This window comes from Bufo bufo, chromosome 4 (genome assembly GCF_905171765.1).
Source record: "Bufo bufo chromosome 4, aBufBuf1.1, whole genome shotgun sequence".
NCBI lineage: Eukaryota > Metazoa > Chordata > Amphibia > Anura > Bufonidae > Bufo > Bufo bufo.
Window position 1 is genome coordinate 491427396 of NC_053392.1, and position 500326 is coordinate 491927721.

At 44.6% G+C, this 500326-nt stretch overlaps 2 protein-coding genes and 1 long non-coding RNA gene across 12 annotated transcripts in view; 1 reads left to right on the forward strand and 2 right to left on the reverse strand.

Annotated features, from left to right (window-relative positions):
• The window catches only part of LOC120997326, a 16393-nt gene extending 6791 nt beyond the window's left edge, over nt 1-9602 (reverse strand). The window contains exon 1 of the long non-coding RNA XR_005778151.1: nt 9487-9602. This is a non-coding gene — a long non-coding RNA (uncharacterized LOC120997326). The remainder of the gene's footprint in view (nt 1-9486) is intronic.
• A 4899-nt stretch (nt 9603-14501) lies between these two features.
• Nucleotides 14502-326962, reverse strand: BIRC6 (baculoviral IAP repeat containing 6). 10 transcript variants are annotated; one of them, XM_040429564.1, is made up of 74 exons: nt 326487-326962; nt 272455-272636; nt 270241-270378; nt 268125-268318; nt 267090-267201; nt 266916-266998; nt 264218-264440; nt 263963-264126; nt 256221-256279; nt 254037-255431; nt 248073-248222; nt 247039-247264; nt 243320-243480; nt 241808-241939; nt 241302-241433; nt 240977-241155; nt 240747-240877; nt 226643-226804; nt 224385-224516; nt 222839-222936; nt 221430-221577; nt 221130-221263; nt 201225-201371; nt 200413-200555; nt 194288-194599; nt 193643-193742; nt 192758-192972; nt 191941-192149; nt 191494-191840; nt 190942-191161; nt 190353-190486; nt 186664-186801; nt 181229-181356; nt 180932-181063; nt 175225-175440; nt 170307-170490; nt 167808-167966; nt 167200-167333; nt 164654-164810; nt 163701-163817; nt 162749-162903; nt 161757-161883; nt 160670-160780; nt 154144-154277; nt 153725-153852; nt 151451-152013; nt 150500-150675; nt 150277-150373; nt 147425-147619; nt 146810-147010; nt 146437-146716; nt 145045-145301; nt 144851-144959; nt 144435-144656; nt 143004-143784; nt 140141-140284; nt 132059-132188; nt 119348-119479; nt 109707-109874; nt 109410-109601; nt 101454-101650; nt 100080-100380; nt 99226-99443; nt 96774-96938; nt 80774-80939; nt 52567-52777; nt 40879-41024; nt 40085-40195; nt 37798-38015; nt 35260-35421; nt 32653-32730; nt 29629-29817; nt 15485-15619; nt 14502-15136 (listed from the first exon to the last, which is right to left on the reverse strand). In XM_040429564.1, exons 1-74 carry the CDS (start codon nt 326893-326895, stop codon nt 14957-14959), a joined length of 14715 nt encoding a protein of 4904 aa, XP_040285498.1. In that variant the 5' UTR covers nt 326896-326962; the 3' UTR covers nt 14502-14956. The 10 variants fall into 10 exon arrangements, 9 of the variants coding, with proteins under 9 accessions (XP_040285498.1, XP_040285497.1, XP_040285491.1 ...); XM_040429563.1 differs by having other exon boundaries at nt 194288-194602; XM_040429557.1 differs by having other exon boundaries at nt 200368-200555.
• A 127344-nt stretch (nt 326963-454306) lies between these two features.
• Nucleotides 454307-487134, forward strand: YIPF4 (Yip1 domain family member 4). Its single transcript, XM_040429566.1, has 6 exons — nt 454307-454585; nt 461677-461830; nt 464134-464305; nt 471362-471439; nt 481040-481153; nt 485804-487134. The coding sequence occupies exons 1-6, from the start codon at nt 454504-454506 to the stop codon at nt 485939-485941; spliced, it is 738 nt and encodes a 245-aa protein (XP_040285500.1). The 5' UTR covers nt 454307-454503; the 3' UTR covers nt 485942-487134.
• The last annotated feature ends 13192 nt before the right edge of the window (nt 487135-500326 follow it).

Consider the following 500326-nt stretch of genomic DNA (forward strand, 5'->3'; position numbering starts at 1 on the left):
TTTACAACAGCTTTGAGGGCCGCAGGTTGGCCATCCCTGTTCTAGAACATTCAGAACTGAAGTGCAGATTTCAGCTATTTTCCTGTATGGTGTCAGGTTCACAACTAGAAAATAATAACATGCTCCTCTATAAGCCCCCATTAAGGAACAGCTCTCTTGTGACTAGACATCTCGCTGTGATGACAGACATAAAGCGGACGTTGGTATATAGAATTATGCAGGTTTATATTAGTAACATGCTTCATTCAGTATAGCAATGCTGTGAGTGCATGCTATATCTACAGGAGGATGAAAGAGGACACAGCTAATGCACTTTTCAATAAGGCATTTAGTCATCAGGAATGTGTTCAGTGCATGTATTTCTACTGATTAAGCTAATTCCTTCTACCTCACAAATATCTAATTTATTCACAGTTCAGCCATCGCAGGTAAATTGTACTAGCAGAAGGATTTTGTAAGAACATAATGATAAAAGACAATGCTGCCATTGCCTAAGCTATACGTATGGCCAAAAGTATGTGGACACCTGACTAAAACACCTACAGTGCCTTACAAAAGTATTCACCCCCTTGACTTTTTTCGTATTTTGGTGCCTCACAACCTGGAATTAACATGGATTATTTGAGGATTTGATAATTTAATTTACAGAACATGCCCACAACTTTGAAGATGTTTGTTTTTTTGTTTATTGTGACGCAAACAACAAATAGGACAAAATAACAGAACAAGTCAATGTGCATAACTATTCAACCCCCTAAACTCAATACTTTGTAGAGCCACCTTTTGCAGCAATCACAGCTCCAAGTCGCTTTGAATAAGTCTCTATGAGCTTGCCACATCTTACCACTGGGATTTTTGCTCATTCCTCCTTGCAAAACTGCTGCAGCTCCTTCAAGTTAGATGGTTTGTGCTTGTGAACAGCAATCTTTAAGTCTGACCACAGATTTTCTATTGGATTGAGATCCGGGCTTTGACTAGGCCATTCCAACACATTTACATGTTTCCCCTTAAACCACTCAAGTGTTGCTTTAGCCGTGTGTTTGGGCTCATTGTCCTGCTGGAAGGTGAACCTCCGTCCTAGCCTCAAATCACGCACAGAGTGGTACAGGTTTTGCTCAAGAATATCCCTGTATTTAGCACCATCCATCTTTTCCTCAACTCTGACCAGTTTCCCAGTTCAAACTGCTGAAAAACATCCCCACAGCATGATGCTGCCACCACCATGTTTTACTGTGGGGATGTTGTTCTTTGGGTGATGTGATGTGTTGGGTTTGCGCCAGACATAGCGTTTTCTTTGATGGCCGAAAAGTTACATTTTAGCCTCATCAGACCAGAGCACCTTCCTCCATACATTATGGGAGTCTCCCACATGCCTTCTCGCAAACTCACAACGTGCCTTTTTGTTTTCTGCTGAAAGTAATGGCTTTCTTCTGGACACTCTGCCATAAAGCCTCTGTGAAGCGTATGGCTTATTGTCATCCTATGTACAGATACTCCAGTCTCTGCTGTGGAACTCTGCAGGTCCTCCAGGGTTACCTTAAGTCTCTGTGCTGCCTCTCTGATTAATGCCCTCCTTGCCCGGTCCCTGAGTTTTGGTGGGCAGCCGTCTCTTGGCAGGTTTGCAGTTGTGCCATGTTCTTTCCATTTGTTTATGATAGATTTGATGGTGCTCCTCGCGATCATCAAAGATTTGGATTTTTTTTATAACCTAACCCTGACTTGCACTTCTCAACAACATTGTTCCTTACTTGTTTGGAGAGTTCCTTGGTCTTCGTGGCAGTGTTTGGTTAGTGATGCCTCTTGCTTAGGTGTTGCAGCCTCTGGGACCTTTCAAAAAAAGGAGATTTTTTGTGAAACTCACCTGTAAAATCTTTTTCTCGTCTTTTCCATTGGGGGACACAGACCATGGGTATAGCTTAGGCCATTACTAGGAGGAGACACTATGCAAATAAGAAAGAACAGCTCCTCCTCCACTGGCTATACCCCCATGCTCCAACAGGAGGACCTCAGTGCGTGCAAAAGCAGTAGGAGACCAAAAACAAAATAGTAACAAAGAAAAACCGAACCGAGGAACACCGCCATCGGGCCGTTAACCATAAGGTCCCAATAGAATAGAACCAACCCCTCCTGCAACAGACAAAAATGGGTGGGAGCTGTGTCCCCCAATGGAAAAGACGAGAAAAAGATTTTACAGGCGAGTTTCACCAAAAATCTCCTTTTCTCGCCCATTCCATTTGGGGACACAGACCATGGGACGTCCTAGAGCAGTCCATGGGGTGGGAAGACCAGCACCACCAGAGGGAAAACGTCCAACGGTTAAACAGGAACCACAGCCTGGAATACCTTGCGCCCTAGGGCAGCATCAGCCGATGCCAGAGAGTGCAGCTGGTAGAACTTTGTAAAGGTATGTAAGGACGACCAGGTGGCCGCCTTACAAAGCTGTGATGTAGAGGCTTGATTGCGCCTAGCCCAGGAGGCCGCCACCGCCCTGGTGGAGTGCGCGGTAACCCCTGCTGGGGGAACCCTACCCCGGGATCGATAGGCCATGGCAATAGTCGACCGAATCCACCGAGCCACAGTGACCTTGGAGGCCGCCAGACCCTTACGAGGCCCCTCGGGAACCACAAAAAGGGAGTCCGAGCGGCCAAATGGGGCAGTAACCGACAGGTACACCCGCAAAGCACGGACAACATCCAGAGAATGGAGAGCACGCTCCTTGGGGTTCGCCGGAGCGGGGCAAAAGGATGGCAGGACTATGTCCTCATTAAGGTGGAAGGCAGAGACCACCTTGGGCAAAAAAGAAGGGACTGGGCGCAGTACCACCTTATCCCTGTGGAAGACCAAAAAGGGCTCCTTAGAGGAGAGGGCAGCCAGCTAAGATACCCTCCTGATAGAGGTGATGGCCACCAAAAAGACCACCTTCCAAGTGAGAAGACTCAGGGAAATGTCCCTCAGAGGCTCAAAAGGAGCCGCCTGGAGAGAAGACAGAACCAGGTTCAGATCCCAGGAAGGCAGAGGAGGGACATACGGAGGGACCGAATGTGCCACCCCCTGCAGGAAGGTCCTCACCGGACCCAGCAGAGCCAGGGAGCGCTGAAAGAAAATGGCCAGAGCGGAGACCTGACCCTTCAGAGAGCTCAGGGACATTCCCATCTCAAGACCCGACTGGAGAAAGGAGAGGACCACCAAAACGGAGAAATGAAGGGGAAAAGCACCTATCTTCTCGCAAAAGGCAAGAAAGGCCTTCCAGGTACGATAGTATATCCGGGAGGAAGCTAGTTTCCTGGCTTTGATCATGGTCTTCACGACAGAGTCCAAGAAGCCCCTCTTCTTCAAGATGGTGGTCTCAACAGCCACGCCGTTAAACGAAGCGGCTGTAAATTCTGGTGGAAGAGAGGTCCTTGAGACAGCAGGTCCTCCCTGAGAGGAAGAGACCACGGAACATCCGCCAGCATCCAAGTGACTTCCCAGAACCAGGCGCGGCGAGGCCAATCGGGCGCGATGAGGATGGTCAGGATTCCTTCTGCCGCGACTCTGCGAAGAACCTTTGGGAGTAGAGGCAGTGGTGGGAAGACATAGAGGAGCGCAAAGTGCTGCCACGGAGACACCAGAGCGTCCACCCCGTACACCTCCGGATCCCGAGCTCGGGCCAGGAAAGTGGGAACCTTGTTGTTGAGCCTGGACGCCATCAAGTCCACGTCCGGGCGGCCCCAATGGCGACAGATGTCTTCGAATACGTCCGGATGCAGAGACCACTCTCCCGGATCCACCCTGTTGCGGCTGAGAAAGTCTGCTGTCCAGTTTTCGATCCCTGGGATGTACACTGCAGACAATATTGGAACGTGAGCCTCCGCCCACTGGAGGATCCTCTTCACCTCCTGCATCACCGGCCGGCTGCGGGTTCTGCCCTGATGATTGATGTAGGCCACGGCTGTGGCATTGTCCGACTGGATCCTTACTGGGACACCCGCTAGGAGGGGGGTCCAATGAGACAGAGAAAGGAAAATTGCTCTGAGCTCCAGTATGTTGATCGGAAGGCGGGCTTCCACCTCTGACCACACCCCCTGAACCGTCCGAGCCCGGAGAATGCCGTCCCAACCTAGGAGACTGGCATCGGTGGTGACGACTGTCCAAGAGATTGGGAGGAAGGATTTTCCCGAAGTCAGATTCTGAGGGGACAGCCACCACGGAAGATCCATGCGAACCCGAGGAGGAAGGCGGATCCAAGAGTCCAGACCCCTCGATGTCCTGTCCCAGAGGGACAGGATCGCCTGCTGCAGAGGCCACGTGTGAAACTGGGCAAAGGGGACTGCCTCAAAGGAGGCCACCATAGGCCCCAGAACCTGCATGCACTCCCGGATGTAGAGACACGGGGAGTGCAGAAGGCGAGACACCGACTCCCGAATCCGTGAAAACTTGCCGGGCTGCAGTAGTGTCCATAATCATTCCCAGGAAGGTCACCCTCTGGGAAGGTTGGAGAGAGGACTTCGGGAAGTTGATTAGCCAGCCGGACTGTTGCAGAGTCTGAACAGTGATCCTGACGCTGTCCTCAGCCTGGAGATGAGATGGAGCCTTTATCAGTATGTCGTCCAGGTAGGGCAGCAGAGATATGCCTCTGGTACGGAGTAGCGCCATGAGCGGCGCCAAGATTTCTGTGAATACCCGCGGGGCTGTCGCCAGCCCAAAGGGAAGGGCGACAAACTGATAATGACGGTCGCCAATGGCGAAGCGCAGGAATCTGTGGTGAGATTCTGCGATAGGGACATGCAGATAGGCGTCCCGGATGTCCACTGACGCGAGGAACTCCCCTGGAAGAAGAGAAGCAATAACGGAGCGGATGGATTCCATCCGGAACCTCCACACCCGCAGTGACTTGTTTAATAGCTTCAGGTCTAGGACCGGACGCACTGATCCCCTCCTTCTTTGGCACTACAAAGAGATTTGAATAGAACCCTGCCCCCTGTTCCTCCAGAGGAACTGGCACAACTACTCCCCAGACCAGAAGGGAAGAAACCGCTTGTAAACGGGCTGAGGCTCGGGCTGGATCCCCCGTAACACGAGAAGGAAAGAAACGTTCCGGAGATCTGGAAACAAATTCTATCTTGTAACCGGAAGTTACAATTTCCAGGGCCCAGGAGTCTTGAACGTGAGCTCTCCAGACTTGTTGAAAGGAGAGCAGACGGTGGGGGCGCCCATTCAGGCTGAGGACTGCTTGGGAGCCGCGGGTCAGGCTGAACTCCCCTGGAATTGTGCCCGCGGGCGCCAGGAAGGTTGAGGCTTAAAGGAAGGCTTCTTTCTGGAGTCCTGAGAGCCGCCGGAGGAGGGGGCTGTCGCAGACCTGGAGGAGGAGAAGCGCCGAAAGGACTGGTTTCTAGAGCCAGAGGGGCGGGCTCTGAAAGCGCGCTTGGATCTAGACTGGGGCAGGTGTGTACTCTTGCCCCCCGTAGCGTCAGAGATAATCTCATCCAGCTTAGCACCAAAGAGCCTGGAGCCCGTAAAGGGGAGGTTAGTGAGGGAGCGCTTGGAGGAAGCGTCGGCGTCCCAGACCTTCAACCAGACCTCCCTGCGCTGCGTGACCGAGAGGGCCGAAATCCGCGCAGAGAGTGCTGGCGTCCAATGAGGCCTCACAGAGGAATGTTGTCGCCTGGGACATCTGGAGGACGAAGTTCAGGGTGTCCGCAGATGCATCCTGCTCCGCGAGGTCCTGATGATGGCATTGCAACCACACCGAAAGCGCCCTGGCTACCCAGGCCGAGGCTAATGCGGGCCGCAGACCTGTGCCCACCAGAGTGAAGGTGGCTTTGGAAAGAGAGTCCAAACGCCTGTCAACGGAGTCCTGTAGGGAGGACCCGTCCAGGACAGGTATTGCCGTATTTTTAGTTAATCTGGCCACCGGCGGGTCGACCTTATGAGAAGACCACTGCTGCACATTATCTGCCGGGAAAGGATAAAGAGTATCCATGCCCCTTGTGGCAGAAAAACGGTGATTAGGGCGCTCCCAAGCCTTTGAAAGGACCTTGGCGAACTCGCCATGAATGGGGAATGTGACTGTCTCCGGTTTTCTGGAGTGGAAAAGAGGAAATTCCTGGCTACTAGCAGAAGGAGGTTCCCCCTGGATGTCAAAGGTGTCACGGACCGCCGTGACCAAGTCTGCCACCATGGTGGAGAGCTTAGGCGAGGGTTCTGGCTCCGTGTCCTCATCCGAGCCGGACCTTTCCCCTTCAGACCTGTAGTCCCTGTGAGGGGGAGAGGCTGAACACGCTTCCAGGCGAAGCAGAGTCATCCGAGGAGGGATGCTGCTGCGTGCGCTGCCTCTTAATGGTCGAGCAGCGTCTGTGGGGGGCACCGTGAGGTGGAGCGGTGCTAGCCACAGGATCCGTGGCCGCCATGTGTTCCATAAAGGCCATGGCCGCGCGCGAGACTTGGGCCAAGTCCGCGGCTGCCCTAGATATGGCAGAGGCCCAGGGGGGATCCGCGGGCTCCGAAGGGGCGGTGGAGGGACTGGGCTGGATTGGAGGAGGGGGATGATCCTTTCCTGAGGCAAGGCAAGAGTCACAGGATCCAGTAACCGATAGTGGCAGGCGGCATACCTTACAGGATCCCAGAGGGACCTGATTAGCCACCTTAGATTTTTTGGGGGGCCCAGGTTTAGGCATGATGGCGACTATCCCAGAGTCAGGGTCTCCAAGCTTTGCAGAACGCTACAGTCCTGTCAGGAGCTGGAGGAGCAGCCAAGCCAGAGCAGATGCGATAGGCTCCGCCCCCAGTCACGTCACAGATCGCGAAACCGCACGCGGGAAATATAAAATAAAGGCAGACCCCGGCTCTGAAAATGGCATCCACCGCCGTGAATGAAGGGGTTAAAAAGCCCTCTGCGCAAACGGGAAAAGGCGCAGCAGCAAGGCGCTGCGAATAATCACAGCCCCAAAAAGGAATCCCTCCTCACTCTCAATCCAGCAGCCACCCTGATCCACAGGTGAGCCCTAAAGCACCGCGTCACACAGCTAGTACGGGGGAGGGGGAGATTGCAGGAGAGCCGATGTACTTATCTGAGTCCTGCAGTCTTCACCCTCTGTTCCGGACCAGCGGGGTCAACTCTTCAGTCATCTGGCACAAGGAGTGGCAGTGCACTGGATAGAGGGCAGGAATAGGTGACCCTGGATCTGGTAGGCCACCGAAGCTGCAGGTCGAGCCCGGTTCCACTTATCTTCTGGGGGGAAGGGGAGGTAGCCAGGGACGTCCATTCGACCCCGGTGTTTGCTCAACTGAGAGACCAGGGATGCCATGCGACCCTGCGTCCTCTTTGAGAAAAAAACAGACATGAGAAGAGAAAAATTACAGGGACAACCCTGCAGGAGCAGGAGTGTCACCTCCTTATCCGACACTAAGCTAAAACTGAGGTCCTCCTGTTGGAGCATGGGGGTATAGCCAGTGGAGGAGGAGCGGTTCTTTCTTATTTGCATAGTGTCTCCTCCTAGTAATGGCCTAAGCCATACCCATGGTCTGTGTCCCCCAATGGAATGGGCGAGAAAAAGTGTGTATATGTAATGACAGATCATGTGACACTTAGATTACACACAGGTGGACATCATTTAACTAATTATGTGACTTATGAAGCTAATTGGTTGCTCCAGAGAATTTTATGGGCTTCCTAACAAAGGGGGTGAATACATACGCACATGCCAATTTTCAGTTTTCTATATCTAAACAATTTTTTTATTTATATATTTTTCTCATTTCACTAACTTAGACTATTGTGTTCTGATACATCACATAAAATTCAGATTAACAAAACATTGAACTTGAGGCTGTAATGTACCAAAATACGAAAAAAGTCAAGGGGGGGGGGGGGGGGGGTGAATACTTTTGCTAGGCACTGTATATGGAGATCACAATCCAAACCATGGGGGTTAATATGGAATTGGTCGCTCTTTTGCAGCTATAACAACCTTTACTCTTCTGGAAAGACTGTCCACTAGACTTTGAAGTTTGTAGAAATTTGTGGACATTCAGCAAAGAGCATTTGTGAGTTGGATGAGACGTTCTAGCTTGCAACATTCCAGTCCATCCCAGATGTGAGTGGGTTGAGATCATGGTTCTTGCGTTAGGCCACTTTACCTCCTTCACATCTCAACTCATTTATTTGGGTTGAAGTTGTAGCTGTAACGGGGCCCTTTAGGAAATAAGTCATATTCTTAATTTTTTTTTTTTAGCGTAGGCGCTATGCATTTTGGAAGGTGGAGTTCTCCTAGCGTTCATCAATTTCTGATAGGTTCATTAGACCACTGCTTGAGAGTCCAGTGGGGTCATACCTGTAGCAATTGTAGCCAATATGTGGCGATGCATTTGGAAATCTTAGGTTCGTATTCAACCATGGATACAGATTTCATGAAGCTCCAAATACACAGTTCTTGTGCTCATATGATTACCAGAAGCAGTCAGGAACCAGAGGGATGCACATAAATCATAGGGCACCAAATTAAAATGTACTATCCTCCTACCTCCCCAAATGAATGTCCATTAATGGGGCTTAGTTGAATCTGGGCTTTCTTGACACACAGGGGGCAATTTATCATGAGGCCAATATTTGAAGTCAATTTTGAGTCTGTGTTGGCGTAGTTTACCCCAAATTTATCAAATGGTGCATCTTTAAACCTAACACTTTTGTGTAGAAATGCTACTTCAGTATTCCCCTACTGGAGTGAGTTTATGACTTCTGAAAAAATATCAATGATAAACCTTTAGTGAAACTTATTCATAGTTAACCACACCCACTTTTTAACATTTAAGTGAGTTGTATAAAAATGCAAAAAGGTCACTTTTTTTTTGCAAATGAGCCCCAAAATATTGTGAATTTTTGAAATCAGAATTCTAGACTGCAGGGCTTGATAAATTCCCCTATAGTTTTTTTGTGGCCTTTCTTTGGCCACAATGAAGGCATCCTATGTTTGGGGGAAACACTAACTCAAAAGTGAAGAAAAAAACAACAACTATAAAATGCAATGTTTGCAGTGTATTTTATATTTACCGATTTAAGCTAATATTTGGCTGCTATTATTTTTGAAAAAAGTAAGGCACAAAATGTGCTAAGCCACCATCATATATGCAGCCTCCCCAAACAACTGATCGGTGGACCACCACTGATCTGATATTGATGATCTATCCTAAGAATAGATCATCAATATCAGAATCTTGGAAAACCCCCTTAAGAAAAACAGGTTTCCACTGAATGCATGTCCTTGACTGGAAAAGGGGAATTTTATATATATTTCTATAAAAGACATTATCCATATGCACATACAATAATAAAAAGTATAAACCGCTAAATTTATTCTAATGTTTGATTTAAAGGGGTTGCCTCACTTCAGCAAATGGCATTATATAAAGCTAATACACAGCACTTACTAATGTTTTGTGATTGTCCATATTGCCTCTTTTGCTGGCTTGATTCATTTTTCCGTCACATTATACACTGCTCGTTACAACCACCCTGTAATCCTTCAGTGGTGGCCGTACATGCACACTATAGGAAAAAGTGCCAGCTTGTGCACACTCCTGAGGTCCCAGCCGGTGCAGTTTTCTATAGTGTGCAAGTGTGGCCACCACTGCTAGATTGCAGGGTGGTCCTAACTTTTTCTACATGTTAAAGGGATTGTCTCACTGCAGCAAATTGCATTTAAGGCCTCATGCACACGTCCGTATCCAAATCTTCAGATTCATAAAATACAGATACCTTCCTTGTGCATTCCAATTTTCTCTCACTCACATTAATGTTCTCGTCCACAAAAGAGACCAGAATAGGAAATGTTCTATGGAATAGGAAAAACTGATTCGCAAAAAATAAGGGTGTGCATTGCCCCACAGGAATTAATGGGTCAGCCTGCTGTCTGCAAAAAATGCAGCTAGTACACGGATGAAAAATCTGGTCATGTGAATGAGGCCTCAAAGTGAATTTCTATAAATACTGTTTTCCTATTAGTAAACTCATTTTTTATGTAAGGGGAGAAGATCATTAGATCAGGATGCGTCTCATAAAAATTCAGGAGCGCACTGGTGAGACGTCCGTCTGTTCCATAAACCAAGACCATTTGAATTAATACAGGATTTCTCCTTGTACATTTGCTGTAGGGTGAATATGAATGAAAGAAATGGCTCTCAAGCAATGTTAAAGAGGTCACTAGAAATGATGCATGCTAACAAAACAGTAAGGGGCAGCCTAGTGCAGCTGACAGGTTACGTCAACCACGGAGAAACTAACAAACGGAAGAAGTTTATCAGGATCCTCTGAAGTGATATATTTTTTTTTAATCCCGGGCATATATTGCATGGCAATTGATTTCACGTAATGTATTAAGACAAGAATTTTCTGTCAGCTCCACTGACTGTTTTAGTAGAAACTTGCTTTTCCCATCAAAGTACAATGCTGGGCAGTCTTTTCTTAGAACTGTGTTGTGCTGTTCCTCTGGTAATATTCCTGGAAATGTATAACTAAACATAACCATTCCCCTTGTCAGTAGGGCGTGTCCCTACATAGTCTGACAATGTCCGCTCTCACCGGACAGTGCCAGACTGTAGGCTAACATTCAGTTTTCAATTTATTCATACATTTTCAAAAGGAATAAGATGAACAGCACCAGAGTAATCTACCCAAAGTCTATAACAGTAATGAAAAAAATTTGGTAATATGTACAAAATAAGCTGCTTGTTCTTTACATCTGTTTAGTCCTATAGTCTCATGTACACCTTTGGGGGCAATTTTTTTTATTATTGCATTATACTTATTTTGAGCTAAAAGTGTTTTAAATTGGTCTTTATTAACAATATGGAATCCTCTATTCTGTACAGAGCTGACATGCTCTACTAGCTGCCTGTGGATTTTCTGTATTTTCCGTCATCTGAGGAGCAGACAGACTCCTTATCTCTGCTCTCTGACATTATAAACATTCATTAAAGCTCAATCCATATCTTACTGATAAGAATGTAGCTTAAATAAGTGTTTATGACCTATCAGTAGTTTACAAATAAGGGTAATGAAAGTACTAGTCAGTGTCAGAAAAACAGTTAACCCTTTGTGACTGAACAGCTCAATATTTTTAATAAAGTCTAATTGAAAATATGATTTTTAGCCAAAAATAAGTTAAATGCAATCATAAAAAAAAAAAAAAATTGGACTCCAAAAAGGTGTACATAGCCTTTAAGTAGTTAAATTCAGATTTCAACACTGCTTTTAGGAAACTTCTAGTTCGGATAAGACATCTGCAGTCCCAGAGGCTCTATTTTATGTTGCCATTGCTGAACTATCTGCAATCACTTGTCCTGAAGGTCACCACAAATGAAAGTGGATTTGCAAGAGTAAATGAATAAGAAAACACGAGATCCATGTTAAAAATACTCTACGGTGACACTTCTTTAAGTTGGCAGTTCAGTGTTGTCATAGGTTCTTTTCTTTGGTCTTTGGACAGCACTAGATTAGCTGTCATGAGGTCCAGTGTCCCTATGATAACACTGAGCTGCCAGCACAGGAACAAGAAACAGTGTTAGGACTTATTCACACTTCAGTGTTCGGTCAGTGATTTCTATTAGTTATTCTGAGCCAAAACCAGATACAGCTCTAAACACAGAACAGGTGTAAATCTTTCCATTATATCTTACAGTATGTCTGTGGAGACTCCAATTCTGGTTTTGGCTAACAATCACTAATGGAAATTACTGACCAAACACTGAAGTGTGAAAAAGGATTTACCAGCTTTCTGTGAGAACATCCTATTTGCCTGTATAGTCATAAGCTTGCAAATTTTAAGAATCTATTATGAGAAATTCGCTTTTCTTAAAAGACAAAAAGACAGTGCCACAGCCTCTTTATGTTGATAGATGTGAATAAAACATTAAGGCACTCGCAGTGCGTGTCAGTGAGAGGTCCCATTCCAGCCTGTGCTCCTCTGACAGGATACTGATTTATAATACTGTGTAAGGGCTCATGCACACAAACGTATTTTCTTTCCATGTCCGTCCAGTTTTTTTTGCGGACCGTATGCCGAACCATTCACTTCAATGGGTCCGCAAACCCCCCCCCAAAAAACGGAAGTTACTCCGTGTGCATTCCGTTTCTGTATGTCCGTATTTCCGTTCCGCGAAAAAAATAGAACATGTCCTATTATTGTCCGAATTATGGACAAGGATAGTACAGTTATATGAAGGGCCAGCTGTTCCGCAAAATCATCCGTATTTTTTGCGGACCACAAAATACACACGGTCATGTACATGAGCCCTAACCCCGAGAGACCTGAAATCTATTGAGTTAGGATACTTTCACATTAGCGGCAGGGGAGTCCAGCAGGCTGTTTCGACGGGTGAACAACCTGTCGGATCCATCCTGCCGCTAGTTCACGTGTGCCCCCCGGACTGCCGCTCTGTCCCCACTGACTATAATGGGAGTGGGGGCAGAGTTCCAGCGGCGGCACGGCAGCGCACAGTGAGAGGCAGCCGGGCTAAATGTAGTGCATGCACTTTTAGTCCGGCTGCATCTCGCCGTCGGAACTCCGCCGCCTTGCTCCCCTTTTATAGCCAATGGGGACGGTGCAGCAGTCCAGGGGCACACGTGAACTAGCGGCAGGAGGGATCTGACAGGCTGTTCAAACTAGCCTTACACTGACAGCATAATGTTAGTGTAATTCAGTAGATTCCAGGACTCTCAGGGTTACATAGCATTATAAATCAGTACAATGCTGTGGGATCTTGTAAGAGGAGCACAGGCCAGAACGGGGCCTCTTACCTGTGTGTGTCTAGCCTAAAGGCGGTTTCACACAAGGGAATCCACTGCAAGAATCATGCTCCGTGTGTGAGCATGATCCTCCGTTCTGGTCTTACAGGAGCGCACAGCATTATAAAGATTTAGAATGCTATATGACTCTGCTTGACCTTACGTCTATAGGATAATACTGACAGCTTTATGTCACTATGATCCTGTGTCAAGAAGAGGCATATAGTCCACAATGGAGGATCACGCTCGCATTCCTGCAATGGACTTGCTCATGTGAAAGAGCACCAAGGCCGCTTTTAGATGAGCGGGTGTCACATTGCGGACTCTCAGCTTAGCACCCCCCCCTGAACTTCCAGCACTGCCGGGGTCGCATAGCATTATACCGATTTATGATGCTATGTAACCCTTAGAGGTTTGGAATGTATAGTATAACACTGACAGCATTCTACATTTTTCGAACCAGCACCTGGATCTGAATACTTTTGTAAATGCATGTAATAAAAAATGTAATATAGCCAGTGAGCTACTCAATCAAATGTATTTGTATAGCGCCACCTGATGTTTGTTCTTTTCCTTATTTTTTGACCATCTCACTGAGGTCGCACATGCTTAATATAAATCGTTAACTGCCACCAGCCAAATGTTATGTTAGAAGCTGTGGCCGTTACAGGGAGAGACCTGCAGCAGAAAGGACTCACCCCCTGAGCTACCAGGCTCAAGATAATCTAGCAGAACAATTGGATCAGTGAATGGGGAGATCTCTGGATCCATGTGAGGTACAGGGCTGGTTCTAGCTTTGTTAGAAAGGTATTATCGCTGTTTTTAAACATATTGCACATGGATGTCATCCTTGTGCTGTCTGTTTTTCTCAAACTCATTTAAATGAATGTATCAGATTTGTTGTAAAAATTTGAACCAGATAGTGCATGCTAGGAATTTCTCTGTGCAGAAAATCGCTCATCTGAACTAGTGTATTGGACATAATTGGTCAATGTTGTCTGCGTGCTGTCCTGAGTGTAGAACGTTTCAATGAACCCTTATACCTTCAATCAAGACTCGGGAAACTAATCATAGAATAAGTTATGCACGGCTGCCCTCCATTCATTCTTATTGGAATACCGAAAATAGCCAAACTTGCTTGCACGGTGCGCTCTCCCATTTTTTTCTATTGGAGTCCGAAAATAGAAACTCCAATAGAAATTAATGGAGAGCACTTTCAGGGGCCTGTTTTAGAGACGGGTCTCAGAGGTAGGACCAGCACCTATCTGACTTGCATGGTATATCGTGGAATTATGCATCGAAGTCCCAGGTGAAAAACCCATTTAAAGATTCATGAATTTGCTTTCATATTATGTAATACGACTGTCTACGGTGTATGCTCCTATGTCCCTGATCACAAGCTAACTGCAAATAAGTACTATATTACTCAAACCTACAACCGCAAAACCAGTGATGTGTCATGTCCACCGGGTGACACATTCCAACACAAATTAAAACAATGGATGAATTTAGAATTGAGCAGCAACTGAAGGTAAAACCATGTCCATTTATTTAATGTGCATCAAATGAAACAGACTGTGATAAATTCAGTCTAACAAGAGCATATCTCCAGTTCAAGGGTCTCTTCCGTTGTAGATTAATTCTTAAAAAAAAAAAAAAAAAGAAACATGTACCAGTAATTCACTTATAAGGTAGCGGGTCTGTTTAAAGTTTATTGAAGAATGCAGGAGTTTTTTGTAGAAATCAAAAAATGAGAATGAAGGTATGGCCAAAACCTATCAAATTCAGTGAAAATTTGCAGTCTTTAAATAGTTGTAGTAATAAGAATGACCAATATATATTCTTTGTTACACCGCCCTCAATCTATTGGTAAAAAAAACAAAAGAAAAAAACAAAAACAAAAAACATTCAGTAAACATTCTTTCGTAAGGAACATTTCCCTTATTTCAGTGATTTCACCATTTTCCATTTGCTAAACATACCAATCAGTGGTTCTCACAATTGAAAAATAAAAGCACAAAAAAAGTTTACACTCTTTTACAGGTAAAAGATCATCTTGAATTAATCTGTATAACCTTAAGGGCATAGAATAGTCTTAGCTTCATTAACTATTACATAATTAGCTTCTTACATACAAATATGGACATATTTGGCTGTGCTTCAAAGCCTGTGTGTAAAAGTCCATGCCAAAGCTGCTCAGAATTTGAAGTCACCAGGGATGTCTTTACTGCTGCTGGGTTTGACCTGTTCGTGCAGTGAAGCCTCCTCGCAGCTTGCTGTGGCAAGGCATTTTTCTGTAGACTCATCAGCGTCTGGGTCCAAGCCTTCGGGGCACTGGAGCTTTAAGAGCTCTTCTCGGAGCTGAGCCGTATGCCGCTGTACACAAAGCACAAGGAAAAGTATGGTCAGCATGTCATTGTAATAAATTGTCTCCAGAGCCACAAAGCAGGGAAGTCACTGTGAAGGCAAAATTTGCTCTACGGTGCTCCAGGGACCTCCTGGCATCGACAGGTGATAGGACGTGCTGATCATGCAAGTGGAGATTCTAGGAATGACTTACACAACTCCTACATGTAAATTCACTTGAACAGCTACAAGTCTGAAGGGTTTTGCATCTGGTTGCTCAATGTAACAGACATTGATACTTACTCCAGTCCGATGGATATCCCCTATACTTCTGACATAGATATCAATGAGCTAGTGCCATTGCTTCAAACAACTTACCTTTAATGCTGCTGCATGGTGGGACATGGTCCTGCCGACACGTTTGTCACTGCTGAACTGCTGAATGTCTACTATCCAGTCTTCACACTGGGCCATGATTTCTGCTCGCTTCAAGTAAAAGTGTTTATGAATCACCTGCAACGTGGAAGAAAATACTATTAGTTCTATCTGATCACACCGTACCAAAACCTGTCAACCGATCCAACATTTCCAGCAAAGACAACGTCAAGATTAGGCTACTTTCACACTACCGTTCGGGGCTCCGCTTGTGAGCTCCGTTTGAAGGGGCTCACAAGCGGCACCGAACGCATCCGTACTGCCCTAATGCATTCGGAGTGGACGCGGATCCGCTCAGAATGTATCAGTCTGGCAGCGTTCAGCCTCGGCTCCGCTCAGCAAGCGGACACCTGAACGCTGCTTGCAGCGTTCGGGTGTCCGCCTGGCCGTGCGGAGGCAAACGGATCCGTCCAGACTTACAATGTAAGTCAATGGGGACGGACCCGTTTGAATTTGACACTATATGGCTAAATTTTCAAACGGATCCGTCCTCCATTGACTTTCAATGTAAAGTCTGGACGGATCCGTCTGAAGCTACTTTCAGACTTAGAATTATTTCTACAATATAATGCAGACGGATCCGTTCTGAACGCTAGTGTGAAAGTAGCCTTAATTATTGTCTTTCCGTAAAGGCCAAAGTCCAATCCCACCACACGTGGGATCCCCCTAAAAGTCCAGTACATGCAGTATAAACGGATGAGCTTCTAACAAATCACTGAGATACCTAGGTAAAACAACCATCACTTATTGGGTATACCTGCAGGATAAATGCCATTATCACTACACCTACCAGAAAAATGCCAATCCCTCGCACTCCTGAATGTATAATAAAGAAACCATAGGGACACTGTCTATCATTTCCTCTTTAGGAGCTCACAATAAAATGGGAATAGTCTGAGCAGTCGGCAGTCACAACCTTATCGTCTCGTTTCGCCACCGGAGTACCAATTAAAGCTGTAGGATACTTGTTTACGGAAAGAACAGACTCTCGGCTCTTCACCCTTGACACAAACTGACGGTTCAAAGTGAAACCATGACACAAATGCTGCTATAATTAATGGCATACGGCTTCATTTTACGAGAAGGATAAGGGAAGAGATAAAAATGAAAATCTATTCCACTGGAAAGTGTCTCTGGCAGGAAGGCTGAAGATGGTGTCACAAAAACCATCCCATTAACCTGGGACATTGAAAAACACTGCAACCTCTGCTCCGACACACAACAGGAACATGACTGGAATGTAAAAACTATTGAGCGAGAGGAAGGGAAACCATCTGCATCCCCAATGGCTGGAGATCATGTGTGCTGTTTCTTCTTCTTGCACCTGTATTAGGCATGTCACTTCTGCTCAGGAACATATGGAAATGTACTCTCTGTTGTCAGCACCATGCTATGGATGCAGTGCAACAGCTACATATATCTCACTACCTCCAGGTGTAAAGGAGGCACTCTTTTCTATCCTTTACATTTTTGTAAAATCTGGAGTTCTTCTTAAAAGAAATTCCAGGTTCATACAAGTTCTCACAACAAAATGTAGTTATTATAGGGAACCTGTCATGTTGAATATGGCGTCTAAGCAGCACGTTGTAGAGCTGAGCTGATATATATATATATATATATATATATATATTTGTAGGAAAAGATTCAGTAAAACTTGTATGTCATTTATTTAAATTCCTGCTCATTCTGGGCTTTGAAGTCAAGGAAGCGGTCCTATCAGTGACTGACAGCCTCCCCTCTATGTCTGTGTATACCGACAGCTGTCAATCACTGACCGGGCCACCTCCTTGACTTCACAGCCCAGAAGGGGCAGAAAATGAAATCAATGAATTACAAGTTACACTGGATCTTTTCCCACAGAACTATATACCAATCTGCTCAGCTTTCCCTGCTGCCTACAGATTATTTTGCAATTTCATGGTGACAAGTTCCTTTTAAATAGGACTATTTTACGTAACCAGTTTTTGATATGCCCTGTTAGGGCGTCTGGAAGTAATGTGGTAACCCTTCACTACAAAGAGTGGAGAGCCTTGCAAAGCATAGCTCTCCCTGTTTTACATAGATAGTCCATTGTGTGCAATGCATTGTATTTCCCATGCAGAAATGAAAGAGGAGACAAAGAGGATTCCACCAGCTATCTAGATAGCAGAAGATGGGGCACTTTAGAAGAGAGGAATAGCCACTGGCTTAGAGTCACTGTACTTTCACACAATTTAATAGAGAGTGGTGTAACTAGCACTTTTCTAAATCACTTCATTTACAAAATCTGCCTGCATCCATCAGAAAAAAAGCTGTATAGTCATGGCCACTAGGGGTCTCACTTCCACCTAATTTGCAGTCCACTAGCAGCAAAGACGGCTCACAGGAAATGGGGGTATATCAGAACTAGCTGAAATCCTGAGCCGGATAAAAGAACTGCTTCTACACTGCTTATAGGAGCCTCCTGTGTGTCTGTAAGGCCCCATTCAGATGTCCGCAAAAGGGTCCGCACCCGTTCCGCAATTTTGCAGAACGGGTGCGGACCCATTCATTCTCTATGGGCCCGGACGTGAAGCGGAAAGCACACTATGTGCTCTCTGCTTCCGCATTTGCGGAGCGCAGCCCCGAACTTCCGGTCCACAGCTCCGCAAAAGATAGAACATGTCCTATTCTTGTCCGCAGCTGCGGACAAGAATAGGCATTTCTATAGGGGGTGCCGGCCGGGTGTTTTGCAAATCCGCAATTTGCGGGTCCGCAACACACCATGGACGTGTGAATGGACCCCAAGTGTGATTTCCCCCTCCTAATCTGTTCTTTGAGCGGTGGAGCCGAAAACAAAATATAGTGGGAAGTAACGTAAAGGACGTGACAGCAGTACAATGCTGGCAGATTTCACATAAGGGATACAACACCAGCCCCCCCCCCCCCCCCCCCCCCCCCCCAACCTTTCTAAGTGAAATGCATCCAGCTGTGCAGCTGAGGAGGGGAATAAGTATGGCTGAAAAAGAAATTAGGGAGGCCCAAAAAATACCTGTTCCCTTACAGTTATGATTGTACAAAGAAGGACAGCCATTATGCAAATTACTGAAAACTCATGTACGCTTTAAGTATTGGGAAGAATTGAGAATTTGGGAAACTGAAAGGTTAAGAGTCCAGTACGCCAATTACCAGCCTAATTAAGGATGTTCCAGCATCCAACTTGTTTCTGGTGTGATCTCCCATGAAGTACACCAGAGGTCATCTCTTGCTGCCACAAAGGACTTAATACTGTTTCAAGTGCTCGTTGATCTGACAGACCTGTAAATATCAGAGAAATAAACCTAGACATGTTCTCTCCTTGGCTGTATGTACTAATAAAACAGAAAGGCATGTCTGAATGTAATGCTGAGTAGTGACCCTTATAATTATTCTAGACATAAATCAGCAGAGAGACTACTTATTTTTAGATCCCTGGAATAAATGTGTGCCCTTTTCAAAGTCAGACCTGACAAGAGAAGTAAAATAGAAGGGTTATGTGATTGCGGGAAGCAGGATAAAGGGAATGAGTAAATATCTGTGACCTCAGCCTCATCTTGTCTGTAGAGAAAGCCATAAGACTTGGCGCACTCTGCGGGAAAGAAAGAATTTACTGCTCATCATGGCCTAAATGGACTGTTGCCTTAGTATTGTGTATTAATGCAGTGCATGCGTACCCTTGAGATGACCAGGCATGTCACAATTCTAGATCTGTATTTAGAATATAGATCACAGTAGGAATCTATGTTATGGGAAACGTATGTGATTTGATGTGGTAGAGCAGTGCAGACAGAAATCAGTTTCTAAGGGGATTTCCTATGGGAACAGGAATCTAATTTTCCAATCTCAGGAACAAGTAGACAGATGCTCGACGGGGCCAAATTCATAAGAAGCCAATTCATCATCCTATACTAGCACAGGAGAACATGCCCATAAACTTTATACAGATGTTGTCCTTTATATGAAATCCTTGGCGTGTCTCTTAGCACCTACATTCCTCCATATAATATGCACTATAGGCCTGCTTGCCTAGATAGTCTACCACATGTCTAAAAAGACATCAGTTATTTACTTTTATTATACAGCAATTAACCCACCTGTAAGAAATATGCCAAGAATCGGCCAGAAGAAAACCGCTGCGCTTGTGGATTTTGGGGTCTCCAATTTTTTAAGACTTTTTTCAGGCAGAATTTCTGCAGAGGCCTTAATGTGCTAAAACATAACACCCCTGGAAACTACACTTTTCAAGAAATTAATATAAAGCTGCATTGAGCATTTTGATTACACGGGAGTTTCATAGAAATTATTAGAATTGGAGCACAAAAATAAAGAATTACATTAACAAATATATGTAGTTTTAGCTAAAAATTTTTTAAGGGTTAACAGGTGAAAAGGCACCCTAAAATTGTCACCCAATATCTTCTGAGTATGGCAATACCCCATATGCGGTTATAACCTGCTGAATGGGCTCATGACGAGGCTCAGAGGGGTAGGAGCTCCATTTAGCTTTGGAAATGCAGATTTTACTGGAATGGGTTTGGGAGCCATGTTAAACAGCCCTAAGGTACAAGTCCAGTGGAAACCACAAGAAATAACCCCATTTTTTTTCAAACCCCAAGGAATTCAGCTAGTGGTGTAGTGATGGTTTTCACAGCGATAGTGGCGAAAAAAGATAGGAAGGCGCTCATAGGGTAATAGGTTCAATTATAGATATGTGATATATGAAATCAGGACATCGAAAATTATGCTCACCTTCTGGTGTTGTGCATACGTAGGCACAACACTCGTGAGGACAAGGGGTCGGTGCAGCCGGTATCTTCTCAGTCCTCGTCGGTGGAGTAGCCTAAGCTCCAGAGGAATGATATATATTGCAAACAGAAAAAGATTGATGGTGCACCAATTGATACCTTCTGGCGCAAAAACACGACCTGTCGGGTCCGTGCTGGGGCTTGCTGGGCCCTGATGGTTTTCACAGCACAGGTGTTTCTTAGAATACAAGCTGTAGTTTTATTTATATCATTTTGGGGTACATTTGGCATTGTGATCCCCTTTTTATTTTTTCAGAGTGGAGGTGAGAAAAAATTGCAATTCTGTCAGTATTTTTTCTTTTTATGGAGTTTAAAATGTAGTATGATTTGCTAACTTTATTTTGCGGGTTGATATAATTATGGTGATAGTAAATCTTTTACTACTTTTTTTTAATCATAAAATCACTTTCTTTCTAATAAAAAATCTGTTATATTTTGCATTGCCATATACCACCATCCATAACATTTTTATTTTTCTGTCACTGTAGCTATGTGGACGCTGTTCTTTTGCGAAAAGGGCTGTAGTTTTTATTGTTACCATTTTGGGATACATATGACTTTTTGAATGCATTTAACTTTATTTTTTGGGAGGTCAGGTTGGCAAAACATGCAAATCTGTCAGTGCTTTTGATTTTGATTTTTTATGGGGTTCACACTGCAGTATGATAACTTTATTCTGTAGGTTGATACAAATATGGTGATACCAAATGTATATCGTATTAATTCATGTTTTACTACTTTTGCATCATAAAATTACTTTATTAAAAATCTTTTTGTTTGCATCACCATATAGAAGACTAACTTTTTATTTTGCTGTCACTATAGCTGTGTGCATTTTTTGGGAGGTGACAAAATCTGCGATTTCATCATGGTTTTCTACAGCATTCACAGCTTGGGATAAATAATGCAATCCTTTTATAGATCAGGTCATTACGGACACTGCAATACCAAATATGTGGAGTTTATTTTTTTCTTTCCATTTTTTAACCAATTATAAATATGTGGATACAGTATAAAGCTATCTATTGCAGAGTACTGAACTGTCAGTTTTAGGGTCCATTCACACGTCCGTAGTGTATTGCGGATCCGCAATTAACCCAGCCGGCAGCCCCATAGAAAGGCCTATTCTTGTCCCCAATTGCGGACAAGAATAGGACATGTTCTATTTTTTTCCGGAGCTGTGGACTGGAAGATCGGGGTCGCGCTCCGGAAATGTGGATGTGGAGAGCACATAGTGTGCTCTCCGCATCCATTCCGTCCCTATAGAGCATGAATGGGTCCGCACCCATTCCGCAAAATTGCGGAACGGATGCGGACCCATTTGCGGACGTGTGAATGAAGCCTTTTACTGAAACAGCCTACCAGACCCTGCCTCTGGGATCCTATGATCTCATCGCAGAGGGCCCGATGGAGTAGAGAGAGAGCGCTCTTCCTCTGTAAACCCCTTACATGGCTATAGACAACAGCATCTATGGGGTTAAACCGCTGGGATCAACGCTAGAACTCACGGCCGTTGCAGCAGGCAGTCATTTGTATGTTACAGCCGATACCCGCTGCTGATGCAGGCTGCTCAGTTCCTGAACCTCTGCCATGAATGAACAGGATGGTGCAGGAACACAATACTTCCTATGCTGTATTTTTTTTACGGCATGGTGCCATTGTGGAGTTAAAGGGGTTTTCCGGAGCATATAGACTCCTTGTGCCAACAGGCCTCAAATGATTCTGGGAATGAAGTCATTATAGAGTGGGTTCCATCTAAATGGTGTCACCTTGACATGGTGGATGGGCACAAATTAAAATATAATTGCCAAGTACCTCATATTCTTGTATGTAGTGTCTATAGCATTAGAAAATTTACAACCTATATATTCAACGTTTGCAGAGTGCAGATGAATTTTGGTTTTATTGTTCTGAATGGTGACTGCCTAAAAAGAGCATCAGCACACGTCCACCTATCACACCGACAGCCCACTGACGTCACTCCTGTGATGGTGCTGCAGAAAAACTGAACAGCTCCCTCTAATAATAAAGCTGATCAAAGACTGAGGATCAGAGGAGCAAGGCATCCTATGATCAGCTTAATCCTGGGAGGCCCTTCTACAAAATCGTCCACAGCAAGGAACGGCTTTAAAGTTGTGCGCATTTATCAAATAATCCTGAAGTACAATATTAACCCTTTCTACACACAGTATGAAGAAAAAAAAAAACACTAAAAAACTAATAAGATCTCTCCATTGGCTGACTTGATAAGGGTAAGATCATATCAATCCTGACCAGTCTCCAGATTCAGGAACACATTGTATTATTTGCTAAGGATCCTCTTCATTAGATTTTATTGGCAGTGATTAGGATGTAATTATGTATCAGGTTCACCCCACTGCTCTGAACTATTTTCCGCTAATTGTTATGCTAGTGATAAGTCATTCTCGCTCTCCATTATAGAGAAATATGCAAGCCACTAATAAGTTCAGCAGAAATTACTCCAATTAGCCAACATTTATGTTGGCGGATTATAAATCAGTCCTCATTCTTTTCCCCCTCTTTGACAAGCGGCGTGAAGTGAGAAAGTTACTATTTTCCCCTGGCTGGTCATACTGTGTCTAACAAGTTTAACGTCCCATTTTATTTTTGAACCAGGGCCGCAATATTTCATATTTCAATTTTCTTGGTTGAGCTCTTTCTTGGAAGAGGGGCAAGAAGTTATCAATTATACCTCAAGGAAGATATAAACCCGGGAATCCTGACACTCGCGCACCTTTACACTCAATTAGACATGTGAAATTGCCCTGGAAAATTTATTGCTAGTGTCAAACTAACTTTGGTCGCAGCATAATTACTAACATTTACCATAGGCAGAGCACATAAATAAAAACACAGCCCCGTTATCTTAATTAGAATCGGGAGATAAAAGAATATGCAGTGCAGCAGCTGGGGCATGCCCCTCATGCAACAAATCTTATGTTCCCTACCACATTTACATATCAGTTACCAACAAATCCAGATTGTGGAGCGGGCTGCAAAACATTCAGATAAGTGCGTGAAGCAGCACAAAGCAGACTTCTTTTCTCATATTCATCTACATTACAGCTAGTCTCACACATGCTCTAAAGAATCCGGGAGAGGAACAGCCTGCCAGAGTTCTCCAGGTACGGCTGTTCACCACCCATTGACTATAAAGGGAACCAGTGGGGATCTGGTTTCCAGCCGAATCCCAGCATGTATGCCAGGGAGCGGCCTGATCCCATTATAGTCTATACCGCAGCGGTCCCCAACCGCCGTGCCGCGGCCCAGGACCTGGAAGATTGTTTGCCGAGCCGCAGAGAGGAGACGCCAGGCGCATGCACGCCCGACGCACACAACAGAGTGGCCAGAGTCAGTGGAGAAGGAGGGAGGGAATCCCTCCCTCCCATAACGCGGCCGCCGCAGAGCCCAATAAAATGAACAGGCTCTGCCGCTGCCACCAATGAATATTTGGCTAATATTAAAGTAGGAGGAGGGACAGGGAAGGGTTTACCGCTGCGCTGCCTCAGCTAGAGTGCTCCGTGAACGGCAGCAGCGACAGCCTCCTCCTGAGTCTTGTGTTCTCCAGTCCCCAGCCATTAGTGCTCTGAAAAGCAGCCGGAGCAGGTACCCGGCCCACACCCTGCAAGATTATTAGCCTGCCTCAAAATAAAGGCAGGCAAAAAACATGCATCAGGCAGCCAGCAAGATTTGGGGTTAATGTGACTCATTAACCGCAATGTTGCCAGTAGCTATAATTTGAGAAGATGGGGTCACCTATTACTAATCTGAGGTAGATGGTGCTATTACATTAGTACCCCCATATACCTCACATTAAAAGTAAGTGGCCCCCAAGCACCTCATCAAATAATGGGCAACATTGGGTTAACCATTAATGTGAGGTACACATGAGGAGGTTACTTACTATTAATGTGAGGCACATGCAGGTCCAAATTGATAAAACAATGTGCCTCATATTAACTGCAAGTTACTCCAGCATGTACCGGATGCCATTAACCCAATCGTTATATAGTGTTATATATTTTAATATGCACCTTGTGTTTTGTTATACGCGTGAATCAGTCCGCTCCGACCAGCACCCCCTTAAGCCCCGCCCGCCCCCCGAACCCCTCCACCCTACCCGGTCCCTGGGAAAATTGTCCTGCATGAAACTGGTCCTTGGTGCAAAAAAGGTTGGGGACCACTGGTCTATAGAGTCCGGTGGGCACATGGCACTATGGCTATGCTGGATCTGGAGGACTCTGGCAGGATGTTGTCTGCCGGATTGCTGTGCGCATTATGTAAACTGGGTTTCCATGCACAGATTTACGGCCGAGCTTATAGACGACAACTTGGTCGGAGCTGGCCGTTTACACACGCAGGTAGAACCAATTCCCATTTACCCAATCTGTTATGATCGGCTCGTAAATGAAACTGTTCTGCTCCATATAACGGATCCATTTAGACACTAACCTATTGCGATTGGCAAACCACTTTTTACATGTCAGATCAGTTTCCTGGCAGACTAAACAGATCAAATGGTGACTTTACACACACCAAGTTAGAATAATATTGGTCTGACTGGAGATAGATATATAGATATAGGCACCCATAAGCAGGACAATTGACACATTAACGTTGGCGCACAACCTGCTGCTTGGGGGCCACATAAGGACCAACGCCATTTTGTGTGACCTGCATCTGGACATAGCAAAGCCTATCTGGCTGCCCACATGTACGGTAGTTTCCATGTCAGAGAGATGAGGAGCGGCACACACACACAAGAGCAGGGATAAGCCAATGCCAATAGTCCACCATGCAACTACTCTAGGTCCTCCATACATCAGGAAAATGGGATCTCAGTTGCTGTTTGGTACCCCAGAAAATGAGTATATAATTTAGTGGTGGCTTTCTATGGATCTAGTTCTCTCCACTGTATGGAAGTTGTGAAACTCTAGGCTTTGAGATAACAGGGACAGCCAGATGCTTGCATGGCCTCCTCCTTTCCAACTAGTGGTAGTCCTGGAAGTGAAACCTACATATATGAGATATTTATGTAACATTTTTCATATACCATAAATGTCTGATAATGTGCCTTTAAAGGCTATGGACATTCTGGGGTCTTTTTTTATTTATTATTATTATTATTATTATTATTATTGCAGTCTACTCATTTTGGGCCCAATTGTTTTTTAATTTGTCCTCTTTACAGATTGTTTAGAGTTTATCTTCCACAGCTTTCAGTGCATTTGCAGACAAGCAGGTTCTCTGCCTCACACTGAATAAGAGAACTGCTCTGTTGGCTCAATCTGTAGCCCTTATCTGTACTTTAAAAATGTAGTTTCATAAGAATTTAGCTTAGAGATGATTGTTTGGGATGTGTCAGGAGTTCAGAAATAAGGGCTACAGATCGAGTTGACAGTAGTTAGTTGGTGGATTCAGTATGACTCAAGAGAGCCTGCTAGTCTGCAGAACCACAGAAACTGTGCATCTACTCTAAAATGTTTTTAAGCCCAAAAAGAGTATACAAAAACACAGAAAATGAACTCCAAAAAGGTGTCCATAACTTTTTAAACGGTTGTTTTACATTTTCAATTACTCGCCATCTCCGGAAGTCCCATATAGAATTAAGTGTCAGGGCACATGTTCAACCTGCCACTCCATCGGGATGGGGGAAACAGGACCCCCGTTTTCAGGATCGGTGGGGGTCCCAACAGTTGGAACCCATACCAATCAGTTAGCTATCCCCTATCCTTTGGATAAGGGATAACTTGAAAACTTAGCACAACCCTTAAGTCTTATTGAGGTCCTTAGGATTGGTGCAAAGATTGTGCATACCTGACCTGTGTATGTGGCCTCCGGACTCTACCCCAACAACTTGTAAAAGTAGGAATTTCCAATGTACCGGTACTTACCGTATTTTTCGCTTTATAAGACGCACTCCCCCCCCCCCCCCCAATAGTGGGGGGAAAATGGCAGTGCGTCTTATAAAGCGAACACTGCCATGTTTACTTTGCTGACGCTGATACATCGCAAGCCGCAATGTATCAGAGGGGTGGGAGGAGGGGACGGAGGCTGGCAACACTCGCGGCGGGGCCCGATGCAGTCACTGTACTGTAATACATCGGACCCTGCTCACGGTAATTATCCCATGTAAAGTCTATAATCTTCAAGCAGTGTCTCTGCTTTAAACTAGGGCAATCCTCTGTAGTGCAACTCACTATGAAAGCGGCAGGCAGAGCGGCAGCGTAACCTCGCGATTCTCACTCATTCATGGGAAGGAAGTGGGAGGAGCATTAATGAGTGAGAATCGCGAGGTTACGCTGCCGCTCTGCCTGCCGCTTTCATAGTGAGTTGCACTACAGAGGATTGCCCTAGTTTAAAGCAGAGACACTGCTTGAAGATTATAGACTTTACATATGAAAACGGCTTCATTACACTCTGCTTTCTTCTATACCAGTACTCACTATGAAAGCAGCGGTCCTGCCGGCGCGTGACGTCACTCACTCGGTCATGCTCCTCCCACTTCATTAATGAAGCTGGCAGGAGCGTGACTGACTGAGTGAGTGACGTCACGTGCTGGCCGGACTGCTGCTTTTATAGTGAGTACTGGTATAGAAGAAAGCAGAGCCATTAAAAGATTTTACATATAAAGTCTACTGTGTGCCCTGTGGTGTAATGGGGGTCACTATTCACACAGGGACAATATACTGTGACACATGATACTGTGACCAGCATAAGATCATCTTATGCTGGTCACAGTATCATATGTGTCACAGTATATTGTCCCTGTGTGAATAGTGACCCCCATTACATAAGATGCTATATATGATGCTACATCCCCCGTAGTAGTGCGTCACCCAAAGGTCCCCCATAACAGTGCGTCACCCACAGGTCCCCCCATAACCGTGCGTCACCCACAGGTCCCCCCATAACAGTGCGTCACCCACAGGTCCCCCCATAACAGTGCGTCACCCCCAGGTCCCCCCATAACAGTGCGTCACCCACAGGTCCCCCCATAACAGTGCGTCACCCACAGACCACCATTAGTTCAAAACCCCTCCAAAAGCACACCATTAGTTCAAAACCCCTCCAAAAGCACACCTTTTGGTTCAAAATTTTTTTTTCTTATTTTCCTCCTCAAAAATCTAGGTGCGTCTTATCATCAGGTGCATCTTATAAAGCGAAAAATACGGTATATAGTGCCAACAGAGTCTGTAGCGCTATACAAAGATCATCAGTCCATTCACATCATTCCCTGTTCTCAATCCAGCTTGCCAGGGAAATTTAGTTGCACCCAGGTCCTTGTGCCAGAGGGGGACCAAAGGCCCATCTGCCACATAAGACATCAGTATCATAAATTGCATATGGCAGCCTGTCACAGATTTTGAATGGAGTCCAGGAGCTTCAATGTAACGCAGGAGAAAACAAAACCATCTGAAGAACCACACAACCTTCCTCCAGACATTGCCCTCCGTGGGAATTTCTATTTCTAAATAGCTCATAAGGCAATCCCCTAATACAATCCTTAAACGGGCTCCAAACCGGAGGAAAACAATTAGCCTTTGTGATTTACTCTTTATTCGCCATCACATTCCTATAACCTGCGCACGCCTTAACTACAATGCGGTAAAGACATATATTGTAATTCAAATAAACTGTATTTCTGGATCCGAATCATCACTCTTTCGTCATTAGGAAAAGTCATTTTGCAGATCATTGTCTTTGAGTGCACACCGGTGCATATAAAGATGTCAGCTAAGGAACTCAAGTAGACGATAAAATGTCACTGCATGTAGTAAAAGAGAAAAGAACAGCGTTCCTTTCATTCGGAATATATGAATTTTCACAAAAAACCCGACAAATTTATTTGTGAAATAAAATTGTTATCCAACAGTCAAAGAATATTTCCTTTGGGAAATGTAGTGTAATTTAATGTCTGACTCGTGAAGCCTATGGTTCTGCGTTCAGCAAGATGTATTCCCATCAAATCCAGTTCACAGAGGCAGGCAGCTGGAGAGACAAGCACTTTGTAAAAGTCATTATCTGCTCGCAGTGAGCAATTGCCTTACCACCAGGCTATATCCATCTGGATTTATCTCACTCCTCCACCTTTCTAAGGGAGCGGCCGGGTGTCAGCCGCACTTGTACAAGTTATTAAGACAATCGGCAGTACAGATGGCAACAAAACAGAGTGACTCGACTGCGCTGGCCTCCTCACTCCTCATTTACATGCTGACAACAGACACAGGGCGGCATTACAAGACACTACTTTGTAATCTTTTCAGCGCATCCACACCTCATTATCCGCTAAGTGCTACTGGCTCAAATGTTCTCCTGCCGCCTCTACCACCATGAAACTACTCCGGGGAGTCAATTGCGCTGCAGAGCCTTGGGGCTATATGGGATTCGGTTCTGCTAATTCAGTCCTGATTGCGTTAACCTTTAAGGTCATGTAATACTGCAGAAGTCTATTTTTAAAGCACATTACCGCAATGCCCATTTTGTGGGTCCATAATCAGGAATCCAGGCTAAAATGGCAACAGTTTTTAAAGAATGTGTACGCTGCTTCAGGGGCCCACCTGAATGACGCACCCACAGTCCATTCATAGTTTCATATGCTAAAGCTGGCCATACAACATAGATACCCATATTCCGACGTCCTCTTATACATGCGTGCTGGGAGTGCTCAATGGGGAGAGGAAAAGCTACATTCACACTACCTTTAACAATGGACACACTGCTTTTCATGGCGATTTTGCATCCACGCGTGCATCCATTTTCTGGCTGTATCCAGTTTTAACGGCCATTAAAAACTGATGAATTTCATTGTTTTTTTTTTTTTTTTTAAACATCTCAACCCTCACAGTGCCCCCACAGTATACATAATGCTCCCCATAGTGCCCCTGGACATCACATGGACCACCCCCCCCATAGCACCCGCCAGTATGAATAATGGCCCCCATAGTGCACCCTAGCATGAATAATTGCCTCCATAGTGCCCCCCCACGTGAATAATGGCCCCCATGGTGAATAATTTCCCCCATAGTGCCTCCCAGTATAAAGTGCCCCCTAGAATTATTAATGCCCTCCAGTATAGAAAATGCCCCCATTAGTGGCTAGTACTAATAATGTTCCCATTGTCAGCAGCAGATCAGAACAGTTTTTAATGCTGAACTGAGCAGTCATGTATGTGAGGGGATCGGAAAGAGTGTTGGACATTCAGGTATCTCACGTATGGCCAGCCTTAATGACAACTAGGTACATGAGCCATTGGAAAGTTACCTCTTTAAAACATGGTGAAGGATTCCTAATTTGTTCTAGCATGGCCCACTTGACTGTGGCCTGTCGGATATTCCCATCATATTCTCTGGAGCTCTGTGTGCCACTTGGTGTTCCTCTTGATCTCTCATATCCTGGCTCATTAAAATATGGTTCAGATACAAGGATGAGGGACTGGACAGACACCAATACCTGCAAAACAAGGAAAGATCAGCTTTTACTGCAATAGTAGCAGATGGACACATGGAGGACAGTGCCATACCAAGAGAATGGGAAAGATACAAAGACACAGACTTAAAGGGAACCTGTCATGTGGATATCTGATTATAATCTAACTAATTATATACAATCACTAACTACTAAAAAGTACCTTAGATGTATTCACTTACTGGTGTGACAGATGGTTACCTCATAATATACACACAAAGATGCCGCATGCTAATGAGCTGGTTGGAGTCCAGCGTGATGTCAGTGAGTCCAGCGTATATTTAATTCAGAGCTATAGCCACTCCCCTGCCCACCTGCTGCTGATTCATATGGAAAATAACTGTCAATCAGCAGCAGGTGGGCGGGGAGAGTCAGGAGCTCATGAATATTCATGACTCATCATTATCAGCTGGAGCTTTTCAATACAAGATGTTGGCAGATTGACTGGGTCAATTAAAGAAAGTGACCCAGCATTTTGCTAAGAGAATCAGTCACTTATTTATGTTGCCCTTAGTTAGGACACCATAAAACTGGTGACAGGTTCCCTTTAACATTTTAAAAATCTTATGTGCATGAATATTTTTTTAATTTTTCATGGGGGACACTTGAAATTATCTACTGTCTCATCCATCACAGCTTACGTCAGCTCACCTATGACAGCAATAGGTCTGGGGAAAGGTGGCAGGTCTTCCACTGCTCTCTAGCTCGAAGGGTGTTAAAACGCGTGACAATTGCTTTGCCTGACCAACATCTGCGCTTTCCCTTTACGCTATTGAGATAGGTCATAGCATCTCAATAGAGGGGGAAAACTCTTCAGTTTTGTTCCCATTCATTGTAAATGGGGACAAAACTGAACAGAACGGAATGCACCCCGTTCTGTTTCATTGAGTTCCCATGATGCGCACACAAGCGCTGCAAGCAGTGTGTTTGAGTGCGTCCTGGGATGTGGAGCAAGACGGATCAATCATGACTCATAATGGTCCGTAAGTCAATTGACTTACAATGGTTTTAGAGACGGATCCGTCTTGGCTATTTTAGAGATAACACAACCGGATCCATTCATAACGGATGCAGGCGGTTGTATTATCATGACGGATCCAGCAAAAACACAGATGTGAAAGTAGCCTTAATAAAGTCCTGGCTCCTGCTGACAGTTCAGATGGAAGACGAGCACTTTGACCATGATGCACGGAGATGTCATTATCTCTATATCTCAATACAAATACTATCAAATAATAACAATGGATGCCTCACGAGACTTGTATAGAAGGGTTTCTCCTTTTCAGACGGCAGATAAATCCTGACGAGGCGACAGCAGGAATATCCCCAACTGCCTGATTTGCAGGGGACTAAGCAGACTGAAATTATGAGGTAGCGACTACTTCTCCAGCATGTTACACAAGAGTGTTGTTTCAAGGGAAACTAGAGTTTAGTGGTCCTTTAAACAGCACTGCAGACACCATCGCTGCCTGCTTAGACATGCCGGCAGAAATATGGATTACCTATCCAGTGGGCATGTAAAAAGTATGGGAATGCAATTCTAAGGCTACTTTCACACTCGGATTTGGTGCGGATCCGTCATGGATCTGCACAGACGGATCCGTTCAGATAATACTTCATTCAGAATGTATCCGTTTGTATTATCTTTAACATGGCCAAGACGGACTCGTCTTGAGCACCATTAAAAGTCAATGGAGGATGGATCAGTTTTCTATTGTGCCAGATTGTGTTATAGAAAACGGATCCGTCCCCATTGACTTACATTGTGTGTCAGGACGGATCCGTTTGGCTCAGTTTCGTCAGACGGGAACCAAAACGCTGCAAGCAGCGTTTTGGTGTCCGCCTCCAAAGCGGAATGGAGACTGAACGGAGGCAAACTGATGCATTCTGAGCGGATCCTTTTCCATTCAGAATGCATTAGGGCAAAGCTGATCCGTTTTGGAGCGATTGTGAGAGCCCTGAACGGATCTCACAAACGGAAAGCCAAAACACCAGTGTGAAAGTAGCCTTACCCTGGTTTAACAAAGGATTCCATACTGGAATAAGACAGCTAAAACCATAAGCTCTTAGCCCAGACTGCTTGGGGAAGAGTATAAGTCATCGTTATGAGCAGATTGCTGGATAGACAGCTGTAGGTTCCAGCATGATAGACATAAAGTGCTATTAAGGTGAGGGAAGAGCAATCGCTGACAAATTATGCTTTTGGGCCCAATTTCTTCTGCAGTGTAAAGCACTTCCACATTATAATTGATCACATTTATACTTTGTCTGTGTCCTGTTGGCTTTCACTTAGTCAGTGCCTAACTAAAAAATGTAAAAAAAAAATTGAGAAATATACAAAAAATATGTTATGTGATGCTCTTTAAGAATCCACAGTAACATGGATGCTTACTATGTAAGTAAAAATAATGCCTAATATGCTGGAAAAAAGTCCCTACCCCAACGCTTCTGATCCCTCTAGTTTACAGGCTACATGACGATGTGACAGCTAGAGATGGCACCAGCCCGGAGGCGATACTGAAGTACGGCTATGTGCATCACCGCAGCATTCCTGATATACTGGAATGGAGATTTTACGTTTTACGTATTCACTTGGCTCAATTGGTCCTGCAGGTAGTTCTAATGATGTGCTGCTACATGATCGCGATAGCTAATCCCAGCAGCTCAGAGCAGTGTCATGTAGGTGAACCATTGGCTGCCACACTGACATAACCTGACTTCACATCATCATTTACAGTTTGTAGGGATCAGGGACTGACAGCGTGGTGAGGGCACCAAATAGGAGAGTTACTGAAATCAAAATCTAAAAAATAACAATACCTGCAAAAAACTCGATGTCTGTGGATTCCATTTCTCCTCTGGTCTCCCATGCCAAGTATTAAGTATGCTTAAACAAACCTGAGGGGTAAAAATGTATGAACATTAGTTTAACACAAGCATCAAGAAGCAAGCCTGTCTGTTCTCATTTTACATAAGGATCACCTTTAATTTATATACCGTACTTTTTGCCTTATACGGAGCACTTTTCAGTGCGTCTTATAGTGCGAATACTAATGAAGCGCTCAATAGTACAGGGGGACTGGGAAGAGGTGAATGCAGCGCTCTGCGGGCACGTATCTGATGTAGGCCACAAATGTGGTGTGAACAGCGCCAAAATGTAATTAGTACACTCAGGGAGCATTCACACAACTATATCCATTTTGTGGTCCACAAACAGCGGATCCACAAAACGTGAATGCTGGCCACGCGAATGCAGCACTTTCCGCGGACCCTATTATTCTTTTATACTTTACGGCACGGCCAGCACACACGTGACATCCGTGTGCTGTCCACATTTTTGCATCCATGTAGAAATCAATGGATCCACCTGCGATCCGCAAAAAATGTGGATCGGACACATACCGAAACTACAGTTCTGTGAATGCTCCCTGAGGGTGGGTTCACATATAGGTTTTTGTGGCAGTTTTTTGACCCAGAAGTGAATCCGGCAGGACGGCGAGTTCTTTCCTGTACCCTGACAGGTCTGTTATAGTAGCTACTTTCATTCCCTTGTAATAATTCTTCATCCTTTCTCAGGACTCTTTGCAGTGCCATTCCTCTATTATTTCTAGTAGAAGTTATGAATGAAATGCTAGCAGTCTGCAGTAAAGGTACAGATGGGTGTTACCAGTTAGGGGTGTGGGTCTCTACACAGTCTGACACAGGCAGCACTGTAGACTATGCAGGGACATCCCACAAATGGTAACACCCACCTAGGCCTTTATTGCAGGCAATTCATCCATACAATTATAGTAGGAATAATAGATGAATTGCACAACTTACAGTCATAAGAATCGATGCTCAAGAATTATTACATGGGGAATGCAAGTAGTTACTAAGGCCACATGCATATCCTAGATGTTACTATTCTTGTCCGCAATATGGATAACTGTTAGATTAGCAGCTGCAATAGCCTTTCTTAGCGTGCTGGAGCTGACAAAGAATGGATATAATAAACTGCAATAGCAGCAAGATTTCCAAGGAATCTATCCCTGGATAGCTGTCACCTGAACATTAACCGCCTTGCCAGCTCGATTTTTAATTGGTTTGTTAAACACTTGAAGGCCTGCTGTTATGGAGAGGCCTCGGCAATGCCGCTGCTCCCTATGGCTCGGCGCAGTTGAGGCATTTCTAAATATAGCAGAACAATGCATTTACAGTCAAAAGGTTCAACAGAAAGCCTATAGTCAGCAAGCGGGCTGCAGGTGCTATATCTGAACGGCTCAACCTAGATATATGAAGAGAATACGTGGAAAATACCAAGTTACACATCATTAGGAAACCCGGGTGCGTGTGGGGGGGGGGGGGGCAAGGCTGGCGGTGTGCGAAGAGAAGATTTCTTACAAAACAGAGCAGAGTCACTCTCCGGTCTGCAGTGCAATGACCCTAATGAGGCATGTCACAGCGTTACGGTTTTATTATGTAATAATAGCGCCGCTACACTTCTGCCATAGATGAGCCAACAACATGGATACGGTCCAATATGCTAATAGAAAGTTATCGAAAGACACTCACTACCATAGTGTCATATAATGATTTTATAGCACAGGATTACTCGGATTCAATTGCGGCTCAAAGCATTACAGTAAAGATGGCGACTGTATGAATAGTGCACTGATCTCCTCATAAACAAGACCGCCTCTGAAGAGCAACAAATAGATAATAAGACAAGTCCTTTAAAGGAGTCATCAGGCCAACAAAATAAAAATAAAAGCAGCAAATGTTACAAGATAACAATACTCACCTCTCCCAATTCCTCTCCGTTCCAGCAGAGAACCTCGAGGGATCCGCCCAGTCTTTGTTTACAAGCAGCTGGCACATGACTGCTGAAGCCAATTAGTGGTTTCAGTGGACACTTAAGGGGTCATTTATCAAACTAGTGTAAAGTAGTACCGGCTTAGTTGCCCATACCAACCAGATTTCACGTTTCATTTTCCAAAGGAGCTGTGAAGAATGAAAGGTGGAATCTGATTGGTTGCTATGGGCAACTGAGCCAGTTGTACTTTACACCAGTTTGATAAATGACCCCATTAATGGTCTACTGGCATCCCTCCCCATTATGTAAGTGGTATGGCACGCCGACAGCTGAGGCCAGTGACTGGCTGCTTGTAAACTGTGGGGACCTTGGAGCACCTGCGCTGGATGAGCCTGGAAATGGAAGGGTTTATTTTTTTCCCTTTTTTAATATCATCTGCCTTGGGTTTTTATTTATATTTTTCAAAAGTCAGATTACCCCATTTTTATGGAGAACAAATGCCACCTATTTCATGACTGTGCAGCTCCAATGAACCCCATTTTTGGAACAAGTTACTTTGTAATGTAAGACACTCCTAAATATAATGAGTGAAAGTCTTTATAACACTTTCCAAAATGAAGAGGGCCTTGTACCTTTCCATCATTGTAAAGGTTTGGATTAAACCTAACACTGTGTCCTCCCGTCGTCTCCAAATTCACAAGAGGAGGTGAATTTGGGTAATCTTGAGGAAAGTAGACATCAAATTCAAAACACCCATTTGCATATGGGGTGTCTGCTGGTCCTGTTATTAAAACCTGTGGAAAAGAAACATTACAGGGAAGGCATGAGTCAATGCTGCTTTTCACATGCTATAGGGATTTTTCACACACAGGTTTTTAAAGGCCTTTTTCTGGTGGCTTTTTTTTGCAGTAAAAATAGCCACTGAAGTAGGTATGGGAAATATGAAATGCGGGAAACACAAGCATTTTGTTGCGACTGATGTTTTTATAAATTAGGTGGCATATTTTTCTGCCTGGCTTCTTTTCAATGCAGCATGCTGGAGCTCTTGTCGTTTTTTCATGTCTTTTGACATCACTTTCTCTATAGGGGAAAAACACCATAAAGAAAACGCTAGAGCCAAGATGCACAGTTTACAAAAACCACCAGAAAAAAGTGGCGAAGACAGTAGGTGCCCGTTATTCTGGTGCTTTTTTTAGTGCTGAACACCGGTGCCAAATTCATGTGTGGAGGGACGCATAGGCTGTTGTCCAGTTATGTTAAATTGTCATAAGACTGCATTGACATGGCCATGTGCAGTCCATGTGACGTCCACATTTCCCGGACTGACCGCGCCGTAGTGATCTATGATGCGGTTGAGTTCCAGCCCAACTGTGGGTCTATTGCTTCATACTCAAATTATACTGTGATTAAAAGGATTGTCTCACTTCAGCAAATGGCATTCATCATGTAGAGTAAGCCGGCCTACGGGCACTTCTGGCCACCAGAGAGGCCGGTGCTTCTTCCTATACTGTGCAAGCACCGCCACCTCTGCTGGATTACAGGATGGTCGTAACCTCTGGGTATGAGCAGTGTATAATATGATGGAAAATGAATGAAGCCAGCAAAGGAGGCAATATGGACAATCACAATACAAGTGCCTAGTATTAACTTTCTCTACGTGATAAATGCCATTTGCTGAAGTGAGACAACCCTTTTAAAAGGACAGTAGACCCACAGATGGGCTGAAACTCACCACAGATCAATATGAGCTGGGGCTGGCCCAGGAAATGTGGCCGTCACACTGTGAATGCCGACCAATAAGAAAATGAAAGCAACTTTCTAATCTACTTTGTGTTTAAATTTCCTATTTACGAAATCTTTGCGCCCTGTTTTCACACACAATACGGTTATGTTACTGAGAAACTAAACTCCCCAGCATGAGAAGGATCGCTCCAGAGACAAAGGGGAAGCAGTGGAGATACAGTAAGAGGCATGTGTGGCCTTCCATATGGTCAGGGAAGGTAATCACCTCTTAAGCGTATGAGACTTCACAAAAGTAGGGGAGAAACACCAGTAGAATGGTAACTTGACTGGTTTAGAGACTGGCTTACAGAGGCATTTTCACTACAGACACTACAATAGTAAGGGACTCATTTTACTGAATGTAAACCATCAGCACAAAATTTCTAAAAAGAGTCGGAAAACCCTTTTCAAGTGTCCCCTCTGGCATACTCTTCCACCCAATCCAGAATTGGCATGGAGAGACAACCACATGCCAGATGGTACAGTTGCCTTGGCATCTGTATGACACCCAGTGAGTATCATGTAAGGGTTCTATTCTAAGTATTAGGACGCAAGCAAGGAATTCACCCGGGGAATCATAGTTCCAAGAGGGACACTAACAGGGTCAATTCAGGATTCTGAGGGCCCAACCATCTGATGACTAGAAGAAAGAAGCAGAGAGAACAGAAGGGGAACTGGTAAAACATTGCTGCTTCTTTGTCATAGTGACCTGCAAGGATCATAAAAGCCTAAGCAGTACGTTAAAGGGGTTGTCCCGTGAAAAATATTCAACAGTTTTCAAACCAACACCTGTATCTGAATTCTTTTATAATAGGATGTAATACAAATTTGGTATAACCACTGAATTATTCAATAAAATGTATCTGTATAGTGCCACCTGCTGTTTTTTTTTCTTCTTTGTCCTGCTCACTGAGAAGGCCGCACATGCTCAGTTTCATCTTTCACCTGCCTCCTGAGCTGTGATAGGGAAAGCATGGACACGCCCCTGAGCAGCCAGCTTGATATAAATCTAGCAGAGCAATGAGTGGGGAGATCTCTGGATCCATGTGAGGTACAGGGCTGGTTCTAGCTTTGTTAGAAAGGGATTGTCATGTACTGTATGGTGTATCTGATTTTCCTTTTTTACATTAGTCATGGGATAACCCCTCTAACTATGAAGCACAGACGATGCACATTCTGGAAGCACATTTATCTATCTACAATGTCATGGATTTGACTATTACATGTGTCATAGTTGCAAGTTGCACACCGAATGCAAAGCAAGGTAACCAGAGGATGTAACACGGCACTGCAGTCACGATCCTTTGGGATACCAGAAGCATCTAGGTTACAGTATTCATGCTATAACAACCTTAACATTTTTTATTCATTCACGGGGAATACATTACCTTCATGATGTCTAGCCGTTCCTCATCACATCGGACAAAGACGCTGGATGAGGATGACAGGGGTAACGATGTAGAAAGGGTCACTGCCTCCTGGGCCAGGCGTCTGGCTCGTGCTGCACTGTTTGCATCACTCGCGTTTTTCACCTGAGACATGTAGTGGTAATTCACTTTAAACATCAGCTTTCCGTCATCGTCTTCAGACACCATCTCAAAGGTATCTGAAAGAGAACGGACACAAACCAAAAGATGCAATGACCAACCTCTGAAATGTCTAATGGACTGACGAGCTGCCACCTAAGACAAGAAACTGAACAGTGATATAATGCTCTTCAGCTGAATTGCCCATGCCCTATATATGTCACACTACATCCATAGCCAGTTATATTAGCTGTTCTTAATGCATCACATAAAGCTTCCAAATAACCACGTATGTTTGTACGAGAATTCAATTCATGCAAACTACAATGATTAGTGACAGAAGTTGCCAAAACAGTGGACTATAATGTGACCTCATTCTGTCCATTAGCGGACATCCTGAAACATCTGCTTTTGAAGTGCAGTGTTAGAAAAGAGCCAGCAAGACGCTGTGTAATTGGGTCACACCACGATGTTTCCTTTGTTAGAGGATCTCCAAAGAAGCGGGTCAGCCTATGCATTCCCATTGTTGGAGAATCTCTAGGGACGTAGATGGTGGAAAAAAGAGCTATCATTTCTTTGCGAGTTTGATAGATGATAGAAGAGAGGAGTAACCAACAACTCGCCTCTAAAATGTATGACTGTTTTATACTATACAAAGAGAACATGAAATGGAAGGCTGCTGTGGGCATATGACTGCTGAAGCCAGTCACTGGCTGCAGCAGAGCATGTGACCATGCCTATGCTGCACCAGATGTCAACACTGCGGGGACCAGAACATGGAGCCACAGGTACTAGCGCGGAGGACCAGACGGCGGAAAGCAGGTAGGTATGAATATTCTGGCACTCGACAAAACGCCATTATTCCTGGAGATCCCCTTTAAGGCAAATGTTGGCAAGTTTGGTTGTAAATATAGTTTCAATATTTTCATGTAAAAAGGAATTTTAGAGTGAATTCACAGACAGGTTTGTAATTGTGTTTTTTTGTGCACACAGTCTATGGGAAATATAAAAAAGAGAATACACAACCGTTTTTTTTTTTTTTCTACTGGTGTTTCTTAGTTTGGGTCTATGATATTTTTGAAAAAGTAACATGTTGAAGTTTTTGTTCATTTTTTTTCCGGCATTTTGACATCTCCATATGAGAAAAATGGCAGAAAAAAAACGATTCACACAGCTGTTTAAAAAAAAAAAAAAAGAAGACATAAAAAGCACAAGTTGTATGCTAAAGAAAAAAAAAACAACAAAAACAAACATGGGTAGTTTTCTATGGCTGTTTTAGTGAAAAAACTCCAGAACAAAATCATGTGTGTAGGGACCGTGAATACTGCCTCCTCCGCCTAGTGACAATGATGGCTCTCTCAGCAAACAAACCAAGAGGAAATGCTGTCAAAGCTGTGGGTGGGGGCAGCAGGGGGCACAGGCTCAGCCATTAATGAAGAGTGAGGTACATGTATGTTATGTGCATGGGGCTAGCTGTACACCCAGAATCCCCATAGGAGCTCAGCTATGACCTACAGCATGGCTAAAACCTGCCAGGGTTGGAGAAAACGCTGACCATGGAATTTTAACCCCTTAGTTAGACAGGGGATTGGTGACTACGGCATCTAAGTGGCTAGAAACCACAGGCCTAACAAGGGTCTAACGGCCTGACATGCCTGTACAACTATTAGGCATGGTCTAATAGATTCTCTTTTAGTTTTCTATTCATCGTAATCACAATGACCAGTGGAAAATGGTAAAACAGAATTTACACTGCACAGGGAACAGCAGAAAACTCTTGTGAAATTGCATTTTTTCATTCTTAACAAAAGTTTATAATAAATTCAATAGGCTGTAAGTACACCAAAAGGGTGCCAATGAAAAACAGCCCTCATAACTATGTTGATGGAAAAATAATAAAGTTATTGCTTCTGGAGTGCAACCATGAAATAAAACATTTAAAAGAAAAGTGATTGGTCCTTATGCCCAAAACTTATGCCTTAGATAGGCAGTATAGAGACCTGAAAAGGAACCTATCCCCTATAACTATGCTGCCCTCAGGGGTCAATCACTACACTATGCCAACCTCAGAGATGGCAGCAGACACACAAATAACTCAACCAATATGGCCACTTATACAGATCATCTGTGGGACTAGTCATTTTCTTACCAAACTGAAGTTTTTTCATAACAGCAACATATTTCTCTTCCAAGGACCGTAAGACTGAGAAAGGTTTTGATTTCACAGAGACCTTTTTGGAGAATTCGGCCATCTTCTTTTCTGAAAGATACAAATGAAAACGGATCACATTACTATCCAATAGTATGCAGCAAAGTTCCATGTCTCTGCATTACCATTAGGTTTCATTATTTGCATATACAACTAAGGGTACTTTCACACTTGCGTTGATGGATTCGGAAATCCGTATGCAAACTGATAGCATTTGTTTCCGGATCCGGCTGACAAAATGCATTGAAACACCGGAGCCGTCTCTCCGGTGTCATCCGGAAAAACGGATCTGGTATTTATTTTTATCTCATTTTTAGAAGTCTGCGCATATCGTGAAACCGGATCCGATTTTCCAGAACACTTGGTACCGGATCAGGCATTAATACATTTCAATGGAAATGAATGCCGTATCCGGCATTCCAACAAGTGTTCCGGAGTTTTGGCCAGAGAAAATACTGCAGCATGTTGCGGTATTTTCTGTGGCCAAATACCGTAACAGTGACTGAACTGAAGACCTGATGCATACTGAACGGAATGCTTTCCATTCAGAATGCATTAGGATAAAACTGAAGCTTTTTTTTTTTCCGGTATTGAGCCCCTGTGACGGAACTCAATACCGGAAAACTTTAACGCAAGTGTGAAAGTACCCTAAATCTAGTGAAAATAACAAAAGGCTAAACCTAGATCTTTGGAATCAAATAATTGACAAGCCTCTGTCCTGTGACCGCTCTTACCTTGATTTGCTTGGCGGAGGCTGGTGGTGGCGGCATACACTATCTCAGCTGTTCTCTGAATGTCTGGCACTAACAACGTTAGTCCTTCTGGCTCAGGATCAGATGCATCTGGTTTCACTCCAGCTTTGGCCTTATCTTTCTTGGACCTGTGAGTTTTTGGGTAAGATAGAAAACAATAGATGACATCCCAGCTCTAGTAACACATGGCAGCATTTATGGTGGGAAAGGAGGGCAGCACCAGACCATTAACGAAAGCTAGATTTCCTAATTCACTCTGGAAAACGCACTAATCCCACCATCTTACTCTTGCGTAGGCTAAAACGTTGTATCTTTTTTTTCCTAATGGCAGATGATTGAATAATTTGTCAGATGTCAAATATCCACTGGCACCACTGCCGCAGTGTGGTACTGTGGAAAAGTATGAAAATTTAAATAAGTGCCTCTGAGCCCACTAACAGCCTCTCGAAGAGCTGACCAGAGAGTATGGCAATAACCGGCCACATTTCAAGACCCCCGGGTGGCATTTCAGTGGTTGCAACTACACTCTAGCTTAACTTTGATGTTAAAGGGTCATCAGAGTCATCCCTGTACAGCACATGCCCGCAAGACTTCAGTGCCAGGCGTGAGTACGTCTTCACTGCAGGGCCCTATCAGTCACTGGTAGAGGTGCAGTGTGAAGGGCAGTATGCGGAGCCTCTGGGAGCAACACGGTGCAATAGCATTGCCCTAATTGCTCCTAGGGATCATTTGCATATTATAAAACATCCATTTTCTCAAGAATGCGGGCACCAAGGAAGAAGGGACCAAGACCACGATGTTCAAGTGCACATTGCGACTTAGCTGATGACAGAACCCCTTTAAAGTGTTGCCACTGGCTGGGGCGATGGGCTGATCAATTTTCCATTTCCATCTCCATATGCAAACACTGTTTTTGCCAGATATTCAAGTGGCTGAGGTGGAAGCTTCACACAGTGGGCTTTCAGAGGAATGGATGCTCAAAGACAGCTCATAACACTGACATAATGCTGTCGGTGTTATACAAGACATTCCAGAACTCAATAATAAAACAAATCAATATAATGCTATGCGACCCTGTCCGTAGGACGCGCTTCCGCAGACGCACGCTGCGAGTTTAATGTGTTGAACTTGCTCACGTGAAAGCGGCCTATGTCTGAGCAAATGCGCGTTCAGGTTGAAAGATGCCCGATAATCGTCAGAACATCTCCCTGTGTGATCAGGGATGTGCTACCGATCATCTGTAGAAGAGAATGAGGGAGGAATGACCGCAGTAGCAATTGTTCCTTTCGTTCAAAATTTGCATCGACCTGTGTAAACAGCCTGAAGATTGGGCAGTGTAATACCACCACAATATAGACTCCAATGGTAGTGTGAACAGAGCCGTAGAGTGTTCAGGGACTGCTGACAGCGCCTCTGATGGTAGTGTGACCGCAGCCTTAGATTACACTGGTACAGCCTATTTCAGGGACTAAAGTGCCAGAAAAATACAAAGAATGTGAAATGCTGAAATTAAATTGCTGGTTTAGGAAACGCAGAGTTATCATCTCTTCAAATCTTTGGGGTAGACGAGGAAGTCACAAATCACATCAGCATTCCGTTTTCAAATCACATAAGCAGATAAATTCACTTGCCGTATGATTAGGTGTTGAACCCACGGGGACGACACAGGCAAGGTGTACGGCTGTTTCCGTGCTACCGACAATAAATCAAATTACCCGATTCCTTCGCAATCAGCTTTCCTTGTTTCCCTGCATTCAGCACATTATCGGTTTGCTGATATACGAGACTTTTGAGGCATTTTCTTAGAAATCACAGAAACTAACAAACTACTGCACAAGAAGTGCTCTTAGGCAAGGTAGATGGAAGCAAACAATAGTAATGTCAGCTTTACACAAGCTGGTGCTCTTGCTGATCAATAGCACGTGCATGTTAATTGCACTATGCGGTCTTTACGAGCCATAACAGCAAAATCTGTAGCCTGACATTTCGCTGTCCAATTTGGCATCAGTCATCATGAGGCGGTTTGAGAAAACACGCCGCAGTATAGCCTCCCGTGACAAAGAGAACAACTTGGCAAAAGAGCTTTCTGGAGTAGGAATAAAAACAAATCTGATCGGGGATTAGACTAAATGAGTTAATTGGGTAACGTGCCACTTTCTGTTGGCACAGCACTTTTCTTTACAAATACGTTCCACAGACTTTCATGCCAGCACGCACTTTTTCCAGCCCCTTTCTTTGTAAGCAGATAGCTGGTGCAGCAGAAAGTAGCTTACATCTGTCTCTCGAGATCAGACAAGAATTATATTTTGCCTTGGGATTGAAAAAACAAAAAAAACTAAGTTTTTGTTTACATTACAAAAAAACCAAAACTTAAAAAAGCCCATTTCTCTGCGCTAAAGCTCCCTTACTTGGCCCAGTGAAAACCGTTCTCTGTATATAGCAGAAAAGTTATCATCTTCAAGCCTTTACAATGGGGCTCGGGTGTGATCCTTCACAACAAGCAGAAACCACAGAAAAGATGCATTTTCTCATTTTCGTTTCCATCTGCAGCGGTATCCAGGCTTCAGATTACAATCCTCTGCTTTTCAAGTGTTCCTTTACTTTTTGACTATTGTTTTCCAAGTTCTTTCTAGGACATGCTTACGAACTATTTTAAAAGGCATACTCTCCTACCCAATCCGACACTGAAGGAGGAGAGGCGCAACAATGAATGTCATGCACAAGTCAAACTAATTAATGGGACCCACGTACAATGCTCATTGGTGTCAGACTTATTGCAGCAACTGTGCCACCCAGTTGTCTCCAAGTCCAATGTCAGATCAGGAGACTATATCTGTACAACTCTTGTAACATGTACCCTCCAAATATACTTGAACTTTCAAAAAAGGTTTGCATAAGGAATGTGCTTCATTGTACAATCATAACTGTGAAGGAACTGTTACGTTTGGGCCTCCCTAATGTTTTCTTCAGCCATATTATTCCCTGTTGCAGCTGCAGAGCTAGATGCATTTCTCACACAAGCAGGGGCATCTCCCTTCTGCCAGCACTGTACTGCTGTAACAGCCTTTCCTTTACTTCCCACTGTTTGTTGTCAGTTCTAGAGCTCACATAACAGATAAGAAGGGCTAAATCACACAGACACAGAGGAAGCTCCTGTGATGTTCAGAAGCAGGTGTAGAAGCAGTTATTTTATCAGGCTCAGGATCTCAGCTTTCTGCATCTTCTGTGTCTCTGTTACCAGGGACGGATCTTGCCTGACAAAAGGCAGTGGACTGCAACTTAGGTGGAAGCGAGACCCCTAGTGGACTATATGGCTTTTTTCAATTGGATGCAGGCAGAGTTTTCAGATGAAGTGATTTACAAATATGCTAGTTACACCATTCTCTATTAAATGAAATTATTTGAAAGTACAGTGACTTTCAGTGCTAATCACTAACCAAACACCATAGCAGGTTTGACATTTGATCTTCCAGTCCAAGTATGTATGTCCATGTCTCATCATTCTAAAGCTTTTTTTTAGGCTAGCATCATCAAAAGAGGTTCTCTCTTTCCTTCTAGCCAAAAGAAAAATCTAACTGATTAAATCAGATGCATATCATATCCAACCATATGCAAAGGGGTTGTCAACAGTCACACAAAATAACTATTACTTGTAGTGGATTGTGGCCATAAGTGACGGGACTGGAAGTGCTCATGGAACCAGTGCACTAAGAAGTTTCAACTGATACTTAACCTTTTTGGGTTGTTGTCTAATTAGGTCTAGTCAGTTCTTACCATCACCACTCTTGATCCAACTGGCTTTCACCAATCCCTAACCTATCAGGCTGGTCAATTTCAGTCTAGAGACTGTTACTCGTGAATATTACCCAATTATTCTTTCATTTACTTTTGAATTTCCAAACTTAAAGAGCATCAATTGGCCTGATCATCCTTAGTAAACCGGGTATACTACCTGGCAGTGGCGATCATACTGAGTGAAAAGACCACTGTCTTGCAGCAATCGGTTGTGTCGTTCTGGAGAAATCAATACTTTTTTTTTTCTAATGAGGTGTTTGGAGCACCAAGTGGCAGACCTAGCCCCTCCTAGCACCAATTTACCTCTGTCTTTCTGCCAGGGCCAGGCATCCTCACGGTTCTGATGCCTGCCCTGAAATCTCATACATCCACTGGTGAGATTTCAATTGACACATGCTAGATTTTAAGGCCCGGCAACAGAACAGTGAGGATGCCTGGCCATGTATATCAGTGGGAAAGAATGAGTGGCCAAGGCAGAGGTGAATTGGTGCGCCAAAGGGCTAGGCTTGCCCCTTGGTGCTCAAAACACAATATTAACATAAAACAAAAAGTAATGATTTATCCAAAACGATGCAATGGACTGCTGCTAAACAGGGGTCGTTGCATTCAGCATGATCAACCTAGTCCTAGGCAGTATGGTTTTTACTAGGGTTGATCACGCTCTCTAAATAAATAACCGTAAGCATTGGTGTCATGGAGAGAATTACACATGTTTGAATACCAGCAGTCACTATTGGAAACCGTCTGTATTTTCTCATGATTAAAAAAATAAAGTTAAAACCTTCTTACATGTTCTGCAGTCATTGTAAAACTACTGCAATGTATCAGGCAGCAGTGAAGGGCCAAGAAGAGGCTAATAATTTAATCTGTTAATTTATCTAGTAGCAAACACCGACATCCGTGCCTCTTACACACAGCTACGTAAATTATAGATGCAGTCCCATAAAAATGAATATTTGCAACCTAGATATATAAACCCCCTCAAACTGGAGACCTGTCAGCATAACTATGTGCCTAACATAAGTGCTTTACCTGACTGCACATTTACAGAGAACATTCATTGGCCATATGGTTTCCTAAGGACTACAGGATATGAACATTTCTTTGGAGCCAACACAGACTACCATTTTTCGTATAAAGTCATCGTCATAAGATACAAGTCTGAATTGCTTTAAAACTCTTTTACTCACATTTCTAGAGGACTTTCTTTCCTTTCTGTAAGTGGGCAACAGCTCATTAAGCACCTGCATTTCCCAGGATGCATTGCAATTAACCACCTCCTGACCGCCTAACGCAGGATCGCGTTCCGGAGGTGGCAGCCCTGCGCACAGTCACGCATATATGCGTCATCTCGCGAGACGCGAGATTTCCTGTGAACGCGCGCACACAGGCGCGCGCGCTCACAGGAACGGAAGGTAAGAGAGTGGATCTCCAGCCTGCCAGCGGCGATCGTTTGCTGGCAGGCTGGAGATGTGATTTTTTTAACCCCTAACAGGTATATTAGACGCTGTTTTGATAACAGCGTCTAATATACCTGCTACCTGGTCCTCTGGTGGTCCCCTTTGTTTGGATCGACCACCAGAGGACACAGGTAGCTCAGTAATATGTTGCACCAAGCACCACTACACTACACTCCCCCCCCTGTCACTTATTAACCCCTTATTCACCCTTGATCACCCCTGATCACCCCATATAGACTCCCTGATCACCCCCCTGTCAAGCTCCATTCAGATGTCCGCATGATTTTTAAGGATCCACTGATAGATGGATCGGATCCGCAAAACGCATACGGACGTCTGAATGGAGCCTTACAGGGGCGTGATCAATGACTGTGGTGATCACCCCATATAGACTCCCTGATCACCCCCGTCATCGATTACCCCCCTGTCATTGATCACCCCCCTGTAAAGCTCCATTCAGACGTCCGCATGATTTTTACGGATCCACTGATAGATGGATCGGATCCGCAAAACGCATACGGATGTCTGAATGGAGCCTTACAGGGGCGTGATCAATGACTGTGGTGATCACCCCATATAGACTCCCTGATCACCCCCGTCATCGATTACCCCCCTGTCATTGATCACCCCCCTGTAAAGCTCCATTCAGACGTCCGCATGATTTTTACGGATCCACTGATAGATGGATCGGATCCGCAAAACGCATACGGATGTCTGAATGGAGCCTTACAGGGGCGTGATCAATGACTGTGGTGATCACCCCATATAGACTCCCTGATCACCCCCCTGTAAAGCTCCATTCAGATGTCCGCATGATTTTTACGGATCCACTGATAGATGGATCGGATCCGCAAAACACATACAGGCGTCTCCCTGGAGCCTTCCGGGGGGGTGATCACCCCATATAAACTCCCTGATCACCCCCCTGTCATTGATCACCCCCCCTGTCAGGCTGCATTCAGATGTCCGTATGATTTTTACGGATCCACGGATACATGGATCGGATCCGCAAAACACATACGGACATCTGAATGGAGCCTTATAGGGGGGTGATCAATGACAGGGGGGTGATCACCCGCCTGTCATTGATCACCCCCCTGTCATTGATCACCCCTCTGTAAGGCTCCATTCAGACATTTTTTTGGCCCAAGTTAGCGGAAATTATTATTTATTTCTTACAAAGTCTCATATTCCACTAACTTGTGTCAAAAAATTTAATCTCACATGAACTCACCATACCCCTCACGGAATCCAAATGCGTAAAATTTTTTAGACATTTATATTCCAGGCTTCTTCTCACGCTTTAGGGCCCCTAGAATGCCAGGGCAGTATAAATACCCCATATGTGACCCCATTTCGGAAAGAAGACACCCCCAGGTATTCCGTGAGGGGCATATTGAGTCCATGAAAGATTGAAATTTTTGTGCCAAGTTAGCGGAAAGGGAGACTTTGTGAGAAAAAAATAAATAAAATCAATTTCCGCTAACTTGTGCCAAAAAAAATAAATTTCTATGAACTTGCCATGCCCCTCATTGAATACCTTGGGGTGTCTTCTTTCCAAAATGGGGTCACATGTGGGATATTTATACTGCCCTGGCATTTTAGGGGCCCCAAAGCGTGAGAAGAAGTCTGGGATCCAAATGTCTAAAAATGCCCTCCTAAAAGGAATGTGGGCCCCTTTGCCCACCTAGGCCACACATGTGGTATCGCCGTATTCAGGAGAAGTTGTGGAATGTGTTTTGGGGTGTCATTTTACATACATATACCCATGCTGGGTGAGATAAATATCTTGGTCAAAAGACAACTTTTCCCATTTTTTTATACAAAGTTGGCATTTGACCAAGATATTTATCTCACCCAGCATGGGTATATGTAAAATGACATCCCAAAACACATTCCCCAACTTCTCCTGAATACGGAGATACCACATGTGTGACACTTTTTTGCAGCCTAGGTGGGCAAAGGGGCCCATATTCCAAAGAGCACCTTTCGGATTTCACTGGCCATTTTTTACAGAATTTGATTTCAAACTCCTTACCACACATTTGGGCCCCTAGAATGCCAGGGCAGTATAACTACCCCACAAGTGACCCCATTTTGGAAAGAAGACACCCCAAGGTATTCGCTGATGGGCATAGTGAGTTCATAGACCTTTTTATTTTTTTTTACAAGTTAGTGGAATATGAGACTTTGTAAGAAAAAAAAAAAAAAATCATCATTTTCCGCTAATTTGTGACAAAAAATAAAAAGTTCTATGAACTCACTATACCCATCAGCGAATACCTTAGGGTGTCTACTTTCCGAAATGGGGTTATTTGTGGGGTGTTTGTACTGTCTGGCCATTGTAGAACCTCAGGAAACATGACAGGTGCTCAGAAAGTCAGAGCTGCTTCAAAAAGCGGAAATTCACATTTTTGTACCATAGTTTGTAAACGCTATAACTTTTACCCAAACCATTTTTTTTTTACCCAAACATTTTTTTTTTGTCAAAGACATGTAGAACAATAAATTTAGAGCAAAATTTATATATGGATCTCGTTTTTTTTGCAAAATTTTACAACAAAGTGAAAAATGTCATTTTTTTGCAAAAAAATCGTTAAATTTCGATTAATAACAAAAAAAGTAAAAATGTCAGCAGCAATGAAATACCACCAAATGAAAGCTCTATTAGTGAGAAGAAAAGGAGGTAAAATTCATTTGGGTGGTAAGTTGCATGACCGAGCAATAAACGGTGAAAGTAGTGTAGGTCAGAAGTGTAAAAAGTGGCCTGGACTTTCAGGGTGTTTAAGCACTGGGGGCTGAGGTGGTTAAAAAGGACCTGTCACCACAAAATGCAGCACAATCTGCAGGCAGCATGATATAGAGCAGGAGGAGCTGAGCAGCATTCAATAACACGTGTCATTTATACATCTCTGCTTTTTCTGAGCTTAGTTGTACATGGGGAGGTGTTAATAGTAATTGATGACATTTTCTGTCTAAGTGAATATACAGAGATAACTGCACACAGGTGCGTCCCAGAGGAGGGACATACTGTATATATTAAAAACTGTTAACAGGGATTATCCAGGATTATAATATTGATTACCTACCCTTGATAGGTCATCAGTACCAAATCGGTGTGGGTCTGACACCCCCCCCCCCTTTCCCCGCCAATCAACTGGTTAACCCTTTAAGGACTCTGCCCTATTTCACCTTAAGGACTTGGCCATTTTTTTCAAATCTGACCAGTGTCACTTTAAGTGGTGATAACTTTAAAACACTGACTTATCCAGGCCATTCTGAGATTGTTATTTCGTCACATATTGTACTTCATGACACTGGTAAAATGAAGTAAAAAAAATTCATTTTTATTTATAAAAAAATACCAAATTTACCAAATATTTGTAAAAAATTGCAAATTCCAAGTTTCAACTTCTCTACTTCTATAATACATAGTAATACCTACAAAAATAGTTATTACTTTACATTCCCCATATGTCTACTTTATGTTTGGATCAATTTGGGAATGATATTTTATTTTTGTGGGATGTTACAAGGCTTAGAAGTTTAGAAGAAAATCTTGAAATTTTTCAGAAATTTTTTCAAAAACCCACTTTTTAGGGACCAGTTCAGGTCTGAAGTCACTTTGTGAGGCTTACATAATAGAAACCACCCAAAAATGATTTTACAAAACGTAGTTAACCCTTTAGGTGTTCCACAAGAGTTAATGGCAAATGGTGCTAAAATTTCAGAATTTAGATTTTTGGGCAAATTTTCCATTTTAATCCATTTTTTTCCAGTAACAAAGCAAGGGTTAGCAGCCAAACAAAATGCTATATTTATTGCCCCAATTCTGTAGTTTGCAGAAACACCCCATATGTGGCCGTAAACTACTATACAGGCACACAGTAGGGCGTAGAGGGAAAGGTGCGCCGTATGGTTTTTGGCAGATTTTGCTGGACTGTTTTATTTACACCATGTCCCATTTGAAGCCCCCCTGATGCACCCCTAGAGTAGAAACTCCAAAAAAGTGACCCCATTTTAGAAAACTACGGGATAAGGTGGGCAGTATTGTTGGTACTAGTTTAGGGTACATATGATTTTTGGTTGCCCTAGATTACACTTTTTGTGAGGCAAGGTAACAAGAAATAGCTGTTTTGGCGCCGTTTTTATTAGTTTTTATTTTCAACATTCATCTGACAGGTTAGATCATGTAATATTTTTTATAGAGCAGGTTGTCAAGGACGCGGCGATACCTAATATGTATACTATTTTTTTTATTTATGTAAGTTTTACACAATGATTTTATTTTTGAAACAAAATAAATCATGTTTTAGTGTCTCCATAGTCAGAGCCATAGTTTTTTCAGTTTTTGGGCAAATATCTTGGGTAGGGTATGATTTTTGCAGGATGAGGTGACTGTTTTATTGGTACTATTTTGGCGTACATACGACTTTTTTGATCACTTTTTATTACCTTTTTTGGGAAGTAAGGTGGGCAAAATTTCAATTTCATCATTTTTTTTTATGGTGTTCACCGTGCGGGTAAAGTAACATGACCGTTTTATAGATCAGGTCGTTACGAACGTGGTGATATCAAACATGTGTAGGGAATTTTATTTTTTTATTTTTTAATCAGTGATAAATGTGATTTTTACTTTTTTTTCACTTTTTTTTTTTTGACCCAGATTCACTTGCTTCTTGAAGATCCAGTGGGTCTGATGTCTGTATAATACAGTACACTGTAGTGTACTGTACTGTATTTTCACTTTACAAAGTCTGATTAGACTTCTGCCTTTAGCTGAAATCTAATCAGCACCATGGACAGCCTGACGCCTGTGAGGGCGTCCGGTTGCCATGGTACCCATCACTCGCTGCCACAGCAGAGCACTGGGTGATGGGGAGGTAGGGGGGGCCCCCTCCCTCTCCCATCAGGTGCTGAAAAGGCACAGCAGCCCCCGATGGGAGAGGGAGGGAGCTCCCTCCCTCAACCTTTTCCATACAGCGGTCCCTACGGACCGCGGCATGGAAGGGGTTAAACGCATGGCATCTGTGCCAGCACAGATGTCAGGAGTTTCAAGCAATGTGCTGACACTCTGCAAACCGCACAGCCTTCTCTTCAACCAGCTGATTGGTGGGGGAACCAGGTGTTGGACCCCCTCTGATCTGATACTGATGACTTAGGCCTCCTGCACACGGCCGTTTTTTTTCCCCTGCTTACTGGCCGTTTTTTGCATTCCGTATACGGTACCATTCATTTCAATGGTTCCGCAAAAAAAACGGAATGTACTCCGTATGCATTCCGTTTCCGTATTTCCGTTCCAACATAGAACATGTCCTATTATTGCCCGCAAATCATGTTCCGTGGCTCCATTCAAGTCAATGGGTCCGCAAAAAAAACGGAACACATACGGAAATGCATCCGTATGTCTTCCGTTTCCTTTCTGTTTTTTGCTGAACCATCTATTGAAAATGTTATGCCCAGCCCAATTTTATCAATGTAATTACTGTATATGCCATACGGAAAAACGGAACGGAAAAACAGAACAGAAACACAACAGAAACAAAAAACGGAACAACGGATCCGTGAAAAACGGACCGCAAAAACACTGAAAAATCCATACGGTCGTGTGCAATAGGCCTTATCCTGAGGATAGGTCATCAATATTAAAACCCTGGAAAACACCTTTAACGATAGGAAATGCCATAAGGCTAAATTCATGCACAGCAAAAGTATAAGGTATTTTCTTCCTGTTCCTATGCAACCATATGTCATACATCTGCAACGTATATTCCGTACGAAACATCTCCAAACATGTGATGTAACCTAGAGCAAATTAGGAGACCTGGTAATTACAAAGCAAAGTATGCCACTTAAAATTCTTACCTACAAAACATTCACCAGTTTTAAAAGGAGCATTTACCCTCATACCTAGTAGGTGGAGTACCAAAAATGAAGCAAAAAATAACGGCTCATGCACGCGAACGTATTTACTTTCTGTCCGTTCCTTCTTTTTTTTTAACCGACCACATGCGGAATTGATTTTAATGGGTCCGCAAGAAAAAAGGGAAGTTACTCCGTGTGCATTCCGTTTCCGTGTGTCCGTTTCGCAAAATCATAGAACATGTCCTATTATTGTCTGCATTACGGACAAGGATAGGACTGTTCTATTAGGGGCCAGCTGTTCCGTTCTGCAAAATACGGAATGCACATGGACGTCACCCGTATTTTTTGCGGGCAGCAAAATACATACGGTTGTGTGCATCAGGCCTAAACCTGCGACAGAAAAACTGACAGAAAAAGAGCTGGAGGCTCCATGTACAGCACTGGACAGGAGAATTATGGAGTATAATGTCTGGTCTTGTAGGAATAAGCCCTTGGAATATCCTGAAACCAGATTAGTTGACTGCAGTGTACAACTGCAAGGAAGCCTTACCTTAATCTGTTAGTATAGGTGTCAACACAGGTCTTCATTTTTGCCAGCAAAGTCCCCACCGATGTTTGTGACTCGGACTGTTCCTCCTCTTCTTCTCCATTAACACCAGGAAGAGGAAGGAGTAAAGGTACCAGTGCAACACATGAAGCAATGGCTCGGAGCAGCTCCAGCAAGGCTCGGTACAGGGGCACATGTCTGGCCATGTCCAACACTGAAAAGACAGAATAGATTGAAGATACATTTTAGTAGTAATCTAAAAGATCAAACAAAAAAAAAACAGAAATGAGCTCTGCCTCTACGACTCCTTAGAAAGAGGACTTGACACAGCATTGCTTACAGTTTACATGGGGGAATCTGTAAGACACACTGACATAAGGGGTCATGGACGTGCAAAAGGTTTATTTTACAAGGGGCACAAAACCCTAATATATAAAGTTTATAAGCATAAACATTATTAAAAGGGATTGTCCAAAATGTATCCATTACGTGCTGGCCAGGTGATAGGTGACCCACACTGATCACAACAGGTACATTACGTGTGAATAGAGTGGTGGTCGAGCATGTGCACTTCCGCTCCATTCAAAGTCTATGGAACTGCTGAAGGTAGTCATAACGTTGGAATGGAGCAGCAGTGTACATGCTTGACTGCCACTCCATTCAAACAGGGACATGGGATCCTCGTTCTCGTGATCACTGGGGGTTCCTGCATGCAGGCTCCTGACACCTATTCTGTGAACACGTGACAAGTTGTCATCCTGAGATATCCCCCTTTAAAAGACCAATTCTGTGTATGTAAACATTTCTGGAGGCTCTCAGGAAGTCCATGAGAGGTGATCCTGAACTCAGGAACACTACAGTCAGCCCATCCCCAGGCTGAAAGGGCAACAAAAAGTGTAATGTACTGCACAACAAATGGACAGAAGACGGACTTTGGCTTTACTGAGACACGGTTGCGAACAGAACTCACAGAATTATAGTCGGTGGAGATGCGAAGTTCACAATACTTAAAGAGTCCTATACTGTAGAAAAAAGGTTTGGTGCACATTCACACATCCCACAAAAATTGCAACAATTCAACCCATGCTTGACAAAGGATGCCATACGGACGTCATCAGTTTTTTTGCAGATGTGCAATTTGCGGACTGCAAGACTCAAACGTTCGTGTGCATGTAGGCTTAAGGCTATGTTCACACGGTCAGGATTTGAGGAGGATTTAGGAATGGTTTCTGCACCTAAATAGTCAACTTAAATAAAACTCACAAGTTCTGTGTGGCAGATTTTAGCATTTGTACCGTGCTCATTGTTAGATTTTGCAGCGGATAGTGATAATGCTTCTTCCGTAATACAATCCTTAGGCTTCTCACACAAATGATACGGATTGGCTCAGGATGCGTTCTGTGAAACTCGCACCATTTCACAAGCAAGTTCAGTTAGTCTTGTCTGCGATTGCGTTCAGTGTTTTCCACGCGGGTGCAATCCACTTGGATGCATTTTTCTCGCACGTGAAAAACCTTAAGATTTACAAACATCTCCTAGCAACCATCAGTGAAAAACTCATTGAATCCGGGTGCAATGCATTTTTCACTAAGGCCCCATTCACTTCAATTGGGTCAGGGCTGCGTGAAAAACGCAGAATATAGAACAGGCTGCGATTCTCACACAATGCAGAACTGATGCGTGAAAAAAATGTGCACAGACCAATTAAAATGAATGGGTCAGGATTCAGTGCGGGTGTTACGTGTTCAAGTCACGCATTGCACCCACGCGGGAAAACTCGCTTGTGTGAAAGAGGCCTGGACCATTTACCACCTTACACAGTTAGGCTAGGTCCACACGACTACATTTAGTTGCACCAATGTCGCACGACAATTTTTATAATGATAGTCTATGGTGTCGCACTGCGACCTGTGACATGCTGCGACAAGACAGTCACAAAAAATCCATTCGAAATGGATTTTTCTGCGACTGTCGCGGCATGTCGCAGTGCGACACCATAAACTATCATTATAAATATATTTGTGCGACATCAATGTCGCGCGACACATGTTGTAGTGTAGTTGTGTCCTATGTGTCGCGCGACGTGTAGACCTAGCCTTAAAGAAGAGCTGTCACACCTCCCAACAGGTCTGTTTTTACTAAATAATTGTATACCCCATAACAATTGAGGAGCATCTTTTCTTAAAACTCTACATTGTTCTGTTCCTTTGTTATGCCTCCTAGAAATGTATACATAAACTGACAACTGGGAGTTACCAGTAGGGGTCGTGTCCATGCACACAGTATAATTAGAGGCGACATTGCCAGACTGTGCAGGGAAACTCCTTTCAAAAGGCGAATCGTTACAGCCAGTTATCTATAGATCATAAAAGATTTGTAGGAGTAATAACAGTGGAACTGCACAACAAAACAAAAAAAAGCTCCGGAATGGTTACTGCATGGGGAATACGGGTAGTTACTAAAGCTGACATGTCAGGAGAGGTGACAGGCCCTTTAACTATCCAGATAACAGCAGTTCTTCCTGTGACTGCCCTACATGCCAAGAGTAACCCCTGCCATGGTCTTTTGTCAATACCAGTCATTGCTGCCGTCAGTAATGGGGTTGGTAATTGCTAGCAGTTTGAAGTCTCCACCTAGATAGGACCCTGTGTCAGCTGCTTTTTCCATTTGCCTCAAGCACCACAAATTACAAGTGGATACAGACAAGGAAGAAGCGGTATGTGCAGCGCGCGGTATGATTTTATTACATGCTGTTAAATGGTACACAGGCAATCAATACCACCTACATAGGTTGCTGTCATGGTACTGTAAAGGATATTTATTTAGTCACCCCGAGAGCTCCTCTACGTTCTCATACCAGTACAGAAACATTACATGCATATTGATCTAAATTACTAGATATCAGGTAGACTAAAGATGTACCGTATATATATTACACACGCAAACTATAAATAAAAACTGTAAAAATACTAAAGTTCACATTAAATTACCACTGGAAATCTATAGCAATGTCTGTTCTTTAATAACATTTTTTGGTTACACCAAAATCGCCAGCTGTCTTGAACATTTTACTATAAAGCATTTCAATAATTTCTGCAAGGCCTCATGCACACAACCGTATGTATTTTGCAGTCAGCAAAGTGCGGATCCGCAAAATACGGGTAACATCCGTGTTGCATCTTTACTTTTTGTGGACCCATTGACTTTTTGTGGCCAAGTATAGGACATGTTCTCTTTGCGGAACGGACATATGAATACGGAAAGCACGTAGGTCTGCATCCGTATTTTGCGGATATGCGATTTTTGCATGAGGCCTAATCCCATCAATCCTCAGCCATAAAGAAAACAGATTTTTGAATTCGAAAACCGGGATCAGCAAACTTCGGCACTCCAGCTGCTGTGAAACTACAACTCCCAGAATGCAAACATGCTCGGCTGTTCTAACTCCCACAGAAGTGAAAGAAGCTTTCTGGGAGTTGTCGTTTCTGAACAGCTGGAGTACCGGAGGTTGCTGGTTCCTGTTCTAAAAGCAATTTTTCCCAAGAAATAAAATAAGTACACCTTTTAAATAAGGCTACTTTCACACTGGCGTTTTTTGGCTTTCCGTTTCGGAGATCCGTTCAGGGCTCTCCCAAGCGGTCCAAAACGATTTGCATTCTAAATGGAAAAAGTCCGCTCAGAATGCATCAGTTTGGCTCCGTTCAGCTCTGGAGGCGGACACCAAAACGCTGCCTGCAGCGTTTTTCTGTCCGTAAAGTGGTTTGGAGCAAGACGGATCCGTCCCCATTGACTTACATTGTGTGTCAGGACGGATGCGTTTTCTCTGACACAATCTAGAAAACGGATCTGTCCCCCATTGACTTTCAATGGTGTTTAAGACGGATCCATCATGGCTATAGAAGGCATAATACAACTGGATCCGTTCATGACGGATGCATGTGGTTGTATTATGGTAACGGAAGCGTTTTTGCAGATCCATGACATACTCAAAAAACGCTAGCGTGAAAGTAGCCTTACCTACTCAACAGAAAGTATAGCTTGCTAAAGCCAAAACCCACTCAATAGTAGGTGGTGATCAAAGTGAATGACTTGCACTGTCTCATCCATTGGTTGATTAGGATGCGCCTCTCTCTTTTCTAATACGCAATACTTACCCATCCTGACCAACCCACGTCCACCTGGCTCAGGTGGACGCACATGTTCAGTTCTTTCCTTCATCCGCCACCAGCTATATATTCTGTTTGGGGCGGTGACCGTTACACGGAGAGATCTGCGGCTAAAATGAGACACCCCTGGAGCTGCGGCAGGGAGAAGAAAGGGCAGCCTGAAGAGAATCTAGCAGAAACATTGGAGCAATGAATGTGGAGATCTCCGGATCCATGTGAGGTACAGGGCTGGTTCTAGCTTTGTTAGAAAGGGATTGTCATGTAGTATATAATGTCTATTTTCATTTCTTTTGGCATCTGTTATGGCACCACCCCTTTAACTATAGATGCTGAACTACGAAGATGGCAGCACTTTACTTCTGACCCTTAAAGCTCCTCCTCCTAAAACGGTTTTGGATTTAACAAAAAAAAAAAAAAAGCAAACCTAATGGGCTGTTAAATAGATAATATTGAGCGGCACTAACTCCTTTTTTCCAAATCATTTAACAATCTGAATACAGCTTAATTGAATGAGGATGACGATCCGGCTACAAAGGGGAATGCGCAGCACATTGTGCATTAATACTGGTGATGCTGGGTAAAAAGGCACCGGGTATTTTAAAGGGATCAAACCATTTCAGCTTTGTATTCTACATGACTACTCCTTGACAATCCAGTCTTCTCTTCCAGGCTGGCAGCCGCTGGTATCATCCCAGAGTTAAGAAACTCATTAAGATCCCGAGTTGTGTAATAAGGCGGCTCAGCGGGGCCACTTGCGTGAGTAACACAAAGGTATAGCAGCTACAGTAGACTGTAAAACCACAGGCTAGCAGCACAGTACAATACAAAGCCTTCTCATTCCTAATTAAAAGCCTTTTAAACTTTGCACAGTAGCTATAGACACATAAAATGGATCAGGTAGTCCATCTCCTGAAGGGCTCGGCTTTTCCTCCCACCATTGCTGAATAATTCAGCGCTGCAGGCTTTCCCAGCGCTCATCGCTGTACCTTTCCAAACATATGAATGTGGTTGTGCGCGCTTCTGGCCATCATGTCACTTCTACGCGCTTTATGCTCTGCTGCATTTTAAACTCATAAGTCATGACTCGTCGTCACAGGCATTTGCCGAAGTGTGTCTAAACCATCCATGATTGTGGCTCCCAGGGGCTCAGTTAATGTCTAGTGGCAGCCACATAGGGTTTAAAAATTACAGGAGCGCTAACAAAAACTCAATGCATCACAGCCCAAAAATAAAACCTTTACCTGAAGACAGACGCACCACTGGACATCTACATCTTGTGTTCAAAGGGTAACAAGACGCAGCAAGAGCCAAGGAGGCAAGGCTAGGGTCACATCTGTGTTCGGTAAATCCGGTAGTCTGTTCTGGCAGAGGGACCACCGGATCCTCTTTCACTATAATGGGATCAAATCGGGTTTTCGGCTTGCATGGAAACATGACACATCCCATTATAGAGCAATGGGATCTGGCAGGTCCCGGTGGTGTCCGGCTATGTCAGATATAGTAATTCTGGTAGTTTGTTCCTCTGTCTTTCCAGAACGTACCGATGTAACATGGTTAGCACTCCTTTTTTCTGAGATTTCTGAGTTTGGTTATCTAATCTAAGCAAACACCTTCAATTACTTTTCAATGGCTTTTGTCTGCAATTGTCACACCCCTGGTCCCTGATCGCCCAGTAATGTCTCTCACTGCCCCCCACAGCCCCGAGTAGTGTTTACCACTGCCCCCAATAATGTCCCCAGTAGTGCACCCCACTAGTGCCCTGCATAGCCCCCAGTAGTGTCCCCCACTGCCTCCAGTAGTGTCCCCCACAGTAATGTCCCAAGGAGTGTCCCCCACTGCCCCAGTAATGTCCCCTGTAGTGCCTTCCACAGGCCCTTGCAATGTCCCCGACTGCCCACAGTCTTCATGTAATGGGGCCCAGCATTTTCACTGTACTTAATGCCGGGCCCCGTCAGACCGCTCATCTCACCTGCAAGATATGCACTTCTCCAGTCTCTAGGCCTCCAGCATAAGGCCCCGGCGCTGCCACACTAAAACTAGTCACAAATTAAGCAGGTGGGCGGAGCCTGACTAACCCCCTCACCGGGCCTGGTCGCACCCTCTGCGACTGCGATAGTTACGCCCCTGTCTTTAATCCTTATGTGGCACCTCTCTTGTAGATAACCTAAGCTGAAAGCTTTAAAAAAAACTCCAACAAAATGAAGATAGACTTCAATAAAATGTGTCTATAGCACCACTTGCGGTTTGTTCTTTGGTCGAATACACGCAGCCGCGGTATCCTGGCCTGGCATCCTGCTGACAGCAGGAGCACACGGTGTCATTGGTTGCTATGACGCCGTGCGCTTCATGCCGCCGCTGCACTACAGTAATACACTGGTATAGATCATACGAGTGTATTACTGTAGTGCAGCTGCGGCATGAAGCAGGAATCCAGGCCGGGATTCCACGGCCGTGTGCATTCAGCCTTTTCCTTATTTTTTTGTCAGTCTCACTGCGGTGGTCTAACATGCTCAGTTTAAAGGGTTTCTACCACCACATTTTGACCTAATTAGCTGTCAGACACTAGCGATCTGCTAGTGTCTGCTGTACCTAACCATGCTATTGTAATTCCTTTCTCTGCAGCGGTTACCCTAAAAAACGTAGTTTTATTGGTATACAAATGAGCCTCTAGGTGCTATAGGGGCGTCTTTTCAGCACCTAGAGGCTCCGTCCACTCACCATTTCTGCCGCCCAGCACGCTCCAGCCCGCCCCTCTGCTCTAGATTGACAGCCTACTTGCGCCTGCGCCGTGTGCTTCTGTATTCGGCGCAGTGACTGTAGGACTGCTCCCTGCGCCGTAATCGGTGCAGTGAAGATGCCGACGCAGGGAGACAGTCACTGCGCCTGCGCCGAATACAGAAGCACACGGCGCAGGCGCGAGAATTCAGCCGAGATGGAGAAAAGTAGGCTGTCAATCTAGAGTAGAGGGGCGGGCTGGAGCGCGCTGGGCGGCAGAAATGGTGAGTGGACGGAGCCTCTAGGTGCTGAAAAGACGCCCCCATAGCACCATAGGCTCATTTTCATACCAATAAAACTACGTTTTTTAGGGTAACCGCTGCAGAGAAAGGAATTACAATAGCATGGTTAGGTACAGCAGACACTAGCAGATCGCTAGTGTCTGACAGCTAATTAGGTCAAAATGTGGTGGTAGAAACCCTTTAAATCTTCAGCTGCCGTATATCCGGTTAGAAACTGTGGCAGAAAGGGCACACTCCCTGAGCTGCCAGGCTGAAGATAATCTAGCAGAACAATTGAATCAGTGAATGGGGAGATCTCTGGATCCATGTGAGGTACAGGGCTGGTTCTAGCTTTGTTAGAAAGGTATTTTAATTTACTATATGATGTCTGATTTTCATTTTTTACATCAATCATGGCATATTGGCGTAACTCCTTTAACTCCTGTATATAGACCCATAGAAGTTAATGGTGCAATTCACCCCTCTGCTTTTCCTCACGGACCTTCAAGAAACTAAGGGCTTGCACTACTTTAGTCTGTGTCTAAGGCCTCTTTCACACGAGCGTGACGGATTGGCGACGGATTGGCTCTGGAATGCGTTTAGGGTGCGTTCAGTGAAACTTGCACCATTTTGTAAGCAAGTTAAGTAAGTTTTGTCTGCGATTGTTAAGTGTTTTTTGCGCGGGTGCATTGCGTTTTGACGCGTTTTTTGCGTGGGTGCATTGCGTTTTGATGCGTTTTTCACGCACAAGATGAAAAACTTAAGGTTTACAATCATCATCTCTTAGCAACCATCAGTGAAGAACGCATTGCAGATGCAATGCGTTTTTCACTGAAGCCCCATTGTCTTCTATGGGGCCAGGGCTGCGTGAAAAACGCAGAATATAGAACATGCTGCGTTTTTCACGCAACGCAGAACTGGTGCGTAAAAAATAAAAAAATAAAAAATCATGTACACAGCCCAATTGAAATGAATTGGTCAGGATACAGTGCGGGTGCTATGCATTCAAGTCACGCATTGCACCCGCGCGGAAGACTCGCTCGTGTGAAAGGGGCCTAACAGAATACACCCGTCTCCAGCAGTCACCAGGCCCGTGTCGTACATGGACCTAAATATCATCCGTGTGCTGTGGCCGCAACATAGACGATTTTTAATACGACTAGCAGATATAAGCTCAGAAGTGCTGAGAAGGGGGCTGCAGTATAAGCCGTCAGAGAGCTTGTCTGATGGATTTAACACAGAATAGGATCGAGCAGTCTGCATTATATTCTACTACATTCACGCCCTGCCAGCCTAATGATTTAAAAAAAAAAAAGTTTAAAGAATCTCTATCACACTTGGGTATAAAGCAGCTTTAAAAAGGATCGACGACTCAGGATCTCATATAGGGTTGGAGGAGGGAACTCCCTTCTATATACAGTCCCCGATTAGGCTACTTTCACACTTGCGGCAGAGTGACCCGGCAAAACGTATGCCAACTGATGGCATTTGTAAGGCCTCATGCACACGACCGTATTTTGTTTCCTTGTCAGTTCAGTTTTTTTTTTTTGCTGATAGGATGCGGACCCATTTATTTCAATGGGTCCACCAAAAATGCGGAAAGCACACCATCAAAATGTCCGTTACGTAGCCCCGCAAAAAAAAATAATGCCGGATCAGCATTCAGGCAAGTCTTCAGTTTTTTGGGCCGGAGATAAAACCGTAGCATGCTGCTGTTTAATCTTTGTCCTGATCAGTCAAAAAGACTGAACTGAAGACATCCTGAACGGATTGCTCTCCATTCAGAATGCATGGGGATAAAACTGATCAGTTCTTTTTTGATATAGAGCCCCTAGGACGGAACTCAATGCCGGAAAAGAAAAACGCAAGTGTGAAAATACTTGCGTTTTTCTTTTCCGGCATACAGTTCCGTCCTAGGGGCTCTATACCGGAAAATAACTAATCCGTTTTATCCCCATGCATTCTGAATGGAGAGCAATCCGTTCAGGATGTCTTCAGTTCAGTCTTTTTGACTGATCAGGAAGGAGATAATACCGCAGCATGCTACGATTTTATCTTCGGCCCATAAAAACTGAAGACTTGCCTAAATGCCGCATTTTTTTCCATAGGAATGTATTCGTGCCGGATCCGGCATTCAAAATACCGGAATGCTGGATCCGTGCTTCTGGCCTGCACATGCGCAGACAGAAAAAAAAAGGTGAAAAAAAATAAATGCCGGATCAGTTTTGCCGGATGACACCGGAAAGACGGATCCGGCATTTCAATGCATTTTTAAGACTGATCAGGATCTTGATCAGTCTTACAAATGCCATCAGTTGGCATATGTTTTGCCGGAACTGCTTGCCGGATCTCTCTGCCGCAAGTGTGAAAGTACCCTTACTTTGTCCTAATTTCCTACAGAGCAGTAGGATTACCATTTCTTAGCATTAGACCTTTTTTTATTTTGTTTTTGCATGCACAGCCAAATATCAGTCTTTCCGAAGTTCTCCCTGATAGACTGCAAGGACAATAAGATGAATCATTGTGACAGGTCCAAATAGATTTAATGAACAGAAATAAGTAATATATAGCACAAAGATTTTACAACTGCAACGAACGGTTAGAAGTGTCTGCTGTGATTAGCTCCAATATTATAAATCATGTCACAAAGGAAATTAAACAATTCACACCATTTGCCACGTTCCGAAAGCATCTCAATTAGAAAATCAGGAATCCAGAAAGTATACGTACGCACCATATAATACAGCACTAGAAGCCGAGTTCAGATGGCTGAAAACAGTGGTACGGTATATTGTGGGGAGCTGGCAGAATGGGGGATAGGAAGGGTCCAGGTTTAGGTTGCCTAAACATGCGGCAGATTTTGTTGCAGAAAATTTCCGTGGCTGAAAATCCGCTCCATTCCTCTGAATGGGACTTGCAGAAATCCATGTGGTTGCTGCCATATCCACCCCACTCCGATTAATTTTCTGCAATAAAATCTGCTGCATGTGAAGGCCTCCTTACAGTGTAAGGTGGTGTTCACATCAGCGCTAAGGATTTCCATTCTAGTAGCCGAACGATAAAAATAACCGCTGTTCTGGATCTGCCACATTACGGCTCATGCACGCGGCCGTCGCCGTCTTTGCAGTCCGCAAAACATGGATACCAGCCGTGTGCGTTCCACATTTTTCAGAACGGAACGTCCGGCCCATAACATCCTTGTCCGTAATTCTATTGCCATGGAACGGACAAATGGATGCAGACAGCACAATTGAGGATAACTGAGTCCATCAGGTTTCCACTCAGGAGTCCGTCATTTTTATAGGAAATAAACGCACTGCTTTTTTTTTTTTATCCCACATTTTTTACTGAATCTGTGATGGGGCCCCCAAATGGAGCTTCTGAAGCAGACATGAGCATAGCCTTCCACACTGAACAGATGAAATATTCCAGGTATACCTTTCACGTTTTGGACATAGCCCATTTCGCAGCCAGTAATGCGGAATTTGCAGCCCTATTAATGTTATGTTCACACAGTCTCGCTGCAGAAATGACAACCCCATACATCTGAATGGTGTTTGTGAAAATGCACTCACTACAGAGACTACCCTATTCAGAGGTACTAAATGGATTTTCAGTTGCAGGTACTTCAGCATCAAATCTGCTGCAGGTAAACATACCCCTAAAATTCCCCCCCCCCCTCCCCAAAAAAATCTAAAAAAAAAAATTTAGTATATGGCACAAAACATTTAACATCCATCGTGGGGGTCTCCTAGAGATAGAGATCTTTCTGCTGCAGAAGATTCCTTAATTTTATTGTTAGATTGATTACGACTAGAGGCGCTTTTACCGCACGCCTATTGAATTAACATGAAGCGCTGTGATATCTGGAATGTGGCTGGCAGAATATTAAGCAGCCTGTCTGCTGATCTCCTGAAGCTTCTCCTTGATAACCATTCATCTGTACTTCTAGAGACTGTACAATGTAGACCAGCTTACAAGCACTATCTTTAGTTAGCCTTTTATTCTTCCGGTTACCATAAATATAACTTATGTTTTAGACTAATTCATCATCAATTACTACCTAATATAACGTAAATTTCACATATTTACCGTTCAGTAGTTTTCTTCCTCTGCTACCCACTGTTTCCTCATAAATGACCATGGCATCGACCTGTAGTTCGGAGCCTTTGTTAGGTCGAGCATGCTCAGTGTGTGGCTATAAATTCTCTAGCTAAACGTCTTGTGAAACAAAGGGCGTGTCAGTGTGCTGCTGATTGCTGAGAAGAGGGGGCGTGACCGGACAGTATATCAGGCAGCCAATCAGTAAACACCAACACTCACAGCAGGAAAGCTAGGGATTGTGGGGATTGTAGTTTTGTGAGGGAAGATCAGGCGCCATGCATGATCACACAGAAGCTAGACAAATGGATTGCAACTCTGGTTATATGTATAGGAATAGGTTCTGGTTGGGTCACAGCTTGCAGCCTTAAAGGTGTATTCCCATCACAGACAATCGGGGCATATTTATAGGATATGCTCCCATTGTTGGATAAGTGCGGGTCCCACCTCGAGAACGGAGCAGGGAGAGCTGTGGCTGGAGGACCCCGGATTTCCCAGGGTCCGTCCACCATCCAGCGCTGCTCCCATAGAAGTGAATAGGAGCTCAGCACGCACACGCGGCCGCTGCTCCCATTAATTTCTATGGGGAAGATGGAAATACCTGAGCCAGTACTCAGCTATTTTTGGTGGTCCCATAGAAATGAATGGAGGGCGGCTGCGCATGCGCCCTCCGTTTATTTCCCCGCTCCGTTCTCATTGTAGGTGCGGGTCCTAGAGGTGGGACCCGCACCTATCAGACAATGGGGGCATATCCTAGCGATAAGCCCCCTTGTCTGAGATGGCAAAACCCCTTTAATGTAGTTTCTCAAAAATGAGTTACTTTACCGGAATACCCCGTTAAGAACCAGAGGGTGTTTAAATTTAAACGCTCAGATTTATAAATCTGCCTGCATCTAGGGTTTCTACACTTTTTTTCCCCGACATGCTTGACAAGGGGGTGGGACTTTGTCGGAATGGCAGTGGGCCTAGGAGGCGCCATTTTGGCCCACAATTCTGGCATAAAAATCTGTCTCTAAATAAGCCAACTAATAGTTGGAATACAATCTGAGAAAAATGTCCATCCCTGCACCAGATTCACCATCCAGCCTGAGCCCCTGTGATAAATCTGGTGCAGGTCTAGACAGCCTGTCTAAGTTTATGTTGTCTACAAGATCAGTAAATCTGGGCCAATGAGTTTAACACCCTAACCGTCCCACTTCCTGCAAGATCCCAGAGCTGAGCACTGCTGTATATACATACTGCTCAGTTTCTATATCCTGCTCTCCCAGTCTGTGCATTTTGCATTCATTGCACAGAACACATTTTTCCCACTGTGGCCTAATATGTCAGCATGTGACGACAGGCTTCTTCTGCAATGTACAGGGGCCTGGTACATTACACAGGGAAGAGGTAGCCCGTGTATGGCCGAAATGCTGGTATAATGTTTCCATGCAATGGTCCTTAGCTCAGTGGCATGCCACAGGGAGTGATTTTTTGTTTCAATGCATAAGATTTAAAAAAATAAAAATAAAATGTGATTGTAGAAAACCCTTTAAAAAAATAAAAATAAAAAACACACTCCCACAAGACTTTTTATTCTCTGACCTGAAAAGTACATAATGTAAACTGTAGTGAAGGTAATCTTTTTACCAATGACTGTATTAAGAGTTATAACCTTCCTTAGGTTCCTCAGCTGACACAGGACAGGAAGTCAGCTACTTTTCTGTTCATTTCTATGAGACTGACATCGAGGCGCCCATGGGAATACATAGAGAAACTGGCTTCCTGACTACACATAAGATACTGTGTCAGTTGGAGTCAGAGTGTTGGTCACATGACACAGCTGAGGATCAGAAAGGAGGTTATAACTCACATATACGGTCAGTGGTGAGAAGCATAGCTTCACTACCTTTGACATCATAAAAATGTTTGTGGGAGTTTCTTTAAAGGCTATGTACACCTTTGGGGGCAATTTTTTTTAAATTATTGCACTGTACTTATTTTGAGCTAAAAATCATTGTTTTTCAACTGGTCTTTATTAACAATATGGTGTCCATTTTTTGTACAGAGCTGAGATGCTGTAGTAGCTGCCTGTGGATTTTCTGTATTTTCCGTCATCTGAGGAGCAGACGGACTCCTTATCTCTGCTCTCTGACATTATAAACACTCATTGAAGCTCAATCCTTATCTTACTGATAATAATGGGGCTTAAATAAGTGTTTATAACCTCTTAGTAGTTTAGAGATAAGGGTTGTTAGATGACCAAAGTAAAAGTGAAAGTACCAGTGACAGAATGGCCTAATATTTTTAATAAAGGCCAACTGAAAATATGATTTTTAGCTAAAAATTCGTTAACTGCAACCATGAACAAAAATTGCATCCAAAGGTGTACATAACCTTTAAGTGCCTAGTGACATCTTTTGCCAGGTTTAAAGAGGACCCACCACCTCTCCGCACGAGTCTTAGTAAATACATGTATTTCCCAACCGGCATGAATTTTTATAGCAGCTTTTCCTGTAACTATGATGTGCCATTGCTTCATTATTCCTTCTAGAGGTTTATAAATGAATTGCCAACAGTCTGCAACATAGGTCCTGCTGGGTGTTACCAGTTGGGGGGGGTGTCTATGCACAGTCTGACACTGACAGCAATGATTAGATAATGTCAGACTGTGCAGGGACAAATCACACTTCGCTTGACCTTTAATGCAAACGGATGGTAATTCATTCATAAACTTCTCATAGGAATAACAGCAGAATGGCACGACAGCCGTAAGAAAGGATGCTCAAAAACATTGGTAATGCAAGTAGATACTAAAACAGACATGACAGGTTCTCTTTAAATCAATATCTATGTCAAACCTCCCTAACTACCACATATTTTAGATCATAAGTTCACGGGCGCTGATTGGATGGAGCAGATTGCATTTTTTAAAGTTGCCTTCTCAGGCTTTTAAATGTCTTTTATGTAAAAATGCAGAATCCTGGTATAGCACTTTGCTGAGGTTTAATACAATAGAGTAAAATTAATATTCCTGCCTTTCACACAGAATTAGGTTACACATGGTTGACCACTTCCATACTGTGATGAGCGCACTTTCACCTTAGCGGACAGTAAATTCAGATATCGTGGACAAGACAAGTAATCCCCTCAATATCAGCATATTTACTGTATACAGCATGTAGGCAATATGTTCTGCTGAGGCCCATACTTGGTCAAGGTAATTAAAGAGATCAATGAGGGTGCTGGGAGTTTTCATTAGGCACCTGGAAAGAAGCTGTAAATAAAATTTACTATCCTGTCCCAAAGAAACATCAAAAGGGAAGTTTCCTTCGGATTGATTCCATGTAATTTTGATTATTTTGCAGGAATATTAACAAATTGGTTTATAAAAAAAGCACATGTGCGTAAGGTGTAGAAAAAAAAACCTCATTTTTGTTTGTGCTTCTAAAAACTTTATGCTTAATTTCAACTGCCCAAGTGTTGGGCAGATCATCAGGAACAAATGTGCTCATTGGGTGAAACGGTCTTTGGTAAGTACATTTCACTTATTGTTTCTATGGAGCAGATCTGTTGCCCAGAAACAAATTTGTATGAGGACGAGCAATATCAGTAGCCACCGCTTGTCCTCAGCAATCCCCTCACAGTGGAGGGGATTGCTGTAAATGCAGCTCTTCACCTCCACTGAACGAGTAGATGATTGTCGGGAAGGAAGGCTTCCCTCTCAATAATTGTCTGCTCATCTGCGCAGTGTAAATGCGCCTTTAGACAATTTTTACTAATATCATATGCTAAGACAATAAAGAACTATAGTTAACAGTTTAACCCCTTCCAGACATACCCATGTAAATTTACGTCAGCGGTCAGGCATTTAAAAATGGCACCTGCTCGCGAGCGGAGCAGGCGTCATAGCCACCGGGGGTGCCTTCTGTTTTAAACAGCAGGCACCCAACACTAATGTATGTGATCGGCGATAATGCTGATTGCACACATTTAACCCCTCGGATGCCATGGTAAAATATGACCACAGCAAATAGGAAGTTAGAGACCGGGAGCACGTGCTCCTGACTGTGTACTGGCTCCTTCTGGCAATGATCAGGGGAGCCGGATGTAGTGTGCGGCAACCTCTGTACTCAGGAATAGTACAGGGCTACTGCACATGACATCATATGGAGCCCCAGGCGAAAAACGCCTGTAATATTAAAATATTTATACCATACGGCAAAACAGAAGAAAAAAAAAAAATTGTAAAAATGGCAGTAGTAAATTTTTTTTTTCCCCTGTATGAAAATGGAAGAAAAACTATACATATGTGGCATTGTAATCGCACTGACCCAGAGAATAAAATTAACAGGTCAGTTTACCGCATAGGAAACTGTGTAAAACATTGGCAGAATATTTTTTTTTTTTTTTTTTTTATAATTCCACCCGATTTGGAATTTTCCTGCTTCCCACCACATTTTATGCAACTGTAAATGGTGCCATTAGAAAGTACATCTTGTCCTGCAATAAAGCAAGTCCTCATACGGCTGTGTGAATGAAAAAAATAAGTTATCGCTTTGGGAGGGCTGGGAGTAAAAATGGAAAATCACCTGGTTTTGAAAGGGATAGGGGAATAATATATCAAACAACTAAAAACGGATTATGTACCCATGAATATCAAACCAGATTTCATAATTTTAGTTTGGCACTGCAGAAAGGTACCACTTGGAACAAAAACAGAGTTTGGTAAAAGGTTTTTAACAGTAGAAATTAATTTCTGAAGTTATTACCCTAAATTTCGCGAGACTTCGCGAAGTAATAACTTTGGTTCATAGGAGCCAATACATTCTAATACTGTACGGAGAGCTCGCTCCGTACAGTATTCTAATGAAGTTTTATGCAAATCGACTTCGGATGTTTCATCCAAAGTTGATTCACTCATCGCTAGACACAACCCCAAAGAATAGACACACCCTCTAAGTTGTCAGCCTGAAATAAATCTAAGAGCAATGAATGGGAGGGGGGTTCTATTTTTTTTAATCTACTATTTGAGGCGATTCTCATTTTCTACATGAATCTTGGCATAACTCCTTTAATGCTAGATTCTGCTGCTCCTGTGAAAAAAGTCACGCTGGATGGTGTCCCCTTCCTGGCTCACGACGGTACAGGACATTACAAGCCAGCTCAGACAGCATTCGATGCTTCCGTAGATGAAGCTGTGGGAAGTGCACAGTACGCTGTATGTCGCGGGAGCTGACTTGTACGGACATATCCTGGCATGAGAAACGCCAGAGGGGGACTGGCCAGGACAAGTATTCAGAGAAGCAGCACCACCTCCAGGACTCTTCGAGTATGTTCATACATGACGGCTATATATGTTTTGTTTTTTTTATGCATCTGTGTTATGCTGGCAGTAGAATTGAAGATTTTTGAAAAAAATTTTTTGGACTCTTGGTGAAAGGGTATTGCTGGACCAAATATTTCCACATACACAAGCAAGGCCACGACAATGTAATACTCAACGTGAACATTTTAAGGGATTTCTGAGTGCTATACTTTCTGACCGACAAGGCACGCACATGTTCCTGGCAGTTTAGCCAATACGGCTTCTCAATCTACAAAAGGTTTAAAGTGATAATGTACAAAACTGACACAGAGAAGAGGCGTAAAGGGAAGGGCAAGTGCATGGGTCTGTGTATGCAGGCTGTGACTGTGGCTAGGTAATAGCGCCAACCGCTGAGCCACAGTGCAGCCCGATCCATAGCTTTCAAAAACCATTACCACATGAACATTTATCAGCAAAAGTTTTATTATTTGGGTTGATGGGAAAGAAGGATACAATAACTGTAATAGGCAGACTATCACACACAAAGGGTATTTGTAGGGGATTTCTACATAGAGTAATAGAAATCCCCTAGGTAGCCGGCATCTAGGCCACATTACTTTTCAGATCCTGCTCGTATGATATGTCCGAGGATCACAGGTTTATGAATTACATGAGCCAGCAATGCAACTTCATTTTAGCAGTTTTGCTCTCCAAGGAGGAAGCAGATGCCATTTTGATGAACAGCCAGAAAAGCAAGAGATCTCTAACAAGAGTACCGCGCTCAACAATCAATCAACCTTCAATGCAACCGAATGAAAAGCATACTGAATGCAAGTTTAAAACAAAATGCTTAAAAGGGACTAAAATATGAAACAAGTTTTCTGAACACTTCCACAGTGGGAAGTTCCCACCAATTTTTCAGTTATTTAGAGAACTTCATTTTCAGCGTTCAATCGTAGCATTTCCAGCCAAGACTTTCACAAACGCACATTGGCCAAGGGACAATCCTGTCCATCTTCACGTGCTCGCAATAATGCATTCTTGTCTTTTGGTTCAACAGTTTCAGTTGTGAAAATGGTGAACCTTCAAGAAGTTTTCTCGCCACTGAACGTGATGGTATAAGATATACAACCACGTCCTGACTCTCCCCATTTCTCAGAATGAAGGAACCACATTGATCTAAATCTAGTGACTATTACAAAGCATAGGCACCCCTATCCACCTGCTGGGCAAGGAACAAGGGTCCAATCGGTCTCAAAATTGACAGGGACTAGCATTCCTTCACAAGATAAGGCACTTAAAAAGGAGCTTTCTGGGACACCACCTATCCTTTGGATCAATATCAACTTGGTGGGTGTCTAACTTCTGGCACCCTCAAGAATAGTTGACTAAAGAGGCCCTGGAGTTCCAGTAAGTGCCATGCCCCATTTGATCACCAGGCACACCTCGGTACATTGTGCAGTGGCTGTGACTGGTACTGTCCGCTCAGACCCTCTCAAGTGAACAGCAATGAGCGGCTATACCAGGCACATGAAGAGATCACATCAATCAGCAGACTGGGTACTCACATTGCAGAAAATGTCTGCAATGCATCCCACACTACATGTCTATCTACTAAAATAGAATGATGAAAATGTGCATAAATATCACAATGCACACGTATACCACCCAGAAAATATATATGGATAGCTTCAATGTGAAAAACAGGATTTATTCTAGGCTAGTCTGCTTTTTGATATTTAGGCGTAAGATCTTGTATTTTCTTTGTTTCTACTATGTTAAAATAATAATATTTCAAGCCGGTTGTGCTGCTAGGACAGGCATTATCCAATTACTTATTTAGATGGATACATGTGAGAAATGAAGCCATTTTGTGGAAAGCAAGTCAGCATATCTGTATGACCTCTCTATCGTGGGTCAGCAGTATTGCTCTAGATTCTCAATCATTAAAGGCTTCTATGTGGCTTTAATAAAACCCAAACGGATATGGTTTACACTTTGCTGACGGAATATCAAAATCAAAAGGACTGCATAAAAATTTCTCAGACATAAGCTCACACATGCATAAAAGCACATACACCCACTTTCTAATTTGCAGAAGGTTAGTTCAAATAATTGCTTTCCATAAACAGATGCTCGAGGGACATTGCCCTCCAGTCATCAGCATTGGTTACAGCTTGATGACGCACGCACTGTGACCCATCTGATTTGGGTGGTGAGCTTGCGAGGAGTGACTTAAAACGAGGCAGGGCCTCCCGTTAAAACAATATGCCTGTCGTAACAAGGCATGGAAAAACAACAACAAAAAAGAATGCAAAAAAAAAGGTAGGAGCAGCTTTTCTGCTCCAGTGCTCTAATGTCACCATTTGTCACGCAGCTTTCCTGTAGAGCTTACAGGACTGGGGTTAACACTCACTCCCCTCCCCTGCTGTATGCACAAGCTACTCGCTGGAATGGTTGCAGATTTCAAATGTGCCTGGCCTGACAATGGTGCTGCTGCGCATTGTTATGCAACTCACTGTCTGGGAGGGCAGCTTGTAGCTCCTTCATTCTGCAAGTGCCAGGTGCGTGTTTAGTCAATGTCATGGCTCACTACTGTAATGCAACCCAGAGCACGGCCAGTCGTCTCTACCGGGGCTAGCTGCTGAGTTATGCCATGTCCGGAATGATGCCTTGGAATTATCTGCCACTGACGCCTGCTTAGGTGTCCAGCGTGCCTGGTACTGGAAACCTCCATCCACAGCTTACGGTGCGCGAACCTTCAGCAAATCCTGCTGGACCTAAAACCATGTCACCAGGAAAAGGAGGCACAAGGGGAATGGCTAACTTACGGTCTCATTATAAGAGAAAATCCTTGAATGGAAATCCATGAAAGACCAAACTACATAAGATAAGTAAAACAAACAACTTGTCAATCAGTAACCAGTGGGGGCTGCACGCTGAAGAGAGGGGAGAACGCAACTTGGATTTGAACTGAGGACAAGCCTCTTGGAAAGCGGTTCTCACGCTGTGGATCAATACTGAGAGTAGCATCTTTTTCAGTCGCCTGGATTCATTGGATTAATGATAGACTAAGCAGCCGTGAATTTTGTTGCTCGTTGCCATTCATTATTGAGAAGGGAAAAGGAGAGGGACACTACATGTATACATGTGTGGTGCAGCTCTGCTGGAGGATAAATCCTTGGCTTCCCGTGGTGTGGAGGACACAGAAGCATGCCTGATGCCACTGTACTCCTGATGCAGAGTAGGGTAAGAGGCCATTCTCATTTTACATTTATGCATGCCGAGAACAAGAGGATTCCCTCTACTAACTGTCAATGGGAAGGTAGAACAAAGCAAAGGCTTCAGCTATTTAGCACGCTGAGCTACAGCACCCTCAGCAATGGAGACAAAGCCCTGCACACAGCCTACACCTCCCACTAGGAATCGTTATTAATGCTAGCCACTTTTAATTATTCATCATGAAAGACAACGGGCATGGTCAGGTGCACACAGAAAATAGTTCACAATTGCCTTTTAGGTAGCAATTGCTTCCCCCCCCTCCCCCATTAACCCTCTGATGAGGCTGTATGAAATGGAGACTTCTAACATAACAATGGCTGCACATACTGAATCTCTACATGGATGCCGTCAGGAGGTTTCCATACGAAAGTAAAAATGCAGTAAATGATATTGAGGCATTACCCCACTGGATAAAATATGGCTTTTTTTTTTTTTTTTTTGCTAGATAGTACAGTCTTTATGTCCTTTTCAGCCACATTTCAGACAAAGAAGCATTAGAATGTTAAAAGCATGACCGTGCTAACCCAATTGCCTGCAGACACATGACACTGTCAAAAATGATATTACAGAAAATATCACATTAAGCTTGTGAAACCTGTAAGCGGAGGGAAAAGAAAGGGAGGAATGTGTAGCAGTATATGATTAATGGTAATTAGATTAGATTAGTAATGACAAATGTAACACAATGATATGATATGGCATCCCTCTTCTTCCTTCGCAAAAGGAGCTCTCCAGCATCTTCTCAAACCGGAGCTCTCCGGCATCTCTGGCAATTCAATTCCAAGTGTACAAATAGATTATAGAGCACTCAATTTATCAGTATGTCAATAGCCACGTCCGCTACACAGGATCTGACCATACATTAAATACAAATACACAATGGATGGCTGGATGCACATGCCTAATTTAAAGAAATACTTTCTATGGTACTTCCAATCTGCCATTTGACTGACCTGTTGTGCCCTTATATAGCCTTCGCTCATTAGAGCTAAAATTCAACATCCGTTCTAGTTCCGTCAAAGTACATGATTTATAGAGTATTTGGTGACCACACTCCTAAGAGGATTGTGACAGAGGTCCAAATTGGACTTTGGTTTGTCCATTACTATCAGAGAAACTTTTCTCCTCAAAACTTGTAGAACACCTGCATGAATGCCAACAGAGACACTGCGCTACAGCTAGAGAAAATAAGAATTCCCTCTCTTTCTCATCCCTTTTCTTCTAGATAGTCTTTGGAGGATTGCTGAAGACAATTCTGGGAAACATGGTCACGTCTGCTATCACGGCAGCAGCAGCAGAAGTGAGGAAACAAGAGGAGAAAGAAGAGAAAGAGGAGTCCATATTAGCCATGCTGGGAATTATAGGGACTGTGCTGAACCTCTTTGTCATTGTCTTCGTCTACATTTACACCACCCTCTGATGGACTCTCTCTATGTCGGGTTGCCTGACCAAGGAGGGCGAGTCCTCAGTGATTACATAAGTAATGGCAGGGGCTAAGAAGATTCGAAAAAGAGACTCCTCAGACCAACCAATACATTCCAGTGCTAAGTGCCTAGGTGGAACGTGGACAATGGAGCGCATTTGCCAATGTAGATAGGAGTACGAGACCAAGATGAACAAAAGTCACTCATGTAAAGAGGTGCAACCGTGCATCAACTCCATACAAGCCCATGAGTGCTGTGTTACTGCCATAATCCTCAAGATACAGGAAATCTTTGTACAGTTGTGTCCATCTTATGGCATCACACTCGCTCAACAGGGAAAAACATTTAACGTCTTCTGAAAATCCATGCAAAACGTTTCTAATATATGCTTCCATACAGGCACAACCATGGCTGGATTATATATATATATTTTTTTTTTGCAATTCATTTTCTCCCTGATTATTTTCTATTGCACCTTACTAAATTTGTCATCTTCTAACCATTCTGCTTGATTTATTCCCATCAAGAACATGGCAGCCAAAAAACGGTAGAGGTCTCACCAAGCCATCAATGCTGGAGCACACAACGTGAGGCTCTGGTAGACATTGTGTAAGCCAGATCATTACAAGAGAATATTCATGAGGAATATAGTATATGTTGGCATTGTTGTTGAAAGAAAATGCAAGAATCAGAGGGGTTAAAACTGAACTATGTATGGCATGGAAACCGGAAACTAAGAACAACCAAGGCCTAGCTTTCTGCACATGTGTAAATTTAGCAAAGTGTGTATCCGACCTAATACAGATGCGTCACCAGTTGTGTCACATATAGCTCTGACACTACTGAAGAAATAGTCATTAAAATTATAATCAAGTACTAGTTCTAACAAAGCACCAGTTTCACTAACATGGACCATTGCTTTATATGCTCGGGAAAGAACTCACTAACAGCTGCCAGTTTGTTCTAGGTGTAACTATGCTGTTAAAGTATGTGTGCCATATTTTGTACAATACAGAACTTGGAGATGTTACTTCTTGTTCAGCGAAGCTGGTGCTTTCCATGACTCACCTATGGACCACACATGTACACTATTGAAGGTGTCCTGCTAGCTGAGCAGTCGAGTGGTCACAATTTCATTGCTCAAGTCAATTTCCAATACAGTGCACTCCATAAGAAAAGCCATGTATAAAATGATTACAATATGACAATGATTAATGTCAGAACAGGTCTACGAATTCAGGTTCTTTTGTGGAAATCTCTTTACAATAGTCATTTAGTATATTCACAAGACATGACCCAGTGGGCCGGCCAAGATGGCCAACAAAACAGAGGTGAAAAAGGTTCTCCATTGGGAAGGAGGGGGGCTCTTGTAAGAGAACAAGGCAGCCAAGCAAAAAGATGTAGAAGATCTTTTTCTCATGGTACGTTATTGACCACAGGCTGGGAGAGGTTTAGGGCAACATTCTCACATTTAGCAATTACCAAAAGGTATTTTTAATGCAAAAAGCCAGAGATGCACATCCTATCAAATAGACATGTGCAGTTGATAGCAGCATAAGAGCTAAGCATGAGATGGTTTATCAAGCCACAAGATAAAGAGCTACTTGTACCCCTCAGGTCTAATCATCCTTAAATAGGCGATAAAATATACCATATATACATTGCTTAGGTTTTTATAATCAAACGTGGATTTGTAAATTTCAATTTTTGATCAAATTAAACCTTAAATATTTTCAAGCAGACACCAAGTGCCCAAGTATACACCTTGCCTAGAAGCAATAACGCGTGACACCTAGAAATATGAATTCATGTGACATACTGTTTTTTCCTAACAGGAGTAATATCCCACGTACAAGTAACGTTTTTGATTAAGCCATGACAATTAAGTATACTTAACCAATGGTGTGCTATTATTTTTTTTAGGAGATTTAAAAAGTACTATTTCTGCCTAACGATCTAGGTATGTCAACCAGTCATTTGTCACTGGGTTCATACAGGAATACGAAGTAGAAGTCTTTAAAGGGGTCCTCAAGACATTATAAAAAAGACACGTGTTCCTCTGACTGGTGGAATCGTTTCGTTAATACTTACAGGCTGTGAGTTCTTCCGCTCGGGTCCTGACCAGAGGTGTGCGCATCTTTTCCTGTTCAGCTGCTTAGTAGTAAATGGAGCTCAACAGAAAAAGAAGTGAACATATCCGGTCGGAACCCAAGTGGAAGAGCTCACACCCGTGCGCCAGACAGATGAGTATTACTGAAACCATGTTTCTTCCATAGATCTAAGGAATGCTTGTATCGTTCATAATGCCCAGAGAACCCCTTATAGTACCTTGCATGAGATCTTGGCTCTATCCACATCCATAGGTATAACTAGACCATATTATGGTAGCACACTTACTGATCTACAGGGTTTATCCCCACCTGCCATTCATAATATTATGATAAAAGTAAATGTATCAAGTACGTGTGTGCTCTGCCTTTTCGATTTTAAGTAAAGGCTCTCTTTTGGATACCGGTTGATAAGGTTCATGAGCTCAAACACCGGCTTTAGGATATGACCGCCACGGAATTGCAGCACAAATCTCTTCCACATCATCTGTAAAAGAAAAACCTGTGTGGATTTTAAAACCACACTATGTCCATTTATGCTGCAGATTTCACCCTTTGAAATGCACAGGATCAAGCCTGCATGTAGCTCGTGGGGTTTTTCGGTGGGTTTGTGGCATATCTCACCATGTCCCGCGTGGATATACCATTAAGCTCTGACCCCTTTTGGTTTGAGCTTTAGGTCTGTGAGCCGTATTGATGGCGCCTCCAAAGATGGTACCGGTCTGAAAGTGGGGAAACTAGTCCACGGTGAACCCAGACAGTAATTACCTTCTCATGTGACAAAAGCATAGGTTCCATCAAGGATGATGTTCTCACATATCACTGGCAAGTGTAGGGATGTTGGCAATTTGTATAATGGAGGAGTATATAGCCTGGGACACCAGGAGAACACACAGGCATAAAAAAGTGTCCAACACATACTACAAGAAGCTATAAGCTTTCCAACAATTCTAAGAGCCATACCTTCATTTTCTTGCGACCCTAAACAAGTGCTACAGTCCGTACAAGACTATTGTCAGGTGCCACGTTTAAAAGGCAGCTTTACGGAAAAAATAACGTAACAAGGCTTCTGAAGCGGAAAAAAGACTTGTATAAAAGCAGCGTTTACACATGTCCAAACAGACAGAATGGGATAACGGAGGTATTCTGACTTACATTCACTCCAGTTAGGTATAAAAACTCTCACTTCTTTTAAAAAAATATATAAAATTTAAGGTCAATATACTGGCAGTTTTAGTAGTAAGTGTTGGTATAGCGCTGACAACCGGTTTTCTGATGCAGAAATGCATTGAGTAGTTGTCACTTCCCTCTCTACACTTGGCGTTTGATACAATGTACGGAATTGATGGAGGCAATAAGTACAGACCTCTGGGGGTCACTGTGGTGTGCGGTGCATCAAGAGGGGTGATGGGGGTGAAACTGGGAACAAAGAGATTTAGCACAGAGTACTACGTTTGTGGATTTCTTTTCCATTTCATTTCAGTGCTACACTAAACCTTACTATCAATAGTGACAGATGAAATCCAACCTCTGACTAATGTGATGACGGAACTAAGGGCAAGAGTGACTATTTCACACGGACCGTACGGAAGGCCACCGTCAGCAGTGCCAATAAAGTATCTTCTTTCTTTTATTATGCTGTCTCTCCTTTAACAAATGGAAATGATCAAAGCCTATGAAAACGGATGAACAACGTTAAAAATGTACTGTTTATGATCTTAATAAAAGAACCATCTTATGTGAACTCTGGTTGGAGTTTCTGTTGGCGGCTCGGAGGAAAGTGGGGGGGTTTCTAACTTTGTTGGGATGTAATGGGCGCCCACCAGCATTTTACAGCGAGATTCTGCACAAGGTGAAGACTTTTTAATAGGAGGATTTCAGGCTGAGGTAGATGGGATTGATACTGGCTGAGGAGTGGGAGAGAGAACTTTAAAGGCAGTGATCTATTTTATGGATTAATGGTGCGATCTACCACATTAAATCATGGCCTGGCGGGTAGTTATAGGGAATTGAAAAATGTAAAAAGTATAATCTATATATCTCTAATATACACACACACTATTCTATCTATGAATCTATCAAATCGCCATAAACACCACTTTAAAATGGTTGACCTCCCAGTCATAAACCATAGTGAATGTGTATTGCCGATACAAAGCACTGAGAAATTTTTTACATTTCTGTAGTGATCAATGGTCAGAGACACACAAGTAGCTTACAGATAATACATTTATAAGAAAAGGGCTCAGAGGAAGAGAAAAAAAAATAAAAAATAGAAAAAAGTGACACTGATCTCTCGTCATGATGCTTAGTGCATGCGCACTGGTCTGTCAGGAGATAACTATTCAGCCAGTGATCGACTGAGACGTATCAGAGCTACAAGAAATATTGGTGGCAAAGGTGTACGTAGCCTTTTTAAATTGGGCTAAGCTACAGTACACGATAAGGTCATACATATGGACAAGTCACTGTGCGCTGAGAAAATCTACGTAGAGGGCTTTATTTTGGCCAGATCACACATGAATAGCCTGTTCTAAGGATAGGCCATCAATGTTCCTTTTTTCCACAGGATAGTCCATCATTACCTGACTGGCAGGGGTCCGGCGGTCCTGCAGTAGACCCAACGCCGGAACTACACACCTGTCCATTGTGTAGTGGACGGGGCTGGTTACTGCAGTGCTGCTGCCATTCACTTCAATGGGCGCTACGCTGTGGTAATGATCTTTGCCCACTGTACAACAGACAGAGCTTTGTGGGTCCTGGGCTTAAGCCAACGCAGAAAAGCTGGTAGGACACTCTCCACCACAGCCAATCAGATAGTGGTGGCGTAACCTGAGGACAGACCGTCATTTGTAAAGGGTTGGACAATCCCTTTGACCATCTTAAACAGAATACCATAAATTTGAATTTGCCATGGTTTTAGGTGTAATTTCTATATACTTGGCACATCATTTGCGCGAAAAGGGTGACCAACAAGGTTATTTTCAGCAGGACAGAGCATCTGTCCTATGGGGCTACAATAATGAGCTTTCTGAATTCAGCAAATAGAGAAGCGGTAGTCCTGCCCAGCTTCTTCTCTAGTTCTCTACTGGTCAGTACAGTGGAATATCAAACTAATGAATAGCTCAAATCTTTCCTGCTTTCTTTTTGAAGAGTAAGAGAAAAATTTTGAGAAGAGATTTATCAAAACTGGCGTAAAGGAAAAGTGGCTTAGATGCCCACAGCGACCAATCAGATTCCACCTTTCATTTTTTCAGAGCTCCTTTGGAAAATTAAAGGACCAATCTGATTGGTTGCTATGGGAAACTACGCCAGCTTTCCTTTTACACCAGTTTTGATAAATCTTCCCCCATATTTTTTATTTTTTTTTAGAGAGGAGAGACCGTATTTTTCTACAGCGTTTAGTGTTGTGTCCCGTTTACTGCTTTTTAATAGACAGCACACTGTTCTCTACTAGTCAATAAGGCTATTCTCACATCCGATTTTTTTAATGGACTCACTGCAGGTCCTATTCTAGTTTATTTTTGCAGATCAGAACAGCCCTTCCTATTAATGGTGTTGAGAATAAGGGAATGCACACGGAAGCAACCCGTTTTTCACTGATTTATTACAGAATAAATTATTCTTTGTATTTAAAACACAATGGGGGTCATTTCTGAAGAACGGCGTTTGAATGCCACTGGAGGATGCACTTAATTTATGATGAGGCGCGCGCTACCTGTGCACCTAGATTGAAATCTACACCAGCTCATAGCTGGCAGAGATTTCAGTCATTTACATAAAAAAAAATTAATCCATGGCTACCAAAAATAATTTACAGCAGCAGTAATCCATGTAAAAAGTACAACCACCTGCATAAAATCTATAGCACAACAGAAAAAAAAAATGAAAAAAAAAATGAGAAAAGGCAGATGTCACTGGGATACTTTCAGGCGTAAGACATTAGAAGAGCTCACAAAATCAGATTAAAAGGGCTTTTTGGGTGTACAATTAATGGCGTATCCTCAAGATAGGTCATAAATATCTGATTGGTTAGGGGTGGAGTCCCAGCACCCCCACCGATCAGCTGTTTGAAGAGGCTGGGATTCTCCTTTGAGTACTGCACCCTCCACTTAGCATACCAAGAACAGTACCGTACACTGTATAGCGACTGTGCTTGGTAATGCAGCCCAGCCGTATTCTCTCAAAGGGGACTAAGCTGCAAATAGGCCATGTGAACAACAAACTATGCCTAGGACGAGGTGGAGGCACTCGCCAGAGTAATCAGCACGAAGTTGGATATTCAGATATTAACGACCAATCCTTAGGATGACTAAACTCACGGATAACCCCTTTAAGGTAATTCCAACATGGCATAAACATTGCAGATTTAACGCCACAGATTTGAGTGCAGCATTGTACAGTAGCATTAAAAAAAATTGCTAAAAAGACTTTACCCATGTATTGCGGAGACTGTTCTCCCCAGAATCCGCACATGACACGCGGTGTGGATTTTAAATCTGCATCATGTCAATTTACGTTGCGGGTATCTGCTGTGGATTTCACCACAGGGAGATATCTGTGGCAAATCTGCAGTGTCCCATTGCTAAATCTGCTTGATTTCGTGCAGATGATTTCAATCGGATCTCCCGCCACTGAAAATCTGCAGCAGACTAGCCCCTTGGGGACACAGCCTGACAATGCTAATGCCAGGTCTGAACACATGGAATCATCTGCCAGCTAAATATTGTCGTAAAACTACATAAATACGTAAATCTAATCTGCGTCTGCTCAAATGATATGGAAATTGCATCACTAAGGTTTCGATTAACACACGATCACAAGGAAAACGAATAAGGAAAAGTACCTGAGTCATTCCGCAAGTATGAGGACATCGCCGGTATTAGACAGGATTGACTTAGTAGCTCCAACAAGACAGATGGAAGTGCATTACTGTTTTGCCCTCGAATTTCGTTGGTTGGCACTTCTCCATTAACTGCACACCCAGATGGATTTATATAGCTAGCAAGAACCTGTAAAAAGAAACCGTAATAGTCACACTTCCAGCACTTATGCCCAGGGAAATCACTATTCTGAAAAATACTATGAAAAAGAATCAAATTCAAGATTCCCATTAAAATTCACTGGAATAGAAAATCAAATGACTAATAGCTGAGAGAGAGAAATAAGATAACGGTTTAGCACAATGGACGTATACGGTACGTGGCTGAACATTTCCAGTAGAGGTGCAAATAAGACGATACAAGCTGAAGTACAGATATAATTTTCAGCCTTCATATTTGACAAGTCTCCAGGTATTGTTCATCTCTAGTCTGTACATTGTTTCAGCTATAATGTCATTCACCCACAAGCACATTGTAAGGGCTCATGCACATGACTGTATTATCTTTTCATGTCAGTTAATTTTTATACATTTTTTTGCAGCCCGTATGCAGAACCATTCACTTAAATGGGTCCGCAAAGGAGACTGAAATTAGAACATGTCTTATTATTGTCCATTTTGTGGACAAGGACAGGCATTGTTACCATGGATCCGCAAAAAAAAAAAAAAAAAAAAAAAAAAATAATAAATAAAAGCAACACTGACATCACACGATGTCATCCGTTTTTTGCAGACCGCAAAATACCTATGGTCGTGTGCATGAGCCCTAAGCCAAAGAAAACCAGCCAGAATCCTACTGGACATGGCTTAAAGGGGTTGTCCACTCCTTTTTACATGATAGCTTATCCTCAGGATAGGCCATTACTATCTGATTGGTGGGAGTCCAACACCCCACACTTGTTCTGCAGAGGATTCAGGAACTACACAGCATCGTCCGCGGTGCAGTGGGTTACTGCAGCACTGTTCCTATTCACTTCAATGGCAGCAGTACCCAGCCACTGCATTGTTTATGAATCTGTGCAGTTCTGGTATGGACTTTCAGCGCAGAAGTTACTGCACGTGATCAGCAGTAACATTAAAACCTCATGTCTAACGTTATGCAGGACCTCCTCGTGCTGCCAAAACAGCTCTGACCTATCGAGGCACTGACTCCAAGACCTCTGAAAGTGTCCTGTGTTACCTTACTGACATCCAGATAGTAGCAGCAGTCTGTTGGGACCTCCATGGATCAGAATGGTTTATCCAGCACATCCCACAGACGCTTGATCAACTGAGATCTGAAGAATCTGGAGGCCAACTTAACACCCTGAGCTCTTTGTCATGTTCCACACACCATTCATGAACACTTTATGTAGTGTGGAAATATGCAAAATCCTGCTGAACGAGGCCACTGCTATTAGAGGGTACTATTGCCATGATGAGGTGTGCTTGGTCTGCAAAAATGTTTAGGCTGGTTGTACGCCTCAAAGTAACATCCATAACCGTGCCGGGAGCCAAATTTCCCTTGCAAAACATTGCTCATAGCATCACACCGGCTCTGCTGGCTTGCCTTTCCTCCCACAGTGCATCCTAGGGTCATCTCCTCTCCAGGTTAGCAAAGCACATCTAACCGGGCATTTCCCTAATGTAAAAGGAAATGCGATTCATCAGTCCGGGACACCTTTTTCCACTGCACCATGGTCCAGTTCAGATCCTACGTGCCCATTATAACCCTTTAAGCAGTGGTAAGGTGTTAGTATGATCACAGGGCAGTCTGCAGCAAGCTGTGATGCAATGTGTTCTGACACCTTTATAGCATCTCCAAAGCAACTTTTTTCAACAGTTTCAGCTACAGTAGCTATTATGTGGGTTCAGATAAGATAGGCTAGCCTGTTCTCCCCACATTAATCAGGTTGCCCTTCCTTGGACTACCTTTGGTAGGTACCAACCGCTACATACCAAGAACAACCAATAACACCTGCTGTTCTGGAAATGCTCTGACCCCATCAAGTAGTCAATTTGCTCCTTGTCCAAGTTGGGGTCCATTCACACGTCCGCAATTTCGTTCCGCATTTGCAGACCCATTCATTTCTATGGGGCAGCACGATGTGCTGCCCGGATCCGGAATCGCGGATCCGCACCTCCGGGTCCGCAATTTCGATCCCGAAAAAAATAGAACATCTCCTATTCTTGTCCGCAATTGCGGACAAGAAAAGGCATTTTCTATGAGAATGCCGGCGATGTGCGGTCCGCAAAATGTGGAATGCACATCGCCGATGTCCGTGTTTTTATGGATCCACGGATGAATGGACCCTTACTCAGATCCTTAAACTTGCCCATTTTCAACACCTCAACCTCCGTTTACTTGATGCTTAAAGGGTTCTCCGGGAATTAAGAAAATGAAAATAATTAAATAGTACTTTATTATTAATATATTCCCAAATACCTGACATTAGTTATAATGGCTTGTTCTGTCTGGGGAGCAATCTTTAGGAGAAATACAATGGCTGTCGTTCTTTTAGTACACACAGAACCTGTCGTAATCACACAGGAGGACAAGTTACCTCACAACACTGAGCTAAAGAGCTGCCTCGTCCTCCTCTCCTACTTGTCAGGGATTATGATCCTGAATACAGTTTAATATGATCTTCAGCTGAATCTCTGTAGGAATGGAGCTCATGAGGAGACATGAAGTACAGAGAGGAGGGTGGAAATGTGGCTAATGAGCAGCAGCACTTGTATGCAGTCTCCATTACCAGTCTGTCCTGTCCGTCCTCTCTGTATCTCATGTCTCCTAATGAACTCCATTCCTACAGAGATTCAGCTGAAGATCATATTAAACTGTATTCAGGATCATAATCCCTGACAAGTAGGAGAGGAGGACGAGGCAGCTCTTTAGCTCAGTGTTGTGAGGTAACTTGTCCTCCTGTGTGATTAGGACAGGTTCTGTGTGTCCTAATAGAATGGCAGCCATTTTATTTCTCCTAATGATTTCTCCCTAGACAAAATTAGCTATTTAACTAATGAATGCAATATTTAAAGAGTAACTAAACCTTTATATAAACTTTTGATATGTTGTCCCTAATAAAAAAAAAACTCTAAAATACCTAAAATGCTCCAGTCACTGGGCGCTTAACTCACTGACCGCTCAGCGGTGTACAGAGTACACATTTTATAAATGGGCTGCAGCATCGCAGGGAGTACTGGCAGGAGTGCATATTGCTGCGCCTGCCTGTGCTCCCTGGAGGATTACTAACTCCTGGCATAGCACATGGATACTCTGTACCCATGTACTATGCCAGGATTAGCGGAGCGGGCTCCTGCCTGCTCTGCAACGCTAAGAGCCAACATGCAGTTCTTTTAGCTTAGTGGAGCAGGTAGAACCAGGAGCCCGCTCCGCTCGGCTAATCCTGGCATAGTACATGGGTACAGAGTATCCATGTGCTATGCCAGGAGTTAGTAATCCTCCAGGGAGCACGGGCAGGAACAGTAATATGCGCTCCTGCCAGTACTCCCTGCGCTGCTGCGGCCAATTTATAAAATGTGTACACTGCCGAGCTGTCAGTGAGTAATAAGCGCACAGTGAATGGTGGGCTTTAGGCAGGGAAAAGTTGTAAAAATAGAAAATTGATTAATAAAGTATATTAGAGATAGTTTTATTAGGGCATTAGGGACAACATATTAAAAGTTTATATAAAGGTTTAGTTACTCTAAGTATTTTAATTTTTTTTTTAATTCCCAGAGAACCCCTTTAATATATCCCACCATCTCAAAAGTTGCACTGTCACATGATTATACATGTTATTTACTGTACATTAACATTTTGGCTTACTTAAATTTTTCTGGTACACTGTGCCATTTGTACATTATCCTGAAGAAGATCCTGTCCTGAACATATAGTGATTCGGCAGCTTATCTTTCTGATTTTCACAGCTAATGACATATCAGGGCATCGAAAACAATTACTATTTTTTCATAGTTACTAGTCTTGGAAGTAGGTAAAAGGAATCGGTCAGCAGTTTTTACATGCTAAAGGGGCAGCGGAGAGCAGCAAACACACCTTCTTAGAGGATTCACACTAGTATAAAGTTTTATTCTGCCAGGCTCTCCTCCTGCAAGTGCACTGGATAGATGCAGAGCATCTTTGAGAAGTGCTCACTTAAACAGGTTGTCTCATCTCAGACCATGGGGGCATTTTGCTAGGATACGCGCCCATTGTCTTATAGGTGCGGGTCCCACCGCTGGGACCCGCACCTATAGCGGAAATGGAGCCGCGCAAAGTGGTGGCTGGAGGACTCTGGTCCGGCCACCACCAACCGGTCTCCCCATAGAAGTGAATGAGAGCGCACTGCGCTTGACCGGCCTTCACTCCCATTCACTTCTATGAGCCTGACGGAAATAGCTCAGCCAGCGCTCGGTTATTTGCGGCAGCCCCAAAGAAAATGAATGTAGGGTGGCAGCGCATGTGCAGTGTGCCCTCCACCACTTTCTGGGGCTCCGTTCTCGATACAGGTGTGGGGACCGGCACCTATAAGACAGCCAATGGGGGCATAGCCTAGCGATATTCCCCCATTGTCCGAGATGAGACATTTAGCTGCTTTACAGCCCTTCTTCTACTCTGAGTGATAGCTACAGTATCCAACAAGTAGACTACTACAGCTATCACTCAGCAGGGGGGAGGGGCTGTGATGCGGCTCAATGCAGAGAGCAGGGGCGTACATCGAAATCACTGGGCCCCATAGCAAGAATCTAAATTGGGCCCCCATTCCCGTTTTACAGCCCCTCCCACTACCTATTCCAGGCCTCTCCCTTTGTTCCATGAACTATTCTTGCTGCTGCGTTTTATAATTTATACCATCAGGGCCGGATTGGGATTACAAAAACAGCCCTAGCACACAAAAGAGGTATAATAGATGCAGTGTTTTGAAAGAAGAATATCCAGCTCAATTCAGGTGAAATTATAAATGACCTTTATTCCAGCGTTAAAATCCGTAATGCAAGTATACATCTACGCGTTTCAGACCTCTTAGATATATGGGTCCTTCCTCATGACAAGCATTAGATGCAGTGTGTACAGATGTATAGTATATACAGCAGTGTACTGTTATGTGAGGTACGAGGTATAATACATGCAGTAAATGGGGGTAAATGACGAGAAGTGGAGGACCTCCTCTTACCACTCCATTCCAGTCTGTATGGATCAATGCAGAGCTGATTGTGAACTTCTAATACTTGCTGTCATCACAGGTCCTGGCAGATGTACCTTTCAAACCTAGGAACTACACCATTTTTGGTGCAGTTCCTTTGCTAGATTCTACAGGACCTGTGATGTTGAAGATGATATTATCACAGGTCCTGACAGATGCACTGTTCAAACCTGGGAACTACACTTTACACTGTGCAGTTCCCTTACAGGACCTGTGATGACATCATCAAAGGTCCTTTAGCTTTAGAAAGACAGACAGGAGCAAAATGGGGGGCGGGGCCTCTCCTCCACTTCAGGCCCCTCTTTCTCGCGGGCCCCATAGCAGCTGCATGGTCTGCCTATATGGTAGGTATGCCACTGGCAGAGAGCAGTTCACTGTGAAGCTTTGCCTTCAGGGCGCTTGCAGTAACAGAATAAAACTTCATATTCTTCCTATTCCTGGTGAGAAAAGCTCCACAAAAGGTATGTTTTTCCTGCCATCCCTAACACCTACTCCTGTCAGCATTTTAGCATGGTCAGAACTGCTCACAGACTCCCTTTAAAATGGTAACTTGAGAGCACGCTATAGTGTACAGAAACTGAGGTTGTTTTAAACCTCCATTAAAGTTTCAAATTCAGTTTGGATCAATCCATAACATCTGTCTTTAACCCCTTAAGGACCTGGCCATTTTTTGTTGTTTTTTTAAATTATTTTTTTCTCTCTACTTTCCAAGACCCATATCTTTTTTACTTTTCCGTTCACACAGCCTCATGAGTTATGGTTATTTTTGTGGGACAAGTTGTATTTTTTAATGCCGCCATTTGATTTACTACATCTTGTAATGAAAAAAAATTCTGTCAGGTGAAATTTTAAAAAATTCCCGCCATAGTCTTCGCATTTTGCTTTTATAGCATTCACTATACCCTAAAAAAGCCATGGCAATCTTATTCTGTTGGCCTGTACAGTTTCGGCGATAGCAAATATATATAGTTTTAGGTTTCAAAAACGAGATTTTTGTGAAACTCACCTGTAAAATCTCTTTCTCGCTTAGTTCATTGGGGGACACAGGACCGTGGGTATAGCTGCTTGCTGCCACTAGGAGGCGACACTAGGCTGAAAAGTGATAACTCCTCCCCTGCCGGCTATACCCCCTCTAGCCTGGAGAGAGCATATCAGTTTGTGCCCAAGCAATAGGAGTAGGAGAAAAAAAAACATACGGTAAACAACCAATAACTGACTAATGCCAGTCGGATCGAACCAGAACTGAGGGCCATACCGGCTCCTCAACGCCAGCATTTACGGCAAACAGAAATTACTGGGTGGGAGCTGTGTCCCCCAATGAACTAAGCGAGAAAGAGATTTTACAGGTGAGCTTCACAAAAATCTTGTTTTCTCGCTTTTATCATTGGGGGACACAGGACCGTGGGACGTGCTAAAGCAGTCCGCGGGGAGGGAAACAAACCACACGCCCATGGAGAAAAAACGACCTCAAGGACGCGTAACCCACTGCCGCCTGCCAGACCTTGCTGCCTGGAGCAGCAGCCGCCCGTAGGAAGACACCCGGGAAAACTAGGTGAACGTGTGCCCGGAAGACCAAGATTCTGCCTTCTACGACTGGAAAGCTGCAGCATGACGGAGATAAATCCGAGAAACGCTGGTCAGGTGGGCCGGGAGCAGAACGCCCAAGTAGCTGTTAAACGGATAAACCTGGAAAACAGCCCTTGGAGGCAGTCAGCTTTGACAAAGACCTCCAGGACAAAATTGGTAAAAGTCCGTACAGCGGAAAGCGCTAGTCATGGACAAGCAAACCTCGGAGGCCAAATTACATGGCTGAAAGATAGCTCAGTTTGTAGAATGTGAGGGAGAAAGAAGAGAAATCCATGTCTGTGAGGAGGTGGAAGGGCGACTACCTCCTGCAAAGAAGGAGGATACTGGGCGGAGCACTGCCTTATGTCCCTGCTAAAAGAAAAAGGTACGAACAAGAAGGCGTATTAACTCCGAAAACTGCCCCCAAACGCTGGCTCGTGGCCGCAACTGTGGGAGTAGAACTAAAATCCAGGTCCGCCGGATGCTCCTCTGGCCAGGAGAACGCTCCCTAGGAAGCGGAATATTGGTAGACCAATGTCCTTACAGCTGTAGGGGCTTGTAGTGAGAATTCTAGCGAGAAAAGCTGCTTGAGAAACCACAGAGAAAAAAACGCCTGAGCAGGGAATGTCCTGCTGCAGGCCAAAGAACCAATACCTCGCAGAAAGGTAAAGGCAAAGCCAATGAGAGCATCATCGGTGATGGGAAGCCCCGTCAGTGACCCTAAATTCACCATGTGTCAACCCTGCCTGGAAAGGCGGATGAGTGGCACAAAGATGAGAGAAAAACTCTTGCCGGGTGGAGTGCGAATACGACATCCAACACCTCCACCATACCAGAGGAACCCTGGGTGCGTGGAAAAAATGGAGATGGGCTTCCAGAATCGTACGACCCATGGCAACTGGACAGCCAGACAGAGGAGAAGGCGAACAGTTATCTAGCTCGAGGTGGGACAGGGAAGGAAAAGTGTGTTCCCTCCCAGGGACGAAACCCTTAATAGCGGTGAAAAGGCGTGACGGACACACGCTCTAGCCATCATGGGAGACTCTCAGTCCACCACTGGAATGAGCAGTGAAAGAATGACCACCGTTGGCTTGGGGTGACGTAGACATTATTCATATCAGAAGAGAGGTAGCACCGATGGTGTCACAGCATCAACCATTAAAAATCCAAGTCCCGCTTATAACGGCAACCTAGTGGTTGACGAGTGCCGCAGGGACTAAGCTACCCAGTAGAACGCACTCGAAGGTAGGTGCTGATCAGCAATGGCAATTACGCCATCACCACGCATGAGTTGACTACAGAAGGACAACAGTTGCCAGAGCAACAGGCACTCATAGGTAGTGTAAACCAGAAAGAGGGCAGAGCTAAAGCCCATTGCCTCTGAGACTGACACTCTACAGAATCTATAGGTAATACAATACTCTGCCTGAAGATGAGGCCATACAAGGGAAGCCACAAGAGTAATGCTAACGCCATACTCCAGCAGAGGAGGAGGCCACACCGTAGAGGTCGCCGATTCCAGTGTCAGAAGAATCCGTCACCTGATGAAAAAACAGTGAGCAGGAACCCTAGCATGTAATGGTGACGCAAACACCCCTTGTGAGGTAGGATCATGCTCCGCCAGCGTAACATGAAAAGGGCGCTGAACAGGAGCAACTGCCGAAGCAGTGGTAGGGTAGAACCTTACCTGAGGGGGCTGCCCCACTACAGCGATTACGATCATCTAGCTCTAGCGTGAAGACTTTCCATGCGAAGGAAATGCCCCTTGTAGTGGTCACTGCAGAGTGCTAGCATAACACCCTCACCTAGATAAGGAAGAGTGGTGAACAAGAACCCATAGTCAATGGAATACTCTGCTTGCTGGATCGTAAACACAGCATTCTGGATAATGTGATTGACCTGAACGGTGGATGCCCATGGGGATGGGGGGTCTCTAGGACACATAAGAATTGCTGGGAGACCCCCCTGAGAGCACAAAGGTCGACATTTTCGTGCCCTCAACCCGTGCCGGAAGAACAGAAGGATACGATCTGGAAATAGAATCCCGTGGCCGTATCCATATGCCACTAGAAGGAGAGTACCGGGTACAAGAGGTACCGACTGTTGACACGGACCACTTTGAAGGAAGCCAGGCATCTAGTGTCGCGGCAATGTTAAATTATAGCACGCAAAAAATGCTAGGGATTCTCCCGTAAAGGAACATTTGTAGAGGGTAATGCCATAGAAAGCATGTGATGGCAAATGACTGATGGAATAGCATCCAGTGGTAGTGCGATCCTCTGGTTAAGGAAGGGGGTAGCACAATAGCCAGAAACACAATCCACAGAAGTGTAATTACCCCACCTATGGATGGGGGGGGTGACTACGGTAAGCACTGCACTCAGTGGCAGAGCAATCACTCGACCTATTACAGGGAGTAACGTATTCAGCAAGTACTGTAACCCGAGGTAGTGCAAGCACCTCACCTACCGAAGGGGGTAACGCATACAGCAGGAACGAGTTCAGTACCCGGCGGGAAGTGTCCATTACTTCACCCAAGTAAGGAGGCAATGTATACGTAAACACTGCAACGGCAGTGAGAATGCCATAATGCCACCTATACAAGAGACTAATACATACAGACAGTACTGTGCCTAGTGGAACTGCAATTCCGCCACCTGAATAACTGAACCCCCCCCTCCGGAACTAACCCCTCCAGGGGGCAGGTTTTTGCGTGATCCTAAGGAAGGAAGGGTGGGAGTGCGAAGGTGAGCCAGGAGGAAATATGCCCTGCTCTGGCCCGCTCGTGCGCAGTTCCACCTCTCAGCCTCTAGCCCATGGCTGTCGCAGGACGCGCCGGTATTGATATAACAACCAAACTACCCCAGGGTTGGAATGGAACTCCTAAAGGTCCACTTACTGGATTGCGCAGGCGGAGATCTATCAGCCAAACGACCCAGGAGGGTGGATTGGGAATTTCCAGAGGTCTTAAAAATTTCAGTTGTTCTGCACCGGCTTTGCGCAGGTGGAGCCCTATCGACCAAATGGCCTCAGAGGGCGGATTGGGAAACCTTCAGATATACTCCACCGTATTTTTGCAGGTGGAGCATTAACAACCAAACGGCCCGGAGGGCGGATTGGGAATCCTTCAGATGTACTCCACTGGATTTGCACAGTTGGCGCATCATCAACCAAACAGCCTCAGAGGGCGGATTGGTAATCCTTCAGATGTACTCCACTGGATTTGCACAGTTGGAACATTATCAACCCAACGGCCTCAGAGGGCGGATTGGGAAACCTTCAGATCTACTCCACTGAATTTTTGCAGGAGAAGCATTATCAACCAAACGGCCCGGAGGGCGGATTGGGAATCATTCAGATGTACTCCACTGGATTTGCACAGTTGGAGCATCATCAACCAAACAGCCTCAGAGGGCAGATTGGGAATCCTTCAGATGTACTCCACTGGCTTGCTCAGGTATATTATTTAACCGGGTCAGGACCTAACCTCAAATGGACAAGGGGCAGGAAAGGCTGCAATATTAAGGCACATCGTGCCTGCAGATAGAGACCCAGGGTAAGGGTAATCTGGTCACTGGATTAGGAAGGGTTAAACTGTCCAAGGACCGGGGCGGAGCCAGCTGGCTCCCGAGGAGAATTCGCGACAGAAAATGGACCCGCCCCTCCATACTTGAGGGTGGAAGTTGCCGCAAAGCCGGGAACTAAAGTTTTATGCAGGCTGACCGGAACTCACCGCCAGCCGAACACAGCGGTACCTGGACCGGTGCAAGAAAGAGGCCGCCTGTGGCCACTGGCCGCGGAAGCCCGCCCTGTGGGCCGGGAGAAAAACAGCGTGGCCGGGAAGAAACCGGAAGGCCCGAATGAAGCCTAGATTTGTGGTGCCCGGCCGACTGGGATCTCCGCTCCGCCACAAACCAGGTCCGCCGGATCCGGTAAACGGAGGTACCCCGAACGGCACTAGCAGGCGCCAAGATTATACCTGCCAAAAAGGTACGGTGTTTGACCGACCGGGGAGCTCGCCCAGTCGGTCTGAGAAAAGGGGGCACGGAATGGAGCGCAGCGGCGCCAGTTTCTGAGTGTCCCCTGCCCGATATGAGCCACGTTAGATCGGAGGGGGTGTAGAGGGAGAATCTAAAATGCCGCCGCCGGGTTTAGGATTAACCCCTTCATTACCTCTATGAGGTGATATGCGGCGACTGGTGGAGGACTTAAAAAAGGGCCAAGGTGTGAGGGGGACAGTAATATTCACCTGTCTTCATCTGTGGTCTTCACCCTTAGTCTTGTACCAGCAGGGCCACCCCACGACCGCTGGCACCAGGCCTCAGGGGTCTGGGCAGAGAAGGGCTGGAGAGGAGGTGGCCCTCTTGCTGGCGGGAAGCAGGGGAGCGAGGCTGCCCTGGTCCGCTTTGTCTTCTTGGGGGAGGCAGGGCGGTGGAACAAGCAACACCAGCCAGCCTCCCAGGGAGACAGGAGGTCTGCCTCCTACGACACTAAGCTAAAAACTGATATGCTCTCTCCAGGCTAGAGGGGGTATAGCCGGCAGGGGAGGAGTTATCACTTTTCAGCCTAGTGTCGCCTCCTAGTGGCAGCAAGCAGCAATACCCACGGTCCTGTGTCCCCCAATGAACTAAGCGAGAAAAAAAATAAATTTGGGATCGTCATATTTGGACACCCATAACCTTGTTTTCAAGTTTTTTTTGTCCACAGTGATGTCTCAGGGCTTCTTTTTTTGCAGGATGAGCTCTAGTTTTTACTGGTACCATTTTTTGATCGCCTTTATAACATTTTTGGGGAGGGGCAAAGTGTCCAAAAAATGTTGAATCGCTCATTTTTGTTTTCCATTACAGCATTTACAGTACAGGAAAATATTTTTAGAGGACACTGATACCTTTCATGCTTTTTTTTATTGTTAAATGAAAAATTGAAAATGAAAAACTTTTTTTTACTGTACTTTTTAGCACCCATAGGGAACTTGAACATGCGATCTTCTGATCACTTGTACACTGCAATAGAATTCTACTGTATTTTTAGAGGCTGCTTGTCAAGTCATGCCTCGGCTATAGCTCTGCAGGCAGCTCAGTATGATGGGCTTGGGAGCCTTCAAAGTCACAGGAACTAATTGCAGTCTCGCGATTTCGCCTCCTCTCTAAAAGTTCAGATGCCGCGGTAGCTACTGACAATGGCATCAGAGGGGTTAAATGACCAGGATCTGAGTTAACGCTGATCCTGGACATTACAGCCAGGTGCCAGATGTACTATACAGTTGGAACCCGCTGTCTTTGAAGCAGGATCAGCTGATGACTCCACTCCACTCCAAACACCGCTCATGCCCCACTGATGCACTACTACATCAGGGTTAGCTAAGAGTTTAAGGCCTTTGAAAAGGTTTGCCCATGATATTTTATATAGAAACAATCGCCCTCAAAGGCCACTGTGTAATAACCTATTTCCCATGAACGTATGAATAACCTCATTTGCAATAATAGCTGATCTCCAAGGGTCTCGTCCTTCCATATTACTCTGTGCTAGGTGGGACAAATATACAAGTCCTATGAAACTCTGGAAACAGCATATAACAACATTGCTGATACAAAAGAAAAGCTCTGCTGCTCGACAATACACACAATAATGTTTCTCAAGTTAAGACTTAAAATGCAAACAGGTCTCATATCAAAAGGAATAAAGCTCTGCGTTAACATGCATGCCAGAAACCAGAGAGAAATGGCTACACCATGAGATTAATCTCTTTAACTCAATTATATAGATCTGGATGAAAGCAATCCAATTTCGCAATCCTTTCCCAAATCCTGCATACTGTATTTTAAAGAGATTAAAAGAATTTGTCAAGCATGAAGTTTATTGAATCTGCTTTTCCACAGACCACTGCTTTCCTTGGCTGCAGGATTGTCGGATGTTGCTACACAATATAGTTCAGTAATGAAAAGGAAAAACTCAAGTATCTCAATGCATTTTTTTCTTAAACACTTCAATAGTCCTCCTTGAGCCCCTTAGGGTTCATGCACACCAGCGTGTGTGCCCGGTGCTGTGGCTGGCAAATAGCAGTTCGCAATGCACTGGTACCGGCCGAGTGCATGCTGTTTTGCCGGATGCGGACCCATTCACTTGAATGGGACTGTGATCCGCAAGCTACGTTCCGCACTGCAAAGAAAAGAGAACATGCTCTATTTTTTTGCGGTGCGGAGGTATAGACTGAAATCCCACTGTAGTGCTTCCAAAACGTGCCTCTGCTCTGCACCACTCCGTATCTTGCGGATTGCTGACCCATTCAAGTCAAGGGGTTTGCGGTCCACAATACGGGGACGGAACATACATGCTCGTGTGCATAAGCCCTTACTATAATAATTCGAGTGAGAAACCAGTGCACTGGGACACACAACTTGGAAGTTTATGAGCAAATAAGGCTCTCCCACTATTTGCAGCCCAAATGGTGTATGAATGTTTGAAAATTATTACCATTAAAAGGAAACGTCATGGTAGGTTAGATGTAGCAGAATATTTCCTTACCTAATCTCGCAGGAAAACCTGCATGTGTTACACGCAGACCGTTGTGAATTGTCCTGCGGACTCTCCTCTACTTCACAGAAATTGGTGAGATCCAGTGAAACTCTGCAGCAGGTTAGTTTTAGTTTTTTGAACTCATGCATAGGCCTCTTTCACATGTCAGTGAATCATGGACAGCACACGTATCCATTGATTTTAATGTGTATATCCACACGTCTGTGGTTTTCCACAGACCATGGTGTAACGGATCTCCTGGCACCCCGACTGGGTACATCCGTTGATAGAAGCTCCTAGCGCTCCACTTGACACCGCAAGCACTGCCGACCCCACGAACCGCCGCAGCTTGGTTGGGATCTCGCAGTCTTCTACCCACCCTGGACCTACGACAAGGCTTCCAGATTCCAGTGGGTGAACCTCTCTTCCTTCAGAGAGTGATGCAGGAACAAGCTCTTAAAGAGGACCTTTCACCGATTCTTACCCTATGAACTAAGTATACATACATGTGGAGCGGCGCCCGGGGATCTCACTGCACTTACTATTATCCCCGGGCGCCGCTCCGTTCTCCTGCTATGCCCTCCGGTATCTCCGTTCCCTAAGTTATGGTAGGCGGAGTCTGCCCTAGCGCTGGCCAATCGCATTGCAGAGCTCACAGCCTGGGAGAAAATAACCTCCCAGGCTGTGAGCTCTGCGCTGCGATTGGCTAGCGCTAGGGCAGACTCCGCCTACCATAACTTAGGGACTGGTATCTCCGCCTACTATAACTTAGTGAGCGGAGATACCGGAGGGCATAGCGGCAGAACGGAGCGGCGCCCGGGGATAATAGTAAGTGCAGTGAGATCCCCGGGCGCCGCTCCACATGTCTGTATAGTTAGTTCATAGGGTAAGAATCGGTGAAAGGTCCTCTTTAAGAGCTCAGGGATTATAGCCAGGGGAGTATACAGCGTATAGCACTCCCCAGTGGAGATGCAGCCTTTTCCCCCACACACATGAGACGAGGCTCTATGCTTAGGGTAAAACAGGAACTCTTTAATGGGGCTACATGTCAGCCTTTTATGCCGGTCTTCACGCAACGGCCACTCCCCTGGGGACCTTGTGGAAGACTGAGACAGTTTTTACATTAGCCAATCACATGCATTTGAAGTGAGGAATGCTATACGCTGTATACTCCCCTGGCTATAATCCCTGAGCTCTTTTAAGAGCTTGTTCCTGCATCACTCTCTAAAAGGAAGAGAGGTTCACCCACTAGAACCTGGAAGCCTTGTCATAGGTCCAGGGTGGGTAAAAGACGGCGAGATCCCAACCAAACAACGGCGGTTCGTGGGGTCGGCAGTGCTTACTGTGTCAAGTGGAGTGCTTGGAGCCCTCGGGAAGCACTAGGAGCATTCATCAACGGAGGTACCCAGTCGGGGTACCAGGAGATCCGTTACACATGGGTCCATGATGACATCGCAAAAGCATGCCCTATTTTTGTCCTTGAATATGGATTCTTCAGGCTCGTTATAGTTATGGGTCCGTGAAAATCACAGATGCAACATGTATGCCATCCTTGTTAAAGGGCTTCTGTCACCCCACAAAAGTATTATTTTTTTTTGGATAGTTACATTCCTTATAGCGCGATATAGGAGAATATAATCTTATCACTTACTTTCATGCGGCCGTTTCTTTAGAAAACGAAGTTTTATAATATGTAAATCCGGTCTCTAACAGCAAGTAGGGCGTCTACTTGCTGGTAGCCGCAGCAGAAAACCGCCCCCTCGCCGTGTTGATTGACAGGGCCAGCCGGGATCTCCTCCTCCGGCCGGCCTTGTCAGTATTTCAAAAATCGCGCACCTCTGTTCATTCGGCGCAGGCGCTCTGAGATGAGGAGGCTCGTCTCCTCAGAACTCCCTCAGTGCACCTGCGCCGATGACATCACCGAAAGAGAAGACGTCATCGGCGCAGGCGCACTGAGGGAGTTCTGAGGAGACGAGCCTCCTCATCTCAGAGCGCCTGCGCCGAATGAACAGAGGCGCGCGATTTTTGAAATACTGACAGGGCCGGCCGGAGGAGGAGATCCCGGCTGGCCCTGTCAATCAACACGGCGAGGGGGCGGTTTTCTGCTGCGGCTACCAGCAAGTAGACGCCCTACTTGCTGGTAGAGACCGGATTTACATATTATAAAACTTTGTTTTGTAAAGAAACGGCCGCATGAAAGTAAGTGATAAGATTATATTCTCCTATATCGCGCTATAAGGAATGTAACTATCCAAAAAAAAAAAAAGTTTTGTGGGGTGACAGAAGCCCTTTAAGTCTGTGGTTTTCATGAATCGTTGCTAGAATATGCTCTGAAAATTAATTTGGATTATATGGAGTGCATAAAACGCATATATGGACCAAACATGGATTGGTCATTACTAAGTTCAGATTTGTTTTGCTGCATGTAAATGGCGGTATGAAATGCCCCATTCACGTGCTCTGGATGAGGTATGTCAGTCAATGGATTTGACTGCACCTAAACTCTCAAATCCTGAATGTGTGAACACAACTATTAGCCAGCCAAATATCTGTTCTTTCTCAAGGTTCATCCCCGAACTGCATGACTCCAAGGTTTCCCTCATTATAGAAACAGTGTCTGTATATTCAACAGTGAATTTAATCAAACAAATTATACTGTACTACCTGCCTGGAGAAAAATCTCAGGTGATATTTACCATTAACAAGCAGGTCACATGCTCTTCTTCCAGCCTCTGTTTTGTCAGGGCCTGCTCAACGTCCCAGCCCGAAGCGGTAGATCCGGTGCCAAATCCAGTCCCCTTAGCCCAGTAAAGTTGCTGCTCTTCACAAGTGCCACTGTTGTGTGTGCTGGAAACCTGTGGCTTAAAGAAGAAAATGAACAGTGGCGCTTATGGCAAAGCATCAAAATGAAAATAAAATGGTACAGTCACACACGTGTGTTACATGCAGATTTAGCTGTAGATTCCGGGGCAATTCAATGTCTGGACTAAATGCCAATAACAAAAAAGGCTCCAGTCCTCGCCTGAGCTATACAGCAACTCCAAACAGCTGACTGACATGGGTGACGAGAGTCAAACTTCCACCAAGGCCATATGTGATTGAAAATGCAAGAAACTATGTGAAAACCTAAAACAATACAATGTGCATAAGCGCAATCATTTCATTTCTACATACATAATCTTAAAATCCTTCCTGGAATTTGCAAAGCTGAGTACTGAATCCTATGAGTAAAGCCGGCCAAACTAAGACTGATTGGGAAGATATCCTGCCTGGCACTTAGACCAAATATTCTCGTTTATTTCAAAGCCCAGATGGTTTTTAAAGGGATTGTTGGGGGATTGCGGTGGCTTTGCCTAATCTCACAACAATATCATGCCAATTACCAGTTACTGCGTTGTAAGAACCCATGGTTTAACGCATTTTAAGCTATAACTCTCACATAGTAAAAAAAAAAATATATATAATTTTAACATTTACATGTACAAATAGTAAAAACTGGCAACGGATTTGAAAGACACAGATGGGATAGCTGTGCATGGCCTTATTCTATCCAGCCAGCGGATGTGCTTCTTTCTTAAGCGCGTTACTTAGTTCATTTTACGTTACTTTGTCCGTCACGGCAGGGCTTAAGGGTTTCATTAGATTTTATTCACAAACATTAATACGATTGTAATAGACAATTAGTGGAAGACTTTTCTACGTTTACAGCGCATACATCTAGAAACTTGGCCGCTACCCTCGCTGATTCTTCTTTTTGGCCTGCTTCACAAAACCAGGACGTAAAGCTAGCTCTATCAAATTGGAAATAGCTGCCAAAAATGTGTGGATGAGCCAAGTTTGAATCAACTATGTATAACCTATTCTGCTTCAGAAAATAAAGCAACTTGCTGGTGCGAGAATCCTTTGGCTTCAAGTACAATAGTTTGTGTAGGTCAGAGTCAATTAAACGCTTGTGAACAGAAGCCGTACATTAGAGCCGTGTTAGGTGCAGTGAGGAAAAAAGCCTCATTTATAAATGTGCTTTATTTAAGTCTCATTGTTTTCCACATGCTTAGTAAACCATAGGATTATATTCACATGCAGCATCTCTGAAACTGCCTCATTCATCTGAATGGCCCTTTGTGGAAATCCATAGGTTCAATGCTTATTGAAATACATGGACTGGATCTTCAGGCGCAGACATTTCTTCAACACTTGTTTTTAATGGACAAAGAAACACTTAGGCCCCATATACACAGCATTTGAGCCCCTGTCCTTTCAAGTTAGGGGGATGAGCAATTGTAATTACACTGCTCTGCCGCTTTTTACACCCTCAAACAGACGATTGGGAAGTGTGCCCCAAGTCAGACCAACGATTTGCTATTGAAGACCTATCCTGAGGACAGGTCACCAATACAAAAATCCTGGGCAACCCCATTAAGGTGGCCATACACGCTTTTCTTCCTGACTCTCCCATACCCATGCATGCTTAGCTAAGAGTGTATGTGTTGTCAATCACAGCTGAGAACACAAAAATGTGCCATGATGAAATCCAACTGCCCGAACCTTCTTTCCCCCGACATCTTCTGAAGATTCAGGAAGCACCTATGTGCATTAAATGCTCAACCGATCTCATTGAAATAGGTGGTTCAGCAGGCCTCATGCACACGACCACGCGGATCGAAAAAATACGGATACCGGCTTTGTGCATCCCACAATTTATGCGGGCCCCATTGTCAAAACGCCAATTCTTGTCCTCAAAATGGACAAGAACAGGAGATATTCTATTTTCTTTTTGCGGACATATAGACATGGACAGCACATGGCGTACTGTCTACAATTTTTGCGGCACTACTGAAATGAATGAATGTAAAAAAAAAATATTCTTGTTACAGAATAGAAAGGAGTTGTAATGTTTTATATAAATAAAGCTTAAAGTGGTAAAAGTTTATAAGTATATACATTTTGCCAACGTTTATTGCAGAATTTAAAAATGCAGACCATCATACTCCTGTTTAAAAGAGATCCTCTCATATACTGGAACCAAATATACAGCCTCAGGAACATGAATAATGATCCTGTCTTCACAGGTGTTCTGTCCTTAGGAAAAGTTTTAATATATTACACATTCCTGGCCATAAACAAGTCACCTTTTGTAGGTACACCTACCTCTGTTTGATTGGAACTAGAATTGGGTATCCTGGGAGCATGGTGACTCAGAGCGGACAAGCAGGCAAGAATGAGATGTATAGCTCCGATTTCTAGTGCCATACGCCTCAGAAGCACGCCATCATCTGTGGTGAGGGGCATTGTGCTGAACAAGGTGCGCAAAACATGAAAAGGAAGAGTTGGTAGGACATTTGCAGATGGAGACTGTAAAATATGACCTAAAGGGGAAAGAAAGAGTAATGACATGAAAAAAATAATTAGCTTCAAAATGTATCTGCTGGCCATATTGACTATATTGGACAACAAGGGAATGACGGTAAATGGGTTGCCCCATAAAGGACATTCACCACTTAACAGAACACAGTGTTCTGCCTTGCATGACTGATGTGGTTCCGGCGAGACAAACTATATATAAAACGTTTCTCCTTCCTCATCTGAACGGAAAGAATTTTACTTTATAGTGGAAAAAAACTAAAAAGCTTACAACAGGAATATCCTCCTTCCGAAATCATAAACCTACAGCGACAAAGAATATAACGGCACAGTCACAGAGCTGTTCTACGTAAGAGTCATGAAAGCAGAGGTTAGATGAGCTGCGCACATTGTTCATAAGCGATACTTTAGAAATTCTATATTGCACATTAAAGAAATAATCAAATAGAGCAATTTTAAACAGATTTTGCCTCTGGGTTTAATAACCTCAAACTAAAGCAGGTCACCGGAAGGCGATGTGTAATTTGGAAACCATTGAAACCCCATGGTGCTTATGTTAGCATAGAGAATTGTTCAGATATTAAATCATGAATGGATTAACTTGTGTCATTAACAGCCAGCAAACAAGCGCTGGTACTTACTTCCTTCCCCATCATCGGTAACTCCCAGCACCAGACGAAGTAGGCACTGTGCATGCTTCCTCTCCTTCAGCAGAACTTCAGCGTACCCCGGGAGACGGAGAAAGAGTCCAAATGCGGCAAGAGAGTGGGCAGGGATGGGAGACATGGTCTGCACGGCAGACTTGATGGGAGGGGGCTCTGCAGCAATGGTTTCTGGGGCTTCATAGACCAGCTCTCCCGATTGTTCAATGGTAACCCATTCAAACTGATCACTATCCTTTGGTTTTTCTTGTGTTGTTGAGGTAACCACAGGAGCACTGACCTTCGGAGCAAAATGATAAGTATTTTTACTATAATGTTACTGTATGGCCAAATCAGAGTCACCAAACGTCCACCTCACACACCATGGGGGGAATTTATCACGCCCTGCTCTTAAGAATTCTGGCTGGAAAAAAAGGGGAGACTTTTGGACTTAAATTGCCCAAGAGTTTGTGACATTTAGCATTTTTATGCCACTCACTCCAATTTTGAAAGGTGGCTGTGATTAGCTAGGTTATTTAGTTCCCCCCCATATTTACCGTATCTTAAAAAGCCTCAGCTTCACTCCAGGAAGGGAGTGGCGCGCCCAAAAAAAAAAAAAGGCGGTTTCTTAGCGTTTCTAGACAAGACTAATAAGTTTGGAGCGCCGCAAGCAGTTTTTGTGGATCCGTCATGGATCTGCAAAAAGATTTCTGTTACAATAATACAACCGCATGCATCAGTCATAAACGGATCCGGTTGTATTAGGTCTTCTATAGCCATGACGGATCAGTCTTGAACTCTATTGAAAGTCAATGGGGACAGATCCGTTTTCTATTGTTCCAGATTGTGTCAGAAAACTGATCCGTCCCTATTGACTTAGGCCTCATGCACACGACCGTTGTTGTGGTCCGCATCAGAGCTGCCTTTTTATGCGGCTCGGGTGCGGACCCATTCACTTCAATGGGGCCGCAAAAGATGCGGACAGAACTCCGTGTGCCGTCTACATCCGTTGCACCGTTCCATGGCCCCGCAAAAAAAAAAAAAAATATATATATATAGCATGTCCTATTCTTGTCCGTTTTGCGGACAAGAATAGGCATTTCTATAATGGACCGCCCGTCCCGTAAATTTCGGAAGGCTTCCGTTTTTTTGCGGATCCGCAGTTTGCAGACCGCAAAAAAAAAAAAACGGCACGGTCGTGTGCATGAGGCCTTACATTGTGTGTCAGGATGGATCCATTTGGCTCTGCTTCATCAGGCGGCCGACAAGACTGCTACACAGCTGCATATGTTGGAGCTATAAGTACATCTGGAGATTTTGATGGTAGCCTACAGTGTGCTGAATTTGAATGAATTGACAGTACTATTATCTTACCTGCTGAATAACATCCGGATAAAGCATGGGAAGACGCTCAGCAATGAGGGCCAGTCCACCCATTCCTGCAAACACCTGTAATGGTGACTGGATTGGACAGGTTTCCAGGAAAGATTCATCCAAAAGAGATTCCATGCACTCATCTCCTGGGCTCAGTACATCATCTTCTGGGCAGGCTCCAAGCAGATCGCCATGTTCTTTAGTAAAAACAAACAAATTATTGATAAAACGGCAAAATTCATTTGAAATAAAGCAGAACACAAATCATCAAGAGAAGTAACATTAAAAGATATATACAAGCACAAATGAATGATGGGATTAACTACTGTGCAATCGGAGGGGCCCAAGAAAAGCTAGACAATAATGCAACCAAGGATGACCACAGCTTGTAAAACTAAGATAGGTTCAATTATCCGAGTGTAACTGACCTTTTGTTTAAAGGGGTTGTCTCGCTTCAGCAAAACTTAATAAAAAGCACTTACTAATGTATTGTGATTGTCGATATTGCCTCCTTTACTGGCTAAATTCAATTTTCCATCACATAAATACACTGCTCATTTCCAGGGGGTTACGACCACCCTGCAATCCAGCAGTGGTGGTCGTGCTTGCACACTATAGGAAAAGGTGCCGGCCTCTCTGGTGGCCAGGACCTCACATAGGCACACATGCACCTCGTATCTGCGCTGCAGCGGTCGCTGTCACCCCTGGAAACAAGCAGTGCATGATGCGATGGAAAAACTTCCCTGAAGACACTCCTTTTAAGTTTTCCAATGAGATTTTATTAATGCTGCTCATCAGAATTGAACAGAAAAAGATAAAAAGCACCAAAGAAGCTGGTCACCTTTACCCCACCACTGAAAGCTACTTGAAAGATAAGGGGGAAGATCTTTATCAAGATTGGCATTTCTAAGACCAGTCTTTATCTAGTGCACAGCTTGAGATGCACCAAATTTATTTAAAGATGGCACAGATGTCAGACATTACATGGTATTAGTGATTCTGACTGTTGGGCTGCATATGCACCTCCTCCTCTTGCCCACTTTTACACAAAAGTGGCAAGCATGGAGGAAAAAGGTGAAAAATAGTGAATTATATTTCACAAACTGGGGCTTATGCAACTTTTCTGTGCCACAATTCAGCGCAGGGGGCTAAATAAAACATCCCCAATTGTTTTTGGAAGCCTTAATTGACTGCTTCTGGTCACGTTCAATCCACAACATAAAAAGCTATACATTTGAGATGTTATTAGAAATGTATCAAGTTTGATGTGATGACAATACATGTAACTGTGGGGTTACATGGCTATCATGGTCGCGTCATCCATCACACAAACCACTGGCCTGAATGAGGTCACAGTGCAGCTCGCAAGGTGCCACGACTGCGAACCCAGAATCGCAAAATATCCAGTTGTGTTACAAGTTGCCACAACTCCAGAATTGCAAAGAATGTGAGTTGCATTGTGACCGCACTTTGTTCATGTCTGGTCGTGCGACTGGTGTCAAGTCCAAGATCGCCGTGTAGCCTCAAACTATCGGCTGCATGGCACTGTACACATCTACTGCTGCAGACAATTTCCAAAACATAGTATTAAAAATGTATATAAAATGTATAAATTGCCCAAATCTGGCTGTATATGCCTAAATAAAAAAGGGCAAATACAACAATAAGGCTACTTTCACACTTGCGTTCGGAACGGATCAGTTTGGCTCCGCACGGCCAGGCGGACACCCGAACGCTGCAAGCTGCGTTCGGGAGTCCGCCTGCTGAGCGGAACGGAGGCCAAACGGAGCCAGACTAATGCATTCTGAGCGGATCCGCATCCACTCAGAATGCATTGGGGCCGTACGGATGCGTTCGGGGCCGCTTGTGAGAGCCTTCAAATGGAGCTCACAAGCGGAACCCCAAACGCAAGTGTGAAAGTAGCCTAACTTGCATTACAGCTGCAATTCCCCGTTACTACCATGACAAGCTGATCATGAACAGACAGCCCCCCAAGCAAAAAAGATAATAACATTTTGCAATTAAACTTTCCATATTTAAAACTACGAGGACACAAATTTACTCATCTGTGTATTTTTTGATAATTAATTCTTTGGGCCCTTTCACTGGGCCCTACTTTGGTGCGGTTACAAACCACAGGTATGTGAACTGAAGGGCTGCCTGGCATTGAAAACAATGGGAGGCAGACAGCACTGCACCGGAATTTTGGTGCAGGGTCTGTGCCAAATTCCGCCATGTGAATGGGCCCTTACTGAAGAGGATTTCATACAAATTGGGCAACTTCTTATAAAGAGGCTCAGGGACATTAGATTGGGTTAGCTTCATATTAAAGAGAACCTTTGCTTCCATTATCTCATTTACGGTCATCTAATAGTCATTAGATACGCAGTCAGGACAGTGCAGCGAGGCGCCCGGAGCGGTAAGTACAGCGCTACAGTCATCTGTCCCCGCATGTTCATCATACTCTCGAGCAATTTCATAATGAAAGCGCTCCCTAGTATTTGCTTTGTAAGACGCACTGCAATTTCCCCCCACCTTTTGGAGGAAAACAGTCTGTCTTAGGCCCCTTGTGGACGAGCGTGAGTGGATTAGGTCCGGATGCGTTCAGTGAAAAATGTGCGATTTTGCAAGCAAGTTCATTCAGTTTTGTATGAGATCGCGTTCAGTTTTTTCCGCGCAGGTGGAATGCGATTTAATGCGTTTTGCACGCGCATGAGAAAAAAACCTGAAGGTTTACAAACATCTCTTAGCAACCATCCGTGAAAAACGCATTGTATCCGCACTTGCCACATTCACTTTTATGGGGCCAGCGTTGGGTGAAAAACGCAGAATAGAGAACATGCTGCGATTTTCACGCAACGCACAAGTGATGCGTGAAAAACAACGTTCATGCACACAGACCCATTGAAATGAATGGGTCTGGATTCAGTACTCGCTCGTCTGCAAGGGACCTTATAAAAGCAACAAATATGGTAGTTCTTGAAAGGGCGCTTGGCAGCAGAAGGCATCTGTGTTGGTCCCATGTTCATATTTGCCCGCATTACTAAGAAAAATGAGGCTTTAATATATGCAAATGAGCCTCTAGGAGCAACAGGGGGGTGGCTGTTACACCTAGAGGCTGTGCTCTCTCTGCGACTGTTGTGCCCTCTCCAAACTGATTGACTTCAGGAGAAGTCAGGGCAAGGCATCAGGTTTACACCGTCAGAGCGCGCAGCCGTTGCAGAGAGAGCTGAGGCTCTAGGAGTAATGGCAACACCCCTGTTGCTACTGGAGGCTCATTTGCATAAAATTAAACGTCATTTTTCTCAGTAATGAGGGCACATATGAACATGGGACCAACACAGTCACCTTCAGCTGCCAAGCGAACATCCACCAGGTCAGGCAGTTTCATAGGTACAAATCTGTTGACAGATGCCCTTTAAATGCGTACCGTTGCCCAGGCATCTTCAGACGGGTCTCTATGACACATTAGAAAGCAAAAATCCATGCACAGAGGTGCACATTGACTTCGATACGCCACAATAAACAGACTTTAAATGCTTATGGTCTGCTGTTACACTGGAACAAACAAGTAGGGCCTGAATGTCGGTCTTTGTTTCTATTCTCAGCGCAGAACAGTTATAAAATGCAGTAGTGCCTAGTATTTAAATATATAAAACAAAATTGCTCTATTTTATAGGGAAATTAACATGTGAACATTTGCGGGATACAGGATCCATAACTCAGCAGTCATTTTATTTGTTTTGCAGTTAAATATTTAAAAGCCTCAATGCATCAGAGAATCCCGAAGAAATAATAAGGAGCTGATCTAATAGTAATGCACTATCCACACACAATTGAGCGTAAATATCCATTTAAATCAACCACCCAGCACGACTTTCTGCTGAGGCATTTCAGCTGTCACATACAGGAATATTACCATCTATACATATAAATATAATACTTCTATACAGATCTAGCTGCATACAGTATATGTACAGTTAGGGTCATATATATTTGGACACTGACAAATTTAGTTTTTTATTACCGTACCTGTTTACTAAAACATATTCAAGTTATAGTTATATAATGGACATGGACATAAAGTCCAGACTTTTAGCTTTCATTTGAGGGTATTCACATTAAAATTGGATGAAGGGTTTAAGGGCTCTTTCACACGAGCAGATGCCGTGCGGGTAATCCGCTGCGTGAAAGAGAGCCAAGCCCCGTTCCGGACAGCAGAGACACGGAGCATTAACATAATCGATAATGCTCTTTGCCTCTCTGTGATCTTTTTACTACAAAATCACAGTGACAACTTTATCTCACTGTGGTTTTGTAGTAAAAAGGTCACAGAGAGGCACAAAGCATTATCAATCATATTAATACTCTGTGTCTCTGCTGTCCTGAACAAGGCTTGGCTCTTTTACGCAGGTGATTACCCGCACGGCATCCGCTCGTGTGAAAGAGCCCTAAGAGTTTCAGTACCCTTACATAAGGCACCCTGTTTTTAAAGGGACCAAAAGTAATTGGACAATTGCCTCAAAGGCTGTTACATTGGCAAGTGTGGGCAATTCCTTCATTATTTAGTTCTCAATTAAGCACATAAAAGGCCTGGAGTTGATTTGAGGTGTGGTGCTTGCATTTTGAAGATTTTGCCGAGAAGTAAACATGCGGTCAAAGGAGCTCTTCATGTAGGTGAAACAAGCCATCCTTCATCTGCGGAAACAGAAAAAACCCATCCGAGAAATTGCTACACTATTAGGAGTGGCAAAATCTATAGTTTGGTACATCCTGAGAAAAAAAGAAAGCACTGGTGACCTCAACCATGAAAAAAAGACCTGGACGCCCACGGAAGACAACAGTGGTGGATGATGGCAGAATAATTACCATGGTGAAGAGAAACCCCTTCACAACAGCCATCCAAGTGATCAACCCTCTCCAGGATATAGGCGTATCAATATCCAAATCTACCATATAGAGAAGACTGCATGAAAATAAATACAGAGGGTTCACTGCAAGGAGCAAGCCACTCATAAGCCTCAAGAATAAGGCGGCTAGGTTGGACTTTGCTAAAAAAAAAAACATCTTAAAAAACCAGCACACTTCTGGAAGAACATTCTTTGGACAGATGAAACCAAGATCAACCTCTACCAGAATGATGGAAAGAAAAAAGTATGGTGTAGGCATGGTACAGCTCATGATTCAAAGCATACCACATCATCTGTAGAACACGGCAGGGGCAGTGTGATGGCATGGGCATGCATGGCTGCCACTGGCACTGGGTCCCTAGTGTTTATTGATGATGTGACACAGGACAGAAGCAGCCGGATGAATTCTGGGGTTTTCAGAGACATACTGCGTGGTCAAATCCAGCCAAACTGATTGTCCATCTGTATTCTGAAACGCCGACCAATGACCCAAAACATAAAGCCAAAGCAACCCAGGAGTTTATTAAACCAAAGAAGTGGAATATTCTTGAATGGCCAAGTCAGTCACCTGTTCTGAACCCAATAGAGCATGCATTTCACTTGTTAACCCCTTAGTGACCACTAGTATGCCTTTTTACTGACGTAAACAAAGGGGGTTTGAGCTAAAAAGCTTGCTTTAACCCTTTCAGGACCAAGCCATTTTTCACCTTTCTGCCCAGGCCATTTTTAGCAAATCTGACATGTGTCACTTTATGTGGTAATAACTTTAAAACGCTTTTACTCATCCAAGCCATTCTGAGGTAAAATTGATACCGACACGTATGTGCGTAAAGAGCTTCCATTACTCATTTATAGTCGGTATTGTACCACTTTTATCTAGAATGACCCCCATTTCTTAGCTCTATTGTTTGTATATATAACAGTGTGCAGCCATTTTGTTTTTTGTAATTATGTTTGCTTCATGGATATGCACCTGTGATTCTGCAGTAAAGGCCTGGCAGAGCATTAAAAAGGAGGAAACGCAGCATCTGGTGATGTCCATGAGTTCAAGACTTCAGGCAGTCATTGCCAACAAAGGGTTTTCAACCAAGTATTAGAAATGAATATTTTATGTACAATTATTTAATTTATCCAATTACTTTTGAGCCCCTGAAATGAAGGGATTGCGTTTAAAAAATGCTTTAGACTCTCACATTTTTATGCAATCATTTTATTCAACCCACTGAATTAAAGCTGAAAGTCTGAACTTCAACTGCATCTGAATTGTTAATGTACAGAACAAAAATTTGAAAAATGTTCTCTGTCCAAATATATTTGGACCTGTGTATTTTCAGTGGACACCATAGTCATTGTTATATTAAGCTAGTGGATACTACATTGTTTGTTTTTTTTTGAGTATGCCGAGCGTAAAAAAAACAATGTTTTTTGCCATAACTCTCCCCCCCAACTCACAGATGTATAAGGGCTTGTTTTTTTGAGGAACTTTCTAACGCCAACATTTAGGCCTCTTTCACACGAACGATACCGATTGGTTCCAGAAGCATTCAGTGAAACTCGCACCATTTTGCAAGCAAGTTCAGTCAGTTTTGCCTGCGATTGCGTCCAGTTTTTTCCAAGCGGATGCAATGCGTTTTGAGGCATTTTAAAAGCGTGCATGTTTACAAACAACATCTCTTAGCAACCATCAGTGAAAAACGCATCGCACCCGCACTTGCTTCCGGATGCAATGTGTTTTTCACTGAAGCCTATTCACTTCTATGGGGCCAGGGCTGCCTGAAAAACGCAGAATATAGAACATACTGCGATTTTCAAGCGACGCAGAACTGATGCGTGAAAAAAAAGGCTCATGTACACAGACCCATTAAAATGAATGGGTCAGGATTCAGTGCGGGTGCTATGCGTTCAGGTCACACAAAACTCGCTCGTGTGAAAGAGGCCATAAAGGGGTCAGAGCTAAATCCGTTCATACCCATATTTTCACCCAGGCAGCCCCACTAATATGAGCATTGAAGCATTTCATGCTCCAATGCTCTCCTTTGCCCTCCGCTGAATTGCGCAGTAAAAAGGCATTTTAGGCTGGTGACGTACCGGGCTCTCCATAGGGACTTCCAGGCGGAGGCTTCCACCCAGCAGTGAGCCCGGTAATGACACAGGCACTGATGGGTGGGCTTTTGCGCTGCCCTAGCCTGTAAAACGACTAGGGCAGCGCTAAAGCCAGCCCATCAGAGCCGGTGACAGCTTCCGCCTAGCAGTGTACAAAAGTAAACAAACAAGATCCAGCGCAGGGCAAGGGAGAGCATTAGAGCATGAAATGATCCGATGCTTATATCACAGGGGACTGAGGGGTGAAAATGTGGGTATGTCTGGGTTTAGCTCTGAACCTGGACACCCCTTTAATATTGCATACAATGTAGTGGGAAGTTGGAAAACAATTCCAAAAGGAGTGGAAAAGGAGTTTTATGTGTTTTTTTTTTTTTTTTCGGTGTTCCCTATGCGGTAAAAATGACCTGTTCCCTCCATTCTCCAGGTCAGTATGATTACAGAGATACCACATTTATATTATTTTTCTCGTGTTTTAATACTGAAAACATAAAAACTTTGGAAATTTTATTTTTTCTTTGCATCGCCATATTCTGACCCCCCAGAACTTTCTTACATTTCGATCTACGGAGCTGTGTGAGGGCTTATTTTTGGAGGGGCAATCTAGATATTATTAATTCCATTTTGGTGATTGATGGTGAGGCTGCAGCAGAATGGGCACGCCCCCGGAGCTGCAGCAGAATAGGCACGCCCCCGGAGCTGCCAGTTTGATATAACTCTAGCAGAGCAATGAATAGAGATCTCTCGATACATGTAAGGTACAGGTCTGGTTCTAGGTTTGTTAGAAAGATTGGCTATGTACCATACTTTTTCCATTAGTCATGGGGTAACCCTTTTAAGCAATTGACAAAAAGGAAAAAAAACTAAAACTAAAAAAAACTTATGACTACAACTCTCAAGTTAAACCTTAAAAAAAGACGATGAGCCAACTGTTGCTTGTACATACCGTAAGCTGAAAGCATACCTTTTTCAGTATGAAGTCTCTTAAAGGAATCAGTTTTTGACAAGCTTGGATCAGAGATCACCTTGGAACCAAGTTTGACTGTTAGGTCTACTGACTGAAAACCTTGAGGGAGCTTTCTTTCATACAAGAGGGTGAGGAGCTGTGCAAGGGTCATTTCAGGGGGTAAGGGCTGACCTAAAAAAAAGAAAAAGAAAAAACCATTAAAATTTAAAAAGCTATTTCAACTTGTCTAACCTTCAAATACCTAAAATCCCATTAAATGATGTAAAGTAACCCTACCTGGCAGCAATTTATGGTAAAGGTGGAACACAGGGATGCTGATGGTCTTGCTTGAAGAGTCCACTCCTGAGGAAGAGCCACCTACTTTATCAGTCATTACTCTTCCTCGTCTAGATGGTGGACGTGGTGGTGTGGAGGAGACAGCCCGTTTCGACTGTGATTTTAATCCTTTGGAAGAAAAATAATAATAATACCAAAACATAAAACAAATATAAGATCATATCTGGGAGAACAAGGCCATTTTCTTATTATGTAGTTGACTGGTAATAAAAGCCTTACTAAAAAAAAACTGTGGTCTACTTATGTACGGTAGTTGTTGACAGAACCACATTTTTTCTATGAAATAAGTGTAAATAAAGCATACAAAAATAGTCACACTTTTAACCGGTTTCATAAAACTGAGATTTAGCAAAACTAAGAAGATAAAAACTACTGCAACAACTTTTCAGAACTCAGAGATCCAAAGATCTAATCTCAGATTTCTTGTTTAAACTAGACTTGCAGCAGTCCAAGTATTAAAGGGGATATTCAGCCGTTAATATTGATGACCTATCAGGATAGTAGGTCATCAATATCTGATCGGTGGGGGTCCGACACCCAGCAGCCCCACCGATTAGCTGTGACATCTGCCAGAGGACAGTCTCTTCCCATTCACATTATATCAGCAGTCAATGAGGATTAAATTAGAAGATTCCACTGATGTTTATTAACTATGTATGGCCATCTTAAAGGGGATGTTAACTTTTTTTTTTTTTTTTACATTTTTTTGCACGTTAAATTAGTTAAGAAAGTAAAATAGGTAGTGGTCTGTCAACTGGGACCTTAACGGCCCTTATTCCCCGTTCTTAGGCCCCTTTCACACGGGCGAGTTTTCCGCGCGGGTGCAATGCGTGAGTTGAACGCATTGCACCTGCACTGAATCAGGACTCATTAATTTCTATGGGGCTGTTCACATGAGCAGTGATTTTCACGCATCACTTGTGCGTTGGGTGAAAATCGCAGCAAGCTCTATTTTGTGCGTTTTTCACGCAACGCAGGCCCCATAGAAGTGAATGGGGCTGCGTGAAAATCGCAAGCATCCGCAAGCAAGTGCGATTTTCATGCACGGTTGCTAGGAGACGATCAGGATGGGGATCCGATCTTTATTATTTTCCCTTATAACATGATTATAAGGGAAAATAATAGCATTCTGAATACATAATGCATAGTACAATAGCGCTGGAGGGGTTAAAAAATAAATAAATAATAATTTAACTCCCCTTAATCCACTTGCTCGCACAGCCCGGCTTCTTTGCTGTGTACAGGAAAAGGACCTGTGTTGACGTCACTCCGGTCATCACATGATCCATCACCATGGTAAAAGATCATGTAATGGACCATGTGATGACCGGAGTGACGTCACCACAGGTCCTTTTCCTGTACACAGCAAAGAAGAGAAGAGAAGCCGGGCTGCGCGAGCAAGTGGATTAAGGTGAATTAAAAAAAAATCAAAATTTTATTTTTAACCCCTCCAGCGCTATTGTACGATGCATTCTGTATTCAGAATGCTATTTTCCATTATAACCATGTTATAAGGGAAAATAATACAATCTACAGAACACCGATCCAAAGCCCAAACTTCTGTGAAAAAGTTCAGGTTTGGGTACCAAACATGCAGATTTTTCTCACGCGCGTGCAAAACGCATTACAATGTTTTGCACTCGCGCGGAAAAATCGTGCATGTTCCCGCAACGCACGCGCACTTATTCCCGCACCGCCGTGTGAAAGAGGCCTTAGGCCTCTTGCACACGACCGTGGTTGGGTTCCAAATCCGAGCCGTATTTATTTATTTATTTTTTAAACTCGTTTTATTGAAAAAGAGTAACAAGTCAGATGGACATAAATCAAAAGTATGCAGTATACAAAATCTTGTAATACAAGGGTATCATTTGTACGTAAGCAAGTCGACACAACAGAACAAAAAAGACACTTCTTCACATTTACAGCATAAATACAATAAAGTGAATTAGTACATTAATAGCGTGTGAGGTCTGCGTATTATGACAAATTTAGGAGTCAATGGAAATCGCAAATCCGGGTGAAGCGGTCAGAAATGAATCACACCAGAGGCCCCATACTTCCTGGAGTTTGTTAGGGCACTTCCTGTGAATATTACATTTTCAAGGGGTATTACTTGATTCACTAGCCTTTTCCAAATCCCTAGTGTAGGTAGATCATCTGCCATCCACTTAAGAGCAATTACCTTACGTGCAAGAAACAAAGTTTCGCTCAGAAATATTTTATTATGATGAGACCATCCATCATTGTCCAGAATACCCAGTAAGCATACTTTAGGACATAATGGTATTGGGCCTATACCCAATGATGAGAGTACATCAAGCACTTCCTGCCAGTAAGATCTAATATATCTGCACTCCCACATCAAATGCCAAAAATCGGCACCATTGTGAGAGCATCTAAGACATCTAGGTTGAGGCATCTTCCCCATCTTGTGCAGTCTAGTGGGAGTTAGATAGCTGCGGTGTAATATGAATAATAGAATGAGTCTGTTATTGACAGAGGGAGACACTTCCGCCCAGTCTTCTGCAGAGAGATGGGAATATTCCCTTTCCACCTGGCCTCAGCTAATATGGGTTGTGATGACATCTGGTTACGCAATAGGTGTGTATAGAGTGCTGAGATTATACCTCTGGGTCCTTGCGACTTAATAAGGCTACTTTCACACTTGCGTTGCGCCAAACGGATCCGTCCAGAATTACAATGCAAGTCAATGGGGACGGATCCGTTTGACGTTGACACAATATGGTGCAATTTCAAACGGATCCGTCCCCCATTGACTTTCAATGTAAAGTCAGGAGTCCCCTATTAATATACCATCAGATCTGAGTTTTCTCCAAACCGATGGTATATTTTAACTTGAAGCGTCCCCATCACCATGGGAACGCCTCTATGTTAGAATATACCATTGGATTTGAGTTAGATCGTGAAACTCAGATCCGACAGTATATTCTAACACAGAGGCGTTACCATGGTGATGGGGACACTTCAAGTTAGAATATACTGAGAACTGTGTACATGACTGCCCCCTGCTGTATATTTATTGGTGGCCAGTGCGGCACCCCCCCCCCCTCCCTCCCCAGTATTTAATGTGACCAGTGCGGCCCCACTCCCTCTATATTCATTAGTGGCCAGTGCGGATTCCCAGAATTAAATGTGACCATCGCTATGTTCACTAAAGTACCTTATTTCCAGCAGTCGTCTTTTTACTTTATTTCGTTTTGTCCTTTTGATATAAAAGCCCTCTTTATGATATGCTAATGAGGCTCCAAGGTGCCTAGAGGGGCGTTTTTTTTCCCTGTCCGGTGCCCAGTGACGCCCCCCTGCAGTGCCCAAGAACGCCTCCTGATCCTCAAATAACCTCCCACAGCCCCGGCCTGCGGGATCATCAAGCTCCTGAGGGCAACAGCCTCAAAAGTCTCACTGGGCATGCGCCGAGCCCAGTGATGTAACCCGAGCGCTGTTGCCCTGAGGAGCTTGATGATCACGCAGGCTGCAGGCGGTACTGCGCATGCGCGAGTTTTCTGGCCGCCGCCAGGAAGAAGGACGGGGCATTTCTAGAAGGTAGACGATGATGTGGGGAGGGGGCGGAACCGTTTGCCGGGGCTGTGAGAGGTTATTTGAGGATCAGGAGGCGTTCTTGGGCACTGCAGGGGGGCGTCACTGGGCACCGGAGATGAGGAAAAAACGCCCCTCTGGGCACCTTGGAGCCTCATTAGCATATCATAAAAAGCGCTTTTATATCAAAAGGACAAAACGAAATCAAGTAAAAAGAAGACTGCTGGAAATAAGGTACTTTAGTGAACATAGCGATGGTGACAGCTTAAAATGGTAAAAGCAGGTGACAGATTCCCTTTAAAGTGATCCACTATCTTGAGATTGTGGCAAACCCCAGGCCAGTCGGATCGCCACAGGGGCATCAGGGCTGACTTATCCCAATTTATATGTAATCCTGAGAAAAATGTCCATCTCCCTCATAAATATGAGATCGTCCGCATACAGACCAACTCTGTCCTCTTTCCCCCAGCACCACCCCTTTAAATATCGAGTCCTGACGAATTCGGAGAGCCAGATGTTCAATGGCAATTGCAAACCGTAGGGGAGAGAGAGGACAACCCTGCCTCGTGCCCCATTGCAAATGAAAGGAGGAAGAGGCCGTACCATTAATCATCATACTGGCCCTAGGATTTCTATATATTATCTGTACCCATTGTAGGAATCTAGGGCCAAATCCAAATTTCTCCAATGTACTCATTAGGTATGGCCACTCCAATGAATCAAAGGCTTTGGCCGTATCTAGGGAGGCCATCGCCCATTGTCTGTCATGCTGGGTTCCAATTTGAGCTATGACTTGTGCTCTGCGAATATTGTTAGACGTCGACCTTCCTGGTATGAAACCAGTTTGATCGTCATGTATTATATGACGAGTTATTACTTTGTTTAACCTGTTGGCAAAGATTTTTGTCAGAATTTTGTAGTCTAAGTTTAATAGGGATATTGGACGATATGAGGCACAGTCCAACGGATCCTTGTCCGGCTTTAGCAATACCACTATAGATGCCTCGTATAGAGAATCCGGAAGCCTGCCCATCCGCCATGCCTCTTTGAACATATCTTTCAGCTGGGAGCCTAAAATGTCTACATATTTGGAATAGACCTCAAGGGGGAGCCCATCAGGAACGGGAGATTTTCCATTCGCCAAACCATTAATAGCCTCCTGTACCTCCTCCAAGGTTATATCCTCCTCTTGCTGTCCTCTACTGTAGGTTTTGGGTAAGCTACCTCACCTAAATAGTCCTCAAGCTCCAGCTCCGAATAACTCACTCGGGATCGGTACAGGCCACGGTAAAAGTCAGCAAAACCCGTTACAATACCAAGGGTAGAGTCCCTAACGTCTCCACTTGGGGTCTGTATGCGTAGGACCGGTGGAGCGACTGAATTCCTGTGGACAATATGGGCTAGCACTCTTCCTGCCCTGTCACCAAACTCAAAGGCCTGTTGTTTATAAAAGAATAACTTGCGATTACTTTTTTTCATGGAGATGGACCATATACAGTCTACCCTTCTGTAGCCAATCTTGTCTGTTTGCTTCAGAGGGATCCGAGACAAACCTTGCCTCGGATTCTTTTACACTAATACTAAGGGAGTCCTCTTTTTTCTGAGTGTCTCTTTTAATGTAAGAGATAGAGGATTTAAGGCAACCCCTGAGATATGCTTTCAGCGTGTCCCACAGCAGCAAGGCATTTGTATCTACATCATGTAATTCTAGGAACATCTGTAGTTGGTCTGGAATCCTGTCCTGATTCGTCAGGAGGGTAAGCCAGAAGGGACGTATTTTCGTTTTCAAACGAGGGCTGAGTACATGCGAAACATTAAACTGAGCAAGTATGGGAGCATGGTCAGACACCTTGGGGGCCATAACATATACAGTGGGGGAAATAATTATTTGACCCCTCACTGATTTTGTAAGTTTGTCCAATGACAAAGAAATGAAAAGTCTCAGAACAGTATCATTTCAATGGTAGGTTTATTGTAACAGTGGCAGATAGCACATCAAAAGGAAAATCGAAAAAATAACTTTAAATAAAAGATAGCAACTGATTTGCATTTCATTGAGTGAAATAAGTATTTGAACCCCTACCAACCATTAAGAGTTCTGGCTCCCACAGAGTGGTTAGACACTTCTACTCAATTAGTCACCCTCATTAAGGACACCTGTCTTAACTAGTCACCTGTATAAAAGACACCTGTCCACAGAATCAATTAATCAAGCAGACTCCAAACTCTCCAACATGGGAAAGACCAAAGAGCTGTCCAAGGATGTCAGAGACAAAATTGTAGACCTGCACAAGGCTGGAATGGGCTACAAAACCATTAGCAAGAAGCTGGGAGAGAAGGTGACAACTGTTGGTGCGATTGTTCGAAAATGGAAGGAGCACAAAATGACCATCAATCGACCTCGCTCTGGGGCTCCACGCAAGATCTCACCTCGTGGGGTGTCAATGGTTCTGAGAAAGGTGAAAAAGCATCCTAGAACTACACGGGAGGAGTTAGTTAATGACCTCAAATTAGCAGGGACCACAGTCACCAAGAAAACCATTGGAAACACATTACACCGCAATGGATTAAAATCCTGCAGGGCTCGCAAGGTCCCCCTGCTCAGGAAGGCACATGTGCAGGCCCGTCTGAAGTTTGCCAATGAACACCTGAATGATTCAGAGAGTGACTGGGAGAAGGTGCTGTGGTCTGATGAGACCAAAATAGAGCTCTTTGGCATTAACTCAACTCGCTGTGTTTGGAGGAAGAAAAATGCTGCCTATGACCCCCAAAACACCGTCCCCACCGTCAAGCATGGGGGTGGAAACATTTTGCTTTGGGGGTGTTTTTCTGCTAAGGGCACAGGACAACTTATTCGCATAAACGGGAAAATGGACGGAGCCATGTATCGTGAAATCCTGAGCGACAACCTCCTTCCCTCTGCCAGGAAACTGAAAATGGGTCGTGGATGGGTGTTCCAGCACGACAATGACCCAAAACATACAGCAAAGGCAACAAAGGAGTGGCTCAAGAAGAAGCACATTAAGGTCATGGAGTGGCCTAGTCAGTCTCCGGACCTTAATCCAATCGAAAACCTATGGAGGGAGCTCAAGCTCAGAGTTGCACAGAGACAGCCTCGAAACCTTAGGGATTTAGAGATGATCTGCAAAGAGGAGTGGACCAACATTCCTCCTAAAATGTGCGCAAACTTGGTCATCAATTACAAGAAACGTTTGACCTCTGTGCTTGCAAACAAGGGTTTTTCCACCAAGTATTAAGTCTTTTTTTGTTAGAGGGTTCAAATACTTATTTCACTCAATGAAATGCAAATCAGTTGCTATCTTTTATTTAAAGTTATTTTTTCGATTTTCCTTTTGATGTGCTATCTGCCACTGTTACAATAAACCTACCATTGAAATGATGCTGTTCTGAGACTTTTCATTTCTTTGTCATTGGACAAACTTACAAAATCAGTGAGGGGTCAAATAATTATTTCCCCCACTGTAGTCGACAACTCCAAGTATAAATCAGGGGTACCGAGCATATAATCGATCCTGGATAATGCACTGCAGGAGGGAGTGAAACAGGAGTACTCTACAGAGTCTGGATGTTTCTCTCTCCATAAATCTAACCACCCCATTTCCCCAATCCAAGCTAATAGCAAAGTGTGCGAGCTGCTGACTGTGGAGGTCGGACAGGCATGGAAACGATCCAGAATTCATGACCATATTAAGGTCCCCCATGCAGATTAATTTGGCATGCAGGTGCTGAGCCGCAAAAGTGGCCGCAGTCTGCAAAAGCGATAAATTAGCAAGGGGGAGGGGGGGGGGGGCGCGACAATATATGATCAGAATCGCATAAGGAGCACAATTCACGTGAGCATGCACAAAAATATACCTCCCCTCTGGATCTATATTAACAGTGTGTGGTTCCCATCTGATAGCGCGGTGAATTAGAAGAGACACTCCTCTAGAATGTGAATTGCCATAGGAATGGCTTGACCATTGAACCCATGGTTTCTGAAGCCTAGTGGCCGTATCAGCAGACAGGTGGGTTTCCTGCAGGCTGAGTATATGTGGATTGAATTTACGGATATGTGCAAAGATTGCCATTCTTTTACCTGGATTACCCATCCCCCTCACGTTCCAGGACATTAATGATAGAGCGGCCATATTGCCTGTGAACTATATCTAGATACACATCTACCAAGAATGGGAGATTAAACTCCCGGTGGCTGAGTAGTCAGGGACCTGCATAGTTCAAGGTGGTAAAAGTCTATACAGGTATCTGACCAGCTCCCAAGCATAATATAAATCGTGCTGACACCTAGTCAATAGTACATACATTAAACAGTGAAACTCACTCCGGACCAACTATGCGCAACATTACTGAGCCCATAACAGTATAACGATGCCACAATCGGATGGCGGAATTCCTCAGACATCACGGGTCTTATGCCCTGTTAGCAATGTCCTCAGGCAAGAGATAAGATGGCGATGACGCCTCACGCATCAGGAAGGCGACAGTCTGCGTGTCTTTCTAGAGACCCAGTCATCTGCTTCTTTAGGGTCTGTGAAGAAATGCGCTTTTCCCCCCTCTACCACGCGCAGCCGGGCGGGATACGCCATGGAGTACGGTAAGTTCATATCCCGGAGCCTTCTTTTAACCGAGATGAAGGTCGCCCTTTTCTTTTGAAGCTCAGCCGAAAAGTCGGGGAACAGAGACACCTTGACGTTGTCATAAGTGATGAACTGCTTACGTCTCGCCTAGCTAAGAATAAGGTCCCGGTCTTTCCAGTTTAACATGCGGGCCAATAGAGGCCTGGTTGGAGTCTCAGAATGCGTACACTATTCCTTCAGGCCCTGTTCTCCAGGTCATCGCATTTTTGTTTCCATAAGGTGAGTCTTCCAGGGCATGGATCTTAGCAGGTAAGGGACGGGTGAGGTCCTCCAGCTCAGAGATCCTCTCCTCTGCTCCCCACACCCGTTTCTCTGTGTTGTTGAACATCTTGTCTGAGGAGGCCCAAATACACACGCACCTCGGCAATCTTGGTGGTGAGGGAGGTTTGGCAGGCCAGAATCGCTGTCATCAGCTGCTCATGTGCCTCTTTCAGGGTTAGCTCAGGTACCTCTGTCTCATCAGTGGCTGCTTGTTGCGCCACTTGTCTGCAGGTATGTAGAGCGCGAGGTGTACTGGCTGAAGAGGCGCCATGTTGGTTGTCTTGGCGCGCATATTCTTTTAAGCGTTCTGCTGCTGCTTGAGACTTGCTGGGTCCCATGATTGAATGCGGTGGGTTCCCGTGGTGTTGTACACCGTGTAGGTTAGCAAATAAGCGGTGTCTGCACTCAGGATGAAGCAGGATGGAGATCGGGAGCCGGAGAGCAGATCAGATGCGGCCGTCCATGCCGGCAGCTAGGCACGCCCCTCAATGAGGCTGCAAAAGGCCCCGCAACAATTATAGACCAAGTGCTATTCTTGTCCATTTTGCGGACAAGAACAGGCATTTCTATAATGGGCCGTATGTTCCGTTCCACAAATTGAGGAAGGTAGACGGGTGGCATCCGTGTTTTGCGGATCCGCAATTTGCGGACCGCAAACACGGCACGTTTGTGTGCAAGAGGCCTTAGTTGGAGAGCAGGACAAGTATGCATTACTTTTAAAGACATTAATATCCCTACACGTTCCTTCATTTGGTTCTGAAGATGTTAAATGTAAAAACGACTAAGATGAAAGATCGAACAAGGTTGAGAACAATTGCCAAACTGCGCAACTTGCCCAAAACGAACAGGCCTCATCTTAAATTATGCGCATCATCCAGTAGTCCGTGCGCCTAAAAAGAAATATACGGCAGCTCAGAGATACCAAAAATTTTTGGCTTCATTGGCGCCAGAAAACTGGTGTAAATAAAGATAAATTTGTTGTGGTTTCTGGTGATGGCAGTGAAAAAAAGTGAGTGTCGACAATTTTTAAAAAGACACATGGTTTGCGAATTTTTAACCCCTCTTTTCAGACATATGAGATGATAAATGTCCCCAATAGATATTTACCTGAAGCAACGACAACGCTGTAATTATCCTGGAATCCATTTTCAGCTTTCACCTTCTCTTTCTCCTCATGGTTTTTCTTTTCCTTGTCATCTTTCTGCTCACTAATCAACTTTGCAGTAATGCTTGGCGTGTCTAGGAAGAGAGGGAGAAAAACAGAAGTCACTTTATACATCCCAGTAACAGGAAAGTAGGATGGAAGTGGATGCTAGTTAGTGACAGAGCCAATGTCCCGACGTTTTTTCCTTTTTATCTGCAAATAATTACTCAATGCAGATGCCTAATTATTTTTTCATAAATCATACAAAGAGAAGGCAGACTGTCTTATATTCCAATATCATTACACGAGGTTGTCACGTCCCTCACATTACCATCCCATGATAAAGTCTGAAACCCACAGGCCCAAGATTTACAAAAAATTTTTTAAACTCGTTTTATTAAAAGAGAATGACACAAGTATGGCATACATGTAGCAAGGTGATGGCCCACGCAGGGGCGCCTCAGAAATACCAAAAAAACTGTGATACGTAAAGACATTGACATTTATCAGGACTCTAGCATGTAAAAGGACATGTTCTTAACCCTGACAGCATACAACATTCACAGAATAGATGCTCCAACATTAACATCAGTGATAACAGTGCTATAAAGTATCTGGATATTGGTTCGAAGATCAATGTGACCCGTCAGCCGTCGAGTGCAGACGCGATGAGTGTAAGGTGAGAGGAGAGGCACACCAGTCGCCCCAGACTTTATCAAATTTTTGTGGACAACCCCTATGCTTATACACGATGTTCTCCATGGAAACTGCGTGGTTCACAAGTGTGAGCCATTGTCCCTTCGAGGGGGTGGGGGGGGGAAGAATCTCCCATCCATCTTATTGCCTTTCTAGCTAGAAATAGTGTTTCCGCTAAGAAGATTCTGTCGTAGTGTGACCACGACTCTTCATCAATGACTCCCAGAATGCACATCTTGGGGCATAACGGCAATGTCACAGGAACCATAGTTGCGAGGACCTCCAGAACTGAAATCCAGAACTGTCGAATGAACTCACAATCCCACATCATATGCCAAAAATTGGCTCCATCGGCATCGCATCTATGGCACCTGGAGTGGCTAATCCTGCCCATCTTTTGAAGTCTGGTGGGCGTGAGGTAGCTACAATGAAGGATAAAAACTGGATCATCCTATTATTTATAGAGGGTGATACCTTAGTCGGAGCCATTAATGCCTTCTCCCAATCCTCAGAAGACAAAGATGGTATTAGCAACTTCCATCTGTCCTCAACGGCCAACGGGGCCACCAGCAGGCGGCAGTCCAACAAGTGTGTATATAGCGCTGAGACTATGCCTCTCGGGCCTTGCGATTTTAAAACCCCTATAATAGGGTATTTAGAAATAATCCTGTTATCACCTCTGAATTGGGCCTGTAGTGCATGTCTCAATTGGAGATACCTGAAGAAAAGAGTGTGCGGCACCTGAAACTTATCCTGAATCTGGGAGAATGATCTAAGCTGTCCACTCTCATATAGATCACCCAGAGTGAGTATACCATGCCTCTTCCAGTCAGATACACCTTCCAGCTTTACCAGATGTGGGAACATACAGTTATCCCATACGGGGACTTCACTTGGCAAGTCCTTGTAGGAATTTAATTTAGATGCCTGCCATATCTGATGGGCTAGCTTATGTACTGGGAGAAGACTCTTTTGAATATGGCGAGATCCCTCCAGAACGGGCCACAGCGTGGGAACTTGCAAATATTCGTGCAGGTAGCATTCTGCGTTTGGGCTTGGGGCATCGGTGACCCAATATCTCAGAAATCTAAGTTAACTTGCGATATAATAAAGAAAGAAGTCTGGAAGAGAAGCTCCTCCCTGTAGCCTCGGCCTCTGTAAAACTGACAGTGAGAGTTTCTTCCTAGATTTCAAGATTTACAATAAAAAATAAAAAAAATGAAATGCTTAAAAAAAAAGTGGCGCAAATCTGCCATGGATGTGCTATGGAATGTGCCGTGCAGAGCTCCTGCCAGATCCCACTCCGCTAAAGCCTGGCACTGCACACTGGTGTACTGATTTACTATGGCAGCAGCTGCAGTCCTGTGCTCACTGCGACACACACTGTAGAAATCAGTCTGTGCACCACCCAAACTAATTCTGAATGATTCAAACGTCGGGCACCTGTTTTGATAGGAAGAGAATAAAACCAATGAAAAATATGTAACACATTTTTTTTTAGGGGATTTGTAATGGCCATAAAGAAAATAGTTTGAAGGTTTAGGTACACCTTAAATGATGGAATAAAGAAGAATCTTTTATCGGACTTCATCACTGTATTGGATCTTTTTCTTTGGCTTAAAGGCTATGTACACCTTTGGGGGCTTTTTTTTTATTTTTATTAATATTGCATTGTACTCATTTTGATCTAAAAATATTTTTTAATTGGTCTTTATTTAAAAAAAATGGCTTCCATTTTTCTGTACAGAGCTGACATTCTGTACTAGCTGCCTTTGGATTTTATGTCTTTTCAGTCATTTGGGGAGAGGATGGACTCCTTATCTCTGACATTATAAACACTCATTAAAGCTCAGTCCTTATCTTACTGATAGGAATGTGGCTTAAAGGGGTTGTCCGGGTTCACAACTGAACCCAGACATACCTCCATTTTCACCCCGGCAGCCCCCATGACATGAGCATCGGAGCAGTTCATGCTCCAATGCTCTCCTTAGCCCTGCGCTAAATTGTGCAGGGCAAAGGCATTTTTTGGAGATCCGGTGACGTACCGGGGCTCTCCATGGGGCTGCCAGGAACCCCGGTGACGTCACCGGCACTCATGGGTGGGATTTAGCCCTGCCCTAGCCAGTAAAACGGATAGGGCAGCGCTAAAGCCCGCCCATCAGAGCCGGTGAAGTCACCGAACACACTGCCGGGTGGAAGGGGGGCGGCCTGGGTGAAAATAAGGGTATGTCCGGGTTCAGCTCTGAACCCGGACAACCCCTTTAAAAAAGTGTTTATGACCTCTCAGTAGTTTAGAGATAAGGGTTACTAGATGACAGACACAAAGTGAAAGTACCAGTAACACAGCTAGAAAAACAGTTACCGTAAACCCTTTGTGACAGAGGAGCTCAATATTTTTAATAAAAAATAAAATTGAAAAAATGATTTTTAGCCAAAAATAACATGAAATCATAAAAATTACCTCAGAAGGTGTACACAGCCTTTAAAGTAGGGCTGCAACGATTAATCGATGTAATCGATAATAATCGATAACTGGATTCGTTGTCGACGAATCCAGTTATCGAATAATCGCCGATTCGTTGCTATGCGGGCGGTTTACTTTAAGTCACTGCATCTTTATTTTACCTTACAATCGTGACGCTCCAGTAACAACTCTGCAGGCAGAGCGGCGTAACGTCACTTACTCACGTGACGCGCCTGCTCCGCCTACTTCATTCATAAAGTGGGCGGAGCAGGTGCGTCACGTGAGTAAGTGACGTTACACCGCCCTCCGCTCTGCCTGCAGAGTGGTTACTGGAGCGTCACGATTGTAAGGTAAAATAAAGATGCAGTGAGTGATGCTGTGAGCAGCAGGGCCGGGGCTGTTATGGGTAGGGGGATTGGTCTATGGCACTGCTTCGGGGAGGGGGGATCTGTGCACTGTTATGGGGAGGGGGGATCTGTGCACTGTTATGGGGAGGGGGGATCTGTGCACTGTTATGGGGAGGGGGGATCTGTGCACTGTTATGGGGAGGGGGGGTCTGTGCACTGTTATGGGGAGGGGGGATCTGTGCACTGTTATGGGGAGGGGGGATCTGTGCACTGTTATGGGGAGGGGGGATCTGTGCACTGTTATGGGGAGGGGGGATCTGTGCACTGTTATGGGGAGGGGGGATCTGTGCACTGTTATGGGGAGGGGGGATCTGTGCACTGTTATGGGGAGGGGGGATCTGTGCACTGTTATGGGGAGGGGGGATCTGTGCACTGTTATGGGGAGGGGGGATCTGTGCACTGTTATGCCCATAACAGTGCACAAATCCCCTTCCCCATAACAGTGCACATATCCCCTTTCCATAACAGCGCCACCCACAGATCCCCCTCTCCATAACAGCGCCACCCACAGATCCCCCTCTCCATAACAGCGCCACCCACAGATCCCCCTCTCCATAACAGCGCCACCCACAGATCCCCCTCTCCATAACAGCGCCACCCACAGATCCCCCTCTCCATAACAGCGCCACCCACAGATCCCCCATAACAGTGCCATCCACAATTTGTTTTAATATGGCCTTTGAACATAATTTTTCAAGTAAAATCATATAAACCGCTTTGTTTTGTAATTTTGACGTTTTTCCCGATTAATCGTAGAAATTAACCGGCAACTAATCGATTATTCAAATAATCGTTAGCTGCAGCCCTACTTTAAAGGGTTGTCTCACTTCAGCAAATGCCATTTATAATGTAGAAAAAGTTATACAATACTAATGTATTGCGATTGTCCATATTGCTTCCTTTGCTGGCTCCATTCATTTTTCCATCACATTTATACACTGCTCATTTCCATGGTTATGACCACCCTACAATATAAGGAAAAAGCCAGCCTCTCAGGTGGCTGGGGAGTGCTTATAGTCTAGCACTTTTTCTATAGTGTCAAGTATGACCACCGCTGGTGGATTGGTGGTCATAAACAAGCAGTGTATAATGTGATGGAAAAATAAATCTAGCCAGTAAAGGAAGCAATATGGACAAATCACAATACATTAGCAAGTGCCTTGTATTAACTTTCTCTACATTATAAATGCCATTGATGAAGTGAGACAACCTCTTTAAGATGTGCCAAATTCTGGAGCAAAACAAGTTAAAGGGGGTCTCCGACATTTTTTTAAATGCCCGCCAGCAATTTATTCTAGAGTACTGTATGCGCAGAACTGGTTTGCTCCAATTGAAAATCTACCTAGAAGGTGTGAGAGGCCCAGGCCTCAATGCACTTGGGCACTGGCCCCGATTATCCTGTTCACAGTCTAGGACAAGTTGCTGGTGGCTCATTCCTGAAGAACCTCTTAAACCAATAGATGGTGTAATGTTTGACCAAATTTATCATACAGCATGAGCCATTTACATTTAAAATGCCTGTCAATAAGGCTATGGTCACATCTCCATCAGAAATGATCCAACTGCTTTATGTGGAGGTATATGTATGACCAAAATCTGACATTTATGCCGGAAAGTGGACTGATCATCTCTGGACCTCATTGCAGGCAATTCTCTGCTGCAACAGCCTGCTGGGAACATTTACCAAAGAGGTGAATGTGGACTATAGCACGGCTTGTTATAGCATTTGAAAGCAGAATGAATATGCTGTGATGTAGTTAAAGGGGTTGTCCCCTATATTCTACAGTTTTACAACCAGCTCCTGGATCTGAACACTTTTGTAATCTATCTGTATAGCGCCACCTGCCGTTTGTTTTTTTTCTTATTTCATTGTCCGGCTCATTGAAATGGATGCACATGCTCCGTTTCATCCATCAACTGCCTCCTGAGCTGTGATAAGGAGAGAGCTGCAGCAGAAAGGACACACTCTTGAGAAAGAACATGCCCCGAAAGCTGACAGCTTGAGATACGGTAAATCTAGCACAGCAACTGGAGAAATGAATGGGGAGATCTACGGATCCATGTGAGGTACAGGACTGGTTTTGACTATGTACTATATGGTGTCTGATTATTTTTTATTTTTTTTTACAATAGTCATGGGATAACCCTTCAATGTATATATGCTACAAACTATGCAAAAAGCAGTACATAAAAGAAGTGTCAGATTTTACCAGAGCAGGTACTGTATGCGATCAGGTATATGACCACCAGGTTCATCTGATCTCACATGTCCAGATTACTTCATATGAGAAACTAGGAAAGATGTCGCTTTCAAAGCCGATCCTCATGCTATCCCCAAGGCCAGCCATCAAAGTGTACATCAGCAATATCTAAAATCTACACCTATGGAGATAAAACTCAGCAAATGTGAGCCTAGGGGACCACTTCCTACATCTTCTGTAACTAGTGTACAAGAGACAGGAGGACAGTAAGCACGCCCCTGCATGAGCAGCATGTCCGATAATTGACGCAGCAATGAGATTCAGTTACTCAAGGTCTTAAAGAGGAGAACGCTTTATCAATGCAAGAATCATTGCTTGTAATATCTGTGCACCTAGCGGATGCTAAATCCACCGCTTACACACTCGGGGCACGGAGTCCCCGTCTATGAACACTCTGTCCTTGACTTTGCAAACGTTTTAGGAATTAAGATATTTTGGGCCAATAATCATGCTTTTCTGAACTGACTTTCCCTCACTAAGTGGCAGCAACATTTTATCTGCGAAATTTCCATGGACATGACTAAAGGTACCTTTACACGAGCCAATTATCGTGTAAACCAGGGGTGGACAACGTTTTCTAGGTGAGGGCCACATTGTCAGACTGAGCCAACGTCAAGGGTAGAAAATAAAAATTAAAGAGGTATTAAAAACTGAAAGACTGTATTTACGGCATGTTGAACACACAGTATCCAGGACTCCCATCTAATGGGGGAATACATGTGAGCAGCCACAAGACAGACATACATGTCTGTTACCAGATGGTTGGGGCCGCACAGAATGGTATCAAGGGCCGTTAAATCAATTGTTGAGCAGTGAAAGAGCAATGAATGATAGAGCGACAGCCGGCATATTCCTCGTTGGTTCGTTTGTGTTTGACGTTATCGATTTCATACGTGTAACCAGGAATCGTTCAATGAATGCCACTAAAATTCCGCTTTGTGTAAATGCAACGGGCTGCTTTACAAACAATGGAATATGCAACCAAAATTCCGATTTCGTGAACGATAATCGGCACGTCTAAAGGGTCACTGTCGAACACGTTCACCACACCAAGAAACCACCGCCTCGTGTAAAAGGTACCTGTACAGGGCAGATCCAGCCATTGCTGATCGTATCACCACTCTTTGTGGAATGAAAGTCACCGTCTGAAGTAAATGGCCACCTTTAAGCACTATACACACAGTCTTTGCTGATGAATTTTCTAATATACCTTTCTTTATTGGGTTTAGGGTGCCATTTCCGGATACATAGCTTATTCCCCTGCGTAGCCATATAAATGATACCATTCTGGCTGTCTGAGGGGCTCATTGCATTAGGATTTATACAACTTCAACTGATCTCAATAAACCTACACACAGCAAGTTCCCAAATTCTACGTAAAGAGGACCTGTCACCGCAAAATGCAGTCCAATCTGAAAGCACCATTTTATAGAGCAGGAGGAGCTGAGCAGATTGATATATTTTTGTGGGAAAAGCCTGTAATTTATACATGTATACCTTTGTTTTTTCTATTTCTGGTGAACAGCTATCGGTACAGGGAGGAGGGGTTATCGCTGACTGATCTCTGTATACACACAATGCTATCACTGGTAACACCTCCTCCCTCTTGTACCGATAGCTGTTCACAGAAGGTAGAAAAAGTAGAGAAATAAATGTATAAAATACAGGTTTTACCGAATCTTTTTCCCTAAAACTATACATCAGCTCCTCCAGCTCTATAACCCGCTGCCTACAGATGGCACTGCATTTCGCAAAGAGCTAGAAACATATTCGGATAAAGTAAGTGGAGATAAAAAACGGGAAGTGACGTGGACTACATAGCTGTGAGAAAAATGTTGGCTGAAAAGGTGACTGACTACTTTGGATGACTTTCTTTTTGAACTCACATACACAATAACTGTGCACTGAGGGTACACAGCGCATAGGCAAGCGACAGTGGCTGTTTTGCACTACACGCCTTTCCCTAAGCTTTCTAAATCAAGGTGTCGATGTTCACAAATATATACACTCTTTAGTCATTGGCATAGTAACAAGACACGCACAATAACAAAGCACAACACTTATAAGAATTACAAGACTACACTATTATTATTGTCATGGTGTTTGTCCAAATGATCTATTACCGGGAGAACCTAGTGCACAGGCAAGCGACTATGGCCATTTCGCACTACACACCTTTCCTCAAGCTTTCTACATAATGGCGCCGGCATGCACAAGTATATACACTCACCTAAAGAATTATTAGGAACACCATACTAATACGGTGTTGGACCCCCTATTGCCTTCAGAACTCCCTTAATTCTACGTGGCATTGATTCCACAAGGTGCTGATAGCATTCTTTAGAAATGTTGGCCCATATTGATAGGATAGCATCTTGCAGTTGATGGAGATTTGAGGGATGCACATCCAGGGCACGAAGCTCCCGTTCCACCACATCCCAAAGATGCTCTATTGGGTTGAGATCTGGTGACTGTGGGGGCCATTTTAGTACAGTGAACTCATTGTCATGTTTAAGAAACCAATTTGAAATTATTCGAGTATTGTGACATGGTGCATTATCCTGCTGGAAGTAGCCATCAGAGGATGGATACATGTTCTCATTCTGTTTACGCCAAATTCGGACTCTACCATTTGAATGTCTCAACAGAAATCGAGACTCATCAGACCAGGCAACATTTTTCCAGTCTTCAACAGTCCAATTTTGGTGAGCTTGTGCAAATTGTAGCCTCTTTTTCCTATTTGTAGTGGAGATGAGTGGTACCCGGTGGGGTCTACTGCTGTTGTAGCCCATCCGCCTCAAGGTTGTGCGTGTTGTGGCTTCACAAATGCTTTGCTGCATACCTCGGTTGTAACGAGTGGTTATTTCAGTCAACGTTGCTCTTCTATCAGCTTGAATCAGTCGGCCCATTCTCCTCTGACCTCTAGCATCCACAAGGCATTTTTGCCCACAGGACTAACGCATGCTGGATATTTTTCCCTTTTCACACCATTCTTTGTAAACCCTAGAAATGGTTGTGCGTGAAAATCCCAGTAACTGAGCAGATTGTGAAATACTCAGACCGGCCCGTCTGGCACCAACAACCATGCCACGCTCAAAATTGCTTAAATCACCTTTCTTTCCCATTCTGACATTCAGTTTGGAGTTCAGGAGATTGTCTTGACCAGGACCACCCCCCTAAATGCATTGAAGCAACTGCCATGTGATTGGTTGACTAGATAATTGCATTAATGAGAAATAGAACAGGTGTTCCTAATAATTCTTTAGGTGAGTGTATATGCTCAATGAGACGAGATGAACAATTACTTGAAGAAATAGACATAAAATGTTCCCTAAATCAATCATAAATGCATCTAATTGTTTGTAATGTGTGTACTGGGTGCATATATTTGCGCACACAGGAGCTATGACGTTGAAGACTTTAGGAAGCGCATTTAGTGTGAAACGTCTGTTGCCGCCTGCCTGTGCACTGCGCTCTCGGAAGCCTGGTTTTATGTGAGCTTCAATAAAAAGGTATTTATTGTGGATGTTCATTACTGGACTATACAAGCTGAGCACCGTTGTAGATATCACTGGCCCAAACACGCCTCTCTGATGCGACTACCGACCCGTAGAGCACTGCTCACTGTTGATGCTACTGTTTGACATTTGGAACTTAAAGGAAACGTGTTATCGACAAATTTATTTTATTTTATTCCGTTTCCTGACCATGATTATGGGGGCGACCATCTTGCATGAGCTGTTCTTGACAGCAATTAGCAAGAAAATTGCTCGACAACAGCCACAATGGCTGTAGACACAATGGTCAGGAGTTCTATGGGAGAGTTTTCTGTACGGAGGCCCATTGCACAGGAAAAGAATAGATAATTTGACAATCCCATATTGTGAATGGTGGATCTTATGTTGTTATCTATACACAGAAGTGATACCGTTACAGGCAGGATTAGAATGACAGATAAGCAGATAACTGCAAGAAGTGGCTCCTATTATTAGGCTTAGTGGCCAGTGCGAAAACTGCAGGATTTTATGTTTTTTTGTTAAAATATAGATATTGACATGGAAAATGAAAATAATCAAAAATCCTTTTTGCAAGCCTAATCTGTTATATTACATTTTCTTTTTTTATAGTCCCTCTCTGACGTATTTGGATGGTCTGATCATTCATACCAACGATCCAACGGACGAATGATCAGCTGCACGCCAGTCGATACTTCTTTTATGCAGATGCCCTGTGGCCATAGGCACCAGTAGTGAAATGCAGGCACTGTGCTGACAGGGATCGCCCCAGCCACCTAAGGAAAACTAGCTGAGTTGCCCAGAGCAACCAATCAGATTCCATTCTTCATTTTTCAGAGCTCCTTTGGAAAATGAAAGGTGAGATTTGATTGGTTGCTATGGACAACTAAGCCAGTTTTTCCTTAAACCAGTTTGATAACTCTCCCTCAATACATTTTTGGGTAGGTAAATTTACAATAAATGTCTTTCTATACCCGTCTATATCTATGTGCCTCTCTCTCCAGGTATATATGCACACATATACATACACTTTATAAAACACATGGTTCTCCTCCTGACTGATGTACAGAATTAGCTCTATCCAAAGAACAGATCATAAAACTGAATGAGGATAAAATCTAAAGCAATAAACCCATTCATAACTGTAGGAAGCCCCGAGCAGCAGATACGTCCACGGCACTTAAGAAGAGCCTTTACTGCATTGTTAAAGCTCAATAGGATTTTAATGGCAGATACGTATTTAATATGGGGTAAAGGGTGGGTCACATGGTTCAGCCTTACAAAATGTGCTGGATGTCTGACACGGAGGGGCAGAGACCAAGCTTCACTTCCACATGATTAACTTTTATGAACGGTAATTGCTCCCGGGAAGTTACTTTACCACTGGCCTCGACATTTAGTTAGAAAATTCATGCCGCCTTAATAGGATTTGGTCAGTTCCGGACTTGGTACGGCAACCGAAAACAAAGGGAAAGTGCCGCTGACGTCATTATCCGAAAGAGCAAGGCAGAAATCATATGGCACTTGGAAATATGCAGAGTACAATTAGGAGAGCACAGGGGTAGTCGCACCAGGCGGACGTGCTTCAGAAATTTCTGGGACTGATAATGGGTTCCATACATCTAAATGGGGTTGTTAATGCACACGGTACATCGATTTCTGGAACAAATCTGCCGCGTATGACTATACCTTTCCAGTCTTCACAATGACCACACACTGGATTGTGGCAGAGGGGTTCTCCCATTAGAAAAACCCTTGTGCACAAGCCAAATCGGGACATATGAATGGTATATAGAGGAGGATCGCCCCCCCTTACCACTCCCCTTCTATGAGCAAGGTCGGAGTGGCTCCCACCTTTGCAAGTTCTACACACACAGTATGACCAATTTGTAAGTAGTCATATTGATATTTTGAGCATGTATTAAATATCTGTAGATCTGTTCAGTACTGATGTATTTAAACTGGTGGCACCCACTACACAAGTTAGTCCTAACAACCCCCGACATGGGCTGCTAGATGGCCGCTAGCACATCGGCAATATCCAGTGCTTTTATTGTGTAAAAAAACAAAACGATTTTATAGATATGTAAATGAACCTTAGATTAGTCCTGTCTCCTCCATGCTTGAGAGATGAGTCCAGCGTTCTCGGACTCTGAGTCCAGCCACGCCACTGTGAAGGAGCCCAGCACCGCCCCCCATCCTCCCAATCTCCTCCTTGCTCCCTGACATTACAAAGCTAGGGCTCCGTAATCTCGCGATGCGCAAGCTAGCGCATGCGCAGTTAATTCCCTGAGCCTGATGCCAGCACAGGGAAGGAACACTATGCAGACACTGCACATGCGCTAGCTTGCGTATCGCGAGATTATGGAGCCCTAGCTTTGTAATGTCAGGGAGCAAGGAGGAGATTCGGAGTATGCGGGCGGTGCTGGGCTCCTTCACAGTTGGCATGGCTGGGCTCCGGAAACGTTAGTAACAGCTCCTTGGGCTTCTTTCTTGCCTCATTTACATATCTATAAAATCGTTTTTTTGACACAATAAAAGCACAGAGAGCTATGGGGACTGGGTATTGCGGATGTGCTACCGGCCATCTAGCAGCCCATGTCCTCAGCTCTATACACAAATTCCAGGTTCCCTTTAAAGACATGTGGCCGTGATGGGATCCTATTCCAATGTCGGAGCTAATTCTACAACTCCAACACACGGCCACGATAAGGCTGTGTGAATAAGGCTTTATGGAAATGTGTGTGTAAAGAAAAAACTTTATATGTAAATTAAAACATTTTTAAAAAAAAACAACAGCATTTGTGCAGTATGTGCAACTCAGGGCTCATGCAGATCAGATATGGACCAAATCACCTGTGTGCTGTCCGCATCCATAGGTCTGTTCCCAGAGGTCAGACCCCACCAATCATAAAGAGATGCCATATTCTACTGATATGCCATCACTTGATACGATCCCCTTTAAGGATAAGGGAAATGAGTATGTCCTTGATTTTATCATCTTGGTACACACTACCAAAAATGTTTTTTTCAGCTGGTTAAAACCAAATCGCGACGCATATCCATTTTCTGTAATCTGTTTTTATTTTCTGATGGCAGATTTTTTTTCTTTTTCTTTTTGAAACATGATTATGGGGGCTGCCATCTTGTCTGAGCATTTGTTTTAACAGCATTTAGAGAATTGCTTTACAGCAGCCACATGGACCATAAACACAATGGACATGCTGAGACGTCTTCATGTTGTAGTCACTGTTTGCCCATCACTAAACCGAAAACAATAGAAGAAGCTAAAAACACACAAAAAAACAAAGTCAATAATCTTCTCTCTTACCAGAGACCCGGTCAAGCAACTCTGCCAGCGTGGTAGAAATAGGCAGGTGAAGGGTGCGGAACTTGTGTCCTGCTCCGTACATGGGATGTTGGATGATGTGACTTGTAGCATTGATTCTTCCCTTGTACAACTGGAAGGAAAAGATGAGGTCCATTACTTACTACAACTAATAGACCGGCGCAGATTTTTATGGAAATAAACTGAAAACCTGCATATAAATTCAAGGTCTAAATACTTCATTTGTACGTGAATGCTACCTGAATTACTGAAAAGCGATTATTGTATACTTCCTTTGTACTGAATAAATCAGTCTTAACATGTGAAGATATAGATAGTATCTACTGCAATTCACTCACCGGCAAAGTTTTTAGGTTTAATTCTTAAGTGTATACTGCCATCTGCTGGACAGTATAGTACTAGACAGTGGGTGCGAGTTACACAAGGAGCACTTACATAAATGTCATTGTAAACTGTATGAGCACAATGCTTTAGTTAAAATCGATTGGTTCATTTCACATCTTAAACTACATCAATCTGTACGTTATGGGTTATGTTAACCTTTTAACAACCCATCATTTTTGCTTTATTAGCCTAATGCACCTAAAATGTGAGATGAAGCAACTTTCAAGTAGGTGATAACATTTCCAGCCGTTTTGCTTCTACAGCTCCTACACAGACTCCATGTGTCACCATGGTAACAGACAACAAACAGGCCCTGTGCAGTCTGATCTTGCAGTTATACTCCCATTTATTTGTCCTTTGCATCTTGCTAACCTACTACACCTACATTTACATAAAGTAGGGGACAAAAAGGAAGGAAAGCTGACTGCAGGCTAAGACTACATAGGGTTTGTTTGCCGTCTGTTACCATGGGAGCTTTAGACACCAAGGGGCTCATTTATTATCCAGAAATTCATCTATATTAGGCATATTTCTGGTGCAGACAGCGGCTCAAATGTTATTTGCGCCACAATCTGCGACTTTACCCTGCACACACCAGGTCTAAAAAAGTGGGTGGGGCTTGGTTGAGGAAGTGGGCGGGCCAGCAAGCCCATCTTCATCATTTTCTACACCTAATTTAGGCGTAGAAAAACGAGATTTTTGTATAACTTACCAGTAAAATCTCTTTCTCGCTCTTCATTGGGGGACACAGAGACCATGGGTATAGCTATGTCCTCTAGGAGGCGTTGACACTAGATAAAGCTGCTAGCTCCTCCCCTGGCAGCTATACACCCTCCAGCCTGGAGAGAGAGCTTCAGTTTGTGTACAAGCAGTAGGAGAAGCAAGTAAACCAACGAAAAAACGTGGAACAGCAACAATGCCGAGAACCAAACCAGGTTCCAACCAGCAACAGCCACAACTGTGGCCGAACAACAATACTGGGTGGGTGCTGTACCCCCCAATGAAGAGCGAGAAAGAGATTTTACTGGTAAGTTATACAAAAAACTCGTTTTCTCACCCATATTCATTGAGGACACAGAGACCGTGGGACGTCCGAGAGCAGTCCACAGGGAGGGAAAACCACAGACACATGGAGCAAGCGCCCCTGCAGGAAACTAAGAACTGCCGCCTGCAAGACCATGAGGCTCAAGGCAGCGCCCGCCGATGCATAAGTATGCACCTTTCAAATTTTTGTGAATGTACGTAAGGAGGTCAGTAGCCGCCTTGCACAACTGCGCGGCCGAACCTTGAATCCTCCGAGCCCAAGAGCGCCCACCGCTCTGGTGGAGTGAGCCGTGACACCAAAGGGCGGAACCCTGCCCCGGGTGCAGTATGCTTTAGCAATTGCAGACATGCAATTGCCACCCTGGAAGCCGCCAATGCCTTGCGAGGACCCTCCGGGATGACAAAAAAGAGGAGCCCGTACGCCGGAAGGAACTGGAGGCTGGCAAATAAATCGTCAGAGCCCTGACAATGTCCAAATGGTGTAACTCCCGTCCCCTAGTTAAGGGGAGGGACACGGTGATGGAAGGACAATTTCTTCATTGAAATGGAAATCAGAGACCACCATCGGGAGAAGGAATGAACGGGCCGGAGGACCACTTATCCCTGTGAAGAACCAGGAAGGTTCTCTGCAAGAGAGCGGCCCAACCCGGACACCCGTCTGATGGATGTGATAGCCACAAGAAAAAACTACATTCCAGGACCGGAGTCGGAGAGACATATTCCGCAAGGGTTCAAGGGGGGAATTCCGGAAACGGTAATTGGTCCACCGAAGACCCTCGAGTCAAAGAGGCTTGTGGGGAGACTGAGAAGCCGGGTGATAAACTACTAAGAAAAAAACGCCTGAATGAGGCGTGTCCAACCGCAAGCCAAGGAATCAATACATTGGATAGGTAGAAGTAGAGACGATATGAGAATCACCGGCGGTGAGGAGTTCCGTCAGCGACCATGTATTGACGGTGTAGCAACGCTGCTCGACGGAAATTTCGACCAGACCAAGAGGAGAAAAAAAGAAAAGAAAAAAAAACTCCTGCCTCGAGGAGGAAGAATAGAAGGGGTGTTCTGTTCCAGGAACGAAACTCCAGCAACGGTGGCGAGTCGTGACAGCACCCCCGCTCCGCCTGGCGTGGTGAGTCTCGTAGTCTAGCCACGGAATGTGCAGTGAAAAGGCACGACTACCATCAGACTGATGTGGCAGTCAGTAGTCAAGTCTTGAGAGGTAGTTAGAGAATATAGAAAACGTCACAGCCCAACAGTCGGTCCGGAACGAGACTGGAAGAAAAAAAAAACAGAACCAATACCCTGCATCAACGTAGATGAGGGGATGTAGTAACGTAGGAGCTACCAAGGTTTGCGGAGTAACCGTGAACCCTGAGCCAGAGAAGGAAAAAACGGAAGGAAAAGGGGGCATGGCGAAACCCATTCCCCATCTGAGACTGGCACTACACTGAAGTAGCCACCGGATGAGAGTGGCGGCGCTATACTCCGCCTAAGGAGGAGGCCATGCAGCGTACGCCACCGAATTCGGTGTTAGAAGAATCTGTCACCTGACAAAGGAGCCGTGCAGGAGGAGCCAGAGTGTGTAATGGCTACTCCAGGACCCCCGTACCGTTGGAGCCGCAGCGTGCCCCGCCAGCACAAACTGAGGGGGCAGACTAGAGGAATATGATAGAAGCCATGGTACCATACTGCCTCAGGGAAGGAGAGCTAACCTTAAACACTCCACCTGGGAAGGGCGTCGAACAGGAACAACCGCCAAGCCAGCGTCCGGGTGGAACCCCTACCTGAAGGGATGCCCCACTGCAGCGTCTGCGAACGCTAGTAGCAGCGGAGAACATGCTGCAAAGCCAAACCAGAGTGCCAGCACAACCACTTCCCACATCAGGAATGGTGCATAACATATTGGAACAGTGGAGGACCATGGATATAGGGGACGCTAGGACACGAGTGACGCTGGGCAACCCCCTGATGAGAGAGGTTGTCATATTCCTGCCCCAAACCGGCACCGAAGAAAAAGGACACAACGTGGAAACAGCCACAGTATCCACTGGCGGCACCGAAATACCATTAGAAGAAGAGTACAGGGCACCAGCGTGTAACGATACTCGCTACGCCCCACTTGTAGAAGAAGCTAAGGCATCTATAGCTGTGGCGTAGTTGAAGTGTAACATCTAAGATGTGTACTCATTCCCCACGGTAGTGGATCACTTGTGGAAGGGGCAATGTTGCAATTATCCCACCAAAGAAAGGGGGTAATGCTTGCGGCAAGCACTGCACTCAGTGGTAGTGCAAGTACGCCACCATGAAGGGTGGCAATGCAGTAACGCATCTAGCAGGAACCGAATCCAGGTAGAGAGAGTACGCCTCTTTCGGAAAGGGCAAGGCATATGGAGAGTCCCGTATGAATACCCCACATACGTAAGGGGGTAAGACATACAGTAAACACTGAACCAGGGATAATGCCATAGCGCCACCTATGCAAGAGGCTAATGCATACAGTAAGTACTGACCCCAGTGGGAATGCAGTTCCGCCACCTACCAAAAGGGGGAACGCCTACTGCCGGCACTGAAAAAGTTCTAGCGCGGTTAGACCCCAATGGAGGGAGGTAATATCCAAGGGAGTACTGCATCCAGTAGTAGTGTAAATACTCCGCCTAAGGAAGGGGGTAATGCATACGACAAGTACTGCTGTCTACCTCGGACGCCATCTTGGAAGATCGCACCGGAATCACGGCAGAGACCGAACCACTGCACCGAATCGGGGTGGTGGCGAATTATCAACCAAACAGCCCCGAAGGATGGATTGGGAATCCAGAGGTCCTGTACTGGAGTGCGCTGAAGAAATATCAACCACACGACCCAGAGGGTGGATTGGGAATACTTCAGCTGTCCTCCCTGGATCTGCGCAGGTGGAGGAATATCAACCAACGACCCAGGAGGGGGATTGGGAACTATGAGATGTCCTCCTTTGTCCGCTATAGGACACGGCCCCAGCCTGGTACCACACAGACAGGGTGGTCTTGCAGTGATGAGGCTGAGGGGGGCCCGTATGAATGCACATATTTCTTCTTTTTTTTTTCTTAAAAAACTTGGATGCCCAACATCAAGTGGGCAGAGAGGCAGGAAGGGGTTAACTATATAATTTTGAGGGACCTGTGCTGAGATAGAATCCTCAGAATAATCTGGTTCTGGCCCTCAGTGGCTGGCCAGAAAGGGTTAAGGTGTCCTGGAGAGGGCGGGGCCCAGCGGCTTCTGGGGGAAGGAGAGAGGGGGTTGGGGTGGCGGGAAGGATTCACGCCAGAGCGCACCCCCCACTTCTGTCAGGGAAGTAATGAACCCCCTAAGAGCCCTGACAACAGCAGATCACAGATAGGGGAGAGCCTCCTTCGCTCCCTTCCCTGTGTGTCCGCCGATGCATGTTCCCGGTCTGCAGCGGTGGAGGTCGGGTCTATGCATTAGCGCATGGCGGACCGATGCCGTCGGTCGGCCGGGGCGCAGAGGGACCTGAGTGAGGGCGCAAGAGCTCTCCTGCCGCTGAAAATATAATTTGTCACCGATTCCTCATGGTAGCCCTGCATCGGCCGGCCACATGAACAGAGCAGCAGGCGAATGCGCCTGCCCCGGCAACGGACGGGGGTTTGTACCCCGCGGCCAGGCGGACACCAGTGCGGGCCGGGAAAATAATATTGCGGCCGTAGCACCGATGCGGTGCCGGCCGAACGTATGCAGTTAACCCCCTCCGGAGCGGCGCGACAAGCTTCCGCTCCGGAAGGGGGTGGCAATGAGGTAGGTGCCTCAATAGTAGACGGCGCCGGCCCTTATCAATCCAACGACTCCGGAGGGTGGAGGGGAGCAGGAGCCTTCTGCGCTCCCCTCTCTGCATGTGCGCTCCGGATGGCGTATTAACCCCCCATGTGCCAATGTCCCTTCTTGGACAACAAGAGGAGTGAAGGGAATGACAAGAGGGGTGCTGATGGTTTGAGGGGAGCTGGTGAGGCCTCAGGCAGACAGGGTGGTCCTGGAAATGGCTTCAGGGCATAAGTATGCACCTGGTTGTTGAATACTATTACCACCAAGAATAAGGGAGGGCCAGGAGGGTTAACATACTCACCTAGTCCCGTGTACTCACCTCTCTTCTCCTTTCTGCCGCCATCTTCACCCCTTCAGCTACTGGCACCGTAGTGGCAGGACGCTGGAAAAGGGGGGCTTGGATGGGTGACCCCTTGGCTGGCGGGATGCAGGGGAGCAAGGCTGCCCTGGTCCACCTTGTCTTCTGTGGGGGAGGCAGCAGTGTGGGTGACCGGCACTGGCGCAACTCGACCCCGGGAGAACAGGGAGGCGAGGCGTCCATCTGAAAAAGAAGGAAAAAAATAAACTAAAATAAAAAATCAAGGAGCCAGGGAGGTCTTGCCTCCTATTGACACTAGAAAAAACTGAAGCTCTCTCTCCAGGCTGGAGGGGGTATAGCTGCCAGGGAAGGAGCTAACAGCTTTTACTAGTGTCAACGCCTCCTAGAGGACATAGCTATACCCATGGTCTCTGTGTCCCCCAATGAATATGGCCGAGAAATGGTCTAAATGTAAGCCAGCAGGGAGGCTGGCTTACATTTAGAATGGCGCTGGATGCGCCTTAGTTAAGCAGAGGCCAGGGCCTCTTCACAACTTCGGCGGATAAACCGCCAGATAGGGGTTATTAAGACCAGCGTCTAAAACCTAAACTATACTTGGTTGTAAAGGGGCTGAATGCGATTCTGGACAGAGGACCCCCTAGTAATGGCCACAGGCAGCCGAGATCTGTGGAGTGTTGGAAAGCAGGATATCCGTAAGCCGTATTGAGGAAAGGAGAACTAGCTTTATAAAATATATTGGGAATATAATTCAAGACATTTATGCAAGGAGTTTGAATAGGAAAGCAAATGTGAAAGGTAGGAACACCTTTGGACCAGAATCACACATGCAGTTTTTGTTGCAGTTTTATGAGCCAAAGCCAGAAATCTATCCGATAGGAATGGGACATACAGAAGGCTACTTCTTACAGGATTTGGCAAAAAAAAAAAAAAAAAAAAAAAACCAGCTACAAAAACTGTATGTATGACTCCCGCCCTATTGATTTTAAATAACATAAGATAAAAGCAACTAATCTTAAAGGTATCATTCAGAAATTTAGTTTTGATGGCCTATCCTTAAGCTAGGCCATCAATGTCTGATTGCCAGGGACCTGACACGCCGCCAATCAGCTGATTCGGGGTAGCTCCAGTGCCAGAACTACACAGATCCGTCCATTGTGCAGTGGATGGACTGGTTACTACAGTGCTACTCCCACTGAAGTAATTGGGAGCAGCGTGGCAGTAACCAGCTCCGGCCACTACACAATGGACGGATCTGTGTAGTTTTGGTGTCAGAGCTACCCTGAAAGAGCTGATCAGAGGGCATGAAGGGTGTCGGACCCACCATGATTAGATATTGATGGCCTAACCTGAGGATAGGAAATCAATGATAAAATCTTAGACAACCCCTTTAGGGCAAGACCGAATACACAACATTGTCTAGACAGACCCATTAAGGCTACTTTCACACTTGCGTTCAGAGCGGATCCGTCTTGTGTCTGCACAGACGGATCCGCTCCTATAATGCAAACGTTGGTATCCGTTCAGAACGGATCCGTCTGCATTATAGTTCAGAAAAAATTCTAAGTGTGAAAGTTAGTCAGACGGATCCGTCCAGACTTTACATTGAAAGTCAATGGGGGACGGATCCGTTTGAAATTGCACCATATTGTGTCAACTTCAAACGGATCCGTCCCCATTGACTTACATTGTACGTCTGGACAGATCCGTTTGGCTCCGCACGGCCAGGCGGACAACCTAACGCTGCAAGCTGCGTTCGGATGTCCGCCTGCTGAGCGGAACGGAGGCCAAGCGGAGCCAGACTGAGGCATTCTGAGCGGATCCGCATCCACTCAGAATGCATTGGGGCTGGACGGATCCGTTCGGGGCCGCTTGTGAGAGCCTTCAAACGGAGCTCACAAGCGGAACCCTGAACGCTAGTGTGAAAGTAGCCTAAAATATCACCTTGGATGGTTCTATGGGAAAAAATAATAATTGAGCTGGCAGACAAGTAAGGCTACTTTCACACTGGTGTTTTGGCTTTCCGTTTGAGATCCGTTCAGGGCTCTCACAAGCGGTCCAAAACGGATCAGTTTTGCCCTTAATGCATTCTGAATGCATAAGGATCCGCTCAGAATGCATCAGTTTGGCTCTGTTCCGCCTTCATTCCGCTTTGGAGGCGGACACCAAAATGAAACGTCTGACGAAACTGAGCCAAACGGATCCGTCCTGGCATACAATGTAAGTCAATGGGGACGGATCCGTTTTCACAGACACTATAGAAAACGGATCCGTCCCCCATTCACTTTAAATAGTGTTCAAGACAGATCCGTTTTGACTATCTTAAAGATAATACAAATGGATCCGTTCTGAACAGATGCATGCGGTATTATCTGAACGGATGCGTCTGTGCAGATCCATGACGGATCTGCACCAAACGCGAGTGTGAAAGTAGCCTTAGGGGAAACACGTATAAGAATATCAGTGACCTCCCAGGTACCTACAGTGAAGACACTACTGCCAGGACTACCTACCGGGCAGGGAGACTGAAGGAACATGGTAACTTTTTCATCTTCCAACATCAATTGCAGGAAGAGTCTTCTAATGAAGCCAGAGATGTTTCCGGACGCTGGGAGATTCCCACGCTGTGGAGAAGATTGGAAAAGCTCGCAGAGAACCTGAAGACACAAGCAGAGAGAAATGACTGGAGTCAGTGCTGGACAGCTTTTCACAGTAAGAAAACTTAAAGGGAACCTGTCACCGGGATTTTGTGTATAGAGCTGAGGACATGGGTTCCTAGATGGCCGCTAGCACATCCGCAATACCCAGTCCCCATAGCTCTGTGTGCTTTTATTGTGTAAAAATAACGATTTGATACACATGCAAATTAACATACAAGAGTCATATCTTACTTGTGTGACCAGAGAAGAGTCATATTTTCAAGCTCTGACTCATCTCAGGTTAATTTGCATATGTATCAAATCGGTTTTTATACACAATAAAAGCACACAGAGCTATGGGGACTGGGTATTGTGGATGTGCTAGCGGCACACTCCTATATGGCAGCCCCTAGGAGAAACTTTCTAGAGCTGTGTCTAAAGGGGCTACTATACTAAGAAGAAAACAAGGGCCATCAAATGCTCGCCAAGAACAAGTGTACAGCATTGAGATAAGGCCTCTACCAAACTCTGCAGGCGCGGTAGCCTATGCTTCTCGGACTAGTAAGCACGAAAAAAATTCTACGCAATGCAAGTTAGGAGGTACTGTACAGTGACAAATCACTGCAAAAAAATGCACCAAAATGATAACTGACAATACTAGCTAATCCCTCAGGCCGATGTTAAAAGCTGAGAACTTTGCCAATATCTTCCAGTCAGGAACATAACACTCGACTGCCCGTGGTGTGTGAACGGGGTCTGAATCAGTGCTAGAAACCAGCTCACAGCCAGACTCTCACAGGCCTCCATAGTGGTATCACCAATGCACTGTGAGGTAGAATAAAGCTGTGAGCCGCACCCACGACAGACCATGTGACACAGAAGCTGCCAGGTGCAAGAGAACGTTGGTGGTAGCTTCTGTGTCACATGGTCTGTCGTGGGTGCGGCTCACAGCTTTATCCTACCTCACAGTGCATTGGTGATACCACTATGGAGGCCTGTGAGAGTCTGGCTGTGAGCTGGTTTCTGGCACTGATTCAGACCCTGTTCACACACCACGGGCAGTCGAGTGATATGTTCCTGACTGGAAGATATTGGCAAAGTTCTCAGCTTTTAACATCGGCCTGAGGGATCTGCTAGTATTGTCAGTTGCTTATCATTTTGGTGCATTTTCTGCAGTGATTTGTGTGCATATATATTTTTTCATCTGCACAATGTATCATTTTGTGTAAGATGTTCTTGTGGTGCATGCGGTCCGCCCCGACATCCTCCATTGTACGCATTTTTTGCTGGGGATTGCCGTTGTCTGCGGACCGCATGCAGAGGAATTGCTCCCCCGGTTATAGACACGCTACAGTGTCTGGGTTTGGAGCATTTCCACCCGTTTAGGCCACTTTTTTCAGTGAGTTTAGGTACTGTACAGTTACACACAACTATAATATGGGCACATATTTAAATGCTTTGTCTGGATCATGGGTGAAACACTCCAGATTTGACAGCATAAGGCCCCATTCACACGACCGTATTTTTGGTCCATATTTCAATCTGCATTTTTTGCGGATTGGATGCGAACCCATTCATTTCACTGGGGCCGCAAAAAATGCCCGCATCCATATCTCAATTTCGCAGCCCTGCAAAAAAGATAGAACATGTCATATTCTTGTCCATTTTGCGGTCAAGAATAGGAATTTTTACAATGGGGTCTGCGAAAAGTGCTGGATGCACACGGACCGCATATGTATTCTGTGGATCCGCAATTTGTGGACCGTAAAATGGATACGGTTGTGAAAATGCCCCCTAAGGGTACCTGCACAAATTGCAGATTATAAATGTTTTTTCCACAAGGATTCCCGTGTGGTAAAACTGCAGCGTAATACAGTACCAGCAAAGTGTATGGGAATAGACAATTGTCACGTAAATTAGGTTTATGGATTTCACCCTTTTCTGAAGCAGGGAGGGAGAATACATTTTTTTTTACCCTAAGGCTATGTTCATATTCTGGCAGAAGAACACTATTGGAGTTAACCAAATTGGCATAGCCGGATACTGCCTCACACCGCCGCATCCCTATTGAATATGATAGGATCCAGCAACTTTCTGGCATAAATGGTTGCTTCTGCCCTGACAAATACCGCTGCTTGCATCGGTGTATGTGGCCAAAAGCCATATTTATGCCGGAAAACAGCTAAAACCTATTCTAGTGAATGGGGATCCGGTGATAGGAGGCAGTATCCGGCTATGCCAACATGGTGAAAGCCGCTTATCTGTTCCTCTGCTGTAACAGACTGCCGCAGTTTGCACTAGAGGTGTGAACATTTCCTAAATAAGATATCATACAGTTGAGCCCTTGAGTTTTGCATTAAACTGCAGTTACTTGACATTCAACATTAAAAATACAGGGATGCATTAACAGAATCTGCAGTGAACGTTTTGGCGTATGCGCCAGGACATATACGTGTGTAATGTACACATACACCTACATTTACCTGATTGGTGGATCAGGCCACTATATGTCATCATGCCATAGTTGACTGCGGCATACTTTGCTTAAACACGGGAGGTTATGGGTTGTGTTAGTCACCGTATGTGTATACAGTGGCAAACGTCATGGGCATCCGCTGACACATACCTCCAACGTACACTGCAAACACAGTATGAATGCACCCAAATAATACCCCTCACAAACACAGAACAATGTTTCCCAGAGAGACAAGAAAACCTTTGGACCACGTTATCATACCTGTGCCATTAAACGCTGGTTATTTGGATGACAAGATATGCACTGCAAGAAAAAGGCCACGGTTGCATTTTCCACAGCGGTTCTTTGCTGAGTGGTGAGACCATTTCCTGCAGCGGAGTTCAGTAAAGTGCACCTGGAATTGGTCTGCTGGGAACCATTTACATGACCCGTCGAGCTGGCACCAGAATGACAAAGTAGAAACAAAAGTGCTGTCCAAAGAGGGTTAACTTCAGAGCCTCCGAGCCAGTCCTTCATAACATGGCTATTGCCAACTTCAGTCAGAAACCTGAGAATAGGTGCCACCAAGTCTGCCGTCACCGGCATCCTACTAAAGTGCTGAGATGAGTGCTGCCGTCGGAGTCTCTCCTGTGTGGCATCCGCAGAGGCTGCAGCAAAGTCTGAATTCGATATGTGACTGAAGCAAAAATTAACTAGGCTCCTAACAAGGAGAGAGGGTAAACCAGAGTCCAGCAGTTGCTTGATGGCTTCTGGCGACTGTGACGAAGCAGCAAGCGTGGCCAGGTGAGACTCTGTAAGTGCAAGAGGTGCTTGTGCATTTTTAGAGTCGTCTGTCAGAGCAGCATTAAGGTCTTGCTTTTTGCTATCATCTGTAATGGACAGTCTGTGCTGGCTTTGTATTGGAGGAGGGGTAATTCCCATCCAACCCATGAGCAGAGAAAAGTAACTCGGGTGGATGTGACACATTGAGCAAAGCAGTCCGTCAACGGCCTTTTTTAAGACCATGTTGCAAGGTAAAGACATGGACCATTTATACAGGGACCTGAAAAGAAATGACAGTATTAGATAGCGTAAGAAATCTAAAGTCCAACTAAAGTTACCATGAAAATTCAAAGTCAGAGAAAAGTGTCTATCCCTGCACCAGACTGATCATTCAACTGTGAGAAGTCTGATGCAGGTCTGGACAGCATGTCTAAGCTTACGCCATCTTTAGGATTAGTAAATCTTGTACTTCTAGCCAACTGTATGTAATTCGTTTAGCAATCTGGTTTCACACTGGAGAAAAAGTATGCTTAATCCATATGCAAATGAGCAGTTAAGTGCACTGAGGGCAGGCCAAAACTTGCTCCACCTGCTTCCTTTGCCAGCACCTCCCTTCTCCATCATAGTCATCTCGCCTGGCCTAGTCAGGGCTCTGCTTCCATCAGTGTGGAGGTCCCTATGGAGAACTCACTCTATCACGTACAATGCAAATGAAAAAGGGTCTCCTTGGAATGTGCCCAAATACCCAATGTTTTACACAGCTTTGTTACATGTAGATGTTTCCCATACTTGAAGACACAGATATAAAAGAATGTCTGGACCGGGTGATAAAAACATACTTTGATTAGAACAGATCCCCATATATTATCAGGATAATAGCCTTGATGATGGGGACCTCTAAACCGCAGGATCAGAAAGAGAAGTACTTACTCAAATAGATCTCTGTTGAGCAAACCAGGCAGGTCATAATCCACAGGAAGCTCGTAACTATGCCACAAAATGGCCGCCACACAGTGCAAATGAGAAGGAGATGGCATCAGAAGACCAAACTCTCTTGGTGAATTGTTTGAAGGATTGAAAGTGCTACGCCCATTTCTTTTCAATGAAGCCACCCTCGCAGAATCACTCACCCACTTCAACAGAGCTTGTATTCTAGAGTCATAAAAAGCAAAAAAATATATATTTCAGAAAATGCAAACCACTACCATTCTCCATTCAAAAATTAAATACTTATTCTCTGTAAAATGTTTCTGATGATGGTGTCTCACAATGCATGTATGTGTGTGTGTGTATATACAAATTGGAAACACCCCAGAAAGCTTGACATATCCAGGAGTACTCCATACCTATCCTTGGTTCCAGGGTCCTGGGTAGTCCCTAACTGGTAGAGAATATCTATCGTGGAATCAGAGGACAAACCATTAAGCCTTCCAAATAGCAGAGGGCTATTTAAGTCTGTGAAATAAAAAAAATAAAAAAATGAATCATTTTTATTTCTTAGAACATTTATTAAAGCATTACGGATTGGGCAGGAACATACCTGCAGGGTCACTGCCAGATGCAGCACAATTGCGCAGAAGGATGTCAATGAGGCGAAGCCCTATCCTGGTAGACTGAAGTCCGATCTTAACCAGCACTGCCTCAATGTTGGGAGAATGCATGCCACAGTACGGAGACATCAGTAAGGCAGCGCATGTCTGTAACAGATTGGCTGTGGGCGCTGCTGCGCTTGCCATCATTGCTTCCAGTTCACTGATATGAGTGAGGCAATGATGTAGAAGTCTTAACCAGCCAATACTACAAGAGAAAAAAAATATCATGTTTATTAAATCTTGTTTTGGTCACTAGGCCTAATAATCAAAATAATAATAATACAAGACATCTTGCTCTGTACATACAACTTTCCAGCAGTCATCTCATAATGATTAGAGGCAGAATAACAGTGCCATGGCCTTCTCTCAGCTTTCCCTAAACCATGTGATGTCACGTTCATTGGTCACATGGCCTAGGTGCAGCTCAGTCCCATTGAAGTGAATGGGGCTGGACTGTGATACCAAGCACAGCTGCTATACAATGTACGGTGCTGTACTTGGTTTGCGGAGAGAAGGCCGTGGCGCTACTGTGCCTTCTCAAACAGCTGATCTGCGGGGGTCCCAGGTGTCGGACCCCCATGAATAAGATACTGGTAACCTATCCAGAGGACAGGTCATCAGTATAAAATTCCTGGAAAAAACATTAAATCAATAGGGTTATAATAAGTACAATTTTATGTGATTGTGAAAATCTAGGAAAATGTGCAAGATCTCTCAAAAGGGTACATGATAAAATTTGGTGCAATTAGACACTTATGTTTCTTACCCCACCTTATCACTGGGGTACTTTACGTATGTATTTTGGACTAAACAGAGCGTCTAAAACACAAGTACCTTTTTAGGCACCGTTTCTGCAAGTATTCTGATCCATTCTGCTTAATAAATCTCCCAAATTTTAAATAATTTTCTTTGTTGAACTGCAATGTTGGCAGAACATAAAATATACTAGAAAAAAAAAAAAGGGGGCGACATTGCTCCAGCTACTCCATAAGACAATATTGTATATTATTGTGTCTTTTACTGCTGTATAGCAAGGCATTTTGGTGGTCCTTTAATTCCTTGTAATCTAGTTGGTTAGTGATACCTGCCATTCCTGAAGTATAAAGTAACTGGACATGTGTGATGACCGTCAGGTGGTCTAGGAGGGGACAGGAGACAAGAAAACTTCTAGCTATGAAACAAAGAGCTCAGCTCCATTGAAGATATCCATCATCACCTCCCTTTGTATTATATGGGCGTCAGACGGGAGCCATGTTGGGCACAGGTTGATGGTTTACCATAGTTTAGTAAACTTTTATGCACCAGTCTATTTTTCCACAAAATCTCGAACTCCACGTTACCTTGTTTTAGACACCTGATCCTCAGAAGGAAGGAACGGGTTGTTAACAGTTGCTGATGAAGTGTTTCCAAAAGCTGTCAGGCCCAGCAGTTTAATTTGTGATAGTCCAAGAGTGCTGGCATCTCGAGGGCGGTGGAGGCGAAGGCAGACAGCAGACGCTACCTCTGCTTTCACAAGCTGAATTTTGATGTATGTCAGTCCACTAGTGTTGAGCGGTGTGGACAGTGGCAGCATGTTGACTCCATCAGCACTTATTTCCACAGAGACGGAAGATGGGCAAGCTAACATGACAAAATCAAGCATAAAATTGTCAAAAGATTTATTTATTTTTGCTTTAACTTTGAATATCATATCGCAATTACACAGCTACTTACTGGCAAGGGATGCAAGGTGAGGCTGAATATGGATCTCCTTCAAAAGCACAGCTGCTGGCAGGTGAATAGTGAGATCACACCAAGCTTCCTCTGGCAAAAAGATATAAGACCAGGCAGCAGACCGTGCCCTCCGGTGTGGGGGGGTGGCTTGTAAAAGAACTTCTGCAGGCTGGGCAGTTGGACTACTTGATGTGATTGTACCTGCCAGAACATACATTGAGAAATCATTGAACCAATAAGGTTAGTATTCAGAAGCATAAAGGGTATGGGAGGGGAGATTTATCAAACTGGCTTAGTTGCCCAAAACAATCAATCAGATGGATCCTTTTTTTTCCCCTAAAGAGCTCTGAAAAATGAAAGGTAGAATCTTGTTGGTTGATAACACATCCATTGGCACCCGTTTACACAGGCTGATGTCCACTGAACGTAGGAGGAACGATTGCTACCTCAGTCGTTCCTCCTTGAAATTCCAAGAAGGCTTTGGAATAGACGCGCATCTTTAAATTTAATTTACTCAGCAAATTTGCATTTTCAAAAAATGTATAAACAGGCTTTCTGTGCCTAAAATTGTACTTGAAATAAAAACACAGAAAGAAAAGCGGCACAACTACATACCAAGAGGAGCGAAGTTGTGAATTCCCTCTGCATTATCAGGCTCGGAAGCGAGCACCCTCGCTTTCAAACTGCTGTCTGAGGTTTTGCTGGGGCCAGAGTCAAGAAACTTCATGATTGTAGACACCATGCTTCTGGCAGTGTTAACAATTGCTCTTGTGCTTGTCACCATGTTATTGCAGATGAGTTGAACACCCCCTAAGAGGAGCACAAAGATATGATAGTAAGCACATTTACCTTTACTGTCCTCACACAAGATACAAAAACACAACATGGCCAGAAAAGCCGCTCTACATGAGCAAAGACTTAGGCCATTAGCCCCACCGTTCTCTGGATAGATGAGCGGTTCTGAGGGGCTGGACCGCCACTGTTCATAAAGATAAGCCTTTACATTACCAGATGAAAATGCATCACATACCAATAACGACTATTCACATTTGCGTCTATTTTATAGAGGCAAATGCCCGATTGTGTTGCATCCAAGTTCTGACATTGCAAAGGTCCAAGTTCAGGCCAAGTCTCCTTGTTTATTAATTACACAATTGGTTTAGCTCACCGGATCCTCTAAAACTGAATCCCCTTGTTTATTCTCTGTGCTCAAATTATTTTTTATGTCCACAAAAAAGGGCAACTTTTTATTTTTGTTATATTTTAAAAAAAATGTTATGCAACGGTTTGGTAGAACAGTTTCCATCCCTGTTCTGTCTATGGTTTTTTAGAAATCCACTATTGTGCTGAGCCAGTCTTATGTATATGGTAATAGAGACCCCTAGGCTCTACTAGGTCTGGTAGACTACGTGGTTGTATAAACGTTCAGATTCTCCTTTGTGATCCAATTGGCATCTGCTGCCAACACAGTTGGTGGTACAACTGCACTCCTTTTTGAACTGTTTAATTAGGCAAGCACAGTTCCTCAAACACCAAAAATACTCTGCCCCATGGAAATTCATTAAGCCTCACAACACAACAGTGGACCTAGAGACATGTACAGATGTAGCTGAGCTAAAATGGACTCTGATAACATATCACAGTGTTATATCGTGCCATCTTGTGAAAAAAGCCATTTAAATCAATTGAAAGGAGTTAAACCTTTTTTTGCAGTTTTTTACTGACCAAGTTTAGCTCGGCTGCATCTGTATGTCTCGGAGTAAGAGTACTTTCACACTTGCGGCAGAGGATTCTGGCAGGCAGTTCCGTCGCTGGAACTGCCTGCCGGATCCGTCAAAACGCATGTAAACTGATGGCATGTGTCAGACGGATCAGAATCCTGATCCGTATGACAAATGCATTGAAATGCCGGATCCCTCTTTCCGGTGTCATCTGGAAAAACGGATCCGGCATATTATTTTTACATTTTTTTGCGGTCTGAGCATGTGCAGACCGCAATGCCGGATCAGTTTTTCCGGAACACTTGGGGCCGGATCTGGCATTGATGCATTTCAATAAGAAAAAATGCCGGATCTGGCATTCCAGCAAGTGTTCCAGAATTTTGGCCGGAGATAAAACCGTAGCATGCTGCAGTATTATCTCCGTCCTGAAAAGTCAAAAAGACTGACCTAAAGACATCCTGAACAGATTGCTCTCCATTCAGAATGCATGGTGATAAAACTGATCAGTTCTTTTCCGGTATTGAACCCCTAAGACGGAACTCAATGCCGGAAAAGAATAACGCTAGTGTGAAAGTATCCTAACCATATATTAGGCTATAATTAATTTCTGTCAGGACCTGTGTATTAATACTTTTCATAATTTCATAAGGATCTCATCTTCTGCCGACACTACATGTCTCTTATTTAGTGCCTGTATTGGTTACTCCTTCGATACACGCTTGTATTCATGTTTTTGTTCCTATTTGCCAGGTGGATGGGGTTGTTGGGTGAGCATGAAGAATAAACCAGGATGGAGGAGGTCGTCCTCCCAGTCTCACTCCTTTTTCATGAGGGGAAATACATTACTGTGTACATTTCAATGGACACAAGTTTGGATACCCAATCTGATTGAACTTTGTAACTATGTCTCCATGACAGCAAGGACTTTTACCAAGCAAAGCGATAAGTGTTAGACTGTCTATTTGTCTCCTTTCTATTTCATTACTGTCTTGCACATGTGATAGAGATGTGGATATCATTCTTCATTACAGCTCACCCAAGATGGCCCCCATATCCTCCTGTAAAGGACAACGCCTTATTTACTCAAGAAACAAAGTCCACTGCATTCTGCTAGTCCCCCCACCTACAGGGATTATCAAAGATAGGGAAGTCAGATGTCTGTTCCTATGTCAAATCCAGTGTCATGGGAGGTTATTCACAAGGAATAGGTTGTCATGGAAGCTGGTGAAGAGGAGAGTCGAGACAGAGGACAGATGTGTTAGGCATGGTTAGGGAAAATATTAGATCCAAGGGGGGACTGATAGAGATGTGGATATCATTCTTCATTATAGCTCACCCAAGAGGGCCTCCATATCCTCCTGTAGAGGACAACGCCTTATTTACTCAAGTTGGGCACAAAGCACGAAGCTTCCATCTATCCAAGAGGATCCTCATCCTTTTGGTGTCATATGACGTATGCTGTACTGGTGTTAGTGAGAAGCCATTACAAGATGGTGTTAGCATACAGATGTTTGCACAATGCACAGATGCCAAGCGTTATCTATTTTCTTCTTATCTCCTTTTCCTTCTTAGCCAATGAAATAATGGCAGGAGCCTCAGAGGGGGACGCTAATGAAAATAGCTGTGTGTACTTGGGAAAATTCATTGCTCTGCATTTTTTTTTTGCAATATTTGTCAGCATGATCAAGATTTGATTGGCATAGTAAGCACTGCACAGATATGTCAAGACAAAACAGAAGTACATACCCATATCATGGAACGCTTTCAAGGCCTCACTTGTATCCAAAACTCTTAGGATGAACCAGAGCAAAGGCTCTGACAGCTGGCAAGTGGAAAGAGACCCCTGAACAAAACAGACCACACACGCTCATGAGATCACTTGCATAAGTAGACAGCAGAAACTTGTGCCCCCCCATTTTAGTGCACTTCTATAAATAACTGTATAATAATATAAAAAAGTTCAGCTTACCTGTCTGCCCATATAGCCACACGCCATGTAAGTTAAAATAGGCTGCAGCATAACTTGAACACTGGTGGCCTTCTTGCTGAGAGTGGTGAGTATGGTGAACAAGCCGTCACCAACCGATATAGCATCCAATCCTCCATGAAAGTTTTCATGTTTAGTTAAATGTAAACCACTTGCACCTAAAAGGGAACAAAGCAGTTACCTAACCAAAATCTAGTTTTGCATTTTCAGATTTTTATTAGGTGGTAAGAAGTAAAGACAAATTAAAAATAATCTGAACGTATTTAACAGAATAATAACTGCAATAAACTTGTAACTCAATCCTGGAGGTACAGAACGGGGCCACAGTTTTCTATGTGCGATATAAATCCTCCATATTGCCATGTGCATGAAGCTGGTTTTTAAAGCACGTTTAATGTATATGTTTTTGCAGGACAGAATAGCATGGTATAATACGCTATTCTGTCCAAAAAAATAAAAATAAATGATACGTAAACAGTGGCCATCGAAGTCAATCAGGACACCCTGCTTGTTATATATGCATTGCACGTGGATATAGGACATAAGGATATACACATGGTATGTGACTACAACAGCACTTTATATAATCATTTGCTGTTGGGATCTCATATCTATGTGCAATATCTGATGTGTATTCATAGTTTCCAACAGGGTGCTCTTTTACATTTGTTACTTTAATATATGCCCAACATCACTGCTATGAATTTTAGATATCATGTAGGTTTTTGTATTCAGATACCCTGTGCTTCTTTCGATTTGGTTTAGTCTGGGTGGCACCGGGGTCGTTCTCAATATATACGCATGTCGTTGCCCAATTTGTTGTCATAGATGAATGCTATAAAACTACAAAGTAAACCAAATATGCCAATAAAGGTTACCAAGCTACATATGGAGATACCAACACACTTTCAAATGTACTAACTAGACACTTACCAATAATCATGGCCATTGCACTGCTGTTGCACTGGCCCAGGGCAGAGAGAATTTGGCTCATAATCTGCTGGTTAGCTAGCACCAAATCTGCCACGTATGCAGTGGAACTTTGTGTAGCTGAAGAATTGCTGTTGGCATCCTTTCCACCGTAGACTTTCTCTTCGTCAGAAACACTGTCTGTAGTGCTGCTGACAATAGGTGGCCGGGCACTAAACTCCTTGTTACTTGAAAGCGGCAACTGAACCAGGATGTTCACCAACTTTAACAAATCAAACATCAGCTGGTCACGAGTCATTTCTCCACATACTGCTTTGGCATCGCCAGGTCGAATAATATTTGCAAACAAGCCTCCAAAGCAGGCCCGTGCGCCAACAGAGCTATCAGATCCACTGCGGGATACCACTTTGTCAGAGCAGGTAATGTAGTGATGAACCAGAAAGGAAACGGACTCTATTACAGAAGAAATGGTGCTGACCGAGACAACTTCGAAATTCTGTTCCAGAGTGAATTCTAAGAGTTTCACCTGAGCATCCAGGGGCCCTTGTCCTGTCTGAAAAGGACCTCTGTAAGAGAATAAAAGTGGGAGCAGATTTCATAGGTTATCGGCCATGTAATAATCATACTTAAAATAATAAATTACTGAATTGTTTCATAGTAACATCTTGAAAGTTTTGATTGTTGGGGTCCGGGTCCTGAGATGAGGAGGCAGCACCCCACCTATGACAAGTACGCTTTAAAGTCTCAGTTCACACTGGTGTCACAGACTCTGAATCCACCACACACTGGCGGCAAATAGTAACAAATGGGCTCACATTATCTCAGAATAGGGTCTGTTTGGTTTCTGACGTTTTCACTGCAGTTAAGCCCATCCCATTTTACAATCTCGCACATTCAAGAGTCCAGGTAGAGAAAGGGATATTTGCAATAAGATATTCCTATAACTGTAACATCAAGGGAACACAGCTGTCACAAGTGACTTCTGGTGTCTATATCCACAGGTAGATCTGACTACAATACATAGCTATTATAAATGTCTAGAATACAAAAGAATCTGTATATTTAGCAAGTTAAAGGGACTGCGCAGCTCTGATCTCCGACTGGATCGGGTGTGGAGAGGTGCTGCTGCGCGCCGCGCAGGTCAGTTGGAGAGGCAACAGTCTAAAGTTCAGCAAAATTTGCGCATGTGTTATATTAAAGAGAACCTGTCGCCACACAATGCAGTACAATCTGCAGGCAGCATGTTATAGAGCAGGAGAAGCTGAGCAGATTGATATATAGTTTTCTGGGAAAAGATTCAGTAAAACTTTATACATTTAAACCTATTTCTGACTTCAGTTGTGCACGGGGGACATGTTATCAGCAATTGATAGCAAAGTGTGTGTAAGTGTGTATATACAGACCGCTTTAAAGGGAACCTGTCACCAGGATTTTGGGTATAGAGCTGAGGACATGGGTTTCTAGATGGCCGCTAGCACATCCGCAATATCCAGTCCCCATAGCTCTGTGTGCTTTTATTGTGTATAAAAACCGATTTGATATATTTACTAATTAACCTAAGATGAGTCAGAGCTTGAAAATATGACTCTTCTCTGGTCACACAAGTAAGATATGACTCTTTTATGCTAATTTGCATATGTATCAAATCGGGATTGTTACACAATAAAAGCACACAGAGCTATGGGGACTGGGTATTGCGGATGTGCTAGCGGCCATCTAGCAACCCATGTCCTCAGCTCTATACACAAAATCCCGGTGACAGGTTCCCTTTAAGTCGCTTGCTGTACATGAAGGCGGTGTGGGGGTACAACCACATGGCATGGTCAAGTGGTGCTTGTGATGCAGCCTAGCAGTGTTAAAGTACCGCTGCTGTATGAGCCACGGCAGGCTCTAATTAAACTAATGAATCCTGCACGGTTCAGTGGGTCTGTACTGTTAATGGCGCGCGACATTGAAAGTGCCGTGTGGCCATTAACAATACAGATCAATTGAACAGTGTGGTCTTCTTTAGTTTAACTAGATCATGCTGTGGCCTGTACAGCTTCATGGCACTTGAACGTAGCGCGGCTGCATTGCAAGCGCCACATGACCATGCCATGTGGTTGTGCTCTTAAGTTCAGAAAAAAAATGTGGTGACACTAGCGAAATGTACAGGACTTCTACATAATAGTTGCTGGGCAGCAGACGGTTATTAAAGTAACCGCCAAGACAAGTTCAGTAAGGGGAAGCCTGCAACAAATACTACAAAACCAGTACACCAAAGTCGACACTGCTTACCTCTCTGTGGAGAGTATGTGTATAAGCTTTAGTAAAAATTCACTGAACATCTGAGGGCTGGTAGAAGAAAGATGGACTTGTAGCCGCGTCAGGAACTCCTGCATTGCCTGAGTAGCAGTGGGCCCAACCTGGGTATAAATAACCACAGTATTAGAGAACGGTTAACTGGAACATATTATTACAGAATATCTAGAATGGTAAGTCTTCTTCTCAACGTAAGAAATTGTGTACAATAATGAATCGGTTAGTTATGTGCTTGTGGGCACTCGTGAGGCCTTAATTTGATTGATGCCTGATATTTATGTAGATAAACAGTAATCACTGGCAAAAGGCCCACACACACTAGACTATAGTCAGGAAAATTGTATATTTTTTAATTTAAAAAAAAACAACACATTTTTAACTAGAAGTAACTTTACCTGGGGACTGTGCTGGTTGGTCCCATGAGGGTTTGTTCCTGAGAGAAATTTCACAAGGACGTGAAGGAGGTTTGAGTCTGAAACTAATAGTTGGGCAGTGTTTTCCTGAGCTCCAATAGTGCTGCTGGGTCCAGCTATAAAAGAAGAGAAAGTCTTCAGATTCAATTGCTTACACAGAAATGTGCTAAGAAAGCAAAGCATTGGCCCTAAACACACAAAACCAATGAGAAGAGTAATGAGAGATCGTGACAACATTGGAACACGTGTCTGTAATAAATCAGTGCAGGGCATATTTCATAGGCATCCTACAGGATAAAAAAAACACATTTTAGAATTTCAAGGCAGTACCAGACTACATTGGTAGTAAAAGTGCTGCAAATCTGAGGCAGACATCTCAAGGGAGCTGATTTACAGCCATGTGTGATATATTAAATTAAAGGGGCTGCCCCACCATAGAATAGGGGATCAAAATATCTGATCATTGGGGAACTAAACCTAGGACCGCCACCGGTAACAAGAATGAGATGACAGAGTCCTCAAAGTAGTGGTCACGCATATAAGTGCGGCACTAAGCTTCTCTTTGGCAGATCCATAGTGCTTAATGGAGAGGCAGTGCGCATGTGTGACCGACACTTCAGGGACTCTGGCACCTCATTCTTGTGATCAGCAGGGGTTCCAGTGGTCAGTCCTTGACCAATCAGACAGTTACCTCCCCAACCGTACTGATAAGGAGACTTTTGTATTACTTACCAGTAAAGTCTCTTTCTCGCTCTTCCTTGGGGGACACAGGAAACCATGGGTATAGCTCTGCTCCCTAGGAGGCGTGACACTAAGCGAAAGCTGTAAGCCCCTCCTCCATCAGCTATACCCTTCAGCCTGGAGAAGAGACTGCCAGTTGCGTGTCCAAGTAGTGAAAGATAACCACCAACCGGAAAAAGAACTGTCGAGCCCCAACGGGGGCAACCAAGCCGGAACCACAACTGTAACCCAATGAAGGGCGGGTGCTGTGTCCCCCAAGGAAGAGCGAGAAAGAGACTTTACTGGTAAGTAATACAAAAGTCTCCTTTTCTCGCCCATATTCCTTGGGGGACACAGGAAACCATGGGACGTTCCAGAGCAGTCCCAGAAGGGAGGGACCAGAACAAACTCAACCAACACCAGAGGCATCAATCAACTGCCGCCTGCAACACCAGACGGCCTAAAGCAGCGTCAGCCGACGCATGAGTATGCACCCTGTAGAACTTGGTGAAGGTGTGCAAGGAGGACCAAGTGGCCGCCTTGCAAATCTGCTCCGAAGAAGCCCGATTTCTCTGAGCCCAGGAAGCCCCGACCGCTCTAGTGGAGTGAGCGGTAACACCAAGGGGAGGAACCCTGCCCTTGGCGAGATAAGCCTCAGTAACAGCCATCTTGACAAAACGAGCGATAGCAACTTTGGATGCCGCCATCCCTCTGCGCGACCCTTCCGGGACCACAAAGAGCGAGTCAGTATGCCTGAAAGAGCTGGTTACTTCCAGGTAAATCTTGAGCGCCCTGACAACGTCCAGGCGATGAAGCTTCCTCTCCCGCGGATGGGAAGGGGAAGGACACAAAGAGGGGAGAACGATGTCCTCGTTCAGATGAAAGGCGGAGACCACCTTAGGAAGGAAGGAAGGGACCGGACGAAGAACCACCTTGTCCTGGTGGAACACCAGGAAAGGTTCCAGACAGGAGAGTGCAGCCAATTCGGACACCCTCCGAAGAGAGGTGATGGCTACAAGGAAAATAACCTTGCAGGACAGAAGTCGCAAGGAAACCGTCCGCAGAGGCTCGAAAGGAGAAGCCTGGAGCGCTGAGAGAACCAGGTTCAGGTCCCAGGGCGGTACCGGAGGGCGATACGGGGGAACCGCGTGAGCCACGCCCTGAAGGAAGGTCTTGACAGGACCAAGGGGGGCCAGTGGGCGCTGAGACAAAATGGACAGCGCAGATACCTGACCCTTCAAAGAACTAAGGCCTAGACCTTGGGCCAGTCCGCTCTGCAGGAAGGACAAAACGGTGGGGAGAGAAAAGCGGAGCGGAGGAATCCCCAGCTCGGCACAGAACCCCAAAAAAGTCCTCCAGGTCCTATAATAGATCCTAGAAGAGGACGGCTTACGGGCGCGGATCATGGTGCGGACGACGTCCGCAGAAAAGCCCCTACGTGTCAGGACGGTGGTCTCAACAACCACGCCGTCAAACGTAGGGACCCTAAACGCGGGTGGAAGATCGGTCCCTGAGAGAGAAGATCTTCCCTGGCGGGCAGTGGCCAGGGCGCGTCTGCCAGGAGCAGCATGAGGTCGGCATACCAAGACCGGCGGGGCCAGTCCGGAGCGACCAGAATCACCGAGACGCCTTCCGCCGCGATCTTCCGAAGGACCTTGGGCAGGAGAGGGATGGGAGGGAATATGTATGGGCGCGCGAAGCCTCGCCAAGGAAGAACGAGGGCGTCGGCTCCGCAAGCTCCCGGATCCCTGGCCCTGGACAGATAGGCGGGGACCTTGTGATTGAATTTTGAGGCCATGAGGTCCACGTCCGGAATGCCCCAACGAAGGCAAATGGCCTCGAATACCTCCGGGTGAAGAGACCACTCGCCGGGGTCGACGGTGGTGCGACTGAGGAAGTCCGCCGCCCAATTGTCCACCCCTGGAATAAAAATTGCAGATAGGGCCGGGACGTGGGCTTCCGCCCAACGGAGAATGCTGGTGACCTCTCGCATCGCTGCAGCGCTGCGAGTGCCCCCCTGGTGGTTTATGTACGCCACGGCCGTGGCGTTGTCTGATTGTACACGAACTGGATGACCCTTCAGCAGATGAGTCCAGTGTCGTAGAGACAGAAGGGCCGCTCTCAGTTCCAGGACATTGATCGAGAGTTTGGACTCCGATGGAGACCAAATGCCCTGGACGGATCGGGGAGGAAACACGCCTCCCCAGCCCGAGAGACTGGCATCGGTTGTAACCACCAACCAGTTGAGTGGCAGAAAGGACCTGCCCAGAAGAGGGGACTGTAACCACCAGCGGAGAGATGACCGCACCGGAGGCGAAAGATGGAAGGGATGATCCAGAGACTGCGGCGATTTGTCCCAGGAGGAGAGGATCGCCCGTTGGAGAGGGCGGGAGTGAAACTGCGCAAATGGGATCGCCTCGAAGCAGGCAACCATCTGCCCCAATACCCGCATGCAGAAGCGGAAGGACGGTCGACGGTGGAGAAGGAGACCCCGAACCGCCCCACGGAGGATCAGACGTTTTTCCGAGGGAAGACGTACCTCCGCCGCTCCCGTGTCTAAAAGCATTCCCAGGAAGACGAGTTGTCTGGAGGGGGGAAGAGAGGACTTGGGGAAGTTGATGACCCAACCGAACCTCGCCAGAGTCTCTAGAGTGAGATCCACGCTGGCAACCGCTTGAGAAAGGGACGGAGCCTTGATGAGGATATCGTCCAAGTACGGTAGCAGAAAAACACCCCTGGAACGGAGTAAGGCTAAAACCGGGGCCAGGACCTTGGTGAACACCCGGGGGGCTGTTGCCAGTCCAAAGGGAAGGGCGACAAATTGGAAGTGGAGGTCCCCCACGGCGAATCGAAGGAAGCGATGGTGACACTGGGCTACCGGAACATGGAGGTAGCATCCTGTATATCGATGGAAGACATGAAATCTCCCTGCTCCAGGGAAGCCACCGCGGAGCGGAGGGACTCCATCCGAAACCGTCGAAGGAGGAGAAAACGGTTGAGCTTTTTGAGGTCCAAAATGGGCCGAACCGAACCTCCCTTCTTGGGAACTACAAAGAGGTTCGAGTAGAACCCTTGGAATCTTTCCTCTAGAGGAACGGGGGTAATCACCCCCCTGTCCAGTAAGGCTTGAACGGCCGCGGAGAACGCAGCCGCGTCTTTCGGGTCTCGCGTGGGGCGGGAGCGAAAGAACCGATCCGGAGGGAAGGATGCAAATTCGATTTTGTATCCGGAGGACACAATTTCGAGGGCCCAGGCGTCGGAGACGTGAGCCATCCAGACGTCCTTGAAAAGGAGGAGCCGGCCCCCCACCCGGGTGGGTGGGGGCGCGCCTTCAGGCAGAGGACTGTTTTGCTGCGGGTGTGCGGGCAGCCTGCGGCTTGCGCCAGGAGGGCTGCGCCCGAAAAAACGGCTTCCTACGCTTGTCCTGGGGAGGAGCCGAAGCGGCAGCTGTGGTGGGAGCCCCAGAGGCCCTGCGGGAGGACCGAAAACGAGACGCACCAGGGCGTCCGCGGGGGGCGCCCCTGGCTTGGGGTTGAGGAAGATGGGTGCTTTTACCACCCGTGGCCTCTGAAATAAGTTCGTCTAAGCGGACCCCGAAAAGGCGGGAACCCGCAAACGGTAGCCCCGCCAAGGAACGTTTGGAGGCAGCGTCCGCTTTCCAGACCTTCAGCCAGAGCTCCCTCCTGACGGCAACTGCCAGGGCGGAGGAGCGTGCAATAAGGGCTCCCGCATCAAGGGAGGCCTCACAGACAAAATTCCCGGCCCGAATAATAAGCTGGGCCAAGGAACGTAGGTCCTGGATGGGGATGTCCGAGTCCAACTCCTGTTCCAGCTGCGTACCCCAAGCAGAGATTGCTTTCCCTGCCCAAGCAGAGGCAAAAACCGGTCTGAGGGCAGAACCGGAGGCAGCAAAAATGCCCTTGGACAGGGTCTCCATGCGACGGTCCTCCGCTGACTGAAGAGAGGACCCGTCGGGAACAGGGATGGCCATGTTCTTTGACAGCCGGGCCACAGGGGGGTCCACCTTGGGTGGGGAAGACCAGGTGGCCACGACATCGGCTGGAAAAGGATAGCAAATGTCCAGCTTCTTTGGGTTGACAAAACGGGCGTCCAGGCGAGCCCAAGCCTTAGACACCACGGAGGAGAAATCAGAGTGGATTGGAAAGACTTTTGAGGCCTGCCTGGGTCTGATAAAGGAGACGCTAGCTGCGTCCGAGCTAGGGGGGTCATCCTGCACCTTAAAGGTGTCACGTATATCAGAGATGAGTTGACCCATCGCTGAGGCTAGCTTGGACGGCAGGGCCGAGTCCATTTCCAAATCTGAAGCCGCCAATTCACCTTCAGAGAGCGAATCCTTTGGAGAGGAGAGGCTCGTCTGGGTGCGCACGCGTGGCGGGGAGAGGGAGGCATCCGAGGAGGAGGCTCGCTCTACTCTAATACGCTTCTGAGAGTGCCTAGCTCGGGAGGGGTCACTAGGAGAGGGTGAACCCGCTGCAGCGGCAGAAGCAGTGGACCCGGAGGGCGCGACAGTCAGAGTGGCGTCCTGCGGGGTAGGTGGCCTGTCTATTAGGCGGCCCACGACATGAGTGAGGCTTTCCACGGCCTGGGACAGGGATCTAGCCCAGTCAGGCGGGTCAGAGGAAGCAAGGAGCGACACAGCGGGCGACTGAGGCTGCGGTGGAGCTCGGCATGCAGTACAGTGCGGATCAGACTGCCCCCGGGGAAAGGGTTCCCTACAAGCAGTACAGGCATGGTACCATGGCTTGGCGGCTGCAGAAGGGTCTGACATGGTGGAAAGATGTTGCACTTAAAAGTGAGAACCAAGCAACAGTACTGTGGCACGGAGGGGGTTAAACAGTCCTACCAGACCCGGAGATACAAGCGGCAGCTGTAAGGGGAACAGACTGAGGAGGCTGTGGAGGAGAGGCAGCAGCACGGAGCTGAATGGCTTCAGGATCGCACGGCAGAGAGATGAACCCGGAAGTAGCCGAGCGCAGCAGCACGGAGCTGAATGTGTAAGGAAGCTCCGCCCCCCCTCTGCCGCGCTGAACGGGATTGTAGCAGTGGCCATGTAACAGTGGCCATGTTGGTAGCAGCGGTGGGAGGGAGGAAGGGGAGGCTGGAGCAGCCACTCTCACCATACGCTGTCTTCGCCCTCAGTCCATCCAGCGGGGGTCGCCCCTTCAGCTCCTGGCACCGCGGTGGCAGGAAGCCGGGGGAGGGACTTGGCGTGCGGGCGACCCTGAGCTGGCGGGACGCAGGGGAGCGAGGCTGCCCTGGTCCACCTTGTCTTCTGTGGGGGAGGCGGCAGTGCGGAATTACCGGCACTGGCGCAACTCAACCCCGGGAGAAACAGAGGGGTCTAATGCGCCTCTGTTGTCCCTGTAGGTAGAAAAAAACCGAGTTAAAAACAACAAATACGTAAAAATAAAAATCATAGGATAACAACCCTGCATAAGCAGGGGGTGTCTTGCCTCCTTGGACACTAAGCAAAAACTGGCAGTCTCTTCTCCAGGCTGAAGGGTATAGCTGATGGAGGAGGGGCTTACAGCTTTCGCTTAGTGTCACGCCTCCTAGGGAGCAGAGCTATACCCATGGTTTCCTGTGTCCCCCAAGGAATATGGGCGAGAAAACCTCTTATGGTGGAACAACCCATTTAAAAGGATAAGAATGGGAATAAAAACTGCTTATTTTTTTGAAAAAACAAAACACATAATCCAGAGGGAAAAAAAATAATAATCAAATTTTTACTGAAATCTGTCTAAATATGAAAAGAAAAAGGACTTACAGTTCAGTTGCATGTTAGTCATAAGAGTGAGGCTATGAAGCACAAGGCACCATGTCCGGAGTAAAGTACTTGGATGCCAGGACAGGACTGTTAAAAAGCTTGTTATAGAAGCTGGAAGGAAAACAAAATGCCATCGGATCATTAACTTACTAGAAGACCTTCCCTTTAAATCCCACCTAATACCATGTCTACCTAAATGGCTGCAAATTAAAGGAAGCGCTCAACACCCCCGACTCCCCTGCTAACCATACCTTCTATACATCTATACAGCAGACCTGCTTGTACTAACCCCATTTATCATCTGCTTTGGTGGCAATTCCATTAACTTATGCTGCATGTTCTCTACCATAACTGGAGAAATAAATACAGTATCTACTCTGTTTTAGGCCAAAGAGAAATCAAATCAATATGATGCTCAATAATTTAGACACCAGCGGCTGCTAATATGTCTGTAGGGGCGGGGGTTAAAAATCATTAAATGACTGATGAATCTAATCAAACGCAATTCTCTACTAGAACACTAGAGGGAGCCAGAGGGAACATTTCAACTGCAAAAGAACCAAATCCAAGGCAAGTGCTGCATTCTACCAACTTGGCCAGTGTACAACTATAGCAGCCACAATCTTTAGCCCAGAAACATGTAGTAATAGCTTGATGTTTAATGAGGACGGCCAATCTATTTAACAATGATCAAACGCTGATCACAATATGCTTGTAATGTTCAGAGGTATGAGAGATATTCTTAAAATAACAAACTGAAAGGTGAATAACCTATAGGCAGGGGAGGGGTCTAGATACCACCCGTGAGTGAAAATATCTACTTCCCAAGAGCTCACAATCATATTGATAAACTATCCAGGTACATTACAGCTGTGAGATGCCAAGGTCTCCTGACAGGAGTCAACTGCCTAGAAAAATGTATAGGACGTGGCGAGAGGTGCCCCGCCGTCTATAATGAAAGTATGAATGTGTCACATGGTCTATAGTGTACATCTCCTTTAATCCAGTATTGGCATAATCCAGAGGAAATGAAGATAAAATAAATGACTCCCCCTACAGCTTTTTTGGATTTCGCTAACACAATTACCTTGATTTACAGAGATGACCGGCACTCTATTAGCATGGTATAAGAACAGGTCGCTTCCATTTTCCTTGCCCCCATTGGAGCTAGAATTTAGGCTCAATGTGAGCCATAACTGCAGAAGAGACTCGAGCTGTGGGAAAAGAATAAAATTAGAATGAGGAACAACAACATGGTTCTCTGAAAAACAAGACATCGACTAGAGCAAGATTTGACTAACTACTTCCAATGGCTGAGGTAGGAATACCCACCATATGCGGCAGCCACACGCTGCTAGGGTTACGGAAACCGCTGCGCAGACAGATGACGTCTGTGTGCATTCCATATTTTGCGGAGAGGAATAGCTGCCCTCTAATAGAACAGTACTATCCTTGTCCGTAATGCGGACAATACTAGGACATTATCTATTTGTTCGCAGAACGGACATACGGAAACAGAATGCACACGGAATAACTTACGTTTTGTTTTTTGAGGACCCATTGAAATGAATGGTTAATGGCATACCGTCCGCCCAAAAAAAAAAAAAAAAAAAAGGAACGGACATGGAAATAAAATATGTTTGTGTGCATGAGCCCTTAAAGTGTACCTAAACTTATAAAGTTTATTAAAATCTACTGTAAATACCCTAAAATGATTCTAATATTAAAAAAAAAAATCCCGTTATCCATGAGATATAGGCACCGGAAGTTCAGGTGCCTATAGCGCTGTGAAATACACTGTTCTGTAGGGGAGTACCAGCGCTGCTCCTGCAAGTACCAGCGCTGCTCCTGCAAGTACCAGCGCTGCTCCTGCAAGTACCAGCGCTGCTCCTGCAAGTACCAGCGCTGCTCCTGCAAGTACCAGCGCTGCTCCTGCAAGTACCAGCGCTGCTCCTGCAAGTACCAGCGCTGCTCTCCTAAAGCCTGGAATACAAGTGCAAAGTTTTTTTAAACTAAATTGACGCCAAAAACTGAAGTAAAATGATTAATACATATGGGTCATTGTTACTCAAAACCAACCTGAACATGATGCACTTGCAACATTGAAAAGAGCTTGTTGAAGCAGGCACTCAGCATTGGAATGGAAGACGACTGAACAATTAGCTGGTTCGCCTGACTCGACACATGAAGCCCTCGTAATAAAGAGTCGTCCGTCCCACCAGAAGGCTGTGATACTGTGAAGAAAGTGTAAATTCAATACATGGTCACAATACACCATTAAAACGGCATAAACTAGATTTCCAGTTGTATTCAGCTTCTCATACTAGAATGTGTCACCAGCATTTTTCTCTGCCAGACAGTGACACATATCCTTTTTATTCTAATAGTTTTTATTTTACTTTGTAGATTTTTTTTAATTCTATTTCCTGAACATGTTCATGGGGCTGCCATTTTGCCCGAGCTGTTCTTAGTAGCATCTAGAGATATGCTTTACAGTAACCACTATGGACGTAATGGATAGGTTCTGACCTCACTGATTTCTACAGGATAGTTTTCTACTCATGCTCTGTGACCTGTGCAGAGGTCAGGAGGGAGTAGATAAGCTGTGTTATTACATACTGGGAATGGTGGCCACTTCTCTATATATAGAAGATATATCATTTTAATCCTGCTTGTGATGATAAGCAGATAACTGGAGTAAAGTGATCTGTACAGACCAAGAAATGGTGCCTATTAGGATTAGTGGCCAGCGTGAAAACTGCTATATTTTTTATATAGATAATGACATAGAATTAAGAGTTAGTGGAACAGCACAAAAATTCTTGAAAAATATGTTTAACATAAAAACAGGATTAAATTTTTGATAGATCATCATTTCACAGCACTTTCCAGTAATAAAACTGAATTGAACACTTCATTTTCCATACTTTATAAGCTATAGGCAGCCTCTCTGTACCTTTATCAAACTAGTCTTAGATTGTGGGGGTCTACATAGACCATAAACAGAATTTATTATATTTTTTTCACTTACTAGTTGGTGATGAATTGGTCAGCGCTTGTAGAATGGAATCCGCCTCAAGAGTGGACATCATTTTCAACATTAATTCTGCTTGCTGTTCAAGACCAACCTCCAAACGGGCATCTAGTGCTAGAGGTAATAAAACAAGGACAAAAAGAATGCCAAGGCAATCCATTGAAAAAAAAAAGTTATTTAGACTCAATCAGCAATAGAAAATAATACACTGGGGGGAAAAAAGTTAAATAGAATATATACAGAGAACGAACGGCACCAGAATGCATTAAGTTCTTGTTCTTTTGACAGATAATACAACCGGATCCGTTCTGAACGGATGCAGACGGTTGTATTATGGACTGGATGCGTTTTTGCTATCCCCTGCCGGATCCAGCAAAAACGCATATGTGAAAGTAGCCTTATAAATCTTACATAAAAATAGAAAGAAGACGTCACAGAGGGACATTTATCAACCTATTCACGTGACAGTTAGGCCAAAAAAAAAAAAGGGGTTCACGCTATGTGTGCGCAATACTTTGCGACTTTTTAAGCTTTTCAACACTTTTCTGAAGTGGCGAAAAAGGGTGAGGCTTCATAGGGCATGCAGGATTTACTATAACTTATACCAGAAACTGGCGTAAGTTATAGCTGAAGTACGCGCCGGCCCTTTGCTGGTGTAGACTTCAGTTTCTGCCAGAGACGTGCCTAATTTATTAAGGGGCATCTGCATTAGGCGCATCTCACTCCCTCTTGAGGGATCAAGATTGGTATATGGGAACGCCAGTCTTGACAAATGCCCCTCACAGTGTTCCTTATATTCTGAATCCTACTGTATTGCAGCATGGACACTGGATGATCTTGGATTTGTGAAGAATTTGGACAAGTCTATATATCGCTGCTACTTCACTTTGTAAGACAAATTGTGATAGATTATAAGTACAGTAGATACACAGACACCACTAAATTCTCACCTTGAGACACAGATACGGTCACAGTTTGGGTACCATTTTTTTCTGTCGTGGCTGCTGGTTTTGCTACAGGAAGCCCAACACCTCCAATGTGGTAAGGATTGTAATTGTAGGTGCCATAATCTGCACCCCAATAATCATACCATGTGCTGCTGATCGGCTTTTGGTGGAGAAAAAAAACAAAAAAAACATCTGAATGACTTTCAATGAAAATACAAAAAATATACACGATACACGGACGCTACTGTGTGCATTTTTTTTTCTTTTTAAAATCATTCACTAGTCTAATTTGATGGACCAGAATAACACATCCATGGAGTTTCTCGATTCAGAAACCTGGAGAGAGCACTTCAGTGAAGCACTGCCTCCTGGACACTTGCAGGACCAGCATCGGGCAGAATAAAAAGAGTTTCTCACTACTCCTAATAATAATAAAAGTTCCAGCAAATATATATTTATACACTTCTCCCGATCCCCTGCCTAGGGCTGGGATCGGTTTGACATGGTCAAAACTGCTGCCAGATTCCCTTTAATTTGATGGGTCTGTGTGATGCCTTGGTGCAGTCAGGACAGTGCATGCATGGATATTCCTGTCGTCTGAATCAAGTCTTACAGACATTTACCTAAAGCCACGTTCACACTTGCAAACTGTGGTCAGTATATTGCATTAGTATGTGTAAATCCAAACCAGGAGTGGAACACAAAGTATTAAAAAAAAAAAAAAAAAGTGTAAAAGGTGGCTTCAAAAAAGTTTGGGATATTTTTGCAGTATTCATGGCATTTTGTGTACAAACGGTTTTAGGTGCATTTTTTTGGTAAAAAACAAACAAAGAACTGCTCCAGATCTAAGATGAAAGTTTATGGGAAATTATGGAATGGTGTCGGTTTAAAGGCACATGTCAAGAGAAAAAATTATTTATTTTTAAAAAAAAGCCATAAAAACAGCATGCAGTATGGAAAAATATGCACATGGCCCCCTATGACTTTTTGGTGGAAAGATTTGCCCCTCTTCTGTGTTTTTGGATTCACTCCTGATTTTGGCTTACAAATACAAGATGCAAGATATTGGCCACAAGTGTGAATGAGACCTAAAGCTAAGGTTACCAGATCTAACAGATTTTAACTTCTGCTCTATGTGCAAAATCACCACTGATTCTGCGTAACTGACTGACACCACTGAGGTTGTGTATCGGTAAAAGCAATTCCTTTGATATGGTGAATGCAGAGTTTACCGAGGAGCAATTCTTTGCTTGGGCTAGGTACTCACAGTGTGACTAGAGTGAACACGTACTATTGGGGCAAGCGGACACCGTTTTAGTGCACTTGAAGGCGTTCAACCAGATTATGTAGACAATCTACTGTAATATGTATTGGGGCAGTAAATAACCCTCAGCCAGTGGCGTCTACAATAAAATTAACATGTGCTGCCAGAATAACACTGGTGCTAATACCAGCAGCATTATGCACAACCAGCATATGTAGGTTACCCATACAAAATCAGACGCTGCACGCGCTTGGCCAACAGCTTCCCTTCCGACCTCACAACCCCATACACATGCATGCTCAGCTGAGTGTGCATGTATTTTGAAAGGGTAGAGAGGAGTAAGCCACTGTCAGACACCTCTGGTAGCTTATCTCCTGTGGGAACAAAGGATTGGGCATGCTGAAATCCAAAATACCCGACTTTACTTCCCCCTCCACCCCCCCCCTCCCCAATATCTGCTCTTGTGCAAGAGTCAGGAGACACCCCCATACACATTAAAGGGTCAGTCAATCCTGCCGACATGAAGGGTTCTGCTGAAAATAATCTGAAGTGTAATCTGAATGTGAAGTAAACTGCTTTCTTAGGATGCATCGTTTTTATATGGATCAATAACCTACTCTTTGGTATTCACAAATCATAATACCCATCATCAGCAAGTAACGTGTGAAACGATTCCAAATAAGCCAAAGAAAATAAATATATTTCAAGACCATAAAGTCGAGATGATCAAAGGTGGAGCTTCAAGAACTAATTAGGTAGAAAAGAAACACTATAAACTTCCTAAATGGCATCTAAGGGCATCTGTCAGCAGTACCTATGACACTGGCTGACCCGTTACATGTGCGCTTGGCAGCTGAAGGTATCTGTGTTGGTCCTGTGTTTATATGTGCCCGCATTGCGGAGAAAAATGATATTTTAATATATGCAAATGAGTCTCTAGGAGCATCGAGGGCGTTGCCGTTACACCTAGAGACGCCGCTCTCTCTGAAACTGCAATGCCCTCAGCTTCCAAGCACACATGCAACAGATTAGTCAGTTTCATAGGAAGAAATCTGCTGACAGATGCCTTTTAATTATCCAAATCTCAAACGAAATAAAAACAAAATAAAAATATCTTTGTAAAAAAAAAAAAATTGTAATAGTTTATGCTCCATCCTTGAAAATTATTGGCTATATGATATACAAGGTTGCACACCTTCAATCTTTATTAAAAAATAAAAATAAAAAAAATCACTAAAAAGCAATGTATCTAGTACAAGGAACAAAAAGCCAAAGTTCAACTTACCTTGAAGACTTTGGCTGCAAGAGGATCTTTTTCCAAATCAATATCTAAAGGATCAATATCAACTTCCATCAGGTCTTGCAGTAATTCAAGGTCAATGTCTTTATCTTTATCCAAAGATGATAGAGGAGGAGCACCTTTGGGTGATGAAAACAGCTTTAATACTGCCAAGTAGTGAGGCCTGCCACCTACATACCTGGACCATGGGGACGATTACTGGGCAATTTTAAGGCTGTACTTTCATACTTTGTATACATTCAACTAAACAATCACATGATAATGATAAATCAAAAGTCTTAATACTGTGCAGCGACTTAGTATTTTACAGCGGCAATTTGCACTGCCCCAAACAGTATAGAAATCCTTACAACACAATACAAACAGTATATAACATACAACTATTTGTCATATTTAATACTGCATTGAAACAAAGTTACTAGCTACTTATTTAGCAGTACCCGTACTCTAACCCTATTTTTTACCCTCCCCCAAACAAGATTAAAACGCATACACTATACAACATAGTAAACCTGCTATATGGTTGTTTGGGACCCCACTAAGTTTCAGCAGAATTTCGCCCTTTCTTTTCTGTCGTGGTCTCTTACAATTACCTGTGATGTCAGGAGTTAAAGGCTCATCCACCGTTTCCACTAATGGTATGACTGAGGACTGCGGCAATGAATCATCGGAGTCACCAGCTGCAGCTGCTGCCTCGTCTCCCATGGCAGACTCATCCAGGGCTTCAGCAGCTATAGGTGCCAACAGCTCCCCTGTAAGTAAAGGTCACAAGACACGTTCAAATTTATTTTCACAATTGCAGGTCACTCTGCCCGTGATCACTCCAGGTACGTCTTCTTTTACACATGCAGCAAAACCATCTGGCAGGCTGTTGCAACAGAGGGACAGCCTGCCAGAGGTCTCCAGATCCGGCCAAGCCAGATAGTGCTATTTAACCGCCAGGCCCCATAGACTATAATGGGATCCGGCATCTCCCCAGCATTTAAGTGTGCATGGTCAGGAAAAAAAACAAAAAAAAAGGATGCTTCTCCGACAGCAAGCTGTGATACTGAAAACAGTGAGGAGCTGTATACACTCACCTAAAGAATTATTAGAAACACCATACTAATACGGTGTTGGACCCCCTTTTGCCTTCAGAACTGCCTTAATTCTACGTGGCATTGATTCAACAAGGTGCTGATAGCGTTCTTTAGAAATGTTGGCCCATATTGATAGGATAGCATCTTGCAGTTGATGGAGATTTGAGGGATGCACATCCAGGGCACGAAGCTCCCGTTCCACCACATCCCAAAGATGCTCAATTGGGTTGAGATCTGGTGACTGTGGGGGCTATTTTAGTACAGTGAACTCATTGTCATGTTCAAGAAACCAATTTGAAATGATTTGAGCTTTGTGACATGGTGCATTATCCTGCTGGAAGTAGCCATGCCATCAGAGGATGGATACATGTTCTCATTCTGTTTACGCCAAATTCGGACTCTACCATTTGAATGTCTCAACAGAAATCGAGACTCATCAGACCAGGCAACATTTTTCCAGTCTTCAACAGTCCAATTTTGGTGAGCTCGTGCAAATTGTAGCCTCTTTTTCCTATTTGTAGTGGAGATGAGTGGTACCCGGTGGGGTCTTCTGCTGTTGTAGCCCATCCGCCTCAAGGTTGTGCGTGTTGTGGCTTCACAAATGCTTTGCTGCATACCTCGGTTGTAACGAGTGGTTATTTCAGTCAACGTTGCTCTTCTATCAGCTTGAATCAGTCGGCCCATTCTCCTCTGACCTCTAGCATCCACAAGGCATTTTTGCCCACAGGACTGCCGCATACTGGATGTTTTTCCCTTTTCACACCATTCTTTGTAAACCCTAGAAATGGTTGTGCGTGAAAATCCCAGTAACTGAGCAGATTGTGAAATACTCAGACCGGCGCGTCTGGCACCAACAACCATGCCACGCTCAAAATTGCTTAAATCACCTTTCTTTCCCATTCTGACATTCAGTTTGGAGTTCAGGAGATTGTCTTGACCAGGACCACACCCTTAAATTCATTGAAGCAACTGCCATGTGATTGGTTGACTAGATAATTGCATTAATGAGAAATAGAACAGGTGTTCCAAATAATTCTTTAGGTGAGTGTATATTGAAACCTCTCCGAAAGACCGGACTCATTCAGAGCAGATTTCCTGTAACTGATTTTTAGTTCCATCATATTATGCATACTGACCATCTTCTTTGAGAAGACTGACCCCCTAAAAGACTACTTTTACAGAAATTTTGGGTGGTTGTCTCACTGTATTAGAAAGTCACACTCCATTACACAATTAAAGGGGTTTTCCGAGATTTTTATACTGATGACGTATTCTCAGCATCCCTGCCAATCAGCTGTTTGGGAATGCACCAGGGCTCCTGTAAGCGCCACGGCCTTCTCTCAGCTTTTCCTAGGCCGAGTGACAACAAGTTCATGTGTCACATGGCCTTGGCGCAGTTCAGCCCCAATTTAAGTGAATGGGGCTGAGAGCGCTACCAAGAACAGCCCCTATACACAGCGCTCTGCTTGCTAAGCTGAGAGAAGGCAGCAGTTCTCACAGGAGTGCTGGTGCCTTCTCAAAACAGCTGATTGGCAGGGGTCCCGGGTGTCAGACCCCCACCGATCAGTATAAAAAAACTCAGAAACCCTTTTAAGCTTGTAAAAAATAAAAACTACATTCTCTGTGCTATCATAGAGTGCAGATGCCCTGTCCAACAAAGGGTCTGTTGCTTTGAAGATCAGCAAAAGTCACAGATCACACAGTGCTGTCCCCTCTGCTCCGTTTTGAAAGAGCATATGTGCCATTCCTTGAGAGTCAAAAAAAGACGGCTGTGTGTGATCTCGGAAGACTTAAATGCTTAAGCACTTGAATGGGACAGAGCTGCACATAGGCCATATGACTAATAAAAGTGAAGTCTCTGGCCTAGGAAGAGATCCACAGGCTCTTTAAACAGCTGCGGGATCGGACCCCTATCAGATATTGATGACTTAATTTGCAGGACAGGCCATCGATATTAAAACGCTCAGAAAACCCCTTTAAAGCATGAGAAACATGATATTCATTGCTCCTTACCTGCTAAAATGTCTTGAAGCATGCACGTCAAAGAATATTGTGCCCAGGCACCACCCCAAGAAATGTCTCCTCGGTTAAAGTCTGTGCCAACCAACAGCAGCAGAAGTCTTTCCAGTTGCTGTTCATTCACAACCTCACACAAATGTATAGTCGGACGGGTGGCATTTGCTATTCTGGCAAGCACCTGATAACGTAAAAGAAATATAAGTACAAAAGGATCACACTATAAAGAAGAAATCTAGCTATAAGTTTAGAATTGTGCATGATGGGAGGAACCCACATTGGTCTCACCTTCCCAGCTATACATACAAATTCAAGAAGGGGTTATATGTAGCAAGCAGTCACTTTACAGTCACAACACCATAATAAAGAATTCATTTTCAGAACAAGAAAAATAAACTTCTGTTACTTCTATCAAAGAAAGCAGAATGATTCCCATTGGAAAGTCATTTCTACATCAGGAAACTGTCCTGCTGGACACCAGAGGTGACCATACAGTGCGAGCGTCTTTCCTTGCAAAGCTGTAAACTCTAAATAGTGGTACAAAGCCTGGGACCCCCCATGCTGTTGTGTGCGACTCCCAGCCATCCTTAGGGACTAATTTCTGTTTGGCACTTCAGAGATGACAAGAGGTGGAGAGGTGGCTGCAAAATGTATTATTAACAACTAGAAACCCCTCCCCTCTGGAGTGTCGAACAAGGGAGCAAGAGACTCCTACTCTCATCTTCCATGCAAATTCCAGTAAGTCCTGCTGAATGAAGACAGAAGGTCCTATCTTCATTCAGCAGGACCTGCACTGACGTCAGCGCGCTCACCAAATGGTAAGCTCGATGACGTCAGCAAAGGTCCTTTTGCAGGTCCTTCAAGAAAAACAAAGAAAAGGATCCCGGCTGCGCAAATCAAGTGGATGAGGTGAGTAATGTTTTTATTATTTTTTTAACCCTCAATTGACATTATACTTAGCATTCTGTATTAAAGAATGCTATTATTTTTCATTATAACCATGTTAGAATGGAAAATAATAAAGTAAATGGGGTCCCGGGTCGCTCATCCCTGGGCTCCTTATCAACCATGCGTGAAAATCGCACTGTATCCGCACTTGCTTGCAGATGTGATGCAATTTTCACGCAGCCTCATTCATTTCTATAGGACCTGCGTTGCGTGAAAAACGCAGAATATAGAACATGCTGCGATTTTCATGCAACGCACAAATGATGCGTAAAAGAACATCGCTCATGTACACAGCCCCATTGAAATGAATGGGTCCGGATTCAGTGCGGGTGCAATGCATTCACCTCACGCATTGCACCTGTGCGGAATACTCGCCCGTGTGAAAGGGGCCTAAGAGTGGTAGAATCTTCCGACCACCCTCCTGTTGGGTACCTTAACCAGGGCTTTGGAGTTTTAGGTCGATTCGTAGAAATGTACAGACTCAAGCTTAGTGGTGATAGATAATCAGCTCTCACTTCTCCTGTGCTCTCTCCTATCCATATACTATAAACAGTGAAAAATTGGGTGTTCTAGTGGTGATAGATTATCAGTTCTCAATTCTCGTGTGTTCTTTGTCCATTATCCTGGGTATTTTCATGCTCCAACACCCTTTGTTACAATGCTTATAACTGTGCTGCACATGCTCAGTAGTGAGTTCCTCCTCTAAAGACCAGATAAGGAAGTTCACTACTGGGCAGGCCTGCAGTCATCTCAGAACTGCTAGACAGAACAGGAAGACAGCATTAAAAGGGGCTGTCTGAGAATAAGTAACCTTTCACAGGTAAGAAGAGAACCATACCTACTCCCCACCGCTCTGGTCCTGCGTGACGGCTCCCATGTGTCTATTTTCCAGGCCGCTGCTTATTTAATTCGTCCCCGGCACAGGCATGATCCTCTGTTCCGCTGCAGCCAAAAACTGGCTTCAGCAATGACCTGTCTCTTGTGGACACATGACTGCTGAATCCAATCATTGGCTGCAGAGGAGCAGATGATCATGCCGATGCCGGAGATGAAGTCAACAAGCAGAGGACTGGAAGATAAACACATGGGAGGCTGTGCACAGTACCATAGCTGCAGATATCAGGTAAGTAGGAATCTTTCCATAGCGGAGGTAGGTTGGGGGCACCCGTGAGAAGTTATTTATTCCCGGTCCCTTTTATGCACTGAATATATAGCAGCTGCACTTTTTACATGTTTCTTTTATTCCGATTTAGACTTGCACTATCCTCTGTTTCCAGGACTTACATATAGAGCTTTTCTAAGTTTTGAGGACAAATTCACAGATTTCTTAAAATTATTAAGTGTATAACATTGTTTTCCAGTTATTAAATGCATAATACATTTATTTACAGGAATTTAGAAAATTACAGGAATATCAAACTGCATTCCAATAAATGTGGTTTTATCTAAGTACTCTGATTCCTTATGGGATAGTGAGAAATCCAGATATTAGCATTTTACTACAGTAAATTTGTTATTACTAAATTACTGGCCATTTATGAAAGAGTCTGAGCTGGAGTGAGAAATAGATGGAGTCAGAATCAGAGCTTTGGATTACCGACTCCACAGCCCTAACCTTAACAGTGAATAACTTCATAAATATATCTAGCACTCAACCTGACCAAAAAAAAAAAAAAGCTCTACTGACATATTGGCTGGCAGCATTCCTTGTGGAGTCAATGCCTGCATGTAGCTTATTCTGCCCCACTGAGCAGCTTCTCAATAGGTCATAGCTAGGGTCTCCTTCACCTAGGGCAGTGATGGAGAACCTTTTAGAGACCGAGTGCCCCACTTATTTATCGTAAAGTGGCAACATGGCAATGTAACCTAAATACTACAGTCTAATGTAGTATATCTTCCATGTACTTTATCATGTAGCTATAATAGCCTGCCTACAGTCAATGCGCTACCTGTGCTGTTCATAGTACGCCCTGCGCTGATGGCAGAAAACATCTAAGGCAATTTGGTACACCATAGACTTTTTCCAGGGTGCGGGTGCCCACAGAGAGGGCTCAGAGTGCCGCCTCTGGCACCCGTGCCATAGGTTCGCCATCACTGACCTAGGGCAGTGATGGCTAACCTCCGACACTCCAGCTGTGGTGAAACTACGACTCCCAGAATGCTCCATTTATTTCTGTGGCATTCTGAGAACAGCCAAGCAAGTGTGCATCTTAGTAGTCGTAGTTTCACCACATCACATATCTAGGGTAAAGGTGTTAACTGCCCTGGATCAAATAACCTGGCCTGAGTAGAGAGGCTTGTCGGCGGCTGTGCCAACCCTGTCAGATGCAGTCCTACAAGCAGGAAAGATTCACCGCGCCTGCGCACTTCATTCCCCATTATTGGTAGAGGCACAAGGCCGGCTAGATGTACGGGCCGGCACATGCGCATTAAACGCCCTTGTGCTTCTGCCCATAATAGGGAATGAAGTTTGCAGGCGCGGCGAATCTTGTGAACAGCGCTGGCGCTCAATTTCTGAAGAACCTAAGGCGGGACAGAGGGGGGAAAGGGGAGGGGTTTCATATGAAAAACAACGAGGGGGCTGGGCACCAGCCACGTGAATGCCGCCCCTGGGCACCTTCAGAACCTAATTAACATATTGAATAAAAGTGGTTTTTAGCAAAAATAAGCGACGGACAGCTATACGGTAAGTAGCATTCTAATATGGGGACTATCATGCAGATCATGGTGTTAGTGTTCTATAATGGTCAGTTTAGGTGAAAGACTCCCTTTAAAGGGGTTGGCCACTATATAAGTACTTTCCACTATATAGTGGGAGGTAGGGTAAAAAAAAGAGTTCCCTAATATACTTTATTAAAAAAAATCCAAATGGTAATTGTTTTATAATGAGCCTCGCCCCCTCAGCCCCGCTCTGCGTGCAGCCAGTCTGTCCATGGCTGCACGCGACATGGAGGAGCTTAAGAGAAAGCTCGTCCATGGCTTTATTCTAACTGCACATGCGCTGCTTTTCCTAATAAGAGCAGCGCATGCTCAGTCTGCCCCTGCCACTGGCACGCTCCCCGCTCCGACTCTGCCTCTACAACTGGCTTATTCCTGTCAGAGTTCGGAGCGGGAAGAAAACTAAGAGCGCGTCGGGGATCATATAGTACCCAAATACATATTTTCATGTCTCCATAATAAAGGAAAAAAAATAAAAACATTAAAATTGTGTGGTTCTCCAAAGAGGAAGAGTATGCGACTTAGTATCAGACGTTTCGGTCCGTCCCGGACCTTTCCCAACGAGTCGCTAAAAATAAAAGCATACGTATTAGAAGAAGAAACAGATAACACATTAAGCGCGGTTTGGCAGGATACCCGCAAGTATAACCATGGTATCAAAAAAGTCAGAGGTCTGTAACATGGACACTAGTCACCTAGGTAGAGTATCACAGAGGGGAGGTACTAATATTCAAAGGATAGCTAGTAACAATATAGTAGACAATTGAAGCACAAGCGGCTGACTATCTGATTACATATAATCATAGGGTAAGTGAAGTAATATCTTCCACAGGTGGTAGTATTGACATTGAAAGAGGTATGGCAACAGAGGGTCCAAGCTGAGATAAAGCTGATAATACACTAGGGTGAAAAAAGTAAGAGAAAGGGCTACGGAACGGACATACAGATGCAGACAGTATTAAAATAAATGGGTCCACACCCAATATGCAAAAAATGTGGATCATATGCAAACCAAAAATACATGTCGTGTGCATGAGGTGAGGCCTAATGTAGATTTTTATATGTAAACGGGCGTTCAAAATCAGAAAACCTGTTTAGAATCTTTCTTTTAACAAGTTTCTATATGCCTGAATGGCAAACAGCAGTACTATTTCCAACAGCCCGAGTCACATTTTATCAGGACAATAATAGCAGAAGAGATTTTCAATAGTAATAGAAGGAAGAATATATACTTTAGCAGCACTGGTACCTTGCATACAAACAGGAGGAGATCAGCATGACAAGTGAAGTCCATAGACAAAAGAAAAAGAGCTAGCTTCTGCACGACAGAAATACAACGCTCATGCGCCAAGGTGAAAGGCAGAGGCTCAATTTCTGGGCTCTCTTTGGTTGCAGATACTTCTGTGTCTTGAGCAGACCGAGGCCACTCAGCAGTGCGGCGAAGGCGTATTAAATCTTTAAAGTGCTGTGGAGGGGAAAAAAAATTATATCTGGATTAATTTTATGCACCCATCCGAGTCTAATGACATATACACCAGGAAACGATCAAAAGCTCCATGGGTGCCAAGAGTGCCCTTTCAGCATCCATCAGGCCAGTATACTTTTATTTCTACTATACAGAAACATGCAGCAGACTGTGCTTTTCTATACCATGGGCCAAAGCAAAAAAAAAAGAAAGGTATAACATGCAGTATATGTTAAGAATTTACTTGAGTGAGCAACATGTCACTGTCCCTCAGAAGTAGGTCAAGAAACCTTTCCAATGCATACCTCCAATACAAAGACGAATGCAGAGTGCACCGAGCCTTGGTTATATCGTCTTCTATTTTTGCTGTTTTAAAGAGTAACTAAACTTTTACACTAACTTTTAATATGTTGTCCCTAACCCCCTAAAAAATATTTTTCTATTATACTTTACTTATTAATTCTCCATTTTTACTATATTTTTTCATCCCTAAAACGCACCATTCACTCGTGCGCTAAAACTCAGATGTCCGTACACCGCTGAGCTGTCAGCGGTGTAAGGAGTACTCATTTTATGAATGGGGCCGCAGCAGCGCAGGGAGTATGGGCAGGAGCGATCATTGCTGCTCCTGCACGTGCTCCCTGGACTACTACTAACTGCTGGCATAGCACATGGGTACCCTGTACCCATCTACTATGCCAGGATTAGCTGAGCGGAGCAGAAGTCCGCTCAGCTAGTCCTGGCATAGTAGATGGGTACAGGGTACCCATGTGCTATGCCAGCAGTTAGTAGTAGTCCAGGGAGCACGTGCAGGAGCAGCAATGATCGCTCCTGCCCATACTCTCTGCGCTGCTGCGGCCCCATTCATAAAATAAGCACTCCGCTGACAGCTCAGCGGTGTACCGAGATCTGAGTTTTAGCGCACCGGTGAATGGTGCGCTTTAGGGAAGAAAAAGTACAAAAAAAATAGAAAATTATTAAAGTATATTAGAAAATGATTTTTTAGGGGGTTAGGGACAGCATATTAAAAGTTAGTGTAAAAGTTTACTCTTTAAGCCCCTGACAGGACAGTGAATATGCTATAAAGACTGTTCAAGCTGAAGTTCCAGGTTCAATTACCTTAGGCTTATCATTCACTCAGTCAGGTCCATAAATATTGGGACATCGACACAATTCTAACATTTTTGGCTCTCTACACCACCACAATGGATTTGAAATGAATTGAACAAGAGATGCTTTAACTGCAGACTGTCAGCTTTAATTTGAGGGTATTTACATCCAAATCAAGTGAACGGTGTAGGAATTACAACAGTTTGCACATGTGCCTCCCACTTATTAACTATATATTTTCAATTGGTCTGAGACCACTAATTGTCTCTGGGTTGACACGTGCTCTGGGTTAGCAGTATTAAAATTTAACATTTATTATGTACCCATAAAATAATACTAGAACTCACACATTAAAATTATCAGTGGTGCCTGTCTTATTGCACAATTCTGTGGTGTAATTGTACTGATTGGCTACTAGGGGGCGCTAGAGCTCTTTTCTCTAATGATATCTGTGGTCTAATTTTTCTGGTAGTCACAGTTATTTATGTTGCGCTCTGTTAATTCCACAGTGCGCTCCTTTACCTAAGAGCGTCCTCCCTGGGCACTAAGTACTACAATACATATCAAACGATTTGGCTCGACATGGCACTTCACTGCCTAAAATCACATGTACAACACTCTGCCCCTCGACATGTTTCGCCAAGCTCCCTTGGCGTCTTCAGGGGAATGGGCAGTGTTTGTGTTGGGGGCGGGACTGGGCTTATAAAACCTCCCAGCATTTGTCATGACTGCATGGACCAATAACCATCTCTTTTACATCTCACCATGTTCTCCCGGCCAATCGGTACTGGCGTTACGTGGGATGTCCTATTGTAAGACCTTCCCACCTCCTTTTCTTCAAACCGGCAATCAGCTGCGCGAACCGTCCGTGCGCATAGACTTGGTAGCGATCGTAAGTTCTCCCTCATTGCGCATGCCCAGGCACTCTAATGATGTTGACATTCTTATTTCTTAGTAATGCGCCTGCGTCTGAACTTGTACTGGTAATGCTTGCCATATATTCTTTCAGTATATTCAGGGACTTTATAATCGTCCGTCTTACTTCCGGATCTCGGTGCGCATGCGCCCAGACTTAGTGCCGATCGTAGAACTACCTGTTCACTGGGCTTGCTCAGACACTTGGTCTTACATTCTGAATAATTTCAATAGGTCTGGTTTTTCATCGCTTAGGTACAGTTTGCTCTCTAATTACTCATTTCATATATGGATTGTGCCTACTGCAAGGCTGTTACACCTACTTATTACAGGACTACCTCCCTACTTCTAATGTTCGGCGCCTTACATGGAGATAATTTGCTGGCCTAGTATATAGTGATTTATTGGACATGTATATTTGCTATGTGATGCTCCCTATGTTTTTAGTATTTTCTGTGTACCTACATAAACACAGGAGGGAAAAGGGTGGGGGAGGGGGGGGATTCCTATTCTTATCTAACGCTTTCCCATCTGTATGATTTTAAATAATTTATGATATACGATTTTATAAGTTTATGCGTGGTTTACAGTTGGGTATTGCTATTTGCTGGACTTTCATGTGGGATTATTAGATGGTCCTCTTATGCTAATATTAGCACTAACTTTCCTATTAGATCCATTATTCCAATAGTAGCTGATTAGCCTATAGTATATAGTCGTTAGTCCACCAGTCTTCTATGTGCTGTTATATCTATGCTCACCAACCCTATGTGTGTATAATTTGGTCTCAGACCAATTGAAAATATAGCGTTTGAGTCTCAACACGTGCGAGTGGGTCCAATGTAATTGTAGTCCCACTTATTAAGGGACCAAAAGTAATGGGACAATTGGCTTGTCAGCTGTTCCATGTCTAGGTGTGTGTTATTCCCTCATTATCCCAATTACAATGAGCAGATAAAAGGTCCAAAGTTCATTTCAAGATGAGATCCAAAGAGCTGTCACTATCAGTGAAGCAAGCCATCATTAGGCTGAAAAAAAACAAAACATCAGAGCGATAGCAAAAACATTAGGCCTGGGCAAAACAACTGTTTGGATCATTCTTAAAAAGAAGGAACGCACCGGTGAGCTCAGCAACACCAAAAGACCCGGAAGACCACGGAAAACAACTGTGGTGGATGACCAAAGAATTCTTTCCCTGGTGAAGAAAACACCCTTCACAACAGTTGGCCAGATCAAGAACACGCTCCAGGAGGTAGGTGTAGGTGTGTCAAAGTCAACAATCAAGAGAAGACTTCACCAGAGTGAATACAGAGGGTTCACCACAAGATGTAAACCATTGGTGAGCCTCAAAAACAGGAAGGCCAGATTAGAGTTTCCCAAAACGACATCTAAAAAAGTTCACAGTTCTGGAACAAGATCCTATGGTCAGATGAGACAAAGATCATAGTGATGGGAAGAGAAGAGTATGGGGAAGGAAAGAAACTGCTCATGATCCTAAGCATACCACCTCATCAGTGAAGCATGGTGGTGGTAGTGTCATGGCGTGGGCATGTATGGCCGCCAATGGAACTGGTTCTCTTGTATTTATTGATGATGTGACTGCTGACAAAAGCAGCAGGATGAATTCTGAAGTGTTTCGGGCAATATTATCTGCTCATATTCAGCCAAATGCTTCAGAACTCATTGGACGGCGCTTTACAGTGCAGATGGACAATGACCCAACGCATACTGCAAAAGCAACCAAAGAGTTTTTTTAAGGGAAAGAAGTGGAATGTTATGCAATGGCCAATTCAATCACCTGACCTGAATCCGATTGAGCATGCATTTCACTTGCTGAAGACCAAACTGAAGGGAAAATGCCCCAAGAACAAGCAGGAACTGAAGACAGTTGCAGTAGAGGCCTGGCAGAGCATCACCAGGGATGAAACCCAGCGTCTGGTGATGTCTATGCGTTCCAGACTTCAGGCTGTAATTGACTGCAAAGGATTTGCAACCAAGTATTAAAAAGTTAAAGTTTAATTTATGATTATTCTGTCCCATTACTTTTGGTTCCTTAACAAGTGGGAGGCACATATGCAAACTGTTGTAATTCCTATATCGTTCACCTGATTTGGATGTAAATACCCTCAAATTAAAGCTGACAGTCTGCAGTTAAAGCACATATTGTTCGTTTCATTTCAAATCCATTGTGGTGGTGTATAGTAGGGATCGACCGATATTGATTTTTTAGGGCCGATACCGATAATTTGTGAACTTTCAGGCCGATAGCCGATAATTTATACCGATATTCTGGGAATTTTCATTTTTGAGAAAAAAAAAATTCCTACACAAATCTGCTGAAAATTAATATGTTTATTGTTAATGTGTATTTTTTTTGTTTATTGTTAATGTGTATTTTTTTTTTAAGTCTTTTTCATTTATACTTAATATTTTTGTGTGGTTTTTTTTACTAACTTTTAGCCCCCTTAGGGACTAGAACCCTTGTCCTATTCCCCCTGATAGATCTCTATCAGGGTGAATAGGATCTCACACTGTCCCTGCTGCTCTGTGCTTTGTGCACACAGCAGCATGGAGCTTACCATGGCAGCCAGGGCTTCAATAGCATCCTGGCTGCCATGGTAACCGATCGGAGCCCCAGGCTTACACAGCTGGGGCTCCGATCGGAGGAGCAGGGGAGAGGGGATCCTGTGGCCACTGCCACCAATGAGTAATACTGGGTGGGGGGGGCGCACTGCGCCACCAATGTTTTTACTATTGGCCGGGATTGGGGTGGGGGCGCACTGCGCCACCAATGATTAATACTGGGGGGCGTGGGGGGCGCACTGCGCCACCAATGAAGATAAGTCTCTCAATCATTCATATACAGGAGGCGGGAGCTGGCTGCAGAATCACATAGCCGGCTCCCGACCTCTATGAGCGGTAGCTGCGATCCGCGGCACCTGAGGAGTTAACTACCGCGGATCGCAGCTATCGCTCATAGAGGCCGGGAGCCGGCTATGTGATTCTGCAGCCAGCTCCCGCCTCCTGTATATGAATGAATGAAAGGCTTATCTTCATTGGTGGCGCAGCGGCCACAGCCCCTCCCCTCCTCTTGTCTTCTCTTCTGTCATTGGCGGCAGCAGCAGCAGCACAGGGGGAGGAGACACTGCTTCCTTCTCCCCTGTGCTGCGGAGGGAACACAGAACGCGCTGAGAGCAGCGCGTTCTGTGTTCCCTATACGTTATCGGTATATCGGCAAAATAGATGCCGATACCGATAACGTTCAAAATCCTCAATATCGGCCGATAATATCGGCCAAACCGATAATCGGTCGATCCCTAGTGTATAGAGCCAAAAATGTTAGAATTGTGTCGATGTCCCAATATTTATGGACCCGACTATTTATAAGGTAGAAGAATTTAACCGTATAAAAGGTTATCTACAACCTTTCATCAAGCAGGAGGTAAAAGCTGGAATAGCTTCTCACCTTAGAAGTGGCTTGTTTGAGCTTTGCTTGTTCCACCAGCAGCTTGTAAGAGGATCCCTTGTTGCTCTGTATTTTCTCTTTTTCAATTTGCTCTACTAAAGCCTTCTGTTTTGCCTTTAGTAGGTTAAGTTGCTAGAAGGAAAGTTAATTTATTAAATGATATAAAAAACTTGTATCAGTTAACACTAGTGATCCAAGTATGATCTTAACGCCACAAATGGATCCAAAAAGGAGAAATCTTAGAACTGCTCTGAATGTAGAAGGCCTTCCACAAATATTCCACACCATACAGATTACCTGTTTGTGGTGAACGAGCTGTTTTCTGATCTTCCTGGAATACAGCCTATCCAAGCTGCTGCTTCCTTTGGTTGACCTATTCAGGCTGTGTGTGTGCAGGCTATTATTTATAAAACTCCATTGATTCCCTGTAAAAAGGAAGAGATATGATTCAATGGCAGGTATATTGGCAAGTGCATCCAGGACGCAACCAAATTTTTCTTCTAGTCTTCTCAAAGGCCTTTTTTTTTTTAGGAGAAACAAGGTGACTAAAAAAATGGCAACTGTGGCCTTTTTTTTTTATGACACTCACCGTGTACGATAAACATTTTAATATTTCAGACAGACATTTTCAGATGTGGCAATACCAATTATGTTTATTATTTTTTATATGAGAAAACTAGATTTCTGTACTTACCGTAAAATCTGTTTCTCTTCTGTTCATTGGGGGACACAGGCTTCACCTTGGGTATAGCTATTGCCATTAGGAGGCAGACACTAAGCACAAAAGTGTGAGCTCCTCCCTTCAGCTATACCCTTCCCACAGCTAAAACAGTTAGTGCAAAAGCAGTAGGAGAAGCAAGACAAAAACAGGGAAGCCAAACTATGTACAAACCCAGCACCACACAGGCCAGAAAAGGCCTGTAAAAGAACAGGTGGGAGCTGTGTTCCCCAATGAAAGGAAGAGAAACCGATTTTACAGTAAAAGTACAAAAATCTAGTTTTCTCCTCCTCATCATTGGGGGACACAGGCTGGGCCATGGGACGTTACAGAGCAGTCCTAAAAGGTGGGCCTAAACAGGAACCCTCTGGCAAATCAAAGAACCGCCGTCTGCAAAACTCTACGCCCCAGAGAAGCGTCAGAAGACACAAATGTGTGTACTCTGTAAAGTTTGGAAAAGGTGTGCAAAGACAACCAGATAACCGCCTTGCATACCTGAAAGGCTTCCAGGGCCGAAGCCACATGATACACTGCCCAAGAGGCCCCCACTGCCCAAGCAGAAGGAGCAGTAACCCGGAAGGGTGGGGCCTGGTCACTGACACTGTACGCTTTCACAATGAATCTATCGGGAAATGGAAGATTTAGACATAGCCAGCCCTCGTCTCGGCCCCTCTGGAATGACGAACAGGAAATCTGTCCGCCGGAAAGATGACGTCTGGGACAGATAGATGCGAACGGCTCGCACAAAATCAGGAGTGTGGAGAGACTGCTCATGAGTATGAGACGGGGCAGGACAAAATGAAGGGAGAATGATCTCTTCATTGAGATGGAATGCCGACACAACCTTCAGAAGCAAGGACTGAACAGGGCGATGGACTACTTTATCCTGATGGAGGATCATGAAAGGCGACAGTCAGGAAAGAGCCGCGAGTTCCGACACCCTACGGATGGAAGCGATTGCCATTTAAAAAGGTCACCTTGTAGGAAAGGAAGCAAAGCGACACCTGCTGCAAAGGCTCAAACAGTGAAGACTGGAGAGCGCCGAGCACCAGATTAAGATCCCAAGGATTCATTGGAGAATGGAAAGAGGGGGCAGCGTGCACGACCCCCTGCAGAAAGGTCCGAACTGCAGAAAGCGAAGCCAAGTTACGCTGAAAAAGAATGGCAAGAGCCAAAAATTGCCCTTTGAGAGAGTCAAGAGCCAGCCCCAAGTCCATGCCCAACTGCAAGAAAGAAAAGAGTTGAGGCAAGGATAAACTAATGGGAGACAGCTGGTGACCCTTGCACCAACTAAAGTAGGACTTCCAGGTCTGGTGGTAGATTCGGGAAGAGGACGGCTTTCTGGCACGAATCATGGTCTGGACAACAGCATTCGAGAAACACCGAGCCCTTAGTACGGTGGCTTCAACAGCCATGCCGTTAAATATAGCGACCCTAAATTCGGGTGGAAGATCAGTCCCTGCGACTAGAGGTCCTCCAAAAGAGGAAGACGCCAGGGTTCTTCGGCGAGGAGTGTGACTAGAGATGCGTGCCACATCCGGTGTGGCCAATTGGGGGCCACGATAATGAATGGCAGACCTTCAGACCTGATCTTCCGGTGGAGAAGTGGAATGAGAGGAAGAGGAGGGAACACGTAAGGAAACGTGAACTGACTCACGAGGGAGTCGCATGCCAGGGCTATAGGATCCCTGGACCACGCAACGAACCGAACGTCCCCGGAGATGGTTGGTTCAATGCAGCAGAGAGACTAATCGCTCTCAATTCCAGAATGTTGATTGGGAGGGATCACTCCTCACGTGACCACACGCCTTAAACAGATAGATTTCCAACACTCTTTCTCCCCCCCCCCCCCCCCCCCAAGCTCAGAGGCTTGTGTCTGTTGTCCGCACCGTCCAACAGAGAGGAAGGAAAGAGCGGCCCGACGTCCGCATCGGGGAAACCAACCACCACCCGAGGGCGCGGCGGGTCGGAACAGAGAGACGCACGGGCCGATCCAGCGAGGCTGGGGAATGGTCCCAAATAGAATGGCTCGCTGAAGAGTCCTGGTATGGAACTGAGCATAGGGAACTGCTTCGAAGGCAGAGACCATGAGACCGCATGCAGCGACGAATGGGAAGAGGACAGGGCCGCAACAAGGATAGAATCTGAAGATGGAGAGTGGATAGCTTCTCCGGGGACAAGAGTACCTTGGCCTGAAAGGTGTCGAGTAACATGCCCAGAAAGGTTAGCCGCTGAGATGGATAAAGACATGACTTCTGCCTGTTCAGGATCCATCCAAAGCGTTCCCCTCCTTTTTGGGGACCACAAAGATTGGAGTAGAACCCGCAGAATCTTGTGCAGGAACCGGAACAATCACTCCCTGCCGCAGAAGTGTGTGACAAGCCTGAAAAAAAGAATTTGCGGCCGAGAGAGAGGTCACGAAAGACTAGCAAAAAAAAAAAATCGGGACGGAGGGGAGGACCTGAATTCCAGCTTGTAACCCTCTGCAATGACCTCTCTCACCCATGCATCGGAGACATGAGCCAGCCAAAAATGCCGAAACAGATGAAGCCGGCCGCCCACCCGATCGGAGGACGCTGGAAGCTGTATGTCATGCAGAGGAGGTCTTCGGGTTATGGGACTTTGAGCCTTAGGGGATGCTAGGAAGGGCGAGGCTTGAAGGCAGGCCTGCGCTTCTGATCCGGGGTAGACATGCCGGTTGGCCGCGTGCGGCTGGAAAAACTCTGAAAGGGGCGAAAAAGAGGTTTCTGCTTTTTTGACTTGCCAAAACGAACCCTGCTCTGTAGTAAATGAGTGCTCTTACCACCTGTAGCATCAAAAATGATTTCATCCAGATGTTTTCCAAAAAGTCAGCTGCCAGTAAAGGGAAGGGCCGTCAGGGTCCGCTTGGAAGCATTATCTGCCGTCCAGCAGGAGAGCCAAAGAGTACGGCGTATAGCCACCAAAATGGCTGACGAGCGGGCCATAAGCCTGGCCGCGTCCAGAGAGGCTTCACAAATATACGCACTGGCATGGGAGAGCTGCAGGGCAATATCGGAAAGTTCCCCCGGAAGCTGACGTAAATTATTTGCCCACTCACCCACAGCTTTACTCACCCATGTAGAGGCAAAGACCGGTCGCAGTGCTGTGCCCACTGCTTCAAAGGAGGATTTTGCAAAAGATTCAAATTTTTATCCCTGATAGAAAAAGAAGCCCCATCCGCCATCGGCAAAGTGGTATGTTTTGCCAAGCGGGATACTGGCGGGTCAACTATAGGTGAGGACGACTACTTAGTCAAATCCTCCGGAAATGGATAAAGGACGTCTAAAGCGCTTTAGCAAGGCAAAACGTTTATCAGGAAAATTCCACTCCTTGGAAAGAGGAATCAAAATCCTGGTGGTTGGGGAAACATTTGGGCGAGTGACGGGACCTCCTAAAGGAAAAACCCAAGCCGGCCAATAAGGGTGCGGAGTCCTCAATCTGTAAGGTCTCTATAACAGCTGTAATGAGATTGTCCACCATGGAGGACAGCTTTGACGACTGACCCTCAGGAGAGACCAAATACTCATCTGAAAACCTCTCCTCGAAACATGAGTCTTCCACGGAGGACACGGAGTGAGACTCTCTGGGAGGAGGCGGAGAGGCAGAGGAAATGGGAGACACAGACACCCTTTTGGGGGAGGATGGTATGGCCCGTTTAGCAGGACGGCCGCAATGGGAACGAGCCCCTGGATCCCCAGAGTCGGACTGGTCAGAGGACGGCCTTGCGGACAAACGCCCCAGTATTTCCGCAATGGCCTTGTTGGTATGGGAGACGTCCTGTACAATCCTTGACAGGGAAGAAAAATTAGCAGACCTGCAAAGCAGGGAGGTCTGCCTCCTACAGACACTAAGCAAAAACAGATTTAGCTTAGTCCCTGTGAGAAGGGTATAACTTTTGTTCTTAGTGTCCGCCTCCTAGTGCCAATAGCTATACCATGGTCAAGCCTGTGTCCCCCCCATTGATACGGTTGAGAAATTTAATTTTGTTTCATATTTTTGTTTTCTTTAAATATTTTTAAAAATGGATTTCAACATCCTTTTTTTTAGTCCCCTCAGGGCAGGGATAAGCAACCTTTGGCACTCCAGCTGCTGTGAAACTACAACGCCCAGTATGCACACTTACTCGGCTGTTCTTTTAACTCCCATAGAAGTCAATAGAACATTCTGGGAGTTGCTGATCCCTGCCTTAGGGACAATCAGCAATTTATTTTTAAGGTGTTATTTCTAGTTTTAGATAACCAACAAAAAACTAAAAAATTTTTACAATTTGCTGCACAATTACTGTAATATATTAGTATCATTGCACAACTTATTCTAAACTTAAACCAAGAATAAAGACTACTCGTGCTCCTTCACACAAGTGTCCACAAGTATTCGTATATAACCCACAGAACCATCCAAATAAACCGATAGTACACATACACATCCATTCACTCATACAGTACGTCACACATTCAGGTGCATCCATGTCCACTTCCAACTCAAGGAACTCGATACACTTCATAGATCAGTAATTTGCTCAGCAGTGACATCCATCTACAATCAATGAGTATGATAGGACTAGTAACATAGCAGGCCTTCAGTTACAGCAACCCGCAAATGTGTTTCAGGGGTGCTGATCAGAGGGAACGCTCTCCCTCCCTCAAACATTCTGTGGCTCCTATTGATTAAAAAGCCAGGATCAGAGTCATCTCCAATCCCGGCTGCTGCGGGAAGGCATCAGCCATGTGTAGGCACAGTCACTGAACCTACTCCACACACTCCTTAACAGGTCGTTTATAAGAGATTACGCCCAGGTACGCAAGGGGGCTAAAAGAAAAGAAAAAAAAATCTTCCTCATAACAAGTAGAAATGAAAAAAGTTTATCCTTATTTTATTCTCATTATATAAAATAAGTGAAGCGGAAAAGGGAAGAAAAGTTCAAAATCTAATACAATTTCATTGCTTGTATAATTTAGACGTCATTTTGGAAGCTGTTTTTAATGACAATTACCTGTGAGGAACCTCTCTCGTTCTTTGCCATTTAAAGGTTTTTTGGAGGCCGCAGCTTCATCTTCTACAGTGGCAACATAATCCAGTAGGCGAGAAACCAGCATGACCACCCAGCTTATCAACGGAATGTCTAGGACACCTATAAAAAAGAGATCAACAAACACTATAACTGAATTAAGCAAATGGATTGTAACACTGTTATAGTAAAAGAGTAATACTAATCATTACTTTGTAGACTGTGAGCACATTATATACAAATATTCTATAACCATCCTTTTTTCTCGTTAATGGCATTGGGGGACACAATACCATGGGTATATGCCCAGCTACCACTAGGAGGCACTAGATATCAAAAAAGGTTGGCTCTGCCCAGGTGGGCTATACCCTCTCCACAGCACTAGGCTATTCAGTTTTAGTCTAGTGTCTGTAGGATGCAGACCTGACCTGCTTTTTTTCCTGCAGGTCTTGCTGCTATTTTATTAATTAATTTTTCCATCTTAATTTTTTTCTCTCTTCTGCAGGTTTTCACATGCTGCAGGCGGGTGCTCCATCGTGGGCTGCCACTTTAGCTGCACCCCCTGTGGGCACGTACTCAGGTACCTCGCCGGTCACCCAGTCCCCATTGACTGCATCCGCAGTGGCATGCCGGCATTCCCACGGTCCCCGTGTGGAGTCGATGGGGTGACCCTACGGCGCCCGAAGACATCGGACGGTGAGTATTTCTCCTGCGTCCCTGTTCCAGAGTTAGTGGGAGTCCAGGGTGAAAAGTCCCCTGTTGTGGCCAGGGGGTGGGATCCATCCCTTCTCTCCCAGGTGGGGGAAGGGGGGAATTCTCTCTCTGGGAGAGGGACCTTCCTCTCTTCCTTACTCCCTTTCATTTCTCTTGGTCATTCCTCTTCCTTTGCGGCCTCCCCCAATCCACTCCCCGGCCTCCCATCTACTTTAGTCCCCGGCTTCTGCCGGGACTAGGCCACGTTTTCCCTGGCCCGCCCGCCCTGGTGCTCCTTTTGCCCTGTTTTCCCCATCCCTGAGCATCGCTCCCCCTCAGGAGCCCCCCTCACCGGTTTTCTTCATTCCGGAGGGCCCCCGGTCTCCTGCGTCCCTGTCCCAGAGTTAGTGGGTGTCCCGGGTTAGGTCCCCTGTCGTGGCCTGGGATGGCATCCACTTAATCGGGGGTCCGGGGTGCTACTCCCACTTCTCCCCCAGGCGGGGAGGTATATTTCCCTCTGGGAAAGTATGGGGGGGAATGTTTCATTTAGTCTCCAACCTGAAGTCCGTTTTAGGCATATTAGAGACCATAAAAGGTGAGATAGACCGGAGCGTGGTCCGAGAGAAGTATCTTCCCAATTTGGGATGAGATACAATACTGAAGAGATTGTGTAGTAACAAAGATATAGTCCAACCTTTGGTAGGAGTGATGGGCAGAGGAGAAGTAGGAATAATCTTTTTTCATTGGAGTGCATTGCTCTCCAAGAGTCGATGGAACCCTGACGGGAGAGTGCATTTTTTAAGCTCAAAAAAATAAAAATTAAAAAAAAATAATGGGTTTTGGGGGTGACAGAACCCATTTAACATAAAATCTCCCAATAAGGGACATATGAACTGGGGGAAGGTGTCTATATTGGGTGACCAGTGGCCCTAATGAGCCAGCTATTATGGGGTACATTAATTCTCAGATCTAAGGGTAGTAGAGGGCAAAAAGAGAACAAAATTTGAAAGAAGAAAAAAGGTGGAAAATTGGAAAGATAGGCAAGTAATAGTTGTACTGCTCGCAAAATCCACAGGGTGGCATTATTTCATTTGAATTCAATTTGATTCAGCAATATACAAACAGTACGTAATATATGTAAATCTACCGTTTTAGGAGGGGAAAAAGTATAAGCTAAGGTAAAGAGAAAGGACGAGATCAGAACAAGAGGGGGAAGAGAATTAAACGGTTATAGTGCAAAAACCTCAGGTAAGGCATATATAACGGACCAGAAATATCTACTGATAGGTAGTATGCATGGTCCTCTCACTAATAGTTCAGATGGATTGTTAAGTGATGTCGGCAATCCGGTCTCCCCGATTGTTGCCTGGTTCTTCAGGAAGGTAATTGACCCGGGGTCTTCTTGGAAGATGGTCGCTTGGAGGATCTTTCTTGCCAGGTGTTTTGCATAGGCAAAGGAGGTAAGGATGCCAGGTTCTGTGTAGGACACCAATCTGGGATATCAAGATGTTGAATATCCAGTACCTCATATACCCTCTGTAAATCTGTGTGTGCCCGGATGACTTGTTTCCGGAGCGGTGTGTTAATTAGCAGACCGAATGGGTGAAGCCACCGGTATGTCAGTTTCTTTTGCTGAAAAATATCCAGGAGTGGTTTCAGATGTCGCCTCTTCTTCAGGGCCATGGGCGACAAATCTTGGTATAGTGCTATGATAGAGCCTTCAATATCTGCCATCTTGTTGTTACGAGCCGCCGACAGGATTTGCTCTTTTATCGAGAATCTGGACATGCGGCAAATAACATCCCTAGGGGGGTCCTGTGACTTTGGCATCGGTCGCAGAGCTCTATGGATTCTATCCATCTGAATCAGTTCAAGAGTCGTCTGGCACAAGGCGGGAAAAGAAGGATTCCACCTCTTGTTTCAGGGACTCCTGCGTAACAGATTCAAGGACCCCCTTCACCCTTATGTTATTTCTGCATCCTCTGTTATCCTAATCTTCTGTTAGGGCATACATATAGTTAATATGAGCCTGTGCATTGTCCATATTAGTTGACACTTGTTCCCCAAATTCTATTATGGTGTGCTGCGTAGCTTCCAGTTCATCTGTTTTGGCACTCAGTTGGCGCACATCTGACGAATAGGCTCCAAGTCATTGTTCAGGAGGTCTCTCAAAGACTCTGGATAGAGGCAAGTCATCTCCCTCTCCGGTCTCCTCCGGATCGCTTTCTCCCTCCCACTCCGATTCAGCCTCCTTACTTGCCTTTGAAGCAGCTAGGTGTGCGGTCGCCATCTTGGATTCGGAGCGAGCCTCAGATTTCCTCATGAATCTGTCTAAATCACTTTGGTTGGAAGAGAGTTTCAGCTTCCCTGGGGTGTCTTTGGGTCTCTCTCTGCCGATTTTCCCCATTTTTCGCTTTGCAAATATCTTTAATATGCTCAGAGGGGCACGGTCTGTAGCAGAGCTCTTCACACAGCCTGCATCCGGCTCGTCCGCTAGACTCCGTCCCCCTGACAGGCTCCCTCTGAATGTAAATTAGAGCCCTATTAGGCTGAACGATATTTGGGACAATTATATGGAGCAAGCGTTCAAAGGAATGCTTGTTTCCGATAACTGGATCGTATAATCGTGCAGCCGATAAACAAGCAAATGTTCACTGGTTGGCTGACTGGCATCTGATCAGGATGAAGGATTATCTGCACCACATCTCCGTGTAATCAAGAATGTGCTGCAGATAATCAATAGAACTGAAGTGACCGCAGTCATTCCTCCGACATTCACTTTCCACCTGTGTAATAGGCCAATGCAAATTTAAGTTGATGAATGCATTAATCATCCACAGGCGCTCGCCCTGCCTAAACATTGGGCAGTGTAATACGACCTTAGGTCATACCACAAACAATCACTCAAGGCAGGCAATCCCCTTTGACACATTCTACAATGTTCATTTAATATAAACGGAAATAGAAGAAAATGCTGTTACCTTCAACACGTCGGTACACAGGAAGATGTGGTTGTAGAGGTGATAACAGACTGTCTAGAAGATTTAATAAGCTTTCAAGGACTCCACTGTTACTAAGTGATCTTTGGCCTATGCAAGAAAGCAGCATAAAGACTCTGGGGGGGAAAAAAAGTGAAAAATAAGCAAAGCTAAACATATACCCTTAATGATTTTCTGCTCTAAAATTCTTCTACAAATGTATTTTCTATTGGGATTAAATATAGTAAAATTGATGGGAAACTTGTCCCAACAGAGGTTAACAGTGAGATGGGTTGAATTTTGCTAAACGGGATTAAGAGTCACTTTTACATCCATAGGCTGCAAAGAGTGTCCGCACCAGAATCTGCACAGAATTTGACATGAAGCTAAGATTTTTAATTTTGCAGCAAGTCAATTTATGTTGCAATAAGCAAAATGTGTGAGCTGTGAAAAATCTGCAGTGGACTGGCTATGGGTAGCCATCCTTTCCAATACATACTTAATTACTATATCTGCTATGAATCAGATTAATAAACAAAAAATACTAGCTGCAATAATAATGTATAAGTGCGATAAGCAGATAAAGCCATACCGATCTTGAGGGAAGATCAGAAGCTGCTCCGAGTTGTAAAGTTCCTGCAGTACATTGGAAAGAAATTGACCCCACCACCTCTCTGCACCGCAAAGCTGCACCAGAAGAAGGCCAGTGTGCAGCCGAATCTTTGGGGTTCCACTTATACACAAGTGCTTGAAGAGCTCTTCACAAGCCTGAGCATGGAAAGTGTTCTGGAGCACCGCTGGCACAGAATGTCCTGCAAGGAAATGGAAAGATTCTTCCAATAAGAGACCAGGTTTGTCTATAACCAGAAAATTTCACTTTAATGAACAATGCCGTAGATGGATTGCCAAAGAGAGCCAGAGAAAACCTCAAGACACAGATTATAAAATACAAGTGAAAATTGCTTTATGGCATGAAACAGGGTGAGGAGCAACAGCTCATGGAATATGAACCCAGTGCAAGATCTTCAGCTCTAAAATTGTAATACTTTGGTACAATTTTTGGACAGCGTTAACATATACACTACTCTACACAGTAAGAATAAAGCGTTCTTATGAAAGGCTTTAAAGGGATACAGGCACTAACCATTTGAAGAGTGAAGGAGGCTAAGCAAAGTGTCCAGAAGGTAACGGATGATTGTGCGAAGCTGCTCAGTTGAAGATGTGTGAATGAGCTCTCTACAGTCAAACTGTTCTATCAAGGTTTTCCTGCTCACGCCGAGGGCAACTTTAAGCCTCTGAACTGCATGATGAGCCAGGTTCAGCTGGAGTTGAAGCTGGATGCAGTCTTGATAAGCAGAAAACACTCTGCTGTCCTCCTCAACAGCTTTGTCTGGCTTTCTTAGAAAATATTGTGCGTTGTTGGCACTGTTCAGAGGGGGGAGGTCAATACTTTGCAGCAGAGTCTCTAATCGATGGCAGGCCAAATTATACCTATGGAATAATGAGAAAAGCAGACAGTTTAATGTATTAATCCTATCGAACAATTTAGAAAGGAAAAGCAGAGCACTGTGAAAGCACTGGAAGAACTAACCTGCACTGGATATCTTCCTGAAGAGCCACCATCATGGTGAGATGCTGGTCAATCTCTGGCTGACTTGAGGACTCACTTTCACCTCTGAGTGGGTCATGCATTAGTTTCAGTTCACTTTCCCAAGGTAAAATATAGGTATGGCCATAATAAAAGCCCAGTGGGATCTTTGCCCGGGCATTTGTACTTCCATATCGTCCAATGACTGTAATCTAGAAGAATATGAAGTGTGGTAAATAACTACATTACTGTGGGTTGTCATACACTGAAATATTAGGCTATTTTCACACCTGCAGGCAGACAACGCTGAGAATCGGCCAGACTAATACCACTGCACGCAGAGTAGTGGCCGGATCTCTGCTGGACCCAATTATAGTCAATGGGGTTCTGCAGGAAGATTCTAATATCCGTTAATGCAAAATCCGGAGAACTCCGCCAGGCTGTTATCTACCGGAACAGCCTGCCAGAGTTCCCTGCCGCAGGTGTGAAACCTTAATTCTGAAAGTCTAAAGGAGAATTCACATGTGCAGGTAAAATCCATATTAGGTTACAGCACAAAGTAAGTGGATGAGATTTTCCATGATTTTCTTATTTCCATGAGGAATTAAAGCATGCAGATGTTTTAGTTCTGCAGCATGTGAATGATGCTGTGGATTTGTTGCAAATTTTGAAATCCGTGGTGAATCAGCGGGAACAATGCACAAAAAAACAGAAGATGACTGACCCAGCACGGACTAAGCACATAGGATAATTTTCACACTTCCAACCAAAAAACACTTTCGATAATGTCAACTACAATAAATCTAGGCTTAATCTTTACCTTCATGAACCTGCAAACCGGTGGAGGTAACAAATCATGTAATATGAGTGAATGGGTGCTGATGTCAGTTGCAACGACTAATCTTCTACCATCAACTTCTTCGCCTAAGCTCCAAATGTCAATTGATAAAGAGGCCAAATCACCACAGGTGGGAATAAGAATATCTGTAAGGAGCACAGGCCTGCCAAAATCTAAAGTCACAAATCTTCGAGCACCTGAGGACACAAAAACGGAAATTAGCACAAATGACATTACAATGCATCACGTTCTTCAGAATCAAGTCTGAACATACTCCTCTAGATAGCTGTCATGCTTCCAATCTTCCCATAAACATATAAGCTTGACTCAGCTGAGTGTGCATGCGTCCTCAATAGAGAGGAGTAAAGGTGGATTTAGGCACCAATAATCGTCCAGATTATCGTATCAAGTGATCCTGTCGTTCATGCAGATGCCACCGATCATGGCATTGAGCAGCTGATCTTGTAGTCTAATCAGCGACCTGCTGCTCAGAAGCCATGATTCTGTATGAGGGATCGCTATAGCGTTCCCCCGTCCTCATACAGTGAAGGAGATCGCTGCATGTAAATGCGCGGTCGCCTTCACTAGACGAGCAGCCAACTGTCGGGAAGGAAAGCATCCTTCCTGACAACCAGCCACTCAGTGTATATCCACTGTAAGCTGCAGCCAGACAACAGCTTATCTTACTTCAAAACACAAGGATCGGGCATGTGGAAATTCAAAATGCCTAACACTTCAGTTCCTCGACATCTGCGTTGTTGGGAGAGTCAGGACACCACAATGCACATCAGATGGTTGGCTGCCCCAACAAAAATGTTCAGTTTCTCTCAAACCAAACAGTCCTAAGTATTACCATGCTGCTCTTACCAGAATGCATTCTTTCAATAATAATGGACTGATGAGGCGGTGGCTGCAGGAAATGAGAAGCGTGGGAGATGGCCAGAGCAAGACCTGAGCCCAGTTGGGTCTGAAATAGAACAAGTTAAAAAAAAAATTGATTTCCTAGCTGCATACACACAGAGGAGGGAAAAAAAAAAAACAGATAAAGTTGTCCACCAATTAAAACATTATGAAAATAATGTGGATAAAAGAGATATAAAATTTTAGTTAAAATAAATTACTGTATTGAAAGGGGTTATCTGGGATAATTAGAACTGCAGGGGCAGGCAAAATTTGAACAGAACACCTTTTAAAAAGCCCTCCACTCCAGCACCGCAGCTCTTGGTCTCTGCCCTCAAGTGCGCAAGAACAGCACGTCACTGCTAGTGCTTGGCTGTAGCTGTCTTGGGGCCAAGAAGGGGTCCTTCTCATTTCTGGTGCAGAAGGAGCACCAGGAGCCATCGTGTTGGACAGAGGGGAGGGGGTGCTAAAAGCTGAGCAAGGTTTTTTTCCTTTCTATTATTAAAATACACTGATGCCCACCCCTGGAGTTTTAATTACCCGGGAAAACCACTTTAAAATGCTTAGTTGAATTAAACATTTGAACTAAAAATATGATAAACAGTTATTTACCCCTCTAGATTTGCTAGCGTTTTTGCCATGTCCTGCAAGAATGGCAGGAGGAGAATCAATAACTGCGCCAGGGAACAACTGAGCGAGTTCAGCATTGATGGCGGCTGATACGGCTTCATTAGGTGGTGTGAGTGGCGGCGTCATGAAGAGAGGAGTCGTTTTTGGGGTGGGAGGGATGACATCAGATGGATGGATAAAGAATCCCGGTGCAGCCACAGGGTTGGAAGGCACAGAGTTGTGAACTGGGCCCACCGCAGAGGCAGCTGCGGCAGCGGCTGCTGTGGTCTGATGCAATTTGGCCTCCAGTTTCGCCTTCTGGAAAGAATAAATCGTTATAATAAATCATTACATTAAAACTTCAGCATACACAAATGCACCATGCATTTAACATGTAAATTTATTTTTGCAAAATAAATGCTCCAAAAACTATACACATTTCATACATGCAAAAATACATTATACACTGCTCAAAAAAATAAAGGGAACACAAAAATAACACATCCTAGATCTGAATTAAATATTCTTCTGAAATACTTTGTTCTTTACATAGTTGAATGTGCTGACAACAAAATCGCACAAAAATTTAAAAAAATGGAAATCTAATTTTTCAACCCATGGAGGTCTGGATTTGGAGTCACACTCAAAATTAAAGTGGAAAAACACACTACAGGCTGATCCAACTTTAATGTAATGTCCTTAAAACAAGTCAAAATGAGGCTCAGTAGTGTGTGTGGCCTCCACGTGCCTGTATGACCTCCCTACAACGCCTGTGCATGCTCCTGAGGGATCTCCTCCCAGACCTGGACTAAAGCATCTGCCAACTCCTGGACAGTCTGTGGTGCAACGTTGGTGGATAGAGCGAGACATGATGTCCCAGATGTGCTCAATTGGATTCAGGTCTGGGGAACGGGCGGGCCAGTCCATAGCATCAATGCCTTTGTCTTGCAGGAACTGCTGACACACTCCAGCCACATGAGGTCTAGCATTGTCTTGCATTAGGAGGAACCCAGGGCCAACCGCACCAGCATATGGTCTCAAAAGGGGTCTGAGGATCTCATCTCTGTACCTAATGGCAGTCAGGCTACCTCTGGCGAGCACATGGAGGGCTGTGCGGCCCTCCAAAGAAATGCCACCCCACACCATTACTGACCCAATGCCAAACCGGTCATGCTGGAGGATGTTGCAGGCAGCAGAACGTTCTCCACGGCGTCTCCAGACTCTGTCACGTCTGTCACATGTGCTTAGTGTGAACCTGCTTTCATCTGTGAAGAGCACAGGGCGCAAGTGGCGAATTTGCCAATCTTGGTGTTCTCTGGCAAATGCCAAACGTCCTGCACGGTGTTGGGCTGTAAGCACAACCCCCACCTGTGGACGTCGGGCCCTAATATCACCCTCATGGAGTCTGTTTCTGACCGTTTGAGCAGACACATGCACATTTGTGGCCTGCTGGAGGTCATTTTGCAGGGCTCTGGCAGTGCTCCTCCTGTTCCTCCTTGCACAAAGGCGGAGCTAGCGGTCCTGCTGCTGGGTTGTTGCCCTCCTACGGCCTCCTCCACGTCTCCTGATGTACTGGCCTGTCTCCTGGTAGCGCCTCCATGCTCTGGACACTATGCTGACAGACACAGCAAACTTTCTTGCCACAGCTCGCATTGATGTGCCATCCTGGATAAGCTGCACTACCTGAGCCACTTGTGTGGGTTGTAGGGTTGTTGCGGGTATCGAAATTTCGATACCCAATCGATACTTTTGTCCCGGTATCGATACGATACCGGGATTTCCGTTTTTTCGATACTGGGCTGCGCTTCTGCGCAGTCTAGTATCTCTGAACATGAGCGCGCTGCTATCGGCGCGCTCATGTTCTCTCTCAGCAGCACGGGGAGAAGGAAGCTGTCCTCCCTCCCCCTGTGCTGCTGCCGCTGCCACCAATGAGGAGAGAGGGGGGGAGGAGGGGCGGGCGCACTGCGCCACCAATGATAGGATTATTTCCACACAGAGCGGCGCCCAGCGATGTCTCAGCACTCACCATTAGTCCTGGGCGCCGCTCCGTTCGCCCCCAGTGCCCCATTACTGTCTCCTCTCCTGCTCCACATGCTGCGGATTACTATCGGAGCGATGGGAGGAGACATCAGCTTCACTAGTGGGCGTTCCCTCCCCCTGTGCTGCTGCCGCTGCCACCAATGAGAAGAGAGGGGCGGAGGAGGGGCGGCAATGAGAAGAGAGGGGCGGAGGAGGGGCGGCAATGAGAAGAGAGGGGGTGGAGGAGGGGCGGCAATGAGAAGAGAGGGGCGGAGGAGGGGCGGGCGCACTGCGCCCCCAATGATAGGATTACTATCGGAGCGATGGGAGGAGACATCAGCTTCACTAGTGGGCGTTCCTTTTCCCTGCGCTGCGATTGGACAGCGCTACAGCCAGGGAGAAGGAACGCCCACTAGTGAAGCTGATGTCTCCTCCCATCGCTCTGATAGTAATCAGCAGCATGTGGAGCAGGAGAGGAGACAGTAATGGGGCACTGCGGGCGAACGGAGCGGCGCCCAGGACTAAATGGTGAGTGCTGAGACATCGCTGGGCGCCGCTCTGTGTGGCCTAATAGTGAAAGTCTGGACTCATATACAGTAGTCAGTCTTTAACACATACAGGAGGCGGGTGCCGGCAGCAGAATCGCATTGCCGGCACCCTGCCCCTGACAGGGAGCTGCGATCAGCGGCAGTTAACTGCCGCTGATCTGCTAGTACCCGCCTCCTGTATAAAGGGGTAAAATCATTGGTGGCACAGTGCGCCGGCCCCTCTCAACCCTCCAGTATTAAAATCATTGGTGGCAGTGGCCACAGGGACCTCTCCACTCCCCCTCATTGGTGGTGCAGTGGCAGCTTCTGATCGGAGCCCCAGCTGTGTAAGCCTGGGGCTCCGATCGGTTACCATGGCAGCCAGGACACTACAGAAGCCCTGGTTGCCATGGTAACATCCCTGATGCTGTGTGCACAAAGCACAGAGCAGCAGGGACAGTGTGGAGTCCTATTCACCCTGATAGAGATCTATCAGGGTGAATAGGAAAAGGGATGAAAGATCCCAGGTTCTAGCCCCTAAGGGGGGAAATAGTTATTAAATAAAAAGTGAAAAAAAAAAAAAACACTAAAATATGAAGTATAAATCACCCCCCTTTTCCCAATTTCACATATAAAATATATAAATAAACATATTACATCGCCACGTCAGAAAAGTCCAAACTATTAAAATATAAAAAAAAAATCTAGGTGGTGAATGCCGGAACAGAAAAAATAAAATAAAAACTGCGCGATTCGCCATTTTTAAAAATGAGGAATGCACGTGGCTTTTTTTGTTTATTTTTTTCGCGTGGTATCGAATGGTATCGAGTATCGCAATACTTTTTCATGGTATCGAAACCGAATCAAAAATTTGGTATCGCAACAACTCTAGTGGGTTGTAGACTCCGTCTCATGCTACCACTAGAGTGAAAGCACCGCCTGCATTCAAAAGTGACCAAAACATCAGCCAGGAAGCATAGGAACTGAGAAGTGGTCTGTGGTCACCACCTGCAAAACCACTCCTTTATTGGGGGTGTCAGGCTAATTGCCTATGATTTCCACCTGTTGTCTATCCCATTTGCACAACAGCATGTGAAATTGATTGTCACTCAGTGTTGCTTCCTAAGTGGACAGTTTGATTATTGACTTGGAGTTACATTGTGTTGTTTAAGTGTTCCCTTTATTTTTTTGAGCAGTGTATAAAAAAAACTGAAAAAGGTAAGAAACAAGAGAAAAGTAGGGGCAAAACGAATACAAAATCCCATGCCACAAAACAAAGAGCTAAAATATTTAGAAGCCTTTTAGTTGCAATAAAATATAGCAGCAAATTAAGACTAAATGTTTCAGCGTGCATATTTTAATGCCTAGAAACAAAGTGAGGTTAGTTTGCACACAAACTTTAATCAGACAACAAGAATGTGCATGATTACCTAATAGCTAAAAGGGGTTGCCCAGGCCTCAGGGTGGTATAAAAAACTAAAAGCCATACTCCTCCAATCTACGCACCACTGGTCCAATTCTTTGGTCACAGCAAATGCCTGCTCAGTCAAGGACTGGAGTCAGGGATTGAACAGGAAGGCATTTCCAGGCATTTTCTGCATGTCCTGAGAGGGCCAGGAGGCAGAAACCGGCATAGACCTGTAAGCACTAGTGGACTAAGGCCCCTGCCAAATTTTGTTATCCCCCTTAGCAAACTATTTAATATATCACTGGCAACCAACAACAAAAGAGGGGATGAAAGGGAAGCGGAACCAAAGTTTAAAAAATAAAAATTCTCATCTGTGAAACTGCTATTTAAAGGGGTTCTGCACTTTGTTTAAACTGATGATCTATCCTCTGGATAGATCATCAGCTTCTGATCGGCGGGGGTCCTGACCCCCGCCGATGAGCTGTTTGAGAAGGCAGCGCCGCTGCCTTCTCACTGTTTATCGCAGGCCCAGTGACGTCACGACTATTATCACTGGCCTGGGCGCGGCTAAGCTCCATTCTCTTGAATGGAGCTTAGCCCCGCCCACGCTAGTTGATACTAGTCGTGACGTCACTCGGCCAGCGGTAAACAGTGAGAAGGCCGCGGCGCTGCTGGAGCGCCACTGCCTTCTCAAACAGCTGATCGGCGGGGGTCCCGGGTGTCGGACCCCCGCCGATCAGAAGCTGCTGATCTATCTAGAGGATAGATCATCAGTTTAAAAGTGCAGAACCCCTTTAATGTAGTGTAATGCATCTTGGCATTACTGGACCTTAGGTGTCTGCATACATAAAGTGCACCTGACATTTTATAAAATGTTTGACCTGTCAAACTGAAAGTCTATGACCCTGTACACCCCAAGCAGAGCCAGTCAGAAATAAAGGGGGCACAATGCTTACCTGAGAGCTTCTGCCTCATCAATAAACATCTGTGGTGGCCTCGGCACCCGTCACTATGACATGTGAAAGATTTTATAGAATGACAGGTACGCTTAAATGACACCTTCCCTGTCCAGTCTCAATATGTATTATTATTAGACATAGTTTTAGGAAACAGACAAGCCCAGCAGTTTCCAGCATTGCAGAGACCCAAAGTTGGCTATACACAATAAGGCTGCTTTCACACAGTGTTTGATCACTGATTTCCATCAGGGATTGAGAGTCAAAACCGGGTGCAGGTCAAAAACAGAACAAGTGCAGATCTTTCCCTTAGACCTCGTCTCTGTGTAGCCTCCAATCCTGATTTTGGCTCACAGCCACTGGCCAAATACTGACTGTGTGAAAGCAGCCTAAATCCGGATGGACCTCGCTGACTAGATCATGTGTATAGCACAGTTTGATTGGCGTCTGACAAGATTCAGGTAACATGAGCATCATACGCCCTGTAAAGCTCAAAGATTTTAATAGTACAAGACAATGACATCCAGATCCCACTCTTTCCTCTTCTGAGTAAGAAAGTGAGACGGCCACTGTGCAAAGATCACTGCTTGTATACACGCTACATGCATTGGTCTAAACAGTATCTTGGGTGTCAGCAAATCTGAGTGAGCAGATGAGATGAAGGAACCCCACACACCATGCTCACCAAGTTCTCACCGTTTAAAGAGAATGTGTCACTTCCTCACAGAAGTTCAACAGGCTGCATAACATTGCAGATGTATTATCGCTAACTCCAGGACTGTGTCTTTCGCTTCTATCTTCTCCCGTTCTTCCACTACCAGTTCCCGATAGAGCATTGTCAGGTGGGCAGTCTCCAGTGTCAATGGCCGGCTGACAATTTACTGCTACCAGGTGGTGAAACCAACAGCACCAATAGTGGAGAAATGGGAGCAGACAGAGTTAAAGAACACCACAAGAGAAAGGAATAACTTCGCTGCCAAGATATGCAGGCTGTGGTATGTTGAACATTTGTGAGGTCCTCTTTAAGAGCTTGATTTTAAAATACTCTTTGGGAAATTTAGTGAAATGGAAACCTCCAGAAAACATTTCACGTAAAGACATGACCATCTTTTGGCACGAACAAGGTTCTCAGCATGTGGTGTTCAAAGTGAACGTGGGGAAACGTCCTCCCACCTGTTGCTGAAGCTTCAGAAGCTGTTGTTGTTTCTCTTGCAGTACCTGGAGCTGCTGTTCGGCTGAGGCCATTGCATGAGAGAGCGATTGTAGAGCGACCTGAGCTGCGGAGCTCAGAGCGGTTGAGGCTTCTCCCACTGTACCAGCAGACAAGCCGCCCACTGCTGGGGTCACGCCAAACGTACTCACTGGCATAGGGCGAAAGAAAACACAACTATATAAATAAATGTAATCATGTGCAGAAAGCTTAATAATCATATAGGTAAGTTTTACCGACATTCCCTAAAACATACACATACATTAAAAGGGTTGTCGAAAAAGGGGTAGCTCCTGTTCACAATGGGAGTAACGGAAACAGCGGAGTGCTGATGGGGTGGGCCCTTAGTCCTATCTTGCTGTTGTAACTCCTTTAAGTTTTTGTTAACAGGGGGAAGATTTGTTACAAAAAACTTCAACGACTGGAAAATCTGTTCCACCAATCTGAATGGATGGTTTGTGTAGCACATTGCCGATCAGTTGTTAGGAGAGGCCGGGAGCTCCCACGGCCTCTTTTCTAGGCCAAGTGACGTCACTGTACATCGGTCACATGGCCTAGTTGCAGCTCAGCCCGTATACTATATACAGAGCTGTGCCTGTTGAGCTGCCGAGAGCTGGCCGTGCTCACCAGAGCTCCGGTCCGTGCGGTGGATCCATAGAAAAGCATATCGGCAGGGTGCAGAGGATAGATCAACAGTAAAAAAAGAAATTTAATCTGAAAACCCCTTTAAGGTCCAGGATAATAGTGCCAATACAACATGGTCAGAATACATTGGAGAGAGTTGAAAAAGAAGAAAAAAAAATTAAATAAATGTATGTACCTGTAAATGTACTTGCATCGTCCCTCTCAATTCTGGTGCCATCACTTGTGGAAACGCAAGTAAAGTGCAAAGGCTCAACTTCTAACAGCCCAGTCAGAGACGTGAAACTGCCCTCGGCAGCTGTGCTGCTGTTCACTTTTCCGCTACCTGTGAAGAAAACGGGCAGATGTATGGGTTTACAGCCAGTTCAACAGTTAATACTCCATAAAGATATCATATTTCTACTATGAATGCAGATGGGCAGCAATTGTTAATACTGTTCCGTCCAATGTTTGCATTGCATGTCTGAAATGGTATTGTAGATTGTCCCTCATGATTCCTCTGTGTGACACTGGTGTGCACACCAAAGAAAACATATGGATCCATAGATAGGAGCAGATGAGCATGAAACAATAAAAGGTCCATGTCAGCTGATTTATAGAGCTGACATAAAACAACAATGGCAAGTGACTAAAGCCAAGTCCAATTCCCCGCATCTATAATATAGAAAATCTGACTATAGTCACATTAAAAGGATATGGACTCCTTCGGGGCAATTTTTATGACTGCATTTTACTTTTTTTATTTTATTTGAATTTTATTAAAAATGTTCAGCTATTTCCAAGATACAGGGGTTACAAATCAGTCTTATCTCTTGACCTCATCAACAATAATAGCTTAATTCTTAGCAAACTGATAAGAATATGGCTTATAAAGTGTTTATCAGAGATAAGAGCTACAAATGGGATTCAAAGAAAAGAAAGTGACTGCTTGCAGACTGATTTTTAACTCCTGTGTCTCAGAAACAGCTATTTAAAAAAAAAAAAAAAAGTAAAAAAAAAAACAAAAACATTTTTTGCCCAAAATAAGTAAAATACAATCATGAACAAAATGCCCCCAGAAGTGTACAGCCGTTAAAGGGAACCGGTCACGTTGAACATGGTGTTTGAACTGCAGGCACCACGTTATAGAGCAGGAGGAGCTGAGCAGACTGATGTATAGTTTTGTGGGAAAAGATTCACTATAAAGAGTGTTCATTGGTTTAATTTCTCGCTTATTCTGGGTTGGGAAGTCAATGAGGTGGTCCCATTAGTGATTGACAGCCTTCCCTTTATGACCGTGTCTACAGATAGCTGTCAATCACTGATAGGACCGCCTCCTGGACTTCAAAGCCCAGAATGAGCAGGAATATAACATAAATTGCAAGTTTTACTGAATCTTTTCCCATAAAACTATACATCGATCTGCTCAGCTCCTCCTACTCTATAACATGCTGCCTGTAGCTCAAAGACTATGTTCAAAGTGACAGGTTGCCTTTAACCACCTCAGCCCCCAGTGCTTAAACACCCTGAAAGACCAGGCCACTTTTTACACTTCTGACCTACACTACTTTCACCATTTATTGCTCGGTCATGCAACTTACCACCCAAATGAATTTTACCTCCTTTTCTTCTCACTAATAGAGCTTTCATTTGGTGGTATTTCATTGCTGCTGACATTTTTACTTTTTTTGTTATTAATCGAAATTTAACGATTTTTTTGCAAAAAAATGACATTTTTCACTTTCAGTTGTAAAATTTTGCAAAAAAAATGACATCCATATATAAATTTTGCTCTAAATTTATTGTTCTACATGTCTTTGATAAAAAAAAAATGTTTGGGTAAAAAAAAAATGGTTTGGGTAAAAGTTATAGCGTTTACAAACTATGGTACAAAAATGTGAATTTCCGCTTTTTGAAGCAGCTCTGACTTTCTGAGCACCTGTCATGTTTCCTGAGGTTCTACAATGCCCAGACAGTACAAACACCCCACAAATGACCCCATTTCGGAAAGTACACACCCTAAGGTATTCGCTGATGGGGATAGTGAGTTCATAGAACTTTTTATTTTTTGTCACAAGTTAGCGGAAAATGATGATTTTTTTTTTTTTTTTTTTTTTCTTACAAAGTCTCATATTCCACTAACTTGTGACAAAAAATAAAAACTTCCATGAACTCACTATGCCCATCACGAAATACCTTGGGGTCTCTTCTTTCCAAAATGGGGTCACTTGTGGGGTAGTTATACTGCCCTGGCATTCTAGGGGCCCAAATGTGTGGTAAGGAGTTTGAAATCAAATTCTGTAAAAACTGACCAGTGAAATCCGAAAGGTGCTCTTTGGAATGTGGGCCCCTTTGCCCACCTAGGCTGCAAAAAAGTGTCACACATCTGGTATCTCCGTATTCAGTAGAAGTTGGGGAATGTGTTTTGGGGTGTCATTTTACATATACCCATGCTGGGTGAGATAAATATCTTGGTCAAATGCCAACTTTGTATAAAAAAATGGGAAAAGTTGTCTTTTGCCAAGATATTTCTCTCACCCAGCATGGGTATATGTAAAAAGACACCCCAAAACACATTCCCCAACTTCTCCTGAATACGGAGATACCAGATGTGTGACACTTTTTTGCAGCCTAGGTGGGCAAAGGGGCCCATATTCCAAAGAGCACCTTTCGGATTTCACTCGTCATTTTTTACAGAATTTGATTTCAAACTCCTTACCACACATTTGGGCCCCTAGAATGCCAGGGCAGTATAACTACCCCACAAGTGACCCCATTTTGGAAAGAAGAGACCCCAAGGTATTCGCTGATGGGCATAGTGAGTTCATGGAAGTTTTTATTTTTTGTCACAAGTTAGTGGAATATGAGACTTTGTATGAAAAAAAAAATATATAAAAAAAATCATCATTTTCCACTAACTTGTGACAAAAAATAAAAAATTCTAGGAACTCGCCATGCCCCTCACGGAATACCTTGGGGTGTCTTCTTTCCAAAATGGGGTCACTTGTGGGGTAGTTATACTGCCCTGGCATTTTCCAGGGGCCCTAATGTGTGGTAAGTAGGTAAATGACCAGTGAAATCCAAAAGGTGCTCTTTGGAATATGGGCCCCTTTGCCCACCTAGGCTGCAAAAAAGTGCCACACATGTGGTATCTCCGTACTCAGGAGAAGTTGGGGAATGTGTTTTGGGGTGTCTTTTTACATATACCCATGCTGGGTGAGAGAAATATCTTGGCAAAAGACAACTTTTCCCATTTTTTTATACAAAGTTGGCATTTGACCAAGATATTTATCTCACCCAGAATGGGTATATGTAAAATGACACCCCAAAACACATTCCCCACCTTCTCCTGAGTACGGAGATACCAGATGCGTGACACTTTTTTGCAGCCTAGGTGGGCAAAGGGGCCCATATTCCAAAGAGCACCTTTCGGATTTCACTGGTCATTTTTTACAGAATTTGATTTCAAACTCCTTACCACACATTTGGGCCCCTAAAATACCAGGGCATTATATCTACCCCACAAGTGACCCCATTTTGGAAAGAATAGACCCCAAGGTATTCGCTGATGGGCATAGTAAGTTCATGGAAGTTTTTATTTTTTGTCACAAGTTAGTGGAATATGAGACTTTGTATGAAAAAAAAAAAAAAAAAAAAAAATCATCATTTTCCACTAACTTGTGACAAAAAATAAAAAATTCTAGGAACTCGCCATGCCCCTCACGGAATACCTTGGGGTGTCTTCTTTCCAAAATGGGGTCACTTGTGGGGTAGTTATACTGCCCTGGCATTTTCCAGGGGCCCTAATGTGTGGTAAGTAGGTAAATGACCAGTGAAATCCGAAAGGTGCTCTTTGGAATATGGGCCCCTTTGCCCACCTAGGCTGTAAAAAAGTGTCACACATCTGGTATCTCCGTACTCGGGAGAAGTTGGGGAATGTGTTTTGGGGTGTCTTTTTACATATACCCATGCTGGGTGAGAGAAATATCTTGGCAAAAGACAACTTTTCCCATTTTTTTATACAAAGTTGGCATTTGACCAAGATATTTATCTCACCCAGCATGGGTATATGTAAAAAGACACCCCAAAACACATTCCCCAACTTCTCCTGAGTACGGCGATACCAGATGTGTGACACTTTTTTGCAGCCTAGATGCGCAAAGGGGCCCAAATTCCTTTTAGGAGGGCATTTTTAGACATTTGGATACCAGACTTCTTCTCACGCTTTGGGGCCCCTAGAATGCCAGGGCAGTATAAATACCCCACATGTGACCCCATTTTGGAAAGAAGACACCCCAAGGTATTCAATGAGGGGCATGGCGAGTTCATAGAAATTTTTTTTTTTTGGCACAAGTTAGCGGAAATTGATATTTTTTATTTTTTTCTCACAAAGTCTCCCGTTCCGCTAACTTGGGACAAAAATTTCAATCTTTCATGGACTCAATATGCCCCTCACGGAATACCTGGGGGTGTCTTCTTTCCGAAATGGGGTCACATGTGGGGTATTTATACTGCCCTGGCATTCTAGGGGCCCTAAAGCGTGAGAAGAAGTCTGGAATATAAATGTCTAAAAAATTTTACGCATTTGGATTCCGTGAGGGGTATGGTGAGTTCATGTGAGATTTTATTTTTTGTCACAAGTTAGTGGAATATGAGACTTTGTAAGAAAAAAAAATAATAATTCCGCTAACTTGGGCCAAAAAAATGTCTGAATGGAGCCTTACAGGGGGGTGATCAATGACAGGGGGGTGATCAATGACAGGGGGGTTGATCAATGACAGAGGGTTGATCAATGACAGGGGGGTGATCAATGACAGGGGGGTGATCAATGACAGGGGGGGTGATCAATGACAGGGGGGTGATCAATGACAGGGGGGTGATCAATGACAGGGGTGGTGATCAATGACAGGGGTGGTGATCAATGACAGGGGTGGTGATCAATGACAGGGGGGTGATCAGGGAGTCTATATGGGGTGATAACCACAGTCATTTATCACGCCCGTGTAAGGCTTCATTCAGACGTCCGGATGCGTTTTGCGGATCCGATCCATCCATCAGTGGATCCGTAAAAATCATGCGGACGTCTGAATGGAGCTTTACAGGGGGGTGATCAATGACAGGGGGGTAATCAATGACAGGGGGGTGATCAGGGAGTCTATATGGGGTGATCACCACAGTCATTGATCATGCCCCTGTAAGGCTTCATTCAGACGTCCGGATGCGTTTTGCGGATCCGATCCATCTATCAGTGGATCCGTAAAAATCATGCGGACGTCTGAATGGAGCTTTACAGGGGGGTAATCAATGACAGGGGGGTGATCAGGGAGTCTATATGGGGTGATAACCACAGTCATTGATCATGCCCCTGTAAGGCTTCATTCAGACGTCCGGATGCGTTTTGCGGATCCGATCCATCTATCAGTGGATCCGTAAAAATCATGCGGACATCTGAATGGAGCTTTACAGGGGGGTGATCAGGGAGTCTATATGGGGTGATCACCACAGTCATTGATCATGCCCCTGTAAGGCTTCATTCAGACGTCCGGATGCGTTTTGCGGATCCGATCCATCTATCAGTGGATCCGTAAAAATCATGCGGACGTCTGAATGGAGCTTTACAGGGGGGTAATCAATGACAGGGGGGTGATCAGGGAGTCTATATGGGGTGATAACCACAGTCATTGATCATGCCCCTGTAAGGCTTCATTCAGACGTCCGGATGCGTTTTGCGGATCCGATCCATCTATCAGTGGATCCGTAAAAATCATGCGGACATCTGAATGGAGCTTTACAGGGGGTTGATCAATGACAGGGGGGTAATCAATGACAGGGGGGTGATCAGGGAGTCTATATGGGGTGATCAGGGGGGATTAGGGGTGATCAGGGGCTAATAAGGGGTTAATAAGTGACGGGGGGGGGGGGGTGTAGTGTAGTGTAGTGGTGCTTGGTGGGACTTTACTGAGCTACCTGTGTCCTCTGGTGGTCGATCCAAACAAATGGGACCACCAGAGGACCAGGTAGCAGGTATATTAGACGCTGTTATCAAAACAGCGTCTAATATACCTGTTAGGGGTTAAAAAAAACACATCTCCAGCCTGCCAGCGAACGATCGCCGCTGGCAGGCTGGAGATCAACTCTCTTACCTTCCGTTCCTGTGAGCGCGCGCGCCTGTGTGCGCGCGTTCACAGGAAATCTCGCGTCTCGCGAGAGGACGCGCCGGCGCGTCCAGGAGGAATGAATCAACCACCTCCAGGACGCGTCTGTGCGTACAGCGGTCCGGAGGTGGTTAAAAATGATGTACACTTTTGGGGGCATTTTTTTTTTATTACTGCCTCATATGAAGCAATTCTAATACGAAGTCCGTTTTTCACATGGCAGCCAATCCCTGGATGGCATCTCAGACACTTTCTTATAATGGTTTTGCGTAATGAGGTCTACTGCATGGAACTGAATCAGATTTACACCCCGGTGATCATATACACACATAAGTGATACTATTCAGTTAGGCTAAGCGCACTGAAAACTCTTGATATACATTAGCCTGTGTTCTTACCACATATGGATGAACACGTTCAGTGTATGTGCCAGGTAAAGTACAGACACAGACCAAAAGTAACCACAGACCCTGTTTACTTTCTTTTTTCTTCTTTTAACTGAGGTATACAGTATACTATACAGTAGACACATGTGGAGGTACACAGAGGAATACCCTTATGCATAGAACAAATGCAATAGGATACTGCTACTGTACACGTTTCTTTCTTGTTTTGTTGGCTTGTAAAAAAAAATGCCATAAAATGTGTGTGTTTTGAGAAATTTGAGGTATAATATTTTTTTTTCCCCCCCAGATATTTTTTTTTCTATAGAGAATTCTATGGGAAAATGCCAGAAAAAACGCCACACCCCGAGCAGGGCTCCAGATGGCGACCAAAATGGTCGCCAATGCGACTTAGAATTTACAAATGGCGACAGGACTTTTTAGTCTTGACGGCATTTGCGACTAGACCCGCCGGCGCAGCTCTGCAGTTGAATACAGCGGCGGGGCACAGGAGATGATAGTTCTCTGCCCCACCACCGTTGTTCTTCTCAGCAGCGCAGTGGAGGAGTCTCTCCCTACCCCCTGTGCTGCTGCCTGCGCGAATAAGAAGAGAGACGGGAGGAGAAGGGGAGGGGCTGTGGCCACTGTGCCACCAATGAAGATAACTGACCTGTTAATACAAATACAAGAGGCGGGAGCCGGAATCACATAGCCGGCACCCGACCTCTATGACAGGGAGCTGCGTTCAGCGGCAGTTAACCCTTCAGGTGCGGTGCCTGAGGGGTTAACTGCAGCGGATCGCAGCTCCCTGTAATAGAGGTCGGGTAGCGGCTATTTGATTCCGGCTCCCGCCTCCTGTATTTGTATTAACAGGTCAGTTATTGTCATTGGTGGCACAGTGCCAATGAGGGCTAAAAAATAAAAAATAAATTAACTCACCTCCTCCAATTGATCGCGTAGCTGCCGGTCTCCTGTTCTTTATTCAGGACCTGTGGTGACGTCACTGAGCTCATCACATGGTCCATTACCATGGTGATGGATCATGTGATGTACCATGTGTGGAGCACAGTGATGTCACCACAGGTCCTTTGACAGGTACTGAAGAAAGAACAGGAGACCGGCAGCTACGCGATCAATTGGAGGAGGCGAGTTAATTTATTTTTTAGCCCTCATTGGCACTGGGGTGTTGGGGGGGCGCACTGCGCCACCAATGTTTATTATACTGGGGTGTTGGGGGGGCCGCACTGCACCACCAATGTTTATTATACTGGGGTGTTGGGGGGGGCGCACTGCGCCACCAATGTTTATTATACTGGGGTGTTGGGGGGGGGGGCACACTGCGCCACCAATGTTTATGTTATTGGGGTGTATATAATGTTTATTATATTGACCTTGTACGAAGCATTCTGTATTAAAGAATGCTATTATTTTCCCTTATATCCATGTTATAAGGGAAAAAAATACAGTGAATACTTTCATCCTAGCAACCATGCGTGAAAATCGCACCGCATCCGCACTTGCTTGTGGATGCTTGCGATTTTCACGCAGCCCCATTAACTTCTATGGGGCCTGCGTTGCATGAAAAACTCACAATATAGAGCATGCTGCGATTTTCACGCAACGCACAAGTGATGCGTGAAAATCACCGCTCATGTGCACAGCCCCATAGAAGTGAATGGGTCCGGATTCAGTGCGGGTGCAATGCGTTCACCTCACGCATTGCACCCGTGCAGAAATCTCGCCCATGTGAAAGGGGCCTAAGGGTGAATAGGACAAGGGTTCCAGCCCCTAAGGGGGCTAATAGCAAGTAAAAAAAAAATACACAAACACTAAGGCCTCTTTCAGACGGGGGTGTCCGGATTAGGTGCGGATGCATTGCGGCAAACCCGCGCAAGTAGGTACGCAATTGCAGTCAGTTTTGACTGCGATTGCGTTCCGATGTTCAGTTTTTATCAAGCGGCTGCAATGTGTTTTGCACGCGCGTGATAAAAAACAGACTGTGGTACCCATACTCGAACTTCTTCACAGAAAATCAGGTTTGGGTTAGTTGTAGTGTAGATTGTATTATTTCCCCTTATAACGGTTATAAGGGAAAATAATAGCATTCTGAATACAGAATGCATAGTACAATAGGGCTGGAGGGGTTAAAAAAATAAAAATAAATTTAACTCACCTTAATCCACTTGTTCGCGCAGCCCGCATCTCTTCTGTCTTCATCTGTGAGCAATAGGACCTTTGATGACTTCACTGCGTTCATCACATGGTCCATCACATGATCCATCACCATGGTGATGGATCATGTGATGCGCGTAGTGACGTCATCAAAGGTCCTATTGTAAACAGATAAAGACAGAAGAGATGCCGGCTGCGCGAACAAGTGGATTAAGGCGAGTTAAATTATTATAATAATTTTTTTTTTTAACCCCTCCAGCCCTATTTTACTTTGCATTCTGTCACATTAAAATTTCCTCAGGCAATAAAGGTTATAAAACTAGTATCAGGAACACTATGATTCCTCTTATGGAGTAAAAAGTAAAAAGTACAAAAAGGTCCTTATGTAACTGAAGGATGCCTACCTATGCAGATGATCAGTCTGCATGTAGGTTTTAATATTAGAATGGGCTGAGTCAGCTTGTCTCTTCTTGCGTCCTGAGAATATAGTCACTTCAAAGAAAAAAGCTGGAACAGTCTTACCCCATGTGGATGTACTCCGGGCAGCTGCTACAAAAGCGATGTCCTTGCTGAGGTCGTCCGATCCTCTGCGGCGTGTAGCGGTGGTGCGCACGTGTCCTTCGGCGTCCTCGGCGTCTTCTTGTGTTCCGGCTTCCTGGATCGCTGCGTCACTCTCTGTTACACAGGATGTGACGTTCCTGTGACCGGAAGTGTCGGTCTGTTGTTCCGGCCTGCTGACCGATTTATCAGCAGGCTATATACTGATATTCACCTTTAGTTAGAGAAAGGACTTTTTTGGTACATAATCCAAGTACTATTCTGGGTAAAACCAAACGCGTTTCGGTGCACTCTTGCACCTTCATCAGTGGTGAATAGTACTGTTCATTTCCTTCCTTTTATAGGGGAGGGATCATTAAGACATTCAGGGTAAATCCAAACTATGGAGTGGAATTCGGATAAGAAATGACATATATAATAAAATACTACAAATCTCATTCTATATGAATAACTTAGCGATTGTTAATATCACACAGCGTTGGATAAGTAATATGACATATAAAAATTAAATTTATTAATAATGGGGGTATGTTATTATCAATACTTGACATCAATATTAAAATTCATAAAAATTCATAAAATTCACAAAAAATTCACAGAAAATTCATAAAAAATTGCATAAATATTCCTATAAATAAATCAACATTCATATAACATGATAGAATGATAAAATTTAATTTAATAAGCATGAAAGAGGCATAGAATATTATATTGTATTGTTGCTCTCTTTGCTGATCTGGATCTAGTTGTATTCATCTTGATTATATTGAATGTAGATAGATACATATATGTGTAGATGGGGGGAAGGGCCCGACTGGGAGAGGCCGTCGAGATGCTGATAAACAGCCCGAACTCGACAGACTGTCCCAGAGGGGCACATCCCCCTATAAAAATCCAAATAGTTCTAACTCTGCATTTAGGCCAGCAGGAGCAATTGTCTCAAATTCGAAAATCTTACGGGATTCTGCTCTGGACATGCTTGATATGTGGTTGCCCCCTCTCCAAGGTTTGTATACTCTTTCAAATGCTATGTATATTAATCCCGAGGGATCCTTGTTGTGATGTGTTTTGAAATGCTGAGACAATGTGTGATTTTCATAACCTTTTTTAATGTTACCAATATGTTCTGCTATCCTCTTTTTGAACAGTCTTTTCGTCCGGCCCACATATTGTTTGTGGCACGGACATTCCAAGATGTAAATAACATCTGAGGAATTGCATGACAGATTATCTTTGATTGTGTAACTAAAGGAATTTTGTCTTGATTGGACCTGTGTAGTTTTTTTCGGAAAATGTGTTAATTTACAATTATTACAGACCCCACATCTATAGAATCCCTTTAGATTGAGCCAGTTGGATTTGATATTTTTTCTTGGATTTTTTATAGTAGGGGCAATCAATATACCTAGATTCGGTGCCTTAGTATACGAGATTAATGGATTGTTTGGAAGCAATGGACCTATAATCTTATCCCTTTGTAAATGGTGCCAGTGTTTCCGTATTAGGGTATTGATTTTCTTATATTGTCCATGAAACGGGAGTGTTAATCTTATTTTTTCCCCTGATTCTTCTTGTTTCTCTTTATTTTTGTTTTTATTTTCAAAGAAAGATTTTCTTTCCATTTTTTTAACTTCAATTAAGGCCGAGTCTATAGTTTCTTCTGGGTATTGTTTTATTAGGAATTGTTGTTTTAATGTAGTAGCTTCCTTTTCGAAATCTGCGTTCAGAGTACAGTTTCTTTTCAGTCTTCTAAACTGACTCATGGGAATATTGAGTAGCCAGCGGGGAAGATGACAACTGGTGTAGAGTATGTATCCATTTTTCATAACTGGTTTGTTATATGTATTGCATACTAGTCTATTCCCTTCTATCTTTATTTTCAAATCGAGAAATTCTATGCCAGAGTTACTAATTTGGGTAATAAATTTTAAATTTCTGTCATTAATATTGATTTGGGTTAAAAATTCATCTAAAAGTATTTTGGTATCCTGCCAAATAAAAATAATGTCGTCGATATATCGACGCCAGAGCACCAGGCCCGCCCCCAGATGGGGTGTGATAGTTTCATATTCCCAATGTGCCATGAATAAATTCGCATAACTGGGGGCGAACCTGGTGCCCATGGCTGTGCCTCTTTCTTGAATGTAAAAGTCAGAATTGTAATAAAAATAGTTATGTGTTAAAATATATTTTACACCTTCCATTACATATTCTATCTGTTCTAAATTCAATATATTGGCTATGGTTAATTGTTGTTTCAAAGCTTCTAGACCTTGCTCATGATCTATGATGGTATATAGAGAACTCACGTCCATTGTACCCAAATACCAATGATCTTGGACTTCCAGTTGTTCTAATATTTTAATTATTTCCGTTGTATCCTTTATAAATGAAGGAACCTTTTTTACTGCCGGTTGGAGGAGTTTATCTAAATATTGTGAAAGATTTGATGTTATGGAGCCTATACCAGATATTATAGGCCTGCCTGGTGGTGATATAGAGTCTTTATGGATTTTTGGTAGGCAGTAGAAAACTGGGAGACGTTTTGGAGTATTGGTAATAAACTTATATTCCTGTTCTAATAATATTCCATTAGTATAACCTTTATTGCAATATTTCATTAGGTCATTATAGAAGAAATTTATTGGGTCAGATTTCAGTTTTCTATATGTAGCGGAGTCTGATAGTTGTCTCTGACACTCCAACTTGTATAGATTTGTGTCTAATACGACTATTGCTCCGCCCTTATCCGCTGGTCTAATTGTAATGTTTTCTGTGGCTTGTAATTCTTTAATAGCATTTATTTCAGTTCTAGTTAGATTGTTATATGCATGTTTATTACTCAACTTTCTTATATCCGATTCCATGTTTTTCCTGAATGTCGCAATTTCGTAACTTATTTCTTGCCTTGGGAATTTTCTTGATTTTGGTTTTAATTCTGTATGTTCATATTTGGATATTGCAGTTGTTTGTATGGTAGGATTCTTCATATGGTATCTTTTTAGGCATAACTTCCTAATGAATTTTTCGATACCAATATAAGTAGAGAATTTATCTAAATTTGTGGTCGGTGAAAATTTTATTCCTTTGTTTAATAGTTTTATTTGTGCATTAGAAAGATTCGTTTGACTAAGGTTAACAATTGCAGTTTGTTCTATCTGTATATCCTGTGTTCCCTGTCTTTTTTGTGTCCGACCTCTTCGTGTTTTCTTGTGTCTTTTTGAGACCGTGTTCTCGGTGGTGACCATTGTCTGTGTTGGTCTCTCATATATCTCTGTTCGTGATTGTGTGGAATTTGATAGTGATTGTTCACATCGTATTGGTGATTGTGGTGTTTCTGTCGTAAGTTGTAATAGTGTCCCTGATGTTGATATTTGTGGTGATTTTCTTGTTCCCTGTGTTTGGACTGTGGAGGTGATTGCCGTGTTCTTATTCTGTGGTGAGGGGGGGTATGATCTAAAAAATTAGGTGTGGCTAAAGCTTCATATCGATTTGTTGTCGGTATGTTGTATTGATTGTGTATTCTATTCTCCTGTGTATTAATTTCTTCTCTATTATCTATTTGTGTCACTGGTGTTTCTTCTCTATTATATGTGTTCCTTGTTGTTGTCCTATCATATTTTGTATATTTGAATTTTTTTGATTTTCTCTTAATTATTTCCCTTTCTAAGTCATCTAGACTTCTGCAAATATTCTCTTGCCACCTGACATATTCATCATCTCTTCCCTAGGCAAGAAATAAGTTACGAAATTGCGACATTCAGGAAAAACATGGAATCGGATATAAGAAAGTTGAGTAATAAACATGCATATAACAATCTAACTAGAACTGAAATAAATGCTATTAAAGAATTACAAGCCACAGAAAACATTACAATTAGACCAGCGGATAAGGGCGGAGCAATAGTCGTATTAGACACAAATCTATATAAGTTAGAATGTCAGAGACAACTATCAGACTCCACTACATATAGAAAACTGAAATCTGACCCAATAAATTTCTTCTATAATGACCTAATGAAATATTGCAATAAAGGTTATACTAATGGAATATTATTAGAACAGGAATATAAGTTTATTACCAATACTCCAAAACGTCTCCCAGTTTTCTACTGCCTACCAAAAATCCATAAAGACTCTATATCACCACCAGGCAGGCCTATAATATCTGGTATAGGCTCCATAACATCAAATCTTTCACAATATTTAGATAAACTCCTCCAACCGGCAGTAAAAAAGGTTCCTTCATTTATAAAGGATACAACGGAAATAATTAAAATATTAGAACAACTGGAAGTCCAAGATCATTGGTATTTGGGTACAATGGACGTGAGTTCTCTATATACCATCATAGATCATGAGCAAGGTCTAGAAGCTTTGAAACAACAATTAACCATAGCCAATATATTGAATTTAGAACAGATAGAATATGTAATGGAAGGTGTAAAATATATTTTAACACATAACTATTTTTATTACAATTCTGACTTTTACATTCAAGAAAGAGGCACAGCCATGGGCACCAGGTTCACCCCAGTTATGCGAATTTATTCATGGCACATTGGGAATATGAAACTATCACACCCCATCTGGGGGCGGGCCTGGTGCTCTGGCGTCGATATATCGACGACATTATTTTTATTTGGCAGGATACCAAAATACTTTTAGATGAATTTTTAACCCAAATCAATATTAATGACAGAAATTTAAAATTTATTACCCAAATTAGTAACTCTGGCATAGAATTTCTCGATTTGAAAATAAAGATAGAAGGGAATAGACTAGTATGCAATACATATAACAAACCAGTTATGAAAAATGGATACATACTCTACACCAGTTGTCATCTTCCCCGCTGGCTACTCAATATTCCCATGAGTCAGTTTAGAAGACTGAAAAGAAACTGTACTCTGAACGCAGATTTCGAAAAGGAAGCTACTACATTAAAACAACAATTCCTAATAAAACAATACCCAGAAGAAACTATAGACTCGGCCTTAATTGAAGTTAAAAAAATGGAAAGAAAATCTTTCTTTGAAAATAAAAACAAAAATAAAGAGAAACAAGAAGAATCAGGGGAAAAAATAAGATTAATACTCCCGTTTCATGGACAATATAAGAAAATCAATACCCTAATACGGAAACACTGGCACCATTTACAAAGGGATAAGATTATAGGTCCATTGCTTCCAAACAATCCATTAATCTCGTATACTAAGGCACCGAATCTAGGTATATTGATTGCCCCTACTATAAAAAATCCAAGAAAAAATATCAAATCCAACTGGCTCAATCTAAAGGGATTCTATAGATGTGGGGTCTGTAATAATTGTAAATTAACACATTTTCCGAAAAAAACTACACAGGTCCAATCAAGACAAAATTCCTTTAGTTACACAATCAAAGATAATCTGTCATGCAATTCCTCAGATGTTATTTACATCTTGGAATGTCCGTGCCACAAACAATATGTGGGCCGGACGAAAAGACTGTTCAAAAAGAGGATAGCAGAACATATTGGTAACATTAAAAAAGGTTATGAAAATCACACATTGTCTCAGCATTTCAAAACACATCACAACAAGGATCCCTCGGGATTAATATACATAGCATTTGAAAGAGTATACAAACCTTGGAGAGGGGGCAACCACATATCAAGCATGTCCAGAGCAGAATCCCGTAAGATTTTCGAATTTGAGACAATTGCTCCTGCTGGCCTAAATGCAGAGTTAGAACTATTTGGATTTTTATAGGGGGATGTGCCCCTCTGGGACAGTCTGTCGAGTTCGGGCTGTTTATCAGCATCTCGACGGCCTCTCCCAGTCGGGCCCTTCCCCCCATCTACACATATATGTATCTATCTACATTCAATATAATCAAGATGAATACAACTAGATCCAGATCAGCAAAGAGAGCAACAATACAATATAATATTCTATGCCTCTTTCATGCTTATTAAATTAAATTTTATCATTCTACCATGTTATATGAATGTTGATTTATTTATAGGAATATTTATGCAATTTTTTATGAATTTTCTGTGAATTTTTTGTGAATTTTATGAATTTTTATGAATTTTAATATTGATGTCAAGTATTAATAACATACCCCCATTATTGATAAATTTAATTTTTATATGTCATATTACTTATCCAACGCTGTGTGATATTAACAATCGCTAAGTTATTCATATAGAATGAGATTTGTAGTATTTTATTATATATGTCATTTCTTATCCGAATTCCACTCCATAGTTTGGATTTACCCTGAATGTCTTAATGATCCCTCCCCTATAAAAGGAAGGAAATGAACAGTACTATTCACCACTGATGAAGGTGCAAGAGTGCACCGAAACGCGTTTGGTTTTACCCAGAATAGTACTTGGATTATGTACCAAAAAAGTCCTTTCTCTAACTAAAGGTGACTATCAGTATATAGCCTGCTGATAAATCGGTCAGCAGGCCGGAACAACAGACCGACACTTCCGGTCACAGGAACGTCACATCCTGTGTAACAGAGAGTGACGCAGCGATCCAGGAAGCCGGAACACAAGAAGACGCCGAGGACGCCGAAGGACACGTGCGCACCACCGCTACACGCCGCAGAGGATCGGACGACCTCAGCAAGGACATCGCTTTTGTAGCAGCTGCCCGGAGTACATCCACATGGGGTAAGACTGTTCCAGCTTTTTTCTTTAAAGTGACTATATTCTCAGGACGCAAGAAGAGACAAGCTGACTCACCCCATTCTAATATTAAAACCTACATGCAGACTGATCATCTGCATAGGTAGGCATCCTTCAGTTACATAAGGACCTTTTTGTACTTTTCACTTTTTACTCCATAAGAGGAATCATAGTGTTCCTGATACTAGTTTTATAACCTTTATTGCCTGAGGAAATTTTACTGTGACTGTACACTGCGTGCAGAATTATTAGGCAAATGAGTATTTTGACCACATCATCCTCTTTATGCATGTTGTCTTACTCCAAGCTGTATAGGCTCGAAAGCCTACTACCAATTAAGCATATTAGGTGATGTGCATCTCTGTAATGAGAAGGGGTGTGGTCTAATGACATCAACACCCTATATTAGGTGTGCATAATTATTAGGCAACTTCCTTTCCTTTGGCAAAATGGGTCAAAAGAAGGACTTGACAGGCTCAGAAAAGTCAAAAATAGTGAGATATCTTGCAGAGGGATGCAGCACTCTTAAAATTGCAAAGCTTCTGAAGCGTGATCATCGAACAATCAAGCGTTTCATTCAAAATAGTCAACAGGGTCGCAAGAAGCGTGTGGAAAAACCAAGGCGCAAAATAACTGCCCATGAACTGAGAAAAGTCAAGCGTGCAGCTGCCAAGATGCCACTTGCCACCAGTTTGGCCATATTTCAGAGCTGCAACATCACTGGAGTGCCCAAAAGCACAAGGTGTGCAATACTCAGAGACATGGCCAAGGTAAGAAAGGCTGAAAGACGACCACCACTGAACAAGACACACAAGCTGAAACGTCAAGACTGGGCCAAGAAATATCTCAAGACTGATTTTTCTAAGGTTTTATGGACTGATGAAATGAGAGTGAGTCTTGATGGGCCAAATGGATGGGCCCGTGGCTGGATTGGTAAAGGGCAGAGAGCTCCAGTCCGACTCAGACGCCAGCAAGGTGGAGGTGGAGTACTGGTTTGGGCTGGTATCATCAAAGATGAGCTTGTGGGGCCTTTTCGGGTTGAGGATGGAGTCAAGCTCAACTCCCAGTCCTACTGCCAGTTTCTGGAAGACACCTTCTTCAAGCAGTGGTACAGGAAGAAGTCTGCATCCTTCAAGAAAAACATGATTTTCATGCAGGACAATGCTCCATCACACGCCTCCAAGTACTCCACAGCGTGGCTGGCAAGAAAGGGTATAAAAGAAGAAAATCTAATGACATGGCCTCCTTGTTCACCTGATCTGAACCCCATTGAGAACCTGTGGTCCATCATCAAATGTGAGATTTACAAGGAGGGAAAACAGTACACCTCTCTGAACAGTGTCTGGGAGGCTGTGGTTGCTGCTGCACGCAATGTTGATGGTGAACAGATCAAAACACTGACAGAATCCATGGATGGCAGGCTTTTGAGTGTCCTTGCAAAGAAAGGTGGCTATATTGGTCACTGATTTGTTTTTGTTTTGTTTTTGAATGTCAGAAATGTATATTTGTGAATGTTGAGATGTTATATTGGTTTCACTGGTAAAAATAAATAATTGAAATGGGTATATATTTGTTTTTTGTTAAGTTGCCTAATAATTATGCACAGTAATAGTCACCTGCACACACAGATATCCCCCTAAAATAGCTAAAACTAAAAACAAACTAAAAACTACTTCCAAAAATATTCAGCTTTGATATTAATGAGTTTTTTGGGTTCATTGAGAACATGGTTGTTGTTCAATAATAAAATTAATCCTCAAAAATACAACTTGCCTAATAATTCTGCACTCCCTGTATGCTATACCACTATTGAAAGTTGTTATTACAGTCATCATTGCAGAAAGGTATAATTTTACAATTAATAAAAAAGTGGGATTTATCTCATATACTATTGAATTATTGACCTCCTATATATACCCAGTCATTTTTGAGTGCCCTCCATCCTGTGAAATTTTCTACTATATCAATTATTTTGGCAATTGGTACTGCCATATTTGGAGAGAGCACCTAACCGTGTTACGCAAGTCAGTTGAGCCTCTGTAATACTGTTTTCTACTTTGCATTCTGTATTCAGAATGCTATTATTTTCCCTTATAACCATGTTATAAGGGAAAATAATACAATCTACACTACAACTAACCCAAACCTGAACTTCTGTGAAGAAGTTCGGGTCTGGGTACCACAGTCTGTTTTTTATCACGCGCGTGCAAAACACATTGCACCCGCGCGATAAAAATTGAACATCGGAACGCAATCGCAGTCAAAACTGACTGCAATTGCGTTCCTACTCGCGCAGGTTTGCCGCAATGCACCGGGACGCATCCGGACCTAATCCGGACACGCCCGTGTGAAAGAGGCCTAAGGCTACTTTCACACTTGCGGCAGTGTGAACCGGCAAGCAGTTCCGTCGTCAGAACTGCCTGCCGGATCCGCCGATCTGGATGTGACTGAAAGCATTTGTGAGACGCATCCTGATGCGGATCAATCTCACAAATGCATTGCAAGAACGAATCCATCTCTCCGCTTGTCATGCGGACAGACGGATCCGTCTTGTATCTTTTTACACATTTTTACCGGTCTGCACATGCGCAGACCGGAAGGACGGATCCTGCATTCCGGTATTATGAATGCCGGATCTGGCACTAATACATTCCTATGGGGAAAAATGCCGGAATTCAGGCAAGTCTTCAGTTTTTTTCGCTGGAGATAAAACCGTAGCATGCTGCGGTTTTATCTTTTGCCTGATCAGTCAAAATGACGGAACTGAAGACATCCTGATGCATCCTGAACGGATTACTTTCCATTCAGAATGCATGGGGATATGCCTGATCAGTTCTTTTCTGGTATAGAGCCCCTAGGACGGAACTCTATACCGGAAATGAAAAATGCTAGTGTGAAAGTTCCCTAGCTAGTGTGAAAGTTTAAATCCCCCCTTTCCTAATTTTACATATAAAATATATAAACAATAAATAAATAAATATACAATACATAAATAAACAAACATATTACATAGCGATGCGTCCGAAAAGTTTAAACTATTAAATTATTTAAAAATATCTCCTATGCGGTGAGCATTTGCCATTTTTTTTGTCACCCCAAAAAATAGGATAGGACTGTTCTATTATGGGCCGAACGTTTCATAAAATGCGAAATGCACGCGGCTTTTTTGGCGTTTTTTTTTTGTTTTTGCACGGTATTGAGTATCGCAATACTTTTTTATGGTGACGAAAGCGAATCAAAATTTTGGTATAGAAACAACCCTACACCGATCTGATCGGCGTAGCGTTGTCACAATACCAAAATTTTGATTCGGTTTCGATTTGGCGACTAAAAATTTTATTTGGCTCCTAAATTTTTCAGTTCAGGAGCCAATGGCTACTAGGTAATTTTTTTTTAGACTGGAGCACTGACCCCGAGCATGCTGTGACTGGAAGAAAAAAGGAACACCAAGGGACAAAAACATACATAATCATAAAATGCCACACAAAAAAGCAAGGTTTATATTTTACTAATGGGCAACATGTAACATCTAGATGCACTATTTCTCTCACTGCAAAAAAAAATAAAAAATCTGAAAAAAACAGTGCAAAAATGCAGCTAAAAATTTGCTATTTTGGGGGAAAACTGGTGTGAAACCACCCTTAAATTGTCCACGCCCCACCTTTTTTTTTTTCAATATAAATCATGACAAAATAAGAAGTAGTTACTGAACTTTTCAGATGTGCTGTTTAAAGCGTCAATGACTTCACAAAAAAATGTTGATAGGTCAGAGACCTATTAAAACTTTAGATCAGTGGGGTCTGAGTGCTGAGACCCCCACGACCTCTAAAACAAGGGAAGAGAATGAGTGCGAACACATCCCGCACTCCCTCCTTGCCACAGGAGATGGGTTCCTTAAAGGTCTATGGTCCTGCCTCAATTCTGTCCTCAGCAGCGAGGAGAGAGCGCGTGACATATGTACTTCTCTCCCTTCATTCTAGAGATCGGTGGGGGTCTCTGCACTCAGCCCCAACATGATCTAAACTTTTGACGTCTCTATATGACACTTCAAAAGTTTAAAAAAATAAAATAAAAAAAGGTAGTGACCCTTTAATGTTGTTACCAAAACAAGGGTCTATAGTCTACAAAACGTTTGCTACTGCATTACTTACCTAAAAGAACATCTGAAAGGTCAATTTCATCTGACTGGATTCCAGAGCTACTATTGTATATGTTTTTACATGAGGAGCCGCTGACTTCCAAATCAAAGAGTACTGGATCAAAAGGAGAACTGTACAGTCCATATCTACAATACAAATGGATGGAATTTTAATTCTCATTATGTAAAATCTAAAAAATAAAAACTCAGCTGATAGCAGCAACTCAGTGATGCTTGCAATAAACAAAAGTGTAAAAATCTATTATGACACATGATGATATCCATTTTAGATTTTCTCTAAACAGTTTGTTACCTAGTCTGAAGTAGCGCCTCCATAGGTGTAAGCCGGTCCTGCAGCTGTCTGGACACGGCAGTGAGCAGAGAGGCACAGGCAGTGCTACAACCAGCCAGATCTTCATCCTTCACGTAATTTAACAAGACAAAGTACCAGTAGACTGCTCCTGCAGTAATAAAGAAATATATGAATGTGGAGCGTAGACTCTTCAGCCAACAGCTATTAGGTATAATACAACTTGGGCTACTTTCACACTAGCATTTTAGTTTTCCGGTATTGAGATCCGTCATAGGGGTTCAGTACCGGGAAAAAAAACGCTTCAGTTTTGTCCCCATTTATTGTCAATGGGGACAAAACTGAACTGAACAGAACGGTCCAAAATGCATTCAGTTCCGTTTAGTTGCGTTCCCATACCGGAGAGTAAACCATATGTTGTAGTTTGCTTTCCGTCCTAGGATGCAGAGCAAGACGGATCCGGCATGACTCCCAATGCAAGTCAATGGGGACGGATCCCTTATCTCGGACACAATAGAAAATGGATCCGTCATGAACTCTATTGAAAGTCAATGGGGGAGGGATCCGTCTTGGCAATGTTAATGTACAACCGGATCCGTTCAAAACGCTAGTGTGAAAGTAGCATTAACTGTCCTTTTTTGCATTTCTTCATATTGTGTTTACACCAAACACTTGTCCCCTAAAGTCTGAGTTGCAGAGAGTAAGCAGTTCCTCAGTGTCAGACCTGCAGCATTGTTTTCACACAGCTATGAGCACACAAAAATGAGAGTACATGTGGAGTTCACACCCAAATTATGTTGGTACTTTTTCACTTGTAGTATACCTCCTGGGGTTGTGTCACAAGACATATTCTACGTTTTTCAAACCAGCACCTACATATGAACACTTTTATAATTGCATGTAATTAAAAATGTATTATAGCTAGTGAGTTAATGAATAAAATGTATCTGTGTAGCGCCACCTGCTGTTTGTTCTTTTCCCTTTTTTTTTTGTCCCGTCTCACTGAGCTGGTCGTACATGCTCAGATTAAATCTTCAACTGCCATCAGTCATATGTTCTGTTAGAAGCTGTGGCAGTTACAGGGAGAGAGCTGCAGCAGAAAGGACATGCCCCCTGAGCTTCCAGGCTGAAGATAATCTAGCAGAGCAACTGGGGCAGTGAATGTGGAGACCACTGGACCATTGTGCAGTACAGGGACGGTTCTAGTTTTGTAAGAAAGGTACTCCCATGTACTATACGATGTCTGACTTTAATTTTTTACATCATGGCATAACCCCTTTAAGGAGACTAGGTGTATATGGTGTCAAAGGCACTGCTCATTGGAAAATAATATGCCACCTATTGGAAAGGGGCTCCCTATGACTCAATGGCCAAGATGCCACTAGACAAAGGACAAGAAAAACTGCAAATACCTCCAGTTGCTGAAGAGGGAAGATAACTCATGTTTTCCAGCAAAGCTTTCAAAAGGACAAAGCCAAAGCCTTGTTGATTCGGATCACATTTTCCATTGCTTCAAAGGGAAATAAAGGAAAAATAAGATCACAAGAAATAATCCATTTCATGTTCATCAGCAACAATATTTAAAGGGGATGTCTGGATTACAGATATTGATGACCTATTCTCAGGATAGCTCAGCAGTTTTAGATTAGCAGGGGTTCGACTCAAGGCACCCAAGCCGATAAGCCGCTTGAAGAGACCATGGCTCTTGTGCAAGTGCGGCATCCTCTTCAGTGCTCACCTGCACGCAGTCTTCCTTGTAGCGGTGGTGCAATGCAATTACAGCTGTTCATGCCATTCGAGTGAATGGGAGAGGGGCTGTTATCACACCGCACTACCATGACACGTGAGACAGCATGCAGCTCTTACGTGAGCGCTGCAGCCCCTTCAAACAGCTGATCGATGGTGCTGCCAGGATTTGGACCCCTACCAATCTGATATTGATGACATATCGTGAGGATAGGTCATCAATATCTGTAGCACAGACAATCTTTTTAAAGGGATACTCGAGTTTGAGTTAACAGAGACTAAAGCCCCATTCACATGTCCATGCTTAAATCTGAGAAAAGTCCTTGATGGATCCATGTTGGGGCCGTGTGTCTTTTTGCTGTCCGTGTGAGACACTGAACAGCTGAATTTTTTTTTAAAAAGCATTTCTTCTTAATGATGGTTTTCACAGACCCATATACTATAAAGGGCTTGAAGGCTCCGAGAACACAGGCAAAATAAAGCATGCATCAGTTTAAAAAAAAAAAAAAACGGACCGTGCTAAAACACTAGTGTGTGAATACTCACATCAAAATGAATGGGGCCGGGTGCTGTCTGAGGCAAACACTTGCAGCACACATTTGTGGAACACGGACAGGTGAATGAGGCTTAAACTGTTCTACAAGTTTTATTTCCCGAAAAACAAAACTTTTTTGTGTGCAAAAAAAAATGTCACTGCCTGATGTTATACGAAAATATTAAAATGCCCCACAAACACTGCTTTCTAGCACTGACATTTTAAGACCGTTCCCTGCCTTTTTTTTTCCTTTTTTTTGCAGCATGTAAAAAGTTATCGGAGTCAAAAAAAGCCACCAGAAAAAACTCTGCATTTCATGGTGTTTTTTTACAAGCCAAAAAAAAAAAAAAAAGTGTGGCAGCACCCTAACTGAACATTCTGGTGCTCCCTTGCCATAAATGCTAAGATATAGTAGGTAGATAGAAAAAGGGGCAGAGATGGTTATAGGATTTCATGCAGTGAAGCAAGCAGTCAGGAGAAAAGGTGGACTATACATCAGTAACATCGCCGACGTGGTATTGGAAATGACTGGATATGCCATTAGCTATCATTATTACCAATCCACCATGAAGCCTCTATGGTGAAGACAACTAGTTCAACCGAATATGAAAGACCACTGGCAAGACTACTCACATATGAAATATATTACAGACTTTTACTTGTCTGACTATACAAACCTTATGCAGAGTGCTAAGAAGCGGGCACATTTATGAGCTATACTTCGTCCTGCTTCAAAAAAACATGTGCGCACAATATCGGAAAGACATCGTCTCGTTTTAGACAACAAGCTCTCTTTTCCTTCTCGTAAGCTGGAAAATAAAGGAAACTGATTACAGAAAAGGGCACCTTGGGTTTGGATCTCAGCCAGTTGTTGGGTCACAGCACCTTGCAAGTTGCAACATAACCACACCTACCATATTCATCATTAATGGCAGTCTTATGTTGCGGCACTACAGGTTGCCATGTGGCCCTGGACTTATAGTAATGGAGCACACATATAACAACAGCAAAAATAAATAAATAAAAGTATCTGATGAAACGCAGCAGGTGACTAACACTAAGAGCACTGTCGATTATTTTTTGCATGCGAGTGCCACAATTGCTTACGCTAAAGAACAAGTCAAGCTTTCCCTTTAAAAATGCAACTTCTAAAAAATCATAGCAGTGTCTACATCTTTACAGCAACTACGTTCTGTTAAATGGGCCCAGTAACTTACTGATTCGGAGTATGAGTAATTGCCCTTTGAACTATACAAGTCACCTTTTCTCTCTCCTTTAGGGCTCTTTCACACGAGCGGATGATGTGCGTGGAATCCGCTGCGTGAAAGAGAGCCAAGCCCCGTTCCGGACAGCAGAGACACGGAGCAGTAACATGATTAATAAAAATGCTTTGTGCCTCTCTGTGACCTTTTTACTACAAAAATCACAGTGAGATAAAGTTGTCACCGTGATTTTGTAGTAAAAAGGTCACAGAGAGGCAAAGAGCATTATCAATCATGTTAATGCTCCGTGTCTCTGCTGTCCGGAACGGGGCTTGGCTCTTTTACGCAGCGGATTTCATACACAGCATCCGCTCGTGTGAAAGAGCCCTCAGGCCAGAGACACACGGGTTCAATGAAATAAACTTGCAGCGTGTCAGTGAGATCCCGTCCTGAACTCGCTCTTCTTGACAGGATCGCAGAGCATTATACAGATTTATAATGCTGTGTAAGGGCTCATGCACACGAACGTATTTTCTCTCCATGTCCCTTCTGTTTATTTGCTGACCGTATGCGGAAGTTATTCCATGTGCATTCAGTTTCCGTGTGTCCGTTCCGCAAAGAGGTAGAACATGTCCTATTATTGTCCGCATTACAGACAAGGATAGGACTGTTGTATTAGGGGCCAGCTGTTCCACTCCTCAAAATACGGAATGCACACGGACGTCATCCATATTTTTTGCGGACCGCAAAATACATACGGTCGTGTGTGTATAAGCCCTAACCCTGAGAGTCCTGATATCTACTTTATTACACTGATGTAATGCAGTCAGTTCACTACCAAATATTCAAGAACTCTACACGACTGTATGGCTTTTTCTGTATTTTTCAGTCCGTTTTAAACTGATCCGTTTTTTTTTTTTTGTTTCAGTAGTGTTTCCGCTTCAGTTAAGTTTGTGATCCGTTTTTTGCGGATCGGAAACAGAAGCATACAATAATGTTTAAACAGTAAGTAGATAAAAAAATTGGGCTAGGCATAACATTTTCAATAGATGCTTCCGCAAAAACGGAACAGATACGGAAGACATACAGATGCATTCCGCATGCATTCCGTTTTTTTTGCAGAACTATTGACTTGAATGGAGCAACGGAACGTGATTTGCGGGCAATAATAGGACATGTTCTATCTTAACGGAAAGAAAATACGGAAACCAGAATGCATAAGGAGTACCTTCCGTTGTTTTTGTGGACCCAAGTGAATAGTTCCGCATACGGACCGCAAACAGAACATAAAAAAAACGGAACAGGACAGGGAAAAAAAAAAAAAAAACATTTGTGTGCAAGAGGCCTAAGGGTTACACAGCATTATAAATCAGTATAATGTTGTGCAATTCTGTCAAGAGGAGCAAGGCGAGGACTTCTCACTGACACACGCTGCGAGTTTATTGCATTGAACTCGCCCATGTGTCTCTGGCTTCAGACAAACCCTCTGCTAGACTCTTAAAGGGGTTCTCATTTAAAATGACCACAAAAAACCTGTCCTAGAATGTGAGCAGCACTGGTTATCACCCTCCCCACACCTCCTTAAGCAGCTCTGCAAGTGGTGGCGACCAGTCCTACTCAAATCCTAGGACAGGTTGCTGGCAGCCATTTTAAATAATTCCCGGATAACCCATTTATAAGAAGAGAAAGGAATAGCTTGAAGTTTAGATGTGTACTGTCAGAGGTCACCATACCTGCCCGGTCCATTAGAATGTACACCAGCCAGCCAACAAAGAATATCTAGAACCAAACTCTGTGCATGCTCTGTAGCCAGTCCATCAGCTGTCTTTTTACAGAGTGTGTGCAGAAGCTTCTCATGAAAGTCGGAGAACTGCAGCATGGCGCATCGCTGGACCCTAAAGTGGAAATATTGAACAAAAAATACAGTTAAAGGGGTATTCTGTTGTTAGAAGTTATTTCCTATACACAAGATAGGGGATAACTATTAGATCAGTGGGGGTCCTACATTCATTTCTAAGGGAGTTCCGGAGATAGCCGAGTACAGTGCTCAGCTATCTCCGGAATTCCCATAGAATTGAATGGAGAGGCCACATACATGCCGGACCGGTTGCTCCTTTCAAAAATAGGACTTTATTGTGAAGAGGGAAAGAAACACTAAACAGAAAATACCACAAAAAAGAGAAAAAAAACTAAAGAACAATTCCTCCCTTGGTCATTTAATTTCCTTTGATCCTATTCTGTTATATTAAAATGGAAATTATCCCAGGGGATAAGGCTACGTAAAAATCTGCGTTTTAAATTCCGCTATCGAGTTCCGTCATAGGATCTCCATAGCGGAAGAAAACATTTCAGTTCTGTCCGCATTCATTGTCAATAGGGACAAAAGTGAACGAACCAAAATCATTCCGTCCCGTTTGGTTGCGTCCCCATCGCGGACAGAATAACGCTGCAAGCAGCAGTTTTCTGTCCGTGATGTGGTGCGGAGCAAGACGGATGCGTCCTGACACACAATGTAAGTCAATGGGGACGGATCAGTTTTCTCTGACACAATAGAAAACAGACCCATCCCCCACTGGCTTTCAATGGTGTTCATGACTGATCCGTCATGGCTATATAAGACATAATACAGCCGAATCCGTTCATGACTGATGTATGCGGTTGTATTATTGTAACGGAAGCATTTTCGCAGATCTATGATGGATCCGCAAAAAAACACTAGTGTGAAAGTAGCCTAAGCCATTTCCCCTTCGATCACAACCTTGTTTGTGGCTGCATGATAACTTGTTAGCAAAACAGGAGATGGATCCAGCGAGTAAAATTCAAATATACTTTATTTCTTCCTTTAAAAAGATAAATCATACAGCACAAGTCTCCATAGCGGTTATCTTCTGACATGTTTCAACCAGTTAAGTCTTAGTCATAAAATAAGGTGCAATGGTTCAAGGCTGATTTATATGGGCCATGTAATTAAAAAAAGAAGTCTGGTCTTACCGATGATCACACTTGTGAGAAAATCAGATAAGTGCTTCCTGAAGATAGATTATCAGTATAAAAATCTCTGAAACACAAGAACCTACTAAAGAGGGTCCAGGGTTACACTGCTGATGATGAGGGCAGGATATTGATTCTGACATTGAAAGATGGGAGCAGGAATCTCAACATATATAATGTTTATGCACCCAATGTACAGCAAGGTCGTTTCTTTGCCTCCCTGAGAGATAAGATACTGGCAGATCAGGTGGGCAATATATTGGTAGGAGGAGATTTTAACGCCACAATGGTAGAAAGTGAAGACCGTAAGCAGTCAGGGGCGTTGAGGAATAGGGCTCATGGGAGAGGTGGGGTTTTGTCTTCCCTCACAGAGGACATTGCTTTGGTGGATACATGGAGGGTGTCACACCCAGATGAAAGGGACTTTACCCACTTCTCCCATGCGCAAAACTCGTGGTCTCGTATAGACTACTGGTTGGCCAAACCAGAACTCTTGTCCAGAGTCAGCGAGGTAGCTATTGAAAACCTGGTGATCTCAGATCACTCGCCAGTGGTTCTGTCTCTGGCGGATATGGAACCGAGAGGGACAGAATACATTTGGAAATTCCCGTCTTTCCTATCTGAGGATGAGACCTTTATAGAATTACTACGGGGTTGGTGGCTGGAATACAGCACTACTAATCAGGAGCATGAATCTGACCCCCTTCTTTTCTGGGAAGCAGGCAAATCAGTTATACGGGGCAGGTTGATAGCATATATAACAGGCCTCAAGAAAGGCACAATTTATCAAGTGTAGCCGGACAGTTCAGGGTTGCTATAGGGTTTTTGTGCAATCTCCTTCGCCAGAGAACAAGGAAAAGTGGAGCACAGCAAGAGAGGAGTTCGAGATTTGGGCAAAGAGAAAGGAAAGCTTTCACACAGCTAGATGGGAACTAGAGTTGCACAAGTTCGGCAACAAGGCAGGCAAACTCCTGGCAAATCTGGCTAAGGGGCGTAGACAAACAATCCCTATCACCCATCTACGTGACTCAGCAGGGAAAATTAGATCCCAACCCCCCGATATCCTAAAAATTTTTAGGAGTTACTATTCTGATCTATATAGTAGACCTCCAGACAATGTAGGCTTGGGCCCTAGTATCTTGGAAGGCTTAAATCTCCCAGTGATAGCGCAGGAGGATCTAGACCAGCTTAATAGGCCCATCACGGAAGAGGAAATCCTGAAAACAATAGCACTGCTACCTGGGAATAAAGCACCAGGCCCGGATGGGTATTCGGGCGCCTTCTATAAAGCCCTTAAAGCGCAAATATCACCGATACTATCTAAACTGGGTAATGTCCTCTTAAAGGGGGGGAGGTTATCTGCTCAAATGAATATGGCGCACATACGCATGCTCCCCAAGGAGGGCAAACCAGCTGAGGACCCCGCGTCATACAGACCTATATCCCTTATAAATCAGGATGTTAAAATCCTCTCGAAACTTATGGCCAATAGGTTAGCAAGCATCCTCCCGAGCCTGATCTGCCCTTCACAGGTTGGTTTTGTTAGAAACCGGTCAGCGGTCGCCAACATCCGTAGGGTCCTGGCGGTCTTGGATGAGGTGGGCCGGGGGAAGGGAGGTGTTTCGACGCCCTCCATAGTCACTCTCGACGCTGAAAAAGCTTTTGATAAGGTAAATTGGGAGTGGCTATGGAGGGTGTTGGATAAATTTGGGGTGAGAGGCTCTTTTAGGGAATACCTTACTCAGCTTTACACAACTCCTATGGCCAGGATAGGCATGCAGGGCTTTCTCTCTGATCCTTTTAGCTTACATAGGGGTACAAGGCAGGGCTGCCCTTTATCCCCCCTGTTGTTTGACCTGGCGGTAGAGCCTCTGGTCCGTTTCCTAAACTCGGGCGGGATTTTCGAGGGTATTAAAATAGGTAACTCTGAACTGAAGGCAATTTTTTTTGCAGACGACATACTTCTATTCATGGGCAACCCTGTGACAGACCTACAGGTAGTTCTGAGCAGCATTGCAAAATTTGGTCAGTTTTCAGGGTTCACGATAAATACAGCCAAGTGTGCGCTTCTACAGCTTGGGAGAGGGGAAAATACATTAAAGCCTGGGAGCACTCTAGAGGGGATACCGGTGGCTAAAGGTCACATTACATATTTAGGTATCAAGATAGGTTCTAGGGCAGATTCATTATACGGCCTGAATTATACCCCCTTATTGAGTAAAGTGACTAGGGAACTGCGAGGATGGCAGAACCTGCCCCTGCCCCTATTGGGCAGAATCCATTTAGTCAAAATGATCAGCTTTTCCAGACTCCTTTATCCTCTCCAGACTTTGCCCTTGCTGATTAAGCATGTAGACATCTGTAGACTTCATGGTGAGGTGACACGCTTTATCTGGAAGGGAAAGAGACCACGTATAGGTCTGAGGAAGCTGATGGCCCTGAAACTGAAAGGGGGAATGAACATGCCGGATGTCAGGATATATAACCAGGCATGTCTTCTTAGACACATTATTGACTGGCTACGCCACACAAGTTTCCACTCTGATTATTCTTTGGAGAGGGAACTTTGCGCACCATGGGATCCCTGCACCCTATTACATACGGCTTTGAGAGCCCTACCCATGCATCTGCGGAATTCGATTATCTTCCGCCACACATGGGCAGCATGGAGAACTATTAGGAAGAGTCTACGACTGTGTCAGGGAGTCTCGAAATACTTACCTCTGTGGGGACATCCGGAATTTGAACAAGGAAGGAGGAATGCTTTATTTAAGGAATGGAAGCAGAAAAGAATACTGACGGCCCAGCAGTTGTTACACAAGAATGAGAATAGATGGTTATCATGTCAGGAGGTTAGGGATGCTTATCACCTGAGTCCTTTTCAAACTATCCAATACTCCCAGGTTAATAAATTCTTAACTGATAGGCTGAGGGATGTCTCTAAGGAAATTGTGACGAATGACTTTGATAAGATAGTAATGAAGGGTACAGGCCCGCAATCCATTTCTCTATTGTACTCCCAATTAAGGTTGATTTTGGGGGATGGACTACCACGTCTAGCTTTTCGCCCATGGGTTGGTATATTAGAGGACAACGAGGCAGGGGAGAAGATTCTTAAGGGCTGGTGGGCCATGAGGAATTCAGTCATAAATGAAGTTTGGAGGGACACACATTTCAGGATAATGCATAATGCTATTTACGCTTTTAACCTCCCGGCAGGCCCCAACAGGTTAGACAGGATTACTAGTTGTCCTAAGTGTAAGGTCATGCACACTGATCTATTTCATGGTCTTTGGTCGTGCCCCCGCATACAGGATCTGTGGAATCAGGTGGCACAAATATCTAAGGATAGTTGGAATTTGACGGTCCCGTTGAACCCTATGACCTTTCTCTTTCATTATTGGGAGGAGCTAAAGGATGGAGTCCTTCTGGAGCGGAGACTGCCGACCCTTTTCCATGCACTCTGTATGGTAACTAAGAGGAGCATTTTACAACATTGGCTCCGGCCTTCGGTCCCCTCAAGGGATGACATATTAACATGCCTTAAAGAACTACTGAATCTGGAGCGAGGGGATGTTATGAAACATAAGGAAGGAAAGGGAGGCAAATTTCTAAAGAGGTGGAGAGGCTTTCTGACACAGTTCTTCTCTGACTCAGATATTGAACACATCATGAGACCCTTCACTTTGACAAAATGGTATTTGGAGGAGCAGTTGAAAGGGTCGCTAGGCCGATTGGCACAATAACAGGTTTCCTACAAACACCCACATTGTTACTAATATGATGATATCATTGCTTTAAACCATGTCTGACGAAAGGTATGGCGATTGTTTTGGCAGGAGGATAGTTAGTTTTGAATAGGGGTGGGGGGGGGGAGGGCAATTGAGTTTTCTCAGAGTGGGGGAGGGGGGGGGTTATTTTGAAAGGTCAGGAAAATAATTGAAGTGAAGGACAACTTGTTTGGAGTCTCTACTGTATACATAGACATAAATGTCTGTTTTCTGAAAATATTTTGTAACAAATATGCAATGCTTCTGAATTGTACTTTGTATATGTCCTTACTTTTGAAAATAAAAAATTTTCTTGGAAAAAAATCTCTGAAAACCCCTTTAATGCAGCAAAGGACAGCACTGCAGCACACGGCGAGAGACAGCCGGACTAAAACTACGACATGCAGAACTTTTAGTCCGGCTGAGTCTCGCCGTGAGCTGCCGCCGGAACTCCGCCCCACCCCCATTATAGTCAATGGGGACGGAGCAGCAGTCCGGGGGCACACGTGAACTAGCGGCAGGATAGATCAGACAGGCTGTTCACCCGCCGGAACAACCTGCCGCTAGTGTGAAACTAGCCTCATTATTACTGAAAACCTGATCCACAGTGCTCTGGACCTCTGAGTGGGCCGAAGGCTCACCTTCCAACAAGACAATGACCCTAAACACACAGCGAAGCCAACACAGGAGTGGCTAAGAGAAGTCTGTGAATATCCTTGGGTGGTCCAATCAAACATCACGGGAGACACCTAAAAATGGTCCCTAAACAACCTGACAAAGCTTGAGAGGATCTGCAAAGAAGAATTGCAAAAAAATCTTCAACTCAAGGTGTGCAAACCTTGTGACATCATACCCAAGATGACTGGAGGCTGTAATCACTACCAAAGGTCCTCACCTAAGTACTGAGTAAAGGGTCTGAATACTTATGTCAATGCTACATTTTGGTTTTTCCTTTTCAATAAATTAGCAATATCATTTTGAAAATTCTTTTTTCACTTTCTCATTATGGGGTACTGAATGCAGAAACTTGAATTAGTTTTTATTTTAGCACAGGGCAGCAACATAACAAAATGTGAAAAAAAGTCAAAGGGTCTAAAAGTAGGGGTGCACAACCCGTGGCCTGCATGTGGCCCCCAGAGCCATTGTTTGTGGCCCCTGTCCTGCTGGGCAGAAACACAGCTGATCCTGCGATCAGCTGTGTTTCTTCCTGGAGCGCCGCACGACGATGGATGACTGCTCCTGCTCTCTAGGAGCAGGTCGGGCCCCGGCTGAATGTGACAGCGGGGGAGCCCAGGAGAAGGCAGAAGCGGTTTATCAGCGCTTCTGCCTTCTCCTCAGTTAGGTGTGTGACGCGCTGTGCAGTGTGGACCCGGCTTGGGGCAGAGGAGCGCAGAGCTGCAGGGTCAGTAGACACTGATCAGCTCTGCCTTGTACAAAGCCCCCACAGCAAGCTGGTTTCCCCTGTAAGTTCCCCTGTTACAGTGATAATAGTGCAAAAACAAAAAAGTCTCATTGTCTACCAAAAAGGTCTTTCGGTGACCTCTTGGGGACAAATTATGATATATAAAACAAGTTCAAAATTATAAAAAAATAATAATAATAATAATAATGAAAAACTAAATAAAATATATAATACAAACAGAAAAAAAGAAAAAATGTGGCAAAGAAAAACGAGATTTTTGTATAACTTACCAGTAAAATCTCTTTCTCGCTCTTTCCTTGGGGGACACAGAAGACCTTGGGTATAGCTCATCTCCCTAGGAGGCGTGACACTAAGTGAAGACTGTTAAGCCCCTCCTCCACAGCTATACCCTCAGCCTGGAGAGAGAGACTGCCAGTTGCGTGTCCAAGTAGTGAGAAAAGGCAAAGTCCAAAAATTGGAACCAACAAGCCAACTACCCAAAGGGTAAACAAACTCGGAAACAGTCAGAGAAGAACAAAGAATGGGTGGGTGCTGTGTCCCCCAAGGAAAGAGCGAGAAAGAGATTTTACTGGTAAGTTATACAAAAATCTCGTTTTCTCGCCCAGTTTCCTTGGGGGACACAGAAGACCTTGGGACGTTCAAAAGCAGTCCAAAGGGGGAGGGACCACAGCACCAAGGCGAAGCACCCGAAGGCATCAAAAAACCCGCCGCCTGCAGACCAGGCGGCCCGAAACAGCATACGCCGAAGCCCGAGTATGCACCCTGTAGAACTCGGTAAGGTGTGCAAGGAAGACCAGTGACCGCCTTGCACAAATGCATGGCCGAAGCCTAATGCCTCCGGCCCAGGAAAAAACCGACAACTCTGGCCAAATGAATGGTGACACCAAAAGCAGAACCCTGCCCTTGGTGCGGCAACCACAACAAGAGCCACTCTGAGAAAGCGGAGGAAAGCCACCCTGGAGGCCGTCAACCCTTTGCACGGACCTCCTGGGAACACAAGAGACCGAATGTCGACAAGAGTCGGAGATCTCCAACGTTCCCTGGGGTGGGAAGGGGAGGACGACTGCCTCAATGAAATGAAAGACAAACACCATCTTCAGAAGGAAGGAAGAGACGGAATGGAGAACAGCCCTGTCCTGGGGGAAGACAGAAGGCTCGGAACAAGAAGGGCCGCCACTCAGGCACCCATCAGAGACACGATGGCTACAGAAACCCAACTGTTAGTAGAGGGAACTTCTGTAACGGCTCCAAGGAAAAATTGGAGCGCCAAGAGCCTAGTATGTAGTCCCCAGGACGGTACCGGAGGACAGTACAAAGGAACCCAAGAGCCGCTCCATGGAAGAAGTTCCTGACAGGCCCAGAGGGCCTGGGAACGCTGAAAGAGGAAGGACAGGAATGACACTTGATACTTCAAGCAACAGAGTCCCAGCCCCAGGTCCAGGCCGGACTGGAGAAAGACAGAACCATGGAGAAAGGCAGAGTGGGGGAACGCCCAGCTTCCCACAGAACCCCAGGTAAAACCCTAAGTCCTACCACAGATCCTGGACGAAAAACTCGGCTAGAAGCGAACACTAGCGAGCCCACTAGAGTTGCCTGGGCAAGCGGGTGAAAACCCAATGATCAGGCGCAGACCCGTAACACGGGTAGAACAGTCGGTAGAACTGGTCCCGTCGGCCCCCGAGCAAGGTTGTCCCGTATCCCCCCAGAGTGGGGAAGCAGAAGGACAAACGGACAGGAACCGAAGGGTCCGCCCAGCAACCGCCAGGACAAGACAGGCTAAAGCCGAAGCCAATGTAGCCACCACAGGAAGACGGACTACAGTTCCGGTGTGGGAGATTTAAAAGACAATCCTGACCAAATGGTAGTCCTCCCAAGTTACCGAGAAGGTGAATCCAAAGCAGAAACATTGCCTAAAATGGAAAAAACGCAATCTGCACCCAGCGGGAGGACAGAAAACGGTAGACCCGGTAACTAGGCACACAGCTAGTACAGCCAGTGTGGACAAGGGAGACTCAAAAGGAACACCAGAACCATCCACATGAACAACCATGCTTTCCCCAGAGGGAAGGGCAGTGAAGGAACAGCCTCTGAAGCGTGGCCGGAACAGACGCCACATCGGAATGATCTGTACCGAGTGGGAGCCAAACAGAGCCGGCGAGAAAAGGCAGGCGAGACAGAGGCCGGTATAACACCCTCCAACCGAAAGGGGGAGTGGGCAACAGAGAGGCCATAGGACAGCTCAAAAGCAGAACACCGCTACACAGAGACGCCCGGTTCACCGCCTCGCAGAAGGCGAATACCCTGAAGAACCCAAGGTGGAGGTCCCCCAGACCTGTATAAGCGAGCACCCAAGAGAAGTTGGGTGACCTTCCCAAGAATAGCGGCCCGAACCTGGTAGCAGATCAGACTGAAGCACCGAGGGCGCCAATCCGGAAAGAATCATACCACACTGCACCCGAAGAGGAGGAAATGGTATTAGGCGAGGGGACCGTAGTCCCGCCAGAGCCAACATAAAATGCGAAGGGCGCTGCAGACAGCGCTCTCGACCATGTGACCACTAGCACAGGGAAACAATGCCGCGGAAGGACAAATGGGCCAACGAAATGAATGAGTACCACCCAGCTCTGTGCAGTAGCGAACAGTAGAGCCCGTCTACTTAAATATAAGGTATTCATTTGTTGTTTATTGGACAACACCTTAGGCTTACACAGATGGACAGAATGATCTCCTTAGAGAATAGTGCAAGGCTGGCGGCAATCATCGTATCCCAAGAGAAAAAGTATGTCGCAGGAGGAAAGGAGGCATACGTACGAGTAGCCCCGTAAGCAGTGAGAAGGCCAACCCACCTACGGGACGAGAAGGAAACAACGCACAAGAACGTCCGCTCACTGCAAAAATATATCACTCAGCGAAGAGGGCCAGCCACAGAGTGCCACAGTATCTACGGGAGTGCAAACTGAAAGGAGTTATGCACAAGACTAGTATGGTATGCGATGGAACGCAAACTGACCGCCCCGAAAAAGGGGGGAAATGTACCTGGCAAACTGCAGTGGGCAAGAATGCAAAGGCCTGCCCCAAAAAGGGGGTGATGCCCAAGGCCGTACCTACGTCAAAGAAGTAGGGCATACCATACTTCGCCCAGAAAGGCGCCATGCACATGGCCACACAGTATCCAGCAGGAACGCAGGAGGTCCACCTAGTGAAAAAGGGGGGCATGCACAGGGCTATCTTAGCATTAAGTGAGTGTGCAACAATTCACCCAACCCGAAATTTCGTGAGAGTGTAACTACTCCGCCAATGAAGGGGAACATGTGCAAGTCCAGTACAGCACATACAAGGACAGCCTTGAATCTTGTGAGCGTGCAAAATTCCACCCATGGAATGAGGGGTGGTCACGCACAAGGCCAGCACCGTATCCAATGGAAGCGCAAGCGTTCCACCCATGTTAGAGGCCATGCTCAAGGCCAGCAACGTATCTGGTGAGAGTGTAGTATGCCGCCCAGAAAAGGAAGGGGGGGGGGGGGGTCATGCACATGTCCAGCATCGCATCCAGGGAGAATGCGAGCAGTCGGTGAGAAAGTGTGTATGCCACCGAAGGAGGCATGCCCATGGCCGGCAGCGAATCCAGTGAGAGTGCGTACACCGCCCACAGAAGAGGGGTCATGCATATGGCCGGCCGCGGATCCAGAGAGAGTGCAAGCACCCCGCTATGTATAGGGGTCATGCACATGGCCAACAATGTACCGGCGAGAGAACAACCACCGACCGAGGGAGTGTATGTATGCCGCCACCCGGGAAGGAGGCATACCCAAGGCCGGCAGTGAATCCAATGAGAGTACATCATACCGCCTATGTAAGGTGGTCATGCACATGGCTGACAGTGAATCCAGTGAGAGTGCCGAATGCCGTCCACAGAAGGGAGTCATGCCTATGGCAGGCAGCGAATCCAGTGAGAGTGCCGTGTTCCACCTATGGAAGGGGGGCACGCACATGGCCAGCAGCGAACCCAGTGAGAGTGCCGTGTTCCACCTATGGAAGGGGGTCGTGCACATGGCCAGCATTGTATCCGGAGAAACTGCAGTAGGCCGCCAATGAAAGGGGGATCATGCACAAGGCCAACCCGCAGTTAGGGAGAGTGCAGTATCCCGCCCAGGAGGGGGGTCCTGCACATGGCAGGCACCATAACTGGAGAGGGTGACGAATGTTGCCTACAGAAAAGGCATGCACTTGACCAGCGCCGTAGCGCGGAAAGGGCAAGAAAACCACCTAGAAGGGGAAAAAAGACCCTGGCAGCGCCGCAGCCGGGGAGCGCGACACCATGCCGCCTATGGAAGGGGGGCATGTATACAGGCAGCACTCTGAGATGAGGCTGCAGCGTCCTGCGCAGCCCACAAGTCATATATATAATAAAAACTTTCTTTTTTTTTTTTTTTTAACACACAGCCTCACTGAGGCAGAAAAAAATAAAATAAAAGGGGGGGCCACCTACAGGGCACAGATCCACCCATACAGGCTCATCGGAAGCCGGCCTGTACCCAAAGGGTTAACAGGGATCCGGCCTGGGGGGCGGCACTGCGATCCTCTGGGGGCGGGGGAACCTCCAGGCGGGAAGAATTCGCGCCTGGAGAAGTTCCAGCCCCCTCCAACAGAGGCCTGAATTTGCGGCCTAGTAGCGTGAAGCTGGGGCCTAAATTTTTAGCGGCGCCCGGCTGACCGGGGCCGCACAGTATTTAAAGTACCGGCCGGCCTACGGAGCGGCACATACCGGCCGCGGGTGCCCACCCCGCGGGCCGTAAGAGCCGGGGCCTAAATTTTTAGCGGCGCCCGGATGACCGGGGCCGCACAGTACTGAAAGTACCAGCCGGGCCTACGGAGCGGCACATACAGGCCGCGGGTGCCCACCCCGCGAGCCGGGGACCCGGATAGAGCGGGATCGCGGCCTTGAAGTGGAACACAAGTTTTGTTCCGACGGTCGGCCGGGGCTGTTGAAGCGCTCATTTTGCAGGCCACGGTGCCCACCCAGCTGTCCGGAAGTGAGGACCCTGCACCCGGCAGCCATTTCACCCCTGGAGCGGGCACCTGCCTAGAACAGCGCTCCATATGGCCGGCAGCTACAACCTCCTTTCCCCTGGAACGGTGTCCGTGAGAGTAGGGAGGGTCAGTGGCAGCAAGGCGCGGGCCCTCTGGCCCTGAAGTAGTGGCCGGTAAGAGGGAGGGGGACCCTGAGACCGGGTCTGTGAGGGTGGACGCCTGCATAACCCCTCCATCAGGGGCAGCTAGCTGCGGACCTCCGCAGCTCCCTAGGCATTCTTCTTGTAGGGAGAAGGGTGCCAATGTCCTGGAGGCCAGGAGAGAGGGAGCAGAATGTCGCCCTGCGACAGCCCAGGAGCCAGCCTAGGTCTAGCATGGGCAGAAGGGTCCATAGGCCCAGTATAGGGTCAGGCACGCAGGAGACCGGGGGGGGACGGGGGACGTAGGGCTGGAGAAGCCTCTCTCTCACCATAGTCGTCTTCACCCTCGGTCCGTTCCAGCAGGGTCGCCCCTTCAGCTACTGGCACCGTAGTGGCAGGACGCTGGGAGAGGGACTTGGCGTGCGGGCGACCCTTGCGCTGGCGGGATGTAGGGGAGCGAGGCTGCCCTGATCCACCTTGCCTTCTGTGGGGGAGGCAGCAGTGCGGGTGACCGGCACTGGCGCAGCTCAACCCCGGGAGAACAGAGAGGTCTAGTGCGTCTCTGTTATCCCTGATGATCTGGAACAAAAATAAAATAAAAAAGTAAAAAACTAAAATTGAAACAAGGAGAAAGCAGCCCTGCAGAGCAGGGAGTGTCTTGCCTCCTTGGACACTAAGCAAAAACTGGCAGTCTCTCTCTCCAGGCTGAGGGTATAGCTGTGGAGGAGGGGCTTAACAGTCTTCACTTAGTGTCACGCCTCCTAGGGAGATGAGCTATACCCAAGGTCTTCTGTGTCCCCCAAGGAAACTGGGCGAGAAATTGAAAATTATGAAAAAAAATAAAATAAAATACAAATAAAAGAAAAAATAAATAAAAAGAAAAATGTGTGAAATAAGTGTCCATTGTCCCCCCCCAACAGTCTTTTTATGACCTCGAGGGACATATGTAGTGAAAATATATTTTAAAAAATGATAATATTAATAAAATACAAATAAAAGTAAATAATAAAATAAATAAAAAAAAGTGTCCTCCAAAAGTATTTTTAGGACCTCTTGGAGGACATATTATGTAGCAGAAATACATTAAAAATGAAGTTAAAAAAAGAGATTAAAAAAAATAAAATACATACAAGAAAAAAACACACCAACCAAAACTGTCACCATTATCACTCCATTCACGTGAAACTATACATATTATATTACAAAACGACAAACACAAATTATAATAATTTATTTTGATGTCCATTTACATAGGGGCTATAGTTTAGAAAAAAAAATGTTTTGTACAGTTTCCCCCAAATAAAACAAAAAAAAAAAAAAGTTATAAAGGCCTACTATGTGTCATGTAAAAAATTGTTGCAAAAATGCTTTTAATAGTCCAACAAATAAAACTGTTTGAACCACCATGTGCGCTAAATCACAAAAAAGCTTCTGGTCATTGAGGGCTTTTCAGGCCTGGTCATTAAAGTGTTAATAACGAGCGCTCGCTCCGCTAGTACGGAAAAGTGCTTACTGTTTATTACATGGCACCTATAATTGGATTGGTAGGTGGTGGTAATAACCAGTGACCGCCATGCTCTGCAGTTAAGGAAAACGCCGATTTATGAATAAGAGGCAGGATGGAAGGAAATGTCTCCACTGCAGCATGGTTCTTGAAACAGAAGATTCATACTTACCTGCTCCGTGCTGCTCTGCTCCGTGCTGCTCTGCCCCTATCTTCCGGTTCCTGCGCTGTTTACACCTGGCTGTACATGGACATGGTCACATACACCGCTCCAGTCAATGACTGGCTTCAGCAGTGACATGCTGCCTGTGGCCACATCACTGCTGAGTCATTGGCTGGAGAGGTGCATGTGACCATGGTAATGTACAGCCAGGTGTAAACAGCATGGGGATCAGAAGATGGAGGCAGTGGGGAGGACTAGAGCAGCAGGGAGCAGGTAAGTATAACTCTTTGGTTTCAGGGGCCATGCTGCAGCACGATATTTGGGACAATTACTGGGAACAAGTCTTCATAGCTACGCTCATTCATGATATGTGGCCTGTATAATCGTGCTGCCGATCAGCTGATATACTAGGAATCACTTGCTGGCTGATTTGCATATTTTATCAGGATGACAGACGTACAATTATCGGCAGCAGGTATCTCTGTGTAATCAGGAATGGGCTACCAATAATCCATCTAACTAAATGAAGGAGGAATGACTCCAGCATAACGTAAACCGCACAAATCCGTTATGCAGGCCATAGACTTCTATTATGACGGAATGAAGGCATTCCGTTATGCAGTCAGTCATGGAATTGCGTTCTGGTCCGTGGTAACGGCATCCATAACGCAATTTAGTAAATACCACAACATGAACTTCAAAATATGAAATTCGCTCACCCCTTATTGTGTGCAATGATTGTGACCCTTTCAATCAACAGCTTTAGAGCAACGGTTTTGTTTGCTATACATCAACTAAACCTGAACACAACAAACCTTTCTTTTGGAATACAGGTTTTTTTGAAGCGTCGTATTGTTACAGACACTTCCTGGAGGAGGTCACACCCCCTGAGGTTATCGACTTTCCGGGACGAGGTGCTGTTATCAAGTTTTGATGTGGATTTGTCCTTCAGGAGGAGGTGAAAAACAAAGAATTTCCAATTAAGACATTTTCTAGTTACCCAAAATGGAAAAAAAAACAGCAACTGCGTGTTAAGGTTTTATACCTTGCCTGGTACCACCTTAGCCAACAATGAAGCAAGAGAGTGCCCCTTTACACTCTGTGGTTTTAAAGAGGGCATCCTTACAACTGGTCTGGCTCCACCATTGCAAAGGTCTTCTGATCCTCTATCATTCACAGCCTTCACATGAATTAAAAAGGACCGATACTTGCCTCCGGCCATACCTGCATATAAAATATAGTTTAAAGGTTTCAACTGAAGTAAAAACCAGAAGATTATAGAGAAGATTAATAAATTCATGGTTGCTCAATAATGAGGTTTGACGAGCCTTGCTGCTTCGTATATTTGGGCGAGGTAATTTTAGACCTACCTTTTACAAGCTTAGGACTTGTCAAGGTCAGCATTCCCGCATGACCTGATAGATCAAGACCACTTGCCAGCCACACTGGACCACATAGGATATCTTCTTTGTGTTCTTCCAAAAATGGGCACAACCGTGGGCCTGAACAAGGAAAAATACATTTTACTGGAAATAGACAATCTACTATGTACATGCAGAAATACTAAAATAGTAGCGCAAAAATAATATTCTGTCTGACGCTAAAAAACCATTTCAACATGCTTAACCCAGAAAATGAAGTGAAGTCATACTCAACATTAAAAGAGCTGGTGACCAAATACCAGACTCAAGAGTTCTATCTGCAAATGAGCAAGGGTAATAGCCACATTCTTTGGTCAAACAAGACCAAAGACAATGAAGCCACTTTTAAATTAATTATTTTATTATTTATAACTTTTTGGGAGGGGGGGGGAATTTGAGCAGTGGCTGTAAATGATTTAGGAATTTTGGGTTTACAGACTACATTTAATACTTACACAGAGAATCCTCCACATCCATGTTCTGCATGTCCTCATTTAGATCCACCAGAGTAGGCTTTCCATTTCTCTGCACTTCAACATTGAAGGCTGCGGACAGAGGAAAGGATATGTGTCTATCCACTGGTGTCTCTAGAATGGGAAACAAACCCTGTGTTAGAACACACAACAGGTTCACACAGATTTAAAGGGAATCTTTCACCAAGACAGATTCCTTTAACCAAGGACATCTAACAAATGTCTTAAGCACAACAAGCCTCCGAGTGCCCCCAAGAAGCAGCAGCCTCTATGCAAATTGAGCATTTTTCTTCTTGGCTTACTGGCCAAGAAGGACCAAATGGCCATGTGATCTACTTTGATATATTTTCTAAGTGAAAAATTGGTGCGACTTTATCTGGGAGGAAACAGGCTGCAGTGTCCCTCTGAGATACAGCGCAAATAGAGAGCTTCTCAGACCTACCATAGTAAAGATGATCACTATGATAGCCTAACTAGTAGGTAGAATTATACTCAGCAAACTGCCTCAAACATGCCTAATGATCTGAGGACTGGGCAATGATCAGACGTTTAGGGCAGCCCGACATTGGATGTCTGCAGGTAAGAGAATGATCCAGCACGCGCCACTGGAACAAAAGTGCTGCCCATGGATTATTTCCTGATCTTTAAAGGGAGATGGTCATCTCCAAAATCGGTTTAAAAAAGCAAGCAGCATACTGCCATGTACGCATAGGTGCCCAGAAACCTAACCATACTTTACTTGTGGAGATCCAGTCCTTTAAAAGGGGTTTTCCGATCACTATCTGACCAGTGGAGATCCAACATCCAGGACCCCGCCGATCCGCTGTTTGAGAAGGCAGTGGCACTCCTGTGAGTGTATTGACCTTCTCGCTGCTTACCAAGCAGAGCGTCATACATTGTACGGAGGCTATGCTTGAAGTGAATAGAATGAGCGCGATACCAAGCACAGCCACTATACAAGGTAAGGTGCTGTGCTTGGTAATCTGCAAGAAGGCCGCAGCACTCACAGGAACGCCATTGCCTTTTCAAACAGCTGAGCAGCGGGTGTCCTGGGTGTTGAACCCCCACCGATCAGATACTGATGACCCATCCTGATGATAGGCCATCAGTATCAAAGTCTCAGAAAACCCCTTTAATACTAAGAAATGTTGTTTCTTTTTACCTTTATACAAATAAGGTTTTTGCGGACCCAACCATGTGATCATTCTGCAGCTCCTCTGGAAAGCTAGAACATGCCCTACACCTGCCCTAAAAATAGGACATTTCTAGAGGGAAAAAATTTCATGCACACGGGGGGGATCTGGGTTCTGCGGGCCCACAATTTGCGGACCACACAAAGGATATGGTTGTGTGCATGAGGCCTTATAAAAACTGGTGTTTCAGCACACAGAAAATACATGAAAGTGCTCTCCAACACCTCAAATTTCATCGGTGAGGGAAAATCAGATTGGGACAGGGAGTAGAAAAGGGAGATTAGAAAGGGGAAGATCTTACCATTAACTTTGGCTAATCCCGGTGCCTTGTTTTTGAGCAATGTCACTTGGATTTGTGGAATGTTAGTGATGTTTGAATTCAGCAAAAACTTGAAGTCAACATGCCCCACCATACAGGCTTTTGGTAACACCAGTTCAAAGACGTGTTCATCCCAGCTGGTGCTAAGGACAAATAAAACATGGCCATCAAGATACAAATCGAAATGATAAAATAACTGGACTATCACAAAAAGGAAACAAGTGAACACAACAGATTTTAGAACTGAAGTAAACCAATGACCATACTACCTATGTGTAAGATTAAAGTCACATCCACTTCTCTTCTGTTTTCCAGTTGGAGTGCGTCACCACCCAGGGCAGTGCAGGTGTTTTAGTCAAGGGGCAAGTGTTCTCTATAGAGGGTCCAGTCATAAGCAGCAGAAGGATTCCGGGAATGACTACTGACCGCCCAGAAGAGAAGTGGACGTGACATCAGTGGAAGGAACGTCTTATTAGTTAGACGGGGTCAAAAACCACTGAACATAAGTTAATATATAGAATATCAATATTTTTTACTTATATTACCACATATGCAGCAAGTTACCCAGGGAGCTTAGGCACAGGTTGGCATAACCCATAACAAGGGTCAGTCTAAACTATTGCATGGAATTAAAGGAACCTAAGGTTAAAATGCCCGAATCTGAGTATCTTCTGATCCCCATCGCTACACAAGATGTTAAGCTGTACTCACAGCTTCTGGTCATGCTGGCACAAGGGCCATTAATGTGAACCGATGGTTTAAACTAAGGCAAAAATGCGAATTTTTTGGACATCACTTTAACCCCTTAAGGACTTAGGACGTACCAGTACGCCATGTTTGCCGAGTCCTTAAGGACTCAGGGCGTACCGGTACGTCCTAAGTTTAAAACTAGATTGCGGCGCTGCGGGCGGTGATCGGAACAGGATGTCCGCTGAAATCATTCAGCGGGCATCCTGTCACAGCGCCGGGGAGGGGTCCCGTGACGGCGATCGCCGCAAACCGCAGGTCAATTCAGACCTACGGTTTGCGGCTTTTACCTTATGTGGCAGCGGTGTTCGGAGGTGCCATCGGGTCCCCATGCGGCTGTAGGGGGGACCCGATGGCATGGAAGGCAGCGCGATGCCTTCCTTAGGCATCTGCACTGCCTTCCGGTGACGAGCCTGTGAGATCCAGCCCCCTGGATCTCACAGGCCGGAAGCTGTATGAGTAATACTCACAGTATTACTCATACAGCCAATGCATTCCAATACAGAAGTATAATAATGCATTGTAAAAGGGATTAGACCCCCAAAAATTGAAGTCGCAAAGTGGGGCAAAAAATAAAGTAAAAAAAAAGCTATAAATAGAGTTTTCCCCCCGAAAAATTTCAAGTTTCAGGTAAAAATAAACAAAAACGTCATTTTCCCCAAATAAAAGTTTAAAAAAAAAATTGGTAAAAAAAAAAGGGGGGGGGGGGGGATTTATATCGACCGGCTCTATAAAACATATCACATGACCAAACCCCTCATATGAACACTGTAAAAAATTAAAAATAAAAACAGTGCAAAATAAAAAAAAAAAAATTGTCACCTTACATCACAAAAAGAACAAGCAGCAAGCGATCAAAAAGGCGTTTGCCCACCAAAATAGTACCAATCTAACCGTCACCTCATCCCACAAAAAATGAGCCCCTACCTGAGACAATCGCCCCAAAAAATAAAAAAACTATGGCTCAGAATATGGAGACACTAAAAATGATATTGTGTAAAACTTACATAAATAAAAAAAGTACACATATTAGGTATCGCAGCGTCCGTAATAACTTGCTCTATAAAAATATCACATGACATAACCCCTCAGGTGAATACCGTAAAAAAATAAAAATTTAAAAAACTGTAAAAAAAAAAGCTATTTTTTGTCACCTTACATCACAAAAAGTGTAATAGTAAGCTATCAAAAAGTCACACGCACCCCAAAATAGTGCCAATAAAATCATCTCATCCCGCAAAAATCATACCCTACCCAAGGTAATCGCCCAAAAACTGAAAAAATTATGGCTCTCAGACTATGGAAACACTAAAACATGATTTTTTTTATTTAAAAAAAAAATAAATAATCATTGTGTAAAACTTACATAAATAAATAAAAAAGTATACATATTAGGTATCGCCGCATCCGTGACAACCTGGTCTATAAAAATATCACATGATCTAACCTGTCAGATGAATGTTGTAAATAACAAAAAATATTTCTTGTTACCTTGCCTCACAAAGTGTAATATAGAGCAACCAAAAATCATATGTACCCTAAACTAGTACCAACAATACTGCCACCCTATCCCGTAGTTTCTAAAATGGGGTCACTTTTTTGGAGTTTCTACTCTAGGGGTGCATCAGGGGGGACATGGTGTCAAAAAAAAAACAGTCGAGCAAAATCTGCCTTCCAAAAACCCTATGGCTTTCCTTTCCTTCTGCGCCCTGCCCTGTGCCCGTACAGCAGTTTACGACCACATATGGGGTGTTTCTGTAAACTACAGAATCAGGGCCATAAATATTGAGTTTGGTTTGGCTGTTAACCCTTGCTTTGTAACTGGAAAAAATTATTAAAATGGAAAATCTGCCAAAAAAGTGAAGTTTTGAAATTGTATCTCTATTTTCCATTAATTCTTGTGGAACACCTAAAGGGTTAACAAAGTTTGTAAAATCAGCTTTGAATACCTTGAGGGGTGTAGTATCTAGAATGGGGTCATTTTTGGGTGGTTTCTATTATGTAAGCCTCGCAAAGTGACTTCAGACCTGAACTGGTCCCTAAAAATTGGGTATTTGAAGATTTGCTTCTAAACTTCTAAGCCTTGTAACATCCCCAAAAAATAAAATATCATTCCCAAAATGATCCAAACATGAAGTAGACATATGGGGAATGTAAAGTAATAACTATTTTTGGAGGTATTACTATGTATTATAGAAGTATAGAAATTGAAAGTAGGAAATTTACATTTTTTTTTTACAAATTTTTGGTAAATTTGGTATTTTTTTATAAATAAAAATGACATTTTTACTTCATTTTACCAGTGTCCTGAAGTACAAAATGTGACGAAAAAACAATCTCAGAATGGCCTGGATAAGGCAAAGCGTTTTAAAGTTATCAGCACTTAAAGTCACACTGGTCAGATTTGCAAAAAATGGCCAAGTCCTTAAGGGGTTAAAAGGGTATTCCCATCACATACAATGGGGGTATATCGCTAGGATATGCCCCCATTGTCCGATAGGTGCAGGTCCCACCTCTGGGACCCTCACCTACAAGGAGAATGGGGCGGGGAGAATTGTGGCTAGAGGACCCCCCTCCGTCCACCACTAAGCACTGCTCCCATACAAGTGAACGGAAGTGCACTGCACACGCGCGGCCCCTGCTCCCATTCATTTCTATAGGGCAGGCAGAAATAGCTGAGCTCGGCTATTTTCCGCACCCCCATTGAAATGGAGGGCGCAAGCGCAGCCGCCCTCCATTCATTAATTTCCACGCTTCATTCTCGTTGTCTCAGACAATTGGGGCATATCCTAGCGATATGCCTCCATTGTATGTGATGGCAAAACCCCTTTAAAACTGAACAAGCCACATTGCAGGGATTATACTTTATTTTTGTCCAGATAAAAGGTAAACTCACAAATAGAATTATTACACTCAGAACTATTTTACATGACTGACTTAAAGCAGGAGAATACCTGTCATTCTGCAGTTTCCAAGTACGGGTGTGCTGGGCAGCATCGCCATGGTGCTGCTGGTGCAAATGTTGGGGATGGCGTCTTTGTTGTTGTTCCTGCTGAACTTCCACCCAGCATGGTGGCACAGTTGCAGAAAACCTTGGTATCAGAGTCTCAAAACGAGTTAGTTCTACTAAGCAGGTCAACATTTCCAGGGAGAATTGCTGCTCCACTAAAAGGTCCACACCTGAGGAGAAAATCCAAAAACCTATTAAATAGCATACATAAAAAATATTCAGCAGAAGAAATCCAATTTCAGCATGCAAAACAAATCCAGACCGATGCCACAGATTCCTCAAAGTGTAACTTCCATTTTCTTTTTACTGTGTAGGGCCAGTGACGGAGATTTTTTTTGTATTGTACATTATTTAGTGAATTTGTACACTTCTATGAGAAAAACCGCTCTGAAGTTACCCCTTGGCAGCGCTCTAAATAAGCATTGCTTCGAAATATTAGTACTGAACTGTGAGGACACTGCAGTTCACTGCTGCCGCCCTCACAGTCCCCCTCCTATACAGGCCTAAAACTGACATATATATATATATATATATATATAAGTGTTTCGCTGGCTCTACTCACCGTCTCTGGTGAGCGGTAAGCGAGTGGCAGCACCGTCCAGAGCAAGCGAGGCAAGTTGTTATTATAATTATTATTATTTTTTAAATGGCTGATGAGGGTTCTGATCCGAGGACGATTGGGAGGAGGGGGGGGGGGGGGGGGGGGGGGTCTGATCCCAGGCTGATGGAGCTTGGAGGTCTGATGAAATTATTATTTTTTCTTATTTTCCTCCTCCAAGTCCTAGGTGCATCTTATAGTCCTAACAATACATTATATAGTATATTTGGTCAGTTTTCGGCCTCTATAGGAGGGAGGCAATAAGGGCAGCAACAGTGAACTGCAGCATCTTCACTACACATTAGAAAAAATAAATGACACTTACACTTTAATACAAATAGGCAAAATAAGTTGTGGTAATTTTGCACACATGTACATACTTGTGATACCAGGACTTGAAGGGTTTGACAACGGCTTGATGCCTTCTGTTAACTGCTCTACCCCCTTTGTCAATGACCCATCAACAAGGATATCCGTTTCATCAAGATCATCACATGTTCCTCCAATTTGAAGAAAATGAAGTTCTCCACCTGAAAGAAAAAGGGGAAGAAGGTGTCACAAATAAATTGTCAGTTGTGGCATAAGGCCAGGGTTACACGACGACATGTGTCGCACCAATTTTGCGCCACAATTTTTATAATGATAGTCTATGGTGTCGCACTGCGACATACGACTGCGACACGACAGTAGCAAAAAATCAATCTAAGATCAGTGCGACACCATAGACCAGGCATGGCCGACCTGAAGCTCTCCAGCTGTTGTAAAACTACAACTCCCATCATGCCCTGCTGTAGGCTGATAGCTGTAGACTGACCGGGCATGATGGGAGTTGTAGTTTTGCAACAACTGGAGAGCCTCAGGTTGGCCATCCCTGCCATAGACTCATTATAAAAATTGTTGCGCAACATTGGTGCGACAAAATGTCGAGTGACACACAAGTTGCCGTGTAGTTGTGCCCTGTGTGTCATCGTGTAGCCCTAGCCTAAAGCTGACAGAACAAAACTGCACATATTTTAACCTCCTAACAGTCCCGTTAAAATTGGAAAAACCATCCCAAAATATCACTTTTTTTATTGTAGATTTAGTGTCTGCAATAAATCTTGTTGGCACACAACTCAGGGGACACTATTGCATTTTTAACCCTTTAGTGACAATTTTAGCCTTCAGGAACATCGATATTTTCCCCGTTTGTATTAAAAAAAAAGCTATATATTTTTGGGGATTAGTTGTAGGTTTTATAAGGAAAGATTTTGGGGTATATATAGTGTATTAAAGAACTTATTTTATTTATGGAGGAAAAGATAAAAAACTGCAATTTTTACACTATTTTGTGGATTTTTTTTATGTTTAGTACATATCTCTCCCTTAGAAATGGGGATGCAGTGAATGCAGCTGAAAGTAAAAGCAGGTTTCACCAGCGATTATTCCCCACAATTTCTTACAGTGATTTCTCCTCTGTTTCTTGGAATAATGCGGTCACGCCGCCATTCAAGTGCAGTGGCTGTGCTGGGTTACTCCTGGTAAGACGAGCTGCAGTAACCTGGCACGGCCACTACTTTGAATTGAGCTGTGCTTGTCCCAGCATGAATGTTCAATATCAGGAAACAGGAAAACCCCTCTCATGGTGGTTTTCTAGAACTGAAACTGAAGGTCTATCCCTAAATTTAGCCAGTGCTGCAATCCCTTTAATTAAACCGATTGGTGATGTGCTATGGTCAGATCCAACAATGCTGATGATCTATCCAGAGGATAGATCATCAGTTTAAGCAAACTGCAGAACCCCTTTAACATAGCCAGGACGGATCAGTCATGAACTCCCCTGAAAGTCAATGGGGGACGGATCAGTTTTCTATTGTGTCAGAAAACGGATCAGTCCCCATTGATCTGCATTGTGGGTCATGACGGATCAGTCTTGCTCCGCATGCTGCTGTTTGCTCTCCGGTATGAGAACGGAGCAGAATGCATTTTGGAGCATTCCGTTCTGTTCAGTTACGTTTTGTCCCCATTGACCAAGAATGGGGACAAAACTGAAGCGGGTTTTTTTTCCCGGGAATTGAGACCCTATGACGGATCTCAATACCAGAAAATATTAACGCTAGTGTGAAAGTAGACCTTAGCCATAATCCTATTTTTTAGGCTATTCTTAAAATATCACATGCATTTATTATTGTAGAGATCACTATGGTTATGGACATATCAAATCTGGCTGTGTTTTTTGTGGTCTTACAATCAGTAAACATTCTCTCACTTTTCCCTAACCATTACACTTTGCCATATCCTAACTAGAGATGAGCAAATTGATTTGTTCAGAGTTCTTGAGCCGCAAGGAACTGTCCCCGCTGCTCAAGTGGCTCCCCTCTGATGCTAAATTGACTAGGCCGGAAATCTCACCCGGATCTTACAAGCTTGCGCCTGTGCCACTGCTCCAAGCCGAGGCACAAGCACAGAGGTTTTGCTGGCCATGCGCCACTACACTTTAAGAAAGTGGCGCATGCACAGTTGCTGCTCCACAGTAGCAACAAAGCCTCTATGCTCGCACCGCTACTCGGAAAAACAGCACAGACACGAGCTTGTCAGAGCCAGGTGACTCAAGAGACAGGGGCAGCCTCTTGAGCAGCAACTCTGTTCATCTCTAACCCTAACATACCCTGGTATGCCGGCATACTACCTTGTGTGTGTAACTTACCAAGCCATCCAATAACAGTCTATTCACAGGCTGCACATAATTTTTGTTATTGCCCCACTGATCTGAATAGGGTTTGCAGAAATCCATTCACACGCTGCAGAAACAATTAGATGTCTCCAGTTGTAGAAATGTCAGCGACTAATCTGCCACAAGTGAACTTGAATGAATAGAATTGATACAGATATGGACATGCAGCAAATATCTTTCCTAGGAGTAAGCCCTGAACTACCTCTCGAGCTCATTTACAACCCTGGTATCATAAATGTACAATGTGGGATGGCATGGAAATGGTGTCCGCTGTATATTGGTGCTGAAGAAACCACCGCTGAGGCCTGACAAAGCTCAAAGGTCTGCAAAGTACATCAACCTATTGGATCACGTATTATGTAAGCACTCAACAGATCGCAAGTTCTAATACCACTCAAAACATAAAAAAAATAGAGATGGGACGGGGGATTCGTCGAATCCACTGAATCTTGCTGGATTCGTGGACTCGAATCCCGACGTAATTTACCGGATACGAATCCGACGAATCCCGGCGGGGCCCAGACTGGTGGTGGCGGCGGCAGGGCACAGCAGAAGATGAGCGCTTCGCTGCTGCGACAGGGGAGGGAGAGGCATTTCCTTTCCCTGTCCCTCTGATAGGCTGCGGGCCTTGTGCCGGCAGCCTATCTGAGGCTGTGCAGGCGGCGCAATGACGCCTGAGCCGTACAGCGCGGGACACAGGCCAGAAGAGGCCTGCATCGCAGCGGAGCTAAGTAAAAGTGTTTTGTTTTTTTATCTGTTGGTGAGAGGCACTATGATACTACTGGCACATTGGGGGGGGGGAGGGGGGGAGGCACTATAATACTACTGGCACATTGGGGGGGGGGAGGCACTATAATACTACTGGCACATTGGGGGGGGGGAAGGCACTATGATACTACTGGCACATTGGGAGGGGGGAAGGCACTATGATACTACTGGCACATTGGGAGGGGGGAAGGCACTATGATACTACTGGCACATTGGGGGGGGAAGGCACTATGATACTACTGGCACATTGGGGGGGGAAGGCACTATGATACTGGCACATTACGGGGGGAGATGGCACTGATGCTGGCACATTATTGGGGGAGATGGCACTGATACTGGCACATTATTGGGGGAGATGGCACTGATACTGGCACATTATGGGGGGAGATGGCACTGATACTGGCACATTATGGGGGGAGATGGCGCTATAATACTGGCACATTATGGGGGGAGATGGCGCTATAATACTGGCACATTATGGGGGGAGATGGCACTATGATACTGGCACATTATGGGGGGAGATGGCACTATGATACTGGCACATTATGGGGGGAGATGGCACTATGATACTGGCACATTGGGGGGGGAGATGGCACTATGATACTGGCACATTGGGGGGGAGATGGCACTATGATACTGGCACATTGGGGGGGGAGATGGCACTATGATACTGGAACATAGGGGGGGGAGATGGCACTATGATACCGGCACATTGGGGGGGAGATGGCACTATGATACTGGCACATTGGGGGGGAGATGGCACTATGATACTGGCACATTGGGGGGGGAGATGGCACTATGATACCGGCACATTGGGGGGGGAGGCACTGCGCACTTGATACTGGCACATGGGGGGGGGGGGAGGCACTTGATACTGGCACATGATTAGGGGGGCATCTATGGGGACACTTACTGGCACATTATTGGGTGGCACTGTGGGGCCACTTCTTATTGGCACATTATTTGGGGGCACTATGGGGGCATCTACTGAGGCCACAAAGAAGGGGTATTTTATATGGGGGGCTCTGTGTGGTACTAGTATTATCAGGGGTATTATCTGTTTCTGCAGTATAGTATTGGGGAGCACAGCGGCACAGTATTGCGGGTGGTAGGATGATTTGTCCAGAAGATGCGAGGATGATGGAAAAGTAGTAAACTAAGATTTTTATTTTTTTTGGTCAAACTGCAGAGACGAAAAATGGCTGAAAAATGGTAGTCTGGTCTGAAGGGAGAAGATGAGGAAAGAGAACATCTACATCAAAGGAGACGTCACTGGATGTAAGAGGTATGTGGCGCTGTATTACCCTGTATGTTCTGTAGTGATAGGAGCGGGGGCGTAACGATCAAGGCCGTAGAGGGTGCGACTGTGACTGGGGGGTGGAGGCGGAGGTTCAGACAAACTGACGCGGTCTGACTGTTTCTTACACCGTTCACACAATTATGTACAGGATTCGTAGGATTCGAGATTCGAAAGATTCGATATATTCGAGAACCTTTTTGGATTCGAAAAAAATTGGATTCGACCCACCTCTAATAAAAAATAAAAAAAATTAAACTATATATGACCAATACTATAAAAATAGCACACTCACTGCATTCTAAGCACCGTAAAAAAAACTTAAAAACCACGGCAGATTTGTCAAAGAATAAACGTTCCATCTATCACACTTTCAATCTAAGACACTTATGGCATATCCAGAGGAGTCTGATGGAGAAAGCTACAATTTTAGGCTACGTTCACAATAGCACTGTAAATCCGGGAGCCTGATCTGATGGGCTGTTCCGGAATAAATGGCGTCTGTCAGTCGGACTAAAACTGCTGCATCCAGCGATATTTGTGCGGCCAAAACCCAGCATTTATGCCGGAAAAGTGGCCAGATTACATTATAGTTAATGGGGACCTGGCAGTACACGGCTGTATCCGGCAATTGAAATGCAAATGTGAACGGGCCCTTTTTTAGATATGTTCAGATTCAGCCTCATGGACCTCTATAGCAGCCTTATTGCGACTCTGTATAAAACAGCGTAGTAGTATGACAGCACGGCTGCCAAGCCACATACAGTATATGAATAGAAGAGAAGGAAGACCTTAACCAGTAGCCAAAAACAGCAAGTGCCAAAAAAAAATACATAAAGAAAATTATACAGAGAAGAGCACGACAGCTGCAATACAACACGAAAAGATTTGTTATAAATATAACACTGTGCATTATTCTGATGGCGGCGACTAATGTTTAAAAGGAAAGGTGGATTTTAATTTACTCTCAATTCTCAAAAGTTTTATGAACAAAAATATAATGAAAATTCACTGGCACATTACGGACAAGTGTGCATATTGTGTGTTTAGTATGAAAAGTAGACTTTTAGGCCCCATTCACACGTCCGCATTTTGCGGAACGGAATTGCGGACCCATTCATTTCTATGGGGCCGCACGATGTGCTGCCAGGATACGGAATTGCAGACCCGCACTTCCGGGTCCGCAATTCCGTTCCCGAAAAAAATAGAACATGTCCTATTCTTGTCCGCAATTGCAGACAAGAATAGGCATATTCTATTAGTGCCGGCGATGTGCGGTTCACAAAATGCGGAACGCACATTGCCGGTGTCCGTGTTTTGCGGATCCATGGATCCTCAAAACACGCTACGGACGTGTGAATGGAGCCTTATTGACATGTACAGAGGAAAAAAAAAGTCACTCAATCCTCCATTCATAGAGTTACTTTACCACAAAACCAGCTGGATGCCCAAAAAAGGTGAATGAGTTTGTACTACAAATCCAAACCTTTACATGAAAATGAAGCCTGAAACCACAATTTTACACCACCTAATCACAAGCACTTGGCGCTTCATGTCCATTCTTACCTTTAGTACAGGCACATAATCTGTCTGTGCCCGAACAGTAGACAACTGATACAAAAGGGTCAGCATCATCTGTTCCTTCCTTTTTCGGTGGATCCACTTTAGCCATGACCTCAAATGTTGAAAGATCTAAAATTTTCACAAATCCACCTTGCGTTGTTACCACTAAATGTCCTAGGCTATGCAATTCCAATTTCTTCTCTTTACCGCCCAGATTTTTAGGAGTCAGTGGGGCGTCTTCTGAAGACTCCTCACAGTCGTCCTCTCTGTTATCTAAAATATCAGGTTGTAATAAAATAAGTGAGGTAATAGCATCCTGAGGGTCTTTAATATGCAAGATTTTTACCGGTTGCTCTTCCAGAGTCACTATTCTGGTTGTATAATTCATTTTGTAAATCAACAAGTATCCACCACTCACACTCCTCTGGACTGGTTGAATAATTAAAGGGTCGTGAACATCGGCTGAAGACTCACAGGGGATAACATTGATACTTGTCCCATTCACACTGCCGAGACAGTGCTCAGCTTCTCCTTTCCTTCTACTGCAAAGAGCCGAATTCAATTTGTTTAAATTATTCAAGGCCTCTACTTGATTTATTGCACTCAAGGACTCGGCAGGACATTTCTGTAAACCTATTAAGAGATGGACGCCATCAGCGCAAGGTATAATGGAATCTACACAGAGGTTCTCCTCCTCTGCAAACTTAGGCAGCCGCATGCACTGCACCAGTGTCCCAGGCTTGGGAACCATAGACGTCCACTTGTCTGTGTCAGGGGACGTCAGACTGGCTGTGGCCTCAGCAAACTGCTGGATGTAAGTGACTGGGGGGTCTTGAAGAAGCAACTGCTCCTGGCTATCGAGCTCCATCTCAATGATTTGTGGGACAGTAAATCCATCATCGTGTAGACTTTTGCTCATAATATTGTTCATATGAGAAAAAAGTTTCCCTGCTTTTTCGTCAGACTCTTTAATGCTGTAAAGCAGTAAAATAGGTAGCGTCCTTTTCACCATAGGAGAGTTAAGATCAGAGTTCGTGCCAGATTCATTATCAGTGGAGCCCTGCTCTGAGGAGCTCTCACCGGGAGTCCTGCTTAAAGCATCGAGCGACCTGCGAGAATTGCTACTTGTGGGGGAGGAGACGGGGGACTTGTAGGTCAATAAACCACCGGTCAGTAAGCAAGGAAAGGGAATGTTGTGCTGTTCTAAGTGTTTTTCCTTGGTCTTTTCATTTTTACAACCAACTAAAGCAGGATTTGCTCCAAGTTCTTCTAAATCCTTTACAGTATCTTCAAGAACATTAGCCACAATCTCCCACTGTAGCTTCTCTGGCTGCTGCAGTATACTAAGAGCAGTTATATCCAAGCCTATCTCCAGAGTTTCCTTCTGAGAAGTGTGCCCTGTGCGAGACAAACAATTGTGAGAACAAGGGAAAGAGACACAGAACACGCCTGAAATACTGGATTCATGAAACACTGAAATCAAACTAAAACAATCACTGTATAATGAAGTGTTTCTAAAATCGGCACGGGCACTTTTCATTCCTCGTCATTGTCAAACTCCTTGATGTCCATTTATGGTAACAATCAGGTTTACATGCAGAAGCTGAAAACTATCCCCATCTAGATAAATTAGAGAATCCTTACACGATTAAGGCTACTTTCACACTCGCGTTTTGGCTTTCCGTTTTTGAGATCCATTCAGGGCTCTCACAAGGGGTCCAAAACGGATCAGTTGCATTCTAACGCATTCTGAATGGAAAAGGATCCGCTCAGAAGGCATCAGTTCAGTCTCCATTCCGCTTTGGAGACGGACACCAAAACGCTGCTTGCAGCGTTTTGGTGTCAGTCTGATGGAAACGGAGCCAAACGAAAGTCAATGGCGACGGATCCGTTTTTACTGACAAAATCTGCCACAATAGAAAACGGATCCGTCCTCTATTGACTTTCAATGGTGTTCAAGACGGATCCGTCATGGCTACGTTAAAGAAAATACAAACAGATCCGTTCTGAACGGATGCAGATGGCTGTATTATCTGAACGGATCCGTCCATGACGGATCCGCACAAAACGCGAGTGTGAAAGTAGCCTAAGAAGTGAACCACAACGGCAGGAGGTTTTATTCACTTGGCTGGACATCAGGAGTAGAGTACAGAGAATCAGTCTTAAATGATATTGTGTGTTTATTACCTGTTACTGAGTCAGATCTTGATCGCTCCTCGCTATCTGAATCATCGAGCAAGTCATCGCTAAAATGAAAACAAATTTATATCAAAATGTTGGAGAAAAAAAAAAGTTAACCTTTTCACTACTGGAGGTTTTTTCGGTTTTATTTTTCTTCCCTAACTTACTTGAGCAATAACTATTTTAGATATCAGTTCACATTGCTGTATGAGGGTTTAGTTTTTGCGGGACAAGTTGTACTTTCTAATGCCACCATTAAATAATGGCATACAATGTAGTGGGAAGCAATAAAAAAAAAAAAAAAAAAAAGTCAAAATTTAATTTTTTTTTAGGTTTTGTTCACAGCGTTTCGTTTGAGTCAAAACTGACCCACACCCTTCATTCCCTGAGTAAGTACGATTACAACGATACCCCATATGTATAGTTTTTTTTTATATTTAAATAGTGTCAAAATAAATTTAAACTTTGAAAAAAAAAAAGCTGAATGCCATAACTATTTTAAAGTTGTATCTACTAAGCTGTGTGGGGGCTCATTTTTTGCGGACAATCTGTAGTTTTTATCGATACCATTTGGAGTCTGTGCGACTTTTTGATCACGTTTTATTAAATTTTTTTCAGTAAGAGAAGCAATGAAAAAATGGCAAATGGGCTATTTTGACCCTTTTTCCGTTATGTCATTCGCCGTATTGGAAAGAGATTTTTATATTTTAATAGTACAGGCGCTTTTGGTCATGGTGATACCATATTTTTTGTTATTTAGGGATTTTTATTTTTTTTTATACGGAAAGGGGGGTTATTTATATTTTAACCTTATATTTTTTTCTATATTTAACATTTTTTTATTCTTTGTAATGATTTTGAAGCTCACATATGAGCCTATAAAATCAGTTTTTTAATTTTGAACAATCATGTATTTTTTAAAATGAGTTTATTTCCACTTTATTTACCGCGATTGGCATTATTGCAAACAGCAGAGACCTGTCAGCCATGACGCCCGCTGCACGAGCAAGCGGGCGCCATGTTTACACATTACTCCAGCACTATACATGTACGGCGTTGGTAGCAAAAGGGTTAACGACTGAGACATAGGAATGCAAAAAAGGAGACTTTTGTATTACTTACCAGTAAAGTCTCTTTCTCGCTCTTCCTTGGGGGACACAGGAAACCATGGGTATAGCTCTGCTCCCTAGGAGGCGTGACACTAAGTGAAAGCTGTAAGCCCCTCCTCCATCAGCTATACCCTTCAGCCTGGAGAAGAGACTGCCAGTTGCGTGTCCAAGTAGTGAAAGATAACCACCAACCGGAAAAAGAACCGTCAAGCCCCAACGGGGGCAACCAAGCCGGAACCACAACTGTAAACCCAAATGAAGGGCGGGTGCTGTGTCCCCCAAGGAAGAGCGAGAAAGAGACTTTACTGGTAAGTAATACAAAAGTCTCCTTTTCTCGCCCATATTCCTTGGGGGACACAGGAAACCATGGGACGTTCCAGAGCAGTCCCAGAAGGGAGGGACCAGAACAAACTAGACCAACACCGGAGGCATCAATCAACTGCCGCCTGCAACACCAGACGGCCTAAAGCAGCGTCAGCCGACGCATGAGTATGCACCCTGTAAAACCTGGTGAAGGTGTGCAAGGAGGACCAAGTGGCCGCCTTGCAAATCTGCTCCGTAGAAGCCCGATTTCTCTGAGCCCAGGAAGCCCCGACCGCTCTAGTGGAATGAGCGGTAACACCGAGGGGCGGAACCTTGCCCTTGGCGAGATAAGCCTCAGTAACAGCCATCTTGACAAAACGGGCGATAGCAACTTTGGATGCCGCCAACCCTCTGCGCGACCCTTCCGGAACCACAAAGAGCGAGTCAGTACGCCTGAAAGAGCCGGTTACCTCCAGGTAAACCTTGAGCGCCCTGACAACGTCTAGGCGATGAAGTTCCCTCTCCCTAGGGTGGGAAGGGGAAGGACACAAAGAGGGGAGAACGATGTCCTCGTTCAGATGAAAGGCGGAGACCACCTTAGGAAGGAAGGAAGGGACCGGACGAAGAACTACCTTGTCCTGGTGGAACACTAGGAAAGGTTCCAGACAGGAGAGTGCAGCCAATTCGGACACCCTCCGAAGAGAGGTGACTGCTACAAGGAAAATAACCTTGCAGGACAGAAGTCGCAAGGAAACCGTCCGCAGAGGCTCGAAAGGAGAAGCCTGGAGCGCTGAGAGAACCAGGTTCAGGTCCCAGGGCGGTACCGGAGGCCGGTACGGGGGAACCGCGTGAGCCACGCCCTGAAGGAAGGTCTTGACAGGACCAAGGGGGGCCAGTGGGCGCTGAAACAAAATGGACAGCGCAGACACCTGACCCTTCAAAGAACTAAGACCCAGACCCTGGGCAAGTCCGCTCTGCAGGAAGGACAAAACGGTGGGGAGAGAAAAGCGGAGCGGAGGAATCCCTAGATCGGCACAGAACCCCAAATAGGTCCTCCAGGTCCTATAATAGATCCTAGAAGAGGACGGCTTACGGGCGCGGATCATGGTGCGGACGACGTCCGCAGAAAAACCCCTACGTGTCAGGACGGTGGTCTCAACAACCACGCCGTCAAACGTAGGGACCTTAAACGCGGGTGGAAGATCGGTCCCTGAGAGAGAAGATCTTCCCTGGCGGGCAGCGGCCAGGGCGCGTCTGCCAGGAGCAGCATGAGGTCGGCATACCAAGACCGGCGGGGCCAGTCCGGAGCGACCAGAATCACCGAGACGCCTTCCGCCGCGATCTTCCGAAGGACCTTGGGCAGGAGTGGGATGGGAGGGAATATGTATGGACGCGCGAAGCCTCGCCAAGGAAGAACGAGGGCGTCGGCTCCGCAAGCTCCCGGATCCCTGGCCCTGGACAGATAGGCGGGGACCTTGTGATTGAACTTGGAGGCCATGAGGTCCACGTCCGGAGTGCCCCAACGAAGGCAAATGGCCTCGAATACCTCCGGGTGAAGAGACCACTCGCCGGGGTCGACAGTGGTGCGACTGAGGAAGTCCGCCGCCCAATTGTCCACCCCTGGAATAAAAATTGCCGATAGGGCCGGGACGTGAGCTTCCGCCCAACGGAGAATGCTGGAGACCTCCCTCATTGCAGCAGCGCTGCGAGTGCCCCCCTGGTGGTTTATGTACGCCACAGCCGTGGCGTTGTCCGATTGTACACGAACTGGATGACCCTTCAACAGATGAGTCCAGTGTCGTAGAGACAAAAGGGCCGCTCTCAGCTCCAGGACATTGATCGAGAGTTTGGACTCCAATGGAGACCAAATGCCCTGGACGGATCGGGGAGGAAACACGCCTCCCCAGCCCAAGAGACTGGCATCGGTTGTAACCACCAACCAGTTGAGTGGCAGAAAAGACCTGCCCAGAAGAGGGGACTGTAACCACCAGCGGAGAGATGACCTCACCGGAGGCGATAGATGGAAGGGATGATCCAGAGACTGCGGCGATTTGTCCCAGGAGGAGAGGATCGCCCGTTGGAGAGGGCGGGAGTGAAACTGCGCAAACGGGATCGCCTCGAAGCAGGCAACCATCTGCCCCAAGACCCGCATGCAGAAGCGGAAGGACGGTCGACGGTGGAGAAGGAGACCCCGAACCGCCCCACGGAGGATCAGACGTTTTTCCGAGGGAAGACGTACTTCCGCCGCTCCCGTGTCTAAAAGCATTCCCAGGAAGACCAGTTGTCTGGAGGGGGGAAGGGAGGACTTGGGGAAGTTGATGACCCAACCGAACCTCGTCAGAGTCTCTAGAGTGAGATCCACGCTGGCAACCGTTTGAGAAAGGGACGGAGCCTTGATGAGGATATCGTCCAAGTACGGTAGCAGAAAAACACCCCTGGAACGGAGTAAGGCCAAAACCGGGGCCAGGACCTTGGTGAACACCCGGGGGGCTGTTGCCAGCCCAAAGGGAAGGGCGACAAACTGGAAGTGGAGGTCCCCCACGGCGAACCGGAGGAAGCGATGGTGACACCGGGCTACCGGAACATGGAGGTAGGCATCCTGTATATCGATGGAAGACATGAAATCTCCCTGCTCCAGGGAAGCCACCGCGGAACGGAGGGACTCCATCCGAAACCGTCGAAGGAGGAGAAAACGGTTGAGCTTTTTGAGGTCCAAAATGGGCCGCATGGAACCTCCCTTCTTGGGAACTACAAAGAGGTTCGAGTAGAACCCTTGGAACCTTTCCTCTAGAGGAACGGGGGTAATCACCCCCCTGTCCAGTAAGGCTTGAACGGCCGCGGAGAACGCAACCGCGCGTTTCGGGTCCCGTGGCAGGCGGGAGCGAAAGAACCGATCTGGAGGGAAGGATGCAAATTCGATTTTGTATCCGGAGCACACAATCTCGAGGGCCCAGGCGTCGGAGACGTGAGCCAACCAGACGTCCCTGAAAAGGAGGAGCCGGCCCCCCACCCGGGTGGGTGGGGGCGCGCCTTCAGGCAGAGGATTGCTTTGCTGCGGGTGTGCGGGCAGCCTGCGGCTTGCGCCAGGAGGGCTGCGCCCGAAAAAACGGCTTCCTATGCTTATCCTGGGGAGGAGCCGAAGCGGCAGCTGTGGTGGGAGCCCCAGAGGCCCTGCGGGAGGACCGAAAACGAGACGCACCAGGGCGTCCGCGGGGGGCGCCCCTGGCTTGGGGTTGAGGAAGATGGGTGCTTTTACCACCCGTGGCCTCCGAAATAAGTTCGTCTAGGCGGACCCCGAAAAGGCGGGAACCCGCAAACGGTAGCCCCGCCAAGGAACGTTTGGAGGCAGCGTCCGCTTTCCAAACCTTCAGCCAGAGCTCCCTCCTGACGGAAACTGCCAGGGCGGAGGAGCGTGCAATAAGGGCTCCCGCATCAAGGGAGGCCTCACAAACAAAATTCCCGGCCCGAACAATAAGCTGGGCCAAGGAACGCAGGTCCTGGATAGGGACGTCCGAGTCCAACTCCTGTTCCAGCTGCGCACCCCAAGCAGAGATTGCTTTCCCTGCCCAAGCAGAGGCAAAAACCGGTCTGAGAGCCGAACCGGAGGCAGCAAAAATGCCCTTAGAAAGGGTCTCCATGCGACGGTCCTCCGCTGACTGAAGAGAGGACCCGTCGGGAACAGGGATGGCCGTGTTCTTCGACAGCCGGGCCACAGGGGGGTCCACCTTGGGTGGGGAAGACCATGTGGCCACGACATCTGCTGGAAAAGGATAGCAAATGTCCAGCTTCTTGGGGCTGACAAAACGGGCGTCCGGTCGAGCCCAAGCCTTAGACACCACAGAGGAGAAATCAGAGTGGATTGGGAAGACTTTTGAGACCTGCCTGGGTCTGATAAATGAGACGCTAGCTGCGTCCGAGCTAGGGGGATCATCCTGCACCTTAAAGGTGTCACGAATATCAGAGATGAGTTGACCCATCGCTGAGGCTAGCTTGGACGGCAGGGCCGAGTCCATTTCCAAATCTGAAACCGCCAATTCACCTTCAGAGAGCGAATCCTTTGGGGAGGAGAGGCTCGTCTGGGTGTGCACGCGTGGCGGGGAGAGGGAGGCATCCGAGGAGGAGGCTCGCTCTACTCTAATACGCTTCTGAGAGTGCCTAACTCGGGAGGGGTCACTAAAGGAGAGTGAACCCGCTGCAGCGGCAGAAGCGGTGGACCCGGAGGGCGCGACAGTAAGAGTGGCGTCCTGCGGGGTAGGCGGCCTGTCTATTAGGCGGCCCACGACATGAGTGAGGCTTTCCACGGCCTGGGACAGGGATCTAGCCCAGTCAGGCGGGTCAGAGGCAGCAGGGAGCGACACAGCGGGCGACTGAGGCTGCGGTGGAGCCCGACATGCAGTACAGTGCGGATCAGACTGCCCCCGGGGAAAGGGTTCCCTACAAGCAGTACAGGCATGGTACCAAGGCTTGGCGGCTGCAGAAGGGTCTGACATGGTGGAACAAAGATGTTGCACTTAAAGTGGGAGACCCCAAGGAAAGAAACGGAGATAACACTCAAGCGACAGTACTGTGGCACGGAGGGGGTTAAAAGTCCTACCAGACCCGGATGATGCAAGCGGCAGCGGTAAGGGGGAACAGACTGAGGAGGCTGTGGAGGAGAGGCAGCAACCGGCTTCGGATCGCACTGCAGAGAGGATTCCACGCAGCACTGTGCGATGAACCCGGAAGTAGCGGAGCGCATGTAGGAAGCTCCGCCCCCTCCCTGCCGCTCTGAAGCAGAGCCGCGCGCGCGCGGCAAAATGAACTTAACCCCCAAGGATAATGAAATGCCGGCCTGAAATGGCGCCGTTCACGCCAAGAAAGCGGCCCCCTCCGCGCCTGGATGTGGCAGAAGGCAGCGTCCCTGCCAAAGACTGCCCAGATAAACTCCCCTGCCCGGTAACGGTCCGATATCGGGGGGGGGGAGGGGTGGGCGCACGATGTAGCAGTGGCCATGTAGTAACAGTGGCCATGGGAGCCCAGGAGGCCTGTAGCAGCGGTGGGAGGGAGGAAGGGGAGGCTGGAGCAGCCTGTCTCACCATACGCTGTCTTCACCCTCAATCCATCCAGCGGGGTCGCCCCTTCAGCTCCTGGCACCGCAGTGGCAGCAAGCCGGGGGAGGGACTTGGCGTGCGGGCGACCCTGAGCTGGCGGGACGCAGGGGAGCGAGGCTGCCCTGGTCCACCTTGTCTTCTGTGGGGGAGGCGGCAGTGCGGATTACCGGCACTGGCGCAACTCAACCCCGGGAGAAACAGAGGGGTCTAATGCGCCTCTGTTGTCCCTTAAAAACAACAAATAACGTAAAAATAAAAAATCATAGGAAAACAACCCTGCATAAGCAGGGGGTGTCTTGCCTCCTTGGACACTAAGCAAAAACTGGCAGTCTCTTCTCCAGGCTGAAGGGTATAGCTGATGGAGGAGGGGCTTACAGCTTTCACTTAGTGTCACGCCTCCTAGGGAGCAGAGCTATACCCATGGTTTCCTGTGTCCCCCAAGGAATATGGGCGAGAAAACACAATTTTTTGGGGGGCAAAACACAGTATCAAACATCTATTAGCATTATTTCTGAACTGATGTTATTTGGCCCAGTGTACAATAAGATTTCTACTGATAACCTCCTGTCTTCAGAATATTATAGGGGTTTTCCAGCCGCAAGAAATCCACAATATTGCTGTAGGTAAACACAGAATGAATTTTATACCGCTGTCTGCGGTTTCAAAAAAGATATCGCAAGGTTGGAAAACTCCTTAAAGATGAAAGAGTTAGCATTTAAAAATGCACCACAAAAAGCAGTGCTATGTTTATAACAGAATTTATGCATATACAAATACATAAAAAATTCTTCTTTCACCCTCAAAGATAACGTTTTCATATGTAAACACTTTGGGGCAAGATAGATCAAAACTGGAGTAATGTAGCAACGAATCAGACTCCACCTTTCATTTTCAAACAAAGCTCTGAAAAATGAAAGGTGGTGTCTGATTAAGCCAGTTTTCCTCTAAATGTCCCCCTCTGAGCCCACACATTTCAGATTTGCAGGTAGGGATTTGAAAACCACATCCATATAAAAAAAAAAAAATTAAAAACAGCATGTCAATTTTGTGAGGATTTATAACAGATTTTATCCCTTTAATACACTAGGGCAAAATTCACAACAAAAAGATGGGAATTTGCTGCATAATCCCGGTTGATATGTGGACATGTCCCCCGCGAATTTCTCCTAACTGCATTATACATTTTGTCTTCATTGCACTGATGCAACCTGTCAGATTATAAAAAACACACATATAATAGTCGTACCTGTCTCCCTCTAATTTTGGAATATCTGAACAACTGGATGAATCTTCTAACCACGCAAGTGTTGGTCTTCGAGTCTCCACCGCGGTAGTGCTCGAGTCACCAGCAAGAGCTAGGAGCTGAACTATTGCAGGGTCATATGCATTTACCTCAAATTTTAAGTGCACCTTAAATAAAAAGAAAGAAGATGAAACACAGCATTAAACACTAAGCAGTACGCCGTTACTGATCAAACACGGAATTGTATAGAGTCAATACCTTCATAAGTTTAGATACATCCCACACACAAATTTTTCCTCTTTTTGTTGCAGTAGCTAGAAAGTGTGGACAGTTCCCCACCCCAAAACAGGATATTCTATCTGTGCCATCTGTGCAGGGAAACTGGGCAGGACATGTTGCAAGAGTAACCGAGAGGGGTACATTCTGAGTATGTTCACCTTTCACAAAAGGACAGTTTGGGGAATGTCTCTCGTGTTCAGACCTTGAGGGGAAAAACAAAAACTCTTTAAAATGATCTTAACAAGCATTACCTCCTGTGTGTCCACTTTCATACATAACCAATAGTAAAAATAAAATAAAATAAATCCAGAAGGAATACAAACCCTATAAATAACGAATTGAATGACAAAAAATAGACAGGAGATACATTTGCTCCTACAGTTTTTGTCAGTCTGCAGGATTTCATGAATGCTCCTAGAAATCCTGAAGACAACACAATGGGTTTATCTCCTGTTGATCTCTTCTATATTGGCTGGAGATCAACTGAAGGGGTAGGGCAGCAGAATGGGCGAGGGGTGGGTGACTCCTGCTACAGCCAGACACAGACCAGTGAGGAGGAAAAGGGAAGAACATGGCTGACCTTATGGGACAAAGAAGATTTCTTTATATAGTTTTAATTGTAATATTCAACAAAATAGGATCAAAAGAAACTGGGAAATTAGGGAGGAATTTAAGACATTTTTTTAAAATTCTGTAAGTTTAGCATTCCTTTAAAGGAAAGGTCTCACAGAATTTTTTTTCCTCTCGAAACTAGATAGCAACACAACATGTTTTTCCAATCTGTTTCTATTTTTGGAACAGGATTATGGGGGGTGGCCAACAGCATTATTAGAGAATTGCTTTGCAGCAGCCACATGGGCCATAACCACAATAGATTTGGAGGGACTCATTAACTTCTATGGGAGAGTTTTCTAGGCAGCTCCAGAGGACAGGAGGGAGCTGATAAGCTTTGACAACCACCTACTGTGAATGGTGGATCCTGTGTTATGTGTATATAGGCGTGTTATTCCAATCCTGCCTGTAATGATGAGCAGATTACTGCAGTAAAGTGATCTGTACAGACCAAGAAGTGGTGCCTATTATGAGGCTTAGTAGCCATTGCAAAAAGTGTAGGATTATATAGGTTGTGTTATTTTTTTATTTTTTTAATATAGATATCGACATAGAAAAATAAACCACCAAGAATTTTTTAACATAAAAACGTGATCGGTCACTTTCTGATGGCACATTCCCTTTAGGCCTCTTTCACACTACCGTTTTTTTTTTTTCCGTTTTGCGGGCCGTTTTTTGCGTTCCTTATACGGAACCATTCATTTCAATGGTTCCGCAAAAAAAACGGAATGTGTTCCGTATGCATTCAGTTTCCGTATTTCCGTTTTTCCGTTCCGTTGAAAGATAGAACATGTCCTATATTTGGCCGCAAATCACGTTCCGTGGCTCCATTCAAGTCAATGGGTCCGCGAAAAAAACGGAACACATACAGAAATTCATCCGTATGTCTTCCGTATCCGTTCCGTTTTTTTCTGAACCATCTATTGAAAATGTTATGGCCAGCCCAATTTTTTCTATGTAATTACTGTATATGCCATACGGAAAAACGGAACGGAAACAAGGGAGTTGTAGTTTTGCAACAGCTGGAGGCACACTGGTTGGGAAACACTGATTTAAGTGATAATTCTGATTATTGAGTCTATGTATATCATTTAAGGCTACTTTCACACTAGCGTTTCTTTCCGTCATGGGATGCGGAGCAAGATGGATCTGTCATGACCCACAATGCAAGTCAATAGGGACGGATCTGACAATAGAAACCGTCGCCCATTGACTTTCAATGGAGTTCATGACGGATCCGTCTTGGCTACGTTAAAGATAATACAACCGGATCCGTTCATAACAGATGCAGATGTTTGTATTATAAGTAACGGAAGTTTTTTTTGCTGAATCCAGCAAAAACGCTAGGGTGAAAGTAGCCCAAGATGTAAATCTACTTCTTATAAGCTCCTATAGATTATAAATATCTGGAAAAACTAATAAAGTTTATTATGATTTAAAGCTCATGTAGACCCATAGACGTTCTAAAATGTGGTAAGATATAGCGGATTATGTTAACATAATTTATATTTCCAATTCACTTAGAGAGCTGTACGATTTTGCAGAAAGCGTATGGAATTTGTATGAATCCATACACCGCTTACTCGGAAAGCAGAGCAGAGCCGAACAGAGAAAAAAAGAGTGGAGCTAAATGTGTATGGAATCATGGACTTTCTAAAAATCCATACTCCACTTTATAAAGGTAGCAGAGGAGAAAAGAACACAAATGAGGGGGAAAACCGTTGGGACAGTTAGATCTAGCGCTTGGTGAGAATCTCAACACCTGGACCCCCACCGATTAAACAGTATGATAAGTACCTTTTTTTTCCCGATTTCCTACTTGGTAATTACAAGCTAGGTAGGCTAGAAAAGACTTGATACAGAATAATATTTCATAAGTAGTATAGAGGTGCCTACATGCAGCAGTAGTGTTAGGGGATTGTACGGTACTGCCAAGAGAAGATCACCATAACTCTACTAACTGGTCATAGGGATGACTAACGGAATGAGACATCCCTCTTACAGAACCATTTAATAAAGAAATCTGACATCTGTTCTTTTGAGGATGGGGTATATATTCACTTACCATGGTTCATCTGTAGGTTCCCAGCAAACTAAACATACGCTACACGTGAAGCACATGGCTCGATCATCTCCTGAGGAAGCTGGCTGTAAAACAAAAATATATAAATACTTATCAACACATACATAAAAGGGACTACATGGACAGTGAATGAAACATTGAGCTGGCAAATCTCACCTGATGGTAAAAACCTGCTTGAGCCATAGGGTCGGGCTGAGCCCACCTGTAGCCAACATGTGGCCAAGAAGTGAAGGTCTCCCGTCTGTTCGCTTCACTATACATCAAGGACCTAGCAAAGAATTAAACGAGAAGAGAGCTCAGCTCAAGGACTGTGGCTAAGACTGCTGCTTTATTTGACTCTTAGCATTTAACACAAATTACCAGGAATTGATTCAAACAATTGGGCAGATTTCGGATCATCTGAAACCCGATCATTTTGTAAACGCACAGATAAGGCCAGACACAGACTCACCTTAATTAACTGCTAGCCACAGTCACAATAAGGCCTCATTCACACATACGTGGATTTTCACGGACCACGATCATACGAGTGTATTACTGTACAGCGGTGGGCACAAAGCGCATGCCGTCATAGCAACCAATGACACTGTGAGCTCGTGCACTCAGCAGGACAGGTTTTCACGGACCGTGGTCCGTGAAAATCCATGTATGTGTGAATGAGGCCTAAAGAGGTATTCCCATGTCCCTTCAAAGTCAAGCCTGCACAGCAACGCCCCAAGGCAGGTAAAAACAAACATTCACCCATTATCAGGATCAATGGGAGTCCCGGAGTTTGAAACCCCACTGATAATAAAGTGATAGCATATCTTATCGATATAAGCATCGCTCATGCAATGGGAATCTCTCTTTAACAGCCACCTTTACGGCAGAGGTTTGTGGAAATGGTTTGCTTATATGAGGCTAAAGCAGCAGAAACTGTAGCAGTTAGGTCACTAATATGGACAAATGACAAGTTTCTAGTCCTCTGATTTATATACTTTTTAATTCATTTAGTCCTCTTTAAAAGGTTTAGGAGCTACTCCTATTCCACAAGGCCCCTCTGCCAAAAGCCTAAGGTAGGGGGTTATGCATTATTTGTAAAAACATTTAAATGTTGAACAAATGTTTCCTCAACAAGCTACCCCAGTACATGGAATTTAGTACAGCAGTGGGTAGATCCATGTTAGTATGACTGCAAATCTTCAACCATACCGATCCACAGATCGTCCTGGTCCCACGCCAAGCTCAGGCCTTGCACTAGGTAACAGGTAGGACAGTCTGTCCATTATAGAAGATGCTACAGGCAGCGCCGCAACGTTTTGATTTATCTTCTTCAGCTCGTTCACAATGGCACCGGTTACTGACTTTAACACATGATGAGGAAGATGAAATGTGACAGTTGCCCACTGAAAAAGAAAATGACAAACTTAATTATATAGTACCAGATTGGGGGCCCCTTTGGGCATTTTTGATTCCCTCTCATAAGGTTTACCTAATGTGTCCAGTGCGGAAGAGAAGCTGCTTCTCTTGCATTGATTTTTAATGGCTGTCCAACACAGTAATGGGAATCATTCTGCTGAGCATGTGTGGCCAGAAACTACATACATTAAGTGGACCTTCTGAGACGGAATCAAAAGCACATCTGGAGGCGCCATAACACATATGTAACAGCATACCTAGACACAGAATATTTTTTTAAATGACTCCAAAACTATTATGTTTTGCATGAACTTACAAAAAAATTTAATATTGAATTGTGGGGCAACCCCTTTAACAAGTTGACACAGTACCTTCTAAGTTTAGGCTACTTTCACACTAGCGTTCGGGGCCCTGCTTGTGAGCTCCGTTTGAAGGGGCTCACAAGCGGCCCCGAACGCATCCGTCCATCCCTAATGCATTCTCAGTGGATGCGGATCCGCTCAGAATGCATCAGTCTGGCAGCGTTCAGCCTCCGCTCAGCTCAGCAAGCGGACACCTGAACGCTGCTTGCAGCATTCGGGTGTCCGCCTGGCCGTGCTGAGGCAAACGGATCCGTCCAGACTTACAATGTAAGTCAATGGGGATGGATCCGTTTGAAGTTGACACAATATGGCTCAATTTTCAAACGGATCCGTCCCCCATTGACTTTCAATGTATAATCTGGACGGATCCGTCTGAACAACTTTCACACTTAGAATTTTTTCTAAACTATAATGCAGACGGATCCGTTCTGAACGGAACCAAACGTCTGCATTATAGGAGCGGATCCGTCTGTGCAGACACCAGACGGATCCGCTCTGAATTGCAATGTGGACTGACGCATGAATAACTGCAGTAGGAAAAGACACGGAAAAGGGGCAGGTAAACAGATTTACTATAAATGACATAATACACTGGCAAACAATGTCAAAAATCCTGGTCTATGGTTGAATAAAAATGTTAAGGGATTCGAAAGTCAACACAAAAATAAATGATTTTTAAAATTAAGTGTTTTGATGGTGCAAAAAGAAAAACACAACACAAAATAAACACTAATTATCTTTGACATCCTCAGAATCTTACTTGCCCACAAAATAAAGTTATGATGACACTTATACTTCCAACAAATGTGGGGGGGGGGGGGGGCTAAAAGCAAAAAAAAATAAAAAATGTGGAATTACTTTTTTCCATAATGTACCCCCCATAAACCACAAATACAATAAAAGTTATACATTAGACGTAAACAAAATGGTGGCATTTAAAATTACACCTTGTCCGGCAAAACACAACCCTTCATACACCTTAACCCCCCAGGTCAAGAGAAAAATAAAAAGCTATAGTTTTTGAAATATAGATTATATATATATATATATACACTGAAGTCCAAAAAAGTCTGCATCTTTAGGTGGTTAAACTCCAGGACAACTCGATATATAAAAGGCAGGTGCTCTTTAAGTAGTAATAACATAGTACTGGCCCAAAGAAGTGACCATATGGCCAAATAAAGGCCGCAGTGCCAGAGAATTTACTAGAAAATGACTTGGAATGCAGCCTTGTCCCAACGAGCATTTGTTAACACTAGTCGCACTAGTATAAGAAAATAATGGATCTTCCGGTCTTCTAGGCACCTTATAGACCCATTTCTAGACCTAGACATGGAGATTTTGGACATTTGTTTGCCTGTGTTGGCATGCCAATGCCTACAAGTGTAAAACAACATCTGTCCAGAAGAACGTAGATATTGTCTACTCATCCCACTAAAGAATGTACAAATAGGTAATGAGTTATGAGGAAACCTCTACATGGTCATTAATCCACTCACATCTTCACATGCAGAATCCAACCAAGATCATAAACTAAATGTTCTTACCTTGGCAACCTTATGATTTGCTGCTGTCTCGTGTGAGGTATTTTTAAAGCCATCCTTGAGCTGCATAATAAATAAATCATAGCCTTCTGCACTGGACACATCGATCTTCTCTAGGCAAGCGGATAACAACTGCTGCACCTGGAAGGAATTCAACCATGAAAAAAGCCACCCCATTAAGTTTCTGAGAAGTCATAAAATTAGAAATGACCCAAAATTTATGATTAAAAGAAGAAGATATCCACTAAATTAAATCAGAAGAAAAAAACATTAAAGGAAAGGGGATAAACTAAAGACAGCAAAAGACAACTTGTATGGGGCTTCCACCACAAATGGGTGGTCTCTTATGCAGGTGAACAAATGGATGCAGACTTTCAGACTCAATCTGACTTCTTTGAGTGGCCCAAAAAAATTCCATAAGAGTCAATAGAAATCCATTTAAAAACTTTGGTGGTGCTAGTACAGTTCTTGGCATGATGGCTTCTGATCCTATTATATTACATCATTATAGTAGGGCTGAAATGATTAATTGAATTAATCGATTAACTCTACAAAAAAAAAAATAATAATCTTCGATACAAATTTTTTTGCTTGATGATTCGTTTGCGCCATGTGACCACGGAGTGCGAGTGAAGAGCTTGCTATTATTCACGCTCCAAGGTCACCCATCTGCCCACGCAGTGCTGCACTGGATCCTGATATACACACATTGTCAGGACATTTTAGTTCACTGGCACTGCGGCTGGGCTCTGATGGCTAGGAGGGGGGAGTGGGGGGAACTGATGGCAGTGGGAGGGGAAGCAACTGATGACATGGGGAAGCTGGTGGCATTGAGGGAGGAGCTGGTGGCACTGCTGGAGGAACTAATTGCATTGGATGGGGGAACTGGAGGGGAGCAACTGATGGCACAAGGGAGGAGGAGCTGATGGCACTGGGGGGGGAGGAGAAGACTGATGGCAGGGGGGGATGATGAGTTTTTATAGAAAACTTTCTTTAAATTAGTTTTTTCTTATTAGAGTACACGATTCATCGTTGGATTTATCGGTAGAATACTTGATTACTAAAATAATCGATAGCTGCAGCCCTACATTATAGACATCATTAGAAGGGCCCCCCCCGCTCAGCACACCCTATATAAGCCAGAAGCGAGAACTCTGCATGTGGCTCCTGTTCTGATGGACTCGAGCCATCCTTTTTTAACATGGACATCGATTCATCTGAAAGGCCACCATGTCCTACTACATTTCTGCCACATCAACTGCTGCTTGCAAAAATAGGCTATCTGCAGGTGGTGACACAAGTAGCCCATGAATTTTATAGGGTTTGTCCAAGGAGAGACAATCTCTTTAAATTAAATTTAAAAAAAATAATAAAAAAAAGTCTACCAGTCAGATTTTTAAAACTAAATTTATCTAAAAGAAAAAAAAATGTTCAAGGCCCACATACCAGGAAGATTTTAAGGGTTGAGCACAATACAGTAAAACATGCTTCTTCCAGCTCAGTTTTCTCCTCAGATGGGAGTTATGGTCCTTTTACAAGGACTGACATTTCAGTCAATTATCGTGAAAAAAATAAAAATAAAATGTTCCCGATAATTGCCTGGTCGTCAGCGAAGATGAAGCTGCATATACAAGCAGTAATCACCTCTGCTTTACTGGGACGACAAAAATTATTTTAAGGCAGCAGAGCCTGTTTATACAGGCAGATCCTCTGCCCAGAAACAATTATTTCTGGTGGTGGTCAAAAGACCTTACCACACGAGGAACAAGCGTTTGCTCATTCATCAAGCGACCACTGACATTTTTACACCAGTCAATCAGAAACAAACGTTTCTACAAACGCTGAGCACTAATTGGCCCAAAGACCGGTCCCAGTAAGGCCTAGTTCACACTTCTGTGTTTTGGTCAGCAATTTCCCTCAGTGATTCTAAGCCAAACCTAGGTGTGGGTCAAAAACACAGAACAAGTGTGAATCCTTCCATTATACCTTATATCTGTGTAGGCTTAACTCACGGTTTTGGCTCACAATGACAGATGCAAATCACTGCCCAAAACACTGAAGTGTGAACTAGGCCTAAAATGACCTTTAGATCCTCTTGCAATTCTTGAAATAAATCCTGGACTACGAACATTTTAGGTTATCAGAAGACAGATTAGAGGAACATCAATATAGCATGACATACAATGGGAAGATTTTGTGGACTACAGAAGTACTTACCTCAGTAACTGGCAATTCAAGCTGGACTACATCATCTGATTTAGAGACTGGAGTCTGAAGTGCGGTGTCTAATAATAAAATGCCATTTAGATCCTTCCGACAACCCACTGCATAGTCATCCACAAAGATAACTTTATCCACAGTTGGAAAATACTGACACTTCACCCGACCACCAGGCTTTGCTGTTGAACAAGCAAAAAGAAAATCTTTTTTGGATATTTAGGACAAAGGTAGTAATATTAATGAGAAAAAAAAAAAATGAACAAGTAAAAGGACCAATTCAAATATTTCCAATATTGGATCCCGTAACAGGTGACAATACCAGATACCCATAACGGTGTGGGGATCTGGAGTCACTTTCTTGGAGCCAACGTTCTGGTATTATGTATTAGAACATGCTAGTAAAAATAAAATAAAATAAAAATTTCAGTTTTATTAACGATTATGATCGATTCTTTTTTTCTTGCTAAATTAACTATAAAACATGTCCAAGTAAATAAATTAACAGTTTTTCTATAAATAACTAATATATTAATATATTTTATGCAACTTCACAGGTTTACTATGGGCAACACAGTTTTTCTTTTCGGCAGTTTCATAAATCTCCCCATCTCTGTATGTCTGCACTTGCATCTTTGCAATCAGATTTATGGCCCTTTAAGGTGCTGCACCTATATCTACAAACAGCAGGCAGCTAAGATGCTGTCATGCTCCCCCCCTCCGATGTCTTGCTGGGAATGGTGGCACAGCACACACCCAATACACGTCCCTGAAGTCAGAGGAATGTTGGTCAGAGAAGAAATCTCCTGACCTGACAGTCCCCACAGAAGGTGCTCCAACAGGTCTATCATGAAGATGGTCCCAGACGAGGACCTACTCCAGGGGATGAGGCTTAGACCTGCTAGAAGCATTCTTTCAACCTCCAAAAAGTCTGGTATTGGGTCTCCCAAGCTACAGGGAATGCTTGAGGAGGCTGAACAGAGGCCTAGACCAAGGATTATGGTAATTGGGCAGTCAATGTATTTCCTGGCTTCAGGTTTAAACGTAGGACAATATTTTGAAAGTTGACCAGTGCTAACAATATTGGTCTTAAAATGTGTAGGAGGGGTCCACTAGGCAAGGATATGTACTTGTTTGTTGGGTGTTCTGGTGAGAAAAAGAGGATTACCTCCGATTTTGCAGGCACAAGGTAAGAAGAAGAAGCTCAATGCTGCTACTTCAAAGCATCGCGGCCAAACCACCCCCCCAATGACTCCCGCAATGTGGGCGGGAGGAACAGGCAGAGCTAATAAGTGGTATTGTCCTATCCCGAGAACTATGGTGGGCACCATTGTAACTAGCTGTATTTGGCGATTATGCAAATACAGTGGTCCCTCAAGTTACAATACAATAACTGGACGACCACTGTATGTTGAAACCATTGTAACTAGAGTCCATAATTATATGGAAAACCAGTAATTGGTTCCAAAGCCCCAAAATATCATCCCATTATAAGAGAAAATGAAAACCTAAAGAAAAATAAGCAGACAACTACAACAGATAAAGCAAGTCCTTACATATAGCTGCTGGAAGATGTAAATCACTTTCTAAGGAGGAAGACACAAGCTTCTTTAGGGGCCTGTATAGTATACAGTGTACAGGAAAAAGAAAATGGAGCTGCCCTCACCTGGTGCCAAAAGGAGCAGCTCATCCTGGCACAGGGAGAGGGCAGTACAGGACATGAAGTACCGCACTGTACTGTAAATAGCAGCTACTAGACAGACAACACAGGTGTTTAATCAGGGTAATGGCCATGATGATTGGCTGGATCGGAGGCATTGTATGTATGTCTAGTTTTAACTTATGATTGCCCAGGAAAGACCATTTTAAGTTGAAAATATTGTATCTTGAAGCCATTGGATATTCAGGGACCACTGTACTAACATCGCCAGCTACAAAATGGGCAAATTAATCTAAATTATTTCAATTAATGGACCAGCCCTAGTACCACATGCCATACAAAATCCATAGCCAAGTCCCTGCCATGATTCCCTCATGGCCAGCAAGAAGCCCAGCGCTATATCATGTATAGAAGGGAAAGTCTGTTCTCCTGCAATAGTTCTTCATGTTACACTACATCAGTATACTTTTCCTCAGTCAAAATGATTCGCCCTCAAGTTAAATGCCTGGTCATTCATCCCTGTCAATAGCCAGTGCAACAAGCTCATGTGGAAGGAGAGTGACCTGCATTGTGAGGAACGCTGCCGTCTAGGTATGTTGGCTGAAAACCATCTAAAACGGTTGTCTGGGGCAATTAATCATGCATAAATGGAGAGTATGCAATAAATTAACAAAATAAGTATTATTAACCTGGAAAATTCCTTGCTGCTCCCTGTTGCAGCCCTGCAGCGACGCCGTTGCGACTATTCATGACTAGCTTGACTGCAGCGGTCATGAGTAGGGATGAGCGAACTTCTGTGTTCAAGTTCGGCGTACAAGGTTCGGGTTATCTAAGAATTCCGCTACTTCGGACGATAAAACTTATAGTCCGTGGTAGCGGAATGCCTGATGGAATTCCTAGATAACTCGAACCTTGTACGCTGAACTTGAACATCCCTACTCATGACCGCTGCAGTCAATCACTGGTCTTAGGGGTAATGCTAACACGGATGGAACATGACCACTGAGGTGGTTGCGAGCAATGGTCATGTAGATGTATGATGCTCCAAAACTATAGACTGATGGGAATCAATGTACCACTGGTTTATTATCACTTTTACTACTGATGGTAGAGTCCCTTTAAGACAAACTATCAATTTTTTATCCCATTAACAGCCTATATATGATTTATTTATTTACAAAAAAAAAAAGCGGATGGTTTTCTGTATATAATTTTCTGTAGTCATTCTATATGTTCTACTTCCTATCTTCGCTCTTAACTAACTCTTTGTTTGGACTTTTAGCACGGCATACAGCCCCGCTTGACTTTCTCTGCTAGACCATTCACTGTGTCCAGGGATGGGGGATGAGTGACTCAATTAGAGTATCAGAAATTACACTGATGAATGCAGTGCTCTCCTGTGGGCATCTTTATCTAGATCAGGGATGCCCAACCTGCAGCCCTCCAGCTGTTGCAAAACTACAACTCCCAGCATGCTCAGACAGCCTACAGCCATCAGCAGGGCATTGTGGGAGCTGTAGTTTTACAACATCTGGGAGGGCCACAGGTTGAGCATCCCTGATCTAGATCTATCAAGAGAATAATAGAGCTGTCACATTGTTATCCCAATTCTACTAATCTATTATATTAACATATAACATCTTTAACTTGCAATAGCAGCAAAATAGCAATGGGTTAAGGTGGATTTAGGTGGGCAGATTAACCATGCTGAACGCTCCTGTGAACGCTCGTTCCCGAAAATCTGCCTGTGTAAAATTGCTACCGATCAACCGATGAATGAGAGAAACAATCGTTCATTGGGTTATCCCGTCACCTAACTCATCATTTCTGGGCAGCAATTCGTGCCGTCTAAACAGCTGTTGAGCAGCCGACTGAGGAAGGAGGGTTTCTTCCTAACCACTGGCTGCTCCTCGGCGCCTGTAAATGTGCCTTTACTCATTTACATAGGAGTTTTTACTCTCTGGTGAACAATATATTGTATTGTTTTGTATTGTAAAGTACTGCTGAAACGAAAAACAAACCAAAATTCTTTAAAAAAATACATTCCCATGAATAGAGTTTAAATATATAATGACACACACATATACACCCCTTTCTCAAAGAAGTGTCCCTTTAAACTTTTAAACAAACCCTTTGATATCTTGCTGAGCAATGAATAAATCCTAGAATCTGGTAGGTATTGTACCTTCAACTGACTGTTGGCATTGGTTTAGAGCAATTTATTGGTGCAGCAACATTCCTAATGTTTATCCCAGGCATAAAATGTACATCTTACCCAAACATTTGATTTTTGGACCTAAAAGGACATTTAGATTTCAAGTGCCTACAAACTATGTAAAATACAGTGTACAAAAAGCTTGCAAGAACATAATCTACAGTATGATCATAAAAGAAACTGTATAAAAATGACTTCTGAACACCACGCCTGGCAGTCTACGGTATACAGCTAAAGATCTCTGCAGGAGGCACCTGTTCTGTGCAGATCATATGCATTTCCATGTCAACAAACTGTGATTCACAATATGGCGGTGACATTAAGAGGATAAACAACGCTTTCCCGTAGAGATCCTACAATAGCAGACCATAGGAAGTAAATTCTACAAGCCGCACTTGTTTGACACAAGCCCGAAATTTCTTACTCAAAAGGATTAACCTCACCCGTCTTAAAAACCTGCTCGAGCTTTTAATATATACAAAGTGTGCCAAGCCAAGACGTTTGGAAGTGATACAACATATATTCATTATGTACAGTCAACTAGATAGAAACTAGCATTGAATCTCCTTAGAGAGACTTGGAATAATCTCACACATCGAGATTCCTTAAAGGAGCTGTCCAGAAGGTACAAAAGCATCAAAATAGCTTAAAAATTAAAAAGAAATCCTACTCGACTCTTCAATTCCTCACCACTCCTGGGTCCCCCTCAACATGGAAATGTGACCGAGCCAATTACTGGCCACAGAGATCCATCAGTGATTGACTGAGTGGCCACATTTACATGTTGACAGGGACCAGGATGTATAGGAACGGCAGCAGTGGGGGATAAGTGAGAAAAGTGTGACCGCTTTTCTTTTAAAAAGGGTCAGAATGGCATAAAAAAAATATTACCAAACATACAACAACCACTTTACGCATGTGGATGTAACAAAGTCTGAGGTGCGCAAGGAGTGTATGAAGCGGGCTCATGAGCTGAGCCCCCTCCATACACAGCGGGAACCAGCTGTCTTACAAAGCTCACACCAGTCTGAGGTAATGCCGATCTGGGGAGCTAGACAGAGGGATGGGCAAATCATGGGGTCCCAATCAGTTATCATGGCAACTGGAGGCCTGAAGGATAGGTCACCAGTATCTGATTGGTGGGGGTCGACACCTGGGACCCCTGCCAATCAGCTGTTTGAGGAAGCCTCAACGATCATTGGAGATCCGTGGCCTCCTTGCAGCTTACCAAGCGCAGCGCCGTACATTGTATAGGAGCTGTGCTTGGCATCACAGCTCAGCCCTATTCACCTGAAGGGGACCGAGCCGTGTCTAGGCAATGTGACGTTAAGGTGCGAGAAGGCTGCTGCACTCCTGTGAGCACTGCAGCCATCACAAAATAGCTGATCAGTGGAGGTCTCGCTGTTCAGCGAAGGTTATACTGATGACCTTCGCTGTAACAATGCCTAAAACGGACAAGAATAGGAGATTTTTGTATCCTATTCGCAAAAAAAAAAAAAAAAACACGAAACGGACACGGAAACAAACAACATTCGTGTGCATGTAGCCTTAGTCACATGACACAGCTGAGGATCAGAAAGGAGGGGATAACTCACAAATACAGTAAAAGGTAAAAAGATTGCCTTCACTACAGTTTACATCTGGTACCTTTCGAACAGGTCAGATAATAAAAAATGTTTTGGGAGTGGTTCAAGGAATTTTAAAAGGGGTTGTCCGGGTTCAGAGCTGGACCCGGACATACTCATAATTTCACCCAGGCAGCACCCCTGATGTTAGCAGGATCGCGCAGGGCAAGAGTTCTTTCATTTACCATAACACACTGCCGGGCGGAGGCTTCTGGCCAGCAGTGTGTTCGGTGACGTCACCGGCTCTGATGGGCCGGCTTTAGCGCTACCGTAGCAGTTTTACAGGCTAGGGCAGCGCTAAAGCCCACCCATCCGTGCCAGTGACATCACCGAGCTAACTGCTGGGAGGAAGCCTCCGCCTGGCAGCCCTATGGAGAGCCTGGTTAGTCACCGGAACTCCAGAAAATGCCTTTGCCCTGCGCAATTCAGCGCAGGGCAAAGGAGAGCATGAGCCCAGACAGCCCCTTTAAGATGCATGTACAGGGCATTGGTGTTCACCACTTTCACAGCCCTTCTGAAAAGATTGTGAGGGCAATACTTTAGTAGGCATCATCCAGTCTTAACCAATTAGGTCTACCTGATGCCCATGTTTAGCGCACCACCCTCAGACAATAGTATTTTTTAAATAGAACATGTTTTCCTTTCGCTTTAGTACCAAATATCCCAGCACTAAACATATTGCACAACATCTATGCAGCCTCCCACTCAGCCTATAAATACCACCTGAAATAAGGAGTGATTCAGAGGGCAGCGATAAAAACAGCCTGAAAAATACACCGACACTCAAAACATGAAATCTGCATCGACTAAGGCCTCCTGCACACGACCGTTGTGTGCACCCGTGGCCGTTGTGCCGTTTTCCGCTTTTTTTCGCGGACCCATTGACTTTCAATGGGTCCGTGGAAAAATCGGCAAATGCACCGTTTTGCAGCCGCATCCGTGATCCGTGTTTCCTGGCCGTGAAAAAAATATGACCTGTCCTATTTTTTTCACGGCCAACGGTTCACGGACCCATTCAAGTCAATGGGTCAGTGAAAGAACACGGATGCACACACGGTTGGCATCCGTGTCCGTGATCCGTGGCCGTAGGTTAGTTTTTATACAGACGGATCCGAAGATCCGTCTGTATAAAAGCTTTTTCAAAGCTGAGTTTTCACTTCGTGAAAACTCAGAACCGACAGTATATTCTAACACAGAAGCGTTCCCATGGTGATGGGGACGCTTCTAGTTAGAATAAACTACAAACTTTGTACAAGACTGCCCCCTGCTGCCTGGCAGCCCTGATCTCTTACAGGGGGCCGTGATCAGCACAATTAACCCCTTCAGGTGCCGCACCTGAAGGGGTTAATTGTGCTGATCACGGCCCCCTGTAAGAGATCAGGGCTGCCAGGCAGCAGGGGGCAGACCCTCCCCCCCCTCCCCAGTTTAAATATCATTGGTGGCCAGTGCGGCCCCCCCCCCCCTCCCTCTATTGTAATTATTCGTTGGTGGCACAGTGTGCGCCCCCCATCCCTCTATAGCATTAACAACATTGGTGGCCAGTGTGCGGCCTCCCATCTCCCCCCCCCCCCAATCATTGGTGGCAGCGGAGTTCCGATCGGAGTCCCAGTTTAATCGCTGGGGCTCCGATCGGTAACCATGGCAACCAGGACGCTGGTTGCCATGGTTACTTAGCAATAGTACAATAGTAGAAGATTCATACTTACCGGCTGCTGCGATGTTCGTGTCCGGCCGGGAGCTCCACCTACTGGTAAGTGTCATTGCTAAATGAACTGTCACTTACCAGTAGGAGGAGCTCCCGGCCGGAAGCAGACATCGCAGCTCCCAGGTAAGTATGAATCTTTTACTATTGTACTATTGCTAGTAACCCGCTGCCACCAATGATGGGGGGGGGGGGGTAGATGGGAGGCCGCACACTGGCCACCAATGTTGTTAATGCTATAGAGGGAGGGGGGCCAATGGGGGGCGCACACTGTGCCACCAAGGAATTATTACAATAGAGGAGGAAGGGGGGGGGGGGCGCACACTGTGCCACCAAGGAATTATTACAATAGAGGGAGGAAGGGGGGGGGGGGGGGCCGCACTGGCCACCAATGATATTCAAACTGGGGAGGGGGGGGGTCTGCCCCCTGCTGCCTGGCAGCCCTGATCTCTTACAGGGGGATATGATAGCACAATTAACCCCTTCAGGTGCGGCACCTGAAGGGTTAATTGTGCTGATCACAGCCCCCTGTAAGAGATCGGATGCTGCTAGGCAGCAGGGGGCAGTCATGTACACAGTTTGTAGTATATTCTAACTAGAAGCGTCCCCATCACCATGGGAACGCCTCTGTGTTAGAATATACTGTCGGAAATGAGGTTTCACGATCTAACTCATATCCGACAGTATATTCTAACATAGAGGCGTTCCCATGGTGATGGGGACGCTTCAAGTTAAAATATACCATCGGATTGGAGAAAACTCCGATCCGATGGTATAAAAGGGACTCCAGACTTTACATTGAAAGTCAATGGGGACGGACCCGTTTGAAATGGCACCATATTGTGTCAACGTCAAACGGATCCGTCCCCATTGACTTGCATTGTAATTCAGGACGGATCCGTTTGGCTCCGCACGGCCAGGCGGACACCAAAACGACTTTTTTTTCATGTCCGTGGATCCTCCAAAAATCAAGGAAGACCCACGGACGAAAAAACGGTCACGGATCACGGAAAAACGGGACCCGTTTTTGCGGACCGCAAAAAAATACGTTCGTGTGCAGGAGGCCTAAAGAGAATACAAGATTTATTTGTCCAGGCCAGTGTTAAGCTACCATTCACATCAGTAGCATAGCAAACTACTATTTCATCCAACAGTTTTTTTGTCCCCCTAAGACTATAATGGGGGCGAGGCGGCGTTACGGTGGCAGCGCACGCCATGAGGCAGCCGGACTAAAATTACTGCATGCAGTACTTTTAGTCCGGCTGCCTCTCGGCGTGCGCTGCCGGGATGCCGCCGTAACTGCGCCCCCATAATAGTCAATGGGGACGGAGCAGCAGTGCGGGGGCACACATGAACAAGCGGCAGAACGGATTCGACAGGCTGTTGACCCGCCAGAAAAGGCTGCCGGAGTCCCCTGCCGCTAGTGTGAAAGTACCCTAATACAACCATCTGCATCCGTTACGAACGGATCCGGTTGCATTATCTTTAACATTGCCAAGACTGATACGTCATGAACTACATTGAAAGTCAATGGAGGACGGATCCGTTTTCTATTGTGGCAGAAAAAATGGATCCATCCCTATGGGCTTGCATTGGGGGTTATGCCGGATCAGTCTTGCTCCGCATCCCAGGATGGAAAGCAAAATACAACATATTGCGGTTTTCTCTCCAGTATGGGAACGCAACTAAACGGAACGGAATGCATTTTGGAGCATTCCGTTCTGTCCAGTTTTGTCTCTATTGACAATGAATGAGGACTAAACTGAAGCGGTTTTTTTCCAGTACTGAGCCCCTATGACGGATCTCAATACCGGAAAACTAAAATGTTAGTGTGAAAGTAACCTAAAGCTGTCACTTGATCCTTAGCAAAAGAGTGCAATCTGCTGCTTTATGACAAAGTGACAGACAATATTAGGGTGGGGGGGGGGAGGACTGTGCTTTAATGAATGTTTATAATGTCAGAGAGCAGAGATAATGAGTCTGTCTGCTCCCCAGATGACGGAAAAGACAGAAAACCCACAGGCAGCTACTAGAGAATGTCAGCTATGTATACAAAAAATTATTCCATATGGTTAATAAAGAACAATTGAAAAAAATATTTTTAGCTCAACATACGTACAATGCAATAATAAAGAAAAAATTCCCCCAAAGGTGTACATAGACTTTAAGGTGTTTTCCAGATCCCGCAAGCTGCCTCCGCTATTGAAAGATTCATACGTCCCTGCACTCTGGCCTCCCATGTGTCCATCTTCCTGTACCTGGCTTGTATACTTCCTCTCTGACATAAGCATGGTCACCTGCTCCGCTGCAGCCAACCACTAGATGTCACTCCTAAAATCAGCCACTGGCTACAGCAGAGCAGGTGACTATGCCCATGCCCAACCATAAACAAGCCAGGGACAGAAAGATGGACACAAAGGACCAGAGTGGTGGGAAGAAGGTAAGTATGAATCTATCAATAAGGAAGGCATCAATTAAAACAAAGCCAACAATACAGGTTCTTCTGAAGTTCCTGAACAGAGGTGGAGGTTACAAGATAGCATTAGTTAAATACATATTCTCAAACCACCAAAAACAAAACATCAAGAACTTGGGAGATTGCCAGAAGATCACAACAGTTTGGAATTTTCCTTTAAATAACACAAGATTGATCTGGTGGCAAAGAATTTTAGCAAGCCTCAATCAGAAGGATGAGAGTATTGTAGAAATTTCTGGAATACTGCTACCACTTGTGAATTCACCACTCATATCTATGAAAAACTAATGCCTTATCCCATGGCATTTTAACAGGATTTAGCATTTTTGTGCTGTAGTATGACTGACCTGTGAATACACCTTATATCTGTCATTACTGGGTGTCAGATGTGACCATCACTTGCACATTATGGTTGGCTGACAGACCAGCCCACAAACCTTCAGAAGTGCCTCCTTTTATGGCCACTTACAAACACACCAATTACTGCGGCCATTGGACATCCCAGCATAGATACCAGGTGTGAACCCCGTGCGACGTCGACAGAGAGGAGTATCTTGCAGTTCCTCATGCGATTTCAGATCACCAGACTCATCATCACTCGGGTTTCCATACAGGCAAAGCTGAGATCCCATGAAGTGACAAGCGTAGATTAGGCTGGGTTCACAATAAGTTTCCGTCATACTTTTAATGTACTGTACACAAAAAAAAGTATACGTTATTGGATGCATCAGGCAGGTGCATGCCATACTGTGGCATCCGTCACCATAGAGTTCCACTGTAAAAAAAAAAAGTACACTTTGCAGGATGGAAAAAGTGTGGTATAAGCTTTTCCATCCAGCAGAGTCCTGGCAAAAAAATAATTTGTTAGTTAACGTACACGTTTTTTTACAATGGATCTCTATGGTGAGGGATGCCACTGTATGAACTCTGTCTGAGGCATCCATGAACTTGTTTCTTTTCGCGTGTACTTTAAACTTACAACAAAAACATGATGTGAACCCAACTTTACCGCACTGAAGGTAGGTTGGCAACATTTTTAACGTCAGGAGGCCATTTCTGTAGCATTTGTTACAGATTAAAAGATTACTATGAGGGCAGACAGCAGTCCTTGTCCTCACAAGCAGTGCACAGTTCTTTACAGCAAGGAAAACTAGGGATCATCAGATACACTATTTACTATCAATATCACCCCAACTTTCCTGAGGATCTGTCATCAATATTGTACTTCCAAAAAACACCATTATTGTGTCGGTCTCCTGACTGATCCTTGACTGCCTACTGATGGGAGATTCTTCCCACTTCCAAAGGTTTTCTGCAGCAGCCTATTATCCACTCTCCGCACCATGCATACAGAACTACGCTGGGACTGACGGAAAATATTGGTACACCAAACAAGCTCTCTCATATGTATGGCCTTTACACTACGTTTAGGACACCCAGTGAGAACACATACAGTGGATATAAAAAGTCTACACACCCCTGTTAAAACGTCAGGTTTCTGTAATGTAAAAAATTTTTACAAAGATAAATCATTTCCGAACTTTTTCCACCTTTAATGTGACGTATAAACTGCACAACTCACTTGAAAAACAAACTGAAATCTTTTAGGTAGAGGGAAGAAAAAAACTAAAAATTAAATAATATGGTTGCATAAGTGTGCACACCCTTAACCACTTCAGCCCCCAGTGCTTAAACACCCTGAAAGACCAGGCCACTTTTTACACTTCTGACCTACACTACTTTCACCGTTTATTGCTCGGTCATGCAACTTACCACCCAAATGAATTTTACCTCCTTTTCTTCTCACTAATAGAGCTTTCATTTGGTGGTATTTCATTGCTGCTGACATTTTTACTTTTTTTGTTATTAATCGAAATTGAACGATTTTTTTGCAAAAAAATGACATTTTTCACTTTCAGTTGTAAAATTTTGCAAAAAAAACGACATCCATATAGAAATTTTGCTCTAAATTTATAGTTCTACATGTCTTTGATAAAAAAAAAAATGTTTGGGTAAAAAAAAAAATGGTTTGGGTAAAAGTTATAGCGTTTACAAACTATGGTACAAAAATGTGAATTTCCGCTTTTTGAAGCAGCTCTGACTTTCTGAGCACCTGTCATGTTTCCTGAGGTTCTACAATGGCCAGACAGTACAAACACCCCACAAATGACCCCATTTCTGAAAGTACACACCCTAAGGTATTCGCTGATGGGCATAGTGAGTTCATAGAACTTTTTATTTTTTGTCACAAGTTAGCGGAAAATTATGATTTTTTTTTTTTTTTTTTTTCTTACAAAGTCTCATATTCCACTAACTTGTGACAAAAAATAAAAAGTTCTATGAACTCACTATGCCCATCAGCGAATACCTTGGGGTCTCTTCTTTCCAAAATGGGGTCACTTGTGGGGTAGTTATACTGCCCTGGCATTCTAGGGGCCCAAATGTGTGGTAAGGAGTTTGAAATCAAATTCTGTAAAAAATGACCTGTGAAATCCGAAAGGTGCTCTTTGGAATATGGGCCCCTTTGCCCACCTAGGCTGCAAAAAAGTGTCACACATCTGGTATCTCCGTACTCAGGAGAAGGTGGGGAATGTGTTTTGGGGTGTCATTTTATATATACCCATGCTGGGTGAGAGAAATATCTTGGCAAAAGACAACTTTTCCCATTTTTTTATACAAAGTTGTCATTTGACCAAGATATTTATCTCACCCAGCATGGGTATATGTAAAAAGACACCCCAAAAACACATTCCTCAACTTCTCCTGAGTACGGGGATACCAGATGTGTGACACTTTTTTGCAGCCTAGGTGGGCAAAGGGGCCCATATTCCAAAGAGCACCTTTCGGATTTTACTCCTCATTTTTTCCTGAATTTGATTTCAAACTCCTTACCACACATTTGGGCCCCTAGAATACCAGGGCAGCATAACTACCCCACAAGTGACCCCATTTTGGAAAGAAGACACCCCAAGGTATTCCGTGAGGGGCATGGCGAGTTCCTAGAATTTTTTATTTTTTGTCACAAGTTAGTGGAAAATGATGATTTTTTTTTTTTTTTTTTTTTTCATACAAAGTCTCATATTCCACAAACTTGTGACAAAAAATAAAAACTTCCATGAACTCACTATGCCCATCAGCGAATACCTTGGGGTGTCTTCTTTCCAAAATGGGGTCACTTGTGGGGTAGTTATACTGCCCTGGCATTCTAGGGGCCCAAATGTGTGGTAAGTAGGTAAATGACCTGTGAAATCCGAAAGGTGCTCTTTGGAATGTGGGCCCCTTTGCCCACCTAGGCTGCAAAAAAGTGTCACACATCTGGTATCTCTGTATTCAGGAGAAGTTGAGGAATGTGTTTTGGGGTGTCTTTTTACATATACCCATGCTGGGTGAGATAAATATCTTGGTCAAATGCCAACTTTGTATAAAAAAATGGGAAAAGTTGTCTTTTGCCAAGATATTTCTCACCCAGCATGGGTATATGTAAAATGACACCCCAAAACACATTCCCCAACTTCTCCCGATTACGGAGATACCAGATGTGTGACACTTTTTTGCAGCCTAGGTGGGCAAAGGGGCCCATATTCAAAAGAGCACCTTTCGGATTTCACAGGTCATTTTTTACAGAATTTGATTTCAAACTCCTTACCACACATTTGGGCCCCTAGAATGCCAGGGCAGTATAACTACCCCACAAGTGACCCCATTTTGGAAAGAAGAGACCCCAAGGTATTCGCTGATGGGCATAGTGAGTTCATGGAACTTTTTATTTTTTGTCACAAGTTAGTGGAATATGAGACTTTGTATGAAAAAAAAAAAAATCAAAAAAAAAAAATCATCATTTTCCACTAACTTGTGACAAAAAATAAAAAATTCTAGGAACTCGCCATGCCCCTCACGGAATACCTTGGGGTGTCTTCTTTCCAAAATGGGGTCACTTGTGGGGTAGTTATACTGCCCTGGCATTTTCCAGGGGCCCTAATGTGTGGTAAGTAGGTAAATGACCTGTGAAATCCTAAAGGTGCTCTTTGGAATATGGGCCCCTTTGCCCACCTAGGCTGCAAAAAAGTGTCACACATGTGGTATCGCCGTATTCAGGAGAAGTTGGGGAATGTGTTTTGGGGTGTCATTTTACATATACCCATGCTGGTGAGAGAAATATCTTGGCAAAAGACAACTTTTCCCATTTTTTTATACAAAGTTGGCATTTGACCAAGATATTTCTCTCACCCAGCATGGGTATATGTAAAATGACACCCCAAAACACATTCCCCAACTTCTCCTGAGTACGGCGATACCAGATGTGTGACACTTTTTTGCAGCCTAGATGCGCAAAGGTGCCCAAATTCCTTTTAGGAGGGCATTTTTAGACATTTGGATACCAGACTTCTTCTCACGCTTTGGGGCCCCTAGAATGCCAGGGCAGTATAAATACCCCACATGTGACCCCATTTTGGAAAGAAGACACCCCAAGGTATTCAATGAGGGGCATGGCGAGTTCATAGAAATTTTTTTTTTTTTGGCACAAGTTAGTGGAAATTGATATTTTTTATTTTTTTCTCACAAAGTCTCCCGTTCCGCTAACTTGGGACAAAAATTTCAATCTTTCATGGACTCAATATGCCCCTCACGGAATACCTGGGGGTGTCTTCTTTCCGAAATGGGGTCACATGTGGGGTATTTATACTGCCCTGGCATTCTAGGGGCCCTAAAGCGTGAGAAGAAGTCTGGAATATAAATGTCTAAAAAATTTTACGCATTTGGATTCCGTGAGGGGTATGGTGAGTTCATGTGAGATTTTATTTTTTGACACAAGTTAGTGGAATATGAGACTTTGTAAGAAAAAAATAAATAAATTCCGCTAACTTGGGCCAAAAAAATATCTGAATGGAGCCTTACAGAGGGGGTGATCAATGACAGGGGGGTGATCAATGACAGGGGGGTGATCAATGACAGGGGGGTTGATCAATGACAGGGGGGTGATCAGGGAGTCTATATGGGGTGATCACCACAGTCATTGATCACGCCCCTGTAAGGCTTCATTCAGACGTCCGGATGCGTTTTGCGGATCCGATCCATCTATCAGTGCATCCGTAAAAATCATGCGGACATCTGAATGGAGCTTTACAGGGGGGTAATCAATGACAGGGGGGGTGATCAGGGAGTCTATATGGGGTGATCACCACAGTCATTGATCATGCCCCTGTAAGGCTTCATTCAGACGTCCGGATGCGTTTTGCGGATCGGATCCATCTATCAGTGCATCCGTAAAAATCATGCGGACATCTGAATGGAGCTTTACAGGGGGGTGATCAGGGAGTCTATATGGGGTGATCACCACAGTCATTGATCATGCCCCTGTAAGGCTTCATTCAGACGTCCGGATGCGTTTTGCGGATCGGATCCATCTATCAGTGCATCCGTAAAAATCATGCGGACATCTGAATGGAGCTTTACAGGGGGGTGATCAGGGAGTCTATATGGGGTGATCACCACAGTCATTGATCATGCCCCTGTAAGGCTTCATTCAGACGTCCGGATGCGTTTTGCGGATCGGATCCATCTATCAGTGCATCCGTAAAAATCATGCAGACATCTGAATGGAGCTTTACAGGGGGGTGATCAGGGAGTCTATATGGGGTGATCACCACAGTCATTGATCACGCCCCTGTAAGGCTTCATTCAGACGTCCGGATGCGTTTTGCGGATCCGATCCATCTATCAGTGGATCCGTAAAAATCATGCGGACATCTGAATGGAGCTTTACAGGGGGGTAATCAATGACAGGGGGGTGATCAATGACAGGGGGGTGATCAGGGAGTCTATATGGGGTGATCAGGGGTGATCAGGGGCTAATAAGGGGTTAATAAGTGACGGGGGGGGGGGGGGTGTAGTGTAGTGTAGTGGTGCTTGGTGGGACTTTACTGAGCTACCTGTGTCCTCTGGTGGTCGATCCAAACAAATGGGACCACCAGAGGACCAGGTAGCAGGTATATTAGACGCTGTTATCAAAACAGCGTCTAATATACCTGTTAGGGGTTAAAAAAAACACATCTCCAGCCTGCCAGCGAACGATCGCCGCTGGCAGGCTGGAGATCAACTCTCTTACCTTCCGTTCCTGTGAGCGTGCGCGCCTGTGTGCGCGCGTTCACAGGAAATCTCGGCCATCGCAAGATGACGCATATATGCGTGACTCTGAGCAGGGCTGCCACCTCCGGAACGCGATCCTGCGTTAGGCGGTCCGGAGGTGGTTAAACTAATACTTTGTTGAAGCACCTTTTGATTTTATTACAGCACTCAGTCTTTTTGGGTATGAGTCTATCAGCATGGCACATTTTGACTAAGTTTTTTTTTTTCTCTCAGGCTATGAGCTGAGCGCTGCGATTGGCCAGCGCTACAGCATGGGAGAAGGAGACGCCGGCAGGTTCCACTGGGTGGAGCCTAACACATGAAGATACCGGAGGCTATACCGGGCGAACGGAGCGGTGCCCAGGGATAATAGTAAGTGCAGGGGGATCCCTGGGCGCCGCTCTCCATGTCTGTATAGTTAGTTTAGATTTTTTATTCTAGTGAAAGGTCCTCTTTAACTAAGGCCCCAGTTCCAGCTGAAGAAAAACCAAAGCATGATGCTGCCACCACCATGCTTCACTGTGGGTATGGTGTTCTTTTGGTGATGTGCAGTGTTGTTTTTATGCCAAACATATCTTTTGGAATTATGGCCAAAAAGTTCAACCTTGGTTTCATCAGACCATAACACCTTTTCCCACATGCTTTTGGGAGACTTCAGATGTGTTTTTGCAAAATGTAGCCTGGCTTAGATGTTTTTCTTTGTAAGAAAAGGCTTTCGTCTTGCCACTCTACCCCATAGCCCAGAAATAAGAAGCCAGTACTTGCCAGATATTCCTGCAGCTCCTTTAATGTTGCTGTAGGCCTCTTGGTAGCCTCCCAGACCAGTTTAAACCTAGTCTTTTCATCAATTTTGGAGGGACGTCCAGTTCTTGGTAATGTCACTGTTGTGCCATATTTTCTCCACTTGATGATGACTGTCTTCACTGTATTCCAGGGTATATCTAATGGCTTGGAAATTATTTTGTACAATTCTCCTGACTAATACCTTATAACAATGAGATCCCTCTGATGCTTTGGAAGCTCTCTGTAGACCATTGCTTTTGCTGTGGGATGTGACTAAGAAAATTTCAGGAAAGACCAACTAGAGCAGCTGAACTTTATTTGGGGTTAATCAGAGGCACTGTAAATGATGGCAGGTGTATGCTGACTCCTATTTAACATGATTTTGAATGTGATTAATTCTGACCACAGCTACATCCCCAGTTATAAGAAGGGTGTGCACACTTATGCAACCACATTATTTTAGATTTTTGTTTTCTTCCCTCCACCAAAGATTTCAGTTTGTTTTTCAATTGAGTTGTACAGTTTATAGGTCACATTAAAGGTGGAAAAAGTTCTGAAATTATTTATCTTTGGCCTCATGCACACGACAGTATTTTTTTGCAGTCCGCAAAAAGCTGTTCCGTGATCCGTTTCAGTTTTTGTTTTCGTGTGTCTTTCTTGATTTTTGGAGGATCACCAGACATGAAAAGCGAAAAGAAAATCTAAGTCAAGTTTGCCTTGCAAATGATAGGAAAAAAACGGAAGCGGATGACAATCTTGTGTGCCTCTGTGTTTTTTCACGGACCCATTGACTTGAATGGGTCCGCGGACCGTTGTCCGTGAAAAGAAATAGGACAGGTCATATTTTTTTGACGGACTAGAAACACTGATCACGGACGCGGATGACAAACGGTGCATTATCCGAGTTTTCAACTGACGCATTGAAAGGCAATGGGTCCGCAGAAAAAGGAACAACGGACACGGAACACAACAACGGTCGTGTGCATGAGGCCTTAGTCTCATTTTTTTACATCACAGAAACCTGACATTTTAACAGGTGTGTGTAGACTTTTTATATCCACTGTATTTATAACAGGACACTTGGCAGAAATTTGGTTCTTAGACTTTGATGGATATTTAATCCAGAATCCCCCAATGCCAAAAGTACCATACAATGGTTACATCTTATTTGCAAAATCAGACAATCACACAGCAAATTGCGGATCCACAAAACACTGACACCGGCAATGTGCGTTCCACATTTTGCGGACCGCAAATCGCCGGCACTCTCATAGAAGATGCGGACAGCACATTCCGGCCCCATTGAAAATGAATAGGTCTGCACCTGTTCCGCAAAATTGCGGAACGGATGCGGACCCATTTTGCAGACGTGTGAATGGACCCTTTATTTGTGAAGAAAGTCGTGCTAAAAAATAAATAAAAAACACAAACTGAAAATAAAAGTCGCCTATTTCAAGCTCATGTTTACTTGGCACTTTCTGCCAAAACCTGTACAACAAATACTTTTTACTTAGCAATGCAAAAACTTCTGCAGCTCTGCGGAACATTAACTCGCTATTAACATATCAAGGAGGAGGAAGCAGAGATGATCTTAAGTAAATGGGGGTGGAAATAAATCAAAACCGGGAACTATATTTGGCTTACCTGTTGGACGGAAACAGATGTACTGTAGGCAGGAGGCACGTGCAGCCAGCCGCCCTAAAATCTAACAAATCGCCTGTGAAGGTACCCCCTGAGGGTCTGCGCCCTGTCCTGGCTGTAATAGCCCAACCGGGCTTTTCTGATACCAGACCAACACCAGCCCCTTGACTCTGGTGATCAGGCCACCTTGTTTCTTTCCCAAAATTTACACCAACAGTTCTTAGGCCACTTTCACACTCACGTTTTGTGCGGATTTGTCATGGACGGATTCGTTCAGATAATACAACCGACTGCATCCGTTCTGAACGGATCCGTTTGTATTATCTGTAACATGGCCAAGACGGATCAGTCTTGAACACCATTGAAAGTCAATGGAGGATGGATTTGTTTTCTATTATGCCAGATTGTGTCATTGACTTACATTGTGTCCCCATTGACTTACATTGTGTGCCAGGACGCCTCCGCAATCGTCCGATCGTAGGTTATGCCTAGTGCGCACGCCCAGGATCTGGCAGAGGGACCGGACGATTGCGGAGGCGGGGCTGAGGTGAGGAAGGCGGCACTATTGAAAGGGAGGGCGGCGATTTCTAGTGGGAAGGCGGCGCTGGGCACCAGACGGAGATGGCTGCAGCCGGGCACCCTGTATGAAGTGATGTCCCCTTGGACACCTTAGGTAGGTGAATGACCGGTTATAAAAACCTGTTTTATATGCTAATAGAGCCACAGGCACATTTAATAAGGTCAGTTTCGGATTCAGGGTATTCGTAGGGACCTGGCCATATGTTTAGGTTATAGGCCTCAAATCTCATGACAGAATCCCTTTAACTTGTAGACGTTCTGTCAAAATAAGATGTAACCTGAAAAATGTCAGCAGATAAGTGTAAGGTGACATTCAGATGTCGGTGGCATGTTGCAAAAAAGAGCGGAATGTGCAATGAAGATCTACAACTGCATTGTGGAGAAGTAGTGTGCAGGTGGCTGACGCTAACACTCACCAAGCTTATCGGGAGGCAAGCTCGGCGCTTGGCGGCCATCTGGATACTTTTGAGAACGTAGCAGAGCAAAGAATTAGAAGTTATCCAAAGTGTAAAACATGCCCCCCAATCCCCGGGCCCCTCATATAGATTATACTTACCCGGTTCCCCATGTTGCTGTTGATCCCCACATGGCAGACACTGATTCTTCCCGTCACGAGGATCAAAACAGCAGACAATAGCAGGGTGCAACGGTGACCAGCCTTCCCCAGCGTCACCCGCTATCAGGGAATCAGGAGCGACATGGGTGCTGGGGAGCGGGGTAAGTATAATCTGTATGAGGGTCACCGGCATGTTTTAGACTTTGGATAACCTCTTTAGGTGTATGGAGACAACGAACAGTAAGGCCCCTTTCACACGAGCGAGTATTCCGCGCGGATGCGATGCGGGAGGTGAACGCATTGCACCCGCACTGAATACTGACCCATTCATTTCTATGGGGCTGTGCACACGAGCGGTGATTTTCACGCATCACTTTTGCGTTGCGTGAAAATCGCAGCATGCTCCTCTTTGTGCGTTTTTCGCGCAACGCAGGCCCCATAGAAATGAATGGGGTTGCGTGAAAATCGCAAGCATCCGCAAGCAAGTGCGGATGCGGTGCGATTTTCACGCACGGTTGCTAGGAGACGATCGGGATGGAGACCCGAACCTTATTATTTTCCCTTATAACATGGTTATAAGGGAAAATAATAGCATTCTGAATACAGAATGCTAAGTAAAACAGGGCTGGAGGGGGTTAAAAAAAATAAAAAATCATTTAACTCACCTTAATCCACTTGCTCGCGATGCGGGCATCTCCGTCTGACTCTTTTACTGTATAGGACCTGTGGAGAGCATTAACTATAGTTTAAGGACCTGGGATGACGTCACTCCGGTCATCACATGGTACGTCACATGATCTTTTACCATGGTGATTTTACCATGGTGATTTTAAACCCCCTTTTACCATGGTGATTTTACCATGGTGATTTTTAACCCCCTCCAGCCCTGTTTTACTTAGCATTCTGTATTCAGAATGCTATTATTTTCCCTTATAACCATGTTATAAGGGAAAATAATACTATTTACAGAACACCGATCCCAAGCCCGAACTTCTGTGAAGAAGTTCGGGTTTGGGTACCAAACACGCGCGATTTTTCTCACGCGAGTGCAAAACGCATTACAATGTTTTGCACTCGCGCGGAAAAATCGCGGGTGTTCCCGCAACGCACCCGCACATTTTTCCGCAACGCCCATGTGAAAGAGGCCTAAGGGTCCAAATGACATGCGGCGTTTCGCATTTTGCTGATCAGCACGTCCCTCCTTTTGTTAGAAATGGCTATTCTTTCCAAAAAAACTGACAAGAATAGGACATGTTCTATTTTTGGTGCTGTGGAACGGACGTACAGATATGGACTGCTCATGGTGTTCTGTCTGCATCTTTTTGCGGCCCCATTGAAATGAATGGGTTTTAATCCGATCCACAAAAAATGTGAATAGGATGTGGCCAAAAAATATGGTCGTGTGAACGGACAAATCTGAGGCGGACCCATTCATTTCAATACAGGGCCATGTGCATGATGTCTAACCCAAACCCATTATGTGAGCTGTATATTGGGGAGGGGAGTTCATTTAGTAACCATCTAAGGGCTCTTTCACACTTGCGTTCTTTTCACCGGCATAGAGTTCCGTCGTCGGGGCTCTATGCCGGAAGAATCCTGATCAGTTTTATCCTAATGCATTCTGAATGGAGAGAAAGCCGTTCAGGATGCATCAGGATGTCTTCAGTTCCGGACCGGAACATTTTTTGGCCGGAGAAAATACCGCAGCATGCTGCGCTTTTTGCTCCGGCCAAAAATCCTGAACACTTGCCGCAAGGCCGGATCCGGAATTAATGCCCATTGAAAGGCATTAATCCGGATCCGGCCTTAAGCTAAACGTCGTTTTGGCGCATTGCCGGATCCGACGCTTAGCTTTTTCTGAATGGTTACTAGGGGTGCACCGAAATTCCGGCAGCCGAAAATATCGGCCGAAAATGCACCTAATCCACTTCGGCCGATATTGTTACATATCGGCCGAAAATATGGGGTGTGGGATTTGTCACCCACCATCTGCGGGCGGGCGCCGGGCGGGCGGTTTACTTTGTCACTGCATCTTTATCTTACAATCGTGACGCTCCAGTAACTAACAACTCTGCAGGCAGAGCGGAGGCCGGCGTAACGTCACTTACTCACGTGACGCGCCTGCTCTGCCTCCTTCATTCATAAAGTGGGCGGAGCAGGTGCGTCACATGAGTAAGTGACGTTACGCCGCCCTCCGCTCTGCCTGCAGAGTTCTTACTGGAGCGTCACGATTGTAAGGTAAAATAAAGATGCAGTGAGTGATGCTGTGAGCAGCAGGGCTGGGGCTGTTATGGGTAGGGGGATAGGTCTATGGCACTGCTATGGGGAGGGGGGATCTGTGCACTGCTATGGGGAGGGGGGATCTGTGCACTGTTATGGGGAAAGGGATCTGTGCACTGTTATGCCCATAACAGTGCACATATCCCCTTTCCATAACAGCGCCACGCACAGATCCCCCTCTCCATAACAGCGCCACCCACAGATCCCCCTCTCCATAACAGCGCCACCCACAGATCCCCCTCTCCATAACAGCGCCACCCACAGATCCCCCTCTCCATAACAGCGCCACCCACAGATCCCCCTCTCCATAACAGCGCCACCCACAGATCCCCCTCTCCATAACAGCGCCACCCACAGATCCCCCTCTCCATAACAGCGCCACCCACAGATCCCCCTCTCCATAACAGCGCCACCCACAGATCCCCCTCTCCATAACAGCGCCACCCACAGATCCCCCTCTCCATAACAGCGCCACCCACAGATCCCCCTCTCCATAACAGCGCCACCCACAGATCCCCCTCTCCATAACAGCGCCACCCACAGATCCCCCTCTCCATAACAGCGCCACCCACAGATCCCCCACATAACAGCGTCCTCCACAGATCCCCCACTCCATAACAGCGCCACCCACAGATCCCCCTCTCCATAACAGCGCCACCCACAGATCCCCTCTCCATAACAGCGCCACCCACAGATCCCCCTCTCCATAACAGCGCCACCCACAGATCCCCCTCTCCATAACAGCGCCACCCACAGATCCCCCTCTCCATAACAGCGCCACCCACAGATCCCCCTCTCCATAACAGCGCCACCCACAGATCCCCCTCTCCATAACAGCGCCACCCACAGATGAATTTCATTCATGAAAAAGAATTATTAATAAAATCATTAAAAAAAAAGTATTTTAAAGGTATTTGGGCAAAAAGGCAGTTTCGGTTTCGGTCAAGGGCATCCTGAATTTTCGGTTTCGGACCAGAATTTTCATTTCGGTGCACCCCTAATGGTTACCATGGCTGCCAAGACGCTAAAGTCCTGGCAGCCATGGTAAAGTGTAGTGGGGAGCGGGGGAGCAGTATACTTACCGTCCGTGCGGATCACGTCATCCATGCGCATGGGGCGCCCCGACGTCATTCTGGAGCGCCCCGGGAGCCGCACGGACTGTAAGTATACTGCTCCCCACTACTACTATGGCAGCCAGGACTTTAATAGCGTCCTGGGGGCCATAGTAACACTGAACGCATTTTGAAGACTGATCCGTCTTCAAATGCTTTCAGTTCACTTGCGTTTTTCCGGATCCGGCGTGTAATTCCAGCAAATGGAGTACACGCCTGATCCGGACAACGCAAGTATGAAACCAGCCTTATGCAACTTAGATGGAATAGGGAAAGATACAGGGAATCGTTTGTACCATCAGCTATAGGGGTGAATAAGTGTTCAACCTTTAAAAAGTGACTGTGTAATTTAGTGCAGAGACATAGTACTATCAGTGCTGTGCCAACTTGTCATGCATATTAATGTAGGATGACTGTAATCTAGGAGGTGACGTCCTAGGCGAGTTACTGGCAATCGTCTACTGTTGGAATTAGAGATGAGCGAAATTCATTATGAAATTTGTTCACGCTTCGTTTGGTGGTAAAAGCAGAATTGCGTTATGGATTCCGTTACCACGGACCATAACGCAATTCTACGACAGAATGCATAATGGAATGCCTTTAGAGGCATTCCGTTATTCTTTCCGTCATAACAGAAGTCTATGGGCTGCAAAACGGATCCGTCCCGTTTCCATTATGCAGGGGAGTCCTCATTACGGGCAAGGATATTCAGGAAGTAATCTGGAGGTGGATACAATCTAAACAAGTAAGATTTGTTTGTTTATAATCTTTCCCCTCTTTACAATGGCAGACCTGGTTCTGTGCAGGAATTGTTGTGCTTTTATTTCAGGTTCCACTCTTCAGAGGTTTGGGTGCTGTCTGATCTGTAGACAGCTCTCCATAATGCAGCAGGAAATCACATTTTTGAAATCTGAGATTTGTAAATTAACCGTTAAACTCAGGCTGAGAACGTTGCAATGCCACAGAGGCCCCCTAGAAATGGAAGATGGGTTACTGCAGGTTCTGGTAGACTGAGAGTTGCTGATAGAAGACATGTCCCACAGTCTGTGGCTCTCCATAAATCATTTGCAGCACTTTCAGAGTGCAAAAGCAACATGGAGGATGGCTCAGGCACAGTGGGTGAGAAACAATCATCTCCCATGCCTAAAGTATGCAAGACTGCAGCCAAAGACAAAAAGGAGAAGGTGAGGACTGATAGTAAGCAGCTGTTGGTGGGAGATTCCATCATAAGAGGTGTGAAGTTTGAGGAGAATGGTGTTGTGAGATGTCTCCCTGGTGCTACCGCTAGCAGGGATAGACGACGGATCCTTAATATTGTTAGGCAAGCAAAGCAGGAAAGGGAGGTGGATGTTATTGTCAAATGGGACAAATGATCTGGCTTGCAATGAGGTTTCAAAGGTGAAGGAAGCTTTTCACACACTTGGAAATTATATACGGGAGGTTGCATCAACTGTTTCATTCTCTGCAGTTTTGCCTGTGCATAACCTTCAGCATGACAGGAGGATGCGCATTAAGGAATTCAATGTATGGCTTGGTGAATGGTGTCTGAACCAAGGGTTTGGCTTTGTGTCTCATGTTAGCTCTCGTTGGAATGGAAAAGAACTGTACAAGAAAGATGGTTTGCATCTTTCGCTCAAGGGAACGAATGTCCTCAGTTCCAAGTATTTGCTAAGGAGCATTTAAACTAGGAAAGGGGGGCAAAAAAGTGATAATCCAGCAGTCCGACTGCCCCCCGGAACAATGCCAGTAGCACAAAGGTTAAGAAATGACAAGCTCAGATTCTTGCCTACATATGCTCGCAGTTTAGGGAATAAGATCAATAAACTTGAGGCTATAATGGCATCTGAGAATATAGATTTAGTGGCTGTTACTGAGACGTGGTTCAATGGGAGTAATGACTGGGATATAACAATACCAGAGTTCTCTCTATACAGGAAAGACAGAGAAGGCGAGAAGGGGGAGAGGTGGCCCTGTATGTGAAAGATAGCATGAAATCTAATTTGTTACAAGTTAGCGAGACCAATTTAGAGTCAGTTTGGGTCACCTTGCAGCTTGATAATCATAAGGTAACTCGTGTAGGTGTGATATATTAACCACCTAGCCAAGTCAAAGAATTAGATGATCTACAAGTTGATGAAATAGCTAAAATTACATTGAAAGGGGAAGTTATCATTATGGGAGACTTTAATCTTCCTGATGTAAACTGGAAAACCAAAAAAGCTAGTTCTGCCAGGAGTACAGATATTCTAAATTCCCTACTGGGATTATCTCTACAGCAAGTAGTTGAGGAGCCAACCCGGAAGGAGGCCATTTTAGATTTAGTATTTACAAATGGGAATTTGGTATCTGATATTCCTGTAGGGGAAAGCTTGGGATCTAGTGATCACCAGTCAGTGTGGTTTACTATAAGTGAGTCACACCACACAAAAACATAAGTTTTAGATTTGAGAAAAACTGACTTTTCTAAAAATAGATTAGTGGTATACGAGTCCCTATCAGATTGGAACAGTTTCAATGGAGTCCAGGAGAAATGGGACTACTTAAAAGTGGCACTATTGAAGGCAGAAAATTGCATTAGGCTTGTCAGTAAAAGCAAAAAAAGGAAGAGACCACTGTGGTACTTAGCAGAGGTGGCCAAAATCATTAAAAACAAAAAGATAGCATTTAGTAATTATATATAAGAAATAAAAAAAAAAACACGAGGATGACAGGCAAATTTATAAGATTAGGCAGAGAGAGGCCAAACAAGTTATAAGAACTTCTAAAGCACAGGCAGAAGAGAAATTAGCTCAGTCAGTGAAAAAAAGGCGATAAGACATTCTTCAGATACATAAATGAAAAAAGGAAACTAAAACAAGGAATTTGCAAATTAAAAACAAAAGAAGTAAGGTATATGGAAGAAGATAAAGAACCAGCTGACTGCCTCAATGAATACTACTATTCTGTTTTTACAAAGGAAAATGAAGGAAAAGGACCTCAGTTAGGAAAGAAGACTAATGAATCTTTTGATGCATGTGTCTTTACAGAGGAAGAGGTTCTAAGTCAGCTGTCTAAAAATTAATATAAATAAGTCACAGGGGCCTGATGGGATACACCCAAAGCTATTAAAAGAGCTCATTAACAGATTTATTTAACCAATCACTGGCAACAGGGGTCGTCCCAGAAGATTGGAAATTGGCAAATGTTGTGCCCATTCACAAGAAAGGTAGTAGGGAGGAATCGGGCAACTATAGGCCAGTAAGCCTGACATCAATAGTGGGGAAATTAATGGAAACCATACTTAAGGAGAGGATTGTGGAACATCTAAAATCCCATGGATTGAAAGATGAAAAACAGCATGGGTTTACTTCAGGGAGATCATGTCTAACTAATCTTATTGATTTTTTTGATTGGGTGACTAAAAGAATAGATGGCAGAGGTGCAGTAGACATCGCTTATCTGGACTTTAGTAAGGCTTTTGATACTGTCCCACATAGAAGGCTTATCAATAAATTGCAGTCTTTGTGCGTGGACTCCCATATTGTTGAATGGATTAGGCAGTGACTGAGGGACAGACAACAGAGGGTTGTAGTCAATGGAGTATATTCAGACCATGGTCTTTTTACCAGTGGGGTACCTCAGGAATCTGTTCTGGGACCCATATTGTTTAATATCTTTATCAGCGAAATTGCACAAGGCCTTGATGGTAAGGTGTGTCTTTTTGCTGATGACACAAAAGATTTGTAACAGTGTTGATGTTCCTGGAGGGATACACCAAATGGAAAAGGATTTAGGAAAACTAGAGGAATGGTCAAAAATCTGGCAACTAAAATTTAATGTTGATAAGTGCAAGATAATGCACCTGGGGCATAAAAACCCAAGAGCAGAATATAAAATCAGTGATACAGTCCTAATCTCAGTATATGAGGAAAGGGATTTAGGGGGTCATTATTTCAGAAGACTTAAAGGTAGGCAGACTGTCATAGAGCAGCGGGAAATGCCTAGCAGAATGGTTGTGCGTATAGGGAGAGGCATTACCAGGAGAAAGAGGGAGGTGTTCATGCCGCTCTACAGAGCACTAGTGAGACCTCATTTGGAGTATTGTGCTCAGTACTGGAGACCATATCTCCAGAAGGATAAGGATACTTTGGAGAGAGTTCAGAGAAGAGCTACTAAACTAGTACATGGATTGCAGGATAAAACTTACCAGGAAAGATTAAAAGACCTTAACATGTATAGCTTGGAAGAAAGACTAGGCAGAGGGGATATGATAGAAACTTTTAAATACATAAAGGGAATCAACAAGGTAAAAGAGGAGAGAATATTTAAAAGAAGAAAAACTGCTACAAGAGGACACAGTTTTAAATTAGAGGGGCAAAGGTTTAAAAGTAATATCAGGAAGTATTACTTTACTGAGAGAGTAGTGGATGCATGGAATAGCCTTCCTGCAGAAGTGGTAGCTGCAAATACAGTGAAGGAGTTTAAGCATGCATGGGATAGGCATACGGCCATCCGTCATATAAGATAGGGCCAGGGGCTATTCATAGTATTCAGTATATTGGGCAGACTAGATGGGCCACATGGTTCTTATCTGCAAAATATTGAACGCACACGTCTGCTATCAGTGTTTTGCGGATTGACAATTTGTGGATCATAAAAACAGGCAACAGTAGGATTAAGATACTTGATAAAAAGAACTTAGAGGCGTTTTTATGTCATATCTTCTATATGAAAAAGAATCTAAATATAAAAGAGAGGATAAAAAAAAAATATATATATATTATCCTTCAGGCGGACATAAAAACGCCTCTTAGGCCTCTTTCACACTTGCGTTGTCCGGATGCGGCGTGTACTCCACTTGCCGGAATTACACGCCAGATCCGGAAAAACGCAAGTGTACTGAAAGCATTTGAAGACGGAGCCATCTTCAAAATGCTTTCAGTGTTACTATGGCAGCCAGGACGCTATTAAAGTCCTGGTTGCCATAGTAGGAGCGGGGAGCGGGGGAGCAGTATACTTAGAGTCCGTGCGGCTCCCGGGGCGCACCAGAATGACGTCAGAGCGCCCCATGCGCATGGATGACGTGATCCATGCGATCACGTGATCCATGCGCTTGGGGCGCCCTGACGTCACTCTGGAGCGCCCCGGGAGCCGCACGGACGGTAAGTATGCTGCTGCCCCGCTCCCCGCTACACTTTACCATGGCTGCCAGGACTTTAGCGTCCCGGCAGCCATGGTAACCATTCAGAAAAAGCTAAAAGTCGGGTCCGGCAATGCGCCGAAACGACGTTTAGCTTAAGGCCGGATCAATGCCTTTCAATGGGCATTAATTCCGGATCCGTCCTTGCGGCAAGTCTTCAGGATTTTTGGCCGGAGCAAAAAGCGCAGCATGCTGCGGTATTTTCTCCGGCCAAAAAACGTTCCGTTCCGGAACTGAAGACATCCTGATGCATCCTGAACGGATTTCACTCCATTCAGAATGCATTAGGATAAAACTGATCAGGATTCTTCCGGCATAGAGCCCCGACGACGGAACTCTATGCCGGAAGAAAAGAACGCAAGTGTGAAAGAGCCCTAAGTTCTTTTTATCAAGTATCTTAATTTGATTTGTGCAAGCAGTGAAACAAAGGAACAATTGTATATGCAAACATATATAATCATTTATTATAAAAACAAAGAATATAAAAACAATACGATTGCAAAACAAACGATGAAGTTACAACGTAACACCCAAAATGTACCACACGGTGGTGTTAACACACCCCTATCTGATCAGCACAGCATGATTTATTGATTTATGACAACCAGTGTCATACTTTTAACAAACGGATTCATATACCAAGAGAAACTTAGGATCTTCTGTTATCAAACAGGCTATAACAATAAAACACGGATTTACAGGAAAATTAACTGTTCTCCCTTGACTCTGTTTTCCTATGACCAATCAAAAATAGATGATATTAATATGATAAAATATTCAACTCGGCAATCAGACTAGGGAAAATAACTTTCCAAGGGTTTAGTCCTCTTTTTAAATATAATGCATCATAATATGCATCTTTGCTAAGAGAATAATCAGCATTATGGAGGCACCTAACACTATATATTCCCACAATATGGGAACTCTTGGCTATATACCGAGAGAAATATCTTATTAATATCATGAGTAATGAACAAAATATACGTTACCGGGTCAAAGGTAGACAGAGTTCAGATGAGACCAGTTCTGAAGAACTTTCCTAATAATCCAAAAAGAATAATCCAAGTTTCTTCTGGTAAAGTTTTTCTTTTTGATTGAATGAATGGATGGATCAATGGATATATGGATCTTTTTCTCTAGCTCTTTTTTTTCTCTTGCTAACTTTTTTTCCATGCTACTCCGCACACGAGTAATTATTCCCCCCCTTATCTGAGAATCATCCCCTTTAGATTAGGGATTCCCAATCAGGTAGGGTGGGTGTATTCGCATGCTAATAACATCAAGACGTTATCTCAACTCCTAATATGGTATAGAACAAATAATGAAATAATATAATGTTGTCCATCTGCCTCCAGATGGCACTGCGGTACTGTAGATGAACATCCCAACTTTTAAACATTAAAATTAAATATCTAATAATATGTTTTCATGACTTTGTTGACCTTTCTTACCATAAATCATTGAGGAAGGTCTTTTCCTGACACTTTTAATTACCTATATCCTGGACTTGTTGGAGTTGACTGTCTTCTCCTATCTTTTTGAAATATAGGTTGACTTGATGAAAATTTTATATAGCTGCTTTGATGCTAGGCATCGGAACTTGTACATTTCACTTATCTACGTCCATGAATAACTATTATTTTGAAATCCAATTAACAAACTTTTTTGTTTCTGTACCTTCTACAATACCTTCTAAATGGTAAATACATAGTATAACATCTATGTGTAACAATGTATTGATTTATATATATAACACATTATATGAATTATTGATTAACATGTTGTAAACTAAATATACCATGCAGAGATATATATAAAATATAATTATGAATATATAAATTGAACCTCATACAGCAGCGTGCTGCGAATAAGGACATGAGTCCTTATCAAGTAACCCTGGTTCCCTCCAGACAGACATGTTTTAGGGAGTTGACTTACTCCTTACAGATGGTCTCATATCTTTAGCACTACTATTAATCCAATGTCCGTTTATGTTCACAATATTTTTTTTTATATAGACTGAACTTGCCATGAACTCATCTTGGCTTCCTCAGCCATATAATATAACTTTGGTTCAGGCTGATCTTATTCTTAAAGGCAATGAGATGAGCATTCATTTTGATTATAATGTCATTAGATAATATTGTATACGTATAAAAATGCACAACAACTTATAATCTTCAAATACTCCTGATAACTCCCAAAACAGGACCTGGTTATTCAAAAGGAACCAGTCAGCAGTGTTAGGCCACCAGCACGCAAATATGTAGGTTGAGAATAATATCAAAAATGAAAAAACACTCTCGAAACACATTGAGTTATATATTTAAATGTCCTGTAAGCAGTCTCAGGGATAATAAGATTCACACTGGCCACCTCCCCTAGTTGCTTGATTGACCTCCCCCCAGGCTGGGGCATCAAACCACACAGATGGACCTGCAGCGCATGCGCAGTAAAGCAAGGCTTTGGCTTTATCTGCACATTGAGCATATGCCGGATGCCGCTCTTACATAGAGCAGCTGGCCTGCTGCATCACCCAGAATATAGAAAGTCATAATTTTCAATCTGTTACTGATCGGTGGAGGTCTGAAGGTCTAAAGCTTCTTGACAGGTATCCTTTAAAATAAAATATAAAAAGCAGTACGAGTCTGACTAGCCCTTCTGCATTTGCTTTTAGGGCCCATTCACCTAGCGGTTTATGGAGCTGCCTCTTATTGTTTTCAATAGGAGACATTGCTGCGATTCGCGTGCCCAGTAGTTTAAAGCAGGAAAAACTTTTTTTTTCATGAGAAAAATTGCCAAAATAAAATCCACTCCATATATTTGATATCACCGCTTCCACAACAACCCGCATTATAAATTTATTATGTAATATATCCTGCACGGTGAATGTAAAAAAAAAAAAAAAAATTGAATTGCTGTTTTTTTTTTTTACTTATTCACCCAAAAAAAATTGAATAAACAGTGGTCAAAAAGTGTTATTACCCCAAAACGGTAACCATGAAAAGTACAAGTCGACCACAAAAAACAACACAAGAAAAAACAAGCACTCATACAGCTCTGTGTAACAAATCACAGGGTCTTGAGAAGTGGTGATGCAACAACATTTTGTGTTTATAAAAAAAAATAATAACGTTTTTATTGTGCAAAAGTAGTAAAACACAAAACAATTTTTTTTATTATATATATATATATATATATATATATATATATATATATATATATATATTACACATACACATATACACAGTCCTGATCAAAAGTTTAAGAGCACTTGAAAAATGGCAAAAAATCTTATTTAGCATGGCTGAATCTTAACAAGGTTCCAAGTAGAGCTTCAACATGCAACAAGAAGAAATGGGAGTGAGAAAACATTTTTTGAGCATTCAATTTAATGAAAACAACAAATAAACTGAAACAGGTTGTTTTTCAGCCGATCAAAAGTTTAGGACCACACCTCCAAAAAAAATAATAAACCCCCCCAAAACAGAAATCTAACTTCCAAACATGAACTCAGTAAGGCTACTTTCACACCTGCGTTAGGTGCGGATCCGTCTGGTATCTGCACAGACGGATCCGCACCTATAATGCAAACGCTTAGATCCGTTCAGAACGGAACCGTTTGCATTACCATGAACCAAAAAAATAATTTTTTTTTTATTTTTTTTTTGTTCATGATAATCCAAACGGATCCGTTTTGACTTTACATTGAAAGTCAATGGGGGACGGATCCGTTTGAAAATTGAGCCATACTGTGTCAACTTCAAACTGATCCGTCCCCATTGACTTACATTGTAAGTCTGGACGGATCCGTTTGCCTCCGCACAGCCAGGCGGACACCCGAACGCTGCAAGCTGCGTTCAGGGGTCCGCCTGCTGAGCGGAGCGGAGGCCAAACGGTGCCAAACTGATGCATTCTGAGCGGATCCGCCTCCACTCAGAATGCATTAGGGCTGGACGGGTCAGTTCGGGGCCGCTTGTGAGAGCCTTCAAACGGAACTCACAAGCGGAGCCCCGAACGCTAGTGTGAAAGTAGCCTAATGAGTAGCTCCGCCGTTATTGTTTATCACTTCAAAAATTCATTTTGGCATGCTTGATGCAAGGTGAGTGGGAACATTTCTCCAAGTGGTGAAGACGGCCGCACGAAGGCCATCTACTGTCTGGAACTGTTGTCCATTTTTGTAAACTTCCCTTGCCATCCATCCCCAAAGGTTCTCAATTGGATTTAGATCAGGGGAACACGCAGGATAGGCCAAAAGAGTGATGTTATTCTCCTGGAAGAAGTCCCTTGTCCTGCGGGCATTGTGTACTGTAGCGTTGTCTTGTTGAAAAACCCAGTCGTTACCACACAGACGAGGGCCCTCAATCATGAGGAATGCTCTCTGCAACATCTGGACATAGCCAGCGGCCGTTTGACGCCCCTGCACTTCCTGAAGCTCCATTGTTCCACTGAAGGAAAAAGCACCCCAGACCATTATGGCGCCCCCTCCACAGTGGCGCGTAGAAAACATCTCAGGTGGGATCTGCTTGTCATGCCAGTAATGTTGGAAACCATCAAGGTTAAATTTTTTCTCATCAGAGAATAAAACTTTCTTCCACCTTTGAATGTCCCATGTTTGGTGCTCTCTTGCAAAGTCCAAACAAGCAGTTCTGTGGCGTTCAAGGAGACGAGGTCTTTGAAGACGTTTTTTGTTTTTGAAGCCCTTCAGTCTCAGATGCCGTCTGATGGTTATGGGGCTGCAATCAGCACCAGTAAAGGCCTTAATTTGGGTCGAGGATCATCCAGTGTCTTGACGGACAGCCAATTGGATCCTCCGGCTCAGTGCTGATGAAATTTTTTTGGGTCTTCCACTTGACTTTTTTGTTCCATAACCCTCAGGATCATTTAAGAAATTCCAAATGACTGTCTTACTGCGTCCCACCTCAGCAGCGATGGCGCGCTGTGAGAGACCCTGCTTATGCAGTTAAACAACCCGACCACGTTCAAAAAGGGAGAGTTTTTTTGCCTTTGCCATCACAACATGTGACTACCTGACAGAAAATGACAATGAATCCACATCTTTGCACAGATTTGGCCTTTTAAAAGGCATGTGGTCCTAAAATTTGGATCAGCTGAAAAACAGCCTGTTTCAGTTTAATCGTTATTTTCAATTAATTGAATGCTCAAAAAATATTTTGTCTCACTCTCATCTCTTCTTGTTGCATGTTGAAGCTCTACTTGGAACCTTGTTAAGGTCCAACAATGTAAAATATGATTTTTTGCCAATTTTCAAGTGGTCTTAAACTTTTTATCAGGACTGTGTGTGTGTGTGTGTATGTGTATGTGTATATGTGTGTATGTGTACACACATATATATATATATATATATATATATATATATATACACACACACACACACATACATATATATATATATACACACACACACACACACACATACATATATATATACACACACACACACACACACACACACATACATATATATATACACACACACACACACATACACATATATATACATATACACACTTATCGCTGTAATCATACTCACCCAAAGTGAATGTTGCTAAATTGTGGGGGGTTTTTTTACCAGTAAGCCACGTGTAGTCCAAAGCGGTGAAATAAAAAACTACAACTTGTTTCGTAAAAAAACAAGCCCTCATAAGTTCTTGGAATGCAATGGTGAAGAAAAAAAATGCTTGGTCCTTAAGGCCTCAAATACATACAGGAAGAAGGGGTTAATTTTAGATTGATTTCAGTTTACGGCTCCTATGCAGACCTATGTGTCTCCATGTTAACATACCACAAGCAAACCCTGTGTGTAACCGGATCCGGTGGTCATAATCCTTTCTGTAAGGGACAGAGAGAAGGGAGCAGGACCACATGACTACTCAGGGCTTGTTTGTAGTCACAGAAAGCTAGGAATAAAACGTAACTTTTCATCACCACATTAATATTAAATCACTTCATATTCCTCTAAAATATAACAAACATTGCTTATAATGGACCAAAAACACCAACACATACAAATCTACACAGAGGGAGGGCGGGTATAATACGCTAGGGAGAGATGTCCCTAATAAGTCCCTAACTAATACCTCAACCCATAGGAACACCCTGATGGTGCCTGCCCCATCTCACCCTCTCATTGCCTTAAATACTCCCAACGCGTTTCCCCAATTATTGGTTCCTCAGGGGGAAAAATATGGGGCAGAAAGTAGAAAATAATAGACAATTGGTCCAGAAGAACTACACGGGTATTAACTGGTAACGGAACTGCAAAAAAGCTGAAGATACAAACACCATATGAGAACCTGAAGCATTTATCAGCACTCCTATCAATCGATACACGTGATCAAACCTGAAAAAGTGGTTGTAACAGTTCCTTGTCCGATAGACAGTTATCAATATGTGTGTAATCAACCAGTGTAGGATTCATCATGTAGATGTTAGAGCACATACATGAGGCAGCCCGATATAAGCTTAACACATAATTGATAGCTAGCCCAGAACAGATAGAAAAAACGTCAGGTTTATGTTTATACAATACCAAGTAACCTGCGGTATAGTCAAAAAGCCGCAATCAATTAAGCCCGGTACATCACTAAGCTGGATACATACACTGCTCAAAAAAATAAAGGGAAAACTTAAACAACACTTCTGTGAAATCAAACTGTCCACTTAGGAAGCAACACTGAGTGACAATCAATTTCACATGCTGTTGTGCAAATGGGATAGACAACAGGTGGAAATTATAGGCAATTAGCAAGACACCCCCAATAAAGGAGTGGTTCTGCAGGTGGTGACCACAGACCAATTCTCAGTTCCTACGCTTCCTGGCTGATGTTTTGGTCACTTTTGAATGCTGGCGGTGCTTTCCCTCTAGTGGTAGCATGAGACGGAGTCTACAACCCACACAAGTGGCTCAGGTAGTACAGCTTATCCAGGATGGCACATCAATGCGAGCTGTGGCAAGAAGGTTTGCTGTGTCTGTCAGCGTAGTGTCCAGAGCATGGAGGCGCTACCAGGAGACAGGCCAGTACATCAGGAGACATGGAGGAGGCCGTAGGAGGGCAACAACCCAGCAGCAGGACCGCTACCTCCGTCTTTGTGCAAGGAGGAACAGGAGGAGCACTGCCAGAGCCCTGCAAAATGACCTCGAGCAGGCCACAAATGTGCATGTGTCTGCTCAAACGGTCAGAAACAGACTCCATGAGGGTGATATGAGGGCCTAACGTCCACAGGTGGGGGTTGTGCTTACAGCCCAACACCGTGCAGGACGTTTGGCATTTGCCAGAGAACACAAAGATTGGCAAATTCGCCACTGGCGCCCTGTGCTCTTCACAGATGAAAGCAGGTTCACACTGAGCACATGTGACAGACGTGACAGAGTCTTGAGACGCCGTGGAGAACTTTCTACTGCCTGAAACATCCTCCAGCATGACCGGTTTGGCATTAGGTCAGTAATGGTGTGGGGTGGCATTTCTTTGGAGGGCCGCACAGCCCTCCATGTGCTCGCCAGAGGTAGCCTGACTGCCATTAGGTACCGAGATGAGATCCTCAGACCCCTTGTGAGACCATATGCTGGTGCGGTTGGCCCTGGGTTCCTCCTAATGCAAGACAATGCTAGACCTCATGTGGCTGGAGTGTGTCAGCAGTTCCTGCAAGACGAAGGCATTGATGCTATGGACTGGCCCGCCCGTTCCCCAGACCTGAATCCAATTGAGCACATCTGGGACATCATGTCTCGCTCTATCCACCAACAGACTGTCCAGGAGTTGGCAGATGCTTTAGTCCAGGTCTGGGAGGAGATCCCTCAGGAGACCGTCCACCACCTCATCAGGAGCATGCACAGGCGTTGTAGGGAGGTCATACAGGCACGTGGAGGCCACACATACTACTGAGCCTCATTTTGACTTGTTTTAAGGCCATTACATCAAAGTTGGATCAGCCTGTAGTGTGTTTTTCCACTTAAATTTTGAGTGTGACTCCAAATCCAGACCTCCATGGGTTGAAAAATTTGATTTCCATTTTTTTATTTTTGTGTGATTTTGTTGTCAGCACATTCAACTATGTAAAGAACAAAGTATTTCAGAAGAATATTTAATTAATTCAGATCTAGGATGTGTTATTTTTGTGTTCCCTTTATTTTTTTGAGCAGTGTATATTTGATTGCTAGCCCGGGACAAATAAAGTATAGAGGTACAGGGGTGTGGAAATTAAAAAAAAAACTACTTGTCGAAGGACTGGTAGCTCAGGGGCTCAATCTACTTGTCCCTCATGACCATCTACTTGTCCTGAACTTATACTAACGTTATACTGTATGGGGGCGGGGGCCACAAGGAGACGTTATGCTGTATGGGGCGGGGGCCACAAGGAGACGTTATGCTGTATGGGGCGGGGGCCACAAGGAGACGTTATGCTGTATGGGGGGGGGGCCACAGGGAGACGTTATGCTGTATGGGGGCGGGGGCCACAGGGAGACGTTATGCTGTATGGGGGCGGGGGCCACAGGGAGACGTTATACTGTATGGGGGTGGGGGCCACAGGGAGACGTTACATTGAATGGGGGGGGGCCCCAAGGAGACGTTATACTGTATGGGGGCCACAAGGAGACGTTATACTGTATGGGGGCCACAAGGAGACGTTATACTGTATGGGGGCCACAAGGAGACGTTATACTGTATGGGGGCCACAAGGAGACGTTATACTGTATGGGGGCCACAAGGAGACGTTATACTGTATGGGGGCCACAAGGAGACGTTATACTGTATGGGGGCCACAAGGAGACGTTATACTGTATGGGGGCCACAAGGAGACGTTATACTGTATGGGGGCCACAAGGAGACGTTATACTGTATGGGGGCCACAAGGAGACGTTATACTGTATGGGGGCCACAAGGAGACGTTATACTGTATGGGGGCCACAAGGAGACGTTATACTGTATGGGGGCCACAAGGAGACGTTATACTGTATGGGGGCCACAAGGAGACGTTATACTGTATGGGGGCCACAAGGAGACGTTATACTGTATGGGGGCCACAAGGAGACGTTATACTGTATGGGGGCCACAAGGAGACGTTATACTGTATGGGGGCCACAAGGAGACGTTATACTGTATGGGGGCCACAAGGAGACGTTATACTGTATGGGGGCCACAAGGAGACGTTATACTGTATGGGGGCCACAAGGAGACGTTATACTGTATGGGGGCCACAAGGAGACGTTATACTGTATGGGGGCCACAAGGAGACGTTATACTGTATGGGGGCCACAAGGAGACGTTATACTGTATGGGGGCCACAAGGAGACGTTATACTGTATGGGGGCCACAAGGAGACGTTATACTGTATGGGGGCCACAAGGAGACGTTATACTGTATGGGGGCCACAAGGAGACGTTATACTGTATGGGGGCCACAAGGAGACGTTATACTGTATGGGGGCCACAAGGAGACGTTATACTGTATGGGGGCCACAAGGAGACGTTATACTGTATGGGGGCCACAAGGAGACGTTATAGTTCATCAAGTGCCACGTGCAGTGCAGATTGCAGGCAGGGCCAGAGCCTCAGAAGACAGACAGCACAACCTTTATTTCTGAGCTCTCACAAGGAGCTCTCACGTGTACAGTAGATGTTAGACTGCCATGGTGATTGCTGCATGGTCCACCTCGATATGGATGTACATAGGGGTAGGTATACTATAAATTATGCTGAGAAGCAGTTATCAGATATAAGCACAGTATTGAGGATGTGCGATCCAGTTTCACTCTTATATTTTACATTTTCTACTTTCTGCCCCATATTTTTCCCCCTGATGAACCAATAATTGGGGAAATGCGTTGGAAGTATTTAGGGCAATGAGAGGGTGAGATAGGGCAGGCACGGGACCACAGGCCACCCACCATCAGGGTGTTCCTGTGGGTTGAGGTATTAGTTAGGGACATCTCTCCCTAGCGTATTATATCCACCCTCCCTCTGTGTGGATTTGTATGTGTTGGTGTTTTTGGTCCATTATGAGCAATGTTTGTTATATTTTAGAGGAATATGAAGTGATTTAATATTAATGTGGTGATGAAAAGTTACGTTTTATTCCTAGCTTTCTGCGACTCCCTTGATATATAGCAGGAATTTTCTGTATGAGTATCTAATCAATATTGGACATTCTGTTTCGGTTTTTGTTTGTAGTCTGTTACCATGGAGACACATAGCTATGCATAGGAGCTCTGAAAACAGTATTGCTTAAAAGACAAAAAATAAAATAAAAAAAACACTTATTTGCAAAGTTAGTTCATTTTTCGTTTTAAACACATTTGAGGAATAAGGGCTGCTTTCGGACAGGTGAGGTCTCCGTCTTGGTGATGGAAAGCATCCAGAACGAACAGTGACAGTTTAACTGAATAGTTCTGGTCACATGGACGATGCAGAGAAAAACATAACATGAACGATTTTCTAATTATCCCACAAGACTCGCTCATTCAAATGAATGGATCTGCAGGAAAGAAAAATGGACAGCGCAGGCAATCGGATGGAGTTTAAAAACACGTCCATTTTTCTGGCTAGAAGCATGGACAAGTTTCCCATTGCTCGTCTGTGTGGGGTATAAATCTGTCACATTCGGAGAAACAGATGAAGCATAGCTGTCATGAACACAATTACCGTACCCTGTATAGACCTCTGTCCTCATCATAGTGTCCTGTGTTTGTGGCTGTGACAAGACTCCAAAGTCCTTTCCTAATAAAACTGTTGGGAAAAAGATTTCCCAAAAATAGGTTTTCACAATTACACACATTACTGTATCCAATCAAATTTTTTGTCTGTAAATGTACATGTCCAACACAGAGCCATGTAACAAACAATCCGCATCAGTGAACCGGAGACTACCAGACCAGGGCTACACCCCCTATATGAGGTATGGCCTACATCCTTTGTACCAGACCAGGGCTACACCCCCTATATGAGGTATGGCCTACGTCCTTTGTACCAGACCAGGGCTACACCCCCTATATGAGGTATGGCCTACATCCTTTGTACCAGACCAGGGCTACACCCCCTATATGAGGTATGGCCTACGTCCTTTGTACCAGACCAGGGCTACACCCCCTATATGAGGTATGGCCTACGTCCTTTGTACCAGACCAGGGCTACACCCCCTATATGAGGTATGGCCTACGTCCTTTGTACCAGACCAGGGCTACACCCCCTATATGAGGTATGGCCTACGTCCTTTGTACCAGACCAGGGCTACACCCCCTATATGAGGTATGGCCTACGTCCTTTGTACCAGACCAGGGCTACACCCCCTATATGAGGTATGGCCTACGTCCTTTGTACCAGACCAGGGCTACACCCCCTATATGAGGTATGGCCTACGTCCTTTGTACCAGACCAGGGCTACACCCCCTATATGAGGTATGGCCTACGTCCTTTGTACCAGACCAGGGCTACACCCCCTATATGAGGTATGGCCTACGTCCTTTGTACCAGACCAGGGCTACACCCCCTATATGAGGTATGGCCTCATATAGACCCATTGTAACAATTAGGTTTAAACAAATCGAGCTTCGGATCATAGATCAAAAATTTATTTGTCCAAAAAACTTTGTTTCTAATGCTGTCTTCTGTACCACAATAAAATGTATTGGATCCGTGTAGGCAAAGTTTGTATCGCCCAAGACTTTTGTAAATTACTTCGGTATTCCTATCTGCGTCTTTAAAAACAGTTTAAAATAGGAATCTGAAGAAGTCGGCTTTGGTACCGAGGTACCTGCCAGTACCGAAACAGACTTCAGGTTCCTATTAGGGTTGTTTCGATACCAAAAGTTTGATTCGGTTTCGATACCACAAAAAATTATTGCGATACTCGATACCATGAAAATAAAACTCCAAAGAAACCCGCGTGCATTCCGCATTTTATGGAACGTCCGGCCCGTAATCGAACAGTCCTATCCTATTTTTTGGGGGACAAGGTGACAAAAAAAAAAAAAAAAAACGAATCGCGCAGTTTTTCATTTTTCTTCCTTTACAGCGTTCACCGCATAGAAAATATATTTTAATATTTTGGACTTTGCGGATGTGGCGATATGTAATATTTTATTTATTTATTGTTTATATATTTTATGTGTAAAATTGGGAAAGGGGGTGATTTAAACTATTTTCGTGTACTTTTTAAACTTTTTTTTGCAGTTTATTTAATAACTAACTATTTGCCCCTTTAGGGGTAGAACCTGGGATCTTTTAATCCCTTGTCCTATTCACCATGATAGAGATCTATTAGGGTGAATAGGATCTTACAATGTCCCTGCTGCCCTGTGCACACAGCAGCATGGAGCCGACTATGGCAGCCAGGGCTTCAGTAGCGTTCTGGCTGCCATGGTAACTGATCGGAGCCCCAGGATTACACTGCTGGGGCTTCGATCAGAAGCTGCCACTGCCACCAATGAGAGGTGAGGGGACTCTGCGGCCACTGCCACCAATGATTTTAATACTGGGAGGGGGGGGCACTGCGCCAAACAATGTTTTTAATACTGTGGAGAGGGGTGGGGAGGGCGGCACTGCGCCACCAATGATAATTAACGTTTAATATACAAATACAGCTGGCGGCAGAAACATATTGCCGGCACCCGAACTCTGCGAGGGTGCTGCGATCAGCGGCAGTTAACCCCTCAGGTGCGGCACCTGAGGGGTTAATTGTCGCGGATCACAGCGCCCTGTCGGAGGCAGGGTGCCGGCATTGTGTTTCTGCCACCGCCTACGTTTGTAATGTATTAAATGTTAGTTATCATTGGTGGCGCAGTGGCCACAGCCCCTCCCCTCCTCCGCCCTCTGCGCGCTCATTGGTGGCAGCGGCACAGTGGGGAGGGAGAGACTGCTTCCTTCTGCCCTGTGCTGCGGAGGGAATATAGCCGTTCTGAGAGCAGCGCGATCCATATTCTCTGATACTAGGCTGTGCAGCAGCACAGCCTAGTATCGATAAAAGACAAATCCCAGTATCGTATCGATACCGGGACAAAAGTTATCGAAAGTGCGATACTCGAAACAACCCTAGTTCCTATTTTAAACAATTTTTAAAGACGAAGATAGGAATACCGAAATAATTTACCAAAGTCTTGCGCGACTTCGGGCGATATGACGTGTGCCTACGTGGAGCTAATACATTTTAATGCTGTACAGAAAACAGCATTAAAAATGTATCGGGTTTGGAACTATGATGCGAAGCTCAATTCTCTCAAGCCAATGCCTATCCTTGTCTGCAAAACGGACAATAGGACATGTTCTATCTTTTTTGCAGGCCTGCGGAACAGACAAACGGATGTGGACAGCACACAGTGAGCTGTCCGCATTTTTGCGGCCCCGCTGAAATGAATGGTTCCACATCCGATCCGCAAAAACTGTAGATTGGGTGAGGAGCAAAAATATGGTCATGTGAATGGGGCCCCAATCACACGTCAGTGTCTTGATCAGTGATTTCTATCAGCGATTGTGAGCCAAAACCAGGATTGGAGCCTCCACAGACATAAGGTATAAGGGAAAGATCGGCACCTGTTCTGTGTTTAGAGACGCACCTGGTGTTGGCTCACAACCACTGAGCGAACACTGACTGTGTGAATAAGGCCTTACACTTATTGAGTCCAAGCAACATATTACGGCTCCTGCTTAGAGGTTAGAATAATCACATTAGCTGAGATAGAAAAACAGGCAACCACCAGTAATAAGTGAATATGAACAGCCCAGTACAACCAGTCCACCCATACATGGCAGACATACTACATCGGACTCCGCACAGCAAATTGCACTGACATCAGGTTCAGTACTAATTCTAATTGGGGATCAACCACAAGAAGCAATAGTGCCCCCATCAGGAAACTAGAATGTAGTTCAATCCACGTATACAACAGGAACAGCCACAAATCAATCCCAGACGTTAAAAGGATTCTGACCATGTGGGGGAGAGATAGTTTCGGCAGTACTTACCCGTCCGTCAGTACTTACCCGTCCGTCAGGTCGCTAATGCCGCTACTGCGCTTTGTCTGGCTGTGGGGATCTTCCACTTGAGTCCTGATTGGATGTGTTCCTGAATCTGCCTGTTCAGCTGCATATACAGTAGGGATCGACCGATATTGATTTTTTAGGGCCGATACCGATAATTTGTGAACTTTCAGGCCGATAGCCGATAATTTATACCGATATTCTGGGAATTTTCATTTTTGAGAAAAAAAAATTCCTACACAAATCTGCTGAAAATTAATATGTTTATTGTTAATGTGTATTTTTTTTAAAAAATCTTTTTCATTTATACTTAATATTTTTGTGTGTTTTTTTTTTTTACTAACTTTTAGCCCCCTTAGGGACTAGAACCCTTGTCCTATTCCCCCTAATAGATCTCTATCAGGGTGAATAGGAGCTCACACTGTCCCTGCTGCTCTGTGCTTTGTGCACACAGCAGCATGGAGCTTACCATGGCAGCCAGGGCTTCAATAGCGTCCTGGCTGCCATGGTAACCGATCGGAGCCCCAGGCTTACACAGCTGGGGCTCCGATCGGAGGAGCAGGGGAGAGGGGATCCTGTGGCCACTGCCACCAATGAGTAATACTGGGTGGGGGGGGGCGCACTGCGCCACCAATGTTTTTACTATTGGCCGGGATTGGGATGGGGGTGGGGGGCGCACTGCGCCACCAATGATTAATACTGGGGGGCTTGGGGGGGGCGCCACCAATGAAGATAAGGCGGGAGCTGGCTGCAGAATCACATAGCCGGCTCCCGAACTCTATGAACGGCAGCTGCGATCCGCGGCACCTGAGGAGTTAACTACCGCGGACCGCAGCTACCGCTCATAGAGGTCGGGAGCCGGCTATGTGATTCTGCAGCCAGCTCCCGCCTCCTGTATATGAATGATTGAGAGACTTATCTTCATTGGTGGCGCAGTGGCCACAGCCCCTCCCCTCCTCTTATGTTCTCTCCTCTCATTGGCGGCAGCGGCAGCAGCAGCACAGGGGGAGGGAGACACGGCTTCCTTCTCCCCTGTGCTGCGGAGGGAACACAGAGAGCGCTGAGAGCAGCGCGTTCTGTGTTCCCAATACGTTATCGGTATACCGGCAAAATAGATGCCGATAACGTTCAAAATCCTCAATATCGACCGATAATATCGGCCAAACCGATAAATCGGTCGATCCCTAATATACAGTATGTTGGGAACGAAGCAGAAGACCCCGCGGCCAGTCAGCGAGCAGCAGAGACAGCGCCATTGCTGGACCTGAGGAAGAAAGCACTGACAAGCTTTCCTCCACAGGATCACAACACTCCAGGTTCTTCTGCAAACCCCAGAGAAGCCAGTTAGGCCTCGTTCACACCAGAGATACGGGTTGTGGCAGGGTCTGGTCAGGAAAAACTGGTGAGTTTGCACAGAGGTTTAGGCCTCCTGCACACGACCGTATCTTTATTCCGTTTGCATTCCGTTTTTGGTCCGTATGCGGAACCATTCCATTCAAAGGGTCCGCAAAAACAACGGAAGGTACTCCATATGCATTCCGTTTCTGTTCAAAGATAGAGTATGTCCTATTATTGCCCGCAAATCACGTTCCGTGGCTCCATTCAAGTCAATGGAAAAACTCTGCAAAGAAAAAATGAATGCATACGGAATGCATCCGCATGTCTTCCGTATCCGTTCCGTTTTTGCAGAACCATCTATTGAAAATGTTATGCCCAGCCCAATTTTTTTAATGTACTTACTGTTTAAACATTATTGTATGCTTCCGTAAAAAAACAGATCACAAACAGAAACCAAACAGAAAGACGGAACAGCAAAACAGAACAGAAGCAGAACGGAAACACTACTGAAACCAAAACCGGAAAAATGGATCCGTTTAAAAAGGACCGCAAAATCATACAGTCGTGTGCAGGATGCCTTAGTCAGTTTTAGGGCTGAAACGATTACTCGAAAAAAAAAATCGATGCTAATTTCTTGCATCGAGGATTCGTTTGTGTCATGTGACCACTGAGCGGGAGTGAAGCGCTTGCTATTACTTACCGCTTCGTGGTCACCCGCTGGCCCGCACCGCGCTGCACTGTATCTTGACACATCGTCAGGTCATAGTGCACGTAAGCGCGCACTATGACCCGACGCTGTGTGATGTCAGGATCCTGTGGAGCGGCGCCCCTAAAGGAAAGGTAAGTATTTAATTTCACTGGCGCTGGGGACATGGCACTGAAGGGGGACAGCCGGCAATGGGGGACATGGAGGGGCCGATCTAATGGCACTGGGGGAGTGGGGGACCTGGCAATGGATGGCATGGAGGGGCTGATGGCACTGGGGGAGTGGATCTGAAGGCACTGGGGTGGGGGGGAACGAAGGGTGTTGGGGACTCATGGGTTTTTATAAAGGAAAACAGTCTATTAATTAATTTTTTCTTATTAGATTACTCGATTAATCGTAAAAAAATAAATCGATAGAATACTCGATTACTAAAATAATAGTTTACTGCAGCCCTAGTCAGTTTTGCATTGAAAAGGATGAAATCCGCACCAAAAAAATTAAAATAAATTAATCACACAAAGAATTGTCATATCGTGAGAGGTCAATTGCCGCACAGGCAAAAAAAAAGGAGAACCGTACATTAGATTTGTCTAATCTCACTCACTTCGCTGGCACTGTATCCCCAACATGTGCAGGTACCCCAAGAGGGCTGTCCAGGCGCACTCTCCCACCCAACCTGACATTCAATATGGAGAGATGCAGCAGCAAACGGGGTGGGACAGTGCGAGGGCAATCATCCAGAGCCCACAGAGCATTGTATAGGGTGCCATAAACTAGAATAGGACTCGTCTATGATTCTCGTGGGCATCAGAACAGTTTTTTTTGTTGCTCAAAGTCTGCAAAACACGGATACTGGCCGAGTGCATGCCGCCATTTTTATTTTTTTTACTCCTGCAGAAATGTCCTATCCTTGTCCACAAAAAAGACAAGAGAAGAACAAGTTATTTTTTTGCGGGGCCGCGGAAAGGAATTACGGATGTAGACAGCACAAAGGTGTGCGCTCTGCATTTTTTGCGGCCCTATTGCGACGAATGGGTCCGCATCTGATGTGATGATGTGTGCATGGTGCCACATGTTCAGGCTTGATCAGGAGTGGATCACAACAAGAGAGAACGTATTAAGGGCAGATACTACTCATCCACTATTTTTAATCCACTCCTGGTTTTGGCATCAAAAACCTGAACATGAGGCAGCACCCTTAGTCCCTGGGCACGTTAAAGCCCCGGCCAAGGGTATATTGCATGAGAAGCTCACTACCGATAATCCGCCCTTATAAATTTGAAGCCGATCACCCGATGAACAGGCAAAGTGCTAGTTCTTTGGGTGAAATGATCTTTCATGCAGCACATTAAATCATCCTTTCTGGGTGGCAGATTGCCCTGTGTGAACAGAAAATGCAGTAGCCATCGCTTGTCCCCATACACTGTGGGCGATTGCTGCATGTAAATGTACCTCTCACCTCCACTGACGAGCAGAGAATGAAGTAGCCATCGCTTGTCCCCATACAATGTACCTCTCACCTCCACTGACGAGCAGAGAATGAAGTAGCCATCGCTTGTCCCCATACAATGTACCTCTCACCTCCACTGACGAGCAGAGAATGAAGTAGCCATCGCTTGTCCCCATACTATGTACCTCTCACCTCCACTGACGAGCAGAGAATGAAGTAGCCATCGCTTGTCCCCATACTATGTACCTCTCACCTCCACTGACGAGCAGAGAATGAAGTAGCCATCGCTTGTCCCCATACTATGGACCTCTCACCTCCACTGACGAGCAGAGATTAGTGTCTTCCTGATAATTGCCTTAAGGTTCAGCTACACGGCAAGTGTAATGTGTTTGTGCAGTGAAACCGCAGACAAGTTAGGGATGAGCCACACACGACTTACATTGCGGTCAATGGAGTAAAAGTTGCATGCGACCTGCAATGTGCGACACGAAATCTGACATGTCTGGATGGTGTGTGACTGTTGAGTAGCGGATGCAGTATACTGTGTGTTATGTTGCAACACAAACTTTACATGAAATGTCACCGTGTAGCTGAAGCCCATGGCCACCTGCACACGTTGCAGAATACGTGTGTTTTTCTGCGCAGATTCCCGTGTGGAAAAACCGCCGTGTAATACAGTGTATGAGATCACACAAATCTCCTGTACACCCGATTGGTTACGGGACTTTTTTTTTTTTAGGCAGCTTGCAGCAGTTTTGTGTCCGGTCACAAAACAGAAGGCATCCTGAACGGATCTCCTTCCATTCAGAAAACATGAGGACTAAACTAAAAGAGATTTTATTTTTATTTTTTTTACAGGGTTAAAGGGCTGTCTCACTTCAGTAAGTGGCATTTATCATGTAGAGCAGGGCTGCTCAACCTGCGGCCTTCCAGCTCTTCACAACTCCCACCATGCCCTGCTGTAGGCTGATAGCTGTAGGCTGTTAAGGCATGCTGGGAGTTGGAGTTTTGCAACAGCTGGAGGGCCGCAAGTTGAGCATGCCTGATGTAGAGAAAGTAAATACAAACCACTTACTAATGTATTCCAATTGTCCATATTGCTTCATTTTCATTTTTCCATCACATTATAAACTGCTTGTTTCCATGGTTACAGACCACCCTGCAATCCAGCAGGGGTGGTCGTGCTTGCACACTATAGGAAAAAGCACCAGCCTCCCTGGTGGCCGGGACCATGGGAGTGCATATAGGCTAGTGCTTTTTCCTATATTGTGCAAGCACGACTACCACTGCAGGGTAGTGGTAGTCGTGCCTGAAAACCTGAAAAATTTAGGAGCCAAATTTAAAATACATATAATTACGGTATAAAAAAAAAAAAAAAAAAAAAAAAAAAAAATGTCTTACACCTAGGGTTGTCATGATACCAAAATTTTGACTCCAATTTCGATACCATAAAAAAAGTATTGCGATACTTGATACCATGTGAAAAAAATAAAAAACCAAAAAAGGCGCGTGCATTCCACATTTTATGGAACGCCTGGACCATAATAAAACAGTCCGATCCTAATTTTTGTCAGGACAAGGTGACAAAAAAAAAAGGCAAATTGCAAGATTTTTTTAGTTTTTTTTTTTCTGTTAAGGCATTCACCGCATAGGAGATATTAGGGATCGACCGATTATCGGTTTTGCCGATATTGAGGATTTTGAACGTTATCGGTATCTATTTTGCCGATATACCGATAACGTATTGGGAACACAGAACGCGCTGCTCTCAGCGCTCTCTGTGTTCCCTCAGCAGCACAGGGGAGAAGGAAGGAAGCAGTGTCTCCTCCCCCTGTGCTGCTGCTGCCGCCAATGAGAGGAGAGAAGACAAGAGGAGGGGAGGGGCTGTGGCCGCTGCGCCACCAATGAAGATGAGTCTTTAATTAATTCATATACAGGAGGCGGGAGCTGGCTGCAGAATCACATAGCCGGCTCCTGACCTCTATGAACAGTAGCTGCGGTCCGCGGTAGTTAACCCCTTAGGTGCCGTGGATCGCAGCTACCGCTCATAGAGGTCGGGAGCCGGCTATGTGATTCTGCAGCCAGCTCCCGCCTCCTGTATATGAATGAGAGTGTTATCTTCATTGGTGGCACAGTGCGCCCCCCCCCCCCCCCCCCCCAAGTCCCCCAGTATTAATCATTGGTGTCGCAGTGCGCCCCCCACCCATCCCAATAGTAAATACATTGGTGGCGCAGTGCGCCCCCCCCCAGTATTAATCATTGGTGTCGCAGTGCGCCCCCCACCCCCATCCCAATAGTAAATACATTGGTGGCGCAGTGCGCCCCCCCACCCAGTATTAATCATTGGTGGCAGTGGCCACAGGGTCCCCTCTCCCCTCCTCCGCCGATTGGAGCCCCAGCAGTGTAATCCTGGGGCTCCGATCGGTTACCATGGCAGCCAGGACGCTATTGAAGCCCTGGCTGCCATAGTAAGCTCCATGCTACTGTGTGCACAAAGCACAGAGCAGCAGGGACAGTGTGAGATCCTATTCAGCCTGATAGAGCTCTATCAGGGTGAATAGGACAAGGGTTCTAGTCCCTAAGGGGGCTAAAAGTTAGTAAAAAAAAAATAAATATATATATATATATATATATATATATATATATATATATTTATTAAGTAGAAATGAAAAAGATTTACAAAAATAAAATACACGTTAACAATAAACATATTAATTTTCAGCAGATTTGTGTAGGAAATTTTTTTTTTCTCAAAAATAAAAATACCCAGAATATCGGTATAAATTATCGGCCTGAAAGTTCTCCAATTATCGGCCTGAAAGTTCTCCAATTATCGGTATCGGTCTTAAAAAATCAATATCGGTCGATCCCTAGGAGATATTTTTCAATATTTTAATAGTTGCCACTTTTTCGGGTGTGGCGATATGTAATATTTATTGTTTATATATTTTATATGTAAAATTAGGCAAGGGGGTGATTTATTCTAAATATTTTTTTTACCTTATTTTTTAAACATTTTATTTAATAACTATTTCCCCCCTTAGGGGCTAGAACCTGGGATCTTTTCATCCCTTGTCCTATTCACCATGATAGAGCTCTATTAGGGTGAATAGGACTTCACACTCTCCCTGCTGCCCTGTGTTTGTATTCAGGCATAAACTATATTCATTAGTAGGGGTGCACCGAAATTTCGGCAGCCGAAAATATCGGCCGAAAATGCACCTAATCCACTTCGGCCGATATTGTTACATATCTGCCGAAAATATGGGGTGTGGGATTTGTCACCCACCATCTGCGGGCGGGCGGTTTACTTTGTCACTGCATCTTTATTTTACCTTACAATCGTGAGGCTCCAGTAACTAACAACTCTGCAGGCAGAGCGGAGGCCGGCGTAACGTCACTTACTCACGTGACGCGCCTGCTCCGCCTCCTTCATTCATAAAGTGGGCGGAGCAGGTGCGTCACGTCAGTAAGTGACGTTACGCCGCCCTCCGCTCTGCCTGCAGAGTTGTTACCGGAGCGTCACGATTGTAAGGTAAAATAAAGATGCAGTGAGTGATGCTGTGAGCAGCAGGGCCGGGGCTGTTATGGGTAGGGGGATCGGTCTATGGCACTGCTATGGGGAGGGGGGATCTGTGCACTGCTATGGGGAGGGGGGATCTGTGCACTGCTATGGGGAGGGGGGATCTGTGCACTGTTATGGGGAAAGGGATCTGTGCACTGTTATGCCCATAACAGTGCACATATCCCCTTTCCATAACAGCGCCACCCACAGATCCCCCTCTCCATAACAGCGCCACCCACAGATCCCCCTCTCCATAACAGCGCCACCCACAGATCCCCCTCTCCATAACAGCGCCACCCACAGATCCCCCTCTCCATAACAGCGCCACCCACAGATCCCCCTCTGCATAACAGCGCCACCCACAGATCCCCCTCTCCATAACAGCGCCACCCACAGATCCCCCTCTCCATAACAGCGCCACCCACAGATCCCCCTCTCCATAACAGCGCCACCCACAGATCCCCCTCTCCATAACAGCGCCACCCACAGATCCCCCTCTCCATAACAGCGCCACCCACAGATCCCCCTCTCCATAACAGCGCCACCCACAGATCCCCCTCTCCATAACAGCGCCACCCACAGATGAATTTCATTCATGAAAAAGAATTATTAATAAAATCATTAAAAAAAAAGTATTTTAAAAGTATTTGGGCAAAAAGGCAGTTTCGGTTTCGGTTTTCGGTCAAGGGCATCCTGAATTTTCGGTTTCGGACCAGAATTTTCATTTCGGTGCACCCCTAATCATTAGTTGTGCAGTGGCCACAGCCCCTCCCCCTCCTCCCTGCTATCAGCCCATTGGCGGCAGCGGTACAGGGGGGGGGGGACTGCCTCCTTCTCCCCTGTGCTGCTGAGAAGAACATGGCGCGCGCCGACAGCAGCGCGTCCCATGTCAGTTCCTCGTGTGCGAGGCAGAGCAGCGGAGGGTCTAGGCACAAATGGCGACAAGACTACAAAGTCTTGTCGCCATTTAGCAATTCTAAGTCGCCCTGCACTGCTGGATTGCAGGGTGGTCTGTAACCATGGAAACAAGCAGTGTATAATGTGACGGAAAAATTAATCCAGCAAGCAAACTAAGCAATATGGATAATAACAATACATTAGTAAGTGCCTTGTATTAACTTTCTCTACATGGTAATAGCCACTTATTGAAGTGAGACAGCCCCTTTAAGATCCTCTGCCGGATCTCAATACTGGAAAACAACGCAAGTGTGAAAGGAGCCTAACTGGTGGCATTTATGTCTAGCTGGTTTTTTAGCATGTTGAAGCTTTTGGCCTGAACCTCTATTCACACGTTCATTTTGCAAAAAATGCCACTAAAAATCCACCATAGAAACCGCATGAAAAAAATGCAAGCAGCATCTATGGCTCTTTTTCTTTTAATGGTGAAAAAACGTATGTAGGCGCCTTATGATCTTTTTCAGACAAGCGTGTATGGTCCAGGAAACCCGCTCTGTGCAATGGCTGCAATTCCCAGACTGACCGCGGCTCCACTGACCCAGACGCACAGCTTCTTAATGGTTTACAACGCAGTCTGTCTCCTGTGCAGTCCTTATATAACGCTGTGAGCACAGTAGACACGCCGTCTGTCGGTCTGCGGTGCAGTCCTAGTATAACGCTGTGAGCACAGTAGACACGCCGTCTGTTGGTCTGCGGTGCAGTCCTAGTATAACACTGTGAGCACAGTAGACTAGGGTTGTTGCGGGTATCGAAATTTCGATACCCAATCGATACTTTTGTCCCGGTATCGATACGATACCGGGATTTCCGTTTTTTCGATACTGGGCTGCGCTTCTGCGCAGTCTAGTATCTCTGAACATGAGCGCGCTGCTGTCGGCGCGCTCATGTTCTCTCTCAGCAGCACGGGGAGAAGGAAGCTGTCCTCCCTCCCCCTGTGCTGCTGCCGCTGCCACCAATGAGAAGAGAGGGGCGGAGGAGGGGCGGCAATGAGAAGAGAGGGGCGGAGGAGGGGCGGCAATGAGAAGAGAGGGGGTGGAGGAGGGGCGGCAATGAGAAGAGAGGGGCGGAGGAGGGGCGGGCGCACTGCGCCACCAATGATAGGATTACTATCGGAGCGATGGGAGGAGACATCAGCTTCACTAGTGGGCGTTCCTTTTCCCTGCGCTGCGATTGGACAGCGCTACAGCCAGGGAGAAGGAACGCCCACTAGTGAAGCTGATGTCTCCTCCCATCGCTCCGATAGTAATCAGCAGCATGTGGAGCAGGAGAGGAGACAGTAATGGGGCACTGCGGGCGAACGGAGCGGCGCCCAGGACTAATGGTGAGTGCTGAGACATCGCTGGGCGCCGCTCTGTGTGGCCTAATAGTGAAAGTCTGGACTCATATAAAGTAGTCAGTCTTTAACACATACAGGAGGCGGGTGCCGGCAGCAGAATCGCATTGCCGGCACCCTGCCCCTGACAGGGAGCTGCGATCAGCGGCAGTTAACTGCCGCTGATCTGCTAGTACCCGCCTCCTGTATAAAGGGGTAAAATCATTGGTGGTGCAGTGTGCCCCCCCCCCCCTCAATCCCCCCATCCCATTAAAATCATTGGTGGCACAGTGCGCCGGCCCCTCTCAACCCTCCAGTATTAAAATCATTGGTGGCAGTGGCCACAGGGACCTCTCCACTCCCCCTCATTGGTGGTGCAGTGGCAGCTTCTGATCGGAGCCCCAGCTGTGTAAGCCTGGGGCTCCGATCGGTTACCATGGCAGCCAGGACGCTACAGAAGCCCTGGTTGCCATGGTAACATCCCTGATGCTGTGTGCACAAAGCACAGAGCAGCAGGGACAGTGTGGAGTCCTATTCACCCTGATAGAGATCTATCAGGGTGAATAGGAAAAGGGATGAAAGATCCCAGGTTCTAGCCCCTAAGGGGGGAAATAGTTATTAAATAAGAAGTGAAAAATAAAAAAAACACTAAAATATTAAGTATAAATCACCCCCCTTTTCCCAATTTCACATATAAAATATATAAATAAACATATTACATCGCCACGTCAGAAAAGTCCAAACTATTAAAATATAAAAAAAAAATCTAGGTGGTGAATGCCGGAACAGAAAAAATAAAATAAAAACTGCGCGATTCGCCATTTTTAAAAATGAGGAATGCACGTGGCTTTTTTGTTTATTTTTTTCGCGTGGTATCGAATGGTATCGAGTATCGCAATACTTTTTCATGGTATCGAAACCGAATCAAAAATTTGGTATCGCAACAACTCTACAGTAGACACGCCGTCTGTTGGTCTGCGGTGCAGTCCTTGTATAACGCTGTGAGCACAGTAGACACGCCGTCTGTTGGTCTGCGGTGCAGTCCTAGTATAACACTGTGAGCACAGTAGACACGCCGTCTGTTGGTCTGCGGTGCAGTCCTAGTATAACACTGAGCACAGTAGACACGCCGTCTGTTGGTCTGCGGTGCAGTCCTTGTATAACACTGAGCACAGTAGACACGCCGTCTGTTGGTCTGCGGTGCAGTCCTTGTATAACACTGTGAGCACAGTAGACACGCCGTCTGTAAACTGACTTGTATGCAGTCTTGTTCCTGACGGACGACACATGGACCCACAGCTTTTAATGTGTTTGTTCACATATCAGTGATTTTCCCAAAGACTGTGGGTCAGTGGAAAAACTATGGACGTGCACTACTTTGGTCCATGATGCAAACCACACACCAATTCAAGCCTATGGGTCCACGAAAAACCACTGACCACGGCTAGGAGATGCCCTGAAAACCAGCAGTGTACAAGGAATACAGATGATAATCAGAGGGGAAAAAACTGACAAAACACTGATCCTTCACGGATCAAACACTAACCACCTTGTCACGGATGTCATCATCGCAGACACTGAAATGTGAACAAGGCCTTGCCCACTGGCCCACGCAAACAGGGATCCACTCCTACCTGAATATTAATACTGCCAGGGATCCATACTGACCTGCCTAATGCTGACTGGATCCTCTTCTACCCTTTTTATTATTGTTGACAGGATTAACCACTGACCTGTCACTGCCACCATATTATACATAGTGTGTACAGAAGAGTAGGGCTTAGTATTTATACCTGGTACACTGCTGTATATACACTATAGATACCCACTGCAGCTGTATACCTCTTACCACGTGACGTCACACCTCTCCATCCTAACTTCTACCATGTTAAAGGGGTTGTCCGGGTTCAGCTCACCCATTTTCACCCAGGCAGCCCCCCTGACTTGAGCATCGGAGCAGTTCACGCTCCGATGCTCTTTGCCCTGCATCGCGCAGGGCAAAGGCTCTTTTGTTTACAATAACACACTGCCGGGTGGAGGCTTCTGCCCGGCAGTGTGTTCGGTGACGTCACCTTCTCTGATGGGCGTGCTTTAGCACTGCCCTAGCTGTTTTACTGGCCAGAGCAGCGCTAAAGCCCGCCCATCAGTGACGGTGACGTCACCGGGCTCCCTGAGCAGCCGGAAGAAGAGGCTTCAGCGCTTCTGCAAGAGACCTGGTACGTCACCGAGTCTAAGAAAACAGTCACTTCTGGCTAAGAATATCCTATATGAAATCGGGGCTTCAGAAATATGTGGCAAAGGTCGGACATGCACGTATGTAATATGTACGTCACTCTAGTACTATAACACCAATGTCCCGGCAACCCCTTTAACAGCTTTCCTCAGGGACGCACGCCGCCCCCCCCGGCCGTAGGGACGCACGCCGGCCCCTCTGTAGAGGTCAGTAAATAATGTGAGGCAAGTGCCCCCGTACAGACACGTGATGACAGGTAGAGGGGCGGCCCCCCAACCGTAGGGACGCACGCACGCCGACCCCCCGGCCGTAGGGACGCACGCACGCCGACCCCCCGGCCGTAGGGACGCACGCACGCCGACCCCCCGGCCGTAGGGACGCACGCACGCCGACCCCCCGGCCGTAGGGACGCACGCACGCCGACCCCCCGGCCGTAGGGACGCAGGCCGACCCCTCTGTAGAGGTCAGTAAATAAGGTGAGGTAAGTGCCCCCGTACAGACACGTGATGACAGGTAGAGGGGCGGCCCCCGGCGCTGCACTCACCGTGTATGGCGGACGCCTGCAGAATGGCCCCGGACGTGCCGTCGATGACTTTGATGCTGCCCCGGGTGGTGACGGCCAGGATGGCGTTCAGCGCCGGATGATAGGATAAACTGCTCACACCGTGCTCATCACAGCGCAGACATCCATCTCTAAGCACCAACCACTCCAAGGATCCCGCTGCAGCCCCCGCCGCCATCTTCGGCAGCCGGGCCCCCTCCGGGCGGGACACCGGGGCGGGGAGGCCGGGGGAAGAGCGAGGACTAGAGGTTGACGAGCTAGAACTCCGGGGGCAGGAGGATGAGGTTTCCGACACGGGAGCGGGGTGAGGAGGAGGAAGAGGGCCGCCGGCCGCTGCGTCAGGTGACAGGAGAGCAGCAGCCGCAGCAGCTCCGCTACCGCTATACACCATCCGGGGCAGCAGCCAGGAAGCCGCACGGACAGGAGGAGACACTGGAAGTGACGACACCCGCCTGACGCCCGTGCTCCTACGTGTGCGTGCTACGGACACCACAAGCCACACTGCGCTGCTGCTTCTTTTTTTTTTTTTTTTTTTTTTCCTAACAAACTTTATTGAAAACAGCATGGCACCATGACTCAGACCGTATCGCCGGGTAACCGCACTGTCACTCCGGTCGTCATGTAGGATGTCCTCAGCTGCCCCCCGCCCCTAGAGTACAGCCATTAGTAACGATTCGGTATCGGTTATTACAACAGCCAACAGTTCTGAGGCGACTGATATTCAGCTTTCCCACCGATTTCCTAAAAACACAAGTAATTGAGCAAAGAGGTTTACAGGAAGTGAGGGGCCCCAGCTGTCTGCTGCCCTCTTATGTGCAATGTTGGGGGGTTTTAACAGTCTATTGTACATAGGGTTACCGCTAGAGATGAGCAAATTTCCGCTTATGAAATTCGTTTGCGATTTGTTTACTGGTAAAAGCAGAATTGCGTTATGGATTCCGTTACCACGGACTATAACGCAGTTCTATGACGGAATGCCTTTAGAGACATTCCGTTATTCCTTCCGTCATAATAGAAGTCTATGGGCTTCATAACGGATCCGTCCCATTTCCTTTATGCACGAGAGGACTCCCCTGCATAACGGAAACGGGACGGATATTATAACGGAATGCCTCTAAAGGCATTCCGTCATAGAACTGCGTTATAGTCCGTGGTAACGGGATCCATAACACAATTCTGCTTTTAGCAGTAAACAAATCGCAAACGAATTTCAAAATATGAAATTCTCTCAACTGTAGTTACCACCTTTCTCAAAAAAAATATTGGCCAAGTGAAGCCACACCCCAAAGGGGGTGTGGTTGTAGGGGCGTGGCTTAACATGGGTCGTTAAATAGGACCTTTCACCAGTTTTTACTTTATAAAAGAGATACCTCACACTGTAGCCCATGTTCCCTAGATGTCATATCGCAAATTTTTTTCATGATATGCTCCTCCGTTGCGCCGCTGTGCCCCTCGTTCTGTTTAGGTGCCCTTTATGCTAATTAATAGCATCGGAACAGGGAGGAGGAGACATCAGCTTTTCTCAGTGGGCGTGTCTTCTATCTGGCTGTGGGGCTGTCCAATCACAGCGGAGAGCGTCACAGCCATTGAGAAAAAACAGCTCACCTTCTCCCTGGCTGTGACGCGCTCCGCTGTGATTGGACAGCTCCACAGCCAGATAGAAGACACACCCACTGAGAAAAGCTGGTGAAAGGTACTCTTTAAGTGGCTGTCAAACTATGGCTCCCCAGTAATATTTGTTCTGCCCAGCCGAGTTTGAGAATCATTACAGATCATGTCTGCCTCAGTTTTGGTATTTCTGTAGTGATTAGTGTGGTTATAGCACTATCTAGCAGTGTTAAGTTGTATTACACTATGTTTTTCCTGTTACAAAGACTGCTGCATTGTGGGTGGTGCAAAGCATCTTGGGAAACAGAAGTCTCCAGTCACCAGGACACATCAGCAGTGCTGTCCTTCTGCATATCTTCTTCTCAAACTCCACCATCCTTGTAAAAGCATATCTCGTGAGAGATGTACCTTTGTGTCAGGGATATTATGTTATGCAGAGCGTGTTTCCAGTCAGTTGTAATTGTTACTCAGGGAAGTTGTTACTACTGTAGCTAGACCATGTGATCCTATGTATAGGCACAGAAAAAAATGCGTAGTAGGACAGCACCACTTACTTGTTAAAGCTCAACAAGTAAGGCAAGACGTATCATTTCAGAGGAAGATAATGTAGATAATAGATTGCAGGCAATGAGCTCAAAATTTACAGCTAGACAATATCCTAAAAAATTGGTCAAGAGACATCTTGACAAAGTCAGGCAACAGACGCGGACGCATCTATTGACCATGACCAAAACACAAAAATGAAAAAAAGAGATTACCTCTTTGTGTCCACACATTCGGTTTTAAGCAAACAAATAGCGGGTACGCTTAAACGGAATTGGAGATCCTGACACGCTCTTCTCCCAGATATTGTTGAGTTTTCAGACACCACCGCTCCTGTCCTATAGGAGATCAAAAATCTGGGGATCAGTTGGTACACTCTTTTCTGCAGAGGCCGATAACCGCGCATCTCCAGAAAAGGCTGTTATCCCTTGCCTCAGTTGCTGCAATCTGTAATAATATGTTGAAGGGACAAACTTTTTTTCACTCACACACTGGAAGGAATATGAGATAAAGGGTTTTTACACATGTTCCTCTGAGTATGTGATCTATACACTGCAATGCCCGTGTGGTCTCATCTATGTGGGTGAGACCACACAGGCATGCAAGCTGAGGATCAACCAGCACAGGTACTCCATCCGGAAATTGTTCACCAGGATGGAGAATATGTCAGAGAATTTGGAAGGTGAACTCCCGGTCCCGGAACATTTTTTTAGATGTAAACACAACGTTGCGCAACTGAGGTTCAGGATTATTGATGGCGTCCCCACACCGAAGAGAGGTGGTGATCGGGAACGACTATTATAAACGACTGGAACTCAGATGGATCTTTGAACTGGACACCATTGAGCCAAAGGGACTCAACCGGGAGTTCAGGGTGGGCACCCTCTTTTTTTGAGTCGCCATAGGGATGTGAATAAGGGTTTTTTTTATATATTAAGTGGAAGTACCCGATGTTTGTATCGAGATCATTAACCAATTTAATTTTCTTCTTTCCTTTTTCTATTTATCACTTATAGATCAGGCTGCCATGTGAGATTTGGGCAAAGGATGGACTAAGGTGTTTTGGAAGCAGCGACCTGGGAACCATCCCGCAGGTTTATTAAGTTGTTGTACTGATTGTATGTTATGGTTCGGATTACATTGACTGGATATGCGTGGCGATGTGGACCTCATATGCGGCGTGCGGGAATTTTCTTCCTTGATCACGCTCACTGGTGAGCTGTTCTATATATGTGGATTTTGTTCAGGTTCAGTGGCATGGGGTGATATTTATACAAAGAATGATAAATTATGCTATATTTAACAGGAGACAATGGGGATAGGCTTGGTAGGGTCTTTTACTTAGCGGTTTGGACCCAGACAAGCAAAGGCGGACATCTGTGGTCTCTCTTTGACAGAGGGGGGCGATGGTTATGGCCTTAGTATTCCCAGTCCAATTTAATCTCTATCATTCTTGTAGATTACATGCCGATATATCCCCTGGGTATTTACTCATGAGGAGTATCGGTTTGGTCATTTTATACCGTAAAATATACGGGATCTCACCCTTAATGCTATTTTGAACCTATCCCTTGAAGCGAGCGGTTGATAGGCCCGCATTGTTTGAACAGCCTCGGGTCCCTATGAGAGGGCCTCCTACGTGCTCGTATGTGAGGTTACACATCTCCGCTCTACGCATATCAGGTAAGGTATTGAACCTTAGTTCTGATATGGGCCTATTTTGGGTATCCTGCGAGCGATTGGTTCCTACGTCGTTGCCTCAATAAAACAAAATAAAATAGATGAATTATATCTTTCCGATTGATATCACCTGTCTGGCATAAGCCCTGGGTGATCGGCGTCTGTACATTAGCTGCGCATATTAGAAATAGCATCAAATAAAGAGTACCACACGGGACAATAGATTATCTGTGTAGGACCTGTGGTTTCCATGACAGCAATTAGACGCTAAGGCGCGTCACTAGTCAGATGACCAACAGGAACGTCATTGATCACATGACCGGTCTGTCGACCATGTGATGTATGTGAATCCCGTCTGGATACTCGCGCAGCCGCAGTTGTATGCGGAAGACGCCGAACACCATGGACACGCTAAAGATTAGGAGCCTCCGTATCAACACCTGGTATGCCTTATATTACTAGACACTGTGGATGTTAATTTATGTTGTATTATGTATATTGGATTATATGATTGTTTATACCTGAGAGGGGGCGGGTTTGTTGTTTGGAACACACCCACTGAGTAATTGATACCCTTATAAAATGTAGTGTGGGTCACTTGTAAACTTTTATGTAGCTTGATAAAGACTATTGTCGAAACGTTGCTGCTGTACTTTTGGTGGAATAAAGAACACTGACTAAGGAAGCTTTTGGAGTGCCGTGACTATCTTCATTTTTCCTATGTATAGGCAGCCATTTTACCATGTGCTTCAGTGTTAATGCAAATGTTATAGTACATGCTATCTATACTTATACTTGCTATTAGTATTCTTGTAGTTTTACGAAACAATCCTATTTTGCCAATAAACAAGTTAGACTACAAAGAACAGTCCTCTTATTTGGAAGACAGGGATGGTTTATGCTGAATGCCAGACTGCACACTGTGTGAACGTGTATGAAGACACAATATTAATGCCCCCTTTAGCACCCCACAGAATTAACACTGCCCCCAGTAATAGTAATGCCCTCATTAATATTAATGCCCCCCAGAATTAAGACTGCCCCTATTGGTGCCCTGCAGTAATAATAATGTCCCCCATTAGTGCCCCGCAATAATATTAATGCCCCCAGTAATAGTAATACCCTTTTTAGTGTGCCCTATAATTAAAATGTCCCCATTAGTGCCCCCAGTAAGAATAGTGCCCCCCCGGTAAGAATATTTCCTTCATTAGTACCCCCTTCTCTGCATTTGATCGCACCTCAGTGAACTCTCGCTGCTCACTGGAAGCTCAGGACAGGACCTGTGCTCCATCGTGATGACGTTTCGCAGGTCCTGTCTTCCAGTCAGCAGCGAGTGTTCACAACGGCACTATCAAATGGATGAGGTGAGTTTTTTTTTTCTTCTTAACACAAGTGGGGAGGTAAAGGCTGTACTATTGAGTGCTCCACTATAGAAGCGCTCATTAGTAACAGTCCATATAGGAAAATACCGTCAATTAATGTTACCGGTAGAAAAGATTTACTGACAATGGCAGGGCCATTAAAGATGGTGAGATACCGGCCAGGTGGCAACCCTAACTGTACAGCGTAACTGGTTAGAAACTGCGGTCAACATTGGCAGTGGCATCTAAAAGGTTAAACTGCTGGGATTGGTGTAATCTCCGGTACCAGTTGTATAATACCAGTGATGGAGCAGGTGCAGCTCCTAAGACTGTTCCATCACAGTATTATTACGTCGCTAAGTCTTAAAGGCTATGGACACCTTTGCAGCTATTTTTTTTATGATTGCATTTTACTCACTTCAGGCTGAAAATAATTTTGTTAATTGTTCTTTATTAAAAATGTTTAAGGGTTAAAAAAACAAAAAAAACAGAGCATCACTTCTCAGTCCTGTCAGCTGAGGGTTCATGTGGAGCCTTATGTCTCATCTCCTGACCTAATAAACACTCATTTAAAAGGGTTTTCCAAATCTTAAAGGGACACTGACAGGCGAAATCAGCATATATAGTTAGATATATCACATTACAGGTCTTATAGAGTCTTTTAAAAGCATATAACTATCCCCCCTGTCCACCTTATAAAGAGCGAAATATAAAGTTTTATAACCTGCATCTGCGGTCAGCAATCTGCCCAAGGGGCGGCGTTTCATGTGAAAATGCGCCCAGCCAGCCTTCCCAACTGCCGTTTGTAGCCCCGCCCAGCTCATCATTATTCACTTCGCTGGGCGGCGGCTACAACTCTCCCCAGTCCCGATCCTGCGCAATTCAATCCTCCCGGCATCGTTCATGCCCATTCTTCTGCGCCTGCGCCCCGCCGTGCCGTCGGACGCACTATAATTAACCCCTTATATGATGTGAGTGAGCAGCGCTCTGAAGCGCTGCTCTGAACAGTGCATGGCTGAGGCTGCAGCCATGCACTGTTCAGAGCAGCGCTTCAGAGCGCTGCTCACTCACATCATATAAGGGGTTAATTATAGTGCGTCCGACGGCACGGCGGGGCGCAGGCGCAGAAGAATGGGCATGAACGATGCCCGGAGGATTGAATTGCGCAGGCGCAGGATCGGGACTGGGGAGAGTTGTAGCCGCCGCCCAGCGAAGTGAATAATGATGAGCTGGGCGGGGCTACAAACGGCAGTTGGGAAGGCTGGCTGGGCGCATTTTCACATGAAACGCCGCCCCTTGGGCAGATTGCTGACCGCAGATGCAGGTTATAAAACTTTATATTTCGCTCTTTATAAGGTGGACAGGGGGGATAGTTATATGCTTTTAAAAGACTCTATAAGACCTGTAATGTGATATATCTAACTATATATGCTGATTTCGCCTGTCAGTGTCCCTTTAAAATTGATGACCTATCCTCAGGATAGGTATCTGATTAGTGGGGTCCGACACCTGGTACCCCCGCCTATCAGCTGTTGGAGAAGGCACCGGCGCTTCTGTGAGTACAGCGGCTTTCTCCGTTCTCACTAAACACAGCGCTGCTTGGTATCACGCTTAGCTCCATTCACTTCTATGGGTCTAAGCTGCTCCTAGGCCAAGTGACTGATGCACGTGTCATCACCGGCCTAGGGAAAGATAAGTGAAGGCCGCAGCGCTCACAGGAGAACCTTCTCAAACAGCTATTTTGGGTGAAATTTATGGAAAACTTAAAAGTTCACTCTACAGTGATATATCATGAAAGTAGGGCATAGGGGTTGTCTGGATTTAGAGCTGAACCCAGACATATCCCCTTCTTAGCCCACTCAGCCCCTCTGACATGAGCATTGGAGCATTTCAGCGTGCCGGGTCTCTGCTAGGTGGAGGCTTCCACTGAGGCTTGTCTGGTGACAACAGTGGTTGATGCATAGCACTCTTCTTGACATCTCCAACATCATTGGTGGTCATCATTTCTGCTCAGCGTGAATTGTCTTTCATCAGTGAACAGCACTGAGGCCCACTGGTCCAGCGTAGATACTCCCTGGCCCATGCAAGATGATGTCTGTGGTCAGGTACCCTTGCAGGTCGTCTAGCACGCAGAACACTCTGATGTACAGTACAGACCAAAAGTTTGGACACACCTTCTCATTCAAAGAGTTTTCTTTATTTTCATGACTATGAAGGCATCAAAACTATGAATTAACACATGTGGAATTATATACATAACAAACAGTTGTGAAACAACTGAAAATAGGTTCTTCAAAGTAGCCACCTTTTGCTTTGATTACTGCTTTGCACACTCTTGGCAGTCTCTTGATGAGCTTCAAGAGGTAGTCCCCTGAAATGGTCTTCCAACAGTCTTGAAGGAGTTCCCAGAGATGCTTAGCACTTGTTGGCCCTTTTGCCTTCACTCTGCGGTCCAGCTCACCCCAAACCATCTCGATTGGGTTCAGGTCCGGTGACTGTGGAGGCCAGGCCATCTGGCGCAGCACCCCATCACTCTCCTTCATGGTCAAATAGCCCTTACTTTCAAAGTTTTCCCAATTTTTCGGCTGACTGACCTTCATTTCTTAAAGTAATGATGGCCACTCGTTTTTCTTTACTTAGCTGCATTTTTCTTGCCATAATACAAATTCTAACAGTCTATTCAGTAGGACTATCAGCTGTGTATCCACCTGACTTCTCCTCAACACAACTGATGGTCCCAATCCCATTTATAAGGCAAGAAATTAAACTCACTTATTAAACCTGACAGGGCACACCTGTGAAGTGAAAACCATTTCAAGGGACTACCTCTTGAAGCTCATCAAGAGAATGCCAAGAGTGTGCAAAGCAGTAATCAAAGCAAAAGGTGGCTACTTTGAAGAACCTAGAATATGACATATTTTCAGTTGTTTCACACTTGTTTGTTATGTACAGTGGGATGCGAAAGTTTGGGCAACCCTGTTAATCGTCATGATTTTCCTGTATAAATCGTTGGTTGTTACGATAAAAAATTTCAGTTAAATATATCATATAGGAGACTCACACAGTGATATTTGAGAAGTGAAATTAAGTTTATTGGATTTACAGAAAGTGTGCTATAATTGTTTAAACAAAATTAGGCAGGTGCATAAATTTGGGCACTGTTGTCATTTTATTGATTCCAAAACCTTTAGAACTAATTATTGGAACTCAAATTGGCTTGGTAAGCTCAGTGACCCCTGACCTACATACACAGGTGAATCCACTTATGAGAAGGAGTATTTAAGGGGGTCAATTGTAAGTTTCCCTCCTCTTTTAATTTTCTCTGAAGAGTAGCAACATGGGGGTCTCAAAACAACTCTCAAATGACCTGAAGACAAAGATTGTTCACCGTCATGGTTTAGGGGAAGGATACAGAAAGCTGTCTCAGAGATTTCAGCTGTCTGTTTCCATAGTTAGGAACATATTGAGGAAATGGAAGACCACAGGCTCAGTTCAAGTTAAGGCTCGAAGAGGCAGACCAAGAAAAATCTCGGATAGAGAGAAGCGACGAATGGTGAGAACAGTCAGAGTCAACCCACAGACCAGCACCAAAGACCTACAACATCATCTTGCTGCAGATGGAGTCACTGTGCATTGTTCAACCATTCGGAGCACTTTACACAAGGAGATGCTGTATGCGAGAGTGATGCAGAGGAAGCCTTTTCTCCGCCCACAGCACAAAAAGTGCCGCTTGAGGTGGGCTAAAGCACATTTGGACAAGCCAGCTTCATTTTGGAATAAGGTGCTATGGACTGATGAAACTAAAATTGAGTTATTTGGCCATAACAAGGGGCGTTATGCATGAAGGAAAAAGAGCACAGCATTCCAAGAAACACCTGCTACCTACAGTAAAATATGGTGGTGGTTCCATCATGCTGTGGGGCTGTGTGGCCAGTGCAGGGACTGGGAATCTTGTCAAAGTTGAGGGACGCATGGATTCCACTCAGTATCAGCAGATTCTGGAGACCAATATCCAGGAATCAGTGACAAAGCTGAAGCTGCGCCGGGGCTGGATCTTTCAACAAGACAACGACCCTAAACACTGCTTTAAAATCCACTAAGGCATTTATGCAGAGGAACAAGTACAACGTTCTGGAATGGCCATCTCAGTCCCCAGACCTGAATATAATTGAAAATCTGTGGTGTGACTTAAAGAGAGCTGTCCATGCTCGGAAGCCATCAAACCCGAATGAACTAAAGAGGTTTTGTAAAGAGGAATGGTCCAAAATACCTTCAACCAGAATCCAGACTCTCATTGGAACTTACAGGAAGCGTTTAGAGGCTGTAATTTCTGAAAAAGGAGGATCTACTAAATATTGATTTCATTTCTTTTTTGTGGTGCCCAAATTTATGCACCTGCCTAATTTTGTTTAAACAATTATAGCACACTTTCTGTAAATCCAATAAACTTTATTTCACTTCTCAAATATCACTGTGTGTGTCTCCTATATGATATATTTAACTGACATTTTCTTATCATAACAATCAACGATTTATACAGGAAAATCATGACGATTAACAAGGTTGCCCAAACTTTCGCATCCCACTGTATATAATTCCACATGTGTTAATTCATAGTTTTGATGCCTTCAGTGTGAATCTGCAATTTTCATAGTCATGAAAATAAAGAAAACTCTTTGAATGAGAAGGTGTGTCCAGACTTTTGGTCTGTACTGTAAATGACGTGACACTTGGGTGCCTCTCACCTCCCTTAAATGTGCCTGCAGTTGTGTGGCATTCATCATCCGGTTCCGCAGGGTATTGTTCACAATGAAGCAATCATCAGTGTGGGATGTGGCCAAAGGACGTCCACTTCTATGCCTTTCTGTGACTCTTCCAGTCTCTGTATCTCTGTTGCAACCTGCTTATGACACTCTGTGACACTCTAAGCTCAGTGGCCACTTCCGTCTGAGAACATCCTGCTTGAAGCCTTACAATGGCGAGGTACTGTTGATAAATTGTTAGGTGTTGTCTTGGTCTCATGATGTCAAAATGTGAACAGCATGATGAGGCGGACTGTTTAAATACCAGTTCTAATTAAACCAGGACATTTTTTGGGGCGTTTCATGGGTCAAACACCTGTTGTGAATTTTGCTAAAAGTACTGAAACATTGAACAGTTGGACATGTGCATTCACAAGTTTAGAGGTTACATTAAGTTCACCTGTAAAGGTTAGAGTGCATTTTAGGTTCATCTAGGGTTGGGCAATATACCGGTGTTAACGATATACCACGGTATTAAGAAATGGCGATATCACTGTTTCTTAATTACCGCGGTATATTAGTGACGTCATAGGAACGATCGCACTTGCACTGACCGCTTCTAAAACGTCTGCGTCCAGCCGCCTGTGCACATTGCCTGCCAGTTCTCACTGCAACCGCCCCCTCCTCGTTCCTACTTTACCTGGACTCCACCCACCGATCCAAGAACTGGCACTCATAGGCCACGCTACGGCCACCTAGAAGGCCCAAACTTTAGCAGCCAATGAGAGAGGAGAAAAGACAACGGCGTCCTCACAGGCCAGCTGCGAGCCAGGCCTGTACCATTGTCCACAGCGGGGGAAAACACAAACGCGGACTAGGGTAATGAATAAACATGTCTCCTAGGTAATACCATCTCCGATCCTATCTTACCATCGATTGGCAGGCTCATCGGTTTTTGCAGCAGCCCCTGCATAAGGCAGTGCCAGCTCTAGCGTTGAAAAATAGCACCTAAAACAAAAATATACCACATTACCATTTACTGCCCCCCAAATACACATGAACGCCCGACCCCTCCCCATATACGGTGTACAGCACCCGGGCCCCACCCCTGTATACAGTGTACTTTGTACAGTGCACATAGATGGGGATGTACTAGACCCAAGGGGAATATACAGGTCATGAGTCCCACCAGTATAAGCCCCATACAGTATAATGTCTCCTTGTGGCCCCCATACAGTATAACATCTCCTTGTGGCTCCCGTACAGTATAATTTCTCATTCTGGCTGCCCCATACAGTATAACGTCTCCTTGTGGCTGCCCCACACTATAATATCTCCTTGTGGCCCCCATACAGTATAATATCTCCTTGTGGCCCCCTTACAGTATAATGTCTCCTTGTGGCTGCCCCACACTATAATATCTCCTTGTGGCCCCCATACAGTATAATATCTCCTTGTGGCCCCCATACAGTATAACGTCTCCTTGTGGCCCCCATACAGTATAACGTCTGCTTGTGGCCCCCATACCGTATAACGTCTCCTTGTGGCTACCCACATACAGTATAGTGTTTACTTGTGGCCCCCATACAGTATAATGTCTCCTTATGGCTGCCCCCATACAGTATAATGTCTCCTTGTGGCCTCCATACAGTATAATGTCTCCTTGTGGCCCCCATACAGTATAATGTCTCCTTGTGGCTGCCCCCATACAGTGTAATGTCTCCTTGTGGCTGCCCTATACAGTATAATATCTCCTTGTGGCCCCCATACAGTATAATATCTCTTTGTGGCCCCCACACAGTATAACGTCTTCTTGAGGCCCCCATACAGTATAACGTCTCCTTGTGGCCCCCATACAGTATAACGTCTTCTTGTGGCCCCCATACCGTATAACGTCTCCTTGTGGCTGCGCCCATACAGTATAACGTCTCCTTGTGGCCCCCATACAGTATAATATCTCTTTGTGGCCCACACACAGTATAACGTCTTCTTGAGGCCCCCATACAGTATAACGTCTCCTTGTGGCCCCCATACAGGTCCCCCACTGTATAACGTCTCCTTGTGGCCCCCATACCATATAACGTCACCTTGTGGCTGCCCCTGTCCCCATACAGTATAACGTCTCCTTGTGGCCCCCATACCATATAACGTCACCTTGTGGCTGCCCCTGTCCCCATACAGTATAACGTCTTTATCGCAATATATATCGTTATCGCGATACATTTCTTGATATCGTTATCGTCTGAATATTTTTGATATCGCCAAACCCTAGGTTCATCCTGAAATTTTGCCCACAAGACAAATATCCCAAACTTTTTGTGAGCAGTGTAAAGCTATACATCAATCTGCTCAGCTCCTCATGCTCTATAACATGCAGACTGTTGCTTACATTGCATTTTCATAGTAACATGTTTACTTTAAGTCATATTCTTATCAGTTTTAGCTATAATGCTTTTTTCTCTTTTTAATTTTTTTAATTTTAGCTATAACTAGCTGAAGGACCTGGCTTCGCTCGAGTATATTTAAAGGGTTTCTACCACCACATTTTGACCTAATTAGCTGTCAGACATTAGCGATCTGCTAGTGTCTGCTGTACCTAACCATGCTATTGTAATACCTTTCTCTGCAGCGGTTACCCTAAAAAACGAACTTTTATTGCTATGCAAATGAGCCCCTAGGTGCTATGGGGGCGTCTTTTCAGCACCTAGAGGCTCCGTCTACTCACCATGTCTGCCGCCCCGCTCGTCCCTCCAGCCCGCCCCTCTCCTCTAGATTGACAGCCTCCATCGCGGCCGAATTCTCGCGCCTGCGCCGTGTGCGTCTGTATTCGGCGCAGGCGCAGTGACTGTCGGACCGCTCCCTGCGCCTCCTAACGAAGCCTCTCCAGGCGAAACGTGCGTCGAGGTGCAGCTCCGGTCACAGACTCTGGGTTCCAGCATACCATGGGTAATCTACACTCACCTAAAGAATTATTAGGAACACCATACTAATACGGTGTTGGACCACTTTTTGCCTTCAGAACTGCCTTAATTCTACGTGGCATTGATTCAACAAGGTGCTGATAGCATTCTTTAGAAATGTTGGCCCATATTGACAGGATAGCATCTTGCAGTTGATGGAGATTTGAGGGATGCACATCCAGGGCACGAAGCTCCCGTTCCACCACATCCTGAAGATGCTCTATTGGGTTGAGATCTGGTGACTGTGGGGGCCATTTTACTACAGTGAACTCATTGTCATGTTCAAGAAACCATTTTTCCAGTCTTCAACAGACCAATTTTGGTGAGCTCGTGCAAATTGTAGCCTCTTTTTCCTATTTGTAGTGGAGATGAGTGGTACCCGGTGGGGTCTTCTGCTGTTGTAGCCCATCCGCCTCAAGGTTGTGCGTGTTGTGGCTTCACAAATGCTTTGCTGCATACCTCGGTTGTAACGAGTGGTTATTTCAGTCAACGTTGTTCTTCTATCAGCTTGAATCAGTCGGCCCATTCTCCTCTGACCTCTAGCATCCACAAGGCATTTTTGCCCACAGGACTGCCGCATACTGGATGTTTTTCCCTTTTCACACCATTCTTTGTAAACCCTAGAAATGGTTGTGCATGAAAATCCCAGTAACTGAGCAGATTGTGAAATACTCAGACCGGCCCGTCTGGCACCAACAACCATGCCACGCTCAAAATTGCTTAAATCACCTTTCTTTCCCATTCTGACATTCAGTTTGGAGTTCAGGATATTGTCTTGACCAGAACCACCCCCCTAAATGCATTGAAGCAACTGCCATGTGATTGGTTGACTAGATAATTGCATTAATGAGAAATAGAACAGGTGTTCCTAATAATTCTTTAGGTGAGTGTATGTTCTGTTGTTATGCTTGGTTAGTTTGTTACTTTAATGTCACTGCTTGCACTTAGCACTCTTTCCCGGCCTTTACTTACAGTTATTTGGCTACCAGCATTTTATATGCGGCCATCCCAGTCATCCAGGGTGGGCAAGTCTGCTATGTGTGATCATACTTACCTTTTACATGCATGCAACATACATATTATTATATGTCACTTTGGGTGAACTTACAGTTCTCCCATATTCATGCGGCCTTACACCCAGGGCTGTGACCGTTTTTCCCTGTCAGTTGGGTTTTTGTGAGGGAGGTTGTTTATGACCCCGCTACATGGGGCCTCCCACCCTCCTATACCCTTGTGCCTTATGTCATACATTTCTTGTCATTTGATTATGTTTCAATAAATTACATATATTTTATATGTGCGTTTTCTCATCTTTTTGGGGTTATTGGTTTGTTTCTTTTGTTGGCTCATGTTCATATGTGCCTGCATTCCTGAGAAAAAGGTAGTTTTAATATATGCAAATGAGCCTCTAGGAGCAAAGGGGCATTGTCATTACACCAAGAGGCTCAGCTCTCTCTGAAACTGCCGCACCCTCTGTACTTCGATTGACAGGGTCAGGAAGTGCAAACATCTTCACCCAGCCTTATCAAAGTGGAGAGGGTGCAGCAGTTACAGAGAGAACAGAGCTCAGGTCCCCCACTGTCAACATCCAGTTTGACAGCACTGTAGCCAATGACTGGCTGCAGCAGTGACCAGCCCCCCTTGCGTCTTATCACCAATTGAAGTGACACAAAGGGGGCAGGACACCAGTTTTGCCAGTCATTGGCTGAAGCAGCGGCAAACCAAATGTTGACAGTGGGGTCCGGAGTGCTGTAGTGGCTGTGAGGCTGTGAAGGAGTTGTTACCCAGTAGTGGGGAGCAGGTAAGTATGTTTCCTTTCGCAGGTCCAGCCACGAAGGGGGGGCTGCTGTAAGACTCCCCCCCCAGAAGATAACCCCTTTAAACTTGTTGATTGGCAAAGCCAGGCATCTGTATAATGCTACCCCCTGGCCACAAAATCTTGCATTTCGAGGCATGCTCAGTTCTGTTTCTGGCTTCTGCCCAGGAGAAAAAACCTGTACTGCATATGCACTGAAAATCTGGCTCAGGCACAAGATTACAGGGTCAGGCAAGAGGCCTGGCCTTGTCAATCAACAAGAGAAAGGAGGGGCTTACTGAGAAGAGGAACGTAACTGTGGCACAATGAGGCCCTAGGGCCCGCCCTCAGTGCACTGAACATCTCGTGTGTATTTTTAAAAAGTGATTTTTTTTCCCCACTAAATGTTAAAATCACTGAAAAAGATTAACAACCTCCGGCACTATGTAATAAATGAATATGCGGATGTGCATGGCTACATTTCTAAAGAAAAAATCACGGAAAATAATGCACTACAACACAACAGATGCAAGCATTATATATGGACTAAGCCCTCACTCTGATATAATAAAATCTAAGACTCTCAGCCAATATATTTTGATCAGAACAGATCTGTGCCCGCCTACCAGTGCCAAGGTGGTCTCAGTCAGGCAGGTCCTATTCTAAACCTACCGTATTTTTTGCCCTATAAGACGCACCGGCCCATAAGACGCACCTAGGTTTTTGGGGAGGAAAATAAGAAAGAAAAAAAATTTAACCAAAAAGTGTGCTTTTGGTGGGTTTGGAACTAATGGTGGTCTGTGGATGACGGACACTGTTATGGGGGGGATCTGTGGATGACGGACACTGTTATGGGGGGATCTGTGGATGACGGACACTGTTATGGGGGGATCTGTGGATGACGGACACTGTTATGGGGGGATCTGTGGATGACGGACACTTATGGGGGGATCTGTGGATGACGGACACTTATGGGGGGGATCTGTGGATGACGGACACTTATGGGGGGGATCTGTGGATGACGGACACTTATGGGGGGATCTGTGGATGACGGACACTTATGGGGGGATCTGTGGATGACGGACACTTATGGGGGGATCTGTGGATGACGGACACTTATGGTGGGATCTGTGGATGACAGACACTTATGGGGGGATCTGTGGATGACGGACACTTATGGGGGGATCTGTGGATGACGGACACTTATGGGGGGGATCTGTGGATGACGGACACTTATGGGGGGGATCTGTGGATGACGGACACTTATGGGGGGATCTGTGGATGACGGACACTTATGGGGGGATCTGTGGATGACGGACACTTATGGGGGGATCTGTGGATGACGGACGCTTATGGGGGGATCTGTGGATGACGGACACTTATGGGGGGATCTGTGGATGACGGACGCTTATGGTGGGATCTGTGGATGACAGACACTTATGGGGGGATCTGTGGATGACGGACACTTATGGGGGGATCTGTGGATGACGGACACTGTTACAGGGGGGGTATCTGTGGCTGGCACTGTTATATATGTGCCATCCACAGACCCCCCACCCCATAACAGTGCCATCCACAGTGCCCCCCCAGCCCATAACAGTGCCATCCACAGACCCCCACCCCTTAACTGTGCCATCCACAGATTCCGTGTGCCCCCCCCGCCGCCGCCGCATACAAATATAAAATGTATTATTGAATTAAAAGTTATTAAACATGCCCCCCTCACTCCTAATAGTACCGTATATCCGAATTTCTTCTGTATAATGCCGGCAGGCGGGCCGGCGCGTCCCTCAGTGACGTCACTTGTCTGCGCCGCCTGCTTCATTCATAAAGGAGGCGGCGCAGGCACGTGACATCAGGGAGTTACGCTGCCGCCCGCCCGTCCTGCCTGCCGGCATTATACAGAAGAAATTAGGATATACGGTACTATTAGGAGTGAGGGGGGCATGTTTAATAACTTTTAATTCAATAATACATTTTATATTAGTATACCGGAGCGGTGGGGCGGGGCTATAGTACAGTGACCGCACCGCCCCACCGCTATTGCCGGCCCCCAGCTCCTCCTCCCAGTCCCTCCCCCGACCCCCGCTCCGTACATCGCATCCAGCAATGTAAAACTGCCAGCATTTGCCCCATAAGGCGCAGGGGCATTTTCCTCCCATTTTTGGGGAGGAAAAAGTGCGTCTTATGGGGCAAAAAATACGGTATCTATGCTGTTGGGCATCTACACTCAGGAGTGCAAACCCTGCACATTTAGTGTGCTGCTCCTATTTACCGCTATATGCATCAAGCAACCAATGAAAGGAGGAAGCACGCACAGCTATATGTGCTACCTTAATCAAGGTCACCTATGGGAAAGGTGGGGCAAAAGTGCACCAAAATACTACTCCCCTGATAATATAAGCGCATTCACACTTGAGGGTGCCACTCCTTTAAATATATACTACAGACTAAGCAAAAAAAATCACAGAAAAAGATTTAAAAAAAAAACATCCTGCATGATGTGATAAATAACTATGCGGGTGTACATGGCTACATTTATAAAAGAAAAAGCACTGACAATAATGTACTAACACAATAGATGCAAGTATAATATATGGACTTAGCCCTCATTCTGATATGATAAAATCTGCTAAATGTAGCCACAGATTTCAAAAGCAAAGGTATAGTTGCTATGGGCAAATAAGCCTGTTTTCCTGTGCACTGTTTTTGATAAATCTCCCGCTATATGTGTGAATGTAATGATGATATATGTAAGTGATATTAGAATGAAAGGGTGTTTATTGGGAAAAACTGAAATGAGGTTCTAGCACTCTGTTGGGTCGCTTCTAGCCTGGATACAAGATGAAATACGGTTGATCCTTATGGTATCCTGAAGGACATTTAGCCCCAGATGTTACAGCCAACACTTTGTCGGGCAGGCCAACAAAGTGTTGCAATCTGGCTGAGACACTCCTGGGACTCCTTTGGTGTGTGTGGGTGAGCAGTCTTCTGCTAAAAAATGCCAGTTGGAAGCCTAACTATGAGAGGCAACACAGGATGTCCTGCATATCACTGACCTTTTAGTGTCCCTCGTATGACTACTAGAGGTGACCAACTGTCATATGGCTCCCCAGATAATTATCACATCAGCAGTTGGGGCAGTCTGCCACTCCACAGCAAAGGCAGGATTGAAACACTCAAGACGAGACTTCCATACTTTTTTTTAATAGTGTTTATTTATAGAAAACATTTTAAGATTTCCAAACTACACCAAATTTCAAGGGGAAACAGAAACAAAGACAGCAGACAACAAGTCCACAATCCGGTACTCATACAAGGATCCCTAACCGGGATGTACATCAGAATAGATCAATGACAATATTTTGCTAGAAGAGGAGGCAGTCCCGTGTTACATCATGGCATATTTACGAGTCCAGGATGAGACACCCATTTACACACACACACACACATACATCCTGGAGTCCCAGAGCCCTGCACCTACAATCAGATAGTACCCTGCGCACTTAACCACAAGCCCCAAATCTGATCGAACCTATCAGGAGTCCCCCTCGCTGCATAAATGAGTTTGTACAACTGCAGGTCAGCGTTTATTAGTTGGATCCAGGAACCAAGGGTGGGGTTCTTTGGTGGTTTCCAATTCAAGAGGATTGTTTTCCTCCCATAGAACATAAGTAAACGGAGCAACTTCCTTCCATATTTGGTAGGAACTATTTCTGTCACCAAACCCAACAAACAGTAGGAGAGAGTATCCCTGGGAGCCCCAGCTTTGAGGAGATAAAACCACAAATTTCACTCCAGTACCCCCGCATGACAGGACAAGTCCATATCATATGATACAAAGAACCTCTCGGCTCTCCACACCTGGTACAAGAAGGGTCTGGGAGCTTACGCATATGATGCAGACAAACTGGAGTGAGATAAACCCTGTGTATCCACTTAAGTTGAATAAGCTGGTCACGAGAGCCTATTACCGTGTTCTTCCAAACAGAGCTCAGTTCCTCCAGGTGAGACGCCTCCATATCTGGGATATCAACCCTCCAACGCTCACAGGAGCGACAGAGCGGAGAGTCCTGCATTTTCATAATTTCAACATAGAATGATAAAATAGGTTTGTATGGTTGTTTCAACCGAGCCACAGACTCAATGGGGCCACACTTTAAACACAGAGATAAAGCTTTAAATTGGGCCTCACAGGCGTGCCTCAGCTGGAAGTACCGATAGAAACATGTACGGGGTAAATTGTATTCTCTGCGAAGACTCTCAAATGAGCAGAAGACCCCATCTACATACAATTGGGTAAGGTACTTCACACCCCTTTGGGGCCAAAATTCATTCATAGTCCGGTAAGTGAAACAGTTCCTGCAACTGCTTATTGCGCCACAATGGTATATACGGGGACCAAGCATCACTCCCCTCACTCTCCATGTGCGTCGCCACAAACTGCTTCCAAGCCATCACCACTGCCGCCATTGCTTCAGTGTAATGCAAGGCTGAGGTCACTACCCCCCCCCACCCCCCCCCGATATACCAAGTTAGCCAATGCCTCATAAGAGCCCACCAGAGCCGCCTCTAATACCACTGCAGGATTATTGGCATCCGCCCTAATCCACCAGGAGGCATACACTAACTGGGCAGCAATATAGTACAAATACATGTCTGGTAGTCTTAAACCTCCCTGATTATATAGGGCTTTCAGAGATTTCCTAGCAATGCGAGGGGACTGGTGTTTCCACAGAAAAGGGGACAAAATCTTATCCAGGGAATCAAAATGGGTATGGGGGATCTTTGTAGGAGCTGCTCTGTTAAGATATAGAAGTTTAGGCAACAAAACCATTTTTATCATATTTGTTCTACCTATTAATGTCAGTGGCAAATTTTCGCAAGCCTCCAGTTTACGAGTAATATACTCCATAGTGGGGACTACATTGAGCCGATAGAACTGTTTGGGATCTCTGTGTACCTTGATCCTCAAATAGACAAAACATTCAACTACCTTCAAACATGACAGGGGCGTTATATCTGCGGGATCCATCTCATCTATTAAACAGAGACTAGATTTACTCCAATTGACTCTGAGGCCTGAGTATTTCCCAAAGCCATCTATGGTATCCAAAAGAGCCTCCAGGGAGGGACCTGCATCAGCTAGATACACTAGCAGGTCATCAGCGTAAAGCGAAATCTTTTCCTGTATTCCAGCTATAGACCATCCCTCAATCAAACCCAATCTATTGACTAATTGGGTAAGGGGTTCCATAACTAGGGCAAATAAAATAGGTGATAAGGACACCCCTGTCTAGTACCTCTATGAAGGGCAAAGGGACGCGACAGGTACCGTATTTTTCGCTCTATAAGACGCACCGGCCCATAAGACGCACCTCGGTTTTTGAGGAGGAAAATAAGAAAAAAAATATTTTGAACCAAAAGGTGTGCTTTTGGTGGGTTTTGAACTAATTGTGGTCTGTGGATGGTGCACTGTTATGGGGGATCTGTGGGTGACGCACTGTTATGGGGGATCTGTGGGTGACGCACTGTTATGGGGGATCTGTGGGTGATGCACTGTTATGGGGGATCTGTGGGTGACGCACTGTTATGGGGGATCTGTGGGTGACACTTATAGGGGATCTGTGGGTGACACTTATGGGGGATCTGTGGGTGACACTTATGGGGGATCTGTGGGTGACACTTATGGGGGATCTGTGGGTGGCTCTTATTGGGGTCTCTGGATGGCACTGTTATGGGGATCTGTGTATGACAGTTATGGGGGGGATCTGTGGATGACACATATATAGCATCTTATGCTATGTGTCATCCACAGATCCCCTCCATAACAGTGTCCCTGTAGTGAATGACCCTCAATACAGGGGGTGGGGGTCGCATCTACTTTTATAATGACAGCGGGGCCCGTGCAGTGACTGTATTCTACTACACGGGCCCGCTTACTGTATAATCGTATCTGTAATAGTTAATTGTTATGTATATAATCGGGTAATCAGCGCCTGTATACTTACAACTACAAGCGCTCGTAGCAGAGAGAAGAGAGGAGGCAGGCCTGGAGGACGGGCGCTGGCAGCGTGAGTCACCACGTCATGCGCCCACGCCGCCTGCTTCATTCATAAAGTGGGCGGCGCAGGCGCGTGACGTGGTGACTCACGCTGCCAGCACCCATCCTCCCGGCCTGCCTCCTCCCTCCTCTCTGCTACGAGTGCTTGTAGTTGTAAGTATACAGGCGCTGATTACCCGATTATATACATAACAATTAACTATTACAGATACGATTATACAGTGAGCGGGGCCCGTGTAGTAGAATACAGTCACTGCACGGGCCCCGCTGTTATTATAAATGCAGATGCCGGCCCCCAGCCCCTCCTCCCTCACAGCTGATACACCCGCAGCGCTGCATCGTGGCGGGTGTATCATTTAAAATTCGGCAAAATCGCAGCATTCGCCCCATAAGACGCAGTGCTGTTTTCCCCCCACTTTTGGGGGAAAAAAGTGTGTCTTATAGGGCAAAAAATACGGTATGCATTTACCCTAACCCTTGCCATGGGGGCTTGGTATAGTAATTGTACCCACCTTGTGAAGGATTGGGGGAAGCCCAGACAACATAATGTCTCCCACACAAAATTCCATTCAACCGAGTTGAATGCCTTTTCATTATCGAGGGACGCGATCACTCGGGAACCCGCGTTATCATGTGAGACCTGTAAGTTGGTAAATAATCTTCTAAGATTAATATCAGTGGTCTTACCCGGCATGAAACCAGATTGATCAGGATCAATCACTGACAAAACTACATCTCTGAGGCGTCTAGCGAGAAGTTTAGCTAGGATTTTCGCATCTATGTTTAAAAGGGAGATTGGTCTATAGGAGCTGCACTGTAAAACAAAACATGCAATGCAACAGCTCTCTGCAAACCAAATAAAGTACAAAATTTCATAATAATTGCAATTGCTATACTAATAAGTTAGAGATGCTTGGCAAATCATTTTGTACAAAATTATTTGAGCCCGTCTGCCGCACGTCAAGGCGATCTCTGTAAGACGGGTTCCTAACACTAAATTCTACCTGTTATGTGCCATGACGGCTATCATGCAATTCAGGGAGTGTAGGTTCCACATGCATGCATGCCGGGCCCACTCCACACCACTCCTGGTGCCAAATGGCCACCAAAGACTGCAATGAGAGTCCACAAACTATCTCTCTCCTGGTGCCAAATGGCTTCCAGTGAGTGAAGGGGAGCAGGCCAAGCTATATACTCACACTAATTAAAATCAGCCTATGGGGCAGACGAGCTGGTCAGGAGTGCACAACTGAGGTGTCAGCCACACGTCCAGTACAAACTGCAAAGAAAAAGGGGGTCAGTCAGCACATCCCAAAGTGCAGGAGCACGTTGCTATGGCTGAGAACAACACTGTAAAACAAAACATGCAATGCAACAGCTCTCTGCAAACAAATTGCACCAGGAGAGAGATAGTTTGTGGACTCTCATTGCAGTCTTTGGTGGCCATTTGGCACCAGGAGTGATGTGGAGTGGGCTCGGCATGCATGTTGGTACCTGCATTCCTTGGATATAATGGAGGCCATTTTGGCACCAAAAATGACAGAAATTAAAGCAGGCCCAGCATGCATGTGGAACCTACACTTGCTGAATTATTGTCACTACCAGAGCTTTGGGACGTTCTCACAGCTCTGTTTCTCCACCCCTGTGATGATGTCACTACTAGAGCTGGGAGGAGTTCTCACTGCTCTGTTTACTTTTGGTTTCCTTCCTCCCAGCTGTTCCTCATGCGTTTGATTTCCCTCTCTTTATATCACCCCTCCTCCTATAGTAGGGCGTGGATTATAGTTCTCATTTCAGTTGTAGCTCTTGCTTTAGTATCTTCACTTGTAGCTATCAGTTCACTGGACCTGTGTTCTGCTGCAGCAAGCACTCCGGATATTGCCAGCTGTCCTTGGATCCGTCTTCTCTGCGGCTGCAACACCTTCAGCTAAGTGTACAGACATTGTTGTGTACCTGATTATTTTCTGACTGGATCTGAGGTGGCCACGGTTCCCTCCATATACTGAGTAGGGCACCGGTGGCCGTGCCCCTTCCACTATTGTAGGGGTTACAGTGGTCATCAGTCTTAGGCACGTGGGCATGCCTCGTTCCGCCATTTGGATCCGGGCATGTGCTTTAGCAGAATAGGGAGAGCTTTGAGGGTCTGACAGGGGTCACCCTTTATCCTCCCTAGTTTGGGTCCAGTCAGTAGCTCTTTTAACTGTGTATACTATTGTTGCTCCCATACAGCCGTGACATTTATATGGTAGCCGTCATGGCACATAACAGGATTTAGTGTTAGGAACCCGTCTTACAGAGATCGCCTTGACGTGCGGCAGACGGGCTCAAATAATTTTGTACAAAATGATTTGCCAAGCATCTCTAACTTATTAGTATAGCACTTGCAATTATTATGCAATTTTGTACTTTATTTGGTTTGCAGAGAGCTGTTGCATTGCATGTTTTGTTTTACAGTGTTGTTCTCAGCCATAGCAACGTGCCCCTGCGCTTTGGGATGTGCTGACTGACCCCCTTTTTCTTTATAGGAGCTGCACTGGTCCGGAGGTTTCCCTGGTTTGTGGATTACCACAATAGTCGCCTCCATGAATGTTGGAGGCAATCTATTGCACTCAAAGGCGTAGTTAAAGAGTTTTAACAACCGCGCACTTTGTTTGTCTATATCCGTCTTATACCAGTCTAACGGCAAACCATCCGGACCAGGAGATTTCCCCACCATCATGCTTTCTATTGCTGCCCTATACTCCCCCACCTCAATGGGAGCATCCAGAAAAGATCTGTCCGAGTGCGAAAGTGGCGTAAGCTGGACGTTCTTCAGAAACCCCTGAATATCACTAGCTGCATATGGAGTTTTAGAGGTATATAAGTCAGAATAAAAACAGGCAAATTGAGTACAAATATCCCCTGGTTGGGAAAACTGGGTTCCTTCCGCATTAGCAATAAGGGAGACCGCTGTCTGAGGATTTTCTGTTTTCGCTAAATAAGCCAAAGCCCTCCCGTTTTTGTCCCATTCTGAGAACACTGCTTGTTTCTGATATAATAGCTTCTTCTGAGTATATCTGTAAAGAATAAATCAAGGCAACTGGACGTACTGTAGATTTCTTGAAAACGTTTCACTCGTTCTTCCAACGAGCTTTCTCAATTCTGAGTGACTGTACAAGAATTCTCTGAGTATATTCTAACAGATGAAGATGATATCTCCTCTGGGCCTCTTCCCACTCACCTCTGGTCTCTGGGCTAGGACTCTGAGTGTACTCATGTTCTTTGTTCGCTATCTCTACTTCTAGTTTGGTCCTAGTACTCACTAATTCTTTCCTATGTGAGGCAATGGCATGTATAAATGTGCCGCGCTGCACCGCCTTAAAGGCCTCCCATTCAACAGCAGGATTAGCTGACCCCTCATTTGACGCCCAGTAGTCAGTTGCTCCCTCAAGAGCTGCACAGGCCACCGGTAACACCTCCAGCCATCTAGCATTGAGACGCCACTGCCCGTCCGGGGGTGCCAGCGGCATAGCCAAAATCACTAGCATCGGGGCATGGTCAGAGATACCCCGCGGAAGGTATTCCACCTTAGACAGCCACGGCAATAACTCCCTGTTCACAAACACCAAATCTATACGGTACAAGGTATCAAAAGAAGCCGAGTGACAGGAATATTGACGATCATTTGGGTGAAGAAACAGAGCGTGTGCATCGGCCCAGTTGGCAAGTGACCTATTATGCGAGGCCTGAGGGCGGAGTCTATCTGCAATTGGATCCAGAACCGCATTATAGTCACCCATCATAATTAGAGGATCAGTTGGCAAAGTCGATACCTTCCCCATAATATCATTTAGTACTCCTCTCTGAAAGGGCGGGGGGTATATAGGCCCACCACTATGTAGTCTCTTCCCCGTATAATAACATACCGCCCAAACAAATCGGTCTGCACCGAGTGGAGTTTAAAAGGTATTGATTTAGATACCAGGATAGAGACTCCACTGGCGTAATTACTGTATATAGCATGGAATGATTAACCCACCCATGGGCGCTTCAATGGTAACAACTCTCAAGTGAGTCTCCTGGAGTAGTACCATATCTGAGGAAAATTTCATTAAATAATTAAACACAAGAGATCTTTCCACTTTGTCGTTGAGTCCCCTGACGTTCCAGGAGATAAAGTTACAGCACGCCATCATGTAATAGGGCCAACCACATAAGTCACAAAACTCCCAGGACATCCAGGCCATTCACTCACCCACACACACCACAAGACAAAAGACAAACATACATAACATTTAGTAACCCATAACAGTAGCAATGTTAGGCATGACCCCCCACCCTGCCCAGACCACCCCAACCTATCTGAGCCTATCATCCCAAACTTAAGGCTAGCAATTCTTTGCTAAATCGGAGAGTCCCAGTAAACGTAGACTAAACAGTCCCCAATTTGACCTGAGAACATGTAAATCTACGGTAAGTGAAGACGTTCAGACTATCTTCAGCTCCCACAGATAATTTGGACATCCGTAAAATGCACCATGCTATTGAAGCCTAGGAAGTCCTGGAAGCTCAGCCTCTCCCGTCAAGCCAGTCCGAGGCCTCCTCTGGAGCAGTGAAAAATTTAACAGAGTCTCCATCTTGGATCCTTAAGCGTGCAGAATATAACATAGCATAACGGAGGCCCTTTTCCCTCAGGCAAGCTCTCATCGCAGAGAACTGGCGTCGCAATTTTTGGACCTCCAAGGAAAAGTATGGGTAGAACGAGATCCTGGAGTTTTCAAATCTAATATCTTGTATTTGACGGGCCGCCGCCAGGATAGTATCACGGTCCCGATAATTCAGAACTTTCAATATGAAGGGGCGCACCGGAGCACCCGGCGGCAAGGGTTTGGTAGGTATTCTGTGCGCTCTCTCAGCAACAAAAGTGGTGGAAAGATCTATGGGATCCAGACAGTGGCGTAGCTATAGGGGTCGCAGCAGTCGCAATTGCGACCGGGCCCCTAAGTCAGGGGGGCCCACGGGGCCCCTGCCTCAAGCCAGGAGAACGCGGCCCGCAGGCGCAGCTGATAACTGCCTGAAATCAGATTCACAGGATAGGGGGCGGAGCGGAGGCTGAGAGCCGAGCCCTGCGTGACGCGCACTGTGCAGGGCAGGGCCAGGCGAAGTGAGGAGGGGGAGCGGCTTCAGCCTTCAGAATCAGTTGCAGTCGGAAGAGGAAGCTGCTGTGTGCAGCGCGCGGTGCTGCAAACTTACGAGACAAGTGAGTGACTCACTGACTGTAGAGTCAGTGAGTGACTGTCCCTGAGTGAGTCCGGGCCCCCCTGACCCGCCTACGGTCTAATTCTCCAGGTTTGCCATTCAGGGGATTGGGAAAGCTGGGTGCAGGCAGTTACAGTGGTCATACTGGGATAAGGTGTAACCAGAAGCTCCGTGGCCCCAGTGCAAAATCTGTATCTGGTGCCCCATCTACAATGTGCCACTTCTATTACTGGTGTCTGTTAGTTGTCAGGAGGCTTCTGGGCCCCCACGTCCCCGGAAAGCATAGGGGAAGTTAGACAGTAGGGAACATATGCTACTTTTGAGCTGGCCTGTGGCCCTAATGCTTGCAGGGCCCCTATGCAGCTGCACCAGTTGCAGCTATGGTATGTCTGCCCCGGAGCACTAATGTCACTTCATTAAAGCCTTGTTAGTTTGCTACACAATGGGTCAGAATTATCAAGGTGCTGCCATATGTAAGGGGCCCTTCAGGTAAATGACCTTACATCTGTCATTCAGCTTGGATGGGCCCCTTTGTGTGGCCCCTTATTCTTCAGCAGCTGGTTTGCGTAATCTGATTTCTCTCTGGGTGCCCTGATCTATTAGCAGACAAACTCAATTATATAGGGAGCAAGTACAAAGTCACCCCAGTGCCTCCTAACAGTTCCCATCAGATGTGAGAGCAGCAGCGATCGATCAGCCAGGATTAATGTGCACAGTGGGAGGCCCCCCCTTAGGCAATTGACAAACTGCCCCCCCCCCCCCCCTCATTCTTAGGCAAGTGACAAACTCAGCTCTGCTACATCTACAATGAGCAACTACAGCAAATGTAATGCCAAACTGCAGTTCCTTGTGATGCCTTGGATAGCTTCCACTGGACCCACACAGCCTGTGAGTCCAGTGGAAGCTATCCAAGGCATCACATAGAGGAACTGCAGTTTGGCATTACATTTGCTGTAGTTGCTCATTGTAGATGTAGCAGAACTGAGTTTGTCACTTGCTTAAGAATGAGGGGGGGGGGGGGCAGTTTGTCAATTGCCTAAGGGGGGGCCTCCCACTGTGCACATTAATCCTGGCTGATCGATCGCTGCTGCTCTCACATCTGATGAGAGATTTCCTAGGGACGGGCTGGTGGATGAGGGCAGCCACCCGGTCCTGCCTATGGATCACCCAGTTTGCACTTAGCTATGCCCAGGCCCCATGCCAGGGGGTCCCTGATGTATTAACTGACCAATAACATGGAGATCCCAGTGCCAGCTGCCTTGCTGGTGGACGATAGGCATGGGGCTCTTATCTTAGGTCTGATTGGGGGTCATTCATATTGGGGTCTGAGCTGAGGTGTGATCTGAGGTCTGATTAACATTGAGGGTCTGATTGGTGGTCTGACCTGAGGTGTAATGAAAAATATTGCTTGTAGAAAAAAGGCCTCACAGTCTCCTTCTGCCATGCCAGCCAGCACCCCTGAGGCCATGCCAGCCAGCACCCCTGAGGCCATGCCAGCCAGCACCCCTGAGGCCATGCCAGCCAGCACCCCTGAGGCCAAGCCTGCCAGCACCCCTGAGTCTTCAGAACTGTAAGTAAATTATATATAAGGGAAGCATATAATATGAAAGAGACGAATTATGTCTGAACAGACATATAGCGCAAATTCCAGTTTTTGTTTATGTTGCACTGAATTTTCAGCAAAATATATATATATATAATATTATTTTTTTTGGGGGGGTCGGGGTGGCAGTGGATCTTGGGTGAGTTCCCACACTTTTTTTCCCAGGACTTGACCCCTGGAGTGGTCCCGCAGTCTGGGCGGCAGTTCTGACTAGTCCTACTTTAATACACAGACATTTAGATTCATACATTTCCTACACTGGCACAAATGCGTTGCCAGTGACCAACTGTCTGTGCTCAGTCCTACGCGTAACCGTCGCAAGTGCATGAGGAGCTGCGGATGTGGCGGCGAGGTCCGAGAGGTAATGTGGGGGTGGGAGATCCGGGAGGGGGGGCCCATAAATTTTTTTTGCTATGGGGCCCAGTCATTTCTAGCTACGCCCCTGGATCCAGACATTTTTTGATGAGCTGCTCTGCAAAGATCTCCGGCGACTGGCCCTCAGCCCTCTCTGGTAGGCCCATAATACGTATGTTACGGATTCTATTACGGTTCTCGGCGTCATCCACTTTAGCTTGCAAGGCCTTCCCTTGCTGCTGTAGGGCTCTGACGTGAGTGGGCAACATCCTCCACTTCACCCAATCTCCGTTCCACTTCAGTGGTTCTGTCCCGAATTTTATCAATATCATGCCTAAGGCAGGTGAGGTCAGATTGTAGGTGATCTTTTTTAACTGTGAGAGTGGACTGACACTGCGTGATAGCTGACATTATTTTACTGAAATCAATCGCCTCTTTGTCAGTCGGGCTATCAAACCCCTTGTCTTCCGTTTGACTCATGACATCCACCATTAATTTAGGAGGAAGGGGTCCACCAGAAACTCTCGGCTTGCGGCCTATGTATATACAGCTTGAGATAGGGAGGCAGAAGAGGGCTGTCACCCCCAGACCCAGGTAGAGCAAGCGGTCTTTAGGTCAGACAGACCAATCTCCCCACAGAGAGCAGTGTACAGTGTAAAAGGGACCCTGTCGATCCCAAGGGCTTGAGCAGTAAGAAATAGCACAGTCTATGAGATGCAGAGAGCCCACAATCTTTCCCAGTACCTGCTAAGGATATGTTGACAGTCTTTTCTTCACATACTGGTGTCGCCAGACAAAGATGTGTAGGCAGGGACTTCCGGTTCCGGCGCGCACATGGAGGGACGTGAGTGAGAGGCTCTCCGTTCGACCGGCCCTAAATTCTAGAGAACCGCCGCATACCGGGACCGATAGGTACCCCCAGATCTCCCTGGTACTGTAGGGAGCACCTATGGAAAAGTTTGTTGTCAGAGGCGGCTCTCAAAAGGAACCACGAACACCACTCCCGCCAGGTGACGACCTGAAAGCCAGGAGCAAAATGGCGCCGGCGGCTGAGAAGCGACACAGGTTCACCCGCTCATCCTCGCAGTCGACCCAGAAAAGTGCAGAGGCATCGGGTTCAGAGGAGGAAGAAGGAGAGTGTGGTCCAACCACGGCTGACGAATTAACAGCCTCATGTAAATCTATGGCCATAGAAGTGGCTAAACTACTAGCGCCGGACATTAAGGCCTCCCTAGAAGCCACGGTCTCGTCGGCCCTGCAACAACTTCAGACCGATGTGGCGCAACATACCTCTCAGATTGCCGAGGTGGAGCAAAGAGTGGCGTTAGTGGAGGAAGATCTGGAGAAGGCCCAGAATGGTGTCAGTGACCTCCTGCGAGATAACCAGTACCTGAAGGAGAAGTTGGACGTCTTAGAGAATCGGTCCAGGAGGAGTAACCTACGGATCATCGGCCTTCCCGAATCGATTCCTCCGAACCAGCTGGTCGATATTTGTGAGGTAGAGATCCCAAAAGCACTGGGACTGCGTGGCACCTGTACAGTGGAAAGGGCGCATCGTTTGGGGCCGCAAATTACAGCAGGTGCGCGTTCCAATAATATGAGACCTAGAGCTGCTATAGCCAAATACTTGAATTATGCCGCTAAAGAAGCGATATTAGCGAAGTTTCGACGCAATGTGAGGCCCTTAACGATTAGGGGCAACAAGATCCTCCTATTCAGTGATTACTCAGCAGAAGTGGCCAAGCGCAGGAGGGAATTCTCGCAAGTATGCTCCGCTCTTGCTCATAACAAGGTCAAGTTCGCCTTACTTTACCCTGCAACCCTGAGAATTTTTCGTCAGGATGGGACGGTTGACACGTTCCTTTCGCCTGGAGAAGCATTGGGGATGCTGGATTCGGATCCCTTATTTTCTGATTTTATGTTTCCATCCTCCCAGCGATCAACTTCCTCGGTCAGAGGGAGAGGAGTCTCTCAGAAGTTGGGGAGATTGGGGCCCAGATCCACAGAACCAGGACATCTGGAAGCGGATCCGAGTTGAATATGGACAGCACCAAGTATCGTTAAAGTATGATTAGGTCGTCCTTGAGAGTCACGTGAGATATCATTGGACTTTTTGGTTCACTTTTGTTAATGTGTTATTACTCATTGATTATGCCGAATTATATGGGCCGGGAAACGGTGTATAATAAGAGATAGCTGATGATGTTTGAAGTATGTAGTGACAACTGCTACACTGTTAGATGTGCGAAAAAAGTGAAGTCGTCATTTGCTTTATCTATGTTGTGGGGTTGGGTGGGGGGTTATGGGTGGGGGTGAACACTAATCTAAATGTGGTTGGGGTGCAGCTACCTTGGTACCAATATGTGATATCCTGTTTTGATCTGTTCTTGGTGGCTTCTCCTGCAGAGAACGCGTGTATAGTGAAATTATTATGCGTGTAGTCACGTGGAACGTTAAGGGCCTACGATCCCCCACTAAACGTATGGCGGTATTGCGCCATCTCAAAAAGCTCAAAGTAGATGTGGCATTCCTGCAGGAGACCCATTTAGAAGAGGCTGATTTTTTTAGGATGCGTAGATTATGGGTGGGGCAGGTAGTAGGTTCACCATCAGTGGGCAAAAAGGCGGGCACCATGGTCTTGTTTCACAAACGCTTGCAATACGAGATTCGCTCCATGTCCACTGACAATCAGGGGAGACGGATGCGAATAAGCTTGGATTCCCCAGTAGGTCAGATAGTTCTACAGAATGTCTATGCCCCCAACACCTCTCAGACTGACTTTTACAAGTCGTTGGAGAAAGACATTTTGGGAGAAGACTCACAGATGATACTGGTGGCGGGAGATTTTAATAGGGTGCATAACGAACAGGAAGATAGGAAACGAAGTGCCTTTGATAATGTTACTCCACAGAATTGGACCCAGACGTTGCTCCCTCTGATACAAAATACAGGCCTTTGTGATACCTGGAGATACCATCACCCAGTGGATCGCGAGTACACTCATTTTTCCCATGCCCGGGGGTCATGGTCCCGGATTGACTATCTCCTGACATCGCAGAGGATGCTTTCTAAAGTCAAGCTAGTAGAAATTTCGGATTTGTTAGTCTCGGACCACGCCCCAGTGGTTATGGAAATAATGACACAGTCCCCAGGGGACAAGATTTTACGTGGAAAATGCCGCAACATTTATCCAAGGATAGGGAATTCTTAGATAAGCTAAAAGGGTGGTGGTGGGAATACTCACAAGATAATGCGGAACAGGCGTCGAATCAGAATTTATTCTGGGACGCGGCTAAAGCAGTTCTTAGGGGCTGAATTATGTCTTACTCGATAGGAAAGAAGAGGGAAGCCAGAAAAAAGTTTGAGGAAGCTACCCAAAAGGTGCGGGAGAAGTACACTCAATTTTTGCAAAACCCCTCAGCCCCTAATAAAGTTTTATGGGTCACGGCTAAACACAGTTTTGATTACTGTCAGGAAAGAAAGGAAAAGTTTTTTCGTGTCGGTAATAAAGCGGGTCGGCTATTAGCTAATCTAACATGCCCATTTGTTAAACAAACGGCCTTACATCCCTTAAAGGACAGTTCGGGAAAACTGTGCTCTCAACCGAAGGACATAGTGGAGATATTAGGAGATTACTTCCAAACATTGTATTCAGGGGACCCCCCCCCCCCCCCCCCACTCTCAGGAGGCAAGGGATCTTTTGGATAGGGTGGATTTGCCGCGTCTTTCTACTGAGGCGGTGGAAACGCTATGTCAAGACGTTAATGATGAAGAGTTGGGGATGACAATTAAATTGCTATCAAATTGTAAAGCCCTGGGTCCCGATGGATTCCCGGCGGAATTTTACAAGGCCATGATCCCAGAACTTTCCCCGACGTTGACTAGACTGTTTAATAATGTTTTGGCCGGGGGTGATTTACCTGACTCGGGCAGATTGGCCTATATTAAAATTCTCCCGAAACCGGGCAGAGACCTGACTCAGCCCAGCGCATATAGACCAATCTCCCTGATCAATCAGGATATTAAAATCCTGGCAAAACTTTTGGCCAATAGGTTATCCATTTGCATACCGAATCTAATTGGCTCACATCAGGTAGGGTTCATGAAAGGTAGATCGGCGGTAACTAATGTACGTAAAGTCCTAACCGTTCTGAGTAGATATAGAGATCCCAAAACCGAGCCTTCTCCAGCGTTATTGGCAGTAGACGCCGAGAAGGCATTCGATAATGTAAACTGGCAATGGTTGTATATGGTTCTGGACAGAGTTAACATTACAGGACGCTTCCGGAATTTCTTGAAAGCGCTCTATAATAACCCCCAGGCACGAGTGAATGCACCGGGCTTTCTATCCAAACCAATCACGCTGGAGAAGGGAACGAGGCAGGGTTGTCCCTTGTCCCCGTTACTTTTCAATTTAGCAATGGAGCCTTTGGCGAGATGGCTAATTAAATCGGACACTTTTGAGGGCATTAACATAGGGGTCAAGGTGTTGAAAGTTAGTTGCTTTGCAGACGACATCTTATTATATTTTGGTTCCCCGGAACTCCATTTAGAGAGGACTCTAGAGGCGTTAAATCTCTATGGAAGGGCCACGGGATATATGGTCAACGTGGAAAAAAGTCAGTTACTGTTCCTAGATCATCGGTCTCCTGCAGCCAAACATTTTCAGAATAGAGTGGAGGTTAGGAGGGATTATCTGACTTATTTGGGCATTAAGATAGGTCGCACCCCTGCGTCATTATATACTCTGAATTATCCCCCTCTCTTCCTTAAAATAGAGAATGAATTAGAAAAATGGCAGGACCTTCCCTTGTCGGTGTGTGGGAGGGCTCACTTGATCAAAATGGTAAGCTTTCCAAAGCTTCTTTATCCGCTTCAGACTATTCCATTGTTGTTAAAACACACAGATGTAGCTAGGATGCAAAGAGCTTTCAATCGTTTCCTCTGGAAAACTAAGAGACCTCGCATTGCCTATGCTAAATTAACGATGCTGAAACATGAAGGGGGGTTACAACTGCCGAATATTCGTCACTATAACTTGGCGGCGCTTTTTAGACATGTGCGTGATTGGGTGTGGGGTACGGGCTATTATTCGGCGATTATATTTGAAAGGGAGTTAGCTGATGGAGAAAAGCTGGAGGCCCTATTACATTCTAGGTTAAAAGACATACCGGTGTCAATAAGACAGTGTATTTTATTGAAGGACACCATAATGGCGTGGAAGGCGATTAGGAAAATCTATGGTCTTCCTTATTACCTGTCACCCAGATTACCATTATGGTCGCTGCCGGCGTTTCCCCAAGGTAGGGAGAATAGTATGTTCCGGACGTGGAGGGAGAAAAATATACTGAGACTCAAGGATCTACTACAAACTTCTGGTCTCCATTGGCTAGATTGGGACCAGGTCAAAACACAATTTGACTTTCAAGATGCTCACTATCTTCCCTATCAGCAAATTAGAAGTTACTGCAACGCTCAGGCAAATTCTGTTGGTGATTCTGATAGGTTACCATGGTTTGCGGCCTTGCTAGGCAATGATGGCTCTCACATGCCCCTTTCTGAATTACAACGTAGACTCCATAGCATTCAGACAATAGGTTTGGTAAAAGGGGCCTATAAACCTTGGGAGAGTGAATTATCTGACCCGAATATATCAAAAAAGATGAGGGAAGGCATGGAATTGGTCAGACGGGCGACATATAATGAACAGTGGAGAGAGACACAATTAAGACTCATGCATAGAGCGACGTATGCCTTTCATTTATCCTATCATGATGCTCCTGCCTATTATCTGCGTGAATGTCCAAAGTGTAGCCTCCCGAAAGCAGGTTTATTACATGCCATATGGGAATGCCCGAAAGTGCAACCGTTATGGAAGCAGGCCATAGATTCTATTGATGACATTTGGGGAGACACGGTGGGTACCACACCACAGCAATGCATATTTCACTATATACCTAAAAACCAGGACGAGGAAATAGGATCGTTGGTTGCTAAGCCATGTATACATCTCCTACTGATGTCGGTTAAGAAGTCTCTCCTACGACACTGGCTAGAAAAGGAAGTACCAGTGTGGGAGGAGGTCATAGGGATGATGAAAAATGTTCTTTACTTGGAAAGACTGGAGGTAGAACAGGATAAGGAACGCCTGGTTGAAAAGTTTATTAAAAAATGGAGGAGGTTCATAGAAAAACAACTTTCTGATATTGAAATCCAGGAACTCATAGCCCCATTCAAACTTACTGGGTGGTATTTAGAGGCTCAGCTTACAGGTAGGTTAGGGAGACTGGCCTTTTAATTCAGCTATTAGGTGAGCGTATCACTCAAGGTGAGAGGTGAGGCATTGTTCCGAAGCCACTTCAAGTCCGAAAGTCTTAGATTGATGTTCAGGGGTAAGGGGGGGAGGGGGGGGGGGATGGGGTCATGGGTTGAGGGAAGGGAGGGGAGTTGGGGAATAAAATGGTAAAATGTGAATTGAGAAATCTTATTTACATAACTGCCTGCATAAATATGCTTTGATGCAATTTTCTGTACTGTATTGTTCTGACAACCATTGCTGTACAACGTGATTTCTTAATTCAATAAAGAGATTTTGAAAAAAAAAAAGATGTGTAGGCAGATCAAAGTAAATTCGGGTAGGGACCGAAGATAATAATAGAGCCGCCGGTCAGCCACACCGATCCACAAGCCCTCCTTCAATCCAGGAACAGGCGGCGCAGCATCCGCTGCTCACCGCTACAGCGCACGCAGGTCCCGATGTAGAAGCCGGATGCAGTCCGCTCAACAGGGAGAGGGCCGGGGCAACCAACTTACCCCCTCACCAGCAGTCAGAGGTCTGCAGGCACCGGGCAGGAGACAAGCAATGACAGCCCGCGTCGCCGGAATCCAAGATGGCGCCAGGACATGCGGGTCGGAGGCAGGTAGTAGGCCTTACAGGGTCAATAGACCTCGGAGGATAGGGATATGGCCCCCAGTCAGCTCCGTTTCACTTGTTTAGCTGAGTTCCTGTGCTTCAAAGCAAAAATCAGCACGGATGGCCAGGATATACATCGGATGCTGGAGGAGCTGATGCCAGAAGCGTCCTCACTCCATGACAGTTAGGCCACGCCCCCGAGGCTTCCATACTTGAACAAAACCGTCATCGGATCCCAAACGGAACCTGGATTCGTCACTAAAGACAATACAGATCCAGTCCGTAGCAGTCCTAGTTTCTCATTCACAACACCACTGAAAACGAAGGCAACTGTGGCTGGCTATCAATGGCAGGACATGGAATGGGTGCCATGACACCTAATTTCCTTCTGCTAAGTGCCTGGAAATGGTCTGGCCAGAGACAGGGGTGTGTAAGAAAGGTGCTGCCTGTTTCTGGATGGTGAACAACTAAACTGTGGGAGCTGCTTGTGCTTTTCTGTGGATCAAACGGTCCTCTCTACTGGTCTGTCTGGGTCGCCCGGAGCCTGTTTGCCATATGTGTGTTCCCTTGCAAAATCACTGCTCCAAACACCTAACAGCTATGGCTACTTTCACACTGGCGTTTTGGCTTTCCGTTTGTGAGATCCGTTCAGGGCTCTCACAAGCGGTCCAAAATGGATCAGTTTTGCCCTAGTGCATTCTGAATGGAAAAGGATCCCCTCAGAATGCATCAGCTTGCCTCAGTTTTCCTCCATTCCGTCTCCATTCTGCTTTGGAGACGGACACCAAAACGCTGCTTGCAGCGTTTTAATGTCCGTCTGACGAAACTAAGCCAAACGGATCCGTTCTGACACACAATGTAAGTCAATGGGAACGGATCCGTTTTCTATCACACAATCTAGCACAAAACGTCTTGGCTATGTTAAAGATAATACAAACGGATCCGTTCTGAACGGATGCAGACGGTTGTATTATCTGAACGGATCCGTCTGTGCAGATCCATGACGGATCCACATCAAACGCAAGTGTGAAAGTAGCCTAAGCCAGAATGGCCTAGATGGCTTGTAATTCATTAAAACAACTATCATTTATCTCTGAGTCCAATGTGTGCTCCTTAGTAAGTCTGTCAACTTGGTAAAATGTCTTTGAGTGCATCGTAGAGGCATATCTAGCAGTCAACAATCTCTCTACAAGAGGTACACTACCCAAAAGTAGCCTCTGAGAGCCTTATTATAGGGCAGCAGGTGAAGCACTTGTATGCCCTCTTGTGGCAAAACCCAGTGTCTAATCAGATCACACATGTAATCATTTACAGTGTATATATCTACTTGAGACATAACTGCATACTCAGTTATGCAGCAATCGAACATTTCTATCTAGGTGCACTATATTTTGTCAATGAGTGTATATAGAGGGTAGCTAGGAGATGTAAGGGACAATACATTTATAGATAGCTGTATAGATAGAAAACCATTAAAAAATATGGATTTTTGCTTTATTTTTCTACATTTTGTACTTTAAACCACTCACTCCAGTTTTTTTAGAAGTGGGTGGGAAAGTGGACATGGTTGGTTATGTTAATTAGTGTAACTCCAGATTTATCAATTGAGACTTTTTAAAAAAGTGGCAAAAATTGTCTCAATCTGACAAGGGGCACTATCTGCACAGAGTTTGTTTGTTCTGTAGGCTTCTACTGGGTTTCCTGGTTTCCTCTCACACCCCAAAAACATACAAATAAGTTAATATGGTATGTAAATGGTGGTGACAGAGACAGATGTGAGTGATGATAGTCTCTCTAGTGCTGTGGACTATGTAAGCACTGTATAAATAAGTAGTCATTGGGGTCCGTTGGGTGACCCTTATGTCTATCATGCAACTGTTCCAAAGCTTCTGTTTTCTTCACTGTTCTGCTCCTTGACTGTCACGGCGCAGTGTGGGTAGATAACTCCACACCGACCACAAGAGGGAAGGGAAAAGGTACTAGGCCTGGAAACTAGGTAAAAGGGAAAAAGGTCACCACCTATTGAATCCCTAAACCGAGCCCTGACTACTATAAATATGAACAGACCTTGATGGTAGGAATGTTCATACGCTGGAACCTAGGACCCTAACTGACCATAAGGGGCCCTGGAAATAGTGTCAGGACAAGAGATGACCTGTTCCTTCCCAGCTGAAGGAACAAGAGACTCCCTCAGGCCTAATACCAAAAAGTAGGGGCATACAACGAACAAGAAATAGGGAAAATACACTTAACTCCAAGGTACTCAGACGAGCAGGAACTCAGAGGAGAACCAGACACCATCTCTTCACAACCAGAAAGGAGCTGTCAACCGCATAGCATGATGGGTAAGGCCAGACTAAATAGAGGAGTTGGAATGACTACTAAAGCTACACCTGAGAGCAGAAGTGTGGTCACACCCAGCAACAACACAGAAACAAGTGAAACCAGAGAGGCTGTCAGATCACATCACGTGCAGCCAGTCTCTTAGATCTTCTGACCCCTGTCACAGGAGAGACCGTGACATTGACAGAGCAATGGAAATACTAGTGTCAAGGTTAACAAAACCTTAGGTCCTTTTCATGTTTCTGTCAAGTTTTCCATGTTTCTCTTTGTCATAGCTGAAGCAAAATTACAACAGAGTGTTGGATCTGCCATATGCTGTCCACCAGTGGTGTGCGACAGACCCCATTGACTTACAATGAGATCTGTCATGTTCTGCCATGGTGACCATCATTTTGACCATCATCTTCCCACCATATATGACCGGATCTCTTGATGGAGATGTTGACAGAGCCTGATTCAATTCTTAGTAATTTTATGTTGTCTTTTTAAGTAGTTCTCTGGTTTAAGTATCTATAATAAAAATGTAAACATGGCAGAAAATGTAATTGTCAGGGTTTCCAGGTGGCAAAACTCCCACCAATGACCAGAACTAAATAAAGGTGTCCAAGGATTCAGCAAGCAGCTATATCTATTCAGCTTTCCAAAATTAGAATTTTCACATTTGTAAGGTAGAAACATGAACATTTACAGAAGGGCGACATGTATTAGAACAAGGTTTCAATAGAAATCACCAATGATAGAAATATAGATAAAGTCTGACAAAATCTATACAGCTTAAGAAAATTGGACCATTTCCATATCTACTATCCTAGTGGCCAAGAACAGAGATGGTTTTGAAAATAACCGGTACCAATTGTGAATAAATCACCCACTTTAAAGGGGTTCTCTGGGAATGAGTTAAAATGGCCATCAGCAACCTGTCGTAGAATGTGAGCAGCACTGATTGCCTCCACTTGCAGAGCTGCCTAGATGGGGTGAGGCTGTGGGCCCTACTACACACTCTGGCACAGACTACATCAGGGATCAGCAACGTTCGGCACTCCAGCTGTGGAGAAACTACAACTTCCAGCACACACTTGCTTGGCTGTTCTTGGAACTCCCACAGAGATGAATTGAGCAGTGTATGGGAGTTGTAGTTTCACCACAGCTGGAGTATTGGTGGTTGCTGACCCCTGCACTACATAATGGTGAGGTTATTATTCGCCATGATGGCGTATCATAGGTAGCACTCTATCATTACCTTCCATTGTAAAGCAATGTAGAAAGGCTGTGCTCCCTCACCCCTGTAGGCAGTTCTGCAAGTGGTGGCAACCAGTCCTACTCACATTCAGATGGGTTGATTGTAGTCATTTTAATTCATTCTTATCAAACCCCCTTTTAAGGCTTTAGGCTCCATTCAGACATCCGTAGAATGGGTCCGCATCCGTTCCGCAATTATCCGGAACGGGTGCGGACCCATTCATTCTCTATGGGGCCGGAAGAGATGTGGAGAGCACACTATGTGCTCTCCGCATCCGCATTTCCGGAGTGTGGCCCCGATCTTCCTGTCCGCAGCTCTGCAAGAAAATAGAGCATGTCCTATTCTTTTTCGCAATTGCGGACAAGAATAGGCATTTTTTTATGGGGTGCCGGCCGGGTGTATTGCAGATCCGCAATGCTCTACGGACGTGTGAATGGAGCCTAAATCACATGATCATGTGAACAATATGTGTGATAGCTGTATGCTTTGTGCCAAAAACAGGATGAAATCCTGTCAGAACTAAGCAATGATGCCTCCAAATACCTTAACTCCTTAAGGACACAGCCTTATTTCACCTTACAGACCAGGCCATTTTTTGCAAATCTGACCAGTGTCACTTTAAGTGGTGATAACTTTAAAAAGCTTTGACTTATCCAGGCCATTCTGAGATTTTTCTTTCATAACATATTGTACCTAATGACACTGGAAAAATTGAGTCAAAAATTAATTTTTTAATTTTTTTAAAAAAATACCAAATTTGCCCAAATTTTTGAAAAATTTGCTAATTTCCAAGTTTCAGTTTCACTACTTCTATAATACATAGTAATACCTACAAAAATAGTTATTACTTTACATTCCCCACATGTCTACTTCATGTTAGGATCATTTTGGGAATGACATTTTATTTTTGGGGGACGTTACAAGGCTTAGAAGTTTAGAAGTAAATCTTGAAATTTCTCAGAAATTTTCAAAAACCAACTTTTTAAGGACCAATTCAGGTCTATTTGTGAGGCTTACATAATAGAAACCACCCATTCTAGAAACTACACCCCTCAAGGTATTCAAAACTGACTTTACAAGCGTCGTTAACCCTTTAGGTGTTCCACAAGAATTAATGGAAAATAGAGATACAATTTCAAAATTTCACTTTTTTGGCAGATTTTCCATTTTAATATTTTGTTTCCAGTTACAAAGCAAGAGTTAACAGCCAAACAAAACTCAATATTTATGGCCCTGATTCTGTAGTTTACAGAAACACCCCATATATGGTCGTAAACTGCTGTACGGGCACACGGCAGTGCGCAGAAGGAAATTAATGCCATACGGTTTTTGGAAGGCAGATTTTGCTGGACTACTTTTTTTGACACCATGTCCCATTTGAAGCCCCCCTGATGCACCCCTAGAGTAGAAACTCCAACAAAGTGACCCCATCTAAGAAACTACACCCCTCAAGGTATTCAAAACTGATTTTACAAACGTAGTTAACCCTTTAGGTGTTCCACAAGAGTTATTGGCAAATAGAGATGAAATTTCAGAATTTAAATTTTTGGGCAAATTTTCCATTTTAATCCATTTTTTCCAGTTACAAAGCAAGGGTTAACAGCCAAACAAAACTCAATATTTATGGCCCTGATTCTGTAGTTTACAGAAACACCCAATATGTGGTCGTAAACTTCTGTACGGGCACACGGCAGGGCACAGAAGGAAAGGAATGAAATACGGTTTTTGGAAGGCGGATTTTGCTGGACTGGTTTTTTGACACCGTGTCCCATTTGAAGACCCCCTGATGCACCCCTAGAGTAGAAACTCCAAAAAAGTTACCCCATTTTAGAAACTACGGGATAGGGTGGAAGTTTTGTTGGTACTAGTTTAGGGTACATATGATTTTTGGTTGCTCTATATTACACTTTTTGTGAGGCAAGGTAACAAGAAATAGCTGTTTTGGCACAGTATTATATTTTTGTTATTTATAACATTCATCTGACAGGATCATGTGGTATTTTTATAGAGCAGGTTGTCACGGACGCGGCGATACCTAATATGTATACTATTTTTTTATTTATGTAAGTTTTACAGAATGATTTCATTTTTTAAACAAAAAAAATGTAATGTTTTAGTGTCTCCATAGTCAGAGAGCCATAGTTTTTTCAGTTTTTGGGCGATTATCTTAGATAGGGTCTAATATTTTGCGGGATGAGTTGATGGTTTGATTGGCACTATTTTGGGGTGCACATAACTTTTTGATCGCTTACTATTACACTTTTTGTGATGTAAGATGACAAAAAATTGCTTATTTTACACCATTTTTTTTTTTTTTACTGTGTTCATCTGAGGGGTTAGGTCATGTGATATTTTTCTAGAGCCAGTGGATACGGATGCGGCGATACCTAATCTGTATACTTTTTTTTAATTTACTTACTTTAAGTTTTACACAATAACAGCTTTTTAAAACAAAAAAAATTATGTTTTAGTGTCTCCATATTCTGAGCCATAGTTTTTAAATTTTTTGGCCGATTGTTTTGGGTAGGGGCTTATTTTTTGCAGGATGAGGTGATGGTTAGATTTGTACTATTTTGGTGGGCATACGCCTTTTTGATCGCTTACTGTTGTACTTTTTGTGATGTAAGGTGACAAAAAAATGGTTCATTTAGGACAGTTTTTATTTTTTACGGTGTTCATCTGAGGGGTTAGGTCATGTGATATGTTTATAGAGCCGGTCGATACGGCTCTATAAACTTTTAATTTTTGGGGGGGAAACTTTATTTTTTCAACTTTTCTTTTACTTTATTTTTTGTCCCACTTTGGGACTTCAACTTTTGGGGGTCTAATCCCTTTTACAATGCATTCCAATACTTCTGTATTGGAATGCATTGGCTCTATGAGTAATACAGTGTGTATTACTCATACAGCTTCCGGGCTGGATCTCACAGGCTCGTCACCGGAAGGCATCGTGCTGCCTTCCATGGCATCGGGTCCCCCCTACAGCCGCATGGGGACCCAATGGCACCACCGCCCGGCGCATAAGGTAAAACCGCAAACCGCAGGTCCGGTACGCCCTATGTCCTAAACAGGTTAAAGGGGCTGGCCACTTTTAGGCTACTTTTGACTAATGTGTATATAAGATGACCATATGACACTTACTAATATAGCCAATACTGATTTTCTGTGCTGTTTCGTATATTTCATAAGCCATGTCCCCTCGTTAGGCAAATCTTCTGTGAAGTCCACACAGGAGATCTGTCCATAAGATGGCGGCTGATGGAGGGTCATGTGACCAGGCAAAAATAACTCGAGACACATCACTCAGCCTTCTCAACTCAAATACACCACATCTGCCATCTGCGCTTGCCCTGTTGGGAGTTTAGTACAGGTCAGGGGCGTTGCTAGGGTCTGAAAACATCCGGGGCACAAGCCCACTGTGTGGAAATTGCACATTAAAAGCATGCTTAAAGGGGTGTTCTGGTTTATGTGCAGTGCAGTACTGCAGACTGCAGTCATTATATAATACAACATTCGGTAACTTTCCAATATCTGTTATGTTTCATTTTCTCACCACTGCAGAAATCTTTGCTTGGGGCCTTTAATATTGATGGGAGTGGACTCTGGGCAACCTCACAGATCACCCCCCCCCCACCCCCCTTGTACTTGTTACGCTGATCCGCTACTTGCGGGCTGCGCAGGCATGAGTTCAGTCACTTTGGTGCGCAATCCCATCCTGCAGCGCGTGATCCCACGAGACCCCTTTAAGCATGCCTTTAATGTGCAATCTCAACACAGTGGGCTTGTGCCCCGGATGTTTTCAGACTCTAGCAACGCCCCTGGCTGTCTCTATGACATATAAAAAGTTTTACTAAAACTCAGTGACCCTTTGAGCTGGTGACACAGTTTCTATGATTTTTTTATTTTATTTAGAATGCTGCAGTAAATTCTGTAGAATTGAATGGAAGGAGCAGGAGGATTGAACAGACGCTGTCACAGATACAGGAGGCATGAAATTCGGGGCACTGGACAAAACATCCGGGGCTCAAGCCCCGAATGTTTTGACCTAATGATGCCCCTGGTACAGGTATAGTGTATTTGAGTGGAGGAGACTGGATGATGTATCTGGTCACATGACCCTCCATCAGCAGCCATTTTATGGACAGGACCTCTATGTGGACAGCGCAAAAGACTTGGCCAACAAGGGAGAATACATTATGAAATATCGAAAATGGTGCCGAATATCAACAAAGACTATATTAGTTAGTGCCATATTGTCATCTTACAAACACTTTGGTTAGCAGTTGCCAGAAAGGGGCCAACCCCTTTAAGGCCGTATGTAAGCAATACGACTGTGGCACATCAGATCTACTGGTAACATGATTCAATGTCGTGACACTGACCCGTGTATATGGCTAAAATTCTTTATGGAAATACAAAAGAAACCACAGCCAGCACTACTCAGCGTAATGTAATGTCAATAACACTCTCTTCCAGGAATCATGCTGTTATACCGGTGGTGCTCTGCTAAAGCACACAGTCCAAAATCGCATAAATGAAAAAACTGAGGAAAAAGCGGCACTCACGAATGTTCACAAAACGTAGCTTTATTGTCGGTTAAAACACAGCAGATGCGGGTCACTGATGCAGCAATGTAAGGCAACAGCTGTTTCGCGCTAGGATAGCGCTTTGTCAATTCTTTATGTACTTTATATTTCCCAATTTTCACATACTTTCAGGGGAGCACCCAGGAATTTTGTCTAGGGGGGTCCTAAAAGATTTTTTTTTGTCCCCGCTCTTTTTTCTAAGCCTCTTCTAAAAAAAAAATGCGGTGCACGTAGTGTGCTGTGTAAAAATGTTGGCCCAGCCCTTTGTTATAAGCCCCTCCTACATATAATAGGCCACTCCCAACAAACACTGAAAATTATATTGTTGAGGATGACGGTAAGAGCCTCACCCTCATCCTACATAGACGCGTGTACTCAATACTCAGGGCTAAGGATGAGCGAATTTCATATTTTGAAATTAATTTTCGGTTCGGGTTGTGGTATAATATGAATTGCATTATGGATTCCGTTACCATGGACCATAACGCAATTTCATGACGGAATGCATAACAGAATGCCTTTAGAGGCATTCTTTTATTCATTCCGTCATAATAGAAGTCTATAGCCTGCATAACGGATCTGTCCGGTTTACGTTATGCAGCAGAGGACTCCCCTGCATAATGTAAACCGGATGGATCTGGTATGCAGGCCATAGACTTCTATTATGAGGGAATGCCTTTAGAATTCTGCATATGAATTCTGTCATGGAATTGCGTTATGGTCCGTGGTAACGTAATCTATAGCGTAATTCACATTATACCACACTCCAAACCGAAAACTTTCAAAATATGAAAGTCGCTCATCCCTACTCAGGGCCCTGACATAAAGCTCCTGTACTCCCACTCACACTGCCCCCCACGTAGCTCCGTGGCAGGAGCTGTTGCAGTTTCACTTCCTCCCTCCTAGTCCTAAAAGTGCCAAAAGAAGAGTGGAGGAGGAGCTGCACGATATTGAAGTGTGTAGGTCCGGATGGAGGCCCCGCTCTACACATCATACAGAGAGGGCAGGGCCTGTCCTGGCTGCTCTGCCTGTTTTACATTATACAATAGACAAAAGCAGGCTACAGCCAGGAATCCCCCCCCCCTCCCAGATCCTGCTCAAGGCCTGTGGTTCCCCCCACCATCCGCCACCATGGCCGTCCTCACCCAGCTCTGAATCCTCCTTCTGCAAATAGCAGAGGGAGGAGCCAGAGCATCTCCTCTCCTACATAGCGCCCCATACCTCTTACATCCAGTGATGTCACCTTTGATGTAGACGTTCTCTTTCCTTATCTTCTCCCTTCAGACCAGACCGCCATGATGATTTTTCATCCATCTCTCGTCTTTGCAGAGATTGACAAACAGACATTAATTTCCCACTTTTATCATCTTCACATCTTTTGAAAACCCTATCCTGCCACCCCGAATACTGTGCCTGATGTGCTCCCCAATACTATACTGCAGAAACAGTGCCCCTGAAAATATTAGTACCACACAGATAGTGCCCCCTTCCACCAATTATTGGCACACAGTGCTCTAACAAAAATAACTGACCCAGTAAATAGTGTCCCGGACACTAATAGTATAAACGTAATGTCCCCCAAAAATAATTGTGCTAAGCTGATACTGTGCCAGGGTGGCCCCCACAGTAATAGTGCTCCACAAGATCCCACCAATAGAAATAATTCTCTGCCAGAGCACCCTTAGTAGTAATAATGCCCTCATAGTGCCCATATTAGTAATCATGTTGCCCATAGCCCCCCATTAGTAGTAAAGCTCACCATAATGACCCCTAGTAGTAATAATTCTCCTTATAATATGACAGTACAAGAAATACCCCCCTTAGTGCCTGCAGTTGAGCTAATGTCCCTATAATGTGCCAGTATAAAATACCCCTATATAGTGAGTGAGAAAACAGAGCAGTGTCAGGATGTTAATTGATGGCACTAGCAAGAAAGAAAGTACCTAGTGTGAGCTACAGAGATTCACTTCCCCCTGCCTTCACACAGAAACATTCCTGAGATAAGAGAAACGGGCAAAGGAGTAGGGGGGAGGGAATCATGCAGAGTAAGTGATGTGTAATATATTATACAAGATGAAGAATTGTTCAATAATTTTCTTTCTTCTTTCCCAAACAGTGTAATGTGGGAATCCAGCTTTTAACAAAATGACTATGATTATAACTTGTATATTGTCTTCTTATAAGAGTTGATTAATCACAGAGTGAAGACCAGAAGACATTGGAAAACACAGCACAACAGCGACAGACCATCAACAATTCTGGGTGTGGTGTGGCTATCTGTTTCCAGGAAAGCTGTGTTTGTCTGTGCTGCAGGTTTTGGGATGAAACAAAGTAAACTATGTGGCTATGTTGGAAGACAAATGATTCAGTGGAATGTGAATGGGTGTGGCTTTGAGTTGTAGTTGGGTCGAAAATGTGTGAAAACTGATGGATGTTTTTAGCAGTGCTGTGAATGCAATTCCTATTTTATGTATAAGGGCGTGGTTATGAGCTGTTTGTGAAAATGAGTACATGAAAATGTGAATGTGTATGGAGTACGATATATGTTTTTTTAAATAATATGTGCATTGAGGATTTTATTTTATTTTTCTTGGAAGATTTTTGGTTTTTTATTGGTGCCAACAGTTTTGATTGAGCTGTACATTTTTTTTAAATTGAAGTCAATGAAAAGTTTCTTATGGACCCTTTGTGTGTTCATGTCTGTATTGTCAGATCTGTTTGTTTCAATGTTTGAAGTTACGTGTTACATGTTAAGTGTTGTGCTTAACATCAGAGCTCTGTTCTTATGGATAGCTGGGACACTACTGATGGACAAAAGGAGGACCACAGCGTCCGACTGAAAGGGGTGGACTTAGATGACTCAGAGCGGAGGGAGGAGGATAGGGGTGGACGTTACAGACAACGACAGCCCTTGTGACCATCCCCTAGTTATAAGACACTCCCATGGAAGATGAGAAGTCCTGTTTTCCAGTCTATTAATTCTGCGATAGGGAAAGTTGGATACTTCTGTAAGCCAAAATGCAGAGTAACATCAAGCAGCATTGGGTGGTTCAGTGGTGCCAACCATAGGTAGTGTTCCTTTGGCATTGCTTCAGCCCTGATGTCAAACGCCTCATTGAAGTGAGGAAAAAGTAAGTAGTCTGCCACCCTATAATGGTACTGGGAGATGGGCCTGCAGAGTCTGTGGGACCCAGATCCCAGAAGAGAGAGTGTTGTGCTGTGTGTGGTACTCCTCGTCCTCACCACACGAGAGGGTTCTATTCTATGTTGACCATGCCCGGATCACTGTCCGTCCCCACAGACACCCATTTTTTTGTCATAAGGAAAACACAAAGACAGGTGAGGGGGGAGTTAGATCAAGATTAGGAAACAGGAAATCCAGTATCGGCTCTACTTTTAAACATTTTTAGCAGATTCAGTCTGGCCCAATGATATCCCTCACTCTGGGTGATAAAGAAGTAGTCCCGTTTTTGATTGATACTGGAACAGCCAAAACAGTTGTGCACAACAAACATGGCCTCCCCTGATTTACTCTCCAAGGACACCAGTCTTTGGGTAGAAGTGGATGGGAAAGTAGTACGCTCCCTTTTCAACAGAAACCATCCATATTAGATTTGCCCCTAACCAAGATGTGCTTGCCCGTTTGCTGGTCAGTGGTAACGCCCCTTGTTGCCTCCTGGGTGCAGATTTGCTTGCAAAAGTACATGCTGGTATCTCATATCAGGAGGACGGCACTGTGAAGCTTACAGGTGCCCTCAATGACCAGGAACTTTGTTTGTTGGCCATTAGTGATAAAATTCCCTGGTCCATGTTTGTATCAGTACTCCCAGAAGCTGAGAAAAGCAAAACCACTCACCATTGGATGGTACATGACCTACATCCCGTTAATGAAGCCACAGTTTCTAACACCCACATCGTGCCCAACACACACACACACACACACACCTTGTTGGCTCAGGTTCCCATTACCCCTACTCACTCCACTGTGATTGATTTGTCCTTTAGTCCCTACCGCCTCACAGATGAGGTGGTAGATGCTTTTTATGCCTAGAGCTGGCAATTTTGTGTTCCCCCACACTGGGCCTATCAGATTATTACATTTAGATTGTATTGTTATGAAGTGAGTGGCCATGACTCAGCTGTCCTCACCCAACTGCATGGCCAGCAATAACGCCCGGTAGCATATTATTCAGTCAGACTTGATCCCATGGCCAGAGGTGCCCCTTTCTGCATCAGAGCTGTAGTAGTTGTACTAGCTATGCTTGATGAAAGCTCTGAGATAGTTCTGAACCACAAAGTGATGGTGATATTACATCTATCCTCATGAATGTACAATCCAAATGATTGTTTTGTTGCCCGTTATTTGAGAATGCAGTGTTCCATTTTGTTGCCTGACAATGTTGCTCTCCAAAGGTGTAATACTTTGGACCCAGCCACCCTGTTGCCTCTGAATCAAGGGGGGAGGGAATAGTTAGGGCACCGCACTTTAACCTTTTCTTCCAGATTCAAAGGAAGAGGCTCCTGACTGTTTGCAGATGATGTCACAAGAGGTAGTGGGATTTGGTAAATCAGCCATTAGGTAATCTAGATCATGTGCTCTTTGTGGATGGATCGAGGTATGGTCAGGATGGCAGGTACTACACAGGTTGGGCAGTGGTGATTAAACGTGAACTACCACACATGTCTGCTCAAGAAGTGGAGCTAAAAGACTCTGAAGATGGCTTGCAGATATGCAGATGGAAAAACAGCCAACATTTACACTGATTCCAAGTGTGCTTTTGGGATAGCCCATGACTATGGGCCCATACGGAAAGCCAGAGACTCCTTGATCGCTTCAGGTAAACCCATCGAAAATGGGGAAGCAGTGAGGTCTCTGATGGAAGCCCTCTTGTCACTAACATGAGAGGTGATGATAGCAACGAAAGGCCACTGTAAACAGATGCAGAGGAGGCAAAGGGGAAAGCCACGGCAGATCAGGCGGCAAAAATGGCTGCCAAATTACCTAAGCAGACCCCTGTCTTAAGTGGCCACAGTTCAGGTCCCTGAAATAACTCCTCCTGTCTCCCGAAAGTTCTTAAGACCTTACAGAACCAGATGGGGAAGGAGGAAAGGGACTGGTGGATGGAAAAGGGGGGACTACAAATAAGAAGGGAAACTTTGCCTTCCCAGGTCCCTCTACTCCACAATGGCACAGGCAACCCATGGAGTGATGCACCAGACAAAAACTGCTATGTGTGATTTAGTACGTAGCATATGGTACGCCCCAGGGTTCAGCACTGTAACAGTCAGACATACTCAAGGATAAATGATTTGTGCCCAGAACAACGTGGGCAAGGTGGTTAAGGTACCCAAGAAACACGTCTTGCTTTTTGTATCTGTTTCAACGTTTGTAGACTACCTTCAACTTCAAGGTGGGCATGTATGAGTATGTATTGATATGTGATGACTTGTTTTCAGGATGGCCAAAACCGTACCCAAAGAAGTAAAGAAGATTATGGCTGAAGTTGTGGGCAGGTATGGGGTACTTTAGATCATTGAAAGTGACACAGGTGTTCACTTCACAGGTGAAGTGATGCAGGAGATGATGAAGGTTTTGGGTGTAGGACAGGCCTTACATGCTTCGTACCATCCACAAAGCAGCAGTAGAGTAGGGAAAAGGAACTGAACGGGACACTAAGTTAAAGATTCAAAAGCCTTAATACAGTGCCTGCTGGTAGCCCTCTTTTAGTAAGGTATACGCCTAACCATGAGACAGGCCTTTGTCCCTATAAGGTCCTTTTTGGGTCAGCCCCTAGGATAGGATTTTATTTCCCAGAGCAGCTCCAGATGCAACATGGTTGTCTGACAGATTATGTGATCAGTTTTGTACAAGCATTTGACTAAAGTACATTTTCGAGTTTTTGCTTCTCTTCCAGGTTTTGATAAAGTACCAGGAACCCACCCACTTGTGTCTGGAGATTGGGTGGTAGTAAAAGACACGTTAGAAAAGTCCTAAAACCCTGGTTTGATGGTCCATTCCGAGTGTTGTTGACCACAAGCACAGTGAAGCTCAAAGAAAATCATAATTGGATTGATTTCAAGGAAGTGTTGAGACTGGTTTTCCCTTGTGTGACTGTTGATCATGACTCAAAAGAATATGGAAAACTGTATGAAAACTTCGGTCCAGTCAAATCAGAAGCACTGATGACCTCCAGTCTCCCCCATATAATGTCATTGCCAGTTAGGGAAAGATCATCTGACTTCTCCGTGCTCAAATCCAGTGTCACGGGAGGCTGTTCGCTAGGAATGGCTTGTCGTGGAAGCTGGTGAAGAGGATGTCGGAGCATTGGGACAGATGTTTAGGTTTAGGGAGAGAAGGAAATTCAAGGGGGGACTGTTAAAGATGTGTGAATTTTATTCTATATTTTGTATCTCTAGGACTGTAATGAGTTAACTTTTTCTTTTTCAAGTGCCTCCCACCCCCCTCTTTGTTTCAAGGCTGGAGAAGAGAGGGGGGGGGGGGGGGCAAAGAGCTGTGCTGTGAGAAGTGTCTGTTTTCTCATCTTTGTACAGGCATCCCAAGGGAGGTATATAGAGTGTGGAGGAATGCATAAGCCAATCATATGATTTGATGATATGTATATATTATTCACTACAAAGAAAAAATGTGGGGGGTTGAGTCTGCACTACCCGTATGTAGGTGCATATCACTATGGTGAAATACATATACAAACGGAAAATGCAAATGTGATCGCACACTACATCCAGCACTCTGCCCTGCCTCCATACTGGATGAGACATTGGTGTACAATTTGGCCAAAGCGTAATAAGCCACTCACCGCGTCAAGGTCGTCTCATTTGAGTGGTCCCTAACACTTGTTCCTACCTGTTTATGGGCCATGACAGCCACATAAAGTCCAGGGAATGCAGGTCAGCATGCAAGCCAAGCACACTCTGCTTTTAACCCCGTCCGGTGCCATTACAGCTTTCATCGGATCCAGGGATGCAAGTACCAACATGCATGCTGAGCCCACCATATACTTCTCCTGGAGCCAAATGGCTACTGGTAGGTTCTATATAAGCAGACTCAGTTTTATACTGACTTTAAAACCAGCCTCCAGGACAGATTGACTGGTCAGGTGTGCATGACTCAAAGGAGATCGCCACGCCTCCAATATAAACTACAAAGAAAAAATGTGGGGGCTTGAGTCTGCACTACCCGTATGTAGGTGCATATCACTATGGCGAAATACATATACAAATGGAAAATGCAAATGTGATCGCACACTACATCCAGCACTCTGCCCTGCCTCCATACTGGATGAGACATTGGTGTACATTTTGGCCAAAGCGTAATAAGCCACTCACCGCGTCAAGGTCGTCTCATTTGAGTGGTCCCTAACACTTGTTCCTACCTGTTTATGGGCCATGACAGCCACATAAAGTCCAGGGAATGCAGGTCAGCATGCAAGCCAATCACACTCTGCTTTTAACTCCGTCCGGTGCCATTACAGCTTTCATCGGATCCAGGGATGCAAGTACCAACATGCATGCTGAGCCCACCATATACTTCTCCTGGAGCCAAATGGCTACTGGTAGGTTCTATATAAGCAGACTCAGTTTTATACTGACTTTAAAACCAGCCTCCAGGACAGATTTGTATATGTATTTGTATATGTATTTCCGTTTGTATATGTATTTCGCCATAGTGATATGCACCTACATACGGGTAGTGCAAACTCAACACCCCACATTTTTTCTTTGTAGTTTATATTGGAGGCGTGGCGATCTCCTTTGAGTCATGCACACCTGACCAGTCAATCTGTCCTGGAGGCTGGTTTTAAAGTCAGTATAAAACTGAGTCTGCTTATATAGAACCTACCAGTAGCCATTTGGCTCCAGGAGAAGTATATGGTGGGCTCAGCATGCATGTTGGTACTTGCATCCCTGGATCCGATGAAAGCTGTAATGGCACCGGACGGGGTTAAAAGCAGAGTGTGCTTGGCTTGCATGCTGACCTGCATTCCCTGGACTTTATGTGGCTGTCATGGCCCATAAACAGGTAGGAACAAGTGTTAGGGACCACTCAAATGAGACGACCTTGACGCGGTGAGTGGCTTATTACGCTTTGGCCAAAATGTACACCAATGTCTCATCCAGTATGGAGGCAGGGCAGAGTGCTGGATGTAGTGTGCGATCACATTTGCATTTTCCGTTTGTATATGTATTTCGCCATAGTGATATGCACCTACATACGGGTAGTGCAGACTCAACCCCCCACATTTTTTCTTTGTAGTGAATAATATATACATATCATCAAATCATATGATTGGCTTATGCATTCCTCCACACTCTATATACCTCCCTTGGGATGCCTGTACAAAGATGAGAAAACAGACACTTCTCACAGCACAGCTCTTTGCCCCCCCCTCTCTTCTCCAGCCTTGAAACAAAGAGGGGGGTGGGAGGCACTTGAAAAAGAAAAAGGTAACTCATTACAGTCCTAGAGATACAAAATATAGAATAAAATTCACACATCTTTAACAGTCCCCCCTTGAATTTCCTTCTCTCCCTAAACCTAAATCTGTCCCAATGCTCCGACATCCTCTTCACCAGCTTCCACGACAAGCCATTCCTAGCGAACAGCCTCCCGTGACACTGGATTTGAGCACGGGGAAGTCAGATGATCTTTCCCTAACTGGCAATGACATTATATGGGGTGGACTGGAGGTCATCAGTGCTTCTGATTTGACTGGACCGAAGTTTTCATACAGTTTTCCATATTCTTTTGAATATGCATTTTCCGTTTGTATATATTATTCACTGCCTATAGAGAAGCACCTCCTTGAAGTGTCACATATGACGTACAGTGGGATGCGAAAGTTTGGGCAACCTTGTTAATCATCATGATTTTCCTGTATAAATCGTTGATTGTTATGATAAGAAAATGTCAGTTAAATATATCATATAGGAGACACACACAGTGATATTTGAGAAGTGAAATGAAGTTTATTGGATTTACAGAAAGTGTGCTATAATTGTTTAAACAAAATTAGGCAGGTGCATAAATTTGGGCACCACAAAAAAGAAATGAAATCAATATTTAGTAGATCCTCCTTTTGCAGAAATTACAGCCTCTAAACGCTTCCTGTAGGTTCCAATGAGAGTCTGGATTCTGGTTGAAGGTATTTTGGACCATTCCTCTTTACAAAACCTCTTTAGTTCATTCGGGTTTGATGGCTTCCGAGCATGGACAGCTCTCTTTAAGTCACACCACAGATTTTCAATTATATTCAGGTCTGGGGACTGAGATGGCCATTCCAGAACGTTGTACTTGTTCCTCTGCATAAATGCCTTAGTGGATTTTAAAGCAGTGTTTAGGGTCGTTGTCTTGTTGAAAGATCCAGCCCCGGCGCAGCTTCAGCTTTGTCACTGATTCCTGGATATTGGTCTCCAGAATCTGCTGATACTGAGTGGAATCCATGCGTCCCTCAACTTTGACAAGATTCCCAGTCCCTGCACTGGCCACACAGCCCCACAGCATGATGGAACCACCACCATATTTTACTGTAGGTAGCAGGTGTTTCTTGGAATGCTGTGTTCTTTTTCCTCCATGCATAACGCCCCTTGTTATGGCCAAATAACTCAATTTTAGTTTCATCAGTCCACAGCACCTTATACCAAAATGAAGCTGGCTTGTCCAAATGTGCTTTAGCCCACCTCAAGCGGCACTTTTTGTGCTGTGGGCGGAGAAAAGGCTTCCTCTGCATCACTCTCGCATACAGCATCTCCTTGTGTAAAGTGCGCCGAATGGTTGAACAATGCACAGTGACTCCATCTGCAGCAAGATGATGTTGTAGGTCTTTGGTGCTGGTCTGTGGGTTGACTCTGACTGTTCTCACCATTCGTCGCTTCTCTCTATCCGAGATTTTTCTTGGTCTGCCTCTTCGAGCCTTAACTTGAACTGAGCCTGTGGTCTTCCATTTCCTTAATATGTTCCTAACTATGGAAACAGACAGCTGAAATCTCTGAGACAGCTTTCTGTATCCTTCCCCTAAACCATGATGGTGAACAATCTTTGTCTTCAGGTCATTTGAGAGTTGTTTTGAGACCCCCATGTTGCTACTCTTCAGAGAAAATTAAAAGAGGAGGGAAACTTACAATTGACCCCCTTAAATACTACTTCTCATAAGTGGATTCACCTGTGTATGTAGGTCAGGGGTCACTGAGCTTACCAAGCCAATTTGAGTTCCAATAATTAGTTCTAAAGGTTTTGGAATCAATAAAATGACAACAGTGCCCAAATTTATGCACCTGCCTAATTTTGTTTAAACAATTATAGCACACTTTCTGTAAATCCAATAAACTTAATTTCACTTCTCAAATATCACTGTGTGAGTCTCCTATATGATATATTTAACTGAAATTTTTTATCGTAACAACCAACGATTTATACAGGAAAATCATGACGATTAACAGGGTTGCCCAAACTTTCGCATCCCACTGTATGCAGTATTATTGTTAGGATAAACGCCATTACAAAATGGCGACGGTAACCAGATGTTTACATTAGTTCACATTCCAAAGTAGTGCCCAGTGCGCAGATGCCAGGGTGTTATCTCCTCTCTCTTATCTCTTCTTCCTTTTGAGCCAATGGAATAATGCCTGGGCCTCAGAAAGTACTGCCCTTTTCTGAAGATACATATACCACTTACTTTCTGTAATAAATTAGAGATTGCTTTGACCAGCTTCTGTGTCAGTGTCCAGTCTCTCAACCACGCGTGGATATTAACCCCCTGGGGGTACATTGATTTGGAGCACCAGAGTGCATCTCAAATGCTCTAATTTAGGGCTACTTTATCAGCGCTGTGATTGGTAAGCTACGAGAAGGCCGCTGTTGCCTTCTTAGACAGCTGATTAGCAGGGGACCTGGGTTTTAGACCCCCACTGATCACATACTGATGACCTATCCTGAGGATAGGTCATCAGTATCAAAATCTTGGAAAACCCCTTAAATGCATATTTATTTACAAGGTCAAAAAGAGGAATGCTAGTGGGCAAAACTTGGCCACTGTGTCTAATGGACACACAGTCCTAGGCTCCTGCTAAGCATAGAACTTTTTAACAGGCCATCATCACACTCTTACAGAGCTCTATCTATGTAACCGCCACTGTGGAGGACTCTCAGATGTCAGTTGACCTTATAGCGAAGCGCAAATGGAAGTCAGTCACCCCGAAAAAGCTTACAGACTTCTTTAGTCAGAGCATCGAGACAATGCAAGATGGTGCTGAGTCATGTGGCTGCCCGCTGAATGCAGCGTAGACTTCTGGCACAGTGATCTCCCCGCAGTCCGCCAGTCATCACTCAGACAGATCTTCTGCTCCATTCACACCTGCTTTATGTGCTGACACGGCAAGTGGCGATAAGAGGAACACCAAGTAAACAAACAACAACAGGTAAACGGACTAGGCCCCAAAGCTAGGGAGAAGGGAATGGTAACCTCCTAACAATCCCTTAGCCTCTCCCTGACTGCTGACACTATGAGCAAGTCCTGATGGTGAACGAACTCATACGCAGGAACCTAAGCCCTGCTGACACTGTAGCAAACACTAACTTAGGGAAAGGGGAATGAGACAGCCGGTACCTTCCACCATGAAGGGACCAGCGTCTCCCTGAGACCTAGCATCAACACACACACAAAGGAGAAAACAGGAGGACTTAGCTTGAGATGAGCGGGAAGTAGAGGATCCACAAACAACCAGTATAGAACTCCAGAAGGAAAATATCAACCGCAAAGTCAGCAGTAAGAGGCGGACTTAAATAGAGCCTCTTAACCAGCTAACGAGCAGAACCTGTGGAGAGGTGGGATCCAGCCCACAACAACAAACAAAAAATAAACACAGAAAGATCTGTCAGATAGACTCACATGCTGCAATCTATCCGATCTTCTCAGATCTCTCACAGGGCTGGCAGTGACAGTACCCCCCCCCTCCCCCCCTTCAAGAGGTGACCTCCGGGCACCCAGGACCAACCTTATTAGCACTGACATCAGTCGCCAGAACCCACATTCTTTCTTCTGGCCCGTAACCCTTCCAATGTATGAGGTACTGAAGGGAATCACGAAGAATACGCAAGTTAATTATTCTGGAGATCTGAAACTCCAGATTACCATCTACCAAGACAGGAGGAGGTGGTAAGTGAGATGGTTCAGCAGGTTCCACATAGTTTTTCAACAAAGACCTGTGAAAGACATCATGTATCGTCCAAGCCTGCGGAAGTTTGAGACAAAACGCAACCGGATTAATAATGGCAGAGATCTTGTAAGGACCAATAAATCTTGGGCCCAACTTCCCAGGGGTATCTTCAACTTAATGTTCTTAGTGGACAACCACACCAAATGACCCACACACAGGTCCGGACCAGCCATACGTCTCTTGTCAGCCATATGTTTATATCTTTCGCCCATTTTTTTCAAATTGAATTGAATCTTCCGCCAGATAGATGACAATGAGGAAGAGAATCTTTCCTCTTCAGGTATCCCAGAGGATGTGCTAGGCAGGACTTTAGTCCCAGAAAAGGTACCAAACTGAGGGTGAAACCCATATGCACCAAAAAATGGTGACTTATCAGTGGACTCCTGTCTACGGTTATTTAAGGCAAACTCAGCCAAAGACAAAAATGAGGACCATTCTTCCTGATTCTCGGAGACAAAACACCTCGAATAAGTTTCCAGATTCTGGTTAGTGCACTCAGTTTGTCCGTTCGACTGAGGGTGGAAAGAGAAGGACAACTGAACTCCCAGAAGAGTATAGAATGCCCTCCAGAACCTGGAAACAAATTGCGTCCCCCTATCAGACACCACATCAGAGGGAATGCCGTGTAATTTCACGATGTTATCAATAAACACCTGAGCTAGAGTTTTGGCATTGGGCAAACCTGATAATGGTATAAAGTGCGCCATCTTACTGAAGCGGTCCACCAACACCAAAATCACCGTCTTCCCAGAGGAACTAGGCAAATCAGTGATGAAGTCCATGGACAAATGCGTCCAGAGATAGGATGTGATGGACAAAGGAAGGAGAGATCCCGAAGGCCGAGTATGAGTCACCTTGGCACGTGCACAGGTCTCACAGGCGGCCACATAACCCTCCACACCTTTACGTAAACCTGGCCACCAGAATCTCCGGGAAATAAGATTCACAGTGGATCTGCTCCCAGGGTGTCCCGCGAGGACAGTATTGTGATGTTCCTTGAACACTTTGTGCCGAAGCCCAGAAGGAACAAACAACCTCCCTGGAGGACAGGAATCAGGTGCGTCACCTTGAGCTTCCAACACCTCCGCCTCAAGTTCGGGATAAAGGGCGGAAACCACCACTCCATCAGCCAAAATCGGAGCAGGATCCTCTGAATCTCCCCCCCTTCCAGGAAAGCTACACGACAAAGCATCCGCCTTGACGTTTTTGACCACAGGGCGAGAAGTGACCACAAAATTAAATCTGGTAAAAAACAATGACCATCTGGCCTACCTTGGGTTCAGACGCTTCGCCGATTGCAGGTAAGCCAGATTCTTGTGATCAGTAATTACTGTAATGGGATGAATCGCTTCTTCTAACCAATGATGCCATTCTTCAAAGGCCAATTTAATAGCCAGCAACTCTCTATTACCAACATCATAATTTCTTTCAGCAGAAGAGTTTTTTTGAAAAAACATGGGCGCCATTTGCCAGGAGAAGGACCCTGCGACAAAACTGCTCCGACTCCCACTTCTGACGCGTCAAACTCCACAATGAAAGTCTGAGACACATCAGGTTGCATCAGAATGGGAGCAGAAGCGAAACATTTCTTTATTGCAGAAAAAGCATGTAATGTCTCTTCAGACCAGACTGAGAAATCCACACCTTTCTTGGTCATATCGGTCAAAGGCTTGACAACAGTAAAATAATTCAGGATACATTTTCTGTAGTAATTAGTAAACCCCAAAAACCGCATCAGAGCTTTCTGATTCTCAGGTCGATCCCAGTCCAATACTGCACGGACCTTTTCGGGATCCATACGAAAACCTGAGGAAGAAAGCAGGTAACCCAGGAACTGCAGCTCCTGAACAGCAAACACAAATTTTTCTAACTTAGCATATAACTTATTCTCCCGGAGGATCATTAATACTTGTCTTAAATGATCCTGATGAGTTTCCATATCGGGCGAGTAAATTAGTATGTCATCGAGGTAAATAACAACAAACCTCCCCACCAAATGATGAAAAATGTCATTGATAAAGTGCTGAAAGACCGCCGGGGCATTAGTCAACCCTAAGGGCATGACCAAGTTCTCGAAGAGTCCCTCAGGGGTATGGTATTAAAGGCCGTCTTCCATTCATCCCCTTCCCTGATTCTTATCAGATTATAGGCCCCTCTTAAATCCAACTTGGAAAACACCTTGGCTCAGACAATCTGATCGAATAAATCCGGGATCAAGGGAAGGGGATAAGGATCACGGACAGTGATACGATTTAGCTCCCGGAAGTCTAAACACAATCTAAGGGTCCCATCTTTTTTTTTTAACAAAAAAGAAGTCGGCAGCCACCGGTGACTTAGATGGTCCAATATGTCAGTTTGCATAGCTACTCTTTCGGGTTGGGAAAGATTATACAACAGAGACTTTGGCAATTTAGCTCCGAGGAATAAGGTTGACCGGACAATGATACTCTCGGTGAGGTAGTAACTCCTGATCTCACCTCAGAGAATACGTCAGAAAAATCTGAAAGAAACGGGGGTAACACCTTAGTGGATACCACAGAAAGTGACGCGCCGAGACAGTTGTCTATACAGAAATTACTCCAATTACTGATCTGTCTTGCTTGTCAATCTATGGTAGGATTATGTCTGGTCAACCATGGTAAACCTAGCACTAGAGGAGCAGGCAAACCCTTCAGTACAAAATAAGAAATGGACTCAACATGGGAATCACCCACCCTCAAATGAATATCCTGCACCATATGAGTCAGACACTTTTGCGAGTGAGGGGCGGAATCAATAGCAAACACAGATATTCCCTTGTTTAATGCGCTTCTTTTAAAACCATGACTCTGAACGATTTGATAGTCCACAAGTTAACCTCTGTCTCACTGTCAACAAATACTTCAACTTCAATATTTTAGGGGTCTAGCGCCACCATGGCAGAAGAAATCGGGTACTACCGGTAAAAGACAAAAATACCTTCTCCCCCACTGCAAAGAGTAAGAGAACTAGACCCACTTTTTTTTTTTTTTTCAACTTGAGATTAAATATAAGGACATACGTTAATAAAATGTCCTTCTTTACCACAGAAGAAACAAAGTCTTCTCTGAACTATGAAGTTCCTATTACCAGGGCATGAAGAGACCTGTCCCAATTGCATAGGCTCATCACCAGACACGAGCTCTCGAGTGTCTCTGTACTACGCGGGGCACAAAAGGCTGTTTCCCCATATGGTAATGCATCCCGAGTGAGGGGAACCTTGCACCTCTCTCTCAGGCATCTATCAATCCGTACGGCCAGGGACATAGCCGCCTCCAAAGAATCAGGGTTTTCGTGGAATGCCAGGGCGTCTTTTAGGCCTCCTTCACAAGACTGTATGACTTTTTCAGTATTTTGTGGTCCGCAAAAAACGGATCCGCAAAAAATACGGGTGATATCCGTGTGCATTCTGTTTTTTGCGGAACGGAACATCTGGCCCCTAATAGAACAGTACTATCCTTGTCCGTTATGCGGACAATAATAGGACATGTTCTATCTTTGAATGGAACGGAAATACGGAAACGGAAGGCATATGGAGTACCTTTAGTTTTTTGGGCGGATCCATTGAAATGAATGGTTCCGTATACGATCCGTATATGGAATGCAAAGAAGGATACAGAAAGGGAAAAAAAAAACGTTCGTGTGCAAGAGGCCTTAATCTCTCAGACAGCGCTTGACAGAATTGACTACGGAGTGCTGAGTCATTCCACTCCGAATCAGTCGCCCATCTCCTAAATTCAGAACAATATTACTCTCCCTGACTCAAACTACGCAGCTTAGATTCGGCCAGAGAAACCTGATCTGGGTCATCATAAATAAGGCCTAGGGCTCTGAAAAATTCATCGACCGATCGGTAAAGAAAAGGACCAGGACTGAGGATATCCTTTTAGCAGAGAAATAATAATCCCCACTCTTTGATTTTCGTCCCCAGAGGAGAGCAGACGCAGTCGAAAATACAGTTTACAAGATTCTCTGAACCAAACAAAATTATCACTCCCCCCAGAAAACCTTTCTGGGAGGGCGACTTTAGGTTCAAGGTTGACCTGGTACCCACTGACGGAACCAGACGCCTGGGAATTCTGAAACTGTGCAACTGAATTACGGAGGTCAGCTACCTCCAAAGATAATCCCTGCATGCGATCCACCAGTGTTTTAACAGTATCCATATCTGCACAAAGCAAGGAAAAAAATGACGGTAGGGGCGGTTGATAATGTCACGGCAAGTGGCGATAAGAGGAACACCAAGTAAACAGACTAGGCCCCAAAGCTAGGGAGGAGGAAATGGTAACCTCCTAACAATCCCTGAGCCTCTTCCTGACTGCTGACACTATGAGCAAGTCCTGATGGTTAACGAACTCAGACGCTAGAACCTAAGCCCTGCTGACACTGTAGCAAATCCTAACTTAGGGAGAGAGGAATGAGACAGCCGGTACCTTCCACCATGAAGGGACCAGCGTCTCCCTGAGACCTAGCAGCAACACCCGCACAAAGGACAAACAGGAGGACTTAGCTTGAGATGAGTAGGAAGTAGAGGATCCACAAACAACCAGTATAGAACTCCAGAAGGAAAATATCAACCGCAAAGTCAGCAGTAAGAGGCAGACATAAATAGAGCCTCTTAACCAGCTAACGAGCAGAACCTGTGGAGAGGTGGGATCCAGCCCACAACAACAAACAGAAAGGAAACACAGAAAGACCTGTCAGATAGACTCAAGTGCTGCAAGTCTATCCGATCTTCTCAGATCTCTCACAGGGCAGGCAGTGACATGTGCCTCCTCCAAGGACTCTGGTAAATGGGGTGCCAGGCGGTTTGCTAGGCGATGTGCTAGGCAGTTTTAGAGGCAAGTACTAGTCATACCCGCCTCTAAAACCACCCAGAACAGCGCTATACACCGCCAATTTATACCGGTGATCAGCGATGGACTGGCCATCGGGAGTACCGGGAGAATCCCGGTGGGCCGATCGAATTATGGGCCGGCCAGGGCCGCCAGGCATCAGGGGGTAAAGCTCCAGTAACAGCAGGCAGTGTGGGGGCGGCGCTCACTCACTGACGTCACACGCCTGCTCCTCCCACTAGGCGGCGCAGGCGCGTGACGTCAGTGAGTGAGCGCTGCCGCCCGCACTTGTTACTGGAGGCTGGAGGCGGGAGCTGAATGTAAGGTAGTAAAGACTCTTTACTAAAGAGATGAGCGCTGTGCCCCCACGTGTAGTAGAATACCTACCTGGAGCCAGTGCCAGACTGTGCACAGAAAGGGCACTTTGTCACTGTGGACAAAGTATGGCACTTTCTGTGCACAGATTGGCTCTAGGTGGGTACAGTGTGGCACTGCAGTCACTAAGGGCACTATTTATCTGGGCATAGTAGGGCACTATCTGCCCACATAGTCAACATATGGCGCTCTGGGCACTGCCATATAATAGTGTGGGTACGGTACGGCGATATTTGGTTCTATGTGGGCACTGTATGATTGTGGGCAGATAGTGCCATACTATCCACAGATAAATGGCGCATTTAGTGCCTGTCGTGCCCACATAGTGCCATATAGAACCCATACTCGGAAAGCGCCATACTTGTGTAGACAGAGTATAATTATAGGCAAAGTATGGCACTTTCTGCCCACGTTTTAGCTCTAGGTAGGTATGATATGGCACTTTGTGGGCACTGTAGACACTAAATACACAACTTATCTGAGCATAGTATGCCCAGGTCTTCCCACGGTCATACAGTGCTCAGATAGCGCCATGTTATGCACAGATAAATGGTGTATTTCTTGCTTATGGTGCCATACAGTACCTACCTAAAGTGAAAACCTACAGTACTTTGGCCACAGTCATACAGTGCCGACATAGAGCCAAAGTATGGCACTTTCTATGCACCTAGGTAGGTACTATATGGGTACAAATGCGCTATTTTTCTGTGAATAGGAGGGCACTATCGTGCTCTATGTGGGCACTGTATCACTATTAGGGCAGATAGTGCCATAGAGACAAAATGTGTCCCAGCACATTATACATGGCTCGTCATCATGGTTACGACCTCCCTGTAATCCAGCATTGGTGGTCGAAAAAAGCACCAAACTATGTGCACTCCCACAATCCCGGCTACTCCTATAGTGTGCAAGCATGACCACCGCTGCTGGATTACAGGGTGGTCAAAACCATAGAAACGAGCAGTGCATAATGTGATGGAAAAATGACTCCCGCCAGCAAAGGAAGCAATATGGACAATCACAATACATTAGTAAGTGCCTTGTATTAACTTTCTCTACAAGATAAATGCCACTTGCTGAAGAGACATAACCCCTTTTTTGAGTGTGTTTGGGAAAAATAAAGTGGGCCGGTCTGGCTGAAGTCCAGGGCCACTTTATTGTCCCAGTCCATCCCTGCCGGTGATGCCACCAGGCTCCCTGCTAGGCAGAAGTCTCCGCCTAGCATACTCATGTGAAGCCCTGTACGTTAAAAACAGACCTTGCGCTACGCAAGCCAAGGGGAGTATTGGAGCAAAGGTAAAGGATTCGATAGGAGCTTAAATCTGAGTTCAGCCCTGAACCTGGACAACCCCTTTATTGTCAAGGGTCTAAATTCCCTGTTTAAACATATTTTTGCTTTGGAAGGAAGCTTACATTTTGACATACTATTTGTACAGAAGACTCATTTTATTCAGAATAAACATCTTAGATGATATCATCCCAAATTCCCACACAGTTTCACTGCCTTGGACACAATGAAAATGTAAAAAAAAGGACCCGTTGCAGTTAAAGATAATGCGACATTTAATCTAGATTCCTATGGATGTTTTATAATTCTGGTCTTTCAGACTAATGGGGCTACATATACGTTAGTATACGCACAAATGATAATATAGTTTTGTTTAGTTTTTTTTAAATATGTTGAAGCTCCTGGACAAATATAAAAAGCAGGGCCAGCGTTGGGAGGGCAAACAGGGTAATTGCCCAGGGCCCCATCCCTAAATGGGGCCCCCTGCTGAGCTGTCCAGACACGTGGAAAAGAGCTGGTGGCCGCACTTAGAAGAGCACAGACAGCACAGCAAGGAGCGCTGGTCCCTGGTCTCCTGACTCCACAGTAGTCAGACAGACCTTGGCCCCGCCCCCTCCTCTCTCTCTCACTGGAGGCCCTGCACTGTGAATGTAATGGCCTCCTCTGCTCCCGAGGTTTACTGGTGAGTTCAGAATGTCACCTTCTAATGACCTGACATATTTGCTGTCGTCCCCTCTCTCCTGTCTGTGCTGCAATAAATGACAAGGGCTACTTGTTGGCAGACATAACCTGATAGGTAAAGCTGGATAGTCCAGACCCTGGACTAACATGAGGGAAGATAGCCTGCAGAGAATATACAGGACCTGTCCACTGCAAACCCCCCATCCCCCAACTGTAGCATTTTTATTTATTTTTACTATTTGCTGCCTGGAACACAGTTGTCTAACTGTAATGTAATATTTATAATGTATCTAATGCTTGTCTATCTCACAAATATCTTTATTTCTGCGTCCTCTATCTACCCATATATCTTTATCTTCTGTATTTCTCATATCTATCTATTTATCTAACTCAGATCTATCTATCTATCTCCTATCTATCTCCTATCTATCTATCTAGAAAATAAAATTCCACCCTGCTCCCAAAAGTTGTTCAATGCAACGTTTTAGTCCTTTTACCAGGACTTTTCTCAAGCTTTAGGCCTCTTACACACTACCGTATGGCTATTCCAGTGTTTTGCGGTCCGTTTTTCACGGATCTGTTGTTCCGTTTTTTGTTTCCGTTGTGTTTCCGTTTTCCGTTCCGTTTTTCCGTATGGCATATACAGTATACAGTAATTACATAGAGCAAATTGGGCTGGGCATAACATTTTCAATAGATGGTTCCGCAAAAAATAGAACGGATACGGAAGACATACGGATGCATTTCCGTATGCATTCCGTTTTTTTTGTGGACCCATTGACTTTAATGGAGCCACGGAACGTGATTTGCGGCCAAATATAGGACATGTTCTATCTTTGCACGGAACGGAGATACGGAAACACGGAAACGGAATGCATAGGGAGTACATTCAGTTTTTTTGCGGACCCATTGAAATCAATTGTTCCGTACACGGACCGTATACGGACCGCAAAAGACAGCCTGCAAAACGAAAAAAAAAAACGGTAGTGTGAAAGAGGCATTATAAGAATACTGCTTGAGAAAAGTCCTGGTAAGAGGACTAAAACGTCTCATTGAACAACTTTTGGGAGCAGTGTGGAATTTTCTTTTCTATTTACTTGGATGCTGGATCTCTTCCACAGCTGCTGGCACAGTGTCATTCACATTGCTCCTGCTGTGCCGCTTGTGTTTTATTATTTTTTTTATATTTCATATCTATCTATCTATCTATCTATCTATCTATCTATCTCCTATCTATCTATCTATCTATCTATCTATCTATCTATCTATCTATCTATCTATCTATGTCTGTCTATTTATCTAAAATTATGGAAGAAACGCAGCATTCTGACTTCAGTGAAACAAGTGGCAACTCTTAGGCAATTTGGACTCTTTGCCTATGGTGTCCCTGACACCAGACTTTCGGTGGTAAGCTTGAATTAAGTCTTTTCTGGCGCCAGTAGGGTGAAATCAGATTTAACACCAAACACGTGTCTTGTTCCAATTCACTCTGATTTATTAACAGTTGGCAAACACTTAATATAGGGGGGGTTGAGCTTCCTTGACATCCAATCATATGATAGCATTTGCTTAACCTATAATGTAGTTACACATAAGCCTTGCATTAACATAATAGATGACTCATAGTAACAGTATTAACCAATCAGGTGTAGACACATATGTGCTTATTATGCTTTAAGCCAGGATGACCATATAAGGTATGACTGTGTAAACTAAGGAATTTTAAGGGTCTTCTAGAAACTGTCCAAGGAAAGAGGAAATATCTCAAATTCCACAGAGGGGAACTTGAAACAGTGCATGAACTAGATGCAATACACTTATTATCACAATACACATTGTTAAGGCAGACAAAATGGAGTTACATACAGTACAGACCAAAAGTTTGGACACACCTTCTCATTCAAAGAGTTTTCTTTATTTTCATGACTAAGAATGCATCAAAACTATGAATTAACACCTGTGGAATTATATACATAACAAACAACTGTGAAACAACTGAAAATATGTCATATTCTAGGTTCTTCAAAGTAGCCACCTTTTGCTTTGATTACTGCTTTGCACACTCTTGGCATTCTTTTGATGAGCTTCAAGAGGTAGTCCCCTGAAATGGTTTTCCAACAATCTTGAAGGAGTTCCCAGAGATGCTTAGCACTTGTTGGCCCTTTTGCCTTCACTCTGCGGTCCAGCTCACCCCAAACCATCTCGATTAGGTTCAGGTCCGGTGACTGTGGAGGCCAGGTCATCTGGCGCAGCACCCCATCACTCTCTTTCATGGTCAAATAGCCCTTACTTTCAAAGTTTTCCCAATTTTTCGGCTGACTGACTGACCTTCATTTCCTAAAGTAATGATGGCCACTCGTTTTTCTTTACTTAGCTGCTTTTTTCTTGCCATAATACAAATTCTAACAGTCTATTCAGTAGGACTATCAGCTGTGTATCCACCTGACTTCTCCTCAACGGAACTGATGGTCCCAACCCCATTTATAAGGCAAGAAATCCCACTTATTAAACCTGACAGGGCACACCTGTGAAGTGAAAACCATTTCAGGGGACTACCTCTTGAAGCTCATCAAGAGAATGCCAAGAGTGTGCAAAGCAGTAATCAAAGCAAAAGGTGGCTACTTTGAAGAACCTAGAATATGACATATTTTCAGTTGTTTCACACTTGTTTGTTATGTATATAATTCCACATGTGTTCATTCATAGTTTTGATGCCTTCAGTGTGAATCTACAATTTTCATAGTCATGAAAATAAAGAAAACTCTTTGAATGAGAAGGTGTGTCCAAACTTTTGGTCTGTACTGTATGTCCCTTCAATCCCCTCTTAGAACCTTATATATCTTATACTATATGGTTCTTTCTCTTTTCTCCCTTAGTTTGCTTGTAAGCCTTTAGATATTCCATATACCCTTCAGGAGTATAATCCTCAGGCTTTGTTGAGGTTATGTTTGCCTCTCCTACCTCTACCGGAGTATAGAGGAATGTTGAGTGTACCCCTCTTTCGGCCACTTTTTGACATATGGCAAGAAGGGAGGGCACACACTGTAGACAACAACAGAGACCCACTATTGCAGCGACCACGGAAAGTGCCACTCCTAAAACATATCTTATTTGACCAAAGTCAGGTATCCAGCCAAAAAGCCAGTCCCACCATCCTTGGTCAACATTTTGTTTTATATGTTTTATCATCTCTTCTAGTTGGCCTATTTTATCTTTTATTCCACGGGAGTGATCTAATAAATTGAAACAACACATCCCTGCAAACGCTGGGCATCCTACACCATGTTGAAGCAATAAATAGTCAATAGTTGCCCTATTCTGCAAGATAGCTTTTTTTATATGATTGTATATCCAGCAGTATATCTTGCAGAATTGCACTAGTGACATTTATCTGCTTTACCATAAAACAGGCAAGTTTTGATATTGTCCTGTGGTTATATATGGCCAACCCTGGTACTCATGTATTCTGCTCTAGAGAGGAGATTCACATTATAGTCACAATTTTCTGGTAGCTGTAGAGAAGTGTCTCTCGTGTGTCGCGTCTACATTGCTGGGACTAGTGGTATCATTGTTAATGTCAACCTAGCTATTGTACAGGGTCCCTCTGTAATATTGGCCGGTGTGTATGTGTAACTAGTATTTCCACAGGCCAATACCCATCCTGTTGGTAGAGGTACATGTTTGTCTAGGGATGGTACTGTTTTTGTAATGTTACATTGCATATTCTTTCCTGATACTATCTTTTTGCAGCTACTTATATTTCTATTGCAAATATTTGGCTTAGTCTTGTTCTGCATATTTGCTTGCATGCAGAGAGGCAATAGTTTCTCATCGCAGGAGAACTTGTAACATATTTCTGCTGCTGTAACAAGACCTGTAATTATTCTTATTATGTTACTTTGCAAAGTCTCATATGTAGAACAGTTATAACAAGCATGATAAGGATTTACATATCCATATTTAACATCATGATCCTGCAAATCAGTGTCATTCCATTGCGAACGTAGGAGCCCCGTCCATATATCTACTGGGGTGGGGACTGCTACCAGACATGTCTCCAAAATGTTAGATTCGGATAAAGTGGTTCGTAGACAGAAATCAGTTAAGTTCAGAGTTTTGGCCAGGTACAGCCATAAGTTCTCCTTCGTCTTCCACAGATTGTCTTCCCCCCTGCATTCCATTTTCAGGTATGTCTGTCTGTTCCACAGCCGTGGGACAGTGAGTAGGAGACACAAAATGACAGTTATCAAGGCACTGCATCTCAGCCATCTCGAGGAATTTCCCGACTGCGTCATCTCGTTGGGGGTCAAGGCTGTCTGCCTCCTTTAGTACCTCTGGGCCTCGTTGGCGGTCAGGGCTGTCTGCCCCCGTTAGTACCTCCTGTCCTTCTTCAAGGCCAAGGCTGTCTGCCTCCGATCCTGCCTCCTCTCTTTCTCTCACAAGCTTCACTCGGGTGGCGTGGATCCAAATTGGAGATTGTTCAGTCAGCACAGATGTTCTGGTTACTGCAACCGCGGAATAAGGTGGGCCATATACGAAATCACCTTGAGCTCTTCCTTTCTTCAGTGTTTCGACCACCACCTCATCCCCCACCCTGTATGGGTGGGTGGGTTCCTGTGGAAGAGAGGGAGACTTACAAGCAACTTTTTCCTCAGTTTTGTTAAGTACCTGTATCAATTTGGTGACAAAGTCTTCCCTTAATAAATCAAGGTCTCCTCCCTGCACTATCATTGGGCCCAGGGGGTGGGGTAAAGGCCTCCCCATGAGTATCCCAATGCTGTTATGTCCTACTCCGTGGAAATGTGCTATTAAGATGGAAACACTGTGTTGGGGAATGCATAGCTTCCCCTCTTCGCAGACTAATCCTGTCTTAGGATTTTTCTGCAATACTTCTGCAACTGCAAGTCTTGCTGTTCCTGTTCAGTGGCATACCTTTGAAAATCAGTAAGTATTTGCGACATCTCAGGGGTTGGAGGTGCCAGACATGGCATCTACCAATGGTTACACGGACCTGTGGGGTTGCATTTGGCCACTCGTTTCGCCACCTTATCTGCCAGCGCATTGCCCTGTGAGACATGATCCTTACCATCTGCTGCCGTGAATCCTCTCCTCTGCGAAATAATACCATGGTCCCACACTACCCCATGTGCGTACCTACTCTCAGTATAGATGGTGACAGGTCTGCTAGCATGTAGAATACATGCTCTAGTGAGTGCAATGAACTCAGCTGCCTGCTGTGTTGAGTGTGGATGCCCTTGAGTAGGCCTACAACATCATGAGTGGTATGCAAAATGGTGTAATGTCACATTGTGAAAGGAGTTGCCAACTCTACCATCATAGCACAGGCTGCAAGAGAACACAGACATGCCTGCATCCCTTGAACAGGGGTGGGCATTACCTTTGATACACAAGGACGCAACTTGCCTCCGTTTTCTTCAGTACAACCGCCATGGTTTTACAATTTTGGCGTGCAAACATGTGGAAGGGCATATTATAGTCAGGGAGGCCCAGCCCTGGACTCGACATGAGTGAACATTTCAGATAATCAAATGCATTGTACATTTCAGAAGACCATTTAATCAAATCTGGATTTTCGTCCAGAGTAGTTTGCCTCCAAACATTGTCATAATAGGAGCAATCATGAATCCATTGTCTACAGTAGTTTATCATCCCAAGGAAAGATAACATTTCTTTCTTGGTGTGCGGGGTGACCAGACCCGCAATAGACTGGACTCTTTCTATGCTGATTCTCCTTTCACCTTTTGTGAGGACAAAGCCCAAGTATTCAACCTACATTTTACACCATTGACAATCCTGACAATCATTATAACAGTGATAAACCATCCTGAATGCTAGCCTCCGCTGACATGCTACACAGTAACAGATCATCGACATATTGCAGCAGCACAGAACCTTGGGGGGGAGTACCATGGTTCTAATGTGGCTTGTAGGACTATGCTGTGCACTACAGGTGAATCAGCATATCCCTGGGGCATTCTGCACCAGGTCAGTTGACGTCCCTCAAAGGAAAAAGCAAAAAGTAGTCTGGTTATCTTATCAACTGGGATAGAAAAGAATGCATTTTTCAGATCTATCACACTGAACCAAACAGCGTCTGCTGGCAGATAATAATTGAGTGACATCAGGTACAACAGGGTCTATAGGCACAATGATGTTGTTGATGGCCCTTAAATCCTGTACAAAGCGGGTAGTAGCATCTGCCTTTGTCACTGGATTCACGGGCGTGCTGTAGGGTGAAATCACCTCTTCCAGGATTCCCTTTTGTAGGAATTCTTCTATCATTGGCCTAAGTCCATCAAGTTTCTCTTTTGACAACGGGTATTGTTTCTGATATACTGAGATGACATCTGGTTTCACAGTAGCTTTGTAAGGTGTGCAATCTATGAATCCTGTGTCATATTCATATGAAGACCATAATGCAGGGTTAATGTTGTTAAGTTCTGGGTGGTCCTGTATGTTTGCAAGAATCAGTGGCACTGGTGTAGAGATTGGAATGAGATCTGAGTGTACTCTTATGCCCTGATTCTTTGCTGATACTTGCAAGTCAAGCTTAATGAACAAATCTCTCCCTAACAGGCTGACTGGGCAATCTAGTATAATGCTAAATACATGATCTGTGATGTATTCCCTGTCCATGGTCTCGAGTGGTAGTGAGTCAGTTTTGAAAGGTTTTGTCAAAACCCCATTAATTCACATAGAAGGCTCAGACTCTCCTTCCTCCCACTCTGTCATCTAAGTCCACCCCTTTTAGTCGGACTCTGTGGTCCTCCTTCTGTCCGTCATTAGTGTCCCAGCTGCCCATAAGAACAGAGCTCTGATCGAGAGGGCCATCCTCGGGTCCGGTGTGAACGACATCAATTTTTGTCCACCGTCTGATCCGAGGGCACTGGCTATGTCTCGACCCAAGTAAGTTGAACCATCTACTTAAGACTTCGGTAGATCGCTGTGTCAGGGACACAGTAGATAACGGCTCAGGGAGCCTAAGATGATTATAAGAGACTCTGGGAGCCCATATCACTACAGATAGATATAAGTACACTTAAAATAAATACTGTTCAGGGAACAGAAGGTTACAAGCTTGGATTAACTCTTATATATATATATATATATAGTATAAGTATCTTAGAAGTGTTACATAACTTCAAACATTGAAACAAACAGATCTGACAATACAGACATGAACACACAAAGGGCCCATAAAAACTTTTCATTGACTTCAATTTAAAAAAAAATGTACAGCTTGATCAATGCTGTTGGCACCAATAAAAACTAAAAACTTCCAAGAAAAATAAAATAAAATTCTCAATGCGCATATTATATGAAAACAAATACCGTACTCCATACGCATTCACATTTTCATGTACTCATTTTCACAAAAAGCTCATAACCACGCCCTCATACATAAAAACTGAATTGCATACACAGTTCTGCTAAAAACATCCCTCAGTCTTCACACATTTTTAACTCCACTACAACTCAAAACCACAACCATTCACATTCCACTGAATCATTTGTCTTCCAACCCAGTCACACAGCTTTCTTTGTTGCATTCCAAAACTTGCAGCACAGACAAACACAGCTTTCCTGGAAACAGATAGCCACACCACACCCAGAATTGCTAATGGTCTGTCGCTGTTATGCTGCATTTTCCAATGTCTTCTGGTCTTCACTCTGTGATTAATCAACTCTTATAAGAAGACAATATACATGTTATAATCATACAGTAATTTTGTTAAACCCAAATCATCTTATATGCCATGTGGTCTTAGGTTAGTGTTGCACACATCGTCACTTACTCTACATGATTCCCTTCCCGCATTTCCTTTGCCTTGCGTCTCTTATCTCAAGAATGTTTCTTTGTTTAAGGCAGGGGAAGTGAATCCGTCCATCACAGAACGTTCAACTTAAATATTCCTCAAACTTTTTACAGATACTGCACCAAACAATACTTATCCATTAACTGACCATCTTTTACTGCTCTAAATTCTAATGCTAGGGCTATGGATCGTCCCTATTTAAACACACACATATCATTAGGGCAACAAAACTTAACCAGTTCATTTCTGAACATTTAACACAAGCGCCTTTCTGATTGCAGACACTGAAGCACTTTCTTTCTTGCTAGTGCCATCAATTAACTTCCTGACACTGCTCTGTTTTCTTACTCACCAGAGCCCCCCCTTCACCATCACAGGAGTTCTGATGTCCACAGTCTGTAAGCTCTATCTTTACAGATTCTTACAGATTCTTACAGATTTTTTTTATCCCTGTTGCCAGCCGGGCAACCTGCTGTCCGGGGCCACACTTTCTCTATAACATTCTGTTTCACATTTTAACTGTCAATTCTCCATTAATATCACATCCTGCCAAATTGTCTACCCATTGTAGAATATATTGTAGAATTGTAGAATATATTGAGGAGCCCATTTGTATAAAATTGCAACATGTACAAATACGATGACCGCATTTAAAAGTACCCTTATGTCTCAACCAGGTAAACTTATTATTAGTATTTTTGTCGCTGTCAGAAAAAAGACGGGGACTAATCTTTTGCGCTATGGTTGGCGCAGGGCGAGCAATGCATTTGACACCACCATAGGTGATGTCAGACCATTGCTCGTCATAATTAAGGACAGATAATTGCCTTCTGACAATGCGACAAATCTGCGGAAATTCAATACCATAATGGGTGACAAATAAAGGAATACATTGTGCAGTCTTATCATAACACTTATTCTGATGTATTTTATTGTCGGATCGCGCGGCCTCCGGAAAAAACAGACTTTCTCTATACTTAGTAAATACATTTGCCTTTGCACGGTTAAGGGTCCAAGGGGAATATTTTCATTCTGTAAGTCTATTGGCCACAACCTCCATCTCCTTTTTAAATGTATCATCTCTAGAGCAGTTTAGTTTGGCCCGAATAAACTCTCCCTTAGGGACATTATGCACTACATGCGGGGATGGCAAGATGTGGCCATGAGAGTGGTATTACCAGTGCCAGTGTGAAGGTCCAAATTAATTGTAACTTGTACAGAATTGCATATTATTATTACCATGGGGATGGATCATGTGATGGACCATGTGATGAGCGCAGTGATGTCATTGAAGGTCCTTTACCCAGGTCCTGAAGAAAGAAGAAAGAAGAGAAGCCGGGCTGCGCTAACAAGTGGATTAAGGTGAGTTAAATTATTATTATTTTTTTTTTAACCCCTCCAGCCCTATTTTACTAAGCATTCTGTATTAAGAATGCTATTATTTTCCCTTATAACCATGTTATAAGGGAAAATAATACAATCTACACAACACCTAACCCAAACGCCCTGTGTATTTCCGATCCCCGCCGCGCAGCGGGCGGTGATCGGAACAGAGTGCTTGCTGAAATCATTCAGCAGGCACTCTGTGACAATGCCGAGGGGGGTCCTGTGTATCGGCGATCGCAGCAAACCACAGGTCAATTCAGACGTGCAGTTTGCTGCGTTTCCGGGTCATTCGGGTGTCCGGTGACCCGATAACCCAGAATAGGATGGTGATCGGTGGTGTGATAATACACCACCAATCACCAACCTTAGATCCTGAGAGGTGGCGGTGACATCACCTCTCAGGATCACATTCTATTGGCTGGACGGGCGGAGGTTAACTTCCCCCAGCTCTGCTCTCCTCCTCCCCAGTGCTGCCGTGGAGCCAGGAGAGAGGAGCCCGTCCATCCACCTCTGAGCCCAGAACCCCCACGTGAGCCACCATAGTGCCATCTGGCACTTAAAAGTTTGCAGGGACAAGTTTAGGGAAAGGTTAGATTAGGCAGGGAGACTGAGGGATAGTTTTAGGGAAGAAAAAAAAGTTTTTTTTTTGGGCTTCACCTTGATCGGGTGTCTGGGGTCCACAGCACACTCAGCTGTGCGACCCTAGATCCCCCAGGGGTGCTGCAGCTTGCCCCCCCCCCTTACACACACACATTTTTTTGTGCGTGCGCTGACTGTGGCAGGCAGTCTTAGCATCCGGTCACTGTTAGCGCATCGCCCACCCCACCGCTGATCAGCTTCGGACCGCTGATCAGCGAATTAGAATATTTTTAAAAAAATTAAAATTTTTGGGGCTTTAATTTTTTTATTTTGTTTCATATTTTTTTTCTTTTAGGTTTATAAGTGAATGTGAACACCCGTCCCCACACACACACATGCACACTAAATACATTTTTACACACACGCACACACTTCCCTATGGCCTGCCAGACGTTCTCGGCCAAGGAGGCATACGCCCTGCTTGTCTCCGACTCCAAGAGCCCCAGTGAGGACGAGGATGACCCCACTTTCCTCTTGTCATCCGCGTCCTCCTCATCATCTAGTGATGATGAGCCCCCAAGGCGGTGGAGATGCCGCCAGGCGGAGCCAGGGGGCCCCCATGCCAGGGACCCTGTGGCCCACACTAGTATGAGCAGCCCTGGGGCTCGTACTAGTTTTCTGGCCCACCAGATAAGTCCACCTGAGCCCGCTACCGGTGAACTTGTCTTGTGTACCCGAGGATTTTGAGCCCGTGATTCCTGACTTTGTTGGCCAACCAGGAATCCAGATTCGCACAGTGGGCTTCATTGAATATGACTTTTTTTTTTTTTTTTTCAGTGACCACTTTGTAAATCTGATGGTGGAGCAAATGAACTTGTTCGTCCAACAGTTCATTGCTCAACACCCAGGCTCCTTTTTGGCTAGGTCCGGTGGCTGGACTATAGTCACTGCAGCCGAGATGAGGACGTTTTGGGGCCTCGTGCTGCACATGGGCCTAGTAAAAAAAAAAACTGTGTCAGGCAGTACTGGAGTGGGGACATCCTCTACCAGACCCCACTGTACTGTATGGCCATGACACATTCCCGTTTTAAGGCCATTCGGAAATGCCTGCATTATGCAGATAATGCAGCATGTCCCCCCCCCCCCCCCCCCGGGGAGATCTTGCCTATGAACGTCTGTACAAAATCAGGCCGGTCATCGATCACTTTAGGGCCAAATTTTTGGAGGCCTATGTACCTGGAAGGGAGGTCGCTGTTGATGAGTCTCTCATTGCTTTCAAGGGGAGACTCATATTCCGCCAGTATTTTCCCTCTAAGCGGGCGAGGTATGGCGTGATCTGTACAAACTTTGTGAGAGTACCTCAGGATACACTTACAAGTTTTGTGTGTACAAGGGGCGAGATTCCCGTATTGAACCCACAGAATGTCCCCCCACTCTGGGTGTTAGCGGAAAATTTATGTGGGACCTTATGCACCCACTGCTAGATAAGGGTTACCACCTGTACGTGGATAACTTTTATACTAGTATCCCCTTGTTCCAGTCCCTCACCGCCAGATCCACGTCCGGTTGTGGGACCGTGTGGAAAAATCAAAGCGGCCTCAATACCCACCCCCTCCAGGTACCTATCCCCAAGGGTGAGACCCGTGCCCTTACCAGTGGAAACCTGTTGCTGGTCAGATATAAGAACAAGAGGGATGTCCTTGTACTGTCCACAATTCACAGTAACAGCATCACCCCTGTCCCTGTGCGAGGTACCGCGGCAACGGTCCTCAAGCCTGATTGTATCGTAGACTACAATCGGTATATGGGAGGAGTTGATCTCTCTGATCAAGTCCTCAAGCCATATAACGCCATGCGCAAAACCCGGGCATTGTACAAAAAAGTTGTGGTCTACTTGGTACAGGTTGCCTTGTACAACTCTTTTGTGCTGTCCCGGAGCGCTGGCAACACAGAGAAATTCCTGCAGTTCTATGAGGCAGTCCTCAAGGCCCTGATATTTTCTGACCGGGAAAGAGCAGGCCGGAGTACTTCGGGAACTGGAAGCGCCCGGATCGACCCTGGCCAACACTTTCCAGGTGTGGTTCCCCATACTGGAATGAAGTTCCCAAAAAAAGGTGCAGAGTGTGTTACAGGAGGGGGATACGGAAGGACACCACCACTCAGTGTGACAGGTGCCCCGATCATCCAGGCCTCTGCATTGACGGTTGGTTCAGGGAGTACCCCACTTCCATGGAGTTTTAAATTTATAATCCCCTCCCTCAATTTGAATTCTATTTGGCACCAGACAATTGCCCATTGTCTGTGGCCAAAAATTATATTATTTTGTAAAACTAAAATAAATAAAATAAAGTATACATATTAGGTATCGCCGTGTCCACAAGAACCTGAACTATAAAAATACCACATGACCTAACCCCTCAGTTTAACACAGTCAAAAAAATAAAATAAAAACAGTGTAAAAAAATGCCATTTTTTTGTCACCTTACATCACAAAAAAAGTAATAGCAAGCGATCAAAAAGTCATATGCACCCCAAAATAGTGCCAATAAAACTGTCCTCTCATCGTGCAAAAAATGAGCCCCCACTCAAGACAATCGGCTAAAAAAAACAAAAAAAAATGACTTTCAGACTATGGAGATACTAAAATGTTTTTTTTTGTTTTTGTTTAAAAAAAGGATATTATAGTGTAAAACCTAAATACATTTAAAAAAGTAGACATATTAAGTATTTCCGTGTCCGTAACAATCTGCTCAATAAAAATAACACATGACCTAACCCCTCAAATGAACACAGTCAAAAAATACAAATAAAAACTGTGCCAAAACAGCAAATTTTTGTCAAATTTTCCATTTTAATCAATTTTTTCCATTAAGAAAGCAAGGGTTAACAGTTTTTGGAAGGAAGATTTTGCTGGACTGTTTTTTTGACACCATGTACCATTTGAAGCTCCCCTGATGCACCCCTAGAGTAGAAACTCCATAAAAGTGACGCCATCTAAGAAACTACACCCCTCAAGGATAAAAACTGTGCCAAAACAGCAAATTTTTGTCAAATTTTCCATTTTCATCCATTTTTTCCAGTAACAAAGCAAGGGTTAACAGTTAAACAAAACTGTAGTTTATAGAAAAACCCCATATGTGGTTGTAAACTACTGTATGGGCACACGGCAGGCCGCAGAAGGAAAGGAACACAACAAGTTTCTGAAAGGCAGATTTTGCTGGACTGGCTTATTTACACCATGTCCCATTTGAAGCCCCCCTGATGCACCCCTAGAGTAGAAACTCCAAAAGAGTGACCCCATTTTGGAAACTATACCCCTCAAGGTATTTAAAACTGATTTTACAAACTTTGTTAACCCTTTTGGTGTTCCACAAGAGTTATTGGCAAATGGAGATGAAATTTCCGAATTTCAATTATTTGGCAGATTTTCCATTTTAATCCATTTTTTCCAGTGACAAAGCAAGGGTTAACAGTTAAACAAAACTCAATATTTATTGCTCTGATTCTGTAGTTTATAGAAACACCCCATATGTGGTCGAAAACTACTGTACGGGCACACGGCAGGGCGCAGAAGGAAAGGAACACCATATGGTTTCTGGAAGGCAGATTTTGCTGGACTGGTTTATTTACACCATGTCCCATTTGAATCCCCCCTATTGCACCCCTAGAGTAGAAACTCCAAAAAAGTGACCCCATTTTGGAAACTACACCCCTCAAGTTATTCAAAACTGATTTTACTAACTTTGTTAACCCTTTAGGTGTTCCACAAGAGTTATTGGCAAATTGAGATGACATTTCAGAATTAAAATTTTTGCCAAATTTTCCATTTTTATCTATTTTTTCCAGTAACAAAGCAAGGTTTAACAGCCAAACAAAACTCTATATTATTGCCCTGATTCTGCAGCTTATAGAAACACCCCATATGTGGTCGTAAACTACTGTACGGTCACACGGCAGGGCGCAGGATGAAAGGAACACCATATGGTTTCTGGAAGGCAGATTTTGCTGGACTGGTTTATTTACACCATGTCCCATTTGAAGCCCCCCTGATGCACCCCTAGAGTAGAAACTCCAAAAAAAGTGACCCCATTTTGGAAACTACACCCCTCAAAACTGATTTTACAAACTTTGTTAACCCTTTAGGTGTTCCACAAGCATTATTGGCAAATGGAGATGACATTTCAGAATTTCAATTTTTGGGAAAATTTTCCATTTTAATCCATTTTTTTCAGTAACAAAGCAAGGGTTAACAGCCAAACAAAACTCATTCTGCATAGAGGTCCCTTATTTGACAAACCATCTTTCCTATGGATGTGTTCTCTCTTTGGGCAAACTACTCTCCTTTATAAGATATTTAAGATATTCATGATGAAACAAGACTGCTAAAACTGTCAAAATCTCTGGAGATTGACTAGAAGATCAGCTGGAAACTTTAGAGGTCTTCCGAAAAATTCTTTCAAAAAAAACATCTGAGAGATCTTCTCAAAAGAACCTTTCGAGGAAATTTTTAGAATAAGTTTTTCCAGAGAGATTTTTCTAGGGGATTCTCGAAGTAATTTTTCGGGAAAAACTTTCAGAGGTCTCGAAAGAAAACTTCGAGAAGTCTCGAAAGAAATTTAAAGAAATTTCAAATTCCCTAGGACCCTCTCTTGGAGAGAATTGATTGTGTTATCTCTCCAAGACTACCTTGAAGGGTAACTTAGGGTAGTTTGGAATGATAATATAGAGTTTCTACATAAATTACCCAAATAACGCATATGCGGTTTTGATGCGGTTTTACCCGATTTTGCGTTATTTCTGATTCCAATCCCAATCTTAATTGATATGGAAACTCTCTGTCTAACATTCCATCATTTTTTACTATAATGTGGTGGTGATGAGTAAACTGTTTTGAGATACATCCCTTTTGAGGAATGATTCGAAAGAAACTTTCCTATACATAATTTTTCTATATATAATTTTCTTATATAATTTTTCTTGAAACAATAGATTGTATTGGAATAACCAATCCCCACTATATTATATACTAGGAAACAATATGAATGTTCCCCCTTAAATATGTTATAACAATGGAATATAGGTGGTATATGAATCGCATAGATATTGCATGTACACTTTTTGATGCACCATATACCTTCGTTGTAACATTTTGAAAGTTATTTTAATTTAACACTTGTGTTTTAAATGTTGACTGATGAGACAAGAAGATCGACACTTTGGAACAGGTGAAACCACTCCTCCTAGTTAAAAGACTAGAGTCTCACATATAAGAATCTCGTATGGTAATTCTATCAAGCTAACTGTGGTCATATATTTTACTAACAAGTGTTCAAGTGACTTTATACACCACTATTAAGAATATAATCTGGAGGACTTTATACATTTATGTGGTTTCTGATAACTTTTTTCATCGATTTTTCCACCATCTTATCGATTGCTTTACAATCTCATCGATTTTTTTATCATCTATTTGATTTTTCTACCACTTATTCGATCTCTTGTTTGATACATTAAGCATCCAATCTTTTTGCTCGATATAGCAGTCATCTGATTCTTTGTGATTCTTTGTGATCCTATATGGAAAGGTTTTTTTTTTAAAGTTACATATGGTATGTTTTAATGTGAAGGTTTTATGTTTATTAAATTTACCAATTTGATGCAACTCTCTATGTTCTGAGTGCCCGTTATATACACTTATATACTCTGCACTGTTTATAGGGGTAAACTTATACGTGAGCACCTGATTCCATCCGGACTGGAGGTGAGTCGCCAGTTCATTTTTCAATCACATTTTATACCCCTTTTTTTCTGGCTAAGCTCCCCCAACCCGAGATGGACATATGAAGCTGCATCGAAACGAAATGTTCGAAGGTAGATACTTTCGAATTTGAAACTAATAATGAGACAATTGCACAACAATCATCCACCTGATTGATAAGGGACACCTTTAGGGAATTAGAACATCTATTACATAAGAGATTAAGACAAAAATGGGAAATAAAATCGTTAAATCAATATTTAGAGAATAAATTTATCCCAAAGGGATTGCTATTAAGCAAAAGCCCGGCATACGATCTGGTGAATGAACCATTCCAAAAAGAATAGAGTGATTTTTTTGATGAAACAATCAATAGTCTTAATTAAGATGATTATTAAGAGGAGAATAAAAATCCTAGATGAAACTATGGAACAGATCAATGGATTAAAAATAAATATAGATACATATACTAAAAATTAGGAATTTATGGATTGGCAATCAAGAATTTGTAAGAGCTTAGATAAATTGGAATCAGAGATAATTGCAAAAAAAACAAAAAAAATAAGAAATACGAAAAATATTCAATCGAATAATCCCCCAAAAATTTACAGTAATAAAGACAACATATCAGAAGATCGACCAGTGGGAATAAGGCCGAACAGAGAAATAAATCCACAGAAAGACCCACAAGAAAATCACTATGAAATACCTATTAACAATACATTTGAGATATTGAGTGATCCTCTTTTTTTAGACAGGACTCCCCCTCACCATCAAGCACGAATCGAACAACACACAAGTCAACACGAGAAATGAGGTCTCCAACGCACAATTACAATTTAAGACAGAGAGACGAAAGAGAGACATACAGATACAATCCACAACCCAATTCCTACAAAAAGAATTATTACCAAGATCACCAACAAGAATGGAGACACACATAACCAGAGAAGAATCACTATCACAAAACACAACATATGTACCAACAATCAAAAAGATACGGAGAGGACGACATAGTAAATTATTTAAGAAGACACAAAGCACGACCACATTAAAAGATTCGATAGTTAATCTTAGTAACTATACACTGACAGATGCACCAAAAATTTTACTGAACAAAGGATTGAAGTTTACACCAACAACACGCCTTGATAAATTCAATACATACATAAGTATTGAAAAATTCATTAGGAAGATTTGTCTAAAAAAGTATTATTTGAAAAATGCAATAGTAAAGGAGGATAACTATCTTCATTCTGAATATACACATACAGATTTAAAACCTAAATCGAAAAAATACCCACGTCAAGAAATCAGTGGTGAAATGGCAGCCTTTAAAAAGGGAGTGGAATCGGACCGTAGGAAGCTAAAAAGGATTATAAGAAATAATTTATCTGGAGCAGAAAGTAGAGCAACAAAACAAGTACAAGATAGTGAACAAATAGTAATAAGACCTGCTGACAAAGGGGGTGCAATTGTGATACAAGATGTAGATAAATACAATCTCGAATGTATCATACAATTGTTGGACAACAGTACTGTGGCGAAACCAACCTCGCCACTGGGTTTTGGAGGGGCCTGGCTACTAGCCTCTTGCCCCAGGATTATGGGCCCTTTCATCAGCCAGGCCTCATTTGTTCACAAAGGACTTGGACTAAATTGAACCCTGGTCTAATTCGTGCCATTTTGGGATGTTAAATGTCTATGTGTATTGAAAAGGGTGGGACATTGTATACGTTGAGTAGGGAGGTCTGTTCCATTGTCTCTGTGTGTATTGGCGATGTCCTTTGTCCTGAGAGATAATTGAATTACTTCTCGGTTGTCTCCAGGACAGAGGATATTGTGTATTCGCCTGCCTGTGATGATTGCATCAACCCAGTGTGAGGTAATTCTATCACGGGCAGAGAGGAGGATTTTGTGTGGGAGTGTCTGAGTGTATTGTACGTGGTTATTGGCTGTTTTTACAAAACCCTGTGGGTGGTAACCTTGTTGGAAGATGTGTATAAAATGCTTGTGTGTTAAAATAAAGAGAGTTCCTGTTTTTATACCTTCATGAAGTTTTGGCTCATGTTTGGGGAATGGGATAACAACACTCTTGGGGATTGCTATATCACAATACTCCCCTGAGTATAAGCTCTTGTAAGAGCTTGTTCATGGTTCCTGCTCTCTGCATTTAGGAGAGGTTCACCCACTGGAGCCTGGAGCCTTGTCTTAGGTCCAGGGTGGGTAGGAGACGGCGAGACCTCCACCAAGCTTTGGCGGTTCGTGGGGTCTGCAGTGCTGACGGTGTCAAGTGGAGTGCTTGGCGTCCTCTGGAAGCACTAGGAGCAACTATCAACGGAGGTACCCGATCCCGGGGTGCTAGGCATTCCGTTACATTGGTGGTAAGCAGTGGGATGGCGTCCTAGTGTGAGGAGAAGCAGCTCGGAGACACCGTTCGTGGATTTACAATATTGAGGGCAACGCTAGTATCCGTACAGCGCCCCTGGCTACAGCAATATGGATGCCGTTGGTTCCTGCACAGAATTCCATGAGGAAGATCACCCAGATTACAGGGATGCCGAGCGGAAAGGCGTATGGCACCAGGCCCTGGAGGACGTGCAGCGTCGGAGGGGTGAGAGTCTTCCCAGTGAGGAGCAGAGATTGCGAATGCGATTGGCGCTGCGACTACCTCTACTGGGAGAGCAACCATTGATGGAGTGGGTGTCAGAGCTTAAAACACTGGTATGGCAGGAAACCTGGCTGGATGACGCTTACCAAGCACTATGGTGGGACACAGTACGACAGTCTCCATGGATGGAGGAGTACGCCAAGCCCGAAGGTGAGGAATATAATTGCCCTGGTTTATTGTGGGAGTCTTTTGAAGACATTGACTTTGGGAGCACAGAAGAGTCTAGATTTAGGGACATTACTGACTACAGGTGGGACTTGCACAATTGGCCTACAACTAGTGGGGTGAGGGCAGATCTGACCTTTCTGGTCCAAAGGGAGTGGGAACTAGAGCAAGATTATCAACAGTTGTTGCGCTCCATTCAAGCCCAGCGCAAGATACAAGACAGTTGGATACCAGGCCCAGACCTGCAGCCCTACCCCTGGCAAGTCACAGCTGAGGTATCCCCTACTTCCTCACCAACTGTGGAGGTAGGGGACTTCATAGACTGGTACTGGGAGGAACCCCAGTCGGCAGGTGGAGATGGGACCGTAGTCACTCCACCGTCCCAACAGGGTGGCTGGGCAGGCGGCCCAGATCCCAAACTGCTACTGGGAGTACAGGGAGAGGAGATTGTCGGTCCCTCATCTCTGCAACAACCAGAATCACTGGTAGTGGAGACAGCCGGTCTCACTACCCAGCGGCAGTATACTCTACAGGGAGAGGAGACAGTTGGTCGCTCTCCCCAGTGGCAGATGGGGTATCCAGAGGAGGGGGTAAGTGATTGCCCCCCTCCACAGCTCTCTCCCAGCCCAATACTGAGGGTAGTGGGTAAGGCTTTAAACTCCACTGACCCCTCTCCAGCAGAAGAGCTGGCATCAGAGCAGAGCGCCGCTGGCCTCTGCCCTAACCGTTCATTTACTACCCAGCAGGAGTTGGCACCATGCACCCCAGCTGAAGTGCTGGCATCAGGGCAGAGCGCCGCTGGCCTCTGCCCTCCCCGATCCCCTTCTTCAGAGCCGGACTTACCACAGGCTACCCCAGCGGAAGAGCTGGCATCTGGGCAGAGCGCAGTCGGCCTCTGCCCACCAAGTACCTACAGCTCCAAGCTAGAGAACCACAAGGAAGCAAGGAGTCGCAGATGCCCACTCAACAGCTGGGGACATACAGAACAGAGCCAGGCCCCAAAATTCAACAGGTCCAGTATTGGGTTGTGGTTGGACTGCCAGACTAACTCAGGTACTGACCGTGAGGTCAGGTATCTGGTTAGTCTTCCCTGGGAGGGGGAGATGTGTGGCGAAACCAACCTCGCCACTGGGTTTTGGAGGGGCCTGGCTACTAGCCTCTTGCCCCAGGATTATGGGCCCTTTCATCAGCCAGGCCTCATTTGTTCACAAAGGACTTGGACTAACTTGAACCCTGGTCTAATTCGTGCCATTTTGGGATGTTAAATGTCTATGTGTATTGAAAAGGGTGGGACATTGTATACGTTGAGTAGGGAGGTCTGTTCCATTGTCTCTCTGTGTGTATTGGCGATGTCCTTTGTCCTGAGAGATAATTGAATTACTTCTCGGTTGTCTCCAGGACAGAGGATATTGTGTATTCGCCTGCCTGTGATGATTGCATCAACCCAGTGTGAGGTAATTCTATCACGGTCAGAGAAGAGGATTTTGTGTGGGAGTGTCTGAATGTATTGTACGTGGTTATTGGCTGTTTTTACAAAACCCTGTGGGTGGTAACCTTGTTGGAAGAGGTGTATAAAATGCTTGTGTGTTAAAATAAAGAGAGTTCCTGTTTTTATACCTTCATGAAGTTTTGGCTCATGTTTGGGGAATCGGATAACTACACTCTTGGGGATTGCTATATCACAATACTCCCCTGAGTATAAGCTCTTGTAAGAGCTTGTTCATGGTTCCTGCTCTCTGCATTTAGGAGAGGTTCACCCACTGGAGCCTGGAGCCTTGTCTTAGGTCCAGGGTGGGTAGGAGATGGCGAGACCTCCACCAAGCTTTGGCGGTTCGTGGGGTCTGCAGTGCTGACGGTGTCAAGTGGAGTGCTTGGAGTCCTCTGGAAGCACTAGGAGCATCTATCAACGGAGGTACCCGGTCGGGGTGCTAGGCGTTCCGTTACAAGTACTTAAAGACACCTCAAGAAATACCCGACAGAGGACTTTATGACAGAGCTTCTGTATGTCTGCCAGGGGGGTTTGGACAATGGGATTCTAACCGAACAAGAACATACATATATTGTGGGTACTCAAAAAAGAATCCCTGTCTTTTATTGTCTACCAAAGATCCACAAGGACAATCTAAACCCCCCTGGCAGACCGATAATTTCTGGAATAGGGTCCATTTCAGCTAATTTGTCGCAATATGTGGACAAGATATTGCAACCCTTTGTGGTGAAATCCTTCTCTTATATAAAGGACACCACAGATATAATAACCAGTCTGGAAAGCCTTTGCTGTGAGGAGAGTTGGATACTTGGGACACTAGACGTTAGCTCGATCTACACTGTGATAGATCACGTGCAGGGGATTAATGCAGTTTGAAATAAGTTGAGTATGGATAATGTGATGAGGGAAGAACAGATCCAGTTTGTGGTAGACAGTATTGATTATATACTGTCTCATAACTACTTCTGGTTCAGTTCAGATTTCTATCTCCAAATTAGGGGTACCGCCATAGGCACCAGGTTCGCCCCCAGCTATGCGAATATATTTATGTCGCAGTGGGAAGATGAGACCATCCTTCCTGAGCTGGGGATGAGCCTGGTGCTCTGGCGTAGATATATAGATGATATGGTCTTTGTTTGGGATTGACCAGAGGAAGCTCTCCACCATTTTCTGTCTAAAATAAATAACAACAATAGAAATTAAAAATTCAGTTCAAACTATAGTAAAGATTTGTTGGAAATAACTATACAGAAACAGGATTCGAAATTGATATGTAAAACCTATCAAAAAACCACCTGGAAGAACAGTTATATACTGTTCTCCAGCTGTCATTTGCCTAACTGGCTGACGAATATTCCTACCAGCCAGTTTAGACGTTTAAAAAGAAATTGTACCAATCAAGAACAATTTAAGATTGAGGCCAATAAACTAAAAGAACATTTTCTTGTTAAACAATATCCATCAGAAATAATAGATAGATCATTACAGAAGGTGGAGAAAATAGAAGTTCTTTCTTTACACCAAAAACAACCAAGACAGAGCCCGATGAACAAATACGTCTTATACTACCATTTAACAGTCACTATAGAAGGGTAGAAAGGATTGTCAAAAGGTATTGGCATCATCTCCTTGTTGACAAGACAATAGGACCCTTCTTGAGTTCGACCCCTAAAATTACATACACTAAGGCACTCAATTTGGGCCTTAAGGTTGCGCCCACATGCACAAAATTGAAAACACAGCAAGACACCCACTGGTTGGACCTGAAGGGATTTTATAAATGTGGTGTCTGCAAAAATTGCAGGACCACAAAATTCCCGAAAAAAACAACTAGTATCCAATCTACTGTTAACTCATTCCGCATTGATATCAAAGAACATTTATCATGTAATTCTACAGATGTGATCTACCTGATTCAATGTGGATGCCCTAAACAATATATAGGGCAAACTAAACGTAGTCTTAAGAAAAGAGTGTCCGAACACATTAATAATATCAAAAAGGGCTATGAACAACATTCCCTTTCGCGACACTTTAGAGATAAACATAACCAAGATCCATTGGGCCTGACTTTTACAGCCATCGAAAGGGTCAAAAGACCATGGCGCAGAGGGAATCATATCTCTGCTATGTCCAGACTCGGATCTAAAAGAATATATGAGTTTGACTCCCTGATTCCTAAGGGCTTAAATGCAGAACTGGAAATTTTGGGTTTCCTTTGAGAATCGGCCTGGTTCCCCTCCTCCGATGCAGCATGGATGCTCCCTCTGGGGAGGGGGGGGGGGCAGGCCTCATTCTGCATAGAGGTCCCTTATTTGAAAAACCATCTTTCCTATGAATGTGTTCTTTGTTTGGGCAAACCACTCCCCCCTATAAGATATTTAAGATATTAATGATTAAATAAGACTGCTAAAACTGTCAAAATCTCTGGAGATTGCCTAGAAGATCAGCTGGAAACTTTAGAGGTCTTCGAAGGAGTTTTTCCAGAGAGATTTTTCGAGGGGATTCTCGAAGTAATTTTTCGGGAAAAACTTCGAGAAGTCTCGAAAGAAAACTTCGAGAAGTCTCGAAAGAAATTTAAAGAAATTTCGAAAAAGTTCCCTAGGACCCTCTCTTGGAGAGAATTGATTGTGTTATCTCTCCAAGAGTACCTTGAAGGGTAACTTAGGGTAGTTTGGAATAATAATATAGAGATTCTACATAAATTACCCAAATAACGCATATGCGCTTTTGATGCAGTTTTGATGCGTTTTTACGCGATTTTGCGTTATTTCTGATTCCAATCCTAATTGATATGGAAACTCTCTGTCTAACACTCCATAATTTTTTACTATAATGTGGTGGTGATGAGTAAAATGTTTTCTTAATACATTAGATTGTATTGGAATAACCAATCCCCACTATATTATATACTAGGAAACAATATAAACGTTCCCTCTTAAATATGTTGAGTCTATAACGATAGAATATAGGTGGTATATGAATCGCATAGATATTGCATGTACACTTTTTGATGCACTATATACCTTCGTTGTAACATTTTGAAAGTTATTTTAATTTAACACTTGTGTTTTAAATGTTAACTGATGAGACAAGAAGATCGACACTTTGGAACAGGTGAAACCACTCCTCCTAGTTAAATTTTGACCAATGACTGATTCAACTCCACCTCCTTAAAATTGTATAAAATATGGACTGCTATATACAGAGATTCATAACAGCCACTGAAGAAGAGGTTTGCAACCTTGAAACACGTATGGCAAATTAACAAAAGAAATCATAAATGAGAAACAGCGCGCTGTAACTTTGAAATAGGTGACGTATCAAAAATCACGTGGGACGCCACGTGAGACGCCGCCAGACACATGACCAATATTCGGAAGTTTTGACTCAGCTCCGATTTTAGCGCCAATAGAGCGTGGATCATCGCTGCTTGCACAGCAAAAGAAATCTTCGCCGATCAGGCGTGCGGTCTGTCCAGTCGAATAACCATCGGGAGGTGGTGAAGATACGATAAAAAGAAACTACTTTTCTTCTTTAATTATATATGCCTGCTCGCCTCTTGCCTATATGATGGCCTACTACACTAGAGTCTCACATATAAGAATCTCGTATGGTAATTCTATCAAGCTAACAGTGGTCATATATTTTACTAACAAGTGTTCAAGTGACTTTATACACCACTATTAAGAATATAATCTGGAGGACTTTATACATTTATGTGGTTTCTGATGACTTTTTTCATCGATTTTTCCACCATCTTATCGATTATTTTACAATCTCATAGATTTTTTATCATCTATTCGATTTTTCTACCACTTATTCGATCTCTTGTTTGATACATTAAGCATCTGATCTTTTTGCTCGATATAGCAGTCATCTGATTCTTTGTGATTCTTTGTGATCCTATATGAAAAGTTTTGTTTTTAAAGTTACATATGGTATGTTTTAATGTGAAGGTTTTATTTTTATTAAATTTACCAATTTGATGCAACTCTCTATGTTCTCAGTGCCCGTTATATATACTTATATATCGTATTTTTCGCCCCATAAGATGCACTTTTTCCCCCCAAAAAGTGGGGGGGAAGTGCCCCTGCGTCTTATGGGGCGAATGCTGGCAATTTACATTGCAGTCTGCGATGCTGCAGCATCGCAGACTGTGATATATTAGGGAGGAGGGACTGTAGTAGGCGGGGAGAGCGGCGGGGCCGTTCAGGCACTGTACCCTGGCCCCGCAGCTCAGTATGTACTGTATTATACATAGTGTTAATCATCAGATCTAAACTAAATAATAATGATGCGCTCCCCCTGCTCCCCATGTGCTTACCGGTATATGTCACGCTCCTGTAGTAAGCACTAGCAGCTAGCAGGCAGGCTGGGCGGCCGTAACTCACGGAGGTCACGTGCCTGCTCCGCCTACTTTATGAATGCAGTAGGCGGAGCAGGCCCGTGACCTCAGTGAGTTACGGCCGCCCAGCCTGCCTGCTAGCTGCTAGTGCTTACTACAGGAGCGTGACATGTACCGGTAAGCATACGTGGAGCAGGGGGAGCGCATCATTATTATTTAGTTTAGATCTGATGATTAACACTACGTATAAAACAGTACATACTGAGCTGCGGGGCCAGAGTACAGTGCCTGCATGGCCCCGCCGCTCTCCTCGCCTACTACAGTCCCTCCCTAGGAATCTGTGAATGGGATAATGATGGGGGGGTCTGTGGATGGCATTATGATGGGGGGATCTGTGGATGGGACTGTTATGGGGGGATCTGTGGATGACAAATATAGCAGTGTCATCCACAGATCCACCACCCCATAACAGTGCCATCCACAGATCCCCCCATCATAATTCCATCCACAGAACCCCCCCACCATCATCATGCCATCCACAGATCCCCACACCAACATAATGCCATCCACAGACCCCCTCATCATAATGCCATCCACAGCTCCCCCATAACAGTGCCATCCACAGATCCCCCACATAACAGTGCCATCCACAGATCCACCCCACGATAATAATGCCATCCACAGATCCCCATACCATCATAATGCCATCCACAGACCCCCCATCATAATGCCATCCACAGCTCCCCCCATAACAGTGCATCATCCACAGATCCCCCATAATAGTGTCTAGCACATATTTTTAACACCTTTTGGTTAAAAATATTGTTTTTCTTATTTTCCTCCTCAAAAACCTAAGTGCGTCTTATGGGCCGGTGCGTCTTATAGGGCGAAAAATACGGTACTCTGCACTGTTTATAGGGGTAAACTTATACGTGAGCACCTGATTCCATCCGGACTAGAGGTGAGCCGCCAGTTCATTTTTCAATTTCATTTTTCATTTTTATCAAGTATATAAAGCAAATGCTCTATATAAAAATAAAAAAAACGGATCAAAAGAAAAATGATATGAATGATATTGATCCGCCTCCATGAGTTCGATTGAGAACCTAATTATTTTGTGAAATCAGTAAAACAGGGTACAAGCGTCTATGCAAAAATATAAATGATTTATTATATAATAATTTTAAATACAATCAATAACAATAAATAAATGAAAAAAGAAAACTGTAGTACCCAAAATCTGCCACTAGATGGCACCAACAGAACACAAATTTAACACCAAGGCCAGTGTCTCACAATCTATTATTCAACCAGTACAAGAATGCAATGCTGCTTAAAATTATGAGAGATATACAGTACAGACCAAAAGTTTGGACACACCTTCTCATTCAAAGAGTTTTCTTTATTTTCATGACTATGAAAATTGTAGATTCACACTGAAGGCATCAAAACTATGAATTAACACATGTGGAATTATATACATAACAAACAAGTGTGAAACAACTGAAAATATGTCATATTGTAGGTTCTTCAAAGTAGCCACCTTTTTGCTTTGATTACTGCTTTGCACACTCTTGGCATTCTCTTGATGAGCTTCAAGAGGTAGTCCCCTGAAATGGTCTTCCAACAGTCTTGAAGGAGTTCCCAGAGATGCTTAGCACTTGTTGGCCCTTTTGCCTTCACTCTGCGGTCCAGCTCACCCCAAACCATCTCGATTGGGTTCAGGTCCGGTGACTGTGGAGGCCAGGTAATCTGGCGCAGCACCCCATCACTCTCCTTCATGGTCAAATAGCCCTTACTTTCAAAGTTTTCCCAATTTTTCGGCTGACTGACTGACCTTCATTTCTTAAAGTAATGATGGCCACTAGTTTTTCTTTACTTAGCTGCTTTTTTCTTGCCATAATACAAATTCTAACAGTCTAATCAGTAGGACTATCAGCTGTGTATCCACCTGACTTCTCCTCAACGGCACTGATGGTCCCAACCCCATTTATAAGGCAAGAAATCCCACTTATTAAACCTGACAGGGCACACCTGTGAACTGAAAACCATTTCAGGGGACTACCTCTTGAAGCTCATCAAGAGAATGCCAAGAGTGTGCAAAGCAGTAATCAAAGCAAAAGGTGGCTACTTTGAAGAACCTAGAATATGACATATTTTCAGTTGTTTCACACTTGTTTGTTATGTATATAATTCCACATGTGTTAATTCATAGTTTTGATGCCTTCATAGTCATGAAAATAAAGAAAACTCTTTGAATGAGAAGGTGTGTCCAAACTTTTGGTCTATACTGTATATCAATTGATTATACACAGATACTCACTAATGAAAATGAGAGATACAAGCCCTTGCTCTGCCCAAAACGATGACCAATCTCAGATTGTATAAGTAGTATTGCAATGAAAGTTATAAATTATCAGCTTGATATCAAACTAGGGAATATAAAGATTCCCAACAGAGAAGCTCTCTTGTTACCAATATCAGATCTTGTATTCAGTGATATGCATCTTCACTGAATCTGCTAATACTGATGTGGTACTAACACTATCCGTCCGCAATAAGCGGGGTTTGACTGAGTATCAAGCCAATTAATCTATACCAATACTACATGAAACAAAATATACATTACCCAAGGGTCAAGTGATGTGCAGAGTCTCGGGGAAGTCTGCTCTCAAGAGTTTTCACGATAATCCAGAGTTTTTCCAGGAATCTCCCTTTCTTTCTTTGTTCTTTTTTTTTCTCCCCTTTTTTTTTCCGTATGTGGTTTCTTAACCAAAAACTTATCAGATAAACACACCTTCCCAGTTTGGAACTTTCCAATCACTATTGGATGGGCGTGTACATTGAAAAGGGGGTGACGTCATAACACTACCCAGAATACACTTTTGCTACTGGTGTAGTGTTACCGACTCATACCTAGGTGGCACTGTTGTATAATTCACACGCTTCATGCCCCAAAGAGTTAACTATGTAAATCTGACTATATTTTCACTATACACACCTGGTATTTGGAAGCCTAAATCAAAGCTAACTGATAAATTTAACACTTCTTACCAATTAGAGACAGACTCTTAGACGCCATTTGAATGTTTCCCACATTGTTGACTTATAAGACTGATAATAATATGAATAAACTTTGTTTTCTCCGTGCCTCCTCTTCTACACCAACGGTACCACATCTTCACAGATACTTATTAACAAAGCCCATACTTAAGCTGTTTTGAATACATTATAGGAATATATACGTCCCTAAAACATATATGATAACAGATACATAACTGTCCTTAGAAAGACGTAACAATATAACCCAATATATATATCTTATTGATTTTCTTATACAAAACTAAGGTTGATTATAAGTGTCCATAGACATCACAGACTTTCTGCTCATTAGCAAATACCAAACTAGGGATGTAATTAGCACTTGCTGCGTCCATGGAGTCCTTATCTCAGAGCTAAGAGACAAACTTTAATACATGCATACATATTTTGACGAACATCTAGACAATTCTCACACCGTGGAATTTATATTCAGATAGCAAAGATAGTGAAGCCTTTACTTCTGTGTGATGTGTATTTCAACTGCCTAAATATATAATTAATTGTTACAATAACATTAGTTCTTTTGAACAACACAAAAATCTTCCCATGGACTTACTTCGGCCTACATTAAAAATTCATACAAAATAGTGAATATAAACCAACATTGCTCTTAAAGGCAATGAATATCTATCATGACTAAAATAAGTAAATATAATTGGTTACACTTCTGAAAAGGCATGACATTTTTTTAATTTAAATTTTCAAATATTGAGTTTTGTTTGGCTGTTAACCCTTGCTTTGTTACTGGAAAAAATGGATTAAAATGGAAAATTTGCCAAAAAATTGAAATTCTGAAATTTCATCTCCATTTGCCAATAACTCTTATGGAACACTTAAAGGGTAAACAAAGTTTGTAAAATCAGTTTTGAATAACTTGAGTGTAGTTTCCAAAATGGGGTAACTTTTTGGGAGTTTCTACTCTAGGGGTGCATCAGGGGGGATTCAAATGGGACATGGTGTAAATAAACCAGTCCAGCAAAATCTGCCTTCCAGAAACCATATGGTGTTCCTTTCCTTCTGCGCCCTGCCGTGTGCCCGCACAGTAGTTTACGACCACATATGGGGTGTTTCTATAAACTACAGAATCAGGGCAATAAATATTGAGTTTTGTTTGGCTGTTAACCCTTGCTTTGTTACTGGAAAAAATGGATTAAAATTGAAAATTTGACAAAAGATTGAAATTCTGAAATTTCATCTCCATTTGCCAATAACTCTTGTGGAACACCTAAAGGGTTAACAAAGTTTGTAAAATCAGTTTTGAATACCTTGAGGGGTGTAGTTTCAAAAATGGGGTCAATTTTTGGGAGTTTCTACTCTAGGGGTGCATCAGGGGGGCTTCAAATGGGACATGGTGTAAATAAACCAGTCCAGCAAAATCTGCCTTCCAGAAACCATATGGTGTTTCTTTCTTTCTGCGGCCTGCCGTGTGCCCGTACAGTAGTTTACGACCACATATTGGGTGTTTCTATAAACTAACAATATAACAAAATAACAAAGATAGGTGCACTCTGCATTCTCACTAAACCCTCAAACTGATTTTAAAATTGAGAGATTTGTGAGTCTGCCTGATGCTCCTGTAATTTGCCCACTGGCTCCTGGTATTGCCCAAACGGCTCAGGTAGGAGAGTGTTAGGTCCCGGGCTACTTGAGAAACCTTGGCGTGGTGCCCGGGCTTAGACATGCTCTACACCGTAGGACATGTTGACTAATCTCTCAATTTTAAAATCAGTTTGAGGGTTTAGTGAGACTGCAGAGTGCACCTATCTTTGTTATTTTGTTATATTGTTATATTAATTATCACATCCGCACTTGTTACCTTGTGTAGGATGTCTATTGTGGTACTTGTGGTTCGCCGCGGGCATCCTCCATCGTATGCATTTTGCTGGGGATTGCCATTAGCAACGGGCCACAAGTGCAGGATTTGGTCCCCTATATATATGCACAACTGCATGTGGGTTTCAGCACCTCCTGCGAATGCCAACCTGTCTTCTTAGTTTGTATATATAGAATCCTGGAGGTGTATAAACTCCAATTTATATGTGCCTGTTTTCCATTTACAGGCCACATCTAGGTGCACCTGTAAATCCTGGGACATATCAGCCAGTTTTGAGTGGGACTTGCAGACTCCTCCCTCCTCCCATTGCAAGCATGGCTTCATGCTGGAGGTAACTAGGTGAGCTGTTTGTGAGTCAGCCTGATGCTCCTGTAATTTGCCCACTGGCTCCTGGTATTGCCCAAACGGCTCAGGTAGGAGAGTGTTAGGTCCCGGGCTACTTGAGAAACCTTGGCGTGGTGCCCGGGCTTAGACATGCTCTACACCGTAGGACATGTTGACTAATCTCTCAATTTTAAAATCAGTTTGAGGGTTTAGTGAGACTGCAGAGTGCACCTATCTTTGTTATTTTGTTATATTGTTATATTAATTATCACATCCGCACTTGTTACCTTGTGTAGGATGTCTATTGTGGTACTTGTGGTTCGCCGCGGGCATCCTCCACCGTATGCATTTTGCTGGGGATTGCCATTAGCAACGGGCCACAAGTGCAGGATTTGCTCCCCTATATATATGCACCACTGCATGTGGGTTTGAGCACCTCCTGCGAATGCCAACCTGTCTTCTTAGTTTGTATATATAGAATCCTGCAGGTGTATAAACTCCAATTTAAATGTGCGTGTTTTCCATTTACAGGCCACATCTAGGTGCACCTGTAAAGCCTGGGACATATCACCCAGTCTTGAGTGGGACTTGCAGACTCCTCCCTCCTCCCATTGCAAGCATGGCTTCATGCTGGAGGTAACTAGGTGAGCTGTTTGTGAGTCGGCCTGATGCTCCTGTAATTTGCCCACTGGCTCCTGGTATTGCCCAAACGGCTCAGGTAGGAGAGTGTTAGGTCCCGGGCTACTTGAGAAACCTTGGCGTGGTGCCCGGGCTTAGACATGCTCTACACCGTAGGACATGTTGACTAATCTCTCAATTTTAAAATCAGTTTGAGGGTTTAGTGAGACTGCAGAGTGCACCTATCTTTGTTATTTTGTTATATTGTTATATTAATTATCACATCCGCACTTGTTACCTTGTGTAGGATGTCTATTGTGGTACTTGTGGTTCGCCGCGGGCATCCTCCATCGTATGCATTTTGCTGGGGATAGCCATTAGCAACGGGCCACAAGTGCAGGATTTGCTCACCTATATATATGCACAACTGCATGTGGGTTTGAGCACCTCCTGCGAATGCCAACCTGTCTTCTTAGTTTGTTTCTATAAACTACAAATTCAGGGCAATAAATATTGAGTTTTGTTTGGCTGTCATCCCTTGCTTTGTTAGCGGAAAAAATTGATAAAAATGGAAAATTTGACCAAAAATTAAAATTCTGAAATTTCATCTCCATTTGCCAATAACTCTTGTGGAACACCTAAAGGGTTAACAAAGTTTGTAAAATCAGTTTTGAATACCTTGAGGGTTTTTAGTTTCCAAAATAGGGTCACTAATTTGGAGTTTCTACTCTAGGGGTGCATCAGGGGGCTTCAAATGGGACATGGTGTAAATAAACCAGTCCAGCAAAATCTCCCTTCCAGAAACCATATGGTGTTCCTTTCCTTCTGCGCCCTGCCGTGTGCCCGTACAGTAGTTTACGACCATATATGGGGTGTTTCTATAAACTACAGAATCAGGGCAATAAATATTGAGTTTTGTTTGGCTGTTAACCCTTGCATAGTTACTGGAAAAAATGGATTAAAATGGAAAATTTGCCCCAAATTTTTAATTCTGAAATGTCATCTCCATTTGCCAATAACTCTTGTGGAACACCTAAAGGGTTAACAAAGTTTGTAAAATCAATTTTGAATACCTTGAGGGGTGTAGTTTCCAAAATAGGGTCACTATTTTTGAATTTCTACTCAAGGGGTGCATCAGGGGGGCTTCAAATGGGACATGGTGTAAATAAACCAGTCCACCAAAATCTGCCTTCCAGAAACCATATGGTGTTCCTTTCCTTCTGCGCCCTGCCGTGTGCCCGTACAATAGTTTACGACCACATTTGGGGTGTTTCTATAAACTACAGAATCACGGCAATAAATATTGTTTTGTTTGGCTGTTAACCCTTGCTTTGTTAGCGGAAAACATGGATAAAAATTGAAAATTTGCCCAAAAATTTAAATTGGGAAATTTCATCTCCATTTGACAGTAACTCTTGTGGAACACCTAAAGGATTAACTAAGTTTGTAAAAATCTGTTTTGAATACCTTCAGGGGTGTAGTTTCCAAAATGGGGTCACTTTTTTGGAGTTTCTACTCTAGGGGTGCATCAGGGGGGCTTCAAATGGGACATGGCGTAAATAAACCAGTCTAGCAAAATCTGCCTTCCAGAAACCATATGGTGTTCCTTTCCTTCTGCGCCCTACAGTGTGCCCGTACAGTAGTTTACGACCACATATGGGGTGTTTCTATAAACTACAGAATCAGGGCAATAAATATTGAGTTTTGTTTAACTGTTAACCCTTTCTTTGTTACTGGAAAAAATGGATCCGTTTTGAATACCTTGAGGGGTGTAGCTTCTAAAATGGGGTAATTTTTGGTGGTTTCTATTATGTAAGCCTCACAAAGTGACTTCAGACCTGTACTGGTCCTTAAAAAGTGGGTTTTGGAAAATATCTGAAAAATTTCAAGATTTGCTTCTAAACTTCTAAGCCTTGTAACGTCCCTAAAAAATAAAATGGCATTCCCAAAATGATCCAAACATGAAGTAGACATATGGGGAATGTAAATTAATAACTATTTTTGGAGGTATTACTATGTATTATAGAAGTAGAGAAATTGAAACTTGGAAATTTGCGAATTTTTCAAAATATTTGGTAAATTTGTTTTTTTTTATAGATAAAAATGATTTTTTTTTCTCCATTTTACCAGTGTCATGAAGTACAATATGTGACGAAAAAACAATTTTAGAATGGCCTGGATAAGTAAAAGCGTTTTTAAGTTATTCACACATAAAGTGACCCTGGTCAGATTTGCAAAAAATGGCCTGGTCCTTAAGGTGAAAATGAGCTCGGTCCTTAAGGACTAGCAAGTGGCAGCAAACCCGGCAGAGCTGTAATTATGTAGAATGGAACTTTCCATTCCATTCTAACCCCCCCTCTGGAGAGAGTTGGGCGAGTCCTACTTCCTGCAGGAAGGGTGGGGACCAGTTAGTTAGTCTAGTTTACTCCTAGCTAGGGGAAGGGTGTGCAGGGGCACGTCTCTGCTGGACGTGCCCACGCCAGCCAGAGAACCTTAAGCTCTGCTGGCCATGGAGGCCAAAGCTTGAAGCCTCAAGAACCAGGAGGAAAATTCCCTGGCATAACCTAGAGTAAGACTACAAAGTGAAGTGCAGCATACAGAAGAAGCTGAGTTATACAGCCAGCCTGTCAGTACAGCAGAGTTAGAGAGAAACAGATATAGCAGAGTGGAGTTTGCCTGCCAGTTTCATGCTATAGCCTGCTGGAACCAAGACAAAGCCTGTAAACCGTTTTGGAGAAACGTTTATTCAAGTAAAGCTGCCATTGAACTTCATCTCAAGGTCTGGACTCAAGTTATTTTTTTATTCCTCAATTATTCCCCCTATTTTTTATTTTTTTTAAAACTGTCTTTATTAACTGAAATGGGAATACAACATCATCATACACTTGTGTTATCAAATACAAAGTATACTTGGAAGGTCCAAGATCTTTATGGTCCAAATTGCATGATACATGAAGCAGAGTAATAATAATACAGTAACTGTTTTAACGATGCCTCTAACTAGCCAATGCAATGTTACCCACTCTTTGTTTTGGCATTTAAAATATTATGATTTTGATGCTTTAAGGTTTCCCCCTACACCCACTGAGCCATGCCTTTTTGAGCTGTTGATATTGCTTGTCATAGTCTCGAGGTCGAATACATAGTTTGTGCTGCTCCACACTAAAGGCCCCACACTTTGTCAAATTTTTGTGGTTTGTTGCGATGTTTATATACTAGTACTATGTAGGGTAGGATCAGATTTTTTATTTATTTCCCCATGGTGTTGGGCTGTACCATCTCAGTGCTATATATTTACGTGCCATAAACAGGGATTCCCTTAGGAATATTGTCGTATGGTGATCCCAATTATCATCACTCATTATAACTAACAGGCAGACCTCGGGAGTACAAGGTACCCGAACTGGCAATAGTGAGGAGAGAAGATCCGTCACCTCCCTCCAGAATGTGGCTATCAGGTTGCAGCTCCAGATCATGTGCCAGAAGTCTGCCTCCTGTTCCCCACACCTCGGACATGCTGTAGATGACACCCTACCCATTCTATACATCCTAGTTGGTGTTAGATATGATTGATGAATGATATAAAGTTTAATTATTTTATTATTTATTGCGGGTGATACTTGTAAATGCGATTCCAATAAATCTGTTATACAGGGTGGGCCATTTATATGGATACACCTTAATAAAATGGGAATGTTGGTGATATTAACTTCCTGTTTGTGGCACATTAGTATATGTGAGGGGGGAAACTTTTCAAGATGGGTGGTGACCATGGCGGCCATTTTGAAGTCGGCCATTTTGAATCCAACTTTTGTTTTTTCAATAGGAAGAGGGTCATGTGACACATCAAACTTATTGGGAATTTCACAAGAAAAACAATGGTGTGCTTGGTTTTAACTTGTAACTTTATTCTTTCATGAGTTATTTACAAGTTTCTGACCACTTATAAAATGTGTTCAATGTGCTGCCCATTGTGTTGGATTGTCAATGCAACCCTCTTCTCCCACTCTTCACACACTGATAGCAACACCGCAGGAGAAATGCTAGCAAAGGCTTCCAGTATCCGTAGTTTCAGTGTCACGAGGGTGTCGAGGACCACGCCTGACTCCGTTATACCCGGGGTCAGGAAGTCGCAGCGGTTGGCTGCACGCTTTATTTAAGATAGGGCTGTTTTCCTTATGGTAGCTTTCTGGGTTTGCTTAGCAAACCCTTTTGGCTCACTCAGGGATCCGTAGCTCCTTCTCCTTAGCTGTTCCTTGTCCAGCACTCCCAGACCTCCTTATATTTCTCTCTCACACTTCTCTGGTTGCCAGAGATAGAGCTTCCTGCCTGGACATCTATTCTGACCTTCTGGAGCTGTGTTGCTGCGTTCGCTGGTAGTTGGTCCAGTACGCTACCCTCCAGATCCCTGTTGGACCTTTTTGGTTTATTGTGGTCGCCCACCTGGGTGTATGTGTTTGTATGTTTTGTCTGTCCTCTCCCTGGTGTTTCCCTCTTAGTGATAGTGGTGTGGACTAGCGATCCCACCGGCCTGTTCACTATCCAGGGCTCATATTAGGGAAAGCCAGGGTTTAGGCACGCGATCGCCGCACGGGTGAGGAACCCGTCTAGGGACGTCAGGGCAGTCAGGTGCCAGCCGCAAGGTGAGTTAGGGGTCACCACCTTTCCCTCTCCCTTGGGCAGGGCTTTCCCTGTTTTCCTCCCTGTGCGTGTCGTCGGTCATTACATTATCTCTGGCCATTATTTTGTGTAGGTAAAAAAAAATAATATTTTTTTTTTACCTACTTAGAATCCAGTATGGATCAAATTGCTGCTCTGTCCAAACAATTTCATGGCCTGTCTTTGGAGGTGGTAGGATTGAAGGCGTCGGTCCTCCAGCAACAGCAGCAATTACAACTGACTGCAAGCCCAGCGGTTGCTACTGGTAACCAGGTTGTTGCGGAACCCAAGGTCCCTCTCCCTGACAGATTTTCTGGGGGAAGGGACAAGTTTTTGACATTCCGTGAGGCCTGTAAGTTATATTTTAAACTGCGCCCTTACTCCTGTGGTAATGAAGATCAGCGGGTGGGGGTTGTTATTTCCCTGCTGCAGGGGGATCCGCAGTCCTGGGCGTTCTCTTTACCTACTGATTCCCAGGCTCTTCGGTCAGTGGATGAGTTTTTTGGGGCCTTGGGTCTCATATATGATGACCCTGACCGAGTCGCCCTGGCTGAATCAAGATTACAGAGACTCTTACAAGGAGAGCGGCCGGTAGAGGAGTATTGCTCTGAATTCCGTAGGTGGGCTACGGATACCTAATGGAACGACCCGGCTCTCAGGAGTCAGTTCTGCTCTGGGTTATCCGAAAGGGTTAAGGATGCGCTTGCATTATATGAGACCCCCTTTTCCCTTGATGCGGTTATGTCCCTTTCTATCCGAATAGATAGACGCCTTAGGGTCAGGTTGAAAAAACCGGAGCAATTGGTAACCCCTCCCAAGCAGCAGTTTGTCTGTACGGACTTAGACGAGCCTATGCAGCTAGGAGGAACTACTCGTCAGGTCCGTCCTCCTGAGGCTCGCCGTAGGCGTGGGGTTTGTTTTTTTTGTGGGGAGAGGGGTCATTTCATTAATGTCTGTCCTTCTTTCCTCAGAAACAAAAGACCGTCGGAAAAACTACTAACCCCAGGCTGTGTGGAGGATGTCAGCCGGGGGGTATACGTTTCCTCCATACGTACATCGCAATTTGTGTTGCCAGCGGTTATTATTTTTGGTGATAAGACGGAGACTATTTCTTTCTTTCTAGACAGTGGAGCAGGGGTAAATTTGATAGATGCCCATTTTGCCCGCACTTTGGGTTTGTCTCTCTGTACTTTACAGAGACCCATTCCCATATTCGCTATTGATTCTGCTCCCCTGTCTCAGAGAAACCTCACGCACATGGTTCATAATTTACACCTTCGGGTAGGGGACCACCATAACGAGATGCTTTCAGGTTATGTTCTGGAGGGGCTTCCCACTCCGGTAGTGCTGGGTCTTCCCTGGTTGGTAGCGCACAATCCAGTGGTGGATTGGCAGGCCAGGGAGATATTGGAGTGGAGTGAGCAGTGCAGAGAAAATTGCTTAAATAGCAATTGCTTAGTCGCCTCCATAACTACCCTACCTACATTTATTTCGGACTTTAAGGATGTTTATTCTGAAAAGGGTTGTCAGAAGTTACCACCTCATCGTCCTTATGATTGCCCGGTTAACCTTATTCCCGGCGCAAAATTACCCAAGACCAGGTTATATAATCTTTCGGGTCCAGAGAGACAAGCCATGAAAGATTATATCTCCGAGAGCTTGGCTAAGGGACACATCAGACCCTCTTCTTCACCCGTGGCTGCAGGGTTTTTCTTCGTTAAAAAGAAAGATGGGGGCCTGCGTCCTTGCTTAGATTTTCGCGAATTAAATCAGATAACCATCCGAGACCCATACCCTCTTCCTCTCATTCCTGACCTGTTTAATCAGATTGCGGGTGCTAGGTGGTTCTCCAAACTTGATCTTAGGGGTGCCTACAATCTGATTCGTATTAAGGAGGGGGATGAGTGGAAGACAGCGTTTAACACCCCTGAGGGGCATTATGAAAATCTAGTTATGCCTTTCGGTCTGACCAATGCTCCTGCCGTCTTTCAACATTTCGTTAATGACATTTTTAGTCATCTAATCGGCAGGTTTGTGGTAATATACCTAGATGATATTTTAATTTATTCGTCCGATCTGAAAACACATGAGGTGCATGTCAGACAAGTACTGCAGGTCCTACGGACGAATGAATTATATGCTAAAATTGAAAAATGTGTCTTCGCCGTTCAGGAGATACAATTCCTGGGTTATTTTTTATCTGCGTCAGGTTTCCGTATGGATCCTAGGAAGGTCCAGGCAATTTTAGATTGGGATCTTCCTGAGAACCTCAAAGCACTACAACGGTTCTTGGGCTTCGCGAATTTCTATAGGAAATTCATTAAAAATTATTCACTTATTGTTAAACCGCTTACTGAAATGACTAGGAAGGGGACTGATTTTTCTAAATGGTCTGACGCCGCTAAAGTTGCTTTTTCCTCTCTAAAAGAGAGGTTTACCTCAGCACCTGTACTGGTCCAACCTGATGTCTCTCAGCCTTTTATTGTTGAAGTCGATGCGTCAGAGGTGGGAGTGGGGGCGGTGCTGTCTCAGGGTCCGTCTCCTGGCAAATGGCGTCCTTGTGCTTTCTTTTCTAAAAAACTATCTGCAGCAGAAAAGAACTACGATATTGGCAATAGGGAACTATTAGCTATTAAACTTGCGTTTGAGGAGTGGCGTCATTTCTTAGAGGGGGCAGTCCACCCCGTCACTGTAATTACGGACCACAAAAATCTTCTGTACCTCGAATCAGCTAAGCGTCTCACCCCTAGACAGGCTAGGTGGTCGCTATTTTTTACCAGGTTTAACTTTGTGATTACCTATCGTCCTGGGGCAAAGAATACCAAGGCTGATGCACTATCTCGTTGTTTCCCTGGAGGGGGTAATGTGAGTGATCCGGTACCCATTCTTCAAAGAGGAGTGGTTGTTTCTGCGGTACACTCTGTTTTGGAGGGGAAGGTGTTAGAGGCCCAGGGGGACGCCCCGGTCTCTTGCCCCTCAGAGAAATTGTTTGTACCGTTGAACTTACGTTTCGAATTATTAAAGGAACATCATAATTCGGCACTTGCTAGGCACCCGGGTAGTAAAGCAACCTTGGAACTATTGTCTCGTCGTTTTTGGTGGCCAAGGTTGCGTCAGGATGTATTGGATTTTGTGTCTTCTTGTTCTACCTGTGCGCGCGCAAAAGTTTCACATACACGTCCTTCAGGGTCTCTATTACCACTCGTCATTCCCAATAGACCGTGGACACATCTGTCAATGGATTTTATCACTGACTTACCTTTGTCTGCGGGTAAAACAGTTATTTTGGTAGTTGTGGACAGGTTTAGCAAAATGGTACACTTCATTGCGTTACCCGCACTACCTAATGCTAAGACTCTTGCTCAGGTATTCGTCAGTGAAATCGTGAAGCTTCACGGGGTCCCCTCCGATGTTGTTTCGGATCGGGGTACCCAGTTTATTTCTAAATTTTTGAAAGCTTTTTGTTCTCGTTTGGGGGTACACTTGTCCTTTTCCTCTGCTTTCCATCCTCAGTCGAATGGACAGACTGAGCGTACTAACCAAAACCTTGAGACATATCTAAGATGTTTTGTGTCTGAAAACCAAGAGTTGTGGTCATCATATTTACCGTTAGCTGAGTTTGCCATAAATAATCGTCGTCAGGAATCCACTGGCAAGTCACCATTTCTTGGTGCATATGGTTTTCATCCCCAATTCTGTACTTTCAAAGAGGGGGGGTCTTCTGGGGTTCCCGAAGAGGAACGGTTTTCGTCATCTCTTTCATCGGTATGGCAGAAGGTGCAAGCTAACTTGAAAAATATGGGAGGTAAATACAAATGCATGGCTGATAAGAGACGGTCGCCAGGTCCGGACCTAGGAGTGAATGACTATGTGTGGTTGTCTACTAGGAATATTAAATTGAAGGTTCCCTCTTGGAAACTGGGTCCTAGGTTTATTGGCCCTTACAAAATTGTAGCCATCATCAACCCCGTGGCTTTTCGCCTGGAGTTACCTCAGACTTTTAAAATTCATAATGTTTTTCATAAGTCGTTACTCAAAAAATATGTTCCACCTCTAGAACCATCACCGCTGCCACCCCCTCCTGTTGTCGTGGATGGTAACCTAGAATTTCAGATATCCAAAATTGTTAATTCTCGTCGGGTCCGCCGCTCTCTTCAATATCTGGTGCATTGGAGAGGTTACGGTCCTGAGGAAAGAATGTGGGTTCCTGCGTCTGAGGTTAACGCCGACAGGTTAGTTCGGGTTTTTCATGCCTCTCATCCTGGGAGACCTGGTCCTGAGTGTCCGGAGGCCCCTCGTAGAGAGGGGGGTACTGTCACGAGGGTGTCGAGGACCACGCCTGACTCCGTTATACCCGGGGTCAGGAAGTCGCAGCGGTTGGCTGCACGCTCTATTTAAGATAGGGCTGTTTTCCTTATGGTAGCTTTCTGGGTTTGCTTAGCAAACCCTTTTGGCTCACTCAGGGATCCGTAGCTCCTTCTCCTCAGCTGTTCCTTGTCCAGCACTCCCAGACCTCCTTATATTTCTCTCTCACACTTCTCTGGTTGCCAGAGATAGAGCTTCCTGCCTGGACATCTATTCTGACCTTCTGGAGCTGTGTTGCTGCGTTTGCTGGTAGTTGGTCCAGTACGCTACCCTCCAGATCCCTGTTGGACCTTTTTGGTTTATTGTGGTCGCCCACCTGGGTGTATGTGTTTGTATGTTTTGTCTGTCCTCTCCCTGGTGTTTCCCTCTTAGTGATAGTGGTGTGGACTAGCGATCCCACCGGCCTGTTCACTATCCAGGGCTCATATTAGGGAAAGCCAGGGTTTAGGCACGCGATCGCCGCACGGGTGAGGAACCCGTCTAGGGACGTCAGGGCAGTCAGGTGCCAGCCGCAAGGTGAGTTAGGGGTCACCACTTTTCCCTCTCCCTTGGGCAGAGCTTTCCCTGTTTTCCTCCCTGTGCGTGTCGTCGGTCATTACATTCAGGTGCTGCACATCTCGTATCTTAACAGCATAGACAATTGACTTCAGATGACCCCAAAGATAAAAGTCTAAGGGGGTCACTGGATATGCGAAATTTCTACATGATGATGTGTTTCCCTCTTTATGCACTGAAGCTGGCACATTACCTTAGTTTTTCCAGCAAGATGGTGCACCCACCACCACATTATGGGTGTCAGGTCCGAGCATTCCTAGATGAACAGTTTCCTGGAAAGTGGATTGGTCTTCGTGGGCCAGTTGAATGGCCCCCAAGGTCTCCCGATCTGACCCCCTTAGACTTTTATCTTTGGGGTCATCTGAAGGCAATTGTCTATGCTGTGAAGATACGAGATGTGCAGCACCTGAAATAGAGAGTGTATAGAGCCAAAAATGTTAGAATTGTGTCGATGTCCCAATATTTATGGACCTGACTGTATGTATGTAGTGCAGAAAATATGTGTTATGTGCCACTTGTGCAGGGGGTGGGAGACTAGGGGCCTACCTTGCTCAGGGGCCCACCAGGAGATTCCCCTGTACCCCTGTGGGCCAGTCAGAGCCTGGGATGGAACGCGAGTCCCAGAAGGAAGTGAGACTCAGATTTCTGCACATTTTCATAAGCATTAATGTTGTTTACTTTTAAGAATCCATCTAAACCCTTTTTAAAACTGTCCACTGTTCCTGCTGTGACCACGTCCTGAGGTAGACTATTCCACAGATTCACAGTTCTTACACTAAAGAAACTTTGACGCTTCTGGAGACTGAACTTTTTGTTCTCCAGTCGGAGGCAGTGCCCCCTTGTCTGTTGAGGGCATTTTATATTGAACACTTTTTTACCATATTTTTTGTATGGCCCATTTATATATTTGTATAGGTTAGTCATGTCCCCCCTTAGACATCTCTTCTCAAGACTAAATAAATTCAATTCTTTTAATCTTTCTTCATAACTGAGACCCTCCATGCCCCTTATCAGTTAGGTCGCTCTCCTCTGTACTTTTTCCAGCTGCAGTGCTCCTTTCTATGTACTGGTGTCCAGAGCTGAACTGCATATTCCAGATGAGGCCGCACCATGGTAATATTATATCCCTGCCCCGCGAGTCTATGCCTTGTTTAATACATGACAATATCCTGGTGGCCTTAGAAGCTGCTGATTGACATTGTATGCTGTTATTTCATCTACCAACTACAAGAACACCCAAATTCTTCTCTATAAATGACTCTCCCAGTGTTACATCACCTAGGACATCTGAAGCACGGAGATTATTACTACCAAAATGCATGACTTTACATTTATCCACATTGAACCTCATTTGCCAAGTTGATGCCCAATCACTCAAAGTGTTCAAGTCAGCTTGTAGTATATGGACATCTTCCATAGACTGTACAGTACTACATAACTTAGTGTCATCTGCAAAAATAGAAATGGTGCTATTGATCCTGTCCGTGATATCATTAATAAATAAATTTAATAATAGAGGACCCAGCACTGAACCTTGGGGTACACCACTTATAACCCGGGACTATTCTGAATAGGAATCATTGACCACAACTCTCTGGACACGGTCCTTCAGCCAGTTTTCAATCCAATTACAAACTATACTTTCCAAGCCTATAGACCTTACTTTACCTATTAAGCGTCTATCAAGGGGCAGTATCAAAAGCCTTTGCAAAATCCAGAAACACTACATCCACAGCCGCCCCTCTGTCCAGGCTACTACTTACCTCCTCATAAAAACAAATAAGGTTAAGGCTACTTTCACACCTGCGTTAGGTGCGGATCCGTCTGGTATCTGCACAGTCGGATCCGCACCTATAATGCAAACGCTTGTATCCGTTCAGAACGGATCCGTTTGAATTATTCTTTTAAAAAAAAGTCTAAGTGAAAACTGATCCGTCCTGACTTACATTGAAAGTCAATGGGGGACAGATCCGTTTTCAACTGCACCATATTGTGTCAGTGAAAACGGATCCGTCCCCATTGACTTACAGTGTAAGTCAGGACGGATCAGTTTGGCTCCGCATCGCCAGGCGGACACCAAACGCTGCAAGCAGCGTTTTGGTGTCCGCATCCAGAGCGGAATGGAGGCGGAACGGAGCCAAACTGATGCATTCTGAACGGATCCTTATCCATTCAGAATGCATTGTGGCTGAACTGATTCGTTTTGAACCGTTTGTGAGATCCCTGTATATAGTCCCTTAAGAGTCCTTCAAACATTTTTCCCACAACAGAAGTTAAACTAACTGGTCTATAATTACCTGTGGAGAACCTAGATCCTTTTTTGAATATGGGCACCACATTTGCCTTGCGCCAATCACTTGGCACTGTACCAGTACCTAGAGAATCTTTAAAAGTTATACACAGGGGCACAGCAATGACTGAACTGAGCTCTTTAAGCACTCTTGGGTGTAATCCATCTGGACCCGGAGCCTTGTTCACATTTACCCTATTTAACTTCTCTTGGACGATATCTACAGTTAGCCAATTGAGTATATTACTTGATGTACTAACAGCCCCAGACATCAGCTCCTTTCTCTTCTTTTGTATATACAGAGCTAAAAAACCTATTTAGTAACTCTGCCTTTTCCTTATCTTTAGTGACAACCCCCCCCCCCCCACTTTGCCATTATTTAGGGGACCTCCCTGCTCGGACCTTGGTTTTTTAGCATTTATATATTTAAAATCTTTTGCGATTTGTTTTGCTCTCTCTGCTAATTTTATCTCCTTTAGGCCTCATGCACAAGACAGTATTTTTTCACGGCCCGCAAAACGGGGTTCCGTCGTTCCGTGATCCGTGCCCGTTTTTTCTTCCGTTGTGCTTCCGTGTGTCCGTTTTTTTGGCGGCCCGTCAGAAAACAAGGAATGGTGAAAAAAATTTAATTTTAATAACTTCACTCAGGATACTGGTATAAATGAAGGTCACCTGAGTATGGTTTTGTGGCCATTTTCTGTAGTCTTTACAGAGTACAGAGGTTCATTTGGTTGCTTCTCTTTGCTGTATCACCATGTCGGATTCAGAGGAAGAAGTCTTACTGCATTGTTTTGTTTCTCGGCAATGGGGACCGCGCACTCCTTTGTTGGATGAGGAACCGAGTAGAAGGTGGCGATTTTGGGTCCATCCGATTGTTTCACAACGTTACCGGAAAGGACACTTTCATACCCTCTACAAAGATCTGCGGCTGCATCCAGAGAAGTTTTTTTCCTTCTGTAGGATGTCAGTCACTACATTTGATCGCTTGCTGTCGTCTCTACGTACTGTCCTTACCTTCATGGACACAAATATGAGGCGCAGCATTTCTCCGGAGGAAAGGCTCATCGTCACGTTGAGGTAAGCAATATTTTACATTTAAATTATCACCAGTAATGTGCAGTGCTTCTGTCAGGAGGAACAAGTGCTTGAAAATGGCTGCCGTTAGACATGTGCTACTGTTTGCTGAAGTAACCTTTCTTTGCCCATAATGTTTTGTGGAAATGTATTTTTTTTTTGCTTTTTAAATCGTTAATCCCTGTCACATAACATCCCAATATTGAAGTTTTTTTTTTCTTTTGTGCAAGTTTCACACTTGTGTTCAGCTAACGTCCTCCAGACACTCCAATAATCCTCAGCTGTAACCTGCCTGTCTGAGTGATTAACTCACCATTTTTCGTCAACTACTGCCGAGTGCTGCAGATTATTGTAGTGTCTGGAAGAATTGGGTCCCTTGGTCAGGATCCCTATCTGCGTGCACCACCCTGTTTGAAGCCTATATACCGGTCTGTACCGTATTTTGTAGGATTGTGGTGCTGCCAACCCCTGAGATTTTCAACGTTCTAATAATGCATAATGTTCTCATAATTTTGAACTTGCCCATCACTTTCAGCATTTTAAAGGGTCTAAACACAGTTGTTGTCACTTAGTTGTGGTAGTACTGCCCACACCCCAATAGCTGTTAGTGTTTTGCTCATAGACACAAATTCTATTATTTATTTTTAGTTTAATCAACAAAGGACATAGGGCAGTGATGGCGAGCCGTTTACAGACTGAGTTGTCAAACTTCAACCCAAAACCTACGTATTGATCGCAAACTGCCAACACGGCAATTTCAACAGAATACTATAGTCCAATATAGTTTATCTTCCATGTTTTTTATCATTTTGCTATAATAGCCTGCTTACATTCAGTGCTGCCTGTCCTTTTCAAAGTGTGCCCTGCGCAGATGAATGTTGTGAAAAGTCTAAGGTATATTGGTAAACCATAGACTTTTTCAAGGGTGCGGGTACCCACAGAGAGGGCCCTGAGTGCCGCCTCTGGGACCCGTGCCATAGGTTCTCCACCACTAGACATAGGGTGTTTAAAATCATGTCTTGTATACAACATTATATGTGATTCATGAATCTATTGTTTCCTTTGATTTGCTGCTGACTGATTGTTTTATTTTTCAATTTTCAACAGATTCCTTGCAACTGGGAACTCTTTTGCATCCCTGCATTTTGAGTTTCTTTTAGGAACCTCGACGATCTCGCGAATTGTACGTCACACTTGCCATGTCATCTGGCAGCAACTCCGAGAGAAGGTGATGCCGCAGCCCAAGGTGGACGATTGGGTTCGGATTGCTGAGGGATTCCAAATTTCAGCGCAGTTTCCAAACTGCATCGGGGCAATGGATGGCAAGCACATCCGTGTGAAGAAACCGCCACACTCAGGGACCCGTTTCTTCAATTATAAACAATATTTTTCGGTAGTGCCGATGGCTGTTGCTGACAGTAATTACCGGTTTATAATGGTTGATATCGGGGCCTATGGAAGCACTGCGGATGCTCGCATCTTTAGTGCTTCTAGAATGGGTGAGCGGCTTCGTGCCAACCAGCTTGCCCTGCCCGAGTCCAGAAGACTGCCCGGATAGGCAGGTCTGCCGGCTCCATTTGTCATCGTGGCGGATGAAGGGTTTGCATTGACTCCACATGTTATGCGGCCCTTTCCAAAGCGTGGTTTGGATGTCAGGAGGCGTATATTCAACTACCGGTTGACTCGTGCTCGTCGGTATTTTGAGTGCGCTTTCGGGATACTCTCTAGCAAGTGGAGGGTGTTTTTGTCATCCATACAGATGGATCCGGAGAATGCTACCCTGGTGATTAAAACTTGTGTTGTTCTACACAACTTCACCAGGATTCACGAGGCTTCCTCTTCTGTTGACATGGAAGATCTTCCTACGTCATCAGATTTGGGTTTGGAAAGGACCCTGCATAGACGACCTGGGACTGCAGGCATTGCAGTTCGGGAACTCTATGCAGACTACTTTTACAGCCCAGAGGGGTCCTTGCCATGGCAGAGGGATGCTGATTGTGGCAGTTTTTGAAATCTTCTGGGCTCTTTAGTTGTTTTTTATTTTGTAGATAGATTACTAAAATTTATTGTGGTAGTTGAGTGTAGGTACTCGCAAGAGAATGAGGACCCTTGACGTGGGCTTGCGGGCTGAGATTTTTTGGACATCACATATTTTAAACTGCATATAACTAAATATTAAAGATGTTTTCGTCTAAATGTAAATTGACTTAAACATCTTTATTATTTGGCATATATGGTCCAAATTTTTTTCTAATACCTCATAATCACAGTATCCCAAAATAAAGATGTTGTTCATCAAAATAAAGTGTTGCGTTGTGAGCTACAGTGCATGTGGAAGTTTTTTTACATTGTGTTTAACTGTAAATGTAAAAAAACACCAGTCAAATAGTTTTCTCCCAATCAAATTTTAAATTAAATTTTGGGATCACAAATCCAAAACCAATGTTGATAACTTAAAAACATATACATATAAAGTGCGATAATATTGTAAAAAATCAACAATTACAATTCAAAAAGGTCCTGGGTAAAAGACCCGGGAGCAAAGGACGACCGTGGCCGTACATGACCCTGTTGTGGTGCCCCAGTTGGCAAAGTGCCCGGGTATTGAGGCTGACCCACATGATGTATTGGGTCCTAACTTTGCTGGTATTGTGGTTGGGGGGGGGGGGAAGATGGCCCTTGGGTGGTTAGGGGAGGCAGCTGATAGGGGCCTGTTTTCTGCTGCTGAGCAGCATTTAATATATCGTTTTTTAGTGCATTAATTTTACCAAGAATGTCTCCGTGGTAAGGGGTACTGTACATTTTGATAACTAGGGCCAATGAAGCCAGGCACTCATGATATTTATCAGGAGTGACCTGCTTCATTAGTGGCCCGAGTCCCCTAAGCATCTTCTCCTCCAAGCCATCACTCCTCCTCTGGGCAAGAAAATCTATGACGCGTGCGTCAATCATTTCCCGACTCTCTTGCCCAGAGATAGAGGGAGGGACTTGGCGGCGACGCCTGGGCTGCGGTTACACAACTCTTGGTGGACTAGCCAGTGGTAGGGGGGCCTGGGCCAGTGCAGATTCTTTGGGGTCCTCTGCCGGCGTTGGTGCGGGACTTGAGGCCGGTAGAAAACCGCCGGGGTTTCACTCCCAGGCGTCTCCAAATCTTCAGAGGCATCCAGACTGTCCACAGTACTGTATTTGAAAGAAATTAAAAAATTATATTAGATAAGTTGATTTCATCATTGCAAAAGTACATCATTTAGATTAGGCGTAAACAGCCGTGTGTGTACAATATATATACGGTGTGGCAGCATACATCAGATATTTGATTTTACACAATGAATAACAGCTTCTTTGTGAATATTTACATAAAAAATTTGTGTAAAATTTGAAACAAACGATGGGACATGTCTTGTAAAGGCCTAATGTAACACTATTTAGAACACATTGTTTTGCGTTTGTAACTGTTCAGCCTCAGAAGAGGATTACTCATTCAAGGACCAAAACCAGTGCTGATATTCAGTCCTTCTCGTCTGTATGTTGCCTGCTTCCACCATCCAAACATACAGGATGTAATGTTTACCTAGTAGAACATAATTTACAGAGAAACAACATGTACCAGGCAACACTTCACCACGGTGGGAGTAGTAGTTTTAAAGAGGACCTTTCACCTATTATGACACTGTGAACTTACTATACAGACATGGAGAGCGGCGCCCGGGGATCTCCCTGCACTTACTATTATCCCTGGGCGCCGCTCCGTTCTCCCGCTATGCCCTCCGGTATCTCCAGTCACAAAGTTATGGTAGGCGGAGTCTGCCCTTGTTCTGCTGTAGCGCTGGCCAATCGCATTGCAGAGCTCACAGCCTGGGAGAAAATAACCTCCCAGGCTGTGAGCTCTGCGCTGCGATTGGCCAGCGCTAGAGCAGAACAAGGGCAGACTCCGCCTACCATAACTTAGTGACTGAAATCTCCGCCTACTATAACTTAGTGAGCGGAGATACCGGAGGGCATAACGGGAGAACAGAGCGGCACCCAGGGATAACAGTAAGTGCAGTGAGATCCCCGGGCACCGCTCTCCATGTCTGTATAGTTAGTTCACATTGTCATAATAGGTGAAAGGTCCTCTTTAATCCTGCTGGTCAAGCGTATTTGGAACATCATTATAAACTATTATCATAGGATTAGGTTATTGTCATTTTATATGAGCAATTTTAAGAATCCATGTTGTGGTTTGTGGTATACCAATTAACCTATATAAATGACAAAGACAATACCTAATGGGTATCAAATTCTAAAACATACAAAAGTAAGATAACAGGTATCTATGGGAATAATCTTACCACAACCCAAACAAACACAAATGGATACACTATTCAGGGCTCAACAAAAAAAGGAGGGTTTATCCTACCTTTCGAAATTTCACACCTATCCATAGGATAGGTACACAAGAATATATTGGTGTGTGACCAACAGCCGTCAAACACGATGATCAACTGTATGAGGAGAGAATGCGTGCAGTGCGCACGTGTCATCTCCCTTCTCTATTCTTGATCAGATTGCAAATATCTATGTTCCGGGACCGTGAAAATATTGCTTCACAGGAACAAAAGAGAGAGGGGAGGCGCTATCTGCGCACTGCACGTGTCGTCTCATCAAACAGCTCATCAGCGGTGGTGCCTGGTGTGACTCCCCCACAAAAATGATGGAGACAACCTACACCAGGCATGTACAAACTGTTGCCCGCCAGCTGTTGCACAACTACAACTCCCAGCAGGACTGGTTAGCTTACAGCTATTCTGGCATGCTGGGAGTTGCAGTTTGGAAAAAGCTGGATGGGCTCAGTTTTGACATGCCTGACCTACTCAAAGGATAGGTCATCAATAGTACAACCCAACACAACCCATTACTTTCTTGTACATTATTGCTCACCAAGATTCTAACCAAAGTTTTAAAAACATTTTTAATGACAAAAAAACATTAAAAATACTTACGGCCTCAAATCCATAACTGGCCTCAAATACTGCAACTGCGCAGTGTAAATATATGGGCGTTTCCTGGACGTTCCCTCATCGCTCCGGCCTTTGCTGGTGACCTCCCTTCGGAATTGGTCGCAGCAACTTGCCCATCTTGTTTTAGTCTGTTTGACTGTTAAGAAATGACATAATATCCAAATTAGTAAAAAAAAAATTGAATCCAAAAATACATACAAATAGTAATATAAAAAAAATTATAAAAAATTAAACTAGTTCAAGAAGTCAAAGCACAAAATTATCCGAATTGGCCAGATTATACAGCACATGGTACAGTACTGCAGGTGTGTGGATACTAATGTACAAGTTCAGGAAGGAGGAGACTAGTCGTGCAAGCCATTTGGACTAAAATACTTTACAATATGTGAGGGTGACAACTCTAAGATGCTCTATTACAACAAGGACACATGTGTCACCAAATAAAAAGTGCCCAAACATGTGATTAGACATGAGTACTGTATGCTGTAGCAAAGGGAGGGACAGCCATTTAAAGTTAGAATTGGTGGGGTATGGTATTTAGTGCACGACTCATTAAAAAACCATGTACAGGCCTTTATGCAAAATGAAGCTGGACCACAAAATAAACACTATTGTGACCTCAGGGGATTTATAACTACAAACTGGATTCCAAAAAAGTTGGGACACTGAAAAAAAAGTTGGGAAACTGAATGCAATGATGTGGAGGTGCCAACTTCTAATATTTTATTCAGAATAGAACATAAATCACGGAACAAAAGTTTAAACTGAGAAAATGTACCATTTTAAGGGAAAAATATGTTGAATCAGAATTTCATGGTGTCAACAAATCCCCCAAAAGTTGGGACAAGGCCATTTTCACCACTGTGTGGCATCTCCCCTTCTTCTTACAACACTCAACAGACGTCTGGGTACCGAGGAGACCAGTTTCTCAAGTTTAGAAATAGGAATGCTCTCCCATTCTTGTCTAATACAGGCCTCTAACTGTTCAATCGTCTTGGGCCTTCTTTGTTGCACCTTCCTCTTTATGATGCGCCAAATGTTCTCTATAGGTGAAAGATCTGGACTGCAGACTGGCCATTTCAGTACCCGGATCCTTCTCCTACGCAGCCATGATGTTGTGATTGATGCAGAATGTGGTCTGGCATTATCTTGTTGAAAAATGCAGGGTCTTCCCTGAAAGAGATGACGTCTGGATGGGAGCATATGTTGTTCTAGAACCTGAATATATTTTTCTGCATTGATGGTGCCTTTCCAGACATGCAAGCTGCCCATGCCACACGCACTCATGCAACCCCATACCATCAGAGATGCAGGCTTCTGAACTGAGCGTTGATAACAACTTGGGTTGTCCTTGTCCTCTTTGGTCCGGATGACATGGCGTCCCAGATTTCCAAAAAGAACTTCGAATCGTGACTCGTCTGACCACAGAACAGTCTTCCATTTTGCCACACTCCATTTTAAATGATCCCTGGCCCAGTGAAAACGCCTGAGCTTGTGGATCTTGCTTAGAAATGGCTTCTTCTTTGCACTGTAGAGTTTCAGCTGGCAACGGTGGATGGCACGGTGGATTGTGTTCACTGACAATGGTTTCTGGAAGTATTCCTGAGCCCATTCTGTGATTTCCTTTACAGTAGCATTCCTGTTTGTGGTGCAGTGTCGTTTAAGGGCCCGGAAATCACGGGCATCCAGTATGGTTTTACGGCCTTGACCCTTATGCACAGAGATTGTTCCAGATTCTCTGAATCTTCGGATGATGTTATGCACAGTTGATGATGATAGATGCAAAGTCTTTGCAATTTTTCGCTGGGTAACACCTTTCTGATATTGCTCCACTATCTTTCTGCGCAACATTGTGGGAATTGGTGATCCTCTACCCATCTTGGCTTCTGAGAGACACTGCCACTCTGAGAAGCTCTTTTTATACCCAATCATGTTGCCAATTGACCTAATTAGTGTTAATTGGTCTTCCAGCTCTTCGTTATGCTCAAATTTACTTTTTCCAGCCTCTTATTGCTACTTGTCCCAACTTTTTGGGGATTTGTTGACACCGTGAAAATTGGAATCAACGTATTTTTCCTTTAAAATGATACATTTAGTCGGATTAAACGTTTGATCTGTCATCTACGTTCTATTACAAATAAAATATTGACATTTGCCATCTCCACATCATTGCATTCAGTTTTTATTCACAATTTGTTTAGTGTCCCAACTTTTTTGGAATCCGGTTTGTACATCATTTTGCCACACAGAGGCCAAGGACAGCACAACTACATTGCTATCACTTACCTAAATCTGCCCGGCCTCAGCTATCTGCTTTGGCCCATTCGCTCCTCCTCATGCTATGGGCCACTTGTTCCCATGCAGCATTCTTTCTCCCTCGGTCCAGATAGGAATTGGCTCTGGTATCCCAGAGCTCGGGCCTCTCCTGGACCAGAGTAATTAGCCTTTCCACATTCCAGCGCGGCATGGTGGATAAAAAGAAAGCTGCAATGTCTGCCTCACCACACACCAGCTTTTCGGCACAGGTGGCTAGCAATTAGCATAACCTGTGACCTTAAACTTCCTGTATATATATATTTTTTATTTTATTGGCACAAGTATTGCCAGACAGTTTGGCCATGGCAAAAGATAGAAATAAAACGGACGCGGACGCTGTTGGGCATTTTCATACGTATACAATATTATCTAATGACATTATAATCAAAATGAATGCTCATCCCATTGCCTTTAACAATAAAATCAGCCTGGGCCAAAGTTTTGTTACATGGCTGAAAAAGCCAAGATGAGTTCATGGCAAGTTCAGTCTATATAAGAAAATAATAATTGTGAACATAAACGGACATTGTATTTAAAAAGTTATTACTTAAGATATGAGACCATCTGTAAGGAGTATGCCAACTCCCTAAGACATATTTGTCTGGAGGGAACATGGTTACTTGATAAGGACTCATGTCCTTGGAGCACACCTGCTGTATGAGGTTCAATTTATATATTCATAATTATATATATATATCTCTGCATGGTATATTTAGTTTACAACATATGTTAATCAATAATTCATATAATGTGTTATCTATGTGTAACAATGTATCGATTTATATATATGTCATACTATGTATTTACCATTTAGAAGGTTTAAAGAGAAATGTTTAAGGAATAGCTCACTCTGTATGCAACAAAGGACCAGGTGCTCTAGGCCAGAAGAACTGTATCACCCTTACAGACGAGTATTGAAAAAAATAGATAAATAAATTGGACTGGCACTCTGTATGTGTGGTAATGGAATGAATACAATCAATAATATAATAAAAGTGATCACAATTTAATTCATAAACAAAATACAATAAGATGCACAATAAAATAAAACATATGTTAACGCTAAAATGAAATAGCAGCACTGGTATGGTAGTTCGTTTGTGAATTTATGATATGAAGTTCATATATACCAACGGCCAACTGTGATTGGGTATGATGGTTTGTCCTTTCAATCACAAAATATTATAAGGTGCAAAAGAACGCAATGCAAGCGTAAAGTCTGATGATTGTGCAGTTTAGGCAGAAAATTTGCACAGATATGTTATCTCCTGGATAGCGGTAAATTACAGTCTGTAATGCAATCCTCCTAAGGTAAGGGAGATATCGGGTCTTACCTTGAGCCGACTGAAGTAGAAAGCAAAGACACTCACATGTATGGTGAGACTGATCCCGCACTTGGAAGTAACGCCGAAGCAATGCGGTCTGTAGCGTGCTGCTTGCTTGACCGTCTGTGTCGCAGAGTATGTTGCGTCCCACGTGATCCGTGACGTCTCCGGTCTGGGACTTCTGGCAGAGTATCGCGAGATCTAATGTGCGGCAGTCAGAATAGCAAGAGCTATGCTCGGCAGGTCCTGGGAGGAGTTTTTTCACTGGAGCGCTCCAGTTATTGCAGTGAACTGTTCACAGATTCCTTTCTCATCTGTGTTTCCGGAGAAGGCCTTAATACCAATGGGAGTGTATCAGCTGGTTACGCCAGACGCGTTTCGGGGACCTCTTCCCCTTCCTCAGAAGGTATTGTAGAAGATACAAAAACAAGTAAGTTTAAGTTAATTGGATTTCAAAACAATAGTTATTCATGGGAGTACATAAATGAAATCTACAAGTTCCGATGCCCAGCATCAAAGCCGCTACATAAAATTTTCATCAAGTCAACCCATATTTTAAAAAGATAGGAGAAGACAGTCAACTCCAACAAGTCCAGGATATAGGTAATTAAAAGTGTCAGGAAAAGACCTTCCTCAGTGATTTATATGGAAAGGTCAAAGAGGTCCTGAGAACGTATTATTAGATATTTAATTTTAATGCTTAAAAGTTGGGATGTTCACCTACAGTACCGCAGTGCCATCTGGAGGCAGATGGGCAACATTATATTATTTCATTATTTGTCCTATACCATATTAGGAGTTGAGATAACGTCATGAGGTTATTAGCATGCGAATACACCCACCTTACCTGATTGGGAATCCCTAACCTAAAGGGGATGATTCTTAGATAAGGGGGGGAATAATTATTAGTGTACGGAGTAGCATGGAAGGAGAACTAGCTAAAAAGAAAGAAAGAAGGAAGGAGAGGAGAAGTTGAGGTCTATCAAGATGAAAGCCATAATGAGATGTGCTATGATGGACCACCCAGCTTTCCTAGGAGCAGAAGTGAGATTCCTACTAGGACTTGGTAAGAGACACAGGAAATGATATGTCATTTTATTAAGACTAATTTGATAGTGTGGGTGAAATTATACCATCTAGATTGGCGAATAAATAAATGATTAAATAAATTGATCATCTCCATATTGAGATGTAGTCTTAGGATATTGTGAGGCTTCATTCTACCTGCAGAAGAATCTAGACTCATAATCTAGCAAAGCATTAAATGATTGCTTTTATATATATATATATATATTGATAGAACATTCTTCGCCAAGCTAAGTGATGGATTCCCACCGGAAAGACGTCAAGTCCTTCCCATTTAAGATCCTAGATCCCTGTTATTTGTCTTAATAGTCTTACCAAAGTTATATATGTGAAAATAGTCCAGGATGGGGTGGAAGGATACAGTTATCTCTTCTAAGTTATATCCTTGGATGGATTTGCCCATGCCTGAAGCCATGTGATGTGTAGTTGGTTAGAAGGGGGCAGAATGTATTTAGCATTCTATATTGATGTCTAGGATTAGACATGGCCATCTTGATATCATGAGGTTTTCTCTGAACAGAAGTAATGTATATAACTTATGTTCATATTTTGATATCCTAACCTAATAATAGCTTGGTTATAATGTGACAAGTTATTTCCACTCACATGTATTGTTAAGCTTGTAATGCTTTATATTAACGCTATATATATTCATTTGCATGTATCATTGTGTTAATTTACTTATATATGTTTATAACCTTGTAACCAATAAATCTGCATATTTTTATAATACCTGTGTATTATTGTATAATGCAGAACTACATTTTATCATTAACGTCATCTCACGTCAAAAAGAACTTATTTATCTGAGGAAATAGTCGGACTCAGATGTGAATTGTATCAATTAGGTTGTCTACAATTCACCAGGTCATGATTTTAAGAATTTATGACAAATTTTATAAATTTTAATTTTTATGGTTAATTATTTTTATGACCATAATTAATAATTCTTAATTGAATTATTACCCCCCGACAACGCGGATGTCAATCGGGTGTGCAACCGCGTTTTTTCACGGTCCCATTGACTTGAAGGGGTCCGCGAACCGTTTGCCGTGAAAAAAATAGGACAGGTTATATTTTTTTGACGGGCTGGAAACACGGATCACGGACGCGGGTGACAAACGGTGCATTAGCCGAGTTTTCAACGGACCCATTCAAAGTCAATGATTTCCAGCATAGAAAAATAGACCCCTAAAATAACACTTTAATGGTATACGTTAAAAGGATCCCATTAGGGTCCACTATATGCAAACTAAATAGTATACAAACAAAATAATGTGACCGATAACCACATCCAGCAATAATTAATCACTTGGGGTGCAGGAATACTTGTCCCTATATCTACGCCTATCCTAATACCTCAGCCCAGGGAGGGCTCCTGATGGTGGAGGCCCCCTGTCCACGTACCTAAACTACTACCCCTTACAGGTCCCTATAAGGGTGTCGCAGGAATGGTTATAAATTGTCCCAGGTATGAGGTATGGATATTGAATTACCATATATATAGGTCAGCTGAGGTAGTTAAGGTGTATGACTATAACGTCAACCCTGATTAATCATATGTTCAGTATGTGTCTGTACTATATGTTTTGTGTCTCTTTTTTCCATCCAGCTGACCTATATATATGGTAATTCAATATCCATACCTCATACCTGGGACAATTTATAACCATTCCTGCGACACCGTTATAGGGACCTGTAAGGGGTAGTAGTTTAGGTACGTGGACAGGGGGCCTCCACCATCAGGAGCCCTCCCTGGGCTGAGGTATTAGGATAGGGGTAGATATAGGGACAAGTATTCCCGCACCCCAGGTGATTAATTATTGCTGGATGTGGTTATCGGTCACATTATTTTGTTTGTATACTATTTAGTTTGCATATAGTGGACCCTAATGGGATCCTTTTAACGTATACCATTAAAGTGTTATTTTAGGGGTTTATTTTTCTATGCTGGAAATTGTGATATATATACACCCCACTACATCAATGTTTATGGATTCTGCTGGAATTTGACCATTGAAAGTCAATGGGTCCGCAGAAAAACACGGTAAACGGAACAACGGCCACGGGTGCACACAACGGTCGTGTGCATGAGGCCTTATACAGATTTTATTAAAGGGGTTGTCCAAGTTATATTTATTGATGACCTATCCTCAGGATAGGTCATCAATATCAGATCAACTGGGGTCCGACACCCGGCACCCCGGCCGATCAGCTGTTTGAAGAGAAGGCGCGCGCCGTGCTAGCGCTGCCTCCTCTTCATTGTTTACCTGCTAGCCGTTGCATCTGCAGTGGTGAGCAGGTGTAATGACACCCAAGCCGTCCCATTTATTTCAGTGGTACGGATCGCTTCCATGCACTTGTATAGGAGCGATCCGTCCCATTGAAATAAATGGGATGACTTGGGTGTAATTACACCTGCTCCCCGCTGCAGATGCAACGGCTAGCAGGTAAACAATAAAGAGGAGGCAGCGCTGGCACGGCGCGCGGCTTCTCTTCAAACAGCTGATCGGCCGGGGTGCCGGGTGTCGGACTCCAGCCGATCTGATATTGATGACCTATCCTGAGGATAGGTCATCAATAAATATAACTTGGACAACCTCTTTAAGCCCTTTGTAATTCTCAAATGCTACAGCTGACCCCTCAGATTTGTATTTTTTAATGACTTTTTTTTGTCTTTTTTTGCCCTTTTTACAGTAGCTGTAAGCCATGGGGGGTTTAATTTTAGCCATTTATACTTGTTACCTAAAGGAATAAATTTTTTAGTGCAATTACTCAATGTGGATTTGAAGCTCTCCCATTTATCCTCAGCATTAGGCCTCATGCACACGACCGTTGTTTTATTCCATGTCCGTTGTTCCGTTTTTCGTGATTTTCTGCGGACCCATTGACTTTCAATGGGTCCGTTGAAAACTCGGCTAATGCACCGTTTGTCATCCGCGTCCGTGGTTCCAGTCCGTCAAAAAAATATAACCTGTCCTATTTTTTTCACGGAAAACTGTTTGCGGACCCATTCAAGTCAATGGGACCGTGAAAAAACGCGGAGGCACACAAGATTGTCATCTGCGTCCGCGCATCAGTTTTTTTCCTATCATTTGCATGGCAAACCTGTCTTAGATTTTTTTTTACTTTCCTTCATGTCTGGTGATTCTCCAAAAATAAAGGAAGACACACAGAAACAAAAACGGAAACGGATCACGGAACAACGGAACCCCATTTTGCGGAACGGAACACAACAACGGTCGTGTGCATGAGGCCTTATTATGTGACAGTAGCTACTCCCAGTTTATGCCCTGAAATGCCCTCAACCCAGGGAAATTAGCCTTTTTGAAATTCAGGTTCTTTGCTCTGCCTGACAGAGTTTCCTTTTTATAGTTTAGGGGGAATATAATTATATTGTGGTCACTATTACCTAGTGTTTCTCGAACAGTAACATTTCCAACAAGCTCTGCATCATTAGAAATTACCAGATTCAACAGAGCATCGCCCCTAGTGGGAGCGTCTACAAACTGGCCCATAAAGTGGTCCTGCAGCAAGTTCTTCCCCTTTGCAGGTAAGGCAGAATCATGACCCCACTCAATGTCTGGGAAGTTAAAATCTCCCATTATGACCACTGTACCAGCCTGTCCCGCCCGCTCTATTTGGTTATACAGTTGCGTTTCTATCTACTCTGTGATGTTAGGGGGTCTATAGATTATACCAAGTATTATTTTTTTCTGTGTTTATATCCCTTTGAACTTCCACCCATAAGGTTTCCACATCCTCACCCACAATTGCCTCTTTCACACTTGTCTTCAGATCACTCCTCACATACAGGCACACGTCACCACCTTTTCTATTGACCCGGTCTTTCTTAAATAGTGTAAAACCCTCAATATTTACAGCCCAGTCATGCGAAGAGTCCAACCATGTCTCAGCCCCACCAACTACATCTATGTGTTCTTCTAGTACCATAGCCTCCAGCTCCCCCATTTTTCTACCTAGACTTCTGGCATTTGTGAAAATACATTTTAAATTACTTTTACCTGTAAAGTAAATATCTGGGATTTTTTGGTTACCTTGGTTGATGTTTGTATGTAACAGGTTCTTGTTACCACCAGTTCTATTTTTTATCGGTGTATAGTTCTGCCCAGTCTTCTCCCTACTTGGGGTACTTTCACACTTTCGATTCCGGCAGGCAGTTTCGGCAATGGAACTGCCTGCTGGATCCGTCAATCCGTATACAAACGGAAAGCCCTTTTTTTCCAGATCCGTTAGACGGATCCGGTGAAATACAGATCCGTCTTATCCGGAATAACGGATCCGGTATTTAAAGGGAACCTGTCACTGAACCTGTTGTGTATAGAGCTGAGGACATGGGTTGCTAGATCGCCGCTAGCACATCCGCAATACCCAGTCCCCATAGCTCTGTGTGCTTTTATTGTGTAAAAATAACGATTTGATACATATGCAAATCAGTGGCGGATCCAGAGCCTGGTCTCGGGAGGGGCACTTTCAGATTTTTTTCTGTCCGCCGCCACAAAACAATGGTGCTTATAGAACAGACTACACAGTGTAGCGGTATACTGTATATTGTGTGGCACAGTGTATGCTATATGTGTATAACAAACATATTTCACATGCAAACTTTCAATTACTTGGCTTGGCCCTTGGGATCTCGGACGCCACTTCACCACTTTGGCCGGGGGCTCGGTGGAGCTGATGTTGTGTTTTATCCTAATGAGAAAGATTTCATAATAAGGATTTGGAGAAGGGGCAGAGGAATAGCAGGGCAGAGAGAGGCTGGTGCTTCTACTAGGGGGTCATTCCATGGGGGTGTAATAAAGCCCCCCCCAGTAGAAATAATTCTCCTTATAATGTGACAGTGCAAAAAATACCCCCTTGTAATGCCCCCAGTTGAGCTAATGTCCCAATAGTGCCCCCATAATGTCCCAGTATAAAATACCCCTATATAGTGCCCTCCACGCCCATCTGTGGATGGCACTGTTTAGGGGGGAGATCTGTGGATGGCACTGTTTAGGGGGATCTGTGGATGGCAATGTTTAGGGGGGAGATCTGTGGATGGCACTGTTTAGGGGAGGGGGGATCTGTGGATGGCACTGTAGGGGGATCTGTGGATGGCACTGCCATCCACAGATCCCCCTACAGTGCCATCCACAGATCCCCCTCCCCGACGCTCACAGCAGTATATTTATAAACTAATCAGTAACTACTTTAACTTTAATCATTGCTCATTGCTGAGCTCTTTACTTGGATTATTTGGATATCTTTACTTTGTCTTAGCTCCAGTAATAGCAGGCAGTGCAGGGGGCGGCACTTACTCACTGACGTCACGCGCCTGTAAGTAAAGAGCTCAGCAATGAGCAATGATTAAAGTTAAAGTAGTTACTGATTAGTTTATAAATATACTGCTGTGAGCGGCGTGGCCCTGTATATTCTAATCCCCAGGCAAGCGTCCCTGTCACCATGGGAACGCCTGGGGGTTAGAATATACCATCGGATTTGAGTTTTTACGATCTCACTGAGCTCGTAAAACTCAGATCCGATGGTATATTCTAACCCCCAGGCAAGCGTCCCCGTCACCATGGGAACGCCTGGGGGTTAGAATATACCATCGGATCTGTAACGGATCCACTTCCGCTAATGGACGCTTCCTAGCTTGCGCCGAGGACCACAAGCACCGCACTGGACACCACAAGCACCGCAGACTCCACAACCGCCGTAGCTTAACTGGAGCCGCGCCGTCTTCCTTCCACCCTGAATGAATCTCCAGCATTCAGGACCGTGTGGGAAAGATCTCTCCTCCAGGGAATATGCAGAGCATAGCAATCCCCAGCGTGACACAGCAATTCCCTCCAATAACGAGACGAGGCTGCGTTTTGAAGGGTTAGCAAAACATGAACTGAGCATGAACACTTTATTGAGGGCTACCCGCCCGTATTTATGCAGGTCCCCACAATGCATCATGGTTTCCTCCTCTCTGCCCTAGAGACACCCGAAGACAATTCAATTATCTCCTAGGACAAAGGGAGACCACCAATACACATGTGGGAACAATAGGAGAGGAATCACCACCCGAATACACAAAATCCTCTCTTCTGTCTGTGATATAATTATGGATTAACATAACCATCACAGACAGTAAAAATACAGTTTTTAAACATACACTGTAACTTTAAAACCATACATTCCATCTCCATAAAAATTACATATTTAAACTCTGCATACATCAAACATAAACACTTCCAAAAATCACACAAATCCCTCCAGCGGATCAAAAGTTTAGTGGAAGTCCTTTATGACCGACCGCAAGCACAACTTCCTGCATAAAACAGTTCCATAGATTTGGGCTGTGCGGTCGGTCAATTCCATGCAGAAAAATGACTAAGTCCCATCTTCGAACGGGACTTAGTCTCTGGAGCTGAAAGTTCAGTATGGCAGAAGGTAAGGGTCAGCGGCGTTCGTGTATCCGCGCATCCGATTCCAGCTCCACAGAATCCCCAGCATACACCGCTGACCGCGTTCGGTCCCACCAACAGTCCAGACATGCGGCACAGTTCTATCACTGTTCCTGAAGGGCAACATGTCCCGGGGCCATAGTCGTAGGGCAGGAGGCTAGCCATAAGTCCTCTACAATGCCCAGTGGCAAATGGCAGTTTGTCACAGGATCTTCTGAGTTACTCAGCCTTAAAGGAAGCAAAACAAGCACTGGCTCTGCTTGGCCCCGGGCCAGCTCGGGGCCCCAAGCAATTGCTCGTTTTGCCTGTCTGTTAGCGACGGGCCAGATAGTGCCCCTAGTAAATGCCCCCATAGTGCTCCACACCCTCCTTCCTCCTAGTGTCCCCCATAATGTACCAGTATAAAATGCTCCAGTAGATGCCCTCAGTGTCCCCCATAATTTGCAAGTATAAAATACCCCTTCTTAGTGCCCCCCGTAGATGATCCCATAGTACTCCTCTCCCCCCTTCCCCATAGTACCCACCATAATGTGTCCCAGTATAAAATTGTACTGTACAGAGCATCCATATAAAATACCCCTTCTTTGTGGCCTCAGTAGATGCCCCTATAGTGCCCCCAATCATGTGCCAGTATTAATAACAGCCCCCCATGTGCCAGTATTAATAACAGCCCCCCATGTGCCAGTATTAATAACAGCCCCCTATGTGCCAGTATTAATAACAGCCCCCCATGTTCCAGTATTAATAACAGCCCCCCATGTACCAGTATTAATAACAGCCCCCCGTGCCAGTAATAACAGCCCCCCCTGTGCCAATAATAACAGCCTCCCCCTGTGCCAGCAATAACAGCCCCCCCTGTGCCAGTAATAACAGCCCCCCCGTGCCAGCAATAACAGCCCCCATGTGCCAGCAATAACAGCCCAGCCCCCCTGTGCCAGTAATAACAGCCCCCCCCGAGCCAGCAATAACAGCCCCCCCCTGTGCCAGTAATAACAGCCCCCTGTGCCAGTAATAACAGCCCCCCTGTGCCAGCAATAACAGCCCCCCTGTGCCAGCAATAACAGCCCCCCCCTGTGCCAGCAATAACAGCCCCCCCCGTGCCAGCAATAACAGCCCCCCTGTGCCAGTAATAACAGCCCCCCCCTGTGCCAGCAATAACAGCCCCCCCCGTGCCAGCAATAACAGCCCCCCTGTGCCAGTAATAACAGCCCCCCCATGTGCCAGTAATAACAGCCCCCCTGTGCCAGTAATAACAGCCCCCCTGTGCCAGCAATACCAGCCCCCCTGTGCCAGCAATAATAGCCCCCCCTGTGCCAGCAATAACAGCCCCCCTGTGCCAGTAATAACAGCCCCCCTGTGCCAGTAATAACAGCCCCCCCTGTGCCAGCAATAACAGCCCCCCTGTGCCAGTAATAACAGCCCCCCTGTGCCAGTAATAACAGCCCCCCTGTGCCAGTAATAACAGCCCCCCTGTGCCAGCAATAACAGCCCCCCTGTGCCAGCAATAACAGCCCCCCCCCCCCCCCCCTGTGCCAGCAGACCACTTTTTACAATTCTGCACTACACTACTTTCACGGTTTATTGCTCGGTCATACAACTTACCACCCAAATGAATTTTACCTCCTTTTCTTCTCACTAATAGAGCTTTCATTTGGTGGTATTTCATTGCTGCTGGCATTTTTACTTTTTTTGTTATCAATCGAAATTGACTGAAATTTTTGCAAAAAAATTACATTTTTCACTTTCAGTTGTAACATTTTTCAAATAAAACTACATTTCTATATAATCTTTTCTCTAAATTTATTGGTCTACATGTCTTTGATAAAAAAATGCAATAAGTGTATATTTATTGGTTTGCGCAAAAGTTATAGCGTTTACAAACTATGGTACAAAAATGTGAATTTCCGCATTTTGAAGCAGCTCTGACTTTCTGAGTACCTGTCATGTTTCCTGAGGTTCTACAATGCCCAGACAGTAAAAACACCCAACAAATGACCCCATTTCGGAAAGTAGACACCCTAAGGTATTTGCTGATGGGCATAGTGAGTTCATAGAAGTTTTTATTTTTTGTCACAAGTTAGCGGAAAATGATGATTTTTTATTTTTTTTCTTACAAAGTCTCATATTCCACCTAGGCTGCAAAAAAGTGTCACACATGTGGTATCGCCGTACTCAGAAGAAGTAGGGCAATGTGTTTTGGGGTGTATTTCTACATATACCCATGCTGGGTGAGAGAAATATCTCTCTAAAAGTCAACTTTTCCCATTTTTTTATACAAAGTTGTCATTTTAGAGAGATATTTCTCTCACCTAGCATGGGTATATGTAAAAAGACACCCCAAAACACATTGCCCAACTTCTCCTGAGTACGGCGATAACACATGTGTGACACTTTTTTGCAGCCTAGGTGCGCAAAGGGGCCCAAATTCTAAAGAGCACCTTTAGGATTTCACAGGGCATTTTTTACGCATTTGGATTCCAAATTACTTCTCACGCTTTAGGTCCCCTAAAATGCCAGGGCAGTATAAATACCCCACAAGTGACCCCATTTTGGAAAGAAGACACCCCAAGGTATTCCGTGAGGGGCATGGCGAGTTCCTAGAATTTTTTTTTTTTGGCACAAGTTAGCGGAAAATGATGATTTTATTTTTCTCACAAAGTCTCCCTTTCCGCTAACTTGTGACAAAAAGTTCAATCTTTCATGGACTCAATATGCCCCTCAGCGAATACCTTGGGGTATCTACTTTCCGAAATGGGGTCATTTGTGGGGTGTGTTTACTGTTCTGGCATTTTGGGGGGGCTAAATTGTGAGCAACCCTGTAAAGCCGAAAGGTACTCGTTGGACTTTCGGCCCCTTTACGCACCTAGGCTGCAACAAAGTGTCACACATGTGGTATTGCCGTACTCAGGAGAAGTAGGGCAATGTGTTTTGGGGTGTATTTTTACATATACCCATGCTGGGTGAGAGGAATATCTCTGTAAATTGACAACTTTGTATTAAAAAATTTAAAAAGTTGTCATTTACAGAGATATTTCTCACACACAGTATGGGTATATGTAAAAACACACCCCAAAACACATTGCCCTACTTCTCCTGAGTACGGCGATACCACATGTGTGACACTTTTTTGCAGCCTAGGTGCGCAAAGGGGCCCAAATTCCAATGAGAATCTTTACGATTTCACAGGGCATTTTTTACGCATTTGGATTCCAAACTACTTCTCACGCTTTAGGTCCCCTAAAATGCCAGGGCAGTATAAATTCTCCACAAGTGACCCCATTTTGGAAAGAAGACACCCCAAGGTATTCCGTGAGGGGCATGGCGAGTTCCTAGAATATATTTTTTTTGTCACAAGTTAGCGGAAAATGATTTTTTTTTTCTCTTACAAAGTCTCATATTCCACTAACTTGTGACAAAAAATAAAACTTTACATGAACTCGCCATGCCCCTCACGAAATACCTTGGGGTGTTTTCTTTCCAAAATGGGGTCACATGTGGGGTATTTATACTGCCCTGGCATTTTAGGGGCCCTAAAGCGTGAGAAGAAGTCTGGAATATAAATGTCTAAAAAATTTTACGCATTTGGATTCCGTGAGGGGTATGGTGAGTTCATGTGAGATTTTATTTTTTGTCACAAGTTAGTGGAATATGAGACTTTGTAAGAAAAACAAAAAAACAAAAACAAAAAATATCAATTTCCGCTAACTTGTGACAAAAAAATAAATAAATCTTCTATGAACTCGCCATGCCCCTCAAAAGTGAACTTTATAGCGCCGCAGCGATTTTACGGTGTTTTTTGCAGTGATCAGAAAAATACAATTTCTGTCACTGCGGTGGGGCGGACTTAACGCAAGTGTGCGTACAAGATCAGGCCTGATCGGGCGAACACTGCGTTTTTTGTAGAGCCTATAGAACATATCCTATTCTTGTCCGAAATTGCATTCAAGAAAAGGCATTTTCTATATAGTTCAGGCAATGTGTGGATCTGCAAAATGCGGAAAGCACATTGCCGGTGTCCATGTTTTGCGGATCCGCGGTGTCCGTGTTTTGCGGATCCGCAAAACACATACGGACGTCTGAATGGAGCCTTACAGGGGGGTGATCAATGACAGGGGGGGGATCAGGGAGTCTATATGGTGTGATCACCCCCCTGTCATTGATCACCCCCCTGTAAGGCTCCATTCAGACGTCCGTATGTGTTTTGCGGATCCGCGGATCCGCAAAACACATACGGACGTCTGAATGGAGCCTTACAGGGGGGTGATCAGGGAGTCTATATGGGGTGATCACCCCCCTGTCATTGATCACCCCCCTGTAAGGCTCCATTCAGATGTCCGTATGTGTTTTGCGGATCCGCAAATCACATACGGACGTCTGAATGGAGCCTTACAGGGGGGTGATCAGGGAGTCTATATGGGGTGATCAACGGTTAATAAGGGGTTAATAAGTGACAGGGTGGGGGGGTGTAGTGTAGTGGTGTTTGGTGCTACTTTACAGAGCTGCCTGTGTCCTCTGGTGGTCGATCCAAGCAAAAGGGACCACTAGAGGACCAGGTAGCAGGTATATCAGACGCTGTTATCAAAACAGCGTCTAATATACCTTTTTGGGGTTAAAAAAAAATCGCATCTACAGCCTGCCAGCCAATGATCGCCGCTGGCAGGCTGTAGATGTACTCGTTTACCTCCGGTTCCTGTGAACGCGCGCTCCTGTGAACGCGCACTCCCTCAGTGCGCCTGCGCCAATGATGTCACCGAAAGAGAGCGCCTGCGCCGAATGAAGACAGGCGCGGGATTTGAAATGCTGACAGGGCCAGCCGGAGGAGCAGAGCGCTTGCTGGCCCTGTCAATCAACAGGAGGAGGGGGCGTTTTTTTAAAAGGAGGATGCGGCGGCTACCAGCAAGTAGACGCCCTGCTTGCTGGTAGTGAAGTCATTTGCATATTTTAAAAGATCGATTTTTAATGAAACTAAGCCACAGATCAAGGTAAGAGCCTTATATAGGGAATAGTCGTTCAATAAGGATTTTAACAAGCCCAAAAATGAAAAATGTGTTTTGGGGGTGACAGAAGCCCTTTAAGTATTTTCATTTTCCCTAATTCCCGGAGAACCCCTTTAACAGCATATTGTATCTTTGTCCTCAGCATGGAGATGAAATTGAAATCGAGACATGCCCCAGCCCTCCCAGGACCACCGGACAGCCACTGGAATCCAAGACTGTCCAAGATGGTTGGGAGGTATGGTAATAGCGTGCCAAAAATGTAGGTATGTAATCCACATCAAAACTCCACGCTTTCAGTGGTTTTTGGTGCAGGTGTTGTAGTGATTTTTATGCCTCTCATTGAGTTTAGAGGGAAGTTCCATGTGGAATTCACCCCAAGAGTGCACCGGTTACTTTCCCCACTATATAGATTACCACACAACGCACACAAAAAAGAAGCAAGCTCTGTATGAACTACAGTGTGGGTTTCCCATTGAAAACAATGAGCGATGGATTAAGGGCTCGTGCACACTGTCCACGTGGCCGGCCCTGACAGATGCAGGCTCTTCGATCCATCCACACAGCAAATAAATAGAGCATGTTCTATTTTTTTGTGGGGCAGAGGCACGGACCAAAATGCCACGGAAGCACTCCGTAGTGCTTCCGTGGCCTTCGTCTACATATCTTCTGGATTTCGGACCCACACAAGTGAACGGATCCGCATCCGTGATACGGTGCACACATGGCCGATGCACGTATATTGCAGACTCGCTGTTTGCAGGCCACGATACGGGTAGACGTTCGTGTGCATTAGCCATAGGAGTGGAAAACGTGCGAAACTTCGAGGCGAACAGGGTGTTAAGTCTTTTTTTGTCAAGTTTTATTTGAATTAAATATCTCCACCAGGATGACAATAGAAATGAACCTGGGTTGTTACACACAATACTAAATACTGAACTGGATGCGGTCTTCCGTTGTTTTTTTTCCTTTTAAAACAATAAAAACTTTATTAACATCAGGCAGCACTACCCAAGCACAAGTGGAAAGGTAAACTCCGGAAGACAGCCGGATATCTCCCGTTCACAAGCGCTGCGTGGCTATGTGGGCGGAGGGTCCAGGCAGCAGTGCATTGGGCTTTTAGTCAGTCTGCACTTTTCCTTGTTTACCTGGCAGTCTGTCAGGCGGTGACGTCAAAGCGGAAGGCGGGGCGCTGCTGTCCTGGTATGTGCGTGACGTCGCGGCGTTCTCCTCCCCACGCAGAGCCTGTGGAGCTGGCCTGAAACGTCACTGCCGTCACCAACATCACCCCCAGCAGCAGGAGGATGCAGCCGCCGGGCCCTTCCCTGCTCCCCCATAACAACAACCCGGGGGACTTCACCTTCGTGTCGTCCACGGAGGCAGAAGGTGAGGCCTAGTCCTGACACACGGAGCTGCGCTGTCATCACCTCTGGTGAAGTCCTGTCTTCCTGCTTTGCTGACTAACTGTGTATCATCTAGATAATACATATGCTATGGCTTGTGAATACATACACGGGGAGCTCCATGTACTGTGTGGTCTCCCACCTTGTTATGTGCTGTGTGGTCAGTGCTGTTTATATACAGGAAATCAGCTAGACAATACATGTGACTGCTCAGGGTTTGTGGGGTGAGCTGGTTTCCCCCACATACAGTGTGTGTGTGTGTGTGTGTGTGTGTGTGTGTGTGTGTGTGTATGTATATATATATATATATATATATATATATATATATATATACACACACATAGTGGAGTCACATTATTATGACCACTTCCTACTTTTGACATTGCACACCTCATGAAGTAAGTCACGTGTGCTGAGCTGGCTCGGTGGGTATATAAGAGGGTGTGATAAGTTGTCTGCACACATATCCCAAAGGTAAAAGGGGCGATTTATCAGAGTTGCAATAATGGATGAATATTGGCTTTCAGGCCAAGGGTGGCGGTATTTCTAAAACTGCGCAGTTTGTGAGCTGTTCCCGTGCATCTTTGGTGAAAGTGTATGGTGAGTGGACTAATGGCACCATTGCGAATTAGGCTACATGCACACGACCGTATGTGTTTTGCGTTCCGCAAATTGCGGATCCGCCAGAAAAACGGATGACGTTCCGTATTGCATCCATTTTTTTTTTTTTGAGGATCCATTGTAATAATGCCTATCCTTGTCCGCAAACTAGAAAAAAATAGGACATGCACTATTTTTTTGGGGGAGCAACGGAACGGACATACTGATGCGGACAGCACAGCGTTTTTTGCGGACCCATTGAAATAAATGGGTCTGCATCCTATCCGCAAAAAAAATGGATCGGAAACGAAATACGGTCGTGTGCATGAGGCCTAAGGGACGCGGAAAGTGTGGAGCACCATGTGCCATCGATGTGATAGGTGAACGTTGGCTATGACAGTGCGTGAGGGCGGGCTGACACACTACAGTAGAGAAGCTCACCGCCAAAACAAACCAGGGGCTCCCAGACGTGGGTCTAACAGAAGAGTTCAGGGTCTGGGGCTCCGAAGCAGACAGATGGTCGCTGCACTTCTGATAACAAAGTTGCATCAACAGAAAAGAAGAATTTTTGAGGCGGTATCGAATTTGGACCTCCGTTTATTGGCACAAGGTTGCCTTCTCTGAGTCACATTTTCTGCTTAATCAAATGGAAAGACGTTGGCATGTCAGGTGGTCAACACTTGACCATACGACTCACCAAAGTGGTTCTCTGGAATCTTCATAAATTCCTGGCATCTTCTATCCTGTGTAGGAGAAATAGTTGGCCCAGTGTTTACACTTCTGTTGCTGCCGATGTCTCCACTGCGCTCAGACTGCGGGGTCTTCTACTTGGGTCCCGATCGGATGTGTTTTTGTTCAGCTGCCTATACTGTATAATATGTAGCTTGGGAACACATCTGATAGGGACCCTAATGGAAGACCCCACAGCCAGACAGAATAAGGGCTCATGCACACCAACATATTTTTTGTCCACGTCCGTTCTTTTTTTTTTTGGCCCGTGTGCGGAACCATTCACACAAAAAACGGAAATGACTCCCTGTGCGTTCCGTGTCCGCATGTCAGTTACGCAAAAAAATAAAACATGTCCTATTATTGTATGCAATACAGACAAGGATAGGCCGCAAAACGCCTACGGTCCGGTGCATGAGCCCTAAGGGGTCATTCACACGACCGCATCAGTTTGCAATCTGCAAATCGCGGATAGTGGCCGTGTGCATGGAGGATGTTTTTTGTGAGGCTGCAGCACAGTATGCTGTCCACATCTTTTGCGGCCCCGTTGAAATGGATGGGCGGCATCCGATCTGCAAAAAATGTGGATCCTATGCAGACTAAAAATAGGGTTGTGTGAATGCCCCCTAATTCTGGTGTTCTCTTGTGTTTACCGCAATCTGTTATGGTTTCCATTTTGATAAGTTAGGTTCTAGTCGAGCCTTACTTAGGCCTCTTTCACACTCGCGTTGTCCGGATCCGGCGTGTACTCCACTTGCCGGAATTACACTCCGGATCCGGAAAAACGCAAGTGTACTGAAAGCATTTGAAGACGGAACCGTCTTCCAAATGCTTTCAGTGTTACTATGGCACCCAGGACGCTATTAAAGTCCTGGTTGCCATAGTAGGAGCGGGGAGCGGGGGAGCGGTATACTTACAGTCCGTGCGGCTCCCGGGGCGCTCCAGAATGACGTCAGAGCGCCCCATGCGCATGGATGACGTGATCCATGCGATCACGTGATCCATGCGCTTGGGGCGCCCTGACGTCACTCTGGAGCGCCCGGGGAGCCGCACGGACGGTAAGTACACTGCTCCCCCGCTCCCCGCTACACTTACCATGGCTGTCAGGACTTTAGCGTCCCGGCAGCCATGGTAACCACTCTGAAAAAGCTAAATGTCGGCTCCGGCAATGCGCCGAAACGACGTTTAGCTTAAGGCCGGATCCGGATCAATGCCTTCCAATGGGCATTAATTCCGGATCCGGCCTTGCGGCAAGTGTTCCGGATTTTTGGCCGGAGCAAAAAGCGCAGCATGCTGCGGTATTTTCTCCGGCCAACAAACGTTCCGTACCGGAACTGAAGACATCCTGATGCATCCTGAACGGATTACTCTCCATTCAGAATGCATTAGGATAATCCTGATCAGGATTCTTCCGGCATAGAGCCCCGACGACGGAACTCTATGCCGGAAGACAATAACGCAGGTGTGAAAGAGCCCTTAGAAATTAGGTGACTGTAAGGGCTCATACACACGAACGCATTTTCTTTCCGTGTCCATCCCTTTTTTTTTTGCGGACCTTATGCGGAACCATTCATTTCAATGGGTCCGCAAAAAAAAGTAGGTTACTTTGTGTGCATTCCATTTCCGTATTTCCGTTCTGCAAAAAAAAAAAAAAAAACATGTCCTATTATTGTCCGCATTACGGACAAGGATAGGACTGTTCTATTAGGAGCCAGCTGTTCCGTTCCGCAAAATACGGAATGCAAATATCATCCGTGTTTTTACGGACCGCAAAATACATACGGTCGTGCGCATGAACCCTATGGATGAGCGAATCGATTCTAGCAGTTGAATTCCACCTCTCTCCCTCTCAATCACGTGTGCACAATGTATGTTTGGATCCATACAAACATAGAAAAAAACAACTCTGTCAAATGGACTCTAGCGTAGCTATATACCTTAAAGGGGTTATCCAGCTTCTGGGGAAAAAAAACCCCAAACAAATAAAGAAATAAAAATACTACTTCCCTCTTCGATCGAGCACGGACATTCCCAGCAGTCTTAGCTGGCAGCACATGACCAGCACATTCCCAGTGCTAAGTGGTGATGCCAGTAGTACAGCACGTGATCGCTGAGGACACTGATTGGCTGCAGCAGTCACATGCGTCTGCACTCGATCGGGCATTACACGGGTAGCATAGTCTGATGGGCTTTTTTCTTTCAGAAACATGACAACCCCTTTAACTTGACAGCTGCCACCCCTTTTTCTGCAGGTGCTAACGTACATTTCATAGGTTTACAGAACGTAGAGAACAGATAACCACGGAGATACATAGGTGTGCGTAGAAGCTGTAGACGCAAAAGAAGATTTTTAATGAAGATCGTGTTCAAAGTTACTTCATTTTATACTTTAAATAATTCACAGCAAAAAAAATGGTAGCTGTATGTAGCCGTATACTGACCAAATACCGCACATTGATGCACCCACATATATAGCCACTATTCATGGCTGGAGCTGGCTGTAATGCTAGGCACAGCCCATGGACAGGAGTCCCCTTTTCTAGAATCAGACAACCCTTTCAAAGCCAGGGAGGAAGTATATATTGTTGTACATGGTGGTCGCCATGACAGCGTCGCACCTATCAGAAAGTAGGAGACGTGATAGTACCAGAATCTTGTTTCCGGTTTTGTCTGGCAGTGTCCTTTAACCTGTTACAAACACCAGTTAAAGGGGTTTTCCTTTGAAAAGTATTACTGTGCAATGATTAGGGCATTGCACAGAAGTATTTTTGGAGTATACCTGCAGTACTGCTGGTGCAGTGATCTCCTAGTGAAGCAGCCCAGACACCTATCATTCCAGATTCATAGAGACGGGGTGGGGGCACGGCAAGCTTGACTGCTTGGCTTCAAACAGTCCATTTGCATAGGACTCATGGGGGGAGACTGATGAGTGTCTTTTTTTTTTTGTATAGAAAATGTTCTTTTAATTAGTTTTTTTTTTTATTAGAGTATTTGATTAATTGTTTGATTAATCGGTAGAATACTTGATTACTAAAATAATTGATAGCTGCAGCCCTACCTGCCTGGTATCTGCTCTGTGGTGGATATTAAGAATGTACATTTTCCTGCGGAACCGGTCAGTATGTCAGAAACTCATAAGAAGAAAGGAAGCAGCGGGTTATATTTATATTTCCCAGTGTCTTGACCACAGGATTTAGACTCTGGAAGCGAATGTACACAGTTGTCAGTAGATGGAGCCCCGGTAGTTTCTAACCACCTCTCAAAAAAAGAGTTGCTGTGTTGGCAGTTAAGTCAGGCTGTTGTAGCCAGAGGTCGCAATAACGCCTGTACAAGCGTCTATGACGCTTGTTCAGTTGATGTTACTCCCTAGAAAAGGTCTAAGGTGTACCAATACGCCTTAGACTTTTCCCCCACACTCATCAGTGCAGTGAGCGCTGTGAACGGCTCGGGCAGCTCAGCGATGCTGCCTGTGCCAAGTAACCAATAACAAAGCTCCTTACAGCAAGGAACTTTGTTATTGGTTGGTTACTGGCACGCCAGAGCGATATAGGTCAAGTCAGGCAGGGGAAGCCGGCTCACGGGGGTGGCTGTAGTAAGGAGAGCAGGCTAAATCATGAAAAAGTGTCTGGTCATTTACCGTAATGCTCATTCACACGGCCTTTTTCACAACCATTTAAAGTCTGAGGCTATTCACATGGCGGCTGCCCAAATTTTTTTTTTTAATTGGTGGTTGGGGAATTGGCGGGGGGTTTGGTACTATAATTACTGAGGGCACAACGGGGTAAATTATATATAGTGGGGGGGCATTTTTTATACTGGGGGGCAATTGGATGTGCAAGGGACACTATGGGGGCATTATGTATAACAGGGCTTGACAAATTTCCTTGGAATCTAGGAGTCAGCTAAAAAAGTTAGGAGCCAGGCGGAGCCGCGTCATAAAATCTATATTGCGATATAATTTTGAGCATGTGCGATATATTGTTTTCTATATTTGGGGGGGGTGTTTAAACTTTTTTTTTTTTTTTACTTTTTATTTAATAACTATTAGCCTCCTTAAGGGCTAGAACCCTTGTCATATTCACCCTAATAGAGCTCTATTAGGGTGAATAGGACTTTACACTCTCCCTGCTGCCCTGTGCTTTGTGCACACAACAGCAGAGGCTGGCTGCCATGGTCAGCTCCATCATGTGCCCCCCAGGCTCTGATCAGCCCCCCTCCCTCTGATCAGCCCCCTCTCCCTCCCCAGTATTAATCATTGGTGGCAGTGGCCACAGGGTCCCCCTCCCCCCCCCCCCCCCATCATTGGTGGCAGTGGGCAGTTCCGATCGGAGTCCCAGCAGTGTGATGCTGGGGCTCCGATAGGTTACCATGGCAGCCAGGACGCTACTGAAGTCCTGGTGCGATGGTATGTTAGTGAGCAGCATTATACTCACGTGCGCCGTGGCCGCCGGGAGCTCCTTCTTCTCATAGGTCTGTGCGGCGCATTGCTAATGCTATAAGCGCATTAGCAATGAGCCGCACAGACAGAAGAAGGAGCGTCCGGCGGCCACGGCGCACGTGAGTATAATGCTGCTCACTAACATACCATGGCAGCCAGGACTTCAGTAGCGTGACTCCTGGCTGCCATGGTAACCGATCGGAGCCCCAGCATTACACTGCTGGGACTCCAATCGGAACTGCCCACTGCCACCAATGCAGACAAACATTCCCGGCACCCGACCTCTGACAGGACGCTGTGATCCGCGCGATTAACCCCTCAACTGAGGGGTTAACCGTGCGGATCACAGCGTGCAGTCATAGGGGCCGGGATATGGCTGGCACAGTGGTATTCAGGCATTCATTGGTGGCGCAGTGGCCACAGTCCCTCCCCTCCTCCTACTCTGTTATCATTGGTGGTCAGCGGCAGCCGTGCACAGTGGAGAGGGAGGGACTCCTCTCCTTCTCCACTGTGCCGGCTCAGGAAACCATGGTGCGCGCCGAGAGCGCATCTTTGAAAACGGGCTGACAAATACCCAAGCGACCTGGCGCCTGGGATTTGTCGAGCCCTGATGTATAAGGAAGGCACTACAGGGGTTGGGATTTAAAAAGTACATGACAGCCAGAAAATGGATGCACACATTGATGCAAAAGGGCCATGAAAAACTGATAGATTATCAATTTGTAACGGTCCGCAACACGGGCACGTGGCCATACGGTCCTCTGAATGGAGCCTTAATATGAGTACTGGTAGGAGAGAGGGCTTTGTCCACAATGGCATGAGAATATTGGAAGAATTTGTTCACAGTGGAGAGTGGTTACAAACGGTGTCCTATGTTTAGACACTGCTATGAGTGCACCTAGATTTTGGCATAATCTGGTGCATGTATAGACAGCCGGTCTTAGCAAATCTGCCCCAGTGTGTCTTCTATTTTAAATTGCCAATTAGCCAAATTGATAATTTTTAGAACAAAAATGCATACAAATGTCAGTTATTTCTGCAGTATATGATGTTGGACATGCTATAAATATCTGATTAGTATTGGTCCTATGAGTGCCAATCCCAAGCCTTAGAAGAGGGGTGCATGCTCCCAAGGGGCTAAGGAGGTGTCATTGCATATTACTCAGAGCTCGGCACTCACTAGATTTGCCCATATGCCTTCATTGTCTGTAGTGGGAGCGACTCTTCACTTCATCAGGAGACAAGTAGAGCTAAACCTGACGTTGTGTCCTTTGCCTTAATCTGCTTCTGTTTTCTCATCTTTGTAGACCTTAGTGGCTCCATAGCTGCACCTGATGTAAAGTTGAATCTTGGTGGAGATTTCACAAAAGAATCTACAGCAACAACGTTTCTTCGACAGAGAGGATACGGGTGGTTACTAGAAGTGGAAGAAAATGACCCTGAAGACAATAAGCCTCTGCTGTAAGTCCTTTTCTAGGTTGGGGTTGCTTTAGGTTCGGGTGCCTTACTATGGACAAACTATGAAAGTTAACAGTGGCTGTAAAGCAAAGGGTCCCACAGTAAATATGGATTCCAGGGAGTAGTAGCAGGCTTCTGTGATGGCTGAGGATCTACTAGGACTATACAGTTGTAAGTAGGATTTGCCTGCTGGTAAATGTGATCTGAAGGTGTACTTGAGTTGCATTTTAGAACTTGCCACATAGTTTATGCATATGTCACATTGGCAGACATGATGATGATTTAAAGGGCTTATCCCATGACTGATGTACCTCACATCGATCCAGAGATCTCCCCATTAATTCCTCCAATTGCTCTTCTAGATTTATTTGAAGCTGGCAGAGCGTTGGCCTTAGAGGGCGTGTTCTGTCTTCTGTAGCTTAGATGAGATTTAACTCCATCTCCCCAACACAAAGTTCTGAATTTTCTGTTTGCACTGCTTGGCCCTTAGGCCCCCTTCACACAATCGCGTCCCACGCATCTGACTCGCAGCGTGTGTCAGGGACAGCACCCGTCCTAAACTCCGGAGCACTGCCGGGGTCACATAGCATTATATTGATTTATGATGCTACGTAACCCCTAGGCCCCTTTCAGACGAGCAAGTGTCATGCTCCTGATTTTCAGCGCAGCACCCGTCCTGACTTCCAGCACTGCCGGGGTCGCATAGCATTATATTAATTTATGAATGTATTGTATAACACTGACATAATGCTGTCAATCTTCAGACAAACTTTGTAGCCACCTGCTTATATAGCAGTGGATAGGGTTCCCAGCCCTGTCAAACTTTATGTAGTAAAATCACAACAAGAGTATTTGCGAAAGTTGATTGTATTTTTATTATTCAGAAAACGTGAAATGCGGATCTCTTAGTGCGAACATTTTCGGCCGATAATTCAGCCTTTCTAAGGCACTGTGCCGCTGGAGGGTAGAAGTTCAGAAGGAGTAACACCAGTTGTGGAAGAAGGGGGCATAAAGGCCGCCTGGAGTGGATGGTGGCCAGGCGGCCTTTATGCCCTCTTCTGCCACAACTGGTGTTACTCCTTCTGAACGTCTACCCTCCAGCGGCACAGTGCCTGACGAAGGATGAATTATCGGCCGAAAATGTTCGCACTAAGAGATCCGCATTTCACGTTTTCTGAATAATAAAAATACAATCAACTTTCGCAAATAATGCTGTCATTGTTATCCTATACATTCTAGAGCTCTAAGGGTTACATAGCATCAGAAATCAATATAATGCTAAATCCCGCCCATCAGTGCCGGTGATGTCACCGGCACTGATGGGCGGGATTTAGCTCTGCCCTAGCCAGTAAAACGGCTAGGGCAGAGCTAAAGCCCGCCCCTCAGAGCCGGTGACGTCACCGAACACACTGCTGGGCGGAAGTTACCGCCCGGCAGTGTGTTATTGAAAACAAAAAAGCCTGTGCCCTGCACGATTTGGCGCAGGGCACGGGAGCGCATCGGAGCATGAGATGCTCCGATGCTAGCCTCAGGGAGGCTGCCTGGGTGAAAAAAACGGTATGTCCGGGTTCAGCTCTGAACCCGGACAACCCCTTTAAAGAGGTTGTCCCACCATTACAACTTATATCCACAGGGACCCCCACTGATTACAAGACCGGGTCCCCTTAGTCCCCCAGAAGAGTGACAATTAAACGTGCATGGTGCTGTGACTGCTCTGGTTATTGGTGGGGATCCTAACAGTCGAATCCTCATTAGTCATATGCTTTCATCTGCCCTGTGTCTAAAGCGGTTTGACCATGCTAAACTACTGACAGCACTAGGAAGGGGATGGGAAGTGCAGGACAGGCGTACTTTGTGGAGCTTTTATCTTTAGTAGTGTGAATATGAAGTTTTATTTTGCCAGGTTCTTCTCCTGCAAGTGTGCTGGAGGCGGAGCTTTACTGTGAAGTGCTCTCTGCATGGAGTTGTTTTACACCTTCTGCTCTGAGTGACTGATGATGTAGTGGACACTTGGTTGGAGACTACAGCTGTCACTCAGGGCAGAGGGGAGGGACTGTGAAACAGTTTGGTGCAGAGAGCGCTCCACAGTGAAGCTCTGCCTCCAGTGCACTTGCTGGAGAATCTGGCAGAATAGAAGTTCATATGCACACTACCCCTCATAATAAAAGCTCCACAAAAGGTAAGTTTCTACTGCTTTCCCCAGCCCCTGCCTAGTGCTGTCAGCAGTTCAGCATGATCAAGCCGCCCATACACAGTTATATCTCCAACTAGGCAAACTCATTTCAGTTTGATATCTTGTTTTGCAGGGAGGAGCTGGATATAGACCTTAAAGACATTTACTACAAAATCCGATGCGTTCTTATGCCAATGCCATCCCTTGGATTCAACAGACAAGTTGTACGAGATAACCCTGACTTCTGGGGACCACTTGCCGTTGTTTTGTTCTTTTCAATGATTTCCCTGTATGGCCAGTTTAGGGTAAGTATGTCGCATATACAGTGTGAGTGGTCAGATACTGCTATAATTACCTCATAGCTAGTGTTGAGCGAACTTGTGTTGTCAAGTTTGGCGTACAAGGTTCAGGTTATCTAAGAATCCTGTTATGGATTTCGCTACCACAGACCATAATGGAATTCTATGACTGCATGCACCACAGAAGCCTATAAGAGGCATTCCGTCATAACCGAAGCAGAGTTCAGTTTCAAGTTTTAAAGTGGTTTTCCACTTTAAAAATCAACTACCGAAGTTATTCAACGAAGTCACACGCGACTTTGTGAATAACTTACTTCGGCTCATCGGAGCATATACATTCTAATACTGTACTGAGACAGAACTTAGTACAGTATTATTCAGACGTTTTGAACTAAGCGACTTCGGATGAAGCATCCAAAGCTCGCTTTGCTCAACACTACGAATAATTGTCCCATATAAGGCCTCTTGCACATGACTGTATGCCCTTTGAGACATACGGTCCGTCAGCAGGCCATATGTCCCGGAGCGGCATTGATCGTGCGCACGGGAGCACACGGTATCATAGATTACAATGATGCTGTGCATGTCGGGCCGCCCTCGGGACTATTGTCCCGCACTCATATGATTTTATGGGTGCGTTACAATAGTCCCGTGGATAGCCCAACGTGCACAGCATCATTGTAATCTATGATACTGTGTGCTCCCGTGTGCACGATCAATGCCGGTCATGGACCGTATGTCTCGGAGGGCATGCGGTCGTGTGCAAGAGGCCTAAAGAAGATACCGATCACCTGACAGATGATCAAATATCCGCTTAATATGCTTCATGTGACTCAGGGGATGTGCTACTGATACTTAATAATGACGATCGTTCATCCCCCATTAATTTTGTATTGGGCCACGTGAAAGGCCCTTTTAAATGAGCGCCAAGTGACTTGTATATTGTCAGCTGGCGCTCATTATTGGCCCGGTGTTGACCCACCTTACAGAATTTACATTTTGTAGTACTATCTCTCCAGTGTTCTCAGTAATCTGGTATTCCCTACCAGCTTTCTATTACCATTCATGTCCCCTTCCCCCTGTTTGTAGCTGATGATGCTTTGTGTGCGGCACCTTAGATCCGTGGTATCAGTATCTTACAGATTAACTATTGAAACAAATCAACATGGAATGGTGATACGCTGAGAAAATGAGTGCTACACAGAGTAATAGTACACTAGGAGTACAGAGAAGTTCCTATCCTGACCTAGTCACAACAACTATTTGCACTTCCCAATTTCCCTGAGTGGCAGCAGATGTTGGTATGTGGGGACATTTGCACTAAACATAGTAAAAAAAAAAGACCCACATGATTACCAATAGCTTCAGGGAGATGAAAACTTTATTGAAGTCTGCTTTCGGGGACTGGCCCTGTTTTCATATTAAGTTGTTTTTGTGGACTTCATTAAAGCATTAAAGGGGTATTCTCATCTTGCTAAATCAGCCTGAGCTGCAGTTACAGCAGAATTCACTTCCTGGTTTGAGGCTTCTAAAGCTGGGCTGGCCACGCCTCCTTATTACCTCACACTGAGAGCTCGTTCATGTGGATAGTATAGTATTGTCCCTAGCGACCCTGCACTACATAACCTTGTGCCCAGCGTCCCTGCAAAAAATGACATTGTGCCCAGCGTCCCTGCAATAAATCACATTGTGCCCCGCGTCCCTGCAATAAATCGCATTGTGCCCCGCGTCCCTGCAATAAATCACATTGTGCCCCGCGTCCCTGCACTACATAACCTTGTGCCCAGCGTCCCTGCAAAAAATGACATTGTGCCCAGCGTCCCTGCAATAAATCGCATTGTGCCCCGCGTCCCTGCAATAAATCGCATTGTGCCCCGCGTCCCTGCAATAAATCGCATTGTGCCCCGCGTCCCTGCAATAAATCGCATTGTGCCCCGCGTCCCTGCAATAAATCGCATTGTGCCCCGCGTCCCTGCAATAAATCGCATTGTGCCCCGCGTCCCTGCAATAAATCGCATTGTGCCCCGCGTCCCTGCAATAAATCGCATTGTGCCCCGCGTCCCTGCAATAAATCGCATTGTGCCCCGCGTCCCTGCAATAAATCGCATTGTGCCCCGCGTCCCTGATTTTTATGGACCAGTTTATTTACACCGTGTCCTATTTCAAGACCCCTGATGCACCCCTACAGTAGAATCTCCCTAAAAGTGACCCCATTATGGAAACTACGGGATAAGGTGGCGTTTTTTTGAGGACTGTTTTTAGGGTACATATGTTTTTTGGTTGCTCTATATTACATTTTTGTTAGGTAAGGTTACCAAAAATTGAAATTTCATCTCCATATGCCATAAACTGTTGAGGACCACCTAAAGGGTTAATAAAGTTTGTAAAATCAGTTTTGAATACCTTTTAGGGGTGTCGTTTCTTAGATGGGGTCACTTTTAGGAAGTTTCTACTCTAGGGGGGCTTCTAAAGGGACATGGTGTCAATAAAAAAGGCAATCAAAATCTGCCTTCCAGAAACCATGTCGGTCCTTTCCTTTTGCGCCTCCCTTTTACTGATACAGCCGTTTACGACCGCAAATGTGGCGTTTCTGTAAACTGCAGTATCAGGGTAATAAATATTAAGTTTTGTTTGGCTGTTAACCCTTGGTTTTTACCGGAAACGACGGATTAAAATGGAAAAGTGCCAAAAATAGCTGTTTTGGCACCATTTTAAATTTTTTATTTTTTTTTGGACCGTGTTAATCTGGGGGGTTGGGTCATGGGGTATTTTTACATAGGAGATTATTATTACGGACGCAACGATACCTAATAAGTAAAATTTTTTACAATTATTTAGGTTTTAAACGATATTATCTTTTTGGATACAAAAAAAGAATTTTTTTTGTATCTCTATAGTCTGAGTCTTTTTTTAAAGTTTTTTTTTTGTATTAGGTAGGGCTCATTTTTTGCGGGATGAGGGGACTGTTTTATTGGCACTATTTTGGGGGCTATATGACTTTTTGATCGCTTGTTATTACACTTTTTTTTATGTAAGGTGACCAAAAAATATATTTTTTTTTTTGGTGCAGCCAAGTAGACCGCAACTTTTTTGTACCATGCCTTGGTTTTGCGCATGGCGTTATATGGCTTGAGGACTTGATCAGAGAGATCAACTCCTCCCATATACCGATTGTAGTCGACGATACAATCGGGCTTGAGGACCGTTGCCGCGGTACATCGCACAGGGACAGGGGTGATGCCGTTACCATGAATTGTGGACAACATTGAGGGGCATGGCGAGTTCCTAGAATCTTTTATTTTTTGTCACAAGTTAGCGGAAAATGATGATTTTTTTTTTTTTTTTTCTTACAAAGTCTCATATTCCACTAACTTGTGACAAAAAATAAAAACTTCCATGAACTCACTATGCCCATCACAAAATACCTTGGGGTGTCTGCTTTCCAAAATGGGGTCACTTGTGGGGTAGTTATACTGCCCTGGCATTTTAGGGGCCCAAATGCGTGCAAAGTAGTTTGAAATCAAAATCTGTAAAAAATGGCCGGTGAAATCCGAAAGGTGCTCTTTGGAATGTGGGCCCCTTTGCCCACCTAGGCTGCAAAAAAGTGTCACACATCTGGTATTGCCGTACTCAGGAGAAGTTGGGCAATGTGTTTTGGGGTGTCATTTTACATATACCCATGCTGGGTGAGATAAATATCTCGGTCAAATGCCAACTTTGTATAAAAAATGGGAAAAGTTTTCTTTTGCCAAGATATTTCTCTCACCCAGCATGGGTATATGTAAAAAGACACCCCAAAACACATTGCCCAACTTCTCCTGAGTACGGGGGTACCAGATGTGTGACACTTTTTTTTGCAGCCTAGGTGGGCAAAGGGGCCCACATTCCAAAGAGCACCTTTCAGATTTCACCGGCCATTTTTTACAGATTTAGATTTCAAACCACTTCTCACGCATTCGGCCCCTAAAATGCCAGGGCAGTATAACTACCCCACAAGTGACCCCATTTTGGAAAGAAGACACCCCCAGGTATTTCGTGATGGGCATTGTGAGTTCATGTAAGTTTTTATTTTTTGTCACAAGTTAGTGGAATATGAGACTTTGTAAGAAAAAAATAATAAAAATCATCATTTTCCGCTAACTTGTGACAAAAAATAAAAAATTCTAGGAACTCGCCATGCCCCTCACGGAATACCTTGGGGTGTCTTCTTTCCAAAATGGGGTCACTTGTGCGGTAGTTATACTGCCCTGGTATTCTAGGGGCCCTAATGTGTGGTAAGTAGGTAAATGACCTGTGAAATCCGAAAGGTACTCTTTGGAATGTGGGCCCCTTTGCCCACCTAGGCTGCAAAAAAGTGTCACACATGTGGTATCGCCGTATTCAGGAGAAGTTGGGCAATGTGTTTTGGGGTGTCTTTTTACATATACCCATGCTGGGTGAGATAAATATCTCGGCAAAAGACAACTTTTCCCATTTTTTTAATACAAAGTTGGCATTTGACCAAGATATTTATCTCACCCAGCATGGGTATATGTAAAATGACACCCCAAAACACATTGCCCAACTTCTCCTGAGTACGGCGATACCAGATGTGTGACACATTTTTGCAGCCTAGATGCGCAAAGGGGCCCACATTCCTTTTACGAGGGCATTTTTAGACATTTGGATCCCAGACTTCTCACGCTTTAGGGCCGCTAAAATGCCAGGCCAGTATAAATACCCCACATGTGACCCCATTTTGGAAAGAAGACACCCCAAGGTATTCAATGAGGGGCATGGCGAGTTCATCTATTTTTTTTTTTGGCACAAGTTAGCGGAAATAGATTTTTTTTTTTCTCTCACAAAGTCTCCCTTTCCGCTAACTTGGGACAAAAATTTCAATCTTTCATGGACTCAATATGCCCCTCAGCGAATACCTTGGGGTGTCTTCTTTCCGAAATGGGGTCACATGTGGGGTATTTATACTGCCCTGGCATTCTAGGGGCCCTAAAGCGTGAGAAGAAGTCTGGAATATAAATGTCTAAAAATTTTTACGCATTTGGATTCCGTGAGGGGTATGGTGAGTTCATGTGAGATTTTATTTTTTGACACAAATTAGTGGAATATGAGACTTTGTAAGAAAAAAAAATAATATTTCCGCTAACTTGGGCCAAAAAAATGTCTGAATGGAGCCTTACAGGGGGGTGATCAATCACAGGGGGGTGATCAGGGAGTCTATATGGGGTGATCACCCCCCTGTCATTGATCATCCCCCTGTCAGGCTCCATTCAGATGTCCGTATGTGTTTTGCGGATCCAATCCATGTATCAGTAAAAATCATACGGACGTCTGAATGCAGCCTTACAGGGGGGTGATCAGGGAGTCTATATGGGGTGATCACCCCCCTGTAAGGCTCCATTCAGACGTCCGTATGTGTTTTGCGGATCCGATCCATGTATCAGTAAAAATCATACGGACGTCTGAATGGAGCCTTACAGGGGGGTGATCAATGACAGGGGGGTGATCAATGACAGGGGGTGATCAGGGAGTCTATATAAGGTGATCAGGGGTGAATAAGGGGTTAATAAGTGACGGGGGGGGGGGGGGGGGTGTAGTGTAGTGTGGTGCTTGGTGCTACATATTACTGAGCTGCCTGTGTCCTCTGGTGGTCGATCCAAACAAAAGGGACCACCAGAGGACCAGGTAGCAGGTATATTAGACGCTGTTATCAAAACAGCGTCTAATATACCTGTTAGGGGTTAAAATAAATCGCATCTCCAGCCTGCCAGCGAACGATCGCCGCTGGCAGGCTGGAGATCCACTCGCTTACCTTCCGATCCTGTGAACGCACGCGCGCGCGTTCAAAGGAAATCTCGCGTCTCGCGAGATGACGCGTATATGCGTGACTCTGCGCAGCGCTGCCACCTCCGGAACGCGATCCTGCGTTAGGCGGTCCGGAGGTGGTTAAGGGGTGTAGTTTCTAAAATGGGGTCATTTTTGGGTGGTTTCTATTATGTAAGCCTCACAAAGTGACTTCAGACCTGAACTGGTCCTTAAAGTGGGTTTTGGAAATTTTCAGAAAAATTTCAAGATTTGCTTCCAAACTTCTAAGCCTTCTAATGTCCCCAAAAAATAAAATGGCATTCACAAAATGATCCAAACATGTAGTAGACTTATGGGAAATGTAAAGTAATAACTATTATGAGGCATCACTATCTATTATAAAAGTAGAGAAATTGCTATTTGAAATTTGGGAATTTTTCAACATTTTTGGCAAATTTGGGATTTTTTCACAAATAAAGGTGAAATATATTGACTCAGATTTATGACCATCATGAAGTACAATGTGTCACGAGAAAACAATCTCATAATGGCTTGGATAAGTAAGTATTCCAAAGCTATTACCACATAAAGGGACACATGTCAGATTTGCAAAAAATGGCCTGGGCAAAAGAGCAAAAACTAACCCGGGGTAGAAGGGGTTAAATGGCTATCATTCAGAATTTTGTAAGTGTCTCCCACCCCCTTTATACACATGCTCACTCAGTCAAGCATGTCCTGAACAGGGAGAGACCTTTGGCAGTGGTTTATCTAACGGAGAACAAAATCCAATTGCTGGATCTTCATCTCTCCTGACATCATCTTTCTGGGTACAGTTGTAAGCCCCCCATACACATTAGATGGTGGACTGATCTGCCTGCTGCATTATCCCAGCCTAGCTAAGCTACTAAGGGTGGGTCTGACAACAAGCTTTGTTTCCACTGACAACCAAGAACCAGAAGTGACACTTCATGTACATTAGCTTATATTTCTAAACTCTAATCAGTTTTCATTTATATAATTTGGGTTTAAAATGGAGCCCCCTCCCCCTGTATAACTGTATTTTCCCCTGTGTAAACTCCCCTTGATTGCTTTCATTGACCTAAGTGTGCGTGGATCTGTTAGCGTGGATGCAGTCAGGTTTCTCCTCTGAGATGTTCTCGGTGCAGTTACATGTAAAGATATTTTGCTGTTTGAACTTCGGAAAATGCTAAAACAGTAATGACAGATTTATTACATATATTTCTTTATCTATTGTAAAAGGTTGTGTCTTGGATCATTACAATTTGGATCTTTGGATCACTTACCATCTTCCTACTGGCACGAGTCCTGGGTGGGGAAGTAAGTAAATATCAGTATAATGTTGTTTCTAAGTGGCTGCATGTAAAACATTGGGTTGTCTTCTGCAAAGATTCAGCTCGTCCTTCCCTTTCCTCCATCTAAGGTGATAAAATATTAATTGCACGTATACTGTTCAATTGACATGCTTATTATACAACTTGTGCTGTTAGACCACTCGTGCAGGTGAAGGCACATAAGATTTGCACAAATTTCCATACCGTTTTTTTTTTTTTTTTGTATTTCTGCAGCATATCCGCAATTTCTAATTGTGGATTTTGGTGTGGATTAGATGCAGATTTCACCCTTCCTTTGAAAAGAGTGAAATCTGCACCTATAACTGCAAACATAATTGACATGCTGCAGATTTGGAAATCCTTAGGACTGGTCAGTTTCCGCCCAGAAAAAAAATCTGCAAAGTGTACATGAGATTTGTGTAATCTCATACTTTTCTGGTACGCATTCTGCAACGCGTGCAGGTGGCCGTAAAGTGCACCATGTATAAACTATGACAGACATACTGAATACCTCTAAATATCATTAGTAATGGATTATGGTCTGTGTGGTTGGCTGTGATCTAGTCAATAAAAGTGTACCTCCGAATTAGGGATCGACCGATTATCGGTTTGGCCGATATTATCGGCCCATATTGAGGATTTTGAACGTTATCGGTATCGGCATCTATTTTGCCGATATACCGATAACGTATGGGGAACACAGATCGCGCTGCTCTCAGCGCTCTCTGTGTTCCCTCCGCAGCACAGGGGAGAAGGAAGCAGTGTCTCCCTCCCCCTGTGCTGCTGCTGCCGCTGCCGCCAATGAGAGGACAGAAGATAAGAGGAGGGGAGGGGCTGTGGCCACTGCGCCACCAATGAAGATAAGCCTTTCATTCATTCATATACAGGAGGCGGGAGCTGGCTGCAGAATCACATAGCCGACTCCCGACCTCTATGAGCAATAGCTGCGATCCGCGGTAGTTAACTCCTCAGGTGCCGCGGATCGCAGCTACCGCTCATAGAGGTCGGGAGCCGGCTATGTGACTCTGCAGCCAGCTCCCGCCTCCTGTATATGAATGATTGAGAGACTTATCTTCATTGGTGGCGCAGTGCGCCCCCCCCCCCCAAGCCCCCCAGTATTAATCATTGGTGGCGCAGTGCGCCCCCCATCCCAATCCCGGCCAATAGTAAAAACATTAGTGGCGCAGTGCGCCCCCCCCCCCAAGCCCCCCAGTATTAATCATTGGTGGCGCAGTGCGCCCCCCATCCCAATCCCGGCCAATAGTAAAAACATTAGTGGCGCAGTGCGCCCCCCCCCAAGCCCCCCAGTATTAATCATTGGTGGCAGTGGCCACAGGATCCCCTCTCCCGTGCTCCTCCGATCGGAGCCCCAGCTGTGTAAGCCTGGAGCTCCGATCGGTTACCATGGCAGCCAGGATGCTATTGAAGCCCTGGCTGCCATGGTAAGCTCCCTGCTGCTGTGTGCACAAAGCACAGAGCAGCAGGGACAGTGTGAGCTCCTATTCACCCTGATAGAGATCTATCAGGGGGAATAGGACAAGGGTTCTAGTCCCTAAGGGGGCTAAAAGTTAGTAAAAAAAAAAAAAAAAACACAAAAAATATTTAAGTATAAATGAAAAAGATTTATAAAAATAAATAAATACACTAACAATAAACAAAAAAATACACATTAACAATAAACATATTAATTTTCAGCAGATTTGTGTAGGAATTTATTTTTTTCTCAAAAATGAAAATTCCCAGAATATCGGTATAAATTATCGGCTATCAGCCTGAAAGTTCACAAAGTATCGGTATCCGGCCTAAAAAATCTATATCGGTCGATCCCTACTCCGAATACAAACACATTAGCATAAATCAATAGTATAAGTGAAGATAAGGAAATTAATAATAATAATTAGAAAAATGCCTCTTTCTTCACTTACCAAGCTACTCTTCCCCCCCCTCCCCACTGCCACCTTAACTGTTAAGTCACTCTGAATTCACATATAAATTACATCTCTTGAGAGGAGACCAGGCTTTTCAGCTTCACTGAGAGATCAGGTTACATGGTCTTTTTAGAAGTCTATCGAGAGGGCAGGAGACCAGCTGATGTCTCCCATCAGGCCTCTTTCACACTTGCGTTGTCCGGATCCGTCGTGTACTCAATTTGCCGGAGGTGCCCGTCGGATCCGGAAAAACGCAAGTGTACTGAAAGCATTTGAAGACGGAGCCATCTTCAAAATGCTTTCAGTGTTACTATGGCACCCAGGACGCTATTAAAGTCCTGGTTGCCATAGTAGGAGCGGGGAGCGGTATACTTACAGTCCGTGCGGCTCCCAGGGCTCTCCAGAGTGACGTCAGAGCGCCCATGCGCATGGATGACGTGATCCATGCGATCACATGATCCATGCGCTTGGGGCGACCTGACGTCACTCTGAAGCGCCCGGGGAGCCGCGCGGACGGTAAGTGTTGCGGAGCTTCACGGTATACCCTTAATATCTTCACTTAAATCCCCTTGTAGCTGAAGAAGCAGGTCAATATCCAAGAGACAATTTCCCCAGTGACTGGACGACACACAGTTTGGGAGTCAACTGACTTTACTAGGCATGCGCACCTGGTTTCAAACTGCCAACAGCCTCATTTACATACAATACATAGATTACTATGGTACAAGGAAAAGGGGGGAGGGGAAGAGGTACAGACAAGAAAGACATTCTGTAAGTGGCTAGGTTTGCCACAATGCTCCCCCAGAACCAAGCCGGCATACACAGTCTGATCCCAACGGATCGGCTTGGGGATGTCCGTAGGAGCGCTCACAGATCACTTTTCAAGTTCAGTTTGTCTGGATAACCCGTCGGCGTTGCCATTTTGCTTCCCAGGGCGGTAGTGGATGGTAAAGTCAAAAGGCTGCAGCGCCAAACTCTAGCGCAGCAGCCTGGCATTGTCTCCTGACACCCTGTTCAGCCACACCAACGGGTTGTGATCTGTGAGTAAGGAAAAGGGTTGTCCATACAAATAGGGCTGCAGCTTTTTAAGGGCCCACACCACGGCCAGACATTCTTTTTCTATGGCGGCGTAGCTTACTTCCCGGGGTAAAAGTTTTCTGCTTAAGTAAGCCACTGGATGCTCGCCGCCATCTTCTCCGACTTGGCTCAGTACTGCCCCCAATCCAAACATAGAAGCGTCTGTGTGGACGAGAAAGCGTTTAGTTGGATCAGGGGCGGCAAGTACAGGTGAATTCACAAGAGCCGTTTTTAGTTGCTGGAATGCCTGCTCACACTCTGGAGTCCAGACTACTATCTTAGGGAGATTCTTGCGGGTCAAATCGGTGAGGGGTTTGGCCAGGGTACTGTAGTTGGGTACAAATTTACGGTAGTATCCTGCGGTACCTAGGAATGCCAGTACTTGAGTTTTGGTACGAGGGGTTGGCCATTTGGCTACAGCCTCTACCTTAGCCGGTTCGGGTTTTTGTTGGCCGCTCCCTACCCGGTGTCCTAGGTATTGGACTTCTGCCATCCCTATATGGCACTTACTGGGTTTCAGAGTTAATCCTGCCTCCCTAATACGGTCTAGTACGGCTCCTATGTGGGTCAGGTGTTCAGTCCAGGAGTGGCTGAAGATCGCTATATCATCTAGATAGGCGCAAGCGTACTCCTGGAACCCATCCAATAGCCGATCCACCATCCTCTGAAAAGTAGCCGGATCGTTTTTCATCCCGAATGGCATGACCTTAAACTGGTACAGGCCAAACGGGGTGACAAACGCCGACTTAGGGATGGCGTCTTCGGCTAGGGGAATCTGCCAATACCCCTTACAAAGATCTATTGTGGTGAGATATTGGCCCCTGGCCATTTTGTCCAGGAGCTCGTCTATCCGGGGCATAGGGTAGGCATCGGATACGGTCTTATCATTAAGCCTCCGGTAGTCTACGCAGAAGAGGGTAGTCCCATCCCGCTTCGGCACCAGAACTACTGGGGAAGCCCAAGGGCTTTCAGAGTGCTCTATGACTCCTAGTTGTAGCATTTCTTCTATTTCCTTGCGCATATTATACTTTACGGATTCAGGTATGCGGTAAGGAGGTTGGCGGAGAGGGGTCTGCCCTGGTGTTTCTACTCTGTGGGTGGCTAACGGGGTGTACCCGGGGAGATTAGAAAAAGTGGTTCCTTTTTCCCTTATTAGACTATGAGCCTGCGCCCTTTCCTGGGGACTCAGCTGTTCGCCTAACTGAACCTCTTCCAGGTCCTCTTTCTGGCCCTCTTTCTCTAGGAGGTCTGGGAGAGGTAAATTGTCAAAGTCCTCTGCGGCAGAGGCGCAAATAGCGGTCACCTCTTCTATGCGCTCGTAGTAGGGCTTCAGCATGTTCACATGGAGCATGCGTCTGCCCCCTGCTCCAGTGCACGGGCCGATCACATAGGTGGTATCGCAGATTTGCTCCACCACCTTGTATGGGCCCTGCCAGGAGGCCTGCAGCTTGTCATTAGGGACTGGCCGTAGGATTAACACCTTCTGCCCGACCTGAAAGCTGCGGTCCCTGGCCCCCTTATCGTACCATCTGCGCTGTCGTTGTTGGGCCGCTTGGAGGTTAGTACGTACCGTCTGGGTCAGAGCCTCCAAGCGTTCCCTAAACTCCAGCACGTATGGGACAATAGGAGTACCATTCGTAGTTACCCCTCCCTCCCAGTGTTCTCTGATGAGGTCTAAGGGGCCCCTCACTCTCCTCCCGAACAATAATTCAAAAGGGGAGAATCCCGTGGATTCTTGGGGTACTTCCCTATAGGCAAAGAGCAAGTGGGGCAAAAACCGTTCCCAGTCTTTTTGAGTGTCTATGAACGTGCGGATCATCTGTTTAAGTGTTCCGTTAAACCGTTCACAGAGCCCGTTGGACTGGGGGTGGTAGGCGTAGTTTAAGATCGGTTTCACCCCACACACTTTCCAGAGTTGGTGGGTGACCTCTGCAGTGAACTGGGTGCCCCTATCCGATATCATCTCCTGGGGAAATCCCATACGGGAGAATATTCGCATAAGGGCATCGGCTATAGTCTCTGCATGTACGTTGGTCAACGCCACTGCCTCTGGGTATCTAGTGGCGTAGTCCACTACGGTCAAGATGTATTTCTTGCCGGAGGGACTGGGTTTCGCTAGGGGTCCTATTATGTCTACAGCTACTCGACTGAAGGGTTCTTCAATTATGGGCAGGGATCTGAGTTTGGCTTTATAGCGATCCCCTCTCTTCCCTACCCTCTGGCAGGTATCGCATGTTTGACAGTATTGTCTAATATCCTTCGAGATACCTGGCCAGAAGAAGTTCTGCGTCAGCCGATGTTTCGTTCGGCTGATTCCTAAATGCCCTGATAATGGTATATCGTGCGCGATGCGCAGCAACTCTTGTCTATACTTTCGGGGTACCACTAACTGCTTAGTGGGCACGGGTATGGACCCTGCTACTACCTTCTCTGCATAGCGGTATATGAGACCTTTGTCCCAAGCATATGTCTCTCCCTCCAACCCTCCTTGGTCCTTATTTATCCTATCTTTATATACCTGCAGGGAGGGATCTAGGGCCACCTCACTGCCAAATTCCAGGGGGGCATCCCAGGGTAGAATAGGAGGGGTGTGTCGCATATTGTTTACCTGAGCCTCAGAGTGATCGGAAGGAGCCGTGGTGCGTGCTTGCTGCCGGGTAACAACCGGGTAGGCCTCTTGGATAGTTGGTTGAGGGACAAAAGCAGAGGTGAGCTCCCCCAAGTCGTTGCCCAAAATAACATCAGCGGGCAAATCCTGCATAATTCCCACCTCCATGTTTCCATGCCCTGCCCCCCAATTCAAATGCACCTTGGCAGTGGGAACTTTGTAAATTGCTCCCCCTGCCACCCGTACAGCTACACAGTCTCCGGTGAGGGTGTGCTTAGGCACCAAATTAGGGGTGCACCGAAATTCCGGCAGCCGAAAATATCGGCCGAAAATGCACCTAATCCACTTCGGCCGATATTGTTACATATCGGCCGAAAATATGGGGTGTGGGATTTGTCACCCACCATCTGCGGGCGGGCGCCGGGCGGGCGGTTTACTTTGTCACTGCATCTTTATTTTACCTTACAATCGTGAGGCTCCAGTAACTAACAACTCTGCAGGCAGAACGGAGGCCGGCGTAACGTCACTTACTCACGTGACGCGCCTGCTCCGCCTCCTTCATTCATAAAGTGGGCGGAGCAGGTGCGTCACGTGAGTAAGTGACGTTACGCCGCCCTCCGCTCTGCCTGCAGAGTTGTTACTGGAGCGTCACGATTGTAAGGTAAAATAAAGATGCAGTGAGTGATGCTGTGAGCAGCAGGGCCGGGGCTGTTATGGGTAGGGGGATCGGTCTATGGCACTGCTATGGGGAGGGGGGATCTGTGCACTGTTATGGGGAAAGGGATCTGTGCACTGTTATGGGGAAAGGGATCTGTGCACTGTTATGGGGAAAGGGATCTGTGCACTGTTATGCCCATAACAGTGCACATATCCCCTTTCCATAACAGTGCACAGATCCCCCTCTCCATAACAGCGCCACCCACAGATCCCCCTCTCCATAACAGCACCACCCACAGATCCCCCTCTCCATAACAGCACCACCCACAGATCCCCCTCTCCATAACAGCGCCACCCACAGATCCCCCTCTCCATAACAGCGCCACCCACAGATCCCCCTCTCCATAACAGCGCCACCCACAGATGAATTTCATTCATGAAAAAGAATTATTAATAAAATCATAAAAAAAAAAGTATTTTAAAAGTATTTGGGCAAAAAGGCAGTTTCGGTTTCGGTTTTCGGTCAAGGGCATCCTGAATTTTCGGTTTCGGACCAGAATTTTCATTTCGGTGCACCCCTACACCAAATGATTTCGGACCAGGGTTAACGTGGCCCCAGAGTCACGTAATCCTTGCATATTCTTCCCCTCCATGTGTACCACCTGGCGGTGCCCTTGGCGGTTGTCTGAGGCGGCTTGTATGGGGTTTACCTCGTGTAGGATCCCCAGAGGCTCTTCTATTGAGGTGACTGTGGATGTTGGGAGCACAGATTCTCTTTGGCAGCAGTGTACTGCAGCCCGATTGGGGGGAGGAGGACCCTGGTGGTTCCAGTTCTGGCGAGGTCGGTTACGTGGGCAGTCTCTCTGGATGTGCCCCTGTTGGTTGCAGGTGTGGCAGCGGATCGGTGGTCGGGTATTGTACCTAGGAGGGTACGGGTTGTGACTCGCGGCTGGTCGTGGGTGAGCCAAGGTAGTCACTGCTGGCAGAGGGGTGGTAGATCCATACGTGGTCCAGTGTGGTGTGCGTTGATCTCGCCTGGTGTCTTGGAACTCGTCAGCTAGCTTGGCTGCCTCTGGTACGGTACGGGGTTTGCGATCTCGTACCCAATTTTGAAGTTCTGTGGTTAGTCCATTAAAAAACTGCTCCATTACTATTAACTGGAACATCTCTTCCATAGTGGTGACCCGTGCCGCTTCCATCCACCCCTTGGCGGCTCGCTGTAGTCGGTGTGCCCATACAGTGTGTGAGTCTTTTGTTTGTTTCTTGATGTCCCGGAATTTGAGTCGGTATGCCTCAGCGGTAATGGCATACCGTGCTAGGATGGCTTGTTTGACTTTGTGATAATTCCTGATGTCTTCGTCTTGGACGGTCCGGTATGCCTCTGCGGCGCGGCCTGACAATCTACCTGCCAGCAGGGGTACTTGGTCGGCTGGGCTGATGTCGTGTAGCTGGCACAACCTTTCGAAATCCTGTAGGTATTCGTCAATATCACTTTCTCCTTCTGTGTAATTTATAAAAGCTTGGTAGGGAATCTTAGCTTTTCCCTGGGTAGTGCTGGTGGGCGCTGGGGCTCCTTCCCCGACTCGCTGAATAGCGTTTTGCTTCGCTACAATGTACTCATGTACATCTGCTATCAGTCTTTCTAGTGTCTCCACGGAGGGGGTGTTTGGGTAAAAAGCTAACCTGCTATTGAGCTCTCTTGTAAATTCTGTTGGCTCTGTCTCCTGTGGAGTTGCCGCAGTGGTCGCTCTGTCCCCCTCCATGAGTTCGGCCACAAGAGTAGCTTTAGTTTTGTTGCTGGCTATTCTTCCCCTTGCTTCCAATAATTCCTTTAACGTAGTTCGTTTCAATGTTGCATAATTCGTCTCCATTCACCGTTCGTTCGAATGACTGCACATATTCTCTTACTCCGGTATATCCGAATGGCTGTTTCAACGAACTGCTGCTTTGCTGTGCTGCAAGGCTTGTATCCCGCCGCTTGCCACCAATTGATGCGGAGCTTCACGGTATACCCTTAATATCTTCACTTAAATCCCCTTGTAGCTGAAGAAGCAGGTCAATATCCAAGAGACAATTTCCCCAGTGACTGGACGACACACAGTTTGGGAGTCAACTGACTTTACTAGGCATGCGCACCTGGTTTCAAACTGCCAACAGCCTCATTTACATACAATACATAGATTACTATGGTACAAGGAAAAGGGGGGAGGGGAAGAGGTACAGACAAGAAAGACATTCTGTAAGTGGCTAGGTTTGCCACAGTAAGTATACTGCTCCCCCGCTCCCCGCTACACTTTACCATGGCTGCCAGGACTTTAGCATCCCGGCAGCCATGGTAACCATTCAGAAAAAGCTAAATGTCGGCTCCGGCAATGCGCCGAAACGACGTTTAGCTTAAGGCCGGATCCGGATCAATGCCTTTCAATGGGCATTAATTCCGGATCCGGCCTTGCGGCAAGTGTTCCGGATTTTTGGCCGGAGCAAAAAGCACAGCATGCTGCGGTATTTTCTCCGGCCAAAAAACGTTCCAGTCCGGAACTGAAGACATCCTGATGCATCCTGAACGGATTTCTCTCCATTCAGAATGCATTAGGATAAAACTGATCAGGATTCTTCTGGCATAGAGCCCCGACGACGGAACTCTATGCCGGAAGAAAAGAACGCAGGTGTGAAAGAGCCCTAAGGCACACAGAGAAAAGAAGTGACTTTTACGGACAGCATATTATATAACCTGATCTTACAGTGAAGCTTTGAGCTCTACTCCTCTCTGGAGATGGATTTGATCAGCGAATTCAGAGTGACTGAACACTTAAGACGGGGTGGGCGGGAACCAGCCTGATTAGTGGAGAAAGAGGCATTTTTCTCTAACACATAATACAAAGTTTCTTATCTTTGCTTGTACTGTTGCTTTATGGAAAGTTGTAGCTAGTCGTAGGTAGACTTTGGGGGAGAGTTATCGAAACTGATGTAGCAACCAATCAGATTCCACCTTTTCATTTTTCAGAGCTCCTTTGGAAAATGAAAGAAGGAATCTGATTGGTTGCTATGTGCAATTAAGTCAGTTTTGATAATTCGCCCCCTTTTATTTTTTCACATGACCACATATTTATTAGGAATGGTCCCTCTAACTGTTGAAATTATTACACTTAATATCCTGTTTGCCTCTTCCTGTGCATGTGTTACGTAATTCTGACACGGTTTTACTTTCATGAAGATAAAAAGAACTAATATTGCACAGCTAGGAATTGATGCAGGTTCTGAAATCTAGAGCAAATTATATGATTGCCATTCATTTCATTGTGTTTTCTGTCTGTAGGTGTCCTATGGACAGGTGCTTGGTGTTATAGGATACTCCTTACTTCCGTTAATTGTTATCGTCCCTGCCCTTATAGTTGTTGGATCCTTTGAAATCGTGTCTACAGTAATCAAGGTAAGGTGTCTACAAGTGAAATGGTGATAAAAATGTAAAAAAAATTCGGAGATTTTTTATTTATTTTTTGTGACGCTATTCCGGAGCACCAGGAATCATGTTGTTATTTGTAAAATGTAATTTATGTATTAAAATGGCATGTTACTTATTATCTAAAGGCATTTCCATGGATATTAAATAAAATACGTAAAATATGTAAAAAAATTACTGTGAATTACTGCAGTAGCCTCTTCTGTTTGTTAAACGTTATAAAAAAACACATTTACAAAAAAAGATGTAAATTTGTAAATCAGTTTTTTTTTGCCAGTAGAGCATGATCTTTCCCAATTGTAGTGCTGCTGAGAGGACAGGTGGATTAAATAATAACTTCCCTATGGTATATGTGGATTTTCCGTGCAGTTTTCACTGTGTTTTGTCACCAAATCAACACCAAAATCCATGTGTTGCTTGTGGTTTGCGGTCCGTTTTTTCCCCAGATCTCACTCTTTGCATGGTAAAGGATGAAATCTTCACCGAAAGCTGCATATACAATTTACATGCTATGAATTTGAGAATCTGCATCGCAGGAACATTTCAGCACCATGTAGATGAGATTTTCAAAAATATCATCTGTTTAGTTGGTACTGTATTACACTGTGGATTTTCCACACAAAAGAAGGTGTGTAATATACCCCTATACTGCAAAGTTCTTGGATGCTGAAGATAAACTCAGTAACCTCCCCCCTTGTGGAATCTGCTCACCACCAGAATTTTCTCATGTAAAGAGGAACTGGAATCAGATTTCACAGTCCAAGGTGCATAATATTATTAAGTTGGGTCTCTTCGACCTGATGACACTGGTGTACTTTAAAAAATCCATGTCAGAGTGGCTGTACAATCCTTTTAGAAAATATTTCTGACTGATGGTAATGGGGTTTTCTGGGATTCCAGGCACCTATAGAGCTTTTAAGTCCAGTGTATTTAGGAACTAAACTCAGTCCCCCCTCACCTAGTCTATTTGACAAGCTTCTTTCCCTTGCTGCTGCTGAAATCTCACTTTGATTGTTACAAGTGGATATGAGCAAAGTTGAGAAAAATTAATCACAAAGTTTAGAATACCTAGTCATGAAGTGCATTTCTTTGTGAGTAGTGGGCACAATCATGGAGAACAGCGATTGCACCTCCCCCGTCATTAAACGCCTCTGAATGCCGTGTTCTTCGCTGTATGAAATTAAGGCTTTCGGGGGTTAATCGGTGAAAAAAGTAAATAAAACTACTCGCCTTATCCATTTGAGCGCAAAGAGACTTCTGCGGCCATCTTGATTGAAGATCCTGTGCAAAATCTTGTGCAGTGCGTGATGACATTATCACGCTGGCTGGCTTGGTGACATTACAAGTCATTTCGCACGAGATTTCGCACGGGATCTTCAATCAAGATGGCCGCGGCGGCCTCTTCGCGCTCAAATGGATGAGGAGAGTATGATTTTTTTAAAATTGTATTTTTTTTCCCCATTTCAGGGAAAATTGATTTGTTACCACGAAGCATGAGGAAATTCGGCTTTGTGGCAAATCGAATTTTCCCTGAAATTCGGATTGAAATCCACTTCGGATACTTCGATTCACTCAACACGAACTACAAGCTGTGGAGATCGAGTTTATTTCATGAATGCAGTGAACTCCTAACTTCTCTAAAGGTGAGAGACTAGCAAACTTTCAAAAAGGATTATGCAATGATTCTGACGCAGATTTCCAAAGTAAGTACACCTCATCTGGTCTAAGAGCCATTTTACCCTTTTAACCCCTTAGCAGTCAGATTAGAACTATAAAAACTCTTCTGAAAATGTTTTAAATAAAGATATTGAATTCAATTCTCAAGTAAATATAGTTGGACACATCTCGGGTGCCCTAAAAGGTAGGGATCGACTGATATTGATTTTATTTATTTTTTAGAGCAGATACCGATAATCGGTGAACTTTCAGGCCGATAGTCAATAATTTATACCGATATTTTATATATTATAATATATATTATATGAGTTGGTAGTCACTGAGGTGGTGGAAATTAGCATTTTGCACTAGTATATTATAAATGTACGGTAAATTATAAATTAATAAAGCCCTTAGTTGTTAGTCAATTTATAATTTACATTTATAATATACTAGTGCCAATTTCCACACCATCCCCCCTCCTTCTCACTGACTTAATTAACCCCTATCAGACTTTATTTATCCCCTATCAGACCTCAGATCAGACTTTATCTATCCCCTATCAGACCTCAGATGAATAAAATAAAAACAAAAACTCCTCACCTCTCCTGCGCCGCGGCTCGTCTTCATCTCCGGGTCCGGTGTTGCGCTGCACTGTCATCTGACAGTCCTGACGCTGTACGGGGTCAGGACAGTGCAGTGCGGGCCCCATCAAAGACGACCAGGGAGGGTGAGTATCGGAAGCGCTTGCTGCGCTTCTTCTCTGCTCCCGGCACCCGATGCATACTTGTGAGCGATTCTATAAGCGCTCACTAGTATTCACCTTATACGCATTATCGGCAAGGTTAGATACCGATGATGTGCAAGATTCTTAATATCGGCCGATAATATCGGTACGTCCGATAATCAGTCGATCCCTACTAAAATGGTTGTCTGGGCTACAGATATTGATGATCTATCCTTAGGCTAGGTCAATCAGATCAGTGGGTGTCTGACACCCGACACTGCCACTGATGAGCTGTTTTAGGGAGCTGAGGATAGTGATTGATTGCAGAAGTCAAAAGCCCTGTCCCAGCACATAACAATGTTAATGATGTGCTGAGATGGTTATGTGACTGCAGCAGCCATTCACTGTCCTCAGTAGTAGACCACTGAGGACAGTGATTGGTTGCAGTGGTGATGGCAGAAGATTTGGACCAGTGCCGCAGAGAATGACGCTGGAGAAAGGGGTGAGTATAACATGATTTAAAAAAAAAATTATAATCATGTTAGGGCTTGTCTAGGTTTCTTAGTTATCTCAAACAACCCATTTAAGCTAAATTGTTATTGTAATGATAAGAATTCAGCTTAAGGCCTCATGCACATGACAGTATTTTTTCACGGTCCGCAAAACGGGGTTCCGTTGTTCAGTTTCCGTGTGTTTTCCTTGATTTTGGAGGATCACCAGACATTAAAAGTGAAAAAAAAATCTAAGTAAAGTTTGCCTTGCAAATGATAGGAAAAAACGGACACGGATGACAATCTTGTGTTCCTCCGTGTTTTTTCACAGACCCATTGACTTGAATGGGTCCGCGAACCGTTGTCCGTGAAAAAAATAGGACAGGCCCTATTTTTTTCACGGACTGGAAACATGGATCACGGACACTGATGACAAACGGTGCATTTTCCAAGTTTTCAACGGACCCATTGAAAGTCAATGGGTCTGCAGAAAATCACGTAAAACAGAACAACGGACATGGAACACAACAACGGTCGTGTGCATGAGGCCTAAAGAGGTTGTCTTACTTCAGTAAATTGCACTTATCACGTAGACAAAGGTAAGGAAAAAAATTGCAGTAGCGCCGTGGCCTTTTTACTGCCTTCCCAAGGCCAGTGACGTCACGTTAATCAGTGACATGGCCTAGGCACAGCTCTGCGCGATTGAAGTGAATGGGGTTAAGCTGCGATACCAAGCACAGCCGCGATCCAATTACTAATGTATTGTAATTGTCCATATTGCCTCCTTTGCTGGCTTCATTTATTTTTCCATCACATTATACACTGCTCATTTCCATGGTTATGACCACCCTGTAGTCCAGCAGCAGTGGTCGTGCTTGCACACTGTAGGAAAAGGCACCATCCTCTCTGGTGGCTGAGGCCATAGGAGAGTGCAGTGGCATGCAATTTTTCCTATAGTATGCAAGCACAGCCACAGCTGCTGGATTGCATGGTGGCCGTAACCATAGATTGAGCAGTGTATAATGTGATGGAAAAATGTATTAAGCTAAAAAAGGAGGTAATATGAACAATCACAATACATTAGTAAGTGCCATGTATTAACCTTGTTTACATGATAAATGCCATTTACTGAAGTGAGACAACCCATTTAAATAAGTATTTAATTCCCAGGAATGTAGAGATGAGGCTAGAGAATGAGCTGTCATCTCCTCTGACACTTGTCTCTGTGAAGCATTGTATATGAAAAGATGCAGGATACAGAGGATGGTTGCAATCTATTAATAAACTGAAAAATGTTTTTTAGCCCCAAATAAGTCCAGTAATAAAAACTGCATTCAAATGTGTCCATAGCCTTTAAGGGAGTTTTCCAAGATTTTAATACTGATGACCTGTCATCAGTATCTGATCAGTTGGGGTCCAACACATGGGACCCTCACCGATCAGCTATTTGAGAAGGCAGCAGCCCTTGCAGTAGCACCATGCCCTTCTCCCTGCTTTCCCTATGCCAGTGACGTCCCGTTCATCAGTCACATGGCCTAGGCGCAGCTCTGCCGCATTGAAGTGAAGCACAGCCGCTATACAATGTATGGAGTAGGCCGTGGCGCTCACAGGAGCCCCAGTGCCTTCTCAAACAGCTGATTGGCGGGGGTCACGGATGTCTGGACAATGGGTCATCAGTATCAAAATCTCTTTTAAGGCTTGAATTCCAAGTATTGTAACCCAAGTTACTGTGCTTTTCTTTTGCAGCTGTTTGGGGTGTTCTGGGCGGCTTACAGTGCTGCATCGTTATTAGTTGGAGAAGAGTTCAAGACGAAGAAACCGCTTCTTATTTATCCCATCTTTTTATTGTACATTTATTTTCTATCTTTGTACACTGGAGTGTGAGGATCAATCCGTTGCTCTATTGATTTGGTACATTGAGAAAGTGTAATGCTGGATGGGTTGGTGAGTGGAGTCACCCTCCCAAACCTATGGTGTGTATTACGCCTATGTGTATATATTAAACCCAGAGCTCTTGTCAGGGGACTTTTCCTTTATGGCAATATGGCGCAGGCCCGTCTGACATAGAAGGGATCAACAAAGCAATTAAAGTTCTAACTTTTTTTATGATATTAACATTTATTTGTCTTACATTCAATCTAAATGAATACCTAAAGAAAAAGCCGCTTTTAATGGATCTTTTCCACCCCCACACAATGTATATAGCACATGACTGTTATCCGATCTGGTCCACGTCTCATTCTTCATGCCACTGCATAGAAGCCAACTTTCATTTAGTTTTCAATAAGCAGAATGACGAGATGCATCGATGCGTCCTGCCCTAGCTAAGAATAAAAAAATGTCATTTTAGTCTTCTGTCTGGGATGAGCTTCTTACAAGGTGACTTTCTACTCCTGTAAAATGTTTGACATACAGTGGTTATTTTGCCACATTTGTCTGTGTAGGATCTTAATAAAAAGGCTAACGATCTACTTTGACACAGAAAAATCGCTAAGGTTTCCCCCGACGTGAGCTATTTTCATGTCTGACCATTTAAACAAAACAGTCTGGAAATATACATAGTTCCTCTGTAAATCAAGAAGTTACATGACTAATGAGAACACATTTTTGAGATGTTTTATATTCGGATGACCATCCATTGAGGGGTCGAAGACAAACACGGATGCCATTGCTGTAACAACACCTACTAGAGGTCTGCAGCGATGACACAGAAATCGCCGTGGCTTTAAAATCTTGAGGGAAAAATCTATGTTCACCAATCTTAAATGTCTTGATTGGGTGGTATTTTAACTTTTTTTTTTTTTTATTTGACTTGTTTTGATGTCTTATGCATTCTTTTGTATTAAAGCATTCAACAACTCGTACAGTAGGTGGAGAACCTCAGAAAACTCATAGAGGTCTTCCAGTTGACAACGTACGTGATGGGTTTGAGCTTGTCACATTGGAGCCAAGTGTTGCGTTTTTATAGATTATTATTTCCTTTTGCGTTCATACCTTTCAGTTTTCTGAGATAAAAAGTTAATCTTTCCCTTTTTAATAACAAAGTAAATCATATAGTGCTGCTGAAAAAGGAAAAAGAAAAAAAAAATATCTATCCCTAGATTAAAGTGCAATTGTGCCGGATGGTGTACTTTTTGGTGGTTTAAGTGTCTTTTTTTTTATTTTTATTTTTTATTTCATTTTTTTTTTTTTGTAGATATGGTAAATAAATATTTATGAATGTTGATTTCAACCAGTGTAACAGTTCTTGATGTGATACTCATCATTTCTTTAATTACTGTTGCACATAAAACTTTTTTATAGATTTAATTTCTGAATCAATACAGAAAAATAAACTGCAGAGAAAAAATATGTCTTTGGTTTGTATGTCTTTTGCTATAGGTTTTCATTAATCATAAAAGAAACGGTTGCTATATATTTGTTTAAAGTCATAGATAATCTGTTGTATTTTTGCAACTGTTGTATTCCTGACATTTATCAAAACTGGTGTAAAGGAAAACTGGCTTAGTTGCCCATAGCAACTAATCGAATTCCATCTTTCATTTTTCAGAGCTCCTTTAGAAGATGAAAGGTGGAATCCGATTGGTTACTATGGAAATTCTGTCATATTTGATTGGAAAATGAGTACAACATGCTACAATATTTTTCTTGTCAAAATCAGACACCCGACAGACCCACTGTAAGTCAATGGAGTCTGCCAGGCACCATTGGTGTCCATTATAGGATGGATCCATCACTCAGTTATGTTTGTCTTTCTGCTCTGGTGGAGGAGCAAAAAAAAAGAAAATTTAGCAGAAGTGAGAAAAGGGCCTAAGGAGACATAACCAGTAGCTCCACAGTTGAGACTATAAAATTCTGCCCACTAAAAAACAGCCATATTAACTATTCCTTTTGTCTGGGGTAAAAGGTTACTCCCATGTTGACTGTTTCTTCTTCCCACAGCAAAAATGTTGCTGCCAAAAGTGATGGTGACTTATTCCCCTCACACGGATACCAAATATACGCACATTTGGTAAACCTGTCATTTGGAGTGGAGATAAATGGCTGTCAGCCAAACTGGTATTCTTACACCTTTTATCTCCTTAGGCCAAATGCACACGGCCATGTTCCGTGGCCGAGAGCGGTCCGTGGTATACCGGGCTGGATTCCTGTTCAGAGCAGGAGCGCACGGCGTCACTGGTTGCTATGACGCCGTGCGCTTCATGCCGCCGCTGCACTACTGTATTACTGTAGTGCAGTGGCGGCATGAAGCGCACGGCGTCATAGCAACCAATGACGCCATGCACTCCTGCTCTGAACAGGAATCCAGCCTGGAATACCACGGACCGCTCTCGGCCGCGGAACACGGCTGTGTGCATTCGGCCTTAGTATGAGTGCAGGATATACATAACCAGAGCAATAGTGAACAATGCATTTAAGGGTGCATTCACACAACCGTATGTATTTTGCTGTCCGCAAAAAATACGGGTAAAGTCTGTGTTGCATCTATTTTTTGCGCACCCATTGTAACAATGCCTATTCTTGTCCGCAAAACGGACAAGAATAGGACGTGTTCTATCTTTTTTTGGAGCTGCGCAACGGACATGGATGCGGACAGCACATTTTTTGCCGCCCTATTGAAATTAAGGCGCCCGCGTCCAATCTGCAAAAAATGCCGTGGGCCTAACAAAGGCCTTCCATGTATGTTAGCCCAAAGGAGTTTAAAAAAAAATTAAAAATTACAGAATGAAGTGGCCTAAATAGGAGGAAGTGCTCAAAACCCCAAACACTGTAGCGTGTTTATACCCGAGGGAGCAATCCCTCCGCATGTGAACCCCAGCAAAAATGCATATAATGGAGGATGTCGGCAGCGGATCACATGCACCACAAAAACATCCTACACAAGATGGAATAATGTGTGGATGAGAAAATAAAAATCCATAAAATCACTGCAAAAGGTGCACCACAATAATATGCTACTGACAATACTGGCCAATTCCTCACGCTGATGTTAAAAACAGACTTTGGCTAATATATTCCAGTCAGGAACATATCTGAGCCCAAGTCAAAGTATCTCAGTGTGGCATTCTGTCACAATAGAAGTCTATGGCCTGCATAACGGATCCGTCTGGTTTATGTTATGCAGGAGAAGACTCCAGCATAATGACAACTGTAAGGATCCGTTATGCAGGCTATAGACTTCTATTATAACGGAATGAATAACAGAATGCCTCTAAAGGCATGGAATTGCATTTTGGTCCGTGGTAACGCAATCCATAATGCAATTCAGTAAATATCGCAACACAAACCGAAAACGAATTTCAAAATATTTGCTTGCTCTTCCTGAGGCTTGCTGTACTAAGTGGGCTTCTTATTAAGTGGAGTTAAAGAAAAGGACTTCTGGTGCTGAGTGTGATTTTGTGGGAGTGATTGCAGGTGGCTGAGTGTGGTTTGAAGCAGAGATCTTTGAAAGTTACGTTTTTGCATTTTAGTACTGCCATTTAAAACTTTTTTTTCTCTGCTGTGTATTGCCATTTAAGCCCATTTTTTTCTCTGCTTGATTAAGGGGAGTGGCCTGGGCAACCATGTGCTATAAATTGAACCACTGAACTCTCCCAGAGCTTGCTCTACTAAGTGGGCTTCTTAATAAGTGGAGTTTAAGACGAGGAGTTTAAAGGGGTTATGCACTTTGTTTTAACTGATGATCTATCCTCTGGATAGATCATCAGCTTCTGATCGGCGGGGGTCCGACACCCGGGACCCCTGCCGATCAGCTGTTTGAGAAGGCAGCGGCGCTCCAGCAGCGCCGCGGCCTTCTCACTGTTTACCGCCAGCCCACTGACGTCACGACTAGTATCAACTAGCGTGGGCGCGGCTATGCTCCATTCAAGTGAACAGAGCTTAGCCCCGCCCACGCTAGTTGATACAAGTCGTGACGTCAGTGGGCCGGCGGTAAACAGTGAGAAGGCCGTGGCGCTGCTGGAGCGCCGCTGCCTTCTCAAACAGCTGATCGACAGGGGTCCCGGGTGTCGGACCCCCGCTGATCAGAAGCTGATGATCTATCCAGAGGATAGATCATCAGTTAAAACAAAGTGCAGAATCCCTTTAAGACAAGGAGTAGGAAACTAAGGTTGGATATAATTTCCTTTTGTGTTGTTGGCTTGATTCTAGCTAGTCCTTCAACTACAGCAGACCGGGTCTAATTCTAAATCAGATTTATTGTTTTACTTTTTTACTGTTGTAATCCCCATTTAGTATGTGTTGCACAATTGACAACGCAGTCCAGTGCACATCTTGCATGATGTATGCAGTCCTGGAACAGCTGTTGGAGGGTGTATATCTTTGTTCAAGATGTGAGCAAATTACCCATTTGGAATCGCAAATCGAGTCTCTAAATGGGCAAGTTGCAACACTGAGAGGCATTGACAATTTGCAAAAGAGTTTGCTTCTCACAGAGAAAGCACTCTTTGGGGTAGATGAGGGGGAGGGTGACAGAGAGGAGGCTGAGGAAAGTGAGGTAGCTAGCTGGGTAACAGTTAGAAAGCAGGGTAGAGGGAAGAGTGCCAGGGAGGCTAGCCCTGATCTGACACACCCCAACAAGTTTTCACGTTTGGCCAATGAGAGGGATGTCAGTCCAGGGACGGCACTGCTGCAGCCGGACACTTCCTCTGCCAGTCAGGGGAATGTCAGCTCCAGTAAGCAGGGAACCAGGAGAGCAGGGCAGGCCAGACAGGTGCTGGTAGTGGGAGAACAGATAGGGCAATCTGTCACAAAGACCGTGATCGCCAAACAGTGTGCTGTCTTCCTGGCGTTACAGTTCGACACATCGCGGATCGGGTTGACAGATTACAGATTACTGGGAGGGGCTGGAGCGGTGATGGTCCATATCTGAACCAATGACAAAGTTAGAGGTAGGTGGAGAGTCCTTAAAAATGATTTCAGGGATTTAGGTCAAAAGCTTAGGGCAAGGACCTCAAAAGGTAGTATTTTCTGAAATACTGCCTGTACCACGGGCCACACAAGAAAGGCAGCGGGAGATTTTAGGGAGATTAACAAGTGGCTCAAGAACTGGTGTAGGAAGGAGGGGTTTGGGTTCTTGGAGAACTGGGTCTACTTCTCTGTCTGCTACAGGCTCTATTCTAGGGACGGGCTGCACCTCAATGGGGAAGGGGCAGCTGTGTTGGGGGAGAAGATGGCTAGAAGGTTGGAGGAGTGTTTAAACTAGGGACTGGGGGGGAGGGAAATTACACTATAGGAGGGGAAGATAGTGCAGATAGACACCCGGGGGCAAGGTAGTTGGTCTGGGGAGGAATGGAAGGAGGGACGAGAACAGTTCAGAAGGAAAGGTGTAGGGTAAAAAAATATACATAAACCTCTCAAATGTATGTATACTAATGCCAGAAGCCTGACTAATAACTGGGGAGCAGGAATTAGTGATGTGTGAGGAGAACTATGACATAGTGGGAATAACTGAGACATGGCTGGATGATAGCTATGACTGGGCAGTTAATGTACAAGGTTACAGTCTGTTTAAAAAGGATCGCCAAAACCAAAAAGGGGGAGGGGTATGCCTTTATGTAAAGTCCTGTCTAAAGCCCACACTCCGTGAAGATATAAGTGAGGGACATGAACATGTGGAGTCACTGTGGGTAGAGATACATGGAGCTAAAAACAACAATTAATTACTAATAGGAGTTTACTATAAACCACCTAATATACCAGAGTCCACAGAAAATCTACTACTAAACGAGATAGACAAGGTGGCAAATCATAATGAGGTGGTTATTATGGGGGACCTCAACTACCCAGATACAGACTGGGAAACTGAAACATGTATATCTCATAAAGGAAACAGTTTATTGCCAATAACCAAAGACAATTACCTCTCCCAACTGGTTCAGGTCCGACTCGAGGGACGGCCATACTGGACTTAGTATTAACCAATAGGCCTGACAGAACAACAGATGTGCAGGTTGGGGGACACCTGGGAAATAGTGACCATAAAGTAATAACCTTCCAATTATCATTCAAAAGAGCGTTTCTACAGGGAGGAACAAAAATACCAAACTTCAAAAAAGCTAAATTTAGCCAACTAAGAGAGGCCATAGGCCTAACTAACTGGGACAAAGTCCTCAAAAATACAGCCACAAAATGGGATATCTTTAAAAGCATCCTAAAAGCTCATTGTGAGAGGTACATACCGTATGGGAATAAAAGGTTAAGGAACAAAAAGAAACCAATGTGGATAAATAGAACTGTAAAGAAAGCAATACATGTCAAAAAGAAAGCATATAAATCACTAAAACAGGAGGGTGGCATGGAAGCACTGAAACACTATAAGGAAAAAAGTAGAACATGTAAAAAAAATTAATAAAAGCGGCCAAACTAGAGACCGAGAGATTAATCGCCAAAGAGAGTAAAACTAACCCTAAAATGTTCTTCAATTATATAAATGTTAAAAAGTATAAATCTGAAGGTGACTTAAAAAGATTAAAATAGACAAATCACCAGGACCGGATGGCATACACCCTCGTATCCTAAGGGAATTAAGTAATGTCATAGCCAGACCCTTATTTCTGATATTTGCGGACTCTATACTGACAGGGAATGTCCCACAGGATTGGCGCATGGCAAATGTGGTGCCAATATTCAAAAAGGGTCCAAAAACAGAGCCTGGAAACTATAGGCCGGTAAGTTTAACATCTGTTGTGGGTAAACTGTTTGAAGGTTTTCTGAGAGATGCTATCTTAGAGCATCTCAAGGGAAATAGGCAAATAACGCCATATCAGCATGGCTTCATGCGGGATCGGTCATGCCAAACTAATTTAATCCGTTTCTATAAGGAGGTAAGTTCTAGACTTGACAGTGGCGAATCAATGGATGTCGTATATCTGGACTTCTCCAAAGCATTTGACACTGTACCACATAAAAGGTTAGTATATAAAATGAGAATGCTCGGACTGGGGGAAAACGTCTGTATGTGGGTAAGTGGCTGAGTGATAGAAAACAGAGGGTGGTTATTAACGGTACATACTCAGATTGGGTCACTGTCACTAGTGGGGTACCTCAGGGGTCAGTATTGGGCCCTATTCTCTTCAATGTTTTTATTAATGATCTTGTAGAAGGCTTGCACAGTAAAGTATCAATTTTCGCAGATGACACTAAACTGTGTAAAGTAATTAACACTGAAGCGGACAGTATACTACTACAGAGGGATCTGGATAGATTGGAGGCTTGGGCAGATAAGGTTTAACACTGACAAATGTAAGGTTATGCATATGGGAAGGAATATGGGAAGGAATATGGGAAGGAATAATGCAAGTCACCCGTACATACTAAATGGTAAAACACTCGGTAACACTGACATGGAAAAGGAATTTTAACAAACGGCAAACTAAGCTGCAAAAAACAGTGTCAGGCAGCTGCTGCCAAGGCCAATAAGATAATGGGTTGCATCAAAAGGGGCATAGATGCCCGTGATAAGAACATAGTCCTACCACTTTACAAATCACTAGTCAGACCACACATGGAGTACTGTGTACAGTTCTGGGCTCCTGTAAACAAGGCAGACATAGAGCTGGAGAGGGTCCAGAGGAGGGCAACTAAAGTACCCTGAAAGATTATGAAAATTAGGGTTATTCACTTTAGAAAAAAGACGACTGAGGGGAGATCTAATTAATATGTATAAATATATCCGGGGTCAGTACAGAGATCTATCCCATCATCTATTTATCCCCAGGACTGTGACTGTGACGAGGGGGACATCCTCTGCGTCTGGAAGAAAGAAGGTTTGTACACAAACATAGAAAAGGATTCTTTACGGTAAGAGCAGTGAGACTATGGAACTCTCTGCCTGAGTCGGTGGTGATGGTGAGTACAATAAAGGAATTCAAGAGGGGCCTGGATGTATTTCTGGAGTGTAATAATACACAAAAATAACACATCCTAGATCTGAATTGATTAAATATTCTTCTGAAATACTTTGTTCTTTACATAGTTGAATGTGCTGACAACAAAACCACACAAAAAAAAAAAAATGGAAATCAAATTTTTTAACCCATGGAGGTCTGGATTTGGAGTCAAACTCAAAATTAAAGTGGAAAAACACACTACAGGCTGATCCAACTTTGATGTAATGTCCTTAAAACAAGTCAAAATGAGGCTCAGTAGTGTGTGTGGCCGCCACGTGCCTGTATGACCTCCCTACAACGCCTGTGCATGCTCCTGATGAGGTGGTGGATGGTCTCCTGAGGGATCTCCTCCCAGACCTGGACTAAAACATCTGCCAACTCCTGGACAGTCTGTGGTGCAACGTGACGTTGGTGGATAGAGCGAGACATGATGTCCCAGATGTGCTCAATTGGATTCAGGGCTGGGGAACGGGCGGGCCAGTCCATAGCATCAATGCCTTCGTCTTGCAGGAACTGCTGACACACTCCAGCCACATGAGGTCTAGCATTGTCTTGCATTAGGAGGAACCCAGGGCCAACCGCACCAGCATATGGTCTCACAAGGGGTCTGAGGATCTCATCTCGGTACCTAATGGCAGTCAGGCTACCTCTGGCGAGCACATGGAGGGCTGTGCGGCCCTCCAAAGAAATGCCACCCCACACCATTACTGACCCAATGCCAAACCGGTCATGCTGGAGGATGTTGCAGGCAGCAGAACGTTCTCCACGGCGTCTCCAGACTCTGTCATGTCTGTCACATGTGCTCAGTGTGAACCTGCTTTCATCTGTGAAGAGCACAGGGCGCCAGTGGCGAATTTGCCAATCTTGGTGTTCTCTGGCAAATGCCAAATGTCCTGCACGGTGTTGGGCTGTAAGCACAACCCCCACCTGTGGATGTCGAGCCCTCATATCACCCTCATGGAGTCTGTTTCTGACCGTTTGAGCAGACACATGCACATTTGTGGCCTGCTGGAGGTCATTTTGCAGGGCTCTGGCAGTGCTCCTCCTGTTCCTCCTTGCACAAAGGCGGAGGTAGCGGTCCTGCTGCTGGGTTGTTGCCCTCCTACGGCCTCCTCCACGTCTCCTGATGTACTGGCCTGTCTCCTGGTAGCGCCTCCATGCTCTGGACACTACGCTGACAGACACAGCAAACCTTCTTGCCACAGCTCGCATTGATGTGCCATCCTGGATAAGCTGCACTACCTGAGCCACTTGTGTGGGTTGTAGACTCCGTCTCATGCTACCACTAGAGTGAAAGCACCGCCAGCATTCAAAAGTGACCAAAACATCAGCCAGGAAGCATAGGAACTGAGAAGTGGTCTGTGGTTACCACCTGCAGAACCACTCCTTTATTGGGGGTGTCTTGCTAATTACCTATAATTTCCACCTGTTGTCTATCCCATTTTCTCAACAGCATGTGAAATTGATTGTCACTCAGTGTTGCTTCCTAAGTGGACAGTTTGATTTCACAGAAGTGTGATTGACTTGGAGTTACATTGTGTTGTTTAAGTGTTCCCTTTATTTTTTTGAGCAGTGTATTACAGGCTATAGCTACTAGAGAGGGGTTGTTGATCCAGGGAGTTATTCTGACTGCCTGATTGGAGTCGGGAAGGAATTTTTTATTCCCCTAAAGTGGGGAAAATTGGCTTCTACCTCACAGGTTTTTTTTGCCTTCCTCTGGATCAACTTGCAGGGTGACAGGCCGAACTGGATGGACAAATGTCTTTTTTCGACCTTATGTCCTATGTTACTAAAATATGAAATTTGCTCATCCCTAATTAAGAGGCTAACACAAATGCAGATTTCATGTAATTAGCTGTGACAGGATACACACTGCTCTGGGGTAGTGGGGGAAGTTATCTGCATTCTGATTGCTCTTGTTTGTCTCTGGTTAGCTGTATATGAGAGGACACACACTGCTCTGGGGTAGTGGGGGAAGTTATCTGCATTCTGATTGCTCTTGTCTGTCTCTGGCTAGCTGTATGTGAGAGGACACACACTGCTCTGGGTATAGTGGGGGAGGTTATCTGCATTCTGATTAGGGTGGCCAGACGTCCAGTTTTCAGGCACAGGGCCTGGACAGGGATGTCCATCCTTTCAGTAGCTCATGCTCAGACAGCAGCACTGCGCTGTCTGAGCGTGAGCTGCAGCACCTGACTGAGGCTTCTCTCACCCCCAGTCAGTCATTAGAGCCGCAGACATGGCTCCCTGTGGCTAACTGAGGGGGAGAGAAGCACCCCGGCTGCCCCCAGCTCACCTTCCCCTCAGAAACTTCTTCCCTCTCCTCCTCCGTTTTCCCCCCGGGGCGTGGCTTCATGGAGGTGGGGGCATGGTTAATCGGTTTGGGGGCATGGCTGGTGAGGTCCGGCTTTCTTGGGTGAAGACAGTGGCCACCCTAATTCTGATTGGTCCTGCTAGTTCATGTGAGGATAGCAAAGGCTTATGGGAAGTGAGGGAAATACAGGATGGCCTCAAGGACATGGGCAAAGATCACCACAGGAAGTGCAGCAAAGGCCATCTTAGGAAGAGCCTTAAATAGAGGCACAGAGAAATAGGGTTGCTAAGGGCTGAATACAGACATCAGAAAGGTAAAATTACCTGAAAAAGCTTCATGAATATCTTCCCTTCAGCATCACATATGTTAGGAATTTCATTTTTGGTAGTGGAATGGCAGTTACACTTAAATTCCACAAGGTGGCAGCATTCGACTTGTTAAAGAGGACCTGTCACCATAATATGCAGTGCATTCTGCAGGCAGCAGGTTAGGCTTCATTCACACTCGCAGTATAATTCTGCTGGAGCCCTCTGGACTTTGTTGGGGAGCCTCCGGGTCAAGGTGCTGAAAATGCAGCATTAAAACAGAGGCTATCAGTGGTTGCTCTTGGAGACAATAGATCGGCCAGGCAAGTAAAGGTTGAAAACAAGGAATAAACATCATAATGGAATTCTACAAAGACACAAGAAACAATCTAGTGTAAAATAATCACTATTAATCTCACGCCTACGAGAAAAATACTATCACAAAGGATTTCTTCATTAGACAATAAACAAATACAATTATGACATCATCACAATGGAATTCTGCTAGGACACAAGAGAAATAATGTCACTGTGACATAATAAGAATTGGGTTCTATTTACAGGGGTTATCTGCCCTTAGAACTGACAACCCTTTTGGTCTGGATCTGTGCCCCTGAACATAAAATAAGGAAGAGTCACCTGTCTATAACAAGCCTCAGTGGTCACAGCTTGAATGCTACGTCACAGCAGTGATGTACTGTTCAACCCTCTGTGACCGCTGAGGCCTGTGACTGGCCACAGTGGTCACAGGATCTAGCCATTTTCTGGCCCTGTGGAATTGAACAGCTGTGGGACTGCGGACAGGTGAGTCTTCCTTTTTATGTTCAGAGGCACAGCTCTGGACTAGGGATGAGCAAATCGACTTCAGATGAAACATCCGAAGTCGATTTGCATAAAACTTTGTTCTAATACTGTATGGAGCAGGAGCTCCGTACAGTATTAGAATGTATTGGCTCCGATGAGCCGAAGTTATTACTTTGCAAAGTCTCGCGAGACTTCGTGTAATAGCTTTATAGATTAATTTGTACTGTAAAAAAACATTTCCCGAACTCGGGTTCGGTTCGGGAAATGTTTTTTTACAGTACAAATTAGTTTATGAAGTTATTGTGCGAAGTCTCGCGAAGTAATAACTTTGGCTCACCGGAGCCAATACATTCTAATACTGTATTAGTACGAAGGTATATGCGAATCGACTTCGGATGTTTCATCCGAAGTCGATTCGCTCATCCCTAGTCGGCACCAAGGGGCTTGTCAGCTGCAAGGCCAGACAACCCCTTTAACCGAGACACACCATTGTGACATACTGTAATACCAATAGGAGACGGCTCTGGAAAAGGGATACAATCATAATGGAATTCTACCAAGAAAAAAACAACCCCTATTGTGACATCATCACAATTTTGCTTAGAGCAAAAAAACTAAAAAACTTTGCGACATCATCCACCATAAAATCCTACCATAAATAAAGAGAATTACTATAGTGACATCATTACAATTGAGTCCTATTTACAATGCATTTAGAATGTTTTCAGACCTTTCACTTTCTTCACTTTTTGTTATGTTGCGGTCTTCTGCTAGATGAGCCAGCCTAGCATCGCGGGTGACGCTAGGGAGGCTCGTCCCCGTCCCCGCCTGCCATTGGCTGCTCCCCCCGACACTGGATGTTTTCCTCCAAGTACAGGGAGAAGCAGCAGCGGCGCTGCGGGGATCAGGAGCAGCACGGAGAGCGGGGTAAGTATATTACCTGGGAGGGGCGGGGCAGGTTATCATATTGGATAACCCCTTTAATAAATAAGCAAAAATTTCTAAAACTCTGGGCCAGATATATCATTAGGCTAAGTCACTTTTGTGGAGTCAAAATTTTGCGACTTTTTTGCGACTTTTTGAAGGCAAGCGCTAAGCACTCCAGTTTTGAGAAAATGGGCGTTTTGGCTTATGCAAATGATTGGCAAGACAAATTTACTATTGCGACTTTTTAAAAAAGTCGCAAAAAAGTCCCAATTTCACTCCAGCGAGGACCATGCTTATCTTTTGAGACTTTTTAATAGAAAATGCGACTTTTTCATAAAAACGTGCAACTTTTTTATTAAGATGTGCGACTTTTGTAAAGCTGCTTACTGACGGATAAACTGCTACCGTCAAACCACATTTATTATAGTCTTAAAGGGCCGATCATAAATCTGACTTGGCTAAAACTGACTTTAGCCATATGTTAAAGTGGAGTGAGCTGTCAGAGGAATGATAAATCTGGCCCTCTGTGTTCACCTTCTCACTATCGGGTACTGAGTGCAGATTGATGGGGAAAAATGTGAAAACCATGAAAGGGTCTGAAGACTTTCTGAATGCATTGTATGATTATAGCAAAATACCACAATGACATCATCGTAATCCATAACAATAGAGACAGTTCTTTGTGACATCATCACAATGGAATTCTGCCTAAGACAAAAGAGAATCATGATTATGATAATGGAGTTCTGCCTGTTACAATAGTAACAAACCATTGTGATATCATCTAAGAAACAAATACAGAATTACTGAAAAGAAATACAGTCGTCATCACACCACTGTGACATCATCACTATGGATTACTAGCTATCATCCTAGAACAAGACACATACCGTTGTGACATCACTGCAGTGGGAAACTGGTTTGGACAAGCGATAAATACCATTGCAACATAAGAACAAAAGAGCCACTACCACTAAATACAACCACTATTGTGTCATCATCACAAGCAAATGTTGCCTAGGACAGAGATCAGCAGCCTTCGGCACCCCAGCTGCTGTGAAACTACAACTCCCAGCATGCAACATGCTTGGCTGTTCTTCTAAGCCAGGCATCCTCAAACTGCGGCCCTCCAGCTGTTGCAAAACTCCAACTCCCAGCATGCCCAAACAGCCCACAGCAGGGCATTGTGGGAGTTGTAGTTTTACAACAGCTGGAGAGCCGCAGTTTGAGGATGCCTCTTCTAAGCCTTGTTTCACATTTGCGTTAAGCAGACTGTTCCGGCTGGGAACAGCCTGCCGGATCCGGGAATACCGGATGGTACCGTGATACATTCACTATAATGGGGACCGGCGGATATCTGACTGCAACCCAGCAAATATGCCAAGAAGCGGAAAGGCAAATACCGCTGCGCGTAGCAATTTTTATCTGGCCACCTCTCGGCATATTTGCTGGGTGGTGACCAAATCTCTGCTGGTCCCCATTATAGTAAATAGGGCCAGACGGTACCTCGGTAGTGCACGGTTGCGACCGGTATTCACAGATCCAGAAGGCTGTTCCCCGCCGGATCTGTTTTAATGCAGATGTGAAACAGGCTTAACTTCCATAGAAGTAAATGGAGCATTCTGGGAGTTGTAGTTTCAGAACAGCTGGAGTTCCTGGAGGTTGCTGATCCCTGGCCTAGGACAACACAGGGATACTCTTGTGGCATGATCTTTACGGGCAGCGGTCATGATAAAGTCCCTATAGGTGTCATTTATGACTGTAAAGGCTCCGGAACTCTGAAATCTGTCTCAGGTATGTTCTTTTGAGCGAGACTGTGTTCTCTTTGGGGCAGATCAGTATGAGAAGAGGTCCTAAGAACCACTTTTTATATTTATAGACTTCTTTAAAGGGGTCAAGCAGTGCAGTAATATTGCTGACTTATTCTCAGGATAGGTCTCCAATACGGGATTGGCGGGGTCTGACTCCCAGGACCGCTGCTGATCAGGTGTTTGAAGGATTTCATACCAGTTCAGTGTAATTACAACTG

What these genes read in the sequence shown, in the direction of transcription:
- BIRC6 (XM_040429556.1), bottom strand. Translation starts at nt 326,895, where the DNA reads ATGGTGTATAGCGGTAGCGGAGCTGCTGCGGCTGCTGCTCTCCTGTCA. An exon ending in GTGGCTATATGGGCAGACAG is followed by an intron (nt 150,374 to 150,499) that starts GTAAGCTGAACT and finishes TGTTTTGTTCAG; the next exon opens with GGGTCTCTTTCCACTTGCCA. An exon ending in AGACATCGAGTTTTTTGCAG is followed by an intron (nt 29,818 to 32,652) that starts GTATTGTTATTT and finishes CTTGTTTTGCAG; the next exon opens with GTATTGGTGTCTGTCCAGTC.
- YIPF4 (XM_040429566.1), top strand. Translation starts at nt 454,504, where the DNA reads ATGCAGCCGCCGGGCCCTTCCCTGCTCCCCCATAACAACAACCCGGGG. An exon ending in GTCGTCCACGGAGGCAGAAG is followed by an intron (nt 454,586 to 461,676) that starts GTGAGGCCTAGT and finishes TCATCTTTGTAG; the next exon opens with ACCTTAGTGGCTCCATAGCT. An exon ending in TCGTGTCTACAGTAATCAAG is followed by an intron (nt 481,154 to 485,803) that starts GTAAGGTGTCTA and finishes TTTCTTTTGCAG; the next exon opens with CTGTTTGGGGTGTTCTGGGC.